General features: G+C 34.0%; 45 protein-coding genes, 1 long non-coding RNA gene and 1 pseudogene across 87 annotated transcripts; 18 read left to right on the forward strand and 29 right to left on the reverse strand.

Annotated features, from left to right (window-relative positions):
* The first annotated feature begins 3,996 nt into the window (after positions 1-3,996).
* Positions 3,997-10,619, forward strand: LOC114943648 (cytosolic carboxypeptidase-like protein 5). The gene is made up of 10 exons (XM_029319302.2): positions 3,997-4,338; positions 4,598-4,890; positions 5,043-5,381; positions 5,468-5,739; positions 5,833-5,986; positions 6,138-6,231; positions 6,304-6,607; positions 6,698-6,905; positions 7,375-7,536; positions 9,690-10,619. Exons 1-10 carry the CDS (start codon positions 4,224-4,226, stop codon positions 10,389-10,391), a joined length of 2,643 nt encoding a protein of 880 aa, XP_029175135.1. The 5' UTR covers positions 3,997-4,223; the 3' UTR covers positions 10,392-10,619.
* A 998-nt stretch (positions 10,620-11,617) lies between these two features.
* Positions 11,618-14,318, forward strand: bou (glycosylphosphatidylinositol anchored membrane protein boudin). Of its 2 annotated transcripts, none has more exons than XM_029319317.2 (3): positions 11,618-11,810; positions 12,883-13,029; positions 13,785-14,318. In XM_029319317.2, the coding sequence occupies exons 1-3, from the start codon at positions 11,747-11,749 to the stop codon at positions 14,000-14,002; spliced, it is 429 nt and encodes a 142-aa protein (XP_029175150.1). In that variant the 5' UTR covers positions 11,618-11,746; the 3' UTR covers positions 14,003-14,318. The 2 variants fall into 2 exon arrangements, with proteins under 2 accessions (XP_029175150.1, XP_029175149.1); XM_029319316.2 differs by lacking the exon at positions 12,883-13,029 and adding an exon at positions 12,191-12,346 and having other exon boundaries at positions 11,621-11,810.
* A 238-nt stretch (positions 14,319-14,556) lies between these two features.
* Positions 14,557-25,240, reverse strand: LOC114943671 (coronin-2B). Of its 3 annotated transcripts, none has more exons than XM_029319342.2 (10): positions 24,583-24,649; positions 22,708-22,992; positions 19,422-19,619; positions 18,810-18,926; positions 18,391-18,705; positions 17,937-18,161; positions 17,665-17,874; positions 17,429-17,546; positions 16,975-17,195; positions 14,557-16,894 (listed from the first exon to the last, which is right to left on the reverse strand). In XM_029319342.2, exons 2-10 carry the CDS (start codon positions 22,723-22,725, stop codon positions 16,700-16,702), a joined length of 1,617 nt encoding a protein of 538 aa, XP_029175175.1. In that variant the 5' UTR covers positions 22,726-22,992; positions 24,583-24,649; the 3' UTR covers positions 14,557-16,699. The 3 variants fall into 3 exon arrangements, with proteins under 3 accessions (XP_029175175.1, XP_029175176.1, XP_029175174.1); XM_029319343.2 differs by lacking the exon at positions 24,583-24,649 and adding an exon at positions 23,645-23,934; XM_029319341.2 differs by lacking the exon at positions 22,708-22,992 and having other exon boundaries at positions 24,583-25,240.
* A 326-nt stretch (positions 25,241-25,566) lies between these two features.
* On the forward strand, positions 25,567-27,435 carry LOC114943674 (B-cell receptor-associated protein 31). Of its 2 annotated transcripts, none has more exons than XM_029319344.2 (3): positions 25,567-25,876; positions 26,326-26,634; positions 26,747-27,435. In XM_029319344.2, the coding sequence occupies exons 2-3, from the start codon at positions 26,364-26,366 to the stop codon at positions 27,175-27,177; spliced, it is 702 nt and encodes a 233-aa protein (XP_029175177.2). In that variant the 5' UTR covers positions 25,567-25,876; positions 26,326-26,363; the 3' UTR covers positions 27,178-27,435. The 2 variants fall into 2 exon arrangements, with proteins under 2 accessions (XP_029175177.2, XP_085343610.1); XM_085487484.1 differs by lacking the exon at positions 25,567-25,876 and adding an exon at positions 25,933-26,216.
* Positions 27,331-29,524, reverse strand: Chchd3 (Coiled-coil-helix-coiled-coil-helix domain containing 3). The gene is made up of 3 exons (XM_029319348.2): positions 29,394-29,524; positions 28,873-29,316; positions 27,331-28,551 (listed from the first exon to the last, which is right to left on the reverse strand). The coding sequence occupies exons 2-3, from the start codon at positions 29,282-29,284 to the stop codon at positions 28,373-28,375; spliced, it is 591 nt and encodes a 196-aa protein (XP_029175181.1). The 5' UTR covers positions 29,285-29,316; positions 29,394-29,524; the 3' UTR covers positions 27,331-28,372.
* A 79-nt stretch (positions 29,525-29,603) lies between these two features.
* Positions 29,604-33,222, forward strand: Nmd3 (60S ribosomal export protein NMD3). 2 transcript variants are annotated; one of them, XM_029319345.2, is made up of 12 exons: positions 29,604-29,687; positions 30,078-30,137; positions 30,220-30,354; positions 30,440-30,590; positions 30,836-30,970; positions 31,096-31,204; positions 31,288-31,438; positions 31,523-31,665; positions 31,764-31,915; positions 32,274-32,389; positions 32,504-32,680; positions 32,762-33,222. In XM_029319345.2, the coding sequence occupies exons 2-12, from the start codon at positions 30,088-30,090 to the stop codon at positions 32,955-32,957; spliced, it is 1,515 nt and encodes a 504-aa protein (XP_029175178.1). In that variant the 5' UTR covers positions 29,604-29,687; positions 30,078-30,087; the 3' UTR covers positions 32,958-33,222. The 2 variants fall into 2 exon arrangements, with proteins under 2 accessions (XP_029175178.1, XP_029175180.1); XM_029319347.2 differs by having other exon boundaries at positions 29,639-29,687; positions 30,088-30,137.
* A 319-nt stretch (positions 33,223-33,541) lies between these two features.
* Positions 33,542-37,170, forward strand: LOC114943651 (sphingomyelin phosphodiesterase). The gene is made up of 8 exons (XM_029319309.2): positions 33,542-33,672; positions 34,446-34,756; positions 34,990-35,373; positions 35,456-35,628; positions 35,736-35,936; positions 36,222-36,570; positions 36,655-36,845; positions 36,916-37,170. The coding sequence occupies exons 1-8, from the start codon at positions 33,600-33,602 to the stop codon at positions 37,031-37,033; spliced, it is 1,800 nt and encodes a 599-aa protein (XP_029175142.1). The 5' UTR covers positions 33,542-33,599; the 3' UTR covers positions 37,034-37,170.
* Uqcc1 (Ubiquinol-cytochrome c reductase complex assembly factor 1) lies at positions 36,936-38,965 on the reverse strand. Its single transcript, XM_029319359.2, has 6 exons — positions 38,844-38,965; positions 38,463-38,678; positions 38,261-38,333; positions 37,843-38,009; positions 37,540-37,734; positions 36,936-37,400 (listed from the first exon to the last, which is right to left on the reverse strand). Exons 1-6 carry the CDS (start codon positions 38,874-38,876, stop codon positions 37,305-37,307), a joined length of 780 nt encoding a protein of 259 aa, XP_029175192.1. The 5' UTR covers positions 38,877-38,965; the 3' UTR covers positions 36,936-37,304.
* A 3-nt stretch (positions 38,966-38,968) lies between these two features.
* LOC114943686 (uncharacterized) lies at positions 38,969-43,418 on the forward strand. The gene is made up of 9 exons (XM_029319357.2): positions 38,969-39,350; positions 39,728-40,066; positions 40,144-40,470; positions 40,612-40,780; positions 40,858-40,998; positions 41,187-41,347; positions 41,447-41,705; positions 41,793-42,170; positions 42,433-43,418. The coding sequence occupies exons 2-9, from the start codon at positions 39,731-39,733 to the stop codon at positions 43,407-43,409; spliced, it is 2,748 nt and encodes a 915-aa protein (XP_029175190.2). The 5' UTR covers positions 38,969-39,350; positions 39,728-39,730; the 3' UTR covers positions 43,410-43,418.
* An 875-nt stretch (positions 43,419-44,293) lies between these two features.
* Positions 44,294-78,400, forward strand: Tsp66E (Tetraspanin 66E). 3 transcript variants are annotated; one of them, XM_029319369.2, is made up of 9 exons: positions 44,294-44,663; positions 59,264-59,351; positions 60,331-60,429; positions 68,906-69,034; positions 69,530-69,604; positions 69,798-69,905; positions 70,518-70,691; positions 71,528-71,669; positions 71,846-78,400. In XM_029319369.2, exons 2-9 carry the CDS (start codon positions 59,292-59,294, stop codon positions 71,878-71,880), a joined length of 822 nt encoding a protein of 273 aa, XP_029175202.2. In that variant the 5' UTR covers positions 44,294-44,663; positions 59,264-59,291; the 3' UTR covers positions 71,881-78,400. The 3 variants fall into 3 exon arrangements, with proteins under 3 accessions (XP_029175202.2, XP_029175201.2, XP_029175203.2); XM_029319368.2 differs by having other exon boundaries at positions 73,443-78,400; XM_029319370.2 differs by having other exon boundaries at positions 75,595-78,400.
* Positions 78,137-88,952, reverse strand: MED14 (mediator complex subunit 14). Of its 4 annotated transcripts, XM_029319366.2 has the most exons (25): positions 88,608-88,952; positions 88,078-88,280; positions 87,854-87,986; positions 87,598-87,771; positions 87,404-87,529; positions 87,062-87,241; positions 86,758-86,951; positions 86,524-86,641; positions 86,307-86,448; positions 85,998-86,202; positions 85,749-85,908; positions 85,407-85,614; positions 84,092-84,303; positions 83,622-83,868; positions 83,136-83,279; positions 82,914-83,054; positions 82,607-82,776; positions 82,349-82,543; positions 82,012-82,272; positions 81,581-81,827; positions 80,939-81,303; positions 80,609-80,767; positions 80,267-80,536; positions 79,944-80,198; positions 78,137-79,537 (listed from the first exon to the last, which is right to left on the reverse strand). In XM_029319366.2, the coding sequence occupies exons 2-25, from the start codon at positions 88,224-88,226 to the stop codon at positions 79,373-79,375; spliced, it is 4,620 nt and encodes a 1,539-aa protein (XP_029175199.1). In that variant the 5' UTR covers positions 88,227-88,280; positions 88,608-88,952; the 3' UTR covers positions 78,137-79,372. The 4 variants fall into 4 exon arrangements, with proteins under 4 accessions (XP_029175199.1, XP_029175197.1, XP_029175198.1 ...); XM_029319364.2 differs by having other exon boundaries at positions 82,349-82,776; positions 88,078-88,237; XM_029319365.2 differs by having other exon boundaries at positions 82,349-82,776; positions 84,092-84,270.
* Positions 88,953-89,655: 703 nt separating this feature from the next.
* waw (Translation factor waclaw) lies at positions 89,656-92,585 on the reverse strand. Its single transcript, XM_029319360.2, has 7 exons — positions 92,325-92,585; positions 91,426-92,238; positions 91,053-91,289; positions 90,610-90,875; positions 90,209-90,423; positions 89,909-90,121; positions 89,656-89,824 (listed from the first exon to the last, which is right to left on the reverse strand). Exons 1-7 carry the CDS (start codon positions 92,402-92,404, stop codon positions 89,699-89,701), a joined length of 1,950 nt encoding a protein of 649 aa, XP_029175193.2. The 5' UTR covers positions 92,405-92,585; the 3' UTR covers positions 89,656-89,698.
* A 68-nt stretch (positions 92,586-92,653) lies between these two features.
* On the forward strand, positions 92,654-94,787 carry LOC114943689 (uncharacterized). The gene is made up of 4 exons (XM_029319361.2): positions 92,654-93,300; positions 93,390-93,774; positions 93,859-94,128; positions 94,247-94,787. The coding sequence occupies exons 1-4, from the start codon at positions 92,841-92,843 to the stop codon at positions 94,422-94,424; spliced, it is 1,293 nt and encodes a 430-aa protein (XP_029175194.2). The 5' UTR covers positions 92,654-92,840; the 3' UTR covers positions 94,425-94,787.
* Positions 94,594-98,870, reverse strand: LOC146724971 (putative cytochrome P450 6a13). 3 transcript variants are annotated; one of them, XM_085487550.1, is made up of 6 exons: positions 98,689-98,870; positions 97,047-97,421; positions 96,313-96,838; positions 95,909-96,130; positions 95,452-95,703; positions 94,594-95,338 (listed from the first exon to the last, which is right to left on the reverse strand). In XM_085487550.1, the coding sequence occupies exons 2-6, from the start codon at positions 97,377-97,379 to the stop codon at positions 95,166-95,168; spliced, it is 1,506 nt and encodes a 501-aa protein (XP_085343676.1). In that variant the 5' UTR covers positions 97,380-97,421; positions 98,689-98,870; the 3' UTR covers positions 94,594-95,165. The 3 variants fall into 3 exon arrangements, with proteins under 3 accessions (XP_085343676.1, XP_085343678.1, XP_085343674.1); XM_085487552.1 differs by lacking the exon at positions 98,689-98,870 and adding an exon at positions 98,148-98,592; XM_085487548.1 differs by lacking the exon at positions 98,689-98,870 and adding an exon at positions 97,807-98,106.
* A 684-nt stretch (positions 98,871-99,554) lies between these two features.
* LOC114943712 (putative cytochrome P450 6a13) lies at positions 99,555-103,159 on the reverse strand. Its single transcript, XM_029319400.2, is given in 7 exon segments — positions 99,555-99,903; positions 100,017-100,268; positions 100,478-100,699; positions 100,864-101,118; positions 101,121-101,385; positions 101,594-101,968; positions 102,835-103,159. Coding segments are annotated over 7 exon segments (1,572 nt in total). The 5' UTR covers positions 102,865-103,159; the 3' UTR covers positions 99,555-99,730.
* A 1,877-nt stretch (positions 103,160-105,036) lies between these two features.
* On the reverse strand, positions 105,037-108,346 carry LOC114943702 (cytochrome P450 6A1-like). Its single transcript, XM_029319392.2, has 6 exons — positions 108,185-108,346; positions 107,001-107,375; positions 106,257-106,782; positions 105,843-106,064; positions 105,420-105,671; positions 105,037-105,307 (listed from the first exon to the last, which is right to left on the reverse strand). The coding sequence occupies exons 2-6, from the start codon at positions 107,331-107,333 to the stop codon at positions 105,135-105,137; spliced, it is 1,506 nt and encodes a 501-aa protein (XP_029175225.1). The 5' UTR covers positions 107,334-107,375; positions 108,185-108,346; the 3' UTR covers positions 105,037-105,134.
* A 1,193-nt stretch (positions 108,347-109,539) lies between these two features.
* Positions 109,540-113,437, reverse strand: LOC114943700 (putative cytochrome P450 6a13). Its single transcript, XM_029319389.2, has 6 exons — positions 113,255-113,437; positions 111,929-112,301; positions 111,196-111,721; positions 110,774-110,995; positions 110,283-110,534; positions 109,540-110,169 (listed from the first exon to the last, which is right to left on the reverse strand). Exons 2-6 carry the CDS (start codon positions 112,259-112,261, stop codon positions 109,991-109,993), a joined length of 1,512 nt encoding a protein of 503 aa, XP_029175222.2. The 5' UTR covers positions 112,262-112,301; positions 113,255-113,437; the 3' UTR covers positions 109,540-109,990.
* A 1,155-nt stretch (positions 113,438-114,592) lies between these two features.
* LOC114943701 (cytochrome P450 6j1-like) lies at positions 114,593-120,550 on the reverse strand. Of its 2 annotated transcripts, none has more exons than XM_029319391.2 (6): positions 120,487-120,550; positions 116,814-117,186; positions 116,133-116,658; positions 115,708-115,929; positions 115,258-115,509; positions 114,593-115,145 (listed from the first exon to the last, which is right to left on the reverse strand). In XM_029319391.2, the coding sequence occupies exons 2-6, from the start codon at positions 117,144-117,146 to the stop codon at positions 114,970-114,972; spliced, it is 1,509 nt and encodes a 502-aa protein (XP_029175224.1). In that variant the 5' UTR covers positions 117,147-117,186; positions 120,487-120,550; the 3' UTR covers positions 114,593-114,969. The 2 variants fall into 2 exon arrangements, with proteins under 2 accessions (XP_029175224.1, XP_029175223.1); XM_029319390.2 differs by lacking the exon at positions 120,487-120,550 and adding an exon at positions 118,467-118,531.
* Positions 120,551-121,432: 882 nt separating this feature from the next.
* On the reverse strand, positions 121,433-124,555 carry LOC114943703 (cytochrome P450 6a2-like). The gene is made up of 6 exons (XM_029319394.2): positions 124,469-124,555; positions 123,631-124,003; positions 122,898-123,423; positions 122,474-122,695; positions 122,009-122,260; positions 121,433-121,895 (listed from the first exon to the last, which is right to left on the reverse strand). Exons 2-6 carry the CDS (start codon positions 123,961-123,963, stop codon positions 121,723-121,725), a joined length of 1,506 nt encoding a protein of 501 aa, XP_029175227.2. The 5' UTR covers positions 123,964-124,003; positions 124,469-124,555; the 3' UTR covers positions 121,433-121,722.
* A 2,647-nt stretch (positions 124,556-127,202) lies between these two features.
* On the reverse strand, positions 127,203-132,386 carry LOC114943696 (cytochrome P450 6A1-like). The gene is made up of 6 exons (XM_085487573.1): positions 132,222-132,386; positions 130,891-131,262; positions 130,140-130,665; positions 129,694-129,915; positions 127,705-127,956; positions 127,203-127,591 (listed from the first exon to the last, which is right to left on the reverse strand). Exons 2-6 carry the CDS (start codon positions 131,221-131,223, stop codon positions 127,419-127,421), a joined length of 1,506 nt encoding a protein of 501 aa, XP_085343699.1. The 5' UTR covers positions 131,224-131,262; positions 132,222-132,386; the 3' UTR covers positions 127,203-127,418.
* Positions 132,387-134,273: 1,887 nt separating this feature from the next.
* Positions 134,274-138,852, reverse strand: LOC114943704 (putative cytochrome P450 6a13). The gene is made up of 6 exons (XM_029319395.2): positions 138,706-138,852; positions 137,740-138,111; positions 136,989-137,514; positions 136,565-136,786; positions 134,773-135,024; positions 134,274-134,659 (listed from the first exon to the last, which is right to left on the reverse strand). Exons 2-6 carry the CDS (start codon positions 138,070-138,072, stop codon positions 134,487-134,489), a joined length of 1,506 nt encoding a protein of 501 aa, XP_029175228.2. The 5' UTR covers positions 138,073-138,111; positions 138,706-138,852; the 3' UTR covers positions 134,274-134,486.
* Positions 138,853-139,521: 669 nt separating this feature from the next.
* LOC114943706 (cytochrome P450 6A1-like) lies at positions 139,522-142,664 on the reverse strand. Of its 2 annotated transcripts, XM_085486072.1 has the most exons (7): positions 142,575-142,663; positions 141,716-142,094; positions 141,416-141,503; positions 140,978-141,280; positions 140,560-140,781; positions 140,098-140,349; positions 139,522-139,985 (listed from the first exon to the last, which is right to left on the reverse strand). In XM_085486072.1, exons 2-7 carry the CDS (start codon positions 142,046-142,048, stop codon positions 139,813-139,815), a joined length of 1,371 nt encoding a protein of 456 aa, XP_085342198.1. In that variant the 5' UTR covers positions 142,049-142,094; positions 142,575-142,663; the 3' UTR covers positions 139,522-139,812. The 2 variants fall into 2 exon arrangements, with proteins under 2 accessions (XP_085342198.1, XP_085342195.1); XM_085486069.1 differs by having other exon boundaries at positions 140,978-141,503; positions 142,575-142,664.
* Positions 142,665-143,633: 969 nt separating this feature from the next.
* Positions 143,634-147,286, reverse strand: LOC146724972 (cytochrome P450 6A1-like; annotated as a pseudogene). Its single transcript, XR_014925472.1, has 6 exons — positions 147,179-147,286; positions 146,084-146,456; positions 145,345-145,872; positions 144,922-145,143; positions 144,277-144,528; positions 143,634-144,166 (listed from the first exon to the last, which is right to left on the reverse strand). The product of XR_014925472.1 is annotated as a cytochrome P450 6A1-like (transcript).
* A 1,279-nt stretch (positions 147,287-148,565) lies between these two features.
* Positions 148,566-151,908, reverse strand: LOC114943680 (cytochrome P450 6j1-like). Of its 2 annotated transcripts, none has more exons than XM_085487592.1 (6): positions 151,664-151,908; positions 150,942-151,304; positions 149,776-150,301; positions 149,341-149,562; positions 148,950-149,201; positions 148,566-148,828 (listed from the first exon to the last, which is right to left on the reverse strand). In XM_085487592.1, exons 2-6 carry the CDS (start codon positions 151,272-151,274, stop codon positions 148,656-148,658), a joined length of 1,506 nt encoding a protein of 501 aa, XP_085343718.1. In that variant the 5' UTR covers positions 151,275-151,304; positions 151,664-151,908; the 3' UTR covers positions 148,566-148,655. The 2 variants fall into 2 exon arrangements, with proteins under 2 accessions (XP_085343718.1, XP_029175185.2); XM_029319352.2 differs by having other exon boundaries at positions 151,581-151,908.
* Positions 151,909-156,636: 4,728 nt separating this feature from the next.
* Positions 156,637-159,731, reverse strand: LOC114943707 (cytochrome P450 6B1-like). Of its 3 annotated transcripts, XM_085487646.1 has the most exons (7): positions 159,349-159,435; positions 158,908-159,076; positions 158,702-158,727; positions 157,933-158,458; positions 157,534-157,755; positions 157,138-157,389; positions 156,637-157,020 (listed from the first exon to the last, which is right to left on the reverse strand). In XM_085487646.1, exons 2-7 carry the CDS (start codon positions 159,032-159,034, stop codon positions 156,848-156,850), a joined length of 1,326 nt encoding a protein of 441 aa, XP_085343772.1. In that variant the 5' UTR covers positions 159,035-159,076; positions 159,349-159,435; the 3' UTR covers positions 156,637-156,847. The 3 variants fall into 3 exon arrangements, with proteins under 3 accessions (XP_085343772.1, XP_085343767.1, XP_085343763.1); XM_085487641.1 differs by lacking the exon at positions 159,349-159,435 and adding an exon at positions 159,442-159,731 and having other exon boundaries at positions 158,702-159,076; XM_085487637.1 differs by having other exon boundaries at positions 158,702-159,076.
* A 65-nt stretch (positions 159,732-159,796) lies between these two features.
* On the reverse strand, positions 159,797-165,522 carry LOC114943705 (cytochrome P450 6j1-like). 2 transcript variants are annotated; one of them, XM_085487653.1, is made up of 6 exons: positions 165,318-165,522; positions 162,002-162,363; positions 161,248-161,773; positions 160,859-161,080; positions 160,528-160,779; positions 159,797-160,374 (listed from the first exon to the last, which is right to left on the reverse strand). In XM_085487653.1, the coding sequence occupies exons 2-6, from the start codon at positions 162,332-162,334 to the stop codon at positions 160,202-160,204; spliced, it is 1,506 nt and encodes a 501-aa protein (XP_085343779.1). In that variant the 5' UTR covers positions 162,335-162,363; positions 165,318-165,522; the 3' UTR covers positions 159,797-160,201. The 2 variants fall into 2 exon arrangements, with proteins under 2 accessions (XP_085343779.1, XP_029175229.2); XM_029319396.2 differs by lacking the exon at positions 165,318-165,522 and adding an exon at positions 162,673-162,802.
* ALiX (programmed cell death 6-interacting protein-like protein AliX) lies at positions 165,363-173,066 on the forward strand. The gene is made up of 15 exons (XM_085487624.1): positions 165,363-165,604; positions 166,173-166,288; positions 166,567-166,694; positions 166,785-167,063; positions 167,147-167,248; positions 167,335-167,557; positions 167,638-167,761; positions 167,844-168,021; positions 168,097-168,258; positions 168,338-168,481; positions 168,559-168,774; positions 168,884-169,033; positions 169,131-169,272; positions 169,347-169,535; positions 169,909-173,066. The coding sequence occupies exons 1-15, from the start codon at positions 165,399-165,401 to the stop codon at positions 170,013-170,015; spliced, it is 2,466 nt and encodes an 821-aa protein (XP_085343750.1). The 5' UTR covers positions 165,363-165,398; the 3' UTR covers positions 170,016-173,066.
* On the reverse strand, positions 169,849-175,743 carry Moca-cyp (nuclear cyclophilin protein Moca-cyp). 4 transcript variants are annotated; one of them, XM_029319311.2, is made up of 11 exons: positions 175,601-175,743; positions 175,259-175,477; positions 174,921-175,158; positions 173,885-174,189; positions 173,702-173,789; positions 172,940-172,969; positions 172,680-172,825; positions 172,479-172,572; positions 172,133-172,385; positions 171,892-171,987; positions 169,849-171,780 (listed from the first exon to the last, which is right to left on the reverse strand). In XM_029319311.2, exons 4-11 carry the CDS (start codon positions 174,165-174,167, stop codon positions 171,103-171,105), a joined length of 1,668 nt encoding a protein of 555 aa, XP_029175144.2. In that variant the 5' UTR covers positions 174,168-174,189; positions 174,921-175,158; positions 175,259-175,477; positions 175,601-175,743; the 3' UTR covers positions 169,849-171,102. The 4 variants fall into 4 exon arrangements, with proteins under 4 accessions (XP_029175144.2, XP_085343755.1, XP_085343756.1 ...); XM_085487629.1 differs by lacking the exon at positions 174,921-175,158; XM_085487630.1 differs by lacking the exons at positions 174,921-175,158; positions 175,259-175,477; positions 175,601-175,743 and adding an exon at positions 174,575-174,778.
* Positions 175,489-178,192, forward strand: LOC114943655 (motile sperm domain-containing protein 1). 4 transcript variants are annotated; one of them, XM_029319314.2, is made up of 6 exons: positions 175,489-175,818; positions 176,078-176,251; positions 176,326-176,489; positions 176,563-176,722; positions 176,956-177,099; positions 177,251-178,192. In XM_029319314.2, exons 2-6 carry the CDS (start codon positions 176,110-176,112, stop codon positions 177,253-177,255), a joined length of 615 nt encoding a protein of 204 aa, XP_029175147.1. In that variant the 5' UTR covers positions 175,489-175,818; positions 176,078-176,109; the 3' UTR covers positions 177,256-178,192. The 4 variants fall into 4 exon arrangements, with proteins under 4 accessions (XP_029175147.1, XP_029175148.1, XP_029175146.1 ...); XM_029319315.2 differs by having other exon boundaries at positions 177,001-177,099; positions 177,181-178,192; XM_029319313.2 differs by having other exon boundaries at positions 175,490-175,737; positions 177,181-178,192.
* Positions 178,171-180,455, reverse strand: LOC114943667 (eukaryotic translation initiation factor 4E type 2). 3 transcript variants are annotated; one of them, XM_029319338.2, is made up of 6 exons: positions 179,936-180,455; positions 179,283-179,400; positions 178,971-179,189; positions 178,725-178,877; positions 178,452-178,653; positions 178,171-178,368 (listed from the first exon to the last, which is right to left on the reverse strand). In XM_029319338.2, the coding sequence occupies exons 1-5, from the start codon at positions 179,950-179,952 to the stop codon at positions 178,492-178,494; spliced, it is 669 nt and encodes a 222-aa protein (XP_029175171.1). In that variant the 5' UTR covers positions 179,953-180,455; the 3' UTR covers positions 178,171-178,368; positions 178,452-178,491. The 3 variants fall into 3 exon arrangements, with proteins under 3 accessions (XP_029175171.1, XP_029175170.1, XP_029175169.1); XM_029319337.2 differs by having other exon boundaries at positions 178,171-178,326; positions 178,947-179,189; XM_029319336.2 differs by having other exon boundaries at positions 178,947-179,189; positions 179,936-180,175.
* LOC114943668 (uncharacterized) lies at positions 180,137-182,358 on the reverse strand. Of its 4 annotated transcripts, none has more exons than XM_085487686.1 (5): positions 182,298-182,357; positions 181,574-181,775; positions 181,123-181,316; positions 180,605-180,811; positions 180,137-180,232 (listed from the first exon to the last, which is right to left on the reverse strand). In XM_085487686.1, exons 2-4 carry the CDS (start codon positions 181,768-181,770, stop codon positions 180,633-180,635), a joined length of 570 nt encoding a protein of 189 aa, XP_085343812.1. In that variant the 5' UTR covers positions 181,771-181,775; positions 182,298-182,357; the 3' UTR covers positions 180,137-180,232; positions 180,605-180,632. The 4 variants fall into 4 exon arrangements, with proteins under 4 accessions (XP_085343812.1, XP_029175172.2, XP_085343803.1 ...); XM_029319339.2 differs by having other exon boundaries at positions 180,137-180,235; XM_085487677.1 differs by lacking the exon at positions 180,137-180,232 and having other exon boundaries at positions 180,528-180,811; positions 182,293-182,358.
* LOC114943660 (uncharacterized) lies at positions 182,298-190,799 on the reverse strand. 6 transcript variants are annotated; one of them, XM_085487599.1, is made up of 22 exons: positions 190,710-190,775; positions 190,000-190,206; positions 188,674-189,911; positions 188,473-188,586; positions 188,240-188,392; positions 187,989-188,149; positions 187,824-187,905; positions 187,240-187,419; positions 186,946-187,165; positions 186,656-186,752; positions 186,279-186,490; positions 185,995-186,193; positions 185,597-185,842; positions 185,392-185,511; positions 185,170-185,312; positions 184,898-185,084; positions 184,545-184,632; positions 184,347-184,466; positions 184,093-184,257; positions 183,901-184,005; positions 182,636-183,698; positions 182,298-182,538 (listed from the first exon to the last, which is right to left on the reverse strand). In XM_085487599.1, the coding sequence occupies exons 2-21, from the start codon at positions 190,115-190,117 to the stop codon at positions 183,528-183,530; spliced, it is 4,119 nt and encodes a 1,372-aa protein (XP_085343725.1). In that variant the 5' UTR covers positions 190,118-190,206; positions 190,710-190,775; the 3' UTR covers positions 182,298-182,538; positions 182,636-183,527. The 6 variants fall into 6 exon arrangements, with proteins under 6 accessions (XP_085343725.1, XP_085343727.1, XP_085343739.1 ...); XM_085487601.1 differs by lacking the exon at positions 190,710-190,775 and adding an exon at positions 190,412-190,668; XM_085487613.1 differs by lacking the exon at positions 190,000-190,206 and having other exon boundaries at positions 188,674-189,535; positions 190,710-190,799.
* Positions 190,800-191,230: 431 nt separating this feature from the next.
* RpL7 (ribosomal protein L7) lies at positions 191,231-193,344 on the reverse strand. The gene is made up of 6 exons (XM_085487746.1): positions 193,263-193,344; positions 192,725-192,839; positions 192,430-192,605; positions 192,091-192,338; positions 191,606-191,703; positions 191,231-191,383 (listed from the first exon to the last, which is right to left on the reverse strand). The coding sequence occupies exons 1-6, from the start codon at positions 193,271-193,273 to the stop codon at positions 191,273-191,275; spliced, it is 759 nt and encodes a 252-aa protein (XP_085343872.1). The 5' UTR covers positions 193,274-193,344; the 3' UTR covers positions 191,231-191,272.
* Positions 193,345-193,536: 192 nt separating this feature from the next.
* Positions 193,537-258,015, forward strand: LOC114943670 (uncharacterized). Its single transcript, XR_003822065.2, has 3 exons — positions 193,537-193,675; positions 194,431-194,761; positions 256,635-258,015. It is a non-coding gene; the product is annotated as an uncharacterized LOC114943670 (long non-coding RNA).
* hlk (hulk) lies at positions 195,146-229,861 on the reverse strand. 6 transcript variants are annotated; one of them, XM_029319320.2, is made up of 28 exons: positions 229,505-229,861; positions 219,020-219,202; positions 218,664-218,804; positions 216,995-217,030; positions 215,085-215,267; positions 214,455-214,598; positions 214,199-214,381; positions 213,637-213,768; positions 213,245-213,559; positions 212,938-213,120; positions 212,679-212,810; positions 212,263-212,577; positions 211,824-212,153; positions 211,429-211,749; positions 210,911-211,093; positions 202,027-202,158; positions 201,455-201,778; positions 201,177-201,365; positions 200,956-201,093; positions 200,426-200,536; positions 199,055-199,152; positions 198,800-198,884; positions 198,606-198,737; positions 198,320-198,502; positions 198,084-198,224; positions 197,558-197,881; positions 197,283-197,465; positions 195,146-197,192 (listed from the first exon to the last, which is right to left on the reverse strand). In XM_029319320.2, the coding sequence occupies exons 1-28, from the start codon at positions 229,830-229,832 to the stop codon at positions 197,005-197,007; spliced, it is 5,337 nt and encodes a 1,778-aa protein (XP_029175153.1). In that variant the 5' UTR covers positions 229,833-229,861; the 3' UTR covers positions 195,146-197,004. The 6 variants fall into 6 exon arrangements, with proteins under 6 accessions (XP_029175153.1, XP_029175152.1, XP_029175154.1 ...); XM_029319319.2 differs by having other exon boundaries at positions 200,411-200,536; XM_029319321.2 differs by lacking the exon at positions 216,995-217,030 and having other exon boundaries at positions 200,411-200,536.
* cn (Kynurenine 3-monooxygenase cn) lies at positions 233,680-237,417 on the forward strand. The gene is made up of 11 exons (XM_029319332.2): positions 233,680-233,785; positions 233,879-233,948; positions 234,212-234,402; positions 234,483-234,531; positions 235,768-235,855; positions 235,931-236,102; positions 236,197-236,448; positions 236,536-236,625; positions 236,786-236,926; positions 237,023-237,184; positions 237,255-237,417. The coding sequence occupies exons 1-11, from the start codon at positions 233,735-233,737 to the stop codon at positions 237,333-237,335; spliced, it is 1,347 nt and encodes a 448-aa protein (XP_029175165.2). The 5' UTR covers positions 233,680-233,734; the 3' UTR covers positions 237,336-237,417.
* LOC114943664 (2-acylglycerol O-acyltransferase 2-A) lies at positions 237,226-242,514 on the reverse strand. Its single transcript, XM_029319334.2, has 6 exons — positions 242,206-242,514; positions 239,768-240,095; positions 239,331-239,605; positions 238,653-238,839; positions 238,272-238,471; positions 237,226-238,141 (listed from the first exon to the last, which is right to left on the reverse strand). Exons 1-6 carry the CDS (start codon positions 242,225-242,227, stop codon positions 237,981-237,983), a joined length of 1,173 nt encoding a protein of 390 aa, XP_029175167.1. The 5' UTR covers positions 242,228-242,514; the 3' UTR covers positions 237,226-237,980.
* Positions 243,128-268,944, reverse strand: Gdap2 (ganglioside induced differentiation associated protein 2). 2 transcript variants are annotated; one of them, XM_029319330.2, is made up of 12 exons: positions 268,538-268,944; positions 258,442-258,630; positions 258,127-258,269; positions 257,917-258,049; positions 257,656-257,765; positions 257,329-257,568; positions 257,080-257,248; positions 251,851-252,004; positions 248,319-248,458; positions 247,609-247,663; positions 247,080-247,223; positions 243,128-246,991 (listed from the first exon to the last, which is right to left on the reverse strand). In XM_029319330.2, the coding sequence occupies exons 2-12, from the start codon at positions 258,624-258,626 to the stop codon at positions 246,929-246,931; spliced, it is 1,536 nt and encodes a 511-aa protein (XP_029175163.1). In that variant the 5' UTR covers positions 258,627-258,630; positions 268,538-268,944; the 3' UTR covers positions 243,128-246,928. The 2 variants fall into 2 exon arrangements, with proteins under 2 accessions (XP_029175163.1, XP_029175164.1); XM_029319331.2 differs by having other exon boundaries at positions 268,033-268,944.
* A 2,386-nt stretch (positions 268,945-271,330) lies between these two features.
* Positions 271,331-279,304, forward strand: LOC114943659 (uncharacterized). Its single transcript, XM_029319324.2, is given in 16 exon segments — positions 271,331-271,409; positions 272,154-272,369; positions 272,439-272,540; positions 273,364-274,218; positions 274,347-274,743; positions 274,921-275,258; positions 275,333-275,764; positions 275,835-276,008; positions 276,160-276,372; positions 276,551-276,802; positions 276,873-277,156; positions 277,357-277,459; positions 277,530-277,715; positions 277,793-278,161; positions 278,163-278,918; positions 278,995-279,304. Coding segments are annotated over 15 exon segments (4,713 nt in total). The 5' UTR covers positions 271,331-271,409; positions 272,154-272,216; the 3' UTR covers positions 279,094-279,304.
* A 72-nt stretch (positions 279,305-279,376) lies between these two features.
* Positions 279,377-283,737, forward strand: LOC114943663 (uncharacterized). The gene is made up of 9 exons (XM_029319333.2): positions 279,377-280,067; positions 280,767-280,886; positions 281,031-281,148; positions 281,728-281,989; positions 282,353-282,469; positions 282,531-282,621; positions 283,016-283,152; positions 283,326-283,458; positions 283,558-283,737. Exons 1-9 carry the CDS (start codon positions 279,903-279,905, stop codon positions 283,609-283,611), a joined length of 1,197 nt encoding a protein of 398 aa, XP_029175166.1. The 5' UTR covers positions 279,377-279,902; the 3' UTR covers positions 283,612-283,737.
* A 1,767-nt stretch (positions 283,738-285,504) lies between these two features.
* LOC114943665 (uncharacterized) lies at positions 285,505-289,405 on the forward strand. Its single transcript, XM_029319335.2, has 8 exons — positions 285,505-285,659; positions 286,748-286,819; positions 286,950-287,067; positions 287,251-287,518; positions 288,064-288,154; positions 288,397-288,539; positions 288,966-289,098; positions 289,200-289,405. Exons 1-8 carry the CDS (start codon positions 285,582-285,584, stop codon positions 289,245-289,247), a joined length of 951 nt encoding a protein of 316 aa, XP_029175168.2. The 5' UTR covers positions 285,505-285,581; the 3' UTR covers positions 289,248-289,405.
* A 4,004-nt stretch (positions 289,406-293,409) lies between these two features.
* On the forward strand, positions 293,410-293,993 carry LOC114943681 (uncharacterized). Its single transcript, XM_029319353.2, has 3 exons — positions 293,410-293,489; positions 293,662-293,794; positions 293,889-293,993. The coding sequence occupies exons 1-3, from the start codon at positions 293,425-293,427 to the stop codon at positions 293,940-293,942; spliced, it is 252 nt and encodes an 83-aa protein (XP_029175186.2). The 5' UTR covers positions 293,410-293,424; the 3' UTR covers positions 293,943-293,993.
* Positions 293,994-294,790: 797 nt separating this feature from the next.
* Positions 294,791-299,044, forward strand: LOC114943682 (uncharacterized). The gene is made up of 9 exons (XM_029319354.2): positions 294,791-294,936; positions 296,461-296,580; positions 296,711-296,828; positions 297,012-297,279; positions 297,625-297,741; positions 297,825-297,915; positions 298,169-298,311; positions 298,747-298,879; positions 298,981-299,044. Exons 1-9 carry the CDS (start codon positions 294,793-294,795, stop codon positions 299,026-299,028), a joined length of 1,182 nt encoding a protein of 393 aa, XP_029175187.2. The 5' UTR covers positions 294,791-294,792; the 3' UTR covers positions 299,029-299,044.
* Positions 299,045-300,006: 962 nt separating this feature from the next.
* On the forward strand, positions 300,007-305,187 carry LOC114943669 (uncharacterized). The gene is made up of 9 exons (XM_029319340.2): positions 300,007-300,324; positions 301,363-301,482; positions 301,604-301,721; positions 302,444-302,705; positions 302,765-302,878; positions 302,948-303,038; positions 304,318-304,463; positions 304,718-304,850; positions 304,958-305,187. Exons 1-9 carry the CDS (start codon positions 300,157-300,159, stop codon positions 305,006-305,008), a joined length of 1,203 nt encoding a protein of 400 aa, XP_029175173.2. The 5' UTR covers positions 300,007-300,156; the 3' UTR covers positions 305,009-305,187.
* A 228-nt stretch (positions 305,188-305,415) lies between these two features.
* Positions 305,416-398,674, reverse strand: ci (transcriptional activator cubitus interruptus). Its single transcript, XM_029319310.2, has 12 exons — positions 397,359-398,674; positions 318,704-318,951; positions 318,067-318,156; positions 315,758-315,949; positions 313,976-314,247; positions 312,115-312,369; positions 311,673-311,837; positions 310,438-310,602; positions 309,806-310,228; positions 309,133-309,675; positions 308,787-309,056; positions 305,416-308,687 (listed from the first exon to the last, which is right to left on the reverse strand). Exons 1-12 carry the CDS (start codon positions 397,580-397,582, stop codon positions 307,260-307,262), a joined length of 4,275 nt encoding a protein of 1,424 aa, XP_029175143.1. The 5' UTR covers positions 397,583-398,674; the 3' UTR covers positions 305,416-307,259.
* Positions 398,675-416,989: 18,315 nt separating this feature from the next.
* Positions 416,990-475,865, reverse strand: LOC114943684 (uncharacterized). The gene is given in 22 exon segments (XM_085487749.1): positions 416,990-418,533; positions 418,643-419,050; positions 419,127-419,407; positions 419,552-419,866; positions 419,989-420,280; positions 420,391-420,734; positions 420,837-421,080; positions 421,762-422,043; positions 422,146-422,704; positions 422,851-423,137; positions 423,321-425,831; positions 425,905-426,279; positions 426,520-427,154; positions 427,222-427,534; positions 427,666-428,022; positions 428,126-428,449; positions 428,535-428,882; positions 429,423-429,700; positions 430,484-432,071; positions 432,073-432,341; positions 441,764-441,817; positions 475,384-475,865. Coding segments are annotated over 22 exon segments (10,191 nt in total). The 5' UTR covers positions 475,475-475,865; the 3' UTR covers positions 416,990-418,497.
* Positions 432,293-440,468, reverse strand: LOC146724974 (uncharacterized; the record flags this gene model as incomplete). Its single annotated transcript, XM_085487840.1, is given in 2 exon segments — positions 432,293-440,395; positions 440,397-440,468. Coding segments are annotated over 2 exon segments (7,320 nt in total), but the record flags the coding sequence as incomplete, so codon positions are not given.
* Positions 475,866-478,355: the final 2,490 nt, after the last annotated feature.

A 478,355-nucleotide genomic window follows, 5' to 3' on the forward strand; every position in this document is an offset into this window, starting at 1 on the left:
TTGACATGAATAAATTTATTAAATATAAAAAATAGATTTTTTACACATAAAATGTTTTTTTATTGAAATAATCACGATTTTAAATGTGATATAACACAGTGTTTCAAAAATTTTTTAATTAAATTTTTTAATTAAATTTTATTAAAGAAAATTACTTGAAATTTTTTACATTAAGAATTTAAAGGCTCCTTATTCTCTTGTAGAAATTTATCACTACGCGCACACATAATCATATTTAGTTTTAAAATGTCGACATTCATCTACATTTTATATCAAAAGAAAGGTTGTATTTAATTATGAAATATAAAGAGTAATTTAAAAATTCATGAGTTTGAATAAGTACAAGAATTAGAATAGTATTTGACAGATCGAAATGTGAGAGGTCAAACATTTGAAATTAATTTCGATAAATTTGAAACATGTCAACCACACGTAAAAAATAAATTCCTTGGATTTTTTACAACGGTAAAGGAAATCTCAATTTTAATATCACATCGAATATAACACGACGATAACGTGCAAGCGCTCAATCATACTCGCACATGCATTAGTGCACTTATTTTGTAGAGTTCCCCGTATGTTGTCAAACGTAATCGCTACCTTTTTACGTTTTCGAATATTTTTTATCATGTCTTTCAAGATATTTATATATTTTTATACTTAGCAGCCGAGGTTTTATCCCAAATGAACATACTTTTATCGACAAAGTCCCCTCATAAAAAGGAAACAATTTATATTTTGATATTATTCGCATTAACTGCAGTATCAATTGTCATCTAATAGCCACATCTGCCGCAAATACTCGTGCTTTGTTTCCTTTAACATTTATCAACCTTAAAAACAAAAACCAAAAACTCTGAAAATAACAAATATCAATCACGCTTTAGCGACCAATGATAATGCATAGCAGAAAGCAGACAGTCAATTTCGTAAACTAGTAATTTTTTTTGAAAAATAATAATTCAAGAAATTGAATTCTTCAACTCATGAACAATGATTAATTCAAATGAATGAATTTTCTTAGTAATACGATAAAAAATTCGTTACTGAAAAAACGCAAAACGAAGTCAAGGGAGCGGATAGATAACGGAAAGTCCTGTATAAAATTAATTGCAATAGAAACTTATTTATTTCAGAGTAGAATCAATTGTGAAATTACCGAGGTTACAAATTAAATAAACAGGTAAAATATTAAATAATTTCGTTTTTGTCGAATTTGCTCGGGAGAGGATCTAAAACAAATTTTTAATAGAAACTTTAAATATAAATAGTGTAAAAACTACAAATTAAAATGCGCGCCTGTATAAAGATATACCAATGGATATAAATTAGTCATGTTTTATAATTATGCTTAACTCAGCATGATCAGAGGAGTGACTTACTTTATAATTCCTCTACAATACTCCGATTAAAAGCAATATTACGGCGTTTTCTCTACCCATTTCGTAGACGATTTTTACAAAATTTTGAGAAGGTGTCAATAATGAGTTATAAGAGTGATGTGCAAATATATTCAGAGAATTGAGTAAATCTTTGGAAACTAACGTAGTTAGAGTTAAAAGTCTAACATAACATTCTGAGAAGTACTGGTAATAGTTTACTAGAAGTGAAAATCTTACAAATTTACGGGTAAAAAGATACATATGGCAAATATTGAAATGTAAAATGATGACCTTTTTAATTTTCCAAAAAAGTCCAATTAAGATGCCATTTAGTAATTTCATTGGCCAGAGTCACCGGAAACACCACTAGTTGTTTGAACGGTTTTCGTTTTTTATGAATTCGCGAGGTCAGATGGCCATACATTACTCCCTATATGTGTTAATTAATCCAATGCTCAACCAGAGGTGCAAGGTCATTATCGATGGACACTAGGAGCTAAATCTAATGTTTAACTAAATCCTCGAAGTAATCACAATTATAAACCCGCGACGACAAGTTATAGGTAATACTTTTTTTCTGATTAAAATGTTTACTTTTATGATATCAAATGCAAGTCTAATTTTACTATTTTTTTTTTTTAGATAAATTCACATTTTTATCAAGTCAGTGATTAATTGACGATTGTCAGATATAAATTAATATGTACGCATACGTGTTTATAATCGAACTTCAATAGCATACGTCTTACGCGGAACAACTACATATTCTTAAAAGTATGATCAAAACATTTTATTTGCCTTTTAATTATAATTTCATTTTATTGCAAATGAGTGTTGAAATTCTTAAAAGTGAATGCAATCTTTTATATTAATTCTGCAGCATTATACTTTTAATTATTATTGTTCAATAGGTAAAATTTATGTCCCAGGTAAATAAATTTAGCTCATAACTAATATGAAACGTTATAACATGAAATATTTTGGTACAATATTATTGTAGATATTTACTTGTATTTACAGATCTCAATGTATCTAAGTTATTTCTAATTAGTTTTGTTGTACACAGATAAAGAACGGATTATTAAAATGGCAAAAACGCGAACGAACGAGTGCAAATAATTATACAAGTGTTGGTACAGGCAGGTATCTAAGTCGGTATAATTACTGTATTATACATATCTGCAGTCATGTTCAAAGAAGGGTATTATGTATAATCATTACTGATAGTTTTGTGATGCTATTACCTAATTGATTATCAAATACACTTTATTTCAATCGTATTTGCGAGAAATATATACATATGTAGGTATTCCATTAATTGATATTTGTTTATTTTTATTAGCGAATATTAATATACATGTTTTGACGTAGAACAAACGAGACTATTCAGAGAGGTTACGTTCTGTAAAATAACGACCTAATACTAGTTAACTTGTAATGCAATTATAATTCTGTCGTTTGAATACATAGACTAAATTTCGCGATCTGAAAATATATAAATTGTTCCCAAATAACTCCACAGTATTCGAACGTAATTGACTATTTTATCTTATGAATCATATTCACTATAAAGAGGTTGTATATTTTTAATAATTAATTAGATTATGCTTATAAAATAATTTAGTTAAAATTAACGTAAAAGTCATAAAAATTAATTCATGTTGAAAACGTTATTAAATTAAAATTAATATTAAATCAAAAGTTAATTATTTTAAAAACATATAATATTATATTATTTTATTTAATTTAGAAAAAATTAATTATTAAAAAACTAAAAATTAATTAAACGACTTAGACTTAGATGATAATAATAATGAAACATTTATTAAAAAATAATTATAATAGATCAGGTTAATATTTTATTTATTTATTTATTTATAACATCATAAAATTCTGTCCTTTCCGAAATACGCGAACGCTACGAAAAGATAAATCTCGTACATGCCGCCGGACGAGTTCATGAACATGAGACGCTCTTATCTTGGGAACGTATTAATAGTTACTGCATTGACCACTACTACGATATGGCGCTGAAATCAGTGAGAAATGCTGGTCTCTCCTTCATCCAGACCTTTGGCGATCTGTCTATTAATCTGTGACACAACGTACATAAATATTTATTCTGTTTCGACAGAAGATCGTCGAACATTTCTTCTTACATTTTTATATAAAAGAGAAGGTTGTATTTAATAATATGTAAATATAAAAGAGTCAAATTTAAAAAATATGTGATTTAATATCACAAGAAATTTTTAAGAAAATATATTTTGACAGATTAAAATTTGACAGATCAAAATTTGACAGATCAAAATTTGAAACGGTCAAAAACCTACTACGTAAAATTTATATAAATGTTTCCTATAGATTTTTTCTTATACGCGTAAAGACGATTTCAATTTTAATCGATCCACATACGAAAATATAACACGATCGATAAGCGATGCAAGCGCGTCATCGTCCTCCGCGAACATGCATTCAACTGCACTTATTTTAGTCCAGAGTATCGCCCGAAGATGAGCGAATCGGCTCGCAAACGTCAGCATCGCGCTTTACGCTGTTTGTTACTGCTTTGTGAGATATCTCTGTGATCGGTTATCCTATGTAGCGTAAATACATATATATATATATATATATATATATATCGTATGATTGCTTCCCCGCGAGAGCAGCCAGAGACGATTTTGTCCTTGCAGGAACGAGAGCGATGACGTTTAGCGAAGCAGAAGTCCCCCGCGTTCAGTGAAGACGAAGGAGAGGAAGATTATATATTTTGATTTATTGTCGCGATTAAACTGACAGGTGAATGAATTGTCCGATCTTGCGACAGACGTGAGACGCATCATGGCGTGCACCAGCGAAAACATTACTTGCGGTGGCTTTGTATTCTTTAACAATTTTGACTCGGCCAACCTGGCTAAAGTGGAACAAGTGAGAGTACCAGAAAACTCGGATAAAGGTAACGAAATTTATTCAATTTCACGTTTTAGCGATCCAAATTGATTTTAGATGCATATGTGTCAGTGTAAACGCATTGACATGAATAAAAACAAATATATTGTTAAAGCTGGAGAACGTTTTTTTTGTTTTTATATAAGATTAATTGAATAAGAAGATTGATTTCTCTTACTGTGATATGAATTCAATTGCATTAGAATTAAATGTATGACACTGCAGATGTACTTCTTATGTAATGACATAATAACTACTATTTTTAGATGTTTACGAAATTGAAACCAAATTGACCAATAACTCGAATTCCAAGGAGATGCCGGATTATGAATTTAACTTGTGGACGAAGCACGATTGTCATGGCACACAATTTCAAAATAGCAATAGAACTTGGTTTTATTTCGGAGTCAGATCCAATTGTCCTAGTGTCTCGGTTAGGTTCAACATAGTTAATTTAAATAAACAGGTCAAGATGTTTAGTCAAGGAATGTGTCCGGTCTTTAAAATTGTACCAGGACATTTACACTGGGAGCGGATTCGTGAAAAACCTACCTACACTGTATGTAATAGTAATATATATATATATATGAATATATGTATATATATACACATACAATTATAGAAATGCACATACCTGAAAATATAGAAAGATTATAAATGGATATAATTATTTAGTACATAGTTATATATAATATATTTATAACATTGCAGCTTGATCAGAGAGGAAGTGACTTTACTTTATCATTCCTCTACTATACTCCAGAAAATTCAAAAGCAATTACTTACTTTGCTTTTACCTACCCATTCTCGTATACAGATTTACAAAATTATTTGAGAAGGATTGATGCAAGAATGAGTAAAAGGAGTGTAATGTGCACAGATGATATCTATTATCATAGAGAATGTGCAATAAAATCTTTGGAAGATCGTAGATTAGATGTATTAACAATAAGTTCTTATCATAACATATCGATGGAGAGAGAAGATAGACTGATTAATATGTTTCCTGAGAGAAGTGAGGAAAGGCCTTACAAATTTCGGGATAAAAAGGTATACATTATTGGCATTATATTTATTAAATGTAAAATGTATTCTTATATTTTCAAAAAGAGATATATTTATGTATGCACATTTAGGTAATTTTTATTAGCGCCAGAGTCCACCCAGGTGAAACACCATCTAGCTTTGTTCTGAACGGTTTTCTCAATTTTTTATTGAATCGCGAGGATCAGATTGCCATACATTTACGTCGCCTATATGTGTTCAAATTAATACCAATGCTCAATCCAGATGGTGTTGCTAAAGGTCATTATCGCATGGACACTAAGGGAGTAAATCTGAATAGGGTTTATCTAAATCCTTCCGAAGTAGATCACCCGACGATATATGCTGCGAGAAATTTAATAAGGTAAATACTTGTATCTTTCTGATTAAATTATTTTGACGTTTTATGATATACAAAATATGCAGTCAAATTTTTACATATTTTTTCTTTTTTTAGATATTATCACAATTTTTATCAAGTACCAAGTGAATTAATTGACGATTTGTCAGATATAAATTTAGAAATTGTAGACAGCAATTTAAGTGTTATAAATTCGACTACTTCAATAGCAAACGCTGTACGCGACACAACTACAAGATTGTTGCAACAAGTATGATCAAAACTCTTATTAAATGCCTTTTAAAGTAATATTTCTTTATATTGCAAATGAGATTGTGTGGAAAATTTTAAAAAGTGAATGCAATACATTTTATATTACATCTCTGCAGCATTATACTTTTAGGATTATTATTGTTCAATAGGTAACATTTATGTCCCTGGATGAGAATAGATGTGCTCTGGAAGCTAATGAGAAACGTTTATTAACATTGGAAAATTTGGATAATGCAGTTATTGGTAATGATATTTACTTTGTATGACGAATCTCAATGTATCTAGTTATTTCTAATTAGTTTGTCGTGTACACAGATGAAAGAGATGGATTATCTAAAGAAAATGGCAAAAATGAAGTCGCAGAGGACAGAACGAGTGACAAAGTAACTTATACAGCTGTTGGTACAGGCGAGGTATCGAAGTCGGATAATTCTGGACTGTACTTATACATCGATCTGCATGGTCATGCTTCAAAGAAGGGCGTATTTATGTATGGAAATCACTTTACTGATCCAGAGGATACTATTGCATGTATGCTATTACCTAAATTGATGTCCATCAACAATCCACACTTTCATTTCACATCGTGCAATTTTGCAGAGAGAAATATGTACATTATGTGAGTGTGCCTTATTGCCATTAGAATTGATATTATGTGCCTCTATCCCTTTTATATTAGCGAAATATTAAATATACATGGTTTGCGTAGAGACAAACGAGACGGTATGTCGAGAGAAGGTTCGGGACGTGTAGCAGTGTACAAGATGACTGACCTAATACGTAGTTACACTCTGGAATGCAATTATAATTCTGGTCGTTTGGTGAATACAATACCGACTAGAATTCGCGATGGCGTGAACAAAACTATGAATCACATATTTGTTCCCCCGAAATATACTCCAGCAGTATTCGAAGCGGTAATTCTATCTTATTTTTATCTTATTTAATCATATTCACATAATAAAAAGCAGGATTGAGTAATTATTTTTTTTAATTAAATTAAATTAGAGTTAATGGCTTATAAAATTAATTTAGTTAAAATTAATCACGTTAAAAGTTGCATAAATAAAAAATTAATTCATGTCAGTTAAAAGTTGAGTTAAAATTAAATTAAATTAAATCAAAAGTTAATTTTTTAAAAACATTAATATTTATATTAATTTTATTTAATTTAAGAAAAAAAATTAATAAGTTTAAATTTAAAAATAATTAGTTTAAATTAAAAATTAATTTATTTTATTAATTATTTTAAATTAAACTAAGCTAAAAGTTATTAACTTCTTCACTTTTTTATTTAATTTGCAACTAATTAACTAGTTACTACCTTACCTTGATAATAAACATAATAATTCACATAATAATATCCTAAAATGTTAATGTACACAGGTTGGAGCAGCGTTAGGTCCATCTATTCTTGATCTCACTGGAAACAATCCCAACAGCCGATTACCAAACAGTCAATATCGTTCTCTAAGAGGAGTAAAATCTCATTTGAAATTAACATATGTGAACAATCTGTCCTCACCGCCCAACAGATCGATGCGTAAGGTAAATTTTGATGTAAATAGCGGGAGTGATGTTTGCGGTGCTGACATAAGGCAGTGTATAGTATCATAATCACTTATTCTGTTCAGCGACTAACTTGGTATGCTGTTTAGCATTATGCTACAACACATTAGTGCCTGATTGAATGTAAATTTATTTGTGTATAACTAAGAAAGTGGGAGAGAGATTTTGTGATTTTTGAGATCTTGATAAATCGCGAATTTTTATGCAAATATTTTGAATTATATTTAAATATGTACTAAAATTTATACAAAAACGATTTAGTATTTTATATATTATATCATTGAGCTATTATTTTTGGATAATAATATATTACATGCATATATATATATATATTTATTATGTTATTTGTATGAGAAAAATACATATTGTAAAGTTTCTTATTTTTATATTATTCTTCTCAATCAGAGTCTTCCACAACTTCGATTTATATAGAAAAGACAATAATGTCTCATACTTTTTTAGATTTTACGCATTAAAAGTTTGTATTTCTATTAATTTTAAACAAAATGTAAAACTAAATATTTACATATATGTATATAATATTCGAATTATGCGAATGAAATGTTTTTATACTTTTACTATATTAATTAATGCTGATTTGGTTGATATTTATAGCTAGTATATATATTGCACAAATTAGTTTTTTTTTAATTAAAATTTCAAAATTAAGTTAATAGTCTAGAGAAATGCAGGTGAGACGAATAAGTAATACTTTGCACTGGTGATTTATTTTACATTGTGACTAATTCAGCTCAGAAATCATACACGCTTTAATGCTTCAGTGACCACCATTTGACATTAATATTTATTGTAAATAATCAATTTTTATGCACTATACATTTTTTCATGCCGATAATATACACAAGTGCACTTATAGTCACGTCATTTAATTCATGCAGTGTTAAAACGAAGCAAGATGAATCTATGTGAGTTGTTATGAATAAAACGTGTTAATACTACACACATGCATACATGTATGTAATTAATTATATCTATTTCTTTAGCGAAGGGCACAACGTGGAGATATAAATGGTTGAACCATTATATCTCTGGATGACGGAATTGTTGGGATATGGCTGCTTGTTAATCAAAATTTAACTATATTAATTATTTTAACAACATATAGAAAAATATATATATATATATACACATATAATAATATAAACATATATAAATTTATTATTTATATTGAGATTATTATAAAATAAATGAAAGAATACTTAATACATATTTTATCGATTAAATAAATATTCACAAAGTCAGGTACATTAAATCTTGATCTGGACAATAAGCTTGAACATTATTTGCTTGGAAATCATTCCGTAACTCAAGATTCCGATTCGTATTATGTGTATGCATCCATGTATAACTTCATAATGTTGTATTAGATACGCGGGCTTACATATCCAATTGTGTTAATAAATGTTACAGTTTTAGCGATCATTTATTTATCTTATTTTCATTTGATTCCTGCAAATCCTGACCAAAGAATATCCTGATGAGTGTGAGATAACTTTTGGCATGAATTGTGCATTATATTCGCAAGCAAAAATCTTGACAAATAATATCAAATATAATAATATTATACATAAAAAATTAATATTGCATTTAAAACTGCTGCTTCCAAGTTTCAAATGCCAAAATGAAATATGTGAATAATAATGATGCACACATTTGAAAAAAAATAGCACTGTTTAGCATGCACAACGAATGTTTTTTGCTGAACAACAATTTCATAGAAATATATAATTTAAGAGTCTGTTTTGTAATAAAATACATATTTTTTATTACGAATTTTTTGTTGCAATCTGTTTTACTACTTCTGCTTATTATAATAATTTTCTCTAAAATTTTTACATATCGTACATACATGTAGATGTGCGCTTCGTCTTTTTTCAAAGTGTATGATATGTGCCATATTCCGTTCGCTCTTGTTATGCATGGTAAGTCATTATTTGCATAATTAAACAATTGATAATGCAAAATCAATCTCTCTCTCACATACATTTACTTTTTATGTTATTATCATACGTGAATCATATTTATACGTGATGATATTTATGTGATTTACATATGAAGCGTATCACCTCTCTCAGACATAATTTATATACATATGCATAATTTATTTACAGGATAATGAGACTGTCGTCGCGCAGGATACCTGCATCCTGAAAGAATTGGAGACAAAATTAAACGACGCGGTGACTGGAGCGAAAAATGCCATTAAAAATGAAAGTAACTTGGTGAAGAAATGTATTCTACGCCGTGGTGCCTCTCTTTATGCAGCGGTGAAAAGAATTAAGAACAATAAGAAGCCTCGGCAAACGCTTGCTCGACGTGCTTTAAAGACTCATTGCTCCAATAATGTGGAAAACAGTGCGATAATCTGTGCTGTGAAATCCGAAGTGGAAGCGAAGAGCTTCCTGAAGACGGTCGATCACTATCGATCGGGTAAATCTAATGTAAGCTCGGTGATGGGTGACAATCTCGAGCCTCATTTAAGTAAGAGATCGACGAATAATTCGACGAGGATATCTTCCGAAGAAACAGCAGCAATAAGACACGGTGCGAAAAGATTGAAGATTTCGTCCACCAGGACACTCAAGGCTCTCCCTGAGATCAGAGAATCATCCAACGTCGTGGAGGAAACCAGCACGAAGATGTCCTCGAAGATGATACGTGCTCACGAAAAACAGAATGCTAAAGGAACCCATGATAGGACCAAACTTGGTGGACACATTAAACCGGATAAGTCCTTTAGACTGAAAGAAACAAATAAGACTGCTGTTAAGGAGAGCTCTGTATTTGAAGAAAAGCATGAAGCAAAATCCTAAATAATTAGCTTCAATATAAAAATTATAAAAAAGTTATTTATTAATTTATTTTGTCGTTATTTTTTCTGAGAATCTTTTCAGAAACATATATTTCGCATATTGTAATATACATAGGACGTGTTATTGTGATGTAATATTAACAAAAATATTTCCTTATAAAAGAAATCTAATAAAAGGTATATATATAAGTAAATTTTTTATACATCCCTAATATGCAAAATGTACATTACAGTTAAATTTCTGCTTTATATTATATACTTAAAAAATAATACAAATATGATATAAATATTGTATAGTATTTCTAATGTTTCTTTTTCACAAAATGATATATTTATTTGTCTTTTTAATTAAAAGGCAATAAAACTGTGAAATTGCTTATATAAATGTATATACCATGTTACATATATTAGATACATAAAATATTATTCAATTTAATCATATATAACGATATTTATTATTTATATACTGAGTGTTTCTATTTTCTAATTTTTCATACGATTATCTTCAAAACTAGTATACTTATCCCAAAAATTGTCATAAATTAAAATTCATAATTTGAAGAAGCATAGCTATATATACTATCTTTTTCATATTTAAAAATTGATTTTTTTTATGTAAACGTTTATTTATTTGAACTTTTATATATCTTATATAAATTTCTCGAAGATAATTGTATATATATGTAGAAGAATAACACTTTGTATAATAAAGCTCTATTATATCAATATTCTATTTGAATATAAAAAATGTGCTTTTCTATATGTCTCCTTATACATATTGGATGTGACACAAAGTGACAAATAATCTATTATATAATTTAAATGATATCTCACACTTGGTACGAGAATAGAGATATTAAAAAATAATAAAAATATTAATTATATATATATATATATATATATATATATATAATTGATATTTTTATTATTTTTTAATATCTCTATTCTCGTACCAAGTGTGAGATATCATTCAAATTATATATATATATATATATATATATATATATATATATATATATATATATATATTCAATTTTTATTGCAAATTATATCTGCAAATAAATATAGAATTATGTGATACGTCAGTATATGTTCTGAACATATTTATAGCAGTATAAAACAGTTTAAAAGTTTCCTATATAAATTTGTATTATATAATATATCACATTTCAAATTTGAAAGAGTATCCCGCCTCGAATAGGCGGGAAACGGGTGTGTGCGTCTACGTCACGCTGTGACGTCACATCTAGCTGTCGAGATCGATGCGAACAGGTGGACGCACACGTTGGGTGCGTCGAGTCGCGAAACCGGAGATTGGGACGCAGAAGGATCCGCGGGAGGCTGTGATCTTTTGAAATGGCCACCGCAGCTTATTGCATCAGCACGTTTTTGCTGATACTCGCGTTGCTGACGAAGACAGGTGAGGTCGACGCACGATTGCATCGTTTACAAGCCCATTGTCATCGCCCTCCTGGGCGGGGCATAATTAACCTTTCTCACTTTTCATTCTCTTTATGTGTATCAGCGGGAAACTGTGAACGAGCTCTTCTTCAGGAGAAAGAATTTTTATTTTGACAGAAACATATATCGAGAAATAAAATATCATGATGTTTATCAGTTTTGTCAGAAAAACAATTAGAGAGAAAGAGGGGAGAGAGAAAGAAATATACATTTACAATCATGGAATTCTTATAATTAATATTTGTGTCGTTCTCCATTCATTTCACATAATAAAATCATGCTGGATCCATTTCTTGATAAATATTTCATCACATTTTGATAAATAATATTTTTATCCAGGATACAGCATCCGATGCTACCAATGTAAAAGCATCAGCAGTGAGAATCCTTTTCAGTGCAATGAATTTCTAACAAGCGACATGGACATGGAGCCGAAATCCTGTGATGACGTTTACGGAGCACAATATTGCATTAAGCATGTAGGCCGTTTCGAGGGTAAACAGTGCAGCGAAGACATTTCACACAATCTTCTTGCCTTGGGAATCTAACAGTGGCAGTGCAGGGAAAATTGATGAATGAAATCATGCAGATCAAGAGCATGTCAGCGATTAAACTGAATTGAATTCCTTTCAGATTTTTTCGCTGTTCCAGAATAACAATGCTTATGCTTATACATGTGCAAGATTCTGGAATGCATCCACAAATGAAGTAAATCGCCTATGAGCGATTTTTTAAACACATGTACTTATCATTTATTTTGTAATGATAAGACCCTTTCATAAATTGCGTTCTAATAATCCAGCACATGTAAAAAATGCTTTTATACTAACCATTTTTCATTATCAATCATCATAACACAGGTCATCCTTTGTGTAGGGGCATACAACTAAGAGGAAGAACTATCTTGCAACTAATATTTTTTATATGTAATATATATTTTCTATAATTCTATAAAATAGTGTTGTATAGCATCAACATAATAACATAGTCATGTAATTGAAATTTAATCATTGCTTTCTCAATTAATCAAGCAATTGCCTTGGATTGCTACCAATGCGCATCAGAGAATGAATGGAAATGCATGGACAGTGGATTGGTTGAAAGTGCCTTGGTGCCAGCAAATTGTAGTCATGTTTATGACGCACGTTTTTGCGTCAAATCAATCGGCCGTTTCGGAGGTTCTTATATCATGTTTAAGCATTCTTTGTCGTCAAGTGTGTGCACGAGTGATCCATAAGCATATTCGATTATTTTTTTGAAGCAAACATTTTTGCGAATTTTAATTATCTTACAATATTTAATTTTAGTTCAAGAAATTCCACAATTAAAATGTACTAACGAAGAAGTTTACGGAATTTACAATCTTTAAAAAAATATATTCTCTCAAGTATTTTTTTTGCATAAAGTTTTTCCTCTGAAAAACAATCAATATGTGATAATTATTTTACTATGCATTTTGTTTTTGAATATTTTTCACGAATTGTTGAAAGAATTCGATAATTAATAATTTTGTTTAAAAAATACATGAATTATTGTACAAAATATGTGTAAGGGATATATAATCTTTCGATTTTTTGCATGGCTATCACTTGCTTTGTAAATACAAATTCACTTATCCATTCAAACTTCACTTTTTTCATCACATTAATTATAACATGTGTATCTCTTTCTTTATAATAAAAATTACTTAATATACTCATATCAATTAGACAATAAGAGCAGTAGAATTTTTATTAATTAACACAAATATTCAAAAACTAGTAAAGCTTATTCTCTTATTCAGATAGTAAAGTAGTTGGTTCCCTTGCTTTAAAGCATGATAATTTGTATATCTGAAGAAATTTGTCAAATCTCTATTAGAAAAAAAAATAATTGCACAATGTTAACACTTAAATTAATACACGTTATATTAATATTAAATTGTATAAAATAGGTGGCATCGGTACAAAGCGATTTTGTTCGGCTGTCGACTTGGGAAATTACTGCGATTACGTAAAACAACCGGGTGACAAATTGACCTATCGCACCTGCGTTTACACGTGTACCGGTGACGGATGCAATCCAGCAGCATCTTCTACGCCGAATGCAGTATATACGTGGATCATACCTCTGTCTTTATTGGTAGCTTGGAGAATGCTCTTTCACAGGTAGAAAATTCTTCAACATTTTGAGATCTCGATAACTATTCAAAAGTCTGACGAATTTGTTGTTCACTGTAATGATGAATCTCTCGTTTAAGATGCGAATATTCAAATGTTATTTCCGTAACATGTTTATATATGAAATTATTTTAAAACTAAAAAAAATTAAATTTTAATTTCAATTTTTATAGTACAAGTATTCTGACAAATAATTTTCTCAAGTTCGATAATGTCAGATAAAATGTTTTATAAGTTTTTATTTACACTTTTTAATGTATTTTTTATTACTTGATTAGAATTTAATATCTCAATTTTTAAGCCAATAGTTATACATTTGTATATTTTATATATTTAATATTTTATATATTATTAATATAATATTAATAATATATATTTAATAGATATTAAGCTAATGATATTAGTAAAGCAATACATATAATGAACTATATCCGTCCATTTAATTAATTTTTATAAATAAAAGATGCTAAAAGAAATATTGTGTAATTAACAATACATATCATATGTATATTATATTAATAATAACATTTTCTATATACACATTGATATGAGTAAATGTTCTTGTTTATTTCATGAAACTCTTGCTTGCCATATATCATACATATAACATTTTTTTCCAATGTTTTTATATATAAATTTATCAGACAATTATGCGCTGGTAATAAATTTCTGTAATATGCAAGACAAAGCTCTTTGGTATTTTTTTTGTATTTGGTATAAAGTTTTGTATGTTTAATTGGGTCTCCAACTATATGTATATTTATATGTCGATTAAATGTAAAATATATTTAGTTGACATATAAATATTACGTATAAACTATGATATTGCATTATAAGCAAATTTATAACTTGTAGCAAAAGTCACAAATCTTCTTGCATTGTATAATATATATCATGAACATGAATTATCTTTTTTATAAATATATCATGAAAATTGCTTTAAATATAAATGTCGAAAATATATACCTATATGCACTATACTTTGCATATATATTTTATATTTTGCCTGTAAAATGTACCGCCTAATACCATACATATAACTCTTTGCTCTTAATGATGAAGTTGATAATTATGCATATCTAGAAGAAAGTTTCAATGAAATGTTTGCATATATATTAAATCTACAATTATAAGTAAACAACTAGTGGAGAAAGACTAGGGAATGCTACGTCACATGTTGCTGTATCAGTAAGTTTCAACACTTACATTTTGCTACGTTCATACTAAGCGATTAACGAAATCATACACTCACTTGATCACAAGCGATATGTGAAGTATAGCATTCAGGTACTATATTTATCGATCCACAATAAAATTGCACACTGTATGAAAAATACATATATAAACGTATAAATCATTACATGATTTGATTATTGTTCTTAAGCAGAAATATATAATTCCTTACGGTTTTTGCAACCGTAAGATTAATGCTAGAAATATTCTAATACATTTGCTATCGATCGTTTTTTTAAGTTAGCTCGATTAAAATTAAACCCACATTGAGTGTATATAAATGCCGCTTTTCTTAAAAATATACATACGCAATTTCTATAATGGCATTGATTGTACATGATTTAATAATCTTGCTAATCGCGCGCACGCACGTGTTATTGTATATTTATTACTATATAAGAAGAAATTTCAAGATAAAATTTTTTCGAAATCATCGGAATTAAGTATTATCATTACGTAGGTTTAAAGATCTTATTGCCATCGACATCACGGCAGTGTAGACGGCAGTGAAAGATATATGCGATAGCAAAATGCTTAATATATTAATATGCTAGCCTACTTGTACGTAATACGACACAGCAGCATTATAAGAGCATTGATGCGTAATATGATAATCATCAGTAATAGATCGGCAACAAAATTAATCTTATTTCTCTTGTACAAATATAAATTTAAAATTCAAATAATAAGAATTTATAACATGATAACGTGTAAAGAAATACTGTTCTTTGCAAAATTAATTTCTATCTTCTAAAGATTGAGTAGTAATATATTAAATAATATATTAATTAAATAACCAATAAACATGAAATAGAAATAAAAAAAAGAAATAAACAACTGATTAACAGACTAGTACTAACAGATAATTTCTTTCCAATCTCAGAAAAAGTACAATGTGTCAAACCGAAATAATATGAAGTATATATGAATTATTTGTTTAAAGATATTGTGCTTTTCTTAATTTTTTAATCGCGTACAAATCTGTATGTAGATGTACACACAAATATATCCAACTTACGCATCCAGTTAGGTGTGAACAGGTACGATTTTCACGTAACAAATGCAACCTACTTTCTCTGATCTCTTATAGTCAAATATCAACACGCGACAAGTTTTACTCTACATAAAAATCGTAGACTATCGGAAAAGCCAGCCAAAATTATTCTGTGCGAATATATCTTTGTGTATATAAATATCATAGAGCTAAAGAGTCCCAAGCATGTTGGTAAAAATTTTTCAAAAGCTTAGGCTTTTCGTCTAAATTGTTAGCAATAGACAAATACTTTATAGAATTTAAGTATCGATCGCTAACAATAAATATATATAAATATATATATATATATATATATATATATATATATATATATATATATATATAGTTTAGCAGTAAAGCTGTGCGAGTCTTACTCAAAGCCAGTGTCGAAGCAAACTTGCTGTAGCCGTTAGAACTTAAGCTTTATTGGCGTTGTAATTTTCGTATTTGGTCCTCTAATTCTTTGACTCGCAGCTGACTATTAGCAAGCTGCCGTCGTACTAGCCTTAATTCGTCGGTTTGACGAGCAAATGCTAATCGAAGTTCCGCCTCATTGTTTGGAACGTCCACAGTCTCCATAACTTTATTGTCATTAAGTGGCGATGATATAATATTTTTCTGGAATAAAAAAAATTAATTAAATATAAAATTATTTTGTAATTATAAATCGATGGTATAAACATATCTTATATTCTTACCTGCACATTTCCAAATTTTTGCTGTAGCTGTTGAAACTTTGTGCTTTGATTGCTGGATGTTTTCTGACTTTTTTCCGACATGTCGTGTAATTCCACCGGTCTATAATCAGGTATTGTTTCAGTAGACAGAAACGCGAATTTCTTTTTATTATTCAGATCGGTAGTCGCAGGCAATTGCGGTGGTTTGTATATTCGTGGCTTGTGCGTCGAAATGCTTCCACCTGATAAGATACAGCACGATATTCATTAACATGATTGTTCGATAAATTTTTGTTGTTGCATACAAGAGGTTTTATTTTAAATTATACACACGAAAAACTATTGTTGTACGCTCAAAATCAGAAAATTTTTTTATCAAAAATATTTTTTTATTTTATCAATAGTTTAAAAATATTTGTGTGCGTTCTTTAAAATAGGATATCTTGTATCATCGTACTAACAAAAAATACGAGACCTGTTTTAAGAGAGATTAAGATTGGCGGACTATTCATGCCGCTGATCCAGTCTCTGGCCGACAGTGCGGGACACGTTCCAATTGTGTCAGGATATAGATCTTCTTGGAATTGATCACTCTGAAATATAATACATCTTTTAATCGAGAGAATTTTAAAATATATAATTCTCGAATTTTAATTATATTTTATATTTAGAGCTATATGAAAAGACATAATATTAAAAATGTGAACTTGCCTTTCGAGGTACTATCATCGAAATTGGCTCACACATTCCGCGAGTCGCGTGCAGCTTGTAAAATCTAAACACCTCGCACATAGCGGTATTGATTCCTCTTTTTGGCATTATTCCTAATCCTCTTTGAGGATTTCCAGATATGAATTGACTAAGGTAATGCATCCAAGGTGCCTCATTGACTACTTCGTAATATCGAATATTACCATCGCCCTATAAAAGAATAATAATGCAGTCTTAAATAGTTCGTGTTACATATTTTATATCTTTCTTACCTTTCCTGCTAAGAACACCATGTTGGTATCGTTATCATAAAATGGAAAAACCACCCCACTCGAAGAATCTATCGTTTCACACATCAATGGAACAGTTAGATCATGCTGGCTCCATATTGCATACTGTCGGTCCGAGTGTCTGCTAAATCCAGTAGTCAAGAGACGTCCAGAACTGCCGAGGAATACAACTTTGCTCGCTTTTGTACCGGCATGACACACCCCTTCCTATTCGATATATTCGATATAATTAATATTAAATATGTATTAATTTTATTCTGTGCAATATAAGAATATTTAATTTAAAGCTAAATATTATGTATTTGTTATATTATAATAGATTTTATTATACACACATATATAATATAATATATTATAATGAATTATATTATATTGTGTTAAAAAAAAGGAGATTCAGACTTTCTGTAGGATTTTGTCACACTCTGTGTTTACTTACCGAAACGACAATACCGGACCTCGGTTCAAAAACGCGCAATTTCTTATCCTTGCACGTGGTTGCTAACAAGCTGCCATCTCGATTTAAGGATATGCTGTAGATCACATCGGGATGTCTGTCGATGACACTCACTGCTTCACATCTGTTTACATCCCACACGATAACAAGATGGTCGAAACCGGCACTGAAGAGTACATTTTCCGCTACCGGATGCCATTCGATATAAGCGACGCGTCGTTTGTGCCCTTGCAATTCCACCAACCATTCAGTCAAGTTTCTCGACAACCCACCATCAGGTATATGCCACAATTTTATCTAGATAAAAACACAATATTGACGCATTGATTATTTTGTACTCTCGGTCTATCTTGCGTAAATTTTTCTCTTATAGAGATGACAAAAGCAAAATGTTTTCTTACAGTGCAATCATCGGAACAGGATGCAATGATGTTGTCGTTAAATGGATTCCATTTGATGTCCAAAACGGGACCGGTATGTCCAGTTACTCGACTGGCATTGAAGTCGAGTCGTCCGGTCTGTAACGTTAGAGGTAATAAAACATTATTATAATAATATTAATAAATATGCGAGATGAAATTTATGTTTTTATTAAATAGCCATTATATTTAAGATATATATTCAAGATATATGACACATCGTTTTACTATTTAATCCACATAATTCAGTCATTTTTATTATATACATAATAGAAATCAGGGAATTACAATTATATACAAACAGAAATTCGAAAATTTTTATTATGTTCATAATTTTAATTCCTCGAATTTATATTATTCATATAATTTTAATTGACGAATTTCTATTATATACATTATTTTAATTCCTGAATTGTATAGCATATAATTTATATATATGTACTAGTATGTATTTATATTTATATGTACTAGTACTTTTTATCGATACTGATGTCTGGGAAAATTATTTGTACTTTGATTACAGTCGTCATGATGCAAGCTTTTCCCCAAGTAGGGCAAGAATCAATAAATCGATAAGACACAGAGATAACTTACACGATCCAACGATAAAACCAGGAATGCTCCGCCACCCGCAACTTCCGTCACGACGGCCAGAAACTTGGGATTTACGGCGCAGAATTGCGAATCGTGGGCGTTCTTCGTGATCTTGATGTTGTCGTAACATTTTTCCCTTTTGGCCGGCACACCGTAAACGTGCCGAAATTTGCTGCTTCGAACACCGCGAAACCACGACTGCAAATAAATTATTATAAATCCATTTTTATCTCATGTATTTCTTCTACGTTAATTTCGCAAATTTGATATATGCTTCATGCAAATTAATTGTTGAAACAATGTCATGTAAATATGTCACTACGAATATTAACAAAAATAATCATGAATATATATATATATATATATATATATATATATATATATATTGTATATATGTTAATTTTATGTGATTACATCTTTTCACCGCGATAAACTCGCATTTCTGAAATAGGATATAATATGCGCATATGATGATTTCGAAGAAACGTTCGAAGAAAAAAACATATATTTCGTGTATCATCTTTGGTAAAACTCTCTCTTGTTCAGAAACCGTGAAAAAGAAAGTTACTGCAATATCGTGAACGGAAATACTGATATCCTCTTATCAAGCTGACAATTATAGAATTTGTAACGAATGCTTCAGACAATAAAGTCGAGAATCGACAAGACGCAGTGAGGCATAAACAATGATCATGAAGACAAAATATAATGTAAAGTTAGATTCTATTTAATATTACAATGTTCGTATTGTATAAAATTACGTGATAATCAATATAATATAATATATATTTAGTATTTATATATTATAATTTATATTAATTATATATATACCATATATATATATATATATTACATTTTTCAAAAAATACTCTGAAAAATAAGATATTCGTCGAGTGTCGTTTATTTTTTTTGTTTCAGTTTTTCCTTTTGAAACAAAAATCTCATTTTTAGTCACGTTTTTCGTTTTTTAATTGTTCCGCTTGTTTTTAATTGCCTCATTGCATATGCACGTGGAGAAACAGCAAAGTCGCATGTGAAATTTTCTGTGAATCTGCGAGTCGACGTATTTATACTGACGCAGTGTAGCGCGGCGAGATAGATCGAATTATGCGACTTTTTCTCATAAAAATAAAAAAAAGTGAATTAAACGGATCACGAAAACTGTAAGAATTTACTGCGAAGAGGACGAACTCTCTCAGTAAATTGCATCGATCGATTCATCTTTCATCTATGTACGAGCTATCTTTGATTAATTTGATGTCGAAGAGATGCAAAAGCTACTTGTGAAATTAAATGAAGAATCTCTGAAGTCTCTGATCCTTGATCAATTGCAGTCGCTTGTAAATTGGATGCTCTTATGAAAATTAACTCTTAAGCGAATTGATCAAAGAGATTGTAGATAAAAGATGAGTCTCTCTCCGAACATCCTGTATATTAGTAATAAGTATGCAAAGTACCGTAGTCAGGATCAATAATGGCTACATTATGTAATGAGTTGTTGTCAACTCTTTTACTGCGCAGATAATGCAACGAAGACGTGTTCGATACTTTCTACCCTTGCTTAGTCTACTTGAATCATTTGCTACAAAGGATTTGTGCGAAATGCTCATACACATACATGCACACATTAGTTACAAAAGATGTATTGATTTTAACAAAAATGCTGTATTGATTTTTAATATTCTCTATATTCTATATATATATATATAAATAGAATTAAAAAATAAAAAACAAAATTTATTTACCATGCTTAAGTATAATCTTGGCTAAGGATATAACACGATAATTAGATGCAAATAAAAAATTAGAAACATAAAATAACGAAATTATCCATAATTTTAAAAAATGCACGGCAAATTCATTTACAATTATATCAATTTACTCATTATTTTAATATAAAAATTGTAATTTTTAATTTGCACATACTATTGTAAATTGATTCTCATGTATTAAAGATATTTTGTATTTTTTCTTTAAATTACTTTACGTCTTAGCACATTATTGTATATATTTTTGTACAAAAGCTTCATTATATTCGTAGCAACAACCTTCTTTAATCTTTTTAAATCGTTATTTCAAAATTACATTATCATTACCTGTAATGATAGGTTCTCATTATCACATAATTCTAAAAAGTATCTCTATATATAACCGCATATACACGTCACGGTACATGCTTGCGTTTGAATAACAAGCAATTGAAGCAAATGCATCACTTCACAACAGTAATGGCAGAAATGTAACTTGCTTATTTGTAATAAAAAACCATTGGAATGCAAATATAATTGCCATGATTACACGTACAGTACAAGATGTAATTACTTACGGTAGCGTATATTTTTATTTTGGCGATTCTAATCTTCATTATTATTGTGTATATATCTCTATATAAAATGTAAATTATACGTAGGATATTGCGCTTCTAAACAAAAATTATTCTCTACACGTGCGTAATCGTTTAAATATTCATTCAATCGTGTATGATTCTTCGGATATTTATTCTGTGCAATAAAAAAAAAAGAGGAAAGGATCATCTCGGTAAAGAATTATATTCGCTGCAGGATATTATGGCAAACAAGAAGTAGAGGATGAAAAGAGAAAATCTTAAGATTATAGATAGAGATGCTTCCGGTTCCCACGTGCCCATCTGTCAAACCATCGTGTTTTTACGTCACTTGCTGTCTCTATATATCACAGAGCTTATATACACTGGAACGAATTAAGTTCATAATTTGTAAAAAAAAAATAATATCGGAAAAGCTCTGTACATTATTAAAAATCCTTTAAATCTCTGTAATTTTAAAAAATTGATCGTATTCAAATAACGAGCTTGATTCGTTCCAGATCTAAATGATTTTCCTCGGCATTAAAAAAAAATTGTTAGCTTAACTAAATCTTTCAACTAAATATTAGTTTGTTAATTGAACACATAAAAATATTTAAATTAAATGTAACACGTTAAATCTAACAAAACGTATATATTTGACTTAAAATACGTTCAATTTATATCCCATATAAATAAAATTAAGATAAAAAATTACGATAATTAGATGCAAATAAAAAATTAGAAACATAAATTAACGAAATTATCTACGACTTAAAAAACAAATAAATTTATTAAATAATGTATGAAGACTTATATCATTAAATTTATTCATTATTTTAATATATAAAAATTGTAACTTAGTAATTTAAAATAGTAATTTAGTCGAAAGGTTTAGTCGAGTTATTAAATTTTCTTTTCAGCGCGATTTCGCGATTTTCGCGTACGGACGAGGCTACTCACCTGCTTATTGTTGGTCATGTCTGACGTTAATCGGGAACTGGAGACAGCCGGTGCTCGACACGTGCTTGGTGAGACGATCGTCGCCAGTGCACAACGGGGACACGGTAATCGACAAGCCGGGACCCATGCATGTGCAGGTGGTTGGAGAAGTAGATAAAGAGAGAGAGAGAGAAAGGGAAAAAGGAAGGGAGGAAGGAAGAGCAAGAGAAAAAAAGAGAAAAAGAGACGAGAGATGTGGATAATATTGCAACCAACTACACAAGTCGTTCTCTCACGTCGCGCTTACTAAAAGAAACAAAGGGAAATGAGACACGCGTCTAATTAGCAACCCATAAAATCATATATAAAGTGGCGTGGCTGTATACATATAGGATAAAGGTCCCTTTCATGATTTACGCGTCATGCGCGCGCTATGTATACACAGGGTGTCTAAAAAGTCACCGGATGTCCGTCTAATGACCGATCGATTTTCTGATCGAGTGTTGGAGTATCGATAATTTCAAAAATTGCAAGAAATTTTTTTAAACCAAATTTCGAGTAAAAGAATTAACCGCGATAAAAGTTAATTCTTGTCGACTTTTTCCTGAAAAAAATCTGTCATTAAAAGGACACATTGTATAATGTAGACTCCATTACGGACTGTACATTACACAGTTCCGGATTAAAAAAAATGAAACACGACAGTGTCATCAGTTTCTACCATGAAGCATGTCAACACCGAGGAATCGATCATTTTCGTTTGACTCATCAATAAATTATTATCCATCGTACGTGCGTTTCACCTGATTTTATCGCCCAAAGGGATTACGAAATTAACCGCACGAGAGAATATATTTGCATGAATATGTATTATATGTGCATATATTGATTGCGTTTGGATTCCGAAACTGATGACTCGTAACTTTAAATTTTAAATCATTCATATCCTGATACATACATACAAATGCGCCATGCTGCTAACTTTTCGTTCGCTCGACACTTAATTATATCGCGATTGAATAACGAAGGGATTACGAGATCGAGAAAGATTGACATGCGCTCGCGCAGAGGATCGAGAAATACGTAACGAGAGTTTCAAACGTTTCAATCGCGCCAGCTGTTCAGTTTCTACTGACGAGCGAATTGTCTAGCGCTCGTATAAAGTGCTCCGATGCTTCCTGTCACTTGTCTGTCATCGCGTCAAATCATTAGCATTTTTTTCTCAAACTAAATACATTTATTATTCTTCGAGAAAATATATATATATATAAATTATCATCGATAAAATTATTTTAATTCGACATTATTTAATTAAGCTTTGTGTTTTTAAATAAAATTTAAATATATCATATTAAATATAAAATTAGATTATAAAAATATTATATTAAAATTATATTATAAATATATGTATATTATAAATATAAAAAATTCAAATAAAAATACGTTAAAAAAATTTATATAAATTTCTCTATAATTATTTAGCATTGCTCTAGTTTATGTATCTCTCTTATATTAAAAGCGCGATAAAAAATCATGAAAACATCCTGTCATTCATTTCTCTCATTCTTTTTATCATCTCTTATCCTATGCAAAGTCCATATCAAACTTTCGCATGCACTTCAAACGTCAAACAACAACGAAACACAGACGGTGTATTTAAAAAATATATTTGTTTACATACTAATTAATAAATACCATAGCAAATAAAAATATCTTCATATGTGAAATCGCCATTATTATCAATGCGAAGCAATTTACAAATTTACAATTAATCTACTATAGTATAACAATCCGTGCGTGCAAAAAAAAAATAATTTTCTTCTTAAAAAAAAAAACTACGCTAGAAGCGCAAATATCGTAAAGCGTAAAATTCGCAAGGAAATAAAAATGACTCACTTTGCCGCTGGGCTTGTAACAGGCCCTGGCGTCTACCATGTTGTTCATGATCCCGTGCTGTTCTTCGGCGTCGAAGCCCAATTTCTCCGCGAATTCCTCCCTCGTGCGTATCATCTCCCGGTGGACGACGTTGTATCCCATAGACACCTCGCGCGAAACTCTTTTTCTGCCCCCTTTCCCGAGGAAAAACGACGCTTGTATACCTCCTGAGGGAAGTCGGCGTTTACGATCACTCGCTCGAACGAGATGACGCCTCGTCGTCGCTCTTCACCGGCATTTCCTGTCAAAATCGCGAAACAGATCGCGGAAAACCCGCAAATCGCTCACGAGCCGAACACGTGTCCGAGAACTTGTAATCTCGATCGGAAGCCTTCGTTGATCGTAAACTCGTTCGTACTTCTTTCACGTATATATTATAAACACGCTTGTCATACACACACGCACACACACACATACACGCGCGCGCTATCGACCTGACATTCCGCGCGTAAACATTGACGCCGAGTGACACGAGCCGCAAAACGCGATCAAACAATGATCGCCCGTGCAGTTTTGACAGTCACGAGGTGCGTGGAACACCTAGAAAGGCGGACGAGTTCGTCGCGGTCGAGCCGGCTTCTGATTGGCTGCTGGCGCGCGATCCTAGAAATTCCCTAGCCAAAAGCCAATCAGTTTCGGGCGACGTGTAAAATCGTCCAAAAATCGATATCTTTTTATTGCACCATGGAACCGTGAAAAGTGAAAAATTTCCAGCAATCACGCATTGATTTTAAAATGAAATCGATGTGTGATTGGAAGAAATTTTTCACTTTTCACATTTTCACTTTAGAAAAAATTACACAATCGATCCCCTGATTGGCTATTAATGTACAGGCAGAGAGAAACCTGAGAGCGGCCATTTATCGTGCTTTTTACCGAGCTTCACGTAGTTTATGTCCACTTTGTCTGGGGGCGCACTAGTGCACGCGGCCGCTGAATCCCGGTGGTCGCTCTCTTGTTTCTTTCTGCAGAGAGATAAAATTTTGCAATTTGTGCGAAGCTTTACCGCGATGACGTCACCGTACACGGTTTATTTATAAGATAGCCGACGACGTTCTCCGATTCGTACTTCGAACTTGTGTTCGTGCACCTGCACGTCGCAAAAAACCGCAAGCCACATCGCGTATTCCACAGTTTCGCGTCGTCCTCGAGGAAAGTACGTGAATCTATAAATAGAGCCTGAGCCAACAAACAAAGTACCGCTGCAAAGTTTGTTTCGACGTTCAGCGTTAAAATTGTCGCTATTAAAAACAAGGTTGGTTTTATTCGAGAGTTGCAAATGCTTCGACATATCCGAGAGATCCTTTGACATTTCGCGATCTTTAATGCTATAAAAGGTATTTTTGATGTCCGCGTTGTTCTAAAAAAAGATCTGCCGGCTCCTGAAAATTGATAGACTAGTCGCGGCGACCGATAAGATTCCGCGAATCTCGTGTACATCTCGGGCAAATCGACGTGTCATATAACTGATTTCATCGAGAACCACGTCAGTTTTTGCAGACTTGCGTATAAATAGATAATTAATGTTGCAGTGATATGAGTCAACATTTTTTCTTCATACAATTATCGTTACAAAACACTTCATACAAACGCAAGTAGGAAACACTGTGATGGAAAATAAATTCAATTTTATAACGAAAAACAAAATTTTTTTGAAGATTTTAAAATGTAATAATTAACTTGTGTGTTTTATATTATTTTCAGATATTTGCGTATAAACGAAAAGAAACTAAGAAATAAACATGAGTTTACAGTGGACACTCATTGCTGGTTTTCTGTATATTGAAGTTGCTATAGTTCTTCTTCTGGTATTACCAGTAGCTTCGCCAACTAGATGGCAAAAGCTCTTTAAATCTCGTTTCTTGCAAAGTCTAAGCAACCAAGCCTCCGTTTATTTTGTGATTCTACTTGGCATCTTGGTTCTCTTTCTACTGGATGCTATTCGAGAAATGCGAAAATATTCCAAAAATGGAGATCACACAGAGCATCATCAATTAAATTTAGAAATGCAAGGTAAATTATTATATATAGCATTGTATTTAATCGCATTTAAATATCACATGCTTATCTACTAATTGTAGCATTATTATATCTTTTAATATATTGCTCTTTTTTTTTTTTATAGAAAACATGCGGCTGTTCCGTGCACAGAGAAACTTCTACATATCTGGCTTTGCGCTATTTTTGAGTTTGGTGATACGGCGTCTTGTTATTTTGATATCCACTCAAGCTACATTACTTGCGCAAAATGAAGCAGCCATGCGACAAGCTCAATCTGCAACAACCACAGCTAGGAGCTTACTGTCCCAGAGGACAATTGGGGAAAGTGCACAGAATGATTCTAATGAAGCACATGACAAACAAGTTTCAGAATTGAAAAATCAGATTAAAGAATTGCAAGTTAAAAATTTGGAACTCGAGAATAATTTAACTAAAGAAAAAAAAGATAAAGAAGCGGTAAAATCGCAGGCAGATTCAGTTGCAAAAGAATACGATCGTTTGTCTCGCGAACACGCAAAACTTACGCAGTCGAGTAGCGATAAGAAAAGCGATTGAATGTTTTTTGAAGATTTGTTCTGAAATCTTTTTTTTTATTTTTACTTTATTGTTTTATTTTTACTTTATTGTTTTGCTCACAGTCGCAGCTCTAAGTCTTAAGACATTGTTATGTTGTATTGAATTTTGTGTTGCATAATTTTTGAACAAGAACCACATTTCACGAGTTACAATTAAAATATATTTATAAGTTTCGTTAAAAGGTTGTATATAAAAATATTAATGTAATGTGCCTCATAATACACATTATATATCCTTTTTCCAGTTTTGTGCACTTTCTGCATATAAAGCCTGAACTTACATTTTGTGATTTGCAATGCTGCTACATATAAGTTAATTAAAATTAGTAAGTCTGATTTTTTTTGTAAAGAGAAAAACAATTTCTTTATATTTGTTTTTGCAAAAGTATTATACAAATTTTAATTATAACAGTAAATGTCAATTTTATTTATTTTATATTGCATGAAAATTATTTCTGAATATTGCATGCCATACATTGGCAATTATTAATAGTGTATAAATAGAATATTTTACATACATCTTAGACAATATATTTCAAATGTACTTCCAATTTTGCATTTGCAACATTTTCTCGTTTTATATATTTACTGATAATCTTACGAAATCGTATATTATGGAATAATATTATTTTCTATAATGCTGTATTTGTAGGCCTTTATTTGGGTCATCTACCCTAGATTTATGCTGTATATATTTTGATCTATGAATAGAACTGTACTGAGAACCTCGAAATAACAAGTTGTTCAGGTTGCTTTTCATAACATACATAATATTTTCCTGCATAACTATGATAAACCCCGTTATTTTAATGAACAAATCTTGTGCCTTATAACACATAAAATTGTATTCTGTTATCCAGCTCTGGAGAAAAACGCTATTAAAATGTTTGGAAACGAAAAGAGAAACTTTGTGTTTGATGCTTAACAATATTTATCTCATATATGTAACATCTCTCATTTTATTACAAATTGTAATATATATATTCTTCAAATAATTTATTTTTTTACATTTTCCTCCACGTGTTCTTTGCTTTTATACTACTTTTTATCAGCAATATTCTGCCGAATTAAAATAAGCACTTTAGAGGCATTATTACCTTATCATACAATTTATTATTTGTTGACTAAATGTCCTTTGTATCCATGAAGCACATAAAAGTAGAGATAGAAATATATTACGAACGCGCTTCAATCACACGTGTATAATGCACGTTCCAGACACAATTTGAAAATTCTTCTACCAAGTTTGAACATTTGAGAGTCTCCTTAGGATGATCCTGGAAACACTTTAGGACTTTATTACTACCTTCCAGACATGGTTGCACCGCACCTTGGATATCAACAGATTTTTGCCCTATAACAAATAACACAATAAATTTACACAAACCCAGGAGACAATATTTATAATCTAATATTTAAGCATTGAATTATTAAATTATATTTTAATTTGTTGACTCAAGTAATTAAAGCAAGAAACACATATCTATTATTTTATACATAAAATCAATTTTTCTATACCATAATTTTTCTATTATCATATATTTTAAAAAGCAAATGTCAATAAAATGTTATTATTAGATGTTAGTTAATACAAGATTTTTGATAAATATACACAAACAAAGGTAGGGCAAAAATTAAGAAAATAAATCAATTTTTGCAATATCTAAAGACTCACCAGTCTTAGTAACAGACGTTTCATTGGCAGCTTTCTTGTACTCGTCCTCTAAGACACGATTAACTTTCTGGTAACCATCCTCTAGGTTCTGCAACCTCCTGTGCCAGTATTGATCTTGCTTCTTCAACTCTTGCTCCATGTGTTGTTGCATTTGAAGCGCGGAAACTGTCAATTCAGGATAATACACCGGCTGTCCGGATGTCACAGCAACAGCAGGAGGTGCTGCACTAGGAGGTGCTGTTTGCCGGACCTTCGACGAGTCGGGTCTCGGAGGATCCGTCGAGGATTCGTTGACCTCGGAACCGTCCCGTTGTTGAGCGAGACGCTGCACAATCGCGTTTGACACCTTGATCACACCGACCTCCTCCTCGTTCGAGATGGTCAACTTGCGAGCACTCTGGCCGGAGCCCATCTTCGGGGTCCTAGCTTAGCAGCCCGCCGAAACTTGACAATTTTGAGAGTCACTCTGTTCTTAATCTATAGAAAATAATCGCGGTCTCTTTTAACGAGGCGATACTTACAGCATCGTTTTTTTATTATCCCGTCGAGTCTTATTTTTTTTAATCCATTGACAGCGAGCGAGTGTCGTCAAAAAAATGAAGTTACATAAAATACTCGGAATCTTAAACCCTTCCACCGCCTTCCAGAGTCTTGTTCCAAAATCTACTCGTCCGAGTGACGTAACGCTCGATTGGCCAATCAGAATGACAGAAACAAAAATTTCTCTTCCTTCTGATTGGTCGATCATAATTTATTCTGCTTCGACAACATTTTCGAACGCAGTCTAATATAATTATACTTTATCCTACCACGCGGTTAGTATCTCGTTTTATTGGAGTAATTTTTCGTTTTTTAATTGAAAAAAAATGCTCCGAATAATTCTAGGCAAAAACTTTTGTTCGAATACTTGAAATTTGTCTATGTGTTGGAAAGAAATTAAATTTTGTCCAAAAGAAAATCAAACTTTTCTAAATATAACCTAGAAAGGAGATTTTTATGTCTATATAATTTATAACTTATATATATAATAATAAAAGAAAAATTAGAAAGATAAATGAGAATAAAAATAAAAAAAAGAGACTTTAAGATTTTATGTATGTGTTAAATATGACATCATTTTAAATGTCACATATTGTACTCTTGTGTTTATTTATGAAAAGAAAGCGTACATAAAATATGTTTTATGATATTTACGTTTTTTTTAGCTGCATATAGATGAATAAAATGGAGTACATTGAAGAGATACCTGAAACTAAGAACATGATGTATGTACATATGATTATATATAAAATATTCTGATGAGATAAAAGTTAGTTCTTGCATGTATAAATAATTATTAATCTGCAGCCTTTGCTGTGATTGTGGGACTCTCATCGAGCCAAATCCAGCCAATATGTGCGTAATGTGCTTGCGTAACCACGTCGACATTACAGAGGGAATTCCTAAACAAGCTACCTTACAGTTTTGTAAGAATTGCGAAAGGTTCGATATTTCTTGAATAGATATTAAAAATTTAACATTACATATAAATAATGATTTGATTGTTTCAATTAATATTACATGACAGATATCTTCAGCCACCTACTGAATGGATTCATGCTGCATTAGAATCTAAAGAGCTCTTAACACTGTGTTTAAAGAAATTGAAAGGATTAAATCGTGTGAAATTGATAGATGCTGGATTTATATGGACAGAACCAAATTCCAAAAGATTAAAAGTAAGTCCATTGTATGTATAATACAGTTAAAATTTAGAAAATTATAATACTTATGTACAACTAATAAATTAGAATTATAATTTAAATTAATATTGAATTGAATAAGTATTAATTGTTAATATATAATGCATGCAATAGATACTTAAATAAAAGTATAACTTATTACATACAATGACTATATTTACTATACAGATAGTATTTATAATATTTAATAGTAATTATTTATTTTTAATATTTTTTTATAGGTGAAATTAACTGTTCATGCAGAGGTAGTTGGTGGTGCAGTTCTGCAGCAAGTATTTGTGGTTGAATATATTGTGAATCATCAAATGTGCAATGATTGTCATCGTACAGAGGCTAAAGATTACTGGCGTGCGAGTGTAAGTTTGCAATTTAAGAATTTGTGAAAGAGACTTAAAAGCCAATTGATTATATTTAACCTTCTTGTACACATGCACACATACAATGTGATATGTACATATATATACATATATATCTTTTACAGGTACAAGTTCGACAAAAAGCAATAAACAAAAAAACCTTTTTTTACTTGGAACAGCTTATATTAAAACATAAGGCACATGAACAAACACTGGGTATAAAGCCTATTTATGGTAAAAAATATTTTACAAGAACTTTTGTGTATTACCAAATAAGAGTTACATATATATCTAAAATCTTTTTGTAATATTTACAGACGGTTTGGATTTTTTCTATACAAATGAATCTGCAGCCAGAAAAATGGTTGATTTTTTACTGACAGTCATCCCATGTCAGTATCAACATTCCAAAAAATTGATTTCATATGATTGTCATAGTAACATATACAATTACAAATTTACATACAGGTAAATATATATATATATATATATATATATATGCACATTAGTATGCATTTCAATTTTATTTAATAATTTTTTTATGCCGAATAGTGTCGAAATTGTTCCAATCTCCAAAGATAGCATAGTCTGCCTACCACGAAAGTTAACGCAGCAATTGGGTGGAATCAGTCCTATCTGTTTGGTATACAAAATTACAAATTCTGTGCATCTTATAGATGTTTCATCAGGACAAAGTAAGCCACAATATTAGTACTTTGAGTACTTATAGTTAGTAATTTTAATGATAGAATTAATTTAATTCATCATATAAACAGCAGTTTCATTTTTCTAGTTGCTGAAGTAAACGCGACTACCTACTGGAGACATAATTTCAATAGTATATGTAATCCGAAACAATTAACAGAGTTTGTTGTGATGGATATTGAACCAATAAAATATACAGATATAAAAACTTTCCCAGGGCAAGGATCTATTTCTAAGAAAGTAAGTCTTCTTCCTGTATAAAATATTTCAATCAGTCACATTTAACTTTCTATATTATTCAAACTTATAACTTATAATTATTGAAGAAAGACTATTTATGTTGTATGCATTATTTAATTCAATATATATTTTAATCAAGAAAAAGTAAATATATATATTTCTGTAAATACGCGTTTGATTTATCTTATAAAAGAAAAATATATTTTAATGAATGTTTAAGTTTTTCATTATACATGGTTCATAAACATAAGCATATATATCTTGTTAACAATAGGAATTTTTATATTTCATTCTAGATGAGTTTACTATGTATAATTAATTTAAAAAACTCTTGAATTCACTATATGATTATTTCTAGCACGTCATAGCGGACGCGTGGCTAGTAAAAGCATCCGAATTAGGCATAAACGATAATCCAATTCACACACGTACGCATTTGGGCCATGTACTTAAACCAGGTGATTCGGTCTTAGGGTAAGATTCTGAAAATTAATTTATAATAAATCTACAGTATGTAATATTATAATAATCATTGACAAATAGGAGTATATATACATATATAAGTTATTTCTCGTTATATTGTTGCAGCTATTCTTTAAAAGATAGTAATATCAACGATACCAATTTCGATAAACTAAGCGAAGATGTAGTACCCGATATTGTTCTGGTGAAAAAGTTTTATGACAAGGTGGCTCGTCGCAGGGCGAGAGTCTGGAAGTTGAAACATATCGCTGATGAAGTATTGAGTATGAGTACCGAGAATAAGTAAGAAATTATATATATATAAAATTTACAATACATATTGTATATGCAAATTATCTCACATGAAATGATTTTAATTTACAGTGAGTATAATGAATTCCTCGACGATTTGGAAGAAGACCCGGAATTGAGGCAGAACATCAATATATTTCGAGACTCTAGGAAACAGATTCCTGTTGATACTAATGAAATAGATCCGAGTATTCCGCAGATTACACTCGAAGAAATGTTAGACGATCTTGTAATAGAAGATACCGAAATGACCGAAGTTGCCGAATAAAAAATAGTATATTTGGAAGAATAATCTGTTTTGTAAGTTACATCTATAAAAAGTATACTAACGAAAACTTTCAAAATATATATTTTTGTAGAACTTGGCAATGAATCACTACATGTTTTTTTTGGTAATTTACATGTAATAATAATTTAATGTTTAATTGTAAGATTATGATAATTAAATCTATTACTTATTATATCGTTTTTACGCGATATATATTTTATGTATAAATAATCGATACAAATAAAATGAATAATAATATAAATAATTGAGTTTTTTTCTATATTTATGATTATAGAAGTGTTAATAGAATACATATATGTTATGTGTAATATTTTTAAAGCGTTAGTAGAACAAACAATCAGCATGTCCAATAAGGAATATTTCAATTCTCAACTGCGAAAATAAGCTAGATAAATATATTTTGCAAATATTTTCACGCGATAATTTGTTTATATATATGTATATACATATATGTTAGATTAAAGAGAGAGTTACTATAATCAACCGTATCAATATTAAAGAGGGAGTTAATGATGATAAAAGTGGGGAATTATCTTAAAGATATATAATAACGCTTTCGCATTACTTATACAATCGTTGTTTACTACAGTGATGTATTGATTCCAATTCAGTGGTATCAATATGCAGTTTTATAAAGTATTATTTTTTGCATTTTTATTAAAAATTGCAAATAGTGATGTAACTATTAATAAAGGTATAAAAAAGCTAATATAATTATTTAATTATTTAATATAATTACGATTAATACTTTGATATTCTAATCAGTATTTATACGTACATACATACATACATATATAAACATTTATAGCTTTTTATATATATATATATATATGAGATTTGATTTATTGATGCTTAGTTTTATAATCAAATTGATTGAATAATTAAATAATAGTTATGTCAGATAATTTGATCGAAAATAACACACATACATATATATAAAACATATTTAAATACATATTTATAACATTATTTTTATTAATTTATTATTATTATTATTATTATTATTATTATTATTATTATTATTATTAAGAAATACACGTAAATGATTTTTTGCATTAAAAGACTAATTCAGATTATCAGTTTATTGTGTTCATCGATGATTACATTGTTGACAGCAACTTGATTTTGATAATATGATAATATCATTAAAAGATTAAAGTTATCAATTGCTTTTATTCATCAATCAAGGGGAGATTAAATAAGCTATTTTAACATACAAAACACTTCAGAAAAAATATATATCTCATATATATATACATTCTAGAATATTAATTTTATAGAATTCTATAAAAAAATCACAAGAAAGCATTATATTTTGCATAAGATAAAGAATATATTTGCATAAGATAAAGAATATATAAAAATGTTATATTTATTATATTATTATTTACTCTAAAATAAATAAAATGAATAAAGAATATTATATCTTATATCATCTTATATTTTATATCTGCATATGTTTTATAGATGAGATGATATTACGCTTTAGCGGTGCAATTAATAATTGGGTACAAACAGGAGAAGAGTCTGAGGAGTTTCAAAATTTACTCAATAATCTAACTCTTCCAATTAATTTACACCGTATAAATTGGCGTAGTTCCACCAGTGAAAGCAGCAATGCTATTTGTACACTATGTCGTACCGTCTTCAATACTTTCATAGAATTTCGTAGAAAAGGCATGTCGGCAAATTATATAAAATCTAATGTAATTAAACTTTGTACTCGATTGAATGTTGAAACAGAAAATGTCTGCACTGGTGTGGTGACTCTGCATTTAGTAAGTAAATTATTATATTCTTTTTTATATGCATTATATAAATTTCAAATGAATCAAATAATATAAATAATATTGCAAATTTTTATCATGTTTTTTGTTAATTTTTATAATATAGGTGATATCATGCGATACTGATATCTTTTGTTATCATTCTTATCTATTACATATTTTGATTTGTGTAAACACTTATATGTATAAATTTAATCTTATCACTAAGCATCTCTTATTTGCAGCCAATAATTTTGCATATCGTAGACACAAAACCAAATTTAACAGCGTCTACAATTTGCGGAGTTATATTGGAATCACAATCTTGCCCACTTACTGATGACGAGTTCGAGTGGACAGTCAATATTGATAGTAGTCCTCCAAAATTGGTCGATGCTGATGAGAGCGAGGAGAGTATAAACATAATACAAATAACAGATATCCATTACGATCCTAACTACGAACCTAATGGTAACGCAAATTGTAATGAACCAACATGTTGTCGAAAAGGACAAAATGTTACAAATACAAGTAACAAAGTGGCAGGCTACTGGGGGGATTATAATTATTGCGATAGTCCATGGCATGCTGTGGTTGATATTTTGGAACAGATTAGGGATACACATCAGGTACACAGAAAAAACCTACATTATATATTATTTGTAATTGTTAAAAATGCATCTCATTTGCATTTTAAATTTTAATCCCCAGAATATCTCCTACATTTATTTCACTGGTGATATAGTAGATCATGGTGTGTGGGAAACCTCTGCTTTCGGAAATATCGTGAGCCTTTACAAGAGTTATTCTAGAATCTATGAAACATTCAGAAATACACCGGTATATCCTATTCTGGGTAATCATGAGGCACATCCTGTAAACTTGTAAGATATCTAATTATTTTATCAATAAATATAGATATGCTTTTTTTGTTAATTTCAATTTATTGTTGCACTTATAGATATTAATTATTTCGTAAAATTTTTTCTAGATACGCGCCTAAAAGTGTCACCGATAACAAGATAAACACACAATGGCTATTTAACGCAACGGCTGATTTATGGATCAATGTGGGATGGTTACCAGAATCTACTCGTCTTACTATTCTAGAAGGCGGATATTATACGATTTCACCTAAAAAAGGATTTAGAATTATAGCATTAAACAGCAACGTTTGTTATTCTGCTAATTGGTGAGTCTACAATATCCTTTTTTTAGTTTTAACAATTTTTTATTTTATATATATTTTTGCTTTTTTATTCTTTCTCTCTTTATCTCAAAAGGATATGCGTATACGAATCTAAAAAAAAGAATTAAAAAAACTTATGAGCATAAAGATAGATAAAAATTAGATAATATATCAAAACATATATTTTTAAAATCACCATGTATTAATTTTATCTAATAAAAATACCAATAAAATAGCACATAAATATTATTATTTATCTTTTAATAATAAAAAAAAAACAATTTGTAGGTGGTTGTGGTATCAACCAAGAGATCCTTACGGTCAACTGCAGTGGTTAGCAGATACCCTTTTGCAGGCCGAAAAGGACGGCGAGTTTGTGCATATATTGGCGCACATTCCGTCCAATAACGAATGCCATTCTACATGGAAAAGAGAATACCTTAAAATTGTAGATAGATTTGCCCGAATTATTAAAGCACAATTTAACGGCCATACACATAACGATGAGATACTGTTGTTTTACAGCAACGATAATAGTACGACGATAAATAACGTTGCTTGGAATGGTGGTAGCGCAACTCCCTCCACAAAGTTAAATCCCAACTATAAGCTGTATATTGTTGACAATAAAAATTATGTGAGTGTTCTATCGTTTATCAGTAAAATACAATTTATATAAAGAGTCACTCTTAATCTTTAACATGTAATAAAACTGTTACAGGCAGTAAAGGATATAGAGACCTGGATGTATAATTTAACTGAAGCAAACGCAAATGCTCCTCGAAGACCCTCATGGTACAAGTCGTATTCATTTAAAGAGGAATATGACATTCCTGACTTGTCATACAATTCATTACACAATTGGCTGCATAAACTAATACAAGATGACAATTTGTTAAGTCGCTACTACAGGTAATGTACAGGGATTTATATGAAACAGCTGTTAAATATATCATGTCTCATTCAATAATGATTGATTTAGGAACTTTTTCAAACGTGCTGAACCATCATTGAACAAAGAGTGTGATACAAAATGCATGAGAGCTTATGTGTGCCGTGTAATTACAAGTCTGGGGGATCACAGAACATATTGCAATTAAATGTGTTACTTAAGAAATATATTATTAAGAATTAATACTCTACTCTGGAGTAACATATTGTATATAATACTCGATGTAATACAAATATTGTGAAAAATTAGTATTTCTAGAGAAAATAACACTTTATGAAAAAACAACATTCTATATTTTATTATTACTATAATCACTACTATTTATTACAGTAATTTTTCATTATTATAATTTGTATTTACAAGAACATATTTCAATATCTGCTATTTATAAAAATCTGTATTAACATTTTGAAAAATAATTAATAGTGATGCTTGCATACATCTTTTATGTCTATTAATTTAAAAATGGGTATTTTTAAAATTTCATGAGTTGGTAACTTATCAAATAAACAGATCTGCAAAATGAATAATAAACGAAGCGAGTTAAGAAGTGACACTTTGTAAAGTATCATATCAAGCAAGTCATGGCAAGTTATCGATTTATACCAATATAGGAATAAATTCTGCTAAATATTATGTATTATTAAAACTTACCTGTTTTCTAACATAAATAACAAGGGTTTCAACATGTTCTGGATTATTACATTCCAAACAAAAGAATCTCCTCCATAATGCTCCTGCTAATACTTTATCATCAGATTGTATGCCTTCATCATATCCTATTAAAGCAGCGTTGAATTGTTCTGATAATTCTTTTATTTGCTTATTCTTAGTTTTTTCAGTGATTGTCTGCAATTATCATATTTAATAATCAGTAAAGAATAGTCATTGAAGAACTATGATAAGTATATATGTATAGAAAAATAAATGATAACACACTAAAAGTATGTTACTTACACCTAAATTTTCTACTCTGGCATTTGTATCTTCCCATAGTATAGTTACTACACTATTTCTGACTATTTTGCCAACATTGCCTTCAGCCATGTAGCGAACCATTATCATCCATACATGAAGTTCTGTCACCAGAAACCAAGAGAAAAATGTATCTGGCATGTTAAAATCTAGAGAACATATTTAAAATTAAAATCATAGATGGAAATTAGATATTAAATATTCAAATTATAACACACTAAAACTGTAACACAACAAATTATCAAAGAACACATTTATTAATGATAAGTTTTAATTTAATGATTATTAAAACAAATAAATATTTAAATAATTTTATCAATAAGTTATACATATATGTATGATTAATTTAGGATATCAGAAATAAAATATAAGAAATTTATTATCGATAAAAGAAACTTACATTTGTAGAAAAAGGGGTAATCTATTTGAGCCATTACTGTTTCATATACTCGTTGGCCAAGTGCCATATATCTCTGTAAAATAAATCATTAATCAATTTAGTCTAAACTTGACACATTCTTTTGTAACAATAGCATATTATACATATGTTATTTCATGTGCATTATCTCTGTTTTTAAGCAATAAAAAAAGGAACTAATTACATATTTCTGGACGTCTAAGAGACCAATTTTCTTGAGTGTTCTTTCTATAATTCCAACCGGTCGTATAACTTCAATTGTAGACATGCAATGTACAGATGTATGAATATTTTTAGGTCCTAGTAGATGCATCGCAGAAACTCTTGGTAGCAATCTGGCAGTGCTTGTAAGAACTCCATGAATCCGAAGTGCTTTTTGCGTTAGAATTAACGCTGAATTCTAAAAAAAATACGTAATAATACATATATGTATACCATTTATTATGATGACATAAGAAAACCAAATTCTCTAATTTAGGAGTTACACAAAAATGTAACACACAAAATTACACAATTGCGAAGATTATATAAATCGATAAATAATTTAAAAGTGACATAAATGCACCTGTAAGGGAAAAAGCGTCCGTGTGACAAACATATCGATATAAATATCCTATTCGCGCTCGCCGACACGAGGAAGAGGACACATTCGTGAACGTAAAGTGCTGCCTGTCAAATTTTTGCCAGACGGTAAACGGGAGAACTTCCACATCCACGGGAAAAATGGAGGCTCGTATACGTTAATATGAGATATACCCGCGGCATTTGAGAAGAAATTTCTCCCTTGTATTTGAATAGAGTCGCGCGTTGTCGCACGAATTCGTTAAATCCGTTCATCATCTTCCGAAATCGGTCGACACGCAAGAGATGAACGTCGAGCTTGACGAGTAAAATGAAGGAGAGACACGCGATCTCTCTGGACACTGTGGTATATCTATCTGGAAAACATTACCATTGTTTCTACGGATTTTTTCTCCTCATACTTGATAATCTTATTACGCTCTGCGTGAATAGATCGGACAAAGCTCTGTAATTTGAGCAAGTGTAACTCTTTAGGATATGATTTGTATCAGTACGTTTCTCCTTTGAATTTTATATATATATATATATATATATGTGTGTGTGTATCTATAAATATAAGCTCATTAAATTTGATGAATTTCAGAGAATTGAGAGTTAGAAACCACTTTAATATTTCCAAAAGCATGCTTTTTATGCGATATGGTGCACAAATTTTGTAGATAATATGTAATTACAAACCTTTCATGTGTTTTATGCAAATTAACAGTGCGAGTCTGTATGCAGATATTGTCAGAAATGTGTAGCGGAATAATGTCATATAAGCCACTAAATAAATTAGGTGTATCACAAGATAGGCTTCAAATTATAATTGTAATCTTTAGACTTTCAAAATATTATACATTTGAAATACACAATTTGTATTTTCAGAAAATGAGATCTCTGCAGACCAAGAATAAGAACAGGAAGAAGAATGAGAAACTTGGTAAAATAAAGTTTTCTACCAAGGATAGTCTAGTTAGTCCTGATTTGTCCAGCTTACGCAAACCAATTGATACAAGTGTATCCGATCTTTACCAAGTTAGTAAACTCCTTGAGAATGGCACTGATGAGGTTAAATCTATCTTATCATATGAATGCAATATTATATATGAGTGCCGTACTTGCCACAGTTTATTTAGGAGTATTGTAAATTTGATATCCCATAAAAGAGAATATTGCAAGAAAAAATTTGATGTTACACTTCATAGGAATATTTTGCACAATTCGGTAAGTAGAGAATACTTTATTTGTTTCTTTATTATTGTTGTTACTTATCACATATATAACAAAAATGTATGTTTTAGCACTCTAGTAAAGAATCAATAATTCAAATGTTTAAAAAGGACCAGACAATAATTAAGGATAATATTAAGAATGATAGAATACTTAGGAGTCAGGTGTCAAAAGAATCACATAAAAAAGATCTGAGTAAGGTAATAGATATACTCAACAAAAGAAAAGAAGAAAATATGAATAATAATCTCTCGAGTGAATTGAAAGACACAAATTTTGACACTCCAATTGACCAGCACATTTATTTGGAATCTATAAACACAAATTGTTCTGCGGTATATCAAACTGTCAAATCATCAAACACAGAAGTTAATACTGCAAATTTAATGAAAGGACAAGTAGGTGTTATATTAAATTTGTTAATCTTTTTTATTTACCACTACTGATATTTAAAATTATATTGTACATATGATGTATTATATATTATTTACACATTTTATTTCTATTATGATTGTAACATTACTTCTTTTGGCTTTTAGCTAGCAAAAGTACAAGCCATGATAGATCAGAATACAGTCATATTAGAAAGAGAAACCTGTGAAAATCAAGAAGAAAAGAGTGATAGTCCTATTCAAACGAATATAAGTGATGAGGAGAATGAATTATTAGCAGATAGATTATCTACAAATAACTTGGCTTGCACAATATGTAAATAAACAGTTCTTATTTTTTTATTACAATTATAAAATATTTGGCAAATCTGATCAATCTCTTGGTCTTTATAGGTAATGCAAAATTTTCAACAAAGAAGACATTAACTTTTCATATGAAAACATTGCATACATCTCAGCGCTTATGTTATCCTTGTCCTTTCTGCACAAATATATTTACAAATTCATGGAGCGTTTATCGGCATTTATATAAAGGTAATTATAAAGTATATATAAGGATGTGATGCAGACATATGTAAATGTATAATAATTAGAAAGAAATATTATAATATTTACTGCAAAGGTTTAAAACATTTCTTGATATAGTAGTTTTAAAAGATTGAAATAATTTATCTCTATAATCCTCTATTCAATTATCTATATAAATTATTTTCAAATTATAGTTCATAAAAAAACTAATGAACAAGTGCGTAAATTAAGATCACACATTCAAGAAAAAGCATTTCATAGAGAAACAACTATAATGGAAGATTTAGAGAATGCTCATACAATTAAAACTTCTACTTTGGAAAATGTGATAACAAAGGATAATGATAAAACTCAGGTAACTTATTTACTAATGTTTTTGAATTATTTTTTCCTCATAATAGAAATGCACATGTTAATAATTATATTTTAATCATAATAATTCTATCTTTTATAGAAATCAATGAATCATATAGAATCTACTGTAAAGCCTCAAAGTTATAATAGACGTAAAAAAAGATTGAATAGAAAAATAACTCTATCAATTCCTTTGCAAACAATTGCTACATGTGATGAATCTACATGTGATGAAACTACGATCAGACAATCTAATGAAACATTATCAAATTCAACATCTAATAATATATTGTGTAAAGCAGAAGACATCGCTGAAACAATAGATATAAAACATGAAGTAATAGACATAAAACCACACGGTAAGAAAAATATATTAGATATTAATAACACTTAATATATACCAATAATATATACCAATTAATAATAATGTATTAAATATATATTAGATATTCATTCTGTACATGTGTCATCTACTGAGATTTGTGAGAAAAACAAGATATCCATTTGTGTCGAAAGTGTTTCTAGTCTTAGTAAAGAAGATTGGGATATGCTAGAAAAAGATAATTATCCCACTAAAAGTAATTCTACAGATAGCAATAATGATCTTCATAAAATTACACCATCAATAATGCAAAATGTTGATAATACTGAATTATTGCCTTCTGAGATTGAGAAGCAAAATAATTCTGTATCCAATATAAATTTACAATCATCTGAAGTTGTATGTACAAGTGAAATTAACTTGAACACTGAGAAGATAAAAAATAAAAAAGGAAAAATACCAGATCATCAATCTAATAAGATGTCATTGACAGATTCAAAAGGTGAGATTATTTAATTTGTGATTGCAATAAATTTTCGTTACATATGTATATATATTCAATAATGTAATGAAAAAATGTTTTAGTTAAATAAATAGAAATATATATATAGCAAAACTAATCATTTTAGTATAATTTAATATCAAAAATTATTTTTGTTAAATTTGAATATGTATATATTTTTTCTTGAACTAAATCACATAAATTTGATATTATCATTAGTTTATCAAATGAATCAAATTGTAATAATTTTATTAAATTTTAGAAATAGATGTGATTGAAGTCCAGGAGGATAATTCTAAGTTGCAATCTTCGCAGTCGAATGAAAAGAGACAAACTTCATTAATGGAAAAACTAGCTACCATCGCAAACTTCCAGAAACTGCAGTGCCTTCTGTGTAAACGAAAGTTTACATCTATGCCTAATCTACGTAGACATGTGGCAATTCATATTGGTTGGAACCGATATCGTTGCAAGTTATGTGATTTTAAATCTTTCATCAAATGTGATTGCGTCGCGCATTGTAACAAAATACACAATGCGCAAAACAATCGTGCAGTTATAACAGAATTAGTAATCGAAATACCACAGGATGAATATACATATAATGAAAATATTGTCATGGACGTAACTAATACAGAGGAGAATGATCTCAATATTATGGATATATCTTCATCATCAGAATCGGAAATACATGTTACAGATTTAAACAATTCAAATACATGTAATCAAAATAAAGCTACTCCTACAAATGAACAACAAGAGTCGAGTGAAAATGTTAAACATCAAGATATTGCGAACGAAAATAATGATAAAACTGCAAGAGTACAAAATTTGGCAGAGTATATGATGAATAGTGGATCAGGAGAATTAGATGATCATGATCTTAAACGAATCGTGATGGAGGTGATATTTGGTTCAAGCGATACAAGTGCAACTGCACAAACAGACTCTGATAAGTCTGCAAAAGCTAATAATAATGTCACAAAATGTACAAATGCTAATGAAAATAGTACTGCATCTGAAACTAAAAAAGCTAAGGAAGCATCTTGCTCAGTGTCAGAAGAACCTTCTATGCCTGATGATAATTTGAAACACCAACGTCCTATACGCAAACGAATAAAGCTTCTAAATGATGATTTTGTATATGATTTAAAGAAATATGCATTTCGAAAGGAGTGTATCCTTTTTAATAATTCTGAAACATTGCATATGCGAAAGAAAGCCAAATTGTACAATTGAACAATTATAATTATTTAATTATTTGATTGTATTTTATATATATATATATATATATATATATATATAATTTAATATATATATACATATATATATATTAAAAATATATTTGAAAATAATAACTTTCTAAGGTTACAGATGCTTTCAATAAATTGATTAAAAATATTAATATTTATCTGTTTAGCTAATACACGACTCACAATTCCTTCATTTTCAAGTAATTATCATTTCAGATAAAGAATATCAGAGTAAAATTAAATTTCAAAATGATACGCTTGATTGCGCTTCATATCTTCGCGGGCAAAATTTTGCGTACTATAAATGCTTTATTAATATTATACTCTAGATAATTTATTAAATTAATGACATAATTTGACATTGACATAACTTAACTAATTGTAAGACATATAACTAATTGACAATAAAGTTACTTCAGTTTCAATAAAACATTGAATATATTATAAATAAAAATTATTAATTTTCCCTCGTAAAGAAAATTTCATAAATGTACGATAATGCGGGATTTCAAATAATTACGCGGGACTTCTCTCTCTTTCGGCTTTATACATTTTATTTATATAGAAAATCTTCGCTCATCTCTCTTTCATTATTTCGCGAAGCTAGCTCTGTATAATAATATATATATTATATATAATAATAATATAGAATATTTATTATATAATATATAATACATATATATTTCTTATATAATAATAACAATAATGAGATATTCATAATTTTTGAACCGCTCTGTAGATAGAGACAGACGCGGGCGACGTGCCGTGCGCATCAATGCGCGAGACGGCACGCGATTGGTCGACGGCAGGGCGGTACACTTGTCCCGCGCGTTGCGCGGCGACCCTTTCGCGCTGCCGAGCTCCCATACTCCCGCGCGGCCCGCAGTACTCGCAGATGCGCGGCAAACGGCGCCGAGCGAGCACAGTCGGAGCCGGTTCTCTCGTCTCACGCATACGCGATCACACATCCCGGTGATCCTGGCGGTGATCGCGACGCGCGAATGACTTCGTCCGCCACGGAAAACCGGAGCGGTTCAAGTTAGTTCTCTCTCGCTGACAGCCGCATCGTTGTTTTGTCGAACGGATCCTTGGATCGGCTTCTCTCGCGAATTGTGTTTTTGTGCGCGACTCCCCCAGGTCGCCGAGGACCTGTGTTCAGTGCAACGGGTGCGACCTTGTCCTGGAACAGCTGCCGGAGGAGGAGGAGAGAGAGAGAGAGGAGCATTATTAACAATTGAACGTAAGTTGGCGAGATGAGAGGAACGAGATATGGTGAAAGAGAGGGAGAGAAATGGCGAGATGAGAAGAGGGGGAGGGAAGGACGAGTAAGTTGAAGCTTTCTCACGGTGGAGGCTGCACATTCCCTGGCGTCTCTTTTCGAGGGCTCGAGATATTCGCACATCTTGAATAAACGCGATAATATTCCAATTAATTTCACAGATTTTCCTTCATTCTCTCTCTCTCTCTCTCTTTCTCTTTGTCTCTTATTCTGCTGAAGTATGTCGATAAAGCGCTGTGTTCAGGTTCGTTCCTCCTTTTTGACTAATTTCATACTATTGCGAGACAGACGTGCATATCTTTTTTTCTTCTCTATTCAACTTTCGACAATGAATGAATATTTATTCGATATTTGGACTCATTTGTCACTCGGACAGACGACGAGCGAACGAGGGCTTGGAATGTTTTGGTCCGGACGGGTCTATGAGCCGACCGCGAAGGTCGCGAGTCGGCAACACGCGAATATACATATATATATATATATATATACCCTGTGTTTCGCGAGAGTCCAAGTTCCTCCCCCCTGAAATTGATACTTCCGCGCAATCACGGCGACTCCTCGAGCAACGGCTGGCACGCAATTAATGCCTCGCACCACTTGTTGCTGTATTACTACCTGTAGACGATGACAGAAATGCACTTGACTTTAGGACTGTATTCAAATATTGCTCGAAGAGCGCCAGGAATTATGTGTATGCGCGTATACGTGTAATGTTCCGATATGGAGATACGCGAATATGATATTATTTAGCGATCAATCGTCATCCGGGATGAGAGAAGCCTCGTGGTATTTTTTCTCATCCTCTCCCTTCCCCTTCTCTCGTTCGCTTTTGTCGTCGTCAGACATGGGCGTCTATAGAATTTTTTCCAGGAGAGGGCAGAATTTATTTGTTTTTTTATCTTTTGTTCTTAATTTTTTTTAATTTTCATTTTTTTTTAAATATCAAATATGCAAATAAATTTTTTTCATAATTTTTTATTTTTTGTTCTTAATTAAAAATTTTTCTTATTAAATATGCAAATAAATTTTAGTGTTTATTCAAAAAGAGAGCAGTTAATTCCTAATTTTTTTTTTACTGATCTCAATAAATGCCCTCCTGTCCATGATATAGGAATGTAATACCTAATCAAAGTATAGACAGGAAGATATCTTAACGAGAGAGATAACTAATTAAAATGTCTTATGTCGTGCGATTAAGCAATCATCTCGTTATCCCATTAAAATCGGGTCAAGTCTATCAATCGTGGTTGAGTAATAATAGAGAAGAAAAAGAAAGGGAACAATAAATATAATGCGTTTTAGTTATTTTTAGTATTCACCTGGAAAAAAAAAAAAGTTTTAAAATATCGTATAAAAATTATACAGTAAGGTTTGTCGATCGCTTATAATAAATTAATGAAGCTTCTGTGCTAGAGTCTCGATGATTGACTTCCAAGGTTAATCCTATCACTAAATCACAACATGCAGATGCGGATGACATTTTTTCCCGTATATGAGATACGATGAATTAGTAAGTGACATATGTAACTGCTGTGCAGCTTCGGAATATTCTGAAAAAAATGCATAACAAACACGATGCATATTTTTTTTCAGGTGAATATTAAACGCATAAAAATATATAATAGCATGTGTTACATAAAATTCTCATCATAAATTCCACGTAATGTGGAATTATAAATAATCAGCGTCATTATGCATGAGGAAAAACATTTTGCAGGAAATTAAATTGGCGAAATCGATTTTTATCGAAAAGACTAAAATTAGGAATTTTTTTCGTATTGCGCATCTAACGGCGATACCATGTGGACGAGAGTGGATCTGCCTGCGATTTCCATTGTGTCAAATGAGAATGACCCGCGCACGCGCGTAAATTCTCATCTTGTAAATTGCTGGTTTTTTTCCTTTATGTGAATATCGCGACACGTCCTCAGTTATGTATAAATACGGTCACCATATTTTCTGAGAGAACATGAAGGACAAATCTGAAAATTGTATAGGATTTTGTTTCAACACGTTTCCAAATCAGTTTGTAACCAAAGTGGAAATCGACGAGGCAAAAAAAAAAATAATTCTGTGACTATCAGAATTTTACGTATTTTTATAATTTGAAACTGGTTCGATTATGTTGAAACAAATTCTTGATTTTTTAAATAGGTTCTGTTGAAGGTACTACGACATTGTACATTAAAACGCAAAATAAAAAACAAAGGACAAAATTGTAAAGAACACAATTTAAAAAATAAAGGACGCAAAATTGAGTTTTGAAAAAATAAATCTAAAGGACAACTGTTTGAAATATAAAGGACTGACTTAAAATAAAGGACGGGTGGTTACCGTAGTTATAAGTAGAAATGTCATGACCTGGAAGAAATATAATTAAATGATACGGCCAAAGAGAGGAGAGAATGGAGGGAGAAGGAAACAATTGTCACAAAGACATAATATATGCTTAACTTGTATCTGCGTGTGAGTCCCCTTCAACGTAGGTCTTTAAATCATCAGTTTACGTATGACAGATAGATGTAATTATGACTAATATAATTATGACTAATATAACGTCTTATGCTCTAATGAGCATCCGAAGTCCTGTCACGTTCCGCGTGTTTATGTTCGAATAAACAGCACATTTAACATCCCGTTTTAACATCCTCGTATAAATAAGTGTAGCCTATATAGCTTACGCGATAAATGACACAAGAAACGTAAACCGAGAACTGTTAATTAAAACACGCGAAAGAGATATCTAGATAGTCAAAGAAATATATTTACGTTGCGGATATTTATCTCGAAAATCGTGTACATTATTTCGATATTTTTAGCAACAATTATATACGAGCCGCTATATGTATAAACGTCAAAGTTGCACGCACGGAAGAGGTCAAAATCCGTTATTAGCGCTTATTATTCGGAACGGAAATGGTCTATTCTGGCGCAATTTAAACCGCGTATAGCCGCTCAGATTATTCCTGTCAAAACAGTTTCAATTATTATACACCGTGGCACGCCAGGATGACTCGATAAGTTTTTCGGGGCCGGAGTTTGACACGCATCTGTCGATACGTTCCGACATATATATATATACACTGGACGAATTCGAGAAGTCTACGGTGAGAGTTAATTCAATTATAGTGGTCCCTTCTCTCTTCATCGTCCGGAAATCTATTTTATCACAATCAGTCGCTTATATCGATCGGTTTGCGCTTCAGCTATGTGTTATGTTTCATGCGACATCGCTATGCGCTTCATTTTTCATTCCTTCCGACTATTATTCATACCCTGGAGGTCATTAATGTCATAACATTTATTAAATTCACGTTTTTCTTTAGACACTTTTTACGAGTCGATTATTATTTTCTTAATATTTACTCAGAGTTTTGACATTTGTGTTTAACGCGAGAGATTATATATATAAGATTGAAAAATAAGTAATTCCTTATAGATGATATTAAATTAATTCGTAATAATTTTTCTAGCTTTAAATTCTTTTAACCAACACAAAATTCGAAAATGTGTAGATTAAAAGTATACCTTAATTAGAATTTTATCGAAATGAAAGTATTGTGTGGCAATATGATATTGGAAGAATATTATAAGTTTTTCCGATTATTAATATTTACCATAATAAAAAATATTAATATATATCACAATAAGATATAAAATAAATATACATAGTAAAATTAATCGAACATATTTTATATCTTATTGTCGTAGATATTAATATTTTTTATTTTTATATTAATCAGAAAACTCTTATACAATTCTTCCAATATCATTGTCCCATGATTTTCAAGATAAATTGTAAGAGAAAATTATCTCTGTATACTTAATATTAACTGAAGAGAGAATATATAATTTTATTAGGTATTGTTCGTTCTCCTCTGAAGCATCAGTCTAAAAAAACTTTATTTTCTATTATATGTAATTATTGCAAAGCTACGAGAATTACTCGATTACTCTATCTATTCATTTGTTTAGGCTGTTAAATGTTCTTGCTCGACATAACTAGAGTAATCATTCATCCTTTAATTATTTTAACTATAGCTATCCTTTAGATTTTTCCAAAACTTAATTCTGTTCTTTATTTTTTATTTAGTGTTTTATTGTCAAATGTCGGAGTATTAACATGAGAATTTATATATATACGAAATGGCATCTCTTATCTATTGAAGATAGACTTCTGATAGTCACAGAATTTTTTTTCGCCGATCATGCATAAACTAATTTGGAAACATGTTGAAACAAAGCCCTAAAATTTTCAAATTTGTTCTCTATTTTCCCTTACAGAATATAGTCACCGTAGCTATAAAGGCGACCCTTTTCTCCAATATATTCCATATAAAGACCACCCTAATAGAAGTTCCCAGATCAAATCACTCCCTGTCGCGGGGGTGAAAAGAGAGAGAGAGACGCACGATGCATCGAGGGCAATGGCATCGCGAAAGCTTACCCCCTTGTCGTTATGGTAACGCAAGCCCACCACAAGTCGCTTTTCTTTCAGCATATATTGTTCATTGACCGGCGGTATCCCTTTTCTTCTTCACCTCCCTACTGTTGTACGTCCGATGCTCGATCATTTATCGTCAAGGTGTGTTGCTACAACACTTTCGCACGAAACATTCATTGTCACTGAAAGCTCTATATCAACACCCCACTACTTTATTTATCGTCTTTACATCGCCCACATTGGGGTATTTTCAGCTATTCTCGTCCGCTTACGTGTTGTATTCGTGTTGTATTCCGACGAACAAGTGGACAAAAGAAATAATGTTTGATCACGAAGGTGAGTTGAATAAAATTGCGAGAAGCTTCACCCGATCGTTTACATTTCATAATTGAATATACATAGGTATATATATCGAAAAATATCAGCGAGGTTTTGACAAAACACGAGTTAAAGCAACACGTTATGCTCGGTTTTTATTTCACGAAATTTTTTCTTGGACGGAGAATCGAACTGTATTAAATTAAATATTTAAAGCTTTAAGTGATCCAACAATTTTCGTAGGAATTATTTTGTTTGGTGGAATAAGTAAATTATACTTTGAAAGAAAGAAATGATTAAAATTGCAATAACTCGTGAAGATCGTCATTATAGTATCTCGAGGCCTCTCGTAAATTTTTATCTCCTCCTTCCAGCAAATCTCGTTAGCTTTTTCCTTGAAACGTTTTTCGATTTTGACAATAAAACTTAATTTAGTTAATACTTGACTCGAAGGAAGATTGTTTGATTCCACGTGAAAACGTCGCTAAGTTCGAAACATCTATGAAAGTTAAATGCGCTCTAGCATCATTATTATTTTTTTTAATATTACTTATTGTTAGACAGGATGTCTAGTGGTCAGAGAAATCCGGAAAACCGACCATTGCCAGGGAATTTTATAAATCTGGATTTATCAGTGAAAAGTCGGGAAATTTTATTATTTATCTGGATTTTTCACATTATTCTATATTTGTCTCAATAATTTGAAATTTTTTATCAAATAAATATAAACTTTTCCTTGACTCCCAATTTTCTATGTTGTTAAAAATCGATTCATCTACAGCGTGTTCGTTAATTTATATTTTCATCGTCATGTTATTTTATTTCAATGTGTCTGATCGAGACAAAACTAAAAAATTTGATATAATATAAATATAAAAAAGATGATTTTATTTAAATAGTTTATAGTGACATGTTTGTTTTCGATTATCGTACATAATGCAATTGCATAATTGATTTAAATTTTTGTTTTAACTTCCGAACCTTTTCATTGTTGATAAAAATATCTCAAGGATTTCATGATTTTACATTTAATTGATTTATCATATAGATATATGCAAATTATATATTTGGAAAAAATACGAAAAAGTTAAGAACAAAATTAATTTCTGGTCTTGGAAAATCTGAAAAAATCAGGGAATTGTTTTCATTGAGTCTGCTGGACCCTGTTAGAAAAATGAGAAAAAAATCAGGCGTGAGGAAAATAATCGAACGATATACAATAGGTGCATGTCTTTAAAGGGAAGATCGATTGAACGAGTCCCGTTAAGCGAACAAATTCTCGAAGACAACCTGTTTCAGACTTCTTTCGGGCCTTTTTTTTTTTTTTTTTTTTTTTCAGAAATTTCGAAATCTCTTTCGAATGACGATTTCACGTCGATTTATTCTGCGTTCGCGATGATCGCGTTGCGTCGTAAGAAAGTACGAAGACGAAACGGAAGAGAAAGGGGTTACCGACCACGTCTTCTGTCACGACGTCTTCCCGTTCTCTCGAACAGCCCCACCTCTCTCTCTCTCTCTCCCTCGTGGTAACATCCGCGTAAAAACCACATTCCGACCACCGAGACTGCCCCGAGCCTTCTTAATGCTCCTCTTTTTTCTCTCTCAACGCTCCCGTTGCACCTGCTTCCAGGGAGAGCATCTGCTTTCGACATCGCATTCTTATTTTATTATCCGATTCCCGAGGGAGATTCTTCTCTCGATGTCCCGCGGCGCCGCGAAATGAGGAATAGAGTCGCGTGAATTCGAGAGAGAGAGACAGAGAAAGAAGGATGTGACAACTCTTACATGGGAGATGATTATCCCTCGATGTGATGGTCGACAGGGATTGTCAAGTGTGTTATTCGCGCTTTAAATATTTTTTGCGAGACCTGTCGGAGACTTAATCGGCCATGAAGCAATTCGCGCTCGACGGAAATCAACTGAGCGCCTCGTGAAATAATCAGGAAGTTATTATAGCACCGGCTAACTGGAGAGCGACAGAGTGTGTCTCGTTCGGTCCCTGTATGCGTATCTCTTGCGAAAGATTTGAAAAAAATTAAAAAAAAAAAAAAGAGAACTCTCCGCATTCCGAATCGACGATTATGCGCGAAACGTTACCGATTATTTTTCTATAGTGAAAAGATGCGATCGCGCGAGCGTATAAAAGATGCGATACGCTCGTGGATAATAACAATCGGAGGTAATTTTCCACTACGTTGACTGATTTTTATCTGTCACCGCGAGACACGCGATGAAATATATAAAATAAGTATAAAAAGTTAAATGTATTCGATATTGCGTGCAAATGCACGATTAAATCTAGCTCACCCAGGGAGAAAGCAACTGTTAATTTTTGCATTTTTTAATTTCGCTCGCACAATATTGAGTAATATTGAGTATATATATATATATATATATATATATATATATATATATATGTATATATATATATATATATAAAGCGAGATACATCCTCTGTGTATCAGAAAACGATTTGATTTGATTTTTAAAATACACTGAAAATTAAATCGTCAAAGCTTGACTAAATCTTTCAACTAAATTTTACTATTTTGTTAATTGAACGTATATTAGTATTTAAGATAAATATTCATGTTTCGTTTAGATTTAATATGTTATATTTAATTTAAATATTTTGATACATTTAATTAACAAAATATTTAATTGAAATATTTAATCAAGTTAACCATTCTTTTTTTCAGTGTATCCGTGTCACTAGACAATTCTATAGGTATATCTAATCTTTTTTCTAAAAATAAAACTTATCCGATGAAACACGTTTCCGTGTTGTTTCCTTTTTATTACATAACGCGATACCCAATTGAGTTGTTTTTCTTTATACATGACATATACCGGATTGATTAATTTCAATCGATTTACTACGCGATACTACACGATTATTATTTATTTATTTATAGCTCAAGAAAAAAATTCTTATACTTTTTGTTTTGCTTTTAACGATATAGTCGCAACGAGGAAGTTAGGAGGAAGCAAGAGGAAGTTCCCTAAGAACAGAGGGCAGGTTTACACACTTGATCTATACGAAGACGCGTTACGTGAACCTGCGTAACGCATAGTAAGCTACGCGCGGATGTCGTGTAGTACGTGTGTTGATTGCACGCTGTGATGATTCGCCATTGTGTCGTGAGAACGTTTATAGCGCTCTCTTTTATCACCCACACATTCTCGCTCCGGGCATCGTAATATTCGTGAGAATTTTTCGATCCGACTTGCGTTTGCGTATCTCCATTTTCGTTTTTGTCGCACGAGAGAAGGCGTATTATAGATATCAGGGTGTCTAGCGGTCAGGAAAATCTGGAAAACCGGACATTGTCAGGGAATTTGATAAATCTGGAATTGCCAGGAAATTTTACTATTTATCTGAATTTTTTCAAATTATTCTACATTTGTCTCTATAATTTGAAATTTTTTATTAAATAAATATAAACTTTTCCTTGACTCTCAGCACGCTAATTTCTGTGTTGTTCAAAATTGGTTTATCTACAGCGTGTTCGTTAATTTATATTTTCATCGTCGTGTTATTTGATTTCAATGTGTTTGATAAAGACAAAACTAAAAAAATTTAATATAATATAAATAAAAAAGATGATTATTTAAATAGTTTATAGTGACATGTTTGTTTCGATTATGTATATAATGTAGATTGTACAATTGATTTAAATTTTTGTTTTTCTAACTTTCTTTTCATTGTTAACATAAATATCTCAAAGATTTCATGATTTAACATTTAATTGATTTATCATATATATATATATATATATATATGCAAATTATATATTTGAAAAAATAATACTAAAAAGTCAGGAAAAAAATTAATTTCTGGTCTTGGAAAATCTGAAAAAATCAGAGAACTTTTTTCATTGTGAATCTTCTGGATCCTGATATATTATAAAAAAATATTATCTACCGCAATAAGATATAAAATATTTTCGATTAATTTTATCATGTACATATTAATATTTTTTATTGTGGTAAATATTAATTAGAAAAACTCTTGTAAAATTCTTCCACATTGTCCCACAATTACCATGATTTTTAAGGTAAATTCTAAAAAAATTATCCGTGTATATATACAGGGTGGTGTTCCGTAAAGATGGGATTATTCGAAGACAATTTTTCCTTAGCAAAAATGTCGAGGCATTAATAATTTTCGAGTTATATGCTATTGGAACTAAAGGGTTTTTCGTAAACTTTTCTTGTGGAAATAAAATATTAACATTCTTCAATTAATTTCAAGTAGAGTTTTATTTTAATAGAATTTTCATTTAAGTTTTACAAAAATAGGTATATATAATGGCAAAAATTGGGAACATGCAAAAAATGTTGACCTCCCTCGACATTTTCGTTGAGGAAAAATTATCTTTATATGATCCCGCAGGAATCTACCCTTGATCTGGTCTTTATTCAGGATGTTTTTTAAATATCAAAAATTCAAAGGATTTCTTGGATTATTTTATGAAAATTTATACCTCTGATGATTTTTCGAAAATTGCTTCATTTCGAAGATACAGGAGGATAAAAATTGACAAGAAATATAATATTTTTATTACATAAATATTACATGTAAAGCTTATTAATTTACATTTCGAAAAATTATTAGAGGTATAAATTTTTATAAAATGGAATCACCCTTTGAATTTTTGACATATATTTAAGAAACACTTTATATATATTTTTCGATCTTTACGATCGAAATATTAAATTCACACCCGAATATAAATTAGCGTTAAATGTCTCTTCCGACATTCTCGAAGTTTAATTTCAATTTAACTCCGTTTCAAGTTGAGAAAAGTCCCGGCTTACGTAAATTACGCTTACGATCGAAACGCGAACGCACGCGTGCGATTCTTATCGGCCTTCTAAAAGGCTCCGACCAAGCGAAGTGGCATTTTGTTGTCGGTGAAAGCGCACATTCGTTGCGAAGTCGTCGCGGGATACGGCTTTTTAAGTTACGGAAACGCATACACACGAATGAATGAACGAACGTTTACGGCATATCGTGCAACGTGTACCGTTGCTTGGTTAAAAGACCGAGGACTTGGATGGATCGGTTCAAGGATAGAATCGAGTTTTCCATATCAATGATTTTTTCGAAGAAAAATAAACGAGCAGATTTTTTTGTTATTTTTAAGAACACGAAATTGATAAAAATCGACCTGGTTCCGCTTTCTCGACGACGACTCTTTTTGTGGAAATTTTATTAGACTTTATTTTCTTTCTCTCTCTTTTTTTTATATAACCGCGAGAGATTCACTCGAGGAGCATCCATCGAAAAGCGAAATCGTAGAAATTCCGCGATTATATTTCATCTAGGATATCATATGCATATCTTGAAACAAGCTCGGATGCTTACGTATATCTCTGGAAGATAAGTTGTTTTTTTATCGCGAGCAGTATCTATATAATTGAAACGTTCTTTTTTCCAGTATCCGCGTGATCTGAAGAGATGCACTGCACGCGATAATAATTATACGACGGTAATATATGCAACGCCATTATCGATGGTCGTGCATTAGCATGCATGCATAGCGGGATTGGTTTGCCTTGAAATCTTCGCGACGTAGTTTGCGGCGACGAAGCGAAACGTCGTCAACGCCTGCCTTCCATAGTTCCACTGTCAGTTCACAGCTGATTGTCTCGAACTACAAGTCCTAGATTCGCTTTTACTCGACTTACTGATATGGTCTATGAAAAATTAGGGAAACGCCGCTCAAGTACTTAAGCTCGTCTGAGGAGAAAGGTGCTGCCGCATCGTTGTTTAAATTCACTCGGATCCTTCTCCCGAGAAAGTTGGCGCCGAAAGATATACTTTATATACACGACACCCTATTACTCTTTTCGACGTTTCAAACAGAACTTTAGTCGGGATCGTGTATGCAGCGCGTGCACACGATATTAGCATTTTACTTCCCGTTAGGGAGGGAAGAAAGAGAGACATCACGCCTTGAGACGTGAGTGTCCTAAATTTTCGGACAGTTTGAATTTATTCAATTTTAAGTACACAGAGAGAATTTTTTTTCAGAATTTACCCTGAAAATCATGGTAATCTTGGGACAATATGGTAGAATTTGGGAGAAATTTTATAAGAGCTTCTCTGATTAAATTATTTACACAATAAAAAATATATTAATATTTACCACAATAAGATATAAAATATATCCGATTAATTTTACTATGTACGTAATAAAATTTTACTAAAAATTTTATTAAAAAATAATATCTACTTTCTACTATAATAAGATATAAAATAAGTTTGATTAATTTTACTATATCGAAGATATCTTATATTTTATTGTGGTTGATATATTAACATTTTATATTGTGGTAAATATTAATCAGAGAAACTTTTATAAATTTCTATCAATATAATATTGTCCCACGATTATTATGATTTTCAGGGTAAATAATTCTAAGAGAAAATTGTGTACGCGTATAAATTCAATCGTTGAGACAATTTTAATAAGTTCTGAGCTCGTAGGTGTTGCTCTATATAAGCATTCTGATATTCGCTATTAATTGCGTTTCATAAATATTTATATTATTGCTTTTCTGCATTCCTTGTTTTATGCAATTGACTATGATATCTCGCCTACGTTGCTTGAAACTTTTAATGACGTGTCGAGAAATAAAAAAAACATTATATTGAAAAGCATTAAGATTCTATATTAGATTATAACGTCAAAGGGACGAAAAATCGCACGTATTTCCATTCTTTCTGGTATTTTTATATATAGCTGATATGAATCACGATCGAATCTCATAAAGTCCATTTTCGTTGAAAATCTAGGACACGTTCAGATTGAATCACTAATCAAAGGGACAATTAAGAAGCGAGTATATTCTGCTCAATCTATCTGAAACGTGAATGAGTACATGCGCGAAAAATCTAATTTACTTCGGAGCTTTTTACTCACTATGTACCGCTAGAAAAGAAAAATTCACTGTGATTTCTCGTCTCTCTATGACGATCTCACGAATCCGGTATCGCCCGCAGTGATGAATCACGTTCGGAATCGAGTCTCAAACGCATAAATAGAAGAAAATGGTGTTACACGTCGTGGAAGTATACATACACAATTTTCTCTTTAAGTTTACTCTGAAAATCGTGGTATAATCGTATGACAATATATGGTGTTGCGAGAATTTTGTAAGACTTTCTCTGATTAATATTTGCCACGATATAAGAAATATTAATAGCTACTACATAATAAGATATAATATAAAATAAGATATTAATATTTTTTATTTATATTAATATTTTTATTAATATTTATAATATTTATATTAATATTTTTGTGATAAATGTTAATTAGAGAAACTCTGATAAAAGGATTATACAAGTTTTAATTTAACACACGAGGATGCCTGTAGGAAAAGATATATTCTAAAAACAAGTAAAAAAGCAACTTTCTATGTGCATAATAAATTTTACTAAAATTAATTAATCGAACATATACATATCTTATTGTATTATAGATATTAATATTTTTTTATTATGGTGTAAATATATATATAAAATTCTTGCAATACCACATATACATATATTGTCCTCCGATTACACGATTTTCAGGTGAAATTCTAAGAGAAAATTCTCTCTCCGTGTATGTCGAGGCAAAGAGAAGATGCAGCAGCTTCTTGCGGTACAAAGTGTCGGGAGAAAAGCAGGGAAGAGGAGAGGAGGAAGGGAATAAAGAGCCCGAGCGACGCGTCGACCTACTGACCTGGAACCCCAGCATCTCGCGCTATCTCGGATGATCCAATTTTCCGCGTGTCGTCGTGTCTCGTGTCGGGACGGTTCGCCCCTGGTAGTCATCGATTTCCGGGAGGAACGGGAGCTCTGCGTCCCGCCGGAGCTAGTCGCTGCTCTCGATTTTCCCGGCCCGAGGTTCTCCTTCCCTTTCTCCCTTTCTCTCTCTTTCTATCTCCTGTTCATCAGGTCATTACAGACGTCGGGGAGATCCGCTAATGGCGAGACTTCTGAAGACGTGTCGTGTTTGTCGCGCCGAAGATTGCCAGGTCGCGGAAAATACGCGGAATGATGATGATGATCATCATCATCATCTCTCTCTCTCTCTCACTCTCTTGGAGAACGGAGGACCAGAGGCTGCTGCTGCTGCAGCAGCATCCGCAGTCGATACCGCTGCTGCGCCGAAGCAACGCGAGACGACCCAAGAGGGGATGAACGGAGTTCTCGTGTAGTAACGAGAACCGTGCTCTGGATATTCGATATTAGGTCGCCTGATCAAGCCGCGGTCCTTTCCGCCTCGCTGATCTTCGGTCGACTCGAATTCGAGTGGAACGGAAGTCCTCTCTCTCTCTTTTATCCTTGCGCGCGCTCTCGCAGCGCGAAATGAGGAGATCGTTGCCTTTTAATTTCCAACGTCAAATGTCTCCCCGTGATAAAATGCCGGATTTTTGATAAGCGACACCTCCATGCACCCTCGCTCTTGTGCACAGGCTTTTCTTTTAGAATTTATCCCGAAAATCATGATAATAGTATAGGACAATACGTGCTATTGGAAGAATTTTATAAAAGTTTCTCTGATTAATATTTACCACAATAAAAATTGTTAATATGTACATAGTAAATTTTACTTTTATGTGCATAGTAAAATTAATCGAACATATTTTTTATTTCATTGTGGTAGATATTAATGTTTTTTATTGTGGTATAAATATTAACCAGAGAAGCTCTTATAAAATTCTTCCGATAGCATATTGTCCCATTATTATAATAATTTTCAGGGTAATTTCTAAAAGAAAATTCTCTCCGTGACACCTTGATTAAAAAAAAAATTCGTCGTTGATCCTGAAGTAAAAGCATGAAACAACAAATATTAATTAAATCCCCATTATCGATGCCAGGATCCGCTAGTAATTTTGGCGGGAAGAAGCTTCTCCGCTTTAATCCGGAGAGAGATCTGTAACGCAGAGTCAAGGACGTCGAAGAATAGCTTTAATTCGCGCTTTAGTTCGACGAAGGAAAAAAAAGAACAACATCCTTGAGACTGATTAGCAACTAACAATAAGCCTCTCCGTGGCTCTAATTCGGACAATTTGCCCTTCTCTTTATTTCCCGCCCACAACACGCGACGATACGTTTCTGCGCTCGCCCACGCTAATTATAATTAGTCGGCTGTCAGGGTATCTGCCTGTCGCAAAATCGGCTTCGAATCGAAGCATACATCCGATACGGACAGACGACAAGTGTGGGCTTGAATGCATTCTTTTTGCATGTACAGCTTATTATTAGTCACGTTCCAGCGAGCACTTTATAATTTGTAGTTTGACCTCATCCTTTCTCTTTCCTTTTATCTCTGTCTCTTTTGCTCTCATCTCTTCTTTTTTTTGCACCATCAAAAATCGTAAATATTAGGAATTTCTTAATTACTATACCTACTGCACATATTTCAAAAATTTATAAATTATATACACGGATCAATTTTCGGTTAATTTTTTTGCGTAGCGAAAAATAAGAGATCTTTGTTTTTTTTTCAATTTCTTACCTTTAATTTTCAAATTATGAATCTATCAAAATAAAGTCTTCTCGATTGAATGTAATGGAATAAAATCCTTTTTACGTTTTTAAAACTTTGTCGTCGAAAGGTCACTCGATTCACAGAAATCATCTCTCGACTCGTTCGCGTTAAAGAGAAATTGGCTTCGAGTCGTTGAAAAGAAAATAATGAAAAAGAGGTGATTTCGATAAATCTGGAATATAGCGCGTCTATATATGTATATGTAATGTATAATTATTAACGAACGTATTAATTTGTTACAGGTGCAGTTAAAAGAAACCTGCCGCGAAAATGAGTTGCGCGTCGCAGTGCGCCAAGTACTTTCTCTGCTTCTTCAACTTCGTATTTTTCGTAAGTATATACCCGAGTTTTCCGTATAATAATAGTGATCTGAGAGAGTCCGCAACATTTCCTTGCGTCTGCGAAACTTTACGAGGCGTCGCGATCGCGCGGCTGATAATTCATCAACGTCGCAACTAGTCACGATCGCGTAATTTCACTTTGCCTTTGCCCGAACTCTCGCTTTGACGACGCATTTCTCACTCGTTTTGTGCAAATTATACGTTTATATTACACTTGCGAGTATCTCGAACCACTTACGAAAGCGCGAAGCTGCGAGAAAAAAGAATCGCGACGAAAGAGAGTACTTATATTTTCTGAGAGAAAAATTGCAGGACAAACCGGAAAATTTTATGGTTTTCTTTTTTCCTAATTAATCTGCGAGAAAAAAAAAATTTTTATATTAATATATTAATTTTTATATTAATTATATTATGACGTCAGACATTAAAACGCAAAATAAAAAACAAGGAATAAAATTGTAATAGAAAGGACAACATTTTAGAAATAACCATTTCCAAAATGGAGTTTTGGAAAAATAAATAAATCTAAAAGACATGAAAGACGGATGGTCACTGTAGTTATGTTTGAACTTTATATAGGAAATCTCTTCTAACATACAAAAAATTTATTCAATTTATGTATGCCGTTACGGTGCCGCGACTCTTGATTTCTTACTGCGAACGTATCTCGTTGACGTCAGAGGCGAAGGTGGAAGTAAAATTGAGTTTCGAGAGAGAAACCACACTTGCGTGTTCGCGATAGGATGAATAAAATATATCGGAAGATTTTTCCTTCTTTCGCGTTTACTCGCTTTTTTTTTTCTTTATCGGCCAATAAATGTTGAATTTAATATGCAGAGAAACGCGCGCGAAAATCGCGAGTGAAAATTGCCAAGCCCGCGCTCGAGTTTCCGGGGCTGTTTCCTTCGGTCAACCTTGAAGTCCATGAAGCAGAACGGAGATGTAAACCGAGGTGTTTCGTTTTGCAGGTCGCCGGAGGAGCGGCACTGACTGTCGGTATATGGCTTTTCGCCGACAGGAGCTCGTTCACCAATCTCATCGGGAAACTGGACCAATCCGACATCTTGGTAAGACAGAGTATTAACAAATTAATTAATCAAATTATTAATTTATATATAAATAATTTAGATATATAATAATTTAATTAAATATAAATTAATTAAATTATTAAAAATAGTGCGCACGAGATGTGCATTTTTACACGGAGAATTTTCTCTTAGAATTCACCCTGAAAATCATGATAATTTTGAGACAATATATAATGGTATTGGAATAAGAATTTTATAAGAGCTTCTCTGATTATTATTTACCGCAATAAAATATATTAATAAATATTATATATATTAATATTAATATTAAATTTTATTATGTACATATATAGTAAAATTAATCGAACATTTTTATATCTTATTGCTGATGGAGATTATCAGGGTAAATTCTAAGAGAAAATTCTCTCTGCGTACCTAATTTCCGAGAAAATTGTATCATGATTCACTTAGCACCACCTGTTTATGTGGTTGTGTGGCAAATTGGGCGAGCATCAAAATAATACTAGCTCACTAAAGTTTTACGAATGCGTATAGAAACGCATAGAAACGCATCACATTATGGCAAAGCCAAACTCGCTAATTTAACTTTGACTTAATTGCTCATAAAACGAAATCTCTTGCAAGATCTTTCTCGATATAGAAATATATAGTCTTTCCGATACCTTGAATGAGCTTGGACAATCCTCAGCTGGGAAATACCGGTTCCTGTATACGAGTTTCGTCGTGTTAAATTCCTGCTCTGTAATCTCTACGAGAATATTTAATTTTCTACCGATTTCTTATTCAGATAAGGTCGCAACAATTTTCGTGACCGACGTGTATTCTGAAAATCTTGGGGGAGACAAATTTCAAAATGCTTACGAATATTAATCGGTATAATCGCTCTGCTAATTTTTTTTACCGTTTTTACCGTTTTTTTCGAGATTACGATCGCGATTTGTTCTACGTAAGAATTTCCGAGCAGAGTCTATCCGCGCTGGAATATGTTAGAGGAAAAAATGACTCGAATGCGTATTCTTATAACCGGCTATTTATATTGCTCCAAGTTTCTCTTACGCAATCATGGTAATTATGTCGTAAGTTTGTTATGTAACTTATGGAGGTAGAGGTGCAAGAAGGAGATTTTACATGAACAAGACTGAATTTGATGATTATTGATTTATACGCGATTATTATCGTATACAGGGTGTTTCAGAACTGGCAGAAAAGTTTTTAATCACAGATTCCTGGTATCATTCGGAGGCGATTTTTCTTCAGCGAAAATGTTAAGACACCAATCATTTTAGAATGATAAGGCTTTTTTGGAAACTAAGCCTTATTGTGAAAATAAAATATTAACAAAACTACATTTTTCAGTTCATTTGAGGGTAGAGTTTGCTTTAATAAAATTTTAATATAAGGATTAGTTATAAAGATACATGATATAGCAACACTTGAGAACATGCTAAAAATGATGGGCTCCCTCAACATTTTTACTAGGGAAAAATCGTCTCTGTTCTGAAACATCTTGTATATAAATACTTCTCGATATATAAAAATATCTTTAACTCTTATTTTTACGACGACAGACATACATAAGTATAAATTATTCTTGGCGATTTATTCTTCCTTTCGTCAGCAGTGGAAAACTCTATCCTCGCTAACGCGACTTATTCATTAACAAGCACGTGTGAAATGCAGATGTGTAACGAGATATACATGACGTATATTGTAATATACCATTGTCATGGATTATCGATACATCGGTGTCGCAACGACACGACGAGCATATTATAACGTGATTTTTATATACTAAATATGTCCTTGGAATAGACACGCAAAGCATAAGCATATATATATATATATATATATATTTATATGCAAGGAAAATATATTTTCTTTTTATCTCTCGAATTTTTCTTACGTCGATATTATATAATACCGAATGAATAATGAATAAACAAATGGCATCTTTCAGCTTCCGACGAAGACCACAAAATCTCTATATACTGGAAAACTAGTTTTAGGTCAACTTACCGGAGATGAGCATATACGTTTTGTTTTTCTTCTTCGAAAAGATGCCAACGAATAGAATATTTAACAGCCATAACATATACATATACTCACTAGGCTTTTCTTAACCGCAAGTCGCTTATAGATACGAGATAATCTAACGTTTAACGAGGTGCTTGACTCTATAAACTGCGAGGAGAAGAGGCATAAAAAGAGCGACTTGCCTTGAAGAGCGTCACGATTAACGAGAACAATAGAGAGGATATCATATATGTACTTCCTTGGAATAATTACTACTGCGTGCTCCTTTTTTCGTCCTGCGTATCTAATTATCCTTTATTGGCAAAATGACGTGCCTATTTTTTCTCCTCGTTCTCACAAAGCAGAAGAATTATATAAATCTTTACGCACGAGGATACGTGTAGGAGAAGATATTCTAAAAACAAGTAGAAAGAAGAGGATTTTTTTCACGGAGTAATTTTTTTTATTGCAAACGTGGCGTAGAAAAGTATATGACGTTAATTATTATTGTTAGAGGATGACCCGTCGTAACGCGCGCTTTCTAATACGCTGCAACTCTGCCTCGTGTCTTCTTATCACTCGGTAATTAACATTTATTCTGCTAGTTTCACTTTATAATTATTATAAAACTTGGGTAACATCTCGATCGCGTCGTGTCATGCAACACTCAAAAGTGCCATGGACGCGTGAATCTCATTCGATCTTGATCGACAGTTGTTCTCGATTCGAAGAATAGCCAAACAAAAAATCCTTTAGCTTTCCTTTATTCCGAGACACAATTTTACACTTTCGAGAATTTCTTATGATATTCTTTCACATATATTTTCTTATAATATTCTGATTTAAATAAATTGGCATGTCTTGAAAATATCTGACGACTAAGACTTTATTTAAGGTTTCACAGTGTGAAATATAATAAACGGGTTAGAGAAAAACTCAGACAAGGACAATCAGGTGCGTCAGATTGAAGAAAAAATTAATTTTGTCCGATATTTTTCTTTCTAAGAAACTTACGTTTCTTCTGGAAGAGACACAGAGATATTTGATTAAAAAGTAAAATCTTGAATATATTGATAATCTATTTAATTACTTGGCATCGTCCCAGGGAAAATGTGTCCTTCCGTGCACCAACTAATCAGTTTTAATGAAAATTAATTTTTTCCTGGAAACTGACGCACCGCACTGATGATCATCCGGCTCTTTTTAGCTCGTTGAGATTTTAATATCTGATTTATTTTGATTGGCGAGCGATAGGAGAAAATCTGAATGGCAGATTGTTTGCACGCGCAGCGTGATGATGTAGATACGACGTAGATAGGTAGATAACAATTCTACGACAGGGAGAAACGAGAAACGTAATTATCGGTACTTGGTCGCTGATGAGATGATTGGTTGTCACATTAGCACAACGCGTGGGAGGATCGGGATGATCTCCATCGTGGATTCGTGGTTCATAGTCCACTGGACCCACGTATCCCAAAGAGAATTTTCTCTTAGAATTTACCTTGAAAATCATATGGTAATCGTGAGACACGATATTATATTGATAGAATTTTGTAAAAGTTTCTCTGATTAATATTTATTACAAAAAAAATATTAATATCTAGCACAGTAAGATATAAAATATCTTTGATATAGTAAAATTAATCGAATTTTATTTTATATCTTATTGTAGTAGAAAATAAATATTAATATTTTTAATAAAATTTTTTGAAAATTTTTTAGTAAAATTTTACTATGTATATAGTAAAATTAATTGAACATTTTATATCTTATATTGTGATACATATTAATATTTTTTATTGTGATAAATTATATTAATCTGATGAATCCTCCACGTATCACAAAGAGAATTTTATCTTAGAATTTACCACAATAAAAAATATTTATATCTAGCCCAATAAGATATGAAATATGTTCGATTATAATTTTACTAGTATTTACTATGTACGTATTAATATTTTATTATGACAAATATTAATCAAAGAAACTCTTATAAAATTCTTCCAATACTGTATTGTCCCAGGATTTTCAGGATAAATTCTAAAATAAAATCCTATCTTTCCGTGTAGGAAAGCTAAAACCAAAAGCTCTCGAAAAGCGCGATTTCACGTTTCTTTCCGAATTGCAGGAGCTGGTAGATGTTCGTGAATATTTTATAGAGTCTCATATCGTAGAGGACATCGCCGGGAATTTTTTTTACATCGTGCATCGGTCATCGCGACGATGTCGAAGCTAGATAGCGGAACGCCACGAAGAAAAGTAAAAGTGCCGCTTTCGTTTTTTTCATATATATATATATATATATTGCGGCGAAAGGATAACGCGTTTCCGCTACGATTTAAATCGAATTTATTACAGCGAGACATTTAAATAAGTCTAATTTAAATGCGCGATACATGTATGAACCTCTCTTGAATTTTTTTGTAATTTGTGTGTTTGATTCTACTAAATTATAATATACGAAAAAATTAACACAATTAGCATTCACGCGCGCGTTATTAGCGAAGGCTCGAAACGCTTAGAAAGTTGCTTCTAATCACTTCTAATCGGAGACGAACTATAATTGTTGTCTCTTTTAGAAACTCCTCGCGAATAGGATTCTCAATTTGAAAACGAAACGAGTTAAAGTTGCTCAAGATATAAGAGCCTTATCTAACCGTTAGTTTGTTGATTGCTTAAGTTGTCGGGCCTTAATTAGCCCGGATCGTCGCTTATCTTCGGAAAGAATTTATTAAACCAATTAAAAGCTAGAATTTTTGTGAAGGAGGAGATTGACCTAAAAAGCCGAAGGGAAAAGAATTTTTACATTTTCGCGAAGGAAAATGCACTTGTATATAAAAAATGTATAGATACACTTTGCAGGGAGAGAATAGTAAATGCATGTGGAAACAGGCGAACTGCAAAGACGAAAGACGATTAAGTATTTCATCCCGGAATATCCCCTATATATTCTTATCGAGCGACTTAGCTTGAGATAATGCTCTTGAAAAAAATATTTGTGTAAGATTACGTAATTAGACTAGGTGTTTTCCGACTCAGCATAATTATGCAATACTTGGTACTTATATGGAAAATTACAGATTATATGTAATTTCATATGTAATATATTCTTATATATTTTCAAGATTAAAAATATTCCACTGAACATGGAATTACACGAGTAATATATAAATGCTATAAAATAATGTTATAAATAAAATGGATAAATACTTATAAAATAAAATTCTAATAAAGTAAAAATAGTAAAATTTAAATTACATATGAGTTTTGCATAAAATTAGTAATTTTACCTATATTTTTCATGTATTTTTACATTAATATATGTATTTTTACTAAGTAATTTCCATGTAAAAGTACATGGATTTTTTTTCAGCGTGTCGTTTACATTTTCTCAACAACGACCTTTCCGTTTCCCTGCGCAACTTATAATATTCGGTGTTAATTGCCACTTTGCCAAGCGACAGAGGACCAGAAAGTCAACGATGCTAATAATAATAATAAAGACTAGCAAGAGTCTTGCGCGATTAGTTGTATGTATCGTCGACACATTAGCGAGGAGAACGACGATAACACACTTCCGAAACGCGAACTCGGCTTGAAATTAGAAAGGAAAATTTCTCTTGTAAACGAGAGACAATTCGGGGATATATTCTTGGCTCTTCGGAATATAGAAAGACGACACGACGTCCTCTTTTCCTATCCGTCAAATAAATACGCGCGACGCATATCCGCGCAAGCGTGTAAATAAAAGCGAGGAATTTAGGACGTATTTAGGACGTACGTTGTTAGAGCTCCAGAAAATGCATTAACTCGCTGACGCACGCGCAACGCACATCCATGCACTGTAAATGCGTTAAATTGGGTCATTTCGGAGAACGATGTTGGGGCATGGCTCATGCGCGACGAGAGAACCAGCAGAAATTCGGTTACGAGAGAGGGAGAGGAAGAAAACACACCCCGTGAAACGTAAATATATTCGACGGATCTCTCCGCGGGATATTTTAAAGGGACTTTTAAGTAGAGCTTAAATATATAGGTACGTTTTTGAAGCCGAAACCCTTCGATGTGCTGTAACCCTCGCTTATCATTCGTGCAATCGGTTCCCGATCAATCTGGCGGAACGAGTCGGTGAAACCGAACACGAGATATACCCTTATTAGTCCTTTCACCTGGTGACCTGATTTTTCGCGGCACGCTTCGTGCTTCGGGTTAGTAGTAGTAGCGGCACGTTCAATAAGACGTGCAACGTCGACGCGCCTATAATAACAAGAGAGAGAGAGAGAAAGAGAGAACCGGCGTCGAACTAAAAATACCTTATATCCGTTCAACAGGTGTTCGAGATAAGAATGTCAACGTGTTTACGAAGTAATCTCGTACACAGACACGGGCAGGTACATACAATGTCGGTGGAATGTCGGTTTAATCCTCTCGTCGCGTCTCTGCGAGCATAAAACAACGCGTCATCCCGTATGATTGTCTCAATCTAACAGCACAATTCGCGATCCTATACCACGAAAGCGCTCATTTTCGCGCGTTTATCTCTCGAGTGTGATCTCTCTCTTTAAATCTCGAGGGAACGAGGATTATCCCTTTTACGATTCAAGGCCCTGGTGGACTCGTTAATCAATTGGTCAAATGGTTATCGGAGATATGTTTTTTGAATCTTTAAGAGTCCTCGATTGAGGGTAGATTTTGCTGATGGATGGACGAGAGAATTTTTTTTTTGCGATTTTTAATTTTTATAAACACCATATCGACTCTCAAGAATCTTCTTCAGAGTCCAGTAGATATTCAGATGTGAGGGAAATGCCTCACATATGCAGAGAGAATTTTATGAGTTTCTTTTTGAGATTAATATTTACCACATTAAAATATATATTAATATCTGTCACAATAAGATGTAAAATATGTTTGACATAGTAAATTTAATCTTAATTTTTTTTTAGAATTTGTCTGAAAAGAGTCGACGATATACTATCTGTCAGATAAAACTTATCAAGAATGTGGAAAAATCTTAGTGTGGTAGATATTAATATACTTTTAGTAAAATTTTATTAGTGTAGATATTATTATAATATAATATTAAAATAATTAAATAATATTAAAATAGCAATATCTATTAGAATAAGATATAAAATGTGTTCGATAAATTTTATTGTAAATATCAGTCAGAAAAACTCTTATAAAATTCTTCTAATACTATATTGTCCCACGATTACCATAAGATTTTCAGGGTAAATTCTAAAGAAAAATTCTCTCTCTGATACTTTACGAATCTTGAAGAATTCTCTTGACAAGGGTAGTTTTTGTTGACAGATGGATAGGGATTAGCACAGACGAGAGAATATTTTTTTACACGATTTTTAACATAGTCTCACAAGAATCTTCTTCAGGCTCCAGTAGACATCCAGATGCGAGGAAGATGCTCTGCATATTTTTCGAATCTTGAAGAGTCCTCGACAAAGGTAGATTTTGCTAACGAATGGATAGGGATTAGCGCAAATTTTTTGCGCAATTTCTAACATCGGCTCACGAGAATCTTCTTCAGGGTCCAGCAGACATCCAGATGCGAGAGAGACGCTTTGTATAAAGGAAGGTCTATGCTGGCACTCTCTGGTTGGTCTCTGCCTCTGAAACTCGATATCCATCACATACGACGGAGATGACAGTTCGCATATAGCGAGCTTATAAGTATTCCAAGTGTGCCCCTTCGCGAGTCATTATGTCATCCACTTATCTCGAGCATATTTTGTAACGATGTACAATACTCGCATGGATACTCTACTGATGATGGAGTCGACGAGCTTAACTTAATATAATTATTCGTGCAACCAGCGTGCTTATAATGCATGTCTCTACATACATTATATATCTAACAATAAATATATATGTCAGTATATATACATAAGAATGACGTAGAGCGACAGAAAGCACTATTGATATCTTAATTTATGGAAAGGCAATATTATGTATAGTTCGCCGCGCAAGTTTACAAATTGAGCCTTGTAAATGAATTATTCAAGGAGTTACAAACTCCTTGATTTCTCTGAATATACGACACGCAGAATCTAGGAATTTATTAAGTGATTATAAGTATTTTGCGATGTAACGAGAGCGAGAAATTGTAAGTCAAGAGTTCTCGAAAGATAAAAGAGAGGACTCTTATTTTCATAATTCATCAATAAAATTCTCATTGGAAAATTCATTGAAAAATTGATATAAACAAGAGGATCTCTTTTATTTTCATAATTCAATATTTTTGCAATCCCTGAAGAGAATTTTGGCGAACCATATTTCTTACTAAATATATATAACTTTAATAAGTTTTTAGTATTATGATAAATGCACACGATTTCCCGGCGATATAAGATATTTTCTAAAGAATTTATCAACTGCAATTTTACATCCCACATTCGATGATGAATATTTATTATAAGCTCGATCTGTATTCATCTTTCGCACCTTTTTTGTTTTGCAGAATAAAACAGACGCCGATGTCATCAGAATGATATCTTACATTCTTATCGTAGCCGGTGCTCTTACGTTTATCGTCAGTTTCCTTGGATATTGCGGTGCCATGTTCGAGTCTAGATGTCTTCTCTGCGTCGTAAGTTCGTTCTAATAAAGCTTGTTTCATTCCAAATTCTCGCAACGTGATGCTTATCTGAAATAATTACATATAATTTTTTTTCATTCGCAAAACACAAAAATACCTTCAAGTTTAAGCATTTATGTACTTTTTGTGTATTATCTCGAAAATATTACGCATATTTTAATACGCAAATATAATTTTATGTTAATAGATATATTATGATAAGTACTATTTTTGTTATTTTTATGGAAGTCTTTCAGTTTCAGTAAGAATAATTAACACAACTCGTTGAAAACAATTTAAACACATATTTAATTATGCAAGATTTTTTTCACCTCGATTCTCTTTCCTTCTTTTTCCTCTTTTTTCAATAAATTGTGATATATAGTAGCGAAAATGATGAAATGATTCATTAATGATGATACAATCGGGAAGAGAATTATTTTACATAAAAAAATATATAAAAAATGTAAAATAATTTTATTAATGATGTTTTTCCTGTGATTACAGTACGGCATTCTAATCTTGCTGGTTTTAGTCCTGGAATGTGTGGTAGTTGGCCTAGCTTTTGGACTTAAAGGAGACGTGCGTATTTATGTAACTTTTATGTTCTCTCTCTTTTTTTTTTGCACAAACGCGTTTCCATCTAGTAAAATATTTCGTTAGCTCGAGTGATTCGTTAGCATCGAGTAATTACGAAAGTGCGGATTGAATGAATGACGATTGCAGATATATATTATTTATAAGGTTCATACTTTAATATGAAATTTAAATGCAGGCCGAGAAAGGTACTCAGAACTTCCTGAAGTCGACCATCAAATATTATGCGACCACCGTTGATAAGGCTGAAACTGTGACAGTCGCGTGGGATGGAATTATGAGCCAGGTAAAGCTACATCAATTATTATTTCATAAATTAATTAATTAATCATCAGTTAATGATGATCAACTAACGACGAGTTGACGCATGAATTAATCGGTATATATCGATTTTTCCGGATTTTATTTATCTTGCATATATAACTGTGATTAATTATTGGCTCTAAAGTGATTCGCTAACTGCACATAAGTGAAAGTTAGCAATATTACGGATATTAGTGGGCTATCGGGTTCACCATCCTACCACTTTGTGGTAAAATTGCAAACCACAAACTTACTTATTTTAGAATTTATCGGTAAATTATGGAGAAAAATGCATGGAAAGTGTTACATTTATACCGTTTTAAAGTTCATTGAAATCGATAGCTAGAAGTATCTATTAAGTTCAATAAGAATCTCGCGTCATCAAATAGTTATCTCGCGTCATTAAATAGCTATAATAATCATAAATGATATAAGGAGAGATAATTATCTAACTATTTATGAATATATAATATATTTTCTCTGCATTCCTGTTGGTTACGAGAATTTTAAAGGGGTACAATAAAACAAAAAATAATGTGTTTTTGAAGTCGATGACATGAGAGGCATTATTTGATATTAATGGAAATATTTTCAGCAGCATTGTTGCGGTGTGGAAAGTTACCTAGACTTTCGCGAAAATACGAACCTGACTGCTACCGGAAAAATGATTCCCGAGGCTTGCTGCATAAAAGTGAGCGAAGGATCTAACGTTCTGAAGGATCCTTCGTGTCCAATTAGTCCTACCGCATCCAATTCATATTATTTAATGGTAAGTTGAATCTTATTATTACTTCATTCATCTTTCTTGATGTAAATAAAAATTGGGAGTATAATCATTAAAGTCCTGCGCACAATAAAGAAATAAATATTAAACATCAGGAATAGGAATTATTTTAGTAATTTTAATAATAAAATTTTATTTAATTTAAATTTAATTTTAATAATAAAATCTCTGTACAAATCTCTCTCTGAAAAAACTCTTACTAGTTTATTAGCCCTAATCCTTTATATTTTGTATTTTTGTATCAGTCTTTTCGATTTTATTATTTGAAAATAATTTTTATTCTTAATATTTATTTCTAATATTTTCTCTATTATACGCAGAGCCTAATTATTGCTAAAATATAGCATAGTACGGACATGTATTCACGTCTATAGCACACTTTCTCCTTGACAATTTTCTGAGCGTGACTCGGCATTGGCATTGCGTGCTCCTAACTCTCGTTCGAGGCATCCAGATGCACGTACAAATTGAACAAATAGTCTTGTGCTATGCGTGATGGAGAAACATTTATATAAGCCCCACGTATATGTATATATATAAATTTCACAATTATTTTTAAATTTACATTTTCAAACAGGTGATAAAAAGGATTTGATATTTTTATTTTATTACGATATTAAATATTTCCTTGTATAATTCTCAAATTAAAATTTGAAAACCATCAAGTGTCAAATTTATACTTAAAATCCAGCTGTAAAAATTAAGTTAATAAAAATGTAGCACTTCATAGATTGAAAATATCGATTTTAAAGCTAAAGAATGTGCATTACATAAAGTTACATTTAAGTACAAGTCACATTAAGATGATTACTTGTCTGTAGGGTTGCTACAAGGCCATAGTGACCGCCATCGAGGAGAATGCGGCGATAGTGATCGGTGTGGCTGCTGCTCTGGTCTTCGTCGAGGTCTTGGTCATTATTCTGGCGCTGTACCTAGCCTGCTGCTATTGGCGTCCACAACATGGTAGGCTCGGTGTTAAAGTCAGTTACTAAATAAATCTATTACGAGATAGTTAAAAAGTGTGCGCTCGCGCGCGCAAAAGTAACTTACCATATTCATTGAACGATTTTCCTCGGCCGTTAGGGATGATTCAGTTCTTTTAATTGACGGTAAAATATGACCTCTTTAACACTTTGCAGTTTATCGATGCGTAGAACCTTCTGGCAAGGAATAACCTCGAGAGCAGAATGTGTTAAGCTTTCTGCCAGCAGTTCTTTAGAACGCAGTTCTTTTTCCTTTATGGACTTCGCGAATATACTTCGACTATCTTTTGTATGTGTATTATGTAATATATATATATATATATATATATATATATATATATATATATATATATACATATACACATACAAAATAATCATATATGCATGCATGCATGTGTATATATATTGAATATATATATATATATATATATATGCATATTGCATACATGTAGGTACGTGTTTTCGTGTTTTCCAATGCAATGGCGACTCAAATTGAATCGTGATGGCATCGCATCGTGCGCTCCGACTGCATAGTTTCAGAACTACGACGTAAGAAGTCGAAGGGTTACGCATTTAAAGTGATTATACACACAATAAATGTTTGCATTCCGTTTCTCGATTCGGACGATCACTCTCAATCAATCGCTTTCGATCACCATTCGAACCCTTCGATTGTTCTCTATCTATATCGACGGCATGTTGACACACACGAATTTTCGCGGAAATTGCGTTGAGCGGAAAAAGTGCACTTTGTAAAATGATTCGTCCAATCATCGATTGCATGTGCCAAATTCAATTCGCGGAGTGAGAGCTTCACTTTGACGTTTCGAGGGTCAATTGTAAATCAAATTTGCATTCGCTTTCGCTGAGATTCAATGTTTTAAAAAAACTAAAACGGCGTTGTTTTTGATACTGCGAACACTCGTTGATGCATGCGTGAAATCTCTCCTTCCCTTAGCGAGGAGCAAAAGTGGAAGGAGACACTTTTGTTTCGCGACACGCCAAGTGGAACGAAATGCTTGGAGATTTTTTTCACGTCACACGCATCATTAGCATAGATACTCGGTCTCTGTCCGCTCAACGCGCGCTTATCAACGACGTGCTGTATCAATGTCATCGCACTGATCACCGTGCACTCTATTCAAATTGCTTTTAATGCTCGGGCGCGCGAAATGATCGAAATAATGTACATATCCGGAATATTTGTCGGACGCCAACAGCTTCGGAGCTGTCCAAGTTGTTTCTTGTCACGAGATCAAGCTTGAAAAGAATATGCAGATCCATGCATTTAATAACACGTACCAATTTGCTTTCGGATTGTGAACGACAACTATATCGAGAGAAAGAGAGAGAGAGAGAGAGAAAGAGAGAGAGAACGAAAAACTTAATTTCCCAAGATTCTTAATGTTCATCCAGTCGCACGTTAATTATTTCTCACATTCCGTTGTGTCAGTACAAAGAAAAAAAATGGTTGCACGCGATTTTCCACGTTATAGACGATCGAAATCGATTGATAGCGTCAAAGTGTTGCAGCACAGTTTCACATGTTCGGATTCTACATAGATGTAGACGAGGACGGATGCGCCTCGTCGCTAATAATAAGTGCTAAAGGATCACAAAATGTTATAAATGTTTTTTCCGCGCAAAATCCGTATACGCGATTTTGATGACGCACAATCTATCTGTCCTATTTAAAAAGTAGATCCTTCCCTCTCCACAATCGGAAAACATTGACAAATGGACGTTGTTTTAGCTTGTGTAGACGTATCGTCAAGGCAGGCCTGGTGAGGTGCTGAAGTAAGGATGATGATTTTGATGGGGTTTGCTTTCAAGTAAGATGGAGGTTGAGGCTGTCAGTTGACAGCTGATCCCTCCCATGCTGCTGCATCGCTGCAGCGTCTAGATCTATCATCCATTTCTACTCTACAAGCGTTCTTTCGTGAATTCTATTGAGGCATGGTAGCTTTGCTCTTCACCCTTGCATGGCCATGCTATTGTATATAATTTGACAGAAAGAAAGAAAGAGAGAGAGCGAACGAGAGAGAGAGAGAGAGAGAGAGAGAGAGAGAAAGATACGGATATATGCAAAGGAAGAGAGGGAGGCCCGATTGCATCATTATGCAGCGCAACCTGTAACAGGAAGTGCGCTTAGCGAGGGATATCCTGACATATAGTATCATCGATGACAGATTACCACACCGCATGTTAGGGTGTGTGATTGAAACGAGAAATTATACAAATGAAAAAAGATACGTGTAAAGTAGCTTGACTATGTAAACTAGACGTTTCAAATCTGTGCAATCGTTGTTTCATGTTTACATCTATAATCTAAAGCAAAAAAAGTTAAATTATTATAATTAGACACTCTTCTAGAGTTTCGCGAAAAGATAAAGATATCATTTATCGATTTATCTTACAAGTAAATTATACGAGGCAATAACTACTATTGCTGAATATATAGACGAGGCCAAAGTTTAGACAAATATAGATAGCTCTCTCTAATCGAAGAGCGTTATTTCGTAAAATATTCTTTTTTTTAACTTATACAAATTTAACTTTATATAGATATATTCGAGCGAGAATTATAGATTTTTTTTCTAACGCACAGACACTGATGATTCACGCTGAGAAGCGAAACGACGAATTATCCGAACGTATTCGTTCATTGCCAAAAAAAAAAAACGAGTATGCAATTGGGCCTGTATAAATTTCATTTATAAGCTTTAGCGTTTTTTACAATTTCATTTCATTTCACGATTTTTTCATACTCGAACGACTCTATCGGCACAAGTTATTAAACACACGTGGCGAAATTCTACTCGGAATTGTCGTAACGCAATAATAACACAACATTAACTGTTTCTTTCCGTCCCTTCCCATTTTATTAATTAGAGTAGCTTTAGCGAGTCTATCGTCTCAGTGTTGCAAACGCTATATACGTACCTAACAGATTACATCACAGATCGCGAGATAAAAAAATCTCATTCACGTTAACATAATAATGTAAACATAAAAAAAATGTATTATTGTAAATGTGGGTAAAAATGTGTACAATTTCGAGGAGAAGTCCAATACCTTGATAAGAAATTGATAATGTGTGTTAGTGTATACTTCTCAATGTTTAACACACACACTGCTGTATACGCAATCTGTATACGTATGCGCACCAGATACATATGTACACACACATAGAGATCGAAAGCAACAGACTCTAAGACTGAAAATTAAAAAAAAATTTCATCGAACGCACACACGTATGTACACACACTACAATGAATCTGACGAGATGTGAATTTTACAAAAATCGAAGACGTTGACTTTCTTATAGACATTGTGTGTATTTAGATAAAATATATATCTTTGCAGTATATACATGATAGGTAAAATAATTTTTGATTCTTTGATTGAGTAGAAGTAATCAAATGATACATACGTAAACGTGTCAAAAATGCCAAAAATGCCAAAAAATAATGATGCACAAAATAATCTTACGCTTTTTCTTCGGTACCTGAACTTCCTTAGATTTTTAACAAACAGTATCCGATATCCACAGCATAGAAAAAAACAATTCGAATTAATATCTCGCATATTGTAGTGCGATGTTAATTAATGAAGGCAACGTGTTGCAACAACGTATCTTGCGACACAGTAATTTTGCAATTATAAATGCTCTCTTCGTGCCGCACGATAGTGCGGTGCGAATTATTATAATCCCGCGACATCGGCTTGACACAATATGCGTGTTTTCAACAATGTGTGTTTATTCTTTCTCTCTGTGTTGAAATATGTGCGTGCGCGTACGTACACACACGACGATCGACGTATAATTCAATTTTACGATGCTCTTTATACTCTCATGGCTACTAATTGTTCATGCCGCACATTCTAGACATTTTCGTTTCCAGTGTTAACTTGTTGGTGCTGCTGTTGACGAGGCATTAAGAGCATGGAACTGTTGAGTAGTGCCTCCTAGCACGTTGAGAGCCCTTAGTGTGCTCCTGTGCCTTGCTTGCTTGCGAAACTCTAGCTGCTAGCCCAGCCTAGGCTAGCTGCGAAATCGACCGACAGAAAAAAAAATATTCTGACACACTTGAGTCAACGAAACGTTTTCGGATAAACACTGGCAGTGACGTAGAAGATATGATAATTGATATGCGCATTTCTCTTTAAAAAAAGGAATCATTATTCTCTTATTTGAGAATATATAATTCTGTTTCATTCATATGTATATATATATATATATATATATATATATGTACAATTTTCGTTATAAAGTATCTAAACGTCACTGTAAGTTGATAACGTTTTGTGATTTCGCCAAGTGTTCGTATTATGGAGGTACAAGCGTTTAAAATAATGGAGAAGTAGAATCGGAGAGATGTTGTGTAGAGCCGACCGACGTATGTTTCCGCAATAATGATCATTTCTTCTTCATCTTTCGGCTCTCTTATCATCTATAAGTTGATGCAAATATTAAATGTCGATAACAAATAGTGAATGTATATACGCAATATATACGATAACATTATAGATATTTTCATAAAACATTTTAGATGCTTGTATCATAACTTGGAATACTCATACATACGCGATGTTTCGTCCATCTCAACGTAAAGAAAAAGAAAAATAAATAGTGAAATATATTTGATGATATATTCGTGAGACAAAAAGCCGATGTGTATTTCTTCGGCATATCTTTTTCGCTATTTTATTGCATTCAACAGAATTTTCTGAGAACTTTCTTATATAGCGTACACTTACTGAACAATCGTAGTTTTACACACGAGATCGATTTCAAAGTAGTATTCAGAAAAAAAGTCAGATAAATGCGTTGTTAATTGCTGAAAGAAATTAAAATATTAAAACACATATTTTTATGCAAGAAAAATATTTCTTTTGACATTACATACATTATATTGGCGATAAGAGAAGATAAATAGATGCGTACAAATTGTATAACAAATTTATAGTAGATCTCGTGTTTATTGGTATTTTCTGATTTCATCCTGATATATGCTTCTAGCATTGTATTTTCCTCATGTACCTGATTAAAAAAAAAGAGATTGTCAGATATAAGTATATCAGATATAAATATTTCTGTGAACAAAAACGCGGAGAAAAATGGCGCATCATTGCTGATAGTATAAATCAGGAAGAGCATTTTACATACATTCACACTTTGTGAGCATCACAGAAGTCAAAGTGTCATAAGCATTTATATTTGAACATTTGTTCTCTTTTCTTTGTCAATTGCCCTGTATGAAAATGTGCTGCACATCACTGTGTTCCTAATAGAGGAATAACAAATCAAACCTCCTTTTACCTCTGACACGCGCGAAAAAGCATCTTGAACTTAAATAAAAAATATATATATAAATATAAATATATATATATATATATAAAATATTTTACCATACATATATTTACAAATTATGTATTGTACAATTAACGATGTCTTGGCTATGATCATATGCATAAATACGTGAAATATCGTACAGGCTAATTGGAGGATTGACATTCTCATTATAAAACTCGCTAGTTGATAATTTAAAAATATAATACACAGTAAAATGCTTGTTTTTTTTTTAAATAATGTGCAGTTTAAGTTAGAGATCGAAAACACGTTTTTTGCATGCGATGTGCACTATAAAAATATTTATATTTATTTTTAAACGTTCGCATAGAGAGTGTGTCTGTCGAGTATATTAAAATAATGTAAAGGTTCTTTTTATTGCAATTAGATCCTTATATGAATACAGATATCGTAAATAATAGTTTAAAGGATTCTTTTTTTAATAAAAAAAAGGAGAGACAAAAATTTGGATCTATTCAAATCTCGTTTCCTTCGATCTTTCTTGAAATTCATATAGAAAATACATATATACTTGCATTTATACTTTTGGAAATTAAAATAGAATTAAATATAAGGATACATTGCAATATTGGTAACCTGATTCTTATAAAGCTGTCTAATATGTAATTCCATGGTATTATGAATGTATAAATTTCAGAAAAGCTATTTAAAATCAACAAAAAAAGTAACGATGTGAAAAAAAACATGGAGCCTAAGACACCAGTTTAGAAACTTGTGTAGAATTTGTGGAAGTCGAGTCAAGATTAATGTTTATTCTGGAGTTGCGATAAAATAATGAATAAAGCGCGTGTTGTAGTTGTATGCTATGATAGTTTCACATAAATTAATATAGTAATATCTATATTACAAACAAGTATCTTTTCGGTATTAAAGATACAAATAAGAGCTATATATTGCAGAGTTATTTTTGAAAGATTATGTGAGGTGTTACAGTGATAAGATTAAAAAAAAAATGACAAAACAACACAGACACGGCCAAGAATGCATGATATTGCTTAGTTTAAGTTCAAAGTTTAAGATTTTTAGTAGGTATATTCATTTATGTTTCGATGCAATTCAGGATTATCACGAAATAGTTGTATCAAGATGTATTCAAATTTTATATACAGAGACTGATACCTGACCTAAAAGTGTATATATATTTGAGATGCGATTATCGATATACAGTTGTATTCCAATATATTATTATTAACTGTATGAGTACTGTACAATTGCATATATTAAGAATATAGTACGATTGATTTTTGTTAAGAGTATTACATGTTTTTTGTAAAAAAAGAGCTGTACACGCAGAACCAAAATAAAAATTTTATATTATTCATAAATCCCAGATAAAATATGTAATGTGCAAATTGTTTTATTTTATCGATTCATTCCAGCAACAATTGTAGGGATAATTTAACTTCCATAATAGATTCTTTGTTAAATCACGTCTTTGTAAAACAAACAGACGAGCAAGTAGAGCAAGTATAAGATTACACATGTGAGAAATTGATTTCATATCGTTTGTATAAACATTTAAGATTTCTACACATTTATTCATGTAAAATAATATTAAACGTATTCATTAAAAAGTAGAACGTTCATACACGCATACATACACATACACACACACACACACACACACACAAATACTTAAAGAAGCATATAATATGGTTTGTCAAACATCTTTAGACAAACATCTAACAAACATATATTTATGACCATTTTTACATTTGTATTTTCGCAAATAATTTTCATTTGCTACAATGTAAATTCACTATTTCGCATTCATATTAATATAGCGGACTGTTTATATATGTTACAAGAAGATACTTATCTCAATAATAGATTTGTACTCTACTTGCGTACAGATAATTTTTAACTTGGAATATCAATTAATGTAAATAAAAAGAAATTTTCATTGACAAAATGTAATTCTCCATTAAAATCTCCTTAGTTATCATATAATACAATTTATACATTTTTTTAGCGTTTTATATTTGTCAAAATAGTGTATGTAGTTGACTATTAGTCAATAGTAAGACACAAAATATCTGTAACAGCGATTTCAGAGATATCAGACTATCATTTACAGAATGGTTTCATGATAGTTTTCTTGTAGTTTTCATTAACTTATTTATCTATATCATTTCTCGAATTGAATGTGGCAAATACATAGCTATCTCTCTCTCCTAAAGTCTTCCCCATAAAATGTAAATCTGCTCAAGATGGAAACGCGTGCGTCCTCTGAAAGAACGTTTACATTCTTAATTCATCCATGTCGGATGATTCGGCAGACAAAGGGGATTAGGAGAGTAAAGCAAATCCTATTGAGGCGGTCCACCCATCATGCCCATCGGTGGCATACTTTGGATTCCATATGGTCCCTGCGGCGGTCCTTGGCCGCCAGTCATCGGCGAGTGCATTTGCATCGCTGCGTTCTGAATCTGCTGTGTAGGAGGTACTTGATTTCCCGCGGGAGACGCCACAACCTGTTACAGATATTGTAAAGCAAGCTTTGTAGCTTTCCATCAAAATTCCTGACTTCTCGCAGACCATGTTGGAATTATAACATTAGAAACGAACCCAGGAGTCTTGATCCGTAAAAATATTTCGTGCTTTGTTATGACACTTATTTTCAGTATCTTACATTATCGAAAAAACAAATTGTTACAAGTATCGGAAATATTCCATTACTTTACGTAGTTTTTAATAAATAAAATAGAAAAAGCAATATGAAATATCGCTTCTCCCACGTTGCAACTATAAATGACAGTATGGTAATTTGTCTCTACATATGTAAGAAAAAGATTTATATAATTTCTAATGATTTAATACAGTTGCAGCGAGGGACAAAGAATCTTAAGATCTCGTTTCTAACTTAACAAAGTATTATACCTGTGATATAACCGGCGGTTCCGATGGCAACGTGAAATTAGCTAAAAGATCCCTTACAGCAGGGAACAGAGAACATTCCGACTGATTCGCGCCGTACTCGGCGAATCTCTTCAGCTGCATGGAGGCTGCTGTAATCGCCGGACTAAGATCTCTTCTTTCCGCCAGTTGCGTTAAATTCGTGGTGACGTCATACACAAATGGTAGGACGAAGGACGTTTCTCCCGGATACGTCATACCTATTCTCGTAAGTTGCAACTGCAAAATATGCAAAATCGTGTAATCAAATCTAAAGAAATTTTAAATGCTTCAACAAATATACTCACGAAGAATAAAATTTTGCTCCTACAAACATGCACTCCCTCTGATCCAGGAGGCACAATCTGTCCAGTAGAAGGTGGGATACGCAAGCACAATTGTACGGACCACTTCAACTGTTGTTGCTGTACAAGACCGGGAACCAGCTCCAATTTCATTATTTGCACAAAGTCTTTCAACACCTTAAAACGTACATTAAGCATCCTTCCGAAGCCAGATAGTGTATTGTGTTTATAAGGTGGGGCGGCGACTCGTGTATCAAAGAATTTTTCTATAATCTACAAATAAGAGGAATTATTTTAATGAATAATATCGTGCAAATACGCAGTATATGCGCTTTAATTACTTACTTGTAACTCTTCCAGACTCCATTGATCTTTGTATTCTGGAAGTGGTTGTACTTTAATATGAAGAGATTGGAAATATTGCGGATTTAATCCAACTCTACATTGTAAGCTTTCGACTTTAAAATGTACTACGCCAGGTTCGGTGCTATTGATACCAGTTACCTGCAATTTATACATTTAAGTAATAATATATATAGTATAGAATACTAGTAAATATTTACTAATTTCAAGTATATATATGAAATAAATATATTATTAAATATACATGGGTACCTAAAATACGACTTGTCAAAATCTTGAATTGTGTTACTATTTATATACAAGTTCTCTTACGCAATCGTCCGTTTGGATAAAACGTTGCAGTTGTCTTCTCATGTAGACGCAACCTAGAAATCTCTCGAGCGGCGACATATCTGGACCTGGTAAGCCAGACGGATGAGGCAAGGAGCAACAAAGTGATTCTAGCGCTTCGTGCGTGAGAAGCGTCGGTACGGCACCAGCCCAAGACCTCGGTGGTAATACTCTGGACATGTGACTAACAGTCTTGTGATCGGAGGCTTGTGGGCTATGTAGCGCCACGTGACCCGGACTTTGTCTCGCAGGGGATGGTCTAGGTACGCTCGGAGATCCAGGCCAATTGGAAGCAGCCGGTGAAGCCATACTTTGAGAAGACGGGAAAGGACTACCATCGATATGACCTGCATGTCGTTTCATTATTATTAAAATTATTTTGTAAAAATAAAAAGCATTGGGAAATATAATTATCATCGTTAGGCTTAATGCTCTGCTTTTGCAAAATAATAATTATAATTTCTGAAAGCGAAAATGTCATTGTTTCTTACTTATATTTGCTTCTTTTTTCCAAGTAATGCAATGAAAATGTAAGCATTTTCGCAGTTTGAGAACAGAATATGATAGAAATTTTAAAAACACAAAGGTAATATTAAGAATTGAAAAATATATGTCAAAACATACCCGTTTGCATAAATGAACCAGCAGGAGAATGTCCTACTTGAACATTACTACAAGGTCCAGGCGACGACGTTGGCATGAGACCAGCTGGACTAGGAACGTGCATCTGATTTAGAGGACTGTTCGCGACGAGTCCCGATCCAGGAGACGGGTGCGGTAACATGCTAGGTGTATTCGGTGGTAACGATGGCGGGGACGCCAAGTTAAACGACGTTGCAGGACTGCTTCCGAAACTTTGATGTTGACTGGCCTAAAAAAAAAAAAAAGTATCATGAGGTCTGTTTGTTTTAGCTGAACTGGCTGCACCAGTTCAGAATTTTTTACTCGACATTGGAAAGAAAAAGATAAACTCTAGTGCAATCAGTTGAGCTAAAACAAACAGACCTATAATCACAATCGAATAATTTAAATATTATCTTAGTCAAGCAATCTACCTGCGATATATTTGCGGTGTGAGGACTGGCTGGTGTGTGAGGATTACTGCCGGATGGTGGTGTGAGCGGCGGATGAAATCTTAAACCCTCACGTTGTTGCGCGGGCGATTGCGGCCCGCTTCTATGATGTCCTAAGAAACCTCCTACATTACCTCCACCACCATCGCTATCCATAGTGACGGGGGACGGTGGATTATCGTCCTCCGATTGAGATCTTCTTCTATATACCGCATTCTCGTCGACATATTTCGACAGAAATGCCTACAACAAGACACGAATACGTTAGCTATATCGTTTTGCTTTATTATAAAGGGGAAACGTTTTTATCGTTTCTTACCTTTAAGCCCTGTGTGGGCGTGAACTCGTCGACGACGTTACTTTTGTCGAAATGACTATAAGCACCATCACGTAAACTCACCAAACCTCCGCCGCGCAAACGTAATTCCAAGCAATACATTCCTTGATATGCTATCTTTACTAAAGTGACACATTGTGGCATTATAGTAAACGTTTGTACTGGCACTCGTGGTCTCTGTAGAGAGGAATTTATCCGTAAGTCTGAACCGAAAAGAGACAGATATGCGCGTGCACTTACCGCATGCACGCATAACTGAGGTATTGTCGGTAATTTACTGATCGACGTAAGCGGTTGAAGCGTTTCGTTAAGTATATGAATAATTTGTGCCAAATTCTTGTGCCTATTTAAGTGGGCTTCTAGCTGTTCCTTCATTATAGAATGCGCATTGGTCACTGTATTGGTTGGACCTAATAATACAAATGAAATTATTACATTACATTTAACATATTATTACATTACATTAACAGAAATTATTATTATTACATTGTTAGTGATAAAAATGTGATGCTTATCTATAAACTAAAATCAATGTAAAAGAACTTACTTCTGCCAAATACAAGTTTGAAGTTTGCTTTATCATTCCACTGTACAGTTACAATTGCAGCATGATTTGGACCATATGCAAGAACTAGCTTGCTATAACTATAAGACTTAATGCTAACCATGTTGCGTAAATTGTACTTCTCTAAAGTAAACAGCGTTAAATTATGAAAACATAATTAATATGTAATATTTTATAAAATTGGAACATATATATATAACATACCCATTTTGAAATATTCAGCTAAATCATGAACAAGTGAATACAAATGCACTATTTGTGCCCAGTCATTTAATAAGGCATCTACAGTGCGAGAAACAGTATCAGCTGTTCCCATTTCATATTGAAAATAGACTGGTCTTCGTACACCTGCAAGATTAAAAAAATATATTTGTGCTCTACAACTTTTATTACAATAAGAAAATTATATCATTTATAAATTACAATGTGTTATTTTATGAATTCATCTACAATAAAAAGTCAAATTTTATTCAAAAGTGAAAGTAGGGGAATTAATTATATAATATATGTGCAAACTGTTCATAATTAACGAGAAAAAAAAATATTTATAAAAAATATGAAAAAACTATTTATAAAAAATATGAAAATGTATAATAATAACTGAAAATACAAAGTGGAAAAGTATGTAAAATTATGAGAGATATCTAAATATTAATAATGAACAGATACTTGATTTAAAAAAATTAATACCTTGTTCCTTGGGGTGACTACTAGAGAGGGGACTACCAAAGAATACAAATTCCACCATCCAAGTTTTAGCCATGCCTTTTCCTTGAACTCTAATCGAAACACTCAACAGTCTTTTGAGAAGAGCGTGCCAGGCACTACTTGTAGCAATAGTTGGTGATGGTGCAGGTAATTGAACAAGTTTCAGTACCAATGCCGTGGCATTCGCTTCAACCTGTAGCCCTTGATGAGCTATCTCTCGTCTAGTAAGCTGCAAATTATTATAAATAAAGATTATTTATAGTATCACAAAAAGATTAATTATTGTTATACAAGACGTTCCTTACAGAAAGGAAATCTCCTTTCTTTAAGGCTTCTGGGCCCTGGTCAATCATTTTGGAATTGTGACATCAAAGGTGAGAAAGGCGAGGACCCAGGAGCTTTAATAAGAGACAAGATGTGATATAAAAATGAATGAGAAATTTAGATCTTACTTCTTGAGCTAGAGTTACAAATGGTATCCGCTCGTCGCACAGAGCGACAACATGTGCTAATTCCGGAATGAAGTAAGCCGGATGTTTTGCTCTTCTATTCTGTGATGTTCCCACCGCGTCTGTCCTTCCTCCAACCCCAGTGCTTCTACGTTTGTTGCTCGTCGTCGTCTCCACCACTTCTGTAATGCACCCCCCATCTTGATCATTATTCCCTAAAAAATCCACCCGTTAATCCCCCTAAAAGTAGCAGTAGTATACCACACTGAATGTTGCCAGATGTTAATTATTATCCATATACACTATAAGGCATATTAATGACCGAGCAATCAAATGTTAGTAAAGATTAGTGAAAAAGCTCTTAAGCATTTCCAAGACAAGATAAATTATATGTACTTAATACAAGAGAAAATGTACAATTAAACGTATATATCATTATATTAATTATATATTGATTTGATAGTTAATTATAAAAACGGCTGTTTTATACATTTACATCAGGCCTGTTTAAGCTTTAATTCACAAATAAAATGTTTCTTCTTCTTTTTCAGTTTTGTCGAATCAGAGAAGAAATAAAAGATTAGTTAAGGTATAAGTATGTGTGTCTAGAATTGTGGTATCATTAAGAATGATTACAGCATGATTATTTGCAGATAGAAATAGAGCCAATTTTTCCAACTTTTCAGTAAGTTTTATCTGACAGGTAGCATATTTTCGTCTCTTTTCAGATAAGTTCTAAAAAAGAGACAAAGATATACTACTTGTTGGATAAAACTTACCAAGAATTGGAACAACTGGCCCATAATGAATTTGTTGTTAGTGAATAAACTTGAATAAGCCTGACTTGTAGCATATATAATACATATACAATATATACTTATATATCACATAACACCAGTAGATAGAATAGATCAAAAGTTCCTGGAAATTATTAATAAAGAGAGAGAGAAAGTAAAATGTTTTTACGAAATACAAAACCATAGTATACACACTATAACTAAAACTATATACTAATATATATACTTTTTATTTTTACCTGCAAATACTTGCGCATCTATATATCTTAATAGTATATGATAACAAATAAACTAAATCCACATAGAAATACACATGCATATCCATATAATTTTATTTATCTATATATGATTTAATAACGAAAAACAATATTATTTATTATTATCTAATATTGTCAACAATTAGAAAAAAATTAATTTATTTAAACATACAAATTTTGAAAATAAAAAATAAAAGTTAAAAAAGAATTTATATACAATATATATATATATATTACGCACAACACATATGTGAATATACTCACCACTGTCCACACTTGTAAATGGGCCGTGTGTAATGACGAAAGTGTCAAACTCAATAAGACTCTGAACTTTTAGATACATTTTTGGTATTTCCGTTTCTATGCTATCATCGTGCGGATCATCTTCAATAGAACTATGCTTCACTACAGCGAGATAGAAGGAACATTCTATTTCACACGGCGAGTTTTCTTTTTCTTTGAATGCAACAATCTAAAATAAACAATATTGCAGAATATACATATATGTACAATTTTGTACGTAATACTAATGTAATGTATTTTTAAATGTTAAAATATCTTTTAAATGTGATTATATTAAAGTCTGGAAAATTTGAATTTACATACCAGTATAACTGTAGGATGCTTATGCAGTTGCACAAACATGCGATGTCTACTAATCTTAGACATAGGATGATCTGGATGATGTAATACAGGCAAACGTTCATGAGAAGTAGCGGCTAAATGCTGCAATGTTTTCTCGCAACGTCTTTGTGTTATCCAAAATCTGACATAAAATAATTTATTAATCAATTAATTTTATTTTAGAAAAATGCAAAAGAAAACTTATAAAGAATATTGCAGTAATATTTGTACCTCAATTCAGATATAAGTGTCGGAAGACGCGAATGATCCCCATTCAGAGCCGCTGTTAACTCTGGTACAAGAGGTGCATCGTATTGAGGAACATGACACTGTAGCATACCAGTATGAGTGTCAACTGTAACTAATAGAAGCTCAGCACGTAAACATGGTTGTAATATAGGTACTGATAAAATAGCTGGAGATCCTGCTAAGGTACCTGCAAATGTGTACATTATATAAATATGTATCTTTTTATTTAATCTGAATATAATGTAGAAGATTCGTAAAAGGAAGATATATAGCAAAAAATCCTCAACTTACATTCAACGTCCTTCAGCATCGTTTGTAACTCTTGTTTCAATTCGGATAGACGACTTCGCGTCCGAATATAAATTGTGTGCACGAGTAAACATTCCATTGATAACTGATCCGATCTAATTGCTCTATGTGCTATTTCACTTTCCTGTGTAATATTACCATAATATATTGTCTTATTATAAACACTGAAAACATGAAAAATATAAGTATGTTACTTTACCTTATTTCCCAATGACGGAATGTGTACAACTGCAAGAGGTCTTGCAGGATCATGTTGATCTACTTGAATGGTCAATTTATATCCAAGTTCTGATCGTGGATCCTTACTCGTTAATTCCCTAAAAAGATGTATGATATAAAAGTCTTATGTATATCTGCATGTACAATTCTCTTTTTATTGCATTATTTTTTTCTTAACACATGTTATATAAGCATATTATACAATTATTATTACCTCCAATAAGATACAGAGAGGCATTTGCCAGGTGCATATTCATCTACATGAATATGATCATCTAATCTATCCTGAATGAGTCTTAATGTTTGAGAAAACAAAACTTCTAATTGCAATGATTGACAAAAGTAATGCAAAAAAAAATACACTTCTGACAATGGATTGGTACTTTCAGCCAATCGTGATTGTATAACCTGTTGTAAAAAAAATTTTGTTTGTTAAATGGTATCTAAATATATATATATATATATATATATATAATATCTAAATTTATTTTATATATATTACTGTATTATATATATACCTGATGTACGTATCGAGTTTGCATGGGATGTACCAATGCCTTTCCATCTCCAGTTTCCCTATCCGAAACCAAAATCTCTAATTCTAATAATCTCCATGGAACTGTTGGCCCATCACTCATAACTGTAAGAGACACTGAAAATTCTTGCTCTACGAGAAACGTCACTCTTCCTGCTTCAATCTATATATTAACAATAAATCGAATTAAATCATGTGGATTATTAAAACAAAAAATCATATATGTAATATATATTTTTTTATGAAGAAATGTATATTATAGGTATATCAGTGCGATTTTTAGCATAATTTACTTATATCTTTATTATTATTTGTACATATTTACCTTTAAATTACGCATTTGTGGCAATAAATTTCCAGTAACTAATCTATGTTGAATGACTTGATTCAACCTTTGTAATGTGCTTCTTTTCTCTGCAGCTGTAATAGGATCTGGAGGCACTATTCTTTCCTGTTCAAACATGATATTTTCATTAATTTCTTGTATAATTAATACTTCTTTTTATGCTACATACTTACTCTAATGCAAGCTGGTAATCTGCCATATGTGCCAGTCGTAAGTACTTCTACAGCTGCAGGGATATGAAAATTTGGAAGTCTAGCATGTACCAAAGTTTCACGAGCCATTCTTGCTAACATATCCGCAGTATCGACAAAGAGCAATGATTGTTTATCCAAAAATGCCATAATATGCTATAACAAAATAGGACATGAATCATTAAATAATATATTTTAATTATTTAATTAATAAAATATATGAAAATGTATATCTTACTGTAGACTTATCCACTTTAGATGCACTATTTGCCCATTTTACCAATGCCAATAAACGAACATACAATTGTCTTGTTCGAGCAGAAAAATTATAAATTTCAATTTTGCGTTCCATATCTGTTTTACGAGGTAATCTAAATACACAAAAAACATACACACTCTAAAATAAACTGTATCACAAAATATTAAAGTATGTCTATTAATATCTTGACATCTTATACTTACAGTTCCGCAAGAACAGTGAGTTCATGATATGTTCGTTGTATTATAAAATCTATGAGCATGGCTAAGGAGATGGATCCTCCGCGATTACCCTCTTGTGGTATATTATTTGTAACAGGAGTTTGATGACCTTCTAAAGGTACTGGCGCCATTTTGATGTTGTCTTTGATAAAAAATACTATTTTAATCCAATATATATGCGTATTCTATAAATAAAAAATCATATGTAATCTCTCTTCTTGTTCATATGTAATATCTCTTCTTTATATATGTATCACAAACTATATTGATATATTAATTATATTAGCTATATATTCTTTATATTTTCACAAAATTTACTACTTTTTCTTATGCTATAATGCAGGCTTATAATAAATATTACAATAATTTTATATATAAATATATACTTAAAATCACACATTTCTTTTTATATATGCTTACTATAGTATGGAATAATGTAATATCGCTTTTATTTGAAACTATCAATTGTAAACTATAAGTGAATTGTAATTTAAATTACTTATTATACTAACCAATTAGTTTAATTATGATCAGCAGGTCTCTCTCTTCTAGATGACTTATATTCTTATTCTTTTAACGACGCCAATGACGTTGATAATTGTGTTGTTTTGTCAATTTTACAGAATGGGCAAAAGCAATTTATTTTCTGCCGTGATTTTATAACTTGAGCACATGGTTATAATGTATCTGATAATAATACTTTGTAGCATATTTATTCGTAATAATGAAATTGAATTAAACGCGTTCGTAAATGACACGATACATCAGCATGAACGTTTACTTTAGCAATAAATAGTATAAGAAAATAAATTGTCGGACACACATTACAATTGTAACGTTGCATTCACTACGGTACGAAATGGAGTGAATAACCATGAAATAAGAAAACTGATCTAGAGTGAATTCTCCATCCTAAATATTTGGCATTGTGCAAGAGGCTTTAAACGAACAAAAATCCAAGAAAACTGATTGGCTACGCCATGTTGTAAACACACTTTCCCTCCTCATGATGATTTGCCATCATTTGCATTAATTATGCGAAGATATACCTATATATATATATATATATATATATATATTTTTTTTTTCTATTAAATTTGACAATTTTTCAAGAATATTGAATTTTTTTTGGACAGCACTTTCAATTCAACTAATTTTCTAAATATAACAATATATAATATTTATATGCATTTTTGTATATATATGACTTTTATGCACCAATATCTTTTTCTTCTCCGAGTTTCATTAAATAATTACAAGAAAAGTACAAGAAAATAATTGCGCATTTAAATTTCGATAAAGAAATGGAAACAGAAACTCGTGGAAAGATATGTATGTGCAAGGTTTACCGCACAATACTGCTTTAATTAAAGAATTTCTCGTACAATACTAATTATCGTGGCAAGATTTAGATTTTTTAGTTTGCGAAATGAATGTATAGATGAAGCGGTGTTCACAAGATTTGTATGTTTAGTTTTTCGCAAAAAAGTATTTAGCTTCTTTTTAAATCTAAATTATACTTATGATCACGTCATGACGGATTAAATGATAAGTAGTAAATGCAAAATCTCTTACAATGTTTATTTACACATCATGTGAAAAATCACTTTTTCAGTACACTTATATATGTATCCCGTGGTAAAGAAATTTTTCCTATCATTCTCATTTTCTTCTTTCCTTCCGATTGTTGTGCCAACAATTTTTTTCTTCTAGTAACATCACCTCCATACTAAAAAAAGAAAAATACAAAGTTAATACTATTCTTAAAAGTTTTACTGATTATTTATGTATATCGATATACATATTTGCTTACTAATTTTGCTGTTACATCTTTTTTATATGCTTTTACAGTTTCTCTTGCAATTATTTTACTTCTTATTGCTGCTTGAATTGCTATTTCAAAAAGCTGTCGAGGAATGGTTTCGACAAGCTTAGTGCACAATTTCTTGCCTGTTTGTATCGCTTTCGTTTGATGTACAATTGTACTTAATTCTTCCACCATTTTTCCATTCAAGAGAATATCTAACTAAAATTAGTAAAAATGCATCTTTAATTTGTATAATTAAGAAAAAATACAATGTAAGCAAGGCTAAAGCACAGAATATTTAAATACCTTCACAATATCTGACACTTGATAATCATGATCCTCATAATCAAAACTAGCATAACCAGAACTTATTCTCTTTAAAGAATCATGAAAGTCCAGGATTACTTCGTTCAATGGCATTATATATTGCAACATAAGTCTGTCATTGCCAATAGTCTTGTTTAATTTTTCTACGCCTCGCTTTTCTCGGCAAAGTGACGTAATATCACTCATATATTTAACTATACATGTTACAAAGTACTGATTACTCTATAGATAATAAAAATAGAATAATAAAAATTGAAATTAAAATGCTATCTTGAAATCTTTGATGTAATGTAAAATTGAATTAGTTTCTCTTTTTTATAATCTTTGAATTCTGCTTTAAGCAGAAATAAATTTTAGTATTTTAAGTGAAAAATACATACCTGGTGTTATAACAGTTGCTATAATCATAGGTTCGTATAATTCGCTAACAATTTGCATGTCCGGGAAATGCGCTGGATTGTTAAAAATTACGATGTCATTTTGATATTTTGTTATATTTTTACTGCCAAAAATCTTTGCCTTGTATGTGACTGAGGGTGCTGTAACTATCGGCTGTGCCTCATATTCCTGTTCAAGACGTTGAATAAAAACTTCCATATGTAATAAACCTAGAAAGCCAATTCGCCATCCCCTTCCAAGTGCAACGCTGCAACATGTAATATTTTTATATTATATTATTGATAAAGTTATTATCAATCCAATTGAACATTATATTTAATCATTATAGCTAATTAACTAATTCATAATTATTAAAAAAATAAACTTTATATCATTTTAAATAACATAAAGAAAGCATTCTAAATTTGTGTTATAAAACTTATACCTTGATTCTAAAGTGACAGTCACAGCACTATCGTTTAATGTAAGTTTAGCAATAGCTGTTTGTAAAGAGGTAAATTGTGACTGATCCATTGGATATACACCTGCGAATACCATTGGCTTTGGTGGCTTAAATCCTTCTAAAGAATCAACAGGTTGATGCCGTAGATGCAAAGTGTCACCAATGCAAGCCTCTTTAGACTTCATATTGCATGAAATAGCGCCTACTTGCCCAGCAAATCTAGACAGATTAAATTGCATACAAATTATATATGCAAAATATTATATATTGTATTATATATTAAATTAATAATTGTATATTGCATACATAAAAGATATAATTGCAATGTTAAAAAATGTAAATTGTACTCACTCACATTGTTTTCACATTCTCTGCATGAGGTCTAAGAAAAAAAATACTTCGAACTTCGTACGATTTTTGTAAATGTGCGGAGCTGATGTGTTTGCCAACTGATAGTGCTCCATCTTTCACATAAATTAAAGAAATAGCACCTTTATGTTTGTCGTACCAACTGTCAAATATTAATGCTCTAAAGGGTTCGTGCCTGCATACTGTGGGTGGTGGAATTCTTTCAACTACAGCATCTAGAACTTTATCAATTCCAGTGCCTAATTTAGCAGATATTTTGATAACATCGATATCTTCTGCATCAAATAATGTCTGCAACTGATCTCTCACTCTTTCGGGATTGGCATTTTTCAGATCCACCTTATTGATTACTGGTATAATTACGAGATTTTTCTCTCGCGCCAAGTAATAATTAGCGACTGTTTGCGCTTGAACACCATCATTTGCATCGACTAATAGTATGACTCCTTGACAAGGAGCCAGTGAGCGATAGACTTCTGCAGAGAAGTCCACATGACCTGGTGTATCGATGAGATTTAAAAGATAATTTCTCCCTCGATATGAATAAAACAATGAAGCTGTCTGTGCTTTTACAGTAATTCCACGTTCCTTCTCTACTTGCAAATTGTCCAAAACTTGTTTGCCAGAGTTTGCCTTTATAGCCCCAGTTAATTCCAGTAGCCTATCTGCGAGTGTGCTTTTACCATGATCAACATGTGCAACAATACTGAAGTTACGGATAGTTTCAACTGGCACATCATATTCTACATCAGTTGTCTCTTTAACAGAGAAATACCTGCTCAATAAATAAATCCACCTTCTAAAACAAAAAATAAAAATAATCAAACATACATCGTTACCTCTCTTTTTTACAATAAAAAATAATCTCATATAAAATAAAATAACCTTTGTTGCTTGAAAATTTTGTTCTGAATTGTAGGAACAATAATCTTGGTGTAAAATAAACTTGACATAACTTTACGCATTTTTATTTGTAAAAAAAATATAAACAATTTTTATCAAACAATATTTTGAATACTCTGCTGCATTTTTTGGATATAAATGTGATTCTACGAACAGCTGTGTTGTATATAAAAAACATAGAATAACATAGATGAACTCAGATAAAGCACTTAATCGGAACAAAGGGATGAATAGATTCCTTTCTCCTGATTGGTCAATTAAACATGCTTTACCCTAAGGTAAGATTTTCGAACGCACTTCAAAAAATGTGAACGTGCTTTTTAAATCAACAATATGGCGTAGTGTTCCCTCTTTTTGTTTGTTTGATTTTTTCTCGATATATCTCAGAACAATTATTTACATTCATAATATACATTAAAATTATCTAAAAAGTGAGATATTTGCGCGTTCTCGTCGCAAAGAGTTATCTTCTTATTTTTCGACATTTATTCGTAGAAAATGGATACATGTAAGATGGAAATTTGCGGATTTCTATATGTGAAATCGATGGGAAATAGATACATCGCGCAGAGAGTGAGGAAGAAGACTTTGATGATGTCAAAGGTTTGGAAACGATTGTGGTGCTCCGTAAAGAAATTAAAATCCGGCCTCGTGCAAATACAGTTTGACACTAGATTCAGCGACTTTGCGAAACAAAGTGAAAAGGGAAATTGCATTATAATTCCCTCGAATGCGATTATACATCGTATTCGTTCTAAAACGAAGCAATATGCGTTCGCTGTATCATTAGCGACAGATAAAAAGTCCTTACTGTTGTCCACTAATTCAGAAACTGAAACGCAGCATTGGATGGCAAATATTAGACACTTGTTGAAGCCTAGAAGACATCACTGTATAGAGAAGTCTTATAGCGTGTCCATAGTTGATAATGCACACTCCAAAGCATCAGGTTTAACTGGTAAGTAAAATTTTTAGTATACTTACAACTGCTTTCTCTGTCGATTATAAAGTTTATATTGATTTAATTTTTTATTTAATTTATAAAAGGTTTATACGGAGATTTGATTGCCAACGATACAGAAATTCTTATTAAAGATGTTTGTACTGGTGAAATAATTGAGTCCTTTGAATGGAAAGAATTTAGTCAATTTCACTTAATGACAGCAGGCCGTCCAGAAGATGTAAAGCGCATTTGTGTAGTACATACCACTAAAGAGTTTCGTTGTGGTGTTGGAGAACTTTACATATTTTGTCTTGATGCTATTAAATTATTACAAGATTTAGTGACACAGGGTCGTGGTCCAAAACAAAAATCTTTGAATTTTAATGAAGAAAATCTTGAAACAGTGAAGCAGCATTATAATATTAATAATTCTCTTTCACATTTACAAAAGAATACATCACTTCCTGTTCTTAGCACAGAAACTAATTGGTATGTATTAATATATATAAAAAAATAACAGTACTATACTTGTAATAGTAAACAATTATTTCGAAAATAATATGAAAAATATAGTTTAAGGTCATTAACTTGTACAAATATCAAAGAGAACATATATGAATTAGAACCTAATCTAATCTACAATGACGAAGGTGATTCCTATAATAGAATATCAAATACTTCTGGAATTTATGAAGAAATTACAGATAATAAATATTCTTTAAAACAAAGAACATCTACTTCAAATATGTACAAGGAAACAGATAAAAGTTCATGCAATTTGCAAATGGAACCTCCAGCATTACCACCGAGACAGGGACAACAATCATATGTAGAGGAAGACAGGTATGATTGTAAATTTTAGGTTCAAAATTTTTTTTGGTGCTTTTCTTGTGAGAAAGGCGATAAAGTAAGATTGATTTTAAAACAATTTAAGATTATGTTTCTCTCTCTTTTACAACAGGATCAGTGTTGGACAATATTCTTATTCAAAAAATTCCAATGTTGAAGAACGTATCCAAAAGATTACTTTTACAGACAATAATTATGTTCCAATGTCACCTCAATTAAGAGGCTTTAATATATTTGAATCTGATGACACAAAACACTCAAAAGAAAATGACTATGTTATTATGCGATAGCATTATGTAAATAATAAGATATAGATTAGCAATTTTATAAGATAAAAATATGAAAATATATAAATGTATTTTATTAAAAATTTATAAATTTTTTAACAATTTGTATACAACATTTATCTGATTATATAATATTCTCTCATCATTTGAATTTATCAATCTAAAAAATATATTTGTATTAGTAATTATTTTATTTACATTGTAAATTTAACAAATTTATAAATTTATAATTTATAATTTTTATTAGATAATATGTTGAACAATCTCTGTTGCATATTTTGGACATTGGATACAACTAATTTTGTCTTATATAGGCAATATATATGTAGAAAACACATATTGTATATTCTTTCCATTTTTATACGCTCTTTGCAGAAAAAATATATTACATTTTTAGTCACATATATTTTTTAATCACATGCTATTTTACTATTTGTTTGTATTTTCACTATTCGATTCTATTCTATTTTTTTACTTTCTTCGTAAAGTTTTGTCAAAATTTTAAATATAATTATCAATAATTTTCAATAACAATAAACTTTATATTTTTTAGCTAAATATAATTAGTTAAATGTAATTACATTTTATATTTGATCATCATTATAATATCATTATAATAATGATATGATTCCAACTTAAAATTAAACAATTTATACAATATATGTATTTTACAAACGTAATAACGTAAATTTAAAATAATTACATTGTTACATATGATTTTTGAAAGAAGTGACAAAATTTAAATTAAGTTCGATTAACTTTAATTATTTTCAAATATATTCCATCCTTTGGAGCTAATAGAAACGCTTTAGGATCAATCACGTAGGGTATTTGTGTTTTATCACAAGTTTCGACTTTAAAATTTCGTAGTATTTTTATAAGACCAATCTTGGTCTGATAAATAGCAAAGCGGGAACCTGAAAAGAAATTATTATACAATTATTACAAAAAACTTTTTCAATTAAAATAATTTTTTTTAAAGCAAAACGAACAGAATTTTGAAGAAAATAAATCTTCACATTTCACTTACCGATGCAATTTCTTGGTCCATCACCAAAAGGTAGAAAATGCATCGGATGCCTGGTTCGTTCTGCTTCTTCAGTAAATCTTTCTGGATCAAATATATCTGGCTTCGGATAAATATTCGGATCCCGTTGAATCGCGAAAATCGGAATCCATACCTTTTGGTCTTTCGGTATATTAACTGTGGTATCCTCAAAAGTGTAACTTGTTGTCGTTTGTCTCATAAGAACTGTTGCTGGCGGATATTTTCGCAAAGTCTCTACATATATTAAGAATAGTGAAAGAGAGATGTATTTGTGAAGAGTTATTTATAAATATTCAGTATAAAGTATAAATTATTTTGAAATAAATGCATGTATATATATTAAAAATTAATTTAATAGCAATATAACTATTGATATTTTAATGGCGCTGAAGAACAATAGTAAACCTTTTTTTATTAACATTTGCTTTGAATATCGTACCTTTGAAAACTTTGTCCAAATAATTCATCTTCTTTACGTTTTCGTATATTAAATTGCTACCATTCTTAGTGTACTCTTCGTCAATTTCCTCACGTAACTTGTCTTGTATATTTTGATTTATTGCCAATTCATAGAGTGCATGACTTATGGTCGTTGATGAAGTTTCAAAGCCGGCCAGGAAAAATACGAATGCTTGAGAAGCTATTAAGCTTTCGGTCATTTCTGAAAAGTGAAGTATTTTCCTTTAACGATTTTATTTTGTTTCTTATCAAATATTAAAAATATGAATAATCTAGCTACTTAATAATTAATAGTAAACTATGTTTTTACGCACAAATTCTTAACATGTCCAACTAAAAACATTTGTAAACTAGAAAATATTCATAAAGATGATTGTCACTTACTGATATCTCCCACTTTCTCTGGATGTTTTTTTAATTCACGAAGTAGATCAATGAAATCGTGCCTAATAACATTATTCGTTTCTCTATAGTTCATGGTATCTACAACAACGCGTATGAAAAATTTGGTGACTTCTGATTGTGGTATGATATAACTTAACAACTCGTAGAACCGTGGCATGAGTTGTCTTAGTCTTATTCGTAGCATATTCCTCCACGTTGGTGTGAAAGCTAATCTTCCCATCTTGCGAAATTCGCTTTCTTCGTCTGATAAAGCGTTCATTTCAATGCCAAAAACGCAATTACCAATTACATCGGTCGTGTATTTGGCGGTCAATTCGCGACATTCTATCGGCTCGTTCTTTTTCACTATTTTATCTATATATTGTTCAAGATGATCGGCGCATTCCGACATTAAAGAGAACATCTCTTTTAATTTACCGGATGTAAAAACGGGCGACAATCGTGTTCTTAAAGGTCGCCATCTTTTAGGCTCCAAAGCGAAAAGATGTTGCGACAATGGATCAGCCTGAAATATAATAAAAACAATTACAATCGAATAAGTTTTCGTGATTTAAGAACATTTTTAGATTACACGTAATTAAATAAAAAAACTTATTTTATAACTAATGTTACGATTTTCAATAATTCCGATTATGGGAAAGAAAAATATCAAAGTTATCGAATTGCACTTATATAATTCAAATATTATAAGTTTAAAACATTTTTACACATACTTTTTCGCTAACAGGAAATCCTCTGTCGGCGAATTTAGAAAAATCTTTGATGAGAATATCCTTAATTAACTCAGGATCTTTTACAATAAGAATTGGTGTTTTTCTAGCGAATATTCCAAACATGGATTCATCTTTGTACTCGTTATACATATCCTTCAAGTAGTCACCAAGGAATTTTGTATTAAGCATGACATCTTTAAAATTACCGAAACCCGGTATCGGTTGTGGACCGCGAATGCCACGTGATTTCCAAAAGTCATAGGTCGATGTCAAATAATAATACATAGCGAGACATATTGCAGCAATGCCGCACAATATTTCAAAAGGCCCCATTATATCTTGCAGCTGTTGATCAATTATCTCGAGCAATGTTTGCTGAAAAATGAATAAAACAAATTTAAAAATAGTGTGTTCTAAGAAGTTAAAAATTTAATAAAAAAGTTTGATAAAAATATATATTTGACGAAATATACATTTATGATATTTAAATTTAGGCAGATTTTATTGATATCTGACAGATCGATAGATTCCTTACATTTATATATGTACATGCATATAGTCGAAATTGAAATACTGATCGAAATATAAAAACTTTCTTTCAGAAAGAATACTAAACAAATGTTTACAGATTACTGAGATATAAAATGACACACATCTTATTCATATCGCGCAAATTATCTTTCTTTTGGATCTTATCAATGTAATTTAGCAACCAGTCATGAAATAAAATTTTATGATGTTTATGAATGTACAATCTTACCATTTCTCTCGTGCATGATTACTTGTTTTTATATACCCGATTACAATTTAATTAAAGAAAATATTTTCATACGCATTTGAATCAAATTTACCATTGAAGCTACCTAGATAAATCTTGCAAGACATTAAAATCAAACGAACAAGAAATCATTCCTTCATCTTAATACAGTATATCACGAAGATGGAAGAAAGCTCTTGAGTTGTGTATTTATTAATAATAAAGTGGAGATAAAGTAGGCGATAAAGTATACGGCAGAAGTTGATAGATTTGCAGAGAGAAGTTTGCAAAGATTATTAATAAGTATATACACAGATTATTAACATATAACAAATAACACTCACTGTATAGTTTGGAATTAAATGATTTGTTTCAAGATTATGCGTTAAGAACAAAAACTTGATGCGTACTATTATAAATTCTAGTTAACGCGACATAATAAAATCAGATGTGACGTTCACCAGCAACACCTCGGAACTACAAATACAGCAAGATGATATGATGTTGTTTATGACATGTTTGTGTATGTATATACATGAACGAATGGAAAAGTGTTGAATCACTCTTTACGATAAAATTCCTCTCGACCAATCACGTTTTTTTTATCCGCATGTGATCGCACTTGACTGTGAAACTGAGGACCGTGAGATATACGAGAATTGAGGACAGTCTCCTCTCTTCAAGGAGGAAATACAAGTACATTATTTCTTTCAAAAAGAAAACAAAGAAAAATTTATCTTTGAAAATGTTATAATTATTTATATACGCGATATATACGATATGAATGTTTTACGCGTTTCACAAGCCTTACGAACCGCATTCGAATAAACGACAAATATGTGACGTACTTGAATGCAATAGTAATTGATAATTGCAGCAACTCACACATACGCAGCTATCCTAGTCGATCAGCTTGCAACGATGTGTCTGGAAGTAATACGTCGTGGTCCAAGTTGGATCAAATTATAAAGCATATGCACTACCATATTAGATGTCCGAGCAACTTGAGTCACGATGAATTGCGCAAAATATATCTAAGAGATTCATCTGCAGCTCCAAATGTTCAAATACATGACTTTGCAAAAAATAATATCGAGAAGAATTAATTGATTAGATAACCTGTTTTTAGTCATACTGTACATTACATGCACTATATGCCGATACGTATAAACACTGCAACGCAATTTGTTAATAAAATTAACTCATAAGGTAATTATCGTTTTTCGATAATTATAAAATGATCAAAATGATGTCATAATAATTACTGTGGCTATCTGGGAATTTATAATATCTATTTATAATAACTATTTGTGATTGTAAGATAGAATATATAAAATACATTCTATTAGATATATTGAATTAACAATTAACTTTTTACATTATCGTAACTAAATTATGGATATTATTTTGTATATGTAGATCAACTTTAAAAAAAAAATAACTTCAAATAAAAATTTTGATACATTTTTTCAGAATTATTTATATGTGAAGAGTATGATATTCATGTGGATTATATTATATCCATTATTTATATTTATTAATGTAGAGAGTATTAACATTCGATATTGCGTTGCCACGTTTAACAATATATACAACAGTTTAAAGATAAAGTGTAAAATATGTATTTGATCAAAATCGCTGCTAATAAAGAGAAAGAAATTTGCGGATTATGTTAAAAATAAATTTATAAAACTAAATAATAAAGTTAAAAATGATATCAATTAATTAATAATTAAACTTATTTATTAATTAGCATAGACTATTTTTTAGCTAAATATAATTATATTTTATTTTTGGTCATTGTTATAATCGTGAAATAATTTAAAGTTAAACAGTTTATATATTGTATGTCGAGCGTATAAAAACGTAAATTTAAAATAATTAAATTAATTTTTTTACACATGCTTTTTAAGAGAAATGATCAAATTTAAGTTCGATTGATTTTAATTATTTTCAAATGTATTCCACCATTCGGAGCTAATAGAAACGCTCTAGGATCAGTTACGTAGGGTATTTGCGTTTTATCACAAGTTTCGACTTTAAAATTTCGTAGAATTTTTATAAGACCAATCTTGGTCTGATAAATAGCAAAACGGGAACCTGAAAAAAATTATACAATTATTACAAGACAAGTTTTTTATTTTAAATATTTTTTTCTTTAAAAGCAAAACGAACAGAATTTTGAAGAAAATATATCTACACATTTCACTTACCGATGCAATTTCTTGGTCCATCACCAAAAGGTAGAAAATGCATCGGATGTCTAGTTTGCATTGCTTCTTCAGCAAACCTTTCTGGATCAAATATATCTGGCTTTGGATAAATATTTGGATCCCGATGAATCGCAAAAATCGGAATCCATATCTTCTGATCTTTTGGTATATTGACTATGGTATTCTCGAAAGTATAACTTGACATTGATTTTCTCATAAAAATTGTCACTGGTGGATATTTTCGTAATGTCTCTGCATATTAACGACAATATAAGATATAATTATTTCAAGAGTTACTTGTGAAATATAAGTTATTCATATATTTCAAAAATTAATATATTAATTTAAATTCATATATTAAAAATTAATTTACCAACAACAAAACTTGATATACTAATAATGCTGAAAATAAACAGCATATATTTTTCTTTTATATTAATTTTTTTCTTCGAATATCGTACCGTTAAAAACTTTGTCCAAGTAATTCATCTTCTTTACATTCTCGTATATTAAATTGTTACCATTCTTAGTGTACTCTTCGTCAATTTCCTTACGTAATTTCTCTTGTACATCTTGATTTAATGCCAATTCATAGAGTGCATGGCTTATGGTCGTTGACGAAGTTTCAAAACCGGCCAGGAAAAACACGAATGCTTGAGAGGCTATCAAGCTTTCGGTCAGTTCTGAAATATTAAATTTTCATGTCATTAAAAATTATATGTATAATCTAGCTATTTAATGATTAATAATAAACTGATATATTTTGTGTACGCACAAATTCATAAACGTTTTTGTCTATAAAATATTTATATAATAGGAAATATTCATGAGGATAGTAGTCACTTACTGATATCTCCCACTTTCTCTGGATGTTTTTTTAATTCACGAAGTAGATCAATGAAATCGTGCCTAATAACATTATTCGTTTCTCTATAGTTCATGGTATCTATAACAACGCGTATGAAAAATTTGGTGACTTCTGATTGTGGTATGATATAACTTAACAATTCGTCGAATCGTGGCATGATTTGTCTTATTCTCATTCGTAGAATATTTTTCCACGTTGGTGTGAAAGCTAATCTTCCCATTCTGCGAAATTCGCTTCGTCCGACAAAGCGTTCATCTGAATACCGAAAACGCAATTACCGATTACATCGGTCGTATATTTGGCCGTCAATTCGCGACATTCTATCGGCTCGTTCTTATTCACTATTTTATCTATATATTGTTCAAGATGATCGGCGCATTCCGACATTAAAGAGAACATGTCCTTTAATTTACCGGATGTAAAAACGGGCGACAATCTTGTTCTTAAAGGTCGCCATCTTTTAGGCTCCAAAGCGAAAAGATGTTGCGACAATGGATCAGCCTGAAATATAATAAAAACAATTACTATCGAATAAGTTTTCGTGATTTAAGAACATTTTTAGATTACACGTAATTAAATAAAGAAACTTATTTTATAACTAATGTTACGATTTTCAATAATTCCGATTATGGGAAAGAAAAATATCAAAATTATCGAATTGCACTTATATAATTCAAATATTATAAGTTTAAAACATTTTTACACATACTTTTTCGCTAACAGGAAATCCTCTGTCGGCGAATTTAGAAAAATCTTTGATGAGAATATCCTTAATTAACTCAGGATCTTTTACAATAAGAATTGGTGTTTTTCTAGCGAATATTCCAATCATGGATTCATCTTTGTACTCGTTATATATATCCGTTGAGTAGTCACCAATGGATTTTGTAGTAAACATAACATCTTTAAAATTACCGAAACCCAGTATCGGTTGTGGACCACGAACTCCACGCGATTTCCAAAAGTCGTAGGTCGATGTCAAGTAATAATACATAGCGAGACATATCGCAGCAATGCCGCACAATATTTCATAAGGTTCCATTGTATCCTGCAGCTTTTCACCAATTATCTCGAGCAACGTTTGCTAAGAAAGGAAAAAAACAATTTCCGAAAATGCTTGTGGTAAATAATTAAAAATTTATCATTTTATGATTTAAGCTATTTTTTAAGACATGCATTAAAATTAAACAAACAAGAAATCATTCCTTCACTTTAATACAGTATATCACGATGATGTAAGAGAGCTATTGAGCTGTGTATTTATTAGTAACGAAGTGGAGATAAAAGCTGATTTTTGGCGTTATTCTCGTATGTATATTAGAATGTGTATCGAACCAATGAGAATCGTATATTTCGATTGTGGTACACATTGGTTGTTATACCAGAATGACGCCAAAAATCGCTTAAAGTAGGCGATAAAATATATGGCAGAAGTTGACAGATAGTTTGTAAAGATAAATTTACAAAGAATATTAATATATACACTGAAAAAAGTTTGTTAAATTAACAAATATTTAGTTTAATATACGTTCAAATAAATCATTTATTTGAAACAAATAAATATTTATTTGATATAAAAAATATTTATTTGATATAAGAAAATTCTTTTTAAAACAAATAAATATTTATTTGTTTCAAATAAATGATTTATTTGAACAAATTGAACTAAATATTTGTTTATTTAACAAACTTTTTTTGAGTGTATACAGATTATTAACAATATAATAACAAATAACACTCACTGTTTAGTTTGGAATTAAAGGATCTGCTTCAAGAATGAAAACTTGTTACGTATTATTATAAATTTAAATTAATGCGACGTAATAGAATCAGAAGCAGTTCACCAGCCACATCTCGGACCAACAAATGAATTAATATGACTGCATCAAAATGCAATTAAGAAGATGCATCAAGTTGTTTTTTATCACACGTTTGTGTATGTATACGCACCAGTGAATGATAAATTGTTGTATCACTCATAAAACTCCTTTTACTCGTCGATAAAACTCTCGACAAATTACATTTTCTTTGTTCGCAAATAAATGCTATCCGCAAATGATCGCATTTGACCGTGAAATACGAGAATTTAGAACATTCCTCTCTTCAAGGAGGGAATACAAGAAGTACATTTTGAAATAATTTCTTTCAAAAATAATATGAAGATAAAATTATCTTTCAAAATGTTATAATTATTCACACGATATATACGATATTAATGTTTTACGCGCTTCGCAAGCCTTATGGCGGACAGCACTCGACTAAACGAATAATATGTGACATACTTGAATGCGATAGTAATTGATAATTGTAGCAGCTCATACACCCACAGCTATCTCAGTCAACCAACTCGCAACGATGTGACAGGAGATAATATACGTTGTCCAAATTGGACAAATTATAAAGCTATGCGCCCACCATTAGAAGTAACGTGAGTTACAATAAATTGCGCAAAATATATCTAATTGTAAGAGGTTCATCTCCAATCTCAAATGTTTGAATACATGACTTTGCAAATAATAATATCGTGAAGAATTAATTGATTAGATAACTTGTTTTTAGTCATACTGTACAGGGTGTTTCCGATACATACACATCATTATGTCGGGTTGCCTATGCTTACCGACAGGGGCATGCTTTATGAGAAAGGAAGTCGACTTTATTGTTTTATATATACAGAGTGAACACTTGTGAAATTGGGTAATATAGATAAAATATAATTTAATAATATAGATAAAATAAGATAGATAAAATTTATTAATCAAATTTTACTAAAATTTTCCTAAAAAATATTTTCGGCAACCCGACATAATGATGTGTATGTATCGGAAACATCCTGTATATTACATATACTATATACTGATACGTACAAACGCTGCAACGCATTGGGTTAGTAAAATTAACTCATAAAATAATTATTTTCTGTAATTATATAATTTAATATTTATTTATAATATTTATTTGATTCTAAAATATAGAATATAAAATACATTATATTGGATATATTGAATTAAAATGAACTTTTTACATTATTTTAACTAAATTATGGATTTTGTTTTGTATGAATAAAAATAAAAGAAAAACATTAAATATAAATTTTGATCAATTTTTTCAGAATTTTTAATGTGTGAAAAGAATGATATTTATATATGGATTACATTACATCCATTGTTTGAATTTATTAATCTAGTGTTAGAGCATATCATCCAGTGTGATTATTTTGTTTACATTTCACTTTATAGATGTATATTAGAATTGTAACTTATTGTGTGTGTTATTTCTATGATTTTAAGAAATGGTGGCTTTTCTTGAAGTCACAGAATGGAAACAATTTATAGATATATAGATAAAACTCTAGCAAACATTTATTTTGTATTTTCTCAAACTTCCGTTAAGTCGTGTACTTTGAAGAATGTTTAATGTTTCCGGCAAGAAATTATTCGTAAGATAAAAATATACTAAATTTCTAAACAAAGAATAAATTTAGCAAGTTATACAATTTACATTCTATAAAATTCTATTAATTAAATATTAATATGAAATTCAGCCTGGATACAGGTTAATACGAAGTGCAAAAATTAGTCACAATTTTGTTATAAAATATTTCTTTATTTAAATTTTAATTTGTTAATTTTGTATATCAAAGTCTTTTTGATTTATTATAATTAAAAATTAGTTTTATATATCGATGCAATATTTTAATCTATATCTGAAAGGTATATCTTCGCTAAAGAAATAAATAATATATACATCACAAGAAGGAGAAACGTAAATATTTTTTACGTTATTAATAATAGTACTTATACTGTCTTTTATATTCTATGCTAATTTATAAATTTATAATTAATTTAAAATATATAATTATAGATAACGTTCTCGATATTGTGTTGCAACGTTTAATAATGTACAGTGATTTAAAAATAAAGTGTAAAATATTTATTTGGCCAAAATTGCAGCTAATAAAGAACAAGAAATTCAAAGATTATGTTAAAAGTAAATTTATAAAACTAAATAATAATAAAGTTAAAAATGATATCAATTAATTGATAATTAAACTTATTTATATTAATTAACGTAGTCCATTTTACTTAGCTAAATATAATTACATTTTATCTTTAGTCCATTGTTATAATAGTGAAATAATTTAAACTTAAACAATTTATACAATATATGTATTTTACAAACGTAATAACGTAAATTTAAAATAATTACATTGTTACATATGATTTTTGAAACAAATGACAAAATTTAAATTAAGTTCGATTAACTTTAATTATTTTCAAATATATTCCATCCTTTGGAGCTAATAGAAACGCTTTAGGATCAATCACGTAGGGTATTTGTGTTTTATTACAAGTTTCGACTTTAAAATTTCGTAGTATTTTTATAAGACCAATCTTGGTCTGATAAATAGCAAAGCGAGAACCTGAAAAGAAATTATTATACAATTATTACAAGAAGTTTTTCAATTAAAATAATTTTTTTTAAAGCAAAACGAACAGAATTTTAAAGAAAATAAATCTTCACATTTCACTTACCGATGCAATTTCTTGGTCCATCACCAAAAGGTAGAAAATGCATCGCATTCCTGGTTTGCATTGCTTCTTCAGTAAATCTTTCTGGATCAAAAATATCTGGCTTCGGATAAATATTCGGATCCCGTTGAATCGCAAAAATCGGAATCCATACTTTTTGGTCTTTTGGTATATTAACTGTGGTACCCTCGAAAGTGTAACTTGACGTCGTTTGTCTCATAAGAAATGTCACTGGCGGATATTTTCGTAATGTTTCTACATATTAAAAAAATGTAAGAGATATAACTATTTGAAGTTATTTGTGAAATTTAAGTAATATAAATTAATATATTAAAAGTTAACAATAAAACTTGATATTCTAATGATGTTGAAAATCAACAACATATATTTTTCTTTTTCATTAACTTTTTTCTTTGAATATCGTACCGTTAAAAACTTTATCCAAGTAATTCATCTTCTTTATGTTCTCGTATATTAAATTGCTACCATTTTTAGTGTACTCTTCGTCAATTTCCTCACGTAATTTGTCTTGTACATCTTGATTTATTGCCAATTCATAGAGTGCATGGCTTATGGTCGTTGATGAAGTTTCAAAGCCGGCCAGGAAAAACACGAATGCTTGAGAAGCTATCAAGCTTTCGGTTAATTCTGAAATGTGATATTTTCTTATATTATTTTTATTACCATGTGGTATTTTTTTGTTAAATATTAAAAATTATATGCATAATCTATAGCTAATGATTAATTATGAACTAATATATCTTGTATACGCACAAATTCATAAACATTTCCGTCTCAAAAATATTTGTATGATAAGAAATATTTATAATAGTTACTTACTGATATCACCCACTTTCTCAGGATGTTTTTTTAATTCACGAAGTAGATCAATGAAATCATGTCTAATGACATTATTCGTTTCTCTATAGTTCATGCTATCTACAACGACACGTATGAAAAATTTGGTGACTTCTGATTGTGGTATGATATAACTTAACATGTCGTAGATCCGTGGCATGCTTTCTCTTATTCTTAATCGTAGAATATTCTTCCACGTTGGTGTGAAAATTAATCTTCCCATCCTGCGAAATTCGCTGTCTTCGTCCGACAAAGCGTTCATCTCAATGCCGAAAACGCAATTACCGATTACATCGGTCGTGTATTTGGCCGTCAATTCGCGACATTCTATCGGCTCGTTTTTTTTCACTATTTTATCTATATATTGTTCAAGATGATCGGCGCATTCCGACATTAAAGAGAACATCTCCTTTAATTTACCGGATGTAAAAACGGGCGACAATCTTGTTCTTAAAGGTCGCCATCTTTTAGGCTCCAAAGCGAAAAGATGTTGCGATAATGGATCAGTCTGCAATATAGTAAAAAACAATTATAATTGAATAAGTTTTCGAAATTAAAAAACATTTTTTTAGGTGACACGAGATTAAATGAAGAAACTTATTTTATTACTATAATGTTACGATTTTTAATAATTCCGATTATTGGAGAGAAAAATATCAAAGTTATCGAAACCCATTTATATAGTTTGAGTATTATAATATAAGTTTAAAATATTTTTATACTTGCTTTTTCACTAACAGTAAGTCCTCTGTCGGCGAATTTGGAGAAATCTTTGATGAGAATATCTTTAACTAACTCAGGATCTTTTACAATAAGAATTGGTGTTTTTCTAGCGAATATTCCAATCATGGATTCATCTTTGTACTCTTTATACATATCCATCAAGTATTCACCAGCAAATTTTTTATTAAACATAACATCTTTAAAATTACCGAAAACTGGTATCGGTTCTGGACCGCGAATGCCACGTGATTTCCAAAAATCGTAGGTCGATGTCAAGTAATAATACATAGCGAGACATATTGCAGCAATGCCGCACAATATTTCAAAAGGCCCCATTATATCCTGTAGCTGTTGATCAATTATCTCGAGCAACGTTTGCTGAAAAATGAATAAAACAAATTTAAAAATAGTGTGTTTTAAGAAGTTAAAAATTTCATAAAAAAGTTTGATAAAAATATATATTTGACGAAATATACATTTATGATATTTAAATTTAGGCAGATTTTATCGATATCTAATTGATAGAAAGATTGCTTACATAGATATAAGTACATGCATACAGTCGAAATCGAAAATACTGATCGAAATATAAAAACTTTCTTTCAGAAAGAATACTAAGCAAATGTTTACAGATTACTGAGATATAAAATGACACACAACTTATTCATATTGCGCAAATTATGATGTTATGCAAATTATCTTTTTTTTAGATCTTATTACTGTAATTTAGTAACCAGTCATAAAATAAAATTTTAATTTATGATATTTATGAATGTATAATCTTATCATTTCTCTCGTACATGATTACTCGTTTCTATATACCCGATTACAATTTAATTAAAGAAAATATTTTCATACGCATTTCAAATTTACCAATTAATTAATACGCAATCAAATTTACTAATTAATTAAAATTATCAATTTATAATTGAAGCTAATTAGATATATCTTTCAAGACATTAAAATCAAACAAACAAAAAATGTTTCCCTCGCATTAATACAGTACGTATATCACGAAGATGTAAGAAAGCTTTAGATCTGTGTATTTATTAATATATTATTAAGGAAATGGAGATAAAAAGTAGGCGATAAAGTATACGGCTGAAATTGACAGATGGTTTGCAGAGAAGTTTGCGAAGATTATTAACATATGCACAGATTATTAATATATAACAAATAACACTCACTGTATAGTTGGAAATTATAACATCTGCTTCAAGATTATGCTTCCAGAATAGAAACTTGTTGCGTACTATTAGAAATTCAAATTAACGCGACGTAATAAAATCAGATGTGGTGTTTGTCAGCAACACTTCGGAACTACTAATGCATCAGGATGATATGACATTGTTATTTACTACACTTTTGTGTATGTATGCATTTCAGCAAATGGAAAAGTGTTGCATCACTCTTCACGATAAATTTTCTCTTGATAAATCACATTTTTTTGTCCGCAAGTAAATGATACATTCGCAAATGATCGCATTGGAGCGTGAAATACGGAGAATTGAGGACATTCTCCTCTCTTCAAGAAGGGAATACAAGTACATTTCGAAATGATTCCTTTGAAAAAAGATACGAAGATAAAATTATCTTTAAAAATATTATAATTATTCATACGATATACGATGTGAATGTTTTACGCACTTCGCAAGACTTACGAAGGACAGCATTCGAATAAGCGATTAATATGTGACATATGCATTACCATATTAGATGTCCGAGCAACCTGAGTCACGATGAATTGCGCAAAATACATCTTTAAGATACATCTTCAGCGCAAAAATGTTCAAATGTATGACTTTGTAAATAATAATAATGAAAAAAATTAATTGATTAGATCATCTGTTTTTATAGTCATACTGTACATTACATATACTATCTGTATACTGACAATGAGGCATACGTACAAACGCTGCAACGCAATTTGTTAGTACAGTCATTACTTATAATATATAATTATCATTTTTTGGTAATTATAATTTATATCTATTTATAACATCTATTTTATTGGATTGTGTTTTGTATAGATAAATTATATAAAAACAATTTTAAATGTAAATTTTGGTAAATTTTTTCAGAACATTTAATATGTGAAGATTATGATATTCATATGGATTACATTACATCTATTATTTGAATTTATTAATTCAGAGCATATCCTCCAGTGATTATTTTGTTTACATTTTACTTTATGGATGTATATTAGAATTATAACTTGATGTTTGTGTTATTTTTATCATTTAAAAAGTAGTGGCTTTTCTTGAAGTCACAGAATGGAAACAGTATATAGATATATAGATAAACTCTCTAGCAAACATTTATTTTGTATTTTCTCAAAATTTCGTTAAGTCGTGTGCTTAAAAAAATGTCTAATTCTTCCGGCAAGAAATTATTCATAAGATAAGAATATACTAAATTACTAAACAAAAAATAAATTTATCAATTTATACAATTTACATTCTATAAAATTCTATTAATTGAATATTAATGAAGATCAAACTGGATACAGGCTAATAAGAAGTGCAAAAATTAGTCACAATTTTGTTATAAAATATTTCTTTATTTAAACTTTAATTTGTTAATTATGTATATCAGAGTCTTTTTGATTAATTATAATTAAAAATTAGTTTTACGTATCGGTGCAATATTTTAATCTATATCTGAAAAGTATATATCGTATTGAATATTTGTATTAAATAATTTTTATCTACCCTTCCTTTTTTCTCTTTTTCTCTAAGCTTATCAGAATCTTCTGAATTGATATAATAACATAAATATTGATATAGTATGTATTCAATTTTGATATGTACTTTAACTATACTTGATTACAAAATGCACTTTATTATTGCGTTTTTCTAAATTTAAAATATTATTGACATAGATTATTTTAACAATTAACATAATTGTTATAATAACAATTAATTATAATTAAAAATCACTAAATTACATTTCTCCACGCATGCTTCCTAAGAGAAATAACAAAATTTCAACTAATTGTAAGTACGATTGATTTTTGTTATTTTCAAATGTATTCCACCCTTTGGAGCTAATAAAATCGCATTAGGATCAATTACGTAGGGTATTTGCGTTTTATCACAAGTTTCAACTTTATAGCTTCGTAGTATCTTTATAAGACCAATCTTTGTCTGATGAATGGCGAATCGAGCACCTGAAAAATAATTAAATAAGTATTACAAGAAAATTTACATATTAATATAATTTTTCCTTTAAAAGCAGAACGAACAACATTTGAAGAAATTTAATCTACACATTTCATTTTACCAATGCAATTTCTTGGTCCATCACCAAAAGGTAGATAATGCATCGCATGCCTGGTTTGCACTACTTCGTCAGCAAATCTGTCTGGATCAAAAATATCTGGCTTCGGATAAATATTCGAATCCCGATGAATAGCGAAAATCGGAATCCATACCGTTTGATCTTTTGGTATACTAACATTAGTACCCTCGAAAGTATAACTTGATATTGATTGTCTTCTAAGAACTGTCCCTGGCGGATATTTCCGTAAAGTCTCTATATATATGTTAAAAACAATGAAAGGAAGAATTAATTATGCTGCATTATATATGAGTCTATGTAAAAAATACAAATTATTTAGAAATACATGTGTATATATTATTAGAATTAATTTATCAGCAATTACACTATTGAAATTCTAATGACGCTGATAAACAACAGCAAAGCTTTTTTTTATTCATATATATATATATATATATATATATATATTTTTTTTTTTTTTGCGAATGACGTACCTTTGAAAACTTTGTCCAAGTAATTCATCTTCTTTACGTTCTCATATATTAAATTGCTACCGTTCTTAATGTACTCTTCGTCAATTTCCGCACGTAATTTGTCCTGTATATCTTGATTTAATGCCAATTCATAGAGTGCATTGCTTATGGTCGTCGATGAAGTTTCAAAGCCAGCAACGAAAAATACAAATGCTTGAGAAGTTATTAAACTTTCGGTTAATTCTGAAATGTGATATTTTCTTTATACGAATAATATCTGTTTTTGTAAAATATTAAAAATTATGTGAATTATCTATCTGCTTTAGGATTAATGTACATATAGTAAACTAATATATATTCTATACGTACAAATTTATTAACTTTTTCTTTTAAAAACATTATGTTTGATAGAGAATATATTCAAAAAGAAAATCGTCACTTACTGATATTGCCTACTTTATCTGGATGTTTTTTTAATTCGCGCAGAATATCAATGAAATCGTGCCTAATGACATTATTCGTTTCTCTATATTTCATAGTATCTCTAACAACGCGTGTAAAAAATGTGGTTATCTCAGAGTGTGGTAGAAGATAATGGATCACTCCGTACAGCCGTGGCATGAATTCTGTTATTGTTGAACGTAAATAAGTTTTCCAGCTTGGCGCGAAAATTAATCTTCCCATCCTGCGAAATTCGCTGTCTTCATCCGATAGAGCATTCATCTCTAGGCCAAAAGCGCATGTACCGATTACATCGGTCGTGAATTTGGCTGTCAATTCGCGACATTCTACCGGTTCGTTCTTGTCAATTAGTTTATCTATATATTGTTCAAGATGATCGGCGCATTCCGACATTAAAGAGAACATCTCCTTTAATTTACCGGATGTAAAAACGGGCGACAATCTTGTCCTTAAAGGTCGCCATCGTTCATGTTCCAAGCTAGCAAGATTTTGCGACAATGGAGCAGCCTGCAATATAATGAAAAGATATAATAAAGTAATTATTATTAGCATAATTATAATTAAGCTTTTGAAATTTAAAAACATTCTTGCTAGATTACATAAAATTGACAGAAAAAACGCAATTTACCTATAATATAAAGATATTTAATAATTCTGTTTATTGAGGGAAAAATTATCACGTATACTAAAAGTTTAACATATTTTTACACTAACTTTTGCATTAACAGGACGTCCTCTGTTTGCGAAATTGGAAAAATCTTTAATGAGTATATTTTTAATTAATTCTGGATTTTTTACAAGAAGGATTGGGGTTTTTCTAGCAAATATTCCAATCATGTCTTCATCTTTGTACTCGTTATATATATCCCTCAAATAGTCACCAGTGAATTTTTTATTGAATATGACATCTTTGAAATTACCGAAACCCGGTAACGGTTTCGGACCGCGAACGCCACGTGATTTCCAAAAGTCATAGTTTGATGTCAAATAATAATAAACAGCGAGACATATCGCAGCAATGCCGCACAATATTTCAAAAGGTTCCATTGTATTGCAGCTGTCGATTAATTATCTCAAGAGACGTTTGCTAAAATAGAAAGAACAATATTTCATCAGAAGAAGCTTGTTTTAAGAAATAAAAATTTAAAAAGAGGTTCACGATAAATCAAATACATATTTAACGAAAACATATTTAAGATAACTGAATTTAAGTTGATTATACCGATATCAAAGAAAGTATGTTCGAGAGATCTCATACATAAGCATATTTGATGCACATACATATAGTGCTAAATTTAAAATATAAATTGGTGTATAAAAATTTCCTTTCTGGAAGAATACTAAACAAATATTGACAAGTTATTCAAATAAAAAATTAAATAATTTTGTATAGCGCTCAAAGTATGATATTATTTTAAAGAGTCAAGGAAAACTAACAATAAATCAGACTTATATGGTATAGGATTTTATAATATTATGCGAAAGAAAATATTTTCTTGTTTTTAGTTTATAATAATGAATATTTAAAAAATTTTTTAAGAGTTCTTAGCATATTGTCAAAAAGATATTTTTTGTTAAAGCGAACTATTACTTAAATGAAGAAGATTCAACAGCGTGAATATTTTTCTTAGCACTTACAATATTTTTCTGTTTTGTAACAATTCTTCGGAATCACGAATGCATCAAGCTGATATAACGTTATTATTTATCACACATGTTTATATACACTAGCAAAATAATTGCATGACTTGGATAAAATTCGTTTCGATGTATCACACTTTTTTCGTCAACAAATGATTGATTATTGCAAATGAACGCATTTGATGAAATAGGAAAATTGAGACTATTCACTTGTTTCTAAAGACGGAGTTTGTACATACATACATACATATACGTACATTTCGAAATGACTTTTCACAAGAAGGATATGAAATGATTTTTTAAAATGTTATGATTATTTGTACGATATAGTTGAAATGTATGTTTTATACGATTCGCACATTAATAATGGACAACAAATAATCGGTTAATATGACGTACCTAATTGCAGTGGTTACGCAATTTATAATTGCAGCAGCTTGCACATCCGCAGTTATTCTAGCAGTTATTCTACCAACTTGTCACGATGACTGGAAATAATATATGTCGTAGTACAAGTTGTATCAAATGATAAAGTGTCATTGTAAGGAGATGTTCGAAAAACAAAAGTGGCAATGAATTGCAGAAAATATATCTTATAAATTCACAAAATGTCTTTGCAAATGCATAACACCGAGAAGAATTAATTGATTAGATAAGCTATATTGTACACTACATGTATTATATGTATACTGAGATATACATACATACAAACGCTGCAACGCAGTTTGATAGTACAGTCAACTTATAAAATAATTATTGTTTTTCGGTAATTATAATTTATAATAACTATTTATAAATACTATTTGATTATAAGACATAGAATGTAAAATACATCACACGAGATATATATTGATCTATAACAATGAACTTTTTATATTATCATAACTAATTTATGGATATAGTTTTGTATAGATAAACTATAAAGAAATAAATTTAAATATAAATTTTCGTGAGAATTTTTAAAGTATGTAGAAGATGATATTCATATGGAATATATTATATCCATTACTTATTTTAATTTATCTAGAGCATATCGTCCATTGATTATTTTTGTTTACGTTTTACTTTATGGATGTATATTAAAATTGCAACTTGTTGGTTGTGTTATTATTACCATTTTAATAAATAGTGGCTTTTCTTGAAGTCACAGAATTGATATATTTTTGGACCGGATTAATTGGATTGCGTGAAATATAATAAAATAAATATATGTTGATATTAGTAATATGTAGACATATTAATAATATGTATTAAATTTCGATGTAAATTTTATGTACTTTAACTACTTGTTTAAAAATGCACTTGAATATATTTTTTCCTTAATTTAAAATTTCGTTGACAATTAATGTTTTACGATTTTTTGAACTTTTTAATATAATATGAAATTTGAACAATAAATTAATTTGTTTATTTGAAAATGCAAACATTATGAAACGTTGTAAATATTTTTTACGTTATTAATAATAGTAGTTATACTGTCTTCTATACTCTATACTAATATATAAATAAGTAATTTAGAATACGTAATTATAGATAACGTTCGATATTGCGTTGCAACGTTTGATAATATACAGCAGTTTAAAGATAAAGTGTAAAATATATATTTGCCTAAAACAGCTGTTGACAATAAGAAAGAAATTCGATGATTATGTTAAAAATATGTGTATATAACTAAATAATAATAAAGCTTAAAATAATATCTCAATTAAATTTATTTATCAATTAATGTAATCCATTTTGCTTAGTTAAATAAAATTACATATTATCTTTGGCCATTGTTATAATAATAAAAAAAAATCAAACTTAATAATCTTGAGTAATTTGAGGTAATATTTGGTAATCTTAAGTAATTTGAGGTAGTATTAAGTAATCTGAGGTAGTATTAGGTAATCTAAGATAGTAATTGGTATTCTATGGTAGTATTAGATACTCTGAGGTAATTTAAAGGTAATCCGTATCAAGGGTAATTTTTGGTACACTATAACCACTAGTGACCAATCCCTCGATTAAACAATTTTTATATTAAATGTATGTCAAGCATATGTAATTATAATTAAAAATCACTAAATTATGTATTTTACGCATGTTTCTTAAGAGAAATGATAAAATATGAACTAAGTTCGATTGCGTTTAGTTATTTTCAGATGTATTCCACCCTTTGCATCTAATAAAAATGGAGCTTTAGGTTCAATTACGTAGGGTATTTGCGTTTTATCACAAGTATCAACTTTATAGTTTCGTAGTATCTTTATAAGACCAATCTTTATTTGATAAATGGCAAAACGAGCACCTGAAAAATAAATAAATAATTATTACAAGAGAATTTCTCTATTAAAATAATTTTTTTTTAAAAGCAGAACGAACGAAATTTGAAGAAATTTAATTTACACGTTTCAATTTACCAATGCAATTTCTTGGTCCATCACCGAAAGGAAGAAAATGCATCTCATGCCTGGTTTCCACTACTTCGTTAGCAAATCTTTCTGGATCAAAAATATCTGGCTTCGGATAAATATTCGGATCCCGATGAATCGCGAAAATCGGAATCCATATCTTCTGATTTTTTGGTATACTAACATTGGTACCCTCGAAAGTATAACTTGACATTGATTGTCTCGTAAGAACTGTCCCTGGCGGATACTTTCGTAAAGTCTCTATATATATGTTAAGAACAGTGAAAGGAGGAATTAATTGTGCAGAATTATTTATGAATGTGTAAAAAGCATAAATTATTTAGAGATACATGTGTATATATTATAAAAATTAATTTGTCAGCAATTACACTATTGAAATTCTAATGGCGCGGAAGAATAACAGTTTTATTTTATTGATTCTTTTTTCAAATGACATACCTTTGAAAACTTTGTCCAAGTAATTCATCTTCTTTACGTTCTCATATATTAAATTGCTACCGTTCTTAATGTACTCTTCGTCAATTTCTTCACGTAATTTGACTTGTATATCTTGATTTAATGCCAATTCATAGAGTGCATTGCTTATGGTTACCGATGAAGTTTCAAAACCAGCAATAAAAAATATAAATGCTTGAGAAGTTATCAAACTTTCGGTTAACTCTGAAATGTGATATTTTGTTTATACAAATAATATTTGTTTTTTGTAGAATATTAAAAATTATGTGAATAATCAATCTGTTTTAGGATTAATATACATATAGTAAACTAATATATATTCTATACGTACAAATTTATAAACTTTTTCTGTTTTAGAAACATTATGTTTGATAGAAAATATATTCATAAGGAAAATCGTCACTTACCGATATTGTCCAATTTTTCTGGATGTTTTTTCAATTCACGCAAAATATCGACAAAATCGTGCCTAATGACGTTATTCATTTCTCGATATTTCATGATATCTCTAACAACGCGTGTAAAATGTGTTGTAACCTCAGAATGTGGTAGAAGATAATGGATTACTTCGTAGAATTGTGGCAGGAATTGTCTTATTTTTGCCCGTAAATTATTTTTCCAGTTTGGCGTAAAAAATAATTTTCCCATCCTGCGAAATTCGCTGTCTTCATCCGATAGAGCATTCATCTCTAGGCCGAAAACGCATCTACCTACTACATCGGTCGTAAATTTTGCCGTCAATTCGCGACATTCTACCGGTGCGTCCTTGTCAATTAGTTTATCTATACATTGCTCAAGATGATCGGCGCATTCCGACATTAAAGAGAACATCTCCTTTAATCTACCGGATGTAAAAGCAGGTGTCAATCTTATTCTTAAAGGTCGCCATCTTTTTTGCTCTAAGTTGATAAGATGTTGCGACAATGGATCTGACTGCGATATAAGAAAAAAGACATAATTGAGTAATTATTATTGACATAATTATAATTGAGTTTTTGAAATTTACGAACATTTTTATTAGATTACATAAAATTGATCGCAGAAAAATTATCACGTATAATATAAATTTAACATATTTTCACACATACTTTTTCACTAACAGGAAATCCTCGGTTTGCGAAGTTGGAAAAATCTTTGATGAGTACATTTTTAATTAACTCTGGATTTTTTACAACAAGAATTGGTGTTTTTCTAGCGAATATTCCAATCATGTCTTCATCTTTGTACTCGTTATATATATTTCTCAAATAGTCGCCAGGGAATTTTTTATTAAGTAGAATATCTTTAATATTACCGAAACCCGGTAACGGTTTTGGACCGGGAACGCCACGTACTTTCCAAAAATCATAGGTCGATGTCAAGTAATAATAAACAGCGACACATAGGGCAGAAATGCCGCACAATATTTCAACAGGTTCCATTATCTTGCAGCTCCTAATTAATTACCTTAAGTGACGTTTGCTAAAATAGAAAAACAATATTTTGTCAGAAGGAGTTTGTTTTGTGAATTAAAGAATTTGTGATAAACCAAATACACATTTGACGAAATATTATATATTTAAGTTGATTATATCGATATCAAAGAGAATTTTCGAGAGATCTTATACATAAGCATATCTGATATACATGTAGTGTACATATAGTGCAAAATTTGAAATATAAATTGAAATATGAAAACTTTCTTTTTGAAAAAATACTACACAAGTATTCAAAATATATAAAAATTTAAATAAATGACACCGAGCCACTGAGTAACCACTGCAGGGTGGAAGGTGCCAGAATAAACATAATTTTAGTGAAAATTTATCACTTTATTATAGACGTGTCGGTCCTAGGAATTGGACCATCTTACCTTTTATCCTGCAGTAGTTTCTCAGTTGCTTGGTGTTATTTATTTAAATTTTTATAATTTGTTTTATTGAGAATTTGTTTATTATTTTAAATATTTTTTACTGTTATTTTTGAAATATTTTCACATATGAAATGAAAAAAATTTTTATTTTCACAAATTTTTCACATATGAAATGAAAAAACTTTATATAACGTTTATTGTTAGATTATGATATTAAATTAAAGAGTCAAGTAAAACTAAATCTGACTTATATAGGATAGGATTTTATAATATTTTTCAAAAGAAAATATTTATCTGTTTTTAGTTTATGATAATGAATATGCTTAAAATTTTGAATGAGTTTTTAGATTATTATCAAATACATATTCTTTGTTAAAGCAAACTATTACTTAAATGATGAAGTGTCAACTGAGTGATGATTTTTTTTAACACACGCAATAGAATATTTTTCTGTTTATAACAATTTCTCAGACTCACGAATGTATCAAGCTGATATAACATTATTATTTATTACACACATTTATATACACTAGCAGAAAAATTACTTGACTTGGATAAAATTTCTTTTGTTAAATCACATTTTTTTTGTCAACAAGTGAATGATTTTTGCAAATAATTGCATGTGATGAAATAGGAAAATTTGAGGCTATTCACCTATTTTAAAGGCGGAGTATATGTATGCACATACACGTATACATTTCGAAATGACTTTTTACAAAAGGATATGAAATTATCTTTCAAAATATTATTACGATTATTTGTACGATATATATATATATTTGTACGAGTATTAATACGATTATTTGTATGATATAGTTGAAATGTATGTTTTATGCAATTCGCATGTTAATAAAGCACAACATGTAAATAATCAATTAAGATAACGTACATAACTGCAGCGGCTACGCAATTTATAATTACAGCTGTTTGTACATCCGCAGTTATTCTGGCTTACTAACTTGTCACAATGATTTTAAATAATATACGTTATGGTATAAGTAGTGTCAACTTATAAAAGTTATTGCAAGGTTATCATAAGGTTATCGCAATTTTAATGTAAAATAATCGCAAGATGATGTTTGACCCAAAAAATCATGTTAATCATGATAAATTCCGAAAAATATATTGTTTAGATTCACAAAATTGTTTTGCAAATATATAACATCGAAATTAATTAATTGATCAGATAATTTGTTTTTAATTAAACTGTGCAGTATATATACTATATGTATACTTAAATATTCGTACAAACGTTGCAACGCAATATGTTAGTACAGTCAACTTATAAAATAATTATTGTTTTTCGGTAATTATAATTTATAATAACTATTTATAAATACTATTTGATTATAAGACATAGAATGTAAAATACATCACACGAAATATATATTGATCTATAACAATGAACTTTTTATATTATTATAACTAATTTATGGATATAGTTCTGTATAGATAAACTATAAAGAAATAAATTTAAATATAAATTTTCGTGAGAATTTTTAAAGTATGTAGAAGATGATATTCATGTGGATTATATTATATCCATTACTTATTTTAATTTATCTAGAGCATATCGTCCATTGATTATTTTGTTTACGTTTTACTTTATGGATGTATATTAGAATTGCTTGTTGATTGTGTTATTTTTTCCATTTTAATAAATAGTGGTTTTTCTTGAAGTCACAGAATTGATATATTTTTGAACCGAATTAATTGGATTACATCAAATGATATAATAATATAAATATTGATATTAATAATATGTATTAAATTTTGATATGTGTACTTTAACTACTTGTTTAAAAATGTACTTAAATATATTTTTTTCTTAATTAAAAATTTTCTTGACAATTAATATTTTACCAAACTTTAAATGTTTTAATATAATATAAATAATAAATTGTTTGAACAATAAATTAATTTGTTTATTTGAAAATACAAACATTATGAATTAAACTACCATTCACAAGATACTAATTATGATTGTATATAAACAATTAATAAATATGTTCCAAATGTATGCATTCGTACATGAATTTAAATCTCAAATAAGCTAATAAATTTCAAAATAAAATTTAAACATTTTGGTTGTGTAATCTCCGCTGAAGAAATAAATTATTTACATCAGAGAAGAAGAATGAGAAACGTTTGTAAATATTTTTTATCATATTAATAATGGCAGTTATACTATCTTTTATATTCTATGCTAATATATAGATATGTAAATTAAAATATAGATAACGTTAGATATCGTGTTGCAACGTTCAATAATATACAGCAATTTAAAGATAAAGTATAAAATATATATTTGTCTAAAATCGCTGTTGACAGTGAAAAAAAAATTCGTTGATTATGTTAAAAATATATGTATTTATTTAAACGCTTGTTAACGACTGAATTAACAAAGACAAACCGAGGTAAGAACCGGGTAAAATATAAACATAAATAAAATTTTTTTAAACAACCTCAGGAGTCATAATAATAGTCTAGTTATATCGTTTTCATGTTTTCAATCGTAGTTAAATAAATATTATTGAGTTGATGAGTATTGGTCTTCAAAAAATTTATATTGTTGTTTTGTCATTTAATAAATATTATTATTAATTGATATCAATCTTTTTCCCAAAATGAGTTCCTTATTTAAGATGCTAATGTCATTTCAAAAATTAGAATAAATGAACATTGTTGCATATAAATCGTAACACAAACGAACACTCTGTCATTACTGACCACTGATGTACTGGTCATGAATTCAATATTGGAATGTATCCACTTAATTTCTTTATTAATATCGTACCAACATTAATTATTGTTAATTCTCATAGTGTATTTAAAATGGTTCATTTCCTAGACCGAAACATCTATAATAAAATGATAAATTGTCACTAAAATTATGTTTATTCTCTTACCTTCAATCCTGCAATTTTTCAATTGCCCTGTGTTATTTATTTAAATTTTTATAATTTGTTTTATTGAAAACCTGTTTATTATTTTATTTAATTTTTACGTTTATTTTTGAAATATTCAAAAGTTATTCACATATGAAATAATATAGCTTTATATAGCGCTTAAATTATGACATTATTTTAAAGACTCAAGTTAAACTAAATCTGACTGATATAGTATAGGATTTTTTAGATTATTCCTCGTTTATATGTTTCCTCCCCCCCTCTCTGCCCCTCTTTCGCTCTATCTCTCTTTCTATCTCTCTTTCTCTCTTTCTCTATATGCTCATATAGAATGTTTAGCGTTGAAATTTATTTCTGGATTGGATGAATTGGATTGCATGAATTAATATGGTATAATAATATAAATATTGATATAATATTAATTTTTGATATGTACTTCAACAACTTAATTTACAGTTCCATTGACATTAATTATTTCTGCAATTTTTGAATCTCGTATAATAATATGAGATTTAAAGAATAAATTAATATGTTTATTTCAAAATGCAAACATTATGAATTAAACTACAATTCACTTGAAATACTGATTATGATCAAATATAAACATTAATAAATATGTTCCACTTGTATGTATTTGTACATGAATTTAAATCTCAAATAAACAAAAAATTTCAAAATATTTAAATATCTTGGTTGTGTAATCTCCGCTGAAGAAATAAATTATTTACATCAGAGAAGAAGAGTGAGAAACGTTGTAAATATTTTTTACCATATTAATAATAGCAGTTATACTGTCTTTTATATTCTATGCTAATATATAAATAGATAATTTAAAATATATAATTATTGATAACGTTTACTATTGCGTTACAACATTTAATAATATACAGCAGTTTAAAGATAAAGTGTAAAATATATATTTGACTAAAATCGTTGTTGACAATGAAAAGAAAATTCAATGATTATGTTGAAAATAGATGTATAACTACATAATAATAAAATTAAAGTAATATCTCAATTAATTAATAATTAAATTTATTTATCAATTACCGTAGTCCATTTTGCTTAGTTAAATATAATTACATTTTATCTTTGGCCATTGTTATAATAGCAAAAAAATTCAAACTTAAAGAATATATATATACTGTATATATGTTAGCATATGTAATTAAAATTAAAAATCATTAAATTACGTTATTTTACGTATGCTTCTTAAGAGAAATGATAAAATATTAACTAAGTTCGATTGATTTTAGATATTTTCAAATGTATTCCATCCTTTGGAGTTAATAGAACCGCTTTAGGATCAATTACGTAGGGTATTTGCGTTTTATCACAAGTTTCAACTTTATAGTTTCGTAATACCTTTATAAGACCAATCTTTGTCTGATGAATGGCGAACCGAGCACCTGAAAAATAAATATATTATTATTACGGGAAAATTTCTCTATTAGAATAATTCTTCCTCTAAAAGCAGAATGAACAAAATTTGAGGAAATTTAATTTACACATTTCAATTTACCAATGCAATTTCTTGGTCCATCGCCGAAAGGTAGAAAATGCATCGCATGCCTGGTTTGCACTACTTCGTCAGCGAATCTTTCTGGATCAAAAATATCTGGCTTCGGATAAATATTCGGATCCCGATGAATCGCGAAAATCGGAATCCATACCTTCTGATCTTTTGGTATACTAACATTGGTACCCTCGAAAGTATAACTTGACATTGATTGTCTCTTAAGAACTGTCGCTGGTGGATATTTTCGTAAAGTCTCTATATATATTAAAAACAGTGAAAGGAAGAATTAACTGTGCATAGTGTTTTTTATGAGTTATGTGTATAGGTAAAATGTATAAATTATTTAGAAATATATGTGAGTAATATTATTACAATTAATTTATCAGCAACTACACTATTAAAATTTTATTGACGTTGAAGAACAACAGCAGAGCTTGCTTTTTTAATTTTTTTCTTCAAATGACGTACCTTTGAACACTTTGTCCAAGTAATTCATCTTCTTTACATTCTCATATATTAAATTGCTACCGTTCTTAATGTACTCTTCGTCAATTTCCTCACGTAATTTGTCTTGTATATCTTGATTTAATGCCAATTCATACAGTGCATTGCTTATGGTCGTCGATGAAGTTTCAAAACCAACAATAAAAAATACAAATGCTTGAGACGTTATCAAGCTGTCGGTTAACTCTAAAATGTGATATTTTCTTTTTACGAATAATATTTGTATTTTTGTAGGATATTAAAAATTATGTGAATAATCTACTTCAAGATTTATATATATATTTAGTATAAACTAATATATATTCTATACATACAAATTTATAAACTATTCTATTTAAAAACATTATGTCTGCTGGAAAATATATTTATAAGGAAAATCGTCACTTACTGATATCACCCACTTTATCTGGATGTTTTTTTAATTCGCGCAGAATATCAATAAAATCGTGCCTAATGACATTATTCATTTCTCTATATTTCATGGTATCTCTAACAACACGTGTAAAAAATGCGGTTATCTCAGAGCGTGGTAGGAAATAATGGATCACTTCGTAGAGCAGTGGCAAGAATTGTTTTATTTTTGCTAGTAAATTATTTTTCCAGCTTGGCGCGAAAACCAATTTTCCCATCTTGCGAAATTCGCTGTTTTCATCCGATAGAGCATTTATCTCTAGGCCGAAAGCGCATGTACTTATTACATCAATCGTAAATTTTGCCGTCAATTCGCGACATTCTATCAGTTTGTTTTTGTCTGTTAATTTATCTATATATTGCTCAAGATGATCGGCGCATTTCAGCATTAAAAAAAACATCTCTTTTAATTTACCGGATGTAAAAAAAGGCGACAATGTTGTTCTTAAATGTCGCCATCTTTCATGCTCCAATTTGAAAAGATGCTGCGACAACGAATGAGACTGCGACATAATAAAAAGATATAATAGAGTAATCATTATTGACATAATTTTAATTAAGTTTTTGAAATTTAAGAACAATCTTGCTACATTACATAAAATTGACAGAAAAAATTCAATTTATCTTTATTATCAAGATTTTTAATAATTCTGTTTATTGAGAGAAAAATTATCACGTATAATATAAGTTTAACATATTTTTACACTTACTTTTACATTAACAGGACGTCCTCTGTTTGCGAAGTTGGAAAAATCTTTGATGAGAATATCCTTAATTAACTCAGGATCTTTTACAAGAAGGATTGGTGTTTTTCTGGCGAATATTCCAATCATGCCTTCTTCTTTATACTCGTTATATATATCTCTCAATAAGTCACCACCGAATTTTTTATTAAGTAGAAAATCTTTAATATTACCGAAACCCGGTAACGGTTTTGGACCGCGAACGCCGCGTGATTTCCAAAAGTCATAATTCGATGATAAGTAATAATAAACAGTGAGACATAGGGCAATAATGCCGTACAATATTTCAAAAAGTTCCATTATCTTGCAATTCTTAATTAATTATCTCAAATGACGTTTGCTAAAATAGAAAAAAAATATTTTGTTAGAAGGAGCTTGTTATACGATGTAAAAAATTTGTGATAAATCAAATACACATTTAACGAAATATATATTTAAGTTGATTATATCGATAACAAAGAAAGAATGTTTGTAAGATTTTATACATAAGCATATCTGATATACATAAAGTGTACATATAGTGCAAAATTTGAAATATAAATTGAAATATGAAAACTTTCTTCCTGAAAAAATACGAAACAAATATTCAATATTTATAAAAATTTAAATAAATGACATCGCGCCAGTGAGTAATCATTGCACGGTGGAAGGTGCTAGAATAAACATAATTTTAGTGAAAATTTGTCTTTTTATTATAGACGTTTCGGTTCTAAGAATTGGACCATCTTGATTACATTATGAGTATTAACAACGATTAATATTGATACGATTTATGTAATGAAAAAATGTCGAGGTGGATACTCACAAATACAGTAACACGGATGATTATTACTTCTGATAAGCGGAGACGATTCTTATTTAAACGTTTGTTAACGACTGTATATTAACAAACACAAACCGAGGTAAGAACTGGGTGAAAAATAAATATAAATAAAATTGTGTTGAACAACCTTAGGAGCCATAATAATAGTGTATTTATATATTTTGTTCAATTGTCGGTAAATAAATATTTTCGAATTGATCAGTATCGGTCTTCAAATTTAAACTGTTTTCTTGTCGTTTAATAAATATTATTACTGATATCAATCTTTTTCTTAAAATGGATTTCTTATTTAAGATTGTAATGTTATTTCAAAAACTAAAATAAAGGAACATTGCATATAAATCGTAACACAAACGAACACTCTGTCATTACTGACCACTGATGTACTGGTCATGAATTCAATTGGAATGTATCCATCTCATTTTTTTATTACATAAATAGTATCAACATTAATCATTGTTAATTCTCATAGTGTTATCAAGGTGGTTTAATTCTTAGAATCGAAATGTCTATAATAAAGTGATAAATTTTCACTATAATTATATTTATTTTCTTATCTTCCATTCTGCAGTGGTTTCTCAGTTGCCCGGAGTTATTATTTTAAATTTTTATAATTTGTTTTATTGAGAGCCTGTTTATTATTTTATTAACTTTTTACATTTATTTTTGAAATATTCAAAAGTTATTCACACATAAAATAATTTAACTTTATATAGCGCTCAAATTATGATATTATTTTAATGAGTCGAGGAAAACTAAATCTGACTTATATGGTATAGGATTTTATAAATTAATGAAATTAGACGTTTTTATAATGATGTATTAAACTACTTACCATTTACTTACGATACTGATTATGATCGAACATAAACAATTAATAACTATGTTTTACATGTATGTATTCGGACATGAATTTAAATCTCAAATAAGCTAAAAATTTCAAAATAAATTTTAAACTATTTAGTTATGTAATCTCCGTTGAAGAAATAAATAATATATCAGATGGGAAGGATGAGGGAAATGTTGTAAATATTTTTTTGCGTTATTAATAATGGTAGCCCTTAGTCCCGACGGTTCTTTTCGGCACCTTTAATCCCGACTCATGGGTCGTTTGCGTCTTTGCGTTATTTGAATCAATAAAAACGCTTTAAAAACTCTGAAGAAATTCATGGAGCTTCTTGCAACCTTCAACTTGAAGTCCCAATTATAATATTTCGATAAAAATTATTTTTTTATATAGTTTGTTATTAGAAAATGGAGGTACCTAAGGAAAAATCACTTGTTGGTTTGGGTTGCAAACGACTCATGAGTCGAGACTAAAAGGTAGTTATACTGTCTTTTATATTGTATGCTAATTTATAAATTGATAATTTAAAATAGGTAATTGTAAATAACGATATTGCGTTACAACGTTTAATAATATAAAGCAGTTAAAAATAAAGTGTAAAATACCTATATATTTAACTAAAACCGCTGTTGAAAATGAAAAGGAAATTCCATGATTAGGTTAAAAATATATGTATGAAGAATAATAAAGTTAAATAATAAAAATAATATCTCAATTAATTAATAATTAAACTCATTTATTAATTATCGTAGTCTTTTTTTCTTAATTAAATATAATTACATTTTATCTTTGGCCATTTATATAATAGCAAAAAAAATTCAAACTTAAATATTATATTGAATGAATGTATTTCAAGCATATGTAATTATAATTAAAAATTACTTATTTACGTTTTTTTACGCATATTTCTTAAAAGAAATGATAAATTATCAAGTCATTACTGACCATCGATATACTCGTCATGAATTTAATTGGAATGTATTCACCTCACTTCTTTATTATATAAATCGTATCAACATTAATCATTGTTAATTCTCATAGTGTACTCGAGATGGTCTAATACCTAGGACCAAAACTTATATAATAAAGTGATAAATTATCACTAAAATTATGTTTATTTTGACACCTTCCATCCTGCAGTGGTTTCTATAATGCCCGGTGTTATTTATGTAAATTTTTATAATTTGTTTATTAAGATTAATATTTTATATATTTTTTTGTTTATTACTGAAATATTTCGAAGTTATTCACATATGAAATGATATAGCTTTATATAGCGCTCAAATTATGACATTATCATAAAGAGTCAAGGAAAACTATATCTGTCTTATGTGGTACAGGATTTTATAAATTAATGAAATTAGGAATTTTTTTTATAATTTATTTGAAAATACAAACATGATGAATTAAGCTACCATTCACTTAAGATACTGATTATGATTGAATATAAACAATTAATAGATATGTTCTAAATGTATGTATTTGTATATGAATTTAAATCTCAAATAAGCTAAAAATTTCAAAATAAATTTAAAATTTTTTAGTTACGTAATCTCCGTTGAAGAAATAAATAATATATCAGATGGGAAGGATGAGGGAAATGTTGTAAATATTTTTTTACGTTATTAATAATGGTAGTTATACTGTCTTTTATATTGTATGCTAATTTATAAATTGATAATTTAAGATAGGTAATTATAGATAACGATATTGCGTTACATTGTTTAATAATATACAGCAGTTAAAAATAAAGTGTAAAATATCTATATACTTGGCTAAAATTGCTGTTGAAAATGAAAAAGAAATTCGATGATTAGGTTAAAAATATATGTATGAAGAATAATAAAGTTAATAATAATATCTCAATGATTAATAATTAAACTCATTTATTAATTATTGTAATCTTTTTTTCTTAATTAAATATAATTACATTTTATCGTTGGCCATTATTATAATAGCAAAAAAAAAATTCAAACTTAAACACTTTATATAATAAATGTATGTCAAGCATATGTAATTATAATTAAAAATCACTAAATTACGTTTTTTTACGCATGCATCTTAAGAGAAATGATAAAATATCAACTAAGTCCGATTGATTTTAGATATTTTCAAATGTATTCCACCCTTTGGAGCTAATAGAATCGTTTTAGGATCAATTACGTAGGGTATTTGTGTTTTATCACAAGTTTCAACTTTATAGTTTCGTAATATCTTTATAAGGCCAATCTTTGTCTGATGAATGGCAAAGCGAGCACCTGAATAATAAATACATTATTATTACGAGAGAATTTCTCTATTAGAATAATTTTTCCTTTAAAAGCAAAACGAACAAAACTTAAAGAAATTTAATTTACACATTTCAATTTACCAATGCAATTTCTTGGTCCGTCACCAAAAGGTAGATAATGCATCGCATGCCTGGTTTGCACTATTTCGTCAGCAAATCTTTCTGGATCAAAAATATCTGGCTTCGGATAAATATTCGGATCCCGATGAATCGCAAAAACCGGAATCCATACCTTCTGATCTCTTGGTATACTAACATTGGTACCCTCGAAAGTATAACTTGACATTGATTGCCTCATAAGAATTGTCGCTGGTGGATATTTTCGTAAAGTCTCTATATGTATGTTAAGTATAGCAAAAGAAAGAATTAATTGTGTTAGATTATCTATGTTAAAAATACAAATTACTTAGAAATAAAACAAGTCATAAATTAAAAGGCCATAAATCAAATAATTTAGAAAGACCGAACTTATATCATACATGTAAAATATATAGACTTATAATATGAAAAACGCAGTATAACACATTATAATTGTTGGCTTGAATTACGGCTGATCGTTCGAATTAGTCGTTAAAAAGCTTAATCCCGAACATCAGATTTCTGTAGTTCTTTTTAAATAAACGTCTAATTTTGTAATCCATAATGTAATAATGATATGTAATGAACTGTGAAATAATTAATGTGTTAGCCTGAATATTGGATATTTGATTTTTAAATAGATAGTGATCACTTACATCTATGTCGAGACGATAAACATTCTTTAAAATATTTCTTGTTGAAAAACATTATAAACAATGTATACTTTGTAAGAAGCAAACTCAATATATGCAAATTACAATGTCAGGGCGCTGTATATATACCGTCATGCTAAGATGACATAGACAATTTTTTTAAAATATCAAAATAAGAACCGTCAAGTCGCTCGGTGTCTTTTTTAAGTTGATACTGTTTTTTTCTTCTTTAATGTATATTATTTTCGATATCAACCTTTTATAATAATTCCTTTCGTGATTCAAGATATTTGTATTATTCCAATTAAAAGTATGTCTTTGTGATATTTTATTATGTTTTTGTTAAAATACTCTATTTGTCTGTACAAGTCAAATATCTTTATGTTTAATATTTCAAATCTAAATTTATGTAACACACTGTCAAACCTTTTTTTTTATTTATAATAATATACATTAATATTGTTTTTGTCCGTTAGATGTTTTGGTAAAATTCTGAATATCTTCCATTGTTTTAAAAATATTAATTTTGAAACAGTTCTTATCTTTCCATAGATGTTTCGGTAAAATTCTGAATATTATACATTGTTTTAAAAATATTAATTTTGAAACAGTTCTTATCTTTCCATAGATGTTTTGATAAAATTATGAATATCTTACATTTCGGCATATATAAACACTTTTTTTTACTTATCTTACATCTAATGGATTGATGGTTTTACCAATAAAACCATCAATCCACTAGAACAAACTAACGATAAATGGTTCATTAACTTGACAGACTTAGACATTTCAACTGATGTCACAAATTTATTACAATTCGGCAGTGATTTTAGTCTTCCAATTAATACGAATAAAAAAATAGCTGTCCATGAATTCATTAAGGACATAGAGAGTAATTCTAATAATATAATTAATCTCACTAAAATAAGGAATATTGCCCATCCACAGTTCTCTGTTTTTTTAAACAATAATACAAAGACAAACAGGATACATGACAAACTTACTTTTATGTATAAAAAAACTATAGCAAAGCGATATTTGTATTGATAAAGACTGTCGTACAGTCGAAACGTTTACTAATTATCATTTGTATTATTTTTATGACTTAGAATAAATTTTTAACACCTAATTAATCAGCTCGTTAAGTTAGCCTTTTATTTTATGACTTGTTTTGGTTTTGCACGAGCCAAATTTTATTTCTCATTATATATACTTAGAAATACTTGTATATACATTATTAGAATTAATTTATCAGCAGTTACACTATTGATATTCTTATGTCGCTAAACAACAAAAGCGCAGAGCTTTCTTTTATTAATTTTTTCTTAAAATGACATACCTTTAAAAACTTTGTCCAAGTAATTCATCTTCTTTACATTTTTATATATTAAATTGCTACCGTTTTTAATGTACTCTTCGTCAATTTCCTCTCGTAATTTATTTTGTATATCTTGATTTAGTGCCAATTCATAGAGTGCATTGCTTATGGTCGTCGATGAAGTTTCAAAGCCAGCAATGAAAAATACAAATGCTTGAGAAGTTATCAAGCTTTCGGTTAACTCTGAAATGTGATATTTTCTTTATACGAATAATATCTGTTTTTGTTGAATATTAAAAATTATGTGAATAATTTATCTGCTTTAGAATTAATATATATATATATATATATATATATATATATATGGTAAACTAATATATATTTTATACGTACAAATTTATAAACTTTTTTTCTTAAAAACATTATGTCTGATAAAAAATATATTCATAAGGAACATCGTCACTTACTGATATTGCCCAATTTATCTGGATGTTTTTTTAATTCGCGCAGAATATCGATGAAATCGTGCCTAATAACGTTATTCATTTCTCTATATTCCATGGTATCTCTAACAACGCGTGTGAAAAATGTGGTCATCTCAGATTGTGGTAGGAGATAATGGATCACGCCGTAGAACCGTGGCAGCAATTGTCTTACTTTGAACCTTATATTATTTTTCCAGCTTGGCGCAAAAGCTAATCTTCCCATCCTGAGAAATTCGCTGTTTTCATCCGATAAAGCATTCATCTCTAGGCCGAAGGCACATGTACCGATTACATCGGTCGTAAATTTTGCCGTCAATTCGCGACATTCTACCGGTTCGTCCTTATCAATTACTTTATCTATATATTGTTCAAGATGATCGGCGCATTCCGACATTAAAGAGAACATCTCCTTTAATTTACCGGATGTAAAAACGGGCGACAATTTTGTTCTTAAAGGTCGCCATCTGTCAGGCTCCAAGTTGATAAGATGTTGCGACAATGGATCTGACTGCGATATAATAAAAAAGACATAATTGAGTAATTATTATTGACATAATTACAATCGAGTTTTTAAAATTTAAGGACATTCTTACTGGATTACATTAATTTGACAGAAAGATCAATTTGTAACTATATCTCAGTTTGTAACTGTAATATCAATATTATTAATAATTCTGATTATTCAGGGAAAATTATCACGTATAATATAAGTTCAACATATTTTTACACATACTTTTTCACTAACAGGATGACCTCGGTCTGCAAAGTTAGAAAAATCTTTGATGAGTATATTTTTAATTAACTCTGGATTTTTTAAAAGAAGGATTGGTGTTTTTTTAGCAAATATTCCAATCATGCCTTCATCTTTGTACTCGTTACATATATCTCTCAAATAGTCACCAGTCATTTTTTTATTGAATATGACATCTTTGAAATTACCGAAACCCGGTAACGGTTTTGGACCGCGAACGTTACGTGATTTCCAAAAGTCATAATTCGATGTCAAATAATAATAAATAGCGAGAGACAGAGCAGCAATGCCGCACAATATTTCAACATGTTCCATTATCTTACAGCTATCAATTATTATCTCCAGTGACGTTTGCTAAAATAGGAAAAACAATATTTCGTCAGAAGAATCTTGGTTTGCGAATTAAAAAATTTGTGATAAATCGAACGACATATTTAACGAAATATATATTTATGACAAATAAATTTGAGTTGATTATATCGACATCAGAGAAAGAATGGTCGAGAGATCTCATAGATAAACATATCTGATATATGTACTTACAGTGTACATTTAGTGCAAAACTCGAAATATAGATTGAAGTATGAAACTTTCTTTTTGAAGGAATACTAAACAAATATTCAAATATTATACGAATATAAAATTATATAGCTTTGTATAGCTCTCAGATTATGACATTATTTTAAATAATCAGGGAAAATTAAATCTGACTGATATGATATAGGAGTCTATAATATTATTTGAAAGAAAATATTAATTTGTGGTTGATGTATGATAATGAATATTCATAATATTTTTGATGAGTTTTTTTGATTATTATCAAAAATATATTTTTTGTTAAAGCAAACTATTACTTAAATGAAGTAAGAGTCAACTTAGTGATTATTTTTATAGCGCACACAATAGAATATTTTTTTGTTTGTAACAATTTTTTGAAATCATGAATGCATCAAGCTGATATAACATCATTATTTATATTACACACGTTTATATACATTAGTAGAATACAATGTAATTACTTGACTTGGATAAAATTCTTTTCGATAAATCGCACTTTTTTCGTCAATTGATGAATGATTTTTGCAAATAATCGCATCTGATGAAATAGGAAAATTCAGACTATTCACCTGTTTTCAAAGGCGGAGTATGTATGTACATACACGTACATTTCGAAATGACTTTTTACAAAAGAATATGAAATTATCATTCAAAAATTTTACGATTATTTGTATGATATAGTTGAAATGTATGTTTTATGCGATTTACAAGTTTTGTAATAGACAACATGCAAATAATCAATTAATATGACGTACCTGATTGCAGTGATTCCGCAATTTTTAATTGCAGCAGCTTGCACATCTGCAGTTATTCTAGCGTACCAACTTGCCACAAGGACTGGAAATAATGTGCGTACAAGTTGTGTCAATTTATAAAGTGTCATTGCAAGGAGATGTTTGAACAACGAATCACAATGAATTGCGAAAAATATATCTTTCAGATTTATAAACTATCTTTGCAAATATATAACATCGAAAAGAATTAATTGATTAGATAACCTGTTTGTAGTCATATTGTACACTATACATGTACTATATGTATATTGATATGTACTTGATTAAAAATGCACTTAATTATTTTTTTCTTCTTTTAAAATTCTGTTGACAATTAATAATTGAGCAATTTTTGAATTTCTTAATATAATATGAGATTGGAATAAATTTGTTTATTTAAAAATGCAAACATTATGAATTAAACTACCATTCACAAGATACTGTGATTATGATTGTATATAAACAATTAATAAATATGTTTCAAATGTATGTATTCGTACATGAATTTAAATCTCAAATAAGCTAAAAATTTTTAAATGAAATTTTAATATCTTGGTTGTGTAATCTCCGCCAAAGAAATAAATTATTTACATCAGAGGAGAAGAATGAGAAACGTTGTAAATATTTTTATTAACAAAGCTGGTTATACTGTCTTTTATATTCTCTGCTTATTTATACATAGATTATTTAAAATAGGTAATTATAGATAACGTTCGATATTGCGTTGCAACGTTTAATAATATACAGCAATTTAAAGATGAAGTGTAAAATATATATTTGTCTAAAATCGCTGTTGACAGTGAAAAAAAATTTGTTGATTAGGTTAAAAATATATGTATGAAGAATAATAAAGTTAAATAATAAAAATAATATCTCAATTAATTAATAATTAAACTCATTTATTAATTATCGTAGTCTTTTTTTCTTAATTAAATATAATTACATTTTATCTTTGGCCATTTATATAATAGCAAAAAAAATTCAAACTTAAATATTATATTGAATGAATGTATTTCAAGCATATGTAATTATAATTAAAAATTACTTATTTACGTTTTTTTACGCATATTTCTTAAAAGAAATGATAAATTATCAAGTCATTACTGACCATCGATATACTCGTCATGAATTCAATTGTAATGTATTCACCTCACTTCTTTATTATATAAATCGTATCAACATTAATCATTGTTAATTCTCATAGTGTACTCGAGATGGTCTAATACCTAGGACCAAAACTTATATAATAAAGTGATAAATTATCACTAAAATTATGTTTATTTTGACACCTTCCATCCTGCAGTGGTTTCTATAATGCCCGGTGTTATTTATGTAAATTTTTATAATTTGTTTATTAAGATTAATATTTTATATATTTTTTCGTTTATTACTGTAAAATATTTTGAAGTTATTTTTACATATGAAATGGTATAGCTTTATATAGCGCTCAAATTGACATTATCATAAAGAGTCAAGGAAAACTATATATGTCTTATGTGGTACAGGATTTTATAAATTAATGAAATTAGGAATTTTTTTATAATTTATTTGAAAATGCAAACATGATGAATTAAGCTACCATTCACTTAAGATACTGATTATGATTGAATATAAACAATTAATAGATATGTTCTAAATGTATGTATTTGTATATGAATTTAAATCTCAAATAAGCTAAAAATTTCAAAATAAATTTAAAATTTTTTAGTTACGTAATCTCCGTTGAAGAAATAAATAATATATCAGATGGGAAGGATGAGGGAAATGTTGTAAATATTTTTTTACGTTATTAATAATGGTAGTTATACTGTCTTTTATATTGTATGCTAATTTATAAATTGATAATTTAAGATAGGTAATTATAGATAACGATATTGCGTTACATTGTTTAATAATATACAGCAGTTAAAAATAAAGTGTAAAATATCTATATACTTGGCTAAAATTGCTGTTGAAAATGAAAAAGAAATTCGATGATTATGTTAAAAATATATGTATAAAGAATAATAAAGTTAAAAATAATATCTCAATTAATTAATAATTAAACTCATTTATTAATTATCGTAGTCTTTTTTTCTTAATTAAATATAATTACATTTTATCGTTAGCCATTATTATGATAGCAAAAAAATTCAAACTTAAATACTTTATATATTGAATGTATGTCAAGCATATGTAATTATAATTAAAAATCACTAAATTACGTTATTTTACGTATGTTTCTTAAAAGAAATGATAAAATATCAACTAAGTTCGATTGATTTTAGATATTTTCAAATGTATTCCACCTGTTGGAGCTAATAGAAACGCTTTAGGATCAATTACGTAGGGTATTTGTGTTTTATCACAAGTTTCAACTTTATAGTTTCGTAATATCTTTATAAGGCCAATCTTTGTCTGATGAATGGCAAAGCGAGCACCTGCAAAATAAATATATTATTATTACGGGAAAATTTCTCTATTAAAATAATTTTTCCTTTAAAAGCAAAACGAACAAAACTTAAAGAAATTTAATCTACACATTTCAATTTACCAATGCAATTTCTTGGTCCGTCACCGAAAGGTAGAAAATGCATCGCATGCCTGGTTTGCACTATTTCGTCAGCAAATCTTTCTGGATCAAAAATATCTGGCTTCGGATAAATATTCGGATCCCGATGAATCGCAAAAACCGGAATCCATACCTTCTGATCTTTTGGTATACTAACATTGGTACCCTCGAAAGTATAACTTGACATTGATTGCCTCATAAGAATTGTCGCTGGTGGATATTTTCGTAAAGTCTCTATATGTATGTTAAGTATAGTGAAAGAAAAAATTAATTGTGCTGGATTATCTATGTTAAAAATACAAATTACTTAGAAATAAAACAAGTCATAAATTAAAAGGCCAATATAACGAGCTGATTAATTAGGTGTTAACAATTTATTCTAAGTCATGAAAAAAATACAAATGATAATTAGTAAACGTTTCGACTGTACGACAGTCTTTATCAATACAAATATCGCTTTGCTAACAATCCATAAATCAAATAATTTGGAAAGACCGAACTTATATCATACATGTAAAATATATAGACTTATAATATGAAAAACGTAGTATAACACATTATAATTGTTGGCTTGAATTACTGCTGATCGTTCGAATTAGCCGTTAAAAAGCCTAATCCCGAACATCAGATTTCTGTAGTTTATTTTAAATAAACGTCTAATTTTGTAATCCATAATGTAATAATGATATATAATGAACTGTGAAATAATTAATGTGTTAGCCTGAATATTGGATATTTGATTTTTAAATAGATAGTGATCACTTACATCTATGTCAAGACGATAAAAATTCTTTAAAATATTTCTTGTTGAAAAACATTATGAACAATGTATACTTTGTAAGAAGCAAATTCAATATATGCAAATTACAATGTCAGGGCGCTGTATATATACCGTCATGCTAAGATGACATAGACAATTTTTTTTAAATATCAAAATAAGAACCGTCAAGTCGCTCGGTGTTCTTTTTTAAGTTGATACTGTTTTTTTCTTCTTTAATGTATATCATTTTCGATATCAACCTTTTATAATAATTCCTTTCGTGATTCAAGATATTTGTATTATTCCAATTAAAAGTATGTCTTTGTGAGTATTTTATTATGTTTTTGTTAAAATACTCTATTTGTCTGTACAAGTCAAATATTTTTATGTTTAATATTTCAAATCTAAATTTATGTAACACACTGTCAAACCTTTTTTTTTATTTATAATAATATACATTAATATTGTTTTTGTCCGTTAGATGTTTTGGTAAAATTTTGAATATCTTACATTGTTTTAAAAATATTAATTTTGAAACAGTTCTTATCTTTCCATAGATGTTTCGATAAAATTCTGAATATCTTACATTTTGGCATATTTAAACATTTTTTTTTATTTATCTTACATTTAGTTTTACCAATAAAACCATCAATGCACTAGAACAAATTAACGAGAAATGGTTTATTAACTTGACAGACTTAGACATTCCAACTGATGTCACAAATTTATTACAATTAGGCAGTGATTTTAGTCTTCCAATTAACACGAATAAAAAAATAGCTGTCCATGAATTCATTAAGGACATAGAGAGTAATTCTAATAATATTATTAATCTCACTAAAATAAGGAATATTGCCATTCCACAGTTCTCTATTTTTTTAAACAATAATACAAAGACAAACAAGATACATGACAAACTTACTTTTATGTATAAAAAAACTATAGCAAAGCGAAATTAGTATTGATAAAGACTGTCGTACAGTCTTTTATTAATTTTTTCTTCAAATGACATACCTTTGAAAACTTTGTCCAAGTAATTCATCTTCTTTACATTTTCATATATTAAATTGCTACCGTTCTTAATGTACTCTTCGTCAATTTCCTCTCGTAATTTGTTTTGTATATCTTGATTTAGGGCCAATTCATAGAGTGCATTGCTTATGGTCGTCGATGAAGTTTCAAAGCCAGCAGCGAAAAATACAAATGCTTGAGAAGTTATCAAGCTTTCGGTTAACTCTGAAATGTGATATTTTCTTTATACAAATAATGTCCGTTTTTGTAGAATATTAAAAATTATGTGAATTATCTATCTGCTTTAGAATTAATATACATATATAGTAAACTAATATATATTTTATACGTACAAATTTATAAACTTTTTTTCTTAAAAACATTATGTCTGATAAAAAATATATTTATAAGGAAAATGGTCACTTACTGATATTGCCCAATTTATCTGGATGTTTTTTTAATTCGCGCAGAATATCGATGAAATCGTGCCTAATGACGTTATTCATTTCTCTATATTCCATGGTATCTCTAACAACGCGTGTGAAAAATGTGGTCATCTCAGATTGTGGTAGGAGATAATGGATCACTTCGTAGAACCGTGGCAGCAATTGTCTTATTTTTGTCCTTAAATTACTTTTCCAGTTTGGCGCGAAAACTAATCTTCCCATCCTGCGAAATTCGCTGTTTTCATCCGATAGAGCATTCATCTCTAGGCCGAAGGCACATGTACCGATTACATCGGTCGTAAATTTTGCCGTCAATTCGCAACATTCTACCGGTTCGTTCTTGTCAATTAGTTTATCTATATATTGTTCAAGATGATCGGCGCATTCCGACATTAAAGAGAACATCTCCTTTAATTTACCAGATGTAAAAACGGGCGACAATTTTGTTCTTAAAGGTCGCCATCTTTCATGCTCCAAGCCGACAAGATTTTGCGACAATGGAGCAGTCTGCAATATTATAAAAATGACATAATTGAGTAATTATTATCGATATAGTTATAATTGAGTTTTTAAAATTTAAGGACATTCTTACTGGATTACATAAATTTGACAGAAAGGTCAATTTGTAATTATATCTCAATTTATAACTGTAATATCAATATTATTAATAATTCTGATTATTCAGGGAAAATTATCACGTATAATATAAGTTCAACATATTTTTACACATACTTTTTCACTAACAGGAAGTCCTCGGTTTGCAAAGTTAGAAAAATCTTTGATGAGTATAATTTTAATTAACTCTGGATTTTTAAGAAGAAGGATTGGTGTTTTGCTAGCAAATATTCCAATCATGCCTTCATCTTTGTACTCGTTATATATATCTCTCAAATAGTCACCAGTGAATTTTTTATTGAATATGACATCTTTGAAATTACCGAAACCCGGTAACGGTTTTGGACCGCGAACGCCACGTGATTTCCAAAAGTCATAATTCGATGTCAAATAATAATAAATAGCGAGAAATAGAGCAGCAATGCCGCACAATATTTCAACATGTTCCATTATCTTATAGCTATCAATAATTATCTCCAGTGACGTTTGCTAAAATAGGAAAAACAATATTTCGTCAGAAAAGTCTTGGTTTGCGAATTAAAAAATTTGTGATAAATCGAACGACATATTTAACGAAATATATATTTATGCCAACTAAATTTGAGTTGATTATATCGACATCAAAGAAAGAATGGTCGAGAGATCTCATAGATAAACATATCTGATATACATACAGTGTACATTTAGTGCAAAATTCGAAATATAGATTGAAGTATAAAACTTTCTTTTATAACATTATTATTTATATTACACACGTTTATATATACTAGTAGAATACAATGTAATTACTTGACTCGGATAAAATTCTTTCCGATAAATCGCATTTTTTTCGTCAATTGATGAATGATTTTTGCAAATAATCGCATCTGATGAAATAGGAAAATTCAGACTATTCACCTGTTTTCAAAGGCGGAGTATGTATGCACATACACGTACATTTCGAAATGACTTTTTACAAAAGAATATGAAATTATCATTCAAAAATTTTACGATTATTTGTATGATATAGGTGAAATGTATGTTTTATGCGATTTACAAGTTTTGCAATAGACAACATGCAAATAATCAATTAATATGACGTACCTGATTGCAATGGTTCCGCAATTTTTAATTGCAGCAGCTTGCACATCTGCAGTTATTCTAGCGTACCAACTTGTCACAATGACTGGAAATAATATGCGTACAAGTTGTGTCAAATTATAAAGTGTCATTGCAAGGAGATGTTTGAACAACGAATCACAATGAATTGCGGAAAATATATCTTTCAAATTTACAAAATATCTTTGCAAACATATAACACCGAGAAGAATTAATTGATTAGATAACCTGTTTGTAGTCATATTGTACACTATACATGTACTATATGTATATTGATATGTACTTGATTAAAAATGCACTTGATTATTTTTTTTATATTTTAAAATTCTGTTGACAATTAACAATTGAGCAATTTTTGAATTTCTTAATATAATATGAGATTGGAATAAATTTGTTTATTTGAAAATGCAAACATTATGAATTAATCTACCATTCACAAGATACTGTGATTATGATTGTATATAAACAATTAATAAATATGTTCTAAATGTATGTATTCGTACATGAATTTAAATCTCAAATAAGCAAAAAATTTCAAAATGAAATTTTAATATCTTTGTTGTGTAATCTCTGCTAAAGAAATAAATTATTTACATCAGAGGAGAAGAATGAGAAACGTTGTAAATATTTTTATTAACAAAGCTGGTTATACTGTCTTTTATATTCTCTGCTTATTTATACATAGATTATTTAAAATAGGTAATTATAGATAACGATATTGCGTTGCAACGTTTAATAATATACAGCAGTTTAAAGATAAAGTGTAAAATATATATTTGGCTAAAATCGCTGTTGACAATAAAAAATAAATTCGTAGATTATGGTAAAAATAAATGTTTAACTACATAATAATAAAATTAAAGTAATATCTCAATTAATTAACAATTAAATTTATTTATCAATTAACGTAGTCCATTTTGCTTAGTTAAATATAATTACATTTTATCTTTGGCCATTGTTATAATAGCAAAAAAATTCAAACTTAAAGAGTTTATATATACTGTATACATGTTAGCACATGTAATTAAAATTAAAAATCACTAAATTACGTCTTTTTACTCATGCTTCTTAAGAGAAATGATATAATTTCTATTAAGTCTGATTGATTTTAGTTATTTTCAAATGTATTCCATTTTTTGGAGTTAATAGAATCGATTTAGGATCATTTACGTAAGGTATTTGCGTTTTATCACAAGTTTCAACTTTATAGTTTCGTAATACCTTTATAAGACCAACCTTTGTCTGATAAATGGCGAAGCGAGCACCTGGAAAATAAATATATTATTATTACGGCAAATTTCTCTATTAAAATAATTTTTTCTCTAAAAGCAGAATAAACAAAATTTAAAGAAATTTAATTTACACATTTCAATTTACCAATGCAATTTCTTGGTCCATCACCGAAAGGTAGAAAATGCATCGCATGCCTGGTTTGCACTACTTCGTCAGCAAATCTTTCTGGATCAAAAATATCTGGCTTCGGATAAATATTCGGATCCCGATGTACCGCGAAAATCGGAATCCATACCTTCTGATCTTTTGGTATACTAACATTGGTACCCTCGAAAGTATAACTTGACATTGATTGTCTCTTAAGAACTGTCCCATTCGGATATTTTCGTAAAGTCTCTATATATATTAAGAACAGTGAAGGGAAGAATTATCCGTGCAGAGTTATTTATGAGTTATATATATACGTAAAGTGTATAAATTATTTAGAAATACATAAGTAATGTTATTACAATTAATTTATCAGCAATTACACTACTGAAATTTTGACGGCGCTGAAGAACAACAGAAGAGCTTTTTTTTATTAATTTTTTTCTTTGAATGACATACCTTTGAAAACTTTGTGCAAGTAGTTCATCTCCTGTACGTTCTCATATATTAAATTGCTACCGTTCTTAATGTACTCTTCGTCAATTTCTGCACGTAATTTGTCTTGTACATCTTGATTTAATGCCAATTCATAGAGTGCATGGCTCATGGTTATCGATGAACCTTCCAAGCCAGCAACGAAAAATACAAATGCTTGAGAAGTTATCAAGCTTTCGGTTAACTCTGAAATGTGATATTTTTTTTATACGAATAATATCTGTTTTTTGTAGAATATTAAAAATTATGTGAATAATTTATTTTAGGATTAATATAAATATAGTAAACTAATATATATACTATACGTACAAATTTATAAACTTTTTCTTTTAAAAACATTATGTCTGATAGAAAATATATTTATAAAAAAATCATCACTTACTGATATCTCCCACTTTATCTGGATGTTTTATTAATTCGCGCAGAATATCAATGAAATCGTGCCTAATGACATTATTCATTTCTCTATATTTTATGGTTTCTCTAACAACGCGTGTAAAAAATGTGGTTATCTCAGAGCGTGGTAGAAGATAATAGATCATTTCTTCGAGCCGTGGCATTAATTGTTTTATTTTTTTTCGTAAATTATTTTTCCAGTTTGTCGCGAAAACTAATCTTCCCATCCTGAGAAATTCGCTGTTTTTATCCGATAAAGCATTCATCTCTAGGCCGAAAGCGCATATACCTATTACATCGGTCGTAAATTTGCTCATCAATTCGCGACATTCTACCGGTTTGTTTTTTTTTACTATTTTATCTATATATTGTTCAAAATGATCGGCGCATTCCGACATTAAAGAGAACATTTCTTTTAATTTACCAGATGTAAAAGCGGGCGACAATCTTGTTCTTAAAGGTCGCCATTTTTCATATTCCAAGTTGACAAGATTTTGCGACAATGGATCAGCCTGCAATATAATAAAAACGATATAAGTGTGTAACCATTATCGACATAATTATAATTGAGTTTTTGAAATTGAAGGACATTCTTACTATAGATTACATAAAATTGACAGGAGAAACTCAATTTGTGACAATAATATCAAGATTTTCAATTATTCTGATTATTGAGGAAAGAATTATCATGTGTAATATAAGTTTAACATATTTTTATACATACTTTTTCACTAACAAATAGTCCTCTGTTTGCGAAGTTGGAAAAATCTTTGATGAGTATAGTTTTTATTAACTCTGGATTTTTTACAAGAAGGATTGGCGTTTTTCTATTAAATATTCCAATCATGTCTTCATCTTTGTATTTGTTATATATATCCCTCAAACAGTCCCCAGTGCATTTTTTATTGAGTATAACATCTTTGAAATTACCGAAACCCAGTAACGGTTTTGGACCGCGAATGCCTCGTGATTTCCAAAAGTCATAGTTGGATGTCAAGTAATAATAAATAGCGAGACATACGGCAGCAATGCCACACAGTATTTCAATAGATTCCATTATCTTGCAGTTCTCAATTAATTATAATTATCTCAAGTGACGTATGCTAAAATAGAAGTACAATATTTTGTCAGAAGAAACTTTTTTTGCGAATTAAAAAATTTGTGATACATCAAATACACATTTAACGAAATATATATTTATGAAAATTAAATTTAAGTTAATTATATCGATATCAAAGAGAGAATGTTTGAGAGATATCATACATAAGCATATTTCATATACATAAAGTGTACATATAGTGCAAAATTCGAAATATAAATTAAAATATGAAAACTTTTTTTCTAAAAGAATACAAAACAAATATTCAAAATTTATAAAAATTTAAATAAATGACACCGGGCCACTGAGTAACCACTGCAGGGTGGAAGGTGCTAGAATAAACATAATTTTAGTGAAAATTTATCACTTTATTATAGACGTGTCGGTCCTAGGAATTAGACCATCTGGAGTACATTATGAGTATTAAAAACGATTAATGTTGATAAGATTTATATAATAAAGAAATGTCGAAGTGGATACTCACAAACGCAGTTATATAGATGATTATTACTGTGATCGAGCTGAGACGTTTCTTATTTAAACGCTTGTTAACGAATGAATATTAACAAAGACAAATCGAGGTAAGAACTGGATGAAATATAAACATAAATAAAATTTTGAACATCCTCAGGAACCATAATAATAGTCTACTTATATTTTTTTCATGTTTTCAATCGTAAGTAAATAAATATTATCGAGTTGATCAGTGTCGGTTTTCAAATTTAAACTGTTGCTTAGTCGTTCAATAAATATTATTACTGATATCAATCTTTTTCTTAAAATGGATTTCTTATTTAAGATTTTAATGTTATTTCAAAAACTAGAATAAAGGAACATTGCATATAAATCGTAACACAAACGAACACTCTGTCATTACTGACCACCGATATACTGGTCATGAATTCAATTGGAATGTATCCACCTCATTTTTTTATTACATAAATTGTATCGACATTAATCATTGTTAATTTTCATAGTGTACTCAAGGTGGTTTAATTCCTAGGATCGAAATGTCTATAATAAGATGATAAATTTTCACTAAAATTATATTTATTTTCTTATCTTCCATCCTGCAGTGGTTTCTCAGTTGCCCGAAGTTATTTATTTAAATTTTTATAATTTGTTTTATTGAGAGCCAGTTTATTATTTTATTTATTTTTTACGTTTATTGTTGAAATATTCAAAAGTTATTCACACATGAAATGATATTGCTTTATATAGCGCTCAAATTATGACATTATTTTAATGAGTCAAGGAAAACTAAATCTGACTTATATGGTATAGGATTTTATACATTAATGAAATTAAGGAATTTTATAATTTATTTGAAAATGTAAACTAGATGAAATACGCTACCATTCATTTCAGATACTGTTTCTGATTGAATATAAACAATTAATAAATATGTTCTAAATGTATGTATTCGTACGTGAAATTAAATCTTAAATAAGTTAAAATTTTTTAATTAAATTTAAATTCCTTAGTCGTGTATTTTCCGCTGAAGAAATAAATAATATATATCAGAACAGAAGAACGAGAAACGTTGTTAGCATTTTTTACTTTATTAATAAGGGTAGTTATACTGTATTTTGTATTCCGTGCTAATATATAAATAGATAACTTAAATTTAAAATTTGCACATATAGATAACGTTCGATATTGCGTTGCAACGTTTAATAATATACAGCAGTTTAAAGATAAAGTGTAAAATATGTATTTGTATAAAATTGCTGTTAACAATAAAAAGAAAATTCGAAGATTATATTAAAAATATATTTATAAAACTAAATATTAATAAACTGTTTATATATTGTATGTATGTTGAGCATGTATAAATATAATTAAAAATAACTAAATTACATTTTTGTACGCATGCTTCTTCAGAGAAGTGATAAAATTTTAACTAAGTGCGATTGATTTTAGTTATTTTCAAGTGTATTCCATTTTTTGGAGTTAATACATACGCTTTAGGATCAGTTACGTAGGGTATTTGCGTTTTATCACAAGTTTCGACTTTATAGTTTCGTAGTATCTTTATAAGACCAATCTTTGTTTGATGAATGCTGAAGCGAGCACCTGAAAAATAAATAAATTATTATTACAAAAGAATTTCTCTATTAGAATAATTTTTTCTTTACAAGAACGAACAAAATTTGAAGATATTTAATCTGCACATTTAAATTTACCAATGCAATTTCTTGGTCCATCGCCGAAAGGTAGATAATGCATCGCATGTCTGGTTTGCACTGCTTCGTCAGCAAATCTTTCTGGATCAAAAATATCTGGTTTCGGATAAATATTCGGATCCCGATGAATCGCGAAAATCGGAATCCATATCTTCTGATCTTTTGGTATACTAACATTGGTACCCTCGAAAGTATAACTTGACATTGATTGTCTCGTAAGAACTGTCAGTGGTGGATATTTTCGTAAAGTCTCTATATATATATCAAGAACAGTTAAAAAAAGAATTAATCGCGTGCTGGATTATATATGAGTCTATGTTGAAAATATAAATTACTTAGAAATACTTGTGTATATAAGAAATAATTTATCAGCAATTACACTATTGATATTCTTATGGCGCTGAACAACAAAAGCGCAGCGCTTTCTTTTATTAATTTTTTCTTTAAATGACATACCTTTGAAAACTTATTAAAAAATTATTTAGAAATACATGTGTATATATTATTAGATTTAATTTATCAGCAATTACACTATTGAAATTCTAATGACGCTGATGAACAACAGCAGAACTTTCTTTTATTCATATATATATATATATATATATATATATATATATATTTTTTTTTTTTTTGCGAATGACGTACCTTTGAAAACTTTGTCCAAGTAATTCATCTTCTTTACAGTCTCATATATTAAATTGCTACCGTGCTTAATGTACTCTTCGTCAATTTCCTCACGTAATTTGTTTTGTACATTTTGATTTAGTGCCAATTCATAGAGTGCATTGCTCATGGTAGTCGATGAAGTTTCAAAGCCAGCAATGAAAAATACAAATGCTTGAGAAGTTATCAAGCTTTCGGTTAACTCTGAAATGTGATATTTTCTTCATACGAATAATATCTATTTTTTGTAAAATATTAAAAATTATGTCAATAGTCTATCTACTTCAAGATTAATATACATATAGTAAACTAATATATATTTTATACGTACAAATTTATAAACTTTTTCTTCTAAAAATATTATGTCTGATAGAAAATATATTCATAAGGAAAATCGTCACTTACCGATATTGCCCAATTTATCTGGATGTTTTTTTAAGTCGCGCAGAATATCGATGAAATCGTGCTTAATGACATTATGCATTTCTCTATATTTTATTGTATCTCTAACAACGCGTATAAAAAATGTGACCACCTCAGAGCGTGGTAGGAGATAATGGAAAACTTTGTAGAACCGTGGCATTAATAGTCTTATATTTAACCGTAAATTATTTTTCCAGTTCGGCTCAAGAAGTTAATCTTCCCATCCTGCGAAATTCGCTGTTTTCATCCGATAAAGCATTCATCTCTAGGCCGAAGGCACATGTACCGATTACATCAGGTCGTGTATTTGGCGGTCAATTCGCGACATTCTATCGACTCGTTTTTTTTCACTATTTTATCTATATATTGTTCAAAATGATCGGCGCATTTCAACATTAAAGAGAACATCTCCTTTAATTTACCAGATGTAAAAGCAGGCGTCAATCTTATTCTTAAAGGTCGCCATCTGTCAGGCTCCAAGTTGATAAGATGTTGCGACAATGGATCTGACTGCGATATAATAAAAAAGACATAATTGAGTAATTATTATTGACATAATTACAATCGAGTTTTTGATATTTAAAAACATTCTTACTATATTACATAAAATTGACCGAAAAAACTCAATTTGTAAGGAGGAATATCAAGATTTTCAATAATTCTAATTATTGAGGCAAAAATTATCACGTATAATATAAATTTAACATATTTTCACACATACTTTTTCACTAACAGGAAATCCTCTGTTTGCGAAGTTGGAAAAATCTTTGACGAGTATATTTTTAATTAATTCTGGATTTTTTACAAGAAGGATTGGTGTTTTTCTAGAGAATATTCCAATCATGTCTTCTTCTATGTACATATTATATATATCCCTCGTATAGTCACCCAAGAATTTTTTTCTAAGTAGAATATCTTTAATATTACCGAAACCCGGTAACGGTTTTGGACCACGAACGCCACGTGATTTCCAAAAATCATAATTCGATGTCAAGTAATAATAAACAGCGTAACATAGGGCAGCAATGCCGCACAATACTTCAACGGGTACCATTATCTTGCAGTTCTCAATTAATTATCTCAAGTGACGTTTGCTAAAATAGAAAAACAATTTTTTGTCAGAAGGAGCTAGTTTTGGGAATTAAAAAATTTGTGAATAAAGAAATACACATTTAACGAAATATATATTTATGACAACTAAATTATAGTTGATTATATTGATATCAAATAGAGAAAGTTGGAGAGATCTCATATGTAAACATATTTCATATACATTTAGTGTTAAATTCGAAATATAGATTGAAGTATAAAAACCTTTTTGAAGGAATATTAAACAAATATTCAAATGTTATACGAATAAAAAATGATATAGCTTTGTATAGTGCTCAAATTATGACATTATTTTAAAGAGTCAGGAAAAACTAAATCTGACTGATATGATATAGGAGTTATATCACTCGAAAGAAAATATTAATTTGTTTTTAATGTATGATAATGAATATTCATAATATTTTTGATAAGTTTTTTGATTATTATCAAAAACATATATTTTTTTAAAGCAAACTATTACTTAAATAAAGAAGAGTCAACTTAATGATTCTTTTTCATAGCACACACAATAGAATATTTTTCTGTTTGTAATTAATTATTTTCCTTTTTTAATTATTTGTGTCATTGTGAACTTGTATGTGACAAATTTTTATATGCACTCAGTGCGCACTGGTGCATCCAATCGAATTTGCTATAAGTAATCGGTGTAAAGTGATTTTTGCTACATATGAAATCAAATTTATTATGATAAATTTACTATAATTACGAGAGTCTCGATTCGGAATTGAAATCGTGTCTACTTCAAAGTCTTTGCGCGACGATTTCGCTACTCAATCGTTCTCGCTCGACGACTTTCTAACGACTGACTCTATTGTCGAATTCTTGTCTGCTTCCGCGATGGACGAATGCATATGTATATTTAAAAAAAATGATTGTTACCTGCTTGACGATTCAGACGCGCATTTAAACAGCGAGTTCGATCAACCCTGTTTGAGAGTCGATAACAAAATACCGAATGCAATATGAAATAACGAATAGATGTGCATATATAAAATTTTAATAAAGTAAAAATAGTAAATTTAAAATTACATATGATTTTTGCATAAAAATAGTAATTTTACCTATATTTTACATGTATTTTTACATTAATATGTATTTTTATTTTAAAACAAACGGAAAAATAAATTACAGTGATAAGCAAGTAATTTTTCCAATTTTTCTGAGCAAAGTAATTTCCATGCAAAATACATGGATTTTTTTCAGTGCTTTTTTGCAGTGTGTTTTTTTCAGTTTTAGTGATATCGTGCTAGTCGCATATCGAAATATTTTTAAAATTCGTACGATTACTTTAGTAAATGATTAAAAAGTGATTTGATTATTAGCTTTTCTGTTAATTAAAAATTCCATTGATAATAAATATTTTAGCAATTTATATAAATGTTTTTTAAAATAATATGTGATTTTAGCAATAAATTCATTTTTTTTGAAGATGCGCAAACACTTTATAATAAATGATACTATTATATACTTATACTTATTGTTAGTACATTGATTATGATTGAATATAAAATTATGATTGAAAATAAATATGTTTCAAACATGTATTAGATATAAATTTAAATTTCAAATAATCTAAAAATCTAAAAAAATAAAATTTTATTTTCTTGATTGTTTTCTCTTTGTCGAGAAAATAAATATGTACATCAAAGGAAAGTAACAAACAATACAAATTTTTTACATGTATTAATAATGCTAATTATTTCGTCATTTATATTCTATGTTAATATATACAAATAGTTAATTTAAAATATGCAATTAGATAACGGTGTATATTGAGTAAATTTAGTAATTAAATAGCGATTTGAGTATATAGTTTGAAATATTTGTCCAAAATTGTTGACAAAGAAACAGAAATACCAAAATTATTTTAAAAATAAATGTGTAAAAATTAAGTAATAATATATAAAAATATAATAGAGATATAAAATATACAATATATACAGTATCTAACATAAAGAAAAAAAATTGAATCTTGTAATATATTGTTTATACATACATCTCCATAGACAATATTTCATTACGCTCTGGCAAGATGATTAAAATCTAAAAATGTCGCTATATTTGGATAAACTATGAACTATTCAAACTACAAATTATACATGCATATGATTACATTTTATTATTATTCTAATTTACACATATTCATTATTTTGACACGTGTTTTTTAAAAGACCGAGCCTAAACTAAGATCGATTGATTTTAATCATTTTCAAATATATTCCGCCAGCTGGTGTTAATAGAAAAGTCTTAGGATGGTTTATATAGGGTATTTGCGTTTTTTCGCAAATTTCGGTTTTATAATTTCGCAGTATTTTTATAAGTCCAATCTTCGTCTGATGAACAGCAAAACGAGCACCTGAAAATAAATAATAATTACTATAAGAAAATAACTAATTCTCTGAAGTAAAAAAAATTTCGATCTAAGAGCAAAACAAATAAAATGCGAAAAACATGTATTTAAATTTATTTCACTTTACCAATACAATTCCTTGGTCCATCCCCGAAAGGTAGATAGTACATTGGATTCCTGGTTTGCATAATTTCGTCTGAAAATCTTTCTGGATCAAACACCTCTGGCTTTGGATAAACGTTCGGATCTCGTTGAATCGCGTAAATAGGAATAAATATCTCTAGATCTTTTGGTATAGTAACTTTGCTACCAGCAAAAGTATAACTCGACATTGATTTTCTTGTAAGTGTCGGTACTGGCGGATATTTTCGCAAAGTTTCTGTTTATATTAAAAATAATGAAAAAGAAATATAAAAACAGAAGTTATAAAATACATTGTTATTTATATTTACATTAGCAACAAATTATATTATATAATTGCTCTAAATAATATATCTTTCTTTTATTAAATTACATACCTTTGAAAACTTTATCCAAATAACTCATTTTTTTTGTATTTTCATATGTAAAATTGCCATTATGTTTCGTATACTCTTCATTAATTTCCGCACGTAGCTTATCTTGTAGTTCCTGATTTATTGCCAATTCGTAAAGGGCATTACTTATGGTCGTCGATGAAGTTTCAAAACCAGCAGCAAAAAATACAAATGCTTGAGCAGCTATCAAAGTATCGGTCAATTCTAAAATGTGAAATATTACAAATAGTCTTACATATATATTCACGTTCTATCATTGAAAATTATAATTTATATATCCATTTACTTTTAATCGATATGTGATGTACTGTGACATTTCGCACAAACTCAAATTAATTTTTTTTTATTCCCCATATTTTTCTCTAAATCAATTACGTAATAAAAAAATATTTACAAAGATGAACAATTGTTACTTACCGATATCACTCATTTTTTCTGGATGTTTTTTTAATTCGCGCAACGTATCAATAAAATCATGTCTAACAATATTATTCGTATCTCTGTACTCCATCGTCTCGATAACAATGCGTGTAAAAAACTTGGTGATCTTTGTCGGAGGTAGTATGTAACTGAGTACATCGCAAAACCACGGTAGGAATTGTTTGCATCTTCCTCGTATAACATTGTCCCAAGTTGGCGCAAAAATCGCTCTTCCCATCTCGCGAAATTCGCTCTTTTCGTCCGAGAGAGCATTCATCTCTAGGCCGAAAACACAAGTACCGATTACATCGGTTGTATATTTGGCCGTCAATTCGCGACATTCTACGGGCTCGTTTTTGCACGATAATTTTTCTACGTATAGTTCAAGTCGATCCGCGCATTGTGAGATCAAAGAGAACATCTCCTTTAATTTACCGGATGTAAAAACGGGCGACAACCTTGTCCTTATAGGTCGCCATCTTTTAGGCTCTAAAGCGAAAAGATGTGGCGATAGTGGATCTAACTGTAATAAAAAAATATATATTTATATATGTAAATCTTTCAGTTTAAAACTATAATTATATTACATAAAAATTAGAATGCTTATTACGTTTGATACAAATCTCGTAATGCTCAGTAATTTTTATCACAAAAAATGTACCAAAGTTATTAAAAAATAGATTTCTTTTACAGATTTTTTAATAAAAAAATTTATTGAAAGGCCTTGACCGAGCAAGTGAAATAAATCAATTGAGTTACAGAGATGTTACATTAAATCAAAGTAAGAAAGTTGAATTAAATGTTAAGAATTAATAGCAACTTTAAAGCGATAAAGAACATTATATTTAAATTCGAAGAAAGAAGCGACTGAAGAGACACAAGTTAGTATCGAAACGTCTCGCGCATACTATTCTATTGTAAATAATATAATTGTTATTTGCGATCGCCTCAATACGCATATAATAGTTTTATTTGTGATATCAATTCTTAACATTTAATGAAACATCTGTGTAACTCAATTGGTTTATTTTACTTGCTCGTCAAAGTCTTCCAATAAATCTTTTTATTGTATAACACGAGTTAATAAATTTTAATTGATTTTATATTATTATTAACTATTTATAATATGATTTAAAATATACATATTTATACAGATATCGTACCTTTTCGTGAAATGGAAATCCTCTATCAGCAAACTTGGTGAAATCTTTGATAAGAATATCCTTAATTATTTCTGGATCTTGTACGACAAGAACGGGTGTCCTGTTAGTGAATATTCCAACCATAGATTCATCCTTGTAATCCTTGTATATTTCCGCCAAATAATCATTGAGAGATTGTTTCATAAGCAGAACATCTTTAAAAGTTCCAAATCCTATTGTCGGTTTTGGACCGCGAACACCACGTGACTTCCAAAAATTGAAGGTTGCCGTCAAATAATAATATACAGCGAGAAATACTGCGGCAATGCCGCATAGTATTTCAAAAGTTCCCATTTTCTTCAGTCATTGACTATACAATGATCACTAAAAAGAACAACATTCCATAAAAAAAAAAATTTATTAAAGATTTCAACAAGTCAAATATATTTTTAACGACTAAGATTACATTTTTAACGACTAAGATTAAATTTTTATTTTCAACCAATTAAATGTTAAAATAAAAACTTGGTTTAATTAAATCTCATCTCTCGTGACAGATTTTTGATGTACACTTTGAAATACAATAATAGTTTCCTTGAGAATGAGGAAAACAAAATAAAATTATTTCTGGAAATATTATTATTTGTATGGCACATATACTTTGTGAGTGTTGACACAATTATGTAGGTCATAAAACTTATAAGTTCAACAATATTTAAATAAACGGTAAGGATTATAAATACGACGTAGTTGAATCCAGTAGTGCGGTTGAATGCACTGTAACTCTGGTAGTTGCAGCAGCTCCGTTATATCAGCCAAGCAACTCGTAACTGGAGATAATACTGGTTGCCATGATGCGGAGTTCACTTAAATTATAAAGGTACATACACGTCACTACACAAAGAGAACGTGTATAATTACGTCGCGATGAATTGCGGGAATCATATCTTTTAAAAATCAGAACTCTCGTTTGTCTTCTTGCTATTACTGATGATACGTACTGAAACTGCATGTAAAACACCGAAGAAAATCTGATGATTAGATAACACATATGTACTATATGTATAAACATACTATTGTACACTACGTAATACAAGTCATTCCATTTGAGATAATAAAAACATTGATTGATCGCTGCACAATTTTTTATATTGATAATTTTTTTTAACTTTGGAAAGATTTTTTCTCTTAATTATGGGTAATTTTATGCATCGCTGTACAATAAAATTTTATTTTTTCACACTTTTTAAATGTTTAACTTATTGTATAATAAAGATAAAAACCTGAGTTTAGTCTCATTTAAAAATTTGAAAGTTGGACTTTCAACCATTCAATTTTTATGATAAAGTTTAATGTATAATAGATTACATAATTCTAAAAGTTAAACGCAAGTATGTAGATCGGTGTTATGCCACAAGTATTTGGAACATTTACAAGGCTGTGTTTGGCTAATTTTGTGTGTACCGTTTAAGTTGATCGGTGCTGACCATAAGAGCGTGGTCCAACCTTCTAGTTTCATACTGACTAGATCTTGATACTTTTATAGAATTATCATGAAAAGACGTAAATATGCAGCGTCGGGTGAAACAAGAGTTAACAATAGACCTAGGACATTTTTTAATTTCCGATGTTAAAATCTAGTATAGCAAAAATCTATAATGTTCAAAGAATAATTTAGAAGACTTTCATCATTTTATTAAACAACCATAAATGCCAAAAAATGAAAATAAAAACTTGTAACAGATTGTTATTCATCATTTCGATATTTTAAATGATTAAATAAATGTTGGACGAACTTTAGCATAAATACTCATATCAATGGTTACTCTCTTGATCTGATTTTTAACAAAATTGATCATCGGATAGAACACATCATATCTAAGGGGAGCATTATAGAGAGACAGGCCAACATAGAAAGAACAAAAAGTATAGGAAATGACTCGGTCAATAAAAAATTCTTTGTCATTCCGTATATAGATGGGATCTCAGAAATGATTGTTTCCTCGGTAAAAAATAAAAATTGTATGGTAGGGTATAGATGTCTCAACAAACTGGATAATATTATTAAAGCGCAGAAAGATAAAACTAAACATCCATGCAATTCGAATGTGGTTTATAAGATCAGTTGCAATAATTGTAATGCATCTTATGTAGGCCAAACAAAGAGGCAATTGCAGACGCGAATGAAAGAACATAAAAATAATATTAGATTGGACTCAACGAAACATTCAGTAATTTCTGAACACATAATAAATGAACATCATACTTTTAATTGGGACAATGTTAAGATCATGGACAACGAAAATAATTATTATAAAAGACTCATTTCTGAGATGCTACATATCAAGGAACAAAAAAATGGACTAAATTTAAACAAAGATACTGAGTTACTTAGCGAGTCGTATTTTGATATTTTGGATATATTAGCGAACAAGAAATAATAATAGGACAAATAGGACATTAACGAGTAAAACATAGATATTAGATCATATATAAACACGCACGCTCTCCGATCAAGTAGAGTTTAAAATGAGCTGTCTTTCTGTATTGTTGGTTTGTTATGTGTCATCCTTAATAACTGTTAATAAGTAGCAAAATTGTCAAGAAGAACGATGATAGGTAAGCATACTACCAATTGTAGGGGATACATATTATAATTTGGACATACGTTGATCGGTAATTTTTTATTAATCGCAGCGCCTACGGAACGGGTTAATTTCTCGCATATTAACGATGAAACTATCCGAGATCTGAACAAAATCAGGGATCATATCGAGGCGAACATTGTTGGACAGGACGGATTGAAACACGCGTTAATTGCTCAAAAACTCTTGATTCTGAATAACTATAATTAAATTTCGATATTATGTGAATTGTAAGAATTTATATTTCAATAATTATACTGAAGAAGACCGCGTGCGGTCGAAACGTTTATAGAATGAATGTAATTTGCGTTAGTTTTAATATAATGACTGTAGTTTTATAATTTATACATGTAATAAATGGTAGTTGACTGAACATCTCGAATATTCAGCTCGATAAGTTGGCCTTATATTTATCACTTTGTTGATAATCGAGATTATATTTTTCTATAATTATTCAATTTGCATAGAAACAATTTTCTGATAAAAATTATTCGAGAAAACAAACAATTGTCATTTATGAATATCGTCTATCTATTTGTTCTGGATGTTTTTTTGCAATTCACGCAGTGCAATCAATCATTTCTAATAATATTATTCGCGTTTTAATAATTCATCCATATAGTCTCTAGATCAATACGTGTAGGAATTTTATTGATCTATGTTTTGAATAGGATGTAATTGAGTGTATTGCATAATCCGCCGGCAAGAATTGAATTAATATTTCAACAGTAGATTATTTTTCCAAAGCGGAAAATAAATTTTTAGATATTAACTGGCTCAATCTTACCTTGTGAAATGCACTGTCTTTATCTGATAAAGCGTTTATTTCGAGATTGAAAGAGCAAGTGCCGATTAGATCGGTCGTATATTTTGCCACCAAGTATATTTTGCAACATTTTACAGGCTCGTTTTTGCTCGCTAATTTTGCTGTGTACCGTTTAAGTTGATCGGTGCTCTGCGCTATTAAGAGCCGGTTGTTTCAACTTCTTCGTAAGTTTCATACTCGACAGGTAGCACATCTTCGTCTCCTTTTATAGAATTTATCTGAAAAAGGACGAAAATATGCTAGCTGTCGGGTAAAACCAAGAAGTTGGAAAAATCAGACCTAAAGAGAACATCTTTTTTAATTTGCCGGATGTTTAAACTCTAGCTATAGGCAAATAAATCTTTCATTTCAAGAATATAATTTATTAGATTTCAATCATTCTTAGCATGTAAAAAACATAAAAATGTGCATATAAAAAAAATAAAAAATTGTAAAACAGATTGTGTTTACATTATTTGATTATTATTAAATGATTTAGAATATACATGTTTGTGCACGAACCTTTACGCGCATAAGATATCTTCTATCAGTAAATTTGGTAAAGTCTTTAATAAGAATAGATTTAATTAATTCTAGATCTTTTACAACAAAAATAGGTCTCCTGTTAGCGAATATTTCACATTGAAAAAGAAGTTTGATTATTATTCGATGAAACAGAATTACTGGTTAAATCGACCAGAATGCCTTATAATGCAACACGAATCTTGGTTAGCACAAGCAACTGATTTATTGTGCACCCAGATTCTTGTTACATTATAAGGAATTCTGGTCGGTTTAACCAATAATTCTCTGTTTCGTCGAAAGACAATCAAATTTTTTTTTTAGTTCAACAATGCGTAAAATATGTAGCGAAAAGTACGATAATAATACCGCATAGTATTTTATAGGATTTCATTGTCTTTCAGCTGTTGATTATTTCAATCAATGTTTAATGAGACAAAAAAGAATAATATTTTATCAAGAAATATAAAACATTAACGAGTTCGATAATTTAAATTTATTTTTAACGAATTTGTTTATAAAAATTTGTGTTTAATTAAATTTTATCTGCTTTTCGAAATAGCTTCTTTGAAAATGAAGAAGATAAAATACAATAATTTTTAGGAATGTTATTGTTATTTATATGATAAATGCTTTATTAGATTTTAAAAAATTTGTATATCGTAAAATCTCGTTTTAATGCAAATAAAAAACATTTAAATAAATGATAATTATAATAAATAAAACGCGCGCGTTTACTTGAATGCAATAGCATTGTAACGTTCTTACAATTAGTTGCAGCAATGTCCCATTAGTTTAGCCGACTACCTTGAAACTGGATTAACTTGGAATTCCAGTTCACCTTCACAATTTAACTAAATTTGCATCGCGGCGTAATCAATATTATTTCGAAATAATAGCGATTACCGCGATGCAAGTTTAGTTAAATTGTAAATTTACACGCATTGTCACAAAAAGAATGAATATATTCATATCATGAATTGCAAAAAATTTGTTTTTACAAAACATTTGTACTACGATAATACTGTTATACTTGCTGATAATTCACTGTAGATATAAAACTCATGATCTAATGTTTAAACAATATTCCTTAAACATGTACATACATATGTATTATATGCTAATAATGTACATTTATGACGTAATATAAACTCATAAAATAATTATTAATCTTTTTGTCAATTATTATAATTTGTTAACTAATTGATTGCATAGAACAATATAATGTGGAATAGAATATTAAACCAAATAAAATATCAATATTGAAAAGCAATTAGCTTTGTACATTTCGTTTAGTTAGATTAAGGATTATTTATAATTCATATAGAAATATGTGAAAACATTTTTCTTGACAATTTGGTAAATAAATATTTATGTAAAATAACATATTACTTTATGTTTTATTTAACAAAGATATTCTATATTTAGTAATCTTATATAAATAATTTTTTTCCAATAAACATTAAACATTTTTCTTTCCAAAAAACTAGGACATGTGGGTATTTAGCAAAATATTATTATAATTTAACTATATAATTATAAATATTATTATAATTAATACTTTATTATTATAACAATTATACATATATATATATATATATATATATATATATATATATATATACAGGGTGTCCCATAATTCGCGAATCACCTTTCATGAGCAGAAGAGCGTGTTAAACTGAATAGAAAATTCATGTATCATTTTGCGATATTTGCAATAATTATTGAGTTATTTTAAAATAAGTTATTTTATATTATTACATTTATTTGAAAGTAAATTATTTTATTTTATTACATTAAATAATATTGGCTTGGAAGTATCACTATGCAACATTAGTATCAGTACAATACATATTGATGTAATTGGAATAGTCATAGTTATTATTATTCTCAATTATCATTATTTTCTTCATTTATTTATTGCATGATTTTTGAGAAAAAAAAATAAACTTGATTTAAGATCGATCGATTTTAATTATTTTCAAATATATTCCATGCTTTGGTTCTAATAAAAACCCCTTAGGATCGTTTATGTAAGATAGTTGCGTTTTTTCGCAAATGTCGACTTTATAATTTTGCAGTAACTTAAGAAGTCCAATCTTTGTCTGATAAGTACCGAAACGAACACCTAAAAAAAGTTTAAAATATTTTGGAAACTCAAACTTCTCAAGTAAAAAGATTCTCAGCCTAAAAACAAAATAAACAAAACATTTATGTTGAAATCTATTATTCTCTTTCACTTTACCAATGCAATTTCTTGGTCCATCGCCGAAAGGTATATAAAACATCGGGTGCCTAGTTTGTACAATTTCGTCAGTAAATCTTTCTGGATCAAACACATCGGGATTCGGATAAATATCTGGATCTCGTTGAATCGCGTAAATAGGAATCCATACGAGTTGATCTTTTGGTATATTAACTTTCGTATCATTAAAAGTATAACTGGACATCGTTCTTCTTGGAAGCTGTGGCGCCGGTGGATATTTTCGTAAAGTTTCTGTGCATATTAAGAATATTAATTATCACAATGAAGATAAAAATCCATTTTTTATTTGTATTGAAAGTTAGCAACAGATTTACGTATTATAATGTTCTAAATCATCAATATCTTTCTTTTACATTTTTTCTTGAATTAACGTACCTTTAAAAACTTTATCCAAATAATTCATTTTTTCAATGTTCTCATATGTAAAATTGCCATTATGATTTCTATATTCTTTATCAATTTCCTCACGTAACTTATCTTGTATTTTCTGATTTAATGCCAATTCGTAAAGAGCGTTACTCATGGTTATAGATGATGTTTCAAAGCCGGCAATGAAGAATATATATGCTTGAGCAGCTATAAAGCTATCAGTCAATTCTAAAATGTAATATATGTATTTCTATTACAAAAAATTATAATTTATTTTCTCTTTTAATAGTACTTTAATAGCACTCTTGCGCATGCATTGATATTTTATACACTTATATGTTCTTATTTTGTATTTAAAAAACTGTAACACAAAAAGTATTTATAAAATTAAGAGTTGTCATTTACCGATATTATCCAATTCTTTTAAATATTTTTTTAAATCGCGCAATATATCAATGAAATCCTCTCTAACAATATTATTCGTATCTCTATAATCCATGATCTCTTTAACAATGCGTGTAAAAAATTTGGCGCACTCTGTTTTTGGTAGTATATAACTAAGTATGTTGCAAAACCACGGGAAGAATAGCATTAAGTTATTTCGTAGATTATTTTGCCAAGTTGGCTTTTGCAGCGCTTTCCCTTTCTTTATGAATTCGCAGTCATCGTCAAATAAAGCATTTATCTCGATGCCGAAAATGCAAGTACCGATTACTTCGATCGTATATTTTTCCATCAATTTGCGACATTCTATGGGCTCGTTTTTGCTCGATAAATTTTCTGTGCGTTGTTCAAGTCGATTCGCGCACTGCGATATCAAAGAGAACATCGTCTTTAATTTATGAGATGTAAAAGCGGGCGACAACCTTGTTCTTAAAGGTCGCCATCTCTTAGGCTCTAAAGTGAAGAGATTTTGCGATAGCGGGTCGAACTGCAATGAACATAAAATATATAATCTTATATGTAATATAAATTTACAAATCTTTTCAATTCAAAAATTAAATTCGTTAAATTATGTAACTGCAATTGCTTATTACTATGTAAAACAATCTCGTAATTTTGAGACATTTTTTATCACATTAAGAACAAAAATATATTAAATGAAAATCATATATTGTTTATATAGTTTGAATGTTATTATATAACATACACATATATATATATATAGTCGTACCTTTTCATGCATCGGGAATCCTCTATCTGCAAATTTAGTAAAATCTTTGATAAGAATATTCTGAATTATATTTGGATCTCTCACAACAAGAATGGGTGTTCTGCCAGCGAATATTCCAACCATAGATTCATGTTTATAGTCGTTGTATATTTTTATCAAATAATCAGGAAATGGTTTTTTCAAAAATATAATGTCTTTGTAATTACCGAAAATCGGTATCGGTTGTGGGCCACGAACGCCACGGGATTTCCAAAAACCGAAAGTTGATGTAAAATAATAATAAACAGCGAAAAGTACGGTAACAATGCAGCACAGTATTTCAAAAGATTCCATTGTCTTTCAGCCGTTGATTATTTCAATTGATGTTTACTGAAACTGAAGAGAATAATACTAATAATATTCGAGCTTTTTTTGAAAATGACGAAGATAGTAAAATAATTTTTTTTGAAATATTATTTTTGTACGTTAAATATGATTTGTGAGATTTTACAAAATTTTTATATCATAAAACTCTTTTTAAGACTATATAACATTATCTATAAATTTAACATGACTGATTTTAACATGAATAACATTGAAATAAATGATATAAAAAATAAAATGTGCGCGTTTACTTGAATGCAAAGCAATGTAATTTTTGCACTTACAACAGTATCCCAACCGATTAACTTGTAACCGAAAATAATATTGAACCGTAACCCAAATTCAGTTATATATATGTACATTATAAAGATACATGCCATTATTATAGGAAGAACAAAGTATCCTTTATATCACACGTACGATGAGTGGCAAAAACTTCAAAATTCAGCTTTTGCACTAAACATTTTTACTGATAATACACTGTTACTATGATAATACTACTATAATAACACACTGCTGATAATACATATGAAAATAAAAAAAATTCTAAAAAAATTTACAGATTAGATAACGTGTCTTAATGAATATGTATTATGTTTACATGCTAATGAACATTGTAGCGGAATATGAGCTTATAAAATAACGAGCATACGTTTTTCTAATATTATAATTTCTTAGCTAATTGCGTAAAATACGAAGATGTATGGATCAGAGATATATTGGAAATAATAATTAATTATTCAATTTTTTTCTAGATTAAAGATATTGTTTACACATACACATGTACGCACGAAATGCATCAAATTTGATCAACAATCTCCTCCGTAATGCAACCTTATTGTGGGTAATGCTAATGTTAATGCTAAAAAATCGTACAAACCTTATTTTTTCTAATTTGCAAGAAAAAATTCATATTTTACAATTATTGCTTACAATTATTATGATAAGAGTTGCGAAAAAAATGTATCCCACTCAGTGGAATGTGTCAAAATATTCAGTTTTATGGATACAAAACACGTCCTTATACTTTTTCAATCGGAATGGAGATAGTTATATTATTTATTATATTCTTTTAATTTATAAATATTTCTTTCAATTTTTTCATGAATTGTTTTTGCGAAAAACATTAAGTTTAAATTAACATCGATTAATTTTATTTATTTTCAAATATATTCCACTTGATGGTGTTAATAGAAAAGTTTTAGGATGATTTATGTAGGGTATTTGCGTTTTTTCACAAGTTTCGATTTTATAGTTTTGCAGTATCTTTATAAGCCCAAGTTTTGTCTGATGAACAGCGAAGCGAGCACCTAAAAACAATTAATAATAATTATTACATAGAAGAACTTAAGTTTTTCAAATAAAAAAATTCTCAATTTAAAACTAAATAAACAAAATTTATATATATTTTTATGTATGTATAATATATTTTACAAAACATATTTGAATGTTTTCCTCTTTACCAATGCAATTTCTTGGTCCATCGCCGAAAGGTAGATAATGCATCGGGTGCCTAGTTTGCACAATTTCGTCAGTAAATCTCTCTGGATCAAACACATCGGGATTCGGATAAATATCTGGATCTCGTTGAATCGCGTAAATAGGAATCCATACGAGTTGATCTTTTGGTATATTAACTTTGGTATCATTAAAAGTATAACTGGACATCGTTTTTCTTGAAAGTTGTGGCACCGACGGATATTTTCGTAAAGTTTCTGTGCATATTAAGAATATTAATTATCACAATGAATATCAATATCTTTTCTTAAAAATTTTTTTTTATAACTAACGTACCTTTGAAAATTTTATCCAAATAATTCATTTTTTTAATATTCTCATATGTAAAATTGCCATTATGTTTTATAGACTCTTCATCAATTTCCTCACGTAACTTGTCTTGTATTTTCTGATTTAATGCCAACTCGTACAGGGCATTACTTATGGCCGTCGATGAAGTTTCAAAGCCAGCACCGAAAAATACAAATGCTTGAGCAGCTAGGAAAGTATCGGTCAATTCTAAAATGTAATATATTTCTGTTACAAATAATCTTATTCATGTTCTATCATTGAAAATTATAATTTATATAGTAATATGTGATATATTTCGCATACTTAAACTCATCTTTAAAAAAAAACAGTTTCATGATAAAAAATATTCATGAGGATGAACATTTGTCACTTACCAATATTATCCACTTTTTCTGGATGCTTTTTTAATTCACGTAATATATCAATAAAGTCATGCCTAACAATATTATTCGTATCTCTATAGTCCATAGTCTCTTTGACTATGCTTGTAAAAAATGGCACGGCTTCTGACTGTGGTAATATGTAACTGAGTATATCGTTCAACCACGGCAGGAAATTTTTTAATCTTGATCGTAGAATAATTTTCCAGCTTGGCGCGAAAATTAATTTTCCCATCCTGCGAAATTCGCTGTCTTCGTCCTTCAGAGCATTCATCTCTAGGCCGAAAGCGCAAGTACCTATTACATCTGTTGTATATTTGGCTGCCAATTCGCGACATTCGATGGGCTCATTTTTGCACGATAATTTTTCGATATATAGTTCAAGTCGATCTGCACACTGCGATATTAAGGAGAACATCTCCTTTAATTTACCGGATGTAAAGGTAGGCGACAATCTTGTTCTTAAAGGTCGCCATCGTTTAGGCTCTAAAGAGAAAAGATTTTGCGATAGTGGATCTAACTGTAATAAATACAAAATTATTGTGAAATAAATCTTTCATCTTATAAATACATTTATATAATATTAGATTACACTTCTTTAAGATTGTGAAAAACAAATTTCGTGATTTTCAATAGTTTGGATTATTGGAAAAATATAATTGCGTATTTCAAATTTCTTAAAATTCGTTCAATTTATATATAAATTCAAGTATTATTATAATATAGTTTAAAATATATTTACTCATACCTTTTCATGAACGATGCTTCCTCTATCGACAAATTTTGTAAAATCTTTGATAAGAATATCTTTGATTAAATTTGGATCTTTTATAATAAGGACAGGTATCCTGGTAGTGAATATCCCAATCATAGGTTCATCTTTGTAATCGTTGTATATTTTTGTCACATAATCACCTAAGTACTTTTTTGCAAGCATAACGTCTTTAAAGTTTCCGAATATTGGTATCGGTTGTGGACCACGAATACCACGTAACTTCCAAAAATCGAAAGTCGATGTCAAATAATAATAAATAGCGAGAAGTATGACGAGAATGCCGCACAGTATTTCGAAAAATTCCATTGTAGCGCGATTATTTCAAGCGATGTTTACTGAAAGAGAAAATAATATTTTGTAAAAAGAAATAAAAAATGAATAATTGAATAAGTTAAATTTGTTTTTTGAATAAAATAAATGATTATAAAAATTAAGTTTGTAATCGAGTTTCATCAGAAGTTCGAGTATTGACATACATGCTCATATATTTTTTTAACAATAGAAACGATAGAAATTATATTATTTTTCGGAATGTCATTATTATTTATATGATAAATTTATTATAAACGAATTTTAAAATTTTGCATATCGCAAAATTTGTTTTAAGAGAAACATTTGAATAAACCACAAATATTATAACATACTTGAATGTAATTGCAACATGAATTTCACAGTATATGATATCAGTTTATAATAACTCCACGTTATCTCACAATCAGTCTACTTGTGACAATATAACTGGCAGAGATCATACTGGATACTGCGATTCAAGTGGTAAAATTATAAATCAACAGCATTACAGTGTAATAAGAGATAGAAATTAGTGCATTTTCGTCATGATAATAACCGATTACTTAAATATTTTCAAGATTTATCTTTCAATAAACACTTTACTAAAAATACATCGAAGAAATCCAAATGATTAGATAACTTATACATATTTACATTTTGATATATGTATACTATATGTATACAAACTCTTATAAAATTAATAACTTTAAGTAAAAATTAATAAAATTAATTTGATATATGTATATAAACTCTTATAAAATTAATAACTTTACGTTTAACTTATCTATTTCATTTATATTGTAAGATAATTCTGTTTTATTAACGAAGATTTTACAAAGTTCAGCAACAGGTATTGAGAAATTCAACGTATATAATATTCTAAATAAAATCCTAATGTAAAATACTGGGAATTTTTTTATTATTATAATTAAATTTAAATTATATTATTATTAAATATATTACTATAAAATTATTCGAATTTATTTGAAAGTTCTGTTATCTTTAAATACAATTACATATTTTGTTCTCGCAATTTAATTAATTGCATAGAATTTCATTATTAAAGAATTTCCAGCAAATTAATATCTAGAAATTATTTTTTATAATTTTATATATTCCCCATTTATAATTTCAGTTTTGTAATAGATGGAGACTTATTAATAAAATATAAATTTGTTAATGTCTATTTTTTAGTTTCACAATTATATATTTTATTTATGAATCATCATGTGTTAGAAAAAAAATATTTATATTTTCTAAATAAGAAGAAGCGTAAAAAAATTACTACGTATAAATTACTATTTCGTTACATAAATCACACTATTCTTTTAATGAATCTACCAAATTGCTTTTTAATTCATGTGCATGACATATTATTTGATATATGATATATCACTCATGTTTAATTTATATTTCTATAATTTATGCATGTGCATATACATTAAAATATATTGATTGTATTGTCATATATGTATATTTTAGTATCTAAAATATAGACAATCGTTATCTTTAAAAAAAGATACAGAAAAAAATATATAACACTCTATACGCGTTTTGATATTTTATGAAGATTAAATAATCAATAAAAAAATAATTTTTAGTCTTATTTGAAATAACTTGCAATGAGTTTTTGAAGCATTATATATATTATATTATTAAGAAATCTGCGCTTTTTATATATTTATTACAAATTGTCTAATTCAATATTACACATGTATACATGTATATGTAATATTACAATATCATATTTAGATTCAAATATATTTTTATATTCAATATCGTACATGCCTCATCCGAGTGTATTTGAGGCTATCACATATTTACTTCTGATATCTGTATTATTTTATTGATAATGTAGACATTATACGTTGTCATCGTTGTCATCGTGGTTAATTTATATGGCATATATGAAGTGTGTAAATATATATATATATATGTATTATATATGTATATGTATATTAAGTGATGCAACAGGAACAGTAAATCTGCTGACTAATTATTGATTCATTTAGTTTTGTTTACGACAATTAATCATTTATATCACTGACAGAAGTATTAGAGATCATATGCGCATGTTCTACTTGAAATTAAAACAAATGTTAAAAAAACATTTAATGCATATTTAATAAAACATTTAGTAAAATGATCTGATTAAATGTTTTTCAACATTTTAATTTCAAAAATAAAAAATACTACATATATTAATTTTAAAACGAAAATACATTTTAATTTCAAAAATAGAAAATAATACATATGATATAAAGTGACATATATGATATGATATATTTAATAAACATTTAGTAATGTGAATAACTATTTTTATAATAATATTTTTAATTTTAAGTGAAATATGTATATGATTTCTGGCCTATTTATAACTAATATAAATGATTTCTTATATATGTGGCATGCATTTAGTAATGTAAATTTGTTAAGTATATATTTTTAATAACATTTTTAATTTCAAGCGAAATACGTATATGATTTCTGGTCTATTTATAACTGATGTGAATGATTAAAAATGTCTCATAAACTCATAAGAAAATCTAGAGTCAATATAATTATATAGTCATCACCCAGCAAACACCAAGTAACAATTACATAACTGTTAGTTATAATTTTCCACTTAATAATATAAAAACACACGTGTTATATTGCATTTGCATTGTTGAGTGGAAAATTATATATAATAATTACTTGGTGTTTACTGAGCATATTTATTGCTTCTTTTTACGAAAGAAATAAAGCTGCATCACTGTGTATATTAATTAAACATCGTATAAATTGTGTATACGATGATATAAATCAATCGTGATTAACCTGATAACAAATATTTTTAATGTCCGGATTATCAGTAAAACAACGCAGACGTCAAAAGTAAATATGATAAGATTCAGTTTAGATTAGGTAAAATTCTTGGTGTGCGTTCAAAAATTCGATTCGCGGAAGAAATTGGCGCTTGTGATTAACCAATCAGAATGAAAGAAGCTTTCTTTACCCTGATTCGTCAATTAATGGCTCTTGTATGTCCCAGGAGTGAGAATTTCACGAACGCACTTTGGAAGTCACATACGTCAAAATGGCTGAACTGATCGCGATACCATTGAAAAAGCCTTCCGACGTAGATATAATAAAACCGCTTACAAATGTCATTAAATCGACCTACAACAGCCCGGGCAATCAGAAGGATTATACGGAGGCTATCGCGGAATTTAGCAAACTGAGAAACAACGCTCTTTGGCGGGCCTTTGAGAAGTATGAAAGTTCCTTGCAGGTTATCTACAGGTATGAGTCATCTTTAATTATTTCGGTTAATTTCCTGCGATAAGTGACAATTATCCATGTCACGACGTTTGCAATTGTTCCGATAAAATATATATTTGTATTTCGTCTATTGGCTGTAGATCTTGTGCATTTGCACTTTTAAATCCACTGACATTTGATCGATTGGCAATGACATTTTTCATGATTCGATCGTAATTTATCTGCGTAGAACGCCTTAAATCTTGTCTCTTTTTTGCGTCTTTTTTAGTTGAAAAAAAAGCATTATGTTAATGTAAATTTTATAAGCAACATAAACAATTTAAAAACTTTCATATATTTAACTTTTATGATGTAGATTGATAACGATTACATTGCAAATAAATTTTAACATGATTTACAATTCGTAATTTAGTATTCGTATCACAAAGAAAATTCGCATTACGAAGAAAATTTAGAATATAAGGTTATATATTAAGTAGTTATAAAATAAAAATTTATTAAAATTTTATTAGTGTCATTACACACATATACATGTATTATGTATATTGAAAACATTGTCATCTAAATTAATTAAACATATAACTTGCAGTTATTATGATCAGTTATGTGCTCTGGAAGGAAAAATTCCTGCTCACGAATTACAAATACCATTCAAGTGGAAAGATGCCTTTGATCGTACAATTTTTGGTGGAAAACTTAGTTTAAGTAAGTATTAAGAGAAAAGGATGTATAATATTGTTACTTTATATTCTTTTAATCCGAATTTTATTATTAAATATAAATTATTTATGAATTATTACAAAATGAGAAAAAGATGTTGCATGAACATTTTACATATAATAATTTCTAAATTTAGAATTTAGATCAAATGATAAGATAGAATAAGATAGAAAGATAAGATAAAGCAATATAGATTTTACTTAAAAAATATGAATTATTAAATGTGATATAAAAATGTGATTTTGTAATATTGTCATGTACAGCCATTAGCACATTGGCATATGAAAAAGTATGCGTACTTTTCAATATTGCTTCTTTACAAAGTTCGGTAGCTGCTACACAATCGTTAGACAGCGATGAAGGATTGAAGCTGTCAGCCAAATTATTTCAGGTTTGCACTTCCACATTCTTATGTTCTAATATTAATACTTTTACATATTTTATATATCTTAACTAAAATCTTAATTAAAATTTTTTTTAGCAATCAGCTGGAATATTTAATTATTTGAAAGGAAATGTCATGATGGCAATTCAACAAGAACCGACACCTGATATTAGCCCAGAAACACTCGGAGCATTGAGTGCGTTAATGCTTGCGCAAGCACAAGAAATATTTGTGCATAAAGCGATTCACGATTCTATGAAAGATGGTATTGTTGCTAGATTAGCAGCACAAGCAGAAGAATTATATGCAGATGCTTTGAAATTATTTCAAAAAGAGATTTTCCGTGCATTTTGGGATAAAGAATGGGTGCCTTTGGTTAGTATATTAATAAAAAAAATAGTTAATTTGTTTCTTATATTTTTATGTATTATTTTTATAAATAAATATTGTATTTACAGATAGCAGGTAAACAAGCTGGTTATCGCGCTATGGCTGAATTTTATCAATCACTCGTATGTAAAAATAATAAATCAATTGGAGAAGAAATTGCTAGATTAGAGGTAATTACAATATAATTGCTATTCTCATTTATTTTATTATCTATTTTGTATCTATTTTGACTATAATAACACGTTAACATTTTCAGCATGCTGTGGAATTGTTCAAAGCTGCCCAGCAGAGATCAAATAAACCGAACTTATTCCAAGATTATGCCAACAAAGCACAGAGAAATCTAACGGAAGTAAAAAAGGATAATGATTTTATTTATCACGAAAGGATTCCAGACATCAAGAATGTAGAAGCTATAGGGAAAGCCAGCGTTGCTAAATTACTCCCGCTTCCCGAAATATTTAGTTCTGATTTTAAAGGTTAAAGACGATATTAATTTTAGAAAGAGAGTAAACTTTTCCACAAGTATTATATATATATAATATCTCCACATTTATAGATTTGTTTGCGGAACTATTACCTGTTACTATACACAATGCATTGTCAGCTTACGAGAATCGTCGTAATGAGCTTGTTAATTACGAAGTTTCAAATCTGCGAGAAATGACTCAACTTTTAAACAGGTATAAATGTTTAAATGTATAAAATAGAACAGTATGCATAGTTGTGAATGTTATAGATCTGTAATTAAATTTTATTATATAGTGTTTTAGCAAGTTTGAATCTGCCAGCAGCTATAGAAGATACAAGTGGAACAGAAATACCTCAATCGCTATTGGAGAAAGCACTTTATGTGCGAAATGAAGGAGGTATACAAGCTTTGGAACTAGCTATGAAAGAGTTGCCTGATTTATTGCAACGTAATAAAGAACTTTTAGACGAGGTAAATATATATATAAATATACATTTTCTTTAAAAATTTTTTTAAATTGCTATATATTTTTTACATACATTATAGTGTGACAGAATGTTGCAAGAAGAACGTGATTCCGACAATCAACTAAGAGAACAATTCAAAGAACGTTGGAAGCGAACACCCAGTGTCCGATTAACGGAACAATTTACTAACAATTTACAAAAATATCGTGAAATTATAAATAATGCAGTTACTGCTGATAAGGTAAAAGATATTTATAAAAGTTAAAATATGATTTTATATACTTTTATGAACATTTTATTATATGGTAATTTGCACACAGGTGGTTCGTGAAAACTTCGAAAATCATAAAGAAGGAATGGAAATTTTAAGTCTGGATGAGGATGAACTTACAAGGGTTGTTCCACAAGGTTCAGCTGTTCAGGAGAGTAATGTTGTTATGCAACTCAGGAAATTAATGGATCAAGTAAATGGATAACCATACAATGAATTTTGTGCGTATTAATTAATTGAATTTTAATCGTTATATTAAATATTTTTTAGGTAGAAACATTGAAAGCTAAACGAGATGCTATTGAAAGCGAATTCAAATCCGCTACCAATGATATGAAGACTACATTTCTTTCGGCTCTAGCCAAAGACGGCGCGATCGATGAGCCAAATTTATCTGTCGAGAGTTTGGGAAAATCTTATGGGCCCTTACAAAAACAAGTACGAGAAAGTATAGCGCTTCAAGAAAAATTAGTCGCTGAAATTCAGGTATGTTTAAAATCGTCGTATATACATGTATACAGGAAACTCTTGGAATTGCTTGTCAAAAAAAAATGAAAAAGATATATGCATGTATATAAATTTATCATGTTTTTAGACATGTCATACAGAATTTACGAATGAACAAGCTGGTACTGGTAGTGCGCGAGAAGCGATGCTCTGTAAATTGGCTTCCGCTTACGACGCATTTAAAGAGCTAAAGAGCAACCTAACAGAAGGAGTTAAATTTTATAACGATTTAACGCAGGTACAACCTTATATTTCGTGATAATTCGTGAATTATTTATTCTTTATTCATTTTTTGTTTCATTGTCTAAAAACAATGTACTCTTTTATCTGCGTAGCTACTGGTAGTTTTCCAAAATAAGATATCAGACTTCTGTTTCGCACGAAAAACTGAAAAAGAGGAACTGTTGAAAGATTTAACAACGAACTTGAGTCATACCGGTCCCGCTACAACGCCAAACATTCCATCTCATCATAGTGGTACGGATCTGATACATTTTTATCGGCTTTAACATTCTCTAAAATTCAAATAAATAATATCGTCTATCTAAAAGGACCGTCTGGTGTCAATCAACCAGCGGAAATGGGTACAGCACCGCCGCAGCTACCATATCCTACGCAACACCAAGGTGGTATGCCTATACCTTACGGCGCTACACCAGCAACGCCCTATCCAACGTATGTTCCTCCACCGATGCCAACAACGTACAATCCATATGCTACAATGCCATACCCACAACAAGGTATATATACATTTTGGTTCTTCATTATTTGAATATACAAGGTGTCCCAAAATCCTGCAATAGTCAAATATTTATCTCGAAAACAAAGACTTTTTGAAGAAAATAGTTGTAGGGCTTTAAGTGGCGCATTAAATAGTAATGTTAAATGTGACTATAAATAACATTGGTAAGGTCATGTAAAATTTACTTAAAGAAAAGCTCTTAAGATAAGCTACATGAATATGTAATCAAAAATATTTCCATTTACAAATTTCAAAGTGAATTTTATGTGACTTTAACACAATGCTATTTATAATCACACATTTTTCTTAAAAAGTGTGATATATGATATATTCAAAATATGTATAACGACATTTGTTTTAATTTTTCATAGGAGCTTACAATCCGTTTCAAGGTATGCCTCAAGTTCCATACGGAGGCTATGCGACATTGCCGCGTTACGGTGGTGCTCAGCCCCCACATGGTCAAAATCCATGGTGAATTATACAAGCAGATTTAGTATACACTGTGATTTTACGTAAATTGCATAACAATTTCAATATTTATGTATAATATTTTATACAAAAACCTGCTATATATTAATCAATATTCGGAGCTAATATTGTGTAAAGTTAAGGGAATTTGCGTTTACTAATCGTTTCGCCATACCGAGGATGCCTTCAGTTTGATGCTACAAAAGTTTTAATTTACTTTATTGATTAATCGCACGGGATGAAAAAGGCAAATATATTTTTGCTCGGATTAATTAATAAAGATTTAAAACTTTCTTAGCATCAAATAGAGTGCAATTCTCGAATCCTCCAATATAGATTGATCGTTGGTATTTGTTAAGCTTTAAGTGCTGCTTATCAATTTGTGTAGAGAGCACATATTATCGATTTATAAATATATTTTGTAAAATAAAAAAAATATATATATATAAATTATTTTCCTACATCTTTTTTATGTGAATGGCTGTTAGAATTGTCACAAAAATCGTATAAATATGGAGATAAGTCATTTATTTATTACAATTTTACATGATATATGTATGTAAATACACATACATATTTTAAAAGCTTTGCACATAAAAAATATTTAAAGTATAATATATATATTTTTTTCAATATTTTAACTTATTACATTAATTTAAGATTTAATTTTCGTCATATTAACTTAATTATTATAATGATTTTCGAACTCTGAAAGGGATTAATATCAGAAATTTCTGAGAAAAAGCTTTCATATAGAAATATCTTGAAAATCTCGTTTTTCACAAGCAATATAATACTTATATCAAATATGAACAGTTTTAGTATGAGAAAGAGGTAGAGAAGATGCGAAATATAGATGTAAAAGAATATATAACATACTTTTTGTACACTTCATAGTGATGAAACGTGCATTAACCACAAATAAGTGATCAAAAGAGAATTGAGTTATATAGTTTCAGTATTATTATATAGCTGTTGAGCCACAAACTATTGTTGATGATTTCTTTTCAATAGTATATAATCGACATTGTAGTAATTTTTTCATACGTGATAGTAAAAGAAAAAACCTAAAATGTGACATACATACAGACATACTACTCTTTAGAGTGTTGGCTACTGGAACTGCTTGATCGTGAACGACGTCTGAATTTCTGTTGACTCGTATCTGTTACATTATCATTTCTTTTATATTTATTTTTGTCAAAGCGCGAAATGTTATCGTTGTCTTGATAGGAATTAAAGTTATTTGGACGTCTGTCGTTGCGCCTGTCGTAGTGTCTGTAGTTATCTCTTCCAGGCCTATTCATTCTGTAAGAATCTCGTCTACGGGGAGAATAATTTCTCCGATTCCTTCTATCACGACTTCCTCTGCGATCATAATCCCTCTCTCTGGACCTTCGACGATCTCTTGACCGAGAACGTCCGCGTCTTCTGCTTCTGTCTCTCGAATCACGTCGGGAACTTCTGTCGTTGTAGGATCGACTGTTGTCGCGTTTCAATGATTTTTCGTTCTTATGTTTAATCTCTTCTTTGTTTTGCGTAATGTCATTGTCATCCTTTGCATTGTTATCTTGTTGATAAGCTAATTTATTCATATCTGCTGTCTCATCTGCCTGATCATTTTCTTTATTCTCCATCAATTCTGCACATATATTATCAAGATCTGGTACTTGATTATTTTCATCGCAATTATCTCCGAATTTTTTAAATCTGTCAGTGTCGCGTTGTTTATCAAATTCTTCTTCTTTCTTGATACGTTCCTTTTCTATCTTCTGCAATATAAAATTAAGATACATAAGGGAACTAATAATTGTATATGTATTTTAATTTTAATATATATATATATATATATTTAATATATATATATATATATATACACATACTTGAAATTCGTGCAGTTTGATAGTACGATTCTGAGCTTGCTTCCAATGAGGTGGAGTCATACTTCTGGAACGGCTTCGAGAAGGAGTATGATATCGCTAAAAGTTTTTTTCAAGCACATATATTTTAATTAAAAGTTAGTAAATCAATGAATAAAAATAAACTAACGAATGAAATTCGATACAATTTTCCTTCGTTCATTCATACATATATACAATTAATATTATGTTAATAATCACTTACGAATATTCCTCTACCCTTAAAAATACGACTAGTCTTTCTATGAGATCGTACACGATCTCTTCCGTAATGCTGTCTAAATTCTTTCTGATTTGCATTATTGGTGGATCCTGCTCTATATAAAAATTTATTTGCTGGTACTTCTGGAATTTCATCAGGATCAATTTTAGTGACAGATACTAGTGGATGAGGTTGTCCATCGTCTTCCTCATTAGAATCCCGAATTTCACCATCTTCCGACTTCACCTTCTTTTTACTGAAAATATATATTTATATTTTATTATATTATTTTAATCATTTTTTCTATTTAAAATCTATTAAAATCTATGTTCACTTCTTATCTGATTACCTTTTTTTACTCTTCTTTTTCTTCTTTGTTTTATCGGCATACGAGTCAGATTCGGAATCTGTTGAACTACTTTGTTTTGCTTCTCGCTTTTTTGCTGAAAATATACATATAGTGATATATTTATATTTATTATAGCATATACTTATTAAAAAATTTAAATTTTATATCTGTTTTAAGAAAGTAGATAAATAACAATTATACCTTTACTCTTGATCTTCAAAACCAGTTCGCCACAGTTGACAACCTTAGCATCTTGTAATGGACGTGACATGCGGTCTACTGGAAGTCCTTCAATGTGTGTAATGATTTCTTGCCCAGACACTACTTCTCCAAAAACCACATGGACACTGAAGAAATAAAATACTTGCATATAGACAGACTGATTTTTAAACAAATCAGATTTATGTAGTATAATGTTGTAAAATTCTGAAATACATAAACATATGATGATCTATACTTACTTGTCGAGGTGAGGCGCTGGTTGTGTTGTACTACAACAACAAAATATGATTAAGGGGATGAGAGATGAACAGAAAGAGCCAGCTTTCATTGGTCATTGTGTTGTAGTAGTGATGTGCAGACCCTTCCCTCATGACTACACAAAAACATTGCTAAGTTATTCATTCCTCCAGAATTATTCCTATTTCTATGTTTTTTTCAATATCCTCTGCGAGTTCGCTGCATAATCATTGTGGGAATGAAATTGTACATTCAAATTGAAATTTGTTCGTTTTTACCAAGCATTATCAATCGTGAATTTAGAAAATATTACAATTGTTATAAGTCCAACAATATGTTGATATAACTCGATTTTTATTCTATGCTTACTTTTATTAAAAATTTTATTGAGTGTAATTATCATGAGAGAGTTCTCTGGCAAATGTGAATAAATATTTACTTTATAAATATATTACACATTAACTTTACCCCTGATACATATAAAATACCTAATTATTCTTAATGGAGGAAAAGTAATTTCAGAAAATTTCTCTCTGCAAAGAGAATTTTCTTTATGTAGTAACACATAATAACACATATTGTACTATCTTGTTAAGGTGCCTGTAAGGTTTTGCTATACATATATAAAGCAAACATAATACAATTATCGTTCATAATATTTTTGTAACATATTATAAATATATGTATATCATAATATGTTAACACAATTATAAATTTAAATAATGATGCAATTAACAACTTTGAAATAATATCAAGGTACTTACATGAAAAATTGTGAACCATTTGTATCTCTACCACGATTTGCCATTGACAATAAAAAAGGCTTATTATGCTTCATAATAAAGTTTTCGTCTACAAAAATTACAATAATTCTTAAGTAAAGAAACAAAGTAATTAAAATCAAGTTTATATTAACTATTTATAGCACTAAAAATCTATCTATTTACCTGCAAATGTACCACCATAAATCGATTCACCACCTGTCCCATTACCTATTGAAAAATCTCCACCTTGAATCATAAAATCTTTTACAACCCTATGAAAAATAATGCCTTTATAATGCAAAGGTTTGCCTGTCGTTTTCCCAAGTCCTTTTTCTCCAGTACATAAAGCACGAAAGTTTTCACATGTTATAGGACAAATGTCCGTGAAAAGCTCAAATATTAATCTGCCCATAGGTAGTCCACCGACTTCGATGTCAAAGAATACCCTCGTATTAATGTTCATCATGATGAAGGGGTCTATGAATTACCTGTAAGTTTAGATAATAATTACAAAGTAAGTATTTATAAAAAAATCCGAAAAATTAATATATTATTAAACTTCGAAGTATTATAATTTTGTTATAATAAAAAATATATAAAAAATAATTAAATATATCTATGTCTCTCTTTTCTATCTGTGTGTATGTGTACATATTGATAATTTTTTCAATAAATTATGAAAAAAAGTAGAGTTTATATATGTATAATATCAATAATATATTTCATCAATTTTTCGGTAGAATTCGCGATTTCGTTTCATTATACTTAACAACACCCTTTTTTACATACACATATCTACATATATCTTTAAAAAGCACTACAAGTTGAAGAAAACGACAATAACATATGCATCAAATTGCCGTGCATACACACCCGTAGAAATTTCGTAAGGAAAACAAAATTGAGCAAAAGTTAAAGAAGAAATTGCAGAAAAATCGTCGCGCGTTTATGTCGTGCGAGCTTCCAGATTATGCGATAACGGGACAACGATGACGACGATGATGATGATGATGAGTCTTACAAGAGTCAACCCAGAAGTGAGAGGGGAGGACCTGACTCTCCCCATATGCCGCCTATTTCCATAACGAATAAACAAATAAATAATAAAACCGGGAGAATGCGCAAAGTGCGCGGACAGCCGCGAATTTAAGAGCCATATTTATCTATAATTTATTTATAATTCTCGTAGGGCAAAAAAGACGATGTAAAAGCCTCTTACTTGAACTTCGTTGAAGCACACCAGGAACACGCTTGTGTGTCGCGATGGAATATAAGTTAACCCTCGACTTTCGCGAGAAGCGTAATAAAATGTTGTAAATACCACTTTTTATGATATTTCCCTTTCTACCGGCACCGAGATGAGATATACATATATTATATTATGGCTCTTACACACAGCACGAAAAACAATGACAAAGAGGTGGCCAATCATTTCCCGTTATGCACTTCCGGAAGAGCTGAAAGGTCGATTGATAAATTGTGCATTATTTTTCGAGCGTGCTGTGCGCATTTTTTTTTTTCAAGAACGAATTATTATCTTATATCTATATAAATTACCTTCAACTTAATTGTTCAAATTTTTAATGTGTTTTATTGAATTTTGTCCAGCCTGTTCCTTTCTTGCAAATGGAGGGTAGCTTTCTCTCTGGTTGCAGCAAAATATGTGACAGCGTCTACTAGAGACTCGAATGATCGCGCATGCGTGAGATTTTCTGCTCCAATTCGCGATTGGCTGATTTCTCCGCCTCGAAATTCCGAGCCATGAATCACGAATATCTAGACGCGAGACGTACATTGGATTTTAGAAGTTGTCAGATTATGCGAATAAATATATGTATCTCGATGATCGAGAGGTTGAATCTTTTTGTAAATATTTTTGTAAATATTCTTCATACATACACAATAACGCTCGACACGCGATGTGGAGTCTAATCAACGAAATATTTATTTTTATACGTCAATCGTGAGGTCTCGCCGTAGATTGCGGCGATTTTATTCGGACAACAATCAGCATTGATCTTTGGATTCCTTTTTGAGTCAGAATCTGGAAAATAAATTTTTTTTTAGTTATTATATAAATTCTGATTGTGTTAGTTTGTAAGCACATAAATTCACAGGTATGTCACATTTGTATACATAAATCTATAATTTGTCATGCATTTTGCAATGCATAATCGATGAATCCTATATATCAGGTTATAAATTTTTAACATTCTTTTCAATTAATTCAATAAGTATGTTTAAAGCGATTTTAATACTACATATATAATTTTCTGCGTATAAAAAAGGTGTAGAAATTTTATATATATATATACAAAATTGCAAGCAAAACATTTGTACAAAGTATACAATATTGTTATAGACTGTATTTTGCAGGTGTATGGACAACTCAAAATCAAGGAAACACAATGCCACCATTAGTAGCTACACCTCGGAAATTACCAATCTTTGTGTTTCCACAAAATATTACATTTTATTTAGACGACCAGTCTACTCACAAGCAAGTGTTAACTTTGTACAATCCATATGATTTTCCTGTAAAATTCAAAGGTATTTCTCTTTTCTTTCCAATATGAATCTTTAATCTTATGTCTCTGTGTGCATGTTCAATGTTAATGTTTCAGTTTTATGTACTGCACCAAACAAATATCAAGTGGTTGATCCAGAAGGAATAATAAAAGCCAGCTCCTGTGTCGATATTGTTGTCAGACATACAGCACTGCTGGCAAATAACTGTAATGTAATTGATAAATTCAGAATACACATGCAAGAATATCCTACTAAGCAGGTAATGTTTATAACACATATGATTAAAAGAATATTCATTAAAGGCCTATTTAAAAATGTGCAAATCATGCTAGATAATTGGTAAACGAGATGTTGAAGCTAAACTTCTCCCTGGAACGTCAGATACAGCTGGACGATCAACACCAGATCCAGATATGTTTCAACAACTTCCAATAAATGAAAACAGGCAGCAGCAATCTTATGCACTTATAAGCCGAAATAAAACAATGGAGAGTGAGTAAATGCATTATAATAATTTCAATATAAGCCTACATTTTTTTATATGCATCTGACGATGTATTTTATATAAAAAAAATAAAATGATAGAGATTTTGTATTTTTATATCGTGAAAAGAGATTATAGCTCTAAAAATAAATTCCTTATTGTAATTATAGTTATACAAAATCAATTATACCTTGAGAAAAAATTATTAACAGCACACTGTAGATATAAAATGATATTTTAGGAGGTACAAATTATGTAGCACTCATCACAGGAATTATATGCATAGTTGGACTACTTTTACCTACTGAAGGAGAGCAGAATCATAGGGTGCCTGATTATCTCCATCTTTCTGTGAACTTTAAACTGATATTCTCATTTGTATTAGGTAAGCTTTTGATTTTATATATATATAAGTTTTAATATATTTCTTGTTAATTGAATTTGTAATAAATTAATTTTGTTGCAGGTATGGTTGCAAATATTGTTTTAGGGCTATAAAATCTTCAGCTTTTTTATATAAAAATCTTTGTATACAGGATAAAATCATAGGATAAAAAAATTAATGCAAGACTTTTTCATATTGGGCCTTCTTATGGAATACACCCAATTCTAGTCTATGAACTTCAACATTATATCGACCAAGATACCGATATTTCTTTGTCATAATAATTAATATATAATTTTATATAAAAATATAAATATAAATATTATCATAATGTAATAATTATTTTCTATTATATTAAATAGTTCTATTTTAAAGAGTCATTTAGATAGAACTGTTGCTCTACATGATGAGATAGACGCGTATTTTAGCTTGTGACTTTTGGGCCTACTTGAAAAACCAATGCTTTGTTTAAATTACGCGTTTATGTATATGTATATACCGAAGAAAACTTTTATATCCCTTATACATATAATGTAATATATATAATCTTGCTAACTTATTCAAAAATTTTTATGTTATATTATCTTTATGTGTGTGTGTGTATATTATATATATATATATATATATATATATATATATATATATATATATATATATATACACATATAATCATTGTAATATATTATTTTTCCATTAATAATAACTATCACTTATATATTTTGCGCGATACGATCTCATGTACAGCTATATAATAAGGGCCTCTGTATAAAGATGGATTAAATTTTAAATATTAAAACCATTTGTGACTGTGAATGCAATTTTCATTTCTTCTTTTTGTAATAATTTTGTGTGAAGCATCTCTATGACATAATAACAAAATTTATTTAAAATAAAATAATCCAATTATTAAGTGCTGTTTATGTAAACCAAAAAAATTATGCATAATCCGTTTTTATAATGTTTTACGATTTTGTAAATGTTTTTCAAAAGATCCAAAATTTTAAAAGAGGCAACAATCGTTTTGTGTGAGAAATATGTTAATGTAAAATTGTGAATAAACAAAACATTGAATTTGTTTATGTTACATGTCTTATATGTTGGAAATAAGAGCATTTATTTATTTCTTATCAATGTGAATTCATTATTTACATAAGTTACAACACAGAGACACTTGTGAATAAAGTGTATCGTCAAATGGATATTTCCAAAAATTTCACATTTTATTTCCTGTCAAACAAATGTGCGATCTCCTTAAGAGGTATGAAACAGCTACATTTTTAAAAATCACGAAAATGATTAGATAACAAGATCCTTAAAATCTTTTTGATCCTGCTTTATATCAAATTACATACCTGTAAGTCTGTCAGAAGTCTGTTGCAATATGTCTCGTTTTCAAAATTGAATAATTTTAGAGCCTCTCATACTGTCATTATGAGTTTTGTACTCCATAGAGGCACTAGTTGGAAGATGTAATACTCTTCTTAATGTATCTCTAATTCGTGCTGTTGTCGCTACGTCTGATGCCGTCTTGTTCCATACACATATTATGTCCTCCTATTAACAAAAAAATCCATCTGTAGTAAAAAATTATGTTTATAAATTAAGGATAAATATGAAAATTTTACCTGAAATCTTATAGATACAACAGCACCACAAATTTCCTCTCCTACCATAAATTGCTCTCCTAACATTGCCAATATAAGATTTTCCCAACATCTAGATACTAAACCCTTTCGTAATCTTACTATCCATTTGCCACCTTTTTGATTTGCTTCATCCTTGAAAAGAAAAAAATAATAAGTTTCGCATAAAATATGAAATAAATATAACAGTATAGTACCATTTACCTCCCACATGGGTTTTATACCAACTTTGAAAAGATGAAAATCTGTATGCACTGTAAGGTCTGATGGTCGTACTAAATGACTATAAAGACCCCAGAACTGTTCTACACTTGCAAACCTACCGATCAACTTTAAATTTTGATCATAACTTTGTATGCTAGTTTGTTTGCCAAGGCTACGTCGACTGTACCACAGTGCATAAGCATATTGTAATTTATGCTCAGTTGGACTTATTTCTACTGGAGACTACAACAGATAAAAATCATCATATATTATAACAGATATTAATCATATTTCATCAATGTTATAATACATATATATAGCTTAACATTTATATACCAATAAGATCTTTGCATTATTCAGTGATGGACCCTTTTCGATCTTTTGATTATCCTTTGTTGATTGAGACTCCTCATCTTCAACTCCACTGTCCTCAGTAGTTTTTAATCTGTAAGAGCTGTCATAATTCACAAGATAAGTAAAAATTATAGCAATATATATATATATTTTTTATATTTATATATTACATTACATATTAATAAATATGAAGCAAAGGAGACTATTTTTCGAAATAGTATTTCATGTCAATTCTTCCATATGTTTAAAACATAATAATGTCGGTTTTTATATCATTACACGAAAAAAATTGTCACAAAATGTTAATTGGCATTGATTTACCAAAGCCAAAGATATCGTTACATCACGTTGAAAATCACAAGTATTAAATATTGTTAACACAATTGAGAGTTATATCTCACACTTATCCAACTAAATTACTTGCCTATGTCCCTCTCTCTGCTACGTCAAAAAAAAATCAAATTTTCACCGAGATAAAAAACGAATTCATAGACAACGTTGTAGGCAACGATTGTTATGCGACAATGAAAATATTTATCCTGACGTGTATAATTTCAGTGTATTCAAACATATATCTAACCTCGAAGCACCCGTGGAGAAACACGATGAAATAAAGGGAGAACACTTTCACTTACTCGTATTTATTGGACATGTTTCGGTTGCTGAGATACAAACGTATAAGCGATATCGCACTAAATGCTGTAACTGCAGCGAGTAGTCTGTCCACGAAAAACCGTGAATAAAAATATAAAAGTTTTTTTGTCCTCTCGGAACACTTTCTTCTCTGATTCGCTCTCACGTTGAGCTCTCACATCTGCGATGTGTTTTCGATAAACTGTTGATCTTTTCCCAACATCTTTTCTTTTTTTTTTTCGTCACTTTGTCATTGCGGGATTTTGCACTCGTACGTTGGTCATACTAGATATCGATAGCTGCTAAGAGCGGATTATACAAATGGTGTTGAGTTTATCGATTGCCGATTTAAAAGTGACTTGACTTTTTTACATATAATATTTATTTCTATATCTCAGTATATTTCAATAATATATGTTTTGAATTAATGTAATATATGTGTGTCAGAATTATATATAAATGCATTATTCCCTTTACATTATTGAATAATTCGAAAAATAAAATTCAATAAAAAATTCAAAAAAAAATAATTCAATAATTAATATTTACCGCATAATAGTAAAACTTTTTTATAAAACCATATTATCGTGTTACTTTCTGGAGAAAATATGTATAATATATTTTATTTTTAAATAGAAATTCTAATGTAAAAAATATGTATATATAAGTACATGCGTAATATTCCGCAACGAGACATTTTTAATTGCTTTTCCTATTAAACTCCGACTTGAGTCTCTTGATGATCTCTTCTCTCTGATACATGACCTCCCTATAGCACAAAGGTGAAAACACAATTGGACATTCATACTGTACGGTCTCGATACATTTTGTATCTTTCCCACCATCTGCATCGAATCTGAATTGTGAAATAGACTCCACTGAAAAGCAAATAGCCTCATTCGAATATACGATTTTCTAGTTGTGGATAAAAATATACGCTATAGATACACAAAAACATCACAGAGCTAAGATTTAATTGAAGATAAAGACGAAATGTTCAAAGATTAGTTATTTAAAACTCTGTTTCTATAAAATATTTATACATATACATATTTAGAAATAAATAAATGTCGTTTCTAGACTTTTTTAAATATATTATTCGTTAAAAAATTATTTTATATGTATGTGTAGCTCTCTCATCGATTTATGTAGGATAAAACTAATGGAATAATTAGTAGTATCCACTTACAACAGCTGAAATTGAAGAGGAAGCAAGTCTGATGTTTAGAACTGATGACGTAGCCATTGTCATCCGGTTTGACGGCGTAGTGTCCGTGTGCTACGTTCCGGATCATCGGCAAATGACTTAAATGTTCCGTGTACTGTACGGAATATTTCCAATGATCGTAATTTCCGCTTTCTGCGATTATATTAAAATCCTCTCTGCAACATTAATTTAAACGGATGATGAATAGAGAAAAAAATCAAGAATATATGCAAGAAAAAGATATATATAAAAAAATATTTTTAATTTTGTAAATTAAAAAATGTAACTATATTTCAACAAAAAAGTATATATTAAAATATATGTGTATATATATATATATATATATATATATATATATATTTATATTAATTTCTTTTTAACAAACATAATAAATAATATTCCTATTTTTAAATCTTATTATTTCTATACTCACATTGTTGGATTTAATTTTTTCATGTTGCTAAAATCGGCCATGAATTCCCACACGTGCTTAGGATTTGAATTATTTACGATGCCCTCGAACATCACTTGATGTTTCTTCTTATAAACAAATAGTATATAAAAAAGCAAAACACCTAAAATACCATGCACGATGGTTCTTGTTTTCCATTTCATAGGATTGAAACCCATATTTTCTATATCAATAGAAAAATAATCATTTCAAATATGTAAAATTAATTTCCTGTTTCGATAATTAAAATCGTGCGCAAATGTACATCTAGAAATCAGACGAATATGTACACTGATTTCTCAACTTTAATTTAATTTTGATGAAATTTTAAAGAGATTTGTCAAAATCATACGTTTTCTTTAAAATCATAATATAATATAATATATATATGATACATTATATATATAATTTATATTTAAATTATAAATACTTCATCTAGGCAAGTTTTGGAAAAGTTTTATAACTTTTTCGTGTAAAATAAAAATAAATAAAAGTAAAGTATATACATTTTTTCAAAATTTATAATTCTAAAGACGCATATCATTTATTGAAGTATAAAGTTTTCGTCGACACTTTAAAATTAAGCGTGTGTCTAATACACAATAAAATATATACAACGCAAACTATATTAGAAAATTCATTCTCTACTTGAATATTATTACAAGAATAAGAATTTTTTAAAAACAGATAAAATTTCGGACCTTACCGCTGTCGTAACAAGGATCGTCTGATTGGCGCTGTTCGGTACAAATTTGCAAGTACTTCCGGTCTGGTGTTATCAGTTTCCGATTCGAGAGACTGTGATAGGAGCAGCTTGCCAGCGATAGCGATTCTCAGCGACTCTGCGTCTCTCCCATCAGTTAGCCAGCGTTTTTTTTTTTTTTTTTTTTTTTTACTACGCCTCTTCGTTACGTCATGATACTTCAGGGGCGACGATTTTATGCTTCCTTGAAAAGTGAAGAAAATTTTTTTATAAATGCGCGCTTCAAATGTAAATCATATATTAGAAATGTACTTCAAATATTTGTACTAAGATTAATTTACCGAAGTTTTATTGACACTTTAGGAGGTATTTTTGTGTCAAAAAGATTCTTATTGTCAACACATATGTATATCTTTTTGATGTCCGAATCGTCCACGTTGATGACTTGACAATAATTTTTTTTCCTCTTCAAATCAATCTCTTTTTCTTCGAATAAATATTTTTCTCGTCATTCAAATGCTGTTGCGTGACTTGAGATCTTGGACTTTGCGGAATTTTAAGAAATAAATACGTACGCGCCTGCACGCGCTATTCGATGTGTTTGAATTACACAAATGCAAATGCGACGAATTTTAAGATGGCGCCTCGGAATCTGTCACGTGATCTCATGACGCATGGCGCAGTGTCACGTGATCTCATAACGCATAGCAATGTCATGTGATCTCATGACGTAAATGGCGCGTAATTCAATTTTGTTATTCGCGCAATTATAGTTTGCCAATCGAATTTATTAATTTTCATGCTTTTGAGGTGATCAACGAATTATGGCGAGTTTAAATTTTCTTTCATTGTGTCATGCAAGTGTATGTGGAAATAAATAAAGCGATATGCGCACACAAGAGAATGATAATTTAAAACCTAAAATTACAAAACTAAAAAATATTTACGATATATCGCTTTAGTGTACGTATTTATATATAAATATTGTTATCTCGAATGTATATGTGTATTTGATATCGTGTTGACATTTCCGAAAATCAAACTCGCATTTTTGAGAAATTAAACAGTGTTTCCCGTTTAAGATTATGTATCATTTATTATTACTATATAATAATTATGTAAAACTTATAGATCGATGTTAAGCAATTTCATAATATTCAAATAAATGCGTAATAAAAAAAATTCTATATTTTGTTCATACTTGTCCACTTTCTATCAAAAGCAACTTTATAGTCATTGAGTAGAAGTATTTCTTTTATCAAGTATGGATTTCACATGCGACGATAGTAAAGAATCAAATTCGCGAGGTGTGGACATAAATGTAAAATTTAATAATCTCATTAAACCATTTTGATAACCCACCATCAGCCATAGATAACTCCATGCATTTGGATTCCAAGTCACCTAAAAATATATTTCGTTTTCTTATCAATGCTTTGTTCCAAATTATGCTCATTTCAATATTATAGAAAACGACATAAAACAACGTAATAAAAATTTACAATTGTATAAATTGTACAAATGTATAAATTGATAAATAATTTGATAAATATTTTTTGTACCTTTAATTTTGTAAAAAAAAAATAGAACAATTATTATTAATTACCTTATTTGCAGAAGTAAATGGATATTGTTCAATAGGAATGGATGTCAGCATGTTATTATATAGAGTAGAGTGCCGTCTATCTCTAGTGATTATTTCCTTCAGTTTCTGTGTATAATTAATAAAACAACAAAGATCAGTTAATATTATTTAAACAATTGATTGTGCTTCTAGATTTTATAAATAATTACTCACTGTTAGTTGATCATGAAAAATGATGCCAAAGCGATCTTTACACTCATCATAAGTTTCTGGCATGTAATGATAATCCTTAGACTTCTTTTTGTCATTTTTATTTTTATTGCTGCTTGTGTTTTGACGTTCTTCTAAGAAATCTACTGTTTTTATGAAAGAATTTAACTGAAACAAAATTATCATATAAAAAACTTATATATTATCATAAACTATAATAAAAAGAATTATGAATATAAGGAGAAATAACTGCCTACCTGTCTCTTCTTACCCAATGTTCTTTCTGTATGTAATAATTGATGAGGAAAGATGGTTATTACTTCTCCTGTTAAGGTACCATGTGCGACACTGTTACCATAATCAGAAACAGTGATGCTCTAAAAATTAAAATATGTTATTCAGATTTTAAAATAATCCATTACATTCGAAAGACAGATAGTAAAGATAGTTCTTACGTAAGTCGGTGAATTAGTTGGTAAAAACGGGCAGTATTTATATCCGTATTCTCTCAATGGTATTATACAAGAATGTGTATATTGATATCTATAAAAATACTTAGAAGTAATTATTGCAAAATTATGATTATTACTAGTATACATATATTATCTTTATTAATTAATATCAAGCTGGGATAGTAGTTACTTAATTAGTTAAAAGTTAAATAAAAAAACTAATAATTTTTAACTTAACTTAGTAATTTTAAAATGACTTAATTTTTAAAATTTAAATTAGTTATTTTTAAATTTAAACTTATTAACTTTTTCCAAGATAAAAATCTGATTAATTCTTGTATATAAAATAAATTTACCCAAGTGCATCGTCAAAGCTCAAAATCGAACATGGCCAGTGCGTCATCCATGCACCGTCCAGTATTATACCCTTTCTGGTGCAATGTCGTGGTACACTTGTTTCTTCCAAATCCCAAAATTTATACGATTTATCTGTACTGCCAGAAGCCAGAAATCTATTGTTGCCATATGGAACTAATGCAACCACTATGCAGAGTAAAAAATAATAATTCAGTAAATTTTACACGCTTCAACTTTCTTACTTACATGGCTCAAGTAATTTAGTACTTACTGGTAACTGTGTTGTGATGAGCAAAGAAATGTTTGAATGCATTTATAAATTTTGTATTCTTTCGAACTTTGAGTAACATAGGAGAGGTGGTTGTGAGATCCCATAATGCGATATAACCATTGGTGAAACCTGCTGCAATGATACTAAAAGATGTTTGCGTTATTTTTACAGATTACAATATGCAAATCTTAAGAAGATTGATTTAAATCAGAGACATCTTACTTATGTCCATGTTCCTTTGTCCATGATATCTTAGTGCATTGCCAATCTTGTTTGTTATTATCGTATAACAATTGATTCACGACTAGTGTTATTACTGGGTCGGTCTTGTAAATCGGCAACCTTTGTATAAATCGTAATAAAAATATTATAAATAACGAGTTAACAGCAATACAAAATTATGATATAAAATCGTAATACGACTCACGAATTGCATTCTGATTTTTCAAATTTAAGTTCATCGGCAAATGGTAATGAATAAATATTTACGCATCCATCCGAGCATGCAGCCGCAAGTAATCCCATTCGTCTAAGCTTATTCTCTTCCGCTTTATAATTGCCGAGATCAACATCCTGATAGCATCCCGATGGACACCATTCCAAGCACCAAATCGTGCCATTATTATGTGCAATTGCATAGGCTAAAACAGGTGGTTCATTTGTACTATCGATGCTGAAAAAAGAGAATATATAAGATACGATTTCAATAATGTTATAAATCGTGTAAATATATATAATTCTGTATGAAAATTACTAAGTAATAGTTCCAATTAAATCCTCTTTTTAATTAATTCACTGTATGCAATATGATGCTTTTAGACTTACTTATGATTTAAACTTCCAATGTTCCATATTTGTATAATATTTGGTCCAGAATATTTATTTCCTATAGTATACTCGTCTTTCATAGTAGGATGTGTGCTAATTGCAATATATTGTGTCGGGTTTTTGATGTATATTGGTGATGGAATAGGTAACCATGCTGATGCCCATACAGGACCACCAACAAAAAATGTCGGTACACCTAAAGCAACATTATGCATAAATCACAATACATCATAAACTCTAATTTGTATGTAGTAAAATCTCAAGACATTCTCATTACATACCTTCATAAATATCGCTTTCAAATCTATTTAAACGCTTCCACTCTTCATCATTAGAATTTTCTACAAATTTTGCTGAATTGACCTTCACATGTTTGATGGCCATTGAAATTGTTAGTTTTGGAAGATACTCTGCGGCATTATTATTTTCCAATAACGTAAAAGCATTTGGCATATCGTCTTCGAATAACATAAGCTCATAATTCTTCAGTTCACTGTTACAAGTAACAAGAAATTATTAATAAGATTTTTAAATGAAGTATTAGCTTTAGGTTAATATTAATTTGCAAATTGAAAAATAGTTTATGTACTTAGTACTAATACTTAAGTTAAAATCAAATTCAAATTTTAATAACATTTGTATATTTGCAAGCACTTACAATTCTAGAGTCCAACGTAAAGTTGGTATGAAAGGTTTAGTTGATTGTGAACGTTGTACTATTTCTTTGTCTAAGAAAGCCATTTTATTATACATTCCTAAAATTGTGTAAATAATATATATTATTCAAAATATTTTAATTAATAATCTTTTATATTAGTCTTATAAGTCTTATAAGTGCTATAAGTCTTATAGCAAATTATAAATGTAGTTTAGGATCGTTTTTGAACTATACTAATATATTCGATTGAAATCGTTATTGGGATAATATGGTTTGTTTGTCCAACTTACTTGTGCCATCAGCAGTCATTTGTGTTTGTTTTGATGAACGTTTATGCTTTTTATCATATTCGATATCTTCTTCCGACGAATTATCTTCTTCATCTTTTTCAAAATCAGAATTTTCTAAATCCTTGTCTAAATCCTCATTGTCTGAATGAGTTTTTGTTATATGATCTATGATTTTATTTTTAGAATCTGCAGAAAACTTGCAAAGTTTACATATAAAATTCTGGAAAAGAAAGGCACTTTTTATTTATATACTTAATCTTTAAAATGTTCGAAAAATTGTAAAATAAATTGTACCTCTTGTGGAGTGAAATTACATTGCGAATAATGTTCGCATATGCTTTCGTAAGAAGAGCATGTATAAGTACATCCTACTTGTCTACAAGATGCAATACCTTGGGAAGCTATTTCTTTCTTCCATATACTTTTCCAAATCCCTGGTATTTTCTTTTTAAGTTCTGGCATTTGTATTTTGTTCTATAAATTGATAAATGTATATATATATACATGTAGTTCTATTTTTAACACTATTATTTAATTCCTTGACTAATTTAAGGTTTCAATTCTTTCTTACATAGAAACTTATCATTTATTTGTATCTTTTCAATTTTATAGATTGTATATAATTTTTATAACTAAGTCTTATAAATTATTAAGATTATATTAGTCTATTTAAATTAACTAAACAATATGATTTTTTGTTCTATTTCTCTTGTAAAATATAATTTGTTGGAATTCTTGTTGCTTTCTAAATTTTATTAACTCTTTAATTATGCAAAAAATGATCTGCCTCAAATTAGCCAAAGAATTTATCACTTATTACTTATATTATTTAAATTGATATGAATTTATAAACATAATGAATGAAACTTTTAACGTACAAGTATAGAAGAATCAAGTTTTGCTTTCTTTGCTGAGCATGCATCTTGCTCTTTCATGGACTCAATTATTTTTGGTGCTGCTCTGTAATTATAGAAAATTGTATAATATATCTATATATTACAAGTATAATATTAATATAAAATTTTTATTAAAAATATATCTACTTCTCTGCTGCTTTCCGTTTTTTACGCTCTGTTAGTATAACTAATGTTTCTTTATCTTTATCTTCTTCTAATTGTCTATGATAACGTTCATGCATTTCCATGGAAGAAGGCATCATAACGGATTTACAAATAGGACATGTCATCATTAATGCTTGCCTTTCCTATAATAACAAAAAATAAGGAAGTATAAAGAAAAATATAATATTAACGATAAAATACATTATATATATATGTATGTATTTTATACTTACATCTTCTGATTTTCCACAAAATTGCATATGTGATACAAAACCATTGACACTCCGTTTTGTAGTTTCACATTTTTCACAAGTTAAATATTTCTTTTTTAGTTTAAGAGCACGAGTCAATACTTTTTTTAATAATTTTATGTCATTTTCAAAGTCCTGTGAACAAACTCGGTTTTCATATAAAATTTTATCAGCAATATAAAAAAATTTTATAATATAATTAAAAATATTATTACCAATGGTTCCTCATTTTCTTGCCAAGCCATGTTATTATGTCGATGCAAATTATGTGAAGACCATTGTTTTTTTGGTACTTCTTCTTTACATTTAGCGCAAGTTATTAATTGTATCTGTAAAAAAAAAAAGTGAAAGTTTCAATTAAATTATATATATTACTTAGTCGGTAATGCAAATTTCTAAAATATATTATAACTTACTTTCTTTTCAGTAGTTGAAAAATCTGAATTTGTAGCATTTTCGATATTTATAACACTATCTGTTGTTGTATTCATTTCATCTAAATCTAAATTATTCTTCAGTTTTTTTGATTGAGAAGCATCTCTTCTCATCGTTTTAGGAACATATTCTGAATCTAAAGAATTATGTGTTATTCCTCTACCACGACCCCTACCACGTCCTCGACCTCGTCCTCTGCCAACTGGACGACCACGTTTCTTGACAAGAAGTTTATCTTCCACATGAGTAGTATCGCTTTCATCATCGCTTAAATCACTTACATTGGTAGTAACACTAATTTTATTAGATCTTTTACTACGTGTCATAGGTTCTGTAATGACATTGGAAATATCTTGCAATTCATCTTTTGATGTCTTTGGTGTATTTTGGTCTATCAAATTATTTTGTATTTTTTTGGGTCTACCCCTTTTCCTTTTGACATTTAATACTACAGGTACAGATGACTGGATTTGTTTTTCATGCTTCCCATTTATCTCACTTGTTTTACATTCTTGATGTATTGCATTAAATGTATTTTGTGAATCATTTTTTTCATTTAATTTTTGCAAACTTGTTTCATCATCATGGAATGCTTGAGATGGAATTTGTTTAATTGTTAAAAATTTATTTCCTTTACATTCTTCTTTTAATGGATTATTATCTGCATCTAATATTGATTGTGTTCTTTTTCTAGATAATTGTACTGAAGTTGACAAGTTATTTTTAACTTTAACTAATTTTGATCCTTCCATGTTATCTTTGATGCAAGCATCTAAATTAGAAGGCAGTGATTTTGTTGATTTAGCTGGTGTTGTAATTACTTCATTGAATGTTTGAATGTTGCTATTAAGACACACAGGCATTAATTCAGTTTTATATTCTGCATTTTGTGGAATAATTAATTTGTTAGATATAAGCACTTTGTCCGTGATATTTAATTTTACCTTTCCTTCATTATTTCTTATTGTATTTTTCATCATATTAAATTCTTGTTCCACTTTGTTACATTGATTTGCATTTATATTTATAGAATTTTTTGAATTATCTTGAGTAGAAATTGATATATTTTTGTAATTGTCATCATGTATATTTAAACCATTCGTGGTATTTTTATTTATTTCTTTTTCATTTTTAATATCAGGATAATTTTTGTGTGCCAATGTTTTGTCATATTTTCTCTTCATTTCTGATAATAAAACGTTTTTACTTGAAGTAGAAGCTTAAATTAAAGAAATAAAATAAGTATTAATGGCAAATTTAAAATAGTATAATTATAATATTTTAAAAAGTAATAAAAAAATTCTTACCATTAGCTACATTAATAGGCATTTTTATATTATTCTTAGATGCGGGTTTATCTGGTTTATGCATAGATGAACACTTATTTTCATGCGACATATCAGATATAACCTTTTTCTTATTCATATTTACAAATTCTTTTGCAGAATATAAATGAAAATTAAGCCAGTTGTCACTTATAAAAATTTAACTTTTGTTCTGATGCACTTTATTAGCTAAAAAAAATATTAACATTTTATCTATAGTCTATTTTAGATTATATGTACCAGTATAAAATTAATTATTTTTTAATGTTTAATATATTTTCAAATTATCAGATTTTATAACATTTTAATGTATAAAAAATATAAAGAAATGCTATCAAATAAAAAAAAGATTTCAGGGGATTTGAACGTGGAACGTATGATATTGAAGTCAAACCTCTTATTTACAACTCTAAAAATACATCGTGCACCACTGATTCAATTGGAAGGATATTTAGTATTTGCGAAGCGAGTTCATATTTAATTTTACAAAAAAAATTGTATAACTCCTATAACTTGATAATTATTGTTAAACATTAAGATTTTGCGATTCTAGATTTTTCGATGAAATGTGCATAGGTTAAATGTGTCATACAAGATTATATGCATCTGTACTTTGTGTGATTTACTATTAATATTAATTATTATATTATTTTATATTATTTACTCTTACACACAAATATTTTTTTACTTACTATATTATAATTGATTCTGATAAAAATATGTTATAATACGAAATCACACCATCACACACATGCATAAGATTTGCATAGCATTTTAGGCTATGGTCACAAGCAATGCAACAAGCGAGATTTTGATTGGCTATCCATCGTTTGATAGCGTAATGTTTCAAAATAAATGCTTTTCGCTTCAAACGATTTGAAACTTTTGTAGTGTCAAATGGAATGCATTCTCAAGAAATTATTTACATGAAAAACATGAAGAAGAATATTGAATTTCATTATATATAAAGTTGATGCATACTTGAAACATATAAGTCAAAAATTTTCTTTAATATCTTGGATTTTTACTCTTAATGTGATTTTCTAAAAAGATACTTTGCTTTAATTTTTTTAAAATTTACGTCACAAAGTATGCACAAATCTTATAACATTAATTTCAATTGATTAAAACATGTATGTTCATAGTATATAATAGAAACATATAATTAGTTGCATTGATGATATAATTAGTTAAGGTAAAACATAAAACATAATTTTCCGATTATAGAACTTTATTTATGAAGATTTTTATAAATCTATACCATACGTCTGAGAAGTTCATTAATTTTATCTTCTCGGTTTCCAAAGTCACCACCTTCTACATAATGGTTGGTCTTCTTACGCCATCCACCATTTGGTGTATTAAGCTAGAAAAAATTAAAAATTGAATTGTTAGATATGCGATATACCTTGTATAATTTAAGGAAAATGTTTGAGTTCATCTTAGATTTGTGATATTGAGATATCATTTATCAGCAAGAAAAACTCGTATTACTTTTCGACATTATTAGGAGGTTGATAGATTAAATTATTCTATAACCATGCCTAATGTCGTAATACAAAATATTGACATTTTTAATGAATCATACCTTGAAGGGCCACAGAAAATTGCTTGCATATCTGAACTTTGGGCCAACGGTGAATATTTCATGAATCAAATCCTCAGTACAAATGATATTAGATCGACCTAAGTAAAAATAAAAAAGATAGAAATTAACTTATCAGATTATTAATATTAATGTAATAACAAAGTTTTATATAATTTAAAAAAAGTGAATTTAATAAATAGTAAAGCAAAAAAATTATAAATTTTTGTATAATTTTCTGTCTTCACACTTGACTGTAAAAATTATGGCCAAGTTTTTCCCAAAAATTATTTCTTTAATTTTTGACAAACTGGAAGGGAGAATGTTTATATATTCTCAAGACTCCCATGGATTTGTCAACAAATTATTTGCAAAATATAACATGCAATTATTGTGCAAAATATAACATGCATGTTAATTGCACTTTAATTTTTCACTGATATTTATCATTTATTTGCATATAATATATGAAAAATAGTTTTACTAACCAAGTTTCTTTTCAATGATGGAGTTGCTAGTTATTGGTATACGTTGTTTATTTATCTTAGCAAATCCACGTTTGTAGATTAATTCACGAACTGATTTCAAATTAGGATATCCCCATGTAATGTAAGGTTCGACAATACGTAACATATTAATGGTTGCTTTGTTCAATTTCACAAAGACACCATTGTTGATCTGTTTTAGACGGAAGAGTTGTAATACCTTCCGTACTTTTGGAGCAACTTGATTCACACTAAAAGAATTGCAAATATATTATAATTGTTAAAGAAAATTTAAGACTTTAAAAAGATTTGTTTAATGTTAGCAACAATGTATCAACTTACCCTCGAATACGGATAATAAATGCTAGACGCGCTTCGCCAGGAATATAATAATTTCCACGATTTTTTGCTTGTCTAATCAATCTGATTTCATCTCTTTCCTTCCTTCTGTACTCCTTCACATATTTTTCAGCTCTATTAAAAATTTGTTTTCGCTTCTTGTAGCGATCCGCACGTTGCTGTAAAACAAGCAGAGTAATATAAAATAAGTTTATTTCTTTTACATCCACTTTATGAGAAAAATAATTTTTTTTAGCATGACAATGACGAAATCTAGTAAATAAAATGTAATAATTACCTTGATTGATATTTGGAGACGTGCAGCTTTGACTGTCTCACGGCGTTTTCTTTTCTTCAGCACCGATTCCGGCACTGCCGGCAATTTCTTGGGTGGAACCTCGCTTTCCTTTTTTCTGCAGAAAAATTTAATCATATTTAGGCCATCTTTGTTAATCCTAAATGTTTGATAAAACTTGTACTCGCAACTTAATGTTGATTGTAAAGTAAAGTTAGTGACAGTATTTTAACTATCGCTTATTGTAACAAATATTTATAATAATAGATAATACAATATATAATATCAATTATTGCTCAATGAAAAACCAAATGCGTTTTCGTCTGTAATAATAATAATGTATCATATTGGAGAGACCAGGCCCCTCCACCCACAAATTTCAAGTCGATAATTTGTATTGTTTCCTTTTTTTAACGCAAAAATATAGATGCACTAATATACATGCATAATAATAAATTGCTAATACAATGTCTGCGGAACTATAAAATCATATTTTCGGCTGATGCAGCCAGATTTTATCAGAGCTCCCGAGTTTACTTACACGTCAGCCATCTTTCCACGCGGTAAAGAAATTTTTAACCTCTGTTAACTTCACGTCAAAGAAAACTGAAACACATGATCACCCAACAAGAATGACAAACTTATAAGTGAATAAATTCTCTAGCCCGTTGACCAATGAGAGCCCGAGTCCAACGCGCGATTTTCAGTTAATTATTATAGTTCGCGTCGAGTCCAACAGAGAGCGTCGTGTGTACTAAATTCAAATCAATCGGCCTTCTAGAAATGATCCGTGATTCCGCTGAAACTGCGTGCCGCCAAAACTGCGGCGTCTCTGTGACGTACATCCGGGAGAGACGAAGAAGAAGCTTCGAGGCAGGTAACGCGCGCGTATATATCTTCGTGAAATCAATTATTTATCCCGCTTTAGGACTCTCACGCGACACATAATTGTAGGTAAGAATGATAATAAAGAAAAGATAGTCTAGTTTTCTAGATATATTAGTTTTAACTGTGCTAAAATAATAAGCAAAGTGAATTTCACGTTTCTATAACCGCAGATGAATGTGGTTCTAACCGGAGAATTTTGGCTGGAGAATTACAATAAAAACATTGCGAAAGAGCTAATTAAACCTGTTATTATATGGCTGTGTACTGCAATTGATAATAAATATATATCGGAATATGTAAAATATATATATGATCATATATATTTATCGATAAATTAATGTATATATGTATATATAATGTGTATATATATATATATATACATTATTAATATATATATATATAATATACAAATATACATATGTTATATATATATATATATATATAACATATGTATATATTTATATATTATATATCGAAATATATATCGAAATATATATAATAAATTAATGTATATATATATATATATATATATATATATATATATACACATTAATTTATTATATATATTCCGATATATATTATCAATTGCAGTACATATATCCTTATAATAACAAGTTTAATTATGTAACTCCTTTGCATGTTTTTATTGCAATTTTTTCAGCCAAAATTCTCTGATTAGAATTATTCGATCATCTGGTTATAGAAACATGAAATTCATTTTGCTTATTATTTACACGGTTAAAAATAATATATCTTATATATATATATATATATATATATATATATAAAATAAATTAATATATATATGTTTGCTGTTCAAGGTTAGATTTGCGGGATAGTGTATCTAGGAGCAGCGACGCGAAGTTAGTCGCGCGACTATATCGACTTCTCGCTGCGTTCGATATGATTTATCGAATGTCTCGGATCGGAGCATTCGGTCGGAGCGTGCAGTTTCGCGCGGTCGTAATATTTATATTTCCATCGTAATAAAGTGCGTATTGTGTGCGGGAATGTCGCGAAGTGTCGCGCGATCATTATATTGTGATAATTAATGCGAGTGTTAAGTAGTAAGTACTTTTTTTCGCGAATAATCGTGTGTGTGTTATCTGGAGAAGCAGCAGTGGAGAAGCCGCAAGGAACAACGAAAGACAGGTTAGATATATATGTTTCATCATCGGTGAGTGATTGATTACTAATCTACACTGAAAATAAAAATTTGTTAACTTAACTAAACCTTTCAATTAAATATAATTTTTTCAATTAAACATATAAAAATATTTTAATTAAATATAACATAAATATAATATAAATATAACATATTAAATCTAACAAAAGATACATTTGACTTAATTATTGTTAAATACTAATAATATATATATATATATATATATGTTAATTAACAAAATAGTAATTTAGTTGAAAGGTTTAGTCATGTTAACAAATTTTTTTTTATGTATTAATTGTTGAAATATATTATTTTGTATGTGATGCTTATCTGTGATGCCCCCTTTATATATTAAATAAAAAGTCAAATAATGCGATTTTTTTTTAACAATTCCAAGTATATTTTGGAAATTGGATTGCGCTTTTAAAGAGATATATATCTTTTTTATACACGCTCTCTTGAAATACTTCCATAAATACATCGCAGAATCAGAGAGAGAAAAGTATCCAAAAGAATTATATATAATATAATACATAACACATATATATAATATTACATTATCTATCTAATCCTGCGGACAAAAAAAAAAGATCTATATAAGAGAAAAATCGCTTTTTCATATAATACATCATTATTCACGCTCACGCGTTATAATTCTATTTACACTTGGCAGATGAAAATGGCATTTTTACGATTTGAAGTTGGTCCAAGGGTGCGTTTCTTTTTTATTCATTGTAGTAACGATGACTCCCTTCGATTAGTTCCCTTCGTTAAATGACTGTATAAAAATAAGTTCTTTATGTCATTATATATATATATATATATATATATATATATATATATAATTACATCGAATCGTTACAAGTTAACGATAATTCATTATTGCGAAGGGTCACATTGATAAGAGCTATAACCGTACATAAACTAAAGAAGTTTGAACGATCGCAGACCGCTGTCATGTCTATACCAGTCATTACTACTTACTAACAACAATAATATAATAATTATATATCATAATAATAATAATAGTAATTATAATGATAAAATTATGATATAATCATAATGGTAATAATAGCAATAGCAGTAATAAAAGTATTAATAATTAGTATCAATCTAAAAATAATTTTTAGATGGATAATAAGTAATAATTATAATAATTATATTAATGAGATGATGAGATAATGATGATAGAGATGACAGTAACCTTATTCTAATGATATTCTAATATTCGGCAGAGGTCCTAGGTATTCCTTATTGAAAAAAAGAACAGATCGCGATGATATTTAATTGATATTTAAATATATTTATATCGGAATTTCTCTGTATGATACCAAAATCTAGGGTTGGCGTTAAAATGTTGCATTAAATAGGGGCCAAAAATATTCGCGCGAACAAACATTATTATATGTTTTACTTCCTTAATATTATATGTATATCATATTTTTATTATATAATATATTTTTTAAATATATATATATTTAAATATTTACTATGATATTAATATAATATAATTATATATAATAAATTAAATAATTAAATATCCCAGCGAGAAATCGTTCGTCAAATCGACTTCAATTCGACGTCGTATTGAACAATTTGACATCGATTCGATAACGAATCGACATTGTTTCGACCATCATTTCTCGCTGGGGTGTATATATTTAAATATTCATTATATATATATATATATATTTTTATTTAAAAATATATATATATATTTTTTTTTTAAATCTCTCCTTGTGTATTCTCTGGGGCAAAGAATGTATAATAGTATCGATGTTAATTTTCAAAAAGTTATTTTTCACGGTTCATCTCGTAAATACTCGCTTTTCATAATTCGATAATTAAAAATCGCGCACGTATATATATACGCGTGCGATTTACTTTCGATCCTTACATTCAAAATAATCGTTCACAAGGTTCAATAAACGCATTCTCTCCCTCTCTTTCACGCAATATTTTCATTCAACATTTGACAGCGGTCCGACAAGGCAGGTCGCTTCATTGTTCTCGTTCCAACGCGGTCATCGTTACCATTCGTTCTTATATCGCTTTGAGCGCCATATATATATATAAATCGTTCGTGCCGGACGAACCTATCCGCGCATACCTGTAATCATACGGGAATCAAAGTATCGAGAATATCGAGCAGCACACAAGCGCGAAAAGAGTTCACGAGTCCTGTCTTTTTCTTTTTTTTTACACTTCCGTATCGAGCGCGTTTTTTCTTTCACGCTTGCTTAGGATGCGCGACGGGCGCGGACGGTTCCGAGCGGAAACACGACAGGAGGAAACCGGTGTACATGAGGAAGAGGATGGTGATGGCGATCAGCATGTACATGTAGATGTTCAATTCCGGCTGTCGGTATCTGTTCTTGCGGAGCCACTCGAGAACATCCAGATCATTGTGCAGGTCACCTAGAAAATAAGAATTGATCGAAACATCATTGAAATGCGACTACAAATATTTTTGTTCTGATCAAAGATTTTTTCTACGATATCTCTTACCTCTGTAAATACTAGGGAATCGTTTGCGAAAATAGACGAGAGCAGGTAGCTTGGTAACTCCCCACTTCCTAGCGTATCTGGGATCTGCCATTTTAACAAATGTAATGTCCAGATTGTCAATCTCGCCGTCGATCTCCTCCAATTTCTTGTCCACATCCTCGCTTTCTTGACTATCGTGTTCATCTGAAAATGTTGGGCGTAATGGTAAACGATATATATAATCAAATTCACCGGCATTATAATTTATAGTTCTTGTATTTTTTTTGTTTACTCACAAAAGAAGACCGCAAGGAACTCGTTCTCATCCAATAATTTATCCAGCATTTTTTTGTTAACTTCCTCGATTTCATTTTTGATCTCAAATACATCTTGAGAAGTGAGCCACTGCAGGATCTTTTCTTCTTGCATGAGATCACCGTCGTATGTGAGTGGCGTTTTCTTTCGGAAATACACGAGGGATGGAACGTTGAGAATGCCATATTTTTCGGCAGCTTCCGAGCTAGAGATCTTAACGAAGTCGATACCAAAAAGATCAGCTTCGCCGTCGATTTTCTCCAACGCTTCCATGATTTCGTCACATTCAGGGCAATCTTCATCATCTAGAAAATATAGAATAAAATACAGTTACTTATATTTCAAAGTAATAAAAATGTCTAAATTTTAATTACTAATTACTAAATTTATTAATTATTTTATTAATTAATTACTAAATTTTTTTGAACCGCAAAGAATAAAAAAGTATAGGTATAATTCAAAGTGAATACGCGCTTAGTAAGGAACAAAATGAGATTAAAAACTTACAAAAGAAAACAGCTAAGAAGGGAGATTCATCGAGAAGTCTCTCCAGCATTCTCTCGTTGACAGATTCTATTTCATCGGCTAGTTCTCGATTGTCATCGTCGATCAGCCACTCGAGGACCGATTCTTCGTTTTGAAGGTCCCCTAACGCGCACGTAACATTTCAAAATTTTATATATTCATATTTGTTATAAAATAACTAGAATTTTTATTAAAATATAGATAATAGATGGCCGAACCTTCGAAGATTAGAGGATTGCCATTTCGGAAATAGACGAGTGCCGGAAACGTTTTGATCGAATATCGTTTCGCCAATTGTGGATCTTGAATTTTCACCATATGAATACCAAATACGTCACACTCGTCATCTACCCTTTCCAAACCCTCCAAAATTTCGTCGCATATATGACAGTTTTGTTTAGCTATGACATTGATGTTACATTTATTTTATTATATAAATAATCGCCAGAGCTCTTATTCATTTTGAGAGTAATTAACTTAATATAATTAATATAATTAACTTACTGAAATAAACCGCTAAATATTGTGTTTCCTCAACGGATGTTTCTAGCATAACTCTTGTGATCAGTTCTATTCGATCTTCCGTTCTTTGAGTAATCAACCATTGTAACACTTCCTCTTCCACAGCGAGATCACCTATATAAATAGATAATCGTTAATAAAATAGATTGGGAAAAGTAATTATACAAATTACAGACCTGCGAACACATTTGGCATTTGTTTCTCAAAATAAACTAATACTGGAAAGTCCGTCACCCCGTAATCTTCGGCTACCTTGAAATCCTATAAAAAGAAAGAGAGAGAGAGAATGGGAGAGATTTTTAGCATTAGTTTTTATTTTCGAGATGCACTTTCTATTCTTTTTATTTTTTGCCAAATTATTGCCTCATTTGTTAATTTAAAATAAATATAAAGTAAGAAAGATGAGTCGTTAATCTATTTATTTTACTTACTTGCGTTTTTACGAATGTGATGCCGTGTCTGTCGCAATCGTCATCAATGTTCTCCAATTCTTCAAGTATTCCCACGCATTGCGCACATTCGTCAGGATCTGAAGGGAGATTTTATTATTATTGAATCCTTTCTCATTGAAAAATCGCGATCTCGAATAGTCTACTTCAACAATATAAAGAGGCACTTTTAACACTAAATACTAAAAGATCACACATCGATATCGTTGATGCGAATGTAGTCTACTCGATACGAGGGAGAAATCTGCTAGATACAAGGCAAGTATACACATAATGAAGGATAAGTAGTATTACAACAACGATCAGACGATCGATCAACAAATTACACGTGTGATGTTTCAACTCTCAGCGATATTAAAGCATTTCATATCATTGATATAAGACTAATAATAAACGAAAAAGAATTTTGCATGCTCATCGGGATCTGTAGGTCACTACTGCTTGGCTGCGTGTTCTGTTCTCATATGTTGCATGCTTTGCTCTCGTGCACGTGCACCTGTGTAACTGTGTAATTGTTGTACATAGAGAATACATTGGAAAAAGAGAGAGAAAGAGAGAGAAAGAGAGAAAAGGAGAAAGAGACAGAAAGAGAGAGAGAGAGAAAAAGAGAAATACATTGTTTCTTGGAGAAAGCGTCCTATGAATATATGGCCTGAAAAATGACGGTTCTACGTCCAATTCTTTATTAGTTATAAAATGAAAATAATCGAAAGAACACTGATGATTAAAAGGAAACCATTTCAAGTGCATACATTTTTTTTAAACGTAAAAATGTGAAATTTTGTTTATTTTGATATTTTAATTATCATGATAAGTTTATAGAAAATAGTAATACTGAATAGAAAATATATAACAAAATTGCCATACATTAATCATCGGTATTCCTTCATAATCTCTTATGAAAAAGCGCATGCACTATAATACTATGCGTACAATTGTTCCGAATTCTGAACAAAGTTTGCATATATCGCAAACTTAATGAATAAATTACATGCTCGAGCACGGAGAAAAAGTTTGCTGGCACAGTGTATCTTATATTTTAAATTTAGCAAATTTGCTTTTTTCAATTTACATATTCAGCAATTTTTCTATTTTATATTAACATGCAGATTCTGCAATATCAATCCAAAATGATTATAATAATTGGCGATTTTTCTGCGACAGCTAATTTCTTTTTCTCCGTCTGTACTCTGTGGGAGATTGTGTGATCTGGGCTGTGATTGAAAGAACTAATCTGGAACATAGATTATAAACCATAGAGAGAAGGGAGAGAGAAAATAGAGAAAGATAGAGAGACGGCAAGAAAGCTCGGGGGCCTATTAAATTGTTCTCTCTTGCTTTGATCTGTTGTACCATCGACGTCCTCGGACGCATCTCCATGTTCCGCGGTCTTGTGCTCCTGTTTGTGGCGCATCTGCTTGCGGTACGCTTTTGATTGGCACATGTCGCAAAGCGTTCTGTTCCCTACGGCATTAGTACACAATGTGTACGGCATCGGAGCAATAATTAGACGGCGGGAAGTAACGTATAGAACGAAGGAAAGTCAAATAAGCGGGCTGATCATTCGTTTGTTAAATATAGTTAGCACTTTTTTCAGTTACGTGAAATTATGTAACATTAGGATTGATTTAAAGATATACAACGATTAGGGAATATGGAAGGGATGGGGGAGAAAAAAAATGATGTATATAGACATATAAGAACTTAGAATGCAACACTATTCTATGGATTTGTTCATCGAGATAGTAATTATATATATATTGTATCAGTTAAGAAACGCGATGAAAATAGGAATAAAAAATAGATCGAAGTCGAATGTCGCCAAAGACTGTTCGGCAATTGACCCCCGCGATCCCGTGAAAATTATTCACTTTATAACTTACAGAAATATACGGCTAAAGAATCCGATTCTCGTATCAAATGTAGAAGATCCTCGCCTTCCAGAGCCTCGATTACCTCACCCGACGGGTCTTTTTGCGTTAATAACCATTGCAAAATTTGCTCTTCCTCATACAGATCACCTGTTGAAAAAATATTTAAAAATATTTTCAATTTGTCTATTTTTATATCTCTTTCTAATTAATAAGAAATTTGGGTCTTGTACCTGCGTATATAACTGGTTCTTTTGACCCCATTTTGAAGAATAGAATAGCTGGTAATGCGAAAACACCATAATGTTTGGATAATTGTTTGTCATCGATTTTGACGAATTTAATACCGGCTCCATCGGCTTCATCGTCGATATGTTCGATCTCCGCCAATACTCGGTCGCATTGTTTGCAGTCGTTGCTGTCTAAAACATACGCGCAATGTATTAAAAAAAAGAATAGCAAGAAAACGCTAATTGCGCGCGTTGAGCTGTTATATCACACTGACACTCACAGAAAAATACGGCCAGGTAGTCGGTCGATTGTCGAACTTTTTGAAACATTTTCTTGTTGATACGCTCTATGTGATCGGTGAGTTCCATATTTTCCGGATTGGTTAACCAATCGAGGATCTCCTCCTCGTCATCGATATCACCGTCGTAATTAATATATTTACCCTTGCGGAAGTAAGTGATACCAGGTGGATTTCGAAAACCGTATTTCTTTGCCATCAATCGATCCTTCAATCTCACGATTTTTATTCCGTACTCCGCAGCCTCGTCGTCAATTAGCTCGATATGTCTAAGCACCCTAGGACTTTCTGGATCCTCCTCTTTGTCTGCATTTTTAAATCATTTTTTATATATTGTAATATATAAAATTTCAAACAAGCATAATATTTCCTATGTGTATAATATTTTGATTGTATGTAAGTTCTTTTATTTTTTTTTTCAATAGCTATTAAATTTATTTTTAGTGACCGAATATGCAATTATAGTATTTAAAAAAATAAAGCAAAGAGATAAATGCAAGAAGAAAAAAATTATTTTGTTATTTTTGTGCAAAATATATTGACTTGTTTCTTACAGAATATAACAGCGAGAAATTCTTTTATCTCGATGTATTTGATGAAAGTCTCACGATCAATTTCTTCTATGCTCTCGTCGGTTTTTTGTTTCACCATCCATTCAAGTACTTCAGTCTCATCAAGGAGATTACCTAAATGTTGTACATTAACTCAATTGATTACTTATTAATCAGTTATTTGATTAGAGTTAAATTAGTGTTAAAATAAAAAAGTTTTTATTAAAAACTTCATAATTCTTTAGGAGAAAGAGATATCTACAATTAGTCTTATAATATTTTAAAATATTTTTTCGAAAAAGGATCTTTGACATTATTTGAAATATTAAGAATAAATTTCAAATCATTGAGTAAATAATCGAATTTTTTACAATTTTTTCAAAATTGAAATTTTATATATTACTTAGATATATGCAAAATAGATATTTTAAATGTAAAATGTAGACAAAGCTCTAAAATAGCTTTAGGATGAATTTAGCACACAGAAAAATAATAAACATAGTTTGTATAAAAACTTTGTCTTACCTGATTTTGTTTCCAAATTATACGCGTTTTTGCGTTCCAATAGTTCAATATTTCTCATTATAAACTGAGCTGAGCGTGATTTATTTTAACTGTTTCTATAAACCTTTTATTCCTTTTTATTCTTTATATATAACTTTATTATTTCAGAGCATTTTTATGATTTTTTTTATGAATTACTTCAGTGTTATTCTTTGAATGGAGTAAAATATATCAAACATTTTTAATGAATTCTAGTTTGTATTTGAAGTGATAATGACAAATTGTACACGAATGCAAAAATATAACAGACAGATTTTCTTTGAAAACAGATTTTTGTAAAGACATTACTCTAGCTCAGTACATATTGAAAAATATCTACGTTTATTATTACATTCATTTATTTTACTAAAAAACAACACATGCTGGTACAACAATAATTTTATTAAAATTGACGCTGTTCTGGAATGGCTATTCATATATTCCTATCACTTTTTCCTAATTTTCTATAAAATTGTCTTATCATTTAAAATGTGTGAAGACTTTTGCAATTAACTTACCCTCTTAATACGATGATCACCATATAAAATTAAAGAAAATTTTACGTATGCTTAATCTATTAAAAATTATTATTTATGAATTAGATGCAAATCTTTATTTAGAAAAGATTTAAAAGCTGAATGACACTGAAACAAATATTTTAACTTGTTTAGAGATTACATGAAAAAATAAATGAGAAATAAACTTGTTTTGATAATAGCTTAATAGAGATTAATAAATATAATTATTTAAGAATACGAATAAAAGTAGTCAAATTTTTAAAAATGTTGACATATTTTGTTGAATACAGTATAAATATTTAATAGTGCTTAGTAGTGCTTTTTATAAATTCTATCATAGTTAATATAATTATCCTTTTATGTGTGCAATTTTTTTAAATATGAGAGTTTATAATTTTTTTCTTTGAATATTCTATAATGAATTTGAAATTTACAACAAAACATTATTGCATCAGGGATTGCATGTAAGCGTACATAAAATAATGGAGCCTGTACCATTATTAAAGATGGTGGGCAAAGCAAATGATATTAACAAAGGATATTAGGAAATGTATTTATTGTTATCGTATAATATCGACTTTTATTATCGTACATACTGTTCTTATGCGAATAACGAGGACTTATTGGCTCGCACGCTACGTTCATGTGCGATAAATTCACGACGTCTGATAATTATGATCACAGATACACAGTGTGACAAATTAATTTTGCATTGATCGCAAAATCCTCATCCGTTTGTGACGCGATGAATTTCTCTAAAGTATCTAAAATGATCGATTTTTCGCTCCTATACGTCAGAATATAACATATTATTACGTGTATCTCACTTGTAATTTGACAGTTCTGAGAATGACGATATACTTGTATCTTACGCAAATTATCGGAGCGATAAAACGGTGAATACAAGTAACGAGGTATTTCAATGTTTAATAAATAAATAAATAAATAAATAAACACCTCTCTATAACGTGGTTTCTTCGCACGATCTAATCGCGCATCGTCGAAAAGTTCTTCATTTACATTTTGTGTCGGTTTTTATGCAGTTACGTGTCGGTTTTTAAGCTAAATAAAGCGATTAGTAATAGTAGTGGAAGCAACTAGAGAAACTCACGTGAGCCTCGATGCAAAGAATCGTAAAATATTATAAAGAGAAAGCAGAATATATTTCTGTCGGGACTAAAAAGTAACGTTTTTTCAAGAGAAACAATATATACAATTATATATATTCGCAATTTATAAGAGACTTTTATTTGTAATGTTGTAATGTGTTTTTTATATATTATTCTTATAAATTCTGAAATTAAAAATTTTAAAATAGATATTGATGATAATAGTTTTTATTTTAATATTCCAGCAATTTTAATATCATTAAATATATCATTAAATTTGTAATAATTAGGCGAGTCTGATTTCTCTTTAGAATAAAAAAATTGATGTAAAAACACTATAAGAATTCCGTATCATTAAGAAATCTTGTCATTAATAAATTATAGACAAGAGATTTATTTATAGTTTCAAATTAACTCTGAGCCTCAATTCTGTTTCACATTCTTAAGATTTTTGTCTTAGGAAAATAAGGAAGGAAAAAGTTAGATTAGCCTCAGAGTAAAATAGATTTAGTTAAACAAAAATTAACCTCATGTTAAATTAATAGTCAGAGCGTGTACCGTAAAATCTAGGTAGAACACTATGATGATCATCTCAACATCGACAACAATGACTTATACACCTTTCTTTTTCTCTGTCCGTCTATACTATAAAGTTCTACCCTTTACAAATATTACCGATGAAATGCAACAGAAGGTGGTATCGCTCTTTGTGACGTTAACGGGTTAACGAGTAAAACAAAACCGATAAAATTCAGCGTTAGACAATAATCGGATGTTAAAGATCAAAAACTCTATATAAGAAATGCAATGTTGCGAGAATAATTCTGTCTATTGCGTGATTATCGACAGATACCGGACTGCTCATTTATCAAATGTTGTTCTTCTCGAATATCTTTAACGTCATATATATATATATATATATATATATATATATATACTTAATATATATTGTAATTTTTTTTAATGTCCTTTTCGATCGTAGAATGTTTCTGAACATTAGAATTGTGAATTCTTATTACATGAGAATCTCGCAGATATTTATTCTTCTGCGCGTAACATACGGATGAACACATCGAGAAGAAAGATGCGACGATATCATTGACTATAGCGATGAAGATGGCATTTTGTATTATGATGCTGATAAAACGCTGATACTATAATAACGAGAACGTTAATGAGTTCGCGGACGAATACGATGATGGACGATAATTGTAACTGACGACGATGATAGGTGATGATAGAGACGATTTTAAATGGCTACGAGGCATTTTGTTTCTTTAAGAAACGTGAAGTCATGATTCGCTCAATGGCGATATTCTTTGGTTTCTTGTCCGGTTTAATTGTTGCTCGTGGCTTCTTCCGTCATCGCGCGCACTTTTTCGTCGCATTTTTTTTTCTTCATTCGATCACCAGTTTGACGATAATTGTAGTAGACGAGTAGTACTCTCTCTTCATTCCCTAATCGTCGTTCACAGCTCGATCTCGCGCATCCGGACGCCGATGTGTCGGTCGTTTAGACCTTCATGAGGTAAGGAATTCCAGCTATAACTGTAACAGCCCACAACCCCGACCCAACTCTCAGTGAGAGGATAGACAAATCATTCTCACGTACGCTTTTTACATTGCGCCTTTACATATTCTAACTACAATCTTGTCATTCGGTCTTTCTTCAACGATGATGTTCGTTCGAGGGGACACGAGTACTTTGAATTCAAAGCGGATGTTTCCAATCGATCAAACCTCGGGAGAAACTAGCTATCTATCACTTGTGAAGAAGGAACTTATTTAATTTTTGTTTAAAACGGAGCTAGATTCACGAATTGTTCCCCTCGAGCGATCGTATCACCGAGGCGAAGATTATTTTACAAGATTTCAATGATAGTTACGCGCAACTTATTATTTACAAACTCATCAATTAAGAGGAGCAATTTTGCATAATTCGTAAATATAGCCTCAGCCCGGTCGCCGAAGCATTTGAGTCTCATTACACGATAATAAATTACATTTTCCGATTGATCGGCCGTGCCGTTGATTATTCGATAAGTTTTAACGAATCGTTCGGCGCGTTCAAACGAATCGGTGTTCGTTATCCCGACGACTCGAGGATTCGAAGGATCCAGCCGCCGCGCCGGTGCCAGCCGCGTAGACGTCACGTGTCTTCGATCGTCTTGCTCATCCGGAAGTTGCGCGTCGTTGACGCTCTTCATGGACCGCGCGAGATCCGCGAGGTACCTGCGTCCGAGATACGAAGACGAAGAGTCAGGTGTTTTATCTCCGCTACGAACCTTCTCGCGCAGGTGGCTCGAATTTAGAAAATTTTTCTTCGAGTCCACTCGTTCCCTGTTTTTTTTCTCCTCTCCCCTCATTGTTTATTACGCTAAACATCTATGTTTATCGGTCGCTATCTTTTCGTTAAAAAGATGTTTCTCGTTAAATCGCTGCCCACCGCAGACGCGCGGCGTAATCGGCTGTCGTTGAAAGTTCTTGCTTTTTGAATTTATGATTTATATGATTTCGTATGTTTCTGTCACACTGGATTTTGTTCCAAACAACAAGTTGATGAGACGATTTTTGTATTGATGCAAATTTATCTTCCTCGGTGAATATATATATAAAATAAAAATATATATATATATATTTTTTTTTATGTTACGTCGAATCGCGGATCGACGTAGCACGCGTACGTGGGGGGCAGCCATTTAACTTTTTCTCACATAGCTGATTGTAATATATTTACCGCTTCCAAAAAATCCTCTCTTGGCCTTGGACTTGGATTCCTTCGCGTCGCTGTCGACTTTCGATATCGTCGCTAATTTTTTGCTGTCCTTGACCGTGAGCTTGTTTATCGGCTTCAGAGCCGGCAGTTGTGGCTTATCCGTACTGCCGGTACCTTGCAATTTGCGCTTGTCCTTGGCAATCGGACTGATTTTGGTGACCTTGGCGACCTTGGTGCTGTGGGCGAGCTTGGCAGGACAGCACTGGTAGGGCTCATAGGAGGGAATCTTGGGTTTCGCGCTTTTACCTCCCATCCCGATGTAGAAACAGCCGTCGCCTGCAGTAAGCAAATATACAACGAGTCAGATACAAAGAGTATGAGAGAAATTTATAAGAATTGGCTAGCCTATGACTGATTGGTCTCGTCGCACGAGTCAATCTAAGTAAATGGAACGTGGATAAAATGATAATTGAAATTGGGGTGATAAATGGTCAAAATGACAAATAGAAAATGGGAAAAAAGAGGAAAATGAGAAAAAGAAATAAACGAGACATTGGAAACGAAAAAGAGAGAATCGAGGAGAAACGAAAATATATATTGACTCGTGCGATCTCGACGCTGCTAGCGTATAAAGAACGTTTCACTGCAATCTTAATTGCTTAGCAAAAGCCAAACGTGCATGTTTTTAATAGACAATGTTTTAATAGAGAATCTCGCGGCGAGTCGACGACTCTTTCTAACAATTTTAAAATGTGAACTAGCCTCCTTTTCGACCATATTTAATAGCATTTTTTATAATGCCATTTACATAGCTTAATATTTACAATTTTGCGTAATATCTTACGTAAAATGCAGAAAACTCTAATGAAAAAAAAATTATTGAAATTTACCGTAATATTACGCGAATCATGTTACATTAATCTAAAATGTCTCCTCCGTTCTCATTTTTTATTTACTCTTTCGGAGACTAGTCCGATTCTTCTCGACTCGGAATATGCTGCAGACGACAGCTGTCAATTACACAGGAACTATCGGCTCGCTTTGGAGATGCCCGTATTATAGCGGGTGAAAATGCGACCGAGACTGGAGCTACGCATAAATCTCGCAATATGTGAAATTTAGATAAGAAATAAATTAAATTTGATTACATTTCGTGAAGATTATAAATTACAATACAATTATCGAATACAAATAAATACAAATATGACAATATATTTTTTATTAGTTTAAATTCTTTTTTTATTACAAATTTTTATGCGAGAATTCATTGCAAATTAAGAATGTTTCACAAACTCGGTCGCGTGGCTCCACCAATAAAATAAGAGATTGTTATAAGGCGGGCATGCATTACGCGAGAAAGATTTGGAAACCTTGAGAAAACTGACGATCGCGTAGGAAGGATAGTCGAGGTATAGGATGCACTTTGCAGGTGTGAGTAGAGAAAAGATAATAACAACGTTCACATGCAGGTATATCCTACACGGTTCAGCTCTACCGTGAATAGTGAGTGAATAGCCATATTTCATCTAAATTATATTGTTATGATCAATACCAATCGGTCTATTGGCACATTATGTATCTTTACTACTTTTGAGGTTCATCTTTCTTTCGCGCAACACAAAGCCCGTCACACTTCGATCTCACGTGAGCTCCTCTTCGGCTTCCTGGGTTGTCGTTGGACCTTTACCTTTGTCCAGGATTTTCTTCAGGGCTTTGTTCAATTTTTTATTGCTATCTTCGTCGTCGTCATCATCATCATCATCATCATCATCATCATCATTCTCATCATCATCATCATCATCATCATCATCATCATCATCATCATCATCATTATCATCATCATCATCATCATTGTCGTCGTCGTCGTCGTCATCATCATCATCATCATCATCATCATCATCATCATCATCATACTCATTATCTTCATCATCCTCATCTTCTTCATCCTCATCATCATCATCATCATCGTCGTCGTCGTCGTCGTCGTCGTCTTCGTCATCGTTATTGTCGTCATCGTATTCGTCATCGTCATCGTCGTCTTCATCATCGTTATCTTCGTCATCGTCGTCTTCGTCATCATCATCATCATCATCATCATTATCATCATCATCATCATCATCATCATCATCATCATCATCATTGTCATCATCATCACTATCATTACCTGCATATTAATGGGATCATGGATAATATATAGCACGATTGAAAGTCAAATTGTGTACCTAGGTTTTTTGTGATCGATACGGCCTCGGTCCAAAGGGATGACATGCATTTTAGAATGACAAACATTATTGACGCATCACATTAAACATTTCCTCAATATTGTTACGTACGTAATAATTATTATATTATATAAAAAAGGAAAATTGATATTATTTATCCCCCCAAAAAACTTTCTTATTTCATAGATTTATGATAAGTGATCATTATGCGAATAAATATAAGATAAATAATAAATCAAATAGTATTCAAAATATAAACACGTGTAAAGCAATTGTGCTTGTAGAAAATTATAAATATAAGATATATGATCTAAAGATATAATGACATAATATACAAATATAAAGATATCAGTAAGTAGAAAATATTAACATTAATATCAATTGTCGAAGTTATACACAATTTATATTATAAATGATATTAATATTATATATATATATATATATATTTTTGTATTATATTAATATTATATATACCTATATATTTTTGTATTATAATTTTCTTTTTTTAAATAAAATATGCTTTACCGAAATGTTGCTAATTCATAAAACAACTCACGATTTGAACTTTATATTAATGAAAATAAATTACAAAAGTTTCATTAAATGCAAAAACAAAAAACGAAAAAAAAGAAATAGGAACAGCCGTTATTAATGCACGGAAAGCTGCGAAAAATAAAGCTAAAGATATTTTACTCACGAGATCATTATTAGTAATTCGGCGATGAAGTGCCGTGACAATTTTCTTTCGCAAAATTATAGCTTCAAGAAAATTTGCACGACCCATCACCGCGAATATACGACGTATTCTGCATTAATGCAGCTGCATACTAGTGCGTAACGAAAGAGAGAGAGACACAAGTAAGTCATAAGCTTGCGACTGTGCTTTAAATGCATTGTGCCGTGATCAGAAAGTTATATGGCTAGCGTATGCATATTGAAAAAAAAACCCACTTTATACATTTCAACGATTTCTTCTTGACATTTCGCGATTCTTTTTGAACCGAAAAAACATCGCGCCATTAAATCGAAAAATCATTCACAGAAAATTTCTTAGACTCGACGTGTGTTTTGATTTTTGTTTCTTTTTTTCACGATTGTGATTATGGTGATCGTGATGGTGGTAGTGTGATCGGGGTGATCACCACGGCGTGAGTGTTGTACTCGTAGCCCGGTGGTATAGTCACGACCGAGATTAACGTCACAAAGAACAGTACACCAGTAATAATAATCATCATCCTAGAAATCTCCTTACTTTTTTGTTCGATTAGCCATTCCAGAACTCTGCCCTCGTTCTTAAGATTACCTACAAAAGGCACACACGCGTATCAGGATTCGATAACGCACCGAGATCGCGTCGGTGGAGGGTTTCGTTATCGCTTTATCGACGCGGAAATTGCTGAAAGGAATTGCTAAGTCGCTCTTCATCGTATTATATTATATTAATCCGAGAAAATTAATATTTATTGGATAATTCACGCAAAGTAACAGCAGAAATAATTACTGTGTATTATATTATATATAAATCTGACAATGAATTATTATAATAAGAAGCAAAACACGTTTTCATTTAATATGTTTGATTTCTTTATTGCAATTTGAATCTATTTGTTAATTAACGCAAATTTATTTCGAAAACGTAGAAGAGCATGACTTAATAAAGGGAAAACGCGTACTAAAGCATAAAGTGCTCGATTTTGCTTTCTTTCTACAGAAAACGAAAATCATATAGCGAGGACGAGATGATAATAAAAAGCAAAAATGAAATCTTTCATCACTTACCGTCGTACATGATGGGAACTCCGGTCTCGTAGTAAACGAGAGCCGGAAAGGAGAATACGCCGATTTCAGCTGCCAATTTAGCATCGTTTGATTTGACGAATTGAATACCGTGTTTGTCAGTATCATCGTCAATCGTTTCTAACTCTTCCAGGATTTCCTTGCAGGACTCACAGTCATCATCGTCTGTTAAATAATTTATATACATATACAATGCACATTTATGCAAAAATATCAATCTTTATACTATTATTTCTATCATACAATAATTAGAGTTTAAATTTACATTGTTAAATAAATACTATTTTGTATTTTATATTTTATCTAAACAAGAAAAAATATTTTTGTGATTTATTGTATAGAATTTATCTTATTAAATGTTAAATAATTTTCTGATTAATTTTAAATCTTGAAATTCAAGATTTTTTTAGTGATAGTAAAACTATCCAATAAATTACATATAATATACACATGAATTTATACATATAATATAATATAGAAAGATAGAAATGAATACTTACAAAAGAAAACGGCTAGATGTTCAACGTCGTTAATGAGAACTTGTAATGTTTTTCTGTCGACACTTTCGATAACATCCGGCGTTGTCGTGCGAAGATCGAGGACCCAGTCTAAGATCTCTTCCTCGTGCATCATGTCGCCCGAATAAATCTGCCGGAACTTGTGTCTGTAAAATGCCAACGACGGAAGTCCCGGAAGATCATATTCCTTCTCGATTCCCTCGTCGGAGATTTTTACGAAATCGATATCCTTCTCTTCGCACTCATCGTCGATGTTCTCGAGTTCCAGGAGGATCTTCTGGCTTTTCTTATCGCCTTCTTTGTCTGTAAACAAGCGATACAATATATCAGGATCAATTAGTATAGCTATACGCTCGATCATATTGCAATCGACGTACAGAAAAAGACGACGACATAGTCGTTCTCGTCGAGAATGTTCTCCAGCATTCTAGCATTGACTTCTTCGATTTTCCCTGGTATCTCCAAAGTATCCTCGTCCGTGATCCAAGACAGTACCTCGTCTTCGTCATCGAGATCGCCGGTATAGATTAGCGGGTCCTTGTTTCTAAAGAACGCGAGGGTTGGGAAATGTTTGATGCCATATTTCTTCGCTATGACCATGTCCTCGGTGGTGACGAATATAATTCCCGTTTCGTCCAGTTCATCATCGATGTTCTCCAATTCGTCGAGAATACTGTCGCATTTCTCTCCCTCTTCGCAATTTCCACCTAAAGTCATCATTTTTGATTGCGAATCAAACAAGAGCAGAAAGAACAAAATTACCGCTATTAACGATTTCAACTTGCAGTCTATCAATACTGATGAAAAAATGCTTACGGAAATATACTACAACGTATTCGTGATCCTCTATAAGATCCGTCAATATCTCATCCGTGACTCCCTCGATGGTGGCACTGTTCTTCTGCTGTACCAGCCATTCAAGGACTTCGTCTTCATTCAGCAGATCGCCCTCGTATATCGCTGGAATTTTATCTTCGAAATATACCAGGGTCGGCAGATGATCGATACCATATTCCTTCGCCTCGGCGTCGTTGTCTATGCGGACGATGACGATGCCTTCTTTTTCCAATTCGTCGTCGATATTCTCCAACTCGTTTAGGATTCTCATGTCCTGTTTATCGTCTTTGTCGTCTACGACAAGAAATTCAATTTGTGTCAGCACAATGACACCTACATATCTAACAGTGAAAGAATGTTAAAAGGAGAGGTAGAAAGACCAATCGATCGCTTACAAAACAAAACTGCCGTGAATGGCGAAGTTTCTACGAGCTTTTCAACCATTTCATCGGTTACTTCTGGGATCTCGGCGTGCTTTTTCTGATGCAACAGCCAGCCCAGGATTTGATCCTCGTTCATGAGATCGCCTGCAACGCAATTGAAAAAATGTCTTTAACATTTTTTGATCAATTAAATTAATTAAATTAAATTAATTTAATCTCTCGATTTTATCTTTTTATTTTATTTTAAACGATAACTTTGGACAAGACTGACCGTCGTAAATATGGGGTATTTGTCGTTCAAAGAGCACTAAAGTAGGAAGCGATTCTATGCCGTACTCCTTTGCCTCGTTCAAGTCACTGATCTTCACGAAAGCTATATTGTGTGAATCGCAATCATCGTCGATGTTCTCCAGTTCACTCAGCACCTTCTGACTCTTCTTTTGATCTTTGTCATCTGTAGAGCGACGATAGAATCAACGATTATGAGCGATATAATTAGACGAACATTGCAGTTTCGAACGAGGAAAAACTCAGAGGGAAGAAGTGATGGAGGGAAAAACGCGAGATATATTACTGACAAAAGAGGACGGCTACGAGCGGCATCTTCTCGATAACCATGTCGAGCATTTCGTCCGTGACGTCTTCGATTTGGTCGGCCTTCTGCTGTTGCTCCAGCCATTTCAGCACCTTCTCCTCGTCTTCAAGATTGCCCTGATACACCATCGGAATGCCTTTCTCGAAGTAAAGCATCGCAGGTATTTTCTCGATGCCGTATTCCTTAGCCTCCTCCGAGCTGTCGATTTTCACGAAGGTTACGCCGAGCTGATCGCACTCGTCATCGATGTTCTCCAACTCGTTGAGAACCCTCTGCGACTTTCGGTCATTGTTGTCGTCTGCGATCATTACGAATACGTCCGAATATCAATTTGTATAGATTGGTTTTAAGTGTCAGACTTTCGTGAGAACTTACAGAAGAGCACGGCCAAAGTCTTCCCGTCTTTGATGAGACGATCCAGCATCTCATCGGTGACGTCTTCGATCTCATCCTTTTCGAGTTGCGACAACAGCCATTCCAGGATTTCATCCTCGTTTTCTATATCTCCTGTAATTACAGAGTTATCTCGAATCGAATTATGTGTCTATCTACAGATCGATTTTTCGTCAATTTTTCATCTTTATCACGGAAAAAAAAAAATTAGCTACCATAGTTCAATTTTAACTGTCCATATATTACCTGAAATTTATTTATCATGCCTAAATTTAGCTGTGGTAACTAATACTTTAGCCATAATTTAACGGAGCATATTATAGCTAAAAAATATTAGCTGTTATAGCTAAAATTTAGGCATGATAACTAAATTTCATGTAGAGCTAAAATTTAGCTATGGTATAGCTAATTTTTTTCCGTTGACTTAAAAGTGCAACATAAATCTAGAATTGTATTTTCGACATTTTATTTATATATTACATATTTATATAAATGAGAGAGGGGTGCTATTTCTGGTGTCCGGATGTTCGATTCACCTACCCACCGTCGTAAACATTTGGTATCTGCTTCTCGAAATAGACAATCGCAGGTAAATCGTCGATTCCGAATTCTCCCGCCGCCTTCTCGTCATCGATCTTCACAAACTGGATTCCGTGTTTGTCGCAGTCGTCATCAATCTTTTCCAGCTCGGTTAGGACCTGCATAGAGTCCTCGTTACCGTGATCGTCTGCAAGCACGAGATCGCGTTGTTAAACGAGAGCAAAACGAATGACAAAAATAATAGCGAAATAGATGCGAACAGAACAGAACAACTAGATTGTCAATATTTCCGATTAGTGTGTTCAGCGTCTTAGCAGTAACATCTTCGATAACGTCCTCTTCGTCTCCCGTACTCTTATTCGCCACCAGCCATTCCAGTACATCTTCTTCTTTGCTTAATTCATCTAGAAACGCGTATTACAAATTAATCTCGTCGCTTCTAAATTGTTTTACATGTTTAAAATGGGATGATTGTGTGTTAAATTGATTTAATAGACTTAAACATATGTATATACAGGGTTGGGCAGATATGTATCTATCAAAGTGTTGAAATTAACTTACTTTTGATATTATTTTCATATAATTCTGTCAGACTATATTATACTATATTAATTACAATAAAATCATCTACTATTCCTATTATTTAAAAAAATTTATTTTATAAATAATAATAGATAATCTTTTTATAATTACTTTAATATTAAGTATATAGTATATAATCAGAAAATTTTAAAAACAATTGTATTTAAAAGTATTTATAAATGTATTTAAATATATGTCAAACAGTATCTTATATCTTGTATTTAAATATTTTGTTTCGAAGTATCTGTCCAACTCTGTATATATATAAATATTTTGTGTAATTTTATGTGTTACTCTCTCGTACTTACTTTCGTAAATAATTGGAATTTGATGCCTATAATAAACAAGAGTTGGAAGAGAACCGAGATTATACTCGTCCGCGAGCGCCTCATCCGCGATCTTTACGAAGCCGATGCCCAATTGATCAGCCTCGTCGTCGATGTTCTCCAGTTCTTGCAGAGCCTTGAGACACTTTTTGCAATCTGGCTTGTCTGTCCCATTTGAAATAAAAAGATGCATTATTGTATGCCTTTGTCATCGAACGCCATCCTCAAATGCTAATTATTTGTTTCGTCCTCAAGTCTTCGTAACGTAAAAATGAAAAATTCGTTCTTCTCTTTATAATTCTTGAATTTGATCTCGTCATTTTATGTAATCGTTGGTACGCTCAACGATGCCGCTAAATATTATTAGACATAAAAATCACATAAATTTTGCAATGTGTGTTGTCGAGATATCAAAATTACTATGTTTTCTTTTTGGAATGGATAATCTTTTTTTAGATTGTTTTTCAAGGATGTGTTGAAACGAAATTATAGATTAGTATACACAATTACTCTCACAAAACAGTCTCACTCTTATAAAAAACACATTGCTCTATTCTAAAGGGAAATGTGGAATAATGCGGTTTATATTTTACACAACTGACCGGTGCACACTCAGAATGCAAACAGTAATTGAATATTTACAAATATTTTAATTAGAGAGCGCCTCGTGCCAAGAATTTACAATTCAAAGCGTTTATAAATAATAGAGAAGGAAAAATTTGGCAAGCTTCATGTTAGCTGAGTCTTCTTTTCATTTACATACATCACATATACACATATATTATTTCGTATTCAAATGCTAATTTACTAAGAAATAATTTTTTAAGAGATTTCATCAGAGTATCCATCGTATATTCGAAACGAGCGAATGTAAAAAGCTCTCTTGCCGCTCTCTATTGACATCCGTTTTTTTCCCGCGTATTGCATCCCTCTGTCGTTGTACACGTACATCGGAGCGAAGAGCCGCAGGGATGATGCGATAGATAGAACTCTGATAATTGATGAACACGCAAATCGATAGTTAAAAATGTGCTCTGAAGGAAATACATTTGCCGGAGGTGAACGCGTATCACAGCATGTCGGATGATGCACTCGCGAAAAATCACTTGTCCGCGGAAGAAAACAAAAAACGATTTTATTATATTTTATTATATGGCATATTTTAGAAAAAAAGTTGAATATTTTTTGCTTCTCATATATAATTTAATTTTGTGATAAAAGATTAGATTCGCAAAAAAAGAAGATTGATTTTAAAATGATTTTATTATATAGTATAATATATATACGAAAAAAGTCTTATAACATTTTTTTACTTACATAATTTAATTTTGTGATAAAAAAGTCAGGTGCAAAAAAGATTGATTTTTCAAACATTATTATTATGATATATATACCATAGCTAATAATAACTCGCGGAAGAAAACAAAACGATTTTATAATATTTTATTATATGGCATATTTTCGAAAAAAAGTTATATGTTTTTTGCTTCTCATATATAATTTAATTTTGTGATAAAAGATTAGATTTGCCAAAAAAAGATTGATTTAAAAATGATTTTATTATATAGTATATACATATATACTAAAAAAAGTCTTATAAAATTTTTTGCTTACATAATTTAATTTTGTGATAAAAAAAATCAGGTGCAAAAAAAAGATTGATTTCTGAAACGTTATATTATTATGATATATATATATGTACACAGCTATAGTAATAACTCCATAAACGGCAAATGATCTTTCATTAACGTACATCAGCCGATATTGGATGCATGTAGTAGTGTACGTGTACGTGCGTGCGTGTGTATGTACGTATGTAAAAAGCGTAGGGTATAGATGCTGTGCCACAGCACGTAGAAGAGAACATCGTTCTCTTATAAATATGTACTTACTAGACCCAGTGCCCGCACACCGCTCCGTGTCCGGACCTATCCGTATCAACACACACAAGAATTTTCACATATATGTATTATTTACAAGTATATTGTATGTGATCGAATCGCAAAGTGGACTGAATGATCCAGCATGGCAGCTTTGATTGCCTTCATTGCTGCGACGATGATTCATATCTTGATTGATTCAGCTTTCCATTTTGCGATAGGATGTTTCAAACTCGATCAACACGAACATCGACACGAACATTGAACGGAAGAGACAAAGACAGTAGAGATAAATGGGTGGAGAGACTTTACAGAGGTGAACAAACCGACGTAAACATTGCGCCTTATACAGAGAATGATTACAGGTGTTATTTTCTATCATCGATTCGTTGATAAAAATATCTCCCTTTGACGATCTTTCTCTGCATATAATACATATGTGATATTAGGAACAACTAAAACTCAAGAAATATGAAATTTTACACGATGATACGTATATCTATATATCTAAAATTACATTAATTCAATTTTTAATTAAAAGCTTAGTGATTAAAAAAGATTTGTGATAAGCTGCCTTATTACAAAATTGCTTAATCCATTGCTTTATAACATTATAGTTTATCGTGCATATGATATAGAAGTACCTTGAAATTATACTGAACTTGAAGAAACGTTAATTTTTATATTTTATGTACAGCGACGAACATCGCACACGTGATATACACAGATGATTAGTAATACGTCGGACAATAACAAGTAAAGTGAACGATAGATACGGTAGTGTGTAGATGTAACATAGAATGGTCAGGGTACATTACATAGCATTGCTGTGTATCCTCGATTTTTAGCGCCGACTGGCACGATCACTAGCCTAGATTAGTGTCGTAAATGGATTTCGAATCAGAGGAATTATATATATAAATTATGTCGTGCTATTTTAATAAGTTCAGAGGCGCCAATCGAGACCGATCATGCTCTGCGTCTTCGTCACCACTTAAAATTTAAATTAGAATTGTCTAGCGCGAGCGATCATCTTGCTCCACTTTCTGTGCTTCTCTTTTGCTGTTCGATCGCACATTTGACATTTGAGTTTTTTTTTAAATTGCACCAAATGATTTGGCTTAATATAATACATAGAACTTTTTCTTACTTCATTTTAGCACTTCATTAAGTATATCTTTGTGTGTGAGTTTATAGTTTATGAAAATTATATGTAGATTATCAAGGTGTTCGATCATCAAAATATTTAATCGTTGTTTTATAGAATTTTAGTTCGCGAAATGTGTTATATTATCAGATGGAATATACCATCGGACATTTTTTAAATTATATTTTACGATTGATAAAACTCATCATACAAATATTTGAAAATTTATAATCATAAATCATATAAATATTTTGTATATTTGAATATCTTATCAAAATCATTTCTATTCAATTTTTTAATTAAACACACTTGTTTGACTTGTTTAATTTTTTTTGAAATATATTTGCGCGTGTTCTAAGTTGTTTTACAAGATATTTTATAATGCGACAGCATACTCGATATTCTATTGAAAATTATACGGTGAACATTGGAAAGTAACGTGCTCCGAATGGTTGCGTACGATATCTTCCGGTTTTAATGGAACGGAACATAATTCAATGTGTTTAACGAATAATAATAAAGAAAGCGACTTACAGAAAAGAACCGCAACAAAGTCTGTATCCTCGACGATTTTCGTCAGAATCTTGGCATTAACTTCTTCGATACGATCCGGCAGATCCATCGCTTCTAAACTCGTGAGAAAATCTAATACATTTTCTTCGTCCATCAGGTCACCTAAAATTAAATACACATCGTGTATGTTTTTTTGTTGTTAGATGTATGATTAATAATTTTCAGTATTGTCTTTATTAAAATTTTTAACATCGTAACAATAATATGATTATAATTACAAATAATAAATTATTAATTATAATAATTGTGTATTCAAGCAGATATTTATTTATCGTGATTAAAAAGACTCGCAAAAAAATAAGAGACCTAATGCTTACCATCGTATATAATAGGTTCTTTCTCCCGGAAATACGTAAGAGCTGGAAAATTTTTGATGCCATATTGCTTCGCCAATCGTTTATCGTTGATCTTGACAAAGTCGACTCCAAAGTGATCCGTATCGTCGTCGATTTTCTCCAATTCGGCCAGAACCTTGTCGCACGTGGTACAACTTCGTGCATCTATAGAAAAATTTCGAATTAAGCCGTAAACACAATATTAAATAACGAGAGATCAAAATTATACAGGGTGTCTAACATAAAGTGTCACACCAAAAATATACAAGTAGATCATATTATTTGAAGTTTCTTTTTTCCTCAGCAAAAATATCAGGGAGGGCATCATTTTTTGCATATTCCCAATTTTTGCCATTATGTATCTTTATAATTAAACCTTAAGTTAAAATTTTATTAAAGTAAACTCTACTTGAAATTAATTGGAGAATGTGGTTTTGTTAATATTTAATTTAATTTATTTTTGTTATATGGAGACAATTTTTCCTCAGCAAAAATATTGAGGCAGCATTTTTTGCATATTCCCAATTTTTGCCATTATGTATCTTTATAATTAAACCTTAAGTTAAAATTTTATTAAAGTAAACTCTACTTGAAATTAATTGGAGAATGTGGTTTTGTTAATATTTAATTTAATTTATTTTTGTTATATGGAGACAATTTTTCCTCAGCAAAAATATTGATATCATCAATAATTTTTCAAAACTCAAAAATGATTAATGCCTCAATATTTTTGCTAAGGAAAAATTGTCTCCAAATAACAAGACTGTATACTTTCAGTGTAACACCTTATGTACAGACATTCTGTATATTTGCCGAAAAAATATAGGTATGAATTGCAAATGAAGAATTATGAATGAAGCTTCTGCGGTTCAACTATAATATACAAATGGGGAGCGATTTCGTTCCTTATTTAATTGAACAAGCTCGCTTTCTCTCGGCTGCAGGAGAGAAAGATTCGATCGCTCTCTTCTGGGCACATTTTTCTCGTTTCTGCCTTGGCAGTTGTACGCGTTCTTGGCGGGCTGCGCTTCATTCGAGCGTACAGGGTCCGAGGCCGCTACTTCTGCGGTGATAGTGGTGGCGGTTGCGGGTGTTGGGTTACAACCATCGGCTATAGATACCGAGGTATATTGTCCCCGATCGGTTTTTCTCCCTCCCGATTTTATATCGATCGGCATATGGTTTTCCTCAGCCGGTTAACCTTGATTCGCGGTTAATGTCGATGATAACGAGAGACAGGGACGAAGTTACGCTGATCGTACACGCTTCGCGCGGCCCGCCATTTTTGGTGACGACTTCCTCAGAATAGAGCTAGAAGAAACAGGAGAGGTGGTTCCGATTCTCTTCCTCTCTATTTCTGTTGTCTTTTCGCTCGCTCTCGATTTTGCTCCCTGTTTTTCTCTCTCTCGCTCTTTCTTTCGGCTTCTGTCTCTGTAAGTATACTTGTTAGTGTAGGAGCAGTCACTCCTTTCGTTACGCTTCTTTGCTCTTGCGCGATCGTATATCTGACTACTTTTCCTTCTCTTTTTATCTGCATCTATATGTCTTTTTCTGTCTCTCCACTTCTTCGCCATCACTGAGGGTAACGTAATAGCATTTGGTTAACGAACACCCCCGCAAAACGGTTGGCAGAATGATCTGACTAAGAGGCGAAAAGTAAGAGAGAGAGAGAGAGAGAGAGAGAGAGAGAGAGAGAGAGAGAGAGAGAGAGAGAGAGGAAGATAGATATGAAAGAGACACTGAGTGCGAAGGAATTTTCGAAAAGTCGTGCCAGATAAATTGGACCGTGTCCACCGGTTGCTGCCGTAATAGTCGAAAGTCAAGAGAAATTGGACGATAACCCATTGGCGGTTACGAATGAAAAAGATTCAACTAAACAAAAGCCTACGGAGGAGGAACAAATAAGATTGACATCTTTTTGGCATAATCAATGACCTCTTAAAATTATGTGATTCTGACTATTTGCTTATATTCAGGATTTTTCCATTTGAAATATTTGGATATATAATTTGATGAATAGTGTTATCAGTCATTCCTTTCGATTAAATCTATTCTATTGTGGGTCGATCGAAATCTTTGATTCTTGTTTCAATGTGCTGAGGTTTTTCGGAGACTGAAAAAAATTGAAAAATTTAGAAATACAATACTCTTATTTGCTTATTCGGAAAGGACCACAGGCGAAGATCGTGAATGAATATAAACAGTGTCGTAAACAAACCTATTTTTACTTCGTGCTTTGATACCGAGAGAATTATCGAGATGGAGAGACCAAAATTCAAATGACACATTCACATATCTCAACAGGCTCATCCACATATTTCATCGATATTGAAACTTGTGTGCAAAAAAAAAGATCAAAGGGGTATAAAATTATTCAAAAAAAAAAAATTAATATACTGGATCGCGCGGTAAATGAGAAATTATATCGATTATTTGACAAATAAGTAACAACAGATGACATTTCGCATTTGCGACATTGCTCCCGATTAAAGGCGACAGGTGCGTTCGTAGAACTACTTCGTTCGTCGTCACATCGACAGCTGCCACGAAGCACATAACTAAATTATGTTCATCTCTGGCGAAGAATACCATATTCGATCGAGACACATTCATTAGTTGGGCTCAACTTTTGAATTAGTCTCGATCGGCTAGTCAGAGATATTGAATGAATCTACATGCCGATTTTCTCAATTTGTTGCAACTCCTAAGTGCTCAGAACTTCCATTTTTTTATAGATAATCAGTTTCTTTTTGACACTTCTACATGAGAAGGAATATTGAAACTTGCTTTTACGGATCAAAAAAGGTAGAAGCAATCGTGACAGATAATTAAAAATTAAGGCAAAATTAATTTTATATATAAAAAGAACTACAATGTGTGATTATATAGAAACACTTATATTTTATTTAAAATAGATCCCTCTAGCTCATATTTTCCCGATTTGACTGCTTGCTTGATACTTCCTTTTTGCGAAATAAATCATTTCAATAATTGGTTAATCCTTCCACTTGACAGAGACATGTATGCATTAATTTTTTTTTTTAATAGAACTTTATTTTAAATAAAATTGTGTAAGTATAGAAAATTGATTTCTCGGAGATAAATAATTATTCTTATCATTAGGTTACTTCTGACCGTCCATACACACATATGTATATATCATTGATTGCTGCGCTTACAAAATAAAATAATTTGTATTGCGTACAAAATTGTTTTTAAATTACTCTTACATTATTTAATCGCCGAACCATGTACATATATATCACCATTATACGAGAAAGAGAGAAAGAGAGAAAAAGAGACGAGACGAGATCGAAGACGGCCAGTGCCTAGTTTACGAGCCACTAAAAATACAAGAACGAACGGCCTCGCCGTTATATCGTCGTCGTCGTCGTCGTCTTCTCGTCTTCGTCGCCGTTGTCCGCGGACATCTTCGCCAAGGACGCGTCCGCGACGCTCTTGGTTTACAATTATGTGGAGTAACGACCGACATTATGCAGTATGAAATTAAGCGCGCGTTTCACTCGTCATCGATGCGCTTCTCATGAAACGCGCGCAAAGAAAATTTAATTGATAAAAGAAAGACTCTCTTTCAAAGTATATGACAAGGAAACACGCGCCTCTGCCCCAAGAATTCGTTGAAATAACGAAATTTGTCTTGTTGAATGCGTAAAGTAGAGGAACAGCATGTATATAAATTGCCAGACGTAATATACAAATAAATTGTGGCGAGAGGAACAGACATAGAAATAAATTGCACTATTCATCGCTATGGCAGCCATATGTTATGTGTTCCAAGACATGAATTAGATATACGTATGTATATGTATTTACGAATGGAGAAACTATTTCGAAAAAATCACGCGATAATCAATATGAAAAAAATTCTCTAAAATATAAAAATTGAATTGCTTACATTGTTGCAATTACAATTTATTGTTTAATTGCTATTGTTGTGTAAACCTTTTTAGTTTTCTCTCTTTTTCTCTCTTTTGATGCACAAATTTTCTGATATGATATAATGTCTGTAATACAATCTGTAATTATCTACTCGTTGATCATAATTCTTGAATTTTTTTCATGTTTCTAAGCTCAATCAATATTTCCATAACGTCGTGTCCATTATAGTGATAATTTTGCCGGGATATAACCTTCTCCCAGAAATAGAAGACAAAATATTTGCGAGAGAGCGAACGAATAAGACTAATCGTCGCCCGTGCGTAGAATGTTTCCGCTCTATTCGTGAGTCGCTCTATTTGCATGTAAGTATGTATGCGCGCGAATTTATCTGTACGAGAGCCACCTATGCAATGGCCCAGATTGCTATTATGTCGGTAACGCTTTTCGAATGGCGCAGCTTAAAAGAAAATCGCGCGAGTTACGATGACAGGGTGCTCTGCGAAACGAGATTCCGTATTTTTAAGCTTCTGATTCTTCACTGCGGCTATATTGGATCATGACGCTAAAGTTAAAAATAATAAACATTTTTTCTCGAATTATTTATATATATATATATATATATATATATATACTCGTATATATGAAAATAACGCATTCACATTTTTCGCAAGCTATCACTTGTATCCGGTGGTATAAATCAATCGAGAGATGAAACCTTCTTTTTGCCAATTGCCTTGCATTAAGGGAGCATTTCAATCTACTGAGCGTTTATTATTTTCAACGAATATAAACGTGACAATTATTTAAATTAATCAAAGTATATTATAGTCGATTAAAGTTATCTGTTAATTCCTCTCTCTTTCTTTTTCCCTCTCTCTTTTTTATACACTGAGAAGAAAATAATTCACGAATTTATTACTTTATCAAATAGAAATTATGACACATGCGAAATAATTAAAAATAATTTATATCAATCTATGATACAAGAAAAAATTTGTATGGTTTTTAAAATTTTATACAATAAAGCGTGAATTTTTAGAAATTTGTATTTTTAAATTGTAAGATTCATGGTCGCGATAATGAAGGAAAATTTTGAGCATTATTGAGCAACGTACAAGAGCACATGTGTCTACATCTTTTTAATCCATTGACTTTGGGAAACAGGGCCACGTGTACATGCGGAGCAAGTATTTACTGTGACGCAGAGGCGGAAGAAGCATCCGCGCACGGTGGATATGGAGTAATTTTAGATTTCTGGCCGAAAGGATGTCTAGGGCTCTCGAAATGTCGATACCACTTTCCACGATTTTTTCCCGAATTTCGCTCTTTCGCGTCAAGATTTTGTTAAATTTCAAAATATACATCGCGTATCCAAACTAATTTAACTATATTTAAGCGAATGCGTTGGTTGCATAAATTGTCAACTGCATAATGTATTATGTGCCAAGAAAGAAGAGAACTTGACAGTTCTCTCTCAAATATCTCATCAAATATAACTTCAGTGTTCTCTCAATTACATTGTTCTCGTGGATTATATAAACGCAATTAAATTCAGAACTTTCGACAATTGTAGATCATCAGAAAATATATCGCTTTTAAATGTTGCATCGCTGCTCCAATTTAGTACTGAAATAGTGAGATTTGAAGATATTATAAATTTACGTTTAATTTTACTTTTTCTAAAGGTGCGATTTTTAAAAAATAGTCAAGTTTTATACATATTTTTTTAGATATTAATATTAATTTAAATTTACAAATTTTTTCACTCACTTAATATTATGGAAATAATGTCAGATTTTCTGACAAATGTGTCACCGCATTGAATTAAATAAAGACCTACTTTAAGACTAGAACCATTAATATTGTATCGAGCAGCGATGTACATGCATGTAAGCAATATACATGCATGAAAAGAAAACGGATAAATAGAAGAAAAGAATTCGATACGAGAGCGTACGGTGACATGAGCTGCGAGGACGTTGCATCTGGAAATAGGTCGACGCGTGAGCTCGTCGTCTGAATCCTCCGACGCTTCGTCAGTCGATTCGTCTATCATATATCTCTCGATAATTGCTATCCACTTCTTCTTTCCTTCCTCGTTAAATTCCCCTGCTCTCGAATCTAAGATCCTCATCTCGCATTATCTCGTCCAAGGAGATCATTAATCGCGCCCTTATTTTTTTCCAATAAATTCAAAGCGCGTAAAGTTTTTTCTTCTCTTATTTATGAAAGAAATAATAAATGAAAATTATTAATAAATAAAATAATAAAAGTATTTTATTTTAATATTTGTTCGCGATTAATAAATAAATTGAAATTTGTTTAACATCCAATAATTTAGAGTTCGTGTTAGTTGGAACTGTTTAAACTTTTCTTAATAAATAAAAATCTTGCGAAACGATTCAGCCTAAGAGAGTGAAAGCAGCCTGACGTAAGAATGCAGGCTGATGAGAGAAAGGGTAAAAAATAAATTTCACCCACATAATGGGTATAGGACGCCGTACAGACGAGGAACCGAGGCGTCTGGAAATAGGTTCTGCTCGCGAGCTCGTCGTCCGGGTTTTCCGTGGATCCTACGGTGCGGATGTTCTCCTTCAAACGACTCCGATACATGGCATTTTCGAGTCTCTCTCTCGCGGCCCTTGAGGAACCAGAAACCGGCCAGAACAGGTCCGCGACGACGAGATCTACGCGGTGGGCAGAGTGGTCGCGGTTACCGGGACGGCATTATGTTTTCAGCGGAGACGATATAAGCCGAGAGGGGTAAGCGCGAAAATAACTTCTAACGTGTGCTAAAAGCAGCATCCACCGGAGCGCCAGCCTTGCTACAGCGCGTTTAAGAAGCGAGCGAATCTTCCGACGATCATATCCTTTGCTTTCGACCGACCGATCTTGAATTTTCGGAACGCGGAATTTTTCAATCACGAGCGAGAGATTTGAAATCTTGAAATCCCACATTTTTTTATTTTATTTTATTATTTTTTTTAATAAATAACGCGATACCGCGTTCGTTTTAATTCATACTTAAATTTTCTTTTTTTCATATAATTTTAAACACACAATGATGTCGCGTTACGTGCTAAAGTAATGAACGCTAGATTTCGGAGCAATGTATTTTATTATTATTTTTTGAAATAAAAAGCGCGACATTGTGCACGTTTTATTGTAATTTGAATTTATATTTAAATAATTGGTTTCATATAATTTAAAACACATACATATATCGTGTCGCATTACACGTGTGCTAAAGTGATGAACGCTAGATTTCGGAGCAATGTATTTTATTATTATTTTTGAAATAAAAAGCGCGACATTGTGCACGTTTTATTGTAATTTGAATTTATATTTAAATAATTGGTTTCATATAATTTGAAACACATACATATATCGTGTCGCATTACAAGTGTGTTAAAGTGATGAACGCTAGATTTCGGGACAATGTATTTTGAGTCGACGCGGTAAAGGTGAGCTAGTCTTGCTTACCGCCGATGGCACGTTAGTGTTTGTTCGCGGCCGAAAATCCGGGGTCGATTATATCACGCGGTATTACGAAAAGATGATTCAAGAGAAAATTACGATGGATATGCGAGTTCGAGCGACTCTCGGGCGACCGATACAGACGAACAGGTTGTTAGGAATTTGATCTCGCGACTTAATTTTATTCCCTACTCCTTAAGACATAGGTACACATTTTTTGTGTACAGACACATTATAATATCCTTCATTCTTTCCGATCACTATTTCTCAATTATGTACAATTTGAATATATAATATGCAAATATACTATCATTTCAATCAATTATCAATTTGCAAAAATTACTTGAAATATTAAAATGACGTACTTTATTAAATTGCGCGGAGGTTGAGACGTTTAAAGTAACATCGTAAATTAAATCGTGAGTAAATTCGGCATCGCGATTGACGTTTAATATATTAAGATCGTAGCTCGTGGGCTTCTACATCTTGCTATGCGTCACGCTAATGAGTCACTTTTCGCTATATGCATTTCCTGGATTGCTGTCTACAAGTAAAGGCATGCTTTCGCTCTCGATGTTAACGAATCCACACAATAATTTAAATTATAAAACACGAATTTCACGTCTTCTCAGATATTTTAATGACACATATTGGGTATATTTAAATTTATAAAATTTTTTATCAACTCGTAAAAAGAGGCAAAAATAAAGAGAGAGAGACCATCTCAGATATTTTAATGACACATATGGGGTGTATTTAAATTTATAAAATTTTTTATTAACTCTATCAAAATTATTCTCGTAAAAAGAGGCAAAAATAAAGAAAGATAGGGCATCTCAGATATTTTAATGAGATATATTGGGTATATTTAAATTTATAAAATTTTTTTATCAACTCTATCAAAATTATTCTCGTAAAAAGAGGCAAAAAAAGATAGAGGGAGAGAGAAAGAGAGACATTTTTGCAGACATTCGTCTCGACTGTTGAAAAAAGAAGGGGATTGTATTACATCAATTATCTTTGGGGAGCTCTGAAAGGCGTACACAAAGATGCATTTTGGCATGTTGCCATTTAAGATGTGACCTTCGATATATTCAGCATATAGCAATTCAATATCCTAATACACGTTTTCTTAAAACGAGCTTGTCCGATTTATCCCGATCCGATCAACCGGATGATTGGCGAGAGATCGCTTAAATTAAATTAAGCGTTTACGTTTGCGGTAATTAAACTGCCAGATCGCAAACTTGGGAAGAGAGGCTGTCCTACTGAGCGGTCGTAGCACTTGGCAAAAGGAGGGAATTTAGTACCTGTTAATTCTCACGTGAGGGCAATTTGCGGGAGTAGAATTATCGTTTATGAAGCGTGTGTGCCGATAAAACGTATCATTACTGCAAATCCGTAACTTTTCACAAGAGTTATGTTTGCACGTATATGCTTACATACTCTTCCGAAAGTGGGAAATTCAAAGCGTTGGAAATTTTATATTCGAATTATCAAATCTGGGCGAGAAATTTCATTTTTTTTTTTTAAACGATTTCTAGGAAGCTTCGAGCGAAATATTTTGGTCTGAAAAATATAGTTACACACTGTATGATTTTTCATTGGTATACATCATCGATGCATCTCGTATGTATAAGGTTACGCTTTTTTTCACTGCATATAGAACAGTCTCAATGACGAGCAGCGTTCCGTAACTCTGACTGTAGCTTTCATCGACACCCACTCGCGTTATATAATATACTAACGAGAGCCCGGAAAATGTTAATGCGTTTTCACGATTAGCAGAGGCAAATGCTATAAGAGATACAAAAAAAGAAAAAAGATTGCACGTAGACATCGTCATAGTTGTACGATTTTAAGCAGAAAACTCTCGTAAGATATATGAATCTTTGAAAAAAGGATAAATTAATCTATTATACTTAATTGACTATTAATCTTAAAACTTAAAAAAATAATTTATAAAGTCTACATTTTAATATCATTAATTTAATTTGCGAAGCTGAAATATTGTTTAATATTTCGCTGCTTTGCTGCTATCTCTTTCTGTTTCTTTCTTTCATTTTTATTTATTATAACGTCACGATCGTGTACATACTTCTTTTTTTATATTTATATTATTACGTCCCTTTACATATGTGTAATAATAAATATTAATCAACTGTTTTAATTCATTAAATATTTATTGCTTAAAATTAATATTGAATCAATATGCAAAAATATTGGTAGCTACTAAAGATGTAGCATCATTAACTTGTCATAGGAATTCTCATTATTTTATACAAAGATTTAAATGGAAAACCGTTTATGCACAACATATAAATTTGTTGAGTAAAGAAACAGATAGAGAGGAGAGGGAACATTTTTTATCTTCCCCTTTATGTTAACGAAATATGATATGATGCGTGGATAAGAGAACAAGAGTGATCACACGGGAGTCGCGGCGCGCAGCATCCCGCTTGAGTGCCAAATCACAAGAATCGAAACGTGAGTTCGATGTCGATACGAATATAGACGCGAATCACAGCTACCGTGGAAGCTCGCGCGATTTCGCAAAATCGCGCGACTGTCGCGCGAGCATATAAGAAACAACGTTTTATATCGATGACGAATATTTGGGAAGGTATCATCAATTTTAGGACAAAACAAGAAAAACCTTTCATTTTTCTCGAGACAATTTTTAATCGCGATATCCGCGCAACTTTTGCATCGCGTAAAAGTCCCGGGTTGTCTTTTTCTTATGAAGAATATCGCTCGAAATTTATAAACATTAGATATATTTTATATATGCATATATTTAAAATATCTTGTACTTAAGCTATGAAAAAATATATTTTTTTAAATACTTTGAATATAAATAGTTTTAAATATACATACGTATAATAAAAAAAATATATAAAAAAAATATATAGAATAAATTATTCAGAAATGAATATATACTTGAATGAGGTGGATTTGATCCGCGCGTTATAATTCGAAGGGGTTGCATCGTACCTGTCGTCACCGCTCGTTCGCCGCGAAACTATTGCAAAGCGGTATATAGCACCGAGCCTGAAAGCTCTCGGTTAGCTGAAGAGCCAGAGCACTTACACCAATACACGGCAACAAAGTCCTTCTCGTTGAGGAGCCGTTCGAGTTGCTTGGCAGTGATATCCTCGATCACCGGCTCGACCTCCTTCTGCTTGCCGGCGGAGCCTCGGGACGAGGCCGACTCCTCGGCTTTCGTCTTCGCGGCGGCGTCAACGTGGCCCAGGAGCAGCGAGATCAACGCAAGCACGGCCAAAAGGACCATCGTCCTCGGATAATCCGTCGTCGTCGGCATCGCAGGGCCGCGGGTGGTAATACTCCGCCTTCTTCTCCGCCAGCACCACCACCATCGGCCGAACCGTACCGCCGAACCGTCGTTCGCCGTCGACATCGCCGCACTGACTGCCGCGCATCGGCTATTTTTGATTTTTCGGACAACGTCGGCCACGCAGGCAGAACGGCCAACAGCGACGATGACGATGAAGAAGAAGAAGAAGACGACGACGACGGCGAGGACGATGGCGACGCGTTTCCGTTTCGTCTGTCACCCAGTTTCGGTTCAGGATAGAGTCTTAAAGCTTCGGACTTCTGAAAGATATATCTTATCGTGAAAAATGTGAACCATCCGTCTATTGATAATTGAATCTTCGACCAAAGGGTCATCTCAAAGGGTCTTATTTTAGGGGATGTTATTTTATATTAGAAAAAAAACATCCCCTAAAATAAGACCCTTTGAGATGCTCGATTTGGTCCAAGATTCAATTAAAAATTCGAGAAAAATGTGAACCATTCGTCTATTGATAATTGAATCTTGGACCAAACCGAGCATCTCAAAGGGTCTTATTTTAGGGGATGTTATTTTATATTAGAAAAAAAACATCTAAAATAAGATCCTTTGAGATGCTCGGTTTGGTCCAAGATTCAATTAAAAATTCGAGAAAAATGTGAACCATCCGTCTATTGATAATTGAATCTTGGACCAAACCGAGTATCTCAAAGGGTCTTATTTTAGGGGATGTTATTTTATATTAGAAAAAAAACATCCCCTAAAATAAGATCCTTTGATGATGCTCAGTTTGGTCCGAAGATTCAATTATCAATAGACGGATGGTTCACATTTTTCTCGAGCACGATAAGATATATCTTTTAGAAATCTGAAGCTTTAAGACGCTATCCTGAACCAAAACTGGATGACGGACGAAACGGAAACGCGTCGCCATCATCCTCGCTGTCGTGGTCGTTGTCGTCGTTTTCTTCTTCTTCTTCTGCTCGGTTTACCGAGTCCAAGTGGTCGATGTGGGAGTAATACTTGAACATACGTACTTATATCTTCCTGTTATTGTGCAAACGATATTTTCAGAAAAAATTTTCCTATAAATTTTGAAAATATAAATGACTGAAGTAAAGAAATTCGGCTGTTATAGTTTCAGTAATATTTTTATTCGTAATTTTTTGTGTATTGCTAATTCAGGATAGTGTCTTATAACTTTCAATCTCAGAAAGATATATCTTATTGCGAAAAATAGCGACATATCCATCTATTGACAATTGAATCTCAAAGGGTCTTATTTTATAGGGGATGTTTTTTTTAATATAAAATAATAAAAGTAATAACATTTGAATGTTGAACCCAAGATGTGGGAATAATACTTGAACTTGAACACACGTACTTATATCTTTCTGTTATTGTGCAAACGATATTTTCAGAAAAAATTTTCCTATAAATTTTGAAAATATAAATGACTGAAGTAAAGAAATTCAGCTGTTATAGTTTCAGTAATATCTGATTTGAATACAATATTGCATATAATAACACTTTTGAACAAATTAATTAAGCTGAATATAAATTATGTAAAAAAATCTTTATAATTATTTAAATACTTAAATGCAGATTACTTAAAAATTTTTTTATTTTCTGGAGGGAATTACTGCAGTGATTTCTCTTTTTTCAATTAACTAACATTAAAAACTAATATTGGGAAAAATAATATTATTATTATGAAAAATAATATGAATCTTAGGAAAAATGATCTTAAAAAAATACTATACTACTTGTGCATTTTTCGATAGACTGTAGAGACAATTGTTAGAAATTTTTAATCACATATAAGCATGAGTAACAGTTTTAAATTCTATTAAACGATGATTGTTGGCTACTTCTTTTCTCTTCTTTATGATTTTTTTTCTCTTCTTCATTGTTTCTTTATGATACTCGTACTAGACGAAAACACTTGACATTCATTCGCGAAAACATTGTCAGTTGTGATAATTAATCGGTAGGATATGATAATCGCATTTTTTGCACGACACTCCCAAAAAATATACGTATACGATGCATACCTTATTATATTGTGATAGGAAAACGATACAACTATGATTTGATTATTCTTCGCGAAAACTGCATGATTAATTCGCAAAATACCGATGTAAAATATTCTCATAGCAATGCTATCTCTGTTGTCAGTAAATATTTTTTTATTTTAAAACATTTTATATTTATATTTAATATTGACTATATTTTGCATAATAGATTTTATTAAATGAAATAAATTGCACGATCGGAATCGAATTGTTTTATATTCGCGATGTTTTCTTATAATAAGCGAAGAATTAAAAAAATATTAACAATTTTACAAATTTAAGAAAGACATTAACAATTTCACCATCATACCGTGTGATTCTACGTGAATCGAATTAATGGCTAATTCACACTTTAATCGCGAGAATTAATTAATCGCTCCAATCGTTAATTGTAATAATTGTAGAAAATAATTATGTTTATAGGATTTTCTAGTATTTCTTGCGATCGCGTTTTGATAAATAAACACAATACATAGAGCGTCGTTGCTTTCTCGCCAATAATTAAATTTGATGAAATTGTTAATAAATATTAAAATTATAATAAATATTTAATATAGTATACACATCAATTCAAAGTGGAATATTTTATTCCTTGAATTTCAAATTAAATAAACAAATGTTATATGATTTTTCAATACCTGAATTATTCAAATTTAATTCTTATCGTGCACTTTTGATCAAAAAACAATTGACAAATTATATTTAAATCGATAAAGAATTCAAAGTGCGAAGTGCAAAGTAAAACATATTTAGTTTCAAGCATTATGACAAAAATAATTTTATTGCAATCCTTATATGATATATATTAATAAATAATATATATTATATAATCTGTGTATATAATATATATTATATATATTATATATTATATATATTATATAAAGAGTGCAATAAAACGATAATTTATAATTCTTTATCTTTTATTGTCTGTTCTATATCTTTTCTTACTTGAAACACATAAATCGTGTAAAATAATTTGTAATAACCATCGATACAAATGTCAATCGCGGTAACTAATTAATTGCGAGGATCAATAATCGTTGATTTTAATAATAATAATTATTAATTTTAATAATTATTATAATCGATCGCGTTTGGCGTCTCTCTGTACCTCTGACGATTGTGTCTTAAGAAAATTAATGAGATAACAGACGAAGAGGCTCGCATTCCTACCTTCCCGCGCCAGTCTCGCCGTGTGAATGAGACAAGGTTGCGGCGCGTAAACATCAATGGTATTCAAGCCTGAGTGTGCGTGGTGGGGACAGTGACGTAGATAAGAGAGTTCGCACTCTATAAACAAAATTCGACACTCATTTTTGTATATCGTGTGTTATACAAATTTTACATGTATAACACGCTATCATTCGCGTAGTGAAACTCCACCCTTGTTTATGCGCATCATCATATTGTTTCTCGATATCGCGACAAGTATATTTAAATTGACACATTTGACAATTCATACATAAATGTATCAACGATTTGTTGAAGTACGTATGTTTTGCACGATTTATTATAAAGAAGTCGCAATTATAAAACAGCAATTATTGTTTTGTTATATTTAAAATATATATATATTTATATATTTTAATTCTAATTTAGATTATACTTCGCATTGTGCTTTGAATTTATTATCGTTATACCCTAATAAATTTTTGTTAACATTCAGTTTGATCAAAAATTATAATTGTTTATCAAATTAAATTAAAACTCTCATCTCTTTAATTTATCTTGACAAAAAAGATAATAAACTTTAAATGCAGTGCATGATATTGTTTATGCATATACCTATATATGAATGATTCGATCAAAGATTTCGATTTCTTTCGAAATAACAGTAACTATAGTAGTCGATATAGGATGCAACGATGTATATAAAGGCCGTGAGGGACAGTTTGCTAATGCAGTTAGTCAGTAGTCTCGATATACAACGAAATGGCAGAGGTGCAAGGAAAGTCGCGTATCGCCATTATTGGAGGCGGTTTGGTGCGTGAGATTGTCTAGGAAGAATTTTTTACTTTTTTAATTCGGTATTGGTAAAAGATATGAAAGGGAGAGACATTATTGTTTTCGTTGCAGGTTGGAGCATTAGCCGCGTGTTTTTTCGCTAAAAGAGGTCATCAGGTAGTCATCTATGAATATCGGGCAGGTAAAAAACGCTGCACATTATATTAAAATCCCACAGCATTTTCGTGCAGTTATTGATTTTATAATTTATCATTAAAAATTAATATATCCTTTCGTTATTCATTTGAGTGACGCTTTTTCATTAATATAATTAATGAAATACGTTGATAAAGTTTAGCTGAACGATATTCTAGAGAAGTCATAGTTTAGCGAAATGTTAAATATATTTCTTGGATGTTTTATAATTTATAACAATTCGATAATTTCAAATCTTGAAATATTTAGATTTACGAATGGAAAATTCATCTGGTCAAAGTATTAACTTAGCGCTGTCATTTCGTGGTCGAGAGGCTCTAAGAGCAATCGGTCTCGAAAATATTGTGATAAATCAGTACGGTACTTCCATGCGTGGTAGGATGCTTCATGATAAGAACGGCAATCTGAAAGAAGTTTTGTACGATAGTGTCAAGGGAAATGTGAGTCTTACTTCGAACTATCTTCGCGTTTCGTTTATACGTTTGCGGGCATTGATATACGCTAATTATTTATTTTGCAGTGCATCTACTCCATTAGTAGGCGACGTCTTAATATAATTCTATTGGACGGTACGACTATTTTTTACAGTAGTGCAAGTGTAAATTAAAATAATTTATCAACCAATTTTTATAACGTATAAAAAACAAAGCGGTAACTTTACATAAAAAGATGAACTAAAAATTCGGAATAAAGTTGCGTACAAAATTTTTCGTACTCTAAAAAAATCTCGAATTTAAAAATTAAATACAATATACTCCTTTTAGTAATCTTTCATCTCCGGAAGTGGTGAAATTAATTATGAGCTTTATTCAGGTTTTCTAAAAGATTTCAGGTTTCTCTAAAAAGAATGTATTTATATGAGTATTTTCTACGGATAATGTATAAGTTTTTCTCTTTCACTGGATTTTTTACTTATTATTTATTTTTTAAAAATATTTTTTTTTAATACCGCATTTCGCAAATTACTTTAATTAAAGCTGACGACGGGACACGAAACACAAAAAGTTATTTTTTGTATCAAGTCGAGTTACAAGAGCTTCTACTTCCGCGTGATATCTGGTGACATCGTGTGCGTGAAGCTGCAAAAATTCACGCGTATCGTTTTACTTGTGACACCCCTTTTATTCTGTAACATAGACTTAAGGATGTATTGAATAGAAACACCATTATTTAATATGTGAATTGTTAATTGGATATTTTTAATATCGTCTCAAATAATGGTAAATTATTTCAAATTGTTTTACTTGCACATTTAAAAGTTATTAATTATGAAATTTTGCAATTTTAACACAAAAGCCTTATGTAAACGTTTGAGAGATAGATAAATTATTTACAAACTATAAAAAACCAATGATAAAAATTGGTTTTGTTATATATTATCTTTTCCAAACATAAAAAAGTTTCTACAAAGTTTCAAAATGATTTACTTCCTAGTTTTGCAACTAGATTATTAAAAAACTACTGTCATTATCAATTTGATATTAACGTCAGAAAATGATAACGCCGCATATAATTTTCTCTTAAACAATGCGTACGAGTTTGCAAAAATCTATACATTTTCTTAGAAACCGAGACTTATTTACTTTGAAGAATACTATATGCATTCGTGAATTTCTTATAATTTTTTATTAATTAAAATTCATGTTCTGTGCAATTGTAACTTTCTGATGTTTCGGGTTAACTTTTGGGAGATCCATCCAATACATTTTCAAGTCATGTGATGATCGAGTAATCATAGTTCGATACAAAAACTAATTCAAGTAAACCATTTGAATCTCATTCTGTCGATTACATTTTATCGATAGCCGCGGAGAAATATCCAAAAGTGCAAATAAATTTTAATAAAAAGCTCGTGGATGCCGATTTGGAAAAGGGAAAAATGACATTTTTAAAGTGAGTGATAGACGCATGAATGTGACTAGACGAGCGAACATTTTTAACCCCCTTAGCTATATCTCCTGTTTTTAGTGTAAAAACGGGAGGGATGGAAAATGCGGAAGCTGATTTGATAATTGGTGCCGACGGTGCATATTCGAAAATACGAAAAATTATGGCTAAAAGACCTCTCTTTAATTGTGCACAAACATATATCGAGCACGGATACGTTGAACTTTCCGTGCCGTCTGGAAAAAATAACGAGGTGAGCGTCGCCAAATAAGAGTAGCAGGATAATTCCAATTAAACTTGTTTGATGTAAGGATTTATTAACATTTTTTGATTTAATCTGTAAAAAGTTTGCGATGAACGGTAACAATCTTCATATTTGGCCGCGTGGTGAATTTATGATGACCTCGTTGCCGAACGAAGATCACACGTTCACCGGAAATTTATTTGCTCCATTCCACGTGTTAGAAAAACTGAAGACACCCGTGACGTTGTTGAAATTTTACGCCGAACATTTTCCGGATCTTTTGCGATTAATCGGTGAGCAAAGTTTGGTGCAACAGTTTTTTGAAAAGGAACCGCAAACGTTAATATCGATTAAGGTTAATTTCCATTTTATTAACACGTAGTTGTTTGATTTATTGACTTGGATAAATGGAATGTAGCATCTGCATTTGTGCATCTTGCAGTGTAAACCTTATCACGTTGGAAAATCTGCTCTTATAGTTGGCGATGCAGCTCATGCGATGGTTCCTTTTTACGCTCAAGGAATGAATACTGTAAGTGGTTTTATCGAATCGATAAAACAATTTTACCAATTACTTTTCATTGCGATATTTCAAGCTTGAAGAAAAAAAAATAATGCAATTATGCGATAAAACTATATCTGTGGGAAAAAAGGAAATGGGATATTCTTCATATTTTTTTTTATTCCATCAGGGATTTGAGGATATTTTATTGCTCGATGAATTAATGGGATGCTACAATTCGGACTTTGCTAAAATTCTGCCGAAATTTTCGGAATTACGATGCGACGATGGCCACGCAATATGCGATCTCGCGATGTATAATTATCTGGAGGTTTATATATCGCTACAATATTTACTGTCACATGCGCCATATCCCCTAATTTGTCTGTAGATTTGAAAAAATTGAGCATATTTTTGTGTCTTTCAGATGAGAGATTTAGTGACGAGAAAATCTTTTCTTGTACGGAAATTCGTGGACAAGGCTTTGTACACGTTCATTCCCAATTCATGGATACCGCTTTATTCCAGCGTGCATTTTACTCGTATGCGTTTTCGCGATTGCATAATCCACAAAGAATGGCAGGACAAGGTAAAAAATTGGGGAAAATATGATATGTAATAAAAAAATCGTTCTAAAGAAACGATTTCTTTTATTATAGGTATTAAGAGCGAGTCTTTGGTGTTTTGGAATTTTCGTTGTCGCCATTTTAGCTATTTCTCTGTCGCAAAGTACCATATGAATGTGATCGTTTGTCAAATGCCATTTATAAATATAACAAATTATAATTTAATAATAACAAAAATATAATTAATACAACTATATTAACTACTTGAAAATCTTTTTTATAAAAGATTCTCTTTTTTAATATTCTGATATACACTATATCGTTTATACGGTTTATAACAATAATATTTTAGATTATTTAATTTATCTACGCATATTGCAATAATTGTAATATCTTCTATTATATTTATTTACAAGCACTATTTTATAAAATTGAGCTTTGGATATTCTTACAAAAGAACAATCATTTTTATATATTTTAATTATAATTCTTATGAAAATATCATAATACGACATAAATATTCGATAAGTATATAATACAAGAATCATGTGAGTAATCAGTAAATTGTCTTGCGTATATTCTTAAGTTTTAACTTGATATGTTTTAGCTTTACTTTTATCACTATTTTTTTTAAATTTTTATATTTAAATTGAATCGAATAAATGTACATTAAATTACATTAAATACACATATATCTAACACCTTCTTTTTTATCTTTCAACTTTTTAAGAAAAATGACAATTAGTCCCAGAAAATTTCAATAAAGCAATAAAGTAATTTAAGATAATATCATATTCAATTGAACGCATAATAGCTAGGTTAATCATAGGTTTCGAGAGTAGCCTTATCCGCATCTTTTATATAATTGTGCTTTTGCGTTTCAAAGAGCTCAATTAAGTTGTTCATAAATTTTTTGTGGTACTCATCGATCTGCTCAGCTGTAGGTTTTTCTATTTTCGGTAACTCGAGAGGACTGCCAACTAAAATGAAAAAAAGAAAGACAAAAAAATTTTAATAGAGTATAAAAAGAGGCTAATAAAAGAATTTAATATACAATGCATGTAGGTTAATATGTGTATATTAAATTGCGAAATATAATGAGAACTTTACCGACTACGGTGACAGGTAATCGATTCGGAATGAGACCAAACGAATACTGGAAGAATCCTCTACCCGAAAAAATGATAGGTGCCAGTCCTATTAAATTGCGAATGCGATGCTGGATACGTCTTAAAGTCGATCCTTCCGGACCGTATACTTGATCGTATAAATCCGTTTCCCCAAAGGAGAAAACGGGAACTAACGTCGTGCTGTGAATTATAAAATATTAGTTCTGAATCGTGTTATCGTGTTTTTATACATCACACTTTTTCTCTTTTTTCCCTAATTTTTTTTGACAAATGATTTATTCTACTATTTCAAGTCATTATAAGTAAATTAGCTTAAATATGTCTCTGAAAAGGTAAAAAAAAAAAAAAATTAGTTAATTACCCATGTTTCAACGCTAATTTTACGAAGCCTTTCCTCCTTTTCACAATGGTACGGTAAGTGCCTGGTGTCGATTCCATGGATTCAGAAGCACCGCCGACAATAAGTACCGTAGCTCTTCCGGTATGTGGACTCTTTGGCGGTGCCGATAATAAATACTCGACACTTTTCGCATTAGCAGCGCAGCAACCTGCGTTCGAGAATTATCATCTTTTAATTGTTCATGTTAATAAATGAACATAAATCTATATAAATGAGTATGGTACTAAATGAGTGTTTTTAATTTAAAAATTTATATGTAAATATATCGTCATTTTTCTGTGAATCAATATGTTTTTACAATCTTTTCTTTACAATACTTATTTTTTGCGAAAATTATTTTTACGATACATTTCCTTATATAAGATTATTTTTTTGTGTACATTCTGTACGTTCTATAAGTTTACACAAGTCTTCTGTACGACTCTTTTTACGCGACTTTAAATAACACTTTTGTACGGGCAAAAAATATGTTGCCTTTCAAATTCAAGTGACGCAAACATTAAAATGTACGTCGTACTAACATTGAAAATATTCAATATATAGTAGAATGTTACAAGTATTTATCGTTTTGTGAGATGAAAAAATCTCATTGAACAACCGTAGGAAATAATAAACAGAAGCTATAAAAAATTGTCTTACCTAAGGAATAAGGATATTCTCTGAATAGAGGTACTTTGAAGTGTTGATCGAGAGTAATTAGACGTATTTCTAATCCGGGAAATAATTTCTTACAATCTAGCGCGTCGGTTCCAAAAGAACCCACCACGCCCATTGATAAAATTCCATGAGGTACCGATATGAAAAGATAAGACTTTGTCGGATCCAGATCGACCGTTTTTACTAACTTCAAGGGAAAATAATTGCAAAAGTAACGCCAAAACGCGTTCTTTCTCACTATATTTGTACACCAGTCACTGAAATGCAATTATTGTTCAAACATTAACAATTCTCATTTTAAAAGATAAGTTACAAGTTTTCTTTTATCGCGGTTAAAGCACAATAGAAAGTGTACTTTTTTTATCGACACTTTCTATTGAGGAATCGTTTCAAGATCGGCAAGGAACTAAGTGATTTACCTTCTGCCACCGCGATCGCAGGTGTCCCAATCGTAATACATCCAGAGGAAATACAGTAGGACGAAGTAACGTATCGTTTGCGTGTAGAGTAGCAGATATGCCGTGGCGATGAATCCCAAAAAATCTCCGAAAGGGGTGATAAAAACCCATATCGCGACCGCCAAGGTCTGCAGTCTTCTTTCCAGAGGTATGTTTAAGGGCGCGAATTTCACACCGAGAATCTCCATGTTTTTCACCAATTTTTCACGTGCCAGGTTCAAATCATCGGTGAAGGTTCGCTCCTTGTCTGTTAAGTCGTGATACTCCTCGTCCGCGGTCGACGGAAGCACTAGATCGCAAAATGTATTTCTTTTTTATCTAATTTCTCTTTCGACGAGAACCGGTTGCGTCGCTCCGGCTGACTGGAGAACGGCGCAACGCAAAGTGCCACTTTATCAAGAAAGCGCGCACGCACAAAGTCTATCTTTGATAGGGACGGATTGAAGGTGATGGACTTTGTATTTTCTATCTTCCCTCTTCGAAATCTCAAATCGATTTTACCTTTCTCAAATTATATTTGCTTCGGACAATCCGTGTTCATATTACGTTCGCGTTTTATGTAACCTCACGTTTTATGTAACGTGTATATATGCGACGAGAAAAACGAAAGAGAGGAATGCGACGACGAATGCTACTTGAATGTAAAAATCGCGATTGTACGCAAATTTACTTTCGGGGGGAAATCGTACGATCGTCTCGAATAAGTAACACGGTTCTATTTTTGACTTTAAATGAATACGAAAGTATACATTATTTCTATTTTTCCTCATAAGAAATTGAAACAGTGCCAGATAGTACGAAGCCAGTTGTGATATATAAACAAATACTTTATAATTCCTTAAGCGTCTTAATCGCTGCTAAACGTACATGTCATGATGGTTCCACCATTGTGAATGAACCGTTATACTCTCTTTTAATATTTATCATTTCAAGAGAGTTAGCTATCTAATCGTTATCAACCTTATATATAATGTCAGTAATATTTTGAGAGATATTAAAAAAACATGTGCGTGTATATTTTATATATCATTTAAATTATAATTTTTAATAAAGAGAATTATTTTCAGAAGAGTATAATGTAGAATGTATTAATAAAAAATAAATTTTAGCCGGCTGGACATTTAATCATAATAATTTATGTAAAAATTAATTATAATAAATTATATAATTATTAAATATTTATTATACTATCAAATACCACGTGGAGATACGAGTTTGCGAAGGAAGAAATTCTAAATATTTCGATGATCAGTAGATATCAGTCAGACCAGACAATGCGATTATTATATTCTATCTCACGAATAAAGCGCGTATTGCATTCGTTAATTATTATTTAATTATATATCAAAGATGATCGTTATGCAAAAATATTGAAATCATTTTATCTAGTTACAGTCGAGATGAGAAAATTTATATAATGATGTTATTTGTATTTGTTTGTTTACGCGCGATGTATTTCATTAGCTGGTTGACCTTGCTTTTTTATATGTATATTCTATGTATTTAGTGTTCGTTAAGCATGGAAATGGTTGCTGAATCTCATGAATATAGTAGATTAAATCCTCACCATTACGATTTGAAAACAATTTTTTTTATTTCCAATTATCGTATTTGTGCTAAAACTTCGAGTGTATAGTAACACGAATAATGAAATATTATTTCGTCGAAAATGATTTTCCTTTAGCTCATTTATATAAATCGATTTATTTTCGCATATAGATATGACATCAAATTTTTTCCAATTAATATAACATATATATATGTGTTTTACAATTTAATTATTGATTCTTAATCAATGTCAAACTCATGTAAAAATCTCTATCAATTCAAAATCAATTTGAATGAAAATTCGATTAATTCTCATAAGTGACAAAAAAGAATTAAAAATTTTCAATAAAATTTATAATTCTCGAAATTTATTTATAGATCAGCTGTTTAAATAGTTCAATTTGTTTTAATCTTGTACTGTTCAGGTTGTGTAGATTAGACATACATGTGTCGAACAAATTGGTAAATAACACAATATATAGTACATACATACGTAAATAAATTAGCATAGTTAAATTTTGTAAAAAAAAGTTAAAAATCAAAGGCAGGCATAATTATGAAAAGACTAAAAGTAAAAAAATTCCTGTCTGAAATGGAATACTATTTTTTGTATTTAAATTTCCTTCGGCATTTTAACTATATATTTAAACAGTAGAATCCGAATCTTGGGATAAATTTGAACGATGATTTAATCAATTAAACATGCATAAAATTACGTATTCCAAACTGCTTTTTAAATCACTTATTACCAACTAAAGCTCAAATATTTGTATGTCAAACTGTTCGAATAGTAGAGAAACGCGCTAATGAATTCGTTCGGAGTAGGATATACTTTCTCAAAATCTTACTACCTGCTGTACATTTGGTAGCCATCGTCACAGATGTATACGATTTCTCTTAGACGGTTACGTTCTCCTTTGGTGAGGTAGGCCAGGTAGAGGAACAACTAGGTAAATGACTGCTTCTTGCAGACAAAAATGCGCGATGCATCCCGCGACACAAGACGACCGGTTGTATTTGTGTGTAACGTAATGTAAATGTATTTATCTCTTCGACGTCTACCACAAAACGCATTCGGTACGGCGTCATGCGCTTTACTGTTGGATAGATTCGCCGGTAGGAAGAGGATGATGGAACACGTGACGGACCTTGTGCGTGCGGATACGCACAAGACGGCTGTGTCGGTATATTAGTTACATTCCAATGTTCGAAGGCTTGGTATATACCCGACTTACCACGTGTTTGGTCGTCTAAGCGCGATCTTTGAACTGGTGAAAGGGAGACGATTATTTGAATTTCAATATTTTCCTTTAATTCTCGATAAAAAATTCAGAGATTAGGAATTTTACAAGTTTTACATTCACTCTGCCGAATGAAAATAGGATGAAATCATTATTCCATTTGATGTTCTAGCAGTAGCATTATTGTGAAATTGTCCAAAGAATTATTAGGGATTCGTAAGAGAGACTTAATATATATTACACTTAGCAAAGTAAAATATTTAAAATCATATAGGTTTTTATTGAAATAATACGTTTATTATACTCTGTAAAAAAGATACAATGGAGAAGTGCATCGACGAAAATTAATAGAGATTAGTAATTTTGCAAGTTTTACATTCACTCTGCCGAATGAAAATATAGGATGAAATTATTTCATTTGATGTTCTAGCATTAGCATTATTGTAAAATTGTCCAAAGAATTATTAGGGATTTATAAGAGACTTATATATATACTACACTTAGCATGCAAAGTAAAATGTTTAAGATCATGTAGGTTTTATCGAAATAATACGTTTATTATACTCTATAAAAAAAGATACAATGGAGAAGTGCATCGACATCGAGAGAAAATAATAAACGATAAATCGCGCAAGATTTGTTACATTTCAATAATAATCTATTCTTAAGTACAAACTATAGAGAATCACGCGGTAAAGTTAACAAAATTACATTTCATTTGTAACTCAACTGTGCGAGATATATCTAATTACTATGTAAAAAAATAACTAAGCTTAGCATATAATTAATAATTACAAGATTGATTCATTTTTTTTTTGCTTCAGCACTTTCCTAGCTCTGAAACAAATTCAGAGATGTATGATTATAGTATTTTGAACAATGTTCTCTCTCTCTCTCACACATTCTTTTTAATCATGATAACATGCGCACGATAACAAAGCACCATCTTCACACACGTACATAATCGTATGGTTGCTTTTTTTTATCATTGATCATAATTACATAGTTTTGGCGTGATTTAAAGTAAGTCATAAAAGTTAAAAAATAATCAATATTAATTCTTAAGTTTGAGACTCTTACAATAATTCAAAATTTAATTATATTTAAGTTAGTTTGTATTAAGAAAATAAAGATACAGTGACATGCGAAAAAAGCAGTAATAACTGTTATAAAAAAGATTAAAGGTTCGTATTTCATTATTATAGCCATATTGAATTATCACGTTGAAACGAAAAAAAGAAATTTACGAAATACATCGTGATAAATTTTTCATATGTCATGATTCATCTGATTTTATATTTAACATGATGTAAATGAAACAGTCTTGTCACATAATTACTGCTTCTTATATTTTAGTTTTTTAGCATGTTTGAATATTCGAAAATAAAAAAAATTAAATTATTTCTCTCTTGTGGAAAAGAACGTTCATAGTGCAAAAAACGAACTCGTACGCACATTTCGCACACATACATTCGCGTGTATTTCAAATATAGTACTATATAGCTGATTGACTAATTGTTAAGGTCCTAGTCTAGTTGATTTACTTGTCTGAAATTGAAATATTCAAAATTGACACGATGTGGATATTATCACTTCGGAAGAATTACACAACGATTATGAACTAGCAAGACGATAAGTTTTCTAATTATATGTTGTATATTCTCTCATTTGCATATTTCCTATATTTTCACGTCGCAGAAAAAAATTAAAATAAATGTTTGCGATGTAAATCTTCTGCTGCTGATGTAATGCGGGAAGACGTAACAAAATTGTGTTCAGTAATAAAGTTAGAGGCGACGAAGTAAATATAATTCTGTGCGAGTTCGTCACGAGTTTTTAAAATATTCGTTTAAGAAACATTTTTTTTACACATAGCAGATAAAAATATCATTTGACTACTAGAGTAGGACCTTAAAAAAATTATACGATAATCTCTGTAATCTTCGAATATAAGGACTTGTCAGAAGATTCAAGCATAGACTCAACTGTCAGTAGTTATTTAACGTATATATGTCAAATAAATATACTCGACATAACATATTAGATATTTTAATCATACTCTCGATTAATAAATTCCATTATCGTATACAAACTTGTTTCCAAGATAACATCATCCAAATAACAATTATTCATATTTGAAATTAATGTTTAACATTTTTTCAATTTCAAAACTTTTTCAAATAGCTGCATCTCCCCCTTTTTCAATAAAATTTTAAATGACAAAGTAACGACACTATAATATAAAATATATATAGAATAACAACGATCTCCGAATAAAGTTTCATCTTGTCGCTACTTGTTAAACTCGATTGTCAGGGACGGACAGTGAGGTCATTAAACGTAAAAACGCAAAATAGCCTATTTTCGTGTCACTTCGCGATACCATTGGCCCCTCCGAATAGTACGAGGTTAATCTTTTTTTTTCCGACTGTTCGTAGCGCGAACCGTATTGAAAGTCTTTGCAAAACATAGACATATGTAGATACAGTAACATGAGAAAATACTACTTCGTCCTTGCGAACAATGGCTAACGTTCAGAAAACTCAACGATCGCATCGATTGTTTGGTTGCGCTTTCTGAATGCAGCAACGCGATTGTGAATAGCACTTTTTTTTTTTAATTCCATAACTGTTTAAATCTCGATCCGTATAAACGCATATACATTCGATCACACGGACGATCGTATCTTCGGCGGAGGTAGCATGGTCAATTAACCCATTGCGTCTTCTCAGCTCGTCCGCGGCTGATTGAAGCGCGGAGAATCTCTTTTTTGTCGCGCTAAAAACCTAATCGACGAAAGATCAAAAAACGGGATGGGGAGAAGGGCGCTATATTTGCCGCGAGGTAGAAGGGAGATAGGAAAGGGAAGGAATATTCGTGATTTATATATATATATATATATATAAATATATATATATATATATTTGGCGAACGTGAGAAATGGGCTAATCGACGCGATTAACAGGTCTTTAACTTCTTTAATTTATATCTTTTAATCGCTAAAAATGCTTAACAACTGGGATAACGATTTTTTTGCCTCCCGAAATACATCGCGAGCAAGCTCTTAAATTTATTGCTTTTTCTAATCTAGGACTGTCCCGTACGTACGACTTCGGTGCTCAACGCTAACATTCCGCGAGTGTTATTTTCCGTATTTCGCGTTGACGTCTCCTCTAGAAGATTTTTTTTTTTTAATAAATCAAATCTCTGTGTGTGCTGAGCGCCGAAGACATGACATCACAGTAAAACATCCAACCGCTCTTTGTTCGTTAGCAGATGATTTATTATTAGTATATATCGAAAATACCGCGGCTATATACGACGACGGCGGCAGCGCAGCACGATCTCTTCATCAACGATGTGACTTAATAAAATATTGACAATATACAATAATCAATTCGCTCTTTACTGTATAACGATTGATATAAGAAAATAACAGAAAGCGATCGACGGTCTGTATTAAGCCAACGTTTAAGTCTAATGCGTCGTCAAGTATCATCCTTTACTCACTCTACTGCTTTCTCAGACAGTAGAGACTACTAAGCTAAGAATCTGCCACGTAATTATTACGTAATATGTACAAGGGCAAGATTAATAATTCAGCTTTCGGATTTCGTTTTTGCGAGCGACGACGACGACGACAATGATGACGACGACGATGATGAAAATACTGATTATTGATGTTTTGGCAGCTGATGTTCGCTCTAAGCGAATAGTAATTTATTAGCTCTATTACTGGATGAGGTGGATACACGCTGTTTTAGCAAGTAACACCTCTAGCAGCGTACATGGTCGGTCCAGTTTTCTCGAGATTTATATACCTACCTTAAACGCGGATTGTCCAGAGTACCAAGTTTTTATATATCTCCGTACTTTCTCGGGGACGTGAGACCCGCATGCGTATACGAGTAAAAAGAACCGATCAACGTCAAAAGCAGGCGGGCAGTGGTTTCTTGATTTTGTATTAATATTTCGTATTAATATTCGCGCGCTGGGCCGATCGTTCTATTCTTTTTTTTTTGTCCTTCCTCCTGCTACAAGCGATCCATCACGAGGCACTTGGACAAATCGATTTCGAGGTATTGCGGAGACGGATTACCTTTTCGAAGACGTGGGTTACCGTATCCAGACAACGTCGTGCTTTACGTCTTATCATTGCCGAGAATCGGCGAGATATACCGGCAATCACGAATCTCATGCTTATGGCTCGCACACTTAAGTGTCGCACCGGTGTCACTGTGATAATACGAACTGTCAATCGTAGAAACGCGCGGAACATTCGATCCGGCCTCGATCTTGACGCCTCGTTGCTTTCGTCTCGATTTTCTGCGAGTTACGTGGACGTTGATGCCGACGACACGACCTGCTCCGGCTGATAATACCTCAGGCCATTTATCTGGAAAAAAAAAAAGAAACAACATTTCAATTACTTCTTCTTACAATTTCTTTCGGATGATACATTGCGCTGCGCTTTCGCTGTATACCGTCATATCGTATTCCGTGATGTACGCTGGGATCTCAAGTTGATCAGGCGGCATAACTTCGTAAAGATATTCCACTCCGGGTAGATTGTGAACCTTTTGTTTAATGGCTGGAGCCATGAAGGTCGTGAACCACCACGTCATCATCTGTAACGTCAGCGATCGATTCCGTTTATTTAGAGAAAATTGTCAAGAATATTTTACAAAATCGTGCGAGAAATAGAAGAGTCAGTACATAATAATATTGTCAAATTTTAATTATTAAGCGTTAAACTGTTTCTATTTTTCACGATGCGATTAGATTAACGATTATAGAATTACTGCGCAAGCATATTTACTAACGAACTACGAATAGTCAGGAAATTCGATACGATCGTTGCAAAGATAAATCATTCATTATGCATAAACGTGGGAAGTGCAATAACAATATTCTGCGTGCTTTTGCGTCTTAACAAAACATTTGTTGAGCGCAATTTTCTTTTTTGAGTCGTTAGTTTCATGTAATTATAACGCGATAGATATTGTTACTAACCTTGGTCCAGAAAGTAGGATGGATAATGTAGAAATGTTTTAGATTCTTCTTATATCTGTAAAAGAAACCTTGTTTCAAGATCGCTATCAAGTTTCTGCAAACAAAGCGATATCAAGTTGCAAGAGATAATAATTCCATGCAATTTTACCAATGTTTAACTAAGGGCTATGTGTAATTTGATATTTCAGTTTTTCAATTAATTAAATATTATAATTGGATTTTATATCAAAAAGAAAGTAATTTAAATATTAAATGAAAATAGTTTCCATCAAAAGATATGAAAATTAGCACTTAGAATAATTCACATTTCTTTTCGTAATAAAATCAATTTACTAAATAATATTACAATTTACTTAATAATATTAAGATAATATTAAGAGATGTGTAAAGAGAAAATTTCTTTCCTTTAAAAATATAAGCGCACAATTTATTTATTATTAATTGGATTAATTTGTTTAGAATAAATATATCAGGTAATAACAAATATCACAGATATCTCTTGTAACTATTTCATGAAAAATTGTTATATAAAATTCAATTAAAAGATTCAATTAAAAGATTGGTTGGTAGATTGTCATCAAATTTCTTCTATTATCTTAAAATATCTTAATTTGTTCTTCAACTTGTTTTATACGTAAAAAGTCGTGATTCGACGATGTTAAAATGCGATCAATAAGTTCAATGCGTTCGATATTAGGCATATAACTTACTTGTAGGGAAGCACGTTGTAGACTTCGCGTAGCCAGTGTAAACTGGGGTAATTGCTGCTGGCTGTAAGGGTGTGGAAATACGCGATAACGTAGTCACCCTTCACGATGGGATCCAACAGTTGTATCAGGTACAGCAAGGCCTGAAATGCGCGCGAGAAAGTCGAGAAGGTGAAACATTATTTCGTAGACTTTTTTATCGTCGTTTCTATTTTCGTAAAATGAAAAGCGAGACGCAACTATAATTAGTCCTTTAAATTCTCCTGTTAGAGTAAAATATGGTAAAATCCATATTTGCGTAAAAAAAAAAAGAAAACGATGTCAAAGTAAACAAGGGGTAAATACACGTCCTAAAATAAACGCTATGTAAATATTTTCGAGATCGATGAGATGCGAACAAGTGCACGGAATGTTTTTCTCAAGGTTTTTCCACGGCGTTTAATGTAGAAATAAATCTCCCTGCCAATTTTATATCGAAAGAACTTGTGTCTCGCAATTTCATTCGTCCACCTTTAGGAGAGACGCTCAAGATTCGAGGACGAATACGATGTTTCGAGCGATCGATGAACCCACAGCGACGAGCGAGCGCGCAAAGTATAAGAAATTTAGGCTACAAGATAGAACTGTGTTGTCAGGTTAATTTAATCGCGTAAAAATACATTTTATCGGTTGTACGTATAATTTTATATATAGAAATCGTTATTTGGAAATAATTGTCTTTATTGAGTTGACACCAAAAAATGCCACATTTTCCTTTAAAATATTATTTCTTCTTCACCTTTATCGCAAGATAAGATATTATCACAACATATCATCATCGAATTCTACGAGAAAAATGATATGGTCGAAAGAGCTCTACGACGGTTCAGGTCATTTTGCGAACGTATCCTCGCGCGATTCAACTACGCGTGTCCGATGATGATTGATCGTACTAAAGCTATTATGCAATGCATGCGACGATATTGCGCTCGTTATTGTTATTTCGCAAAAGAAGCGCGATTGAAGATTTTTCAAACTATGTTAGAACTTGCATTATCCAGCATTAGAGGATAAATAAAGTCGCCCTAAATGAAAATTACGTCGGGCGTTGTCCTGCTAGGTAAATTGCGAACCGTGTCACTATCTGTATCACGACCCAGGAGACACGTTATCTCAGGTCGCTGTGTAATTAGCTTCCCGACTGGGCGTAAATGCTTCATTTCAAAAGCAGGTCAACGGATACGAGGAGGAGAAAAACGCGGGATAGTAAAAAGAAAGCGAAAAGCTCTCCATCGCTTTAAAATCAGCATCGATTGCGAATGACGCTTCGCGTATTTTTCGGTCTTGGAACACGCGCTTCAAATATGACGCGCTTCGTATATGACGTTGTGTCAACAGCTGCTATACATAACGGTATATTATTTTTAGCTAAACGACGAACCTCCACATCGCTAGATCTTGTTGATGTATCTCGAAATTCGACGTAGCAGAATCGCATTCCAAGATCGCTAGTAATCGGTCATGAGCGATCAAGTTAAAGTAGAAAAATAATAACTTTTCTCCTTTTTACGTAAAGACGTTAGAGATACAGTTCACAAGTCACGTTGAAAACGTGAATACGTTGGTTAGCGCTTGTCAAGGTATTTATGACGTTTCAATGTGCAAGACGTCTTAACGTACATAAGAATGATTCACGTATACTTTTACACCAGAGATTATAGATCGCTTTCTTGCTCGAGCAAAAGCTACGAGTTATAAAAAATATGCGTTTTATTTATTTATACCGGAATGCGATTGTTCAAACCTCTATTTCCAAGTCTCCAAAAAATCGTTTAAGTATATTTGCTCTAGTGCATAATATATTAAGGTATACAAATAATTGATTATAATGATATAAATATTTCATTTATTTTTAATTTCAATTTATTCTTGATTTATATTTCGACAACCACACATGAATATTAATATTAAAAAAAATACCAACAGTTCTCTTTCTAAAGGCAAAAAATCACGAGAAGAAGTCTATATATTTCGGGTATTATTTTCTCTCTCTGGTAATCACGCTGATTATTATTGCATGCGCGGATAATGTGATTATCGCATGCAGTTTACTCGCGTGCTCTCGCCGATGCAAATGGGTTAAAAGGCAACGGATGATGAAGTCTCTCATTGAGGACGGGGGTGCGCGTCGCGACGACGCTGCAATCCGCACGCCCTCCCTTATGGGGGGACTCGTTCCGCGGTCGATCTATTTCTGGACGTATAAATATCGATTCGCCACCCGCTGGCTATATAACCCCGGCTGTGTGCCGGCTATATGAGCCTGAGCGGTATATAAGAATGAGTGCGACGGGAGAGAAAGGAAATGGCACGAAAGCGGGACGAAGATGGGCGCCTGAATGATCGAGGGGTTGCTCGCGTTCCGGAGGGCTATTCTTTCGCGTTCGAGACAATGCGAGATATCGAGAGCGCGAGCGACATGCGCGCGCGAGAGTTTGTTTCCGTGCGCGTATATGTTCGGAATATTCGGAAAAGAAGTACACAGGAAAGTGGTGTACAGTTTCAATCCAGATATTGATTCGCGTCAAACGACTTGAGACACTTTTTTTTTTTATACAGTGACTCACGAAATCGCGATATCCGAGATATCGAATTTATTTTCTAAAGAATTTTCCCGGTGAAACAAATTTTCCTATTAGATGTCGCATCTCCGGATTGTGTCAGTAAAATTAAAGAGAAATAGGATCTTGATCTTTTCAGATTCATTACACAATTTTTTCATCAAATTGATATAATTCGTATTTTATTGTTATATATTTTGATATGAAAACCTAGTGTAAAAACGTGAATTTATCGAAAATACGAAGTGAATTTTATTAATTCGATTGAAAAAATAAATCGTAGTTTCTTGAAGAACAAAGCTTAATATTGCATTATCATATACAAAATGTTTCAAACGAATCGATTAAATTGCAAAGAATGACTATAGAAAAATCATATCTTTGCAACAACCTGGAATTATACTTGAGAACTATATTTTATATATATATATATATATATATATATATATATAAAAGATTATATATATACTATATATTAGTCTATAGTAAAATTTACGAAGACATACACATAATTGTGATAATATTTTGAAAATGTCAACTCAAATGATTATATTTAAACTAGTAATTCGATCAATTTAATTGATATCGTACACTGAAAACAAATTATTGGATTCGGATAAATATTTATTTCAATACCGCCTAATAAATTATTTATTTAAAACTAATAATATTGATTTGATGTGAAAAAAATATTTATTTCATATAAGAAAATTCTTTTTAAAACTGATAAATATTTATTTGTTTCGAATAAATGATTTATTAGGCGGTATTGAAATAAATATTTATCCGAATCCAATCATTTTTTTTTTCAGTGTATAGAATCGAACGATATTTGATGACGATGATGGTATTTTATCGCGATGATGCGCGAGCAACTTTCTCCGTGCAATTTTCTTCGTTAATAGGCAACATTGATTTTTAATAAAAGTCTTTACCTTATCTAAATTGATTTTCGTGGCGGGGAACCATTTGCCGACGAAAACCACCACCGGTCGACCTTGTCGATCCACGCCGCTCTGGTAGAGGCAACCAATACCCGAGACCTCGGTCAAATCCTCCGTCTTCGCCCTCCTGAGGAGCCTTTCGTACCTAAAATGATGAATTTCGTCCAGAGTCCTATATATATATATATTAATATAACGCTTGGATTTATATTTTACCGGTCTATTTTTAGTTTCACGGTTACTCGTTCGCGACAAATCAAATCGAGCAATTTTCTTTGAAATTCCCATCTATAATTATATCTCGGATTCCATAGTTCTGCGTATAACACGACGATTCATCAAATTATTCAAAGTTCAGATCTATTTTTATATACGGCACGATATAAAATCTTCAGGGAAATATCATAAAACATTTACGTCACGCACTAAAGTTGACGCGACGTCATATGTTGTACAATTTTATACACGTTTAAGGCAATAATTAATGCGCGATGAGAAAGATCCTGATGCGGTGTGATTGAAATGTAGCCTGAATCTCGCAATATGGCCAATTATCACGTAGCTTTAATTGCTATATGGAAGAACGTGCTGCTTTGCATAACACAAACTGCATATGGTAATGCGTGCATGAAAATACAACTGTGTAATGTGCATTTCGCGTGTAAATTTTACGGATGTGGTTTATCGCAATAAATTCATATATAGCTGCATTGTCACGAATTTGCGCATATAAATAATACATAAACTGAAAAAAATTGTTAATTCGACTGAGCCTTTCAACTAAATTACTATTTTCTTAATTAAACATATGTTAGTATTTAAATCAAATATATACGTTCTGTTAGATTTAATGTTACATTTAATTTAAATCTTTTTGCATGCTCAATTAATAAAATAATTTAATCGAAAGGTTTAGTCAAGTTAATAAATTTTTTTTCAGGATATATAGATTTTCTGAAATATATGCATTGAGTGTATGCAAAACCAAGCCTTTGTTTTCTCTTTCGACAGTCAATCTAGAATACACATGTTCTTTATATCGCGCTAATGAAATTCCATTGGTAAATTAATATCTCGATCACTTTTGAGCCTCGTTCTCCGAGAAATCGTCGAATATAGAACAAATCGGTAAAGTGACGATATCGTCACACGCGAGCGTACGAGTTTTCCGATACTAGATCGATCATCGCCAACTTTAATATATTCTTCGACGACAACAACGGTCTACATGTCCGGAATATACCCTCTGGACGAACGCCAATAAAAACAAAAATCAATAGGGAACCGATAACGAGAGACAGGTTTTGTCCGCGGAAAATCGAACAGCTACTCATTACACAAATACACACCGGTCCTCATCCTCGATGACATCCACCATATCAATCATGACCATTCTGATGTGACGTTCCCTTGCGCTAGTTCGATCTGGCCTCGATAGAAAAAAAATCAAATAGGACGAAATCAAGAATTGCGCGATCGGACGCACTGACTCTACACGGACGTCTTTAGCCGCGACATTCGTCGAAGGGTGAAAAGAGGAACCACCTCGGGACACTCTCGGGTGACAGAAGAACCGACGAGCGCTAAGAACTGTCAAGTGCTAATACGCCGAGGGATGGGAACGGCACGACGACTCACGACGAACTGACCGAACCGGAGCGTCTCGCTTCGACGAGAGACCACTTCTCGACCTGCCGACGTCCACGACGACCACGACGACGACGGCTACGACGGCCGGGGTCTCCCGCCGTGTCGAGTCCTGCCTCGGAAGCTCCTACGGCGCCTGCCCGGCTCGCCGAACTTGCGTGTTCGATGTTCTCTCTCGTATACGAGAGGGAGAGAGAGAGAACGAGGCGGTTCGTGTCGGAGTAGGAGATCTCCCGCGAGAACCCGTTATTAATTCGGGAAATCGCGGTGTGCGTTATTCATTAATTACGGGTAAATGCTACTCCGATATAGCCTTGAGCCTGTCAACGTGTGTCATTTAATTTTCCGTCACGCTTTTTTTTTTCTGACCGTAAACCGGACGATTAGGCGAGAGAAACAGGATGAGAATCATCGAGCTATCTCGATTTCTTCGCGTTAATTCGAGTCGGGTAAAATTTGCATACCGTGTGGAGGCGGTTTTGCGACGAGAAGAACGCCAAGGAGCGTCGCCTAGATATCTTTTAGCGTGAACTTATCATTTTGAAACAAGTCGAAAAACTGGAATTAAATATATTGCGTGTAGATTCCACGTGCTAAGTAGGTTTTTATTAAAAATGATTTTATTAGATAGAAAATTCAATTGATTAATTCATTTTTATAGCGTCTTTTATTGGAGTAATTTGGAGTAATTTTGGAGCATCTCGTTTGACGAAACAGCTGTTTCGATATGAATAGGATAGCTTTCTCTTAATGATCGATCATACATTTTCGACCAAACGACTATGAAGGTCGATTTAAAATATAGAATAAACACTTGGATATGCAAACGACATATCGTTATTAAAATTATTCTTGACATTGTGGAGATATTAGACAGTCTACTAAACTTAAATGCCCGCGTTTATAATCGTATCTCGATCATATCTTAAATTCTTATTTGCATGTGTGTTTTTCGAAAGAATAATTTTCTTTTAGACACACTTGCGTAACAGATCGCTTCAATCGAGAGACGCAATTTTTCGTTGTAATTATTTTAATTTTAATTATATTTAAATTATATTTTTTATTTTAATTAAAATAAAAAAATATAATTTATGAATATAATTAAAATCAGGAGGATTTCGACGAAGGGGATTTCTAAAGGTCACGCATTGACGTTGCACATATGTTGATGAGTTAGTGTTCCGCCGAAATTTGTGCGTAGTAGGAACATCCGGTGTTCGAGATTATTTTAGATTGAAAAGCACATACGCAGCTTTATTGATTTATGAAAATAATCGTCCTATTTCGCGAAATTTTCAAAGATTCGTAAATAAAACGACATACGTTTAATGAGAATTCGTCATTATGTTTTTTAGAATTTTATGCATAAATTTACCTTAACTATCTGCATATATTAATCTCGAATTGAGTCATAAAAAAAAAGAAGTTAAGTAACATACGTAGTACAATGTAGCATTGCTTCCTAAATAATTTTTTCCAAGAAAGAGAATTAGATAACAAACTACAAAGACACTAATATTCCATGCGATTACGATCGTGCATTAATGTCTGAAGCATCATGTTCTTGCTTGAAACCGCAGTTTCGTGTGACCCTGACTTCGATTAAACGGATACAAGGTGTTTTATCGAAATCATTAAGTGACAGCATTCTCTAATGCATTTGGACTAATTTGCGAAATTATATGCGTGAAGACAAAACATGTGTTATAAACGCAAAATTCGACAGTATATCGCAAGATTATTATTGTGTCGATATACCATATGCTAATAACATTTTGCGATGTACGAAATATCGATCGCTATCTTATTAAAGTAATTATTGGTTATTATCAAAGTTTTTTTCAAGCAAATTCGCTCGTATAATAAACCATTCTAGTCACGCGTGGGATTTTCGTTTCGTGTGATAAAACGAACTTGTCATGTTGATATAAAATGTAGATGGTGACAATCTCGATCTAGAAATAAACATTAATGCGACAGAAAACGTCAGACTCGCACGAATGATTTATTTCTATGACGTAAGAGATATTTCGGTCTGATATTAATTAGAAATTAATATTACGAAGTAAACTTTGTATGTACGTCATACAAAAGTCGATGATAAAGAAACGATGATTAGATATGATGATAGATATGCTATCATCATCGAATGTAATGGCAAATAAATAATTAGATATCATTATTATGTGTCAACTATGTTAAAAAACTTTTTACATATTTTATTGAATCTTACATTCGAAGGATGATTTATCTCACTAGTTTCACTCTTATTAGTTAAATATTATTGATGAACGTTAATTACAAAATCAATACGTCAAAAGATGTTCAAGATTGCTGACGAGTATTAGCAAAAATAAATAAATAAATAAATATATGTTAACTTATGGTTGATCTATTTTTTAACTTGTAAGAGAGATATGCTGTGCAAAAAATCTATATAATTTTTAACATTTATGAATATTTATGAGTCGTGGAATTAAATTAAACTCAAATGAATAGTTTTGCTGCTAAGATATCTTCGTTTTACATACTCGTAGATAAAATGTAATTTTCATTTTGTCGATATAGGAGAAATCTGTTAATGGTCAAACATTGTTGTTCAAATTGTTGTACCTATCTGTAGAAAAGGTAGTTATTCTGCACGAATATATTATTAATGTTCATTACATTACGTAAATAGGTGAGAGGACGAAAAAATATATTATCGAATCAAAATGCATTAAAATTTGTTGCATTTAACAAGAAAGCAATTGCAATTTTCCCTTAAACATTTTTTAATAATCCACGAAAGTTTAATATGTTAATTAAGCAAATTATTTCTTTTTTAATTTATTTGACACATATAAATCCAGCATTTTAAAATATGCAGAAAATATGTCAAATAGATTTAAAAATGATTAAAAAACATTTAAGGTTTTTAATTCTTTTCTACAGTCATATTGGATTATAAGAATCGAAAAATTATATGAATAAATTTTTGAAATTTTTGTCTTGTACTAATTTTTTAACATTTCCTGTCTCTTAATGTTTATGTCACAATTCTCAATTTATGATACCTAATTGTGCATCCAAACAAGAGCAGAATAAGAACAGAAACTAATTCAATGTTTTTTTCTCTTTTTCAGAATGTTTAGGATGGAATATACAAGCAATGCTACAAGTTCTACGCTTATATTTGTGAAGGATAAACGAATGTACATTGAAAAGACTTCAACAGAATCTCTGCAAGAGTTGTTAATGACAATGTAAGACATTAATGGTGAGTACTTAGTGCAATCATTTATTCGTTTAATACCGACTAAAGCGTAAATTGTTTTGATAATGAATTTGTTTAATGGACTTAAATTAGAGATACCCTGTCTAATTTGTTAAAAGTACTAACAGTTGTAAGTTTATTACAATGCTTTAATTTAATTATAAAAATAGACTCGGCATCCTTTTGATTTAAATATACCGATCATATTTTAGTATTCATTAATAATTGCAAAATTAATCCCGTTATTGTATAAAAATTATTTATATTATTTCTAATCTTAGTAAGATTATTAGACCAATATCATAAATTCATACCTTTCTTTTTGTTGCATTTGCTTGAGCATAATATCCGCTAGTGGATCAGCAGGGGGTCTTTCTCCCAGAAGTCTCTGGCGATCCAAATCACCTTGCATTTGTGCAAAGGCATGCTCTCCAATATTCACAGAGGTTTCCAATTGTGCCGAAAGTTCCACCGTTTCGTCGCCTAAAAAACGCAATACATTTTTTAAAGAAGCATTACTTAAACCATACGCAGCTGCAACATTTTATAACATGCTCTTTTACCATGCAAAGCGTGCTGAGGATTGTCAATAATTCTGATTTGTCTATCTGGGAGTAGAGGTTCCCCGTCCTGTCCACCAATATCATTCGGCAATTGCCAACAAGCGTTATCCTGCTCCGCCAGATTTCGAGGAAAATAAAGTGGCAGAAGTATTTCGTAAATTCCAAGGTCGCAAGGTTCCAGTACAAATATAATACACGTTAACGAATCGCTATATTGCTCCATGAATCTGCGTACGGTTCCTATAAAAAGAAATCATTTATTTATCACATATTAATCGGATATTATTGCTTATATAAATTTACATAAACATTTGCATTTGTACTTACTAAGAGCTATATGCGCTCCTGCGTCTGGTGGATAATTTCTTCGTACTGAATTTATTACTGGTAGAGCAATGGTACGAAGTCCCATTTCTTTTGCTTTTTGTAAGACATTTCTATGACGAGAAAATAGAATTAAAATATTAATTATTAACATTTCTTTTATGAGAACTTGTTTCTTGTATATTAGTGTGTAAAAATAAGGCAATGATTATGCTTATACATATATGAACGAATGCTGTAAATATTTAAGTAATGTTTAAATACCTATAGCAACAATGTAATGTATTTTGCGCAGCTGTTTGATACTTGACATTATAAACTGGTCCAACAGTATGAATAATAAAACGAGCAGGTAATCCATGACCCTGTGTTACTCTCACTTCGCCAGTTCTGCATTCTGCAACATTTTAATGGCAGATGATTAAGATAGATCTCATTATTGTATGTATATAATTAGTACAACTATTATAATACCTTTTACTTCATTATATATTTCTATCTTAAGCGCAGAACCAGCTCGGCTAAATATTCTTTGGCACATAGGACTATTATCATCCATTGTCTCGTTGGTAGGATTCACTATAGCGTCTACTTGTAATATTGAGATATCCCCAGTCCTGAAACAATTCATGTAACATTAATATTATCGTACAATCATATTACAAGTAATTAAAATGCAATTAAAAGTATTCTTTGAACTGTGATTACTAATAAAAGTCACTTGTAAAGTCACGTAAAACAGCACTTAAGTTTAAGGAGAGTCCGAATATCTCGGAGTAAATGTCTTACCATAGCGCGAGCTTGTTGTTAAGCGATGGTTGACACGGGAAGGGACTTATAGCGTGATGCGCCGTTTCTCTGACCGATTCGGAGTAATCCGTGAATCGATGCTGGATGGGATAGTCGGCCCATCGTTTTAACGCAGCCGGCTCCACGATGTCCTGGGCGACACCCAAGGGTTCCATCAGCCTCATTCAGCTGAAAATCACGTCATAAACGCTTTATCGATCGCGCACTTTTTTATCTCTATTCCTAAAATATGAGAACGTGGAGGCGCGAACGCAGGCCCTTTGTTTTCGTATCAGCTGTTTCGATCCCAACCTAACCTTCCGTTTCTGCCATTTCTGCCTGACGCTCTGACGTGCGTCATATGCAGCGCGGTCATTGACCCGGAAAGGGGACATGCGACATTCGTTCAGTTGGCTATGCACGCTTGACGCAACAACCGGTTGCGTAATTCAGGGGCTACTTACGTCTTGCACAGGTAATGAAATATGCGTTTTCAACAAAAAGATTAATAATTAAATACAGGGTGTATCTCCCATAGGCATTTAAATTGCTGAAACTAATCAGCTGTCATTTTTTAATGCATATGCAGTTATTGCGAGAACAAAAATTGTGTTGGAAAGAGGAAAGTCCACGCAGTTTCGTAATGGATATAATTAAATAAAATGTTTGTATACTAGTTTATTTTTTATTGATAAAAAGTAATGCAAAAGTGCTAATAATCACATAAACTATAATGATAAATATTTTCAACAGTACCAAGATTTAATAGCAGCTATTAAAAGGATCATCGATAACATTAAAAATGACATGTTAGAAAAAGTTTTCGTAAAAGAACAGTTTTGTACAAATTCAAATGGTGCGCACTTCGGAAATATTTATCATTTAGTTTACATATGTATATGCGATATTATTAGTATTTTTTTTTAATAAAATAAACTGATATATAAATATTTTATTTATATTCATAAAAAACTGCAAACTTTCCTCTTTTCAACACAATTTTTATTTTTACTGCATACATTAAAAAATGACAGCTGATTATAGTTTCAGCAATTTCCTATGGAACACTCTGTACATATATACATCGTGTCGAATTTATACTTTTCGAAATAAATTCTTTAACGGGAGAATTCTCGAAATTGCTTCATCCTTATATTATTGGAGCCATTCAAGATTTATTCAAGCCAGTATCCATTGATAAATCAATCATGGAGATAGGTATAATTGTGACATTTCAAGCGTTCTATAATAAAAGCAACGATATATATATATAAGTACTACATGAATTCTCAGGATTGAGATACGTTCGATTTGCATAACGAAGGCACCATGTGCCAGTGTATTTTGTCGCGTATTCCTAAAAATAAACGATTCCGTCGATAAAAATGTGGGCCGCGCACCACAATCAAGGATAGAGCTATACTCGACCAAGGACGCAATTCTCAACGCGAGCGATTCGAAAACAAGCTTACTTTCCTGTATTGGGATAATCGGGATTGCAATCGCGATTGTCCCGTTGTCCAAGGAAACTTTTATCAGACAATACGTTTACCTACATTGCGTCTTTTGTACATGAATCGCAGCAAAAAAAAAATATAAAAAATCGTGCGATTAACGTTGCTCTGTTCCTGAAATGTTATCTCGTTTTATCTCGAGTTTTATCGATTTCTTAGATATGTAAGATATAAAAGAAAGGAACAAGAGAGAGCGTACGCAGAGAGAATTTTTCACAAAATTTTATGTTTGGTAATAAGCCGAAAATCGTTCATGATAATGAACGATTAAGCTGGACTGAAAATAAATATTATATTTCATTGTAAAATTTATACAAAATATTGTCACAATAATACCTATATAATTTATATTTTTATACATTCATTCTATTTAAAACACTTAAAGAATCATAAGGTTTTAATATATTTTCAAATTATTAAAATCTTAATTACTATATATTTTAGTGAAATTAATCAAACATATTTAATATTTTATCGTGATAAATATTAATCGGAGAAACTCCTATAAAATTCTTCCAATACTATATTGTTCCATAATTACCATGAATTTCAGGCTAAATCCTAAGAGAAAATTCTCTCTGTGTAGTAATTTGCGAAATGCGCATCAGATTCGATTATAATACTGTATTTACTGTAGATTAAATTCCTCATTTATTGTGCTTCTTCCTCAAATTTTATTATATGTTTCGGTTTTTATTGCTTTCGTGATCGAATTATTTGGAAGTATGCACACACGCGAGAAGATATAGCTGGATATCCTGGCCGGAGGAGTCGGAAGGCTGGCGCCGTCTGGCCTCAAGCGAATCTTACGTTCTGGCAAACCCATTAAGAGACGGAGGATCGTCGACCTCCATTATCAGAATAATTTACACGTTGCCCGCGACACGGTAGTACAAAGAAATCCCTGGATCGCGATACAAAAAAAACGTCGTCGTTCTTATTTGTATCTCGGCGAATGCGATAATGTAATATAGATATCACGGAGACGTTTGCCCTTTACTGGAATAAAACTGGTTTCAAGAAATCGAGTCGCTTCGGGATCCTCGGGTATTATCGTCGCTTCATTCGAACTGTCCCAAGGATAATTTAAACGTCGATTCGAATCCAAGAGAAAAAGGTTTGATATATGAAAGTATATGCTCCACTAAAAAGATAAAGAATATCTTCGATCAAAAAAATATCTATATTTAGTGGAGGTGAAAAAATGTCGATTTGCGCTGTTTTTATGCGGACGTGGAAGTGCAGCTGCGCGATTGATATTGACATTTCGATTTTTATCGAGAACGAGTTAATAATGATAGAAATTTATCACGCGACTTCGCTCGACAAAATGAAAACCCGCGGTTTTAGAAATTGAAATTGTCCTATTTGCATAGGCGAGGAAAGGTTAAATAAATGTATACGTACGAGTTTTTGTAGATAGCGAGCACAGCCACGTGTATATTAGTTATACCATATTGAGAATGAGCGGTTTACCTTTACAGGATAGTTTACCTATTATTTACGTAATATACTGACTACACCAGCTTTCTTATTTAACTATAAACAGCCTCGCGTATACACGGTTGACCAATCAATCGATATCTCGCGTTCGCGCGAAACAAACGCTCGCTTTTCATGTCATTGCTGGAGCTCAAGGTATATATCAAGCCGATATTACATTCTCATATTATTATTTAGCATAACGTAAACTAATGATATAGCTATTAATTAGCGGAAGCTATTATATGTATATATATATCGGATACTCTTTGCTACAATATGTAGACAGATGTCTCAGGATTATCTCACCGTTGTCTGATTAAAAATATCTCTGTATTACATTACGAGGGTAAACGTGTAATGGCGTAAAGTTACGGGAGGCTAACGTTCAACGGAAAGTGTATGCGTTTAACGACCCTGCACGTCTAATAACTTTACAGCCGGCCGATAACACTGGCGAGGATCCGAAGGGTCAAAGCCGTTCGATAAATTCAACTTCAGAAATAGATCCGAACCACACATCGTAAATAAGTAATCGGTCCCGACGAGAGCTTGCGATAAAATCGCTGCCTCGGGAAGAGGGTCGCGATACGGCTTAATAAAATAACGGCACAGGGGCTTCGATCTTGCCCGGACACATATAGTTGACATCTCGGACGAATGCACCGGCGAAGCCGTTTCGTTCGGGGTTACATATATAGGTAGATATTCTCTGTGACGCGACACGAGGGGCTTCGCGAACGAATCCTTTTGTGCCAGCGAGGTGAAAAGTTGGGGAAAAAATCTATGGATATAGAAATCGACGGATATCGACGTGGCTGGCTGTTTTCACAAAGGTCCTCATCCAAGGTAGCGTCTTCATGATTGCTCAAACCGCGAGTGATCGCGCGTTTTTTTTTTATTGTATACGATCTTTTTTAATTCGGTAGATTCTCCGCAAAATTAGGTAATTCAAGTTTAGCGATCTCTCATCGCAATATATGTATTTTATGACGTCGGATATGCGAATTTCTACTCTCCACGTCGAAATAAATCAATTTTAACGAACGTACCACTCCTTTATAACGAACGTATAATTCAATCTATACCTATACGTGTCCTATAAACATTTTCAGCGAAAATATATATCTTATCGCACTTAATCAAGATTTATAGCTATCTATTAATACACGAACTACAAACGCAGAAAAGGAGGATATTTTCAGCATATGTGACAAATATAAAATATATTTTATCGATCCCGAGACAGTGACATGTAAAAAAAATTACATATGTATGTATGGTACAAGGAAAAAATTTACATAGCTTTGTCGCGTCCGACGTCATAATCCAATATGCCTGAAATCTAATGAAAGATCAAGAGTATGTTTAATAGAATAAATCCGTCGAAATAGTAGGTGTAATGAAGCGTCAGAATTCATCAAATGTTTTGAAATCATTAATAGTTCGTCTGCTTTCTGATTATATCGAGAGAATGGCAGATCCGGTTAGTGATAACACGTTTGTCTGATTTTCCTTGGTTTACACACTGATAAAAGTTGCCGGTGCACACTTGATTGTTCACGACGAGATGATAACCCCATCGATAAAGCTTTTTACATTTAAGAGAACTCCGCTGTAAATTGCCGCTTCTAAATAACTGCGCGTTTTCTTTATCTCTATTATTATTTCTGTTATTAGTTTTTCTTGTGTTTTTGAAAAATATATACTTTTTACAATGTACAAGATATTACAAAATTAACGACCGTAATTTTAATGACAAATTCTTGAATTTTTTAAATTTAAAATTCTTTCATTTATATATATAATTCAAACTATTGGATATTTTTATAAGGATAAAAACATTGACATTGAGAAACTACATTTAATGCGAGATTATCTACGTATATCGATTACTGTCCACGTGTCGCTGTCATGTTTATTTGGTCATTAGTATATATTATATGTATAATATGTTTTAATGCGACATGAAGTATCAAAGTTGATATAAAGTTTACATGACTACAATTATGACTTTGAACGTGTGAATCATTAGTCCATCGTACATTAACTCGATGACTCAGTAAAGATGACGCAAAGTAAATATTCGTAACATTCTTTTGCCTTCGTTAAGCACCGTCAGGTATATGCAAGAGAACGATAACGATCAAATCGATGATTATGAAATATTAGCAGAGTATCGATTTTTCTTTGCCGTTAGACACGAATTCTGAATTCACCGTGCAAACATAAATTGTTTTTGCTCGGTTGTTCATATTCCACCTCTCGTTGGAATTCCAAGATTCTGATTACTTCGGGGTCTCGCTTAGGCGAGAGTTTACGTTCACGCTGAAATCAGGAATTTCATTCTCGCTGATATTTCAGAGAGATATTTTCTTCGCTCGAAGTTATCGAAAAGCGGACGTAAAACGACAGAAAGCGACATGTACCATATGACGTAAGACTCGGTATACAACGTACTTGTATACAATGATGTATTTAAAATATTACGTCATCCAACGAGTTAGTTTCTGAAGCTCGACTATCGGTGATTACGTAGAAATCGTTTATAAACCGATGTCAATTGTGTGACGCATTGCGTTTCTCGGAATGGCTAAAATTATGCAAAAAAAAATTTTTTTTTTTTCAAGACTTGTAATTTTTTATCATATCATGCTTGTGAAACAAATATAACTTCCTTTTCTTTACATAATGGAATAAATTAATTTTTCTGTGCATTTTGTCACTATTTGACAGAGTAGATTTTTATAAATATCAAGAATTTTTCATCATTATAAATTATTGCGAGAAAATGTATAAGGCAAATGTACAATGTATATGCACAAATTGAATTTCTTTTTATTAAATAATAAAAACGTACGCAAAGTTAACCGATACTTTGGACGTATAGTGCAAAGAAAAAAGTTTACATAATTTTTCACCTCTGACATCATAACTCGATATGATTGCAGCGAGAAAAAACTATTATCGTATGAAAATTCTAGTAAGACATTCCGAACGATTGATTGTGATCGACTCGAGATAGAGACTCGTGTCTCTCCTGATCGTTTAATAATTTCGTTGCTTGCTTGGAGAATCGTTATTGCGAAATTAATCTCTATATGCATTTCGCAGCTACAAAGATGGCGATAAGTAGCAAGTGAGCGAATTGTTGTTGTGGAACGTGTTTTGCATCGTCTCGTAAAGTATCTACCTACGCTCGTGCAACGCCTACGAGAAATGTCGTCACAACGGAAGTCATGCTAATTAAGGAACAGTTCAGAATCGCTAGATATATCGTCACCAAAGATATTTTGCTTCTTTCTTTTGCAAATGATTTTCGTCGAGCTTCTCGATAGAATGGATGCTGCATTATAATGAAAATTAATCAATACACGCGCGATAAATTAATAATAAACATATGTGCAATTATGCCTAATAATGTAATATAGCTGTGTTATTGTGAAAACTTCTTTTTACTTGTAAGAAATTATAGCGTTCAGTTAAAACACGCGGTTAGTATCGATGTATTATACAGTATATTCTAAATTGTGCTTTGGAAACTTGTAACGTGTAGGTGTGTCTGTCCTTCATCGACGTATAATTATCGTTATCGAGACGCATTTTAAATAGAGTAAGAAAATAAGCTCAATTTGAAACTAGTATAAAAAGTAGTTACATCTCTCGCTTATTTACTTTATAGAATAATATTTAATTTATATTAATGTAATGTTGTGTGTCTGATAATTTTATAAATATTTATTGATTGTAAAGTTTCAATATCAAATGTTATATTTTTAATTGCAATTTATCGGATCTAATTACCTTCTGTTTTATATTCGACAAAATAAAATAAGATAAATCGATTATTATTTATCCGATTGGAATACGTTTCGTAAATGTTTTGCGAAACATCTGATTGTATGATATAATGCAAAACGAGAGTAGAATTTTAAAAATCAACAAGACCACGTTATACAATACGAAAAACGTCGATAACTTGGCGCAATTAATCGAGTCACGGAAGTATTTCGCGAACACGATGCATACCTAGGAACACGAGCGATCGAGGTCGATGTAATGAGAGGCGACTGTCCTATTATTTCCTCAGTGCTCAAAGAAACGTTACGGTACCTCAAGCGCATTATCAAAGGTACTCGCTGAACCGAAGGTCGCTGCGACGACCAGCAATTGTACGAACGAATGACCTAAATTGAACGATCACGCTATTAAGAGAGCGGCCGGATATCAAATTTTAGTAGAATACTTAATAATATAAAATATATCCTATATATCTTTTAATGTTCTTACGGACACTCGTGGAACATCATCCGCAATAAGGAAATACGCGAAACGTATATGATAATAATGTAAAATATATCCTATATACTGCATAATAAATTCACGATAAAAAATATTTCGTGGAACATTATTCGCAATAAGGAAATACGTCAATAAGGATATATTTTACAATGCGTTTCACGTATTTCCTTATTGCGGATGATGTTCCACGAGTCTGTAAGAACATTAAAAGATGATTTGAGTTTACGATGCCTTTTAGATGCTCATATTGTTCGAAGATGATCGATTTACGATTATCGCCGGATATATTTCCGTATCAAATTTTAATGATTCCTATAAGCTTTCACCGAGATCTCTCTGGGATTTTTTAAGCGTCTAATTTAAGCAGGTCGTGCATTTTCATTTGACAGGTAACAATGACAGATGTGAGAAGAAAATTCACGTCGTTATAGTTAACGTAAATATATTTATGAGAATTCCAAGAGGATAATTCTTCTCTTGCATATTATAAGATTAATCAAATTGTCGATCGAGCTGACAATCATCGTGTCGTAAAAAATTCTTCAAACTATTCGAGAACAATGGCTCTTCCTCACTCTTCTCTCTCTCTGGAACAGTAATAGCCGAATCGGTCCACGCGCGAACCAATCGACGTTCGGATGTCAAATGTACAAGGCCGAAAATGCATGACCTACATTATCAATACGCGACCTCCATCGCGGTAGATATGACGCGTAGCGCGACCCATCGATAGTTCGCAGCAAAACGAGCATCGATCGTGCGTGATTTAAAGCGGCTTAAAGCGTACATCCGAATAATTCTCGCGAGCGGGAATTATTTCGGATTGAAGAGATCGTGATTTAAACACCCGGAGCAATAAATTACGATTCGAGAACGTTCAACCTGAAGAATTAATCTCAATTCGATTATCCGTGATAAAAACCTTTACATTTGACGGATTACTTTTTTTTAATTATTACATTTAAAAATCGCAAAATGCAATAATTCTACCGAAAAAGAAATAATGCAACTCGACCAAGATTATCAGATGTTTCTATTGAAAATTCTATTCGTCGTATTTTTTTTTTTTTCGTTATTTATTTTTCGCCGCGCGTTCGTAGATGTATTTGATAATTTAAGTACAAATTTTAAGTGATGTGCGATAAAAACACAGATCAATCAAATTAAATTTTGCATCTACGTCGAGTATTAATCAATATATATATTTACTGATTTAATATTTTTTTTGCAAATGATTGCTTAGAAATATGTTGTAGCTGAAGAAGTGACGATAGATACGAGAGATCTTTTTCTTATTTTATATTTAACGCATGTATATATTCATCTCCCAATTGTGTAACGTTACACACAATTACAATCGTCGAATATTCTTATTTTCGTAATTCTACCGCAGATATGAAAGTCAGATTATGCATTTGAGAGACATCATGCTCGCGACAAGGTCGATTTTTTAATGCACATTTCCAAGTCCGAACGAAGAGCAAAGTTCGTATGGATGATATATAAAATATGTGAAGAACCCGTTCCATAAACTGAGAGCGAGATTTTATCCTCTCTTCCTTCCCTCTATCCCTAAAGAGAATGCGGTCGTATAACAATGAAATCGAAAGGCGCATAAAATTCTGTGTAACGTCCAATAAAGGAAAGATTTCTTTTTCTCGAATCGTTCTCGTCACGTCAAGGCGCAAGAATGTTGAATGTCGAATGCGAGAGACACGCGGGAGAAAATGTACGTCGCGAATTATCGACGTCGCGCGCGGGACGTGCGTACACCTCTATAGCACCGAGCGATGTGCGCGATCAAGGTCGCCGCGCACCGCGTCGCGCTCGGGTAGTCGATGATGAGCATCGACTTCTCGACCTTCCGTAATGAGGAAGCGCTCCGGCGAGCAAAGCCTAGTTGACAACAAAGGCGATTTATTCGGCCAGATTCGTTCCTCCGTCTTTGTGATCAGCGCGAGAGAGTTTGACAGCCGATCAGCTGATCAGCTGTCAAACTCGCGCGCTCATATTACGGCGCGTGGTTCTGCCCTTCTTCGAGCGGGAAAGGGTGCGGACTTACGTGCGCATTTTTAATTTCATTAGTGTTTCATTGGTCGGGTGTGTGTGAGTTTTTTTTTTATGAAATCTCTTCGAGAGATCTCTTCCTCGCGGTGCTATAGAGTAAAATAAAAATTTCGTCGCGCAAGACACGCAATTTTCGTTCCAGTGTTTGACAGAGATTGCGTTGGGCGATTAAACAAAATTGAAGAATTGTTGTTTCAGCACACACATACACACATAATACACGTACTTGTATTTTATCAGATAGTCCGCGTATCTTGAGATTCAGCGCAATTGAAGATAATCTATCGCGGCAATCTTTCCTGTTGTTTAACAACACCTTGTAATCGGCTTACGTATAGTAATCGCTTAACCCTCCGACAGGAACGCGCACGTATATATCACAATAGCGATTCCGGTATGTTAATTATTACGTGTCGTCCCACAATCGTCTACGTCTATATAATGCTCCACTGGATCCTACGGAACAACTGAATGCGAACTATCCTCGCGGGATATGTAGTTGAAATAAACGCGTGACTCGTATCGAGCGAACCTCGACGAATCTGACGGATCCGTTTTCGCGGCACCGATCTGTCAAATTATCCGTTCTCGCGGGACTGTTGCGTCGTAAGTGGAGCACGATACGATAACATAACGACTGGCCGATCGTCGAGAGATGATCGCGTTGTAACGAAACGGCGAGATTCGAAGGTACATTGCGCGGAGGTGTCATCACCGGGATGTTCTCTCACCTTCGGTTCGTCCGCCAGTCGGACTGCTGCAAGGATATAGCGCTAAAGCAGGTCACAGCCCCTGTCGTCGCGGATGCCCGGCGGAACGCCTTCGGGCTACCTGGCCGTGTCCTCGTAGACTGACGAGAGGGAAAGAAAAAGGAGGATGAAGTGCAAAGGAGAGAGAAAAACAGAGAGTGAGAGAGAGAAAGGGAGAAAAAGAGGGAGAGGAGCGGAGGAGCCCTTTAATCTCCTTCCTCTCGTTTCGCGTTGGAAACGTCAGTTCTGCTCTCTTGAGCTGGACTCGTGCGAGCGCGGCGCCGAGTAAAAACCCGCCACGACGACGTCGACGACGAGGACGACGACGACCGACCGACCAACCGACCGTACCGTCACATTCGTGCGCGAACGCTGACTGACGGACGCGCGCGCGACGGCCTTGTCGGGTCCAAGCCGATCGGTAGACGGCTGGCGGCAGTGCGACAGCGCGCGCGCGGTGTTCGACACTAGGCGTCGTTCACGGATGTTTGTACCTGAAGCTGGAGCCTCCGAATCAAACGGAGCGCGTTTATCTACATATTTAAAGTAATATTAAAAATATAATATATATAATTTTGGGTGTCCACGAATGCATCATTTGTCATACGTCATTTGTAATGTTATTATATCACTTGTGTGACTTATTAATATATAATTTATGAACACAATATTAATTATATATATATGTGCGTTTGTAATGATAAGATAAAGATTTTTGTAAAAAATTATGTTATAAAGAATGCCCTTAATTCTATAGCTTTCTGTGATGTACAATATTTATTGTCAAGTATATTTCTATATGTAAGTATATATGTATATCTATAGGTATACATATGTATATATAATAAATTTTATTATTCCAACTCATTTTGTAGCGACATTTTAATGATTCGTAAACTATATAAATTGATAGATTTTATCTAGATTTATATTGTTTTTTTCTTCCGGAATTTGTCAGAATAAGAAAGTTCTTTTGACAGATCCACCGACGAGATACTTTATCTCGTCGGCGGTAGTGTGCAGTTTGAAATCAGCTGTTATCTGTCAAAATAGAAGTTTGGCTCGATGAATTTTATCAAGTACTACTTTATCTGCGGTAGATTAATTTATCATCTAATAAGTTGATATACCTATGATAAAATAGTACTCTATATTTCTCGTATATATATTGATTTTAAATATAGAACAACACAAGCGCGAACTACGCGCACCGTTTCTAGATTTTAGATTAAAGAGATTGATATTTAAAAAAATAATATAAAGTTTACTTAAACTCTATTAATTTTGTTGATAGAAATCAGCTGATTAAAGCGTTAAATTGCTAATTAAATTTTAAGATAATAATATAATTTAAAAATTAAAATAGTAATATGTAAGTAACATGTTATAATATCTTATCCTCGATTTATATTTTTTGACAGAAATCAGCGGAAAATATTAATCGAGTTTTCAGTATTATAATATATTATAACATTATTTCATATTTTAGATCCAATGCATCAACTACATAAAAAACTAATTGTTTCAAAGTAATCCCCAAAGTAATAAGTTTAATGTGGTTTTTCTCATTTATCACGAAAAAGGCGCAACCTAGGACAAAGGGTGGATTTGTGGATCTCGTCGATTTCTACAAGATTACCCAGTAAAATATGCAATGACAGCTGTTCACGAAGGAAGCAGTAAGCGTAACGACAGAACCATTTGGCATTCAGCACATCGTGGAAAAGAAGCAACAACAATACATCTCGAGACTTTTAAAGGACTTGGACATATTCAAGGATTAACATGCCCTTTTTCAATAGGGAAAATATATATGTAATATTTTCTTACACATATTGTTCTAAGATATGTCTATATTTTGTGTTTCATTTTTATAATTCACATTTCAAATTTTAGTTTAAAAAAACCTTTAGAGAAAAAATAAAAAATAAAAAATTAAAGATTACAGATATCTGTATTTTTTGTGATATTTCAGTAAACACAAAGTAACAGTAATATAACATCATTGTTACTGTTACTTTGCGTTTACTGGGATAGAATTTAAATAAAAGGAACTAAAATTGATCATTATTGTCTCAACAATTAGTATTTAAAATGACGATATTGAGCGTGCAATATTACGAATAAAAATGTAAAAAAATAAATCCTTTGATCTTCCTCTTTATACAGCGATAGCGATGACGAACAGTTCGAAAAACTACCTAAATATAGAATACGTGCGGTGCTATTGTTAGAACATTTTCCCGAGTGCATCAGAGTGCCGTATGAAGATTTGAAAGCGTCTTAAAATAGATGTTGATTCTGTTAACTGTCTGTAGTTTCTCAAGAAGGAATTTACAACAGAAGCGATTACAATGAACTACGCTTCATTTTATTCTCGAGAAATAAAAGTAATCTTTGTAACTATATAAATATCTAAATAAGATGACATATTTAAAGAAATTTAATAGGTAGACGGATAAAGAGATTTGTCGATACTGTTTTTTTTTAAATTTGATTAAAGTTTTGATGAGAAAGATCGAATCTGGTGCATGTTACCTTTTGTATAACGACGTGCAATTGAATCAGTGCTATCTAATCTTCTTATCAGAAAGCTTTTGAATATGGGTCTGTTTTTTTTTTGTAATTGAGGAAGTTCGACTTCCTAAAACGTGAAACACTCGCGCGTGTTTGCATGCGCGTCTGCGCAGAAACACAAAGCGAAGATGTATCGTCGACTTTGCGCAGGCGGTCTTTCGAAATGATATTTTTAGAGATGCGAGTCGCTGCCCGCTAGCAATGACGGTAGTCAAGAGTCGTCGTTGACCCTCGAAGCCGAAGCCACGAATTTCACGATTTTCCGATTGATCATTTGGTGAGCGACTTTAAAATTTAAGAATTTTATAAATCGTTATATATTCGATACTTGCCCCGGTTTGACTCATTTCATTTAAATAAAATAAAGTACCGGGTTTTCGATATTAAATATATATAGTAACACTTGTTATTCAATAGTTGAATAGATGATGATCTTATTTATGCAAATCTTTCTAGATGCATTGTCGAGCATGTTGCATGTTGTTTCGTATTATTGTTATAAGCTATAGATAATATATTATTTCATCGCGAATGACTATTTGTTATTCTATAGCGTTGTGTAATTACAACTCTAAGCTAAATGTCTTTCTAATTTTAATTAATAGTTTTTAAAGAGAGCTACTTCGAGAGAATGAGAAAGAGAATCAGGATGCAATCTAGTTCAAACTAGTTTCTAAAAATAAAAGCTGACACAATCCAAACTTTTTCTCGTAGCAAGCCTATATACAGGCGCATATATACATATGTACATCGGTAATTAAATTAAATTTAAATACATATATATATAACATCTCATTTTTTCATTGTGTAAAATTATTAAGAATTGTCAGAATTTTATGATAAATTCTAAGCTTTCAAATTTGAAACAATTTTGAAGATATATCTATACACATTTGTATTTATATACTTGCTAGAGAAAAAGCATAACAACATTGCAAATGAGTATTTCTATTGGAATGTTATACTTTTGGCAAGATGAATAATATTGCATGAAATGATATATTAAGAAAATTATTTGTAGGAAAGAGAAAGAAAAAAGCAAAACCTATATATTTATTATTCGGACAATCGGAAAAATTAGATAATGGGAGCGTCAAGTAGTAACAATATACGTTCGACGATGTCGATCTCTACGAGCGAACAGGAAACGGGAGCGTGTTTGTATTCGGAAGACGTTTGCTCTACTCAAGAACAAAGAGCACATCTTACGACGAGCGAGGATCAGCCACGATCGCAGGTACATTGCTCTTGCCAGAGAAATGAGACACTTTATGACAGGCCATTTATTTGAGACTTTGGCACGCAGGGTCCCAGCCCCTACGCGACCTTGAGGACGGGCGAATTATGGGATCAAAGACCAACGGCATCCAATCTATCCAACGTGCTACCACCTAAACGCGAGACCTTGGTGAGAGAGAACGTCGTCTCTTGCTCTTTTCTTTGCTCGTCCACCGTATTGAGTTCTCAGATGAATATATCTGGCGCTGTTTCCATTTAACGATGCTTTATTTATTGAACAAGCGCTGTCGATATTCGTCTGGATTGTTCGTTCTCGTATAATCGTCTGTTCGAGACGCACATTGGATCGCGGTTAAATTAAACTCGGACAATGCCATCGCGCAATTTTCCCGGATAAAAACGCGCAGTTTTGCCGCGCGGAAACCGCGACAAGCTGGCTCCTCTCCAATTCGTGATTTCGGGAGAACACGCTGACTCACGGTCACGAAAAGTCGCTTCCACAGTCATCGATCGCGATCACGTGCTTGGTCGCGGTCGACGATTTCGCGCGACGCAGATTTTATGCCAGTGTGCTATTGTAAATCGTCGAGAGCGGATTACTTCTTACATATTTGGACAGCGCCGGAAGAATCTACAGTATTTCTACGAAAAATTAGTAACCGAGATAATTTCGCGCACATTAAAATTTATTTGGCAAAACTGTGAAGTAAGAGAAAAAAAAAAGAAAAATTCTATTACTTTCTACATTTTCTTTGTTCGAAGTCAGATGATTCATCACGTTCGTGCGCTTGTCATATAGTTAAATTTACAAAATTGTCGTCATAGACATCGTCGTTTATTATACGCAGACACTAACACGGATAATTATAGAGAGATTTAAAAAAATATTTTGATTGCGCAAAAGAGGCCATATATTTGCGAAAATCGATTTATGGATTTTCAAGAGCTTCAAAGAGACTCAGGCTCTGCTATCTTGCTTATTTATATTACAGGTAACGTGCGCCACGCAAATGACAGGTTGGCAACCAGCCGATGGTCAGAATTTCTCGATGTATCAGCAGAATAACGAAATCATGGAGCTTTCGCGAATCATCTCGCAACTTGCCATGGCCAATCATCAATTAGCCAGTGCGCATAACGCGACGCTGGCGCGTATGGAGACATTATATTTAGAGCTGTCGAAGGATAGGCAGGACCGGAAGCAAAAGGTTTCGACGGAGGCCTCGGAAATTCTTCAAAAGAGAGTTCCGGACACCGAAGAAGTAATCGAGAGAAAAGAAACCCGAAGGTTGGAGCAACGCGTCGTTAGATTGGAGAGATTGTTGGCAGCGAGTTCCGCTGAGCAATGCAAACAAAGGGAAGATAGCAAACTACGTTCTAGAATCGAAAGACTGGAGAATCTACCGAAGACACGAGATGCAAAAGATCGATCGAGATCCGGAGAATTGCGTCGCGAATCGTCAGAAGAGATGAGTGAGGCCGTAATGGATGCTGTTAGTGAAGTACTTGAAGATGAGTGTGACAATCAAGGCGTGAAAAAAGAAGTAGTTGATGTTTATAGATATTGTAATGATGCTTCCGATGATTCCGAAATAACTGTTCCTAGGATAGAGGAAAATTCAGATTCCGCGAGCATAGATAAAATGCGCAGAAGTCGCGCAAGATTGAGAAACGACGAGCAAAGTTCGACAACGGAAAATTTAACGAGCGAAGAAATACTTAGATTGTCAGAAGAACTTGAGAGATTAAAAACGGATCGACTGGAGTATCAAAGTGCCAACGAAACACTGCTGTGCAGTTTAGCAGATCAGAAAACCCTGATGGAAAAATTAAATGCAGATTATGAGGTATGATCACATTTGAAGGCATTCTTGATTTCAGAGATTCCGTAAAGAAATCGTAATCTTAATTATTTTTATTTTAATTAAAATATTTTTTTAAATGTTTTAATTAGAATTGTACATTTTTTATTTAGGAATTGAAAGTGCGATATGTAATGGCAGAAGATAATTTACACGAGCACAAACAACAATACGACGGACTGACGAAGCACTTGGATTCCGCTAAAGGGGAAATCGAAAGATTGCTGAAAGAGATCGATATTTTTCAGTCGGAAAAAGACACTGCCGATACAAGAATCTCAATTTTGGAAGAAAATCTGCAGAAATCGCTGCTCGAAAAAGAGCAGATGAAAAGTGTGGAAGATCAAAAGACGTCAAAGTTACGGGCACAACTGTCCGAAGAGGTCTCGGACAAAAAAAAGCAGATTAAGGCTCTTGAAGACGCTTTGCAGGAGATACAAAGACTGAAGGAAACTATCAAGACTGAAAGAAGGAATGAGAACAGCATTGCTTCAAAAGAGGATGTCGTCGGTATGTTTAAATTCACATGGATATACTTGCATTATATATTAAAAATGTGTTATTTTATATTTTCATTATATTTTATTTCATATAAAAAATCATCAATTAATCTACACATAGCGATGATACATAGAAATAATATGTATTTTAAATCACAGAATTATATCGAGAGTTTATATATCGCAGATGCTGTCGACTTGATAGATGACATATTGGAGAGTACGTCGAATTCAGATCGTGCCTCCATCAATATAGAGGAATTTAAAAAAGAATTAACCCTGAAGAGGGAAGCTAGACATAGAGCTATCGCAGCGGTCTCGTCCGAGATGGAGGAACTTAGAAGAGAATTGGCAGCCGAAAAGGAAGCGCATTCCGAAACAATGCTAACTCTTTTGCGTTCTGGTCACGGCGATTTTGATTTCGCCAAGTCTACGGTGAAACAAGAAAGCGAGGACAAGTGTTTGGACGAAAACGAGAAAGTATTGAAACGCGTGGAAGCGCAACGATTAACAAGCACGTTAAAGGTAAAATCATATTCAAGTTTTATTCGCTTTACGATCAAAATCTGGGTATGAATACACGTGTCTATTTTATATAGGTGTCCGACGAGTTGAGAAATGATATACGATGCCAAATCGAGAAAGTGGACGACCTTCGTTACCATTTGGAGAACGATCCAGAGCGTCACCGACATCGTATTCGATGTTTGACGGAAGTGACCAAGAAGGAACGCGAGGCTCTCGTCGTGCGAGAACGTCGGACCAACGAGCTGAAGAATTATTTAGCTCAGGTGTTGGTTAGACTGGGCGACAGGAGTTTTCTGGAAGTTCGCAGTGACGCGGATGCCGAGTGCGATCGACAACTGGAGAATATAATTGTGTTGAAGAGTCTCTACAACGAGAGACTTAGAGTTTTGACCGAGATAAAGGATTCCGCGATCAAGGAATTAGCGGACGTGAAGCCAAAGCTGGAATACTCTCTAAAGAAATCCGAGAACTTGGAGGAGGAACTCAAGAAAGCCGAAGAGAAGGTAACGAGATTTTGTTTGATTCTGCGGATTATTTGTGTTCGAAGTTCTAATGATGGGTCACACATGGCAGGTCGATTCTCAAGATACGGAAATCGCGAACTTGGAATCTCAGTTGGGATTAACGAAAGCGGACTGCAGAGATCTTCAGAATCAGATGAATCTTATCAACGGATTATTTACGCAGATGCTGCTCGGAGCTTCCTCCGCAGATATGGATCTTGATCGATTGACTCAGTTGTTACAGGTATCATTTGCACTTCTGATAATTTATAACGAAAGATCACATTTATACAATATTTTAACATAGTTTGAAAAAAAAGATTTACTTTAAATTTCGCGAAAGAAGATATGATTAAGAAAAGATGGTAATAAAAAGTATGATTTTAAAATTGCAGGAGAATCACGATCTTATAAGTGACATAGCCAGGGAAGAAAGTACCGAAGCAGCGGCCCTTCCTAAACTTCTTTTGGATTTGATCGAGCAAGTCGAGGGTGGTAAAGCGTCCCAAAAACACGCGAGTGACGAAAACAATATAGAAAATATTGGCGAAATTGACAAGAAGGAGGATGACTTGCAAGAAGAAGACATCGCTCATAATTTACCTAAGGTAATAATGATAAAAATTATACATTCGTATAATTATATATTTAATTTCATATTTTTTTCTTAAATTTTTGATTGCTAACTTGGATGTTATATCAAAATCATATTAAAACTACGATTACGCTTGCCAAAGAGTTTAATACATGTGTTGGTTTTGTTAAAATAATTACAAACTTACGTAGGTATGGCGTGTTTTATTGGAGCTACTTAGCTGCCATGCAGTTACCTCTCCGAGCGTTTCCGTTGCATCCTGCTCGGATCCGAACAGCTGTTATAAATCTGTAGACACTCCAGCCGGACCAAGATTAGTGATATCCGTGAGCAAAACATACATTCGTCTAAAGGAATTGATCTTGGAAAAGAAGCATTTAGAGAAGGAGATGAATCGTATGAAGCAGCTGAATACTCACTTGGAGAGTAAACTGGGCGAACAAGTAAGCTACCTGTTTTATTTTACTTACAAATGAGAGGACGAAGATTTATATACATTTTCTCGCTATCTAGGAAAAGAGACTCTCTATGGTGTCGACCGAGCTAGCCAAAACGTGGAATATCGTCGGTCGGATGCAAGTACAGCATCAGCAGTTGCACACGCACGAGGAAATCTTACGTTACGAGCTGCAAGAGAAGAGGAAGATGTTGCAAGAATTGAAACAAGAATTGGAATACTGTAGAGTGAAATGGGAGTCGGCCAGGCAAAAGAATACAAATACCGAATTAGAATGGAGGAGCCTACGTCGCGAATTTGCCGCACGAAAAGCTTTGGCCGCTCACGACTCTTTTAACAGGTTCAAAAAAATTATTTTTATTATACATATATGCACATCAATTACTCTACTTTAACATTTTTGTATTATTACATTTATGACATAATAAATCATTTTGTATCAACATATTAAATATATAAAATTATATATTTGTTTGATTATTTCACGTTTTGAAAATATCCTATAATTTTGAATTATTTTATTTGAATTTTTCTACGCAGTGCTGAAAGCGGCTTCAGTGATGAGAGAGGCGATGATACCGATGAAGAGCAAGAAGCTATTGAAGGAAGAATCAGGCACGGTCCACGCAGACGGACACGAAAAGTACGCGAATATGATTTTCTTAGTTAATAATACAAATTTGCATTTAACAATATTATTTTTATTAACGTAGGAGAGTCCTAGAGCGCCGACACCGGACACAGAATCCGAACAGCCGACGGACACCGAATTATCAGAGTCAAAGACTGGTTCTTCGACGACTTTGGAGCAACGCACACCCACGCCGGAAACCGAAGCGGAATTTGACGAGGCGGAAATCGGGAATGTTGATTCCACAGACTCTGTCGCGGAAGCTAGTGTAAGCAACATTTCAAAAATATTTTTATACTAGAAACTAGAGTGTTATATTACTGATGTTTAATTAATTTCGAACAGCACATCGCGGATAGCACGCAGGAATCTTTGAACCCTTTGGACCAAGCTCTTACTAACGTTATACAAAATCTTATAAAAATCAACGACGGAGAATCAGGCAGGAACGTATCGATTTCACGAGAAGACTCCTCCTGCTCATTCTTTGAAGATCCGTGCGAGAACCTGGCTACTGAATCCGAAACCGCCGACAACACGGAAAACAATGATGCTTTGACAGCTTCGAAAATTAATTCCTGCAACAAAAATCAATCATCCTGGAGACCGACCAGTGAATCTCGGTGTTCATTACCTACGACGCAGATTCTAAAACGAACGGTCACGAGTGTCGACCTTCCTTCGGCGGTGGAGAACGGCGGATCGTCCGAATCACTTGACTCTGACCGAATATTCAAAGCCATGCGATGATGAGACAATCAAACTTGAAAATATTCCGTCACCGGCCATTTCTCACGAATCCGCTACCACCAGCACGATGTCTATCTTTTCTATCGGACCCCTTCCCGTATCCACTGTACCATCTTCGTCTATAAAGAGTGTTCAGTTTAGCAACCCTTTAATCGTGGGTCCGTCTAATCGCTTTTTTGCCCCAATGTTTGGTGCGACTGCGGCGGAGTCCAGCAATTTTACGGATAACCTTGCTACGTCTTTGTTGATGACATCATCGAGTCAAGAAGAACTAATAGACAGCAACGTACAGCAATCTCCCAGATTAATAGAAAATATCGCAGATTCCGACAGTATTTCCATAGATTCATCTTCGAGTTTGGACACCGTCAAAGAATTTCCTATGGCCGACCTCGGTTCTACGTCTTCTACATCATTGATATTTAAAGAAGAGCCACAGGAAAGTCCAACATATTCGCAGAAGGAATCTGTGGTCGCATCGACGAAGATCCGAACTCCGGAGGAAGTCTTAGCAACACGAGCCGATCGATTAAAACGTTTGGAGGAGCAAGCGGATTGGCTTGTGAAGAAGATGAACGCTACGAGCAAACGGAGTACTGCTCTTTGCACAAGATTAGAAGAGCTTCACGAGGTTTATGGGGAACCACCTGTTCCTCCACCCATGCCGGACGTTTTACCTAGTCGTAGACTGCCATCTATTCTGCTCAATCTACCTCGTCAGGTAAGAGATTTCATCATTATCTTGTGAATTGAAATGAATTATCATTGGCTTTTTTTATCTCCGATTTATTTCGCAGACTCTCGAATCATCGTCAGATGGTAGTTCCGAGGACATCGAAAATGACTCTGATGCGACAAAAATTGATACATCATCAAATGCAAATACATCATGTTGAGTAATAATTTAGAGAAAATATTATTAATACAATATTTTCGAGAAGGATCTTGTGGTTAATTACCTTTATCGTTCATTCATGGAAATGTAATGGCATATACGAAATGCATATAAAGTGTGTAAACAACATGTATTAATTCGCGATGTAAATATCTTCCCGAATACATTCAATATCATTTGTCATAATATTAATAAAGCGATTTAAAGATTCATATTATTGTTCGAACATATCTTTCAATTTTAATTTTAGTAAAGACTAGACCAACGAAAGCGCGCGCGTATAGACGTATTCCCACATTTTGAAGTCCGCTCTTTTATTTTTTATTATTTTTCGTCATTAAAAGCAATAATTAATTTTTTCCAAATTTTACAGTCTCAGATATATATGTACATTACTCTTAAAAGTTAAACGTAACACGTAACTTATGAGAGTATACATTGGACTAAAACACATGGATATAAGTCGCTGAAATGTCACGATTGCGTTTGTGCAGTTTTCTCACCCAAACATTTCTTTCGTGGAGATATTATTCTATATTTAAAAAAAAGAAACATCTATTGAATTTCTTTCGGTATTATATCGATCGCTTAATGTGCGACTGCACATTAAAGATATAGTGTTAAATTGCGAGTGTGTATTTTGCGCCCTTCGGCAGTAAAGCTGAATGCTGAATTACGAAATTATATAGAACGCTAAAATTGACATTATAGAGAAGGAGAACTTGAGGGTTGGAAAGAAGGGTAATATAATGGGCTGAACATGAATAGTGGGGATACGTACAGAACCTTTGTTGACTTCAGTTCTCTCAGATGTGTTTTAGTGCTAGAAGTGAAATGATCAATGTTTCGGAACATCTCAGTCTGAATCGTATTCTTTTACTCATACTTGGTTTATGGCCTTATAATAAATCTAAATTTGCTCGACTTCAGTTAATCTGTTGTTTCAGTATTCTAATAACCTCCGTTATATTTCAGGTATGTGTCATTTTTTAATTATATAATTTTATATATTTTGTTTGGATTAAAAAATTTTTTAAATTATTAAGTATAATATTTTAATTATTTTTAAATCATATTACTTTATATTTGTAAATTTTCATTATTTTAAAAATTGATATTTCCTTAAAAATATTAATTAATTTACAAATAATTAAATAAGAAAATAATTTTTAATCTAAATTAAAAGTAATTAAAAATAGTAAATTTTAATTTTTATTGATTTTTTTACTACAATTTAGACACATTATTAGATATACATAAAATCATAGAAAATTGTGTATGTATTGTATATATATATATGTATATATATGTCTACAAATATTTTATAATTACTTGATTAAAACGACTTGATTAAAATTAATAGAGAAAACTAATAATAAGAACTCTTAAAAAATCAATTGAAAGAATGCTCGGAATGTGTGTTATGTGCAATATGCTTTTATACAGTCGTTTGAGATAGTCTTTTATTTCACATGTTAAGTTTTAAAGAAAGATAAATTATAAATAACTTATATTACATATAACATATGTTATGAAGTGACGATAAAATGTTATATATATAATTATATAATTTACTTTTTATTGTTATATATATTAAATAATAATTAAAAATTTATATTATAAAATATAAAGAAGTTTTCTTCTAAAATTTCTTCTACAAATTATTACTTACAGTTAACAATATTTATGACTGCAAAATGTACTGCAGATCTTGTGATTAAAATCTTTTCTTTGACATTTGGTATTATTTGCCTAACGATAACATATAATTCTTTTGTAGTGAAAAATGAAAATGTAAGTAGAAATTTAATTCATTTATTTAAATAACCACACACCTGTGTTTAATACATATATGTTATTCAATAAATTTATACACAACTTTATTTTTTAAAATTTGATTAAGACAAGTAACAAATAAAAATTTAATTGAAACAACAGGTCAAATATTTAATAGAACAGATTAAACAAATCTGTGACGATTTAAAAGACAAAAATGAAATTGCAATCGTAGAAAAATATGGAAGCGATGCAAAACGTTATACGGTACAAATAACAAGTAAGCCAATATTATTGACTGTTGTTACGTTTTGTGATTAAAAGATAGGTGATGTATCTTTACAGTGTAACATCTGCAAGTGATCTTGACTTTGACATAAATATTGTCAAGAAATTATTAATATAAATAATCTTTAAAAGTTTTTTGTTTGTCGCTCGGTATTTATTAAGATATTAGCGAAAAATAAATATTCATGCAAATTGACTTTTTGAATGTGAATTAATAATTTAGAAATTAATAATCAAAAATTTTTGATATTTGATATATAGTTATGTGGTTGGAAAGTATTATTTTTAATACTCTCCAGTAACAGTAAGAATTATAATTCATAATCCTTACTACATATAGAAAAAGATACAAACTTTTATGTGAAATGTTTAAGAATTTAAAAAATTGAGAAATTAATTTGTAATTAGACGCTGCACATGAATTTGCAACTTTCTACATTAAAAGGTCTATTTCATATTGCCCGATGTAGCCCAAGCTAGCTTCGGGACTATATATATTATACTATAGAGTTTATTGTTTATTATTTATTATTAAATAATATTAATGTTTTTTTAAATGTTTGTTGTTTAGTACTTATCGGAAGCTTAGGGTTTATTTTGGCGGGAATTGAATTATGGCCAGATTTTCAAGATTTATTCTTATCGGTGAACAAATCTCGAACACGTCACCTGCTGATTGAAACCGAGTATTTTATCGACCAAGAAAAATATTTCTACTTATTGCTATTTCACATAAATGCATCTTTCTTCATAGGAGTACTTACATTACTAGCAACAGGGACCATGCTCCATGCATATCTTCAATATGCCTGCGGAATGTTTAAAATTGCTAGGTAAGATAAAATAAAGAAACCATATAAAAAACATTTAAAAAACTTTACTCTTATATGTATTTAGATTTCAACTTACAATTAATATTTTCAAACTCAAATACTTAGAAAACTTATTATGCTTATGAAACTAATATAATTTTTACATGCATAATATATGTACTAGCATTTCAAGACAAATATTTGTGTAGCTATATTTTGAGACAAAATTTTGTGTATTGTAAACTAAAGATATATAATAAAAAAGAAAGAGAAAAATATTTTGTTTTTATTTCTACATAAGATAAAATTCATTCTTATAACATTATAATTTTACAATCTTAGTGAAATGTAATGAAATTGAAACGATTTATAAATAATTCACAGTTATCGTATGGAGAGCACAATGAAGATTTATATATCACAAGATTTTAATCTACGGAACAAGAATTTTGTTCAAGAGGGTATAATTTATGCCGTAGACATTCATAGGAAAGCCATGAAGTCCGTATATTTATTATAAAATATTTGAATTGCATAATTAATCGTTTAATTTCTTTTAAAGGTTTTCTGACTATTTAATATCCAGCTTTGAAGTATCATTTATGTTTTTAATAGTATTCGGAGTACTTACTTTGAGCCTCAATATTCTTCGAGTAAGTTTTATTTATGTATGTTTATTACTTGCATGTTATATCTATATTTATAATAAATTGTATAAAATTATTTGCATCACTTAAATTAATTATATGACTCAATATTATTTTATATATTAATGCGTTTGTAAAATCGCATTTTTTCCAATAGCTCTCCGATGATAGCTCTGATTAACGTTGTTTTTCACAATGTTTACTTTATAAATATAATGAGTTACAGTATCAATTAGAAAACAGGAAAGATTTAGATTGCATAATATAATTAACATTGATATATATATATATATATATATATATATATATATATATATATATGTTAATAGTACTTAATTTGCATGCAAATTTTTAATTGATTCTACAAGTCGATCACGACGTTAAAATTCGTGTTTTACAGATTACATCATTAAAATTTAATAATGGTGAAATTTTAATACCTTTGATAACACTCGTTTGCTGTTTTTTATACATGTTCTTAACCAATTTCACCGGTCAAGAAATTACAAATCATTATAATTATTTATATGTTGCTGCGTAAGAAATATTTTTATGTTATATAAAAATATGTATATTATTGTTACATAAATTGTAAATTAAAAATTAATAAGTAAAACATATATATATACTCTTGAACATAATACTCTTATAAATATATATTTTATTTTTCTTAAATTATTATTTCTATATAAGATTATTCTATTTATTAGGTACAATGCTCAGTGGTACATGGTTTCTTTACATATACAAAGGCTTATATTGTTACTGTTGCAAAGAAGTAATAAGTCATTTGGTTTGAATATTGGTGGAATGTATGTCGCATCTATAAAATTTTTTGCTACGGTATAATTTATATATTTTAATATATTAAATCCTCTTATACTTTACAAAAAAAAAAAAAAAAAAAGAATCAAAAGTAGATGTAATAAATGTACTTTGCAGCTGATGAACACATCCATGTCTTACTTTACGGTTTTATATTCAATGCAGCAATGAGAAAAAAAAGTATTATAATATAGATATGGTTCAGCAATTATATATTTTTAATATTAGACATATCAAATAATGTAAACTAGTATAATGTTTTCGTCAATAAAAAATCATTGTAGTTTATTTTATATATAAGAGAATAAAGAACATATATGTGCGTGACATAAAAAAATTTGCAATATATTATGCAACAAACACATACATTATATGCCATAAAATAATTGATAATAAAATAAATATGAACTCTCTTTACATATATACAGAAAAATTATATTGTCATTAAAACATAATACTTCGTAGGCAATATTTTTACAATTAATGTTACAGTTTCACTCACTTTTATTCTTATAGCAGGAATGCTTATAGTTCACAAATGTATACACACTATATATTTAAATAGATAGATATACACCGTTGAAAAACCAGCAAATATATGCTTACGCCACTTTCACACCCCATATACTTTCCCCCGAATGTTATTCTATGACTCTATGAGAAAAGAACATATGTTCAATTTCTTTCGGCGTTAAATCGATCGCTTAATCGACAGCTGCACTTCGACGTAATAATATTAAATTACAGGTGTTCCGCTCTCACAGTGGTATTCCGTGTTTTTTTTTCACATTGCACTTATGGTAATTACAATTATGGTAATTTCTTTTTGCCGTTCTTATTGTATGCGTTTTTTATTTACAATTACGGCAGACCTTACGAAAATTAACTTATATTGCAGTATAAAAAAATTATGCTAGAAAAAAAGAGCTGAGGGAATATTTAATCAGCTACTTGGTGATGGTGGGAATAAACAAAGGTCCGTCAACTTCATCGTCGTTAAATGCGTTTTAGTATACTGTATAGCAAAGAGATGATCAGCGTTGAAGATCAGTATTTCAGTCTTAACCGAACTCTGCTGTTGGCTATTGGTTTATGGCCTTATCAAAAATCGATGCTTGCTCGATTTCAGTCAATCTGTTTCTTCACAATTCAAGCAACCTTTATTATATCTCAAGTATGTATGTAGCAAAATATATATATATATATTTAGATTAAATGCATTATATACAGAATTTTGAAATCCAATTCAGCTACTTTATATCTGAAAATTTTACCATCAATTTGTATACTTTCTTAAAAATTATGAATTGATATTATAAAGCGATTGAATGTGAAAGATACTTATATAACTTCAAAAAAATATAGCTAAATAATAAAACGTTCTTTATTTATTTTCATTTCATTTTAGATTTATAATTTAAAAGAGTCAATACACAAATATTTATTGTTAAAATTTGATACAACTTATAATCAGTGATAATATTTGTCAATTTCTTCTAATGAAAAATCGATAGAAAATATTGTGGCTTATTCTGTATATGTATAATACATTTTATCGTAATTTATCAATATATTTATAATGTATATTTTATAATTATAATATATTTATAAACTTATAATAATCTCTCTACTGTTATATAACTTGTGTTAAATATTTCATTAAAAAAGCAAAAATATATATATATATATATATATATATATATATATATAAATGCTAACCATTTCTTCCTGAAACTCACTGTATATAAATATTTTTATTTTTTTATTTTGTTTAATCTAACCGAATATAATTACGTGCGCGAAGAGAAGTTATATTATTCTTTGATAATAAAATCTCAAAAATTACAACGCATGCATAAAAATGATTGTTGCGACTCATGTATAAAAATATATTAATTAATTACGCAATGCATAAAAATTCAATATTTAAATCTTTAAATCTTTAAGAGAACAAAAAATCTACAACAATCTTTCGATCAAAATATCCACGCTTCCATTAGATTCGCGTCTGCAGAATGGCGCTGCATGGTTCGCGCGAGACCGATCACGTGATCGTCAGTCTCGCAATCGCAATATCTCGAACGAGAATCAGTCTCGCGCGAGACGCGCAGCGTGATGGATGTGTGGGGTGTACTAATCTGATGGAAATAATAGAGAAACAAAGATGTTGTCGTGAGGTCAGTGGGTCAGTCTGTCAATCTTACGCAAAATGTGCAACGGTGAGTGTGTATAGACGCGCAAGTCTAATAAAAAAAAGTGTAGATATTTTGTTAGAAAGATTCTTGTAAAAAATTTTACTTTTAAATTAATACAATTGTCGCTCGTATATTGAAAACAAAGTGATAAATATAAGGCCAACTTATCGAGCTGAATATTCGAGATGTTCAGTCAACTATCATTTATTACATGTATAAATTATAAAACTACAGTCATTATATTAAAACTAACGCCAATTACAATCATTCTATAAACGTTTCGACCGCACGCGGTCTTCTTCAGTATAATTATTGAAATATAAATTCTTACAATTCACATAATATCGAAATTTAATTATAGTTATTCAGAATCAAGAGTTTTTGAGCAATTAACGCGTGTTTCAATCCGTCCTGTCCAACAATGTTCGCCTCGATATGATCCCTGATTTTGTTCAGATCTCGGATAGTTTCATCGTTAATATGCGAGAAATTAACCCGTTCCGTAGGCGCTGCGATTAATAAAAAATTACCGATCAACGTATGTCCATATTATAATATGTATCCCCTATAATTGGTAGTATGCTTACCTATCATCGTTCTTCTTGACAATTTTGCTACTTATTAACAGTTATTAAGGATGACACATAACAAACCAACAATACAGAAAGACAGCTCATTTTAAACTCTACTTGATCGGAGAGCGTGCGTGTTTATATATGATCTAATATCTATGTTTTACTCGTTAATGTCCTATTTGTCCTATTATTATTTATTGTTCGCTAATATATCCAAAATATCAAAATACGACTCGCTAAGTAACTCAGTATCTTTGTTTAAATTTAGTCCATTTTTTTGTTCCTTGATATGTAGCATCTCAGAAATGAGTCTTTTATAATAATTATTTTCGTTGTCCATGATCTTAACATTGTCCCAATTAAAAGTATGATGTTCATTTATTATGTGTTCAGTAATAAATTTACAATAGTTCTCTATAATGACATAAAACTTAGAATCTGCTAATCAAGAATAAAGATATTTTATTTTAAAGAAATTATTACTTACAGCTTACAATATTTTTAACTTCAAAGTATACTATTGATATTGTTATTAAGATTCTATCTCCTGCAATGGCCTGCGTTAGCTCCACATTAACATACAATTCATTTTATGTTAATGGCGAAACAGTAAGTCAAACATCTATTATATTTATAAACATTCATGATAAAAAAACATTATATTTAAAAACTCATACTTAGCATTCTTTTTTATATTTTACGAAAAGATAAATGAAATAACAACTTGTTGTAATAATAGATAATGTATTTAATGGAACAACTTCAGCATATCTATGAACACATAAAAGACAAAAATGAATTAGTCATCATCGAAAGATATGGGAACAATGCGAAACATTATACGATTGCATTCCTAAGTGAGAAAATATTCTCTAATTTCTATTATGTTTCGTATTTTAAGTGTATTCATGAGCTATTATTTGAAGCCTTTATATAAATTAAAACTATTTAGTATCACATAAAACATCGTAAAACACTTAAATTAAAATACACGAATTTATTGTTATATTATTAACATATTACTTGTTTGTATTGTTTAGCACTTTTTTTTGTCATACTACCCATTTATCTATCTGCCCACATCTGGCCTGGTTTTTTCGACATTATTTTATTGACAATATTAAACAAACCTCAATTACGGCATCTGCAGATTACGACTAACTATTCTGTAAATCAAGAACAATATTTATATATACGACAACTGCATATGGTTGTTGCTCTTTTTATAGGAATTGTTGCAATGATAGCAACTGGAGCAATGCTCATTACTTATATTCAACATGCCTGTGGAATGTTTAAAATTGCCAGGTAAACCAAATTACATACGTAATAATTAAAATATTAAAATTAAAAACAATTCTATTTTTGTCTTATGCACTTCCAAAAAATGTTGTAAAAATAAGCAAGTATATAAAATAAAGCTGAATAATTTACTTATTAAATAAATAAATCATCTCATATACAAGGTATTCAAAATCTATTTGTTTAAAATTACGGATTGTTTGAGCAATTTAAAATATATCCAATTTACTTATATTATTATTATTATCTGATATTATAAATGTTGTAGTCTTACTTTTTTATTTAATTGCATATTATATGAATTTATAAAGATTACAATCATTCTCAAAGCTAATTTAGTCAATTTTTCATAGCTACCGTATCAACACCGTAATGCAGATTCATATATTGCAAGATGTTAATTTAAAAAAAAAGAGTTTAATTCATAAGAATATAATTTGTGCTGTAGATATTCATCGTAAGGCTATGAAGTTGGTACCCTTATTTTGTAATATATAAATTCATATATGTATAGTATATAAAGGCAACAATATACTTTCTCATTTTTATAGGTTTTCGAATCATTTAATATCCAAATTGGAGATGTCATTTCTTTTATTAATAATATTCGGAGTGATTACTTTGAGTTGCAATATATTTCAAGTAAGTTTTATATTTCGTTTTTATAAATACATATTCAAACAAGATTTACATTATGTGTTATATTAAACATACTTGATTATTTTTTGTTTAACAGCTTTGCTCAAATTATTTTTTATTCAACTTATTCAAATTTAATAATTATTCAAATTATTATTAATTATTTAAATTATTATTATAAATATAAAAATGTTTATTAATATATTACAATATTGAAACTCGTAATGTTTATGTATGTGTATTAGATATTTCAGGTTACATCAGAATATAATTGTGACCAGTTTCTAGGATCTGTTATAATCGTATTCGTTGCTTTTGCATACATGTTCATATCTAATTTTATCGGACAAGAAATTATAGATTATAATAATGACGTATATGCCGCTGCGTAAGAAATATATCTTTATATTATATAATTTTATTATTTTTATGTACACTGAAAAACAATGATTAAATTAATAAATATGTATCTATTTCAATACATATCATTATTATTTATTTGAAACAAATATTTATCTATTTTGAAAAAAATTTTTCTTTATATCAAAAAAATATTTTTTCATTTTACATCAAACCAAGATTATTAGTAGTATTAAAATAAATAAATATTTATTGGAATTCAATAATTTTTTTCAATGTATGTATATATAAGCATTAATGACAAAAGTAAAAATTAAAATATATAATTAAAGTGGATAAAACAAATATATATATATATATATATATATATGTATATGTATATTGTGTATCATTAGATTTTTCATTTTTTTGTTTTTCTCGAAAAAATTACTGACCTATTATCATTACATGATAGATATAATGTTTGCTGGTATACAGCTCCTCTACATATACAAAAGATAATACTATTTTTATTGCAAAGAGGTAACAAACCTTTCGGGCTGAACGTCGCTGGATTGTTTATAGCATCCTTAGAATGCTTTGCAACGGTACAAAACATTTCAAATATACCATAATATTACATTAATATTATGAACATGTCACATTCTGAAAAGACGAAATAAATGCAGATATGTTTTCTTATTTACAGCTAGTGAAGGCATCCGTATCTTACTTTACCGTTATGTATTCAGTATAATTATATAAAGGAAAAGACAATTCAAAAAACAATATTAATTGATACCTTTGTTAGTGTAAAATTATTGAAAAACATTATACACCTTATGTTCAACATTATACACCTTATGTTCAAACTAAGAAAATGATAAAAAATGCATAAATTAAAAATTAGTAGAAGTTTATAGTAGCAACTTTTTTATAAATGTGTGTGTGTTAAAAAATTAATTAATTTAACCATTCATAGTTGAATTGTTCATTAATTCATGTTTATAAAATGTTTATGTAATGAAAAACATTAAAGAATAAGCATTTATGATTTTGTTTAATATTTAGCATAACTCTTTTTTTTATTTTAATTAATATTAATCTGTACTTCTTTCTTTCTCATTCTATTAGCGATTTTGAAGCTTGAACGCATACTATTTGATCAATAATTTTTCAAAAATAGTAAAAATTTTCTGAGAAATATGGTTTCCTTAACTTAATTTATTATTTTATTTAATATTAAAATAATATCTTTATTTATTTTTGTATTTTTAAGATATAAATTCAATTTTAATTTTATCTTTTAAAAAGAAAGAAAGAGAGAGAGAACATCAAAGAAATATACTAATAAATAAAAAAAGTATTGTTTATAAAGCAAAATAATATTTTTGAAAAAAATAATACTTCACTGACAATAATTTTGCAATAATGTTACAATTGTAAAATGTACTCACCATGAAAGATGAAGTGTAACTTACGAGTGTCACATTTGGATTGAAGCACACGGATATATTCAGCTGAGAAATGACGACTACGCTTGCGCAACTTTCGCACCCCAGAACTTTTCTCGCAAATGTTGTTATATGAGAAATAAAACACCTGTCTAATTTCTTTCAGCATTAAATCGATTACTTAATAGGCGGATGCATTTTGGCGACGCGGTGTTAAATTGTGCAAATATATATATTATGCTCTGACAGTTATTTTGTTGTATGCGGTGCAGGACGCAATTGCTGTTTGAATTACAACAGTTAAGCTGTAGAATATTTTCACCCTACATTTATTTTTTCTCCACACTAGAAAAAAGAAGTGAGAGAGAGTTATTTAAATGAGTGTAACATTGAATTAGAATAGAAAGTTCCATCGATAAAAATTCTGGCAAATGCGGGTTGATACTAGCAGAGAGATGATCCGTATTGAAGATCGGTATTTTAGTCTTAATCGTGTTCTTTTGCAACTGGTTGGCCTATGGCCTTATCAAAAATCAAAATTTGTTCGACTTCAGTTGATTTGCTTCTTTATCATCCAGATAACTTTTATTATGGCTCAGGTACATACATACCATATACACACGTATACTTCGATGTTTTGTAATATTAGTTGTATTATATAATATATATATATATATATATATAGAATATATACTACAATTTAGACACATTAATTAGATATACATAAAATCATAGAAAATTGTGTATGTATTGTATATATATATATATATATATATATATATATATATGTATATATGTCTACAAATATTTTATAATTACTTGATTAAAACGACTTGATTAAAATTAATAGAAAAAACTAATAATAAGAACTCTTAAAAAATCAATTGAAAGAATGCTCGGAATGTGTGTTATGTGCAATATGTTTTTATACAGTCGTTTGAGATAGTCTTTTATTTCACATGTTAAGTTTTAAAGAAAGATAAATTATAAATAACTTATATTACATATAACAAATGTTATGAAGTGACGATAAAAAGTTATATATATAATTATATAATTCATTTTTTATTGTTATATATATTAAATAATAATTAAAAATTTATATTATAAAATATAAAAAAGTTTTCTTCTAAAACTTCTTCTACAAATTATTATTTACAGTTAACAATATTTATGACTGCAAAATGTACTGCAGATCTTGTGATTAAAATCTTTTCTTTGACATTTGGTATCATTTGCCTAACGATAACATATAATTCTTTTGTAGTGAATAGTGAAAATGTAAGTAGAAGTTTAATTCATTTATTTGAATAAGCATACATCTGTGTTCAATACATATATGTTATTTAATAAATTATACACAACTTTATTTTTTAAAATTTGATTAAGACAAGTAACAAATAAAAATTTAATTAAAACAACAGGTCAAATATTTAATAGAACAGGTTGAACAAATTTGTGATGATTTAAAAGACAAAAATGAAATTGCAATCGTAGAAAAATATATAGAAGCAATGCAAAACGTTATACGGCACAAATAACAAGTAGGCCAATATTATTGACTGTTGTTACGTTTTGTGATTAAAAGATAGGTGATGTATCTTTACAGTGCAACATCTGCAAATGATCTTGACTTTGACATAAATAGTCAAAAAATTATTAATTTAAATAATCTTTAAAAGTTTTTTGTTTGTTGCACGGTATTTATTAAAAAATTAGCGAAAAATAAATAATCATGAATTGACTTTTTGAATGTAAATTAATAATTTAGAAATTAATAATAAAAAATTTTTGATATTTGATATATAGTTCATGTGGTTGGAGAATATTATTTTTAATACTCTCTAGTAACAGTAAGAATTATAATTCATAATCCTTATTACATATAGAAAAAGATACAAACTTTTATGTGAAATGTTTAAGAATTTAAAAAATTGAGAAATTAATTTGTAATTAAACACTGCACATGAATTTGCAACTTTCTACATTAAAAGGTCTATTCCATATTGCCCGATGTAGCCCTAGCTTCGGGACTATATATAATATACTATAGAGTTTATTGTTTATTATTTATTATTAAATAATATTAATGTTTTTTTAAATGTTTGTTGTTTAGTACTTAGCGGAAGCGTTGGGTTTATTTTGGCGGGAATTGAATTATGGCCAGATTTTCAAGATTTATTCTTTTCAGTAAACAAATCTCGAACACGTCACCTGCTGATTGAAACCGAGTATTTTATCGATCAAGAAAAATATTTCTACTTATTGCTATTTCACATAAATGCATCTCTCTTCATAGGAGTACTTACATTACTAGCAACAGGGACCATGCTCCATGCATATCTTCAATATGCCTGCGGAATGTTTAAAATTGCTAGGTAAGATAAAATAAAGAAACCATATAAAAAACATTTAAAAAACTTTACTCTTATATGTATTTAGATTTCAACTTACAATTAATATTTCCAAACTCAAATACTTAGAAAACTTATTATGGTTATAAAACTAATATAATTTTTACTTGCATAATATATGTACTAGCATTTCAAGATAAATATTTGTGTAGCTATATTTTGGGACAAAATTTTGTGTATTATAAACTAAAAATTTATAATAAAAGAGAAAGAGAAAAATATTTCGTTTTTATTTCTACATAAGATAAAATTCATTCTTATAACATTATAAATTTTACAATCTTAGTGAAATGTAATGAAATTGAAACGATTTATAAATAATTCACAGTTATCGTATGGAGAACACAATGAAGATTTATATATCACAAGATTTTAATCTGCGGAACAAGAATTTTGTTCAAGAGGGTATAATTTATGCCGTAGACATTCATAGGAAAGCCATGAAGTCCGTATATTTATTATAAAATATTTGAATTGCATAATTAATCGTTTAATTTCTTTTAAAGGTTTTCTGACTATTTAATATCCAGCTTTGAAGTATCATTTATGTTTTTAATAGTGTTCGGAGTACTTACTTTGAGCCTCAATATTCTTCGAGTAGGTTTTATTTATGTATGTTTATTACTTGCATGTTATATCTATCTTTAATAAATTGTATAATATTATTTGCATCACTTAAATTAATTATATGACTCAATATTATTTTATATATTAATGCGTTTGTAAAATCGCATTTTTTCCAATAGCTCTCCGATGATAGCTTTGATTAACGTTGTTTTTCACAATGTTTATGAATATAATGAGTTACAGTATCAATTAGAAAACAGGAAAGATTTAGATTGCATAATATATAATTAACATTGATATATATATATATATATATATATATATATATTTATATATACATATATATATGTTAATAGTACTTAATTTGCATGCAAATTTTTAATTGATTCTACAAGTCGATCACGACGTTAAAATTTGTGTTTTACAGATTACATCATTAAAATTTAATAATGGTGAAATTATAATACCTTTGATAGCATTCGTTTCCTGTTTTTTATACATGTTCTTAACCAATTTTACCGGGCAAGAAATTACAAATCATTACAATTATTTATTTGTTGCTGCGTAAGAAATATTTTCATGTTATATAAAAATATGTATATTATTGTTATATGAATTAAAAATTAAAAATTAATAAGTAAAACATATATATACTCTTGAAAATAATACTCTTATAAATATATAATATTATTTTTCTTAAATTATTATTTCTATATAAGATTATTCTATTTATTAGGTACAATGCTCAGTGGTACATGGTTTCTTTACATATACAAAGGCTTATATTGTTACTGTTGCAAAGAAGTAATAAGTCATTTGGTTTAAATATTGGTGGAATGTATGTCGCATCTATAAAATTTTTTGCTACGGTATAATTTATATATTTTAATATATTAAATCCTCTTATACTTTACACAAAAAGAAAAAAAAAACAAAAGTAGATGTAATAAATGTACTTTGCAGCTGATGAACACATCCATGTCTTACTTTACGGTTTTATATTCAATGCAGCAATGAGAAAAAAAAGTATTATAATATAGATATGGTTCAGCAATTATATATTTTTAATATTAGACATATCAAATAATGTAAACTAGTATAATGTTTTCGTCAATAAAAAATCGTTGTAGTTTATTTTATATATAAGAGAATAAAGAACATATATGTACGTGACATAAAAAAATTCGCAATATATTATGCAACAAACACATACATTATATAAAATAAATGATAATATATAAAATAAATATGAACTCTCTTTACATATATACAGAAAAATTATATTGTCATTAAAACATAATACTTTGTAGGCAATATTTTTACAATTAATGTTACAGTTCCACTCACTTTTATTCTTATAGCAGGAATGCTTATAGTTCACAAATGTATACACACTATATATTTAAATAGATGGATATACACCGTTGAAAAACCAGCAAATGCTTACGCCACTTTCACACCCCATATACTTTCCCCCGAATATTATTCTATGACTCTATGAGAAAAGAACATATGTTCAATTTCTTTCGGCGTTAAATCGATCGCTTAATCGACAGCTGCACTTCGACGTAATAATATTAAATTACAGGTGTTCCGCTCTCACAGTGGTATTCCGTGTTTTTTTTTTCACAATGCACTTGGTACAATTACGGTAATTTCTTTTTGCCGTTCTTATTGTATGCGTTTTTTATTTACAATTACGGGCAGACCTTACGAAAATTAACTTATATTGCAGTAAAAAAAAATTATGCTAGAAAAAAAGAGCTGAGGGAATATTTAATCAGCCACTTGGTGATGGTGGGAATAAACAAAGGTCCGTCAACTTCATCGCCGTTAAATGCGTTTTAGTATACTGTATAGCAAAGAGATGATCAGCGTTGAAGATCAGTATTTCAGTCTTAACCGAACTCTGCTGTTGGCTATTGGTTTATGGCCTTATCAAAAATCGACGCTTGCTCGATTTCAGTCAATCTGTTTCTTCACAATTGAAGCAACCTTTATTATATCTCAAGTATGTATGTAGCAAAATATATATATATATATATATATATATATTTAGATTAAATGCATTATATACAGAATTTTGAAATCCAATTCAGCTACTTTATATCTGAAAATTTTACCATCAATTTGTATACTTTTTTAAAAAATATGAATTGATATTATAAAGCGATTGAATGTGAAAGATACTTATACAACTTCAAAAAAATATAGCTAAATAATAAAAAGTTCTTTATTTATTTTCATTTCATTTTAAATTTATAATTTAAAAGAGTCAATACACAAATATTTATTGTTAAAATTTGATACAACTTATAATCAGTGATAATATTTGTCAATTTCTTCTAATAAAAAATCGATAGAAAATATTGTGGCTTATTCTGTATATGTATAATACATTTTATCGTAATTTATCAATATATTTATAATTTATATTTTATAATTATAATATATTTATAAACTTATAATAATCTCTCTACTGTTATATAACTTGTGTTAAATATTTCATTAAAAAAGCAAAATTATATATATATATACATATATATAAATGCTAACCATTTCTTCCTGAAACTCACTGTATATAAATATTTATATTTTCTCATTTTGTTTAATCTAACCGAATATAATTACGTGCGCGAAGAGAAGTTATATTATTCTTTGATAATAAAATCTCAAAAATTACAACGCATGCATAAAAATGATTGTTGCGACTCATAAATAAAAATATATTACGTAATTACGCAATGCATAAAAATTCAATATTTAAATCTTTAAATCTTTAACAGAACAAAAAATCTACAACACTCTTTCGATCAAAATATCCACGTTTCCATTAGATTCGCGTCTGCAGAATGGCGCTGCATTGTTCGCGCGAGACCGATCACGTGATCGTCAGTCTCGCAATCGCAATATCTCGAACGAGAATCAGTCTCGCGCGAGACGCGCAGCGTGATGGACGTGTGGGGTGTACTAATCTGATGGAAATAATAGAGAAAAAAAGATGTCGTCGTGAGGTCAGTGGGTCAGTCTGTTAATCTTGCGCGACATGTGCAACGGTGAGTGTGTATAGACGCGTAAGTCTAATAAAAAAAAGTGTAGATATTTTGATCGAAAGATTTTTGTAAAATATTTTACTTTTGTTTTTTTGCATTCTCTGTTAAAAATTTAAAAATTGAATTTTTATACATTGCATAATATAATTAATATATTTTTATGCAGACATTGTGTAATAATAATTAATTGTTATACATGTGTTGCAATTTTTGAGATTTTATTATCAAAGAATAAAACTTCGCTTTACGCGCTTAATTATAATTCGGTAAGATTAAACGAAATGATAAAATAAAATATTTATATTCAATATGTATGTATATATGATATATATTTATCTTTTATAAAAAATTATTTTATTAACTATATATAAAATTAATTTATTATATTGTTATGATAAATTAGTTCTCTATAATGACATAAAACTTAGAATCTGCTAATCAAGAATAAAGATATTTTATTTTAAAGAAATTATTACTTACAGCTTACAATATTTTTAACTTCAAAGTATACTATTGATATTGTTATTAAGATTCTATCTTCTGCAATGGCCTGCGTTAGCTTCACATTAACATACAATTCATTTTATGTTAATGGCGAAACAGTAAGTCAAACATCTATTATATTTATAAACATTCATGATAAATAAACATTTTATTTAAAAATTCATACTTAGCATTCTTTTTTATATTTTACGAAAAGATAAATGAAATAACAACTTGTTGAAATAATAGATAATGTATTTAATGGAACAACTTCAGCATATCTATGAACACATAAAAGACAAAAATGAATTAGTCATCATCGAAAGATATGAAAACAATGCGAAACATTATACGATTGGATTCCTAAGTGAGAAAATATTCTCTAATTTCTATTATGTTTCGTATTTTAAGTGTATTCATGAGCTATTATTTGAAGCCTTTATATAAATTAAAACTATTTAGTATCACATAAAACATCGTAAAACACTTAAATTAAAATACACGAATTTATTGTTATATTATTAACATATTACTTGTTTGTATTGTTTAGCACTTTTTTTTGTCATACTACCCATTTATCTATCTGCCCACATCTGGCCTGGTTTTTTCGACATTATTTTATTGACAATATTAAACAAACCTCAATTACGACATCTGCAGATTACGACTAACTATTCTGTAAATCAAAAACAATATTTATATATACGACAACTGCATATGGTTGTTGCTATTTTAATAGGGATTGTTGCAGTGATAGCAACTGGAGCAATGCTCATTACTTATATTCAACATGCCTGTGGAATGTTTAAAATTGCCAGGTAAACCAAATTACATACGTAATAATTAAAATATTAAAATTAAAAACAGTTCTATTTTTGCCTTATGCACTTCCAAAAAATGTTGTGAAAATAAGCAAGTATATAAAATAAAGCTGAATAATTTACTTATTAAATAATTGAATCATCTCATATACAAGGTATTCAAAATCTATTTGTTTAAAATTACGAGTTGTTTGAGCGATTTAAAATATCCAATTTACTTATATTATTATTATTATCTGATATTATAAATGTTGTAGTCTTACTTTTTTATTTAATTGCATATTATATGAATTTATAAAGATTACAATCATTCTCAAGGCTAATTTAATAAATTTTTCATAGTTACCGTGTCAAAAACGTAATGCAGATTCATATATTGCAAGATGTTAATTTAAAAAAAGAGAGTTTAATTCATAAGAATATAATTTGTGCTGTAGATATTCATCGTAAGGCTATGAAGTTGGTACCCTTATTTCGTAATATATAAATTCATATATGTATAGTATATAAAGGCAACAATATATATTTTCTCATTTTTATAGATTTTCGAATCATTTTATATCCAAATTTGAGATGTCATTTCTTTTATTAATAATATTCGGAGTGATTACTTTGAGTTGCAATATATTTCAAGTAAGTTTTATATTTCGTTTTTATAAATACATATTCAAACAAGATTTACATTATGTGTTATATTAAACATACTTGATTATTTTTTGTTTAACAGCTTTGCTCAAATTATTTTTTATTCAACTTATTTAAATTTAATAATTATTCAAATTATTATTAATTATTTTAAATTATTATAAATTATTTATATAAATATAAAAATGTTTATTAATATATTACAATATTGAAACTCGTAATGTTTATGTATGTGTATTAGATATTTCAGGTTACATCAGAATATAATGCTGACCAGTTTATATTATCTGTTATAATTGTACTCGTTGTTTTTGCATACATGTTCATATCTAATTTTATCGGACAAAAAATTATAGATCATAATAATGACGTATATGCCGCTGCGTAAGAAATATATCTTCATATTATATAATTTTATTATTTTTATGTACACTGAAAAACAATTATTAAATTAATAAATATGTATCTATTTCCATACATATCATTATTTATTTGAAACAAATATTTATCTATTTTGAAAAAAATTTTTCTTTATATCAAAAAAATATTCTTTTATTTTACATCAAACCAAGATTATTAATAGTATTAAAATAAATAAATATTTATTTGAATTCAATAATTTTTTTTAATGTATGTATATATAAGCATTAATGACAAAAGTAAAAATTAAAATGTATAATTAAAATGGATAAAACAAATATATATATATATATATATATATATATATATATATATGTATATGTATATTGTGTATCATTAGATTTTTCATTTTTTTGTTTTTCTCGAAAAAATTACTGACCTATTATCATTACATGATAGATATAATGTTTGCTGGTATACAGCTCCTCTACATATACAAAAGATAATACTATTTTTATTGCAAAGAAGTAACAAACCTTTCGGGCTGAACGTCGCTGGATTGTTTATAGCATCCTTAGAATGCTTTGCAACGGTACAAAACATTTCAAATATACCATAATATTACATTAATATTATGAACATGTCACATTCTGAAAAGACGAAATAAATGCAGATATGTTTTCTTATTTACAGCTAGTGAAGGCATCCGTATCTTACTTTACCGTTATGTATTCAGTATAATTATAAAAAGCAAAAGACAATTCAAAAAGCAATATTAATTGATACCTTTGTTGATGTAAAATTATTGAAAAACATTATACACCTTATGTTCAACATTATACACCTTATGTTCAAACAAAGAAGATGATAAAAAATGCATAAATTAACAATTAATAAAATTTTATAATAGCAACTTTTTTATAAATGTGTGTGTGTTAAAAAATTAATTAATTTAATAACCATTTATAGTTGAACTGTTCATTAATTCATGTTTATAAAATGTTTATGTAATGAAAAACATTAAAGAATAAGCATTTATGATTTTGTTTAATATTTAGCATAACTCTTTTTTTTATTTTAATTAATATTAATCTGTACTTCTTTCTTTCTCATTCTATTAGCGATTTTGAAGCTTGAACGCATACTATTTGATCAATAATTTTTCAAAAATAGTAAAAATTTTCTGAGAAATATGGTTTCCTTAACTTAATTTATTATTTTATTTAATATTAAAATAATATCTTTATATTTTTGTATTTTTAAGATATAAATTCAATTTAATTTTATCTTTTAGAAAGAAAGAAAGAGAGAGAGAACATCAAAGAAATATACTAATAAATAAAAAAAGTATTGTTTATAAAGCAAAATAATATTTTTGAAAAAAATAATACTTCACTGACAATAATTTTGCAATAATGTTACAATTGTAAAATGTACTCACCATGAAAGATGAAGTGTAACTTACGAGTGTCACATTTGAACTGAAGCACACGAATATGTTCAGCTGAGAAATGACGACTACGCTTGCGCAACTTTCGCACCCCAGAACTTTTCTCGCAAATGTTGTTATATGAGAAATAAAACACCTGTCTAATTTCTTCTAGCATTAAATCGATTACTTAATAGGCAGATGCATTTTGGCGACGCGGTGTTAAATTGTGCAAATATATATATTATGCTCTGACAGTTATTTTGTTGTATGCGGTGCAGGACGCAATTGCTGTTTGAATTACAACAGTTAAGCTGTAGAATATTTTCACCCTACATTTATTTTTTCTCCACACTAGAAAAGAGAAGTGAGAGAGAGTTATTTAAATGAGTGTAACATTGAATTAGAATAAGAAGTTCCATCGATAAAAATTCTGGCAAATGCGGGTTGATACTAGCAGAGAGATGATCCGTATTGAAGATCGGTATTTTAGTCTTAATCGTGTTCTTTTGCAACTGGTTGGCCTATGGCCTTATCAAAAATCAAAATTTGTTCGACTTCAGTTGATTTGCTTCTTTATCATCCAGATAACTTTTATTATGGCTCAGGTACATACATATACACACGTATACTTCGATGTTTCGTAATATTAGTTGTATTATATAATATATATATATATATATATATATATATATATATATATATACATAAGATATATTATTCCAAAAGATTTATTGAATACGTTTTATATACTTGTTATGTGGTTTTTAAACAAATTCGAATCGAGCGCTTAAGGAAAATTATAAATAATTATGCATATATAAAAGTGATTTTCTCTGTCCAACTTTGAAAGAAGTACAAGAAATAATAATTTTATTCTTTATTTCTTTTTAATTAAATTTTCCTTGCTTCATAAAAAATGAATGAATCAAGTTTAGAAATATATATTATATAAATATAGAAATATTTTAAAATCGAAACTTGCGATAAACGGTTATTTTATTCTCTTTTGCTAGGAAAGAATCGATTGAAAAATGACTTGCTATATGTGTCACATACACCTTATTGTGTGTCATATGCTATATATTGTATATTCACTTTGTGTGTCATGTGCTGTCACTATACGTGTGTATATTTTTAAAAATATATACACACATTATCGTATTTTCTTTTTTTCTTTAAAAACGTTATAAGTATAAAACATAACTGTATTTTTCTTATTAAAAATAACTTAAATAAATTTAACTTTATATATATATATATATAACATTTTTGTTCCATTTTTTACACTTTTTAAATTGATTAATAAATTTGCTATTAACAAAAAAATTATTGTAATTTTTTAAAGCACTGAATGTTAGCGCGTAAATTATTTAAATGTATTAAAGTTATAGAAATAAATACTCATCAATCTAAAATATAATAAATAAATAAAGTAACTCTTATTCTTTAATAAGTGTGTAAAGCGTGTATATATACACTTATTTTTTCTAAAAAAGTTATGTTATTATACAAATTATGTTATTATAATTATTCATTATATATTATACATTTAAATAAATTATTATAGTTAAAATGGAAAACTACTTTATGCTAATAAAAAAAGAGATGTTTTAATTTCTCTAGAAAGAAATTATAATTTACAGCTTGCAACATTTCTAACTTCAAAATGTACCACATATTTCATCATTAAAGTGTTATCTGTAGCATGTGGTTTTATTGCCATAATAATAAAATATAATTTGTTTTGCATTAATGCTAAAATTGTAAGTTGCATTATCTATTTGCATTCATTTGAATATGAATTTTCAGTATATAAAATTTTATATTTATCAATTTTTTCGTATTTATGTTAATAAAAGTGACAAAAATTTATTGAAATAACAGATAAAAGGTTTAATGGAACAACTTCAGTGTATTTACAATGATTTAAAAGATAATAATGAAATTGCCATCATAGAGAGGTACGGAAGGAATGCAAAATATTATACAGTTACATTGACAAGTAAGATATAATATTTTAAAAATTTTTGTTTCGTTTTGCACGTGTTAAGTTGATCAATTTGCAGTTAAAATTTTATTAACAGCAAAATTATTGTTAAATTTGCAATTTAATTAGCGCATAATTTTTAATGTGCTAAAGATGTTGGAATAAAAAAAGTATTCACCAATCGAATAATTATTTTTGAAAATAAACACTTTTGTTTTGTAATTATCTTTCTTAATTGTTCTCAATAGAGAAAGAAAATCCTTTTTATTTTGTTAATATGTTTTAAATTTGTGATTATAAGACATTAACAGATAGATTAAATCATTATATATAGCAAAGTATCATCTCTCTCTCAATAAAATATACAAAAATATGTAACAATTCAGTGCATAAAGCACCTTTAATTATTTTTTATATCAATAACAACTGTTTGTTTAATTGTGAAAATTAAATATAATTTAATAATTGTAGTCAATAATAGATTACACATGTATATTTCATTATCACTCATATGCATATATATATATATATATATATATATATATATATACATATCATATGTATAATCATAATATGTACGTACATACTATGTATTTAAAAAAATGTTTAAAAATTTATTAAATTTAAATTAAAAGACAATTCGTATATTAAATAATTTGTATTTACAACTCGTTTACTGAATGCTCTAACATTTTAGTTAGTCAAAAAATTATAAGACTGCTTGTATTATTATTTAGTACTTATTACTTGCAGTATGTATGTTCTTGTGGGTAGCCAAGTATGGCCGGACATCCAGCAAATTATTTCATCTACCAATAAATCTCGATCACGTCATTTGGAAATTTTGACTGAGTATTTTGTTGATCAAGAAAAATATTTCTATTATCTATTATTACATATAAATGCAGCTATTTGTATAGGATTGATTACACTGATGGCAACAGGGACAATGCTCATCGCATTTTATCAATACATCTGCGGAATGTTTACAATTGCTAGGTAAGTATTAAATATTAAAATAGTAAAACAATTTAACAGAGCTCTGTTATTATTTACAGTTTTCGTATCGAGAATGCAATAAAAAATGAAGTATCACAAGGAATTACTTTGCAGAACAAAAATGTTCATGAAAGCATAAAATGTGCTGTAGATATTCATCGGAAAGCTATACAGTTAATATTTATTTTATAATACATTTGTATGTAAAATGTACACAATAATATATTTTATTGTATTTGTAGCTGCAGCATGTATCTAATATCTAATGTTGAGATATCATTCTTTTTTTTAATAATAGTTGGAGTGATGACTTTAAGTCTGAATATTTTCCGGGTAAGTTTTATTTTCTGATTATGGATATATTTATCGAGTTACTTAACATTTCTTCTTAATATTAGATAGTATTAACATTGGCAAAAATATTAAATGTCGCGCGCGTAAAAAAATTAAGTTTATTCATCGATAATTATTCTTATAATTATTAGGATTAATTAATATAAATATAAAAATTTGTAAATATAACGTATTCGTTGCAGGATATATTCTGCATTTTATTTTCTTTACAAACATTTTTGTAATTAATTTATAGTTAATTTTTTCAGTAACAAACATTTTGATTAATGTATCTTTCCTCCAATATATTATATATATTTCAATATATTATGTTTCAATTTTATATCATTTTACAAATATTTTAAAAATTGATTGTAAAAATATCTTTGTAAAAAATTATATAGATATTTTATAATTAGAATTTTGTTCAAGAAAAATTCACAAATAAAATTTTTTGCATATTTTATGTAAAAGATTTTTAATATTTATGAACATATATAATGTGCCTTAAGAATTTTCGAATAATAACTGTAGGAAAAGGATATATTTTCATTTTGATATTATTTGTATATCATGATTAAAAATGATATGGATTACAAGCCCATTTATATATCAGAATTCTTTAAATTATAATATATTCGAATATAGATTTTAGAAATTCTTATAATTAATAATAAAAAATTTTTAAATCTTAAAATAATTAAAATCTTTCTTATCTCTCTTTTCTTATTTGTACATTACAAACTTTTAATTTATAAAATTTATTTAATTATATCCCTTATAAAGTATATTTTAGTCGATTTACTAGAGACAGAAATCTATTTATACTTTTATGTGCCGCATATATTTTAATATATGTATAATGTATCCTGATGTATTTTTTCACTTTTTTAAATGTTTTCTATGTTATAATTAAATTATAAGTAATTACATCTCCATTTTTCGCGAATTATTAGATTGTTTAAAATGAATTTAAAATAAAGTTAGTATATACATATGTATTTATTTAAATACTGATGTAATTGATCAAATAGTCTGTCATTGCGATATAATGGTATAGAAATGGAGATATTATAAGATACTATAATGTAATATGTATATTATAATTATATCTTGAATTTACGATTTTAATACAAGAATTTTTATTAATAAATATAATAACAATTTGATAGTGAAACTGTGATAAACAAATTTATAATTTTTTGTATATAAATTGTAAATCTTCTAAGTTAAACTTTAAAAATTAATTAATTTTTTAATATTTTAATTATATGTTTAGATTTTTCAGATCATAACAACAACGTATAATGCTACCGAACTTGCAAAATCCTTCATAATTGGATTTCTTAGTCTCATATATATGTTTATAGCAAACTTAGTCGGACAAGAAATTACAGATCATTATAATTATATATATCTCGCTACGTAAGAAATAATGTTATCGCAATAATATATATATATATATATAGTATATATATAAATTATTAATTTATTAAATGGTCTCATATCGTTTTACTAACTTTAATAACAAAGATAGAAGTTAATATATATAATATATGTACAGCACAATTATTTATACGAATATATACGATATACATATGCCGAAAATTACTCAAAGTTTATTTTTCTCAAAATATTAATTTATATCTCATTATTATATATCTATCATTACTATATAGATATGAAATTCGATGGTATATAGCTTCGCTAGATATACAAAAGCTAATACTGATTCTGATGCAAAGAGGCAATAAGAATTTTGGTTTGAATGTAGGTGGATTATTTGTAGCATCTATACAGTGTTTTACCAAGGTAAATTTTATAAAGTATACTATATTGAATTTGATATATATATATATATATATATATATATATATATATGGAAAAAGCGAAATAAAAGTAATCATTTTTCATTACAGCTGGCAAACACATCTTTATCCTATTTTACTGTCATGTATTCTATACAATAATGACAACAAAATATATCAACTAAGATACTATACTTGAGCAAATTTCGTAAAAAAATGTACATAAAGCAATTTGTAAGAAATGTATAAATTAGATAATCAGTAACATTAACATTAATGCTATATATTTAACGGCAATAGACACAAAATCTGATTATAGTCAATTCATTACACCACTCGAAAGCGAAAATAGAAAATGATAATTATTTCATTATGTGTAATAAAAATACATTTATTTTTGCATTATAATTTTTAATATATGAGATAATACATGCACAGTATTTCTCATCAAGAATATTATATGTAGCCATTTTAATTAATACAATGTATTAAATTTATAGACAGACATATGATACTCAACACACATAAGTACAACTCAATAAACATACATGAATAAAATATCATAAATATAGATTTGATATGATTTATTTTCAAAATAATTAACAATTTCGCACAAGTATAGGGAAAGACAATTTTATATGATTTGATATCATCATTCCTATATGATCTATTGTAGATATACATTTTGTTATGATATTGTATATATAAAATATTCATAAAATAGTTTATAGTTTCGCAAAATTTAATAAAATTTATATAAAAATTGTTTGTGTGTGTATAACAAAAACAGCTCTAGACATGTTTTCAGATTTTTAGGCATTCAACATTCGCTAACTCATCGCATCTTTATCGTTGCTTTACATCACAAATATCATTAAAGGCACTTGGAAATACTCGTAATATTGCAACGACCAATTAAACCGAGGGCGACTGTATTGTAATACTTCCTATCTTAAATTCCTTTATATACAAGGTAATCACTACGAAGGACACTCGATCTAAAAACACACACGCACATATTATTATATATCTATTATTTCCTTTCTTAATAATTATATAATTATTTCTTAACTTTATCTACATTTCGTCTGATCTAATATGGGCTGGCTTCTTATAAAGAAAGGCTTCTAGATGAATTCACACAGATTATTTTCATCCTAAGTCTTATTATTTTTATTGTTTAATGGACTACAATTGCTTAATTATTTACTTTCTCCTTTTTTATCACTGTGTACATTAATGTACATTAGACGTCATTGAGCTTAACTATAATAAAACAATGCTTTATTGGCACACTTTGTATAATGAAATTGATGTACAAAATATATGTATATTTAGATATACAAGAATCTATATACAATAATTTAAAGTACATAGTTGTTTCAACAAATATTTTGCATGTATCAAAGATGATTGAAATTTATCAATCGTATATTGTATAATCAATATATTGTGTCTTCATATTTTATTTTCTTATCCATTACTATAGTATCTTTATTACTTAATATCTAATTTAAATTATATATAAATGTGTAAACCTTCGAGGTACTTAATGATACGAATCACTATTTTTAAAAATAATAATTCAGTGGCACTTTTCAAAGACATGTTTTAAAAAGGCACTTTGAACTCTTATATTACGACTATACAAATTTTATCCACATATAAAAATGTATTATATTAATATTATAAATACCATTTTCTTTAATAGTATCATTTTTAAATAAATTCAATTATAAAGTACATCATTTATATCCAGTTAAAATTTGATTGAGTTGACGTTATTTAATGTTATATATACAGGGTGTATACTCAAATCTTAGAAATAAATTCCCTGAGGATTCCATGATTTTCCAGGTACTTTTGTTCAAAATTCCTGGTAAAATTAAAGTATTTTAAATAATTATTTAGAATACAGTTTTAAAATAAATTAATTTGTTAGACATAATTTTTTAACATAAATGTTTTTATAATAAAGTATATATTTTAATATATACCTTATACAAAACTAATAAATTTTATATTTTTTATAACTATTTTAAAATCAAAGAGGCATTTTTTTTTAATTCTCTGAGTTCAAATAAAATTCCATGATAATTCCAGGATTTTTCAAGGTAGAACAAAATTCCCTGAGAATTACAGGTTTTCCAGGTTTTTCCAGGAAGTATACACCCTATATTAAACATAAATTTAATTTCCTTTATGTAAAATATAATGTTTATCTTGATCATATGATTTATACTACTACTGCGTAAAGTGTTTGATTCCAACGTTTCGTGAACATTTTAGCTCACTTTATCAAGGAGGAACAATCTGATACTGATTTATGTTATTGTATAATATCAAGTGGCAAATTATGACTTCATCGATCGATAGTGAAATTAAACTCGCATTCCTCATAAGTAGATACGGGTCATTGGATCATTTGCAAGTATCTATTTTCTTCTAGCAAAGAGCTAAGTGAAGACGTCATGTCGTTCATAACCATATTGGTACTAGCTGGTAGAGCTTGCGGTAAAGGTATAGGATGCGTCGAACTGGAGACATTGGTTTCGTGAGTCTGTGCGTTGCCGGACCAATTCCTGCATTGTTGGACATACTCCAATGTCCTGCGATAAGAATCCTGTCTCATACCTTGAGGTGGCTTCACCGGCGAGCCCTGCTGTGACTGACTGATATCCCTGCACTGTATCTCCGGCAATGGTCCGCCGTGTTGATCGTGGTAACATTGATTTCCACCATAAGACCACGGACAGTTACAATTGTACTGTTGATGAGCCGGAAGATTGCTGCGCGTTTGACAATTATGTGCACAGGTTTGTTGTTGTTGCTGCTGCTGTTGCATTCTACAATTGGTCTGCTGAGCGTTGCAAAACTGTGGTGATGTTCTTTTCGAAACAGCCCCATCATTGCCTTGACGATGTGCGCCACTGGGATGAACGCAATTAGTGATTTGCAAGCAGGGTGTCGACTGTTGAGATTGTTGACAATTTTGAAGATTTGTCGCGAGTGCATTTATCGGCTTATTTTGATTCGCGAGGTTCAACTGAGAACAATGCGGCGACATTGGACCACATTGATTGGTTACTGGAGACTGTTGCGCAGAATGCACGTTGGATATCTGACTATTGGGTGTTACTATAGGCCTCGCGCACTGACCGGAAGCCTGGGTACACTGCGTATTTGGATGGGCAACAGTCGGTGGATGTGGCGACAATTGTTGACAATTGTTAGCTGTTAGCTGCATTTGCATCGTGTGATTAGACGGTGTGCAAGTCTGGTTGGAATGATGATTGACTTGGCTGGTGGCGTTACCGGTGCAGTTTGCGTTAACTTGACCGGTGCAACCATAACCCGGATAGTAAGCATGATGTGCATGATTTTGGGCACAATTCCTAGTGAGTTGAGCGGAATTCTGAGGCAAGTTTTGTGGCGCGTGCTGTGGCGCCAACGCGCCAGCCGCGGGAGACGTCAGCGGTTGATCACTTAAATGAGACGAAGCATAATGAGAACTTGGAGACATGACTTGAGCTGACGCTGGGCTCGCTACTTGTCTACTGGTTGCTTGGGATCCGTAACTCGGCGGCGGGCAATACTGCGACGAAAGTTGAGTACGTGAACTCGGACATTGACCGTAAGACGCGGCAGAAGAGTTTGGATAGTTCGGACAGGGTTGCTGTGCGACTTGCTGGGTAGGATAACAGTTCTGCTGATGTGATTGATTATAATTACACGTGGGTTGCATCTGTCGTTGGTAATGCAAAGGATTCGTGCATATCGGCGATTGGCAAATTGGTAGAGGACTGCTGCGATAGCTAACTTGATTCCCACCTGCTTGAACCTGTAACAGTGTAATAGTTAATTTAAGATCAAAACGAATCTATTAATGTTAGAGAAATTCACGAATCTCAGTAGAGAAGGAATATGTTAACGTGATTACCTGATTTAAATACTGCATCATCTCGTCAGGAATAACCAGTTTGTTTTCTACCATTTCACCTTCACCCATCTCGTCTAGGATTACCTCTTGATTGGGATGAAGCTCAGGCTGTAGCTCGGGCAACTGTGCCGATCTTGGCCTGGAGGGAATCGGAGGGGAAGTTCTTTGGGCCTGGTTACTGCGAATAGGTTCAGACATTCGTCGATCACTTGATGGTTGCGTACAATGACCGCTCGGATTGTTCCAGTCGCCTGGCATTGCCTGAAGATTCTGCGCATAAATGTATATGTCATATCATAAAAATATTGTCTGTCGCGTTTGTGCATAGCTGCAGTACGAAGCATACCTGAAGGGACATATTTTGCGTTTGAACGACGAGATTACTCGTCGAGTAAGGCCCTTGAAGATGATTCGGTGGATTAAGTCTGCCGGAAATGGTGCTCATCTGACTGCTTCTTCTAGACGTGCCAGGGCTGATCGGATCGTAAAAACTCTCAGGTCCCGTGGGACCCATTCTTACGGCGCTAACGGCACTCGCCTGACTGCTTCTTCTGCTACCGAAATCTGTGGATTTCATACTGCCGTAATAGGTGCTGACTGTGCTACTGCTATCTCTTCGCGGTTCGCCGAGCGGTTGCAACCTCAGTTGGAGATCGGACAAACTCGTCTGCCGTGTCTGTCCACCGCCGCCCTCCATTTTCAGATCGGTGATTCTTCGATTAAGGTCGCCGATATTACCCTGAAGTGTGCCACCGCGAATTCCTCGCACATTCGCTACGCCGATCGGCATATTCGGCACACCTTTGGCGTTCAGTCTTCCTTTCAGACGATTTCTTGAAGTGGGCGCTGACACTTGTTGCTGCTGCTGCGATTCCATACCGCCTGCGACCTGCGAACAGTCGAATGTAACGTTATCCAAGAGAACAAATAACTTAAAAAAAATTACTTGAAGACCTTAAAAAAATTGAAACTTAATAGAAGATCTAGACGTGATTCGCAGAGCAGTCCAAAAGACTCACCATGGCACGTAGCGCTACAGGAAGATCGGCGATATCTAGATCATCTGGTTCCTCGTTCCATGGTTCCTCGGCGAGAGCAATTCCGTCGCCAGTAAGAGCACCTACTCCGGCGACCTCGTCATTGCAACCGCCTATCAACGGACTGCCCTGTTGTTGCATTATGCTGGGCGGACTATTAGCTTCACTCTCGGACTTGACGCTGGGACTAGAGAGGCTAGGCGTCTTCGGATGAAGATCCTCGCTTCTACTAGGACTGTGACCGCCTGCGCCGGCTTCGTCGCTGCCACCGCCATCACCACCGCCGCCTTTATGCTTCTTGTTCGCGTAAAACTCGGCGCCGTGAACGGTCTTGACGTGCTTTCGCAGCGACGAGGGATCCGTGTACCTCTTTGTGCAACCAGGAGCTTTGCAGACGTACGGTTTCTAGCAAGGAATTCCAATAATGTGATTAGAATTTTCTCAACAATAATCCATTTGATCTTGCAGACAAAATCTGAGATATCTCTCGACTATTGGTATGTAAAATTATTATCTAAAATTTATATCTTTCTTGCATAAACTTTATCTTATTTAAATGTTCTAATTTTTTTTCTTTCTTTTGTGGATAGTTAAAGGGTAAAAATGATATCTACCTCATTGGAGTGCGTTCTGTTTTGATGTTTCGCTCTGTCGCTGGCGTTACTAAAAGCTTTGCTGCAGCCTGGATACTCGCAAGTATATGGTTTCTCGCCGGTATGAGATCTAAGATGAGTCTTCAGATTCTCCAATCGTGAGTAGGCTTTGAAGCAACCCTCGAACTGTACTCAAAAAAAAAAAAATAAAAATAAAAAAAAAAATAAAAAAAAAAAATCATCCAATTAATTGAGTAATTACAATTACTAATATAAGAATGTATCTTAATTATAATTTCTGAATGTGCACTATTAAATAACTAGATTATTAAGTCCGACAAATAAAAATAAATACATAAAAAATAATTTTCTCTTTAGCAAACGTCATTTGCAATTGAATTAGTGTGTTGCACGGTTTTTTTATCTTAAGTCAAAAATGAATGATCGAAGCAGATTAAAATCACATAATATTTTACTCTAGTCTAATTATTATTATTTGATATTCACAATCTTTATATTAATATTTTGATTGATTGCTTCGACATTTCTCATCCTTATATTCGCAATCGACAAACACGCGTTTCATCGAACTGATGTTTTTTTCGTAGTATTTTCTGATATGTTCGGATATTTTTATAGCATTTATTTGTTCCACGACGCATTTGCTCGTTCAGTGTTCGAAGTATAAAGGAACATCAAGAGGAAAAGCATCGAACGACCGTCGCGACAGATTAATCGAGACAGATGATCTCGCTCGTTTGCCTTGTGTCGCGCCGTTTCTCAGAATTTTCACGATGCACGTGTCACGCATAATAACGTCGGATCTGCCGGATGATCGTTTTAATAAACTCGAAAAGTTTTAGCGCGTCAATTAATCTGCTCGATTGCGATTGATCGCTCACGTTTCACAAAATTATCTCACAAATATATTCATTACTCATAAATGTAATCAAGGGATCGTTTTAGTATCGAGGAACATTGCTGCAACGAATTAATCGAGCGAGATAAATTTATTTCAATAAAGTAAAAATATTCTTTATAATCGATACACAAATAAAAAATATATTTTTAAATTATATATTTTTATTTAAATTTGTTGATAGTCAGGAATAAATGAAACGTCTTTTGAATAGCGATATTAATTAGACTTCTTGAAGTTGCTTTGTTAACATCTGTACGCGTCAGAGTGCATGTAATTGATTAATACAAGAAACTTTCACGTTCGAGAGAAATAAGTAGTAAGTACTTCGACTTACGGTACACTTGTGAGGTTTTTCTCCCGTGTGTCTTCTCATGTGCACGACTAACATGTACTGAGCCTTGAAGGGTTTTTCCTCCCTCGAGCATTCCTCCCAACCGCAAACAAAGCTCTTCTTGTTGGCGTGTATGTGATCGTTGTTGATATGTTTTACAAGATCGTCCTAGTTTGAAGAAAGACGCATAGATTAATACAAATAATGCAAGCAACATCTCGTTAAAAGATATCAGTGATATCGTTATAACATTAATTTTCCAAATAATTTAATAAAATTAGATATTTCACTGACATGTAAGTTTGATTTCACATATTAAATCGTTTTCCATTAAAGAATATGTAAAAATTTTTTTATAAAGAAATTACAATTATTCTTATATGCTTGTTAACATAGAGATAACAAATTAATAGATGAGTAGATTATTTCTGCATATTTGTATCACCTGGGTGGGAAACTCGAGACCGCAGTCTCGCCAATGACAATTCGTCTCGATGAAATCACCAGGTTCATCTCTCAGGTCTTCGCTCGGACTGAGACCCTGAGGATGGCTCGGTGGGGCGGTGGTCGTGGTCGCGTTGGTGGTAGTCGTCGCTGGTTCCCTCTTGACTTTGGTGGCGGTCCGCCTTGACGAGGTGTCGGCTTCGGCTGTCACCGAGCGTGTCGACGATTCCGACGCTTTTCTACACGACTCTGCACTCTGCAAAGTAAGTAAAAAGGAAGTGTCAAACAAGTATCACTCTGTACCTTCTGTCACAAATATTTGGAACACGATACTTGTGATTATGATAGAGCACTCCAATGTTATTATATACGAAATGTATCGAAATTGAATTTAAATTTTTCAATTATTTATTAATAATTATATCAATTTATTCGAATTACGACACATAATTATTACGTTTATTAAATCGATTCGATTGATTGTTGTAAATCATCATAAATTCTTCGCATTGCGTTTCACTCTTTCTTTCTTTCAGTCTTACTACAAAAAAATACTCTGATATAGATGTAACTACAAATACTTGACCGTGCACACGTACGCGTGCAGGTTTCTCCACCTCTGTGCTCCACATGGATGCGTCGCGATTTACCAGCGATACAGGTTGACAAGCGATAAGTATTCAAGTATTGACTACGCCATTCGAAAGCGGATCGATTCGAAATTGAAATAGAAATGTAAAATGTATATAACGTTTCTAATTCTATCACATTTAACTCTCTTAAGTACAGTACTTTATTTTTGCCTCTTTCTGTCGTTAAAAAAAATTTGATTAAAACTTCTGAAGAATTACTGATTCAGTTTTACAAGTAAGTAATAATAGTAAAAGAGTAAAAAAATATATTAAATTTTTTGTACTTGTAACGTAACATATTTCTGAATGGAAAAAAATTCTAATGGGCAATCAAAAACCGGATGTATGATACATTTAAAAATTTTATCATATATCGGTTTTCCATAGAGTAAATATGAATCGAGAATTCTAGTTCGTACACACATATATGCGCGCGTTGTGTTACGAGACACGAGCGCGACGACAAGAGCGGAACATGACCGCAGAGAGCAGAACGCAAGTCGATGCAAATCATGCCGGTAAATTTTACAGTGTGCAGACACATACGGACGAGAGCGCGTGTGTCGCGCGCGAGGATAGGAAATGAAAACGCCGCGCTACGTCAGCGTGCGCGCGGATGCAAATAAATCAGCGCGGACCCGGTCGCGACGATGGCGGTAAAGAGAGAAGAACAAAGACGAGGAAGACGATGGTCGGAGTAAAAGAAGGGGATCGGGACGAGGGTGGAATCGAGCGAAATAATGTGCGCGAGATTGCTTGTAACCCGAGGACCCTCTCTCGCGAGAGTAACCCAATCTTTTTCTCCGTCTTTCTTCCCTTCCTTCTTCTTCTCGTCGTTCGCGAAGGCGAGCGATACGTGCGAAAGAGACAACGAAAAAGGGGCACGACACACGGAGGGGTATGATTATTTATTCCCAATGAATATCGATGACGGGCCACCGAGGGTATATTGTATCTCGGCTCGCAATAACGGCTCGAATGGCATTCTCGGTCCGCAGTTCGCCAGATGTATCGCGCTCTCTCTCTCTCTCTCTCTCTCCTTTTGCCCTTGCTCTCCTAACATCCGCGGGCGCGACGATACATTCGCCGCATCTCAAGATAATCGATCGGGCAAAGTCACGGTCGAAACGTAAGGACTTAATTGCTGGTACACAACGGGACGGGGTTCGCCAACCGTCGTCGTCGTCGTCGTCGTCGTCTTCTTCTTCTTCTCCCTCTTTCGCTTCTTACCTCGCTCTTCGGAGGCACCCCGACGGCTCCGTGTGGGCTCAGCGTCGCCGACGACGTGGAATGGGGCGGCACGCCGGCGTACAATTGCGAATGGGGAGATAGTCCATGGTGCGAGTGAGAATGCGGATGCGGCGGCGGCGGAGGCGCAGGCGGCTGCAGGGGATGCGTGTGAGGTAAGAGCGTCGCCACGGCCGCGCTCCTCAAAAGGTGAGCCTGGATCTGTTGCAGATGCGGCGTCATACTAGGATGCATACCCAACGCTGGACTCATCGCTGCAACGTAAATTCATTCATTACAGATGAGTGAGAGAATTGGAATTTGTTATGTGATATTTATTATTTTCATCTCACTCTCTCTCTCTCTCTCTCTAATAGATCGGACAATTAATCAAAGAATTTTGCACTACCTTGATTATTTTTTATAAAATTCCTGTGACGAATAGGGGAGACTATAACTTTGTTTGCAAATAATTGCTTTAATATATATTTTATATAATTTGTGTAGAATATATTAAATAATATATATTGTATCATGTAATATTATTATGTAATGTAGAATATTTTTAATAGATTTAGGATAAAAATATTTATTTTTGAAGAATACTTGGATAGGGGTGCGATTGATAAGCTTTTAATAAACGATTTATATGATCGCTCTCGAGTATGGTGACAATACGAGAATAATTGGTAAACATCGAAATCAAACTGCATGTCCGTTCTTTTGACAGTCCGAGCACGACATGCCGGACTTCCGGTACGTGGACTAAGCTTGCATTTCAATCGCGAGTCTCTGGTGATTTGTTACGAAACTATAAAGTAACCGCGAAGGAACTATTACACTATGCATACATATGATAACTCGTTAAATAAGCGAGCTCTCTTATTGTTATTTTACAAATCATATATTAATGACTCGATGATACTTGCAGTATATTAATCATTATTATAATCGTCGAAATTCCCATACGTTTGAATTAAGAATAAAAATGATAAAGGATTAAAGATGAGTGAACTTTGTCGTATATTAAATTCTGATTACGTGATACACACCAATGCAAATTAGGAGCAGTAGTAAATTGTGCGCGTACAGGATGAAAGTAAAATGAATAGCAGAGGATGACAAGAAGCTCTCGTGCATAGTTCACAATATATAATAGCATACACGACGAAGGCAAATTTAACGAGCGACTACATCCTGCGGTTATTCAAACGATCCAACGCCGACAAACAACTGGTGTGCCACGCTGCCTGAATTTTAATTCATTAATTACTTCATTTAATCGCAAATTACCGAGCGCTCTTAACTCACAAGCAAGAAGACCTCCTATATAATGATTTTGTGTACACCAAACTCGTTGCTGCTTATCAATCATCATTAAAAGACCAGATCACCGTTCTATGTATACTTGTCTTTTATCATGGGCAGCTTTTTTCTTATATAATTCGTCACATCTAAATATTCAATATTCAATACTTGTGTCGAATTAAGTTTGCCTCCTTTGAAAGATTTTGCCACAAAATTTACAAATATTTATCATTTTTATTTCTAACTCAAGTGTTTGTAGTGAAATAATAACAAGTATCATTAATATATAAATTTCTTATAAAATTATATTTGAAAATATATTTAAAAGGCGAATTTATTTGCAAACAAAGTTATAGTCTCCCCTATTCGTCACAAGAATTTTATAAAAAATAATCAAGGTAGTGCAAAATTCTTTGATTAATTGTCCGATCTATTAGAGAGAGAGAGTGAGATGAAAATTCCTTAAAGATGACTTACCAGCGGATAAATGCCCGTAACTTCCACTAGCACTACTACTTCTCGAACCGTTCACGATGGATGCTAAGCTATTTGGGCTGAACCGAATCATGCTGTCGATGTCGAATCTGTCCGAATACGGTGAACTGCTCAACGCTCTTTTCCGACTTGCTCTGATTGCCGAGGCTCTCGGGCTTCCTAGTCTCGACGATGCTGAAATTAAATATTTCCAAGTGGATTTAATTACATACGTCTTTATGCGAAAATGCAAACATTATCAAACGTTAATGTATTTTCTCTCGGAACACGCATTTTTAATATTTATCGCTGAGGTGGTAATCAAGTAGGTGGAAAGAAGTCAAACGGAAGGTGGAGAAGACTCAAGAACGTTGGGTGTAGAAAGAAAAAGAGAAGAGAGAGAGTCGAGGAGAGACTTGGGAGAGGGAGCTGATCTTGCGGCTTGAACGTTTTAGCGGCGATTTGCCTGCGACCGCAGCACAACGATGTAATATACAAACCACTTTCTTAAGAGCGTGGTGGCGGCTCGCTTGTACGTACCATCGTTGGTTACATGGTGGCGGTTATACGCTCTCTCTTCCTCCTCTCGACGCGTCACCTTTCTCTCCTTCTCTCTCTCTCTCTCTTTCCCTCCAATTTCTTGCATTACCTTTGCCGGCAATATCCACGGGATTAAGCCGCGAGTGCTCTCCACCTCGCTCTTTCGTACTCCTTTTTCTCTCTCGTCTCTCCCTCGTATCCCGCCTCCTATCTAAGGAGCAACGCGATACACAGAAGACGAGAACGAATCTACCCTTCTCTCTCCTCAATTTCCACTTGGTTGATCGCTCGTTTGCGCACAACGGGGGTATAGAGTTACTCGCAGTTGGAACTCCGCTCTTCTTTTTTGCGAAAGAACCCGCTCCGACCCGCACAAAACGGTCTTCTCTCCCGCTTTATCCTTTCTTCGCCCCCTGGTCCGGTTATTAATTCGGCCACTGATCAGATTTACCCTGAGTGCGGTTTTTCCGCACGATCTGAGACGATCGCGTGCTCAATGAGCGATTTATCGTCTCGCACCCTCTCGCAGTCTTGCTTCCTAGCAAATGATACTTAAAAACGGTTCGCGATTATCCTAGTTTTAATTAATTGAATTCGGTCGAAGCGATAAGGAGATTTATCGGACACGGCCAAGGTGGGACTCGTCCCATCCGTCAGAAGGGGTCTCATCGTGTTGGATCCTCGTCGAACAATTCTCCCTGGCTTTAATGAATATGCGAGCAGAACCCTCAGTCGTTTCTCTCTCCCGCTCGTCAGCCTTATCGTGGTTTCGTTTCTTCGCAAGATGTGCAGGGACTCAATAAGTCCCTGAGAAGACTCTTCGCTCCCTCGCGCGTGCAGCTCGAACATGGGATTGAGACATGTAAATTGGTGCAATCGTCCATTCCGATCAACGTGGCTCCTCCCATGTACGGAGGCTGCTATACAGCGCTTTTCAAACGTTGTTTCCCGTAGTTGTGATGAAGTATTCTGGCTCAAGGGTTTCAATTTAAGATGATTTTTGCCATCAATCTCTTTGTCATCGTTCTCGTAGAACGATCAGTCTTCAAGTATACGTGTATCAATAATTTTCTCGTCATTTGCGTACCATCGAAAAAATTGTTTTCTCAAAATACTTTATATAAGTCCTCTTAGATGTTCTTGATAAAAAAAGGATATTTCTGTCTTTATGTTTTTTAGAATATCCTCTTAAATTAAGAATATATTCTTATTGTATAGAAGAAATTAATAAATTTATCTATACTAAGACTGTTCTTTATATTATCACAATTAATAATTTCAAATAATACACTGATACAAATATTCAATTAACTATATACTCTTGCCATGTTAAGAATACGTAATAAGAATACATCTCTTTAGAAAATGTACCTCTTAAATTAAAAGGATCCTTTCCTTTAAATTAAAAGGATGTACATATGGAATAAAATAAACGCGAAAATTTGAGACGAGATCGAGCTAGAGAAGAAGAAGAGGAAGAATAAGATGGAGAGGGCGGGAAGACGAAATGTGAGACAACCTGTAGGGTAGGCGCTAAGGTGTTAATGAGGTCGTGTCGCTCCGAGTCGATTCAATTATGCGGCGGTGGCGGCTAACGAGGCCCCGTTTACCCTTTCGGTCGTCTTTTAGCCTCTCGGCCGCTTAACCAGTCGATCTCCTACCTGCCACTACATATACGGCCAGCCGCGGCACACATAACTCAAGTCGCGCGTTAGAGAAACGCGTGGACCGTAGATATTAGAAGACACGTAATATATTAGAACGTATCTTACCATCGATGGAGAACGGGAATTCGGACGAGGCGAGAGTGCTGGCAGGACCTGCCGCGTGTAACAGATACTCGGGCCCCAAACCACCCAGTCCTGGAAAATACAAGGACATAATAATATATTGTGTATCAAGTGCGGAAAGTTGACAATTGGTCACGAGTGCGGAGGAATCTTGCGGCGGCACGGTGCGGGAATAGCCGTGTTCAATACATTGCCTACGGCTTTAGCCGTGGACAATGACTTTGAACGCGGCTCAGCCGTAGGCAATGGCTTTGAATGCGGCTTATTCACTCACCGCGTCGCCGCTAAATGGCGACGGGGGAAATCGGCCGCTTTCCGTACAGAAAACACGCACAGAAAGTGCCACTTTGCCTGCACGTGTAATACAAAAAAAAAAAAAAAATGAAAAAAAAATTTTTTCCTGTAGGATCGTAGCGTCATCTTTGTTTGCTCGAGAGGGAAAATCACGGTAGATCACGCGCGATGGATATCGAATTCAAAGACGCTTTTGTACGCTGGAAGAGAAGCTTCCGGCGGAAATGCGGGCCCCCTTTTACGGAGTCCGACGTCTAGGAGGGAAAAAATGTAACGGATAGGTCTACTTTGACACTGCTTGCATTTGTGTTACCCGAATAATTACCGTGTAACGAGGCGTTGGGACTGTGCGTGGAGGCCTGGAGCTGGTGGTAGAGATGGTCCATGTAGTTGATCCGGTACGCGGGATGCAGGGCCGTATGTTCCGAGAGGGGATGACTTCTGCGTAGGAAATCACCGCCGGAAGTCCCGTTGCCCGCAGTCCCACCTCCGCCACCACCGCCAGCGTTGTTGCCGTTGCCACTTCCGCTGCCGTTTCCGGATGTTCCGATCGCGGTGGTGCCGCCGGACAATCTGGAAAAAAAATTTTTTAATGTCAAATTAATCCGGAATAATTCACTCGATAAACAAGACACCAAAATTGTTTAAGAGAGAATAAATCTTACAAATGATAAAAGCCTCCCTATGATACCAGAACGGAGCTCTCTCATTAACGAAACGTATTTCTGGCGAGACGTTTATGATTTACGGCGAAAAGTAGGGGGAAGAAAAACATTCTCGTTTGACGGATGAAATTACGACACGCTCCGTAGACGCGACAAATGGCGCGTGTCTCTTCGTCAAAGCTTCTATTCGCGTCGCTTCTTGACGCAGACAGGTGTCTTCCGTCAATGGCACGGTCGTATGATCAAAGTATAACTTTGTTCGCGGGAGGATAGAATATAATGCGTTTTTGTTTGCCGTGTCCTCCCCTCTATACTAGAACGTCACAATGCGCGCGCTCGTTCGCTTCGGGGAAAGGCAGAGGAACCCCAGAAGAGAAACGAACCGCGTGAGAGAAGAGACGGGCCCCGTCTCGTTTTGAGTGATGGCAATTCGCCACGCTCGAAACATCGAGAAACGATGCGTGTCTGGTGCCTTCAAAGATCCTCGAGACGTCCGGGTTTCTTTCCCCGTTAACGGGAGTCTCGTGCGGACAAAATTGCGTCTTTCCAAGCCTTTTTTCCCCCGTTTATATTAAACATTACAATATTAAATCAACGCTTCGAAGAACCAACGTGCACAGGCAACAGGTTCTTTGCTCCTTAACGCTTTAAAGATGTATAAATTAGGAAGAGATCCGCTTGTAAAGAAGCGTTACCGTGGATGGGAATGAAATCCAAATGGATAGAAGAAAAAAATGCAATATTATTGAGAGACAAATAGAAAGATTTAATTAACCGAAAGGGTGATTTATCCTACGATGCGCGTCGCGAATGACAAAGTAAATATAATAGCACGGACGGAGCAGAAACAGAGGTACGCGATTGGCGCGTGTCGTAACGTTTTAAGGCAGATTACGATGTTTGAGTCGGTCGCTGTCTAAATATTGGCTCCGCGCTTCCACGAGTTTGCTGAGTAAAGACAACCGGGTCGACTGTTTGACTTTGCTCAGTGTCCACGGATTTTGATTACTGTCTGTTGGCTGGCTACCCGTTTACAGTGGCCGACCGTGTTAAAACATTTGTCGCGATACTCGTTGACAGGTCGATGGATCTCTCAATCCCGCATTCCGTTTCCGGCCCTTTAAAGACGCTTCAAAACTCTGCGATATCTATATATTATTGTTTTCGATCAGATATGTCAGAGATATTGCGAAGTGAAGAAATAATTGTAATGTTATAATCGCAATTTCTGTAAATAGTTATTAGATCTCTGTAAGATTCCCCTATCATTCGATCGCGACGAACGTTCGTTTTTATTAGCGACATAATTATTCTTTTCCACGAAACGGTATATATAACGGTACGGCAAAAATTAGGGCGCTTTGACAGGCTGCTTAGTAGCACATCCCATAAAAAAGTCGACCGGGAAAGAATCGGGAGGAACCGGGGACACCATTACAATGAAAACATCGTCGACTCTGCCGGATTTGGCACGCTCGTATTCTTCGTTTTTTTTTTTTTTTTCTTTCGCACCGGGAGAGAAATGGCCGAAAGAGAGACGGAGATTGAAAACTCTCGGTGGAAGAAAAGAGAAGGAAACTTTGAAAGGGAGAGAGAGAGGGAGCGAAGCTGTGTCTATTTCCAATCCTGCTGACTGCCAGATGACTCGAGGTATGGTTCTGCCTCTGGTTGCTGTCCTTCCTTCCTTCCTTTTCTATTGCTTTCCTCCTTCGCAGTCTCCGCTTTAAGCGCCTGTCACACTTTGCGAGTTTTTAAAATATTCAAATCGGCAAAATACACAAATTCGAACTTTCCTCGCCGCGAAAAGATAACTATGATACATACAAATTCCAGGATTAAATTTTTTTCAATTTTCTGTAGAATAATGTGCCTTGTGCACGATTTGTTTCTATAGCAACATCCGCGTTTAGCTTTTCACGCCTTCTTACGATTTAGATATTTATATTATTCTTGTTGCATCTATATGTAACAATAATTGTTTGACAATATTCGGAGCACTTTTTTGGACGATTGAACGCTTAAAGCATCCGCGTAGGAACACAGTGCGGGAAAAATTTTATTTCTTCCTTCCGCTTTCTCTCTTCTCACGCCTTGCCGCCTTTCTGATCTTTTCATTCTTCTTTGAGTTTCCGTCTCTCTCCAATCTCCGAAATTTCCTGTTGCGCGCATACCAGCGTCCTTTTTCCACGTCATGGCTTTTCGTCTCTGCCGAAACAGTCCGCACCGACAGATAAAACTCAAGTCGTTAACTCGACACGCCGGAAACCGACGCATCTATCTTTATCTACGACCCGTCCGCCTCGGAAACTCTGGGGTCTTCTTGAAATTCTTACGACCGTCGCGCTCGTTTCTTCTCAGCAACTTCTCATTCGGTATAATAATATCGTATTTCCGATTCAAAAGTATAGACTCCCAAAGTCATTTTTCAAAAAGTATTAATACAGCGTAATTTATTCGAGTGATTCCGTAAGCTCTTCCGTCTTTTATACTCTATGCATGCAATTCTGTGCAATAAGTGGAGACTTAATTGCGCGTAGTAAAAGTACTTGAAATTTGTATAATAATTCGAATTATCGAATATACACGAGGATTTCTAGAATCTTTGTCAGTGATAATTCGACGATCGCAGACACGCGACGTCGTTTTAATTTCGTGAGACAGAAGGATAAGAAGGAACGCGACGAAGCCGGGTGAAGAATTAAGGTTCGCAAGCTCATTAACGTGACTCGTGGTAATGAGGCGAGCTAAGCGGTGTCCCGGGAACATCTGCCCGGTTTCTTCCCTGCCGAAGTAAAGGGGCAACTCGAAGAAGAAAAAAACGGAGGAACTCGACGACGAAAAGAAGCTCGCGCGAAGGCCGAAAACGGAGTAAAAGAGGATCTGCTGCGCTGGCTTAAGCGCGATAGCCGAAAGCCGATCAGACGTGAAAAGGCGAGTGGATTCGGCCTCTCTCTCCGTTTCGATGTGTAAGATGACTCCTTATAATTTGCCGAACGAATAATTCCGTGACTCGTGAAAATCGCGTCCCTAGTTCCCCACAATAAGAGATCTCTATCGATCCTTTGTAATCCTAAGGAGGAAATCCTTTACCGCAGACTCATATTATTCGGTGCATTATCTAAAGTGGCGGACTCTTCCGGCGAAAGAGAGGTTCAACATGCGGCGTTTCGACGAGATATTTCTTCGATTTATGATATTATTGCTGAGCCTTGCCGAACGCATCCTGCGCTGCGAGAACGATAAAGAAAGGGAAGGAACCCATATGGCGGATTCGGTACAGCAACACGAATAAACTCTTCAAACGCGAGCGCCGAAAAGAAGACGGAAAGATATAGATAAAATCACATACACTGAAAAAAAAATTTATGTAAAATTACATGATTATGCTAGATTTTTTTCCGACCCAGCATAATCATGTAATATCGCTACTTATATGGAAGATTACAAATTATATGTAATTTCATATGAATATATTCTTAAATATTTTCAAGATTAAAAATATTTCACTAAAATTGAATGGAATTACACATAGGAAATGCTAGTAATGTATAAATGCTATAAAATAATGTTATAAATAAAATGAATAAATACTTGGCTTTACCTACATTTTTACATTAATGTATTTTCACTTTAAAACAAATGGAAAAATAAATTACAGTGATAAGCAAGTAACTTCCAATTTTTTTAAACAAGTAATTTCCATGTAAAAGTACACGGATTTTTTTTTAATATACATAATATCAAGGAGTAAGAATTTTTTAAAAAATATTATCAGTGATATAGATGCCCCTAACTTGTCCCTTTGGCGGCAACCGTTCGAATGTCGTTCACGTTCGTCTTCCTCGCGGTAGAGCTCGCATAAAGTCCATTATCCAGTCATTGATGTACGCATAGGAGCATCGTGCCGATTCCGAGGCGATTTTTCGCACACTCTTCGCGGGTGATCTATGATCGCGATCCTGGCCCCGCGCCAGGATCGCGCTTTCTCGACCGAAAGTGTCAACGACCAAGGCAAAACTTCTTAAGCTCCCGTACTACGAAAAGTCGTGAAACGTCGTCGCGCGGACGTGGAATTATTTTCGATGGACACACAGATATAGTTCCACGCCTGGCGCTTAGGGGGTTAAGTCGTATAATCTTATATTTAGCACGTCCCTCTCTCTCTCTCTCTCGGACCCTTCGAATATTACCCTTATGCGAGTCAAAGCTCGACGAGTCAAAGTGGATTTCTAGCGCAGCGTTGTACCACTGAAACCTTTTTTCATCAATTATTTCTCAAGTTTTTTTTAAATATAATTATTGAAAAAAAATATGAACAATCGCTGTAACATAATTTAAAGGCTAAAGCGATGAAAAGTTGATTGGGAAAGCATGACACGTGAGTGAAATGAGATCAGTCCCTCGAGAAGAGAACGAGGTTTTCCGGAGGAGCGTAGAAAAAGCGCGGGAAAAACTCGACTATGCGATCGTGGTGGAGCCTCGTTAATCAAGGTATTTGCACGCGAGATCGGTCGCCAAGCTATCGATATGCGAACCGTCGTCGCGAATCGATCGGAGCCGCGCCTTCGTTGCAAATCCGGCCTAACGGCGCTATATGTTCGCTCGCAATGTTATTTATAGGCTATTCGAACGCTGGGTAGCGCGCGTCTCGCGTACGTGCGTTTAATTCATTTAAGCTGGAGATTCGTCCTCGGATACTTCGCAGAAGACAGGCCGTGGTCGCTCGTAAGTTATGCGCGAATTAGCGGTCTTGGCGCTATTAGCACATCGGGATACCTTTTTCTTTCGGATTTAGAGGTCGTCGCGAACGATAAATACACGCCGTTCCGTTTGACGTTTTACATACATTATTGCATTCGCGACAATAAAATCACTTACTTTATCACGCGACATCGCGAGAAGCAACAAATACGCAGGGTGATCGTTGTTATTCGAGAAAATTATAAATTCAATAAATTTAGATAAAATAAGAGATATTAATCTATGCATGTATGTGTGATGTACGGTACTCGAACCGAACTGTCAGTTAAATTATCAGATAATTGTCCCTTGCTTACATACATTGAATTACTCTACTCCAGTGACGCGGTTAGCAGTTTTGTCGCCTGGACACATTGCCGAGCGACGTTAATGCGCTTTTTGTGTTTCCGCGAAAGGAATTTATCGCACCACCCGCTAGATTTATCGCGGGGAATCCTCGACCAGCCTCTATATTCTGCGCGAACCGACTCGACAGAAGTCCTAAAGTGCTTGGAATTTATTCTACAGATAATGCACTATCACACCAAAAATTACGCGCGCGTAAATTAAAGGAACGATAAATATTTAAAAAAAGATTCAATGTTTATTTTTCTAATATATATATATATATCGAATAAATTGTAAATGCACATATGTATACATATATAAAATATAACATTCCAACGCGAACAATATAATCCCTTTAATGAATGTTCGCGTTGTTCCGTTCCTACGATACACAACCTACCGAGACACGCGATAATTTAACTCGCAGGATTCGATTTTATACAAGGATGCGTCTCTTCGTGGTTTGTACGTGCGACGCCTACTAAACTCATTCGGGTCTTTCGGGTTCCGGTTGCAGCGTATAGAAACTTACAAAGCCGCCTCTTTGTCGCCTCTTCCTTTTCAGGTTTCGGTAAAATCTACATGCAAGACAGGCGGGGAACGTCGTCGACCAGGCGCCACTAACGAAGTAATTCGTGCGCAAAAATGTTACACGCGGTGCAACTTGAATTATTCATCGTTATTGTGACTCTTGTAGCGCAGGAGAGAACCGTTCTATCCCCGACCTACGAAATATTAGCGGACGTTTTCCGGATATATATATATATATATAGAAAGAGTGTCTCTTATTTCATATTTTCAACAACATTTTTAATTTGTTTATAGAGCGTCGTACTTTTCAATATAAAGTCTGATTAAAGAATGTCTTGCTCTTCTCTTGAATAAACACTGGAATTTATTTGCATATTTTTAACAAAAAAAAAATAATGAAAATAACAAAATTAAATTTAAAAAATTAAGAAACTGTAAAAAATAAGAAAAAAAATTTAATCGCATCGCCCTTCCTCAGAAAAAATCCTACCCATGTTTAAAAGTATGCACAAAACGTCTTGTTTAAGGAATCGCGATAATTGCATCGATTACGAATGCAGTATGCAATTATTGATTTCAGTCCAATGCATATTCACGGCGTAATTTTCGGAAAACTATTGATGGGACCTAAGGAACCACGAGTATATACTTTGCGCACACGGTGTAGGATAAACTCGTATCAGGCAGAAGAGATCGGCATCCAGAAGACCGCGCAGGTAAACGAGAGAATATGGTGGGTATACATTGAGAGGCTTGACTAATGACTCTATTGACTTGGGGAATCGAAGAACGTTTATCGACACGGAGAAACTAACGTGAGATACCTCGTTTTAGCCACGTGTCTCACGAGAGCGACACGTTTCGAAAAATCCGTCTCTCCTTTTCAGGCAAGAATGGTTCTCGAACTTGTTTTACGTGATTGTCTACATATCCGCGATTGTGTTAAGGAAAATTTCTTTGCCGAAGAATTTGATGAAGATTTTAGCTATGCCATCCCTCTCTCGCTCCTTTTTCTCTTTCTTTTCTTACGAAGCTAGAAGAGCCACCGCGTTTTGTCACGCTTTTTAGGTAGAACGCCGTAACACGCTCGTGATTGCCTCGTACAATTACCTGCGAATCCTCTCTCTGACGGTGTATAAGCCTACGTCTAATGTACAACATGGCGCGAACATGACACAAACCTACGGATTCCCTTTTTTTTCCGTCGTGACGCGACGCTTCGTTCCCATCCACCTGAAATTACGCTCGCTCTCTAATCTCCGCTCGCGATGCGGGATAAAAGACGGGGGTCCCTATTATGGTTATGCCACCGGCGATGTTGAAGACGAACGACCGCAGAATTATGCTGCGAGACATCTTATTTTCGAATAAAATTCGAAAAGGTTCCGCATCTTTTCATTCACCATCAAAACAATAAATATAAAATGCGAGCAGTTGTGTAATAAAATAATTCCGTTCTCTTAATTTTAAATCTATGAAGCTTCTTCGCAGACGGCTCGACAAAATAAAGAAGCAGATTGTAAAAAAAAAGATAGAAAGAGCTTATAATACTATAATAAGAACTTGTAGCAATAATAACTAATAAAATTAATTCTGCTCTCTGAATTTAAAATCTATGAATCTTCTTCGCTCGACAAAATAATGAAGCAGGTCGTGAAAAAGATAGAGAGACCGCATTTAAAGAAAAGAAAAATTGAAGCGGACACTTAATTCACGCCCGATCACGCGTTAAATACGTTTTCACGCGATCCCCTTAAATTCCTTATCCCCTCGATCAGCCCTCTCGCGAGGAGGAGACTCGTGCAAATGCGTCTGTAATCGCGCGCGAAGCAAGATCCAAAAGCGTGAGCCTACAAGGTTTCCCCCTTTTTCACCCCTTCCAGCCTTGCAAACTCCTTTGCGCGCGCTAATAAAATGCGCTCCGCTCCGTTCGTTCGCTTCTCGCAAAGCCCTCTTTACATTTACATGGGCCGGGCTGTATACGTGGTCGTGAGGACATCGCGCTCATGAATTTATCCCGGGAGAGTCCTCCACCACCACCACTATATAACGTATCCGGGCGCGAAGAGGACAGTAGGACGAGAGAGGAAAAGGAACACGGTGAGAGAAACCGAACGATCTCGGTGTCACTGGACCAGTTCTTCCACGAGAAGAAGGGAGAAGCTGAAGTTCCCGAATTAATCGACGTCAATTTAATTACGCGCGCAACTCTAATAAGATCGACGACTAATTAAGCACCACCGCAATTCATACCTTTTTATACTATGATATGAATTTAAAAAAAATTATAATCAAGCTTTAGTAATGATTTATGCATATTTATAGCTTTGTTGCTTGGTAATCGTAGGCTAATATGGCGTTGGGAGAATTTTCGAAGAGTTTCTCTGATTAATATTTACTACAATAAAAAATATTAATAGCTGCATGGTACATTTTATATCTTATCGTGGTAGATATTAAAATACGTTTATTGTGGTAAATATTAATCAATAAAATTCCTCCAATATTGTCCCACGAATACCATAATTTCCAGGGTGAAATTCTAAGAGAAAATGTTCTCTGTGTAGGTATACACGTACCAAGGGTATCACGAAAGCGAGGACGATCTGAATCGAAGGCAGGCGATCCGGAGTATATGGATGAGAGAAGATGCTCGCACTCGCGCGCGATACCGAGCGAATTGTAAATAGTGTGGAAGGAAGACAGAAAAGGAGGAAAGGGGATCGCGAGCTACGCGTCGGTGGCGAGCGAAGCAAGATGGGTCCAGAGAGGAGAAGAAGGAACCCTGGCCGACAGCGCTGAAGGGAAGACGGGAAGAAAGAGAGAGAGAGATAGAAGGGGGTAGAATAAAAGAAGAAGAAGAAGGAGAAGCAGGACACACAGGACTGCCAGGCCGCCGGCGCTGGGCCGCGCGTGTATCCGCCCACGTAATCTTGATTGTCGACACACCTCCACCTCTTCTCTCTCTCTCTACCACGAAACTTTACCTACACGAAGACGCGAGCGCGCGCGTATCACCTTTCCGATGTATCGCGGCGCGTATATATACACACACATATATATGTATACCGTGCCCTAAGCGCGGTCCGGATGCAACCTGCGCGATAGGCGCGCCAGGAGCGTATCGAGGTCCGGAAACTCCGCGTCGTAAAGTCGATCGCGTAATTGAATCGACGGGATATGTGTAATTGCGAGCGGGACATGGAAAACGCGCTGCGTGTCTCGAGCTGGGACGCGCGCATATTATAGGGCAACGCCGTCACGTCAACGTAACGTCAAATATTTTTATATACGGCTCTTAAATGGAATAATATATGTACATCATATACTTGACCGTCATAGAGGCGCTATTAACATTGAAAATTGACAGAAGCGTCATCGACATTTCAAATTGGTATATGTCACGTCAGCGTAGCGTCAAATACTTTTATACGGGTTTTACATGGAATAATATATGCATATATACTGTCGGAATTAAGCGTTATTAATATTTAAAATTGATACAGAATCGGTGTTATCGACATTTCAAATTGATACATGTCACGTCAACGTAACGTCAAATATTTTTATATGACTTTCTCGAATGGAGTATATAATGTGCATAGAATCGGATTCGTTATCGGCATTCAAAATTGATATAGCGTGCATCCAAGCTTTAACCGGGATGATTACGCGCATTCCATGTGCGAATGTCGGGCTTCTGCCAGAGTTGTCAACATGACCCAGAAGTGGCACAATATTGCCTGCCAAGACTTGATAGGTGGTATTGATCTGGTGGTTTATCCGTACTGACACAAAATATTTTCTATATCGAGCCAAATATCGTATCAGTACTGGGCGTGCACTGGGGGCGAGACGTGAAATAGTACTGAGATGATAAAAGTTATGTTGGATAAAATCGTATATATTGGATCAGCACTGGGGATACATTGGGCCATACGTTGGTGTATGACAACAAATATTTTTATTTTGAAACATTAATTTATAATGATTTTAAACATATCGGTTATTCTAATGTTAGATTTGGCCCAATACTGATAATGAATGTTGTCCCAGTATTAATACTTTGTGTCGGGCCAAAGTTGGCATCAAGAGTTGGCCCAACATTGGCAATCAACGTTGCCTCTGTACTAATACTCTGTGTCGGGCCAAAGTTGGCGCCGAGACTGGGATCCGTGTTATCATTCCGACATTGTCCCAGTAATGACCCCGATCTCAACTTATACTGGCCCAGAACGTCAGCCAGTACTCTGGCACCAGTATTGAGCCAGTACTGAGCCTTTTTGAGATTCGCACATGGGATCTCGCGTATGCAGATATGCACTTATAACTCAGTGGTATTATAAGGACGATGAATAGAGCGAGCGTTGCAGCTTCGGGAAACAGAATGGGATATATTTACGGGTGCATTCACGAGGGAGATGCTATCTTACCACGCGGCCCGTTCGGAGAAGTCTACATCGCTGAGGGGTTATCTTCGCATTAAACGGCACGGAGATAATTTGCGCGGTAACAAAGTGTTCTCAAAGATAGGCTCGTATAGCACGAACGATATAGCCGGGGCACACGCCAAGTCGTCGATGAAAGGAGGTTTCGATTTCCCCGATCCGATTGTCAACACTTGACGCATTGTCATCGAACTGATGTACGACGAGAAGCGAATAACAGTGAATGGATTTAGAATTTTCCATCTTTTCGAGTTCGAGTCTATTTTCGCGCCTGCTCGCGACTGTTTTGTGACAGGATTTTTTTCCAGGAGTGGGCACAATTAATTTATTCAAAAGGAGAGCGAACGCCTAATCTTTTCACCGATTCCAAGAGGCCGATCCCACGCTATATAGGTACTCTATCTTTGTATTCCTTCGTGCCGAGGTCCGAGTATACATTTCACTTTGCCATTCTTGTGTCCAACTTTGCGCGGGTGACTTCCCCACAGAATAGGGAGCTTAGACAGGGAAACAAATGAGAGGCCGTGGATTATAATGACGCGGACGGCGGGAGGGGCGAGGATAAGAAATTGGATAAGAAAGTAAAGTGGGCGCAGCTGCATCTGTGTGTGCGAAAGCGCGAAAGGGAAGGAAGGAAGAGGAAGGAGCGAAGCTAAGGTGGAGGATTTATGAACGACCGAAACAGGCTGCGAACCCTAGGCCCTTTCGTCCGCTTCTTCTCCCTCTTTTCTCCGCTTTCGTTTCGTTTCTCTCTCCTTTCTTTTTTCCATTTTTGCTTCGTTTTTTTTTTCGCCTCTTTTCGCTTCGTATTCCGACCTTAGCGCGAGTATAGCATATATACCTGCGGCCCGGCCTCTCGCCGGGTCGTGCTGTGCGTTTTGCGTACGCAAAAACACAGTTTCATCCTACCTTTCTCTCTTCGCTCTTCCACCTCCTGTCTCCCTTTCAATTTTACATTGTCTCCATCGTGGTCGTGACAAGTCGTCGATTCGATGGTGCCTCTCACTCCTCGCAGTCGCTTGTTTTTGCCGCAGACTCTGCGGCTAACCACGATCACGTGCCACGTTTCGAAGTAAAAAAATCGATTTCTTACACGAAATTCTATGGTTCTTCGAAATAAAGTAGATCCCGGTATGCGACGTGAGTGGAAACAATCGTCTCAATTAATCCTCTACGTCAGACTCCGACGAGCGAATACAGGGTGCATACTCAAATCTTATACTTTTGTTCAAAATTCCAAGTAAAATTTAAGTATTTAAAACAATTTTAAATTAAGTATATTTTTGTTATACATAATTTTCTAACACAAATAAAATATTTTTAACTTAAAATATTTGCGGCGGCACGGTGCGAGAATAGCGTGAGAAATCGGCCGCTTTCCGCACAGAAAACACATACACAAAGTGCCACTTTGCCTGCACGTGTAATACAAAGGTATATTTAAAAATCAAATCAAAGGGGCAATTTTTGTTCAAAATAAATTCCACGAGTATTCCAGGATTTTTCAAGATAGACAAAAAAATTCCCTGAGAATTCCAGGTTTTTCCAGGGAATACCTATATACACTAAGTCAAGTCGAAACGAGAACACCGGTGGCGGATCATAATTTCGTAACGCGTGGATCCACCTGTATTGAGGCGGCAGTGAGGTCTCTCTTAATTAACGCCGCGTTACTCGAAGAAGGGAGCAATCGAATCCCGGGATCTAAAATCAATTTAGATCCCCGATTCGCGATAGCTCCCTCCGTGTGTGTCTTCCCTCCCACGAGACTTTCCGCGGGACCCTTCGGTAAAGACTGAGGTACATTTTACACGAGGTGCCCTTTGCATCCGCGATCTTCATGGAAGAAAGAAGAGAGAGAGAGAGAGATCGGTGTTGTTGTTGCTGTTGGTGATGGTGGTGGTGATAGTTACGAGGATCCATGGGGGCCTCACGGTGCCCCGTGGTATAACGTGGGTAACTTAATATTCCGGGTAATAAATAAGAGAATGCGGCTCTGTCCGCCCCACAAAAAACTTCCCGCGGGCCAAAGAGCAGGACGCCCACGCTTCTCGTAGTACCCACAGTCCAAAGTGGCCCGTCCACCTTGCCTCTCTCCCGGCCGAGCAGAAACTTTGGGGGCCCGCTTTAACCTCTGTGGCCCCCACGCTTAACACCCGAACGTTATCCCGCCACGGCATCGCGTAATTAAGTTATTACGCTCGCGGGGCAACCGAGGCGCAGAGCCTCTCGCTCATCGTACGATGGATGTACTGCTCTCTTCCCTCTTCCTTCCCCCTTTCTCTGCCTCTCCGTTTGTGAAAAACGAAATATCTTTGACAGGTTTCTCGCGAATCGTATACAAACTCTATTTAGTAGAATTTTTAATATATTAAAATATTTAATATATTAAATATGTAATATATTATATATATTTAATATATTAAAATATTTAATATATTAAATATTTAATATATTAAAAATGTGTGTTAATGCGAAAAATCTATTAATCTGTTAATTTATTTTGTGCTGAAAACTCCAATTTAATGCAAGATAACGTCTAATATTAAATGTGCAATAACTTAATCATTAACGACGCGGAATTAGCTTGAAAAAATTTCGTATGATATCTTCAGCTATCATTAATCGTTCCTCGCTTATCTCTCCTTCGTTATCGTGGAAACATAATTTACTTGGATAGAGAGCAGATGTTTGAGAATGCGTTAAAAGAAAGATCGTTTCTCGACACAAAGGGTGGCGTGTGCACGAAAGCTTGACCGTTAAAAAAATCGACCTTTATCATTTTCCCGTGGGCAAATGCTTAAACATCATTATCCCCTTGTATTCATTTCACCCTGTTCAACGGTGCACACGTATAGTTAAGACAGGTGATACAAACTATTTACAAAATAATCACGCGCTCTCCAACAGTGTTGCTATTTTAAAAAGGACGAGTGTATATGTGTGTGCGTTAATTGATGAGATATAAATCTCTCGATTTTATCAAACACGCATATGTGGAGCGTTTTTAATTACATTTCGAGAGCGCGAAAAATGCAATTAATTCTCAATTCACATTATATTATTTTATTATATATTATATAATTATATAGATACATAATTATTATGTTATATTATATTATATAATATATATTATTAGAATTCTTTCGATAATTCAAACGTACATCATAGATTTGATGCGAAAAACTGATTGAATTATCCGTACACATTAGATATTTCAATTGCTTAATCTTATTACAAGGATTTAATCAGGTAGAAAGAGAGCAGGTGCTTTAAACCACATAAGGAAAGTTGAGCTATTCTTGAGTTTACGAAAGCGGAGATTAGAAGCGAGAGATGACCGTCGGTCAAAGAAGCTCGTAAAACCTCAAACAAGTTTGCGTTAATGCCTCGAAAACAATTAGCCGAGCTCCAGTAGTAAACTTTTTCAATGTCAACAGTTTCGAAAGCAAATGAGAGAAAATCAAGTTTGAGATGCTAGCAACATAAACTCGCCTGCCTCTTACATAAATTCGCGAGACGACTGGAATTGAAAAAAATCGATGTACTTTGAAGAGAATGTATACATCGAGCTTATTAAGGTATAAAATAATATTTTACATTCTTCTGTTTTTTAACGTAAAGGGATACGAAAGCATATAACTACATCATTTTCTCGATGACGTTTAGTTGAAACTCCTTGTATGCCAGCTTATTTTCGCTGTGTCACATTATTGTACGCATCTACAAGGGATTTCTCTCTCTCTCTCTCTCTCTCTCTCTCGCTGAATGTACATCTAAAATCATGCTTATAATAACACGCGGCACGACACAATTCGCAATTCGCTTCGAGCCTGTTCGTCATTAAGCCGATTCAAAGCTATAGAGATGTGAAAGTTGACGAGCGCGCAGGAGAACGAAGGGAAGAGGCGAAGAAGAGAAGACGAAGGGACAGCAGAAGGTGGAAAGAACGAGGAGGAAAGACAGGAATGCCGGTGCGTGAAGCCGAGTCTCTTGCCTCTTAGACAACGTTGCCTCGAAACCGCGTCTCTATCAGGCATCATAAATAATTCCGCTACACCAGTGTCTCGTCTCTGTTTTCATACACACGTGCACATACATCGTATACATACATATAAATATATATATGTATATATATATGTTTTATACAAGTATATGTTTATCTCCGATCCTCTTTCTTTCCATCTCCCTCTTGCTCGTGAAACTCTCGCAACGTTTTTCGGCTACGCCGTGAACACCTTGAACACGACAGTGTGATTGTGTCTGTGGACCGGTTGGACTAGGAGCGTCTATGTGTGCGTCGGGCCCTTTAAAAGAGATAGCACTCGAGATGGGAAAAAAGAACAGGTGAAACCTGCCGAGGGTCTCTCGGCCTGGTCGATCGAGGACTGCATCGAAGTCGACTTCGGATCTTAATTCTGTATACGTTACACACTCCGCTACAGTATTTCGATACTTTTTTCCAAAGCGATTGCTCACTGTGAGAATCTAGTATAATTACGCGATTATAAAGACATTAATGATCCAGTCGTAATACGCTAAAAATTTAATCGTAGGCTCCGTTAATCTTTTAATCGCTCAAACGCGAGACGATATTATCTCCGAACACAGAGAGAGAGAGAGAGAGAGAGAGAGAGAGAGAGAGAGAGAGAGAGCGAAGGCTGAAAATTGATTCTCGCGAGCGATCTTTATACATCGGTGCGCGTACACGCGTCGCAAGAAGCGCGTCCCTCGTTAGTGCCACTAATTACGAACTGGCCGGGACTCTCTTTCGCCCCGCCGCCGGTCTTCTCTTAATGAGTGCCCTAGTGAAGATGGCGAAAAAAAGAAGGGGAAGAACTGTAAAGGTACCATTTCAGGTGCAGCATGCTGCCGCAGCAGTTTGTTGCTATTGGCGAAGTTCAATTAAACGAACAGCAAAGTAGAAGAACACGCAACTAGTTGATTCTAATTATTTTGTATTACACGTGCAGGCAAAGTGGCACTTTGTGTGCGTGTTTTCTGTGCGGAAAGCAGCCGATTTTCCACGCCGCCATCTAGCGGCGGCACGGTGCGAGAATAGCCGTGTTCAAAGTCATTGTCCACGGCTGAAGCCGTGAGCAATGTATTGCGCAAGCGGCGGCGTGCGATCGGCCACCTCGCGTACAGAAAACGCGCACAAAGCCACTTTGCCTGCACTTGTAATACAAAATAGTATGTGTATCACGTGCGGATCGACAATTGTTCACTCGTGTGGGGTGGTCGCACTCGTGACCAATTGTCAACTTTCCGCACTTGATAGACAATATACTATTATTATATTAGTTAAATAATGGATTTTAAGAATAAAATAGATTATTATGAGAATATAAAAGCAAAAATCGTACTTTTAACCTTGAAATAATAAGGGAACAAAGAAATATGCTCCAATAAATTTTGATCGCGTGACTGATTTGTTGCTGCAGCATGCTGCGTATGAAAAAGCACCTTAACGCCAGAAATATAGGCCCGAGAGCAGAAGAGCGCGTTCAATGTAACAAGCAAAAGAGAGAAGGGAAAAGGGGAAGACTGAGCACGAAAGGAGGGGCACGTTTAAGCCTTAATTACCGATTAAGCACGTGGCGGAGATTACGAAATTCCCTCTCGAGTAATTACCATCATGCGTCGCGTATTGATGCGCGAGTCTTAAAAGAGACGAGGGATTCCCCCTCTTTAACCTTCGTCGTCGTGTCGAGTATTCCCAGATTTTACTTAACTCACGACGCGATCGCCAACGACGAATTATACCGCGGTAACTGTCATCGTGCTATCCGCACCTCGTAATTAAATCATTTGACGCGGGCAAATAAATCCGAGGCTCACGCACCGCGCCTTTTTTTCCATCGTTAATTGATTCGTTCGTGCAACGCGCGATGGGAAACGCGAGGACTTAATTAGCGAACGTCGAATCGGGAAACGTCGCCGAGAGAGAGAGAGACGAGTTCGTGAGCGAGCACACATCGGTATCTCCCCTTATCAGAATTTCAATTAAATCCCGATTGACACGAGAGACTAAAGAGACAGACTCGGACAATCGACGAGACTGGTAGGCTCTGCTGAAGTCGTACTTCCCATTCCTAACGAGCCCTATCTTATACAAAGTAGTCTTACGCCAGGACGACTTTAATTATACGAAAGTCAAGCTCATTAAACAATCAATAATTTTATCAATAAACACGTGTATACGACATATAATTTTGTATTAAAACAGGAGCGAATTATTACGTGCTTGTTAAAAATTGTTAAAATATTGATATAATGACATTAAAAAATAACGATTTCCCACAGACATATAATCGTATTTTTGTTACGCAATTAAAAACATACCGCTACTCTCTGTGAAACGTTATCAAGTACACAGAGAATTTTCTTTCAGAATTTACCCTGAAAATCATGGTAATCATAAGACAATATGATATTGGAAGAATTTTATTACCCTGTACAAAGTAAACTTTACTATGTACACATTAATATTTTTTATTGTGGTAAATATTAATTAAAGAAACTTTTTTATCAAATATTGTCCCACGATTACCATGATTTTCAGGGCAAATTCTAAGAGAAAACTCTCTGTGTAGTATAGTTATCGAGTCTAGACACACACCATCAAGAGAGAGAGAGAAAAAGAGACGAAAGGGATCAAATGCTGGGATCGCATTCGAAACCGAGCGTCAATCGGCGTCTTCCTATTGGAGGCATGTTCGCGATTCCAGGCGAGCTTCAAGCTGGAAACGAAGTCACCCAGGCGGAGGTCTTTATTCGAATCGCGAAGGCGAATCACGTCCGCGCCGAGGAGCGACATCGTCTCGTAACAAATATGTATCTCCCTTGCTTGGACCCTGACGTATCCTCCGTATATCCTGCACCCGTGGAGAGAGAGACGGGCCTACCTGCGGCTACTAACACGAGCAAGGCTAACTAACTAGAGCGTACACGTTCCTCTCCGGCCGCGTTCTTGTGTTCCGGTAGCGACAATCACGAACCGATCTCCACGCGATCAACGTTTATCTTTAAGGGAATTTCAGCTTTCAGGGAGATTATTATTTTTTTTCCTCGCGTGAAAAACTCGCGCGAAATTTCTCATACTCTTGTGTTATTCTCTGTAGAACAGAATATTAAAACGAAATAAATAACGCAAATCCTGGTATCATTCGGAGACGATTTTTCCTCGAGGCAGCAATAATTTTCGAATTATAAGCGGTTGAAAATAAAGGCTTTTTTGGAAACTAAGCCTTGTGGAAATAAAATATCAACAGAACTACATTTTTCAGTTAATTTTAGATAGAGTTTGTTTTAATATAGAATTTTAATATAAGTCTTAGTTATAAAGATACATAACATAAAAAATTGGGAACATGCTAAAAATGATGGCCTCCCTCAACATTTTCACTCGGGAAAAATCGTCTTCAAATGATACCAGGAATCTGCCCTTAAAAACTTCCGCCAGTTCTGGGACACCCTGCATAGTTTTCTGCATTTCCTTCCGCTGTGAATTTCGGGCATTCGCAACTTCAGTTACGATGGACTAGGTTCGAATCTGACTCGAAGCCTTCCCTACGACCGGGAAAGAACTGGACCCCGTAACAAAGAGATGTCTGCTCCGACGACGGAGTCCTTCAGTGCGGGTGTGCGCATGCGTTCGTGATTACGTTCGTGTTACTTCGGGTATCCTCGTGTCCGAGGGGTCCCTCTCTCAGAGGGACCAGGGTGACGCGTCTGGGTGATGTTCACAGGCCCTAAGAATTGGTTAACGCAGAAGACACGGTAGAAGAGACTGGTACCAGACTAGTAAAAGTAACACTATCTAGTTACTTTTCAACCACGTTAATTGTCAAGATGAAAACGAACGAACTGTCGAAGACGAACCAAGATTACAGCAACGCTTGATCGGTGCACTAATTGCACGAGAAGCGACAAAGCATTATAACGAAATGTCACTTGAGCTTCGAGTAGATAGAAATATTTGAATGAGAAAGAAAGCGCGTGCGGAGAGGGAGATAGACGAGAGGTAGAACTGAAAACGATAACGAGGCAGCGGAACCTATGCATTAAGTGCTCCTATTTACTCAGAAGCCGTCTTTAATTCATGCCACCGAACCTTTTTTCAGTCGTAGCCCTTCGTGGAAGGCCTGCCGAACTCAGTAGCTTGGATAGGGTACCGCGTGATGTCTATTATAGCACCGAGACCGGCGACAAAAAATTTTAACCTTGCCGTCTCGACAGCATTTTTCTTTCCCTCTTCATTCCCGAGTGCGTTGTTGTGTGTCTTGTCTTTTTTTCTAACATTTTTTATCGGGAAACGCGCGCGCGTTTAGAAAGATTCTGCAAACACGAAATTTACGTTCGACTCACTTCTAGTGCATTTTATGTACAGAGAGAATTTTCTCTTCAAATTTACCCTGAAAATCACGCGATAATCGTGAGACAATATGGTACTGGAAGAATTTTGGAGTAAAATTTACTATGTACATATTAATATTTTTTATTCTGCTAAATATTAATTAGAGAAACTCTTATAAAATCCTTCCAATACCATATATTATCCATGATTACTATGATTTTCAGTGTAAATAAATTTAAAAAAATTCTCTCCGTATATATTGTATATATAATACAATAATTAAAATTTGAGAGGATGTTCGATAAGGAGGGACGATCTAGAGATGACTGTCGCGAATTCGCCTGCCCTCTCCTCGGTCCTAAATAAACTCGAAAATGATCCGCGGGAGAGTTATACGCCTCGTTAGCGGACAAGCTTTCATAAACTTGAAGTTCGCGAAATGACGCGAGGCGAGGCGATCTCGAATTCCGAATGGGAAGAGAATCTCTTCCCATCAGGCGCATGGAACCGGTAAGAACATCTCGGGCGTTTCGATCGTAACGCCTCGCGAACGTAACGACTCCGCATTCCTACGAGAAAAATGTCGACCGGGAATATCCTCCTCCGCCTCCTCTGAGAGTCGGTCTTCTCTCGCGCGAGAGAAGAGAGGCTGAGGACCAGAGAGAACGAGGACGAAGAGAGAAACTCGTCGCGCGAGAGAACGAAGGGGACCAAAGAGACCCTCTCGGAACTGCTTCACACGTGGCGACAGTCGCGACGTATTCACGCGCGTGCGTACGTATTTATAGCGACTGGCGCATTGTCGACAAAGAGAGAGAGAGAGAGAGAGGAAACCAGAAGAGATAGAATTACGCACGCGGGTGCGCGAGGATTATATAGGCGTTAAACACGTAGCGTGATCTAGGAGTTATCTTATTTTCCGGGGAGTAGTGATGATTAAGCGATAAACAGCTTCATTAACAAAGAGAGCTCGAGACATTTTTCATTTCTCTTCAATTAATTCGAGTTCGCGATTCCAGGGTGGCCAGCAGATTCAATGAGAAACATTCCCTGATTCTTTCAGATTTTCCAAGACCAGATATTAATTTTTCTTTTTTCCAAATATATAATTTGCATATATTTATATGATAAATCAATTAAATGTTAAATCATGAAATCCTTGAGATATTTTTGTCAACGATGAAAGAGTTCGGAAGTTAAAACAAAAATTTAAATCAATTATAATACAATCTGCATTATGTACGATAATCGAAACAAACATGTTACTATAAATTATTTAAATAATCATCTTTTTGATTTACAATATATTATATCAAGTTTCTTAGTTTTGCTTCTATCAAACACATTGAAATAAAATAACACGACGATGAAAATAAATGAACGAACACGCTGTAGATAAATCGATTTTTAACACAGAAAATTAGCGTGTTGGGAGTCAAGGAAAGGCTTAGATTTATTTAATAAAAAATTTCAAATTATTGAGACAAATGTAGAATAATGTGAAAAAATCCAGATAAAATTCCCTGACAATGCCCGGTTTTCCAGATTTCCCTGACCGCTAAACACCCTGTTAACGAAGAGTGAGTTCGAGAGGTTTTTCATCCCTCTTCAATGAATTCGATTTCGCGATTCGTACATATGAAACAACACTGTAAAAAAATATGTAATATATTACACAAAAATATGTCAAATTACATCATTAATAAGTGTAAAATTACACGATAAATAATAGAAATGTTTACCTTTTCATTATATTTATCATGTAATTTTACATTTATATTATTTATGTAATTTTCCATATTTTTTTTTACAGTGAAGTCGGCTTCGGTTAACGACTGTTCGGAAAAAAAAGGAACGGTTCTCGTCAACGTATATCGTCATCTTTCTACTCGAGCGAAACGATCGATTGTCGTTCGTTGTTTTCATTCGCGGTCAAATCGAGCGCCGATTGTTTGGCAAACAAACAAGGGGCCCCCGCAGTTCATTGTGATCCGTCGCGGTTTGGCGCACGTCCGACTCGAGATTTCCGATTCTACCCCTTCCAATGTGCTTTCGCACGTACCCTTGTTCGCGTGGCCGTATACGAAATGATTATATTGTCGCGCGATAAAGGGCGCCAGTCGTGTCGCATCGGCTTAGTTACGCTTCGATGCACCCTTCTCGTCAAGAAATAAGGAAGGAAAATTATATAGTATGACGAAAAAAAAAAAAAAAAAAAAAAAAAACATCTTTTATCGGACAGAAATTAAAATTGCGAAAATTATCGATCGCGATAATCGATTCTGGATCAGGTGTCTCCCCTTCACTCTTTTGCTAAACCGAATGAGTTTTTATTAAAAATTGGCTCGTGCATATAATAATAATATATAAGGTTTATAATTAGTCGAACGAGCGAAGGAATCGAATTTTCGAAAAAAAAATTGCAAATATATTATCGATCGTGATAATCATCCTCGATCAAGAGTCTCTTCTTTGCGAAATGTATTAATGGAGAAACGGCGGAGATATAATTGATTAAAAATTGAGTGAAATATCTACACTGAAAAAAAATCCATGTAAAAATTACTTAATTATCACTGTAATTTTTTTTTAACTAAAAATACATATTAATGTAAAAATATAGATAAAATTATTATATGTATGCAAAAATCACTTGTAATTTTAAATTTAGTATTTTATAAGCGTTTATCACCATTTTATTTGTAACATAATTTTATAGCAACATTATCAGCCTTTCCTATGAATAATTTTGTGTTCAGTAGAATATTTTCAATCTTAAAAATACAAGAATATATACTTCATATAAAATAATATATATAATCTATAATCTTCTATAATGAGTAGCAATATTGCATGAATATACTGGGTCGAAAAAAGATCCAGCACAATCATGTAATTTCACACAAACATTTTTTTTCAACATAGACATTTAAGCTTGCATGTTAATAAAACATAATGCTTATAATTCATCGAACGAGGAGAGAAATCGGCAGGAAATATATCATACCGTGCTCTCGCGCAATTACCACATCAACTGAATTGATCCAATCAACGGGGGAGCAGGTTCCCTTCTCTCGCTTTCCCTTCTAAGCATGTACACGGGGACATTCGCTAATGGCTCGAAACCGCTCGGGACAGTGAATTTAACCCTTTCTCTCTCGTCGAGGCGGAGTAGAGAGCTTTGTGGTGGCACACGCCCCAAAGTGTTGTCCGCGAGAAACAATGGCGAGTGGTTCGAGGTGTCGCAGGTAGTTTGAACGCATCGCCGAACCCATTCTGTCGAATCATCATCCCGTGACGCGAGTTTCGACAATGCGAATGGATTTCCGGTCGGTCGGCTCGCAATGCCGCGAAATTGCATCGCATTTAATCGCGCACATTTCAATGTTTGCATACAGCTTAATCGAAAGCGCGTCCTGTCATTTGTGTCGTCGCGCGTGCCGCCTCGCGAGTCAGTCCTCTCTCTCTCTCTCTTTATATTATCAAAGGAAATCATTGAAGAAACTCGGTACTGCACATTGGATCTTTTAACGCCCCGTTGAACCCTTTCTTTTCGCCTCTCAATCGCTTTTGCCGAGAGAGAACATCTGATGAATTAGCAGACTGAAAGACCGATCGTTCGTCGTCGCGCGTTAAGTCAATTATTGCGGATCGTAAACTGGCGCAGAAAATATATGAAATAAAGATATAAATAATCTCGCGATGGAGAGATTTAACGATGAGTCGCATCCTGTTTCTTTCATCGATCGTGCTTGATATTCAAATCGAGTTACAAGTTACGACTTGTACGAAGGACGTAAACCGATACCAGGATACGGACGAAAGATCCCGTATCCGTGAAACTATAACCGGAGTAACCGTGTAATCAGCCGTGGATCTCACTAGTTTAGTAAAGATAATTGCGGGTTGTCCGTCGGATGAGAAGCCATGAGCGAGTATCGTGTAGAGAAGAAGGCAGCAGCAGGAGGATAGTGACGCTCGTCTCGTCTCGTTTCAGAATTAAGAGATTCGCATCCCGCGCGAGCGCGTAATTTCTTCACCGTATTTTCCGCGAGCGCCTCTCGTGAAACGCAGGAATTTTAGCCAGCGGGATCTGAACGGCTCTCTCCTTGACTGACCACCCTCGTTAATACTTGACGCGCAACATTCAACGAGAAGAAGTCTTCAAGATATACTTTTTCCCTCGACGTCTTATAAGGCGCCTTTTCATGTACGCAGCAAATCAGTCACGTGATTCAAATTTATTACAGCATATTTTTCGCTTTTATTATTTCTCATAATAATCTATTTCATTCTTAAATCCATTATTTAATTAATACAATAATAATAATATAATAATTAGAATCAACTATATAGTTATCAATTGAACTTTACCGATAGCAACAATTAAACTCCTGCGGCAGCATGTTGCGCATGAAATGGTATATTGTATGTATACATCTGTGACTTTTTTGTATTTAATCATTTTGTCGAAAAGGACGAAAGAACGTGCTGGCAGACGGCCGCTGACTTTTGCCGTCATTTTGCCAGAACGCACAGTCTCGGAGTAACAGCCAGTAATTGTCCGGCCTGGCCTGTCGGAGCCATAAAATCCGAGCGAGAGCAAACAACTCGTCGCGCTCCTTCAGGATCGGCTCGGCGCTCTTTGTCGCCCCGAAAAACACAATTGCATCTCCCTCCAGAAACACCTAACATCGTCAGACATTCTCGATAAATGCCATTTTTTTATTATATTGGAAAGCAAGCTATTCGTTTATATAAATACATTTTTTCTCTTTAAAACAAATTGTGCCTTTAATATTTTAGGGAAAAATATTATCAATAATATATAATTATTACGAATCCATTTTATTGAGATAATAATTATTGAAAATCTTAATTTTTTCCCTTCAAGTTTCTTAGGTCTGTGAAGGTTGGCACCTCAAAATGCGAATTTTTAACTAAATTGATATGGCATTATCCGCAATTTGTCTATAAAAAAAAGTCAACAATCATTTCATCATATAAGCATTCCTAAGTGCGATTATTTAAAAATTATAAAGAAAGGTGCATCTATGGATGCTCATGATAAAATTTGTTCAAATCTTTTTTATTTTAATATGAACAAATTATGGACAATCTAATGCCATATTAATTTCGGGATGCCAAGTTCACAGATCTAAGTTTCGTAACTCGAAAAACTTACTATGTATATGCACGCGATGTAATAATGAAAAAGAGTCGCCTGAGAGACAATCTCGCTCGATTCTTTACGTATTCCGCGAATTTTCATTTCACCATTATATAATCATTACGGAGTAGCGCCAGAGGAGATAGCGAATTTGGAAACCGAGCCAAACGAGTTAATCTGTCGCGATACACACGAAAAGCTCTATAATGGTCGCGATTCGCAAACGACTTTCTGTGAATTACCCTCTCATTATCAGTCATTATATGGTAGTACTCGCTTTCTCGTGATAGCCTAGCATTCAAGTTCAATTACATCGGATCGATCGGTTTCGAGTTATGATCGCCACAGAGAATCGGATTTGATCACGTAGCTGAACCTTCTTTCTCTTCCCTCCGACCGATCGAAATCTCGTAGCTGCGATGTAGAAAGAAAGAGAGAGAGAGAGAGTAAGCTCGATCGTTCGTTTTGCCCACCGCACGATTGCAACTGTGAATTACGTTATGATTGCTTGCGAATAAAGTCATTGCGGATTCTCCGGCACGACGGGCGTAAATACATGTTAAATCTTCAGATTCGCGATCAATCGACCGATCGATAAAAAAAAAAAGAACGCTTGCACGCTTTTTGTTTCCGTTGCACAATATATGCCCTACCCAAATGCAACAATGCGTCTTTATCGGCTATTTCGATCGCTATTTGTCATGTCATGTCTCGATATAACGTCAAATTTCTGACAGCTTTGATTCTTTATTTAAATACCTCTCGCGATTGTAAAATAATTAAGTAACTGAAAATATTTTTAAATGATTTAGATACATCTAAAATTTCTTGCGTTAGCTTCTTCACATCATTATTTATACTCAATTACTTCGGCATGACAGAGGCGTCGATACGAAGAAAAATCTTGATAAAATAAGTGCAAAATGAATATTTATATTTGAATTAAATTAATGTTAATTAATAAGAAGAAATTATTTTTAAATAAAACACGAGCGCATTAACGATAAGAGAACACTTCGAGAAAGATAAGCAAGTTTTGTTCTTTATTTAAATACCTCTCGCGATTGTAAAATAATTAAGTAACTGAAAATATTTTTAAATGATTTAGATACATCTAAAATTTCTTGCGTTAGTTTCTTCACATCATTATTTAGACTTAATTACTTCGGCATGACAGAGGCGTCGATACGAAGAAAAATCTTGATAAAATAAGTGCAAAATGAATATTTATATTTGAATTAAATTAATGTTAATTAATAAGAAGAAATTATTTTTAAATAAAACACGAGCGCATTAACGATAAGAGAACACTTCGAGAAAGATAAGCAAGTTTTGTTCTTTATTTAAATACCTCTCGCGATTGTAAAATAATTAAGTAACTGAAAATATTTTTAAATGATTTAGATACATCTAAAATTTCTTGCGTTAGCTTCTTCACATCATTATTTATACTCAATTACTTCGGCATGACAGAGGCGTCGATACGAAGAAAAATCTTGATAAAATAAGTGCAAAATGAATATTTATATTTGAATTAAATTAATGTTAATTAATAAGAAGAAATTATTTTTAAATAAAACACGAACGCATTAACGATAAGAGAACACTTCGAGAAGGATAAGCAAGTTTTGTTATCGATCACCTGCGCCCTGCGCTTTAGTTGCTTTATATTCTCGGTGCAACATAATTCTTGACGGTTAACGTTATCTCGCTGATTTATAGCCATATTAGATGTATCTATTAACATCTACGCGGACGAAGCGTTCGCTAATTACTGGAGCAACACACGGCGCCGATCGTCGTATATCTTGCACGAGTTAAGAGTGTACTTTACATGCTTATATGCGCGCGTGCCTATACAAGGTGTTCCGGAAAATGGCGGTGCGCTTTTTTTTAACAAAGTTGAGATTTCTTTCGTCGATAAAAATTTAATTAAGATTGCGTCGCGACTGCAACTCATTACCAAAAACATCAGCTATATCATTGAAAGACTAAATATAATCATATAATTGTTCGCACATGGTATATAATTTACGGATAAAATCATTATTCACGTGATTAACATCAAAATTCGTTGTTCTCTGGATTTAAGCTTAATGACGGCGATCTCGACGAGTTTTTTTTACACATTAAACTAGAATGGTATATATTATTTATGAATGAAAAACGTTATAATAGTGGAGTAATTATATCGCACGCGAGAACGTGACAACACATTATTTCTACGATTTAATGAGATATCATTTCACTTAAGCAGCCAGCGCTCTCAAGTGTCAATTTTTACATCCGTTTCGTGTTTGCGGGACTGCTCGCGTGTAAATACAGACTATTATTATATACACACAAAGAATAAGAAAGGATATATAATTCCGACGCGTTTCTCCCTTTCTATCAGTCCGTCCGTCTGCAGCAGCGGCGCGCAAATTCAATCTTATGAAAACGTCGGTAATCGCGTAACGAGCGCTGTCGAACGGTCCTCGTTAAGGATCTCTCTTGCATCCTCGCTGCGAAAATCCCGCGTGATTGCCGTAAATTAGCGGCCCCGCGGTATCCCGACGCGCGGGGATAATTCTCTCGCTATATCCTCTCCGATTATTTATACTCGGGGTTCACGTGGGAGGACCTACCTATGCGAAGGGAACACACTTTGGTGTGTAGTGTTTGCTCTTGCGCGTCGCGGCTGCTTTCACACGCGCGTTATGCGCCGCACGCAGTGCTCTCGCCGTGCTATGCGTCATTATCGGACAACGAACGCAATGAAATGAGAGAACTGGTTCTCTCTCCGCGTGTTGTATCCGTCCGTCTGTACGATAGCCTCTTGCCACCAGCGGTTCCTCCATTACGGGACGAAACGTTCGCGATGCGCCTGTACGAGGAGAGCTCATGGTCGTCTCTTACTTGTCTCTCGGGGGACTCGGATAGGTTTTTGATTATATGACTGATCGTTTGACCTTCAATCCGGCGCGTGAGATTTTTTTTCTTTTTACCGAAGGAGAAAAGAAAGGTCTACGGGAGTTTGTGGGTCGTGCGATTGTTGGTTTTGTGTACCTGTTTCCTAAGGAAGAAAAATTGCAAGTTGCGAAAGATTATCCATTGAATAGATAATGAAAAGAGATTTGTATTTTCAAAGAGAAATATGTGACCGGACAGAAGTGACGAGAAGTGTCTTGTCAGCAGGTTTCGAAAAGAGAGAGAGAGAGAGAGATCTAAAGCGAAAGTCCAAAATAAAAGAAGTAGAAGTAATGCGCCTAAGTATTTGGGAAGAAAAATTATACATGTAAAAGACCACGTGAAAAGAAAAGAAATAATCGATATAATAGAAAATAATATATGAAAGAGACAGAATCCTAACCAACATTATATTTTTGAATTTTTCTTATTTATGTAAATATAATTTGTAAAGAATATTTTTTTCTATCTTATAAGCTTGATTTCTTTTAACCATCGGTTTCGACAGTTGTATTATGAAAAGAAATATTTGTATTGTGTTTTTGAAACATTTATGTTTTCGTATAGTATTTTTTCGCATTGATCTTCTTTTTCTATTAATTGTAAATCTAACAGTTTGTATTCGTTTGCGTAATATATAATACAATATTGAAACATATTAATGCATTATGAATTATTAAAATAAGTTTCAGTAAAAATTCGAAACAGAAATTCCTGGTAAACACGATGGAAGTTGAGAACAGAATTCGACATCAACACGACGCTCCGTGGCAAACTCTTTACGGTCGAAACATCTCCATGACAATAATAAAGATACTTCTTGTTCCAGAACTGGGGTCGCGTATTCAAAAAAAAAAGCGGCGAAAGCTGGCCTTTAACCACAAAACTTCGTAGTAATGTAGCGACGAGGGAATAGGAATTAGGAATTAGGCGTTTCCGTAGAGCCTAGACACGTCAGTGAAACTTCTTGGGAAGAATAAGAAGAAACGATGAATAGCTACGGTCGCATACCTGGGTTTGAGGGTCCGGAATTGTAAAACCTTCAGGAAGATCCTTGCCGGAAAATTCCCCCAAAAAAGACAAGAAATACGATTGCAACGAATTCCTTTCTATATAGATATGTTTCAACCGCGTTCTGTTTTTCCATAACGAAATTATTCATTGTTCCTTTAAGTAAATAATACGCGATTTCAGCATCTCATACTACGATTAATTCAAATGTCTCGTTACACTGGAAAAAAAATTTTGTTGGATTAACAAAAATTCTGTTCGAAAATGGACGAAACGGAATTACTAGTTGAATCTACCAGAATTCCTTTTAATGTAACAAGCATCTTGTTTGTACAACAAATCAGTTTGTTGGTGCAAACAAGATATTTGTTGTATTAAAAGGAATTCTGGTAGATCCAACCAGAATTCCGTTTCGTCCATTTTCGAACAGAATTTTTGTTAATCCAACAAAATGATACCATTATATTTTTATTCCATTGTGATGAAATTTCGAACGTCTCTTTCGAAAATCAAGACAAAGACAAAATTGAACAAACAAGTACGATGTAAACTCACCTTGCACCGAAATTACAGTCGTCCTAGTATATCAAGCGAGTCATAATACGATTTGTCGAAAGTTTGGCGAAAACACGTGCGATTGCCCAAAATGAGAACAGGAAATGCTACTACGAATCACGTGGCACGTAACATTCACCGACACGAGACGTCTTCATTCCAACGTGCGCAACGAGCCACAGTGTTGTGGACGAACTAGCCTCTCTCTCTCTCCCCCTTCCCTTCTTTCTTCACCCCCTCCTTCTCCTCTTCTCTCTTGGTTCGCACAACTCACGTCCAGGCAATCAGGTATGATTGGCCCGATCCACGCTTTCGCACTAACCACTTTATCAAAGCCGTTCTAAATAAACCTGCATTTGATTACATCCCGCACCACCTTGTCGTTATCGTTTCTTATATCTTTCTCCTCTCTTTCTTCGCACTTTGCTCTATCAAGTTGTTTCGCTTAAAGGAAAAAAAATTATCCTCGTCGTTTATCTTTTCTATCGATTTTTCCCGAGATTCGTCCGGCATTTCCGGTGTTAGTCACGTGGAATTTTCAACGACGCGCTATCTTTATCTTTTCGATAGGTCCCTCCGAAGAAATCCACGGTACACAGATATATAATCTATCATAAATAAATAATCACTCACTGCTGTTCGTACATCAAGTCTAATATATCAAGAGTCATCCTACAATTATTAACTGTTGTTGTTATCTATTCACTTTTTCTGAAAATCAACTTGTCTCGAGATTCGGCAACTATAATAAACACGAGAATTGAATTATTTTTCTTTCGAAAGAATAATACTTTCTTAAGGACAGAGACGAAGAAGTTGCGCAGCGTTGTCAGTCAAAATGATTAGAATACAGTCACGAAGGTTGCAGGGAAGGAAGGTGTCGAACTGGGCAGAAATGCTCGCGCGTGCACAGATCGTCGATAATCGAAGAGATCGATCGATCGACGCTACCGAGCGTCGACGGAACCGGTATATAATCTGCGAGGTTACCTCGATAGGTCGGCCGCGCCGGACGGCAGACGCCGGCGGATCAGAAATAGTGTTCGTAGTGTTGGCTTGAAGCGCGTCGGAACACAACTGAAGCGGTAGGACCACCCAGTCGGTCGAGGGCCCCTGCTCCGTCCGGATACAGTTCCACGGTATACCATGCAAGCTCTCCCACTACCGTCTTCTGCCTGGGTGCCGACACGCTATACTCCCTGATTGAGCTGGACTCTAGCAGGTGCCTCAATGTCTTACTTCAGGGATGGAAGATTGGTTTGGCAAGGAAGAAGGAGAACGAGAGAGAGAACCGGCCGAGGGCGAAGGTACAAATCGGGTAGAGAAAGAAGGGAGGATAAGAGAAGGAAGGAAGGAAGAAAGGGAGTAAGCTATCTTTCCGATGATGACAGAAGGGAAGCATCGAGGAAAGAATCGCGTGATTGAGCATTCGATTCCCCTTTGCCGAAAGAGATGTTGCGATTTTTTTTTTGCATTCTTTCACGAATTTTGAAATTTGCGCAAAAAATGAGAAACTTTTTCTACGTGGTCGACGGACAGATGTCGCATAATTCTTTTGCAAACGACTACTTGTTTTTTATCCGGTTATGCTTTAAATCGGTCTCCCGAATTACTTTATATTACATTAGTGATCTTGATATACGTTGAGAGGCTGACGCTTGATTCCACGTTGCGTGACTCTTGTCATTTAATGTGCTCATGTTTTCGCGCGCGCAGTCAATTCCAGCAAGGGTCGCTAAATAATTTAAACCCTCTCGCACACCTGTCAATAGCTAATAAAGGCGATAATCGGAAAGAGTGTCGATATATATATTTTACAATGAAAAGAGTATTACAAGTCGTGCTTCCTTTCAAAATTTCTTACGAATTTTCAATCGATACAGAGACGAGCGTCGGTTTAACATGAATACGAGAGATTCTCGCGAACGAATTCCAACCCTCTCGTTCGCGAGGAAGACGCGATTTTCCACAATCTTGATCTCGTCCGCGCAAGAACGTAATTTCGTGCGCGACTTACATGCATGCGCGCGAGATTTAAGTATATACCTGCTTACGACGGGGGTAATTCTACGTCGTCGTACCGCCATAAAGCCGCGTGCAGAGTTCACGGTTACAGGATCCAACTCGTTCTCCATCTATCCCTCTCTTCCCACCCTTTTTCCTTTTATCCCGCTCTCGCTCGCACTCCTTCTCAGCGCGCGTCTTACGGGGCTTTATGGTCAGAGTCACGGGATCGTGGACTGGCCGGATCCCATGATCGATGGAGCTTTGGCTTAACCCCTCTAGTTCGGACCGAACTCGTGGTGCCTCCGGCACGGGGTACCACGTTGCCTTTCTTTCGTTTCAATCTCTCTCTTCGTCTTATCTGTCTCCCTTTTTCGTCTATCTACACAGGATTTCCTTCCCCATAGTCATAGTAAGACGAGAAAATATCTCATCGGGATGAGACGACAGTGGGACCACGTTGACGAATCTATAATCGCGATGGATAACGATTTAATCCGCGTCGAAAGCTCTCTCCTTCGCGATCAGCAATGTCAAAATCAACTTTTCGAGAAAAAAATGTGAGAAAATCACGAGTTGTCAATTTTTCAGATTCTATCATGCTCACATTTGCAAAACAATTGATTAACTCGTGCAATTTGCCGCGTTTAATCTGCGCGATTTTTATCAATAATTATATGTATATATATATATACACTCTATACATATATAATTGCGATTAAAGTTCCGTTTGAATAATTTAATATTAAATTACGAAAAGAATAAATAAAGAGATGACAGGATTTTCCGCGATTCGCGAGAGCTAATCGTGAAGCAACGATTCTAGTCCGCATACGACGAACGATAGTCGGGGCCGAACTGCCGGCGTGTGTGCAAGCCCTAATAATATGTGGATGGAAAGATCGTGATGGGATCGAAGGGTTTATTATGCTCCACAAGAGAGGAGGGTGGCGGAGATCGGATCGAGGTAAAAGGAGGAAGAAACCGCAAGGGAGGAGACCGCGAGAGAAAGACGGAAAAAGAGAGAGAGAGAGAGGAAGAAAAGGTGCGAGAAGGAGACAGCGACGAGGGAAGGACGGAGAGTGAAAGATTTGAGAGTAAAAGAGGCAGATAGGCGGGTACGAAGCCCAGAGAGGATAATTGAGTTATTACTGCAATTGTAGACCACCATGGAGGCTCCGGAACGACCATAACAGGTTTTGAAAATCGCATTCGTATCTGCCTACGATTCTCCGGCTCTTTAGCGATAAAGGATTATCGTCGGGATAAGATACGCGTATACCATGAGCTCGCGCGATGGTGATTACGTGCGTGAAGAAACGAGAATTAAAGTGACAGTGACGTAAGAAGGTGTTGCTAGACGCACCCGTGTCTAATCCTATACCGATGTAAATATATAAAGCCAGATCGGCCGTGAAACGTTTATAGTAGCATCCGCTTTTCTGAAGATGCTCATTCCCTTTCATTTTTCTCGTTCATGTTTTAAATAAGCTTCCCGAGCGATAAACTCTTTGAGAAAGCAATTGCGTTACTCACCGTCAGTCGAAGTCACAAATAATTATTCCATAGAATTTGTAAACCGAATGGGTACTCACCTGGAACAGAGAGAAAGAAGAAAATTTAGTTGAGAAAATGCGAAAAGAAAATTCTTTGACAGATTAAAAATTACTCGAAAGCCGAAATTACAGAGATAATATAATGTTGAGCGTCCGTCCATCTGTCTGAAATTTTTACTAAGCCGCTCAAGATTTACGGCCGTAAAAATGATCGTGAATTACTTTCTTCCGGTTATAATAAGGATATACGCGTGTGTGTGTGTGTGTGTGTGTGAGGTCCATTTTTTTCTCAAAACACTGACCCTCGATACATTGCCCAGAGCGTTGCATAGCAACAAACATTATTATAATGTTCTTAACTTAAAAGAACATGTGTACAAAAGTACAAATCCATATATGCAATAAAATTATATTTTTTTAAATTCATAAAACTATCCATAAAAAGAGATTATTTCACGCTCTCTGTCGTTGATTAATGAAACGCGAAAGCCTCTTACAACCTGTTTCCAGCAATCTCGAACGCGAAATGTCGAACTTGAACGGATTTGAAAAAATCTTTCAAAATGAAGCTGTATAGTAGCCGATAAGCGAATGCGGCATTAGTGACTCGTTTCGACGGCATGCCAACGAAAGGAGAGAACGCTTCCAAGAAACGGACGCGATCGCCACCTTGGCTGCGGGCTAAGGAGAGAGAGTCCCGGGCAAATTAAGTCGTTATTCCGGCAGATGGTCAATTTTCGGGAGATCCAGCACGTGATCGCACGAACAACGAAGCAGCAACCTGGGCGCAACGAGTTGCATCCTCCTTCGTCTACCGACTAATTGTTACGGGCGAGGACGATCACCTCCGAGACCTTGAACCGCTCCTAAATGAAGACGGTCCACTTGCATCGCGTACAGATCTTTGCTTTAACGAAAATTAGTCGAAACTGCCATTATTTCATGTTCAGAGTGTCTAGACTCAATGAAAACAATTCATCTTTTCAGATTTTCCAAGACCAGAAATTCATTTTTTTCCCTGACTTTTTAGTGTTATTTTTTCCAAATATATATCATTTGCATATATCTATATGATAAATCAATTAAATGTTACATCATGAAATCCTTGAGATATTTTCGTCAACAATGAAAAGGTTCGAAAGTCAAAACCAAAATTTAAATCAATTGTACAATCTGCATTATGTACGATAATCGAAACAAATATGTCATTATAAACTATTAAAATAATTACCTGTTTTATTTATATTATATCAAATTTTTTAGTGTGGCTCTATAAACACATTGAAATCAAAATAAATTGACGAACACGCGGTAGATGAATCGATTTTTAACAGAGAAAATTAGCGTGCTGGAAGTCAAGGAAAAAGTTTATATTTATTTAATAAAAAATGTCAAATTATTGAGACAAATGTAGAATAATGTGAAAAAATCCAGATAAATCGTAAAATTTCCTAACAATTCCAGATTGATAAAATTCCCTGACAATGTCCGGTTTTCCAGATTTCCCTGACCGCTAGACATCCTGATTATCTCGCGTTCGTCGCTGACGTCTCCCGATATATTTGAAATCTTAATGGCTGGAGAAAGAGGGGCGTTTTTTACTCGTCCTGGAAACAACATCCGCGATATGATTCTATACGGTTCACTTTGCGATTCGCTATCGAGCGGCGCTTCGGTACGCTTCACGGTTCTTCTCTCGAACACCTGTCTACGATTTATTAACGTGTAGGCACTGCAATTGCTACTGCGCCATCGCGCTTATTGAAACGTTGCTTCGAAAGGTAACTATATACACGTGAATAGAGGCAGCAGACTTCTGTTTTTATAATATTAAAAAAAACCTTTTAATCCGATGTTAATATATATTTTTTAAATCAAGATATCTTTCTCGATCAAATTATACGATACAAAAGATGTGACATTTTTTTCATCCTGAATTTCCATAACAACGTATTCAGCAAAATGAAGCATTTTGTACAAATAATATGTTAAAACAGTTTTTCTTGTCCTGCTATCATTTCTATATTTCTTTATTAAATTTCAATCTCCGTTTGCTTCTTTATTACCACCTTCGTTAAAAAAAACACGTGTAAAAAAGTATACATTTAGTCTTGAAAACCTGTAGTTCTACAAATGTAAATTACGAGAAGATTGTATATTATAACTTTGTCGGGCTTCAAAAAAAATTGATTGAACGCGAAATAAAGACATATACTTCTAACCGTGACATTAATTATAATTAATTTCAATCGATTAGTAAATTTCTCGTTATCTACAAGATTCTCTGGAAACATCGAAGAAGAGTTTCAGCTTATGTGCGTTTCACAAATTTTTTTTTACACGAATAAAATATTAATAAATCGAATAAGGACTGTTAAGTAATTCACGTCACGGCATTAATTGCGATTTAAAGCAAGGGAGCCCATTGTCTTTATCTCGTGCATCTGACAGCGTATTTTTTGAAGCCCTTATATTATATCGTTCGCACGCACCAGTCTTTGTATATACTCGTTACATATTCCAAGGGTTTATAAGTCTAACGTATAATAACCACGGCAAGGTTTAGGAGATCCCGAAGAGAACGAGTGAAAAGGAGAAATACGGACGTGCAGGAGAGAGCGGAGATAAAAGAGACGAGAGAAGAATACACACGCGGAAGGGAGGCCCGTGAATATATAAAGGCTATATATATATATGTGTATGTATGTATATATGTGTATCGGAGTATGGAGGCCTAGTAAGTTACACCTTTTGCCTCTTATCTGTGAAGATCGCTCGGGTACTCGGGTATACTCGGATACTGTCCAGCTCTTCTCTCTCTCTCTTTCTTCCTTCTTATTTTCTCCGCTGAATAACTTTACTACCGGTTTCTCGCTGCCCCGCGTCAGCCACTAAACTTTCGGGATAACGCGCGCCTCCTACGCCTTCTCGGCCTATCTCCTTTTAACCGTATCGGGAATTCTTCGTGGGCGGAAGGACGTACATTATCGAGAAGTAGATCATCGAAGCGCGAGCAAGAAAAAAAATTGTGCTCGCTTGCGAAATGAAATTTCTGTAACAGGATGTCCAGCAGACTTAATCAAAAAAATTCCCTGACTTTTCAGAGATTTTCCAAAACCAGAAATTTTTCCTGTATTATTTTTTCCAAATATATAATCTGAATATATCTATACGATAAATTCATTAAATGTTAAATCATGAACATTATGTACGCGATAATCGAAACAAGCATGTCACTATAAACTATTTGAATAATCACCTTTTTATTTATATCAAATTTTTTAGTTTTGTCTCTAAAGCAGATTGAAATAAAATAACACGACGACGGAAATATAAATTAACGAACACACTGTAAAAATGTCAAATTATTGAGACAAATGTAGAATAATGTGAAAAAATCCAGATAAATAATAAAATTAGAAAGAAATATTTTTATCGGCTCTCAATATTAAGAATATAAATATGATGTTGTTTAAATCGGCCAACAGAGATAAAGCACGAAAAATTAATTATTCTCCATATGTAAATTTTGAGATTAATTTATACATGGAACTTAGTGATCTCAAACCAAGAGATACAGTTCCGAATAATAAATTTTTCGAGTTTTGGCTCTGTTGGCCGATTTAAAAAACATCATATTTAAATAGTAAAATTCCCTGACAATGTCCAGTTTTCCAAGATTTCCCTGGAATGATGTGACGTATAAATCGAAGAAAGAGAATCCGGAATAAGGCCTTCTTCGCCGCGCGTGGCGCTCCTTTATAAAGATCCTTTAAACGATATATACGTTTCCCGAGATTCCTCGCGACTCTGTCCCGTCCATCTGTCTTCGTTCTCTCTCGCTCATTAGTACACTGTCCGAACGATCTTCTCTTCCTCCCGGGAGCGGAGTATCTCGGCGAGTTACCATTTGCATCGAGGCGCGTTTGCACAGAAGCTGTGACGGCTTATTAGCCTGGAAGCAGCTGCGTGCCGGTAATGAGGGCCAATCTCGCGTTTATGCATAATACTCGTAGTTGGGTTGCACCCAGTCTCCCTCTTCTCGCAGACATTCTCTCTCTTTCTCTCCCCCGCCTTTCGCACCTTTTGTTCTCTTTTTAACCGCTCGACAAAGAAAGTAAGTCCTCTTTAACCTCCTTTAGTTGCAGCAAATATCTGCGCACGCAACGTATCTCGATTTTATATAACACGATATGGTTCGCGATCGATTCGGTATGAATTGAAAATACCCGACGAATTTTTTAACGACTATAATATACACAACCGAAAGAATCAGCAACGTCAACTTGCGTGCACGTTCCCCATCGCGTGAATCGCTAAAGATCTTCATCATGCATGCGCGACTATACCCTTAATCATACGTGTAATGCAGGGTTTCCAAAAGTTCTGAGTGGACGCCGTCGTACGAGATTGTGACTTTTAAATTATTATATTACGAGTGACTTTAAATAGCCCTCAATGCGCAAAGAATCTCTCAGAGCCATAGCAATTAGAAAAGCTATCTGAAAAAGGTTTTCACGCGTAGATTAACATCGAAATTTCAATCGCAAGTTTAATTAATATATACGACTGGATTGGAACCCGAATTCCGTTCGTTCATTTTACGAAAAGTCGTATATTTTTCCCTCTCTCTTACATTATACTCTCTGTCCTTCTTTAACAGAGAGCTCAGAATCTTTTACGCTGATGTCGTAACATGTTGAAAATAATAAAGTTGTTCGCGTGTAGCCGTTCCCGGATATCTTTTCCATTTTATTTCGCTCCTTCTCTCTCTCTCTTTCTTTTCCTCATCCCTGTTACACACCTACAGGGACTACCCGAGTTGTAATACATCCGCGTTTTATGGTGGCCCGTCATAAAATCGTAGCACACTGCATTCGGTATCCGCGGTATGCGTGAATATCTCGCGCCTCCGGACATGTATTTATGACCTTTCGATGTTTCCCTTACGAGACAAATTTCGAGATTACATTCGGATTCCGCTATAAAGTGATACGTTCCCCCCGAATTTGATTGAAGGGCAACGTGTTATCGAACGAAGAAAGGAGGCTCGAAGTAACCCTCGCATCTGATATCGCGCTTATAAACATTATCGTGCATAAAGACTTCTCGCCTCGCCGTGCAAGTTTCACCGATCCCGAGAAGAATCGGACCACGTAAAGAAGAAGAGGAATGAATGACGAAGCATCGCGGTCCAGCCGGAGCAACGAAGCTGTCGCGATGTCGTATAAGAGAAAAAGGACAAAAGGGAGAAATATCGGGCGAACGTAGGACGAAGGAAGAAAAAGGAAACTCGTCCCTTCCCAGCAGCTCGCTGACGCGACAACCTCATTTGTGCACGACGGCTTCCAGCGGGATAACGCGAGAGAAAGAGAGAAACAAAGAGCGAGGGTGGGCGCAGTGCAAACGCGGAAAGGGAGAAGTACACAGAGGAGCCGACTCTGACCGACCGACATTTGCGCGTGTGTATACGCGCGTTTGCTCGCGCGTGAAAGAGAAGGACAGAGAGACGGGGAAAAAAGCAGAAAGGGAGACCCACGGTCCAATCAAGGAAGCAGGGTACCGCGCTGACGTGATTACAACCGCTGCGCGTGACCGGAGTTCGTGTGTCTTCCTCCTGTGCGGTACTCTCGGTGTTCCATCATCCGCTTTGTTTTCTCGCATTGACAAGCAGTCCGACTTTTGCGAACGTCTTCGTCTTTAATGGGGATGAAGGAAAAAATTCATACCGATCTATTTGTGTGTATATATATATATATATATATATATATATATATATACAAATAGATCGGTATGAATTTTTCCCCATTAAAGACGAAGATGTTCGCAAAAGTATATATATATATATATATATATATATATATATATACAAATAGATCGGTATGAATTTTTCCCCATTAAAGACGAAGATGTTCGCAAAAGTATTAGCAAAGGGAATTTTTCAAGGTGTCTAGACTCGATGAAAAATTCCCTTTGCTAATACTTTTGCGAACATCTTCGTCTTTAATGGGGATGAAGGGAAAAATTCATATATATAAAAAAAAAAAATTCATATATATATATATATACAGGGTGTCTGACATAAGGTGTCACATCGAAAATATACAAGTAGTTATTGTTCAAGGTGTCTAGACTCGATGAAAAATTCCCTTTGCTAATACTTTTGCGAACATCTTCGTCTTTAATGGGGATGAAGGGAAAAATTCATATATATATATATATATATATACAGGGTGTCTGACATAAGGTGTCACATCGAAAATATACAAGTGGTTATTGTTCAAGGTGTCCAGACTCGATGAAAAATTCCCTGACTTTTTTCCTGATTTTTTAGTATTGTTTTTTCCAAATATATAATTTACACGATGTAACACGACGATAAACATATAAATTAACGAACAAAATTTCACATTATTGAGACAAATGTAGAATATGAAATGTGAAAAAATCCAGATAAATAGCAAAATTCTGACTGATCGCTAGACACACCCTGTTGTTATTGGGAGACAAATTTTTCTCGGCAAAAATATTGAGGCGTCAATCATTTTCGAGTTATAAAAGATTGAAAATAAAGAGTTTCTCGCAAACTGAGCCTCGTGGAAATAAAATATTAACAAAACCACATTCTCCAATTAATTTCAAGTAGAGTTTACTTAATTTTAATGTAAGGTTCAGTTATAAAGATACATGATGGCAAATGTATAATTTCGCTGTGACACTTTATGTCAGACACCCTGTATATGTACATGTGTGATCATCTCTCCGTTTGATTTCGAGATGACGTTCTCGGGGACACGTCGCGAGGAATCCCTGTATAGGTGCATCCCTGCACGCGAAACGATTTTACAACGGTTCGCCGGGCCTGTTTTTGCGCCGGGTCCCCGAAGTCTTCTCTCGAGACTCGGCGCTTCCCTGTGCTGCACCTTTACGAGGACCATATCCTCGGTATATACCAGCGGTTTCTTAATCACGCAGTCCCGAACGAACGACGCTCCCTCTTTTCTCTCGTTCTCTCGCTCCGCGATTTGAAATACTTTCGGCGGTTTCGCGCGCCGAGAAAGTCAATTAGCAGGAATGCGACTATACTGCTCTCCTCTTTATCGTCGTGAAATCTTAACGCGGCTGCAACACTCCCGGACCCTCTGCGTTACATTTATATGCGCCTCGTCCGTGCAATTCGTCCGAAAATTACGACAGCCTCGATCGTCCGCAAATATATTTTTTTCAAATACATTTCTTTATCAAGGATATTTTTACGAGCGGAATTTACGTCAACGGATTTACATAGTAGCTCGCGTTAAAAGCCGAAACCGATTAAAAGTCATTTCTATACATGCCTGCACGTTTGAGATCTTTTGAAAAATACTGCAGAGATATACACATATCATTCTGACGTAAGTAATAAGCTTATACGTTTCTTTAATTAAATCGAAAGAAATTAATGAAAAAAAAAAAAAAAAAAAGATACATTCCCAGAACAATCGTTTCCAATTATTTTATGCCAACTTGCTATTTTTGCACCAGATGACTAAATTATCTATACACGGAGAGAATTTTCTCTTGAATTTACCCTGAAAATCATGATAATATGATATTGGAAGAATTTTATAAGTTTCTCTGATTAATATCTACCACAATAAAAAGTATTAATTCATGTGTATATATATAGTAAAATTAATCGACATATTTTACATCTTATTGTAACAGATATTAATCAGAAAATCTTGTAAAAGTCTTCCAATAGTCCCCCGTACACTAGCGATTTTCAGGGTGAATTCCAAGAGAAAATTCTTTTTGTGTACACCGGCGATCTCGCGCGTACCGATTGTGTTCGCGTCGAGAATCGCGGACGGATCGACAGCTTCCGGTTCCGGTATCACCTTGGCGGGGGAATACGAGCAATCTCGGCCCACGCTTGCCGCCAATCATTTCTCAGATGCTACCGACTTAACGGCTCTTCCCTTCGATCAGCTCCCTACGACCTTCTCCATCGCATTGCCCTTTCTCCATCGACCACTCATCGTCGATGTAGACGTGGCAACGTCGGTTACACCACCATGGGCAAGACACAGAGAAAGAGAGAGAGAGAGAGAAAGAAAAGAGAGAACAAGAGCGGCAAAAGAGACCGCGCGACCAAGATGGAAGGACGTTTTATACGGCGCAGAAAGGAGAGAGGAGTCTTTGTGTCTGATGAGTTTGCGTCGCCACGAATTACTCGCGATGCACGCTTCATCGTACGCGAGTTTAGAAAAATCATTCCTCGTTCTTTTCACATTGATCCGAGAATCGACTACAAGATTCAGCGACAACATAATGTGAGCGACCGTTTCTTCCTCGAGACACGATCGCTCCGATCTGTTATATCTTCCCGCAACACAGATCCGGATCTGCCGGCACTAATACAATAAATTGATCGAATAACGACATGATGCAATATTTGATAGGAAAAGAAGCGACGATAAAATATGACAGTTCAATTAAGCACGGTCGAATAACAACGGAGTAACTTGATACGAGGCTGTAAATAGATTTAGCGAGACCATTGGAGAAAGATATCGTTACGCGAGACAAGATGACATCATAATTATCGCGAACGCTCCTATAGTGATCGCACGATTGTCCGATAAATCGACGGATTAATTTACGAAATTCGCACTTAAGGGATAGCAAAAGAACTGGTATTTATTTTACGCTATATAGGCTCTTATTCGCTTACAAAGCCAATTTATGAAAAACGCTTGGAAGAATAATCGGCAGAGGAGTTTTCGCATTGGTCGGATCCGGCCCTGCACATACATATTGTGATGCTCCACGAATGGTACCCCCGAGGGAGAGAGAAAGAGAAGCGAGAGCAGAGTCGAGGGCCGGCCACGATGATCTATGGCTCTATCGCGTTCGGAGTCTCAGATCACAATCATTCCTCTTTATCGTATACCTTCGTGAAGTTTTCTTTCTTAGCAGGTGCCCGCCGTACGGCAATATATTACGTACCGGGCGTCCGCATTTAATTTTGCGCGATCCTCGAGTTGCGATAGATTATCGCGCGTCTGAGGGCTAAGTCTCTCTAAGTCCGACAACGTTCGCGTTCTCTTCCGCGATTTACAGATTATCGATTGTAAAAGCTTGGGAAGAAACACTCGACGCAGGGGCTGATTAAAGGTATATATATATTTGAAAATGAAGCAAATGGATCGGAAAGTATCTTATCACTATATATAGTTCTTTGCGCGAAAACGGTAGTCGCTGACCTCTCACCGACTCGATTAATAAAGAAACGCCGAGGCGAGAGAGAGAGAGAGTTGGACGACCGCCATCGTTCAGGAGGTCCGTCCTCGTGCAGATTTCTTCCTTTTTCATCTCCCTCCCCTTCGTCTCTTAAATCCCGTAGGAGTGGCCGATAGTTAGCAAGGACATTATAAATTTGGATGCTCTACTCTGTAATTATCGGAGATACCAGGGGCGTGCCAAGTCTCTCTCACGTTCGTCCGGCAGCGTTAGCTCAAAGCGAGGGAAAAAGAGGAAGAAGAGGCGCCCGCTTCGGGATGCGCGCGAAATTGCGCAAGGATATTCGTGCGGCCGTAGTTTCCCCCTCCCCCACCCCCCGGACAAGATCCGCGTGCGCGCCACGTGGTGGTGCGCGTGCGTGTGTGGATACAGGAATTTCACATGTGCGCCGGTATATATCAGGATACGCGCTCGAGCCGAGAGAGACATTATCGGGGAGGGGCACCGTGTGCACGATTCGAATCTACAGGGCTGCGCCAATCGAACGCGCGAAATAAATTTTATTTTTACAGTATATATTGTTGTTATATTTTGGAAAAAAATTAATTCACGACACCGTTAGTTACCTTCGATTATCTCGCTCGAGAATCTTCCGCTTTCCCGAGATACGTCGAGATAAACGATATCCTGCGACGAATAAAAAGTGGATGCCACGGCACGATCGATCGCTTCGTTGCCGTCTTTCGAAAGCGAGAATCAGGGTGTCCGGTAGACTCGATGAAAAAAATTCCCCGACTTTTTCGGATTTTCCAAGATCAGAAATTCATTTTTTCCCTGACCTTTTTATTTAGTATTTTTTTTCCAAATATATAATTTGCATATATCTATATGATAAATCAATTAAATCATGAAATCCTCGAGATATTTTTGTCAATAATGAAAACGTTCGAAAGTTAAAATAAAAAAAAATGTCAGCCGAAACGTTCGCATAAATGTTTATTTCTTATGTATTTATTATTTCGTTTAAATAAATTTTATTAATATCATCTGACAACTGTATTATGTTTAATAGCTCTTATAGCCCTTCTTTGTTTACAATTATTAAATTTAACAGAGCTAATTACTATTTTTATTAAAATGAAAATTTAAATTTAAAAAATGTCAAATTATTGAGACAAATGTAGAATGTAGAAAAACTCCAGATAGATGGTAAAATTTCCTGACAATGCGCCCGGATTTTCCAGATTTCTCTGCTAGACATCCTAGCATGTTTTGCGGGAGATCAACTATATGTGTGATCGAACCGACGACGACGCTCTATTGTTATAAAAAAATGTCAAATTATTGAGACAAATGTAGAATGTAGAAAAACTCCAGATAGATGGTAAAATTTCCTGACAATGCGCCCGGATTTTCCAGATTTCTCTGCTAGACATCCTAGCATGTTTTACGGGAGATCAACTATATGTGTGATCGAACCGACGACGACGCTCTATTGTTATAACGACGTAGAGACGAGCAGGACTCCTCTCGCGCGCGTATCGAGAGCGAACTCGATCTTCGACTGCGCGCGGCATCAAGACATTCGAGACTTCGACAGGACAGCAAGATCGACTACAGCTCAATCACTCTTCGTCCGGTATCCTCTTCTTTCCTCGACATGCTTCTCCTCCCTCCAACTCTTACCTCTGTGTCTTTCCTTCCCTTTTCTCTCTTTCTTTCTTCCATCGCTCCAGCTTCCACGGCTCTCTCTCTTCTCTACACCGCGTTCACCTGGACCCATCCGGGGTCCCTCACATCCCCTCTTCGTCCTCTCTCCGAGGCTCGTATTCGTCTCCTTCCTTTCGCTCCTCCGTTATCGCGTCCCGATCTCGGAGGCCTCTCGGCTTCACGTGGCGTGCCCTAATGACGTCTCGGAACGAACGGGTACCACCGCCATCTAACAAGAGACTTTTTCACGTTCCAATGCTAATCCTCCGGGAGTCGAGTCTCCCTTTTCTCTCTCCGCCACCTTCTCTTCGTGCCTCGCATCGTATACACGCCGTGTCTGTGTCTATAGGTACGAAATAAAGACGCGCGGGAGAAAGAAATGCGTGCCACAATGATACTGATCCAGCTGATATTTAAACAATGCACTTGTCATGATGATGCATCGTCGTCCCGAGTCGGATTGTCTCTCTCTAATGGCTAAACTTCATTGTTCTTATCTCCGCGATGATGTTTTATTCTTTCTCCTCTCTCGGCTAATGATCTCTCTGGACGTCCCGAAAGGGCGCGAGGCTGATGAAAATTGAACGAACGATATCACGTTCCATCGGGAAAGCCAAGGTCGACTTCTCGCGAAGACTAGTTCGCGATATCGTCGTCGCGGCAGCGAACCACACGATTGAATCAGTCGGTGCAAAAAAGGGCGAACGCGGGACAAAACAAAGGAAGTCGCTTGGAATCTCTATCGGCGAGCGCAGCATTGTGAGAAGAGGGAAGAAGTAGGGAAGGGAGAGCAAGTTCGGAGAGAGGGTGAAAAAAAAGGACCTCTCCCGACTCTCGAGTCCTGGATAGCAGCCCGCTGCTCGGACCAGTCGTCCCAACCGCTAAAAACCTAATTAGATGTCATAATTATATCCAGTGATGCTCAACCATCTGGGTTTTCCATCCCTCGGATTTTTTTCTGAATTTCTCGGCAAATTTTTCGGCGTTTTTTCTCGAAAAATCTGCGCTCCAGGTTATTCTGAGAATTTTCCTCCTCGATAATCGCGGTGACATTGTTTGTGCGAAACACCATAGGGGAACACTCAAAGTATGGCGAATATTCGCAAAATCTATCCCGTGGTGCGATAAGTGCCGACTCTTGTGTACTTTATCTCGACATATCTCGAAAGTTGTCGCGAATCGCGTAAAACAATGATGAGATGTGCATATAATCACGCAAGGCCACCGATTCTTGCGGCTAATTTAATTTATAAGTAAGGAATTTTCTATAATAAAGTTTAATCAATTTAATCGTTCAAGTATCCGACGTGTCTCGTCGCAAAATATGCGCTGGCTTTTAATTATACATTTATTCTAAGATAATGAAATTATTTCCTAAATCTTCTACGTTATATTTCGAAGACAACATAAAGTTTTCCAAATAGTTAATAAACAACTGTAAAATTCATTACGAAATCTTGGTCATTATAAAATATTTTTTTTTTTTTTTCAAATACACATACGATAAAATAACAACGAATGAGCCGTTCATGTAAAACGTACAATACTGACGCGCAAACCCGGGCGACATACTAATGAACATTTCTCGCCGCATAGCGAGATAAAATAAGCGCTATCGTTGTTGTTTATTTGAACCTTTTCCGAGTTCTCGGTGAACTAAGTTCCGGTCTCCCCACAGAGTTGTACATTGTATACTCGGTGTTTATTGTGCGCGTCGATGACCGTACTGTGGAATATCGGCGATATTTTAACAGTCTCGCGGCGTTAATTACTATTATACGGCACGCAGCAGGCGCATAGAGCTTGAATAACAGTGTGCGGCTTGAAACGAGATACTCCGCACCTCGCAGACTCGCTGATACCACCTGTTGAGCCTTAACGTTCAAGTATTTCATGCGCCAAGGCGCTATGAAGAGGGAGAGACGAGCTGAACAAACGTAATTGGCAGAAGGATGTCGATGAGTGACAGAACGCGCAATAATTAACGAGCCAAATTAACGAATAAACAGGAATCGCGATAGCCTTGCATTATTATCGAATACATTGTTCCTATGAGTTCGATCGCACGTGGATTTAAAAAAAAAATTATTTAAAAATATCCCATTGAAAACGAAACAAGCATATTAATTCGGCGAAAATTATATAAAGGGGTTAATACGTTTGCTTACGCGATGAATTTTTTTTACATGTAAATGCAACGCAAGAGAGCGTTTAAATAATACACTGAGAAAAATCCATGTACTTTTACATGGAAATTACTTGTTCGAAATTGTAATTTTTTACATATATATTATATTTTTCCATTAATATGCATTTTTACTTAAAAAAATATGAAAAACAACTACAGTGATAATCAAGTGATTTTTCCAGTTTCGAACGAGTCATTTCCATGTAAAAAAAGTACGTGGATTATTTTTCAGTGCACGGGAGTGAGATTTTAAACAAGATATTTTTCGTGTCTCAAGACTCGTCACCTGTTTTCTAATCGTAATTCGTGCGCGAGGATGGAAGGTTGAGTCGAAATTGAACGTTCGTCGGTTCATTGCTATCTTTGCAGTGCCATTATTATTGTTTGCTTGAGAGCGCATGACGGAAAACGTTCCCCTTCGACAGAGATCAATTAACGGAACGAAAATAGACGGATAGAAAATAGACACCGATCGATTTATCAGAGCTCGTAAGTCAGAACCTTATCGCAATAGCGTTATTGAATAAGCTTATACCCAGCACGATTGCTGCGGAGCTGCAGTTTTAACGTAATAAGTCCCATCGATCGGTAATTACATTATTTCGAGACAGAGACGGATGATGGGGCTCGAGATTATATTCGTTAATCCGGTTAATCCATCTCATGGGATACTTGTACTTAATTTTCGCCAGCGATATAATTATGAAATGTCATAATGGAATATCTTATAGAAAATATAAATTGTTCTTATCTATCGATGTGCGATATTCTTTTACCAAAGTATCAATTAACAAATAACATTGACAAATAACATCGCGTAAGCAATAGTATTAACCCCTTTATGTAATTTTCGCTGAATTAATATACTTGTTTTTTTTTTTAATAAAATATTTTTAAACAATTTTTTTTAATTCCATCGAACGAGCTCAGGAACAATGTATCCGATAACATTTGTTATGCGTGAAAGTGAAAGAGCAAACATGTGGCACCTGACGTAGGAAGAATGGAATCAACGAGGGAAGAAATTCGCGTTTTGCTGCAACAAGGGAGAACTCGTAGGGGCTAATATCGACGATACCCTCGGGACAAATCGTTCCTGTACGTTATACAGCCACCTGTTGCTCGTACCCTTCCGGAGAGGCTCCCCTTTCAGGGAGAATAATCGTTTAGAATCCGTACTGTCAGCTGTAAATGGTATATCATTTCTCCGACATTTTGCTTGCGATGTAGAACCTAATAAAGCACGGCACGTACTTGAAAATTGTCGGAATATTACACGAGAGTGACCGCACGCAAATTATATTTGTCTTGTACCTTTCTCGACAGAAAACACACAGGGTTATATGAAGAGAGAGAGAGAGAGAGATTACGTAGTCGAGTATTAAGAAATCAATATAATCCCGTCTCCGAGATAACATCTAAACCCGCGCAACGCGTCAGTTTTTCGTTCGAACAAACCAGTTCAGGAGAAATTACAAGCGTCGCGGTAAGGGCGCCGGGAGTATCCAATTAGCTTCGACACTAAAAACGAGATAAAGGCGAGCGTCGTGAAAAAAACCGAAAGGGAACGATGAGCTTTTTTACTTGGCGCCTTTATTGTCGTTGCCAGTGTATCTCAGCTTGGCAAATTGAGACGGCAGTAGCTTCTCTCTCTTTTCTCTGTACACATGACGTGACACAATAATTCTATATTTTAAATAAAAATAGAAAATGTGTTAATAAACCAAGACCACAACTGGCAATGTTATTCTTTAGTTATTTATTCAAAATTCAGACAACGTTTCGACCTTAGTTCAGGTCCTTATCAAGTCTACAATCAAAAAGTAATAATTATAAATGTTGATAAATTATTAATAAAAAGCACATTTTTAAAAAATGATAAATAGCGTAAACCAATGTATATAAATTAATTAAATAAAAATTATACCTGCTAAGAAATAAATTGACACACTTCTATACATAATAAAATTTATACTAAAATTCGTCGAACAGTTCGTTTTCTAATATCACGACGTTAATGTCCAACAAACGTAAGACGAATTTTATTATGTAGAAGTGTGTCAATTTATTTCTTAGCAGGTATGATTTTTATTTAATTTCTGAATTTTGAATAAATAACTAAATAATAACATTGCCAGTTGTGGTCGGGTTATTACCACATTTTATGATTTTTATTTTTTATTTCACTGGCGACTCATAAATTACTCGTAATCTATATTTTAAATACAGAATTAGAAACTTTCAATTCCCCTGAATTTTTGATAACAGGGAGACGGTTTCTCTCGCAATTTTCCAAAGATGCTAAATCAATATTATATATATGTGAAAGAGATAAGATGCTATATTTTTCGAAGATTATTCCGAGATTATCTAATTCTAAAAGATATTTATTCGTCATAACTTAGACGATACTATGCGTACCTGAATACTGACCGCGTGCGAGCGGCTTTAGGCGGTCTCTTTTGATCAACAGCCGCGTTCAATAATTCATCCGCAACTCGATCGTATGTTGCGGCCTTACGCCACTTATATATATGTTGGTTATTCGTTACAGCTTCGTATATCTCGTGTTATCAGGTTCGTTATAAAACATAAAACGCGAGATTGCAGTCTCTCGTATGAAGATAATGAAAATCTCACAGCTATCCACAACTTTCGCTATTTAACTATTTTTTACATCATTAAACAAACTATTGAACAGCTACAGCATTTCAGATTGCCAACGTTTTGTTAATCGACGTCTAACGATTAGAAATCCTCGAACAGGCTTCATTTTCTCGATCGATCCCTTCGATCCGAAGATTTCGAAGCGCGTTGGAGAAAAGTGCGGCCCTGCTGCAGCCTCCCGTCGTGGATCGGTTCAAAAATACCTCGGATGCCCGCGCTGCGGGCGACCGGGCACGGGGGAGAAGAATAAGGGAGTCCACAGTGAAAAGAAAGAGACGGAAGAACAACGGGAGGAAAGGTAGGGGGACAAAGGAGAGAAGAAGAGAGCCCGGGAGAAGACGAGCGAAATTGGCTGAAAGAGAAAAGGATGCACGGAAGGACCACTAGCGGAGCAAAACGGGTGGAAGAAAGAGATAGCGAGAAAAAGCGAGAGAGAGAACGCGGGCAAAAAGAGCGAAGTAGAGACGGAGGAAGAAGAGGATAGCAGAAGGTAGAAAGAGACATTTATTAAGAACGAAGAGAGACAGAGGGAGAACGCGATGGTGCGAGGGAATAGGATTTAGCAGATAGAGCGAGACGACGAGAGAAGTTGAGGAGGGTGAGAGCAGCGGCAGAACGCGTCTTTATTATACGAAAGGAACGGACGAAGGAACCCGCAGAGAAGGAGAAGGAATGAGAGAGAGAGAAGCAAGCCTGCCTCTGATGATGTTGTACTCACGACTCCCTCGTTCGCCCGTACCTACTCGCCGCTATTCGCTCGACTCTCGCGAGCACAGGACGCGTATATGTATATCGTCCGAGGATGGTCGACCTTCGCTCTTCGGAGGACCGCCGCGCTGGGGAAGAAATCGGCGCGATCGTTAAACGGTCAATTATCACCGTGCTCCTCTTCGTCGCGCTCTTATTTCGTTCGCCGCTTTGTTATCATATTAAAGATTCATTCGCGTAAACACGAAATTTCTTAATCCATATATAAAGGTGCCATTTCATGTGCTGCCGCAGCAGTTTGTTATGCTGTTGGTCGATTAAAGGGACAGGATAAAGGCAGCAAAGCAGAAGGATTTTTCGAGAATAAAATAGATTATTATGAGAATATAAAGGCAAAAATCGTAATTTCAATTGTGAAATAATAAGAGAACAAAGAAATATGCTCTAATAAATTACATCCCTTGTTGAATATTAAATAGACGAGCGTGCATCGCAAAGTCCCGCGATATGATTCGTTGATGCAAAATGACTCCGGTCGGAAAAATGTTTAACGAACAAGTTCGACCCTCGTTTCAGGCCGCTAATGACATCGAAACCGTGACATCGTAGGCATGTAGACGCACGAAAGAACGACGTGGTAAAATGAAAAAGTTGTATGCGGTGGCCGGCGTGAACACTCGGCGGATCTGGATCCACAGAGCCATTAGTCGGCCGAAGCTCGGACCAATAAAAGCCTCAGTGCTGCCGTCCACCGACCATAAAGTCGTAGGATTCCTTGTTATGCGCCCGTGCGACTTGGACCGCATCGGGGATCGCAGTGCTCGTGAAGAAGAGCCGGATGGCGATAAGAGAGAAAGAATGGTCCCCGAAGAAAAAGGGATGGAGAATAAAATACGAGAGAGAGAGAGAGAAAGGAGCGTGCCATGACTTCCAGATTCCAGTGAGAAAAGGAAAAGATTCTCTCCCCCTATATATATATATATCCGCGGAGAGAAACGCGTGCGGGGACAAAAGATAGAAAAAGGCGCTAAGAAGGCGAGGCTCTTATAAAATCGTAGTCTGCTCCTTTACTGGCATCAGGGCGGGAAATTATGTGTACGTTCCATCGCGGAACCTGTTTCGGGTCGTTTCTCGCGTATAATTGGAACGGCGTTCGGAGCATATTTCTCGGGACATTATTATGTATATATGATTGCAGCATCGTATACGATTTTCTTACAATTTTTCACACAAATTCATCTAGATATAAAATTCTGATTTACCATATAACCCCAAGTCTCGATTCAAACTCTATCTAATGACTTAATTTTATACAAAAGACGAGAAATTGCAAGTAAATTTTATTTTGTATAAGAGCATTTTTCACGATCGCGTTTATTAACCGAGCTGATCTTCCTGGAGTAAAAATGAACAAAAAATAAAACTTTATATACAAATCCTATATAAGTATAGTACAATATTTCATTAGGTTAAAAGAAAAGTCACATTCTTGAAGTTTAACAGAGAGAGAGAGCGAGAAGAGAAGCGTTATTTTTCTTTGAAAGAGAAACGTGTCGTTCAAAAGGAGCCACCTGAGCGAGCGTATTTGCACGTCCAGCCGAAAATTAGCGCGGTGACGGCGATTAATGACCTCCCGACTCAGCTCGCGCGATTTAAATCTCGCCCCTGACTATACGTTGCGTTTCTTCTCGCATCTGCTCTCGGCGTTTTTGCCGTTCCTCCACGACAACGTCACAGGGTTAAGCGAGTACCATGAACTCGCGAAGTCAGCGTCCGACTCGATGAACGGATCTTACAGTGCGAGATATAAAAATCTTGCCACCGAAACGTATCGCTCTGACGTGCGAGTAAATCTCGCGAGTGAAAATTGCGACGCTATAAATATATCGCTAGAGAGAGAGAGAGAGAGAGAGAGATCGTCGCGTATTTTCTCCCTTCGTGATATTTTCGTCCATATCCATCAAATGGTTAAAGCGTCGAAGGGGGAACGTTATCGCGGCTTCATCCGTTAATTCGCTTCATTCGCGAAAGTAAATAATACATCTCGATGTATACAACGAATATTAATTAGCAGTGGTAGCCGCGTGCCTTTGATGAAAAACCATCGACGCACATTTCATTACGGGCTATCCCTTTTACGAGGCAACCCCCCGATATATAATCACCGGCCTACCGAATTAATGAAAGCAAAATTAAAGGCCCGGTCGCTTCTCATTAATCTCCGCCCGTCTGGGGGATGAGCCGCGCCAGGACGCGCGTAAGAAGCAAATGACGGGTACGAAAAGATGATGGACGCGAGTTTTCGGGACACCCCGTAGCGCACGACGGCGCGCTCTCATCGAGGTCCCTGACTTAAGTGATGGCGGCCATAATATGTTTTATGCAAGGGAGTAGGCGGATATAGGAACTCTCTTGAGAAAGTACGAGCGAGCTGTCAACGCGCCATCATAATCATTTGGCGTTTATAGCCGATCATATTTTTCTTAAATCGACACTCTCGTCTTCACGTTCCGCTTTCCGCGAATTAAGAGGACATGTAATAAATATATACTATATTAATCTTATTTTATACCGTTGTCGCTTGGGCGATTTGAATAAATGAAGAAATAAGGAGAAGAAATTGGAAAAGAAACGTAAAAAACGTATATAATAGCGATACGCGCGCGTTCTTCGGCTTCTTTCGATATCCGCTGGCTGGAATTTCTCCCGCGATAAAGTCCGCCGGTTTGATACCACCGAGCCGCGGTACGGCTTCAATTAACGCGGCCCATTAAGGGCGATTTACATCAGCTGCGGGAGCGCGCGAAAAGAATGTCCCGCCATTGAGTTTAATGGACCTGTTTGCACCTACCCTTCGTACGGTCCTGTTGTGCTAACGAGGATGCAACACGTGACGATACGCGAATTCTAGGCGCGAATCTTTGCGAAAATGTCAAAAAAATACATTTTTCGAAAATAATATATTCTTTCACGCTTTAGGCGCTTCTCGGAAAACGTAATGGACGCGAGAGATAAACAGTCAACAATAATTCATGATTTCATTGTCAGATTAAGAGAAACGCCACGGAAGGGACGTCGTTTAATCAACGACATTAAACTCTTCTTCTGACGAAAACAATATGAAGTTATGATCATCGGCGATATGATTATTTTCGCGGTATTTCCGCGCGTGAACGTCCAAGTGTCCATCGCGTTCCGAGACTTCCAATTGGAATAATGGATATTATATGAGGAGAAGAAAGACGCATGCATGCATACACATATCATCGGCGCTGCATATCGCAAGCTCGATTCTGCGAGACACGCTGCGGAATTACGCGCGTCGGGCTATTTAAATTTATTAATTGAGCGATATCAATGAACTCGTGCGCCAACAGTGCCTTCATTGAATTCGCTCCAGCTAGACTCCGGCTTCGCGTTAACTTCGCATCATCGCACGCTTCACTTGAGACGGTGAGGACTTGAGGACTTTGTCCAATCCGCCGGCGATTTCCAGAAGAGTTTATATAAATAATAATGTTTTTTTTTGTTGCACCATTATGCGAATCACATAATTCGTATATATTGAATAGCAAGAATAAGAAATACAAAATAGAATAAGAAGCTGTAAGTATGTATCACTTGTAAATATTACTGAAGAGACATTAATGTTTATATGTGTGAATGTTTTTAGCAGTTTGATTTTTTCCCTCCCGATTTTACCTTTGCGTCGAAGTTTTCAAGCCGAAACGGAAGTATATAGATAAGGCTTATTGCGCGACATGTCTCCGAGACAACTTTCGACTCATCGCGAGGCAGAACGCGGGACTGGGAGTCGACTCTATTATTGGTGGACCAATCATTTTAATGACTAATGTCGAGGGCGACCGATAACCCCGTGCGATAAAAGAAACGTTTCTTCTCTACTGAGATAGGACATTACACCGTCGCGACAAAATAAAAGCGTCCGTTTCCGCGAAAAATAAGCATTTCTCATTTGTTTAATAAATTAATAATTTACAAACACACGTATAACCAAGGTGTCCAGCAGACTCTATGAAAAAAATGCCCTGACTTTTTCAGATTTTCCAAGACCAAAAATTAATTTTTTGCCTGCATAACTTTTAGTATTATTTTTTCCAAATATATTATTTGCATATGATAAATCAATTAAATGTTAAATCATGAAATCCTTGAGATATTTTTGTCAACAATGAAAAGGTTTAGAAGTTAAAACAAAAATTTAAATTAATTACACTATGTGCATTATGTATATTATATTATATCAAATTTTTTAGTTTCGTCTCTATCAAACACATTGAAATAAAATAACACGACGATGAAAATACAAATGAACGAACACGCTGTAGATAAATCGATTTTTATCACAAAAAATTAGCATGCTGGGAATCAAGTAAAAGTTTATATCAATTTAATAAAAAAATTTCAAATTATTGAGACAAATGAAGAATAATGTAAAAAAATCCAGATAAATAATAAAATTTCCTGACTTTTCCTTGACAATTCCAGATTTATAAAATTCCCTGACAATGCCCGATTTTTCAGATTTCCCTGACTGCTAGACACCCTGAAATATCCTCCACTAAATTTTCATCACGTGACTGATTTACTGCTGCAGCATGCTGCATGTGAAAAGACGCCTTTAAAATTCAGTCGGCAAAGTTTTACTGAAAAATCCTATCGTTTATTTTCGCATCTGCGGGAGAGCTTAACAACGAAACGGAAGTAAAGATAGGCTAGCGCGAAATGTCTCCGAGACACTTTCGACTCATTCGCGAGAGACAAAGCGGACTGGAGTCGACTCTATATGGGGACAATTATGGACTAAGTGTCGAGGCGACGAAAGACCCGTGGATAAAATAAGCTACGAGAGATAGGCTTTCCGCGAAAATAAAAGCGTCGTTTCCGCGAACAAGTGCATCTCATGTTAAAATTAAGATAATTACGAAACACACGTCACCAAGTGTCAGCAGACCATGAAAAATGCCTGACTTTTCGGGTTTCCAAGACCGATTAATTTTCTTGCCTGCATACTTTAGTATTATTTTTCACAACTATAGTATTCATATGATAATCAATTAGATGTTATCGATGAACCTTGAGAATTTTGTAACAATGAAAGAGTAGAATTAAAGACAGAAATTTAATTAATTAATATGTGCATAGTTAATTTATCAAAATTTTTAGTTCGCGTCGTCTATCAAACACATTGAATAACGAAGGAAGGAATAGTGCAATGCATCTCGCATTCTTTCCCCTGAACCGAGTTCCATTGAAATGGCGCGCAATAATTTTCTAACCCTTCCGTCAGTCGGATGTTCGGACGACAAAAGCACCTGAGAAACGCGGCCGGGCAGCGGTCTGTGTGACTAATGGATGGTCGGTAGCGCGAAGAAAGTGGACGGTGAAAATTAAATAGCGGGAGCAGGCGCGTCCAGAAAGTATCAGAACAACGTTTTCGGCCGTCAAGTGCCGCGGCGACTGTACCGCTTAATCCTGATTAATGTCCTTGGAAACTCGCGCTAATGCTAATGCCCAGCCGGAGAATCGCGTCTCCTCTCGGCTTCGTCGGCGTTCACCTTTTCTTCGCCTTCGTCATCGTTTCTCTACCACCCATCCAGATCTCTCTTCGTATATAGGGTCGACGACTTTTCGTTCGCACATTTCGAATGTAGATATACATATATATGTATATATATATACGTACGAGAGAGAGCACGAGATTTTAATCTCCGAGATTAATATTCATTTAATTGTCATCGAGGGAAATGTTTTAGTCAGCGCGCGTATAGTGCATTTCTAATTGTATATACATTTTCAAGAGATTGATATAATCGCGAATAATCAAAGCAACCTTTGCCGATGAAACTGTAGCGAAGATAATCCGATTTTATTCAATTTGTCAAGCGAGATACGCGTCTATTCTCGGTGTGAGAGCTCCTTGAGGATCGTGACTGACGATTGAGTTGTATCCAGCGTTTGTTAGGGCTAGAGTGAAAGAGAGAAAGAGAAGCGAAGAGAAGGCGGAGGAACAGGAGAAGAGAGACGAGCCGACGAAGGGATAGAAGAGAGAGAGAGAGAGAGAGAGAGCGAGAGAAAGAAGATTCCGATCGAGACGATGCATCATCTACGGCCGGCCGTGAATCGGACGAGGACGAAGATAGGACGCTTTCGGTGCGAGCGAGACGCAGGATGTAAATTCACGTGCACACGAGCGCTCGCGTGCGCGCATCGGACAAAGAGAGGCGAGCAATAAACTCGCGCGATCTCTCCTTGACGCATAAACCGTTTTAGCCCTATACACGTATATGCATATGTCGTATGCATATAACGTCATGCCTCGAGCGCTCGCTCGCAAACGTCACGTGCGTATACAAGCGTTTGTGGATTGTACCACTGATGATTGTCGCCGCGCGACAATGTCGGAACAGGTCTCTCGACGAGGGAAGGAGACAGGAAATTGCGCGAATAATGTATTTTACACGCAGAATAATAGAGAAATTAAAATGAGAAATTGTTTTAATATAAGCTCTAATAAATCCTAATTTTATTAAACATTAATATATTTATGAGCTAATTTGTACTAAACAAATTCAAGAAATAATAATTGAGCCGATAATACAATCCTAAAAATTATATAATTAAATTCAATCCTTTTATATATAAATATTTTAAATTATATAAATATCGTACTAAATGCATATATAAATAATAGGAGATAAATTCGCGTTTCTCGTTCTATCTTCATCTCAGAAATCTCGAGACGTAATTGATACACGCGTCGCACCATTTTTCGAGATGAAATACGTACACGCGTCCACGAGAGCGCCGCGATTACGGTACGTAAAGAGTGGCGGAGAAGTTAGCCGGGGGGCAAGCATCTGGCCGTAATTACTAAATTATCCTTTAACTCCGCCGTCTACTCGGGACCGTGCCGCGATCTTATCCGAGGAGAGGGTTGTGCCTAGGTTTACTCAGCCAGCCCGAGTGAAACGATCGCCGTTTATCTCGTGGCATTCTCGCAGAGAGAGAGAGAGAGCGAGACGAAGAAGTCGGAGAAGAGACAAGAGAGTAGAAAGGCGGAACGCAAGTTCTATATATTTCGTTAGATCTCGGTATGTTAAATCTTCCCCGACGATCGATCCGTGTCAGAAATCGATTCGCATTCATGCGATTTCGCGGTAGACCGCAGACACTCCATTTTATTCGGATAAAACTAATAATTGCCGATCGCGCGATTCTCATTTGCTTTTTTCTATATCAAGTATATTCATATTTTTTATACCGCATTGAATTCGAATAAGTATTTATCTCAATAATTTGTTGTGAAAAATATTTATTTGATATAAGAAAATCCTTTTCGAAACATTAATTTAGTCGTTTCTTTTCAGTGTACTACTAAGGAGAATTTACTAAAACTATTATTTAAAACAAATACCTCTGCCTACGAGCGGGAAAGATGTACGTGCGATCGATCGATCGATCGATCCCATAGGATGATTTCATAGGATCGCTCCACGATCCTTATTCTTTTTGCTGGAAGCCACCGAGGGCTGGGAGAGGTTAAGCCAAGCAGATAGGTAGGTATCCGCGGTAGGATGATCTCGGAGGCCAACCGTAGAAGGCACGAGGAGGAACGAAACGGAGCGGAACACGGTGGAAGAGAGGGCAGCGAGCTGTCCAGGTCGATGATGCATGGTACCACCGACTCGGTCGTGCTACTCTTCTGCGAACTTTATCTTTGATGCTGCTCGGCTCGCCCATCCCTTACGCGGCTTTGTCTTCCCTTACGTGCATCGATATTTGCGCAAGCACTCCAACATCTCCAATTCTGTTTCACCAATGATTGATCGATATGCGATTTTAGACGAAACGATTTCAATCGACTTTAAGCAATATTTATAAATCAACTATAAATCGTTATATTTAATCTTATATTAAAGTAGGAGAAGACAGAGCATTTTTTGCAGCTCGTTAAAATTTAAATAAATAAATCTTATCTTATGTATATGAAGGGATTTTTAATGTAGAGTATATCTACGAGATAGATAGTGTTATACGACATTTAAAAAATCAAGTCATATTAAGATTTTCAGACTTAATTAATTGCTTCTAGATTGCTCGAAGGAGCTCGTTAATAATTTTTTTCTTTCAAGTCACCCACGCAAAATTGCTCAAAAGAAACTTTTCCGTTCGTCCTCATTTTCATCTTTATTTTGTCGTGTGCTGTTTCTCCATCGCGAATCTCGCACCTGCCGCGAAGAAGGATGAAGACATACCGATCAAGAGTTCCCGCTGTGAGACGCATTAGTCGTGTTACCCATAGGATACATCGGACGTCCCTCCTATTGCTTGGCCAGGCGAGCTTGGCTCCGAGTTCATATAAATGCGCGTCCCGAAGCGACATTACGATTATTGTTAGCTATCGTGTCCAAGATTCGCGACAAAATTTATTCTCGCTCGTTCTCATTTATGAGAATCGTTATGCATAATCAATAACAGCCGGCGCGTGTCTCGAAAGAATCGCCAATTAAACGACAAATAATTATTGCAAAATTGCAATTAAAGTTTGTTTCGTTTAACGGTAAGTGAATTATTATAATTTTTATTAACTTTTCTACGTATTATAACTCCACCGAAAAAAAATGATCGACTTGACTAAATTTTACAACTAAATATTTTGTTAATTATAAGCATAAAAAATATTTAAATTAAGTGTAATATATTAAATCTATAACAAAACGTATATTTGACTTAAATATACTAATATATGTTCAATTAAAAAAAAATAGTAATTCAGTTGAAAGCTTTAATCAAATCAACAAATCTTTTTTTCAGTGTTACCATATAGACAATGAAAAAAAATTATTGAATTCGAATAAGTATTTATTCCAATACTGCAAAATAAATCATTTATTTGAAAAACTAATAATACTGATTTGAAGTAAAAAATATTTATTTTATTGTATAAGAAAATTCTTTTCAAAACAAACAAATATTTATTATATCAATATTTTTTTCAGTTTACAAACGACGAATCTCAAAAGATTTAAATTTTTAGATAGTTTAAATACGGTTTGACAATTTATATAACATTCTTCAATTTTATATATCGCGCGGAAAAAAGACGAATAAAACGCCGTTTAAAGTGCGTGCCCCCGACGATGATTTGTTGGCGAATCGAAGGTAAACCGTCGAATCACACGAGCGAGTGGAAGCTCGTTACCTGGACATGGATATCGGATTGGCCGGTAATACGATCACGTTTCGCGGTACACGGATCGGCGAACCAATCGGCCGATCGATTTTACGAGCGCGCGAGAAAATTGAGAGGCAGCTTCTCGAAGAGGAACCCGAAGAGGAAGGCGTTCTCTCCCGGTCTCGATTCCCCGATCCGTTATCGAACATACGATCTCGCGCAATGAATTCGACGCACACGTGCGTTTTCGGTGATCGCATACGCAAGCACATTCGCAGAACGCATAAACATGTCGAGGCCTCTAAGAAATTTCCTGTAAAAATTCCCGATAAAATGGATACGATCTGCTTTCGCCGCGGAAATTGTTCCTTCGCGAGAGAAGGAGGAGGTTGTTTGGAGAAGTCGGTTGCAAGGTTTGCGTCGTGAAAGTTGAAACTGATACACACAAGGAAGGCATTCTCGATCATTTCGACGTCCACTCGAATATTCGGTAAACGTTGCGGGATATTATCTTTCGTTTGCACGAGAGGAACGAGTTTACTTTTTCGATTATAAGAGGCACTACGTGGCTCGTGTTTTTTTAACGAATAGTTTCAAAAAGAGTCAGGGATGTATATAGAAAATATTGGGGGGATTATGAAATTCGAGAATTAATTCTTTCTCTTTCTTCTCATATTATATAATTATATTAATTCTTTCTTTCCATGCCATAGTAATATATACTTATATTTCCATATATGTGTGTACGATTAATATCGAGAAAATTTCTACGATCGTAATTATGCGCGCGTAAAATTAACGATGTATTACGTATAGCGCGTTGTAATTTACGAACCAATAATACTCAAACCTGACTGACTCTCCTGCAAAAATCCAGACAGGGCTCATTATCGATGTGTTAATTAATGCACTCGCCGTAACGTTTAATGCAACGGGCGTTCCACGAGAGATGTCGGAACGGACGAGAGAGAGAGAGAAAAACGCATAAGAGTTTTCGAACACAAGACTCGATTTTCGTGTAGAAAGAGTCTGTTGACTGACGTGGGCGGATCACGTTTTTAGGTCAAGCCCAAAGAAGTATATCGCCCTTGTGTCAGACGCGCATGTTTCATGTCAGACTACGATGCGTGAAAAGCTCTCGAAAAGAGGCAAGATTCAGAGAATATATATGTATGCATAATATATGTGTATATATAAATTTGCCAATATGTAAAATTGAATGATCATCAATCCAGAGCGCGAAGCATGAAATAGCAAACGAATGATCTTAACTTATATAAAAGTACCTAGACGTACGAGCGAGGACGCAGGGCATATATATAAATGCCGGGATAAATATATGTGTACGCAGGTACGTACCGCACGCGATAATTTCCGCGAAGCACGTGGCATACGCAATATGACGTAACTGGTGCGCGCTTCTACGAGCTGCTTGATTTACGAGCGGCGCGGATTAAACGCGATCCGCGCCTTTCGACGCCGTTCCGCGTTACCTATCGTCTCTTTACATAATTCCGACGTGAGCGGTATTACACTCGTAGGACACGTATCAGAGAGTTACGCGGAGATTGCACGCTCTTATACTTATGTTAGAATTACGACGTTGTAAGCATCTGCGTTATTACGATAAATGGTAAGAGAGATGGGATTAAAGCAAATTATATACGATTTGTATTATTCGTCTCTAATTGTAAGATGTACGTTGTACACAAAGGTTGATAAGTACATTAGAGATAATGATAATAGTCAGATGAAAGTAACACGCAATATTTTTAAATCGTTATAAAATAATTAAAAAGATTATATATATTTCTTTTGATGTGAATGTCGCAATAATTATTACTACGATTAAAAGTAAAAAATATATGTATAAACTCGATTGTTGGAAAAATCTAACAAGCGAGAATATTTAGATAAATACAAGCCTATTAAACATTATATAACATGTTTTGTCTAAACATTTTAATGACATTACATTATTGTTGTCAATAATCTCTGTGAATAATAAATTGTCCAGATTTCAATAATAAGTATATGATACAAAGAAAAATCTAAATTTCAAAAATTCGGTATCAAAAAGTTCTAAAAGGAAAAAAACATTTATAATTACATTATTATTATCAATAATCTCTGTAAATAATAAATTGTCTAGATTTCAAAAACAAGTATGATACAGAGAAAAATCTGAACGTCAAAAATTCGATATCAAAAAATTCTAAAAGAAAAAAAAATAAAGCTTTTTAATTATATTATTACATTATTGTTGTCATTAATCTCTGTGAATAATAAATTGTCTAGATTTTAATACCAAGTATGGTACAGAGAAAAATCTAAATGTCAAAAATTTAATATCAAAAAATTCTAAAAGAAAAAAAATAAAGTTTTTTAATTATATTATTACATTATTGTTGTCAATAATCTCTGTAAATAATAAATTGTCTAGATTTCAATAACAAGTATGGTACAGAGAAAAATCTGAATGTCAAAAATTCGATATCAAAAAATTCTAAAAGAAAAAAATAAAGCTTTTTAATTATATTATTACATTATTGTTGTCATTAATCTCTGTGAATAATAAATTGTCTAGATTTCAAAAACAAGTATGATACAGAGAAAAATCTGAACGTCAAAAATTCGACATCAAAAAATTCTAAAAGAAAAAAATAAAGCTTTTTAATTATATTATTACATTATTGTTGTCATTAATCTCTGTGAATAATAAATTGTCTAGATTTTAATACCAAGTATGGTACAAAGAAAATTCTGAATGTCAAAAATTCGATATCAAAAAATTCTAAAAGAAAAAAATAAAGCTTTTTAATTATATTATTACATTATTGTTGTCATTAATCTCTGTGAATAATAAATTGTCTAGATTTTAATACCAAGTATGGTACGAAGAAAATTCTGAATGTCAAAAAAATCGATATCAAAAAATTCTAAAAGAAAAATATAAAGCTTTTTATTTATATTATTACATTATTGTTGTCATTAATCTCTGTGAATAATAAATCTAAAGTTCAATAACAAATATGATACAGAGAAAAATCCAAATTTCAAAAATTCTATATCAAAAAATTCCAGCAAAAAGGAAAAGTAATGCCATTGAAATGTAAAGACGTCGATTGTCATTTGAAAATGAAATATTTCCGCTTACCATTTCGTCGTGCCAAGTCAAAGGTCAAAGACGAATATCGCGTAATCCAAATATCGGTCAGCTTTCTTATAATCCACACTATTATGCACTATGATATTTATTTTAACAATATATAAATATTCGCGCACATTTTAGTATCACTTAACAAAATCACTAAATAATTTTATCACTTCGCGTACACAAGCCGCGGTCGCGTAACTTTGTTTACAAACAGGTTAGGTTAGATTCGAGTAACGCGTCGATGTGCGATCGAATTACAATTGTTTCGTACTTTCGCGTCTTTATCCTAATACTTCAAACGTATATTGTGCGTATATAAACAAGTGGTGGAGACACCGAATCCAGCGAATTACCTTCGCGCGTTAATATTATCACGATTATGGTTTAAGCTCGTCTCCCGAAATTCACGGAACGACACTCGTCGAAGGATTAATGTTCTTCAATACGCGCGTTTCCCTTTTGCCGTGTCAAGTCGGAGATGAATATTAAATCCACGTTCGAACAAAAGTAATTCAACTGATTCTTACGATTGAATATTATTCCAACGATCATTAAACACGTTTTTCACGTTAGCACCCTAATAAAATGTACTCGAGAAATTTTATCGCCAAGTAACTACGCGAAATTAGCCGCGATCACGTGATCTTCGCGTCACACGTCACGTGACTCTTTGGTAATAACGAGTTACTTCAAGTAATACGTTGATGCACGACCAAATAATGACGATAATACCGTATTTTTATGAGTCTTTGTCGAAATGTCCCGATCGTATTATGCATATAAACAAGTAAAAGATGATTATCTCGATGGATATTAATGTCGTTATGACTCCGGTAAATCGCGTCTTCCGGTATTCGGTACACGAAACTCGTCGAAGGGAAACTCTTTAACAACATGCGTCTCCTTATCGCCGATGCTAAGACAAGAGTAAATTCCCGCACAAACTCGAATAATTCAACTATTTCGTACGACTGAACATTATTCCGACGATGTATAAATGTATCTTCTGCATTAATTAGCACTTTCATCAAATACTCGAGGAATCTTACCGCATCAGATATAAGCACACGAAGCCTAGCCGCGATCGCGTTATACTTTCGTACACTTGTAATAACAGATTGACTCGTAAACTCGTCGATGCACGACCGAATCGCGACTGTTTCGTATTTTTGTTTCTCTTATTGCGACGTCTCGACGACCTCGACGCTCTCGTGCGCGCGAACAAGTGGTGGGGGTAGCGACCGAGTCTAGCCACGGTTGGTTGTTTGGCGTTGCCATGACGACGGTTAAAGCGATATCTCCATGTCGCGGAACTCGCGCGTCGCCCAAATTTTCCAGTGTCTTTTTATCGCCGTACAAAATTCAAGGCTAAATATTATTATATAAATTTAATTCTTTCTGACGATTTAATATTATTCTGGCGATATATAAATGTGTTTTCTCACTTAATAAAATAATGGGAAATAGCTAAAGAACTTGTTTCGTGTTTTGTAAGCCTGTAAAATTGGCGCCAAGCTAGCCGCGATCACGTGATTCGTGATTTTTACACAACGGCAGGTTAATTAAAATATATATATATATCAATGTACGATCAAATCGCGACTGTTCTGTATTTTTATTACAATGTTTCGAGCATGGGCGTCCGCAGAGGAGGGCAAGAGAAGGCATTTGGCCCTTCCTAGGAATCAGTAAAAAAATTAAGCATTTATTCTCCTTGTGAATAAACACTGGAATTTATCTGCAATTATATTATAAAAATATTAAAATAAAAAAATAATAAAAAAATTGAATTTAAAAAATGAAGGAAAAATAATATAATAGGAAGTAAAAAAAATTTAATCATGCCTCTCCCTGGAAAAAATTCCTGCGGACGCCATGGTTTCGAGTGTATGTTTTATAACAGATGTTGCGTGATATCTTATTAATTATCATAATTATGTTAAAAAGTATCTCCCGATATTCGCAAAAAAAAAAAAAAAATACTCGTCAAAGAAATTTGTTCTTTAATTTGCGTGTTTTGTTTTCTATAGAGACTTTATTTTAGCGATATATAAATATTCGCGCACATTATAGTTGTTTAACTATAATCACTTAACAAAGAATTTTATCACATCGCGTACACAAGCTAATCACGTAATTTTTACAAACAGGTCGAGTATCGATGTGCGATCGAATTACGATTACTCTATATTTTCGTGTCTTTAGCCTAGTACCTCGAACGTGTATTTACAGTATATATGAACAAGTGATGGAGATATCGAATCTAGCAACAAATTATCTCATTGTCAGTGCGTTACCTTATCACAATTAAAGGTTAAAGAGGATCTCATCCCGATATTCGCAAAATAGCACTTGTCAAAGGAGTTTGTTCTTTAATTCGCCTGTCTCAATAATATTGCAATGCTAAGTCAAAGATGAATATTAAATCCACGCTCGAACCGGAATAATTCACTGCTTCTTACGATTTAATATATTATTCCGACCATTTATAAACTTTTTACGTTAACACTAATAAAATATACTCGAGGAATTTTTACCACATAAACGCGCGAAATTACATAGACACGAGACTATAGCTGCAATCACGTGACTTCCGCAATAGCGGATAATTTCACGAAATTAAGCCTAGTTTACAATAGAGTCGTAATGTTAAAGGCGTAAGGAATTGACCAATCAGAGTTGAATGCGAGAAGTGCGATTTCTTACGACTAAAAATTCAACAACTTTATTATAGAGCAGACTTTAACGCGTCAACTACTGTTTCGTATTTTTGATTTTCGTGTCTTTTTATCGCAACGTTCGTAACGTTTCGAGCCTCGAGCGTCTACTGACAGGTAGTGGGGGTTAGCTACCGAACTAGTCACGGTCGGTTGTTAGGCGTTGCTATGACTACGGGCTAATAAAGCGCACATCCAAGTTTCGTAGAATTCGCTCGTCGAAGTCGCTCGTCGAACTTTTTAATACTCGCGTCTTTTTATCGTCGTGCAAAATTGAAGGTAAATATATAGAGTTCACGCTCAAACTTAATAGAATTGTTTCTTGCTGTGTAATATTAATCTACCAATCTGATACCAATTTAATATTAATCTGACGATCTTCGGGTATATTTTCTCCTTTAATCGCGCCGTACGAAATCAAAAGCAAATATATTGAATTCATGTTTAAACTCGATAAATTGAATTGTTTCTTGCGATTTAATATTAATTTGACCATCTGACAAATGTGTTTTCTCCATTAATAGAATATCGAAAGGGAGGAATTTTATCGCGTGACGGAAGCACGTGAAATTGGGACTAGCTGCGATCACGTGACTTTTGCAACAGGTTAGTTCAAGTAATATACACTGTACACTGTGTGCAGTCGAACTTGCAACTCTTCCGTATTTTCAAGTGTGTTCAAAAGAACCTTTTTAATAAGTGCATCTCATTATCGTCATACAAAATTGGAGGTAAATGAATTTATGCATGCTCAAATTCCATAAATTTAACTGTTTCACGCGATTTAATATTAATCTGACGATTTATAAATGTGTTTTCTTCTTTAATAAGATTTGAAAAGTAGCTAAGATATTTTCCCGCCTGACGTAGGCGTGTGAAATTGGCGCTAAAGTGGCGCTAGCCGCGATCACGTGACTTTTGCAACAGATTACTTCAGATTAATTCAAGCAACATGTCCGAATGTGCACGATCGAGTCTGCGATCTCTCCGCTTTATTTACCCGTTTCAAGTATATTGTGCCTATAAATAAGTAGTGCGAGTGTCGAGTTTAGCAGCGAGTTATCTCGGTATGTTATTCAGTCGATGCTATTTTCATCGCATCGTCTCCCGCGATATTCACTAAACGACGCACACGCATCTCTCTTCCTATTTTGCAGCTTCCGTTCTCGTTTGACGAGCGTGCCACCATCACGAGTACCATTCAACATCCCCGAGAAATTGCCACCACGACAAATTAATTATTGCGTTATTCGAGGTTCGAGTGCATCGCCAGTGCATCATCGAGGAGCATCGCGCCTGAAAGGATTCGAGACAAGTGACTATATTTTCAATACATACAGGGTGAGTCATTATTGTTCATTATTTTTTTATTTTTTTGATATACATTGTAAAGAAAGAATTAAAATTATTATCTCAAAATGCAAATTTATGGAAAATGTTTTAGTGCATTAGATAGTATTAGTATAATAATTATTATATAATTTATTATATTATATTATATTATATAATGCATCGTTGCTTGTGCGGTATCTTTGTAATTTCTTTTTTACATTGAATCACAAATAGATTGCGAAGTTAGGAGATCAATAATTATTTATTAATTATTTTTGAATTTTATTATTATTTCATTACGTAGCGCAAAGAAAAAATAAAATTAATATTCCTATAATGTTAAATGTAAAATATGGGGAAAATGTTTTAGCGCATTAATTATCATGTACAATAATATTTATACTTCTTTATTATTAATATATAAAGAGATAATTAATTTCTCTTTATATATTAAATTATTTATTTGAACGCTACTATAATTTAGATGTTATATTTGTATGTTACAGATAACGCGTAAAATGCGGGAGTGTCGTCAAAAGTATCGCGCGTACAAGTGCGGGAGTGCCGATAAAAGTATCGCGCGTATTAATTAGTGAACTGTTTTTGACGACCCTGACAATCTGAGAGGAGGAGGAGGCCTGGAAGAGGCATCGTGCATCAGCAGAGCAACCCTAAGGTGAACATCATTTATATGTTAATTATATTATAAATCATTAATTATATTATAATTCAGTTTATTTATTTGAAGAATTTAAATAGGAGAAACTCAGAGATATTACATGCATACAGTTTAAAGAGATATTATATAAATATTTATATAAATCCTATAAAAGTTTCTATTGATAATATTTTTGTTTTAAATTTATAAAATTATTTTATTACGTGTATATTTATACGTAGTTTATTGTTATGCGTCAAATATAAAGTTCATTTCTTCAAATAGCTATTAATGTGAACGCTGATTTAATTTAAATTTTATATTTGTATGTTACAGACAGCGCTTGAACATACTACTCCGCTGTTGTGCATCGGTGTCGGTGAGTGAAATAAAGTTTTATTTAATTTTGAGGTAACAAATATATATATTTGTAGATTGTGTAATATATAGATATTGTAGATTGTAGATAAATTCGTTACCTCAAAATGTGGATTGACTATAAAATGAATTAGATCAAACTTATTCAGATTGAACTTTTGATGTCTTTAATATACATAATTAAAGCATATTATACACATACAAGTATAAATTAAAGTTAAATTAATAAAGATATCAAGAATTTTTATTCAGAATTCACTTATATTTATTTTATTTAAAGTATGTACCTGTGATTTCATTCATTGTGATGTAATTTATTGATTGTATTAATTGTAAATAATAACAACAGCGTTATATATATAAAAATAACATTCTATTAACAAACATTGATCCTAATTTTTTTGTAGTCTATCCATTTATGTAGTGTGACATATGAAAATACTTTACTTTAATTGATATAAATACAAGTTATCGATTAAATAATATATATATAATATAAATGTTTTAATGAATTTTATTTATTATAAATTTTATTATAAGTAATAATATTAATATATATTATTATATTATTATACCATATAAGTATATTATTATATTATTATAGAAAAATATAAATGAACCATTTTGATCGATAACTGGGCGTTGTATTAGTTAAAGCAAAATTAAATTCAACGATATATTACAAGCAATCGTGATTTCTTACAATCCGAGCGTAAAATTATGTTTATGCACTGGCAATGATAATAATTAGCCGAAAACGGAAAGAATTTCTTTCCTTCATTGAGATCTTTCATAGTTAGGTCAAAGTCTCTGACTAGATGTAGTCAGAATTATGGTGGCCAATAAAGGTAAGTCCACTGGCCTAAAAAATGATTTATTTAATCATGTGTTGTTTAAATAATGCTATTACGTATAAAATACGAGTAAACGCACCGTAAACACGATATATACATTCGATTTCAAATTTAATATTTGATATTTTACTTTACGTTGAAATGCTTGAATAAATATACACACACAAGTCTTTGATTGTGTATGTGTGTGTGCATTATCTAGTTGTTAAATGTATAAATTCAATAAGAGAAATATCAGTCTTTAAAATAAATAAATTATTGCACCGCTCGCAGCATTGCTGCGATTTTTTCTAACATATTGAATCGAGTAGATCTCGAAATTCGGGAGGGTATCAGTCATTGTTCATTAAATATTTTTTAATCTTTTCATTATGCAAAGCAAAGGAAAAAAAACAATTAATTCTCCTAAAATACAAAGTATGTAGAAAATGTTTTAGCACATTATTATATATTAGTATACATATTCAGTAAGAGAGAAATCTTTTTTTTTAAATAAATAAATTATTGCACCGCCGCTCGCTGCATCCCTGTGATTTTCTCTAACACATTGAATCGAGTAGATCGCGAAGCTAGGAACAGTTAGACTCGAGAGGAGAGATTGAGTTGCCAAGATAATCGGATGCACGCCCATTCGCGCGACCACGCATCTCGATATCTTTTAGGCGCAGTTCACAATGCGAGAGTTAAATTCCTCTGTCGGGCCTCTGACGGAAAAATATAAATTTTTAAAAATTCTATTATTTTGTTTACATCGCGTCGATAGCTGTTCGATTGGTTGCATCAGCATGAAACACGTTCCACGGATGCTGATGAGATGATCGTTAACGATAATCGTCACCGCTACCGAATTTATTTCAAGAATTCACTTCAATTAATATTAAGAGGGATATATTATAATAAGAATTTTAGTAATGAATTTAATACTTTATTCGGTAATTGAAAGAAATATGAAAATTGAATAGAATTGCATTTTCGGAGCGTGCTAAAATTGTCAACTCTGAAATTTCGATCCGCGAATGAACGACGTTGAAAGGTTGAAAGGGGATTTGTGGAATTCCGAGATCTCGATCCTCCCTTCGATCGCAAGTGCCTCTCGAACTTTATGAATTCAAAGATGTATAGAGATCTTCGCGGCCGAGGCGGCGGTTATGGAACGCGACGGAGGCAGATGGGCTTGGCAGCACAAAAGCGATAAATCAACGTAATAAGTCGGGCCTGGGAGAAACATCGAGTTCATAAAGATGTTGGTTTAGGACACACACACGCATTTCCGAGGCGCGCCCTCGCGGTATCTCGCAGGCTCTTCTTATATAGTCGCCCGCTTAGAAAATCATGAATCGTCCCGATCTCGATCCAAGGAGCCAAGGGGCGCATCCGCGTGTCGTGGACTCTAATAAAGGAAAAGATATAGCCGGTATTCGTGTTTTCTCTGTATATACAAAAATGTTATGCTTACTAGCTCTCGTTCGGGAACCGTCAAAGCGAAAGATAATAAACATCGCTCCACGAAATGTCAGTTGAAGTATGTGCGAACTTGGCACGCAATCTGCGTGCGTGTGTATGTGTATTACGGAAAATAAATATTTTAAATTTGATAGGTACACATATATCCGATATGTAAATATAACATTTTCCGCCGATATCACGTTTTATCGAGATATTTAAAAAATAGACATTTTGTTTTGCATTTAGCAATCTATACATAAACTATACATATTTATGAAGTGTCTTAATTAGAAATTAATTAATGTTTATATCGATAAGAGAGTATCGAATATATTTTGCTCTTTGTTATTCCGTTATAAAGATTCGATTTTGATCTCTCGATTCTCGATGCCTTCTCCTCTCCTTCCGAGAACGGAGGAAGTCGAATGTCGGAGGAAGAACCGAAAGATTAAAGGGCGGAGTTAATGGCTCAATTAGCGCGGTTGGCAGGCAGCAAAACACGGAATGGAATTTGGACGGAAAAGTTCTCGGTTAAGATTCTCTCGAATTTCACGCGAAGAAAAATCCAATATATTTTTTCAAAACAACGATCGCACTAATATTTCTTTTTCAGTACTTGTTATATTGTAGAAGACAATTTTAGAATTAGAGATTTTAAACAATCTTAAAATATTTATCGTTATCCCCATAAATATAAATACTCCAATAATATAATCAACGTTTATAGAGCACATGCAATACTATTTAAAAATTATAATAAATCCGTGTTTAGAAGAAAATACTCTCGCGCACTAACCGCTAATATATAATACTTTCATGACAATATTAAGAGATTATTCGCGGTTTGTTATCACACAGAGCAAAACCGAGACGGCAGAATAAAACGTTCGCCTGCACATTTTTTTTCTCGCGACGACTAAGCGCGCTTGACAGCCGGATAATAACTGGAAACTTTATCGTCCAAGAATATCGTCATTTTAGACGACGCCGATTTTCGCGACTTGCTACTCGACTTTAGCCAAGTTTATGACCCTGGTGTAGGCGTGCAAAAGAGAGAGAGAAAAAAAAGATCAACGCCGCTCACAGAAAGTCTCGATCTTAACGATTCTCGCGTCGCGGCGAATCGATGATAAAATCGAGAACAACGTTCGCGCACCCGTTGGCACTAAAGTCGGCTTAAAAGGAATTCGGCTTTATGGTTTCCGCGGCACGATGCCCGAACGACGAGGAAAAAGCAAAAAAGCGTGTAACTGGAAAACCGTATCCGCGCCGCCTCTGACAGCTGTCATTACGCGTCGTTAACTTGACAGAAGTCAACGAGCAACCTATGTAAGGATTACGGGAGTCTCTCGTTCGTCTAGTATATCTTTACGCAGTCTCTAAGAAGATTCTGTCACTCGTCGCATCGTATTTTTTTCTTCTCTCCGCGATTTTCATACTCTGATGACCGTGTTCGTATATATAATTTCGAATTGGAAAGTCGTCATGGAATGTCGTTTATATGACAACGTACGATTCGTCAGGCTAAACGATTTCCCGGTAAAAATTCCAAAGAAGGTATGCAATCGTCTTTTTATCATTCACGTATATGTAATACTCGATTAAGAGTTGGCGACAAACAACATAGTAACTCGTCCTCGCGCAAATTACGTTACCTCTACATTATAAATCGGCGTAACGGTACGAGCTCGAGTTGGGATAATCCCCGAATGGTGTATTTTATGGAGGAGACACATCCCCGTTAATCCGTCGCGGTGCTTGTAATTCCGCGCTTTCGCCGCAAAAGAGACGCGCCGATGGAACAAGCTCGACAATCGGATTAAGATTAAGGCGCGGATAGACATCCCCGAGACCGGACCGGAGGCGGGCGATTTAACCGCGCGGTTTACATTCAAAAAATACTCGGATATTCGAGATGCTCTCCTACGCGTTCTCGGAGTGCACCCTTTCTCGTTCTCCCCCCTTCTTCGGGACACTCGAAGAGGATTCCGGAGTGGTAAATTCTCGAACGCCATAACATCGCCACCGTGCGTTTGTTTGGACAAGGGCATTATGAGATTTTATGCGAGCCACGCGTGCTTCGTCGACTTACAACGTTGTTTATGCACCCAGCGGCGCACCTCGCCGCCTGGTTTCTTCCCCCTTTTGCTCTCCCCCCTGTGAAAAGAGCAGATCCATCCCCTATTTTTTTCGGTTTTTTTTTTCGCATCCCCATCTTTTCTCCTTCCTTCAATAAGAGAGCTCGACGATTTTATATTATATATAGTGTTACAAAAATCGGATTGTTTGGTTATCTCAGAAGATGCAGGTCATAGTTTTCTTAACAGTCGATAGAATTTCGTGGGAACCATGCAGCAGGGTGAACTTTAAAAATATACCTCGCGCGTTAGGTTTCTTATATATATATATATATAATTTTTTTTTAAATTATTATTCTGCATAATACTTGTCTCTCGCAACTTATTTTATACATTACAGTTTAATTATGACGATTATATTTGATCAAATTGAATACTTAAAACGTCGCTAGTGATATTTGAAATAGGAACGATATACATATATTTAATTCGACCCAAACTAGCCAAGAAAATTTTCACTATAGTGGAAATAAAATAAAAAATTTTCTTGGCTAGTTTGGGTCGAATTAAATATATGGTTCCTATTATATTTTATTAATTATTTATTATATATATAAAATATATATTTCCTATTATATCCACACATAGTGGAAATAAAATAAAAAATTTTCTTGGCTAGTTTGGGTCGAATGAAATATATCGTTCCTATTATATTTTATATTATTCGAGCAATACCTATAATATCTTTTTCAAAATATTGAATATAATATTCGTATATGAAATACTATCGACTTTCGATATCTCGCGCTATGCAATAACAGAGATCGGATAAACTATTGATAACGAGGTAATGAGTATTTCTTCGTCTTCCACGAATCTTCCGTCTCGTCGGTGCGTGACATTGTTGATCGAGCGAACGAAAAGCATCGGTGATAATGAATATTTATTTGAAATGAAACGAGCCGCTAGAACCTTTTGGCGCGCCGCAATCTCGGCGAGTAGATACACAGACTCGATTCAAGCAGACAAAACAAACCCGTTTTATCAACGAGTACCATCGCCTAATTGTCTCATTAAAGCGATTAGCCTTTGAGCGAGTCATCCCAGCTATAGGAGTACACGTTCCTCACGGGTGGCGAGAAATGTCAATTCTTTATATTGTCTATATTCTCTCTCTCAACCTCCTTCATTATGATAAACAAATTTTACTTCACAGTTAAGTTAGGTCCTGGTAAACATTTTTTTATATTTAACAATATAAAATTATGAATATATGTCCATATATATATAATTAGATAAAAGTGCTTTTTTTTTATATAAATTTTCATATATATAAATATATATGTTTCAGATATATAATTTGACATGATTATATATGAACCGTTATAATTTATATATAAATTTGTATAATTATGTATAAAATGGACATATTTCACATATAATTCTACGATTATAACTATATATAAAAAATTGATTTCCCGGGTTACGTTAATTTTTTCACTCGCCACTCGAAGTCGGAGAATGGTAAAAAAATTAGCCTTGAACCACAATTGTTTCAAAAGCATAGTGCAAACGAGATAGAATTGAAAAGAAAGGAAAATTTTTTCAAATTGTCCGGGATTTGCCCTCGGATTTGTTTCCGGATGCGCAATAATTCGCGCGATTCGCTCGCGAAGAGGGAAGAGGAATCGTATACGCTGCTATCGCGCGATACGTATCGTATCGTACCTGGGTATCGTGTGTCTCCTGCGGGCTGAGGCTCCCGGTACAAAACGTGGGTCGCGGCGTTATGAATGCGTGGAATTTATCAATGGACGGCGCGCCAATGATAAATCGCACGCATCGCGACGGCGCGGTTCTCTCTATTCGCACGCGAAGCTACGAGGGGGATAAAAGAGGGAACGGCCCCCGAAGCTGGGGAAGAAGGGAATGTCTTCCTTCGACGAGAGAGAGAGTTCCTACCGTGCGCATCGCGATGCGCGCGCTGACAAATCGCTCTTCGTTTTTACGTACGATACGTTGCCGGCGGCGTATGCGATATCGTATATGTATGTATATATATATATGTATATGTACATTTCACCCGGTCGTGTTTACGCCGTAATACGAGTACCGAGTAATTGGCCGTGAGAGATAGGCGATAAGGACGGTTTTTCGATTCTTACGAAGCGCAACATTTACATCTCGCCTCGTGAGATAACGCAGGTTTTCTCTCGTATATTGCGAATTAAACGAAACAATCGTATATAAACGCGCAACATTCCTCGGGATAAGGCGAGGAAGGCGCGTATTTATCTCGAAGGCGACGCGCTTCATACGAATCGCCGTTTCGGATCCGTATTCATCGAGATGAAATCTGAACCAACGAGTATGCAAAAGTCGCGCGACAAGCGGAATGAGAAGTGTCGCGACATCTCGCCCCGATCCCATGAGCGTATTTCGATAAACCGAAAGCGAACGTTCGCGAACGCGCGCCTTATAAGCGTGAGAGAAACACGTTGTGCGAATTAAAGAACGCCCGCGAGAAATGATATTCGCGTATTACAATATACTATATGTATGTATCTCGATAAAACAAAAGTTCAAGGGGATTTTCGTCGTATGCGAAAGGCGAGAATCGAAGAGTTCTCGCGCCGATAAAAAGGAACATTGTGGTGTAAAAGGATATTTTTATGCGCGAGATCCAATCTTTGGATGAGAGAGCGAGAATAAGTCCGCCGCGAATACCAGCATGTCTGGTAGCTCTCTCGCATCTCGTTTGTTTTCACACGATACCCGCATATCTTTGGAGAGAGACTCCCTCTTTCATTCCCGATCCTTTCCTCTGCGACAGCCTACGCGGACCTAAAGAGATTCATAAATGAGATGAGATCCCGGGGCGCGTTGTTTGCGTCCAGTTTCGCGGCGGAACGAAATCTTCCTCCCACGATCGCGGGATGACAGTTAGCGGTGACAGTTCGCGATTACGAGAAAAAAAAAAAAAAAAATTCGAAACAGCTTCTCCGATTTTTCGCCCGCTTCGAATTTTTTTTTTGTCCATCTCGAAAAACGACACATCGTCCTCCCGTACAGTTTGCGATACATTAACTATACTAGCGGAATTAACTAAGCCTTTTACTGTATCGAAATGTGTCAGACGGCGTGTCAGCGGAGACGCCAGGACGGAGAAGAACGCGGCGCGATATCTTTCACTGTGATGAGGCGAAACGCCGAAGGCAAAAATACACGGCGTGTCTCGCATCCTCGTAAAGAGACGAAAATATCTGTTCAAGACAAGCGGGGGAAATACGACGCTCGGCGCGAGCAGCATACGCACATTTTACATACGCCATCGTTCTTCTATCCTGTCTCGTGGCAACGGAACGGAAGTTTTGATCGACCATATCGTATCCGCGAACGATCCCCGAGAGACGGGTTCGGACGAAGACGTTGTGCAGGAGTGGCGTGAAAATTGATGGGAGACGTTTCGCATTTTTACGAGCATTACGAGAGATAATGCCATCACTTGTCGAGTCGCGATAGAGTATTACGTTCGCGTCGATTAAAAAATTCACGAGTCAACGGTATTATTATCGGCCCCGAGAGACGCATATGAATCCCGTTTCGAAGATGCAATCTCCCGATCGAAAGATCTCTCGCTGCGCGAAAATCTTAATCTCGTCATTTTAACACAGCCGGTTTATACATCAAGCAACGAGAGTCACATATGATGGTCGTAATATTTTATTGCATCGCTCTATAATGGATGGCTTTATGAATATACTTTTCAGCGAAAAGTGCGAGATAGTAATTAAATAAATTATAAGATAATGCACAATGTGTGTAGTGAAACGTCAGCGGTGTTAATTTATTTTATCAGCTGAATTTTTCTTTCTTTTTTTTTTAGTCAATATAAAAGAACGAATAATCACATACCTTTTCAGGGAAAAGCGAAATATTAGATACTATAGCTACAGTTTTAGATATCTTTATATATTATATCTGAAATTTAATTGTCCTAAATAGTTTAAATTTTAGCTGTGTCATTAATATTTTTAAGCTATAATTTAATAGGAAATTTCCCCATTAAAATTATAAAATATTAATTATCACAGCTAAAATTTCAGTTGTAACATAAGGATACCTACAATTCAGTTACGGTAGCTGTTATTTTTGCCGTAAATTATTGATCATAAACATGAAAACTGAGTAATGAAAAATATCTTGATATGCAGATACATCGAATAGGCAGATGCATAGTTATCGGCTTTTATCACAGTCTGTTAATACACGCACGCACACGCGTGTATATACTACTTGTCCAATCTATCACATAACTCGGGGTGGCTTTACGACGTTTTACAGCGTCCTGTAGTTTGCTGTAAAACCGCGAACCCTCGTAAAAGACCGACGCGCATCTCTCCCTCATCACGAATTAGATTCGCGCGATTTTATTCGACGAACATCTTTCTCTCGCGGTGTCTTTTCTTCGCTTTTTAGATTTTCACCCTCTGCTCTCTGCCGGCTCCATTCACGCCGACGTCGCCATTCGTTTAGTTGGCGAACACGCGCGTACACGCTCGCAGCGACCGCGACGAAGCCGACGCGATTCGCTTCTCGGCCTCCTACTGCGAGCCCGAAGATCGTGGAATGAATAAAGAAAGCGGATGAACACACAAAGGCCGAGGCGAGAGAGACTCGATAATCGCCCGTTCGCGAAGAACCGCGAAATTGCCATCGAATTAAGTTCCCTTTTGTTCTACATTTTTAGAGCGCGTTTAAAACTTAACTTATTGGTACACCCCTAGCTTCACGGAAACAAAATTAGTTACCATATAGGCTAAATTTTAGCTGTCCATATATTACACATGAAATTTTGTTATCGTGCCTAAATTTTAGCTATGACAGCTAATATTTTTTAGCTATAACATTCTCCGCGTTAAACTATGACTAAAAATATTAGTTACCGTAGCTAAAATTTAGGCATGTAACTAAATTAAAAAATAATTAAATTAAAAAATATAAATTTCAGGTTGTAATATATATGGACAGCTAAAACTTAGATATGGTAGCAAATTCTTTTTTTCCGTGTTCGAGCGAACAAATAACGTACGGATCTTTAAAAGATGTGTCGAATGGTATTTAAAAATCCTCTAGAAGATTGTGACATATTCTTCTCTCTTTTTCTCTCTTCTTTTTTAAGTTTTTCGAATATCTTGAAGATATTTTATATACGACATGATAATCGTAATTATATAATCAAACGGATATTTGTCTATTTGCTGTCATGCAATTTGCATAATAAATATCGCAATACGAATCTACGCTTGTTCTCTCATGTGCTTTATTGACACATGGTGAAAATTTTCTCTTAGAATTTACCGTAAAAATCATCGTGAGGCAATATGGTATCGGTCGAATTTTATAAGAGCTTCTCTGATTAATATTTACTCCGATATAAATATTAATATCTATCACAACAAGATATAAAATATGTTTGATTAATTTTACTATATGTATATATTAATTAACTTATAAGATTCTTTCAATATCATATTGTCCCACGATTGATTTTCAGGGTAAATTCTAAGAGAAAATTCTCTCTATGGACAAGCAGATTTCGGCAATTCTTATTGTATCCCGCATTCTGGGAATATTCGCTGATACTTGTATAATTATTCTCATAATTACGCGAATCGATATTCTACGCGCGATCGCGCAATTTCGCGTTCCTCATCCCCATCCCTGATCAAATTGTCGAGCGACGAGGATTTATTATGCCGGTCGGCGCGCCCTATCCTTTTCCCCCTTCCATTACCGATACGATATTGCGGATGATCGAGAGGGTGGCAACTGTTGCAATTAAATGCTTAATTGGACCGACATACTGATTGCCGTTCCGGAACACCTGCTACGATTGCTGGCTGATTTAATGTCGTATGAAAGAATCGGCGCCGTGAATTTTACAACACATTTAATGCACTTCGTCTCTCTCTCTCTCTCTCTCTCTCTGATTAAAATATTCGTGTCGTCCGAGATGATCGAGATTAAACGAGCGACTTTTTGCATAATTGTGCATTATTAATTGACCAGCGACTCAGCGGTTTGTGTGACGGAAATTTTAATAACAGCGGTTTTGTATCATCAGAACGCGTCCGACGTTATAAACTCATGTACTGAAATATTGTTGTATTTTTAACAAATACGCGTCACGCAATTTTGTAACTCGCACGTACGCGTACGTTATATCTCAGCAAACACAAATATATCGCTGCCACATAACACGTAACTAACATGCATGTTACATGTAATTTCCCACTCATAGATGCAACATTTGTAATGTAACATGTATGTATGTTACATTGCAGTTCTATTGTAATTATATCCTAGATAGCACAATAACTCATCGATATTGTAAGATGCCGAAGATAATCAAATTTTCTCAGCATTCTCTAATATTGATAAGTCATTGTGCTGTCTGGAATATAATCACAATATAATACATGTTATAATTACAAATGTTGCATTTAGGACTACAAATGTTACACCTATGAGTGGGAAAAGCGTATTGCATACGTTACATGTAATATGCATGTTAATTACGTGTTATATTGCAGTTATATATATTTACGTTTGCTGGGGTATTCTCAAGCAAGTTTCAGTTACCTTCAGTGTGTATAGTCCCTTATCGAGAATAATAGAGCCGGGGCTCTATTATCCTTTCGACGAGGTACCGCAATTCCACGGTGGAAATGAAGCGCTGAAAGGATGGAAACCGCGGCTTTGTTCGCGCCGCGTCGAAGCGTCTAATTATTGCATCGTTCCGTTTCCACGTCCGAAAGAGCGAGAGAGAAGCTATAGCCTTTCGCTCGAGGAGGTAATCTCGTTGCGTGCAATCGCGTGTCTCGTGTTCGCGGAACGTGAAAACACGCGAGGAGGCTTTAATTAACTCGATTAAGACGTTATTCCGTCCGGGGTAACGCGATTCTTCTTTCGCTCCTTTCGTTCGATCCGACTCATCCGAAGCATGCCGATCGGCGCCGATTCTCCCGTCGCGAAGCTTCTTGTTAACACTTCTCGCTCGCAGCAACGCGATGTAGGTATTACTTGCAATCGGCGACTAACGCGGATCGCCGCATATGCAAATACGATTCAAATAATCGATCTTTCGTTGCACGTTACGCAAAAATATCACGGAGTGGATTATCGGTGCACGTGCAAATTATAGACAAGCACGCGTGAATTAATGTCTTTTCGCTTGCGTGGAAATTTATATCGAGACTTCACATCGTTCGAGAATAGAGTAATTATTAACGCGGTTCGATCGAAATCTTTCTGCGAAGCAATGTTACGGACTATCTCACACGAAGGGATATAATAATGCACGATATAAACGTAAACTTCTAATTCTAATCGATCGCGGTGTGCTTCGACTTGTATGGCTATATATCAACCATGATATCTTGATCTACATCTAATTGTAACTATTTTACTTAAATATATAGGTAGGGGAAATTATAATCACGAAGGGAACTCCGAGGTAACATTTATGAGCAATTCCGATAACGATATGCAAAAAAAAATATATGTACAGACCAATTTCATTTTAATGAAGTTATTAAAAATTTATTATAACATTTAATATAACGAGCTGGATTAAAAATCTAGAGATTCTTCTCCAGAATATTTCTGTCAAGTTGGCTTGTCTCCAGATTATTAAAACTCTCTAATAAAATTTTCGAATTTTCAATTTTTCCATTTTTTTAAATTCGTATTTGATAGAGAAGCGTATTGACATTTGCATATGACAAAAAAAATATATATGTACAAGTCTATTTCACTATAATAAACTTGCTAAATTGAAATAGTGTTACAACAATTAATACAATAGGTTAAAATAAAAATCTACAAGTTCTTCCCTGGAATATCTAACTGTCAAGTTTGCTTGTCTCTAGATTATTAAAATTCTCTAATAAAATTTTCGAATTTTCAATTTTTCCATTTTTTCAAATTCGCGTTTGATAGAGGAACATATTGACATTTGCATATGAAAAAAATATATATGTACGAGTCGATTTCAGTATAATAAACTTGCTAAATTAAAATATTGTTACAACAATTAATACAACCGGCTGAAATAAAAATCTACAAGTTCTTCCCTATGGAATATCTATCTGTCAAGTTTGCTTGACAGATTATTAAAATTAATAAAATTCCTAATAAAATTGTATAGAATTTTCAATAAAATTTTTTGACATTTTCTTTTTTTTCGAACTTGCGAACTTGATAGTGAAGCATATTCACATTTGTTTATGAATCGGTGGAAGTAAATGAAGATGAAAACTTACGGGTGAGGTGGCGGTGCATGGAAAGCAAAGGCGGCCGCCGCCGCATGATGCTCCCAGGAAGTGACCGGATGCGGCGGCGCGTGATGCGGATGAAACGGTGGCGGAGGCGCCGAATGAGGGTGCGAATATAAGGTCGCGTGGAAGGCCGAATGCGAATGATGCGGCGGTGGCGGTGGCGGCAGCAACGAGAATGCCTCCTGATAAGCGACCTCCTTTTCCGGCATCTTGCTGGCGGCTGCTGCTGCTGCTGCTGTTGCCGCTGTCAGGGCCAGCTGTCGCGTCAGGAAGTTGTCTTCCAGGATCAAGGCAGATCGGTTCGTCTGACACCCTGCTTGCGGTACCGCTGGTACGGACGATAACGGGCGATAACGGCGGACATAGTCCGTTTTCGAGGGAACCAACCACTCGTCCTTGAAGGGAGATTGCGATTAACGCGTTATTGCAACAATTATCCGTTGTTTGTCCTTGTAACGATCGTAGGTAGATCGACGTCTCTACCTGGTGCCTTCTGCGGCGCAATTTTCAAACTGTCAGAATTTTTTCGTGACTATGGATCGAAAACGAACGTATCTTTTTGCGTCGACAGACCCGTCGGTACCCGAAAGGGTCGAATTCTGCTGAGTTTTCAATGGCGTACAGGATGTTTCTAATGGAAACGTCGTGTTCCTAATTTTTCTAACGTTTTCATCAAGATTTTCGTCTGGAAAGGTCGTGATTTCACTTTGCCTTTTAACAAAATCGATCGACAATTCCGGCGTTGCTCGCCGACGGATCCAAATTATATCCAACAACAACTCCAACACTGGTCCGCGAGAGACTTTCCTTTCACTGGTCGTCGAATACGGTGACTCACACTGTTCGTTAGTTAATCCATGCGGGCCAAACTAGATTGGCGCTCACTGATAATCCCCGGGTATGCGTATATCGCGAAGTCACGTATTATCGTCACTCGAGCGACCTCGAACCGACAGATCTACCGGATAAGGCGGCGTCAATCGATCACCATCGTCGCGATTAATGCGCGACGACGCCCACCGTTCGCGCGAATCGAGAGCACGTTCACCGCAATCAGATTGCTTCCGGCGACGAGTCAAACGTCCTCGCGGGCGCATTCCTGATCACCACCCTCGACGAGCGATCGCATTCGGGGCGATCGCTGCCTGCCGATGACACGCGCGACACTTGACAATTTGATCCCGGAATCGAGACACTTGGATCTTAAACATTAGATTTTGGGGTGAATTGTGTGCGGGTCTCTCTTGGTCCCTTTGGCTCGCCGTCTTCTCCGGAACGTGTACGAACCCTATCCTTGTGCTTTGGCGGGTATGGCGGTACTGAGAGCCTACCACCACCCTACTATCGCTACCACCACCATCACTACCATCGCTACCACTACCACCTCTACCATAACCATCGGAAGAGAGCATGGTATGGTTGAGGAGGAGAGAAGTCGGGCGTGTGGCGGTGGATATGCGGTTGTGTGTTGTCGGGTAGGCGTGCGACAGAGAGGCCGTGAAGAAACGCAGAGAGGAAAATTCGACGTGAGAACGAGGAGGATAAACGGATGCTTCTGGCGTATGTCGCGGAGGAGGGAGATGAGAGCGAGAGAGGAAACGAAAAAGCTACGGGGAAATCGTTCGAGAGATGATGCTGGAGAGAGAAAGAGAGGCGGATCTCGAGCAGGAATAGTGGGAAGGATATAGAGGATAGAGAGAGGGAGCGTGTATATATATGTATATATATGTGTTGAAGAGAGACGATCGGTACGACGATGGTGAAACGAGGAGAGAGAACGCGTGTCAGCTCGACAACTCAACTAGCACCAGCCGTCCCTGACTCCCACCTTCGGTCCTTTCATCTTTCGTCTCGTTCCCGCGAAGGAAAGCGCGTGGGTGTATCGGAAAAAGATGAATCTTTCTCGAATGCCCTTTTATAAACGAGTATCGAAAAAAAAAAAAATTATCGCGTGGAAATGATAGTTGATGAAATTAAGCTTATCTTTGATTTCGAGGTTATTCGCGATGTTAAATCGTGTTATATGAATTATTAATTTTAATATGCGTTTATTCAAAGTTAATCGAATTGCAACGAATTAATAATTTCATTCTCTTATTGTTCTAATTTATTAATAATATACTTGATTTGAACAATTGATTGTGTCTTCTTTCACATTTATATTTTTATGTCATTAATCTTGTATTTTTTATAAAGACACAATTCTATTGAAAAATTAGTTTCTTCGACAAAAATTATTATACAATAGATTTTTTATTTATATTGTTCTTTACCATATCACTTATATTTTAAAATTTGATTTTCCATACAAAATTCGCTTACTGAGGAAAAATCTATCAGTGAACACACGTGTTTGTCGCTACTTTTTAGAATGTTTAGCTTCCGGTAGCTCCGTATGAATTTTCACCATATGCCTGGTATCGAATGTTTCCTTTTTCTCTTAGCGAGCGTTTCTTAATAACGGTCGCAGATTTTTCAAAGCCTAACCAGAGAAAAATCTGGCCACCCAATGACCAGAAATTTCATGGCTTTTATCCGCCTACTGTCAGCATATCATGGCTTTCTTTACGTTTTCGGTCCTCTGGTTTCATGTTCTCGCGCAGCACATGTGAGACAACTGAAGATCTTATGCGCCTCGCATCTCATCAGTTCTTTTAACAACTTATTTTGTCCGAGATTAATGAACTTATATTTCAATACAAATATTCTCTCTCCCTCTCATTCTCTCTCTACTTTTATTACGATATTCTAATTTTTTTTAAGCAATAGCAGCATGAATTAACGACATCCAATGCTCGACATGATGTATCAAATATATTATAAACATAGTTTTTAAAACTATTACTTGTTTATTGTTTTATATAAAAGACAAAATAATCAGCACATTGTGGTGAGGAATAATTACGTGATATTTGCGAATTTGAAAACAATATCGTCGTAACGCTAGATATATATCGACCTTGAGGATGACATAACGCGCGCCCCGATAATCACCGTTGAGAAAGGAATGAAGTGCATAGAGAGTCATTAACTAGCCGTCGACTCGTTGTGGTTGTTCTCCAACCTGCTAGCCGTTTGTTCCCCCAACATACGTCCATGTAATTCTCCACCGAGGACCCTCCTCATCAGCCGCGTACCGCGTTACGTTCGCGTTTGCCGACAAACACCCGTGACTACTCATTATTTTGTTGATTTTGCTGGTCGCTTCCTCGGCAGCGTCGAGGAGGCGAGATTACGTTCCGCGGGACCTAATTATCGTCAAACGACCGGCCAATCTACGGCAGGCTTTTAGGTATCGGCTCGAGCTTGCTTGTTCTTATGCGAATCAGCGCCGCCCTAATCATCCTGCTCCCGGCGACCAATATCGATGCTTCGTTATAATCGTTTATAAGCGTTGATGTATATGCATTATTAATCGCGTTTTTTTATCAGCATTTTTTTGGCTTCGTAAATTATTAGTATGATGTATCATTCAAGCTAATAGAGTTCTAAACAATTTTTTTTTACAAAAATTTCGACTTGCGAAAGCAGATGAATATCTTTGTCACATCAGGATACCTAGCGGTCAGGGAAATCTGGCAAATCGGGCATTATCAGGAAATTTTACTATTTATCTGAATTTTTTCACATTATTCTACATTTGTCTCAATAATTTGAAATTTTTTATTAAATTAATATAAACTTTTCTCTTTGACTTCCAGCACGCTAATTTTCTGTGTTGTTAAAAATAGATTCATCTACAGCGTGTTTGTTAATTTATATTTTCATCATCGTGTTATTTTATTTCAATATGTTTGATAAAGACAAAACTAAAAAATTTGATATAAATAAAAAAGGTGATTATTTAAATAATTTATAGTGATATGTTTGTTTCGTACACATAGCAGATTGTATATAATTGATTTAAATTTTTGTTTTTTAACTTCCGAACATTTTCATCGTTGACAAAAATATCTCAAGGATTTCATGACTTAACATTTTATTGATTTATCATATAGATATATGCAGATTATATATTTGGAAAAAATAATACTAAAAAGTCAGAGAAAAAATTAATTTCTGGTCTTGTAGAAAATCTGAAAAAGGCAGGGAATTTGAGTCTGCTGGACATCCTGCACATGTGCTTAGTGTGAAAAAGAGTGTATATTTGTTAGTATGAAATTTGAGAGGGATCAATTCTAAACATTTCTTTTTACAAAATTGTCGACTTATATGAAAGCAGATGAATACCTTTGTCACATGTGCTTATTGCCAAAAAGAGTGTATAAACAGTATAAAATTTGAGAGGGATGATCGCAAATCGAAGCGTTAAAACGTTTATTAACACCAACGTATACTTTGGAATATCGCGCGACAAGCGTGACTTCCTGTCTCCTCTCTGGCCGTGTCCGATCGATACGTTTTGTCGACTTTTTGAATCGCCGTAGCCGGCTATTTAGATGTGGCGTAGAGAGAACAGGCAAGAAATAGAATTGTCAAGCCAGGAGCGCTTTGTACGTCCGGTTGGAGTGAATGGACCGTGCGGTCGTTAAAATCGACAGAGTGCCGATATGCGAGTGCGGCTACGTCCAATCGATCCGTTTTACAGGACTGCTCCTGTGAGAAGGCGGCAAAAAGTGGTTACCTCGCTTCATGGTAGTCGTGTTATCCAGTGTAAACAAAAAGGGACGCGTGTTACATGCGCTACATGCGAGTACAGTCGAGCCGGCAACAACGCGGTGCTCGTTACGACCGACGCATAAGAGGATCGCCCTACGTTTCTTCCTGCCAAGGCTTTCCTTTTGCACGAGAATCCCAACTTCTTCGACTTGGTTTTCATCTTTTTCCACGCCTCTCGACTGCGTGTCGACAGCATTATCGAGATGCTATTATTACTCGTATTGGAGCAATAATCCTTTTCCCTACTTCAAAGAAATCTTTGCAAATTTTGTCGCAATATATTTTTTCAAATTGCTTTGAGATTATTTATACTTATAATAGAATTTGACATAGAAGTATATTAAAAATATATTCATTAAATTTTTCTAAATTATTAGTTAATATTATTAATGAATGTATAGCACACACTGAAAAAAATGTTAGCTACAATATGCTAAGTTTTAAGTATCCGTATATTATACAAATATTAATTATCATAGATGAAATTTAGACACGATAATTAAATTTCAGATGTAATATAAGGACACATTTAAAATTGAACTATGTTAGTTAATATTTTTGTCCATGTCTTCAGATCTTACGAGCAAGATAAAAAATCAACGTTCCAGTAGAAGACAAATTTTCGAGTTTCATTGAAAATGCTACGTATGAAAAATTGAATAAAATAAAATAAAGTAATGGCCCCATCGCCTAACATCTCTAAGTCTGATTATTACATCTCAACTCTCTCTCTTGCTTGCATCTTAGCAGTAAGATATTAGATGCTGACTGTAGCTGTAGAAGGGAAGAGTCTGAAACCCTTTAGCGAGCAGAGTGGGAGAGTGGGCCGAGCCAATGATGGGATTGCTTATGGGGGACCTCACCGGGTACCTGTTGGTCAGGTGTATCCCACTCTTGCCACAGATCTCTTCTCTCAGTCTTTCTTTCGTGTCAACGTTTCCCCATTCTTCCTTCTCTCTTGCGCAGCCTCTCATTTCGTTTCATTAAATCTTAGCTATACGAACGCGTCGTAACTTCGTAAAGATTTTTCTCCAAGATCGTTATTGATCTTTCAACACTCTGCCGTCCGGATCAAATATTTTAATACCGAATAAAATTTAATGAGCACGTGTGGTGCTTTCGAAACAGTCTTAATCATTCGTTAAAATATATACGCCATCTTTAAAGCATCTTATTGCCTTCTTTTTGTCAAAATTATTATTATTCGTATAATGTCGCATATAATTTTAGTTTCTACCGTAATTATTATCGGAGTAGAACGAAACGAAAATCTACGAAATAGAGAAGCAAATATCACTGTCTTACACGCGGACAAGATGATTCAGGATTTCGGCAAAGTCGTAAACGAGGTAAAAATACCGGAATGCCATGGTTCCTATAGATCACGCGTGCCTTCGGCTGGACTTAACGACAGAAGGCGAGGACCGTAAGAAGTGGCGGGAAACGTAACACGAGCGGCCAGAGAGGAGGCTGCGATTCGTGACTTCCCAGAAAGCCGATGGAACCGCTCGCACAGGCCCGAGCCCCCCGTGGTTCTAGCTCATTAACCGGCACCCACCCTTCATCCCCCTCGTACCTCATCATCCTCTTCTGCACGTCGTTGGCGTGACGGCTGGGCTCACGAACATCGTGCGTGTGTGCCCGTACGCGTTCATCAGGTAAGAAAGGAGCCGCCTGCGCCGACACGCGGGGCGCTAGGCGTTGGGTCAGTTAGTTATCGAGGACGAGAGAGGGACGGCCGATATTCGTGCATAGGAGGGGACCCTTCTCGTTCCCTTGGCCGAGATGCCCCGAGTCAACGAGCCCCGGATCTCCTCTCGTCGCTTCAAACCGGTGTTGCGTCCGCGCCGTCTGACGAGATAATTTGTTCCTCGTTTCCTGGGATTTCGGGAGATTCGATGCAGGATCGAGGCAGAGCTGCGGCACGACCCCCCTTACGAAAGGGTCCTCACGAAACGAGCCGTCGATGTACATGCGGTGGTCGCAACGGCGCGGCGGCGCCTCTTTATTATTACAGGGCCACGCCGACACTTGGGCGTGGGAAAACGACAGGACCATTCGCCTGCCGATTCGACCACTGTGTCGGACGTGACTCACAAATCGGACGATTGTCGAGACGAATGTGTACTGAACGAATGATATCGAGCGATTGGTCCTGTCGAGTTTCGGACAAGTACGTAGATGTATGAAGCGTCGTTCTCATCTTTGGCCTTTTACGCAAAATGTCAGCGAGTTATTGTAAGGAAACTTTTAAGGGAGGAATAGCTAATAGCACACTAAAGACATTCGAAGGATATCCAGAGGATATTCGAATATCCGCAGGATGTTCTCTGAACGTCTTCGGGATATGTGTGCTGTTAGGGAAGAAACGGGCCGTTTAATTCGATTATCTCATCTTTGGCTTTTATGCAAAATGTCCGCGAGTTATTGTAAGGAAACTTATAGCTAATAGCACGCTAAATGTCTGAAAGACATTCGGAGGATATCCAGAGGACATTCGAATATCCGCGGGATGTTCTCTGAACGTCTTCGGGATATGTGTGCTGTTAGGGAAGGAACGGGCCGTTTAATTCGATTATCTCATCTTTGGCTTTTATGCAAAATGTCCGCGAGTTATTGTAAGGAAACTTATAGCTAATAGCACGCTAAATGTCTGAAAGACATTCGGAGGATATCCAGAGGACATTCGAATATCCGCGGGATGTTCTCTGAACGTCTTCGGGATATGTGTGCTGTTAGGGAAGGAACGGGCCGTTTAATTCGATTATCTCATCTTTGGCTTTTATGCAAAATGTCCGCGAGTTATTGTAAGGAAATTTATAGCTAATAGCACGCTAAATGTCTGAAAGACATTCGGAGGATATCCAGAGGACATTCGAATATTCGCAGGATGTTCTCTGAACGTCTTCGGGATATGTGTGCTGTTAGGGAAGGAACGGGCCGTTTAATTCGATTATCTCATCTTTGGCTTTTATGCAAAATGTCCGCGAGTTATTGTAAGGAAACTTATAGCTAATAGCACGCTAAATGTCTGAAAGACATTCGGAGGATATCCAGAGGACATTCGAATATCCGCGGGATGTTCTCTGAACGTCTTCGGGATATGTGTGCTGTTAGGGAAGGAACGGGTCGTTTAATTCGATTATCGAAGAAAAATTGAATAATTTTCGGTGTAAGAAAGAAAGAGAGGGACGATGTGAAAAGAGAGAGACCAGGGAAGATCAGTACTGAGGTGGCAGGCAGGCCGGTTGGTCCATTCGCCACCCGGGGGCGCCCCAAGGTGGCCGATGCTCGCACGCCGGTCCCAAGAGCAGGATGATGCGAGCGTGTTGTTGTTGGAGGAACGGAGAAGCAAAGAGAGCCGGAGTCTGGGAGAAACATGGTGGCCTCGCCCCACGCGAAGACCTCCCGAAGACGAAGCCCGAGAGAGCCCGTGCTTACTCTTCTCGACAAGGCTGCCGACATCTTTGATAAAACTCTCGTGCGCGCTTCTACTCTGAAATTTAGCCAGCACGGAAGTTAATCGATCGTTGATACCATCTACGATAATTACTTTAAACCTTCCATTATTTTATACATTTTAACTTCATACAGTCATTTATTTTTTTTTTTTGTTTAGTATTCATTTTTTTTGTACGATTCACGATCTTTGATGATAAGAGAGAGAGAGATGGAAATCGAGAGTACCTTTAATTATGATTTAAAAGTCGGAAATGTCAAATCGATACACGAAAAATTGCTGAATTCATCTTAAACGGATTATCCTTCTTAGGGACTGAAAAATGCACCTGTCTTATTTATGTTTCCTTTCTTCGGCTTCTATCTTTGTAAAGATAGCAGGCTCTGACATCATTGAGGTCCTATTTACGTCTTCCTTTGGATCTCTAACCGCAAACCTAATCTCATCTTTATTTCACCTTTACCAGATGATGTCTTTTTCATATGTTAACTCGCTCCTAAGGCGGCGACATAACTAATTTCGACATTCTTCGTATATGGTTCTAAAATTATGATGAATTATGTTTTTTTCGAATAAACTTAATATATACGTCGCTCGTTAGATTCTGTTTTAATTTAACGATTTAAGTAGACCCGAAAGCTCTACAAATATTCGGTGTAAGGAGAAAAAAAAGACAAGATTACGCAATTATCCACTTCTCGCAAACATGACTTGTCCTTGGTTGATCACCAGCGTCGCATAAATATCGGGTATTACGAGGTTGTCACGCGTCGAAATTCAAAGCAACGCGCTCTGTGCCGCTGCAGGCTGTGCTCTTCGCAGGAAGGAAGGTAAGGAAAGGCGGTTGAAGGGGAGGTAGTGTGGAAGAGACCTTAATCTCGTGGTTGGACGGCATAGGGTCCCAACCGGGCCCCCACCGCGTTGCGTATGTCCTCTAATCATGGCTGGGAAGGCCGCCGCGGCTCGGGATAGAGACGTTCCACGGCCTAATTGCTATATATATGCCAAAAGGGGTTGGGGGGAGGGGCTCGGACGGTCTCGGTCGGTTATGCCGGGACTCACGGTGTTATTAAACCCTCGGGGCCCCTCGCTCCACCTCCGTCACGGGGAAACGCTCGGTGAGGCCGTCAGTGGGGCCCCGAATATCCGGCATGCTCGAAAAACTCAACGCGCCGTGAATCGAAGTAGCCCGGCGAGCAGAGAGAATTCGCTTTGAGTCAACGCCGAATAATTACCGCAGCGTGATTTACAAAATCAAACGGTTTCGAGGTCCCAGCCACTTCCGTATAATCAAGAGAAACGACAGTTTTGCCTCTGCGATTCTTACCAATGCGCTTTATCTTAAGACATTGCTGGTTTTTTTCATATCTTTCATTTTCACGATAGAATATACACGAGAAAATTGTTAATTATAATTATGCATATATATATATATATATATATGATTTTATATAAAGCTGGATTCTAGTCTCTAAGATTGATTCCTTTATTATTTTATCTACATACATTAAAAGGCAAATACATGTATAACTAACTTAGATTCTTTATTGTCCGCGACGAATACTGGCCAAACAGCTCGAAAGCCATAACAATTTTTTTCAGTAAACTAAGATAACTAATGGTTTCTGATACATAACATCATCTTCCACCTCCTATTCTCCCTCTTTCTTGGCAGGTACCGCGCGTGAGTGTAACAGGTTTTGAGTTGGACTCTTGGCTCGTATCCGAAGAAGTGTCGCGCGTCGAGGAAAGTCGGTAATAAACTTATAATAGGTCTGCTCGCCAGATTTACAGCCCCATTTACCAAGTTCCTCTCTCTTCTGCCGTTCGCTCGGCCCGCATTCCTGATTCTTGTTTTCTCCGTATCTTGCCTTTTTCCCTTTTCCCGAATATATCTGCAGACTCCGACAGTCGAGGAAAAAAAATGAGGAGCCGAATAGAAAAGTGCCGAAAAATCAACGGGGGGCATCGACCGGTCATTTTTACATTCCGTCACAGAAAAGCCGATGAATTACGATTTACAATGCCGCGCGAGACGCTTTTCAGAACACTTTCGACTTTGCCGAAGCTCGTCGCAAAGAAAACGTTGCACGCTGGTGGTTCCTCTTTTGCTTATCTGCTCGGCCGATCTGCACGGTGGAGGTTGAGATATGTTCGCACGAGAGAAGCTCTCTCTCTCTCTGCCTCTTACCCGTGTCTTGTTCGCAGCGTTGGCGAAGGGCGTCCGAAACGGACAGCGAACGACCGAGAGCGAGAAGTTACCACCGAGGTGTCGAGAGTTAGTAGCCTGCTCCCAAGTGAGATCTCGAGATAAGATCGCTTGCGAATTAGCGAGGAGCCGAAGTTTCGTCGGTGGACTTTTTCGGAAGAAGTCTCGCGGGATTCACATTCCGTTTTGACAGCGTGCATCGGCGCCCTATACGAAATTCGAAACGCTCTCGCGAGATCTCTTTTCGCGGCCAATAAATTTTTTCGTTGGATCGCGCGACGATTAATCGCGCGAGAGAAGCTCTCGCGAGGTAGAACTCGCGTAGAATCCTCCTCGTTTCTCGAGACTTGGTTGGAGAACGCGAAGAAGGAGAATCCGCCGCTGGCACGTCGACGGTAAAAGCGAGAGCAGCCATCGTAGTCAATTTCTTGTTGGCTTCATGGCGAATCAGAGAGGCCGCGGAGCGAGCCCGAGCCTGATCGGGCCGCCTCATTGTTTTTCCACGGTGAGGCCCCTAGCGGGCTTTATGAACGTCCAACGTGCCCCCATGATGCTCAGGAGCGTAAGAAGCCGCCTAAGGGGACTTTCGCAAGTCACCCCGAGGGACCCTTTGTTCCTTGTTTGCTCTATCTGCCGTTGCTCTTCTTGCGAAGGTTACAACGATGACTATGACGACGACGACGGCGACGACGACGATGATCAGGATGAGAAAAACCAAAATTGATTCTTCTTTGCTTCTCGCCTTTGCCGCTACCTGCTGCCTTCCTTGTACCTACCGTCGTCGACACGATCATTATGTTGCGCGAGGCGGACTGCTAATCCAGCGGAAAGTTGGGCAACCTGGCACAGCCGATGAAGATGAATTATGATGTTGGGGGTCCACGCTTGATTCCTTATTGGCTCGCTGCTCTCATCCTTCATTTCGCCGACTTCTCCACGCTCTCTCGTCCTTCCTTGTCCTGCTTGCAAACTCGATATCGTAATTATTGTCCGCACATTGTAGTAGCAAAAGGATCTTCACGCTACTGGCGCTGCGCTTTATCATCGACTCATTTCATTATACATATATATATATATATATACATGTTTTGTGGCATGTGAACATATTCGTCGAAAAATCTTAGATTCTTAAATTAATTAATTAATTCCTGTACGAATATTATACATATATACACATATATATATATATATATATATATATATATATATATATATACATGTTTTGTGGCATGTGAACATATTCGTCGGAAAATCTTAGATTCTTAAATTAATTAATTAATTCCTGTATGAATATTATACATATATACATATATATATATATATATATATATATATATACATGTTTTGTGGCATGTGAACATATTCGTCGGAAAATCTTAGATTCTTAAATTAATTAATTAATTCCTGTACGAATATCTCATTATCATACTTTTTGTAAATTATAACATTCGTATTTACAAGATGTATCTAAATATCTATAAATAAGTGCGACACATTTTAGGAGATGATTCTTTGTCGAAAATTCAGAGGAGGATTAAAATTGAATTTAATTTTATGTCAGAAATTTGTGAAAAAAATAAAAACTTAATTTCTATGTGTAACTCCTCAGGGAAGAGTACACGTTTACATAAGAAACCGCCCCTAATTTTCGACAAAGAATCATCTCCTAAAATTTTTCGCACTTATTTAGACACACTACATTGTATATGCGAAATCCGGATGTTTATTTCACAAGAAAAGGGAAACGTTTGTATAGGTAGTCGGGAGATATTTTCGGTTTTTTCGAACGTACAAAGAAGGCCGAGCATATCTCTCTCGAGTGCGAGGGTGGGATACGCGATTTTTCATTTTCAAACAGGCCGGCGACGCCTATGCTAGAATGCTGTGCGCCGAGAACCGGTAATCATCTTGTTCTCGACGCCCTGTGAATAACACAAAGGGATCGAACTGGCGCTAATTACGTCCGCTGTCCGCTTATACACGATATGGCGTGTGGAGGTCGTGGTCCCGAGACACGAGCGCTGTGAAGCCACTGTAACGAATGGACTCGGTTATAACGTGGACGAGTCAACGTTCCAGGGAAATTATCGCCGTTCGAAAATTCGAAGCGCTTTCGAACCTGTCGTAACGACTCGGGCGTGAAAATCGAGGAAAACGAATGGATCGTATGGGGTTCTCTGTTACGCCTCCCGGTCGTCTCGTGATTTCCCGGCTGATCAGCCCCTAGATATACGTTTCGTTCTATCTATACACGGGTCCTTGCTCGAGCGACACGTTCCACAAATCGAGAGAGAAAGAAAGAGAGTGAGAGAGGAAAGAAAAAAGAATAGAGAGTAAAACGGAAGGTAAACCCGAAAAATTCAACATGCACACCATTTTAGGTGTGCTAAATGTTAGGCGACCGTGAAAAATCGGATTTCGTCGGTACTTATATTATGGTCCCATCGATATGACATCTCGGACTAAAGACATTTATCTTGAAACGGATGTTGCAAGGAAGATTAGCTTTTCTTTTGATGCATCCTAATCTGAAATCGAGCGCGATTCATGATGCGATTATGTTAAAATTATGTGACAGTTAAGATTACACACATTTCTAAATTTTTTTCTCTTTGAGAAAGACGTAAATTTAAAAAAAGATAATTAATTTTTTATTTTATATATCTTTGTGTTTCTTTTCTATTCTTGCCACGTTTCTCTTTTCCTTTTTAAATATTTGTGCTCTTGTGTGATGCTCAATTATCTTACATCTTGTCGATCTCGTTAATTAAGAAGAACTATTTTATGAAGTATTTTATGAACTTAAGTTACAAAGTAAACTCTTTATAGGAAACAAGCTCTTTTATTATTAACGAACGGTTTATTATAGCCCTCAAAATTATGGGCTATAAATTTGTTTTCGACCACTCGACAATTTATCGCGCGGTTGCGTTCTACCGATTTTTATCTTGGTGAAATTTATGACGTTTGCGATCACACGATAGATTTGTCGTGTTTGGTCTCACGACGAAGACTCGGGTATTTCCTGTTTCGATTGGTCGACCGTTCGAAGGTCCAGCTGTAGGTTTCTCAGAAATCGGTGATGCCGCCAAAAGACCGTCCGATCGGTTAGGCGATTTTTGGTCATGGTATCTCGCCACGAATTTAATTAGATGTGTGACAAAGCTTCTTTTACATGTTTGCGCGAGTTTACAGCTAAAGCGTTAAAATATATTGATGCTAATTATTCGGATCCTTGAAATTGCTTTGCGACATTCCGAACATTACGATGTGAGAAAGCCTCGTTTCATTCGTGTCCATTGCTTATTTAGAATTTTTTTTGAAAAATATTTTTTTTTTTTAAACAATAGTAAATATATGGTTCAAAGAATATTTAAAAAGTATTACATAATAAAAACAGTTAATATAATTTAATATTTTATCTGAAGTATCATATAATAATTTTTAGATATTATAGGCAATAAAATATTAAATCACACAAATATCTAAAAAGGAAAAGAGAAATATAAAAGAAATATAAAGATCAAATAAACATATATAGCCATGAAAAATAATGATATTTCTCAAAATTTATAAAATATACTTATGTCTTTGCTTTTTGAACTTTATTTTTTAATTTATACACTCTGCGCAAGAATGATCGCTTTTTATGTTATGTTATTATGTTTATTGCATTCAACATTTCGGACGAAAAAATTGAACAAGCAGGTTGACGAACTCTGTAAGACACCGATTAAATGTAATGTTCACGACGGAAGCGACGAATTGCGTGCCGGGGCGGATCTGTCGGCTTTGCCGTTAGAAGGGAAGCTGTCATTTCGAGCCTGACTTGCGACGGCTTGTGGCAGGGGAAGGGCTAAATGTCGTACGAAAAAAGGTCGAAAGGCAGGTAAATCCCGGCAAATGACAGGATCCATCCGGCTAATGTCCTTGGTTTTGTACCATTCATCGGATGGACGTTCATCGGACGTGAATATCCACAAATTGCACGCATTTCCTTTGAAAACCGCACACGCTGCAACTTGAACATTGTAAAGAAAATCGCACAAATGATCGATTTTATTCGCCATAAAGATTTCCACTGCGGTGCATAAGTGTAGCCACGATTACATTTGACAAGTGACATGCATTCTGAAAAATAGATGACTTTATCCGTCAGTAGTATACATATATAGAATCGCGCGTATTAATTCACGAGAGTATTTTTTTATGCCGTGAGAAAATGTTGTCGTTGCTTTAATCGCATTTAGACTGCATTCCTTTCAAAACGCTCCTTGAAATTTGGAGAGAAAAGGGGCGTCTTTAGTGTGATTTTACCGCGTTAAACAAATTATACGGGCCTCATTATCTCGAAAAATCTCTTCAGAACTCACGCAACTTTTCTCGCACCGTATTAACGCCATCCATTCTACGGTCGAACAATCCAGCGTGCTGCTGGTCCTCTCTCGGATGTTCTCCGCTTCTCTTCACCGGATCGTAACGAGCCGCAGTTCTCTATATCCCGAAGCGGCGAAGTGGGACCTAATGAAGACATCTCGGTAACTCGGCAGAAAGAGGGAAGGCCTCTATCCCAAGGTTCCAAATCACCCGCACAATGGCCGACTTCGCATCCTTTGTCGAGACAGGGCCGCGACCAGGTCGATTCTACCTACATATATATACATATATATACATATATATATATATATATATATCGGAGAGAGCATCGGTGTCAGCATTGTGCCGCTTCCTGAAAAGAGGGATAGAGAGCGAACCCGCCCGTGATCTATGGACCAAAATCTCGTGCCATATCTTAGGAGAGAGAACCGAGAGAGGCGCTCACCTTTTCCTCTTCTCACCCCAACTATATCTGTCCCGCATCAATGCCGCTCGTCCGCGTAACCAATCGCGTGAAAAGGATTTCACAGAAAATTCGAACACGAAGGACGTTGTCTGTTTACGGCCATTCGGCTCCTTACCCATGGATGAATGATACGAAAAATTCTCTCTCGTCTCTCTTTACTAAAGAGCATCCGTACAATACTTACCAGCTACACCCCTGCGAATATCCCGGGGATGTGTGATGATGTACGACTTTGTTCGTTTGTTTATTAGACCATGCAGTTTTAAAGTCTCAAGTTAAATAAAAAATCTCGAATTTTTTTTATTCATTATCTTTTAGAAGTTCCTTGACGAGCTCTGAGAAAGTTTTTTATCATTTATTCATAAATGTATATTTAAACAGCATTATGTTATTATAAATTATATTTGCTTCGCGTATACAGAAATTATGCAATATTTAATGAATTACATAGAAATATTGAAACATATGTTGACACTAAATTTTATAAGATTCTGACAAACTCGATGCAGTATTTTAACGATTGAATGAATAGTGTGAGACGGTAGATCAAGAGGATCGTTATAAATAGTTGATGAGCAATCACGCCTGGTTTACAACCTGTATATGACTATCAAGGGGGAACAGTACAATGAAGTAGTTGACCATTTTAAAGATTCGTTTGCGTCGATGTAATTTTACTGGGAGAATCGTATAATAATTCCAGATACCTATATATGTATATATATATATGTCCGGTCGTAAAGAAACGTGATAGGTGGTAACTGGCGACTGGTACCCGGTGATTTGTAGCTGGTAGCCTGTCGCGCTCGACTAATCCTACAAAGCGAGCCGATCTTAGAAATTTCTGGACAATTTATTCCATGGCATGCGATGCGTAAAAGGGACACCGTTCGCGCGATTGTGGCGATGTAGCGGACATTGTGATCATCCATATTCGTGCAATCTGGAATAAAGTGACGAATCTATAAACGAACGTGTTGTAGAATTCAATATCGTATTTTGATTCGAGCAAAGGATTCGGTTCAGTTGATGCGGAATATATAGAGGAAAATATTATAGACAATATTTTTCATTGAAAAAAAAGTATCGATTTCCAAGATCGTTTTTATACGTTCGAAACATAAAAAAGCAGACTTGATATATTTAACGAATATATTCCTTTCGGGAAAAAAAAAAAAAAAAAAAAATAATGAAACAAGTGAGCAATCTCTCACCTGTCGTGCGCACACAAAGACTATAGCGATCGCCACCCACAAAATCGATTCTCATTTATATGTTCCGCTCGCAGATGCGTCCCTGGCATTAGTGCCGTCTTCGTCTTCGCGTGTCGCTCTGCCTCCGTCTTTCTCGCCGTTCCTTCTTTTTTACTCTTTCACCGCGTCTCTCTCTCTCTCTCGCATCTCAATCTAGACCCCTCATCATGTTTTAATTTCACGGCCGGCTTTTCCCTCGCTCTGGATCCCTTCCGCGCTGCCAGCAGCCGGCGGTACCAGATAGAGAGATAGAAAGAAAGAGCCGAGTCCAGAACGAGGGAGAGAGAGAGAAGGCAAACTCGAATGGGTGCGAGGAAGATGAAACATTCATCCCCACCAATTCTAGGGCTCACTTCTATGGGGGCGTCACTCCGAGTTCCCTTCCATTCCCTCTTCCTTTGACCGACAGAGAAAGTCCCTTTATCCAAACGTCGATGACTCGGCAAAAGTGGCGAGTTAAAGAGAGAAAGAGAGAGAGACGGGGTGAGGTGTCTCGAAGAAGGGGGTAACAATCCGAATGGTAGTAGTGGCTGGTGAGCGCACGCCAACGAAAACAACATCCCCACTGTTTCTCCTCAACGTGCTTTTTCTGCGCCGTACACTCGCGTATACGTCACCTGCTTTTGGTCTTCCAAAGGGTTGCGACGGAATGGAGGGTGGGCACCAAATTTCCGATTTCTTTCGGAATTGACGCGATTAATAGAATGTTTCTGTTTGCGAACCAATGCACGCGTTTTGTCAATTTATTCCGAACGTGTTTTTTTGATATATTTTTATTATCGAAAGGAGGATCATTTTATTAATGTATTTCGATATTTTTAATTAGAATTCATTCTGAAACTGCTCTGAAGAATGCACTTCTTTTTAATCCTTTATAAACCGGATCTCTCTCAGTTTCTCGGTGCACTGAAAATTTGTTTTTCAAATATTGCAAAGAACGTGCAATCTCTGCGAGAGGACATTTTTATTTGTTTTTCACATTTGTTCTAAAAATTTGTACTTACTTAATTTATATCGATAAACATGAAATTTATGGTAATATGAGTATCTCTCTTTAATATTTTTTGACTTTGATCGTTTAATACGTATTAAGTTTAATCCATTTATTTTCTATTAGCAATGCAGATGTAGATTATAGGACAGAATAATGACACAAGTTTTTTTTTTACTGTGTTGAGTTGACAGCCATGCACAACACCGATCAAAAAAAAATTTTTAAACAAAAACGCGGGAAATTACTTTATGACAACGTGTCGTAAGAATTTCACGATTAATGGATTTTGTAAAAATAATAAAAAGTATGAGTTTATGTTAAAAATTAATCCACTTTATTTTGTCTCGTGGTCAAGAATTTGGTTTCGACGTTTTATTTTCTAATTATTTCATTTTCAAAAAAATATTCTTGTCAGTTTACTCATGTGTTCATTAGCACTTAAATGTTTTTGTACATACACGCGCTAAGTATTAATATATTCGCGTGTGAAACATATATCATAAATTAAAAGAGGACTATAGGTCCAATTCTTTAATCTTCGCTATTTTGAAAAAAAATTGCATTTTTTCTTATTTTCTTTTTCTTAAAAATTAGCATATATAATTTTATACACATAACATCATATATAATAAAAAAGCAAAGCATTTGCAAATACTGCGTTTCGGTCTGCAAAAACAAGTGGTTAAGAGAGCGGTCAATGCGATTTAAATTGCTGTCGCGGTTGCCACGCATGGAGAAACCCTAATAAGGACCTGCGGTGTAAATAAAGTCATTTACGGTAGGTGTCGTGCTCATGGTTTTTTGTCGAATCAACTCTTTCGTGTAGCATTTATGTTGGTTTAATTGGTTTAACAACGTACATGTGGCTTTTTATTTTCTCGCGCATTTCCATTTTTTTTCATTTCAACTATGATCTTGTATATGCATTGCGTTATGTGGATTGTCGCTGCCGAATCATTTACAACTATACGGCAATGTATATATCCTGTTCGCCAAAAATTAATTGCATACATTTTGTAGCTCTATAAAAAAATGTAATTATCGAAAACTACACATCGACTATATGAATACTTTTATATACAATATTATATATATCTTGTACATTGCTTTTTTTGCCAACTTGACGGCCAAAAAATGTACGGTTGATGAAATTTTAATAAGAGCCGATGTTATATAAATAAAGCTGTTTGCGATAGTTTTCTGCCGATCATTCGACGAACCGGGTCCTTTCATCGCGTACGGGAGAGATCGCGTACGTCAAGAATCGCGTCTCAAATGGGACTCTGGAGGATCGGTTTGTTTTGTGGATTAGACTCGTGTTTTAGTCGCGGCCCGCGACGAATCGCGAAACGCGGACTGGCGCACGTCGCCACTTTTTCTCCCGGCAAGAAGTCGTCGGACCGTATATGTTGCCACGACGAGACGAGCCGCGAAGGGCCGCGCCCGAAATTGCTTCCATAAATGTTGAGCACACATAATCGAATTTGCGAAACAATAAACCCGCTGATTGGAAATTAATCAAGTCGCCGTTTACGATTTTACGGTGGGCCGCCCGAAGAAACGTTATGCCGTCGACGCGAATACGAGAATGCTGAATGGGTTGAGATATCAAAACTTACGTACAACACGTTAAAAATTTATTACAAGAATAAATAATTAGTACATATATTATATATTATCTGTAGGGGATTTACATAAAATGTTTTATTAAAAACGTTTTAGTAAACTTATATAGATGCATGCCTATTATATATATAGTAAATGTGATAGTTTCTAAAATGATTATAGATTAATCCGTAACATATCATTCGTGTAATTATTTTTTTATCATTCATGACACTATTAATTCCTTTAAGTTTTCGATTATTTTTTTGCGTGTTTTTCTTCGAATTCGCTTTTATAGTGACATTTTCCAGAATAATTTTTATTCTAGCGAAATAAAAAACTGCAAAGTCAGTGTTATATCTAAACCATCCTAAACATTACAAGTATTAAAAAACTTGAAAAGTTTATACGGATAATTGGAAGTTAGAAGAAATATCGGGGTTAAGTCAAATCATTTGCGCAGTTATAATAATAATGCATAATACGGATAATATATCTCCCGTGCAAAAATATTGTTATTAAATCAACTTGAGTACTTAAGTTGATAATAATTTCTTGAGTATGTCAAACAGGTACATTTTTAAGACATGCCATTATATTATTGACTTTTATTAAAAGTACGTATAAGTGTGTACATGCGCTAAGTATACAAAATTACAGTAGCATTACGTAGAAGAGGTTCCGGAGGAGAGTTTATGTACAACAGAAGAAGTAATGTATATATATGCATATACGTATGTATGTACATATGTATATGTATATATACATATATAATATCTATGTATATGTATAAGTATAAATGGAAGGTTTATTTGGACGCAAAGGAGGACAAAGTTAGTAACAAAACTTAAAATATGAGCATCGTCATTTTCGTTTCTTAAATCGGCAAAATTTAATTCGTCACATACGGGCGGAATAATCTTTTGACGAAATATGAATTTACGAAAAAATCTTGATACATGATATACGCCTGTCCTTCGTTATATTTTTAATTATGCTATCTCTATTGAGCTAACAGTAAATACAGCGTAACGCGTCTCACATGCTCTCTTTCGAGTTTGACACAACGACGTTGCCGCGGCTTTGTCTCGGCTTTGAACCGAAATAATAGTATGTTTTTCTTAAACGTAGAATTTTAAAGTACAGTCATTTCAAGATTATCTTAATTTGCAAATTTTTAAACTAGAAATTCTGAATTTATTTTTGCTCTCTTGGCATTCTAATTTTCGAAATAAAGCCTTGTAACGAAGCCGGGCAACATAACACGTTTCGTCGGAGAATAGACTAAACAAACAAACAATAACAACAATAATAAAAAAAAAAAAAATATTCTCCTTTCGTGTTCAATGTACATATCGAGCTTTCTCGTCGTGCAAATAGCACGACGGCTTGACGCCATCCACCATTATTTATGACACTGTTGCACCATGCTCGCACATGCATGGTAAGCTGCGTCGATCGAAATATCATTCTCTCCAGCTTTAAATACATATATGTATATTTCTATGAAAAATTTGCTTTGATGATCAATTTAATGTTTTTTATGACTTGACTTAAATCCATCAACAATCGAATTATTTTACACGCATATATATATTATATTTAAATTTTATCTGTTGAAACGAATATTTCAATCACCTGCAGCGACGAGTTGCTCGATCTCGTGAAAACGACATGTATAGGAAGGCAAGAGAAGGAACTTCCTCGAGGAGCCTTCCTTATTTCATTGGTTGTATTTTGGCACGGGGTTGAGTCACGCGCGCTTATCTTCCGTCCTTACAAAGTTTACACGCAGGATTTTCACCTTAGAAGCATTTGTCGATCAAGTTGTAATTTAGAAAGACTTGGTTGACAAATTTTGGCACCAGGTGCGATATTGAATTATTACTAGTCAATAAAAATATGAAACAAATAAATAGAGGTACCATACATAGACTCGTACAAATAAGACGGAGTCATGAAATAGTACATATGATAGCTTTAACAGTTTCAATTACGATAGATTTCGACAAATAATTAATAAATCTACGGAGAACACCGTCCAGCGGCTTTGTCCGCGATCAATCTTCTTACACGTCGTGACTCGTACTCGTTTGAGCGTTTACAGCGAATCGAAGTTGGACTCCCGATCGCTAGTCTGTAAAAAAAATTGTTTAACAACATCCCCTTTCATCTCTTTTAACATCAAATCTTTATACTTCATTCAAATTCAATTGAAGAAGTATTTCGAATATGAATTGGCTTACCCTGTCTGGACTATATAACGGCGGATGCTGCGCCGGAAGTCTCAGTGTGCTGCCTAAATCTCGCTCAGCCATGGTGTGACCTTCGCTGGCGCTGTCTCTGGTATCTCTGTTATCTCTAGTGTCCTTGACGCTATTTCTTCGCGCGGCGGCGACCTTCGTCGGCGGCTGGATCGTCGTCTCGCCGCAGGATCTCGCCAAGGTCGAGCCAGCTTCGCCTAGATCCAATCTGAGAAGCTTGGTCGGAGCCTGGATGGTTGTCTCGCCACACGAGCGCGCCAGAGTTGAGTCAAGGTCAACTTGAAGGTCCTCGCTCCTCAGTACCTTAGTCGCCGGTTCTACAGTCGTTTCGCCGCAGGAACGTGCCAAAGTGGATTCGGCGTCTACCGTACGGGTCACTGTCGCTGATACCTACCGACAATTAAATTCCCATTATACCCACACTCTTTAGATTTGTCGCGAAAGTGATAAAAAACTGAACTAGTACCTGAAAACCGGCACTAACGAGAGCGCCCGTAGGCGTCACCGGATTTCTTGTCCCTTGCAGATCAGCCTCCTTGCAGTCTTTCATGCTGGATATGCTTGGTTTCCTGTTTCCCGGGCAGTTCGCGCCATTGTCGAGATAATTGATGAGTTTGTGTTCCTCGGCGGCGAACGTACTCATGCCGGCCTTGTAATTTTGCGGCGACTGCGGTGCCGATCGATATTTAGCGCGCGGTATCATTACCGTCAAGGAGCGATCGCGCTGATCGTCATGCATTGGTATTGCTGCGGGAGTATTAATTAATTTTATTAGACCGAATGGCTCGATTCCCTTAATACGGGTTATCTTTCGCGATCAATCATGTGATTCTAATTCGCGTAAGAAATTGTTTAAAATACATGATAAATGAGAAACATGGCAAAACGTACCAGCTGCAGGAATCATGGTAGCTTTTCTGGGCGGTTGACGAGGTTTTGCGCTAATCTTGCGAACTGGTCGTTTATTTGGCGGCAGCGGCGCGATCATTTGCGGCGGCGGTGGTAAAATATGCGGTACATGATGCGGAATGGCCAAGTCGGTGACGCTACCCTCGCTACTGGTATCGCCACTTGTTCTGGGAATCATCGCTCGTCTGTCGCCTGCCTTTCGATTGCGTCCTGGGCGTCGGAAACACGTCATTCCCACACAAATTGCTAGGAGACCCAACAAGATCGCTCCAGTCGTCACCAGAGCTATTAATAAAACTGTCAACATATAGGAACGTTTAATTAATTGAGAGATTATATCTTTTATTTCCATCATTTGCTTTATGTAGGCTCGATTGTATTTTCGTGCTAGATTGTTTCACAGACCAAGTTATTTATACCTTTGAGATTAACTTGACAACGCTGGCCGCTGTGCCAAGGGAAGCATTCGCACATTTCTTGACCGAGAGAGTTGGTGACGCAATGACCTTTGTTGCTGCAACCAGCGCATCCCAATGGAGCTTGCGAGCATACTCTTCCGGGATACGCTGGATTGTCCGACAGGTCAGCCCAACCTTCTCTACAAGAGCATTGGTAGGATCCTCGTAAGTTGAAGCACGCTGCATGAGGCGAACAATCATGGTACGGACCTCCTTCTTTAGAAGCGCATTCATCAAAATCGATCGCCTCGATCTAAATTAGATTCAAAAAGGAAATATCGAAAATTCATGATTAATAGAAATAAAAATTGAAAAAAGCAATTATTATTATTCTATTAATTAATTTATTATTATTTTACTCACCAAATCAAGATTCTTCGAAGCGTAAACTTCCGTGCCGCCTAAACTGTAATTACTTCCAATTAAATATTTTCGAAGAACTTCCTTTAATCTGGTCTCGTTAGCGTTATCGCTCAGCTGCACGTGAAATTCGACTTTCGTAGGATCCGGAGCGAACCCGGCAATTTTGAGTCCTCTGTATACGTCTCTCAAATCACTCTGCATTAAAGTTCTGTCTAAGGCCTCCTTCGTCGGAGCCGCCAAGCGTTTGTAAATTGCTGATGCGGAATCATTTAAGGCAGTTTCGTACGCCACGAATTCATGACCGACGCGGTCCAGACCAACGCGTAAAGTATACGTGTAAGTCGCTAAAAATTGAGCGTAATTGCACGTTAACATATATTAAATCAATATATCCACTAAATAATACATTGCATTATATAGAAACGCATATCTATAAGTATACTTACGTTTGCAAGGTCGATCCGGAAACATTCTCGCGAAACCTGGCCGGCAAACGCATCTCATTTCTGTTCCTATTTCGGCGCAAATTTCTGACTTGGATGCTTTACACTCTGGTGTACATTGATTCGCGACAGGTGTAACAGGCACCGTTGGTGCGCCTAATACTCCGCCCGCTAATACTCTGTGAATTTCATTGCCTGCCGGATCCTGTTCGTCGCGAGATACTTCATCTCCGTATTCAGCTTCAACCTGAAATTCAAGCAAAATAAGTTCGTCCATGCATATGAATTGTCATAACGATATTAATTAATTAATTATATATTTTAATATAATTATATTAAAATGTAATATAATTAATATAATTATATTATTAATTAATAGAATAAATATATAATTAATTAATTATAAAAATTATTTATATTTTTTTGCTGACAGGAAACATTGATTTAAAAAAAGTATATATTTAAATATTATAAACAAGAATAGAGAATGTATTGCTGTGAAGAGCCCTATATATAATACTTAGCAATTCGCTAAGATGAGGAACAATCTCAAATCGAGATTTATAAGTTCCTCTTCTCTTTACTTCCCTAAAATTGTAGAAAAATATTTCGGTCCGAAAAAGTCGGCTGAATTGGGAAGCGAACCCGAGACCTTTCGCTTACCGGGCGACTCTACCCGATTCAGCCGACTTTTTCGGACCGAAATATTTTTCTCGTCTACATCAATTTTAGGGGGGGGTAAAAGAAAGAGGAACTTATAAATCTCGATTTGAGATTGTTCCTCATCTTAGCGAATTGCTAAGTATTATATATAGGGCTCTTCACAGCACTACATTCTCTATTCTTGTTTATTTACAATCAGAGCGATCTAGCCATATCATTTGTTAAATATTATAATTGATAGAATGTATATATATATTTTTTTTACCTCTTCTGCTCCGGGCGCGGGTGGTTTCTGATCACTCATTACTACAAATATCGAGTCATTATCCACATTGTCGTAAGATGAAGGTATCCTTGTAACGATCGGTTGTAAGATCGTCGAAGTTACCGTAGATACAACACTCGTCGGACGCAACAATGTTTCTGTCACTGTCTCCACAGTCGTCGTGGTCATCGTGTGCGTGAGTAGAAGCGTTCTCGTTGTTGGTGGCGAACCTAGTACCGATGTCTTAGTTCTCGTTACCGTCGATGTCTTGAATCGTGTCACCTAGTTAATGCATATAATTAGCACGTATGATTTTTCGAAAGATGAAATAAAAATAATATAAATATCTAGATATATTATTGAAATATCTAGACACTCGCGTACCTCTTTTGGCTTCGTACGTATAGTAACATTGGACTCCTCTTTGGCGATGACACTAGATGTAGTTTTCTCAATGTCCTTTGTAAATTGCACAGTCGAATCACTTGTTTCGGGATACGTCTTATTGTTTAACGTTGGTGCCAATGTACTTGTTATTTTAGTGATTGAACTGTCGACCCTGGTAACGATTATCGATGAGTCTTCGTTCGCTGTTCTATTGACTGTTCTGTATTCGGTTGCATGCGGTTTTTGTGTCTTGATGTTCGACACGGTCGAATGTTGTTGTTTCTTTTGATCCGTTCCAATGATAAATGTTAAAGACTCGGTGGGTTCTACCCTGGTCGACGGTGAGACGCTTTCGTAACTAGATTCCAAGAATACTGGATGCTCTGGTCGCTTAACAGGATTTGGAGGAATATCAGATATATGCGATCTCGTTGGATTGACATCGCGATGAATCGTCGATGATCTGCTCGGCTGAATATAATTAATTTGAGGTGGTCTTAGCTTTGTCGGTATTACCATATTTGTAGACAATGTCGATGTCGTTTGAATGGAGAATCTAAAATATAGCAAATTATAAATTATAAATTTCAAGATTATACATTATAAATCATAAATTATTTTAATTATATTAATTATAAATTATATTAATTAATTATAAATTTTATACATATCATAAATTATTACAAGTGTAATTTACGTTACCTAGACACAGGCCTTGTATCGAAAGGTCGCACGGTATAAACGCTAACGTGTTCGGTTTTTCGTGTTTCTGCGGATCGGAGAATATCAGGAACATCGACTACGACCGGAAGGTCAACGGTACCATGAATAATCGGTATTTTAGATTCAATATCCTGAACTACTGGAATATGAGACGTGGCAACAGCAGTTGCTATTTGTATAGAACCGGAAACCGCAACGGCTGGTCGTACGGTTGCGATCTCGAGCGGTCTCGTCGTTGTTAATACCGGTGGTGGCGGTACCATATCCTAAAATACATTAGATATTATTTACTTATATTTTATTTTATACATATTATATAAATATTATATACATATATAATATAAATATATTTTTACATAGATATATTATATATATATATATAGAATAGTATGTAAAATTTAAGGATGAGCATTTTGATGAAAATTTGTAGTATATTTATAATTGATTACCTGTGACAGTAGTTCCACGAGGAAAGGTCTTGTGAGTGACGGCCTCGGACTCGGTGGAACCATATTCGTGCTAGGCGGAGGCGGTGCGACTGTCGTCGATTCTTTTAGAGGTATATATTTTGGAGGTTTGAGACCCGATTCATTAGTCGTCACTAAAGCAAATCTATCATCTACCGGCACATGAGTGGTAGTGATGTCTACCGGCGGCGGTGACAATCCGAGTACGTCGCTCGACGGCGGCGTCGGCGGCGGCGAAAGTTCAATTCCCTCTTGTTCGTTTTTATTCGATCCTGCATTCAAAGGCGGTGGCATCATGTTCCTGGAGGGAACATTCATTTCTTTATTATTATTAACCGGTCGCGTCTTCAACTCGTCCTGGAAATCCGACGAGGCGAAATTCGTTTGATGCGCTGTATTCAATGTTTCATGCTCGTCTTTCTTGTTTTGCGACAAATTGTTCTTTGTGACTAGCATGCTGGGCGGTCTTTCGGTTTGCGTCTTGCTGTCGACTTCCTCGCCCGTAGCCTCGACCGACATGGAGAACTTGATGTTCGGACGATCGTGGGTTTCCAGACCCGCGATGCCGCTCGAGACGATTACCGGCTCCGGCACTTGAGGTTTCGGTTTTGTCAGAATATGAGGATATTCCGGATGGATCCTCGTGTACGTTCCGTGCTCTGGTCGACGTTTATTCCCGAACGTAATCGGACGAGATGTGGTGACATTTTTATGCTCGGTTTTCACGTTCTCAGGAATTCGGGAATTATGTCCCGTCGATATCTTTTGCTGAGATTTATCTGGTATCGCTGCATCTGCGTTCCAATTTTGAAGCTCGTGATTCAATTTTATTCCGTAATTTAATGTCTGATTGATAAAAGTTCCCGCGACGTTCAGTTTGACGTTTTCCGGACGTTTTGTGTAATCAGGTCTGATTTCCAATTTAATCGGAGGTTTTGTTAATATTTCCGGTTTGAGGTATAGAACGGGCCTCGAATCAGGCCTCGGTCTGGAGAATGGTCTGCCTGGTCTGTCTACTTCCGCGAACTGGGATATTATTGCTGGTGGCTTCAGATCGATAGTATCGTCGCGTTCGAGCGAATTTAGCGTCGTGGTTTGTCCATCTTGTATCTTCTTAACCGGTTTTATATTTTCATTGTGAGGTGCGGGTATGCCGTGAACTATTTCGTAATCGGGCTTGTTTTCTTTTCGTTTGTAACCGTAAGAAGTGCCCTGCTCGTAACCGTTGTAAACGCCGAAAGGCTTGCCCTGTACTATAGGTGTTTCGTAAGGTCTCGTGTCGTAAATTTCGGTATCGTAAGGTCCTTGTAATGGCTTTTCCTTTATTTCGTGTTTATTATAAATTACGCCGTGCTCCTGCCCGATTTCCGACGGTTTGTTTGTATTAACGGAAATGACTGTTCCGTACGGAATTTGTAATTTCAAGGTCTGATTTGTACTTTGATAATACGTAGAATCTGTCGTATGTTTTTTATTTTGAGTCGCAATTTCTTGACTCTTGTTTTCTTTTACATGATAATGATTCTGATAATTGATATATTCCGAGGCACCGATGTCAGAATCAGTATCCTTTTCGAGAGATTGTTCATTTCCCTTCGGTATCGAACTCGGATGTAAAGGATTGTGATATTCTATCGCTCCAGTAGGTATATTATCGCTCTGTTCGATTTGTGACGTTCCGATATTATGTACTTTATCTGAATAAATATGCGGTCTATTTTCGCTCTGAAGAGTAAACACTTTAGGCGGTATTCGAGTAGGTTCCTGATAAGACTGAGTATTCACCGACGGACGATGTGATAATGCAAAATTATGTTGCGTGTTTACCGGAGGTCTCTGCGGTCCGGAATATGTTGGTTTCCTGATCGCGGGATATCCGGTCGGTCGTTCTACAAAGACATGTCTATCCAGAGGACGATTAGTCGTCGGCCTTAATATCGGTCGCGGTCTCGGTCGATTGTTTAATGCGAATCTAATTGGTTTTTTATCGGATTTCCAGTTGGCACCTAAAGCTACGTCGTTTCCAGAATCTGGTTTTCCAAGGAAAATATAGCGATGTGGCACTTCGGTCGAGACCTCTGCGCGTCTCGGTGGAACTTGTTCCCCTGGATTTTGATTGTTCGAGAAATGACCGCGTACTGGCGTTGATTGATGGATGGAATGAATAGATGGATGAGGAGCTGGTTGCGGTCGAATGTTTACTGTCTCTGGTTTATGATGTACAAGAATTTCTGTATGAACGTGGCCCTGACTGGAAGTTCCGGATCCGTCAGGGCGTTTAATAAAGTGGACTTCTGACGGTCTTTTATCGGGTCGCTGTGCAGATGTTTCTGACACTTCTTGCGGTCTTCCGCGGACGGGCGACAAGAGGATAGCGTGCGGACTGGAGAAACCCGGTTTCGACGAAGTAGGCTTAAAATTAGCAGGTGGTGACGGAGGAACCATGTAATCAGCTGGATTTTTTTCGCTTGCATATTGCACTAAGTCCTCGACCTAAACATATATAGCGGTATAAAATTGAGCTCTGCCATAAGAAAATTAAATATTTGAAAATTGTTATACATACTTTCTGAATTCCGACGAAACCAGGTCCAACTTCAGGTTCCGGATAAGGTGAAGGATCGTCAAAGTATTGCCCACTTATATGAGGTTCATTGGTATCTCCAAAAATTAAAGCTTGCGTGCCACCTTGAGGAATCACGACGTTAGCTACTTGACTGGGTTGAATGTTGACCAATAGAGGTTGCCCCGTCGATCTGTCAATGACATGCGGGACTTGATGAACTATTGGTTCAGTTGGAATCGGCTTCGATTCGGAGTTCTGTAGGATAATAGAAGTATCGGGTAATAAAGGATCTTTTTGTGCCCATGGTGGTCGTTTCTGCTCTTCCGAAGGCAATATAGTTGGACGAGGTTTTTCAATCTGTTTATCCGGATGAATCTTCAAAGAAATTATCATATATTGCTGTGTGTATACGCTGCAAATGCTCCGAAAAAAGTTTATAATTAATTATAATCAAATATAAATACATATAATTAGAGAGATATAACATATGAAAAAAAAAAAATATATAGACATATTTTATACATAATTATATTATTTATATTTAATTATATATGAACTTTTTTCCGAATATACATAAAAATAATACATATGAAGTAAACGTTAACGTCAACGTACCTCGTCAAATCTCGCAGGTGATAAGGGTGGTGTTAAAGGATCCTTGGCACTCCAAGGTCTTCTGTATTTCTCCGGATTCCATTCCGGAATTTTATGATTTACATTAGGATTCACATATTGCTCCACATTCGGTCTATCGGGCGGCTTCAGCAAAGGATCGTTCTCCAAAATATCTTGTTTTGAGATAATTCTTTTCGGTGGTAATGATTGAACGGGAAGCAGTTTTTGAGGTTGTTTAGAAACTGTTGAATGATTCGGAATATCAAGGGGAATTGAAACCGGCACTTTCAAGTGTTCCTCGTAAATCTGATGAGCCGGTAAGATCTGCACTTGCGGACCTTGCACGGTTTGTTGAGTTTGCACATCGTCGCGATCGTTCTCCAGGACTTCTAATACAGGATGCACCGGAATATTCGGTACCGGTAAAGGCGGAGGTTTCATGCCAATGTGCTTCTCGTCTTTCAAAAATGTCTGCGGCAGTCTCGGTGCCATTTTGCCCGGTTTTCCTATGATAACATCGCTGTTTGCCGTGATTATTTCGCCCGGAGATATCGGTATGCCGTCGGCAAGACTGCTGGTTACCTTGTGACGCGTTTCGGCGATATAATTGTGATTGAGATTCGCCAAATGAGCGGCTGAAAAATACAATTTTGTAAGACGCCGAATAAAACATTAATAACGATTATAGAAAAGAATATTTACCGATGTTTTGACTTTCGGCGGTTTCTATATCACCATCAGCAAATTCTGCGACGGGAATATAAATCGGCGATCTCTGTGTTGTGACTTCTTGAGTTTCGGGGACAGATACGGTGTCGTTTCTACGAGAGGCAGTGTTACTTTTGCCCTGCAGCAATCCAGCCATCGCCGTAATTACCGGTCCCAAAGCAGACAAACTGTTTATTCCTAAAGAACCCAGACTGAGGAGATTGTTGACTGGAAGATTCTCTTCTCCGGATTGAGAATCGGGACGTTTGTTTTGTGACTCGTCAGTCGATAGTGTGTCATTATTATCCTATAAGAAAATGTAGAAAATTTATATATATATATATTTAAATTTTGATACATATATTAAGTGTGAGAAACATCTACACTTTTTTAAACAAAAATTTTTTTTATTTATTGGGAGAATGACAAAATATAAACCTGTTTATTTGAATCCACTGGTTTCACATCAGAATTAACATTCTCCGACACCGTATCCGTCGACATCATAGCTGTCGTGCTCGTGACACTCTTCTCGTGTTTTTTTATTTCCGCGAAAGAGGTTGATTCCGGGAGATTTGAGGTCGCTGTCGGATCGATCTGAGCCTCTTCGTCGAAAAAGATAATAGTCGAGCCCGTGACAACATTTTTCACCGGATCAGAATGATGGGCAGTCGTCAATAGAGCATTCATGTAATCGGCATCTAATAAACTCGGCGCTATCGATTCCGTCACGACATTTTCAACGATATGCGAACGAGATGTTACAGTGGTTGACGTTTCTCCATCTGGGCCAGCCTAAAATAAGCGAAATTTGAAATGTGCATATATAATATATTAGATATAATATATTATACACATATATATCTAATACAGTGTATTATAAAAATGTAATGATTACCTGCAGTAACGTTGTAAAGTAAGTGAAAGTTGTAAGATATGTTTTGGTAGCAAAGATCTGTATAGGTTCCTGCGTGGGATTAATCGGAGCTGCTTTCATGGTAGTTTTTCGCACTGGAACTTTCTCTAATACCACGTCAGTCGACGTGGCTACATTCGTATGAACTACCGTGCTACCCTTTTCTAAATATGTATTGTAATATGTATACGTGATGTAATATGTCTTTGTTATATCTGTCACGCTACCGTCAGTATTGTCCAAAGCAGTCAAAGTTGTTGTGACACTGGTTGGTCGCGGCGGAGGTGCTGATTCTGTTACAATTAGCTGAAAAAAAGATGGAAAAAAATTACGTAATATTATAATGAATATAGGTATTTAAATAGTAGAGTTTATAGAAAAGGAGGCTAACCTGGGTAATCGTGTCGCTGACCGTATTTATTTTCGTTCGACCTTCTTCCATAAATGTCTTTTCTAAGACTCTGGTACTGAGATATGTATTTGTTTCCGGTCGCGGAGCTTCTGATGGCTCGAGAATCATGTCTAGGTAATGCTGCGGTGCGGTAACCGTGTTTGTTATAACTTTCGTGCTACTTTCCAAAGCGTCATTCACATCCGGATGATCCGTGTTCAAGGTCAGGTACGTGTAAGTCGTTTTAAATACTTCGGTACGTAGAGTCGGGGACGCTTCTAGAGTTACAGCTGCCGTTTCGGAGCCAGGTTTTCTATGTCTTTCCTCCGTCGCCGTGTTTGCTACAACCTAGAAAAAAGAAACATAACATTTTTACCAATAACAAGTTTTGCGGGATATTATAAAAATTTAAACATCCGCAAAGAATTTCTGTTGCTATTCATGATACGAGAAAATAAGAAAGAGATTATCTCATTTTAAAAAAAGATTACAATTTTTTGTTAAAACTATATTTTATATACGATTATCTTTTTATAAAAATTACTTGTGTTTTTTAAAATAAATAATATATCAACGCTATATGAGTTTTATTAATACTGTGTTCTTAGCCGATGAAAAAAACGATTGGAACAACTTATAATTATAATACATTGATTCTTTCTTTACTCATATTTTACGCGATGATTTCTTTTTTTTACATTCTCGCATATCTCATCAATAGGAACAAAATTTATTTCAGATAGTCAATTTAGATAAAATATTCTGAGATGAAAAATTATTATATTATACTGTCAATTTATAACGATAAAAGTAAGAATAAAAATTGAACACGTTTATTATTTTATCTTTTAAAAAAATAAATGTATAAAGATGTGTGCGTAAGAGCACCTGCTGCTCTGTAGTGACGGTAGTCGTTCCATTCTTGGTGATCGTGCTGAGATACGTGAAAGTTGTTGTGCAAGTCTTCGTGACAAACTCGTTCGGTTTATCCTGCGGCAGGAGCATGACCACCGCCTCCGACAAGGTGAGGGTAGGTTGAGGATTCGAGTTCTCCCATCGCAGAGCCGGAGTTGGCCCCGCGACGATGACTTCAACGCCGTTTGACATTACACGGGTCGCTAGATTGAATCTGCGTCCCTCCTCTTCATCCTTCGCCTCATATTCTCCTATTGTTACGATTCCATAAACGATATATCACAATGTATTGTGAGAGGGAAATTATCTTAATGTATATATAACGATATTATTTCTCGAAAAATATTATATACATATGTATATAAAATAATTTTTTTAATAGCTTACCTATCGTTTGTGTCGCATAAATCAATCGCACGATTAAATGTCTGTATTATTATTGAAGAGAGAATCGTGTATTCGGAATACAATCATTTGAAAATTTTTACAGAAAATATAAAATCAATGAAATTATATAATTTACACAGTGTGATTAATATTCATATACATATCGTACAAGAAAAAAATGCAAATTTAAATATATACAACGTCATTTTGTCATATACAATATGTACATTTCATATACAGGGTTGTAATGTACAGGAAAAATTTAGATTACCAAAAGCCAATTATATATATAACACAGTACTTAACAGAGTATTTATACAGTTCGTTTCATTTAATAAAATTCACGTAAACGAGAATGAGAAAGTCTATAGCGAAAAAAAAGTTTATTAGTCTAAGGATTATATTACACTGCGACAAACACCGCGTGTCCTCGCGATTAATAAAAAATAATTGTCTTTATTTATTCGTAGCTTTCTTTCTTTTACTTTGAAAATTTATAAATCTCGCGCAATATAATGGCAGTTTTGACAATATATATATATTAATAATATTTTTCATAGAATTGTTAATTAGAATTGTAACGTTTTCTCGAGGGCACCGTGTGATTGTCGCAAAAGAGGTCTGAGATGGGTAAAAGAGCTACTCACCGGCTACTGGATTATACACAGACGATTCGAAGCCGGCTGACGACTCCACGGTAGGAGTGACAGTCACCGTGACGGGCACCGTCAGCGTAAGTGTCGTCACTCTCGGTCGTACGGTCGTCGACGATGTCACTTTAGTCTCCAGTCCGTTCTGTTGTGTCACCACGTACGTGTAAGTCCTTAGTCGCGTCGACGTCACCACCGTCTCCGTGTAATAAACACTCGTGCTTGGCTCTAACGTGAGATCCGGCGTGGATTCGGTCTCTAAGCCGATCGTGGCCGGTTTCGACGGCAAGATCTCGGGGAAATCGAGGCGGGACAGCGACAGGTAAAGATCGTCCGCTAGTCCGGCCTCGATCTCCTCCGGCGTGGGCGAAGCAATCTTGCTCGTGACTTTGGTCACGGGAATTGTGTCAAGTACGGAGGTTTCGCGAACCGATGATTTCGTCTCGCGAGCGTAATTCGCGCCGAGGGGTATCACGCTGGGTATGTACGAATCCGCGGGATAATCCGACGCTAATTTCCCGAGTGGTAAAACGCTGTCAATTTTAACGTCCGGTTGTATGGGTCGTACTGTTAGTAGCTCTTCCGGGATTTCGCTGATCGTTTCCGGTATCATGTCCGTATCTTCGGGAGATTCTTGATTGAGATTCTCTTCTTTCGAATCGAACGTCGTCGTCTCCATCGTGTTAGATATTCTCGTAGTATCCTCTTCATCGGAGAGGCTTGTGGATTCAGTAGATTCGGGCGCGTTTAATGTAGTAACATCATCTATGATAGTAGTTTGCTCTTCAGGACTGGCAGTCGTGTACTCTTTCGTTGCATATTTATCGTCATTATCTTTTTCTACAGGAATAAATTCAGCAGCTGGTACATCTTCATTTAATACGGCAATCTTCAATTCTGTTATATTTTGTTTTATTCGCGTCTCTACGTCGCTCTTATTAGATTCGACATTATTTTCGTCCTTTGCAGAAATTACTTTGCTTGTGGGATGCTGCTCGTCTTTCATGAAAATGGCGATGTTATCTATATTTTCAGTTGTAGTACTTACGTCGAAATAATCATCTTCGTATTCTTCATCTTTCTCGTCATCAGACACAGGGAAAAAGAAATTGTCGGTAATTATCACTGGCGTGTCTGGCAAGTTTCCTTTAGATACAGTCGAACTAATTTGCAATGACGTCGTTTTTTCGTTCGGTTTATTATCAATAACATTCGGCGTTTCTTCAAGGTTAGGAGTAACGATATGATCTTCCTTTTGAACAGTGTGTTCTTCCTCGTCTTCCACGTCTGAATATTCTTCATCGTACTCCGAGGAAGGTGCGGTAAAGAATCCTGCAGTGATAATGGCAGCAGTAGGCGTTGGTAATATCGGTCTCACCGCAACTAGCTTCTTCCTGGTAACTCTAACTTTATCCTTGACTGCCGTCGGCGTGGACTGAAGCTTTCTGCGTCTGGTTATGGTCACCTTGTGCTTTCCGATGGTAGACTCATGATTGACAGAGTCTAGAATATCGTCCGGATAGATGGATTTGTCCGAGCCGAGAGTCCTGACGCGCGTCACCACGATTCTTCGTGCTGCGTATGGTTCAGGTAGAGGTGAAATAGTCGAGATCCTGCGTGTGAGACGTCAAAGGTCTACGTCTGACGACCGTGAGCTTGTGTTGCCTAGCGGTTCTGCTACGCACCACGGGCACGCGAATTCTGACACGTTTTTTCGGCACATCCTGAAGAGATTCGTACTCGTCCGCGAGTCTTCCAAGATTCACGTCATCCTCGTTCGTGGACCATATGTTGCCTTCTCTCTCGCGTGCGACCTTTCTATTTCCGTATTGCACCGACTCATCGTAGAAATCACCTGCAAAGGCGATGCGTTTCCACTCGTCTGTTTATAACATATTATCCATCTCGTGCTTATAGATTCATTTTGCGATCGATATCAAAGTTTTTAGATCATGTCTTGTTTTCGGCGTTTTTTTTTGTTGTGTGATGCGTTAATCAATTGAAATTAAATTACGCTGACGTTTGATGTTTTGTTTTTTTGTATGCACGTCCGATTTTGGATTTTGCCTCGTATATTGTGCATTTTTAGTGACATTATCCGTGTTTGTTTGTTGTGATGTTGTCGGCGGAAGAGAGTATCATGTCCGGCTTTGTCGTGTGGGCGCGCGTGCGGCGGCAGATCGAGGCTGTGTTAGTAGGAGAAAAATATGGGACGACGCTCGAAGGGAAAATATTTAGAGGGAAATAGAAGAACTTAAGAGAGGGTTTGGGAGAGAGCGAGCTGTAAAAACGAATATACGAGATAGCCATCGATAGCTTTTTTTTTATCGATGCTGCAAACTACCCTCGATTCTTTCTTTATTGCTTCAAGAAAAGAGATCTCGGTAGTTTCGATTATTATCTATATTACATTACGCAACAATCTCGCTTCTCATCAACGTTGCTCTTTATTGTCCACTGCGACGTGCCCGAAGAAAAAGCTAAACTAACGCTCTCCGAATGGAATAGAGATTTAGGGAAGGCAATTAGAGTTTCGGGCAAATCTAAGTGGATTTCGATTAAATGACGATAATTACGGATAATTATGACATGAAGGGCGAAAGGGAAGAAGGAGTGAGGAGCCTGAAGGGAAAGAGATTTTTTTCGGCGAATGGGACAAGATTAGGTATAGATGGACGTGGAAATATGCCGTCCGACGTCACCCACTACGCTCTCGAGACTTTGTGTCGGTGCGTGTGCGTCGCTAGGATCTTCGCTTCCCGCTAAAATGGCGACTGCCGCCGGTCCGGCGTGCAATGACGGCGGTACGGAGGGTCGGACCTCGACAGTTTCCTCCAAGGCACCTCTTCGTCTCCTGGACGCGGTCACGGATTCGCCGACCTTCACGGTGCTCAGAACAGTGCTGAATTCTCCGGGTCTGCGGCCGGAAACGTATAATGTGACCACGCTGGACTCGAGCTTGCTCGAGGCCGCGGAGGCTTTTTTCCTGTCGTTTGATTTGCCACGTCCGCCGTGCGATCTAGACGGTTTCTGATATTCTTCCACCTCGCCTTCATCCTCGGAATATTCGGAGCTGTCGTGTCTGTAGTCGGAATCGGCCGGCTGATTTCTTCTCTCGACTTCCCCCGGTAAGGTGTTACTCTGTGTAAATGGAGGAGGCGCGAACAGAGGATCCAGCAACGGATTAGAATTTTGCGACTGTGGTTGTTGAAGCAACAGCAGGAGGGAATTGATATTCGCCGCCGATATCGCAGCTGTCGGAGTTACTACAACGGTATCCGTTATGAATTCCGTCGCGGTGACAACGTCGGTCGAGGAATCGACTAGAGTCGTTAGGATCTCTTTCCCGCGGAAGGTGAGAGGAATGACAGTGCTCTGATGTTTCGTTATTGTAGTTACGTAGGAAGTAGTGCGTGTGTTATATTGCGTGGTGGGCGTAGTTTGTTGAGGTTGTTGTAACAGAGGATTCGGACCTAATTGACCGAGTAATAATTGCGAGAGAAGAATATTGGCGAGAGGAGCGTTGCCGGGCAAGGACGGCTGTATCGTGGAAACGATATTTTCCACGGAATATACTGTTGTAGGTACGATAACCGATTGAGAGACGCGACGACCACCGAGGCTCGAAAGAGTATGCGAGATACGTGTGGTGGGTGTCTCGTGGAGCAAAAATCGTGTGACCTCAGTCTGACCCTGACCGTTGGTACCCGTAACTTCGCTGACGATTACCACAAGCGAGTTGCCGTCTCCGGCTGTCACCGTGCTATATTGAGAGGGTCTGAGAACTTCGGTGCTTGGTTGCTGAGTTATAATGTTACGATGTTCCGTCACGCCGTTGTTTACCACAGGAATCTTGATCTCCGTTGGCACATAATGCGTCACGGTTATCGTGCCGTCAAAATTCGGATACACGGTCGGCGATTCACGGATGTCCTCGTAAGATCCTCTTCCTCTTGTAGAACCTCTCCTGCTACTTCCGCTTCTTCCGTTCGTCGACCTTGAGGATCCGCGGGACGACGGTACTCTTCGAGAATTCGAAGATCCGATTGAAGATCCGTTTCTTACTCTCGGTGGTCTCACTCTTTGAGTCGTTTTACTGCTCGATCTGCTGCTCGGTCTTGAAGTCGGTCTCTTGTAATCCGACCTGCTGATCGAGGTAGCATCTTTTTCTCTCAACGTAAATTGTCTTCCATTGCTCGAGATCGAAGACGGTTTTATTCTGACAGATCCGTTTCTATTTCCATTAATAGATTGAGTCGTTCTGGTTTTAGGTTTATTCTGTTGATTTACAAACTCTGTTGTTTCCGTCGATTGATCCGGATTAAATATTTTCTGTTGCGACGATTGCGACGGCGTCAAACTTCGCGCTCGATTATTATATCGAGGACTAGGTTTCGGCGTTATTTTTGTAATGTCTTCTTTACTCGAGAAGTCGTCTAAAAAATCAGATTTCTCTTCATCTTTTATAAATGACGATTGACCGGGTCTATAGAAACGACTGTTATATGCTCTCAATTGACTAGCTTGACGACGAACTCTTCTCGTTCTAGTTCCGAAAGGTCTGATTTGTACGGCGGAACCGACGGCTTTCCCAGAACGACGATTGACATTTGCATTCGATCTTCTATCTTCGTGTTCTGATCCTTCATAATCGTTATCCGATATCTCTTCGACAGGTTGTTCGTCCTCGATACTTTTACCATTTTCGCTTTCGTGTTCTTCGGTTGGCTCTTCAGTTACCGATTCCTGCTTTCTACCGAGAAACCCACGTGGAGGGAACAGGCCTGTATTACTTGGTCGATTTCTTGTGGATACTGGAGGAGTCGCGCGTGTATTTGTTCGTCCATTCGTCGCTCTGGGAACTGTCGGCGCACTCGGTCTATTTAAATTTCCCGATCGTCTCGGTGTCGTGGTAGTCGTTGGTGGTCGTGCGGTGGTTCCCGATCTACCGTTTAAATTAATAGGTCTGCGGAATCGCAAGAGCGGATTCGTAGATCTTCTGGACGATTCCGTCGTGGTCTGCAAAGGAGTAGTCGCAGTCTCGCCCTCGACATATTCCGTGAACGACGTCTCGTCCGTGAAGATCGTAGCCGTGGTGAATTCATTAGCGTCGTTCTCCTGATCGTCGGTTGGCCTAACCGTAGATTGTCCTCTCAATAACGTCGACGATGGTCGAATGCCGGGTCGATATCTCGAGGAAGCGCCGGGAAATACAGAACTCGACGCGCGAGTCGCGAGTTTAGAAGAGGATCCTCTTATCGACGTCGGTCCGCGTCTGTTGCTTTGAAACACGGACGACGGAGTTATTCTGGTTTGTTGTCCTCTGGCTCGAGTACTGCTCGATGGGAGTATCGAGCTCGAGGTGACGCTGCTTCCTCGTCTACCCGAAAATCGTCGAGAACCTGACGGCGATAACGTCGAGGAATACGGCCCGATGGGCGAAGTGACGCGACTTCGCGACGAAGCGAATCTGTTACTTTTACCGGCCAAAGTCGCGGTTATCGTTGGCGTTATATCCGTTCTGGTGATAGTCGTCGCGGCTTGCGCGCCTTTACGTTTTGGATTAAACGTCGGTCTGTTCCTGGAGGCGAACGGTCTGATCACTGGCGTGAACGTTCTCTTTCTGGTCGAGAACGTTAATCGTGATTTCTTTTTAGGGTTTTGCCCGTCTTCGTCTTCTTCGCCCTCTTCGTCCTCTTCTTCGTTCTCGTCCTCCTCGTGATCGGGAGATTCTGTCGAATCTTCGGAAGATTGAATGACGGCGGGAGAGGGCGAGATTTCTGGAATACCCGTCGACTGGCTCGGAGGTAGAGTAGAAGTCGGCGAAATACTCGCCGTGGGATTCGCGAAGAAGCTGGAAGTGCTTTCGATAATTTGAGCGTATCTACCCTCGATGCTAGTGCCGATAACTTTCGATTGATAGAACGTAGTGGTTCCGTCATTCTCGATTTGACCCTTAATCAGACGCACCAGACCAGTTCGATGACCGTGAATCGGCGAAATAGTCGATTTCTTGTCTTCGTCTATCTTGGTGCTCGACGTGCTCTCGATTACTTTGGCGTAAGTTCCCTCGAACAGCGTGCCGATCTGCTTGGTTGTGAAGTAAACAGTGGTGACTTGGTCGGCATCCACTACGCTTCCCTTATTCAAGGACAGAACGCCCGTAGGAAGAACCGGCGTAGCTATCGACGAGGAAAATAAGGGTGGCGTTTCTATCCTCGACGAGCTCTTTACCACTCGTGCGTAATATCCATCCACGTAAGTGCCGTATACATCCGTCGTGTAATGAGTCGTGGTATCTTCGTGTACTTCGCTCGAACGTATCGTCGAGATCAAACCCGTTTTCAGATTCTCGGATACCTTGGAAGGTGTCACGGTTATCTTCTCATCGGTATTTAATACTTGAATCGATGGATATACAGGGCCGTTAATCGCGCGTCCGGTCGCCTGTTGCGTCGCAATATCTGGTGTCGATACGCTGGTTATCGTCTCCAATCTACTGGTTAGAATCGTCTGGTTCCCGATGTAGGACGTAGTGAAATAAGTAAACGTAGTATAGAAGGTCGTGGGTTCGGGCGAGATTGGCGAAGTATTCACGACGTTCTTCTCGTCGGGGCTGGTTATAATTCCTTTGGACAATTTGTTCGTCTTTTCGGTAATGGATTTTTCCGGAGCGGCGTTGCCTAAAGGCGTAACTTCGTTATCCGCCGTAATCTTGGATTCTTCTTGCTCGTCGATATAAGAATCGTCCTCTGACGGAGGACTCAAGGTTGGCGTGTACGTCATTATCACGCCGAGTTCGACTCTGGGCGTAGGCGAAACTCCTGGCGTGGCGACGTTGCTGATCGTTTCCTCGCGACTAGTGGTTAAAGTATCGCCGCCCTTGTAGAATGTCGTCCAGTAAGTAAAGGTTGTGAAGTACGTGACAGGCAGCGTGCTGGTAGGAACCGGCACCACGAGGGACGGCCTTAAAGTCTCTGTAACGACGTTCGTAATTGTTTGTAGACGGCTGGCGACATTCGTCTGGTCGCCTTTGTACATTGTCGTGAAGTACGTGAAGGTCGTATAACTGGTCTGCAGAAGCAACGTCGGTGCCGGCTCTACCTCGTGATTATTCGACTCTGACAGTTCTTGATCCTCGGGAACGGCATTTCTCTTATCCATCACATCGAGAACGGTACCGCCACCGGAACTAGAAGATGACACGACATCCGTAATCATAGAGCCCAGAACTTCCACGTCGGTCGGCGGATTAGGCGTTACTTGCGCGCCTACTTGGAAATTACGGAATAGGTTCTCTTCAGTGGTCGAGCGATCTTCCAAGGTAGTAGGCAGCTCCGTCGTTGTCTCGGTATCGTTTTCGGTCGTGGTTTCGTCAGCCTGCGTTGTTTGATCCGTATTGGCCTGCTGAACTTTTTTTGCCAGTGAAAGCGCCTCTTCCTGGGACTTTTGACGTTGCAGAGCCTGTAAATACGCCAAGATTTCCGGAGGAACTGATGCAGATTTATTTTCGGCAGATTCAGATTTTGGCGTCGTCGATTGAGTCGTCTGTTGCGAAGCCGATTGAACGTTCGTGGGCGTAATAGATTCCGTCACGATGTTAGTGAAGACTTCGGTTCGTGTCTCGATTTCCGTTTCGTCGTCCACAAAAATAGTGGTGAAGTACGTGTAAGTCGTGTAGTACGTTTTCACTTGTTCTTTTATCGCTTGACTCGCCATTGCCGGAGTCGGGCTCGGCTCTAAATCAGTGATCCATCCATCCGACGTCTCAAAATCATCAACTGTCGTGATAGATTCCGTTGGAATGTTCTCGTGTACAGTAGTGTCCTGATCTTGGAAAGTAGTTGGATTTTCTTCCGTCGTTTCGTCGGAAACTTTATGTTCCTCAGAAGTTTGAGCGTTTCTCACAGACGGGAGGATATTCTGCGATATCGTTGTCGGTGAAATCAAAACGGATTCATCCTTGTCAAAGAGACTGGCGACAATGGCGGAAACGCCGTTAGGTCCAACAGTTTGCGTGATAACGTTAGTTTCGATGACTTGTCGACTGGATACACTCGACGTATTTTCTTGGAAGAACGTCGTTAGATACGTATACGTCGTGTACAAAGTTTTGAAAATTAATTCTATTTCTTCGTCTTGCTTGGTAGTCTGTTCTTCTTCAGTCTCGTCAGGTAAACTTGGTGTTTTTGTGCCTGGTGAAGAAGTAGATTTGATCGAACTATCGGTCGAGGTAGGTCGAATTAATTCCGTGAGAAAGGTTACCTCGGAGGAGACTACTTCTCGAGAGCGTATCGAAGTAGTAGTCTCCTCGTTGTTTGGAATAAAGAAAGTCGTGAAATATGTGAATGTCTTGTAGACGGTAGACGGTAGTAATCTAGTCGCTAATGTCACTTTCTCTTCTGCATTACTCGATTTAAATCCATGCGGCTTGTATTTTCCGACTTGATGATTATTCAGAGAAGAGTCGCCTTTGATGCTACGACCCTGAGGATCTCCCGACGCGATATCATTGGGAAATTCATAATCTATATTCGGTCGCACTCGTTCGGTTGTTCCTAGCACTCTTCTCGCGCTCTCTAAAATATCCTTCAGGGTCGTAAAGACTCTATCCGTTGTGCTTTTCAATGGCGTGGTCAGCTCATTCATCTCAGGCGGTGTTTCTTCGTTGGTCGTCGGCGTAGTGGAAGGCAGTGCCTCAACCGTGGTATCTTGCTCGTCGGGTTCCGTTCCTGTTGTACCATACTCTACCGTGGTCTCATCATCCCCGTACAACGCAGTAGCCTCATCCGGGAAGAAATACACATTCGAAGACGTGTGAATAATTTGCGCGTAATTCGTGCCGATATACGTGCCGTAAATAAGACTCTTGTAATGCGTCGTGGTACCGTCCAACGAAGTAGTGGAGTCGATGACTTTTAGAAGACCCGTCGGCTTCGATGATCCCGTTTCGACATCGGGTACCAGCAATAACGGTTCCGTGGACATCGTGGACGACTCGCCTTCGATCTCCTCGGTGACGCTCGGTTGAATATTGCCACGATTGATCGCGCTCAATAGTCGATCATCCGAAGCGTGCTTCTGGCTTTCCTCGTAAGGCCGATTGGTTCTCGTCGCGCGTTCCATCACGCTCGTGGGACGGATCTTCACCACCGCCACGCCATCGTCCGGACGAAGCGTGGCGTCGCCTTTGATCGTCGTGGCAGGACGTCCCACGGGCACCGGTGACGTGCTCGGCGAGAAGACGATGACGGTGTCGCCTACCGTGGTCGTAAAGTCCGCGAAACCGTGATAAGTCACCGTGGCGAGAGGCTTCGCGTCTCCCTTACTTTGCGGCGGAGCTTTTGTTTGCGGTTTAAAAATTTTCGGCACTCGCGGCCTCAAACTCTTGGACTGCACGTCATCGAACGAGTCGAAGCTGCTCGTCACGTACTCGTGCTTAACGGTATAAGTGGGCAAATTGTCGGCCGGTCGTACCTTCGCCGGCTTGAACCTCTGTGCGTCGACATTTAGCTCCTTTTTGTTGAATATATCGTTCTCTTTGAATAACTCGTCCAGTTTTGTGGTACTCGCGGTTTCTTCCTGCTTCGATTCACTCGATTCCGCATTGCTGTCGCCCGTCGGAATTGGTATCCCTTCGATAGTCTTAATCGGCGCTTCCTTCAATCGCCAGTCATTTTCAGGCGCTTTCGAGGGATAAACGACGTAGGGGCTCGATGGATCTGGCGTTGAATTTTTATCGTAGAACACTCTGCTGGATGTTGATAGAATTCTTGCGTAGAGGCGACCGTTGTCTAAAGTCGTACCAAGGACTTGAGTGGCGAATTCGGTGCTTGCACCATCTTGCACGAACGTTCGTGCCGTTTTTGTCAATATTCCAACCGGAGATACGGACTTTCCGGGACGCGCAGGAAACCAAGAGGACCGTGGTCACTCCTGAAGAGTCAAATTCGAAAGTGAAGATTATACCCGGAGCAACATTAATCAAATTATTAACGAGATGGGACACGTGGCATCATAACGGGTTGATGATTTATCGATAGAGTCATAGAGAACGAGAGCAAAAGAATGAGGGAAGCGAGGGAATTGCATAGGTGCAACGGGACACGAAGTTAAAAATATGTTTGGCCATTCGAAACCAAGCGCAAATGTGCAACGAATTTGATTCGTTCAGCCACGTTTCGCATTTGCGAGTCCGTCCGTGTCGTAATCGTCGTATAAAGTGCGTCGGCGTTCGTTTGCATCGACGGTCGATGCAATTCGCGTGTATTGTTTTTTTTTTATTTTTTATTGTAATGTAGGTCGTCGGAGAGACGGAGTGGCGGACGGACGTTGGAGGCAGACGGCATCCAGTTGTTGAGAAGAGTTGAAGGCGGGGAGCAGACGGGAGCAATAAACAGAAACAGAAAAAAAGAGATAGACGATCTTAGTAGACTAGCCTTCTTCTTTCGTAGCCTAGGACACCTGTTATAATTGTAATACTATATCCGTGGTACCCTGCTTAATTTGCGTCATTACCCTACTTTTTTGAAAAAAAAAATAATTTTTTTTCGACTAGAAACACAGGCATGCAAGGAAAAGAAAGAGAAGTTTAGCCATTAATTGCTTATATGTAACACAATCCTTAAATCTTGAAAATTCTGTGCTTACTGCAATTTTGTGTGATAAAAATATTATTATTTGTCTAAAATAAATATTCAAAAATTTAAATAACAAATTTATTCATTATTTTCGAGTTGCATTTTTTTAAAGAATATCAAAATATATTATTAGTGCAGCGTGATGAATTTTCAAGTCTTTAGGAAGATACATTTCGCAATTATACGATAGATCTTAAGGCCAGATACCATCAAAATGAAATGACATATACATATCTCGTAGTCAATTCAGCGATAGAAAAGTATTATCCGTTAGAGAAGTTTATTTACACGGCCGCACCTCGCGTCAACACGCACATTGATAATTGAGACGAGAAATGATGTATCGTGAGAAGAAATTAAAGAGCAGAGACAAAGAACAAAGCGGAAAGATTGTTCGATATCATAAAATTGCACTCAAACTTTTTGTTTGCAGTTAAATAAGATCTTTAGATTTAAATTTTAAACAGCAAGTGTTATAAATTTAAATAAAAAATACTCTATGCCGAATCGTTGAGAGGAAATTCAATTTTGAGTGCAATTTTTTGTCTGCGTGTATCAGTGTAATTCAGGTGTCGTAAATGTGTCACGACTAGTATACAATTTGTTAATAGACATATAAACATCTGCAAAGACTTACCCTCTAGATCCCTTTCTATTCTGGAAGCCCTAATATTATTCAATAAAGCTCCATCTGTGAAAGAAAAGAAAGAGAGCATGTTTGAGCGCATGATATGTCTTGAAATCTAATTATTGTAGTATGCTTAATTTTTGCACGCAATCTTGACTGCATAAGGCCGCTTTGATGCGTTTGACAGAGGAAACAGTGGGTGGTGAAAGGAAATTTATTGAAGAATCATACACACATGATAGTAGAAGCTTTATTTGGTCATAGGCTCTTCGCGAAATAATTGCTATGCGTCATACGGATGTCGTCACATTCACTTCGTATTCGCAGAGATACCTTTTATATCGTAGTAATTTCTTTTGATATTTACACGGTATGAGGAATGATAATTGAAGTTTCAAGTATGACACTTGCAAGGTTTTTCCGCGGATCTCTCAAGAAACTTGATTGCATATTATTCGCAATTCAAGAAAATAATGAGAAAAAAATGAATGTAAAGAGAGAAGCAGGAAATAAGGAAGATGGATAGGCATACGCGTTTAGAAACGAGCGTATCTACCGATATGTGGAATGGACATGTAAAGGACGCCAGACGTCGGCGACACCAAAGATGTCGTTCGGAGGCCGCGACGTACAGTTATCTGACCGACTCCTCTTCTCGCGAGAAGTATTTCCACGTTGTTTTCTTCCCGCGTGCACGTGAACGTCTATACACTTGCGTGCGCACGTGACTTTAAGCGCACGATATATCTCGACGGACAATTTTGCGCACCTTTTCATTATAACGTTGTTGTAACCTAGTTAACTACGATAGAATTGATTTATCTAGAAGAAAAGGTTAATTTATATACAAACTTTATTTATATTAATTCTAACACTTTTCTAATTACTATATAGAAAAGTGTATTTTTATAAAATTGCTATACAATATATTTATATAATACTTCGAGAATGATTTGTCGATCTGGTGCAAATTTTTTTTATTTTCTCGACGTCGATTCCCATCATTTTTGGTGCATCAAACTGCATCCAGTGACGTTGAACTGGGAGATTTTAGGTAATTATATCAAATTGCCACAGAATATTTATATAATTCTTCGAGAATGGTTTGTCGATCTGGTGCAAATTTTTTTATATTTTCTCGACGTCGATCGTCACCATTTTTGGTGCATCGGACTGCATCCAGTGACGTTGAACCGGCAGATGACCGGAGCAGGTGACATCCGGTTATTCGACGACGGGTTTATTTCTCGGTACCGCGGCAATCGGGACCGATGTACCCGGCGGTTCGAGGTCATCCTCGTCCGGGCACATTGGGTCAGCTGGTCGACGCTTCTTCGCGTCGCCCTTCTTTCCCATGTCTGGCCTCCGGCCAACCGGGCCGTTTTGCGGCCCCCGACGATGAACCGGTCGCCTCGCGTTACCCAACAATCGACAACGATCGCAGTCCGCATCCCGGCATACGTGGGAGAGCGTTCGACATTGTACATCGCGTATAACACGATATTTTAATGCATGACTTGAATCGTATTATGAAATACGCCGCGTCGCGATTACGCCAATCTCTCACTTCGTGCACACACATCATGCATATTAAATTTAAAGAGGATAGGTGTCGAGTAAATAGAACAAATCGATTTGTACTTGTAATATCAAATATTGCTATTTTATTCAACGCATTCAACTCGATCTTGTATATATTCTTCGGTAATATCTCAGATTCATTTAAAAAGATATGCATTTTTTATTGAATTTTTTTCTCGTACATTCGATATATATTTTTTAAGACAGTGTCGAAGAACATATATAAATATACAAGATCGAGTAAAATTGCGAAAACACTGCAGCTGGCGGTGTTTAATCGGCGAACCATTTCTCTTCCTCTCGAGTTGCATAATTCACGCATAATTCTCGCATAGTTTTCCGCGGCCGCACAATATCGTAATTCCAGCACCTCTGGTATTCGAAGGCGAATGCGAACAACCGCAAGGGAATAACTGATCGAGATATATATACACAGATGCACCTGACGATCGACTTCCACGTACGCAGCTGCATAATCGCGGTTGCATAGGCGACGGCTACCTTGAGCCCGTTTTCTCGCGCGATATGAGAGAGGAGAAATCCCTCGGGGATTAAGCTTGTTTCGTAAGAACAATTCGTCCATTCATGTCGTGCGGCTAGTGACTTGCTAATGCCCGAAACATTTTTTTTTTTCGTCATCGGAATTACGATTGCTCGTGGCGAGATTCGTTTAACGGCGGCGACAAGCAGTATTGCATCAACGCGAGATTCCACGACGAATACATAGATCCAGTCCGCAATAAAAAAGGGCGCTGCGAATCCGTAAATGTGCTTAATCTCACCGCTTTCTACAAATTACATCTTCGTTTTTCAACGACGCGTGTCTTTATTCACGCGATTTCAACACAACTTGCATTAGTAATTTGAGGTTTATTTATCATTCGCGTTGATTATTCAATTTTTTTTAATTACGTCCAAGATAATGAATACTCTACTGTGCGTTCGATGGATGTCCCTGTCAATCCTGACGATATGAGTGTCGCAAGTAATTAACTATCTTGCGAGAGCGACATGAATACCAAGGTAACCTGGTCATCGACTAACGCATGACACACGATTTCAATCTCACTTTCAATAGTAGGCGATATCATATAAATCCACGACTAGTTAGACTACAATAGTATGACGCTCGAACGTGTGATACACGACGAGAAAGCTCTTGGAGAGAACCTCTTGAAACATTTCAAATAGACGAGTTTATAATTGGGATTAAATCAGATAAGTAATTGGTCCCTATATTGGGCTTACTTATTAAAATCGAATTTTTCATATCTTTCGAAATCATGTTCCGCATGTTCAGAATGCTTACGTCAAACATGACGAATCGAGTTAACACCGTCGCGTTGTTACGGTTTCCGGTGAAAGCTCCTTCCTTCTCAAAAAAAAAGAAAATAAAAAAAAAATAATGTGCAACGAGGAAGTAAACCTTCTGCGCAATTTGTTGAAATCTGATTCTACCGTGGCAGCTATGAATTAATTTCTCACGTTGCATCGAGTTAACTGGCCGTGTAATAGTCAATGCGGCCACTCGAGAATGCGCGTTTACTCTGAGTGGAGTCGCGCGTGGATACGTGTGGTAAACCAAGAATAATGATGATTACTCTCACTTGCTCAATGATTTCTTGCAACCGAGCGGCAATAACTGTGACGTTTCGATATCTTTGTCTGTCTTCTGCGATTTCAGGCAGTATCTCGCGAAATATTTGATGTGTTCGCGATGAGAGGTTTGTTTCTTTCTTGATGGGAATACTTGAGTGATTAAATTTACTTTCCAACGTATATTATTATATATGATATTTTCACAAAACTCTCGCGTGTTCCAACTGATTCTCAACTTTACGCTATTGTTTTGTATTAATTGCGAATGTATCGATTTTTCACGCTAGTTTCGCGAACAACACGAAGCCTCGTGAGCTTCAGGCGCATGAAACGAGTTTGAGAGAGAAAGCGTTCAATCGTGGGAACCGGTAACAGTGGTACGAACCGAGCTACAGTCTCGGATATATAAATTGTTTAAAATATCAGTTTGGCCACACGCTAACAATCAGCTTTACACGTACATATTTGAGGCTGCGTATACGTTAAGAATTATATATGTTCAAATGTTTCGTTTAACAGACGTCAATATTCCTTGTCAGAATAATACTTGTAATTTTTGACGTTTACATGATCAGAATACTTGGCACAAGTTAGAAACAATTTTCTAAAATTGATTCCGGAATTCCAGCTGCCATTTAGATAGAGATATTACTCGTGGTAACCTCTCTGCCATGCATAACATCATGTTCACTCATCATTCATGCGACAAGTCTACAGTGAGATCCGAGGAATCCAATATCCACCAAGTAGCTTTGTCCAGTTAACCGAGCGGAAAATGACAAATTGCTTCCGCAATATCCGACAATCTTCTTGCTCTTTGATGTCGTATATAAATCTATTTTGACCCTATTAATTTCAGTCGCATTATCGTACGAGAGCGAAAAAAGTGAACCGACTTGCGTGGAAAGAAATATGTTAATGTGTTATATTTATATATGTGATGCTTGAATTATAATCTTATTTCTACTTAAAGAGAATTGTCGTCTAAAATGTCGTCTGGATTTTCATGTGGCCACTTTATGTCTTTTCCTGTTCCGCATTTTTTTAATTCTGCGATTACGAACTCGTTTAATTAATTACGATAAAGAGAAACGGATTCGCGATCGTATTATCGTCCCGCCATCGCAAAAAAGAAGAGACGAAGGCAAAAGGCGGTGGCGACTGCCAGTAACGGTATTGCTCGCTACTCTACTTTGTGTTTGCTTCACTGAAGCCGATAAAATTCTTCTTTATGTTCTCAAGAGATCCAATACCAGTGTAACGGATCGGAATTACTCGTTGATTTTATAGTTTAATTAATTGGTTTATTAAATATACCTAGTTATAGTTTATTAAATTTAATATCAAGAAAAAATTCTAATTAATAAGAATTATCTTGAATTATAATTTGTCGCATGTATCGCTCTTCAGATTTTTATTTCTCGTTCTTATTATTCTTGGAGTTCATTCAATGGAACTACTTATCCCGTTTATCCGGTGGCATTTGAAATTACACGGCCGTTGAAATTACATGGTTGCTAATTCAAACTAGTAATTCTGTAACTCGTCGCGGGCAATCGCAAATACTGTACATATATTTAAGAAAAGGTCGCCGTTAAACAGTCGACTTTAAAAGGTAAAAAGGCAACGCTTGATCGATTGCTTTCGATACGCTGCAATACATTCTGACAAAAAATGAGAGAACGAGAAGGAGAGAACACTGTCATTTTCCTGTCTTTAAGTCTAGTAATTGATTTGTTAATTTATTGTCTAGTAATTTTCACGTAAAATTAACGGCATTTAGACGGTATTTACGCGTATGCGATCTACTTCTGCGAAAATCAAATTGAATTTTAATCGGTCAAGGATCGAAAGAGGCCATAAGCTGGAACATGTAGATGTTATGTGCTATACCTTCTATAACACGCCTGCTGCCACGTGAGTTGGCAGGACGCACGTGACCGACAGCGTGTCCGAGAGAATGGCCGGACAAACGGATATACGGTTTCTGCTATTACAAGGACCACCTTTTACATCATTGTACACAGTGCATGATAGTTTGCGTCATGCCAGCGTACGAGATATCGGCGATGAAGTAGCAAAACGGACGCTGCGTGCTCAAAACACACATTTAAATTTGAAAGAATATTCTGGACATACTTCTAAGAATCATGCTAGTAAGAGCAAACATGAGAAATACCAATAAAGAGCCAAGAGGGAAAAAAATTATGATAAATAATAATAATATTTCAATTATTTCTTTATTTTATTTTATACATCGCTCTACGTTTAAAAGGTGAAACTACAATTAGAAGATATATATGTGTGAATCATTATAACTGTATACTTATAATATCATCTAGCATCATCATGTAACTGTAATTTTATACAATAAGTCGGAATTCGATGAATCATCATAAATGTCTTTTGAATAATATTGTAAAGCAAGTATGAACTAGGTTCTCTCTATAAAATACTTTCTCATCATTTTGTTCTGATTGTTCTCTTTCTTTCATTATTTTATTAGATTTATTTTTAAATATCATGTGTGATATTACATGTGAAATAAAAAAAATAATCTTATTACATTATTTTAGTTATTTGAAGGAGCATTATTTTTTATTTTTATTATTTAAATAAATAATATTTGATCGCAACAATTTAAGTATATTTTATATTTTTTAGAGTATATATAATAACTTCAACGCATTGTTGATACTTTCAGTTAAATTAATGACTTGGTCAAGGATACAAATTTTACGAATATAAAAGTAATTCGCTATCGCGACTAACAAATATTTATACACGTAATTCAAATAGTGCTACATAATGTTGTATAAAATTCAAATAACATTTATTATTAAATTCGGATTTATTTCACTTTAGAAAGATTTATATTTCTTTATATTAAAATCCTTATAACACAAAGATTTTGTCAATTGTTTCGAAAAGTGGAACTTATAAATTACAATGCTTGTAAGATTTCACAAAATTTCGAAATTTAACAAGAATGACAAGTTTTTATAAGATATTGCATTAAACGGACTTGTTTTCAAAGGCGAAGAAAGTTAGCGTAGTGATGAAATGGAATAAATTTGCGGGAAAAGCTGACACAACTGAGCTCGTGCTTCGAATCACGCTAAGTACTATCATTAATCTGCTATTCGATAAATACAGCACGTACAACGTAAACTTGTCCTAACACTCGAGTAAAAGTGTCGCCCATTCGAGAGTGAGGGTGAAAGTGCGAGAGAAGTTTCGATCCCGTCGCAAAAGAGACGGGAAAACGTTTCACTTCGTTGTTCGCCTCTTAATTAATCTCTGTCTGTCATAACTATGAGTCGCATATAATACGCCGTATAAAAAGTGTATAAAATCGAATTACATATTTTAATACTTAATATAAACTACATATACTGCAAAATTTTAAATGCTTGCGATCAACAAATTCCTGAGCGCGTCGTAAAGTTTGGCATTTTTTTGTTTATAACTAAGTCGATTTTCATTTTTTGTGATTTGTTGTTTATCTGTCAAATTCGAGATGTCAAATCGTAAGGAAGGGAATACACAAACACAAACGAACACCGCGTATATGTGAACGCCGGCGGTTTGTATTTAAAGGCAGGTAAATATCTTGGCTTGCTGTGTGTTCCGATTCTAGCATGCGTGTTGTCATTCACATGGAGAAACTCGAATGAGCAGGTATTCAGTGCGAGTCGCTCTGCGTGATATATTATATGTATCTCATCGCATCATTTCTTGAAACGTGAAAAGTATACATAGGTATTTGATAAAACGCGCGATTACGACTATCTCTTTGCGAATACTATAATTAACAGTTATAAACTCGCGTGATTCATTAATTCCCGCTATACGTAAGCATATACGTAATAGCGCTCTATGCATAATTAATATTCGAAAATGTTAAACGCGCGATTATTTCTTACGATTATTAGCGGCTAATAAGTTGTGTATTAATTAATTAATTCTACCGACTAAGAATTTGCTCTCTCTCTCTCTCTTTCTCTCTAATATATATATATATATATATATATGTATATTTTATGGGCTTCCGGAAAATTTAGCGTTCAACCTTATAAGGAGCTATTGTTTGCATGCTGTGGCCTTGTTGTCATTTACACCGTGATACTCGAGCGAGCAGGTAGCAGCTTGAGCTACTTTGTGTATTACTTCTTGAAATACGATCGTGACAAATATTTAAAAATGCCAAATGCGATTATTACCTGGATAAAATTATCAATCCGCACGATTAATTAACTTTAACGATTAATTACTCTAATAAACGCCATTTATTGAAATATATAAATATTTCGCGTGATAGGTATATTTATATTATATGAAGCGATAGAGAATGAGATCTAATATTTATTTTTTTATCGTTTTATTTAAAAAATAATGTTTATGTATTTGTTTGTTACAGATCGACATTGTGCATTAGACAGCTTTACAACACTGTTGCATATCGTATCGGTGAGTTATATTAATTATTTATTATTTATTTGAATTCTAAGGCAATAGATTTGTGTGGAAATCATATTAAATATATAACATGTATATATAAATTTAAAAAATATCTTGAATTAATCAAAAATACAAATTAATTTTTCTCTGACATTTGTTAGTATAAAGAAATTTGAATTTATAATGATAATAAATATAAAGATAAAATATTATCCATTATTCATTTGTACAAATTGTTTGTAATATCTAAATTAATTTTTATAATTATATCAAGATTAATTAAATTGATAACAGTATCTCATATAAATTCATTATTTTAAAGTAAATTATTGCATAAATATAAATACAAACAATAGTATTTTACGAATAAATAATAATTATTAGCTTTATAGTCCAAAGATAAATTTAGAATATTTCTAATTATGTGTATTGTATTATCTGTGTATTTGATTTTAAATGCCTTTACTTATTTAACACACTTCTTCTAATAGATAAAATATAACATATTACCCATCTTCCGCAATATTCATTAATACTATGTAAGTTAACGACGAAGTAATCGATTAAACATACAGTGGGCGATAATTGGTTCCGATATTAATCTGACGATAATTAATATCAAAAGCAACATTATACGTTTACTCGCGTTGCTATTAGCGCAGGCTTTTTATCAGCGGTTGTAAATTAATTATTATATTAGTGGACTCAGCCTCTTCGAATATTTCACTTTCTAATTCTCCAAGAGGAATCCGCCATTGGCGAGTCGTAACGCGGGAGAAAAAAAACGTGTGCACGCGGATGGTGAAGGATTATTAACGAGAATTGCTTCGTCTGGTATCGAGCGATCTTCGTTCGCGATTGCATCCAATACTAACCATTGTTTTCCGGAGGCAATAGACGTACTCGATATTTCTGTAGCACTGAAAATCATCCTGACGTGCAATGGCTCTTGCAACGCGCCGGTCAAGGCCGGATCTAATCTATTTGCAAAATGCGAGATGTAGAGAAGGAATTTAAGCTATTTATGCATTGAAATTTATTTGTATAATAAACCAGAACTATATTATAAGTAAATGCGCCGGTTATTAATATTTTTTCCGCGTCTTCATAACTTTATGCTTTAACTTTAACGGTTTCGCAATTCGGACATGACATAAGCAAATATAATCGCGATATACCTTAACGATCCGGAACCAATCAATACTATAATAACTTCAATAAATAATAACGATAATAAGGAGCCATTTTCGTGTAACTGACCTATAATATTTTTTTGCGGGGAATTATAAGAGTTCAGGAAAGAGAGTAGAACCGCCATAGGCTGACTTTAATACTCTATATAATCTTTAAACTCGATTATTTACTATCTCCGTTGTAGCTTCTGAAGTATTATATGTATGTTAAAGAGAATTAAAAACGGTATATGTAAAAGTAGACTGAAATTTTGTAGTAACCGGTTTACAATACGAAGTATCAATATTTTGACGTAAAGTAGATATTACATGTGGAACATTACATGTGTCGCGTTTTAAAATATTATAAAATGTTACAAATGTTTATTGAATTCTTCGAATAAAATTTATTATATTAACAAATATTTTTTTGTATTTTTTTTTTCAAAATATTTCGGCCGCGATATTCAGACTAATACTGGGCTATAAAATAATTGCGCTTCTTTCTTCTTCAATACGCGTAATCGCTTCATTGTTTCATTGTTCTTTCTCACTCGGAAGTATCCTGTGTTTCGAATGGATACACATAAGCGGAGTCCCGCTTCCGTCGCGTTGCTCTTGGCACTTCTCCATGCGCTGGATATGAAACGTACCGTAAACTAATTTTTCATGTGACGAGACGTACGATGAAAAAAGACGAAAAGAAGGCCGGCTGTACATGGCAGAAAATGAAAGAGGAGCCGAAGAAATGCGCGCGCGGGCGAGATACTCTCGTGCGATATTCACGCTCTATCGCATCGTCGGTCAGCTTTGAAATAACTCGCTGTCTTAAGTGATTCGTTAATAATTCACTAGTAGCGTAACGACTAAAGTACCGTACGCAAGTGCACGGAAATTTCGACGAATTGTCAAAATATCGGAAATATATAGGGCGTATGACGAAAAAATTAAATATAAAATTCGAGCTGCAACTGTCATATCATATCTAGGACAATTATAGATATTTTCGTTTCCCCGTTATCCGATTACAAGTGTATTATCAGGCATAAGAGTTGATAAAAGATATTAACTCGGTATTCATATATATAGCGGCACGCTTTGGCGCTCTTATATATTTAAAGAAAAACGCAGTCTGAATATATGTATACCATATATTACGCGCGTAAAAGTCCTTCATCTGCAACTAATGATATGCAAAAGCGAATTTGATGTGAACCGTCTTATTCGACGTATATTCTCACAACTTACACGGCCCGATTCTCACGCGCATAAAATATAAAAACTGAATTTTACTAGGTATGGCATTTACGGTTAATTTTATGTAATCTTTCCAACAAACACTGATGACTGTCGTACGAAAATTGTACGCCGCGTTACCTCCATCGGAAGCCTCGGATAAGATAACGTCAAGCAAGTAGTCGGGTCAGGATTGATGTCAGACAGTGGGTACACACGTGCGTTCGCGCCAAGAAATGACTTTCTTCGCCCGGGACAATTAGCGGCGCGTCGGATGTCAACGAGCATGTAAACACAATGTCTAATGGACCGTTTGCTTAACTCCGCAATTTCTTCCGCCTACTAGCCTACTACGCTGGCGGTCTTTCACGGTGGCCAATAACGAAGCTAAGACGCACCCGATAGAGAACTTGAAAGAATGCGGAATTTTTAAACGTCGCTTCGACGTATGCATATATGATATACCTACTTATACGCGTTATACGTCTCTTTTCTCTTTTAGAGATATCCGAAATGGCAAGAGTCACGGTCGTCGATAAACGTGGATCAGTCCTCTCGAGTAAACTTGACCGGTTTCGTACACCTTCGCGGAAAATCCAGCGGTTTGGAATCCGCTCGCGATGTAAATCATGATTGATACTTGTGCTTTCAAATGCGGAAAGTAGAGATTAACATTGCGACGGTGAAAAGACAAATGTCAGCGCAAGAAAATTCCGTCCATATTTGCATGCGTATTATGAGAAAGGTATATACCGCCACCTTGAGTAGGATGTGTGCAGTTAATGAGATGTAACGAGGACAAATTCCGATCTGCATGCGGGGAACCAGTTTATCTCGAAAGTTTCGCGTACTAAGATCACACTGCGTTTGATCTACGGCTGATTTTCCCGATCTTATTTCAGAATTTTATTCGTATATCTTCATGAAATCGCGTCATCTCTCGAATCATTCAGGGTCTCCTTCGTTTTTTCTTTTTTTTTTAATAGAGAAATTAAAACGGATACCATATCTAGATAGAAATTTAAGATTAGGAAAACGAATAGCTCGTAAACGATCTATTCGAGAGTAGCAGGTTACGAAAGTAGAATTGGAACGTAAAACGGAAACGGAGAACGTGACGTAGCTTATGAAGTGCATCTCGTGCATGTGCACAAGTACTTGCGTGATGCGGATTGTAAAAAAATTGTTGGTCGCGATATTTTTGCTTAGTCATAACTAGATGTTAATTACAACACGTATCACACATCAGAAACGCATGTGGTACTAAAAATAATGTGAAACTGCATATGATAATTCAATAATTATATTTCTATTTATTTTTATTATCATTTAATCTCTCAAGAATTCCTCGCAGAGATTACAAGATCTAGTTCGACGTTCTATTCTAATGACATTTGTCATTACAAGTATAAATACAATCCAGTCGTTGAAGGAAAATTGTATATTAATAATTCTTAGAACTGTTTTTAATTTCAGAATTTATCTCGCATAAGAGTTGGAAGAAATAGAAAGTTTTTTTTCCTGATGCAATTAAATTAATTTTTCCAATTTGATTTTCCATTCAGCACTTTTTCAGCAGGTGATCTAATTGGAACGATAATGAACCATCGTCTCACGAATTTTTCGAACGGAATTGTATGAAAACTTGACGAGAACTCGACGCGAATCTTATTATTGTTCTTTCACGAGCTTAACCTCCTCGATTCGCTGACCCAATTCGCAGGCCCATCGGCCGTTCATGTACCGGCAATCCACCTGTACCAGGATCGGATCGAGAGAGAGAGATAGGAAGCGAAAGAGAAGTGAGAGAGACGAGTTATGCATATAAACGATCTTCCTCTCCCGTCAGCGAAAGGCACAATTCACCTGGTCTGGCCTTGATCGTATATCGAAAGCAATATCCTAAAGCGTCTCAAAGTATCGTTATCTCGTTACCTTCTTCAATTTGTCAAATACTCAAAGAGTTCGGCCCTGAGTAAGGCCCAACTCGTCAAGCGCATCCGATGTGGGCCGAATATTCCACCGAATTCTCAATAGCCTCGGGCCTATAACGGATCGGCACACTAAGTCCCTCATCGACTACGCTTCCTTCTCTCGCCATGTAATGTAATTGCTTGATGCAAATATTTACATCCCACATCCGTTCGTGTCGCAGCTCGCGCCACGTAGTTATATCAGCTTCTTGTATTTTCTCGGTGCGTACATATAGGCATCTGTAATTTACGTCGGGTTTGTGGGGCGCGCGTTCCTTCGGCTTCTATCGTAAACTATTGGCGGAAATGTCAGATCGTAGTCAAAGATCAATTCAATCATATACCAAGATCCGACACGATAATTCGCGGCACGTGGATATAAAACGCCGCTTTCTGCGGCAGCTTTCTCCAGACGGGATACGACGCGGAATCGAAAGCAAAATCGCTCGATCGAGATGAGGATGATTTCTCGAGTGGTTATCGAGGCGACAGATAATTAGCATCCGCATAGATATGCGCGAGGCGCGGCTAATTTCGCGGCAAATAGATCCGGTCTGCGTGCAAATTGATGCGCTAATTATGCTTATGAAGATTAAACTCCTGTTTTCCCATTAATCTTATAAGGAAATCATTTTGATTCTCCCTCTTTCAAAACAATTGTTAATGTGTTCTGTAATTATTTGACAAATTTCATCTACGAATTCTTTGAAGAATTTAACATAAATCTAGATGTAATTTATAATTTTTAGTATTTCATGTCTTATAATGATTAAGCCAAACTAAAGGGTTTGATGAAGGAAGAACTGTTTAAAATTAAATCAAATTTGACACTTGATTTTTTATTCGCCGAAAATATCGCTTATATTATATTTTATAAAAATATCTATATTTTATCATTTTTTAAGAAAAAATTGTGTGATTCTAATTTGCGCAAGAAACTTACAAGTGAAGTTCGTCGGGTGCGCCGCGGAACGCACCCTACATACACAATAAGAATTTTATTAAAACGTTTTCTCATTCAACGCATTTGTTAAGTCTCACGGAAAAGCATTTAATAATTTTACTCGATTTCTTGATACGCCCTTTTCTCGTTTCGAGACGGTTAAGGTGTATCCATCGAAGACTTTTCCACGATCTCCCTCGCGGTCTATGGGAAAGGAATGGACGTCAGAGTGTTGACTTTCATTCGTGCGTTCTCAAGAAGAAACTCTTGCCTTCTCCGGGCGCGGGCGCAACGTAATCAAGATATTTTCTCGAGCGTGATCTCTCTTTCTCTCTTCTTTCTTCCTTCATCTTTCTTTCTCTCTCTTCAGAATCGACAGAAAACGAGAGACATCGGCTCCTCCTTCCCGCTAGGCATACATCTAAAGTTGCAAACACATGATCACACGAGGCGAAAACGATAAGTGTATTTTTCTTTGGGGACCTATGCCATTGAAACAAGCCTGACGGCAAGTTCGTTCCTCACTCACATCGATGGCGATCGTCCAGAACGTAGAAAGGCGCGGTATCTGTGTTAGTAGGCCATTCATGGACCAAGCCCATAGAAGTTCTCCGGCTTCTAATAGCAGGATCTCTTGCAGAGACGGTGACGCTTCCGTCGTGTTGGCGTGGCGAATCGAGATGGAATTTCCGCCGATGGAAATTTTTTGTCGATCTAACCGATCATAACGTCAGTCGGAAATGCTTGGCCACAAGCAATGATTAGCGGGGAGGATAAATTCACGCGGGATGCAAAAAAAAACGAACAACGTTTGGCATCTTATTCTTTCATTATATAGTACGATAGCTGTGATGACAGATATCAATTAAATGTTGCTCAATGTCTCTTATTACGAAAGCCGTGATATTGATAAGCTAATGTAGCAGAAAAAGAAACTAGATGGATAAATATTGCTTCATGTCTCGTTATTACGAAAGTTCAAGGAGGCACAATTTACGATGGCAAACCAGATACATATTTTCTTTGACAATAGTATTAATAAGGCTAATGTAGCAGAAAACTAGATTCGCCGAGACAAACTTCCGCACGCGCGTTTCGCGCAATGTACATACACGTCAAATCAAGAGTGATTTCAGTGCAACATTGTAGGCGGAAAAGTAAAGAGCCCATAATTCCAGATCCCGGAAATAGATGGTCGCCGACGATGATCTTCCGTTACATAGTTGCTCTTGTCCGAGTAAATTGCCACTTTCACGTATGGCGCGCATGCAGCGTGTACTACGCGAGCAGGAAGCTCGAGCTGCATTTTGACATTCAGATTGTAGAGAGATTTCGTTCTCAACGGCGAGGCATTACGCGGACGTGTCTTCTTATTTTTTTTTATTCATTTAATTTTTTTTTTTTTTCTAAGATCACTTATTTTTGTCATAATTTCAAATGTCCGATTGTGACACACCTTCGCGATATCATCCGGGAGAAATTGAGATAAAATTCTTAATTAGAAATCGAAGTGTCGACCGCAGAATAAACCGCGCTCGGTTTCATTAACACGTCGCGGTTGTGCATATTTCGCGATGTGCACCGAGCACTGCTACCCGGTGCATCCCACCTGAAGTGAAAACGCTTTCTATCAAGAATCATTTAAATTCCACGACTCCCGGGATCCTCGGATGGCGTTCGTCCTCTCTCGACATATAGTCACGATCTCGGGCTGTGAAATTTTTTTTTTACAAACCGCGTTGCCTCCGCGAAGCCATTCCCGGTTGTAAAAGAAATTCATGGCACACATACCCACATTGCTTTCCTGAAAATGCATATTTTTAATAAAGTCGCGTACCGTTAATCGACGAACACAAATCCCGGGGAGAACGGGAGGATCTATCATTTATTATATAAACTTGATGCATTTTTATTATATATCCAATCTCTGAGAGTCGTCTTAGAGATGCGCTAGTGTATTTTCACAGAAGTACATTATTTGTGCGGCATTCCGTTTGTGTGAATTTTTTCACGTGGGAGGAAAGCTGTAAAGTAGTACGGGTTATATCTACGCGTCATGGTTTCTCTCTTATATATACTGTCAAAGGTCGTCATTTCTCATAGCAGAAAAGATCGATCCTCTCGTGCCGATACACGTGCTAAGAAACAAACCGCGATCATTAGAGAAATAAAATGTCAGACGTGAGAATGATTGAGATGGTTTAAATCTTCACGGATGGCGTTCGTTTTAACGGGATCACGTGTCACGAATTAATATTAGCCAAGATGTACATTGAGACTAATTTATGGCTGCGTGATCTTTCTTTTGTGATCTAAAAAGCTTCGTAAAGATATATACGTATATAATTGTCGGTGTATCTCTTTGAAAAAAAAAAAAAAAATTCCGACACCTGTTGCTTCGAGGGATTCATTATTCTTAAGCGAGTGAGATTACGGTTGAGAAATTGATACAATCGAAGATGTTGTCGCGTTTGGCGTCCAGCGAATCGCTGGCAAAAAAAGTTTCAACTCGCTGCTTTCACGTCTCGAAACTTTCTCACCGGTTGAACTTTGTCTTGGAGCGCGTCGACGTATACGCATTTGCGTATATATACGTCCGGGTGTGAAATTCTCGTCTGTATGACAAAAAAGGATACAGCTGGTGGCCGACTCGACCCGTTGTGCAAGCGACGTAGTCTCGCTATTAATTTCACCGGAGTATATCTAGACGCGCAAGAACGCGATAATTGTTGAACGTCGCCGGCGAGGGCAATGTCTCTTCGTCGAGAGGTGTAAACATGAAAGTGCAAATCTTTCGCCGTGACGAATGGGGACCGCCGTTACAACATTGTGAATTATAAACTCGAATTATAATATTACGCGTGTGAGAATTTTAATTAGACTAATCTATATTAATTTCACAAGTAATGGCAAAATTATAATAAATTACTCTTAATTCTCTTGAGAAATTGATAAATTAGTTTAATTAACTCTCACGTACAATGATGTTACAATGTTACAACATTTCCATGCGTCACGACAGAGCTTCATCTTTTCCAAACATGTCTCGTAATGTCTATTTAATTGCACGACTGATTGTACATTGATTGCTAAGATTTATTCTTGTTTGTTGAGGCGCAGAATCCTTCCGGAGGAAAAATTATACAAGAAGAAAGTATACGCGACACCTAATTAGATCAATTTACGAAAATGCTGATTTTTAATGCATTTTAATGCATAATGTTTTAATGACGATTACAATTTTTACAAATGTTTTCTTTACACACATATTTATTCTCTTGTTTTATGCGTCGTTCAACGCAACTATAATTTTAAGTCAAATCATGCTTTGCAAGTCTCAGAAACATCACGTGCTGCACGAATCGCGATGTGCAATTTGCATTACATTTTACTTTTACTACATACATGCATGCATCCGACGAACGAAATTACGAACTCCAGATAACAAGTTACTCATTTTATATTTAGCTCGCTCCGCGCACAGTTAGAGTCTAATAGTAAAACCGATTGAATCTCCGTGAATGGGTTGGAGGCCAGAGGATTCTGCGTTCTCAAGCCTGCCTCGCCTACGAAATCGAGTTTGCAATAACATTCGCTTGGAATTCGTGACGAATATCCGAGTGAGAAATTTCCATTGGCGATTCAACGGTGAGCGGCTCGATGCCGGCGAAATATCAATGCGTTTGTAAATCCCGAATATATCTCTCGTGAAAATCCCCGAAAAGTCATGCTCCTTTAACATTTATTTTTCTCTCGCGCGAAAATAATGAGACGCGTGTTTTAATCATCGTTTGTAAAAAGGCGTGCGCGCTAATTTATCATGATTTATACACGACGGTATAAAAGTTGCGTAATAAATAACGGTATTTACTTTAAATTAAAAGAAGCAATTTGTCGTAAGTAGAGAAGATTAGTCGAGGATAAGTATCTAAGAGAAAATTGAATTAAAACGTTTGCCTATATATATATATATATATATATATATATATACGGCGCGCATAATCAAGCCATTCAACGGCGAGTCTCCGTTTTGCAAAATCATGCCTCCTGGTGGTCTACGTGCCATATCCCGCGATGAATCACAGAGGCTATCACGTTCACATTTCACATCGAACGTTACGGAAAATGTCAGTGGCAGAGGGGCGTAGCTGCAACGTGAGAGACGCATCCCCGAAGGAACCGAGGTGCACTTGCACTTTCGAAACGCATACCTGCGAGAACACGTAAATCCATCTCACCGCGCTCCAGTCGAATGCCTGGCATAACTACTGCTGGCGCAGCACACCACGTCGCAATCGTCGTAAATTATAACTTCTATTGTGTATCGTGCGCTCTCTGCGCTCGCTTCTAATTTGAAGACACCTCGGGCGCGATGATGGGAATCTTCGCTCTCGCAACTTTGTCGTCGTTTCATTCTTTATCGCGAAGATATGTCGAAATACGAAATGATGATTAAGGCACACATCCCCGCGATAGCCGAACGCATGTTAGCCGCGTGGCTCTCGAGAGAAGGATGCTTGGTAGTGGTGGTGATGATGATGAGGATGATGATGATACCTTGAGGGAAAGCACGGGAATTGCGTCACCTCTGCTGCCGAGATCTTCGTAGTTTCCCAGACACTTTCTACGCGATCTTTCATCCTAATTTGTGTGTATTCGCATGATTAAGGGCCCGCTGTGTATGTGTATATATATATTTATATATTATACACAAAGGCGTTGAACAGTTTTATTTTTTCTCAGGGGAATGTACTAAATTATCCCAATTAGTCTGATCTTCATTTTTATATGACGTAAAGACTGACAGAGCGACGCGTTGGGGAAAAGAAAGGTTTAATATACTTAAGTAAGTGTACGTTACATCATCGTACACCGTTATGGGCGCTTCACACGTGTTAAATGTACCCGCGCGGGATTATTGTTCTCCAAAAAGGTAATATTCGTGAGCGTTATGTCGCTCGCGAGGTAATAATACGTGTGCTTAACCGGAATACCGAATCGATATTATTGACTATGCATTAGACATAAATCACTTTCGCTCTGGCGGTAATTCGGATTCAGACTCCGCGTGACATGGAATAAAATGAGATTGCTCACGGGAACGTGACTGTGTCGATCGTCTTGATCGAACATTGCCTGCGGACACATAATCGCAAAAAATTATAAAAAAAAAAACGTTTTTCCTTGGTTCGAATTCTCTCACGCATGAAGTAGATATTTAAGAACTTCAATTTGTGTGTCATGATATATGTGCTAGGAAATTTTAGTTATTGCTCAAGCGGCTTGGTATTTAAAATTGTTACCAGTATGATAAACAGTTATAGCAAGTTTCTAAAATGCACAGATGGCTTTTAAAAAGATGTTTAATAAAGTAAAAAATGCAGCAAAAAAAAAAGAGGTAGAGAGAAGTATTTTAAATATATTTCCAGAAACGAAGATATAAATAGAGAAAAAAATTAGCATGATCAAAATGATGAAAGAAACTCATCGTGTATGCGTGCGTGTGCGTGCATTGTAGATTAGAATTCCTGTAGAGTATAGGAGCAGCGATACAGTTAACGAAGGAATTTCTATGCGATTCCATTAAAATTGATATAATCGAAAGTTTAAAATGATGCTTATCACGTCCGATGGAAAATGGACGGGTTAGATAATTCCGGTGATTGCGTTAATACGCGATATTAGATATTCGCACGCACACGTACACGCGCTCACCGGATGGAATTTAAAACAATGCGACTGTAGAATGAAAAGGCGTGGTATCTAACAAAGGGGGACGCACCTTTTAATTGATAGACGTATTCAGCGGCGACGGATTAAGAAAGTCGGCTTTCGCCCCCGAAATATATATATATAGCGATCCCACGATCCCGAAAAAGCGGGCGCGACAAGCATAATACGGTATTGGGAAAGCCTTGTAGAAAAACGAAAGGAAGTGATGATGAAAATAAAAGGGAGAAGCTGCGAGTTTGCCCCTGGTGCACGCGTAGCGTGCGATCTTATAGTGAGTTTGCGTGTAAAACTGTATTTACACGGCTCGCGGAGCATCTCTCGCGATCTTATCGAATCTTCATCGTATTTCGTTGCGCTTCGCTGGGCTTTTTTGTCGATATGTTGAAGAAAGAAAGAGAGGAAAAGTCAAAAAAATTGCAACTTGCATTTTTTTTGCAAAAAAAAATTCTTACGAAAATTCGTTCTCTCGTCGCGGAAAAGCCGTTCGTTTTGATGCTTTAACGATGATGATCGAAATGATAGTCAGGTTTTACGGAACGTTATTACGGGAACGCGCCGGTATTCAGGAGAAAGCAGCGTGTTTCGTAATTCTTATTAAAGCGTATGACATTTCTCTAACGTTAATAAATGAGAAATTAATTTATGTTTAATGCGTAACATTAGCGGAGTTTTTATTTTTTCCATTAGAGTAGAATTTTATCTAATAACGAGCGATCACATATATTATTTAGAGTATATTTTTATGCATATATATATATATATATATTTTAAAAAACAGTTTATGTAATTATTTCCTTTTAGTAATGGCTCACATTATAAAATAAAATAATGATATATAATTGATCGCATAAAGTTTTACATAAAATTTGAGGCAATAAAATCAAGCGCGAGGAGACAATCAACTTCTTTCGGAGTTTATAAATTCGCTGATAAAATTTTTCATGCGTATGTATAGCGGTAAAGTATCAATGGTGCTGAGTTTGTCGTAATAATTCGCGCCGCGTTTCTCGCGCGTCGTTGAAATAATTGTTCCACGCGGGCAGCAATAATCAGCACACACATTGTATAATGATCAATTGTGCTGATTTCGCGTGCGGGTCCCACGGTAAGTCAGCTTAGGTAGAGAGAGATGGCTCACTCATTACGGTGTTTTCAGTGAAGAAGAACGTCCTCTCCGCGCCACGTAACCGTTATTATTTACTCAGTCAGTCGCTACAAGGTACTTTCATACTTATGCAACGGGTCTAGATGCTATCTGCTTTCCTCCTTCTCCCATCGCGCTTGTTCGCGCGCTTTGCGAAATCGCCGACCCGCTCTTGGGAACCTCCTCACCGGCGCTTCGTCTTCATTCGATCCAATTTTCAGTCGTGGAACTCGACCGAGAGCCTGCATTTCCGCGAAAAATGATTGACAAAATTTCATCAATCTTGCCAATGCTGTATCTGAACTCAATCATCGAGAATAACGCTGATTACGCGTTGATAGGAACAAGTTAATCAGCCTTAATCGTCAGTTTTTCTAAATAAAAATAATTTTTTATACAAAATTATTTTGTCACAAAGACATGTAATTATTTCAATATTTATTTCGTTTGCATTCTTCTTGATTTATAAAAAGGGTATTGAGTTCCAAGTTAACTTGACATATCCCTCGCGTGATCCTGTTTCTCAGCTTAACTACACGGTACGCTTATCAAACGTCATCGACTTTGATGCAAATAATGCACTTTTTGTCGCGTGTCGAATAAAGACTCGGTTCGGTATCTGGTTCGCTGTCACGAGTAAATTTTTTTTTATGATTTTTGCCGATCATTAATCGGTTTATTCAGCGACGTCGTTGATTTGTCCGCCAACGTGTGCAAAACCAGCAAACCTACGCCCGGTCCAGGACAGGTTTGTCGAGTGTTTTAATCATACAGCATAAAGCACTACTATCGCTCGCTCTCCAAAAAAAAAAAAAAAAAGAGACAGCACCACCTCTGTGTGCTTTCACCGGTTCCGATTAAACTTCCTAGTAAGCAATTTCATACCCGCATTTAATATAGCGGGCACATCCGTCACTCGATTCCCCGCCTATCGTTTTTAACTGCTCGAGTAAACCTCCACGCTAATGGATTGTAATTTTATGCTCACTCGCCGTGACGCATGCATTTGCGTGTTTGTTTAGGAAAAAAAACGGGCACCTTTTTGTTTAAATATTTGCTCAATTCAGAGTCGGCACGGAAGAGAGAAAAACGTGTCCCCTTTTCTAAATAACAAATAAATCGATTTTTCTTCAACTCGCAAACATTTTCTCGCGTGTACAAAGATATTTTCGTAATCGGTGCTCTTAAATTGAGCGATCGAGAACAAAATATTTTTCCCGACAAATTTCGTTAATTAAACGGATAAATAAGACTGTAAAACTTGTCGCAATCTCGTCGCCTGCCTTTTTGATTTGGAACCCGCTACATTTTATTCGCTACTCGTCCCTCCTCGTAATTGTCAGCGAAGCATGTCGCGAAGGTGCCCGAGGTGGCCGAGTTTATTTTTTTTTCTTTCACGTAAGTAGGCACGCGCACGCATACACACATATACGTACACATATGCACGCATGTATAGGTGCCGCCGTATCTCTTACCGGCGTATACCCGACTGTACTGTTACCTGAATGTAGGATACGAGGTGGGATACTCACGGGTAACTACTGGTTCCATTATCGCGCAGATGCTCTAACGGCCGATTTCTAACGCCCAGCAATATCCTGAGCAGGACGTACCGTCTCGGACGCAATCGGTCCTTAATTCCCGCTCGCGTCATCGCGAGCTCAATGAATGGAGAACGATATCGCTTATAATAGTGAAATGATGTGTTACATTGTACACCTAGATCGTCCGACATCGTGGATATGCGGTAACGGATGTTACCACCGAGGCTTTCAAGACGATCGACATAACGCGAGTATTACAAGGAGAGAAATTTCATACGTTACGTTGTAAAGTGGCCAGTTGATTAATCGCGGTTTTGCGATGAGCAAATCAGGTTAAGCGTAGAAGTAGGGTGCGCATGACTGAGTGTGTTTCGTATTACACATTGCATTGTGGGAAACGATACGGCATGGTTGTACGTACGTACGTATGTATGTGACTCGATAATACACGTCGACGGTCTAGAAAGTGGTTAACATTTTGGCCCCGTTTTTACTCCCGTGAATCGTGCCGCGACGATGGAGGCAACAAACCTGTCGGGCTGTGTCTCGGTGTGTACTTGTGTAGCACGTGTGTCTTTCCCACATCACGACGGCCGTTGACTTGCACTAATCCCAGAGTGTGTATCCCTCCGTATCTCGGTTAATTTTACATCTCCGTTTTCTTCTGAGCAGCGCTTTTCTCAGACAGGAGGCTGCTAGAAACGAGCACGAGGAGCGAACAATCGAATTTATTTGTTTTTATTTCGACTAACTTATTTTTTTCGTTTTGTATGTTATATTATGCGCCTATATAATTTCAGATATTTATACATATTATGACACACTGACACTTTCCCCTTCCTCCGTTTTCAATGGAAGTGCGTTACATAAAAATTGTATGAAGTAATCGAATAAATTAAGAATGATAATGAAAAGGCTACGTTGACATAACGCCCAGTTACATCCATTTACATCATCCGTATAAGCAATGGATTAAAATATTCCTTGAAAAAGATGCGCGCAGAAATTTCGATTCTGCCGTTACATACATTTTTTTATTATTGGGGTGAAATGATTTTATAAATTGCAAGCAAAATGCGGATAAATGTCTGGTCGATGATGATTTCCGCGGTCGGATTTCGCAGCCGCTCTAAAAGTCACCGGCGCGCGACTCCGGTGACTTGCGTAATTGCAAATGCTGAGAGATCACGGAGCAGAGGAGAGATTTTGACTTGTACGGACGTTTACATAACGGCACGAGATGGAATGTCAACCGGCGCTACCGCGATTGACTTATGTACATATGTGCCGTACTACACGCACGTTACATTTGTAACGGTAACGTTCGCGCGAAACCGCAAAATTGCAACGTCGCGAGATCAAAGGAAGAGATGACGCGAGACAGTCGGTTCGACATCGATATAAATTAAAAATTCGAATTGCGTAGCTATAATATAATTTGTAATTCACCAAGTTTTTTCTGAAATGTATAAATGTCAGTTGAGTTAAAATTATAATTTTTCGGTAATAACGGGCTTTCAGAAAAATATCAGCTATAATTATCCGCAGAATTATTTCGAGGAATTGTCGTGTTTTTGTCTCATGTGTAATGTAAGTGGAAACCCACAGCGATTGGTCAGACAGTACGAAAAGTTATCGCGGTGTTCTACTTTCCAGAGACCGTAAGTCATTAGCGTAAATTTATTGCATGAATTGGCGGTATCGAATTGATGTCTGGAACAAGGACCAGATTCTGGATCGGTTCACTGTGTTACTATAACGAACACGTGTTTTCACGTGCAACAAACGCTATATGTATGTACAATCGACGTACGGAATACAAATTACACTTCAACTCGTCGATACAGGTGCATAATGATTCAATTATTCAACTATCTAGGATGAATTGAAAAGCAGAAAAATGTTAAAAACTCTCTAACGTATTCTATTCTGTATTCATTTTTCTTTGTAAATTAATTCATCAGATTTTACGTTTGTTTTTTATAATTTATTTTAATTATGAAATATTGTCAACCTATCTTCCCTTGTTTCTATTTTATACTTAAAAAAATATCGATCAATATTTGTTGACAAGATACGACGTGTAAAGAAGATAAAAATTATATTTAACTACTGATATATAAAAAATTTATATAAAAATTTACTTGTGAGAGGGAAAGAATTAATCTTATTTTCTATTCATATACGTGCGTAATTTGAAGGTGAAAGTCGCAATAATTTCTCACTGCTAATTATTCTGAACAAAAAAGTCAGCCTCTTGCAATAATCAGTTCACGATATGGTTGATCAGATTATTTTTCTATCCTTCCAAATCATTAAAAAATTATACAAGAATAACCAGGAACTGAATCATCAGTTTTTAATTATAAACAGGATATAAGCACGAAACAAAAAGTAATTTTAATTCTGTAAGTACATTCTCAACACAAGATTCAGATTTAATCACTAATCTAATGAAATGTTGCTCGTTCTCTTTTATTATAATGACGCAAAAAACCGTATGGAGTAACGAGAATTATATAAGACATTCTCTTAAAAGCAGAAACAAGAAAGAATTACTGACGGCTTGTGTTGTTGCTAATCGCGATAATTTGAACCGCAAAAATCTCTGTTGAAAGGCGCGCTTTATCTTCCGTAATTGCGTGAACGATTACTTGATCGGTGCTAATAAATCCTGGATGATCGCTTGGAAGCTTACAAGCGCCTAGAGTTAAGTTTCATTTATCATCCGCGTTCTTAAACGACGCGTTCCGCGATTGCGTAATACTACGGGAAAAGATTTTGAGAAAAGTATCACACCTGCCGGTGCAAAAATTCTTGAGAGACGAACGAACAAACGACGGAAGTAACGCGGTCCGTGACTCCGCGAGGTCATCCGCTTCCTCGCGTCGCATCCGCGAGACTTGGGAGACTCGGTTAAATTGTTACGTCATAAACGATTGTGGAGTATGTAAATTTCCCGGCTGTCCATAATTTGCCAAATCCAATAATCGACGTAATAATTCAGTATTCATCGCGGGTACCGCAAGACGAATAATTTTTTCCTTTCGTCCAACGACAATACCGTATGCATAAGGAAAAAGAAGACACAATGCGCGTTACCGCGAACCCTGCTGTTAGTAAAAGTTATCCGTTCGCGGAGAGAGAGACCCATAATGGACAATACAATACGATTATCATCGCCTCCGCGCGTTTCTCGTGCATCGCGCGATGCGCTCCCGAGCAGGAAGGCAACGCAGAAAATGCGCACATGTGTGTATATATATATATATGTTTGTGTGGGCAGGTGAGATGCCGGGTAACATACCGGGACACGCCCGCGTGCGCGCGTTTTCGCTATTACGAACGTCCGTCCGGTATCTCCGTCGCACACAATAACGTCCTGGTCCCGGACTTAAAGCCATTCAGGGCTAAATTATCGAGAATTCGCGCCGTTAACCGAATGTTATACGCGAGGATGGATTTATAGAACTGTCTGCGCTCGAGTATCGCTTAAAGGCTTTCCTGCGAGTTGGCCCTTCGAGAAACGATCCATTCGAGCAGCGTGATAATCGTTAATCGTCTGCGGCAAGTGTGTACGAAGTCGTCTGTGTGCGACGTAAATTTTTATTCCCAATCAGCTGATCGGCGCTAATATAAAGTAGTTGTATCAGAATTTTAGCAGCGATATATAGACTTTTTTTTAGATATTTTAGCAGCTCTTTTGTTCAATTTCGCTCGGTGTTATAAAAAGACGTAGCACAAAATATACGTGACAAGCGTATTTTTTACCAAGAACCTAGTGAAGCGCAAGAAAAAGAAAAGTTGATTGGAATTAAAGACAAAAAGCGGTGCGACTGCGAGAGATGTTGAAATTAACCTCGAGCGAATTCTTCTCGAAAAGTTGGCAATTATCCGCATCATTTAACGCCCTAATTCCTTCACCGTCGTATAATGATCTCGCGGTGTGCCGAGATGGAGACGAACAGTTATGTCATCAGAACACAGGTCGCGGGACCACGCATTAATTGGTTTTGCGCTCACTCGGACACGTATGTGCGTACGTTTTAATTAGCCATCTGCACGTGAACGAGTGCAGTGATATTACAGTTATTCGCTCGCGGTGGCACGTGCCGCGACGCTAACTCTCTCAAACGTTATATAAAGTTCGCTTACAGCTCGTCTGTAAATATATATTTGCGATATAAACGTGTATTAACATATTAAAAAAATGAGATTGTGCATAATAGAATATGATAATTAAAATATAATAATATAATTGAAATATATTTTGCAAGAACTCGCAAAATAAATGAGGAAAATGAAACGATTCGTGTTTAAACGAAATTATAGGATTTATCGCGCTACTTGATACTTGTCCAATGATACGCTTCGTTCGCAATTCTCTCCCGCGATTTAATTTCGATAGAAGTTAATAAGCCGGCGGCTACGAGAAGTTAATAAACTCAGCAGGATGCGGCAAATAATTTGTAACGTCGTCGAGACGGTGCGGCGATACGTTCGCAACCGGATGCGAAATGTGCGCACGATCGCGCCTGTTACCGATCCGTGGCACGAGTTAAATCTTCCGGAGAGTTCGACTTTGTTTTGCTATTCCGCATTCCGACCAGATTGCACACTTTTACCTTTTTACAGCTGCGAGAGACCCTGGCTTATCTTTCTCTCTCCCTCTCTTTATTTCTCAATTTTTTTTTATACCTCTAATTATAATAATCGCGAAGGTTGATGCTTATCTGCGTTGCATCGTTAAGCGGAAGAATAAATTACGCGAGAAGGATTTTCGAAAACATACAGAACGCGGGCGAGCACGGAGATCCATACCGTTAAGATTACCCGGAGGAATGTTCCGTAAGCATATCCGTCTGATTAATGCAAAACAGTGAAATTATTTTCATCCACGTCTCCGCAGTCTCTCTCTCTATCTCTGTAATCGACGAATGGAAGGACATGAATTACAATTACAAAGTTGTTTTACGAGCTACTTGAAGCAGCGAAGGTATTTATTACCGCCTTACTTTCGCATTATGTAAAAATACCATTAGCTATATGCAGTTCCTGCAATGAGCGACGTTAATAACCATGGATTTTAATCAACGATAGACAGAGCGGAAAGATTCACCTTAGATTTGTCAAGGCTTGTATCATTAAAGCTCACTTGTGTGCTGATGATAGCGAATAGACTTGTCGCGCAAGACAAGTTTCTTCGCGCATAATAATGAAAACGTCCTCGTTGACGTCGTCCATTCCAGGAAGGAGCTAGAGAATCTTCTATATCTGGCCATCTCTGAAAGTAATCCTACGACGATGAGGACGACGCGCGAGTATGATTGGCTGTGATCGGCGCTTTGACGTTGATCACGGACACATAGCGGAGAGAAAAGAAACGCAATATAATCAGCGAAGGTGCAGAAATCGGAGACATATGTTAATGAAAATACCGATAAAGTGGAAGCGAAAATGACGTTGCAACAACGGTAAAACGGTAGATGTTGTCCTGCCGAAGGACACCCGGAGCTCGTTTGTCTCGATTGAACCCCTTGTGAGGAGAAGCGCCGAGGAAGACGATTGCCACAATAATGCCACGGAGCAACGGTATTGCGTATATGCGGATGCAATCGCGCGGATAATGGTAGAATGCCGGACCGCGATCGGTTTGGCGCGATCAACCGGGGAATGCAATTTTCTTCGCGAAATGAAATGTTTCAACCGTTCAGCGCGCCTAACTGTCACAGACTTCAGAATGTCGATCTGAATGTCGAACCAAATATTTTCTGTATTTCTCTTCCGGAAGGTCTCTAATAAATATTCCAAGTCTCTCTTCCCGACAGCTTCATCAATGATATATTCCGCAGGAACGATAACAGGGTGTCTTTTATAAATTTGGAATTGTCAGGAAATTTTCTGGATTTTTCACATTATTCTGCATTTGTCTCAATATATATATTGAAATTTTTTATTAAATTAATATAAACTCCCAACACGCTAATTTTCTGTGTTGTTAAAAATCGATTCATCTACAGCGTGTTCGTTAATTTATACTTTCATCGTCGTGTTATTGTATTTCAGTGTGTTTGATAGAGGCAAAACTAAAAAATAATATAAATCAAAAAGGTGATTATTTAAATAGTTTATAGTGACATGTTTGTTTCGATTATCGTACATAATGCAGATTGTATAATTGAGTTAAATTTTTGTTTTAACTTTCGAACCTTTTCATTGTTGACAAAGATATCTCAAGGATTTGATGATTTAACATTTAATTGATTTATCATATAGATATATGTAAATTATATGTTTGGAAAAAATAATACTAAAAAGTCAGGGAAAAAATTAATTTCTGGTCTTGGAAAATCTGAAAAAATCAGGAAATTTTTTTCATTGAGTCTGCTAGACACCCTGGATGTAATGATATGAGGTGGACTACTAAATGTCGGAGATATAAATATTTAATATAAATGTTTTCTTGTCAATATATAATTTATTTCTTAGCTATTCAGATGTGAAAGCAAGTTCAAGCTCTTTCGGCGAAGATATTTTCTGATCCGATGGTAGCTTTATCGGCGGTATCTGCGTTTCGTTCATGGAACGGCAGTTTGCGGGCGAATAAAAGAGTCGTAGAACCCTTGGGAATCCCACGGATTGTATCTCGTCGACGAGATTGGAACTTGAGAAAACTAGCACCAGCTTGATAACACTGAGAAACTCATTCGCGCGCATTATTGTAGGGGAAGAAGGAGAGGATTCTTTTCTCGAGACCAGAAGACCTTGGCTGGCTGGAGCATAAATATAGAAATTGCTGTCGATTCGAACGCACTTTGCGAACCTGCTACCTCGACTAACGGAAAACCTCGTCGTGCTTCATTTACATTTTTCGCCTTGTGCATGTAACGTTCGCATGTGCGACCTGTAATGCGTGTTGTGTCATGCTTGAATTGAGAGAAGCTATTCTGTTTATTGCCGGAAAGATATTAATTTCGATGCCCGCACGAAGAAATACTTGAGCAATAAAACTGTAATGGCGTCATAGCTATCTGGAATTCGTGACGTGTAATTTAAAAAAAAAAAACAAACACAGAGAATTAATAATTGGCCAATCTAATCGATCATGTAAAAGTGGTGATGACTTTTAAAGTCGTAATACTTCGAAGGTTGCGGCGAATTAAAATTCACGGTGAAATTGATGAATCGTTCATGTTTGAGGCCACGGCATGATATTTTCAAGCAAAACACGTAAGAGGTCTATATGGTTTACAAAGCTTTCACGAAACTAGTTTTGCGATTCCGAAATTTTTGCGGGAGTAATTACACCTAAATAAAATTAAAATATACAGAAAATAATGGCATTATGTAATGTAATGATATGTTAAGTATAGCTGCAACGGAAGGATGCAAAAAGGATGTACAGATATGTGTACTGTTGACGTATTACAAAGCGCCAGGAAATAAAATTGTTAGTAATGTCACGTAATCTACGTAGTCCGTTAGGAAGTTCCTCAACACAGTTACATAAGATTATGCAAAAATGTAGGCCGGAGCAAATGAAACCAATGCAAACGCTGATCGAACTCCCCCACGTACTACATCAATTCGCCTACGTCGATGCTCTGAGCTCGAACTCAAGGCACGTATTTGCGATCCGTTAAGACCGATTTATCATTAATGCATTCCGTAGCAATGGGACACTCTATTCTCAAGTACGAATACTATTCCACGATACAGTTCACACGCGACACGATCTATGACGTAAATATTCCTTCTTCTTCACAGTATTCAGATTATCATCGAGCGATTATCGGGTTATGATTTATAATTTATCATGTATTTTACTTAGCTGGAAAGAGAGAAAGAGAAAGAAATTCTTAGATAAATATAGAGATACATGATTTATTAATTAAGTCAGACTATAGATAAACCTATCGATTAATTAAATCGCGGATAATAATCTCGATTGTTTCACTATTGAAAGGGGAGAGTTTTATTGGGCCGAAGCGAAAATAGCCTCTCGAGGAAAAAAAAGAGAGATACGCCATGAGTTTTTCTCACGACTTATTGCGCGCGGATGAATCTCGTGAAATTAGGTCCCGAGACGAAGTCTCGATACTCGAGGGAATGCAAACTTTCATCGCCCGGAGCTCTCGGACGGTTGCGGAGACTTGTGCCCGTACATATGTTGTCCACTTTCGTGAATCGAGACCCACCTTGGCACATTTTTTCCCCTCGTGGATATAATATTAATAAAGCGGGAGCGGTCGAAGAACCGCGAAGAGCCACGTATTTTCGCGCGACTTCCTATGCCGTGTGCGAGAGAGAGATTCGTACTTCCTGATAAAAACGGCGCACGAGCCACAAAAAATGAATGCGCGATCGTTACGTTAACTGGCAGTGCTCGTAACTCGTACAGTTACGAGCGCTTCCGCGCCTCTCTTATTTCTGCTAGTTTGCGCGATTTGAAATTGTAACGACTGTAAAGAATGAAGTGATTACATCTCCTCGCATCACGCGCTCGATTTTCTTTCGAAGACGATTAATCTTCTGGAGAGCGACAAAAATAATCACGACATGATAAGCGATATTAAATTAATGAATTGTTTTACTCTTCATAAAAAATATTAGCTGGAATATCTAAGATTTAGCTGTGTTAGTTAATATTTTTTCCGTGTTTGACAAGTATGATATATCGGCAATGTAATTTGACAAGTAACAGCTGATGAGCTGTCATTCTCTTTCTTTTCTTATTCTGCTCTCGCAGAGTAACTATTGTATACAGATTTTTCAGTGTTTTCGCGTAGAAAAGTGTATTTTATTTTTTATTTTTTATTATGGATCTTCTCTTAGCAAGTTTTGCGGCTAATCTAGTCGTCTCGCAACTTTGCATGGAGGTAGAAACCGTAACTTTGACTGACTAAACCGGTATTAGACGGATACATAAGAACGTCCGTCGTTGTTAAGGGCATTGTCGCAGGGTCCTTCGCTGATACACTTGCTTTGAATCATGAATTCTTTGGTAGATTCCTTTAGTCAAAACATCCATAGTTTGTTATAAACAATCGAATGCAGATGACTTTTTAAAAATTAATCTATAAATAAATGATAAAAACATATTTATATGCAAATTATATTTAATATATATTTTTCAATTAATTTTAAATAAATATTATTTTAATAGGATTCTAATTCTAACTTTGTCACACGATTATATTGAAAATTGAAAAGTTGTAACAAATGAGGATCTTCTTTGACATTAAAAATTTTAATTAAATTAAGGAAAATTAATTCAAAAAGTGAAAGAGAAATTCAAAGAATTCGCAATTCAAGTGAAATATATTTAGTGAGAGACTATATATATATATATACATCGGCCTCTATATATAGCGTCATTACAGCACGCTGCAAATGAAATGAAAACGATAGAAAGAATTCATCCCTTACATGGCATCGTCGATGATTGCGCAAAACGATTCCAAGTGCTATAAGGCTTTTGCACGCGCCAATATTGTAGTGGGGATGCTGTTCGTTTTTCTATCGAACGGAGAAAGTGCGTTTTTCTATCGAAAGGAGATATGGGTACATGATAGCAAAAAACTTTTCAGGAGGATAAATGAAAATTTAAAAAGTTTATAAGTTGACAAAATGTTTTGCACTAACATTTTGTATGTCTCGAATTTATTGGACCTTAAAATTGTACAAGTGTAATTTTTTTAAATTGTCAATAAGATTAAAAAAGCACTCACATTGTCAAAATATTTTTAGTGAAAATAAACAAGTTAAATAGATAGAAATTCTGAATGTGAAATAAAAGTTATGATTTAGATATATGTAATATGTATGTTCGATCTTTTCTTTTGACGATTGTATTCTAAGTTTTTTTCAAGGGTGATAAAAAGGCAATACAATACAGAATCGTTCTTAGCACTCGTAATAACTTTCCAATGAGATACTTTGTTATTTTGTCGTGACACTTTCCCTTCGCGTAAAACTTACAATTTTAGCGCGGCGATATTTAATTTGAACATATTAAATAGAAATAGAATTATAAAAAATATAGGATTGCAAAAGATTGCAAAAGGAAAATACTGGAATAATCAAGCAGAAATTTATTTATTTGTTACTCGACGATAATTAATGATTTGCCTCTAGTCATAAATTTTGTCGTATATTTCGTTGTACGCCTCCCCAAGTGATTTGGTCGATGAAAAATTATTTACAAACGAGCGTCCGTTCTCTTCGCCACCCGTATTGCGCTATAAATCTTATTACTATCTGTTTGCTTCAACGTCACATTTTCTTGCGAGAAATTTCCCCATAAAAGACATCAATTATCGCGAGAAAATTCCCTGATGTAAAAAATTGCACGTAAGAAAAAAGTTTCATCGAGAAACAAAATTTCATTCTTTGAATGTCGTAAATAAAATAATGGAAATAGAATAAGAGTCTTTTAACAGTATTAATAGTAAGAGTTTTTTTAACAATATTCTCAAGGATCGTTGCTAGAAGTCATTATTAACTATAAAAAATGGAAAAAATTATTTGTGCTTTCAACAAGAAAATCATTCGCAATCTCTCTTCTATCCACTAAATCCTTAAAGTCTTCAAGTTCTCTATGCAGATTTATTACGCGGGATCACGTTCTATATTCAAGAGTACCGCGAACGACTCTCGCGATCAGAATTGAGAGACTCGTTAGAAGAGATCCTTGGTAACGACGTCTCCCGATCTCTCCTATTTCATAGGAGTGAATGTGAGAGTCGTTCGCAGAACTAATATCTGCAAGGCCAACCGTCACCGATAAAATGCTTAGGATAATGCACCCTGTTCCTTCGATCTCAAGAGCACCTACGATCGTTCGTGTCACCGGCTAATCTTGTGGATGAAACTTTGCGAACATTCGCGCGCATCATCGACAAAAATACTTTAAAGCTGATTTCATTCAAAAATTAATGAAGCTGCGCTCGTCCGATAGCTTATAAAATCAGTTTCCAGTATTGCTGTATTAAAAAGACTTATTTACTTTTTTAATTATATTTTACAGTTAACAAATATGCCATACACGTGATTAATACGTAAACAAATATAATAATAGCATTTTCGATATATCATCCCATGTAAATATCATTTAACCGAGAATGAGATTTATTCTTCTCATTAGCGGCATATTATCAAGCCGTTAATGAGAAGAACGTTTTATAACAGCTTAAAGCTGCTATATTCGTGGAAAGGGAAAGAGATTATATACCGATCGTTGACGATCGCGCAAGCACAGACTGCAAAATGTTTGCACAGTAACGGGGTTTTTCGGTGACACAGCTGGAGAAACGTAGGTAGGTCCTGTGTCTAGATCACTGATACTAGATCGGCAATATCGAACGAGCTCGGATACTTGTATAAGGTACACGCCACTGAGCACCATAACCCGCGCAAACCGTTATGCGGTTTATAACACATAAAGCGTAAGTGATGCTTTCAATGCGTTTCCGTAAATTTGCGCGAGCACCGGTGATCTCTTACGGTTAATTAAAATTGTAATTGATAACATCTGCGATACGAATTATTCGAGTCGTTAAATTTGTATTTTTACATAATGAGAAATATCGTATAATAACGCAAAGTGCTCTCGTAGACACAACATCATCATAATTTTTCTCTCTTTTGGAGCTTCCTTTTATCTATATATCTGGCAAATTTTCTTTTATGTGCTTCATTCATTCATTCGACGTTCTGCGGATCGGCTTCTTAATTTTGCATTCGTTACTTCGCGCACATTTTTAATTGCACGGAAAGAGAACTGGTTACGCGTCGGCTCGTTTCTGCCGAGCCTAGCGTTACACAAGTGTATACGGGTAGATGTCCTGTTAATGGAAAACGCCGCATTATCTCGAGGTGAACGCGGAAGAACAGGTGTTACAAAAGAAATTATCACGTGCACGCGCGCCGTTTCCGTGTTGACGAGTGGAGTAGATTCACTGTCTAGCCGTCGTTGATCGTTAGTTATACGTCAACGGGTGTAATGAATAAATTAAAGTCCATGTTGAATCGAGGCTATGCGAATCCCAATAAAAACACGCGATGCAACGTTATTTTGCGATGAGTAGAATTATTTATTGCTTTAATAAAACGGTCGTTCACACATGACATGCTAATGAATACATGCTACGAAATTCATTTTATATATATTATTTTATACCGTTCTTTCTTTCCTATAAATATATATATATATACATCCGTATGCTCTATTGGAAAACTCACCCTCTGATCGTGTTTGAACCGTAATAGTCAGCAAGAGCGTCACTAGCAAAAGCAATTTCGTAAACCAAAGCCTCCACATGTCGTCGCCCATCTGTTCGGAGTCCCTCGAAGTGGCACTTTGAATTAGCTCAAAGTTAGGAAGAAAAGACGTGCACTCTCACGTGAACCAATCCCGCGAGTATCGGTGCTAACTTGTCCGTTACATGGGCGACAGTTCTGTCAAGCACCTCGCGATCACCCTTCGCGGTCTTCGACAGTAGCGCGCTCCCCGAAAGAAATATTCAAAATTGGCAAAGAACGTCACGAAAAAAAATGAATAAAAAAATGGATTAAGAAGAGAGAGACTGATAAACTCCACGTGGTATCGATCGTTAAACGACAATGTGAAAATTACACCTGATTATCGAATGGGAAAAAATGTACGAGAGCTCCGCGCGACGGAGCAGCCGACCGATTGACCTTTCTCCGGGTGCGTAACTTTGTCTGTGTCCCGGTGAGGACTGAAGGGGAATCAAGGCCCGCCGCCGGGTGTTGGGGAACCGGAGAAAGGTGTATCAAGAGAGAGAGGCCAGAGGCGAAGCGGATAGGACCCCTCTTCGCCATTCTCTCCCTACCCTCTCGACTCCTTTTTCCCGCTTCTTCTTCTTCGTCTTCTGAACGCTCTCGGTACCGAGATATGCGGTGCATCGGAGAGCTTCCTAGACCGACTCTTTGGCCAGCCCGGGTCTGGTTTATGTCATCCATTTGTGGTGGAACTTCGCGGAACCCTCTAATCCCTATTACGCTGTAATGACAATTTGACAGTGTTGTAGAAGCAATATTGTCAAGCATACGTGCAGAAACGTCTACCATACATTTTGTAAATTATTAGAAAAAAAAATTACAGACTAAATCCTCTGGTAGGTCAAGAAAGGTCCGGTATATTTCTCGTCTTGGCCTTGTATGGCTCGACCGACGAGTCGGTGCATCCGCTAACTGTCGCAGCTGCATTAGGCAGATGTAGCGCGAACTGTTGCGAAAAACCGCAGGTTGACGGATGAGTTTATACCAGGGCGAAAAATAGCAATCTTCTTATGTGAATGCGCTCAATCAAACGACAAGATATATTTTATTAAACCAATTGAAATTCAATCGAAGTTGCATCTATTCATCGTACTCTCAACAACCACTCTATATTATATGTATTATCAATACAGGTGCGGTGTGTCTCAATATTTGTATTCTTGCAAAATTCTGTCGTGGAATACGAACGCGCGATTGGTCCTCGCTTCGAAAATCAAATCTACATATTCATGACCGGTGTCCTACTGAAAAAACATATAACACTAGGACGCTATTCTTACGAGTATACTTATTGCCTGGTATGCGGGACACCTGTTATCGTGCTCTCAATGAACTTCAAAGGTTGGTGGGGTTAAAAGAAGAGGGGAAGCTGTTTTCGAAGAGCGGCTGCGATCGAAGGTAGGAGGTTCGCATTATAGGTGCCGACCCGCGAGGACCTACATTCGCCAGCCACGGTGAGGGATGCTGCGTGATCGTGGAGAACGCTCTTCTCTCTTCCTCTCTCTTTCTCTCTCCGGGTCGAGAAGGCCCCGTCTCCTCAAGTATTCGTGTCGGTGCTGGCCGACTGACTTAATAAGTGATTTTCGAATTCCACCGCCGAGATTCTTCCAGAGAAATTATTGTTCGTCCGTCTTTTCCTCTCCTCGTATGTTAGAGTTTCTGAAAAAATCTTTCCTGTAAACAACCATGACGTATACGTCGTATGGAATGAGAAATTGAATAAAATTAGGATATGTGTGTGATGTATATGTATATGTTTGATTTCTTGATTCGCGAGCCGTGACATGGATCTAGCTTGAAAGAAACTGAAGAACGATGAAGAGGGAAAAGAACGAGAAAATAATTTTTTCTCCGATTACATTTATCTTCTTTTCGATTTGCATAAGATGCTATATATCAAAGGAAGAAATATTGAGACACGCCGCACTGTTTATAACACATATAATACAAAGTGGCTGTTGAAAGTATGATGGATAGATACAACTTTTTCTTCAATTGAATTTTCCGCGAGTCTCGAGAGAGTCACCAGTCATAGATTTAATAATGTATCTCTGTCATTTGATTGCTATTAATTTTTTTACAGAAATAGATTTTTTGTTTTAATATTATATTTCTTTTCCATTAGAATAGATCTCCTGATAAAAATATAAAAATTTACATATCGCACAAAAGACAGATTACGTTGTAACCATAATAAAAATTAGAAATGATCAATTATCAATAATCGATGGAGCGTTTCAATAGACATCAGAAGATCAATAGAAATTTTTTCGCTATTATAAAAACGAAAACAGAATAATTTGCGATTCGTTACACGTAATTTTCAGAATGAGATTCAGAATTTTTCTTTTTTTTTTGCTACTAACTTCCATGTTACTGTACGGCTATAGACTCGAGCTTATCATGAAATTTCCTGTAAAGAACCGCGCGTGCTATTAAAGTCATTAATAATCAATCCATCGATTTTATTGCGCGCGACACGCATGCCGATTTCCTTCCTGTTTTCCCATCGGGAAGAAAGAAAAAAACTTTTACCGCGTTGCATGTCTCTCCATGGCAGCATATGTTATAACACCAATAAACCGTGTCCTCGTCGAACGCGGAACAATCCAATCAGACAATTACGCATAATCGAAGAATCGGAAGGTTCGTTCCTTTTGCGATATGAAGAAGAGAAATAATCGTTGATTAAACATACAGATTGAACGTCGAAACGTAATATCGCTTAATTGCTTTTACGGGAAACGTATAAAATCGAATTACAAGTTCCGTCTTGAGACGTGTTTCATAAGAGAACCGCAGGAACTAATAATTATATTATCTGAAATATACGAGCTGCTAAGAGAGAATTTCCAATTCGAATATCGAGAAAGTTATTGCCGATATTTCAAAAATAACGAGTTATTTAG

This window comes from Nylanderia fulva, unplaced genomic scaffold (assembly GCF_048542155.1).
Source record: "Nylanderia fulva isolate GAGA-0341 unplaced genomic scaffold, ASM4854215v1 Scaffold11, whole genome shotgun sequence".
Taxonomy (NCBI): domain Eukaryota; kingdom Metazoa; phylum Arthropoda; class Insecta; order Hymenoptera; family Formicidae; genus Nylanderia; species Nylanderia fulva.

Coding starts and splice junctions, on each gene's coding strand:
- Tsp66E (XM_029319369.2), top strand. CDS start 59,292: ATGAGTTGCGCGTCGCAGTGCGCCAAGTACTTTCTCTGCTTCTTCAAC. Junction 69,906..70,517: donor GGGATGGAATTATGAGCCAG/GTAAAGCTACAT, acceptor AAATATTTTCAG/CAGCATTGTTGCGGTGTGGA. Junction 71,670..71,845: donor CTATTGGCGTCCACAACATG/GTAGGCTCGGTG, acceptor AACACTTTGCAG/TTTATCGATGCGTAGAACCT.
- bou (XM_029319316.2), top strand. CDS start 11,747: ATGGCCACCGCAGCTTATTGCATCAGCACGTTTTTGCTGATACTCGCG. Junction 11,811..12,190: donor CGCGTTGCTGACGAAGACAG/GTGAGGTCGACG, acceptor ATTTTTATCCAG/GATACAGCATCCGATGCTAC. Junction 12,347..13,784: donor GCATGTAGGCCGTTTCGAGG/GTAAACAGTGCA, acceptor TGTATAAAATAG/GTGGCATCGGTACAAAGCGA.
- LOC114943682 (XM_029319354.2), top strand. CDS start 294,793: ATGATCAGCGTTGAAGATCAGTATTTCAGTCTTAACCGAACTCTGCTG. Junction 297,742..297,824: donor ATTCATCGTAAGGCTATGAA/GTTGGTACCCTT, acceptor TCATTTTTATAG/ATTTTCGAATCATTTTATAT. Junction 298,880..298,980: donor CCTTAGAATGCTTTGCAACG/GTACAAAACATT, acceptor TCTTATTTACAG/CTAGTGAAGGCATCCGTATC.
- LOC114943671 (XM_029319341.2), bottom strand. CDS start 24,723: ATGGGATACAACGTCGTCCACCGGGAGATGATACGCACGAGGGAGGAA. Junction 17,547..17,664: donor CGATGATAGTACCTCGAAAG/GCAAGTTCACAT, acceptor ATTATATTTCAG/AGTGATCAATTCCAAGAAGA. Junction 16,895..16,974: donor AAAAATTTGGAAATGTGCAG/GTAAGAATATAA, acceptor TTTTTATTCCAG/AAAAATATTATATCATCGCC.
- LOC114943680 (XM_085487592.1), bottom strand. CDS start 151,274: ATGGGAACTTTTGAAATACTATGCGGCATTGCCGCAGTATTTCTCGCT. Junction 149,563..149,775: donor AGAAAAAATGAGTGATATCG/GTAAGTAACAAT, acceptor TTCACATTTTAG/AATTGACCGATACTTTGATA. Junction 149,202..149,340: donor TTTGGATAAAGTTTTCAAAG/GTATGTAATTTA, acceptor TAATATAAACAG/AAACTTTGCGAAAATATCCG.
- hlk (XM_029319319.2), bottom strand. CDS start 229,832: ATGTCGACGGCGAACGACGGTTCGGCGGTACGGTTCGGCCGATGGTGG. Junction 219,203..229,504: donor CTTTGTTGCCGTGTATTGGT/GTAAGTGCTCTG, acceptor ATTTTTCTATAG/ATGCACGAAGTTGTACCACG. Junction 198,738..198,799: donor AATGCCAAATGTGTTCGCAG/GTCTGTAATTTG, acceptor CTATTTATATAG/GTGATCTCGCTGTGGAAGAG.
- LOC114943689 (XM_029319361.2), top strand. CDS start 92,841: ATGGATACATGTAAGATGGAAATTTGCGGATTTCTATATGTGAAATCG. Junction 93,301..93,389: donor CAAAGCATCAGGTTTAACTG/GTAAGTAAAATT, acceptor AATTTATAAAAG/GTTTATACGGAGATTTGATT. Junction 93,775..93,858: donor CTTAGCACAGAAACTAATTG/GTATGTATTAAT, acceptor TGAAAAATATAG/TTTAAGGTCATTAACTTGTA.
- LOC114943655 (XM_029319313.2), top strand. CDS start 176,110: ATGCCACCATTAGTAGCTACACCTCGGAAATTACCAATCTTTGTGTTT. Junction 176,252..176,325: donor TTTTCCTGTAAAATTCAAAG/GTATTTCTCTTT, acceptor TTAATGTTTCAG/TTTTATGTACTGCACCAAAC. Junction 177,100..177,180: donor GATATTCTCATTTGTATTAG/GTAAGCTTTTGA, acceptor ATTTTGTTGCAG/GTATGGTTGCAAATATTGTT.
- RpL7 (XM_085487746.1), bottom strand. Junction 192,339..192,429: donor TTTATTATCCGTATTCGAGG/GTAAGTTGATAC, acceptor CAATTCTTTTAG/TGTGAATCAAGTTGCTCCAA. Junction 191,704..192,090: donor CATCATTGAAAAGAAACTTG/GTTAGTAAAACT, acceptor ATTTTTACTTAG/GTCGATCTAATATCATTTGT.
- LOC114943707 (XM_085487641.1), bottom strand. CDS start 159,034: ATGGAATCTTTTGAAATACTGTGCTGCATTGTTACCGTACTTTTCGCT. Junction 157,756..157,932: donor AAAAGAATTGGATAATATCG/GTAAATGACAAC, acceptor ATTACATTTTAG/AATTGACTGATAGCTTTATA. Junction 157,390..157,533: donor TTTGGATAAAGTTTTTAAAG/GTACGTTAATTC, acceptor TAATATGCACAG/AAACTTTACGAAAATATCCA.
- LOC114943664 (XM_029319334.2), bottom strand. CDS start 242,227: ATGGCTACCAAATGTACAGCAG. Junction 240,096..242,205: donor GGCTACCAAATGTACAGCAG/GTAGTAAGATTT, acceptor TTTGCGATCTAG/TGCTTCCGTCGACCGCGGAC. Junction 239,606..239,767: donor TGCGATCGCGGTGGCAGAAG/GTAAATCACTTA, acceptor ATTGCATTTCAG/TGACTGGTGTACAAATATAG.
- Uqcc1 (XM_029319359.2), bottom strand. CDS start 38,876: ATGTTTGTCACACGGACGCTTTTTCCCTTACAG. Junction 38,334..38,462: donor TCTTAGACGTCCAGAAATAT/GTAATTAGTTCC, acceptor TTTATTTTACAG/AGATATATGGCACTTGGCCA. Junction 37,735..37,842: donor CCAGAGTAGAAAATTTAGGT/GTAAGTAACATA, acceptor TGATAATTGCAG/ACAATCACTGAAAAAACTAA.
- LOC114943703 (XM_029319394.2), bottom strand. CDS start 123,963: ATGGAACTTTTTGAAATATTGTACGGCATTATTGCCCTATGTCTCACT. Junction 123,424..123,630: donor GACGTCCTGTTAATGTAAAA/GTAAGTGTAAAA, acceptor ATTATGTCGCAG/TCTCATTCGTTGTCGCAGCA. Junction 121,896..122,008: donor TGGACCAAGAAATTGCATTG/GTAAATTGAAAT, acceptor TTTATTTTTCAG/GTGCTCGGTTCGCCATTCAT.
- LOC114943651 (XM_029319309.2), top strand. CDS start 33,600: ATGCAGTTTTATAAAGTATTATTTTTTGCATTTTTATTAAAAATTGCA. Junction 34,757..34,989: donor GTGTGGTGACTCTGCATTTA/GTAAGTAAATTA, acceptor TCTTATTTGCAG/CCAATAATTTTGCATATCGT. Junction 36,846..36,915: donor TTGTTAAGTCGCTACTACAG/GTAATGTACAGG, acceptor TGATTGATTTAG/GAACTTTTTCAAACGTGCTG.
- LOC114943663 (XM_029319333.2), top strand. CDS start 279,903: ATGTGTTTTAGTGCTAGAAGTGAAATGATCAATGTTTCGGAACATCTC. Junction 281,149..281,727: donor TTATACGGTACAAATAACAA/GTAAGCCAATAT, acceptor TTTGTTGTTTAG/TACTTATCGGAAGCTTAGGG. Junction 282,622..283,015: donor TGAGCCTCAATATTCTTCGA/GTAAGTTTTATT, acceptor CGTGTTTTACAG/ATTACATCATTAAAATTTAA.
- Chchd3 (XM_029319348.2), bottom strand. CDS start 29,284: ATGGGCTCCGGCCAGAGTGCTCGCAAGTTGACCATCTCGAACGAGGAG. Junction 28,552..28,872: donor AACGTCTGTTACTAAGACTG/GTGAGTCTTTAG, acceptor TATTTGTTATAG/GGCAAAAATCTGTTGATATC.
- LOC114943667 (XM_029319337.2), bottom strand. Junction 179,190..179,282: donor ATAATGCAAAGATCTTATTG/GTATATAAATGT, acceptor TATCTGTTGTAG/TCTCCAGTAGAAATAAGTCC. Junction 178,878..178,946: donor GTATAAAACCCATGTGGGAG/GTAAATGGTACT, acceptor TTTCTTTTCAAG/GATGAAGCAAATCAAAAAGG.
- Gdap2 (XM_029319330.2), bottom strand. CDS start 258,626: ATGAGGCTGATGGAACCCTTGGGTGTCGCCCAGGACATCGTGGAGCCG. Junction 257,249..257,328: donor TCCTCAGCACGCTTTGCATG/GTAAAAGAGCAT, acceptor TGCGTTTTTTAG/GCGACGAAACGGTGGAACTT. Junction 247,224..247,608: donor ATCCTACTTTCTGGACCAAG/GTTAGTAACAAT, acceptor CTGACGTTACAG/ATGATGACGTGGTGGTTCAC.
- LOC114943660 (XM_085487599.1), bottom strand. CDS start 190,117: ATGAATAAGAAAAAGGTTATATCTGATATGTCGCATGAAAATAAGTGT. Junction 184,467..184,544: donor CAACTAATTCACCGACTTAC/GTAAGAACTATC, acceptor TTTAATTTTTAG/AGCATCACTGTTTCTGATTA. Junction 184,006..184,092: donor TTTTTCATGATCAACTAACA/GTGAGTAATTAT, acceptor AATTATACACAG/AAACTGAAGGAAATAATCAC.
- LOC114943702 (XM_029319392.2), bottom strand. CDS start 107,333: ATGGGGCCTTTTGAAATATTGTGCGGCATTGCTGCAATATGTCTCGCT. Junction 105,672..105,842: donor CTTGGATAAAGTTTTTAACG/GTACGATATTCA, acceptor TTTAATATGTAG/AAACATTACGAAAATATCCG. Junction 105,308..105,419: donor TGGACCAAGAAATTGCATCG/GTAAGTGAAATG, acceptor ATTTCTTTTCAG/GTTCTCGCTTTGCTATTTAT.
- LOC114943705 (XM_085487653.1), bottom strand. CDS start 162,334: ATGGAATTTTTCGAAATACTGTGCGGCATTCTCGTCATACTTCTCGCT. Junction 161,081..161,247: donor AGAAAAAGTGGATAATATTG/GTAAGTGACAAA, acceptor ATTACATTTTAG/AATTGACCGATACTTTCCTA. Junction 160,780..160,858: donor TTTGGATAAAATTTTCAAAG/GTACGTTAGTTA, acceptor TAATATGCACAG/AAACTTTACGAAAATATCCG.
- LOC114943704 (XM_029319395.2), bottom strand. CDS start 138,072: ATGGAACATGTTGAAATATTGTGCGGCATTGCTGCTCTATTTCTCGCT. Junction 136,787..136,988: donor AGATAAATTGGGCAATATCA/GTAAGTGACCAT, acceptor ATCACATTTCAG/AGTTAACCGAAAGCTTGATA. Junction 134,660..134,772: donor CGGACCAAGAAATTGCATTG/GTAAATTGAAAT, acceptor TTTATTTTGCAG/GTGCTCGCTTTGCCATTCAT.
- ci (XM_029319310.2), bottom strand. CDS start 397,582: ATGCCGGAAAAGGAGGTCGCTTATCAGGAGGCATTCTCGTTGCTGCCG. Junction 318,952..397,358: donor CATGCACCGCCACCTCACCC/GTAAGTTTTCAT, acceptor TTTTTTTTCCAG/ATTGTCCGGCGGCACCACCG. Junction 312,370..313,975: donor GGGTGCCTCCGAAGAGCGAG/GTAAGAAGCGAA, acceptor CTTACTTTGCAG/AGTGCAGAGTCGTGTAGAAA.
- LOC114943686 (XM_029319357.2), top strand. CDS start 39,731: ATGAGATCTCTGCAGACCAAGAATAAGAACAGGAAGAAGAATGAGAAA. Junction 40,067..40,143: donor GGAATATTTTGCACAATTCG/GTAAGTAGAGAA, acceptor TGTATGTTTTAG/CACTCTAGTAAAGAATCAAT. Junction 40,781..40,857: donor TAACTTGGCTTGCACAATAT/GTAAATAAACAG, acceptor TGGTCTTTATAG/GTAATGCAAAATTTTCAACA.
- MED14 (XM_029319364.2), bottom strand. CDS start 88,226: ATGGCGCCAGTACCTTTAGAAGGTCATCAAACTCCTGTTACAAATAAT. Junction 86,952..87,061: donor AAACTCGATACGTACATCAG/GTATATATATAA, acceptor TTTTTACAACAG/GTTATACAATCACGATTGGC. Junction 84,304..85,406: donor ATTTACAAGTGTGGACAGTG/GTGAGTATATTC, acceptor TGGATTTTTTAG/GGAATAATGATCAAGATGGG.
- LOC146724971 (XM_085487548.1), bottom strand. Junction 96,131..96,312: donor AGAGAAAGTGGGAGATATCA/GTAAGTGACAAT, acceptor TTCACTTTTCAG/AAATGACCGAAAGCTTAATA. Junction 95,339..95,451: donor TGGACCAAGAAATTGCATCG/GTAAGTGAAATG, acceptor ATTTCTTTTCAG/GTTCCCGCTTTGCTATTTAT.
- LOC114943681 (XM_029319353.2), top strand. CDS start 293,425: ATGTTCTTAACCAATTTTACCGGGCAAGAAATTACAAATCATTACAAT. Junction 293,490..293,661: donor AATTATTTATTTGTTGCTGC/GTAAGAAATATT, acceptor TCTATTTATTAG/GTACAATGCTCAGTGGTACA. Junction 293,795..293,888: donor CTATAAAATTTTTTGCTACG/GTATAATTTATA, acceptor TGTACTTTGCAG/CTGATGAACACATCCATGTC.
- LOC114943696 (XM_085487573.1), bottom strand. CDS start 131,223: ATGGAACATGTTGAAATATTGTGCGGCATTGCTGCTCTGTCTCTCGCT. Junction 129,916..130,139: donor AGATAAATTGGGCAATATCA/GTAAGTGACGAT, acceptor ATCACATTTCAG/AGTTAACCGAAAGCTTGATA. Junction 127,592..127,704: donor CGGACCAAGAAATTGCATTG/GTAAATTGAAAT, acceptor TTTATTATTCAG/GTGCTCGCTTTGCCATTCAT.
- Nmd3 (XM_029319345.2), top strand. CDS start 30,088: ATGAATAAAATGGAGTACATTGAAGAGATACCTGAAACTAAGAACATG. Junction 30,355..30,439: donor TTTTGTAAGAATTGCGAAAG/GTTCGATATTTC, acceptor ATTACATGACAG/ATATCTTCAGCCACCTACTG. Junction 31,205..31,287: donor GGGTATAAAGCCTATTTATG/GTAAAAAATATT, acceptor TAATATTTACAG/ACGGTTTGGATTTTTTCTAT.
- LOC114943668 (XM_085487686.1), bottom strand. CDS start 181,770: ATGGGTTTCAATCCTATGAAATGGAAAACAAGAACCATCGTGCATGGT. Junction 181,317..181,573: donor AAAAAATTAAATCCAACAAT/GTGAGTATAGAA, acceptor TTAATGTTGCAG/AGAGGATTTTAATATAATCG. Junction 180,812..181,122: donor CCTCTTCAATTTCAGCTGTT/GTAAGTGGATAC, acceptor TTTGCTTTTCAG/TGGAGTCTATTTCACAATTC.
- cn (XM_029319332.2), top strand. CDS start 233,735: ATGGCAGAGGTGCAAGGAAAGTCGCGTATCGCCATTATTGGAGGCGGT. Junction 233,786..233,878: donor CCATTATTGGAGGCGGTTTG/GTGCGTGAGATT, acceptor TTTTCGTTGCAG/GTTGGAGCATTAGCCGCGTG. Junction 236,927..237,022: donor CGATGTATAATTATCTGGAG/GTTTATATATCG, acceptor TGTGTCTTTCAG/ATGAGAGATTTAGTGACGAG.
- Moca-cyp (XM_085487629.1), bottom strand. CDS start 174,167: ATGATGAACATTAATACGAGGGTATTCTTTGACATCGAAGTCGGTGGA. Junction 172,386..172,478: donor AAAAAGAAGAGTAAAAAAAG/GTAATCAGATAA, acceptor ATATATTTTCAG/TAAAAAGAAGGTGAAGTCGG. Junction 171,988..172,132: donor TTAAGGGTAGAGGAATATTC/GTAAGTGATTAT, acceptor AAAAACTTTTAG/CGATATCATACTCCTTCTCG.
- ALiX (XM_085487624.1), top strand. CDS start 165,399: ATGGCTGAACTGATCGCGATACCATTGAAAAAGCCTTCCGACGTAGAT. Junction 167,064..167,146: donor ATAAAGAATGGGTGCCTTTG/GTTAGTATATTA, acceptor TTGTATTTACAG/ATAGCAGGTAAACAAGCTGG. Junction 168,022..168,096: donor ATAAAGAACTTTTAGACGAG/GTAAATATATAT, acceptor CATACATTATAG/TGTGACAGAATGTTGCAAGA.
- LOC114943706 (XM_085486069.1), bottom strand. CDS start 142,048: ATGGAATCTATTGAAATACTGTGTGGCATTGCTGCCGTATGTCTCGCT. Junction 140,350..140,559: donor CTTGCACAAAGTTTTCAAAG/GTATGTCATTCA, acceptor TAATATATATAG/AGACTTTACGAAAATATCCG. Junction 139,986..140,097: donor TGGACCAAGAAATTGCATTG/GTAAATTGAAAT, acceptor TTTATTTTCCAG/GTGCTCGCTTCGCCATTTAT.
- waw (XM_029319360.2), bottom strand. CDS start 92,404: ATGCGTAAAGTTATGTCAAGTTTATTTTACACCAAGATTATTGTTCCT. Junction 91,290..91,425: donor GCAGAGAATGTGAAAACAAT/GTGAGTGAGTAC, acceptor TAATCTGTCTAG/ATTTGCTGGGCAAGTAGGCG. Junction 90,876..91,052: donor ACTGTCACTTTAGAATCAAG/GTATAAGTTTTA, acceptor TACATGTTGCAG/CGTTGCACTTGGAAGGGGAT.
- LOC114943648 (XM_029319302.2), top strand. CDS start 4,224: ATGGCGTGCACCAGCGAAAACATTACTTGCGGTGGCTTTGTATTCTTT. Junction 6,608..6,697: donor GAGAGAAATATGTACATTAT/GTGAGTGTGCCT, acceptor TGGTTTGCGTAG/AGACAAACGAGACGGTATGT. Junction 7,537..9,689: donor CCAACAGATCGATGCGTAAG/GTAAATTTTGAT, acceptor ATTTATTTACAG/GATAATGAGACTGTCGTCGC.
- LOC114943665 (XM_029319335.2), top strand. CDS start 285,582: ATGGAAATAATAGAGAAACAAAGATGTTGTCGTGAGGTCAGTGGGTCA. Junction 288,155..288,396: donor TGAGTTGCAATATATTTCAA/GTAAGTTTTATA, acceptor TATGTGTATTAG/ATATTTCAGGTTACATCAGA. Junction 288,540..288,965: donor AATGACGTATATGCCGCTGC/GTAAGAAATATA, acceptor ATTACATGATAG/ATATAATGTTTGCTGGTATA.
- LOC114943700 (XM_029319389.2), bottom strand. CDS start 112,261: ATGGAACCTTTTGAAATATTGTGCGGCATTGCTGCGATATGTCTCGCT. Junction 110,996..111,195: donor AGATAAAGTAGGCAATATCA/GTAAGTGACGAT, acceptor ATCACATTTCAG/AATTAACCGAAAGTTTAATA. Junction 110,170..110,282: donor TGGACCAAGAAATTGCATTG/GTAAAATGAAAT, acceptor ATTATTTTTCAG/GTGCTCGATTCGCCATTCAT.
- LOC114943669 (XM_029319340.2), top strand. CDS start 300,157: ATGCGGGTTGATACTAGCAGAGAGATGATCCGTATTGAAGATCGGTAT. Junction 303,039..304,317: donor TAAGTCTGAATATTTTCCGG/GTAAGTTTTATT, acceptor TTATATGTTTAG/ATTTTTCAGATCATAACAAC. Junction 304,851..304,957: donor CTATACAGTGTTTTACCAAG/GTAAATTTTATA, acceptor TTTTCATTACAG/CTGGCAAACACATCTTTATC.
- LOC114943701 (XM_029319391.2), bottom strand. CDS start 117,146: ATGGAACCTGTTGAAATATTGTGCGGCATTTCTGCCCTATGTGTCGCT. Junction 115,930..116,132: donor AGAAAAATTGGACAATATCG/GTAAGTGACGAT, acceptor ATCACATTTCAG/AGTTAACCGAAAGTTTGATA. Junction 115,146..115,257: donor TGGACCAAGAAATTGCATTG/GTAAATTGAAAC, acceptor TTTATTTTTCAG/GTGCTCGTTTTGCCATTTAT.
- LOC114943674 (XM_029319344.2), top strand. CDS start 26,364: ATGAGTTTACAGTGGACACTCATTGCTGGTTTTCTGTATATTGAAGTT. Junction 26,635..26,746: donor ATTAAATTTAGAAATGCAAG/GTAAATTATTAT, acceptor TTTTTTTTATAG/AAAACATGCGGCTGTTCCGT.